The sequence below is a fragment of the Hemitrygon akajei genome, chromosome 22, assembly GCF_048418815.1.
Source record: "Hemitrygon akajei chromosome 22, sHemAka1.3, whole genome shotgun sequence".
Classification (NCBI taxonomy): Eukaryota; Metazoa; Chordata; class Chondrichthyes; order Myliobatiformes; family Dasyatidae; genus Hemitrygon; species Hemitrygon akajei.
The window spans coordinates 11,764,169-12,340,884 of NC_133145.1; the positions used below are offsets into that span (position 1 = coordinate 11,764,169).

The 576,716-nt window shown below is 47.3% G+C and overlaps 5 protein-coding genes and 1 long non-coding RNA gene across 13 annotated transcripts in view; 2 read left to right on the forward strand and 4 right to left on the reverse strand.

Moving 5' to 3' along the window:
* Positions 1-14,835: 14,835 nt before the first annotated feature.
* On the reverse strand, positions 14,836-61,332 carry galk1 (galactokinase 1). Its single transcript, XM_073026697.1, has 8 exons — positions 61,133-61,332; positions 58,675-58,864; positions 46,816-46,935; positions 44,547-44,682; positions 41,420-41,601; positions 27,804-27,954; positions 22,197-22,359; positions 14,836-15,545 (listed from the first exon to the last, which is right to left on the reverse strand). The coding sequence occupies exons 1-8, from the start codon at positions 61,298-61,300 to the stop codon at positions 15,474-15,476; spliced, it is 1,182 nt and encodes a 393-aa protein (XP_072882798.1). The 5' UTR covers positions 61,301-61,332; the 3' UTR covers positions 14,836-15,473.
* Positions 61,333-80,615: 19,283 nt separating this feature from the next.
* On the forward strand, positions 80,616-210,113 carry LOC140714985 (uncharacterized). 5 transcript variants are annotated; one of them, XM_073026719.1, is made up of 16 exons: positions 80,616-80,737; positions 110,850-110,957; positions 121,483-121,558; positions 133,141-133,297; positions 143,634-143,679; positions 148,166-148,224; positions 152,191-152,226; positions 157,722-157,774; positions 163,618-163,750; positions 169,022-169,218; positions 175,150-175,195; positions 183,455-183,520; positions 190,302-190,358; positions 191,112-191,194; positions 200,027-200,121; positions 203,369-210,113. In XM_073026719.1, exons 1-16 carry the CDS (start codon positions 80,701-80,703, stop codon positions 203,401-203,403), a joined length of 1,284 nt encoding a protein of 427 aa, XP_072882820.1. In that variant the 5' UTR covers positions 80,616-80,700; the 3' UTR covers positions 203,404-210,113. The 5 variants fall into 5 exon arrangements, with proteins under 5 accessions (XP_072882820.1, XP_072882823.1, XP_072882821.1 ...); XM_073026722.1 differs by lacking the exon at positions 200,027-200,121; XM_073026720.1 differs by lacking the exons at positions 200,027-200,121; positions 203,369-210,113 and adding an exon at positions 198,139-198,653.
* Positions 210,114-211,965: 1,852 nt separating this feature from the next.
* Positions 211,966-214,999, reverse strand: LOC140714987 (histone H3.3A). The gene is made up of 4 exons (XM_073026724.1): positions 214,865-214,999; positions 214,443-214,581; positions 213,927-214,080; positions 211,966-213,789 (listed from the first exon to the last, which is right to left on the reverse strand). Exons 2-4 carry the CDS (start codon positions 214,568-214,570, stop codon positions 213,661-213,663), a joined length of 411 nt encoding a protein of 136 aa, XP_072882825.1. The 5' UTR covers positions 214,571-214,581; positions 214,865-214,999; the 3' UTR covers positions 211,966-213,660.
* Positions 215,000-218,870: 3,871 nt separating this feature from the next.
* On the reverse strand, positions 218,871-461,073 carry unc13d (unc-13 homolog D (C. elegans)). Of its 3 annotated transcripts, none has more exons than XM_073026706.1 (32): positions 460,813-461,071; positions 450,901-450,957; positions 357,580-357,687; positions 353,504-353,563; positions 340,758-340,824; positions 325,915-326,113; positions 324,890-324,934; positions 321,450-321,518; positions 319,408-319,486; positions 308,603-308,710; positions 307,208-307,300; positions 303,488-303,591; positions 294,218-294,341; positions 290,569-290,693; positions 283,429-283,519; positions 281,188-281,244; positions 274,878-274,975; positions 274,520-274,571; positions 272,625-272,755; positions 269,879-269,999; positions 265,466-265,609; positions 258,597-258,689; positions 257,703-257,939; positions 254,795-254,863; positions 247,766-247,845; positions 238,568-238,673; positions 234,668-234,739; positions 231,903-231,986; positions 229,422-229,542; positions 229,208-229,334; positions 221,189-221,394; positions 218,871-219,704 (listed from the first exon to the last, which is right to left on the reverse strand). In XM_073026706.1, exons 2-32 carry the CDS (start codon positions 450,928-450,930, stop codon positions 219,601-219,603), a joined length of 3,204 nt encoding a protein of 1,067 aa, XP_072882807.1. In that variant the 5' UTR covers positions 450,931-450,957; positions 460,813-461,071; the 3' UTR covers positions 218,871-219,600. The 3 variants fall into 3 exon arrangements, with proteins under 3 accessions (XP_072882807.1, XP_072882806.1, XP_072882808.1); XM_073026705.1 differs by having other exon boundaries at positions 460,732-461,071; XM_073026707.1 differs by lacking the exons at positions 218,871-219,704; positions 221,189-221,394 and adding an exon at positions 228,842-229,129 and having other exon boundaries at positions 460,732-461,073.
* On the forward strand, positions 281,002-282,498 carry LOC140714988 (uncharacterized). The gene is made up of 2 exons (XR_012096040.1): positions 281,002-281,068; positions 282,335-282,498. It is a non-coding gene; the product is annotated as an uncharacterized lncRNA (long non-coding RNA).
* Positions 461,074-495,733: 34,660 nt separating the features above from the next.
* Positions 495,734-576,716, reverse strand: part of LOC140714979 (WW domain-binding protein 2-like) — a 154,342-nt gene continuing 73,359 nt past the window's right edge. Inside the window, exons 4-8 of one of the 2 annotated variants that reach the window (XM_073026699.1) lie at positions 514,611-514,703; positions 512,973-513,101; positions 508,466-508,558; positions 505,410-505,471; positions 495,734-497,833 (exon numbers count right to left, since the gene is read on the reverse strand). In XM_073026699.1, coding sequence (XP_072882800.1) covers positions 497,792-497,833; positions 505,410-505,471; positions 508,466-508,558; positions 512,973-513,101; positions 514,611-514,703 — 419 coding nt within the window. In that variant the 3' untranslated portion in view covers positions 495,734-497,791. Of the gene's footprint in view, positions 497,834-505,409; positions 505,475-508,465; positions 508,559-512,972; positions 513,102-514,610; positions 514,704-576,716 lie in introns of both variants that reach the window. The other variant, XM_073026698.1, reaches the window with a different exon arrangement.

Here is a 576,716-nt window from a genome sequence, read left to right on the forward strand (position 1 = left end):
TGTGCTTAATGACTTGGCCTCATAGACATCCATGGCATTGGATTTCAAAGATTCAGCACCCACTGGCTAAAGAAGAACCTCCTCATCTCTGTTCTAAATTGACATTTGTGCCCTTTGTTTCTAGACTCGCTCCTTTCCACATCCACTCTGCCTAGACTTTTCATTCAGTATTCAATAAGTTTCAATGACATCCTCCTTCATTCTTCTAAAGGCCCAGAGCCCTTGAAGGGTCCTGATACATTAACTCTTTCATTCCCAGAATCATTCTTCTGAACTTCCTCTGGACTATCTCTAATGCCAGCACATTTTTTCTTAGATAATGGGCCCAAAGCCACTCCAAATGCAGTCTGACCAATGCCTTATAAAGCCTCAGCATAACATCCTTGCTCTTGTATTCTAGACCTCTGGAAATGAAGGCAAACATTGCATTTGCCTTCCTTACTACCAAATCAACCTGCAATCCTGTATGATAATTCTCAAATCTCTTTGCACCTCTGATTTTTGAATTTTATCCCTGTTTAGAAAATACTCTAAACCTTTATTCCTTCCACCAAAGTGTGTGACTATACACATCCGTACACTATATTCCATCTGCCACTTCTTTGCCGAATCTCCCAATCTGTCTTAAGTCCTTCTACAGAAAACTTGTTTCAACACTATCTGCCCCTCCAGCTATCTGCAAACTTGGCCACAAAGCCATCAATTCTGTCATCCAAATCGTTGACATATAACATGAAAAGAAGCAGTCCCAACACTGACCCCTGCAGAACACCGCTGGTCACCGCCAGCCAGCCACCACAGAACCCTTTTATTCCAACTCTCTGCCTCCTACCAATCAGCCAATCTTCCATCTATGCTGGTATTTTTCCTGTAATACCTTGTTAAGCACCCTCACGTGTGGCACCTTGTCAAAGGCCCCCCTGAAAATCCAAGTAAGCAACATCCACTGACTGTTCTTTGTCTATCCTGACTGTTATTTCCTCAAAGAATTCCGACGGATTTGTTGGGCTAGATTTCCCCTGAAGGAAGCAATGCTGAGTTTGGCCTACTTTATCATATGCCTCCAAGAACCCCAAAACCTCATCCTTAATAATAGATTCCAACAACTTTCCAACCACTGAGGTCAGGCTAACTGACCTATAATTTTCCTTCTTCTGCCTCCCTCCCTTCTTAAAGAATGGAGTGACATATACAATTTTCCACTCCTCTCGAACCATTCCAGAATCTAATGATTTTTTGAAGGATCATTACTAATGCCTCCACAATCTCTTTAGTTAACTCTTCCAGAATCCCGGAGTGTTGTTCATCTGGTCTAGGTACTTGCCTGCTTCCCAGGCACCTTTTCCTCAGTGACAGCAACTGCACTCACTTCTGTCCCCTGACTCTCGCTCTGGCATACTGCTGCTATATGCAAAATACTTCTCCCATTCATCTATCATTTCTTTGTCCCCATTACTCCCACTCCAACGCCATTTCCAGCGGTCCAATATCTACTCTCACCTCTACTTTTATATATCTGAAAAAAATTGTATCCTATTTAAATTATTGGCCAGTTTACCTTCATATTTCAATATTTCTCATGGTTTTTTAAGCTGCCTTCTGTTTGTTTTTAAAAGCCTTTAGCTTCCTAATATTTGCTCTATTATATGCCCTGTCTGTGGCGTTTATGCTGCCTTGTCACCCATGGTTCCCTCATTCTCTCTTTAGAATACTTCATCTTTAGGATGTATCTATCCAGCACCTTCTGAATTGCCCCTAAAAACTACAGCTGTTGCTTTTCTGCCATCATCCCTGCTTGTGTCCTCTCCCAATCCACTTTGGCCAGCTCCTCTCTCATACCTCTATCTTACTCTTTACTCCTCAGTAATACTGATACATCTGACTTTATCGTCTCCCTCTCAAACTGCAGGATGAATTCTATCATATGATCACTGTCTTCCAAGGGTTCCTTTATATAGGACATAGAACAGGCCATTCAGTTCTCAGTGTTGTGCTGAATCAGCCAAAAAGTAAATTTTAAAAAACAAAAATTAATCTCTCCTACCCACACAATGTCCATATCATTCATCTTCCTTACGTCTATGTGCCTATCCAAACGTCACTTAAGAGCCTCCGATGTATTTGCCCCGATCACCATGCCAGGGCAGCACATTCCAGACATCCACCACTTACCCCTCACATCCCCTTTGAATGTACTCCCTTTCATCTTCAATGCATGCCCAGACACTTACACACTGGGAAAAAGATACTCCCTGTACTATATCTGTGCCTTTCATAATCTTAGAACCTCTAGCAGATCTCCCCTCAACCTCCGCCGCTCGCGGTTCGTGGAAAACAAAGTTCTGAAGGTATATAAGTCACCAGGACCAGACCCCCGGGTTCTGAAAGAGGTGGCTGAAGAGACTGTGGAGGCATCAGCAATGACCTTTCAAGAATCAATGGTTCTGAAGGACTGGCGTAAGCACTGGCCTGATGAGCCCATAAAGCTCGGGACAGACTTTAAACCTTTAACTTAACTTTTAGAACAGAGATGAGAAATTTCTTTAGCCAGAGAGTGTTGAATCTGTCGAATTCCTTGCCACAGGTGGCTGTGGAGTCCAAGTCATATTTAAGGCAGAGATGGATAGATTCTTGGTCAGTCAGGGTGTGAAGTCTCTTGCCCATCAGCCAATGCTCTAGCAATGCCAGTATCTCTCTTATCTTGTTAAGCAGCCTCATGTGGCGCCCTATCAAAGGATTTCTGAAAATACTAGTAAACAAAATACACTGACTCTCCTTTGCCTATCCTGCCAGTTACTTTCTAAAGAATTCCAATGAATTTGTTAGGCAAAAATTCCCCTTAAAGAAATGATGCTGACTTTGGCCTATTTTATCATACGCCTCCAAGTACCACAAACCTAATCCTTAATAATGGACTCCAGCAGCTTCCCTGTCACTAGTCAGGCTAAAGTGGAGCCACATTTGCAGCTTTCTAGTTCTCTAGAACTATTCCACAATTTTAAAAATCATTACTAATATCTTCACAATCTCTTGCAGCTACCTCTTCCAAAATCTTGGGTGTAGACCATCTGGGCCAGGTGACTTACCCACCTTCAGATCTTTGTTTCCCAAGCACCTTGTCCTTACTAACAGCAATTACACCATTTCCTACCCCTGACACACTTGAATTTGTGGTGTCTTCCAGCAAGATCTGCTATTTCATCATCCCCCATGACTACTTCTTGTGTCATTTTCCAGCCATACAATATCTATTCTTACATCTCTTTTACTCTTTATATATCTGAAAAAAAGCTTCTAGTCTCCCCTTTATTTTTATTACTAGCTAGCTTGCCTTCATACTTCATCTTTTCTCTCCTTATTGCTCTTTTAGTTCCTTTCTGTTGGTATTTAAAAGCTTCCCAATCTTCTAGCTCCCACTGTTTTATGCCGTCTCTTTTCCCTTTATTCTGTTTGAGTTTTAACTTGGTACTGTCTGCCTCAGCCATCTCAGTCCGTGTACCCACCCACTCTGCATGAAGATGTTCCCCCTCACATTCTTTTAAATGTTTCCTCTCTGCTATTTAGTTTTTGATTCCCTTTCTCTGAAAAAAGACACTACCCACTTTATCTATGGCCCTCATGATCTTTCTTTATCTCTAGCAAGGTCACTCCTGAGCTCCTGTGCTCCAGAGAAGCAAAGCTCTCACCTACACAGTCTCTCATCCTAACTCAAACCCTTCAGTCCTTTAACATCCTTGTACATCACAATTTCTGCACTCTTTCCACTTAAATGTCATCCTCCCTGTAGCTAGGCAAACACAACTGCACACAATGCTCCAAGTGTGACCTCACTAACAACTGTGACATGATATCCTGACTTCTGTACTCAATAAGATATAGGAGCAGAATGAGGCCATTTGGCCCATCAGGTCTGCTCTTCCATTTCATCATGGCTGATCCAATTCCCTCTCAGCTCCAATCTCCTGCCTTCTCCCTGTAATCCATCCATGCCCTGACTAAGAACTTCCGCTTTAAGTATACTCAATGTATACAAAGTTTTGTCAACACATCCAGGAGAACACATGGGAAGATGGTATACTCAACCACTGCTACTCTCCCTCTGCAACACTAAAGGCTGATTTATACTTGTGCGTAGGGGCTACACTGCAGCCTACACCGTAGCCCTGATTTTCACTTCTGCGTTGCTCTACGCCATAGCGAGCACGCGTTGGTGTGCGCCAGGACGCTAGTTGGTGTGCGCCAAAACGCTAGTTGGCGGTGGGGTTTCTATGCCACTGTGTTGTGTTTCTTCATGAGAGACGTGGACAAGGAAATGCATTTCAAACATTTTTGAATGTCAGCAGGTAGATTTGACGATTTGGTTCATCTATTTTGCATCGGTGTACAGACATGGCAGAAAAGAAGCAACCGGAAATGCGATGCTACCAAACGGACCGATCACAGTTGTTGTGGTCTGCATCGCCGCGTCGTGTGAGTGAGGTTTTTCTGGGGGGTGTATGTCATCCTACGGTGTATGCAACACACAGGTATAAATCAGCCTTTACAAAGTGCTCTTTCACCCCCCCCCCCCCCGCCCATTTGGAAAATCAGATCACTCTTCCATCTTGCTGCTGCCAAGGTACAGTCAGAAGCTGAAACAAGAAGTGGCAACAGTTTAAACCATCCACTGTTGGTCCGACCGATCAGCCTCTGTGCTACAGGAGTGCTTTGAGGACACGAACTGGACTGTCTTCCATGATGAGATGTTTCCGAGTTCACGGGTGGGGTATCGAGTTTGCATCGAGGATGTTGTCCCCCGGAAATCAGTCAGGGTCTATCCAAACCAGAAACAGTTGGGTGTGAGCAGCAGTCACTGCACGACACAGAGCTTATGTTACCGGTATTCAGCAGGAGCTCAAGAAATGCAGCTGCAATTATGCAAAGTCTTTAAGGTAGTAAAATAACAATACAGGGACAAGATCCAGGCACAATTTTCCACCAACAACACACGCAGCTTACAGCAAGGTCTGCACACTGTCGCAGACTTCAAAGCTAAATGCAGTGGTGCCGTCAACATCGCTGCCTCGCTCCCAGATCTTCATGCTAGATCTGATGCTGCCAATACTGAGACCCACAGCTGATGCAACCTGCAAACTGGTCATCTCTGAGGCCAAAGTACACAGAGGTTTCCAACGAGTGGACAGTCGCAAGGCTGCGGGACCAGACGCATCCCAGGGCGGGTACTCAGGATGTGCGCAGCACAACTGGCAGGTGTTTACTGACATTTTTAATCTCTCCCTCTCCCAGTGTAGAGTGCCCTCCTGCTTCAAAACATCCACCATTGTTCCTGTAACTAAAAGGACCATGGTAACATGCCTGAATGACTGGCGTCCTGTTGCACTCACCTCGGTAATAAGCAAATGCTTTGAGAGGCTGGTCAAGGACTACATCTGCAGTTTGCTACCACCCACACTGGACCCCCTACAATTTGCCTACTGACACAACCAATCAACAGCCACAGCTCTACACACTGTCCTTACACATCTGGAGAAGAAGGATGCTTATGTGAGAATGCTGCTCTTGGACTCAGTTTAGTATTCAACACCATAATTCCCTCCAGGTTCAACAAGAAGCTCAGAGACCTCGGCCTTCACCCTGCCTAGTGTAGCTGGATCCTGGACTTAGTGTCAGATCACTGGCAGGTGGTAAGAGTGGGCTCCCTCACCTCTGTCCCTCTGATGCTCAACTCAGGTGCCCCTCAGGGCTGTACTCTCTGTATACCCATGACTGAGTTGCCACTCACAGCTCCAATCTGCTAATTAAATTTGTTGTTGACACTACACTGATTGGCCTAATCTCAAATAATAATGAGGCAGCCGACAGAGAAGAAGTCATCACCCTGATACAGTGGTGTCAAGAAAACAATCTCTCCCTCAATGTCACAAAAACAAAGGAGCTGGTTGTGGATTACAGGAGGAATAGACAAGCTAACCCCCATTGACATCTGGAGTAGAGAGGGTGAACAGCTTTAAGTTCCTCAGCATAAACATCACCAAGGATTTCACATGGTCTGTACATAGCAGCTGTGTGGTAAAAAAGGCAGAACAGTACGTCTTTCACCTCAGATGGTTGAAGAAGTTTGGTATGGGCCCCCAAATCCTAAGAACTTTCTACAGGGGTACAGCTGAGAGCATCCTGACTGGCTGCATCACTGCCTGGGATGGGAACTGTACCTCCCGTAATCGCAGGACTCTGCAGAGAGTGGTGCGGACAGCCCAGTGCATCTGTAGTTGTGAACTTCCTATGATTCAGGACATTTATTAGGATAAATTTACACATTTATTGTGTAAAAAGGGCCCGAAAGATCATTGGACACCCAAGTCACCCCAGCCACAAACTGTTCCAGCTGCTACCATCTGGGAAACGGTACCACACCATAAAAGCCAGGACCAAGAGGCTTCAGGACAGCCTCTTCACCAGGCCATAGACTGCTTAACTCGTGCTGACACAGCTGTATTATATTGACTATTCTGTTGTACATACGATTTATAATAATTTGCACATTTCACATTTAGATGGAGACATACCCTAACGATTTTTACTCCTCATGTCTATGAAGTAATAAAGTCAATTCCATGACACCCTCCACAGCTGTCTGTGGCAATGAATTGCACAGATTCACCACCCTCTGGCTAAAGAATTCCTCCTCATCTCTGTTCTGAAGGGACATCCATCTATTCTGTGTCCATGGAGTCACCTTTTCAGATTCCACTGGACCCTTGCTCCCCAGCAGATGCTTCCCATCAGCCTCTGTCAAGATGCGCTGGTGATATATAGCATATTTTGTGAGCTGATCACAACAATTCTAGATATATCTCTTCTGAACTGCAATTACTGCATTCTGCAGCCTCTTTTTTCCCTTTAATTAACAAACTTTTAAACCGTCTTAACTAATCAGTGATTTTACAGAATCCTAAAGGACTTAGCAGACACAACTCTCAGGTGCGCAGGAACAGCAGCTTTACATCGCCGTGGCTGGAAGAGAGGAAGGAGGGGAGGACTCGAACCCAGAGTAAAATGGCAGAGTGTAAAGCTTCCTCTACCCAGTATCTTGTCTCTGGAGAACAAGATAGAGGAACTCAGGGCAAGATTGCTGTATCAGAGGTAAATGCTGCATTCTCTGATTCATGGAGACCGCTAATCTCAGATCTGAGAGCTTCTCAACACAACAGACTGACCAAACTGCTGATTCAAAGAGAGCTAAAAGTGTTTCATGATTGGCTCTATGTGGTGTTTGGACATAGCCACTTGTCACACTCTTGTTCCCTCCAACCTGGAACATTTAATGATTAAGTGCTGCTCATTCTACTTATTGAGGAAGCTCTCCTCCGTGATCCTGACTGCAGTTTACGTGCTGCCAAAAACCCATGTGAAGGAAGCGCTGAGTGCCGGGATCAGCCAACAAGAAACAGTCTACCCTGATGCCTTTCAAATCATTGCTGAGGACTTCAGAACCTGGTCTATTATCACCAGCATGTCATGTGAAACTTAGCAGCAGCAGTTCAATGCAATACATAATCTAGCAGAGAAAAAAAAGTAATAAATAAAATAAAAATAATAAATAAACAAGTAAATCAATTTCATATATTGAATAGAATTTTAAAAACATGCAAAAACAGAAATGCTCTATATTAATAAAAAGTGAGGCAGTGTCCAAAGTTTCAATGTTCATTTAGCAATCGGATGGCAGAGGGGAAGAAGCTGTTCCTGAATCGCTGAGTGTGTGCCTTCAGGCTTCTGTACCTCCTAGCTGATGGTAACATTGAGAAAAGGGCATGCCCTGGGTGCTGGAGGTCCTTAATAATGGACGCTGCCTTTCTGAGTCACCGCTCCTTGAAGATGTCCTGGGTGCTTTGTAGTCTAGTACCCAAGATGGAGCTGACTAGATTTACAACCTTCTGCAGCTTCTTTCAGTCCCGTGCAGTAGCCCTTTCATACCAGACAGTGTTGCAGCCTGTTGGAATGTTCTCCACGGTACAACTATAGAAGTTTTTGAGTGTATCTGTTGACATGCCAAATCTCTTCAAACTCCTAATGAAGTATAGCTGCTGTCTTACCTTCTTTATAGCTACATCGATATGTTGGGACCAGGTTAGATCCTCAGAGATCTTGACTCCCAGGAACTTGAAACTGCTCACTCTCTCCACTTCTGATCCCTCTATGAGGATTGGTCTTTCATCTTACCCTTCCTGCAATCAAGCTTGAAGTAATCTCTGCCCAATTGTCACCTGCAGCACCAGGGGTCCCAACACACTTGACCACTGCTGTATTACCAAAAGGAAAGCTAACCATTCCATCTCTAGACTGCATTTCTGGGAGCCTGGTTATCTGGCTGTTCTCCTCCTGCTTACAGAGCAAGGCTCCAGAAGTAAGGACAATGTAGAGATGGCTGTGGGAGGCAGAGGAAAGGCTATGCCACTGCTTCAGGTCACTAGACTGGGCTATGTTCAAGGACTTCTCAGAGTATCTGAACAAATACATCATGGTTGTCACAGACTCCATGAAGTCAGTTGTGGATGAGTGTGTCCTCACAAATTACTTGGAGTCTTCCCCAACTGGAACCACTGGCTGGACCAAGAGGTCCAAAATCTGCTGAGGGCCAGATTGGTGGTGTTCAGAACTGGAAACCAAGTAAAATATGCGAGGTCCAGGTACGACCTCCAGAAAGTCATCTCACATGGGAAGTGGCACTTTCAGTCCAAACTGGAATCACAAAAGGTTTTCGACAGCTCCGGCAGGGATGGAATGTTATCACCTCCTACAAAGTAAAACCAAGTGACATTGGTGACAACGAGGTTTCGCTCCCAAGTGAGCTCAATGCCTTTTACTCCCACTTTGATCAACAAAACATGGAAGCATCTTCATGAACTCCTACTGCCCCTGACAACCCTGTGATTACAGCTCTAAGGCATCCTTCAGGGGGATGAACCCACAGAAAGCATCTGGCCCAGGCAGGGTACCAGGCCAAGTACTAAAGACCTGTGCCAATCAAATGTCTGGAATGTTCACTGACATCTTGAACCTCTCACTTCTGCAGTCTGAAGTACCACCTGCTTCAAGTAGTCTTCCATTGTACTAATGCCCAAGAAGAACGTGGTGACCTCCTTCAATGACTATCGTCCACAGTGATGAAGTGTTTGAGAGGATAGTGATGAATCATATCAACTCCTGCCTGAAGAGCATCTTGGCCTACTGGAGCAACAGGTCCACAGCCGATGCCACTCACTGGCTCTTCTGTTAATGCTGGAACAGCTGGCCAGTGAAGATGCATACATCAGGATGCTCTTCATTAACCACAGCTCTGTATTCAATACTATTCTCACCTCAAAACTAATCAATAAGTTCCAAGGCCTAGGTGTCAATACTTCCTTGTGCAACTGGATCCTCAAATTCCTCACTTGCAGACCCCAGTCAGTTCAATTGCCAACAACATCTCCTCTGCGGTCTCCATCAGCAAAGGTTCACCACAAGGCTGTGTGCTTAGCCCCCTGCTCCACTTGTGACTGTGAGGCTAAGCACAGCTCCTGCCGTATTCAAGCTTGCTGACGACACACTGTCATAGGCCAAATCAAAGGTGGTGACAAATCAGCACAGAGAAAGGAGATTGAAAATCTGGCTGGGTGGTGCCACAACAACAACCTCTCACACAATGTCAGCAAGTCAAGGATCTGTTTATTGACTTCAGGAGGAGGAAACTGGAGATCCAGGAGTCAGTCCTCGCTTGGGGGATCAGAAGTGGAGAGGATCAGTAACTTCAAATTCCGCAGTATTATCCCTTCAGTGGATCTGTCCTGAGTCAAATGAAGAAAGTAACAGCAGTGCCTCCATTAGAAGTTTGCAACAATTTGGCATGTCATCTAAAATTTTGACAACCCCTGCAGGTGTGTAGTGGAGAGTATGCTATCTGGTTGCATCAAAGCCTGTTATGGAAACACCAACGCCCTTGGACAGAAAATTCTACAAGAAGTAGTGGATATGGCCCAGGTAAGGCTGACCCCACCATTGAGCACATCTCCATGGAGTGCTGTCATAGGAATGCAGCATCCATCATCAAGGACCACCAACACCAGGTCAAGCTCTCTCCTTGCTGCTGCCATCAGGAAGGAGGTACAGAAATCTCAGGACCCTCACCACCAGGTTCAGAAACAGTGATTACCCCTCAACCATCAGGCTCTTGAACCAGAGGGGATAACTTCACTCTCCAGTACTGAGCTGTTCCCATGACCTATTGACTCACTTTCAAGGGCTCTTCATCTCATGGCCTCAATATTTATTGCTTATTTATTATTATTATTATTATTATTATTATTATTATTTATTATTCTGCTTGGTTTTTCTTTTTTTTTGTATTTACGCAGTGTGTTGCGTTTAGCACATTGGTTGTTTATCCGTTGTATTTCCTGTGAATGCCCGCAAGAAAATCAATCTCAGGGTTGTATATGGTGACGTATGATATTGTATTTTTATAATGAATTTACTCTGAACTTTGAACACAACCCATCCTATTTCCACTCCCAAAGGTCATTGTGTGGGCTTGCAGACCGATGAACCTTCACATGCCCAATTCTGTTGGCCTTCCTTAAAACAGACTAATGCTGTTTTAGTGCAGAATTACTAAAGCATGTGTTATCCTTCCCTTCCACCAACCCCTCCCCAAATGGGGCACAGAACAAGTTCTACACCCTTGTGTTTATCGTCAGTACCTTGATGCAGCTGTAGGCTGTTCCAGTTGAACAATGGGGACAATCACTTTTTTCCGGTCCCTGTAGGATCAGCTGACCAGGCTTCTCAGTTTCCATGGCAATGAGGTTCCATTTTGACCAAGAGTAAGGACTTCCATACAATGTAACTGTGGTCAACTTTTAAAGTTTTGTGCTCAAGGTTCATGAAGCCTCCATGTAGGAGACTGCACATCATCAATGATATGGTAACTTTGCAACATCTTAAAGACATCTGGTTTGTTTGTGGGCTTGGGTAATGTGCCCCATTGCATTTCTGGAATTGCAATACACTGACATATGTGATGGAGCAAAATTAAACATCCACTTAAGGCAGCAATAGTTCCACTTGCCAGATTTGGATATCATGGATATGGCTTCTTGTCTTTGGCTAAGGAAGGCAGACATATGAAGAGTTTTCCATCAACAGGCCTCAGTTTAAATCACACTTTTGAGCATAAAATCTTGGCCACCCATCAGTGAGTTTAAAGGGAGTGCTGAAACCATGGGACCTCGGAGTTTAAAAATGACCCTAGGAAACAGGTCTCTGGTAGTTTAGAGTTTAGGTACCAGGGTCCTTGGAGAGTTAAAGAGAGTGTAGCATTCTGTGAGCCAGATACCAAACCATCAGGATTTCCAGATAATGAATTAGCAGCCTTAAAGAATAGGGACTGCGTGTCTTGGATAGTATTAACCAACATCTTTTAACAGACATCAGAAATGCCGTGACTTTTGTTAATTGGCTATTGCATATCCTGTAACAAGGTTCATAAGCACTGTGTTCTGTCCTGAGATTATGAAGGGTGTGATTTTAAATCTAAATTATTCCCTAAAGTTGGGTCAAGAGGGTGAATTCTCCAACTTGGCGCTAATCAACTGACAAGACTTTCAATAACAAACATAAATGTACAACACACTGTGGCCAAGTTCTACTTCAGTTTTCAATTTTGCCACATTCTGCTGGGTTAAGTAGAAGTCTGTTCCTCAGCACTCGACCCTCCACCTTACTGAGTCCCGACTAATGGCCAGTGTGGGCAAGAGGAGCATCCCACCAATGTTGTGCAGACCAGGCACAAGAGACAGTTTTCTGCCACTGCCAAATAGCGACCATACCAGAGCTTTCTGCAGGGAGCTCCAGTGTCTGAGCTGACAGAAGCCATTAGATGGCACAGACTAGCACCAGACCACCAGACCAATCTGTGTGGAGAATGTGTTACCACACCGAACAGAATTCTCCACCCATGGGGAGTCGTCTGGCTGAGAGGAAGTTCAAGCAGTTACACTATAGTATATTAACACTCATGTTCATCCTTAACATCAGGACTGCATCTTTAGCAAACATACATCCTTAGAGGTTACAACAAGAGAAAAGAATACTGTTCAAAATGGAATATTTGTTGAAAACTACATTCAAAGTGTGGAGGAGCTCAATAAGACGGACAGCATCTATGGAGAGGAACACGTTTTGGGCTGAGATCCTTCCTCAGGATGGGTGAGAAATGGCAGATGGAGCTTATTCTGGGCAAGTGTGAAGGTTGAATGTAACGGGAAGGTATACTGATAATGGAAGCATCCTCCCTCATCAACTTTGACGTACAGGGGGATCTTGGAGCCCAAGCATGTTAAAGAAAGCTTAGGTCATGCCTGACTTCATCACTAGGAAATTCAAGTTGCAGTTGTATCAAATTTCAGTCAGGCTACACTTTACATGAAGGTTTGTCACCCTATTACAGGAAGCTTTGGAGAAGGTTCTAAAGCGATTTACCAGGATGCTGTCTGAATTAGAGTGTTTTGGCTACAAGTTGTACAGACTTGTTTTCCCTGGAGCATTCAAAGCTGAGGGGTGAACTGAGAGAAGTTTATAAAATTATGGGAAGTGTTAGGGCATATAGCAGTATCTTAACTTCAGCTACCAATCTTTATACCTGAAAGTGGACTGTAGATTAAATTTAAAATGCAGCTCTGGACAATAGTTCCTGGAGCTGTGAACAGCAGGTAAGTAAAAAACCAGACAATACTGATTAACATTCATTTCAGCTGTCTGAAATGTGAGTGCAAAGAAGGTGTGAAAGTTTTATGTAATTCCAAACAAGCACTGTAGATACATTGCAAATATAGAATTGTCCATTGATGTTTAGCATATGAATGTCATGTAATATTGGGTCAAACAGGCCTCTTCCTCTGAACAGGATGCAATATGATGTCTGCTGCCCGTTCTTGTTGTACAAAAGATGATTTTATATCTACCAGCTGTATATCTCCAGTGACTTTGTTCACATTACAATGTTTGGGGGCTCGTCCAGGATGCCTCTGTGACCCAATGTGTGGTCAATGATCTTAGCAATCTAACTGCGTGAGCAGTTTTAAAAGTAGCACTCACACTTCCATGTGTTCAGGTCGGTGGCTACGGGATCACAAACACACCAGAGAGCTGAACTGGTAGATTTCATGATACGATTTCTGCTTAGTGTCTTGAGGGAAGCCATTGTGGATGAAGGTGTAGATGTGCACATAGAGTAATTGGGAGGGGTTTCAAAACAAGAGCATTTTTGCTGCTCCATTTGAGCAAAGCTGACCTTTCCTGCCACAAATTTATTTTAAGGGGATATTTTGGACTTGGGGTGCTTAGCAAAATATTAACTTCAACCAATTTTTATAGCTGAACGTGGCCTATAGATTACATTTAAAATGCAGTTCTGGACAAGTTTCCTTGGACTGCAGTCAATTTAAAAACCCGACAATGAAGATTAACATTCATTTTACTGTCTGGAGTGTGGATGCAAAGGAGCTGTGAGTTATATGTAATTCAAAGGAAGCATTGTAGACACGTAACTATAGAATTGTCCTTTGATCTTTAGCATATCATTGTGTAATATTGGTCTCCTCTTCAGAAAGGGTCTCAGTATAGTGCCTGCTGCCCATTCTTGTTCATACCAACCAGCTCCATCTCTTTGTCCACATTACAACAGGAAGCACAGACTTGCCAGAATCTTCATCCCAGCATAGAAATACTAAAGGACACAGCTTTAAGGTGAGAGGGGGAAGTTTAAAGTAGGGTTACTCAGAGGGTGGTAGGTGCTGTGGGATCGCAGTGATTTTTCTGAATCACAGGCTCTTTTAGAAGTTCAAGAATGAGAGGAAACTTGTTGCTTCATGATCATTTATTTTAAACAAAGGAACAGAGCATATGAACATAAAGATCCTCAGAGAAAGACAGAACAAGATACAAAGATGGCATCTTGGTGAATGCTGGCACTTCTGTATTTTAGGTAAGGCCACATTCCTGTGAACTAGAATGACCAATTCAAAGTCACAGCATGCGTGTTATGTACCAATGGTAACTTTAATGTAACTGCTATACCACTTTCCTGCCAGTAGGTGGAGACAAACCACATATTGTGAAAATATACGAGTTTGTTAAAATACAAATTGTTTGCCAGTAAAAACTATGATTTAGTCTTATAGTAATTCAACTAATACCAAAAGCAGAAAAAACAACCAATTCCAACAGTGCCTAGAAGGAGCTGCCAGATGCTATAGCAGAAACAGATGACTGACTTTCAAGGAGAGGCACGTGAGTGTACAGGGAACGGAGGGTCTGGATCATGTGTTTCATCTGGTACAGTCACTGGTGGCCAAAGGGTTTGTTCCTATACTGTTCTATGAAACATTCTCTAAATTTCACCAGGAAACAAAGTTATACCAGTTATTAACAATCTCCCCTCATTCCAAAAGGCACATCACTGACTCTGCTTCATACACTATTAACTTCTGTTTTAAGTCTTTCCTTACTGAATGAGTGGGAAGCAGTACAACGTTCTGTGGACTGAGCCCGCAGGAAGCTGGTTCTTAGTGTTTATAATCAAAATGCACTAAGTTGTGGAAGCCCTCTTCAACAGCACTGATAGTCTTGTTAACTGGCAATGCCCAGTCTGTATGGAGAGTGATGCCTACATAGTTCAGAAACAAGGGCATTATGTTATTCCTGAGAATCAATTCATCCAACAAGACTACTGAACCTCACATTAACAACTGTGACATCAGTACTGTATTCCAAGCAGTTGTGTGTGTGTGTGTGTGTGGGGGGGGGGGGGGGGGGGGGGGGTCATCCATCTGACATTCAGAGGTAGGGAATAATAAAGCCATTCAGTGCCCTAAACACCTTTACCATTCACTTAGATCAGGACTGAGCTGTCTGTACCTCCCTTGGTTCTGTAACCCTTAGTAAAGTCTGTGCCCAGTAGCTCTATGTTCCTATAAATCGAGGGTGTGGGTGACAGCCTGGAGACTCAAATATTCCAGAAAGTGGTTGCCATCCCAAAACTGTGCCATGTGACCACAAGAGAAAATCTACAGATGCTGAAAATCCAAGTAACACACACAAAATGCTGGAGGAACTCAACAGGGTCTCAGCCTGAAACGTCGATTGTACTCTTTTGTATAGATGCTGCCTGTCCTGCTGAGTTCCTCAAGCAGTTTGTATGTGTTCCATGTAACCAAAAGTTATGGTAGATCACTCCATTATGAGGCAGACCTCATGACTCGAGACCGACTGGACTACCATGTCTAGGGTGGTCCCCCATTGTTGATCAGCTATTGAGAGGCTGTTCTCTCTCTCTGTTGCATGTTTTGTATTTCAGGACACGGGATCAGATGAAGCTGCTCTGCTAGTTAGTAAGTAGATATCTGTATTGGGATGAACCCTCGGATCATCCCTCACAGTTGCAGTAGATGAGCACCTCTGGAAGGTTTGGTGATGTAAAATGTTGGTGTTCCACTGTAGGTGTCCTGTTGGTGAGAGACAAATGGTTAATTCGTCTGATGCATGCAAATTGTTAGGTTACAAGCCAATAGGACAGAAGATGTTGAGCTGACCTTCACTTGTCCTCTCATGTATCACTACATCACAATCCAGCCACAATGTAATTTGAGAAACTGTCCATCCCAGTCACCCAGTGTAAATAGAGTACAATTCTCTTCCACCTCTGACCAATGCCTCTTTGGGCTAGTACAACTTCTTCCAAAAAGTTCACAAGGGTATATCTGTGGTTCTCAGAACTAGAACAGTAAGATCATTCTAAGCATGTCTGTACAACAGAAAGGCAGGCAGCACAGCCTCCTGGACCTTCCCGTCATCTACTGTGGAGCTGTTAGACGACAGCAAGCAGGAGAGTCTGGGTCTTTGACCATGGGCTTCATCCATGTCCTTGAGACAAATAAAATACCCAGAGGCAAAACCCACCAGCCATGATGTGCCACGACCTGCTGGAAGTGAAGAACACTATGCTTCCCATGAGGCGGCGCCGCACAGCAGCAGCGGCCTTTCAGACCTGGTGTTACTTTAATTTAATTTTCTAATTTAAGTTTGATACACAATTTTCGATTAGGGCACATGGATAACAGAGCGGCTATCTACCATCGCCAGATACTACTACAATACAGAGATCGCCCAAAAACAAACCTCCACAAAGATCTGCTGGCTGAATTACACGACGTCGGCTTGCTGAGGGGAACGAGCCTACATTCCTCAGACTTGCCTGATGCTGGTAGCCGGAGATGGAGTCGTCGAAAGCAATGTACGAGGAAGCAGAAGCGAGGCAAACAGGCAGGGGTCCGTGCCAGGCTAAAAGCAAACCCTGGCCGGCCGGCACTCCCGTCCATTCTGCTCTCCAATGTCCACTCCCTGGACAATAAAATGGACTACATCCAACTCCAACGTAATACTCGGCAGGAGTACAGAGTTTGCTCCGCGTTTGTCTTCACAGAGACATGCCTCACTGATGGGATTTCGGACACTGTCATCCAGCTGGACGGGCTCGATCAGACAGATGCAGCTGTCTCCAGTAAGACACATTGATGTGTGTGCTTGTGGTGGCTTGTGTGTTTACATCGACATGGAATGGTGTAAGAACTCTGTGCTGGTTTCCAGACACTGCTCATCACTAGTGGAGTTTGTGGCTGTTAGATGCAGACCATTGTATTTGCCACAGGAACTCACCTGTCCTTACATTCGGTGTCTACATTCCCTCCAGCGCTAATGCTAAGGAGGCGCTCTGTGAACTGTACAGGGCTATTAGCAAACTGCAGAACGCACACCCTGATGGTCTGTTTATTGTCGCCGGTGATTTTAACCATGTGAACCTTAAGTCAGTGCTCCCCAAATTCCATCAGTATGTGGACTTTGCAATGAGGGGGGAGAACGCATTGGACCCGGTTTACACAAACATCCCCGATGCGTACCGGGCAGAGCCCCGCCCCCACTTCGGATACTCAGACCACATCTCTGTTATGCTAATCCCAGCATACAGACCGCTCGTCAGGCGCTCCAGACCAGTTCAGAAACAGGTGAAAACCTGGCCAGCAGGAGCCATCTCTGCTCTTCAAGACCGCTCTGAGCACACTGACTGGCACATGTTCAGGGAGGCTGCAGCCGATGGCGACTCTACCAACTTAGAGGAGTACACAGCATCAGTGACCAGCAACATCAGCAAGTGCATTGATGATGTTACTCTGTCCAAGACCATGACCACAGAGGTGCGTGCGCTGCTGAGGTACCGTGACTCCGCCTTCAGACAGGCAACAAGGCAGCTTTAACAACAGCAAGGACCAAACTGTCCCGAGCCATCAGAGGGGCAAAGCGTGCACACGCCCAGCTAATCCACAGTCACTTCCAGGACAGCAGCGACACGCGGCGCATGTGGAAGGGCATCCAGGACATCACCAAATACAAGACAACATCACCTGACTGTGCAGGTGATGCCTCCCTCCCAAATGCGCTGAATAACTTCTACGCCTGGTTTGAGGTGGAAAATGCCGTGGCGGCAAGGAAGTCCACCCCTCCTGTGAATGACCAGGTGCTGTGTCTCACTGTGGCCAACGTGAGAAGAACCCTGTGCAGGGTCAACCCACGGAAGGCTGCTGGACCAGACAACATCCCTGGTAGAGTGCTCAGAGGATGTGCAGACCAGCTAGCAGATGTTCTCACTGACATCTTCAACATCTCCCTGAGCAGCGCCACCATTTCAATGTGCTCCAAGGCCGCCACCATCGTCCCCGTGCCGAAGAAGTCTTCAGTGTCCTGCCTAAATGACTACCGTCCCGTTGCACTTACATCCATCATCATGAAGTGTTTCGAGAGGCTCGTCATGAGGCATATCAAGACCCTGCTGCTCCCCTCACTGGACCCCCTGCAGTTTGCGTACCGTCCCAACCACTCAACAGATGACACCATTGCCACCACCCTCCACCTGGCCTTAACCCACCCGGACAAAAAAGACACGTACGTTCAGATGCTGTTCATAGACTTCAGTTCAGCATTCAACACAATCATCCTTCAGAAACTGATTGGAAAGCTGAGCCTACTGGGCCTGAACACCTCACTCTGCAACTGGATCCTAGACTCCCTGACTGGGAGACCTCAGTCAGTCTGGATCAGGAGCAGCATCTCCAACACCATCACACTGAGCACAGGGGCTCCCCAGGGTTGCGTGCTCAGTCCACTGCTGTTCACTCTGCTGACCCATGACTGTGCTGCAACACACAGCTCGAATCACATCATCAAGTTCGCCGATGACACGACCATGGTGGGTCTCATCAGCAAGAACGACGAGTCAGCTTACAGAGAGGAGGTGCAACGGCTAACGGACTGGTGCAGAGCCAACAACCCGTCTCTTAATGTGAACAAAAGAGATGCTTGTTGACTTCAGGAGGGCACGAAGCGACCACTCTTCGCTGAACATCGATGGTTCCTCGTTAAGAGATTGTAAAGAGCACCAAATTTCTTGGTGTTCACCTGACGGAGAATCTCACCTGGTCCCTCAACACCAGCTCCATAGCCCAGCAGCATCTCTACTTTCTGTGAAGGCTGAGGAAAGTCCATCTCCCAACACCCATCCTCATCACATTCTACAGGGGTTGTATTGAGAGCATCCTGAGCAGCTGCATCACTGCCTGGTTCGGAAATTGCACCATCTCGGATCGCAAGACCCTGCAGCGGATAGTGAGGTCAGCTGAGAAGATCATCGGAGTCTCTCTTCCCGCCATCACGGACATTTACACTACACACTGCATCCGCAAAGGAAACAGCATTATGAAGGACCCCATGCACCCCTCATACAATCTCTTCTCCCTCCTGCCGTCTGGGAAAAGGCTCCGAAGCATTCGGACTCTTATGACCAGACTATATAACAGTTTCTTCCCCCAAGCTATCAGACTCCTCAATACCCGAAGCCTGGACTGACACCTTGCCCTACTGTCCTGTTTATTATTTATTATAATGCCTGCACTGTTTTTGTGCACATTATGCAGTCCAGTGTAGGTCTGTAGTCTAGTGTAGCTTTCTCTGTTTTTTTTATTACATAGTTTAGTCTAGTTTTTGTACTGTGTCATGTAACACCATGGTCCTGAAAAACGTTGTCTCATTTTTACTATGTACTGTACCAGCAGTTATGGTCAAAATGACAATAAAAGTTGACGACTTCAAGATGACAACACATCAGAATTCAGATTCAGCAGATGGAAATCTTCAGCAACACACACAAACTGCTGGAGGAACTCAGCTATTCAGCCCATATACATAAGAGGGGAAAAAACAGTTGAAGTTTTGGGCTAAGACCCTTCATCAGAATCCACGGTGAAGGGTGATGGGATGGGGTGGAGAGAATCAGGAAATGGAGAGATATGTCACTTTTGAATGTGGATTACAAAATCCTGTCCAAGCTCACAGCCAAAGAGACCAGGTCAGTCCTGTGACAGGTGATGTATCTGGCAGGAAAATCTCCGGCAGCCTTGGGCCACTCAGGAAAACTATTGCCCACATAATGGGGCAGGGGTATGGATATTTACCTGATAGGTTCTGGACCTGAAGGCAGCTTTCAGTAGGATATCCTGCACGTACATGATGGACCTGCTTACCAAAATGAGCTTTCAAGAAGGAAGGAAAAATGGAGAGTTACGGGCTGTGGAGGCAGGAAGGATTAGATTGTGGAGTAGATCCAAAGGTTAGCATAACATTGTGAGCTGGAGTTCATTCTGTACTCTTCTATGTTGTATGACTCAGGAATTCAATCAGTGGGGGCATGCAGCTCAAAGCCCCCCTGTACACAGACAATGCTGCTACCTTTTGCTCAGATTTATGGTCTCGGTCAGTTGATTGATCCGAATCTGCAAACAGTATGACCTGGCCTCAGGGGCCAGAGAACAGGAAGAGTGAGGCCATGCAATATTGATATAGAACATTACACAACACAGGACCTTCGAGTCACAATGTTGTGCTAATAATTAACCTATTCTAAGATTAATCCAACCTATTTTCTGCTATATAGTCCTCTATACTTCTATCATCCATGTGCCTAAGAGTTTTTTTTAAAAACACTCCTAATGTATCTGCCTCTACCACCACGCCTGGCAGGACATTCCATGCACCTACCGCTGTGTAAAGGAATTATCTCTGACATTCCCTTACACATTCCTCCAATCACCTTAAAATTAAGCCCCTTGTACTAGCCATTTCCACCCTGGGAAAATGTTTCTGGCTATCCACTCATCTATGCCCTGTAGTCACCTCTCATCCTCCTCCACTCTGAAGAGAAAAGCCCCAGCTTGTTGAATATATCTTCATAAGACATATCCGCTATTCCAGGCAGCATCTAACCAGGGTTTTTACAGAGCTGCAACATTACCTGCGGCTTCTGAACCCAATTCCACTCCCCTCCCCCCACAACTAATGAAGGCCAGCACACCATATGCCTTCTTAACAATCATATCAACTTTGAGGGATCAATGGATGTGGGCATTAAGATCCCTCTGTTCCTCTGAACTGCTAAGAATCCTGTATTCTGCCTTCAAATTCAACTTCACTCTTCCCCATTGAACTGCATTGGACACATTCTGAATGTAAATTAATCCTTGCACTATTTTTTGCATTTGTCATGTATATCTTTAATGACATGTGGCAGGGTGGAGATGCGTCTCAAGGTGCTCTGTCCCTCCACTACCCTGCAGGCGTAGCACCTGCTTAGCCCCCGATCAGGGTCATGTGATGCCATGTGAGCATATCATGCCTGACACCAGGCAGACAATCTCTGAAGAGTGTTGATAATGGCCAGGGTCACCCGTCTTGTAGACACTGCCCAGAAGGCAATGGCAAACTACCTCTGTAGAAAAATTTGCAAAGAAAAATCACAGTCATGGAAAGATTGTGACCGGCAATGTCATATGACATGGCACATAACGAACAAACAATCTTCTACGAATGAAGTTTATTTTTGAAATTTAAAACAAAATCACCTCATGACTAAGGCAGCACATCACCCATCTCTCCTCGCTGGGCTTTCACTCTACAACTGCTACTCCTTCCCGAGTCCAGGGCTGCTCCCTGAACCACAGCGTGGGTTCCATCCACATGGATGCAGAGAAGGCATGACCTTCAGAGTGTGTGCAGGGAACACCATCGTTCCACAGAGCCTCACAGAAGCCTTTCACCATCAATGCAAGCAGAACTGTGAGTATTCTTCCCATATTTGGATGCTGTCCAAAATTCATCTCTGTATGACCTCTACTACATAAAGGCAAACAATCCCCGACCCAATGGTGCTGCTAAATTAGGCAGTGTCAGCAGCCCTGCACCCTTCTGGCTGCTCTCCTTCCAAAAGTCTCACACTGGAATGGAAGTCATCTACAGGACAGATTGATGTCTGACAGCTCTGTCCTGGAACCAAGGTCAGTCCAACAGCTGTCACTGAGATACCCGTGCAAGATGCCTTTGCATATGTATGTGCTTGGGAGGTAATACATTGCCTACTTGACAGAATTCACCTTCAGGAGGGGTTCTCTACCAGCCCATCCCTACAGCACACCCCGGCCTTTACCATACGAGTTGAGACCATTGAAATACACAGCACACGAGCAGCCAAGCTCACCTTTCACTCTAACCTCTCCTCCCAGCTTTCCCCAAAAGCACACATCTACACTTCTGGATGTCCTAATTTCTCCAGAAGTCTCCGGTAATTTATGCAATAACTGTTCAGTCAGAAGTTTACAGGCACGGCAGAAACAGATCTGTTCGCTCCATGTAGAGAGGGTCTATGTTGTGAGCCACTGTTAGTCTGACTGAAAACCTATTTCCACATTCAGTAACTATGAGACCCATTGCACACTACAACAACTAAGCCTATGCAAAAAATGTTGACCATTCTCCACTTGAACTTGCTCTCAGTATTCACAGTTCTTTAGGAGAGTGAACTCCCAAAGTCCCATGTGAAATTCTTCTGATTTCACGACTCATTTTAAGGTAACATTCCACAGCAATCCTTATCAAATTACCGTGTGTACACATTTAAACACATGAACAGTAGGAAGGGGCAAGTTAACCATGGATTCCCAAATGCCAAAATGAGTGAATGCCACAGTATCCCTGTACGTTGCCTCTCCTCACATTACCTTAATTCGCTGGATAGTTTTCTCCACAGCTGCAGCTTCCAGTAAGGTAACTGTACAACCCCCAAAGCCTCCTCCAGTCATTCGACTGCCGTAGACACCTTCACCATTAACTGCTGCGGAAACCAGCTCATCCAGCTCCCGGCAACTGACGTCGTAATCATCTCTGTAAAAGTGAAGACCACAGACAGAAGGGTTAATCCCAATGCTTATCCCTCAGCACTTTATCCTGCCCCAAATTCTTCAAACTCCAAGGTTGATTTCAAAGCCCTGGTGACTCCCCCAATGCCTTATTCTTTAACATCCATCTCATCGAGCCCTAACAACTCCCCTCGATTCCATGTGGGAAGAAATGGACACAGTTGGAGGTAGAACATGGAAATTGCACAGAGACAGGGATGGGAGCAGTTTCTCACTGAAACCTTTCGAATGTTGAAAGGCCTAGACAGAGTAGATGTGGAAAGGATGTTTCCCATGGTGGGAGAGTCCAGGACAAGAGGGCACAGCCTCAGGATAGAGGGGCATCCATTTAAAACAGAGGTGCAGAGAAATTTATTTAGCTAAAGGGTGGTGAATTTGTGGAATTTATTGCCACAGGCAGTTGTGGAGGCCAGGTCGTTGAGCATATTTAAGGCAGAGCTTGATAGGTTGTTGACTAGACACAGCATCAAAGGTTATGGGGAGAAGGCTGGGGAGTGGGGTTGAGGAGAGGGAGGAAAAGGATCAGCCAATGGCGGAGCAGACTCCATGGGCCAAATGGCCTAATTCTGCTCCCGTGTCTTGTGTTATATGTAAAAGCACATGAATGACACATTATGCTACCCTGTCATGCGTGTGCCCCCAAGGAAAAAACAAAGCAGACATGCACCTTCCCACTTCCATGTTTTTCTTTCGATTATTTTTGAGTTACAAAACATAACAGTGGAGACAAATAAGTTTTAAAATGAACCCAAGACTACTACATTCCTGTTGAAGTGCAACACTTTTTTCCCTTGGCAATGGGAGGTAGAGATGTTCAACTAAAGGAAGTGCAGCACTTGATTTTGCAGGAAGAGGATGACAGTTGAGTTTAAAAGGCAGAAATCTGCGGGTTCATAAAAGAGAGTACTGGGTGATAATATTAATAACTAAATGTGAAGTAAAAATGGCTGGCTACATCGGAAATATAGACACGACTGATTGCACAACAGATAACTGGATCATGTATGCTGAACGAATTGAGCAGTATTTCGAAGCAAATGAAATAGCCAATAAAAAGTGAGTGCCAGTGTTACCAGGTGGAAGAGTATAGAGCTTAACTGCTCCAACCAAACCAGCCAAAATGAGCTTTGCTGATATCATGAAAGTAATGCAGAAGCATTTAGAACTGAAGCCACTATTGATTATAAACACTTCAGGTTTCATATGTGGAATCAAACAAAAACATTGTCAGTTCAGTGATCGGCTTAATGATGCACTGAGAGATCACTTAGCTTGTGGAATCTTACAAGAAAGCATTTAAAAATCAGCTCTTGACTGAAGCACAACTCACATTTAAAAGAGCAGCTGAAATCACTGTATTAATAGAAGCAGCAGCCAGAGACACGAGTGAGTTGGATTCAGGAGTGAAAGTGTGAACAAAATTGCAATATCTAAACAGAAACCTGCCTGTCTGGCTGAACAAATTGTGTTACAGTTGTGACAAGGGCTTGCATACACTAGACCAATGCAGATTTAAAGGCAAAACTTGCAGCAAAGGTTGAGTGGAGCCTATGGGAAACACCAGTGGTTCCAGTAGCCAAGAAGAATGGGTCTGTCAGGATCTGTGGTGATTTTAAGGTCATCATCAACCCAGAGCTGAAAATAGATCAATACCTTCTGCCCAGGGTACAGGATATTTTTGCAAACCTTTCTGGAGGAAAACACTTCAGCAAAGTGGACTTAGCTGAGGCCTACCTACAGATGGAGATGGAACAAGAGTCCAATGTTACTCACAAAGGGCTTTACCACTATAATAAGCTTAATTTTGGAGTCGCATCTGCACCAGGTATTGTGCCAAAAAGGTATGGACCAGGTGCTGCATGATTGCCCAGGCACACAGTGTTACCCGAACGTTATCATTGTTACTAGTGAGGAAGACACAAAGAACACCTCCAAAATCTCAAGACAGTTCTAAAAAGATTAGAAGATTGTGGGCTCAGAGCATGATGCAACAAATGTGAATTATTTACACCATATATGTCAAACTCAAGGCCCGCGGTGGAATTATCTTTGGCCCGCGAGATAATATCTAATTACTATTAAAGCTGGCCCCAGTAATCAAAGCGCCTATGGCGTATGATATGGCTAATGCTGAGTTTATTCAGGTACCAGATTTTCAGGGTTTTTAGTGTTTATTCGGCAGTCTTCTTCATAAGAAACGGAATTTGTAAAGTGAAACACTTTGTAGTTATAGCAGAGACTGAGACACATGACAGCAGGCTGAAAAAACGGAGGCAACGAAAGCTCCGTTCGCACGCGTCCGACTGATCCGGCCCGCATGAAGCTGCATTTTGCTCAATCCGGCCAGTGACCTAAAATGAGTTTGACACCCCTGATTTACACCAAGCATCACTTACTGTGGTCACACCACTGACACACAAAAATTACCCAAGTATGTGAGAAATTTCCAGCAATGGTGGATACCATAAGGCCAAAGGACATGTCACAGCTGCCGTCCTTTTCAGGATCTGTCAGTCCTGTCAAACCTGGCTACTGTGCTCCACTCATTACTACAGATCAGGAAGAACTGGCAATGGACAAGCAGTGTGAGGTGGCTTTCAAAATGGTAAAGAAATGGTGACATCAGACACTGTACTCACACATCATGATCCATTGTCCAGTGAAGCTTGCCTGGGACACCTCGCCTTATGGTATAATTACAGTCATGTCACGTTATTAGCAATGGAAGTGAACACTCCATAGCCTTTGCATCACATTACCTTACCGCTGCAGAAATATTATGCACAGGCTGACAGAGAGGCCTTGAGTCTGGTTTGGGTATAAAACGTTTCAACCAGTATTTGTACGGGAGAGAGTTTACCCACATTATTGATCATCCACCACTGGTGTCCATTTTCAATCCACAGAAGGGTGTTCCACTAACTGCAGCTGCACAAATGCAGAGACGGGCTCTGTTTCTCGGAGGAAACGAGATCAAGATCGAATTCAAGAGGGAAACTAATCAGAGAAATGCTGATGGATTCCTCCGTTTACCCTTGGAAAAGGAAATACCTGAAAAATTTTCAAGAGGATACTCCTCGCCGTATTCACCGTAATACAAATCAAATGTCTCCACAGCCACCCAAAATGCCACGAATCTGCAAAAGAAATCCCAGTTCCCCCACTTTTATCATTGCAAGATGAACTTGGCCTCGAAGTGGGTTGCCTAATGTGGAAATTGCCAGTTCTTGTACCATCCAAGCTGAGAGCTTCATCTAGCCATGGTCAAAATGGAAGTGTCGGCTCAAAGCTCTGTCTGGTGGTCTGGGATCAAGCAGCTTACCATCCACTGCTCCAGAAGCCAACTTGTCCAGAGGATAGGAGTCCAGAGCGGTCAGGACCACTTCCTGCTGTCCCAGAGTCAACCACACCGAGGAGGCCCCAGACCCTGAGATTGCTTCAAAGCCACAAGTCTCAAACAGAGTGATTCCCCACCCCCACCCCCACCTTGTCAGGAAAGATGTCATCCCACAGGAGTGAGAAATCCTGCACAGCCATTAAATCTTTAGGCTAAATAGGACCATTTAAAATTTACTTTGCTGTGGATGTCTGTATAGTAATTGCATTATTTAGAGTACTGTGCATATATGATGACTAGAGAGCAATACATCACACATTTGAGTTGAGGTGCATTCTATTTGTATATTGACTTGGAATTCACAGCTAAGCAGGGAGGAGTGTTGTATATTTAATATTTCAGTAATATTTGAATAATATTGTAGACATATTGTTTGATTAAGCATTCTTTGTTTACATAATTCATTACAGGTTATTTGTAAAAGTACATGAATGTACATACTTCATTACGCCACATATGTGCGCACCTAACGAAAGTAAAAACGAAGTAGACATGCATCCCGTGTTTTTCTTCCGATTAGTGTTGGAGTTACAGAACATTAACACTCACTTTGCAGCATTGTAAAACCAGCTCGGATGAAAAATTCACTGTTTCTCCCTCTGTTCAAACTGCTGCACTATTTCAATCTGCTTTACTTCTGAGTTCCGGTTCCCATAGTGTGCCCCATTTCTGAGGATATTGGTCACCTAAACACCTTTTAGCTTTTAGGCAGAGCACTGGAAACTGGTTAACACTGATACAAATCTCTCACTTCAGGCAATGGAGACAGGTTTGGGGGTACAGCCCTGCCACTAGATTTAGTTGTGACAATTTTTAGAAGCGTTAACCCTGGAAGATTAACTCTAGTCCTCTACTCGCTGATCCTGCCTGATCTGGCGAGCACTTCCAGAATATTTTTTTCTTTATCTGTGGAGCATCAAGTGGAAAGTATATAATTGAATAAACTATTTGGGCTGTTTTTCCAATGTTCAAAGTAAATTTATTATCAAAGTACATATATGACACCATATACAACCCTGAGATTCATTTTCTTGTGGGCAATACAAGAAACACAATAGAATCAATGAAAGACTCCACCCAGCAGGACAGAGAAACAACGTGCAAGTTGTGCAAATACCAAGAGAAAGAGGAGAAAAGAAAAATAAATCATAAACAAACAATAAATATCAACAACATGAGAAGAGTCCTTGAAGATGAGTCCATAGGTTGTGGGAATAGTTCAGTGAACTTGAGTTAAGTTATGCCTTCTGGTTCGAGAGCCTGATGGCCAAGGGGTATTAACTGCTCCTGAATTTGGCAGTGCAGGTCCTGAGGCTCCTGGACCTTTGTCCTGAGGGCAGCAGCAAGAAGACAGCGTGCCCTGGATGCTGGGGTCCTTGATGATGGATTCTGCTTTCCTGCAATAGCACTCCATGTAGATGTGCTCAGTGCTTTACTCATGATGGAACCGCCATAGCCACTATTTTTTGTAGGCTTTTCTATACAAGGCTGTTGGTGTTTCCATACCAGGCTGTGATGAAACCAGTCAATCTATTCCGCACCACACATCTATTTGCCGAAGTTTTAAGCCAGATGCCGAATCTTCACAAACTTCTAAGAAAGTTGAGGTGCAGTTGTGCTTTCTTTGTATGTGGGATCCAGAATATATCCTCAAAGAATACCAAAGAGGAATTTAAAGTTGCTGATCCTCTCCACCTCTGACCCCTGATGAGGACTGGCTCATGGACCTCTGGTTTCCTCCTCCTGTAGTCAATAAACATCCCTAGCTAACACTGAGTGAGAGGCTGCTGTCGAGGCAACACTCAGCTGAGTTTTCAATCTCCCTCCTATATAATGATCTACTACCACCTTTGATTCAGCCTGTGATAGCGGTGTCATCAGCAAACTTAAATATCGCATCAAAGCTCCTATGCGAATGATGGCATTTCCTACAAGTGCTGATATTCTAGAGAAGGCTATCTCATCAACACTGTAATACAAAACTTCCCACCCTCCATCAAACCCCGAGATACCTCAGTGAATTGTGACTCTGCACCATCAGATTCCCAAACTCCCGGTAATTCCTGGATTTCAGAGCATCAGCCGCCTCAGCTGTCCGTTTGATTTCACTGATCACGTGACGGGCTCTGCGATACACCTCAGTATCCAGACGCGCCTTTGCAGCTAATGGAAGAAAGGGGGTGAGGAGGGGGCGGCAGAGGATAAGGTGAAGCACAGAAAGGGGGTTGGAGGAAGGGGGAAAGGGGAGGAAGGGGGAAAGGGGAGGAAGGGGGAAAGGGGAGGAAGGGGGAAAGGGGAGGAAGGGGGAAAGGGGAGGAAGGGGGAAAGGGGAGGAAGGGGGAAAGGGGAGGAAGGGGGAAAGGGGAGGAAGGGGGAAAGGGGAGGAAGGGGGAAAGGGGAGGAAGGGGAAAGGGGAGGAAGGGGGAAAGGGGAGGAAGGGGGAAAGGGGAGGAAGGGGGAAAGGGGAGGAAGGGGGAAAGGGGAGGAAGGGGGAAAGGGGAGGAAGGGGGAAAGGGGAGGAAGGGGAAAGGGGAGGAAGGGTATGGAGGGATCATACGAATGAAGAGAGGTGGAGCAAAGTGTGCAGAAGGAAGATAAAAAAGAAAAACATTTGGAAAGTGCAGGTATGGGATGAGACATGAAAAGAAGGAAATGGGGATGAGAGATGCGGTGAGAGAGGATGAGGTAGAGAAATGGAGAGATGCATCATTACAGTAAGAACAAATACAATTTATTAACTTTGTTCCTATTTATTTACAATGCCTATGAATATTCATGTTCTAAATGACAGCACTTAATTTTCCAACGAATTTCACATCAAAAATACCTTCCAAAGACTCAGAACATTCCAAATTCTATCAGAAATGACATCAGAGCAACCAATTTACCATACAAGCTCCCACACACAGCAGCAAGACCTACCTTTACTGTGCTCATTTTCTTTTGAAACCAGAAGGCAAGAAAGCATAAGATTTCAATTTGATTCAAGTCTGTCATTCAACCATACAAGAATACCCATGAACACAGCCAAACAAGGCAGCATTACTAGAGTCAGGGTGCTAAAACCGCATTACCAGCCGTCACACAGAACACCACATTCACAGAATAAGAGTCTCGAACCACTCTCCCCAAGACCCCCCGAAACACTGCAGCTTGATGCCCAGTCCTCGCACGTACAAGTCAACAAACTCACGTACAGCATCAGTAAAATCCAACGCAGAACACGCATGCATACAGTGCAGACCCGCCCAGCCCACCGAAAATATCTGATGACCTGCCCCAATGCCTGCAGGGTGATAGATACCCTATGTAATGCCCAGTCATCACATTACAAGCACATATAAAAAATTAGTAAAAACAGAAGAATGCAAAATATGAATGTATATAGTCCAGCCCACCAAGATCATCTCCCGATCGGCCCTGACGTCAGTTAATTGAAATCAGCTAAGTCAGTTACTGATGCTTGGCTGTTTAAAGTTAAACCATTTTACTGAGTGGTGTTGATGGAAGGTATTTAACAAAGCACCTCAGCTAAATGTAAAATATAGAGAGCTTATAAAAATTATTCACCACCCCCCTTGGAAGTTTTCATATTTTATTGTTTTACAACATTGAATCACAGTGGATTTAATTTGGCTTTTTTAATACTGATGAACAGAAAAAGACTCTTGTGTCAAAGTGAAAACAGATCTCCACAAAGTGATCTAAATTAATTAACAAATATAAAACAAAATAACTTAACACACCAAATCATCACTGGTGCAGCCAATTGGTTTTAGAAGTCACATAATTAGTTACAAGGAGGTCATCGTGTGCAGTCAAGGTGTTTCAGTTGATTATAGTAAAAATGCCCCTGTATCTGGAAGGTCCAACTGCTGGTGAGTCAGTATCCTGGCAAAAACTACACCATGAAGACAAAAGAACTCTCCAAGCAATCCTGTGAAAAGATTACTGATAAGCACAAGTCAGGAGATGAATACAAGAAGATTTCCAAGTCACTGACTATCGCTCGGAGTACAGTTAAGTCAATCATCAATAAATGTAAATCTGCCTAGAGCAGGCCACCCTCAAAAACTGAGTGACTATGTAATAAGGAACTAGTGAGAGGGGCCAGCAGGAGACTAATAACAACCCTGGAGGAGTTTCAAGCTTCAGTGGCTAAGATAGGAGAGACTGCGCAAACAACTGTTGCTGGGTGCTCCACCAGTCGCGGCTGCATAGGAAAATGGCAAAGAGAAAATCACTGTAGGAAAAAAAAACACATGAAATCTCAGCTAGAGTTTGCCAGAAGGCATATGGAAGACTCTGAAGTCAGCTGGAAGAAGGTGCTATGGTCTGATGAAGCATGGTGGTGGCTGCATCACACTGTGGGGATGCTTCACTGCAGCAGGCCCTGGAAGGCTTGTGAAGGTAAAACGAATGCAGCAAAATAAAGGGAAATCTTGGAGAAAAACCTATTGCAGTCTGCAAGGGAACTGCAACTTGAGAGAAGATTTGTTTTCTAGCAAGACAATGACTCCAAGCATAAAGCCAATGCTACACAGGAATGGCTTAAAAACAACAAAGTTACTGTATCGTCCTGGAGTGGCCAAGTCACACAGTCCAGACCTCAATCCAATTAAGAACTTCTGGCTGGAAAAGTGCTGTTTGCACACGATCTCCATCCAATCTGACAGAGTTTGAGAGCAGTTTTGTAAAGGAGAATGGGGAAAATTGCATTGTCCAGATGTCCAAAGCTGATAGACAGCTATCAACACAGACTCAAAGCTGTAATTGCTGCCAAAAGTGCATCTATAAATACTGACTTGAAGGAGGTGAATACTTATGCAATCACTTTTGTGTTTTATTTTTGTAATTAATTTAGATTACTTTGTAGAGATCTTTGCTAGGTATACATGGTGAGGTAGTAAATTGGATTTGACATTGGCTCAATGGGAGAAATCAGAGAGTGGTAGTGGAGGATTGCTACTCTGAGTGGAGGCCTGTGACTAGTGGTGTGCCACAGGGATCAGTGCTGGGTCCATTGTTATTTGTCATCTATATCAATGATCTGGATGATCATGTGGTAAATTGGATCACCAAATTTGCTGATGATACAAAGTTTGGAGGTGTAGTGGACAATGAGGAAGGTTTTCAAAACTTGCAGAGGGATCTGGACCAGCTGGAAAAATGGGCTGAAAAATGGCAGATGGAGTTTATTACAGACAAGTGTAACGTATTGCACTTGGAAGGACAAACCAAGGTAGAACATGCAAGGTAAATGGTAGAGCACTGAGGAATGTAGTAGAACAGAGGGATCTAAAGAGAGCTTTTGGTACATTGGCCTTTATAAATCAAAGTATTGAGTATAAGAGTTGGAATGTAATGGTGAGGTTGTATAAGGCATTGGTGAGGCTGAATTTCGAGTATTGTGTGCAGTTTTGGTCACCAAATTACAGAAAGGATATTAATAAGGTTGAAAGAGTGCAGAGCAGGTTTACAAGGATGCTGCCGGGACTTGAGAAACTGAGTTACAGAGAAAGGTTGAATAGTTAGGACTTCATTCCCTGGAGCGTAAAAGAATGAGGGGAGACTTGGTAGAGGTATAATAAAATTATGATGGGTATAGATAGAGTGAATGCAAGCAGGCTTTTTCCACTGAGGCTAGGGGTGATAAAAAAAAAACAGGACATGGGTTAAGGATGAATAGGTAAAAGTTTAAAGGGAACATTGGGGGGGGGCTTCTTCACACAGAGTGGTGGGAGTGTGGAATGAGCTGTCAGATGAAGTGGTAAATGCGGGCTCACTTTTAACATTTAAGAAACACTTGTCAGGTACATGGATGAGAGGTGTATGGAGGGATACGGTCCAGGTGCAGGTGCGTGGGACTAGGCAGAAAAATGGTTCGGCACAGCCAAGAAGGGCCAAAAGGCCTGTTTCAGTGCTGTAATGTTCTATGGTTCTATCTGTTTTGACACAAAAGGGTCTTTACCTGGTGATCAGTGTCAAAAAAAGCCAAAATCCACTGTGATTCAATGTTGTAGAACAATAAAACATTAAAACTTCCAGAGGGGGTGAATATTTTTTATAGGCACTGCATGCTCCCAGTGACCTAAACACATTGATAGAAGGAGAGTCCCCCTTTGCAGCAGCAAGAACCACAAGCAGTCACCACCCTGCACTCGAGACCCTGAGGACTTTGTAGAAATGTGTGTAGAGATGTGATCACACCACAGTTTACAAGTGTGCAGTCAAACGGATTGCATAACTATTGGGCAGTCCTGGAGGACCCGATAATCCAGATGTTCTTTTCTTTCCTTAATCTTTTGGGATGAATTGCTTCCACTTGGGTCTGAGGAACTCTGTCAGTCTGGGAAGTGCCAGTTTATCAGGAGGAAAGATTATTTTAATAAAAACACTAACATGCTTGCAGACACTTCAACTGTGAATTGCTGGGGTCGTCTATTGTATCCAGTGCTCACGATACAGCCTCCTCGACATCGGTGAGATCCATCATAAATTGGGGGTTCATTTTGTCGAGCCCTTCCATCCCATCTGCCAAAAGCGGAACTTCCCGCTAGCCCAGCATTTTAATTACAATTCCTATTCCCATTCCAACACGTCGGTCCATGGCCCCCTCTTGTGCCACAATGAGATCACCCTTAGGGTGGAAGAGTAAGTAACACCTTACATTTCGCTTGGGTAGCCTCTAACCTGATGACATGAATATTGATTTTTCCTTCTGTGAACAAATTTCCCTCTCCCTCCCCTCTTCTTCTATTCCCCAGTCCAGCCTCTGACCTCTTCTCACCTGCCTGTCACCTCCTCCTGGGTCCCCTCTTCCTTTTTCCTGTGGTCCACTCTAGTCTCCTATCCGATTCCTTCTTCTCCAGCCCTTAACCTTTGCTACCCATCAAGCTTCACCTGTCAGCTTCTAGCTATCCTCCTTCTCCCCCCACCCACCTTTTAACTCTGGCACCTCCCCCTTCCATTCCAGTCCTGAAGAAGGGTCTCAGCCCACAACGTTAAATGTTCGTTCATTTCAACAGGTGCTGCTTGAACTGCTGAGTTCCTCCAGCGTTTTGTGTTGCAAATGGGGAATAGGAATTAAACACTTTCACCTGCCTTCATGTAACATTATCTATAACCCTACACATTGGTACGAATGGTGGTGGACCCACGGGAGAAGATTCTAAGGACAACCATCAACAATGTTGCACATTTCCCTGGAAAGTGAATGCAAGGGATAAGACTGAAACTCTTGCCACCATATTTGGCCAGAAACAATGGGTGTATTTTCTCCTGAAATTTCCACTATACCAGGCATCAACCAAAATAATAAATGTTCCAATGAACCTGATGAATTTAGAAAGGTGGGTGGGAAATGGAACTAGGTGACTGAGAAGACTTTGTGGCAAATATCACTTGCTGAGTCTGATCCTAAACCACTGTTTCCAACAAGCTGAATAATGGATCACCAGAGTTCTAATGTATTGGCCAATATAATTCACTGTGGTTCAATAAATGGTTAACAGCACTGGATACAGCAAATACCATGGGACTAGATAACATCCCAGCTGCAGTACTAAAGACCTTTGCTCCAGCTGTGCCATTTGCCAAGCATTTCCAGTGTCACTATGATGTTAGTATCTACCTAACCATGTGGAAAATGCAGGACAAATTCAATCTGCCTAATTACCATCTAGCAGACCTGAAAGTGATTGACGATGTAGTCAGATCGCACTTTTTACCAGTAACCGGACAACTTGCGGTTTTTTGCTGGGACAACTCTGCTGAAGATTCATCGCAGTCTTGGTCTAAGGAGCTGAGTTCCAGAAGTGAAGTGAGAGCGACAACTCAGTGGTAGTTGGGGATTAAATTATCTCAGACCAGAACAGTGAACACTGTAGTTGGCCTTGGCAGATGTGGTGATGGCCACAGACAGGGTTGGTTACAGGTCTGTGAAAGTCTCTGAGAATACTGAGGTCGCATCTAAGACTGAATTGGAAATAGTTCATTTTCAGTTCCTACAGGGCCAAAGTGAACTGTGATGAGGTAGAGACGGTCTGGTAAGCACACCTATTTTTTGGTGGTACCCAAGACAATGCTAATTCTTGGGTTGTTTTCATGGTAATAAGAGATAATCAGAACCCTTGGCTAAGATAGAAAAATACTTACATTAGGTTTGGACTACCATACCTATGAGAAGAATTAAGTCTTTGTTATAAGCTTATCACCCAAAGTGATACTGGGATCAAATGATGGGCTTGGTGCCAATAATTAATGCATTGGTGAAAACTGGAAGATGGAGCTATAGCAACCCATGGTCCAGCTGAAATGGGATGAACATGGCTGAAGGGCATCGGGTCCAGACTAGACTGCCAGCGGAAAGAGTCCTAAAGGAGAGAGACAAGTCCTGGAAATGGAATTTAACTCCTCGTTGAACCCTGAACCATAATGCGAACCTGGTCTCAAACTATAAAGGGTGACTCGGAGTGTGAGACTTGAACCTGTGGGTACCACATCTGATTGCAACCAAGATACAGAACGCATTTAGAGCACTTCTACTCTGTCCTAGTTTTTTGTTAAATTTGAAAGCACATGTTTTGTCAGTTGCCAGTAGTGTCTTTAATATATGAATTCTGGACAATGCCTTTGCATCCGACAGCACTTAGCCAAATGCTACCCTGGTAAAAAGCTAAATTCAAAGGGAAAACACTCCAACGGTTGGAGTCATAGCTCACACAAAGGAAGAAGGGTGTAATCATAGGAACTCAATTATCCCAGTCTCAGGACATCATTGCAGAAGTTTGGGACAGTATTCCAGCTCTAAACATCTTCAGCTGCTTCAATGACCTTCCTTCTATCACAAGGTCAGGAGTTATGTTTGCTAGTTACATAACATTAAATTCCATTTGCAGCTTCGTAGCAAATGAAGCAGTCCATCCCTGCCTACAGAGACCTAGACAACATTCAGGCATGGGCTGAGGGGCAGGTTGTACAGTGGCATGCAGAAGTTTGGGCACCCCGGTCAAAATTTCTGTTACTGTGAATAGTTAAGTGAGTAGAAGATGAACTGATCTCCAAAAGTCAAAGTTAAAGATGAAACATTCTTTTCAACATTTTAAGCAAGATTAGTGTATTATTTTTGCTTTGTTCAATTTTAGAGTGGGAAAAAAAGGAAAGGAGCACCGTGCAAAAGTTTGGGTACCCCAAGAGATTTGAGCTCTCAGATAACTAAGGTCTCAGACCTTCATTAGCTTGTTAGGGCTACGGCCTGTTCACAGTCATCATTAGGAAAGGCCAGGTGATGCAAATTTCAAAGCTTTATAAATACCCTATCTCCTCAAACCTTGTCCCAACAATCAGCAGCTATGGGCTCTTCTAAGCAGCTGCCTAGCACTCTGAAAATTAAAATAAATGATGCCCACAAAGCAGGAGAAGGCTATAAGAAGATAGCAAAGCGTTTTCAGGTAGCCGTTTCCTCAGTTCGTAATGTAATGAAGAAATGGCAGTTAACAGGAATGGTGGAGGTCAAGTTGAGGTCTGGAAGACCAAGAAAACTTTCTGAGAGAACTGCTCATAGCATTGCTAGAAAGGCAAATCAAAACCGCTGTTTGACTGCAAAAGATCTTCGGGAAGATTTAGCAGACTCTGGAGTGGTGGTGCACTGTTCTACTGTGCAGTGACACCTGCATAAATATGACCTTCACGGAAGAGTCATCAGAAGAAAACCTTTCCTGCATCGTCACCACAAAATTCAGCATCAGAAGTTTGCAAAGGAACATCTAAACAAGCCTGGTGCATTTTGGAAACAAGTCCTGTGGACTGAAGAAGTTAAAATAGAACTTTTTGGCCACAATGAGCAAAGGTATGTTTGGAGAAAAAAGGATGCAGGATTTCATGAAAAGAACACCCCTCCAACTGTTAAGCATGGGGGTGGATCGATCATGCTTTGGGCTTCTGTTGCAGCCAGTGGCACAGGGAACATTTCACTGGTAGAGGGAAGAATGAATTCAATTAAATACCAGCAAAAACTGGAAGTAAACATCACACCGTCTGTAAAAAAGCTGAAGATGAAAAGAGGATGGCTTCTAAAACAGGATAACGATCCTAAACACACCTCAAAATCCACAATGGACAACCTCAAGAGGCACAAGCTGAAGGTTTTGCCATGGCCCTCACAGTCCCCCGAGCTAAACATCATTGAAAATCTGTGGATAGACCTCAAAAGAGCAGTGCATGCAAGACGGCCCAAGAATCTCACAGAACTATAAGCCTTTTGCAAGGAAGAATGGGTGAAAATCCCCCAAACAAGAATTGAAAGACTCTTAGCTGGCCACAGAAAGCATTTACAAGCTGTGATATTTGCCAAGGGGGGGTGCTACTAAGTTCTTACCATGCAGGGTGCCCAAAATTTTGCTTCAGGCCCTTTTCCTTTTTTGTTATTTTGAAACTGTAAAAGATGGAAATAAAAAAGTAATCTTCCTTAAAGTATTAAAGAAATGTGTCAGCTTCAACTTTATGCCTTTTGGAAATCAGGTCATCTTTTACTCGCTTAGCTATTCACAGTAACAGAAATTGTGAACAGGGGTGCCCAAACTTTTGCATGCAACTGCACGTGCCAGAGAAATGCCAGGTAACAATCATCTCCGATAGGAACCTTTAACATTCAAAGTCAATGTCAATACAATTCTGTTTAGGCCATTCACTCCATCCAGTCTACTCCACCATTCCATTATGGCTGATTTATTATCTCTTTCAATTCCATTCTCCTTCCTTTTCCATGTAATGTTTGACACCCTTAATAATCAGGAACCTATCCAGTTTCTGCCTGAAATATAACCCAATCACTTGGCCTCCACAGATGTCTGTGACAATGAATTCCACCCTCTGGCTAAAGGAAGTCCTCCTCATCCTGTTTTAAAGGAATTTCCTCTATTCTGATTTTGTGCTCGTCGGTCCTAGGACTCCAATGCTATGGCATACCCTCTCCACTTCCACAAGAGCTAGGCCTTTCAGTATTCAATAGGTTTCAATGAGAAACCCCCTCACTCTTCTAAACTCATGGAATCATTCTCGTGAACCTCCTCAGGACCTTTTCTAATGGCTGCACATTTAGTAAACATAGAAAACCTACAGCACAATACAGGCCCTTCGGCCCACAAAGCTGTGCCGAACATGTCCTTACCTTAGAAATTACCTAGGGTTACCCATAGCCCTTTATTTTTCTAAGCTCCATGTACCTATCCAGGAGTCTCTTAAAAGACCCTATCGCATTCACCTCCACCATTGTCGCCATTAGCCCATTGCACGCACTCACCACTCTCTGCGTAAAAAAACTTACCTCTGACATCTCCTCTGTACCTACTTCCAAGCACCTTAAAACTGTGCCCTCTCGTGCTAGCCATTCCAGCTCTGGGGAAAAGCCTCTGACTAGCCAAACGATCAATGCTTCTCATCATCTTATACAGCTCTATCAGGTCACCTCTCATCCTCCTTTGCTCCAAGGAAAAATGGCTGAGTTCACTCAAGCTAGTCTCGTACGGCATGCTTCCCAATATCTAGGCAACATCTTTGTAAATGTCCTCTGCACCCTTTCTATGGCTTCCACATCCTTCCTGTAGTGAGGCGACCAGAACTGAGTACAGAACTCCAAGTGGGGTCTGACCAGGGTCCTATACAACTGCAACATTACCTCTCGGCTCCTAAACTCAATACCATGATTGATGAAGGCCAATACACAGTACGCCTTCTTAACCACAGAGTCAACCTGCGCAGCTGCTTTGAGCGTCCTGTGGACTCGGACCCCAAGATCCCTCTGATCACACTGACCCCACTGACCTCGGACCTCAAGATCACACTGCCAAGAATCTTACCATTAATACCATATTCTATCATCGTATTTGACCTACCAAAATGAACCACCTCACACTTATCTGGGTTGAACTCCATCTACCACTTCTTAGCCCAGTTTTGCATCCTATCAATGTCCCGCTGTAACCTCTGACAGCCCTCCACACTATCTACAACACCCCAACCTTTGTGTCATCAGCAAATTTACTAACCCCTCCCTCCACTTCTTCATCCAGGTCATTTATAAAAATCACGAACTGTAGGGGTCCCAGAACAGATCCCTGAGGCACACCACTGGTGACCGACCTCCATGCAGAATATGACCTGTCTACAACCACTCTTTGCCTGCTGTGGGCAAGCCAGTTCTGGATCCACACAGCCATGTCCCCTTGGATCCCATGCCTCCTTACTTTCTCAATAAGCCTTGCATGGAGTACCTTGTCAAATGCCTTGCTGAAATCCATATACACTACATCTACTGCTCTACCTTCAAGAATGTGTTTAGTCACATCCTCAAAAATTTCAATCAGGCTCGTAAGGCACGACCTGCCCTTGACAAAGCCATGCTGACTACTCCTAATTATATCATACCTCTCCAAATGTTCATAAATCCTGCCTCTCAGTATCTTAATTAGACAAAGAGCCCAAAACCAATCATAATCTTCCAAGTGTGGTCCTACAAATGCCTATAAAGAGTCAGAATAATATTCTTGCTTTTATATTCAAAATAAAATGGTAACACTGTATTTGCAATGACCGACTCAACCTGCAATTTAACCTTCAGGGAATCCGTCCTGAGGACTCTGAAGTCCCTTCGCACCTCTCATTTTCCAAATTTCTCCGATTTAGAAAATAATCTATGCCTTTATTCCTTCTACCAGATTGCATGACCATACAGTTCCTTACACTACATTCCATTTGCCACTTCTTTGCTCATTCTCCCAATCTGTCCAAGTCTTTTTTCTGGGAAGTCCACATCAAACATGTGGAGGGCACAGAGTACAGGAAAGGCAAGTTCCTGTGAGAAGGAAGGACGGGATGGAAAGATAAAGAGAACCTTGGATGTCCAGGGAGGTGTTGAAGCCAGAAAGGAACGAGGAAAGCCAGGGGAGTCCTTGGCAAGTAGGATTTAAGGTGAATCCCAAGACATTCCAGATGTACATCAAGAGCAAGAGGATAACTAACTAAGGAAAGGTGGGGGAAGCTTGGATGCAGAGAATTTGAGTGAGGTACTAATGAGTATTTTGCTTCAGTATTTACCAAGGAAAAGAACATTGCAGATCAGGAGTTCAGTGCTGAGTTTATAAATACGTTAGGGCATTCAGAGGTCAAGGACGAGGAAGTGCTGGGCTTCCTCAGGAGTATTAAGGTGGATATGTCCCCAGGGCCTGATGGGATTTACCCCAGGTTATTGAAGGAGGCAAGAGATGAGTTTGCTGGTCCCTTGACCAATATCTTTGTGTCATCTCTATCTCTAGGCAAGGTCTCAGAGGACTGGAGAGTGGCTAATGTTGTATTTCCACTTAGAAGGGAACAAAGGAAAATCCTAGGAACTACAGACGGGTGAGTCTCACGTCAGTTATAGCGGAATTGCTGGAGAAAATTAGGGAGAGCCAGCATGACTTTCTACACGGCAGATCATGCCTTACCAACTGGACTGAGTTTTTTCACAAGGTGACGAGAGAGATTGAGGGGGGTAGGGCAGTGGATGTTGTCTACATGGATTTCAGTAAAGCATTTGACCAAGTCCCTCATAGGAGATTAATCCTGCAAAAGATTAAGACGCACGGGGTCCGTAGTGATCTGGTCACTTGGAGTCAGAAATGGCCTCTACATAGAAGACGGGGGTTAGTGGTTGAAGGGGCTTATTCAAGCTGGAGGTCTGTAATTAGTAGAGTGCTGCAGGATCTGTGCAGGGACCTCTGCTGTTTGTGATTTATTTTAATGACCTGGATGAAATATAGATGGGTGGGTTAGTAACTCTGCAGATGATACCAAGACTGGTGGAGTTGTGGACAGTGTGGAAGACTGGTAAAGAATATAGCACGATATAGATCAGTTGCAAATACGGGCAGAGAAATGGCAGATGGAGTTTAACCCAGATAAATATGAGGTGTTGCACCTTGGAAGGGCAAATGCAAAGAGACAGTGTACTGTTAAGGGCAAGTCTTGCTGAGCAGAGATCTTGGGATCCAAGTTCATAGCTGCTTGAAAGTGGCTACACAGGTCGATAGGTGATTAAGGCGGCTTATGGAATGCTTGCTTTTATTAGTTGAGGCATTGAGTTCAAGAGTCAGGAGGTTATGTTGGAACTTTATAAAACTCTGGTTAGGCTACATCTGGAGTATTGTGGACAGTTCTGATTGCCCCACTATAGGAAGGATGTCAAGGCTTTGGAGAGGCTACAGAGAGGTTTACCAGGATGCTCAAACAACACACACAAAATGCTGGTGGAACACAGCAGGCCAGGCAGCATCTATAGGGAGAAGCGCCGTCAATGTTTCGGGCCGAGACGTGGCCTGACGAAGGGTCTCGGCCCGAAACATTGACGGCGCTTCTCCCTATGGATGCTGCCTGGCCTGCTGTGTTCCACCAGTATTTTGTGTGTTGTTGTTTGAATTTCCAGCATCTGTAGATTTCCTCGTGTTTACCACGATGCTGCCTGGTTTAGAGGGCATGTGCTGTCACAAGAGGCTGGATAAACGGGTTGTTTTCTCTGGAGCGCTGGAGGCTGATGGAGATTTACAAGATTGAGAGAGGTATAGATAGAGTTGACAGAGAGTATCTGTTTCCCAGGGTTGAAATGTCTAATACCAGGGAACATGCATTGAAGGTAAGAGGGGCTAGATTCAAAGGGGATGTGAAGGAGAGTGGTGGATGCCTGGAATGCGCTGCCTGGTATGGTGGTACAGGCAAATAAATTAGAGGCTTCTAAGAGACGTTTGGATAAGATGGAGGGCTGCGGTCATGGTGTAAGTGGGAGGGATTAGTGTCTGGGTGTTTCTGATTTGCTTTTTAGCTGGTTCAGCACAACACTGAATGGCCTGTTCCTAATTCCTGTGCTGTACTGTTCAATGTTCTATGTTTGTCCTTTTATAGAGTCTCTGCTTCATCAACAACACCTGCCCTCCATTTAGATATCATTTGCAAACTTACCACAAAACCAGCAATTTTGTCATCATATAATGTGGAAAATAATGGTCCCAACAGCGACCCCTGCAGGACAACATTAGTCACCAGCATGCAACTAGAAAGGTCTCCCTTTATTCTCACATTTTCCCTCCCGTCAAGTTAGCCAGTCTTCTATCCATGCTAGTATCTTCCCTGTAATACCATGGGCTCTTGTTAAGCGGCCTCATGTGTGGCATCTAGTCAACAGTCTTCTGAAAATACAAGTAAGCAACATTCACTAATATTCCTTTGAATATCCTGCCTGGTATTTCCTCAAAGAGTGCTACCAGATTTGTTGGGCAAGATTTCCCCTTAACAGCCATGTTGACCTTGGCCTACTGTATCATGTGCCTCCAGGTACCCCAAAACCTCATCCTTAATATTGGACTCCCAACATCTTCCCAATCACAGAAGTCACACTAACTGACCTGTAAATTCCTATCTTCTGCCTCCCTTCCTCTTAAAGATTGGAGTGAATTAGCAATTTTCCAGTTCTCCAGAACCATTCCAGAATCTAGTGATTCTTGAAAGATCACAACTGATTATTCTCTTCACAAACTCTTTATCAGAACCCAGAGGTATAGTCCATATAGGTAAATAACCCAACCTTATACTTACTTACCTTCCAATTCAGCCATAGAAGCATCTCGTAGACTATCTTTCCCAAGCACCTTGGCCGCCTCTAAACATTGTTTGCGTCTGGTTGGGTACTCACTGCCAGTCAGGCTGTGTCGGACATTCGAGTTTGTGATGAGGATCACCAGATTGGGGTCACTGATCGGCACAGGGGTCACCTGCAAAGACCTTGAATTAGAACAACATTTGATCAAACTCAAAGCTCCAAGGGAAATAAGCGAGCATCCCAAAGAATCACAACCTAACCTTTGCATTCGTTACCATATGGATGCTTCTATTAATGGAAGACAAAGTCTCACTGTCTTTTTCCTAATGTTTAGTTGAGGATATAGTACTGACATTTTAACAAAGTTTAGTGATGCTGCTGGAAAGAGATACTCTCTGACCCACTGCGCATTTCCAACATTTTCTGTGTTTATTTTCCAGCTTCAAGTTATTTTCCTTTCAATTTTCCATTAAGTCACGTCCACATTAGAAAATTCTGGGTACCATTTCCAGAGCGCGTAAACTGCCCCATCAAGACAAAGTCAATAAAAATATTTAAAGTTTTCGGAAACAACAGAATAAATGCTGTAAGACTGCAGTGTATCTTGCAGCATCCGTGGAGAAAGATAGCTGACTTTTCAGATAGAGACCCTTCGTCCGAACTGAAAGGTAGAGGGGAGACAGGCCGTATAAAAGGTGGAAGAGATGGAGTAAGAGCAGGAAAATGATGAATGGAATAAGGATAAATAGATAGAGGGGAAAATACAGTACCTTTAAAAATATTCAGCTCTCAACCATTTGTTACAACCAGGGAATCTGATCAATTTAACTGAGAATTTTTATTTGCGAATCTCATGCTCCATTTTTCACAGCAGAGCCCCAAAACAGGGGAAATTGTAAAGCAAAAAATTTATAAAGTGAAACAGGAATTCAAAAGTATTCACCCTGTATGCTCAGTACTTACATAGTTCAATCGCCTCTCACAGCTATTACAGTCAGAAGTCTTTCTGGATAAGTCTCTATTAGCCTTACACAATGTGATGGAGTAAGATTTGCCCATTCCTCTTTGAAAAATTGCTCAAGCTGTGCCAGGTTAGCTGGGGAGGGGCAGTGGACAGCAACCCTGACATCTTGTCACATATGTTCAATCAGGTGAAGTCCAGAACCCTGACTGCACCACTCAAGGACATCAATTTTCTTCATTTGAAGCTACTCCACGGTAGCTCTGGCAGTGTGCTTTGGGTTGGTGTCCTGCTGAAAGAGAAACTTCCTCCCCAGTTTAAGCTTTCTGGCAGAGGCTACCAGGTTTTATCCAGGATCTCTCTGTATTTATCAGCATTCATCTTTTCATCAATCCTTATCAGACTTCAAGTTCCTGCTACTGTAAAGCCTCCCCATAGCATGATGCTACCTCCACAATACTTTACAGGATGACTGTAAGTCTCATCCAAGCACGAGTTTCTTCCATATCTTTACAGTACCTTTTAAGTAACACTTTGCAAAGTTTTTACAGGCCTTTTTTTTAAGCAGTATGAGTGGCATAAATCTAATACTGCACATCAGCCGATAGCACCATCCCTACTGTAAGATACAGCGGAGGTAGCATCATGCTTTGGGGATGCTTTTCAGCAGCAGGGACTGGAAATAAAATGGAAATGGAGAAACTGAGAAAAAGAAATGCCACACTTACAGGTGACAGGATGAAAGGAGACATGGTCTGGTTTGGGGATATTTTTGAGGCTTTAAAAACATTTAAATGGATTAGTTCTTTTTTAATGTCACCCTGCTTTTGAAAAGACAATAGACAGTAGGTGCAGGAGTAGGCCATTCAGCCCTTCTAGCCAGCACCGCTGTTGATAGAAGGGTGTTTGTTTGATCACAGTGAATTTCAAATTCAAGCCAAGGCGGTGTTTAGAGGAAAGAGGACGAGACGATGGGTGATCCCATTGACAGATCTAATCGTCCTTTGCCTGAACTACTGAACACTTCCAGTATTTTTCTGTTTTATTGCAGGTGAGTTCTGAGATTTTTAAGGAAAGGTAGTGATGAGTTGGGTTGATGAGCTGAAACCATGACTGAATTCCACATCATTCAACTAGCTGTTGAGGCTCTAAGCAGCTGCCAGAGCTCAGCTCAGGCACCGGAAAGGAACTGTACATCCACACCAAGATAACATCCTAGCAAGAGGCTGGAGTGAAGTCACAACACAAGATTTAGGGAGCAGCACAATCTCGATGAACTAAGTTCTCAGCTGTAAACCCCAGAAATGGTATTAAATATTTAAGTGAGGAAACACTCCTGAATTTTTAGAAACCTTTACAAAAGTGAAGTCACACTGAGTCAGGAGATATTAACTGCATTGCATTTGTGATTTTTAAATGACTATAAACTGAATCTGAAAAGGGCATGCCCTAGGTGATGGGGGTCCTTAATAATGGACACCACCTTTCTGAGGCACCAACCCTTGAAGATGTCTTGGATACTACGAAGGCTAGTAACCAAGATGGAGCTGACTAATTCTACAACTTTCTGCAGCTTCTTTCGGTCCTGTGCAGTAGCCCCCCCCCCCCCCCCCCATACCAGACAGTGATGTAGCCTGTCAGAATGCTCTCCACAGTACATCTATAGAAGTTTGAGTGTTTAAGGTGACACACCAAATCTCTTCAAACTCCTAATGAAATATAGCTGCTGTCTGTCTTGCCTTCTTTGTAGCTGCATCGATATGTTGTGACCAGGTGAGGCCTTCAGAGATCTTGACACCAGGAACTTGAAATTGCTCAATCTCTCCATTTCTGATCCCTCTGTGAAGATCTCTGGCATATGTTGTTTTGCGGCAGCAGTACATTGTAATAAGTAATTTTTTAAACTAATAAGAAATATATATATATATATAAGTAATGCAAAAAGAGCAAAAAAAGAAAAATAATGAGCTAGTGTACATGGCTTCATTGTCCATTTAAATATCTGATGCCAGTGATAGTTCTCAATCTTGGAATGCCAGATCTCTGTGCTCCACCACTAGGATGGAACATTAACCCACTAGTGCTCTGGCATTAAACCTGGGTTAACACTATGGCCAGTGATCAGAGGCCACAGACTACCTGGGTACAAATGCTTTCTCTGCTCACCTGCAGTCGATCAGTAAGGCGTGACCAGCTTCCCCCATCACTGAAATGAATTGGTCCATGATTCCACAGGGCATGGAAGCAAAAGTATGCTCTGCTTTCTGGCAAGTCAGTGCCTTCTGCACCAAATCCCCATCATCTGATGGTCAGAAATTTAAAATGTAGTCAGGCGCATAGATGGAGCAGAATATACCAAGATGATGTTTCTTCTGTCTTGGCAGACTATGCTATCTTCTCTACTCAGTGCACAGTAGTGGACACTTTACACCCTCAACCCAAGTCCAAAGGCCCCATTTACCAAACTGCTCTTTCAAAGTCTACATTAGAAAATACATTGGTGCTCTCTGAAAGCAACAACTTGCTACTTTCTTTGGATGTAGCTATTAATAAGGCTGCATTTAAAGTGAAAAAAACAGAAAATGCTGGAAATATTCAGCAGGTTAGTAGGCACATGTAAAGACAGAAACAGAATACTTTGGATGAAAGACCTTTCAACAGAACTGGGGAGGAGGGAAAAGAGAAAATCAAATCAGTTTGGAGTAGCAGAGGATGAGGTTGGGATGGACAGTACAAAAGGAATGTGTATGATCGGATGAAGCCTCCATCCCACACTCCCAAATACCTAGCTATCTGTTCCCTCCTGCATTTTATAAACAAAGCCCAACACAAGTTTGAAGAATAGCATCTTATTTTAAATCTGGGAATGCTGCAGCTCTCTGGAGTCCGTAGCAAATATAACAATTCTAGGTAAGTTGTTTTTCATTATAACTGGCTGGTTCTATCAGATTATTTATCTGTAATATTATTAACTTCTCCATGAACACCCTCTAATCTGCCAACTATTAGTTTCAGATTCAGCAGCAACTTTGGCCTGCAATCCACAGGTTTAACATGGTTCCTTTAGTCATTTCCTCTCATTTACCACCCGCGTTCAGCTCTTAATCAGGTGGCTCTATGGAGGATGCAAACAGCTCAACGCACACCGGCTTTGCCCAGTTCCGATGAAATATCCTGAATTTACAACATCAGCACTGCTTCACTTTACAAAGATCCTGCCTGACTTGCTAAGTGCTTCAAATGTATTTTTGTTTCTATTTCAAATATCCAGTATTTGCAAGTAGTTAAATAAAAATCGTATTATGAAAGAGCAGAACACAGGGCAGTCAGTCTAGATTTTATGCTCAGGTCTGTTTAGGAGACCGAGCAATTCTGTTGCAGCTTTCGGGAAGACAGGAGGAACAAGCCACCTGGCCTTTCAAGCCTGCCCTAGCATTTAATATGATCAGGGGTGAAAGACCCCCATGTTTGAATGTCTTTTTTATAAATTCACTTTTAAGGATTAAGGCATTATTTCCCACTCTTAATCACCTTTGAACTGAGGGCTTGCCAAGTGTTTTCAAAGTACAATGAAGAGACAATGACTCTGGAGTTGCAAAAGGCAGGACAGGAGCTGGAACATTCAACAATTCAGAAACAGCTTCTTCCCCTCCCTTTTTCCACTATTTATTTGTTTTTGTAATTTATAGTAATTTTTACATTTTTGCAGGGTACTGCTGGTGCAAAACAACAGATTTCACATTATACAAGTCAGTGATAATAATTCAGATGATACATTTCCTCCTGAGGTACATTAGTGAACCAGACTGTCTTTTCAAACAATCCAGTTGGGCTCTTGTCATCATTTGTAAATCCCCAGATTATTAACCAAATTCTATCCAACTAAGCTGGATTTGAATTTGGGGCTTTGGTAGCTTAACTGCTGCCCACCACTGTACCACGACAGTACTGTGCTCATGAGCAGACTTCAAAACAAAGATGAAAACTTTTAAACTGAGATGCTGTCAGAAGAATAAGTGCATGACAGCAAGCACTGGTTTCACAGTCATTTTCCTGACAGCACACGTCCTCAATTCAACACATTTTTCTGGTGGATTTTGGAGGCATGACCTCTAGTCCAGACAACACTAGCAATGACTTAGGTGGATTTTGGAGGCATGACCTCTAGTCCAGACAACACTAGCAATGACTTATCTTTAGAAAACTGCACAATCCATTCCAAAATCTGGTCGGATACAGTGAAGTTCAGAAATTAGTCATGACTGATCAGGAAGTTCATTGAGGAAATTAGGCAGTTTAAGGAACTCCTGCATTCAATCGTAACAATTAGAGTGAGGTAAACAGTGTCCTTGAGTATTGCTCATCTCTGCAAGTGAAAAGACAGTAAGTTTGTGTCGAAAGCCCCAACATTCACAAAGCAGCTCTGCATACTCACCTGGACAAACCTGTTGTAGGAAGGTGTAGAAGGCCACTTCCAAGGATGCTGAACTGGAAAGCCCTCCACCGAATGGGACGTTACTTGCTGCTACTGCTTTGAAGCCAGTGAGTGAGCCCGCTACACGGACACAACAAAGAACAACTTTACAAGTGGAGCAAAAAGCAACACATGCTGCAGTTAAATCAAACTTGATGGACATTCGATGCTGCTTTTGGTTTATCTACAACAATCGCATCAACCATAGGCCATCTCTGCTCCTCAGGGTGTTAGAAACATAGAAAACCTACAATACAACATAGGCCCACAATGCTGTGCTGAACATGTACTTACTTTAGAAATTACCTAGGGTTGCCTATAGCCCTATACTTTTTTAAGCTCCATATACCGATCTAAGAGTCTCTTAAAAGACCCTATCATATTCACCTCAACCACTGTTGCCGGCAGCCCATTCCACACACTCACCACTTACGCCTGACATCTTCTCTGTACCTACTTCCAAGCACCTTAAAACTGTGCCCTCTTGTGGCAGCCATTTCAGCCCTGGGAAAAAGCCTCTGACTATAATCAATGTCTCTCATCATCTTCTACACCTCTATCAGCTCACCTCTCATCCTCCGTCGCTCCAAGGAGAAAAAGCCAAGTTCACTCAACCTATTCTCATAAGGCATGCTCCCCAATCCAGGCAATATCCTTGTAAATCTCCTCTGCACCCTTTCTATGGCTTCCACATCCTTCCTGTAGTGAGCTGACCAGAACTGAGCACAGTGCTACAAGTGAAGTCTGACCACAAGATCTTATACAGTTGTATACCCCTCGGCTCTTGACCTCAATCCCATGGTTGAAGGCCAATATGCCATATGCCTTATTAACCAGAGGTGACCTACGCAGCAGCTTTGTGTGTCCTATGAACTCAGACCCAAGATCCCTCTGATCCTCCACACAGCCAAGAGTCTTACCATTAATACTATATTCTGCCATCATATTTGACCTACCAACTTATCTGGGTGGTTCTGGACCCAACCATCCTCAGTAGCTTCATCTGTGACCTTCCTTAAATCACAGGATCAGAAGAAGGGATGTCCAATTACCTTCAGCACCAGTCACAACTCCTCAGGTATGGAAGCGCTCCACAACCACAACACCTGGACAATCTCCAGGCCCAGGCTGATTGGTGGCCAGTTATATTCACACCACAGAAGTTCCAGACGGTGTCAATATCCAACAGTAAAAGAAATCCAGCCATTCTCTCCTCACATTCTGCGTCAGTGAAACCCCCACCATTGATATCCCGGCTGGCAGTGGGGTGGGTGCAGGTTTACCAGATGACCAGCAGCAGAACTAGAATAGGTATACATATAATATGGCTACAAAAGGTCAGAGCCTGGGATCTTGCATCAAGTATCTCACCTCCTGTCCAAGGATCAAGTAGGGAGTCTGATGAAATAGTCTCCATTTGACCAGATGAGTAAAGCTTCAATGATGATCAAGAAGTTTGATACAGCAGCTGCAAAAAGCTCATTTTCACAGCATGGCCCTTTTCACCTATGACTGCTTTCCTGTACACGGTTCTAACTCCATAATCAAGTTCGCAAACGACACCATGGTGGTTGGCCTGATCAGAGGGGATGACGAGACGGCCTACAGGGACGAGGACCAGCACCTGGCCGAGTGGTGTGCCGACAACCTGGCCCTTAACACCTAGAAGACCAAGATCATCATTGTGGACTTCAGACATGTTAGAAGCCACTCTCACTTCCCCATCTACATCAGTGGAGTGTGTATCAAGCTTCAAATTCCTTGGTGTCCATATTTCTGAGGATCTCACCTGGTCCCTGAACTCCTCCATCCTGATCAAAAAGGCACATCTATTTCCTATGGAGCATTAAGAAAGCTCACCTCTGTCCCAGGATACTGACGGACTTTTACCGCTGTACCATTGAGAGCATACTCACCAACTGCATCTCAGTGTGGTATGGCAATTGTCCTATATCAGACCGCAAAGCACTCCAGCAGGTGGTGAAAACTGCCCAGTTGATTATCGGCATCCAATTGCCCACCATTGAGAACTTATACCATAAACGTTGCCTGGGCAGGGTGAAAAGCATCAAGGATGCATCAAGGAGTTGAAACCTCCTGATGAAGGGTTTCAGCCCGAAACGTCGTCACTATCTCCTCCCATAGATGCTGTCTGGCCTGCTGAGTTCTGCCAGCATTTTGTGTTTTTATTTATTTCCAGCATCTGCAGATTCACTCGTGTGCTAACTGCATTTCATTGGCTTTGTATCTGTACTCGGCACGACGACAATAAAGTTGAGTCTAACTAATGCTCTGTGTATATATGCCTGCGACAATAAACCTCAACTTGAATTCTACAGGCCACGATGACTCTGCCATAGTTGGATGCATCAGCAAGAGAGATGAGGCCGAGTACAGGGTGACAGTGGGAAACTGTCACATGGTGCGAGCAGAATCATCTGCAGATAAATGTGAAAAAGACTAAGAAGCTGATGGTGGACCTGAGGAGGGCTAAGGCACCGGTGACCCCTGTTTCCATCCAAGGGGTCAGTGTGGACATGGTGGAAGATTACAAATACCTGGGGATACAAATGGACAATAAACTGTACTGGTCAAAGAACACTGAGGCTGTCTACAAGAAGGGTCAGAGCCATCTCTATTTCCTGAGGAGACTGAGGTCCTTTAACATCTGCCAGACGATGCTGAGGATGTTCTACGAGTCTGTGGTGGCCAGTGCTATCATGTTTGCTGTTGTGTGCTGGGGTAGCAGACACCAACAGAATCAACAAACTCATTCGTAAGGCCAGTGATGTTGTGGGGGTGGAACTGGACTGACGGTGGTGTCTGAAAAGAGGATGCTGTCCAAGTTGCATGCCATCTTGGACAATGTCTCCCATCCACTCCATAATGTACTGGTTAGGCACAGGAGTACATTCAGCCAGAGACTCATTCCACCCAGATGCAACACTGAGCATCATAGGAAGTCATTCCTGCCTGTGGCCATCAAACTTTACAACTCTTCCCTCGGAGTGTCAGACACCCTGAGCCAATAGGCTGGTCCTGGACTTATTTCCACTTGGCATGATTAACTTATTATTTAATTATTTCTGGTTTTATATTGCTATATTTCTTCACTATTCTTGGTTGGTGCAGCTGTAACGAAACCCAATTTCCCTCGGGATCAATAAAGTATGCCTGTCTGTCATAGCAGCTGACTTACTGAGCACCCCTTCCACAATCATTCACATCGTAGCAACAGGCACCGCAGCAACTCAGCAAAACACCTCGGATGCCACCTTTCAAACTCACCGCCACAACAAGCTAGGTCAAGAGCAACAAGAGCCCTTCATTACCACCTGGAAGTTGCCACCAAGGTACACACCATCCTAAACTTGGAAATATATCGCCATTCCTTTACTGTTGCTGGGTCAAAATTCTGGAACACTCTAACAATATTGTGGGTATACCCACACCTTAAAAGGGTCACACTGGTTACAGAAGGCAGATCACCATCTCCCTCTCAAGGGCAACAAGGTATGAATCCGATTTCCAAGTAACTGCAATAGCCTTTTTGGCTACTGCCAATGCAATTTTTATGAATTCTTTCTGATATTTATTCAATTTGGATTTCAATTTTATCCTTTCAATATCGCCTAGTAAAAATAATGTTGGATTATGTGGAAGTTGTATTCCAATAATTTGTTCCAGTAAAACTCTTAAATTTGTCCAAAAAGGTTGAATTTTAAAACAAGACCAAGTAGAGTGTAAAAAAGTATCAATTTCTTGATTACATCAAAAATATTGATCAGATAAATTTGAGTTTAATCTATTTTTTGTGGTGTAATATATATTTGATGTAAAAAGTTATATTGTACTAATCTTAGTCGAACATTTATTGTATTTGTCATACTGTCAAGACATAATCTTGACCAACTTGTTTCATCAATTTAATATTTTTGTCTTGACTTATGAATTCCTTATTTGCCTGTTTTTGAATCAGATTATACGTAACAGAATTTTTTTTTAATTTTTCCTTTATGAATTAAAGTTTCTATTTCATTAGGTTTCAGCAATAACATTGTTTGACCCAGCTTATCTCTTAAATAAGCCCTTAATTGTAAATAACAGAAAAGAGTGTTATTTGATATTTTATATTTATTCTTTAATTGGTCAAATGACATTACCTCCTTCAAAACAGTCTCCTATATATCTAATCCCTTTGTGAAACCAGTTATATAAAAGTTGATTATCCATTGTAAAAGGAATACGTTTATTTTGAATTAAAGGTCTCTTTGCTAATAAAGATTTCTTTATCTCATCATCAACATTTATCTTATTCTATAAATCAATCAAATGCTTTAGTATAGGAGATTCTTTCTTTTCCCGTATCCATTTAGATTCCCATATATATATATAGAATCTTCTGGTATATTTTCTCCTATTTTCTCTAATTCTATTCCAATCCATGCCGGTTTATCTTCATCAAAAAAAGATGCAATAAATCTAAGTTGATTTGCTTTGTAATAATTCTTAAAATTTGGTCCTAGGTCAAATTTCCATGTCAATTTTTCCAACGATATTCTTGACATCTTACCTTGCCAAAGGAATTTCCTCACACATTTATTTAACTCTTGAAAAAACTTCTGCAGTAATTGTATTGGTAGTGTTTGGAATAAATATTGTAATCTAGGGAATATATTCATTTTTACAGCATTGACTCTACCTATTAATGTTATTGGTAACATCATCCATTTATCAAGATCCTCTTGAATTTTTTTCAATAATGGCAAATAATTTAATTTACATAAATTCTTTATATCATTATCAACTCTTATACCTAAATACTTTATACCATTTATCGGCCATCTAAATTGAGTTATTAATCGACATTGGCTATAATCTCCTTTAGTAAGGGACAGAATTTCACTTTTATCCCAATTTATTTTATACCCTGATATTTTCCCATATTCTTCCAATCTAGAAGATAATTTACGCAACGAATGCAATGGGTTAGTTAGATAAATCAGATCATCAGCAAATAAGTTAATCTTATATTCCTCCTGATTAACTCTGAAACCCATAATATCCGAGTCAGTTCTAGTTAATTCAGCTAATGGTTCTATCACCAACACAAATAAAGCAGGTGATAATGGACAACCTTGTCTAGTTGACCTTGTTAACTGAAATGTTGTTGAAATTTGGCCATTTGTCACCACTTTAGCTTTGGGGTTAGTATTTAAGGTTTTAATCCATTTTATAAAAGATACTCCTATTCCATATTTTTCTAATACCTTAAATAAAAAATCCCATTCCAATCTACCAAATGCTTTTACTGCATCCAAAGCAACTGCCACACTCATTTCTTCCCTCTTTTGTGCCAAATGAATTATGTTAAGTAACTGAGTTACATTATCTGCCAATTGTCTATTTTTAATAAGTCATTTGGTCCATGTGTATTAATTTTGGTATTTAGATAATCTATTAGATAAAATCTTTGCTATTATTTTATAGTCTGTGTTCAACAAAGAAATAGGTCTATATGATGTTGGCTTTAAAAGATCTGTTTTTTTGGCAATACTATTAAAATTGCTGGTGAAAAAGATTCTGGAAGTTTATGCGTTCTTTCCGCTTGGTGTATTAGCTCCATAAAAGGAGGAATTAATAAATCTTTAAACTTTCTGTAAAATTCAGGCGGAAAACCATCTTCCAGAGATTTATTACTCTGAAGTGATCCTAGAACTTCTTCGACCTCTTTTAATGTAAAAGGCACATCTAATCCCTTTGAATGTAAGGAACCCCACTGCGACTGACCATCACATCCAAGCTTCATCTTGACTGACAGAGGGGAACTACCCGAGAAATAGAATTCAGCAAAAGTTTTGATGTGTTAGGCCGCATCATGGAGGGATCTGAACACGAGAATTTTTTTCTTCTTTGAGCACAAGTAGCCAGAATGCCTGGCCTGGAACTGTAATAATAACTACACCAGGCAGCTGGTTCAGAGTGGAGGCATAGGTACATATAATGTTTCATAAGCAGTCAAGGCATCAGTAGCCCATGTTGGTGAACAAGACATTTGATAGGGTTCATTGGACTTAACACTCATAACGTGCTTTGACTTATTTTATCTGATCCAGGTCTTGGAAAGACCTTGATTGGCTTCACCTTCAAATTTTTCTTCTTCAAAATGATTTATTTCTAGCCTTCTGAAAGTTATTCTTGAATCTGGTTGTCACCTTTTCAGGCAGAGCATCACGGGGCTAAAGTCCCCTTCCCATTTTTTATTGATGCCTTAATGAACAAGATTTGATAAGCGATCTTGAAGTAAAGGAGCCATTAGGAGGTAGTGACCATAATATGATAAATTTTTATCTGCAATTTGAGAAGGATAAGGGCAGAACGGAGGTGTCAGTGTTGCAGTTGAACAAAGGAGACTATGGAGCCATGAGGGAGGAGCTGGCCAAAGTTAAATGGACAGATAGCCTAGCAGAAAAGACAGTGGAACAGCAATGGCAGGTATTCTTGGGAATAATGCACAAGGCGCAAAATCAGTTCATCCCCCGGAGAAGGACGGATTACAAAGGGGGGAAAGGGGCCACAGTGGTTGACAAAGGAAGTCAGAGATTGCATAACATTAAAAAAAAGTATGACAGAGCTAAGGTGAGTGGGAAGACAGATGATTGGGAAATTTTTAAGGAACAACAGAACTTAACTAAAAAGGCAACACGGGGAGAAAAAATGAGGTACGAACGCAAGCTAGCCAGGAATATAAAGGAGGCTAGCAAAAGCTTTTTTAGGTATGTGAAGAGAAAGAAGATAGTTAAGAACAATGTTGGGCCCTTGAAGAATGAATTGGGTGAAATTGTTATGGGAAACAGAGAAATGGCAGAAGAATTTAATAAGTACTTTAGATTTGTCTTCACTAGGGAAGACACAAGCAATCTCCCAGATGTATGGATGGGCCAAGGACATAGGGTAACAGAGGAAATGAAACAGATTGACATTAGGAAGGAAACGGTTATGAGTAGACTGATGGGACTGAAGGCTAACAAATCCCCAGGTCCAGATGGTCTGCATCCTAGGGTACTAAAGGAGGTGGCTCTGGAAATTGCGGATGCATTGGTAATGATTTTCCAATGTTCCTTAGATTCACGATCAGTTCCTGAGGATTGGAGAATGGCTAATGTTATCCCACTTTTTAAGAAAGGAGGAAGGGAGAAAACAGAGAATTATCATCCTGTCAGCCTAACATCAGTAGTGGGGAAGATGCTAGAGTCCATTATTAAAGATGAAATAGTGGCATATCTAGATAGCAGTGATAGGAATGGGCCAAGCCAGCATGGATTTACCAAGGGCAAATCATGCTTGACTAATCTATTGGAGTTTTTCAAGGATGTAACCAGGAAGTTAGACAAGGGAGATCCAGTGGATGTAGTGTACCTCGATTTTCAGAAGGCATTTGATAAGGTCCCAAATAGGAGATTGGTGGGTAAAATCAGATTGGGGGGGAAGATATTGACATGGATAGAAAACTGGTTGGCAGATAGAAAGCAAAGGGTAGCGGTGAATGGGTGTTTCTCAGAATGGCAGGTGGTGACTAGTGGGGTGCCACGGCTCGGTATTGGGACCACAGCTGTTTACGATTTACATCAACGATTTAGATGAAGGCATTGAGAATAACATCAGCAAGTTTGCTGATGATACTAAGCTGGGTGGCAGTGTGACATGTGATGAGGATGTTAGGAGAATTCAGGGTGACTTGGATAGGCTGGGTGAGTGGGCAGATACTTGGCAGATGACGTTTAATGTGAGTAAGTGTGAGGTTATCCACTTTGGGAGTAAGAACAGGAAGGCAGATTATTATCTGAACGGTGTAGTTAGGTAAGGGAGAAATACGAAGATATCTAGGAGTCCTTGTTCATCAGTCACTGAAGGTGAATGAGCAAGTGCAGCAGGCAGTGAAGAAGGCTAATAGAATGTTGGCCTTTATTACAAAGGGAATTGAGTACAAGAGCAAGGAAATCCTCTTACATTTGTACAAGGCCTTGGTGAGACCACACCTGGAGTATTGTGTACAGTTTTGGTCTCCAGGGTTAAGGAAGGACATCCTGGCTGTAGAGGAAGTGCAGCATAGATTCACAAGGTTAATTCCTGGGATGTCAGGACTGTCTTACACAGAGAGGTTAGAGAGACTGGGCTTGTACATGCTGGAATTAAGGAGATTGAGAGGGGATCTGATTGCAACATATAAGATTATTAAGGGATTGGACGAGATAGAGGCAGGAAATATGTTCCAGATGCTGGGAGAGTCCAGTACCAGAGGGCATGGTTTAAGAATAAGGGGTAGGTCATTTAGGACAGAGTTAAGGAAAAACTTCTTCTACCAGAGAGTTGTGGGGGTGTGGAATGCACTGCCTCAGAAGGCAGTGGAGGCCAATTCTCTGGATGCTTTCAAGAAGGAGCTAGATAGGTATCTTATGGATGGGGGAATCAAGGTATATGGGGACAAGGCAGGAACCGGGTATTGATAGTAGATGATCAGCCATGATCTCAGAATGGCGGTGCAGGCTCGAAGGGCCGAATGGTCTACTTCTGCACCTATTGTCTATAAATGTGATTGTGGGCAAGCACAGGGTTAGAAACCTACCAGCAGAATGGGTGACTATAGTACCAGAGGATTCAGATTAGAAGCAGAACAACAATGGACAGAGAATGATGAGGTGGAAGGGGTGGGGAATGTCCAATAACATCAAAGACATCTCTGGATGAGGTGAGAGAGTTACATAGCAGATATGGGAGAAATTAACCAGGACAGGATCAGAACTACAGACAATTTACGTTCAATGATCTCATCTGTTAGGAACACTAAGGCTGTCTACAAGAAGGGTCAGAGCTGTCTCTACTTCCTGAGGAGACTGAGGTCCTTTAACATCTGCCAGACGATGCTGAGGATGTTCTATGAGTCTGTGGTAGCCAGTGCTATCATGTTTGCTGTTGTGTGCTGGGGCAGCAGACACCAACAGAATCAACAAACTCATTCGTAAGGCCAGTGATGTTGTGGGGGTGGAACTGGACTCTCTGACGGTGGTGTCTGAAAAGATGATGCTGTCCAAGTTGCAAGCCGTCTTGGACAATGACTCCCATCCACTTCATAATGTACTGGTTAGGCATAGGAGTACATTCAGCCAGAGACTCATTCCACCGAGATGTAACACTGAGCGTCATAGGAAGTCATTCCTGCCTGTGGCCATCAAACTTTACAACTCCTCCCTCGGAGTGTCAGACACCCTGAGCCAATAGGCTGGTCCTGGACTTATTTCCACGGCATGATTTATTCATAGTTTTATATTGCTATATTTCTGCACTATTCTTGGTTGGTGCGGCTGTAACGAAACCCTATGCCTGTCTGTCATAGCAGCTGACTTACTGAGCACCCCTTCCACAATCATTCACATCGTAGCAACAGGCACCGCAGTAACTCAGCAAAACACCTCGGATGACACCTTTCAAACTCACCGCCACAACAAGCTAGGTCAAGAGCAACAAGAGCCCTTCATTACCACCTGGAAGTTGCCACCAAGGTACACACCATCCTAAACTTGGAAATATATCGCCATTCCTTTACTGTTGCTGGGTCAAAATTCTGGAACACTCTAACAATATTGTGGGTATACCCACACCTTAAAAGGGTCACACTGGTTACAGAAGGCAGATCACCATCTCCCTCTCAAGGGCAACAAGGGATAGGTAATTAAATGGTGCCTCAGTCTGCCCACACTGCTTTAATGGATCTCACACAACAAAAGGATGGGCGGAGTGAGAAAAGGATTCTTCTAGAAGCTGACGGATCAAATGGCCTCCTGCATTGCAGTAATTGTTGCTGTATGATCATGAACTTAGTTTAAGGGTGGTTATCGGCCAAGTTGCAATATATTTCAATTACCTTGAAGCTTGTTATGTATACACATATCCTTCCTGTAATCAACACTGTGATTAACAGATTAATTAGTCCTTCCTTTTACTTACATTTTATCAAGTGCAATTGACAGTTGAAGTTACTCAGAAAATACATGAAGTACTGAAAACCTTGAATCAGTGTGATCCAGCTGTGGCACAGTGCTGGCATCACACCCACACCGTAACTGCACTGAAACAGCTGGAAGCTGCAGCCACAACTGAGCACATCATGGAAAACAGCTTCCCCTCCATGAGCTCCGTCTGCACTTTTTGCTGCTGTGGTAAAGCAGCTAACTTAATCAAACCCCCACCCACCCTGGGTATTCTCTCTACTCCCCCTCCCACTGGGCAGAAGGAACAAAAGCCTGAGAGCACCTCCCACCAGGCTCAAGCACGACTGTTATAAATCTATTGAAAAGTCCCACAGTGGCTCGGCCTCACAATCTACCTCAGTACGGCTGGGCACCTTCCTGTCTGCCTGGAGCGCACTCTCTCTGTAACTTTTACTTTGAACTACCTCAATGTGCTGTTATAACGAAAGGTACAGATGGACTGTATGCAAGACAGGTTTTTCACTAATCTTGGGGCATGTAATAAACCAATTTAGATAAATACGATTAAAGCAAGTGCCTTTCTTGTACAAATAATATTCCAGCACAGAACTAAACCATCCAGTTTGACTAGTTAATACTGATATGGAAAGCAAACTGTTGGTAGAATACAGAACAAGCAGCATCTGTAGATACAGACAGTCACACAAAATATAAAGACATAGGAGTGGGTGGGGTGTTCGTAATTGGTGGAACTGGGTGAACTGCAGGTGTTTATTCTCCACAAGATCGTCTTTTAATCTTTCATCGACCACACCATACCTCACTTGATTCTCTTCTGCTCTGAGGCATCGATGTTATACTACCCAGTTATTCCCTGAACTATCGGGTTTTGAATCCATCCATTCCCCAAGTGAAATGATCAACTGCAGATGCTGGAAATCGGAAATAAAATACAGATGCAGCTCAGACAGCATCTACAGAGAAGCAGGAGAGAAGGAAGCAGAGAGTTTGGGCTGGAGTTTACAGGGTATGGCACCACCTTGGGAACTAGTTCCCGGATCAGGATAAACAATGTAGTAAGTACTCTCTGCCATTATATGAATTAGCTCGTTGGTAAGTTCAACACTGAGCCTGTAACCTTCTATGCTTAGTTCAAGGAAGTGATGATGAGGCCAACACCCTGTATTCTGTCTGGGTGGCCTCCAACCTGATGGCATGAACATCGATTTCTCAAACTTCTGGTAATTTCCCCCCCCCCCCCACTTCGCCTTTTCCTCCTCACTTTATCTCCTTCCCTACCCACCACCTCCCTCTGCTGCTCCTCCCCCCTTTTCTTTCTTCCATGGCCACCTGTCCTCTCCTACACTCCCCTTCTCTTTCACCAATCAACTTCCCAGCTCTTCACTTCATTCCTCCCCCTCTTGGTTTCACCTACCATCTCACGTTTCTCCTTTCCCTCCCCTCCTCCCACCTTTTAAATCTACTCATTTTTTCTCTCCAGTTCTGCCGAAGGGTTTCGTCTCGGAACGTCAGCTGTACTATTCTCGGTAGATACTGTCCGAGTTCCTGCAGCATTGTGTGTGATGCCTGATTCAACTGCTGGTAAGAACACTTCCCAAATACAGTCAGTGATTCTACACCACCACACACTCTTACATACTCACACCCCCTGGGTGACAAAAGTCCCGCAAAATTCCCCCCCCCCCCCACTAAATCTCTAAACCATTACCCTATTCTATATCCTCTAAGTTTGAAAGAATCAGTAGCACCACACCACACCACACAATAGAATATTTCACAATGAAATGTTTAGGCATGGGTGCTGCCTTACCCCTGTAATGTTGAATAACTCCCTTCACATAATTGGCCCACTTAGGTAACCCTGGGACCAAAGGGTTTCCCTCCGAGGGCACAGGGAATTCCAGTTGCTTTGGGTCATCTGCTTCCTTTGCCAAAGTACATAGCGAAATTATTCCATCTGTGCTTTGGCACCCAACCACCACAGTGACCATTGGGAGAGCCTGAGGGACAAACGGGTCATCACAGACTGTCTTCAAAACCCAGCACAGGTGGGCTTGTCTTCCTTTCCCCCGCTCCATTCAACAATCCCTCTGCCAGTCCAGAGCTCTGTTCTGCTCTCCTTCCATTCCACTGCCCTCTTCCTCCTCTATCTCCCAAGCCCGCCTTCCTCCCTACCATGCGCCTACCCCTTTCATTGTCACCTCCGTGATGTCTGCCTTTCCTTCCCCTTTCCCCACCCTCCATCAATCTCCTCCTCAAACCCTCTATCCCCACCCCTACACCACTTGAAATTGTACCCCTCATCTTCCTCAACATTTCCCCACCACTGATGCCCTCCTTTAAAATCCACTCACTTGATTCCCTCCCCCATACAAACCTTCTTGCATTGTATCCCCTAAGTCATTGCCCACTCCATCAACCCTCTCCCAAACCAGAAAAACACCCATCTTCCCCACCCTTCTCATCCTCATCCCTCCTCCACCTGCCATATTTTCCTACACCCCAACCATACACATCCCTACCCTCCCACCTGCCCAGCACTTCGTGAACATCCCCACCTCCCCTCCCCACACCCTCATCCCTCCCCTCTCGCTTCTAGCCCCTTCCTCTCCCCTGTCCACCATACCCCACCCTCACCTACCATCCCACCACCTCCCTTGTCCCATCCCTGCACCTTACACCCTCTCCATACTCACCCCCTCTTCTCTGCCTCGTCCCTTCCCACAGCCCCTCACTGCTTCCCTCCCCCCCACACCAAAACCCTTGCAGCCCACCACCTACTCCACCCTCCATTTCCCCGACAGTCCACCCCTCCCCATCATTCATATAACTCCTCCCCAGGTTTGTCCCTCCTTCACCCTCCTTCATCAAACTCTCACCTGCTTACCTACAACTCCACCCTCTATCCTATCACCACTCCTCTATCACCCCTTCGCCCCACCACTCTGCCCCGTCTCCCCTCCTCACACCCTCCCTCAACCTCCAAACTCTCCTCTTTCACGTCATTCCCAGCTCCCCATTCCACTACCCTCCCCATGCGCTCCCTCCCCACCCACATTTTCACCATCTCCCCACCAACCTTGCCTTACCCCCTCCTTCAACCCCTACCCCTTCGTCCCTCCTGTTCCCTTCCCACTCACTCCACTCCCCTCAACTCCTCTCCCCTCAACCTTGCCCCTTCAGCCTCAACCCAAACCGCTTCTCTCCCCCACCAATCTGCCAACTCCCTCCCCCACTCCTCGCTCCGTGCCAAATCCTGCTCCCCCTACCTGCCAACTCCCTCCTCCCCAGCCAACTCCCTGCACCCCACTCCCCTACACTCCCTCCACCCCACTCCCCTCCCCGCCAACTCCCTCCACCCCTCTCCCCTCCCCACCCTCCAACCCCCTCCCCTCCCACCAACCCCCTCCACCCCTCTCTGCCAACCGCCTCCACCCCTCCCCTCCCCAACCCCCTCCACCCCTCCCCGCCAACCGCCTTGACCCCTCCCCGCAACCCACTCCCCCTCTCTCCCCTCCCACCAACCCCCTCCACCCCTCTCCCCTCCCCGCCAACCGCCTCCGCCCCTCCCTAACCCCCTCCACCCCTCCCCGCAACCCCCTCCCCCTCCACCCCTCTCCCCTCCCCGCCAACCGCCTCCACCCCTCTCCCCTCCCACCAACCCCCTCCACCCCAACCGCCTCCACCCCGCTCCCCTCCACCCCTCCCCCTCCACCCCTCTCCCCTCCCCGCCAACCGCCTCCGCCCCTCCCCGCAACCCCCTCCCCCTCCACCCCTCTCCCCTCCCCGCCAACCGCCTCCACCCCTCTCCCCTCCCACCAACCCCCTCCACCCCGCTCCCCTCCACCCTCCCCGCCAACCGCCTCCACCCCGCTCCCCTCCCACCAACCCCCTCTACCCCTCCCCGCAACCCCCTCCCCCTCCACCCCTCCCCGCAACCCCCTCCCCCTCCACCCCTCTCCCCTCCCACCAACCCCCTCCACCCCTCCCCCTCTCTCCCCACCCCGCCAACCGCCTCCACCCCGCTCCCCTCCCCCCACCCCGCCAACCCCCTCCACTCCGCTCCCCTCCACCCCGCTCCCCTCCCTGCCAACCGCCTCCACCCCTCCCCGCCAACTCCCTCCACCCCGCCAACCCCCTCCACTCCGCTACCCTCCCTGCCAACCGCCTCCACCCCTCCCCGCCAACTCCCTCCGCTCCGCCCCGCCCCCGCCTCCCTCCAGTTGCCTGTGACCACTCTGTTCTCCATTTCCTTGACCCAGACCCACCATGGGTAACACGAACCCCTGGTTGTAATCGGTGTGCTCTCCAATTAGATTTACTCTTCCCGGAGCTGCCACGGCGATGCTGGGCTCGCAGTCGGGATAAAGGCGGCGGAAAGCCTGCACCGCTTCCTCCAGAACCGCTCGGGCCACACGCTCTCCAGGCTCCGCCATTGCGCTGCTAACGACCTGTCAATCAGAACCGGGCAGCCCCGCCCACTTCCGGCAATGCTCTCTTCCCATTGGCCAAGAGCGGGACGCTGCAAAGTGCTGCCCAATGGCATTTCGGCAAATTAGTGATACACTTCAATCTTTTGAACAAATAATGTTTTCTTTGCTTTTACAGTGGGAGACACTTCTGAATGTGGAATCTCCTTTGCTGGGACAAAGTCATTCACTGATCTAAAGACACAGAACACTGACTTCCAAAATTAATTTTGTCAGGGCTGACTCTGAATACACTAATGTCCAAATTGTTGTTAGATCAAACCCACATATGACATGTTTAATGGGCTACGTGACAAAATCAGTCTGGTACAAGGTTCACTGAACTCACTCACAATAGTACACGAGTGAATCTGCAGATGCTGGAAATAAATAAAAACACAAAATGCTGGCAGAACTCAGCAGGCCAGACAGCGTCTACTGGAGGAGGTAGTGTCGTCACTACCTCCTCCCATAGATGCTGTCTGGCCTGCTGAGTTCTTGCCAGCATTTTGTGTTTTCACTCACAATAGTGCAAGTAGCTTAGCCTGGTTTGATGTAGGGCAATTAACATAACCCCATCAGCATCTCAGACGATCGATCCTGAGCCCAACATAATGATGCAATCGCAAAGAAGGTATGCCCGCGGCCACATATCATTAGGAATCTGAGGAGATAAGGTATCTCGCCAAGTCACCAAATCTACAGAATGTGAAAATATATCAGTACCTCTGAAGACTTTATGAATTATGATCTAGGCCTCATATGGAGCCAGTGATCATTAATGGAGAATGTGTGGAGCAGGTTAAGACCTACAAGTATCTGGGAGTACAGTTAGACGAGAAGCTAGACTGGACTGCCAACACAGATGCCTTGTGCAGGAAGGCACAGAGTCGACTGTACTTCCTAAGAAGGTTGGCGTCATTCAATGTCTGTAGTGAGATGCTGAAGATGTTCTATAGGTCAGTTGTGGAGAGCGCCCTCTTCTTTGTGGTGGCGTGTTGGGGAGGAAGTATTAAGAAGAGGGACGCCTCACGTCTTAATAAGCTGGTAAGGAAGGCGGGCTCTGTCGTGGGCAAAGTACTGGAGAGTTTAACATCGGTAGCTGAGCGAAGGGCGCTGAGTAGGCTACGGTCAATTATGGATAACTCTGAACATCCTCTACATAGCACCATCCAGAGACAGAGAAGCAGTTTCAGCGACAGGTTACTATCGATGCAATGCTCCTCAGACAGGATGAAGAGGTCAATACTCCCCAATGCCATTAGGCTTTACAATTCAACCGCCAGGACTTAAGAACTTTTTAAAAGCTATTATTAATGCTTTTTGAGATAGTGATTTAGATGTATATCATATTTTTTACTGAGTTAAGTATTGTATGTAATTAGTTTTGCCACAACAAGTGTATGGGACATTGGAAAAAAGTTGAATTTCCCCATGGGGATGAATAAAGTATCTATCTATCTATCTATCTATCTAATTAATAACTTTTGTAAAATGTAATGTGACAAAATGGAATCTCTGTGACCCCAGAGTGCTTTGCTGGTTTGTTTTTATGTTTGGACAGGAAACTCGCAAGGGGCTGTGTGTTTTATGGCAGGGAGTGTTTTGATAGTGCAGAAAAACATATTACAGTTGGCCCTCCTTATCCGCAAGGGATTGGTTCCAGGACCCCTCGCGGATGCTCAAGTCCCTTATATAAAATGGCATAGTATTTGCATGTAACCTATGCACATCCTCCAGTATACTTTAAATCATCTCTAGATTACTTATAATACCTAATACAATGTAAATGCTATGTAAATAGTTATTATACTGTAATGCTTAGGGAATATTGACAAGAAAAAAACTGTACATGTTCCTCTCGCTCACAACACAAGCAGTGAACGAATGAGATGTGAGGTGAACAATGATCAAACAATGAGTAAAACTTGTAATACCTGTACAGTAGTTGTTACACTGTCTTGTTTAGAGAATAAAGACGCTTTGGAGGAGGCTCAATAATACTGAAGTCAGGAACTGTGGAGGTTGAGGGCTGAGGATCTTCAAGCGTTGAACGTTGAGACTTCAGAATTGCAGATGCTTTAGTTAGAAACGTTGTTATAGGAAGCTGTCTCTTCTTTTTCTTTGCATCATCAAAAAAATCTTGCAGTGGTTCCACGAATTTCAGCTTCTTTCTGCTTTATTGTGCGAATGCTGGATTCATTCTTACCGACCTTATGGCCCACTTTGGAAAGCCACTTTTCAAAAGATCTAATATTTCTACTTTCTCGGCGAGACATAGCACTTTATGCTCCCTCTTAACCTTTGAGGAATTGCTTTGACCACCAAATTGCTTTTTAGCAGCCATTTTTTCACAGGAACAAAGTAGCAAATGAACGAGATGCGAGGCGAACAATGCTCCAACAACAAGTGCTGGAAGAGAACTTTCTCCATTCGTGGTTGGTTGAATTTGCGCATGCAGAACTCGTGGATAAGGAGGGCCGACTGTACAGCTGTTGGCGGGGGGAGGGGGAAGTAACCTCAAAGACAAATGGGCTCACTAAAGACAAACGTGACTCATTCAAGAAAGATATACTTAAGAAAGGAGTGCAATTAAGGGATGGAATGACCTCAAGGACATGAAGCTGATGAATTTCTAGATTCTGTAATTGCATAGAAATGATCTGTTTTGAGCTGTAAGATTGAAGCTACCTACTGATGACAAAGTATAGAGGTAAACTTCCCTTACAAAGGATAAATGTGCATATAATTTGATCCACTCTGAGCTTGTTGTAATCTGTTGGTGATGAACTTCATATACCTGTCTGGACTGCTCCTGTGGCTCCTCCCACAGACCCCTGTATAAAGGTGATTGAGGCCTGATGCCCGGCCTCATTCCCCAGGATGTAGTGTTGTTCATTCTTCCAGTCAATAAAAGCCGATACCTCTCTTCTTACGTCTCAGAGTGAGTTATTGATGGTGCATCACTGTTACTGTATATTTAGAAGACCTAGCTAAATAATACATGACAGACAGTCCTTCCAGGTGAGGCGACACTTCACCTGTGAGTCGGCTGGTGTGGTATACTGTGTCCGGTGCTCCCAGTGTTGCCTTTTATATATTGGTGAGACCCGACGCATACTGGGAGACCGTTTCACTGAGCACCTACGCTCTGTCTGCCAGAGAAAGCAGGATCTCCCAGTGGCCACACATTTTAATTCCACGTCCCATTCCCATTCTGATATGTCCATCCATGGCCTCCTCTACTGTCAAGATGAAGCCACACTCAGGTTGGAGGAACAACACCTGATATTCTGTCTGAGTAGCCTCCAACCTGATGGCATGAACATTGATTTCTCTAACTTCCAGTAATGCCCCCCTCCCTTTCTTACCCACCCCTTATTTATCTATTTATTTATCTACCTATCTATTTATTTATTTCTCTCTCTCTCCCCCTTTTTTCCTTTCCTCTCTTTTTTTCCTCTCTCTGTCCCTCTCACAATCACTCTGCCTGTTCTCCATCTCCCTCTGGTGCTCCCCTCCCCCTTTCTTTCTCCCTAGGCTTCCCGTCCCATGATCCTTTCCCTTCTCCAGCTCTGTATCCCTTTTGCCAATCACCTTTCTAGCTCTCAGCTTCATCCCTCCCCCTCCGGTCTTCTCCTATCATTTTGGATCTCCCCCTCCCCCTCCCACTTTCAAATCTCTTACTATCTCTCCTTTCAGTTTGTCCTGACGAAGGGTCTCGGCCCGAACCGTCGACAGTGCTTCTCCCTATGGATGCTGTCTGGCCTGCTGCATTGTGTGTGTGTGTGTGCTGCATGACGGAATTTGAAGATTCCACAGAGGCTCGTGTGTTTACCTGCAACAGCAACACAGGGATTTCTGAGGACGGGGCTGCCGAGGGGAAACTCCTGGAAAAAACAATCACCTTACAGTCAGTTTCTTTTCAATCATTTGGCAGTCGGACTTCAGGTTCTGTCCTGATTTTGCCTCATACACTGCGATCAATGAGTGGATCAGCTTCTCGCATCGTGATTCCAAAGCATTTGTCATGACAACATAAATTCTGAGTAATAAAAGAGGTGAACAAATGAATTGATGTCTCAGTATCAATGACACCTTCCCGGGTCAACCTAGGGTCTGGGATGCGTGAAATTATACTGAGGTAATATGAGAAAGGAAATTAATCGAACTTCCAATTACGAAAAGGTGTCAGGTACACTGGGTGCCAAAACTAAATACTGAAACATTTTTAAACCCTTCAGGAAGCTGTAGTGAACACTGGTAAGGTGAGGGAATATTTACTTACATACTGACCATTACGCAGTTGGTGATTAGGACGGTCCCACATCTCTGTCTGTCCTAGGTCACACAGATGAGAGAATTTGCTCAGGATCAGGACATCTGGCTACATATGCCAGCGGATAATCCGAGGGAGCTGCTCCAGGCACTTAGTCATCAGAGAGTAACATTCTGATGCTGAGGAAAAGGGATGGATTATAATGTGCTTGCATCTGAACGTATACTCCACAATAACATTCTGGGGAAACAAATGCAGTATTGTGGATGTTAGTAGAGGGGACCTGACCTGGTAGGCACTCTAGCCAAATGTTACCAGATGAAAGGAGAACAACCCGACAGCACTTACACCCCATTTATGGATGGTGTTCCAAGGAGAGCTGTATACGGATTAATGTTAGATCAGAGATTGGAGTTACAGAGGAGACAAAATATGTTGGAATTTTGATTAATGTGGGATGCCATGCTTTAAACTGAATTATGATGAACAACTGTCAATATTTCTTTGTTTTAAAATCTTAAAGAAGCTTATTTCCTCAATTTTGTCATATTGTAACTGAATATTTTAATAATAGTTTAACACTTAGAGATTTACTAAAATGGTTTAAAGTGTCAATGGTTTGCATGTTTTAATTGCGTGAAGTGTGGCCGCTTGTGAGTTCTCTTGAGAGAGTGAGTGAGTGAGTGAGAGTGTGTTCAGAACAAGAAGGCAGCGGGAGAGCACCTAAGGATTTCCAGAGGGAAGACATTTTGAGTTCTCGGGGGAAGAGAGAGGCCAGATTGCACAGATGCGTGACGTCAGCCAGTTGAACACGAACAGTTTAAAAAGAAGGCAGCCATATCCAGCGGGCAGCGTTGGGAGAGGGCAGCAGAGTTAAAGGGCTTTGGCTCAACTGGCTTCGGCAGTAATGGGACGAGGCAAGGCAGTTGTTGATCGCAAAAAGGAAGTAGTATGTGTGTGAGGTCGGCTTTCTGTGGTCAGTGTCAGATGTGGGAGGTCCTGGAGTCTCCTGGCATCCCGGACAGCCACATCTGCACCCGGTGCATTGAGATGCAACTCCTAAGGGAATTGGAGATGCAGCTCGATGACCTTCGTCTGGTCAGGGAGAGTGAGGAGGTGATAGAGAGGAGTTACAGGCAGGTGGTCACTCTGGGGCCACGGGAGACAGAGAAAAGGAGAGGGAAGGGGAAGAGTCAGGTACTAGAGAGCACCCCTATGGCTGTACCCCTTGACAATAAGTACTCCTGTTTGAGTACTGTTGGGGGGTGGGGGACAGCCTACCTGGGGGAAGCGACAGTGGCCGTGCCTCTGGCACAGAGTCTGACCCTGTGGTTCAGAAGGAAAGGGAAAGGAAGAGGAAGGCAGTAGTGATAGGGGACTCTATAGTCAGGGGTTCAGACAGGCGATTCTGTAGACGCAGGAAAGAAACTCGGATGGTAGTTTGCCTCTCAGGTGCCAGGGTCCGGGATGTTTCTGATCCCGTCCAAGATATCCTGCAGTGGGAGGGAGAACAGACAGAGGTCGTGGTACATATTGGTACCAATGACATAGGTAGGAAAAGGGAAAAGGTCCTAAAAGAAGACTACAGGGAGTTAGGAAGGAAGTTGAAAAGCAGGACCTCAAAGGTAGTAATCTCAGGATTACTGCCTGTGCCATGTGACAGTGGGAATAGGAATAGAATGAGGTGGAGGATAAATGTGTGGCTGAGGGATTGGAGCAGGGGGCAGGGATTCAGATTTCTGGATCATTGGGACCTCTTTTGGGGCGAGTGTGACCTGTACAAAAAGGACAGGTTGCACTTGAATTCCAGGGGGACCAATATCCTGGCGGGCAGGTTTGATAGAGCTGTTGGGGAGGCTTTAAACTAGTCTGGCAGGGGGGTGGGAATCAGAATGTGAGTGCAGGGATTAAGGTAGAAGGACAAGGGCATGATGCTAAGAGTTCTGAGTTGATGAGGAAGGACAGGCAGGGGACAGAACATAATTGTAGCCAGTTAAAGGGGTTGAAACGTGACTATTTCAATGCTAGAAGTATTAGGAACAAGGAGAATGAACTTAGAGCATGGATTTGTACGTGGAACTACGATGTTGTGGCCATTACTGAAAATTGGTTGGAGGAAGGGCAGGATTGGATGATGCAGGTCCTGGGGTTCAGGTGTTTTAAAATGAATAGGATGGGAGGTAGAAAAGTGGGGGGAGTGGCATTGCTGGTCAGGGATAGTATCACGGCTATAGAAAGGGAGGACGATGCAGAAGGAGTGTCCACGGAGTCAGTCTGGGTGGAAGTCAGAAATAGGAAGGGATCAATCATTGTGCTGGGAGTAGTCTATAGGCCCCCAAATAGTCCTCGGGACACCGAGGAGCAGATAAGCAGGCAGATTTTAGAATGGTGCAGAAAATACAGGGTAGTAGTTATGGGTGATTTCAACTTCCCTCATATTGACTGGCACCTCCTGAGTGCAAGGGGGATAGATGGGGCTGAATTTGTCAGATGTGTTCAAGAAGGATTCCTGACACAGTATGTGGACCGGCCGATGAGAGGAGAGGCCATACTGGATCTAGTTCTGGGTAATGAACCTGGTCAGGTGACAGACCTCTTGGTGGGAGAGCATTTTGGTGAGAGTGACCACAACTCCCTTAGCTTCAGCATAGGTATGGAAAGGGATAAAATCAGATGAAATGGTAAAATGCTTAACTGGGTAAGGGCGAACTTTGAAGGGATGAGGCAGGAACTAGTGAGAGTAAATTGGAAACAGATGTTCAAAGGGGAAAACACAGAAGTAATGTGGGAGAAGTTTAGGGACCACTTGAGCTGGGTTCAGGATAGGTTTGCCCCACTGAGGCAAGGAAAAAATGGTAGGAAAAGGGAACCGTGGCTGACAAAACATGTGAGGCAACTCGTCAAGACGAAAAAGGAAGCATATGTTAAATATAAGAAGCAGGAAGTAGGAGGGGCTTATGAGAAATATAGGGTAGCCAGGAAGGAGCTAAAGAAAGGACTTAGGAGAGCTCGAAAGGGGCATGAGAAGGCCTTGGCATGTAGAATTAAGGAGAACCCCAAGGCGTTCTATGTGTATGTGAAGAATAGGAGGATGGTGAGAATGAAGGTGGGACCACTGAAGGATAAAGAGGGCAACATGTGCTTGGAGGTGGAGGAGGTTGGGGAGGTCCTAAATGAATACTTTGCTTCAGTATTCACAAGTGAAAAGGATCTTGATCAGGATGAGGTCGAAGTAGAGCGGGCCTGTGTGCTGGTCAATGTGGAGATTAAGGAAGAAGAAGTGCTGGATCTTCTTAGAAACATTAAGATTGATAAATCCCCAGGGCTGGATATGATACACCCCAGGTTGTTGTGGGAATTGAGAGAAGAGATCGCTGGAGCATTAGCTATGATCTTTGAATCCTCTTTGGCTGCAGGGGAAGTGCCAGAGGACTGGAGAATGGCAAATGTAGTTCCCTTGTTTAAAAAAGATAATAGGGAGAAACCTGGGAACTATAGACCAGGGAGTCTTACGTAGGTGGTTTGCAAACTACTGGAAAGGATTCTTAAGGGTAGGATCTACAAGCATTTGGAGAAGTACAGTCTACTCATGGATAGTCAACATGGCTTTGTGAAGGGAAGATCATGCCTCACGAGCCTGATTGAGTTTTTTGAAGAGGTAACAAAAGAAATTGTTGAGGATAGGGCAGTGGATGTTGTCTACATGGATTTTAGCAAAGCATTTGACAAGGTCCCTCATGAGAGACTCAAACAGAAAGTCATGAGGCATGGGATAAGTGGAACATTGGCTGTTTGGATAAAAAAATTGGCTTAAAGGAAGAAAGCAGAGGGTAGTTGTGGAAGGAAAGTATTCTGCCTGGAGGTCGGTGACTAGTGGAGTGCCGCAGGGATCTGTCCTAAGACCCCTGCTATTTGTGATTTTTATAAATGACCTGGATGTAGAGGCGGAAGGATGGGTGAGTAAGTTTGCGGATGACACGAAGATTGGAAGAGTTGTGGATGGAGCTGTAGGTGGTCAAAGGTTACAAGAGGATATAGACAGGCTGCAGAGCTGGGCAGAAAAATGGCAGATGGAATTCAATCCGGATAAGTGTGAGGTGATGCATTTTGGAAGGACAAACCAGAAGACTGAGTACAGGATTAATGGTCAGTTACTTAAGAGTGTGGATGAACAAAGGAACCTTGGGGTTCAAATCATACATCCCTCAAGGTCACTGCACAGGTTGATAGGGTAGTTAAGAAGGCCTATGGGATGCTAGGCTTCATTAACAGTGGGATTGAGCTCAAGAGTAGAGAGGTCATGTTGCAACTCTACAAATCTCTGGTGAGACTGCACTTAGAGTATTGTGTTCAATTCTGGTCACCTCATTATAGGAAGGATGTGGAAGCTATGGAGAGGGTGCAGAGGAGATTTACCAGGATGTTGCCTGGTTTGGAGAACAAGTCATATGAAGCAAGGTTAGCAGAGCTGGGACTTTTCTCTTTGGAGCGTAGAAGAATGAGAGGGGACTTGATAGAGGTCTACAAGATTATGAGAGACATAGATAGGGTGGATAGTCAGTACCTGTTTCCCAGGGCACCAATAGCAAACACCAGAGGGCATATGTACAAAATTAAGGGAGGGAAGTTTAGGGGAGACATCAGGGGTAAGTTTTTTACACAGAGGGTTGTGAGTGCCTGGAATGACTTGTCAGGGATGGTGGTGGAGGATAAAACATTAGGGGTATTTGAGAGCCTCTTGGACAGGCACATGGATGAAAGAAAAATGGAAGGTTATGGGGCAGTGTGCATTTAGTACTTTTTTTAAAGGAATTTATGGGCCGGCACAATACGGAGGGCTGAAGGGCCTGTACTGTGCTGTAGTGTTCTATGGTGTGTGTGTGTGTGTGTGTGTGTGTGTGTGTGTGTGTGTGTGTGTGTGTGTGTGTGTGTGTGTGTGTGTGTGTGTGTGTGTGTGTGTGTGTGTGAGAGAGTTAGTTAGAGAGATGTTCTGTGTTTGCTCAATTGATATTGGGAGGACGTTTGATTTAATCCTATGTTACTCAGAAATGAGTTTGCTTTTGTCTTTTAAAATGTGTGAACGTGTCTGGCCCACGCATGCAGCAGATCCTTGGTTCTTTGTAAAATATGTGAAAGCTTTTCATGGTGAAAATTAACTGTTTAAGTTTTGCAGTTACTTGCAAGGGTTCTGAAGGAAGTGAAGTACAAGGATTTTTTTTATTCTGCGCTATCTGTATGTTTTGGTTTGTGTTTCTTTATTCGTTTTCCATGTAATTGATTTTAGAGAGACCTGGATTCACACTGGCCATGTCCTTTCTCTGACAGATGTCACTGTCACTAACACCATCTTATGAATATGCAAACAGGACTGATGTCTCAAGCTGCTGGGTTTGGACGACTGTCCTGCACATGTAGAAATGGGTGTGCCCCTTTCACCCATGCCCTTCAATGAACTCTTACTTCAATTGGTCCAAGTCCTCAGCCCTCGATGTGTTTGCTTTCTGGTACGATGATGGGGCTCAGAAACGTTGACCCCTTTCCTCCTCTTTATCGGTACAGCCAGAATGTCACGGGGGGGGGGGGGGGGGCAGAGGGAAGAGATGGGGATAAAAATTTGCAAACAACTGTTTCAGAGGATGGTATATACCCCATATGACAATACTAACCCCAGGGAAGTGAACACTTGCCTGTGGAACAGGTAAAGCAGCAATGGAACTGATTAATATGGCAGCAATTTTGGAAAAGTTCGCAAGTGAAGCTGCATATGCTCTTGATCAAACCCACAAACAATATCTAAGTTGTTGGCAGAATTGGTGGTGGCCTGTGCTGTGGCATTGTGAAACCAAATGGCTTTAGATCTTGTCTTATCTGAGAAAGGAGGCACGTATCTGAGAAGCCCCCAAAAAGATTAAGAAAATGAGTGATCAGTTTCACAACTGTAACACCCCAGGTAGTGGATGGTGGCTGTTTGGGATTCCAGGTATATGGTGGGTGATTATTACAGTATAACCATTGGTGTCATAATAAAAACTGTTATTCACTTGTGATTTTTGTGTAATGTAGTAGGACTAAGAAGGAGAGGAGATTTACAGTCCGTACCATTGATCCAGACCAGGAAAAGCGGATTTTGCTTCACTAAAGCTCTGACGGTATCATTATATGAACATCTGAAATTACTTTGATTTCCTTAATAATGTGTTTTAAAGATTATGGTGTTGTCATGAAATGACAAAAAGGAGGAAATGTACAAATATTCCTGTAACCCTGAAATCTATATGAATTTATAATGTTTGTAAAATGTAATGTGACAAAATGGAATCCTTGTGATCCTAGAGTGCTTTGCTGGTTCATTTTTGAGTTTGGATGGGAAGCTTGCAAGGGAGTATGTGTCTTATGGCAGGGAGTACAAAAAAGCTGGATGAACTCAGCAGGTTGGGTCTCGACCCGAAACGTTGACTGCTTCTTTCAACGGATGCTGCCCGACCTGCTGAGTTCATCCAGCTTGTTTGTACGTCTTGATTTGACCACAGCATCTGCAGTGTACTTTGTGTTTACTTATGGCAGGGAATGTCTTGACCAGAGAAAAACAGGACGCAACTGTTGGGATGGGCTGGGGGAGAAGCCTCAAAGACAAATGGGCTCATTAAAGACTCAGCTCAGAAGGGAAGGAGGGAAAAGAGGAAAGCAGTAGTGATAGGGGATTTGATAGTTAGGGGGACAGATAAGAGGTTCTGTGGGAGAGATCGAGAATCCCGGATGGCCTGTTGCCTCTCTGGTGCCAGGGTCCGCGATATCTCGGATTGAGTTCTCGGTATTCTCAGGAGGGAGGGTGAGCAGCCAGATGTCATGGTCCATGTAGGGACCAATGACGTGGGTAGGAAGAAGGAGGAGATCCTGCAAAGAGAGTTTAGGGAGTTAGGTGTAAGTTGAAGGACAGGACCTCCAGGGTTGCAATCTCAGGATTGCTACCAGTGCCACATGCTAGTGAGGCTAGAAATAGGAAGATAATGCAGCTAAATACGTGGCTAAGGAGTTGGTGCAGGAGGGAGGGCTTCATGTTTCTGGACAATTGGGCTTGGTTCCAGGGAAGGTGGGACCTGTTCTGATGGGACGGTTTGCACCTGAACTGGAAGGGGACTAACATCCTTGCAGGAAGGTTTACTAGTGTTGCTCCAGGGGTTTAAACAAGATTTGCAGGGGGAGGGGAACCAGAGTGTTAGAGCAGATAGTGAGGTGGAGGAGGATAAAGGTCATGCGAGGACTGCTTGTGAGGACAGAAATCAAAGGTTTGTATGTGATAGACATGTTCTCAGGTGCCAAACTGAAGAGACTGGGGAAGAGGCGTCTGGCTCTCAAACAGAGAAAGTTAGGAGACAGCGTATAAGGGAGGATAGGCAAGTGATAGAGAAGGACACGTTCAGAGCGAAGGTTTCAGATGTATCTATTTTAATGCAAGGAGTGTTGTGAACAAAGCGGATGAGCTTAGAGCGTGGATCAGTACTTGGAGATATGAATGGCTCAGGGACAGGAATGGTTATTTCAAGTGCCAGGTTTTAGGTGTTTCAGAAAGGACGGGGAGGGAGGCAAAAGAGGTGGGGGTGTGGCACTGTTGATCAGAGATAGTGTCACAGCTGCAGAAAAGGTGGACACCATGGAGGGATTGTCTACGGAGTCTCTTGGGTGGACATTAGGAACAGGAAGGGGTCAATAACTTTACAGGGTGTCTTTTTATAGGCTGCCTAATAGTAACAGGGACATCGAGGAGCAGCTAGGGAAACAGATCCTGGAAAGGTGTAATAGTAACAGAGTTGTCTTGATGGGAGATTTTAATTTCCCAAGTATTGATTGACATCTCTCCAGAGCAAGGGATTTGGGTGGGGTGGAGTTTGTTAGGTGAGTTCAGGAAGGTTACTTAACACAATATGTAGATAAGCCTACAAGAGGAGAGGCTGTACTTGATTTGGTATTGGGAAATGAACCTGGTCAGGTGTCAGATCTCTCAGTGGGAGAGCATTTTGGAGATAGTGATCATAATTCTATCTCCTTTACAAGAGTGTTGGAGAGAGATAGGAACAGACAAGTTAGAAAAGCATTTAATTGGAGTAAGGGGAATTATGAAGCTATCAGGCAGGAAATTGGAAGCTTAAATTGGAAACAGATGTTCTCAGGGAAAAGTACAGAAGAAATGTGGCAAATGTTCAGGAAATATTTGTGTGGAGTTCTGCATAGGTACATTCCAATGAGACAGGGAAGTTATGGTAGGGTACAGGAACTGTGGTGTACAAAGGCTGTAAAAAAATCTGGTCAAGAAGAAAAGAAAAGCTTACAAAAGGTTCAGAGAGCTAGGTAATGTTAGAGACCTGGAAGACTATAAGGCTAACAGGAAGGAGCTTAAGAAGGAAATTAGGAGAGCCAGAAGGGGCCATGAGAAGGCCTTGGCAGGCAGGATTAAGGAAAACCCCAAGGCATTCTACAAGTATGTGAAGAGCAAGAGGATAAGACGTGAAGGAATAGGACCTATCAAGTGTGATAGTGGGTAAGTGTGTATGGAACCGGAGGAAATAGCAGAGGTACTTGATGAATACTTTGGCATTCACTATGGAAAAGGCTCTTGGTGAAAATAGTGATGACTTGCAGCAGTCTGAAAAGCTTGAGCATGTAGATATTAAGAAAGAGGATAAGTTGCCGGGCCCAGAAGGGATAGCCCCAGGCTATTGTGGGAGGCGAGGGAGGAGATTGCTGAGCCTCTGGCCATGATCTTTGCATCATCAATAGGGGCGGGAGAGGTTCTAGAGGATTGGAGGGTTGCAAATGTTGTTCCTTTATTCAAGAAAGGGAGTAGAGATAGACCAGGAAATTATTCACCCCCTTCAAGTCAGTGTTTAGTAGATGCACCTTTGGCAGCAATTACAGCCTTAGGTTGGTGTGGATAGGTCTCTATCAGCTTTACACATCTGGATACTGCTATTTTTCTCCATTCTTCTTTATAAATCTGCTCAAGCTCTGTCAGATTGTGTGGGGGTTGTGAATGAACAGTTCTTTTCAAGTCCAACCACAGATTCTCAATTGGATTGAGGTCAGGACTCAGCCCTGGCCACTCCAGGATATTAACCTTGTCATTTTCAAGCCATTTCTGTGTGGCTTTGGTTCTATGCTTGGGGTCATTGTCTTTCTGGAAAACAAATCACCTCCCAAGTTGCAGTTCTCTTGCAGACTGCATCAGGTTTTCCTCCAGGATTTCCCTGTATTTTGCTGCATTTATTTTACCCTCTACACAAGCCTTCCAGGGCCTGCTGCAGTGAAGCACCCCCACAGTGTGATGCAGCCACCACCATGCTTCACAGTAGGGATGGTGTTTTTGATGATGCATGGTGTCTGCCCTTACACCAAACATAGTGTTTAGTCTGATGGCTAAAAAGCTCAATTTTAGTTTCATCAGAGCATAGAAACCTCTTCCAGCTGACTCCCACATGCCTCTGGCAAACTCTAGCTGAGATTTCATCTGAGTTTTTTTCAACAGTGGCTTTCTCTTTGCCACTCTCCCATAAATCTGTGACTGGTGATGCACCCGATAATATGTGCATTATCTCACATCTCAACCACGGAAGCTTGAAACTCCTCCAGAGTTGGCTTGGGTCTCCCTCACTAGTCCCCTTCTTGCATGGTCACTCAGTTTCTGTGCAGTTTACAGCTGTGCTGTATACTTTCTATTTCTTGATGATTAACATAACTGTACTCCGAGGGATATTCAGTGACTTGAAAATTTTCTTGTATCCATCTCCCTACTTGTGCTTTTCAATAACCTTTTCGTGGCATGTTCTTTTGTCTTCATGGTGTAGTTTCTGCCTGGATACTGACTCACCAGCAGTTGAACCTTCCAGGCACAGGGGTGTTTTTACTACAATCAATTGAAACATCTTGACTGCACACAGTGATCTCCATTTAACTAATTATTTGACTTCTAAAAACCAATTGGCTACACCAGTGATGATTTGGTGCGTCATATTAAAGGAGGTGAATACTTATGCAAACAATTATTTTGTTTTATATTTGTAATTAATTTAGATCACTTTGTGGAGACCTGTTTCACTTTGACATGAAATAGTCTTTTTCTGTTCATCAGTGTCAAAAAAAGCCAAATTAAATCCACTGTGATTCAATGTTGTGAAACAATAAAACATGAAAACCTCCAAGGGGGTGGTGGATACTTTTTATATGCACTGCATAGATCCTCTAATGTCTACCTTTTATGTCGTTACTGTTCCTGTTTCCATTTCAGTCTGATTCAAATCATCATCCCATTTACAATTGAATTTCTTCCCCCCCATTCATCGTGCCACAAAGATTCCTTTTATTAAACTAATCTTAGAGGCACACCACTTTTGAGTGTATGTTGGACTTTAACATAATTCTATTCTGTTACATTTATAACCTTTTCCCACTTTCACCAAAAGGTCATCAATTTGAAAGGCTGACACTATTTTCCTGCATCTAATCTGGAGTATATCAAGCAAGCAGGTGGTTTCCAGCTTCTTTCTCCATCCTATATTCTTTGAGAACAGCCTGATGCCACAGCAAATTATTATCTCCACCTTCTTTCATGGGCCTCAGCTATGCTTTTCTTTCATTGGCTTTCCTTTACATGTGCCAAGCCTTCCCTGACAATACTCCCCAACTCCTTCCGCACTACATTGATGCTGCTTCATGCTGAGCTCGTCAATTTCATCAACTTTGCCTCAAACTTCCACCCTGCCTTTCCTAACGAAGGGTCTCGGCCTGAAACGTCGACAGTGCTTCTCCTTATAGATGCTGCCTGGCCTGCTGTGTTCCATCAGCATTTTGTGTATGTTGTTTGAATTTCCAACATCTGCAGATTTCCTCATGTTTGCTCTTTAAATTCACTTGGTCCTTTTCTGATACCTCTCTTCCCTTTCTCCATCACTGGAGAGAAACTGCCTACTGATGTATTTTATCAACACTCTGGTTCTCACAGCTATCCCGACTTTACCTCTTGCCACCCTGCCTCCTGTAAAAATGCCAGTTCCTTTGTCTCCGCCCTATCTGCTCTCAGAATGAGGTTTTCCTTCCCAGATCATCAGAGATATCTTCCTCAAAGAACAGGGTTTCCCTTCCTCCACCATTGATACCCTTACATACAACTCCTCCACTTCCTGGGCTCACCCCAGCTTCCCGCCACCTTACTAGGGACAGAGTTCCTATTGTCCTCACCTACAACCCCATGAGCCTCCACATTCAGTACATCGTTCTCCACAACTTCCACCATCTTCAACAGGATCCTACCTTCCTCATACTATCTGCCTTGGAGGGATCAATCCCTCTAGGATTCCCTTCTTCATTAATTTCCTCCTGGGAAGTGGCAGAAGTACCACACCTGCCCACTCACCTCCATCGGGGGTCCCAAAACTGACTTCAAGATGAAGCAACACTTCACATGTGAATCTGTTGGAATCGTTTACTGTATTTGCTGCTCCCAGTGCAGCCTCGTCTACATTGGTGAGACCAACGTAGACTGGGTAACTCCACTCCATCTGCAAAAGGCGGAATTTCCTGGTGGCCAACCATTTCAATTTTATTCTCATTCCCACTCTGACATGCTCTCCCTTCTGCCATGATGAGGCCACTCTCAGCCTGGAGAAGTGAAACCTCATTCTGTCTAGGAAGCCTCTACCCTGACGGCATGAACATTGATTTTTACAACTTCTGGTAAAATTTCCCACTCTTCCTCTCTCTTCTTCATTTCTCCACTCTGGCCTTTATCTCTCCTCACTTGCCTATCATCTCACTCCCAACCTGCTGTGCCCTCTTCCCTTTCTCCCATGGTTCACTCTCCTCTCCTTCTCCAGCCCTTTACCTTTTCCACTGATCATCTCACAGCTTCTTACTTCGTCACCCTCCCCCCCACACCTGGCTTGACCTATCAGCTTCCAGCTTGTACTCCTCCCTCCCCCAGACACCTGGCTTGACCTATCAGCTTCCAGCTTGTACTCCTCCCTCCCCCAGACTCCTGGCTTGACCTATCAGCTTCCAGCTTGTACTCCTCCCTCCCCCAGACACCTGGCTTGACCTATCAGCTTCCAGCTTGTACTACTCCCTCCCCAGACAGCTGGCTTGACCTATCAGCTTCCAGCTTGTACTTCTCCCTCCCCCCCAGACACCTGGCTTGACCTATCAGCTTCCAGCTTGTACTCCTCCCCCCCCCCCGACACCTGGCTTGACCTATCAGCTTCCAGCTTGTACTTCTCCCTCCCCCCAGACACCTGGCTTGACCTATCAGCTTCCGGCTTGTACTCCTTCCCTCCCCCACATTCTTCCTTTACAATCCTGTTTTGTGTGGATGCTTCTTCTCCATCAGACTGCTCTTTGTTGGAACTGCAGATTTATCACTGTTTGACCCACTTGGGAGCAGTGACCACACTCTGAAAGCAGATCCTGAGAGTTAATAAACATGAGAAAGTTCGCAGATGCTAGAAATCAAAAGCAACACACAGAATATTGGAGCGACTCAGCAGGCCCGGCAGCATCTATGGAGATGAACGCAGAGTCGACGTTTTGGGCCCAGGACTGAGGAGAAAGGGCGGTGGGGGGGGGGGGGAAGACACTGGAATAAGAAGGGCTTATGTTCCATGGGAAGCCCCACTTTTTCCCTTCTTCTTCTCCTTGAGTTTTTACAGCAGTTGGCATCCACACTGTTGCATCTGCAGGCTTTACGGTCCCTGGTCCCTCAATGTCCATTCACTTGACTGCCTAAAGTTGTCTGTCCAGTCCAGTCACCCTTAAAAAACTAAACAACCATTTCCTCCCCTGATCACTCTCCCCACATTCCAATAAACCTTTAACACTGTTCTCTACCAGTCCTGTTTTGCGTAATTGTTGTAGCATTTGTTGTCTTTCCTGTGCAAATTTCCTGCATGAAATAAAGATATGCTCTACTGCTTCAGTCTCCTGACATAGATCACAAAGACCTGTCGGATGTTTATTTATGATGGCCAGAGCACCATTAAGGTTGCTGTGCCCAATTCTCAGTCTACTTGCTCCTTCCGCTTTACTCCCCTACTCCTTCCCATATCTACTCTGTTCTGAATTGAATGTAAATGTCTTCTTTTTATTGCTCTATCCCAATGCTGCTGCCACTGTTGATTTATCCTTCTCCACACTATGCTCTTCCCCTCTGATTTTGATAGCTTAATATTGACCTCTACAGATCCTTTTTTGACTGATGCTTTTGCCAGCTTATCTGCTGTCTCATTTCCCTTAATACCAGAATGTGCTGGAACCCACATGAATGCGATATTTTTGCCTTGTCTAGCCAGTCTTGAATTTGCAAACAGGATTTCATAAAGCAGATCCTGGTGTTCTCTAGCTGTACCCACCTTAATGCTTGCAAGGGCCGATACAGAATCGCTACATATCACAATATTATTACAATCAACCTGCTCACTCCATTCTAGTGCCAACAATATGGCAAACATTTCAACTGCATAAACACTCAAGCAATCCAGCGTTCTCTTGCTAATTTCCACTTGATAACTTGGCACAACAGTTGCAGACCCTGTTGCACCCGTTTCTGGATCCTTTGATCCATCGGTAAAAATCTGTACGTCTTTATATTTACATTCCCTGTACCTATGATATTCACTGCATATATCAGCCGTTTTATTACTGCATTTAATCTTAAGCAATTCCAAATCTACAGAGGGATTTTCTAATACCCAGAAAGGTCTGACAGGCCACACCACACTTGGACAAAACTCTTTATCATATACACCCATATCTTTTGCTGGTTGCTCTCCTGTCCAGCCAAAACTTTCTTTTTGTGTCCTTTCCTTCTCCCAGCACGTCTCCAACACCCTTTTTGTAAGATGCCTATCACCATGCACCCTTAAATTAATCCAGTAATTGCCCTCCAGCTGTTTATGTTGCAGCCCCAATGGCATTTCATTTGCTTCAACTTGGAGTGCACACACTGGGGAAGTTCTAACCACTCCCAAGCACACCTTTAGAGCCTGAGCTTGCACGATATCCAGTTCTGCTAACACAGAATTTGCTGCTGACCCGTATACAATACTTTCATAATCTACTCTTGATATTATTAATGCTACATAAATATACTTCGGTGATGCAAAATCAGCACCCCATCCCAAACCAGCAAGCCACCTCATGACATTTATCACATTTTTACATTTAGCAACTAGATATCTAACATGTTCTCTCCATGTTAATCTCAAGTCAAAGTGCACTCCCAAAAACCAAAAACTTTCAACTCTCTCCAGGTTACTTCCATACAGAATCAGATTAAGTCCCCTGAGCTTTTTCCTTGTAAAGAACATGGTTTTTGTCTTCTCTACTGAAAATTTAACACCCCACTTTGTCCCCCACTCTTCAACTTGATTAATTCCATCTTGTATTTTCATAACTGTATGTTCAATATTTCTCCCTCTTTTCCACAAAGCCCCATCATCTGCAAACAATGACCTCCCCACATCCGTTGGTATATTTATGAATATATCATTTATCAAAACGGAGAATAAAGTTGGACTCACTACACTCCCCTGAAGCGTCCCGTTTTCTGCAACATACTGGCTTAATAGCTCTGATCCTATCTTCACTTGAATAGTTCTCCCGTTTAAAAAGTCCTTAACCCAATTGAACATTGCCCTCCCCCCGATTCCCATTAAATGCAGCTTGATTAGGAACCCCTCCTTCCATAACATATCACAACATCAAAACAAACTGCAACCATTGTCTATTTACTTGTGCTTTTCTTATTTCATCCTCTAGACACACCGCTGGATCCAGAGTATTCCTTCCTTTCCTGAACCCACCATACCTCTACTCTCCAGAAAGTACACTAACCTCTCATTTATCCCCGCTTGAGGCACCGCCCCTCTCAGTGACGTCACTAGCCCCGCCCCAGTCACCCTCTTTCCTGATACGTCACCCGGCCCCGCCCTGTCACCAAGGAAACGCTGCCTGGCTCCGCCTCCGAGCGCTGGTCCGGCAGACGCGAGTGTGTGTGGAGCGGGGTCGGCATTAAGGACGGGGCGATACCGCTGTGCCCCCGCCGGAGATGTCCCGGAAGGAGCCGCTGCTGGGCGCCCTGAAGGGTGAGTATGGTGCGGGGCCGGGGACCGGGGGCTGTGGGCTGTGGAGGCGTGCCTGGCTTGGGGCCACAGTGGGCTCGTCTCTGGCCGGGGGCTGTGGAGGCGTGCCTGGCTTGGGGAGTGGGCTCGTCTCTGGCCGGGGGCTGTGGAGGCGTGCCTGGCTTGGGGAGTGGGCTCGTCTCTGGCCGGGGGCTGTGGAGGCGTGCCTGGCTTGGGGCCACAGTGGGCTCGTCTCTGGCCGGGGGCTGTGGAGGCGTGCCTGGCTTGGGGAGTGGGCTCGTCTCTGGCCGGGGGCTGTGGAGGCGTGCCTGGCTTGGGGAGTGGGCTCGTCTCTGGCCGGGGTACTGGGGACTCGCTCCCGTGTAGGAGAGTTCGGCAGATGCAGGAAATCACAACTACTTTTAAACGATCGGGGGACGGGGGGGATCTAGCAGAGCAAAACGTCCTCCACTTCCATGTCAGAAATATGTCCGCATATCATCTATGTGGAGGAAGCATATTTGAGCAGGACAATGATTATAGTTTGAGCTATATATTTATCCACTATTATTTTACTGATGTTTTCAGGTCTAGAATTAATAAATTGATTGCAGAAGTTACAGTGATTTTTGAATGTTATGAAGTTTGATCTTTGGGATGTTAGCATACTTGCGAATTGGAGATTTCCATACAGTTTTTGTATCTGCAGTTGTCTTTTGGACACTGGTTGAACGCCCAGGTTGGTGTGGATTTACATTGACTCTATTATGGTTATTCTATTACGGATTTATTGAGTATGCCTAGAAGAAAACGAATCTCCGGGTTGTATATTGGTGACATACATCTATTTCGATAATAAATTTATTTTGAACTTTAAATTCGTGTTTGCAGTCACTACCTGAAGAAAATATTTATCTGAGACAGTAGGTTATAAATTAATGAGTCATGCTTGTTATATTTCTGTAGGGCAGCCTTTGTGTCAGCAGCTCTACAGTATGTGGTATATCTGTTTCCTTGTATGATCCTCTGTATTTTGCTTTGCATTTCTTTACAGTCTGTGACCTGAGCATTTTCTCTGTTTGTTGGCTCCCTAATTGAGAATCAAAATCTAATTTATTGCCACTGACTTGTATGACATGAAATTTGTGTTTTGTGGCATAGTACAGTGCAAAGACATATATTAGAAAAATAAAGCCACTGTTCTAATCTTTTTACTTTTCCGTATCTCTACCACCCCACAAGCTCTCCATTTCCCTTTTCCTGATCTCTCTGCACTTCCCTCCAGCCTAGTTCCAGAAACAAATAGGACTTGTATTAACAAACCTATCCATGTGATGGAGAATGAATCACAGAACATTTATGTCAGAAGAAGGCCATTTGCGCTGCTCAAAAATGAGGTAACCAATCTAATGCCAGCCTCCACATCCAGGTACGGTGTTACGGTGGAATAAAACTTTGTGAAATATTGGTTAAGAGCCTGAACGGCTCCGAGTGACGGTTTAACTCTTTGTGAGTTGTAAAGGTGTCTGTACAAGTTAAATACTGTAGGGTTGTTAATGGGGAGGGGTGGGTGAGTGGGTGGAGGTGTAGATCAGCCTCGTTGCTTAGGAAAGCCAGCGGTTTTTGAGTCTGGTGGTCCTGGCGTGAATGTTACGTAGCCTCCTCCCTGACGGGAATGGGACTGACCGTGAGCAGGGTGAGTGGGGTTCTTCACGATGTTACCGGCTGTTTTCCAGCACCCTTCTGTATATATGTCCTTGATGCGTTGGGCAGTTTTGTTGTGGAGCCTTCCTATCTGCCGCGGTGCGGTGTCTGTACAGCGAGTGTGGATGCTCCCTGCTGGGCATCTGTAGAGTGCGGAGTTCAGCTCTAGCCTCCCTCCTCAGAAAGTAGAGGCTTTGGTGGTGAGCTTTCCGGAGTAGCTTTCTTGTGTAGCTTTCTGAGACCGTGCAAAATGTGCGCTCCCAGGAGTTTAAAACTGCTCGCAGTTTCCACCGTTCCGCTGATGTAAAGAGGGGTGTGAAGAGTGCGAGTTCTCCTGACGTTGATAACCATCTCCTTGTCTTGTTGACACTGAGGAAGAGGTTATCTGCCTGGCATCAAACCTCGAGCTACTTCACTTCCTCTGTAGACCTGACAGTGTGATCAGTCGGGTGTGGACTGATGTGTGAGCACACAGCCCTGGGGCACCCGTGTTGAGGATGATGGGGAGGAAGGAGTGGTCCTGCATCCTTACTATGTGAGCTAAGAAGTCCAACGCCCGGTTGCACAGTGCTGCATTTAGACCGAGGGGTAGGAGCTTGTTCACCAACGTCTGTGGGATGATAGTGTAGAAAGCAGGAACAGCATAGGCATGATATTTGCTATGGCATCTGTCAGAGCAGTTCTGTCCGTGAGCATATTGGTGAGCGGCAGGAATGGAGTTTTTCATATGTGCCATTAGCAGCTATTCCAAGCACTTCATGTTGATTGGGGTCAATGCCACCGGGCGATAGTCGTTTAGTTCTTCAGATGTAGAGTTCTATGCTACCGGGTTGATGGTGGCCTATTTAAAGCATGTGCAGACAGTAGCCTAGATGAGTGAAATGTTGAAAAGGTCAGTGAAGACTTGGGTGTGCTGGTATGCATACTTCAGGCCTGCATTGTTGTCTGGCTCAGACTTATGGGGGTTGACTCTCTGTAGGGCCGACCTGGTGTTTCTGCTATGACAGGCAGTGGCTGCTCCCCTGGGAGGGGGTTAGCTTTCGTGGCCGGCATTGTGTTGTGACACGTGCATCACTGGTAGAGTCGATTCTGTAGTCAGTAACACTGAGGCCCAGCTGCAAATGCCAGGCATCATTATCGACAGGTGCCCCTAAACTTTTTGTGTGTAGCTGGTCTATGAACTTTCTCTGGGATCTGTTTGTCTTCAGACTTGAAAACAATGTCCCGGGCTTTTAGCTCCTCTGTGTACCGCAGGGCAATGAGACCAGGAGCACCAAGGCTCAGAATCAGGTTTATTATCACCAGCATGAGTGGAGAAAATTGTTAACTTAGCAGCAGCAGTTCAATGCAATACACAATATAGAAGAAAAAACAAAATAATAGATAGATAGATAGATACTTTATTCATCCCCATGGGGAAATTCAACTTTTTTTCCAATGTCCCATACACTTGTTGTAGCAAAACTAATTACATACAATACTTAACTCAGTAAAAAAATATGATATGCATCTAAATCACTATCTCAAAAAGCATTAATAATAGCTTTTAAAAAGTTCTTAAGTCCTGGCGGTTGAATTGTAAAGCCTAATGGCATTGGGGAGTATTGACCTCTTCATCCTGTCTGAGGAGCATTGCATCGATAGTAACCTGTCGCTGAAACTGCTTCTCTGTCTCTGGATGGTGCTATGTAGAGGATGTTCAGAGTTTTCCATAATTGACCGTAGCCTACTCAGCGCCCTTCGCTCAGCTACCGATGTTAAACTCTCCAGCACTTTGCCCACGACAGAGCCCGCCTTCCTTACCAGCTTATTAAGACGTGAGGCGTCCCTCTTCTTAATGCTTCCTCCCCAACACGCCACCACAAAGAAGAGGGCGCTCTCCACAACTGACCTATAGAACATCTTCAGCATCTCACTACAGACATTGAATGACGCCAACCTTCTAAGGAAGTATAGTCGACTCTGTGCCTTCCTGCACAAGGCATCTGTGTTGGCAGTCCAGTCTAGCTTCTCGTCTAACTGTACTCCCAGATACTTGTAGGTCTTAACCTGCTCCACAGATTCTCCATTAATGATCACTGGCTCCATATGAGGCCTAGATCTCCTAAAGTCCACCACCATCTCCTTGGTCTTGGTGATATTGAGACGCAGGTAGTTTGAGTTATAATAATAAATAAATCAATAACATTGTACCTATATTGAATAGATTTAAAATGGTGCAAAAAAACAGAAATAATATATATTAAAAAAGTGAGCTTCAATGTCCATTTAGGAATCAGATGGCAGAGGGGAAGAAGCTGTTCCTGAATCGCTGAGTGTGTGTCTTCAGGCTTCTGTACCTCCTACCTGATGGTAACAGTGAGAAAAGGGCATGTTCTGGGTGCTGGGGGTCCTTAATAATGGATGCTGCCTTTCTGAGACACCACTCCTTGAAGATGTCCTAGGTACTTTGTAGGCTAGTATCCAAGATGGAGCTGACTGAATTTACAACCCTCTGCAGCTTCTTTCAGTCCTGTGCATTAGCCCCCCTCCCCCATACCAGACAGTGATGCAGCCTGTCAGAATGCTCTCCACAGTACATCTATAGAAATTATTGAGTGTATTTGTTGTCATGCCAAATCTCTTCAAATTCCTAATGAAGTATAGCTGCTGTCTTGCCGTCTTTATAACTACATCGAAATGTTGGGACCAGGTTAGATCCTCAGAGATCTTAACACCCAGGAACTTGAAACTGCTCACTCTCTCCACTTCTGATCCCTCGATGAGAATTGGCTTGTGTTCCTTTGTTTCACCCTTCCCAAAGTCCACAACCAGCTCTTTCGTCTTACTGACGTTGAGTGCCAGGTTGTTGCTGTGACACCATTTCACTAGTTGGCATATCTCACTCCTGTAGGCCCTCTCATCACCACCTGAGATTCTACCAACAATAGTTGTATCATCAGCAAATTTAGGATGGTATTTGAGCTATGCCTAGCCACACAGTCATGTTTATATACAGAGTAGAGCAGTGGGCTAAGCACACACTCCTGAGGTGTACCAATGTTGATATTCAGTGAGGAGGAGATATTATCACCAATCTGCACAGATTGTGGTCTTCCGGTTAGGAAGTTAAGGATCCAATTGCAGAGGGAGGTACAGAGGCCCAGGTTCTGCAACTTCTCAATCAGGCAAATTGCAATGGGTCCAGGTCCTTGCTGAGGCAAGAGTTCAGTCTAGTCATGACCAGCCTCTCAAAGCATTTCATCACTGTAGATGTGAGTGCTACTGGGCGATAATCATTAAGGCAGCTTGCAATGTCATGCAAACCCTGCCAGAGTTGTCATACATCCGATGTCGCCTCCAACCTCATTTGAAACTGTCTCTTCAGCCTTGAAATAGCCCATCGCAAATCATACCTGGTTTTCTGGTACAGGCCTGGGTCACCAGACATGAATGCCACAGATCTGGCCTTCAGAGATGACGTACCTCCTGATTCATCCATGGCTTTTGTTTGGGAATGTACAGTAAGTCTTTGTAGGCACACACTCATCATTCACACAGGTTTTAATGAAGTCGGTAACACTGCAACATACTCATCCAGGTTCGAAGATGAATCCCTGAATATAATCCAGTCCAGCGATTCAAAGCAGTCCGGTAGATGCTCCTGTGCTTCCCTTGTCCATACCTTCTTGGTCCTCACTGCTGGTGCTGCAGACCAGACTCCGCCAGTACTCAGGGAGTAGAAGTGATCAGACTTCCCGAAGTGGGGGCGTGGAATAACACGGTAGACATTCTTGATGGTTGTGTAACAATGGTCCAGTGTGTTGTTTCCTCTGATATTGCAAGTGATCTTTTCAGACTGGTCTGGTTAAAATCCCCCAAAACGATGGTGAAGGTGTTAGGGTGCGCTGTTTTGTGCATGTTGATCCCATTGCTCACACCATCTAAAGCCTGCTTGACATTGGCCTGAGGTGGAATGTAAACTGCTACCAAAATGACCTCAGAGAACTTCTGTGATAGGTAAAAAAGGATGGCCCTTTACTGCTAGATACTCCTCCATCTCTGCTTTTGAGAGACTCTAGATCGATCCTGACTATATCTGTAGTAAACCCGTCGATCTGAATTGCTGCATCCAGTACGGAAGGGGTTAACCAGGATTCCATGAAACAAAGGACACACGCGGTCCTAATGTCCCTCTGATTCAGCACCCTAGCTCTGAGGTCATGGATTTTATTCACCAGAGACTGCACGTTTGCCAGCAAGGTAGTTGGTATTGGGAGTTTAAAACTCCGTTTCCTTGAACACACTTGTATCCCTGATCTGCAGCCACGCTTCCTGCGTGGAATCCTATGAGGATGCATCTGTCCACAATCAATATTGTTTCTGTCTATCTTAAGCACTAGACATTTTTGTTGACTGTACTGACCCCGGAAGCAGTTGTGCTTTTTAGCTGTATCAGGCTGAAACGAGAATATTTCATTGAGAGTTCTGCAGCTACTTGTGTCACTCCGAGGTGCCCCAGCAGTCCCTTCTAGTTCAGTCCTTTTTTATATCATATTTCAATGGTAAGTGTAATATCATGCTTCTAAATGTGTATTAGTCAACGTACTTCTTGTACTATGTTCAACATTTAACTTAAGTCCTTTGGAACAACTTGAGCAAGTATACCTTCAAAGAGATTGGTACTAGCCAAGATCCTCAGATTTGTCCCAATATTCTCAGATTCTAAAGCTCTTCCTCAAGAACTATTTTTTCAACAGCTTAATCATCTACAGTATCCTCTCCTTTCTGCAAAATGCCCTTCTATTCTGAGCCTGTGTCCTCTGGTCTTAGACTCTCACAATATAGGAAACATCCTCTCCACATCCACTCTGTCAAGGCTTTTCACCATTCAATAGGTTTCAATGTCATCCCTCATTTTTCTGAATTCCAGTGAGAACAGGTCTACAGCCATCAAACATTCTTCATATGACAAGCCATTCGATAATTTTCGTGAATCTCCTTCGAACCCTGTCTAGCTTCAGCAATAAAATAATTTAATTCATTATGTAAATATAAAGTTGTAAATATAGAGTGCTTGCTTCAATGAAGTCACTTACCTGCCACACTGTGCACAATGGGCACTGTGTTCTGCTCAGGTCCATTGTTGTCCAGTATTAAATTCAAAACACGTTAAGTTTGACTTGGAGAGTTGGACAGTATTGTATTTAGGTTTTGTTGGCTTTCTCATGTCTTCATATTGGTAACTGAATATGACAGAGGAGATGTGAAAGTAATTTCCTCTCACAAAAAGGAAATAGTGCTAAGCAAGAAATTCTGCAGATTCTGGAAACCCTGAGTGACACACTCAAAATGCTGGAGAAACTCAGTGGGCTAGGCAGAAAAATAAACGGTGAATGATTCGGGCTGAGATTCTTCGTCAGGACTGAAAAAGAGGGAAGAGCCTCTTACTATTTAACTAATATTAATAATAGCTAATAAGTTTCAGCAGTAACTTGGCATCACAACCCATAATGATCATCACCTCCTTCTCAGCAAGTAAGAATGGGTGGTACATAAATACAACTTCACCTTTTGCGAAATCAAGCATATTGCTTGAACCACAGCAAGTAATATCTTTGAAAATAGACTCTTATGTGGAATATACAGTATAACTCATCAATAGTATGCCCGTATAAATGCACCGTGAATAATCAAATAGATTATAGATCCAGGAAGATCTATGAGAATATATATCAGATTGTAGGTCTCAACCAAGATTAATGGGAGGAACAGATCCTTTCTGTTTGCACCAGGAATCTATTACTCAGTGAAACCCTCCTGTTAAATTGTCTATTCAATGAGTAACCCAACCACTGAATATTTTCCACAAAATAAAACTTTCTGTTTCCTTACAGTTATCTTTTCTGTAAATAAAAGGATGTTCGGTGAAATGGAGAACAATTTTGCCATCTGGGATGTTACCCCACCAACTCTACACTGACTTTGTTAACTGCATGGTGAAATAGAAAAGAGAAAGTTAAAGCAAACTTTATCGCCACTGTTTGAGATCCTGCCCTTGAACTCCACTTCAGAAAAATTCAGTGGAAGTAACTAACTTTGGCAATCATGATCCTAGTTAAACAAATGCTTGACATAGCTTGGTTTGGGGAGACCAAGCTATCTCTTGGGATTGTACTGTACTGCTCCACTCGAACTTTAGCAAGACCTTTGACAAGGTCCCTTATGGTTGGCTAGTCCAAAGATTAGATTGCATGAGAGTCAAGGTGAGTTAGCTAACTGGATTCATAGATCTTTGGTAGAAGCAGAGGGTGATGATAGAAGGTTGTTTCTTGGACTGAAGGCCTGTGACTAGTGCTGTTCCACAGTAATTGGCACTGAGACATTTATAAAATGATTTGGATGATAATGTAAAAGACATGGTTAGTAAGTTTGCAGATTATACTAAAATGGGTAGTATTGTACACAAAGAAGGCAGTTATCAGAAATTAAAAGGGGACCTTGATCATTTCGGTAAGTGAGCCAAGGATTGGTAAATGGCTTTCAGTTATGATAATTGTAAGGTGATCTCATTTGGAAAGTCAGATTGGGGTAAGGATATATACAATGAATGATAGCGCCCTGCAGAGTGTTGAGAATAGATGGGAATAGGAAAGTAGTGCCACAGGTAGACTGGGTGGGGAAGGTGGTGTTTGACCCTTGTCAGTCAGGGCACTGAGAATATAAAACGTATGCTGTAGTTGTACTGTACAAGACATTGGTGAGTCTGCATTTAGAAACATAGAAAATAGGTGCAGGAGTAGGCCATTTGGCCCTTCAAGCCTGCACTGCCATTCAGTATGATCATGGCTGATCATCCAACTCAGAACCCTGTACCTGCTTTCTCTCCACACCCCCTGATCCCTTTAGCCATAAGGGCCACATCTGACTTCCTCTTAAATATAGCCAATGAACCAGCCTCAACTGTTTCCTGTGGCAGAGAATTCCACAGATTCACCACTCTCTGTGTGAAGAAGTTTTTCCTCATCTCGGTCCTAGAAGGCTTCCCCTTTATCCTTAAACTGTGACCCCTCGTTCTGGACTTCCCCAACATCGGAAACAATCTTCCTGCATCTAGCCTGTCTAATCCCTTTAGAATTTTATACGTTTCAATAAGATCCCCCCTCAATCTGAATAATATACATTGTAGAAATTTATAGAATGGAGCTTGCAGGGCCTTTGCAATTGGCGTAGATTTTAATTTCTTTATCTTTCAAGTGAACTTCAGTTTTTTTGTTTAAAAGCTGTTAGCCCACTGCATCTCGTAGATGGTGGGCACTGCAAGCTAGGGTGCTTCCTTAATGAAAAATAAAATATGTATGTAGATTGGGACCGGGGCTGCACAAATATATACCTGGCCCCATCTAGCTGTTTGCCTTGAGAAAGCTTATGGCCTGTTAAATGATATATAATGAAGAAGGCAGTTAAAGTAGGAGTAAGCCTTTCAGAGAATGTGAATCAAAAACATCGAAAACCTACAGCACGATACAGGCCCTTCGGCCCACATGCTGTGCCAAACATGTACTTACTTAGAAGTTACCTAAGGTTACCCACAGCTCTCAATTTTTCTAAGCTCCATGTACCTGTCCAGGAGTCTCTTAAAAGTCCCTATCGTATCCGCCTCCACCACCGTTGCCCGCAGTCTGTACCTACTTCCAAGCACCTTAAAACTGTGTCCTCTCATGTTAACCATTTCAGCCCTGGGAAAAAGCCTCTGACTATCCACATGATCAATGCCTCTCATCATCTTATACACCTCTATCAGGTCATCTCTCATCTTCCACCACTCCAAGGAGAAAAGGCTGAGTTCACTCAATCTATTCTCATAAGGCACACTCCCCAATCTAGGCAAAATCCTTGTAAATCTCCTCTGCACCCTTTCTGTGGTTTCCACATCCTTTCTATAGTGAGGTGACTAGAACTGAGCACACCAAATGGGGCCTGACCAGGGTCCTGTATAGCTGTAACATTAATAGCAGGAAGCAAATGACAGGTGTGTTCAATCAATGTTTTGCCTCAGTCTTCATTGACAACACTGGAAATATCTCAAAGATAACAGGTGGACTAAATTCAGATGACGTGGACGAACTTGTTAGAAGTCCCAATCACAAGGGAGAAAATATTAGAGAAACTCCATGGGCTAAAGCTGGACAATTTGCTGGAGCAAACGAAATGTAAAGTTTCTGATTTTGCCAATAAAACAGAAATAGGTGGAAGGATGTGTTGTGATGAGGACATTACAATCTATGTCACTCCAAAGGGATGCAGGTAAATTAAATCTGCCCGACTTGCTGAGTTCCTCCAGCGTGTTGTGTGTGTGCTTTGACCCTAGCATCTGCAGAGTATTTTGTGTTTAGGTAAATTAAATATTTGGGCAAAAATGTGGTAAATGGTGCTTAATGTGGTCATGTATTTTGATAAGAAAAATCAAAAGGCAGATTATTACCCAATTAGTGAGAAATTACAAATGAGGTTCAGTGGGATCTCAGTGTTTTAGTGTATGAATCTCGAAAGGTTAGCACGCAGGTCGTGTGAGTAGTAACAAAGGTAAGTGGCAGGTTATCCTTTATTGTGAAGGGTTTTATTTAAGAATAGGGAAGTTTTATTACAGTTGCTCAGGGTGATGAAGAGGCCACACCTAGAATACTGTGCACAGTTTTAATCCCCTTGGCTGAAGAAATCTGTAGAAACAATGAAGGCTGTCAAAGGAGATTCATCAGGCTAATTTGAGGGTTGTCCGATCAAGAGGGGCTTGATTGTTTGATCTGTATTCCATGGAATTGTAGAAGAAAGAGAGCTGACCTTATTTAAATACATAAAATACTAAGGGGGCCAACAAGGTCGATGCTGAGCAACTTCTCATACCGACCCCTCAAGGAGGACCCCATTCCGTGCCATCAGAAAACTGTCTCATCCACTCGAGTACTCCCAAACTCATTGATCCTTACCCTGTTTCTATCTCCGACACGATCCTGCTCCTGTCCTACTGAATACACCTTCTCATATCTCGATTCCTTTCTATCTTCCTTGGTTCAGTCCCCTCCATCTTGCATGTCCTCAATCCCCTCAGTAACTTTTCAATCCCTGGCCTTGACGCCTCATCTTCACCATGAATGTTCGGTCCCTAAACCCTTCTATTCCCCCATCAGGAGGCCTTAAAGCCCTCTGCTTCTTTCTAGACAAAGGAGCCAACCAACCTCCTCCACCACCACCCTCCTCTGTCTTTCGGAACAGGTCCTTTCCCTGAACAATTTTTCCTCTGGCTCCTCCCACTTTCTCTAATCCTGAGGCATAGCTATGGACACACATGGGTCCCAGCTATGCCTGCCTATTTGTTGGCTGTGTTCGAGGCCTCCCCAACCTTTCATCTGCTACATTGACAACTGCATTGGTGCTGCTTCATGCACCCATGCTGAGCTCGGCAATTTCATCAACTTTGTCTCTAACTTCCATCTTACCCTTAAATTCGCCTGGTCCATCTCTGACACCTCTCTCCCTTTTCTTGATCCCTGTCTCCATCTCTAGAGACCAACTGTCAACTGACATCTTTTATAACCCTATCGATTTCCATAGTTATCTTGACTATACCTCTTCCCACCCTGTCGCTTGTAAAAATGCTATTCCCTTTTCTCAGTTTCCCTCCCTCTACTATCGATGCTGCCCTCACCTGCTTCTCCTCCATTTCCTGTACATCTGCAGTCACCCCATCTTCCAGCCACCATAACAGTGTCCTTACCTACCACCCATCAGCCTCCACATCCAACACCTTATCTTCCACAGTTTCCACCATCTCCAAAAGGATCCTACCACTAAACATCTCTTTACCTCTCCCCCCTCCACTTTTCGCTGGGTTTGCTCCCGGCGCGATTCCCTCATCCCTCCCCATCTACCCTCCAGGCACTTATCTCTGCAATCGGCCCAAATGCTACACTTGCCCATACACCTCCTCCCTCATGTTGATTTAGGGCCCCAAACAGTCCTTCCAGGTGAGGCAACATTTCACCTGTGAATCTGCTGAGGTTGTCTATTGTATCTGGTGCCCCCGACGCAGCTTCCTCTACATTGGTGAGACCCGACGTAAATTGAGGGGCCACTTGGTCGAACACCTCTACTCCATCTGCCACAAGTGTAACTTCCTGGTGGCCAAACATTTTAATTCCAATTCCTGTTCCGGAAGTATCAATCTTCTTGTGCCAAGATGAGGCTACACTTATCGTAGAGAAACAACCCCTTATAGTCTGTCTGGGTAGCCTCCAACCTGATGACGCGAATATTGATTTCTCCTTCCTGTGAACAAACTCCCCCTTACCTCCTCTCCCCCTCTGACCATTCACTTCATCTCACCTCCCTATCACTTCATCCTGACGCCCCTCCTCCTTGCTTTTCTCCTGTTGTCCACTCTCTTCTCCTAACAGATTCTTTCTTCTCCAACCCTCAACTTTTCCACACACCTGCCTTCCAGCTAGCCTCTTTTCCTCCCCCCATCTTTCCCCCTGCCTTTTCATCCTGAAGAGGGTCTCAACCCGCAACGCCGACTGTTTACTCTCTTCCATAGATGATACCTGACCTGTTAAGTTCCTCCGGCATTTTGTGTGGGTTGCTTCAGGTGCTGAGCTGTTTTCACTAGTGGGAGAATCATGAACAAAGGAAGTTAGCCTCAAAGTAAGTGGTTCATCATTTAAAACTGGCATGCTTAGAAACTTCTTCTTTCAGACAGCGGTGAATCTCTGGAATTCTCTGTCCCTGAGGGTGGTGGAGGATGTCTTATTTGAAAGTTCAGGGAATAGAGGGTTGTGGGGAACTGGCACAGAACAGAAGCTGAGGTCAGCATAAATCAGCCATACTAAAAATCGGGGCAGGCTCGAGGGACCTGGTATCTTATTGCTGTTCCTATTTTCTTGTTGTGTTCCAGATTAAACTGTACCACTCTAGGAATTCGACTGGGCATTTTACTTGTGCATGGTTCCACAAAGTTGTGCAATGCTTTTGGGGGGTACTGAGGCAGAAGTTGTACTTGGATATCACAGGAATTACTGTGGCTGAAAGCTTTTATAGGTGTTCACGTTGCTGTGCAATGGGGTCCCCACCCTACCTGCAAGGTGTCTGCATTGACCTTTCCACTTACCTCTGTTTCCTTGCCCCGTCCATGATTTACCAGATTTATTTAACATTCCATCCTATTGCTTGAGTTGAGGAGCTGGATTTTGAATAGACTTGTTGTTCATACTGAAATATGTTACTCTAAACTTGCTGCATTCCTACAGGTGTCTTTATCTTTTTAAATTTCAACTGAACAATTGCTTTTTCCTCCGGGTCCTGGCCATCATGATAAAGTGCTACAATGAAGGTCAAATCCTTTATTTATGTGACTGCCAGACTAGTATTTGTTGCCCATCCCTAAATGCTTTTGAGAAAGTGGTGGTGAGTCACGGCCTCACACTACTGCTGTCCCACAATGCTGTTGAGGAAGGAGTTTCAGTATTTGGACTATGCAACAGCAAAGGAGGATCAAATTGGTAAAGGACTTTTGAGAGAAGATGGAAGTAGTGGGGGACAGTTACTTACATGTGCTGAATGTTCCTGCTAGGAATTCATGTGCTTGGCCATCTTGGGGGTGGCCTACTTAGCAAAGGTGCACCTGTGAGGGATTGTGTGAGTGCTGAGGATGGTAAATGAGCTGCTTTGTTTGACTGATGTAGCTGCATATCCAGCAGGCTGAACGTATTTCATCACGTTCCTCTGGAGAAACTCAGCAGATGATGGGAAATTGGGAAGTGAGTTACTTGGCTTTTGCTGTTTAGGCCATATTATTTATGTAGTTAGTCCAATATAGTTTCTGCTTATTGACCCACTCCCCCCTCTCCTTGCCAGTTGTTAATGCTGAGGTACTTTGAGATGGTAATCACATTGTATGTCATAGTCATGTGCTTAGCTACAATTGAAGATCATAGTGGACTTGGTCTTCGATGTTAGCATTCACTGAGAGATGGATCCCATAATCTGCGAAGCAGTTCGTGTCTTCCGGGGTACCTTTGTGAACCTTAACTGTTAGAGGGCAAGTGTGGTGTAGCAGAGTTAGGCTGGTTTTTCGAGAATGAATCATTACCCTTTGCAAAGCCTTCAAGAATTTTCAAATACAAATGTTGTCATTGTGTGGATGTTCCACCACTGAGGTTCAGTGACCTAGGTTCTGGTATGCAATTCTTAACGTAGAGCAGCTTCCCATTAGTTTCCAAAAATGTTTCACTTCCATAAAAAAGTTTGATGGAGGTGAGGTACAACACTAAGGCTACGAAGTTTCACTAGATGGTCAAGTACCCTCTCCTAGGCCAACATGTTCCATATTGAAGCCCTGGTTACTCTCAGTTATCTGTGTTGCATTGGTCACGTCACTCAGATGCCTAAAACCAGACTTCAAAAAAGGATTCTGTTCTCAGTTCAGGCAGAGGAAAAGATTCGAGAATGAAAGGGAATAAAGGGAGTGCAAAATTTAAACTTGTGACCCACGATCACTCAATGTGGAGAAGGAGTAATTGGGATGGTGTTAAGGCCATGTACTGAAGCACATTGAGTCCTGTCTGACTGACAGAAGTAACCGAGCAGCTCAGTCGACCTGCCGTTTGCCCTCTCAGCCAGAGAATCTGTGGTTTCCATATTGGCCTTCGCTACTCAGAACCCTCAAAATTGTAAACAGAAACATATTTGACCTGCTTGCCATTGATCAGTCCATGTTTAGAATATGATTAGATCTTGCCACACGGAGGTCTGCTTGCACTTGAAACTAGACGTTGTGCAATAAGAAGCAAGGATCTTAGTATGGAACAAAAATCACTGATGGAGTAGCTGAAAATGCTTGGCCCTCAAACTGTCCTGAACCTGTATGATTGACCTTCGCAAACCACAACCTTCCCAAATGCAGATACTAGGATGTTTCCCCACAAATCTATTGACCATTCACTGCTCTACTTGGTCAACTGCTGGCTGCCCTGATACAAGGTTTCTGATTCTGCGTTTTTTGTCTGTGTTTGGGCCACAGTTGTGGTGATCTCTGAAGATGGGTGGTCCTTGACAATATCCAAATTTGGTAATGCTTGATTACAAAGCCTTCATCACTTCAGTCTTAGACAATGAACTAATAGGCCAGTTTGAAAAAGTCACTAATTATCATCAACAAATAACTTAAGGAAACAACACAGTGGACCACTGTTACATCACCATCATGAATGCCTACATGCTATTCCACGTCCACACTTCAAGATGTCTGATCACCTGGCTGTACTTCTGCTCCCTGAGTAGAGGCAGAGACAGAAGACTGCAGCACCAGTAGTGAGGACCAGAATAGTATGGACAAGGGAAGCACAGGAGTGCTTACAGGACTGCTTTGGTAGACTGGACAATATTTAGGAATTCATCTTCAAATCTGGATAAGTATGCTGCAGTTGTTCACAACTTCATTAAAACCTGTGTGGCTTTGAAAACTTGCTGTACGTTCCCAAACCAGTAGCTGTGGATGAACTAGAGGTTTGTCATCTGTTGAGGGCTAGATCTGTGGCATTCAAGGCTGGCAACACCAGGTCTGTACAAGGAAACTAGGTATGACTCGTGGAGGGCTATTTCAAGAGCAAAGAGACAATTCTGAATGAGGTTGAAGGCGACATTAGATGCACGTCAACTCTGGCAGGGATTGAAGGACGTTACTTCCCACAAAGTGAAACTCAAAGGCATGAATGGCAGCACTTCTTCACTTCCAGATCAGCTCAACGCCTTCTATGGCCACTTTGAAAGGGAGAATATAACTACACCTGTGAAAATCCCTGTTGCACCGGGTGATCCCGTGATCTATGTCTCGGAAGCCAATGTTAGGATGTCTTTCAGGAGGGAGAACCCTGCAAGGTAGCAGGCACTGATGGAGTAGCTGGTAAGGCTCAGAAAACCTGTGCCGACCAACTGGTGGTATTCAAGAACATTTTCAACTTCTCACTGCTATGTCGGAAAAAAAGGCAACAATTATACCAGTTCTAAATAAGTGTATTGTGAGCTGCCTTAATGACTATCACCTATTAGCACTCACATCTACAGTGTTGAAATGCTTTGAGAGGTTAATCATGGCTAGACTGAACTCCTGCCTCAGCAAGGACCTGGACCCTTGCAATTTGCCTATCACCATAATAGGTCTGCGGCAGACACAAGCTCAATGGTTCTTTACACGGCCTTAGATCACCTGGACAATACGAACACTTATATCAGGATGTTCGTTAATTATAGCTCAATATTTAACACCATCATTCCCACACTCCTGATTGATAAATTACAGACCAGGGCCTTTGTACCTCCCTTTGCAATTGGATCCTTGACTTCTAACCTGGAAGTCACAATCTGTGCGGATTGGAAATAATATCTCCTCCTCACTGAATATCAACATTGCGCAACTTAAGGGTGTGTGCCTAGCCCACTGCACTGCTCCCTCTTGTACCCATGACTGTGTAGGTCAAATCCCATCTGTAAATTTGCTGATGATACAACCATTGTTGGTAGAATCTGAGATGGAGAGGAGAGGACGTTCAACGCCTGTAAAATGAAAGAGTGGATTGTGGACTCCAGGAAGGATAAGACGAAAGAACCTGAACCAATCCTTATAGAGGAGCAATTTCAAGTTCCTGAGTGTCAAGATCTCTGAAAATCTAACTTAGTCCTGACATATCAGTGCAGCTATAAAGAAGGCAAGATGGTGGCTATATTTCATTAGGAGTTGATTTGGTTGTTATCTAAAACTCTGAAAACTTCTACAGATGTACCATGCAGAGCATTCTGACAGGCTGCTATGTGGGGTGGGGAGGGGGCTACTTCCTCAGACCAAAAGAAGCTACAGAAAGTTGTAAAAATTACTCGGCTCCATCTTGGGTACTAGCCTCTGTAGTATCCAAGACATCTTCAAGGGTCGGAGCCTCAGAAAGGCGGCATCCATTATTAAAGTCCCCTATCATCCAGGACATGCCCTCTTCTCACTGTTAACATCAGGGAGGAGGTACAGAAGCCTGAAGGCACACACTCAGTGATTCAGGAACAGCTTCTCCCCCTCTGCCATCTGATTCCTAAATAGACTTTGAACCCATGAACACTACTTCATTTTTTTTTTCAATATTATTTCTCTTTTGCACTATTTTAATCTATTTAATATACTGTATATTTACTGTAATATATTTACTTATTTTTTCTTTCTATATTATCATGTTTTGCATTGTACTGCTGCTGTTAAGTTGACAGATTTCACCACACATGTTGGTGATAATAAACCAGATTCTGATACTAACAAGGTTAAAATTATGCTTCCCTTTGAAGACAGCATGACTGGCCAAGCTTCCATATCATTTGGAATGTCCAGTCCACCAAATGACTCCTGACTCTCATTCGTGAAACTGGTACCTCATCATACTGCATCTGCTTGGAATTGCCTGGCCCTCGCATATGCAGGCAGCCTCCTCCACAGTGACGTGGTCTCTGCTGGGATTGAACCCCAGACGATCCCACTTTATCAATTCATTGGATCTATAAGTCTGTGCCCTGGAATATTAAAGAGAAATCATTACAAAGTGCCAGGAATAAAAGCCTTCAGTAACACACACGAAATGCTGGTGGAACACAGCAGGCCAGCTGACCCTTTGTCAGGTCTCGGCCCGAAACGTCGACAGTGCTTCTCCTTGTAGATGCTGCCTGGCCTGCTGCGTTCCACCAGCATTTTGTGTGTGTTGCTTGAATTTCCAGCATCTGCAGATTTACTCATGAAAGCCTTCAGTAACATCAGTAAGTGCACTGAGCAGGTGAAGCAGGAATCCGGCAGTCCTTTTCTCTCAGCTACCCCACTTTCCTTTCTGAGACACGGTGCCAGACTCTGTGGTGGAGACCTGGTTGCTGCCCCTCTCTCTGGTAACTCGTCCCTTTCAACAGTCTCCAAATTGGTATACTTATTACCCATTATTCATTAACAAAATATACTTTATTCAAAATAAAATTATGTACAATAAGCCATTCATTTGACTCTCAATCACAGATGTTTCCACTATATTCTATACATTTCCACACTTTTTGCCACTCTATTGTTTCATCTTTACATACCATTGTTGAGGGATATACTCCCTGCCACCTGACCCCTCAACTCCCCCGGGGGAAGAACTCTAAACCGTGGTCCTTCCCCACTGGGCCCTTGCGGTGGCTACACCAAGTTTCAGTGCGTCCTTCAGCACGTACTCCTGCAGCCGAGAATGTGCCAGTCGGCAGCATTCCCCCACGGACATCTCCACGTGCTGGTAGACCATCAAGTTTCGGGCTGACCAAAGAGTGTCTTTCACCGAGTTGATGATCTGCCAGCAGCACTGGACGTTTGTCTCCGTGTGCGTCCCCAAGAACAGCCCGTAGATCAGAGAGTCCCCTGTAACGCAGCTGCTGGGGATGAAGTGTGACACTAGCCCTTTCATCCTCCTCCATACCTTATTACCGACGGGACTGATCATAAGGGTACTCTGCACCAGCTGCCCATTTCCTTTCCTCTCTTGATAGTCAGCCAGGTATCTGCCTCTTGCAACTTAGGGTGACAAACTCCTTCTAGCTCCTATCTATCACCTCCTCTTTTTTTTTCTGTAAGAGCCACAGCTCCAGTTCCTTAACACGTTCTCTGCGGAGGTGCAGCTCAGAGCGACTGGTGTAAATGTGGTTATCTGGGAGTCTGGAGGTCTCCAAGAATTCCCACATCTCACACAGTAACACAACACAACCCCTGAGCTATTGTAACAGACAAAGAATGAAAAAGAAACTTACAGAAACGTATCTTACCCAGGCCTGTTCTCACCTAAGCCTCTTGAGCCAAAGCCACTCTAACAATGGTCCACTCCAATAATGGCTGCACTGTTTGTCCCTAACCTATTTTTATTTGTCGTTGCTAATGAATCGTGATATGATTTGACCACTGAGAAAAAGCCAAAAGCTCGCAATCACTACTTTTCACCCCTACCTGCGTGGAGCCTCCTCTGTCGATTCGATCAGACCATCGGAAATATGTGAGTGGCATTTACACAGATTAGTGAGACAAATGCTGGATTCACTGGCAGATATAAATGCAGAACTCTGGGTGTTCAGCAGATTTGCTGAGGGTTTTTGGCATGAACTGTGCCTGTTGCTGGCCGCTGCCCTCCCTGACAGCACCAGGCTATATGTTTCAGCCCATTGGCAATGTTGTTTTTGTACTGTTTAGTGGTGCAACTAATTTTTGCACTATAACCATTGATCTTGTTTGTGTGAGTGGAGTGGATCAAATTGGCTTCAGTGCCAGTGGAAACGTCTGGGAGGTAGAGCTGGAGTGCGGAGTTCAACTCCCAGTAGGATCATGCACTTGAGACTCCTGGTCAAAGATGATCTCTAATGCTTTTCTTTTGTGCTTGTAACTCTTACTCTGCCTTCTCAGGGATTATAAGAGATCCCAAGGTTTGTCGTCAATATTTATCCCTTGAGTTACCAATTATTATCAATCTGTGTTTTTAAAGAAGCTTACTGATTAAACTGGAGTGTTTCTTATTATCAACCCTATCTTTGCCTCTATCAGGTTTCCTTCCTCTTTAGCTCCTCCCCCTCCATCTCTAGCCTTGTGCTTTCCTGGAAACTAAACAGTCCATCAGCCTTTCCAGTCTCCTCAGAATTGAAGTAGTGAAAATCTGAAACTATCCGTCCTGGTTAGGCTCCTCTGCTCCTCTTCAGTGCAAACACGCCTTTCAGATCCTGTGGCAAACCAGAACTGTACAGTGCTCCAGGAGAGGGCGAACCTAGGTTTTATAAAGCTGTACCACAATCACCCAACTCTTAAAAATTGAAGAATAGCTTTATCTGTCACGTGATACAGTTCGATGTAAGTTTGCATCAATGACTAGCATAATCCAAAGATGTGCTGGTGGCAGCCCATTAATGTCGTCATGTTTCTGGCACCAACACAGCACGCCAGCAACTTGCGAACCCTAACCTGTCAGTCTTTGGAACGTGGGAGGGAAATAGATCAAGTGTTACACAAACTGTTGCAGTACTGTGCCACCCTTGTATCCCATATCTCTTTTTCACATTGTCCTCTATCTGCTACTCTCTAGAATCCTTGGGTTAGTACACTAAGGCATGTCTATTATTCTGTAGGACCCTACCATTTATTGTGTATGTTCTGATTTCATTATCCTTTTAAAGTTATCCCTTCCTAACCAAATAGTCATAATCATTTGGCAGACTGTAATTGACCAGTCAGCTATGAGGCCAAATGTGACTAATTGAGAAAGGCACCTTGGTGGGCTTGGATGACTGAGGCTAAAGGGCCTATTTACATCCTGTATAGATGTATAACTATGACTACCCTCCCTGCTCTATGCAACTTCACTATTTTTTGTGTCATCTGCTGTCTTAATAATCATACCTCCTTCATTCAAATCCAAATCATCACTGTGTACAATAGACAGCAAATGTCACAGTCACAGTCAGTAATCACAAAGACATCCTTGAATCCTGTGAGCATTCGCTGTGGGCTAGTTTCCCATTCAGACTTTGTCAAAGCCTTACTGAAGCTATGCAGAGAATATTTAATAACAATACCCTCATCAGTGTGTTTTCTACCTGATTAAAAACATTCCATGAAATTAGGATTCCCTCCAGAAAGCTATACTATCTTTAACTAATCCCTGCCTTTCCAAATGTAGATTAATGTAATTGCTCATTTTTTCTCTGATAATTTCACTGTCCCTATCATTAGTTTCATAGACCTGTTATTTTCTAGCTTATTCCTGCTGCTGCTCTTGAACCAGAGTACCACTTTAGCTGTCCTCCAGTTATCTGATATGCTACATGTGGCCAGTGGCAATTTTAAAAGCTGCCAGGACTCCAGCAATCTCCTCCCTTCTGTTCCACAGTAACACAGGATGCATTGCGCCAGGCCCTGATGATTTATTCACCATTAAGCCCACTATGAAATCTTAACTTGTTTTTTGAATTTTGCATTCTCATTCCCTAAATTCTCCAAGTAGAAGGTCCATCTCCTTCAGGATGGGTGACCCTGTACACAGAATGCCAGTTTGGTCCATCTCCTTCAGGATGGGTGACCCTGTACACAGAATGCCAGTTTGGTCCATCTCCTTCAGGATGGGTGACCCTGTACACAGAATGCCGGTTTGGTCCATCTCCTTCAGGATGGGTGACCCTGTACACAGAATGCCAGTTTGGTCCATCTCCTTCAGGATGGGTGACCCTGTACACAGAATGCCAGTTTGGTCCATCTCCTTCAGGATGGGTGACCCTGTACACAGAATGCCAGTTTGGTCCATCTCCTTCAGGATGGGTGATCCTGTACACAGAATGCCAGTTTGGCTCATACTTCTGTCCCCGTACTTTTACCCTTGCAAAATGCTTCATGGTTTTCCTTCATCCTGCCAACCACTGATATTTCTTGCTGTTCTTTTGTCCTAATTCCTCTGTACACTTTCTGTATTTCTGAAGGGTCTTCCTGGCTTCCAGTTCTGAAAGGGCAGAAAAAAATGACACTATCATCTGCGATTGTAACAAACGGAAGAGCATAATATGAAAACAATCCCTATGGCCTAACTCACTCATGCTGACCTAACTGCCTTGCTGAGGTAGTCCCACTAGTCTATATTTGACTTGTGTTGCTCTAAACATAAACATAATACTGAGATGAGATGAGGAAAAACTTCTTCACACAGAGAGTGGTGAATCTGTGGAATTCTCTGCCACAGGAAACAGTTGAGGCCGGTTCATTGGCTATATTTAAGAGAAAGTTAGATATGGCCCTTGTGGCTAAAGGGATCAGAGGGTATGGAGAGAAAGCAGGTACAAGGTTCTGAGTTGGATGATCAGCCATGATCATACTGAATGGCGGTGCAGGCTTGAAGGGCCGAATGGCCTACTCCTGCACCTATTTTCTATGTTTCATGTATATGTGTTAAACCTTTCCTTTAGATGAGCCTTTCCAAATGTTGTGCAGACACTGCCATTGTTCCAGTTTCTACCACTTCCTCAGACGGCTCATCACTCTCTGTTTGAGAAACTTGCCCCTTAGCTCCCTTTTAAATCTTTCCCTTCTCACCTTAAACCTAGTTTTAGACTCCCTACGCTAGGGAAAAAGACTGCGACCCTTATGATTTTATGATCCTCTAGAAGGTCACACCTCACCCTACTTTGGTCCAGAGAAAACAGTCCCAGCCTATCCAGTTGCTCTTTATAACTCAAGCCCTCTAATTCTGGCAACATCATTATGAATCTTGGAAACAGTCTCTCGCTTAATCACATCTTTCCTGTAGAATGGCAAGTAGAACTACGGATAATATTCCAGTTGTGATCTCACCAACATCCTATACTGCCGCAGCATGATGTCCCAACTTTTGTATTCAGAGCCCTGACTAATGAAGACAAACATGCTTCACCACTTTGCCTCGCTTTCAGGGAACTATGTACTTAATACCATGCTTAATGCCACCTTCTCCACTTTGCCTCCCGATGCCATCACTTTCAGGGAACTATGTACTTTAACCCCTAGAGGTTTCTATTCTACCATGCACTAGGGCCCTGTCATTTACTGTTCAAATGCTGCCCTCATCTAACTTCCCAACCTTCATTATCCGCCAGGCCGCCGATCTTGGTGAACAGTCCCTTTGGCCCACGATGTTGTGCCGAGCTAACTAAACTGGTCCTTTCTGCTACGCAACGTCCTCATTCTTCCATTCGCTACACATTCAGTCACACGTCTGAGAGCCTCTTTATGCCTCTATCAACACCCTTGGCAGCGTATTCCATGTGCTCAAGGCATCAGACAAGAGCTCAGTGATTGCTTGCTGGTGACAAATAAAACAAAGAAAATACTGAATATTTCATTAATTACACTTTTTCTGCGAAATGTCACTGCAAATAATAGACTGTAACTTCCCTGTTGGAGTTGAGCTTTTGAACCGCCTGTACCACCTGGCCCTTTTGTGGTGGGAACTGAAATCCCAAAGGTGCAGGGGCTGAGAGTGGGGAATGAGCTAATACTTGGTCATTCCTGGAGCAAACTTGGAAGCAATTCGATTTGACAGATCCGAGGCAAGGTGAGTGGAGGTGATGCAGAGTTGAGGTGGCTGGGCCTGAGAGTGAGGAAAGTCCCGAGGTTAAATTGATTTAAGCGCCGAGCTAGATTGGAAAAATTGGGTACAGGCCGAATTGAGGTGGCGGGACGTATCGAAATGGCAGGTTCCAGGTCTGAGAGCAAGGTCTGGAGGATTTCAATTTGGCCTGACACTTAAAAGGACAGGGTGTCGGGAGCCAGAGGTGAGGCACAGCCTGTTCAAATCGCTGCTTCACGAAGTTTACTTGTCTCCATGTTGATCAACTCGTGACTCCGCGAGGTGTTCTCATCTCTCAACCGAACTGTGGTTGTGGCCTGTAACTATCACAGTGTGAACTCACATTTGTGAACTTCAATTCTGAATGCTTACAAACAAGCTGGAGGAACTCAGCAGGTCGGGCAGCATCCATTGAAATGAGCAGTCAACGTTTCGGGCCGAGACCCTTTGTCAGCAATTCTGAATGCTATTCGCTTACTTTTATTATTTGCACACTTCTGTTTTTCTTTTTTATCTCTCTTCATGTTGGGTGTTTGATGGCTTTTTTGTTTTAATAGGTTCCCATTGTGTTTCTTTGTTTTGTAGCTGCCTGTAAGGAGATGAATCTTAAGGTTGTATAAAGTGTACATACTTTGAAAATGTACTTTGACTTCTGTGTAAAACAAAAGCTCATCCTGCACATCTCTCTTCATCTTACCCACCTCACCTCTAGTACTGGAGTTGAAATACTCATGCGATTGTGCCACCTACATTAAAATATTTGACAAACAGTAAGGGACCTAGCACCGATCCCTGTGGCACACTACTGGTCACGGGCCTCTGATCTGAGAAACAACCGTCCGCTCCCACCCTCTGACTCCTTCTATCAAGCTAATTTTGTATCCAGCTGGATTCAACGCGTTCCTGCCGACTGGACCAGTCCACCATGCGGGAACTTGTCAAAGTCATCGCTGAAGTCCACATAGACAACATCCACTATTCATCCTCTTCTTCATAAATTTTAGTCAAATTCACGAGACATGATTTCCCATGATGACTATCCCTTGCATATAAATCCAGTAACTCCTGCAGCCCGTTCAGCTGCCTTAAAATAAGTGCCATGTTTGCTCCCTCCAGCCTTCTGTTATCTCACCTGTGGCAAGGAAGCTAGAAAGATCTCTCCCAGAGCCACAGCAATTTCTGCCTTTGTTTCTCACAACGCTCCAGGTTTCACTAGGCCCTAGGGATCTATTCTCCTTTTTGTGCCTCAGGACTGCCAATGTCACCTCTCGTAATGTTGATATGCTTCAGGATTATTCCCTAAATTCCTAATCTTCTATGATTTTATCCACAGTAAATGCATGGTTTTTAGATTGGAGTAAAAATATATTCATTTATTAAAAACAGGAGAAATTCTGTGGATGCTGGAAATCCAAAGCAACACACACAAAATGCTGAAGGAACTCAGATCAGGCTACATCTGTGGTAATGAATAAACAGTTGACATTTTGTTCTGAGACCATTTTTCAGGACTGGAAAGAAAGAGGGAAGATGACAATAAAAAGGTAGGGGAAGGAGGATATCTAGAAGGTAATAGGTGAAATCAGATGGGTAGGAAAGGTAAAGGGCTGGAGAGGAAGGAATCTGATAGGAGAGGAGAGTGGGCCATAGGAGAAAGGGGAGAAGGAGGGGACCCAAGGGGAGCTGATAGGTAGGTGAGAAGAGGTAAGGGGCCAGAGAGGAGAATAGAAGAAGAGGGGAGGGGGGAGGGAATTTTTTTTTCACCAGAAGGAGAAATCAATATTCATGCCATCAGGTTGGAGGCTACATAAATGAAATGTAAGGTGATGCTCCTCCACCCATCGTGGCACAAGAGGAGCTGTGGACTGACATGTTGGAACAAGAATGGGAATCAGAATTAAAATGTTTGACCACTGGAAAGTTCTGCTTTTCGTAGATGAGGCAGTCTCGCCAATGTAGAGGAGGCCTCATCAGGAGTACCGGACACAATAGACAACTCCAGCAGATTTGCAGGTGAAGCAACACACACAAAATGCTGGTGGAACGCAGCAGGCCAGGCAGCATCTATAGGGAGAAGCACTGTTGATGTTTCGGGCCGAGACCCTTCGTCAGGACTAACTGAAAGGAGAGATAGTAAGAGATTTGTAAGTAGGAGGGGGAGGGGAAATTGAGAAATGATAGGAGAAGACAGGAGGGGTGGGGTGAAGCTGAGAGCCAGACAGGTGATTGGCAAAAGGGATACAGAGCTGGAGAAGGGAAAGAATCATGGGACGGGAGGCCTAGGGAGAAAGAAAGGGGGAGGGGAGCACCAGAGGGAGATGGAGAACAGGCAGAGTGATGGGCAGAGAGAGAAAAAAAACTAAATATATCAGGGATGGGGTAAGAAGGGGAGGAGGGGCATTAATGGAAGTTAGAGAAGTCAATGTTCATGCCATCAGGTTGGAGGCTACCCAGCTGGTATATAAGGTGTTGTTCCTCCAACCTGAGTGTGGCTTCATCTTGACAATAGAGGAGGCCATGGATAGACATATCAGAATAGGAATGGGACGTGGAATTAAAATGTGTGGCCACTGGGAGATCCTGCTTTCTCTGGCAGACTGAGCGTAGGTGCTCAGCGAAACAGTCTCCCAGTCTACGTCAGGTCTCACCAATATATAAAAGGCCACACCGGGAGCACTGGACACAGTATACCACACCAGCCGACTCACAGGTGAAGTGTCGCTTCACCTGGAAGGACTGTCTGGGGCCCTGAATGGTGGTGAGGGAGGAAGTGTAAGGGCAGGTGTAGCACTTGTTCCGCTTGCAAGGATAAGTGCCAGGAGGGAGATCGGTGGGAAGGGATGAGGGGGATGAATGGACAAGGGAGTCGCGTAGGGAGCGATCCCTGTGGAAAGCAGAAAGAAGGGGGGAGGGAAAGATGCGCTTGGTAGTGGGATCCCGTTGGAGGTGGTGGAAGTTACGAAGAATTATACATTGGATCCGGAGGCTGGTGGGATGGTAGGTGAGGACAAGGGGAACCCTATCCCGAGTGGGGTGGCGGGCGGATGGGGTGAGGGCAGATGTGTGAGAAATGGGAGAGATGCGTTTGAGAGTAGAGTTGATGGTGGAAGAAGGAAAACTCCTTTGTTTAAAAAAGGAAGACATCTCCTTCGTCCTGGAATGAAAAGCCTCATCCTGAGAGCAGATGTGGCGGAGACGGAGGAATTGTGAGAAGGGGATAGCATTTTTGCAAGAGATAGGGTGGGAAGAGGAATAGTCCAGGTAGCTGTGAGAGTCTGTAGGCTTATAGTAGATATCAGTAGATAAGCCATCTCCAGAGATGGAGACAGAAAGATCAAGAAAGGGGAGGGAGGTGTCGGAAATGGACCAGGTAAATTTGAGGGCAGGGTGAAAGTTGGAGGCAAAGTTAATGAAGTCAATGAGCTCAGCATGCATGCAGGAGGCAGCACCAATGCAGACGTCGATGATGTGAAGGAAAAGAGGGGGACGGATACCTGTATAGGCTTGAAACATGGACTGTTCCACAAAGCCAACAAAAAGGCAGGCATAACTGGGACCCATGCGGGTGCCCATGGCTACGCCTTTGGTTTGGAGGAAGTGGGAGGAGCTAAAGGAGAAATTATTGAGAGTAAGAACTAATTCCGCTAGACGGGGGAGAGTGGTGGTAGAGGGGAATTGGTTAGGTTTGGAATCCAAAAAGAAGTGAAGAGCTTTGAGACCTTCCTGGTGGGGGATGGAGGTATATAGGGACTGGACGTCCATGGTGAAAATAAGGCAGTGGGGGCCAGGGAACTTAAAATCATTGAAAAAATTCAAAGCGTGAGAAGTGTCACGAACATAGGTGGGAAGAGATTGAACAAGGGGGGATAAGACAGTGTCAAGGTATGCAGAAATGAGTTCGGTGGGGCAGGAGCAAGCTGAGACAATGGGTCTACCTGGACAGGCAGGTTTGTGGATCTTGGGTAGAAACGGGAAGTGCGGGGTGTGGGAACTATGAGGTTGGTGGCAGTGGATGGGAGATCCCCAGAGCTGATAAGGTTGGTGATGGTATAGGAGACAATGGCCTGGTGCTCCTTAGTGGGGTCACGATCAAGGGGTAAATAAGAGGAGGTATCAGAGAGTTGTCGCTGTGCCTCGGGCAGGTAGAGGTCAGTACGCCAGACAACAACAGCTCCCCCCTTATCAGCAGTTTTTATAGTGAGGTTGGGATTGGTGCAGAGGGAGCGGAGAGCGGAGCGTTCGGAAGGAGTGAGGTTGGAATTGGAACACAGTGTGGTGAAGTCAAGACGGTTGATGTCCCATTGGCAATTAGCAGGTGAAGTGTTGCCTTACTTGGAACGACTGTCTGGGGCCCTGAATGTAAGTGAGGGAGGAAGTGAATGGCAGCCGTAGCGCTTTGGCCCCTTGTAGGGAATTCTTCTGCCCAAGGGTTGGTTGAATTGTGGAATAGGTTGGCACAGCAGGGCATTAGACAGACAGACACACTTTATTGATCCCGAGGGGAATTGGGTAATGAAAGACAATGGGTTACATTTCTGGCAAGACAATGGTTGAAGATTTATTGTGGTTGACTTGGGTTGATTCAAACAGGTTGTTAATGTTACTGGAAAATTGGGGAATTGGTGTCCACTAATTATAACACAAAATAGATCACCTGACAACAGTAGTTGTGCAGTTTATAAAAAGAAGTGATTAGAATGGAAGCATAAACCTGCAGAACGGGTGTGTTAGGCGGCCAGACCTGGAGATGGGAAGTGCAGAGTAGCTGAGGAGTAGAGCTTGTGGCTGTGCTTTTATTTTTGGAAGAACTATTAAAGACATTTACGTCAGCAAAAGTCTGAACAAAAGTGAATGGGTGGATCTGCAGTTTAGGTGCAATTAGTCATCTGTTTGAGTGGAGGGAGGAGCCCATATTATGGTATATTCGCCTTAACATTTATTTGTGATTAAGTTTAATGTACCTAGTCATTACATTCTTTGAGATAACACTGTGTTAAGTAATATTCTGGTAGTATTGTGGCCACTGAAGTTAAAATAGGATCCCGATTTTGCCTGTACTTTATAATTTCAGTTTATTCTCAAGCCTAGGCTGTCCTGTAGCTTGTTTTCTTACAACAGCCGGGTTAATTTTATCGCTTCCAAATGTTCCTGCCTGAAACAAAGACTGCTTGCTTTTATCATATACTCTTCTGCTGTCATGCCAATCAATCATTGTTTTAAAAGTGTTTACAATAACCTGTATATAGGATATTTGCACAGAGTTTCCTAGAAGAGATACAGGGCTGGAGAAGAGTTCTGTCCTCTTCTATCAGACCCCCTTCTCCCAGACCCCCTTCTCCAGCCCTGTATCTCACTCACCAATCAACTTCCCAGCTCTCTTCTTCATCCTCCCCCTACAGGTTTCACCTGACACCTGGTGCTTCTCTCTCCCCTCCCCCAGCTTTTAAATCTACTCCTCAGCTTTTTCCCTCCAGTCCTGCCAAAGGGTCTCGGCCTGAAATGTTGACTGTTAACCGATTTCCATAGATGCTGCCTGGCCTGCTGAGTTCCTCCAGCATTTTGCGTGTGTTGCTATATCAGTTCTGCCCTCACTTCAGTAAGAATGTGTTATGCATAAGTACTTTGTACTCGCTCATTTCACTGGAGTGTTTAATGTCCAATGCATGCCCATGCATACAACAGTACAGCATATGCACAGGCCATTTGGCCTATTCTGTTGTGTTGAATTAATTAAATGCCTAATTCAACTAATTCTTTCTGCCTATGCAAGTTCCTATCCCTCGTGTCTGATTGAAGAGGCTCTTGCATATCTCTATTGTATTTGGCACTTCTGCTACCACTGGCTGCATATAGGCACCCACCACTCCATCTTTTTAAAAATCAATTTGCCCCACGGGTGTCCTCTGAACCCCCCCCCCCCCCCCACATCACCTTAAGTTTGATGATTAGAATGTCAATGCCCTCTCGTATTAGATATTTCAACCCTAGGAAAAATACACCGGTTGTCTGCTTTCTCTGTGCTTCCCATGATCTTATACATTTATATTGGGTCTCCCCTCAGCTTCTACCACTCCAGAGAAAACAAATCTCTCATCCAGAGAGCTTCCTGGTAAACCTCTTCTGAATGTCTCCAAGGCCTCCACATCCTTCCTAAAATGGGGCAATCACAATTGAATGCATTACTACAGCTGTATAGGATGATCGTGCTTCTTTTTGTGTTTTGAGTTAACGTAGCATAATGGAAGGTGCCTTGAGATTTGATATCCTTGTTATTTGTGACATTATAATTCCCATTCTCCAATTTCATTAGATAATTAACTAAAAAAGACATTTTTTTCTGTTGGAGTGCGAAGTTATTAGAGAAAGACGTTTGAAACCAGAACTGCTGTAGAAGTATCCAGGTGAAGTGGCTCAAAAGGCAGCCTTCTATGCCAAAACATTGTGCCTGTCAGCTATAGTTTGTAACTTGTACCGCAGAACAATTTTGCATACTCTGTCACACTCCAGTTCCACTTCTGTCTTCATGCTCGATCCTAGGTGGCAACTATCTTCAATCTATCAAATCCTCAAGGAGGGAGGATTCAGTCTGGTCCTGCAATGAAGATCTTAAGTTAATAGATACAGCAGTTTGCACTTTGCCTCTTTACAAGTTCATTACTGTTCATCAAAAGAAGGGATATTAAGATGGGTAACCACAAGCATTTTAGAGGTGAGATGCAGAGGGTTTTAGGGAGTTATACACAGCAGATTGAGGGTCTGGCAGGCGATGATGGTGCACAGCAATTTTGGATACACAAGAAGGCTAGAACTAGCTGATGAGACGTCTCAGAAGTCAGAACAGATTGCACAACTGAATTGGGGATGAGGAAGTGAGGTGGTGGTGATGATTAGAATATCAATGTGAATCAGATTAGGAATCAACTTAAGGCTCCAATGGATGACTGGTTATTGGTGTTAGTTAGGACAAGAACAGGTTAACTTTGAGTTCAAGTTTATGGAGGATGATGACTGATAGATGAAGTGCAGTTTCCGATTGACTTTACTCTCCATTGTAGCCATTTGCACCATTGCCATTAAGTGGTGGCTCTGCATTGCAGCCCCAATGGGAATAATCAAATATTCACATTTGGGACTACTACAGTAATGTGCAAATGTTTGTACATTATATAATAATTTATAGCTTTATTATGATGTATTGCTATGTAATGCTGCTGCAAAACAATACATATGCCAGTGATATTAAATCTGAGTTTGTTATGATGGTCAGTCTGTTTTGTCTACAGCATGCATTCTGAACATCCAGGAAGACAAAGGCCCCATCACCAACTGTCATCCTCAGCTCACCTCCTTGTGTGATGTTCTAGAAATTATCCTAAGGAAAGGACTCCGACGTAAGTAACTAGCATGTTTTTTTAAAAATCGAATATATCAATCTTCAAGTTCCCAAAACACAGTTGATGGTAGTTCAGATTGATCATGGAAAAGATATATCTGTACTTTTATAGTGTCTTTCAAGTGTTCAGAAAAGTCTTAAAGCTCTTGACATCAGTAGAGTACTTTTGAAGCATGATATTGTAGTTTCCTTGTTAGCCATTTTAACATTCATTTTTAGGATCTGGGCATAGCTGTCATACCCTTCATATGTGATATAATTGTATTGTGATGGCATTAGTAATTTCCAAATATATGTGGGGTGTTAGGTAATTCGCCAATTTATATTGCCCCAGTGTGCAGGTAAGTAAAACCTAAGAGAAATTGATGAGAATGTGGTGAGGTTAAAAATAGGATTGGTGTAAATTGTGGTTGATAATTGGTGCAGCCTTAGTGGGCCAAAAAGCCTGCTTCTGGGCAGTATATTTCTACAATTGTCTTATGATTGCCTGATCCTAATCAGAGATTCAATGGATCTTCTGTACTTCCCCACCTATTCCCCATAATCTTCCAAAGCTCTAAATCTAAAGATTTGGAACACATTTGGGTGAAGAAATTCCTTCTCAACTCCATTTGAAACAACCATTTCTTTACATCTAGTTCTGGATTCACATCTCCCAGTGATTATCCTGTCAAGCCCCTTCAGAATCCTGTGTTACCTCAAAATGAAATTTCTTCTCAGGCTGTATAAACCCCAGTGAGCATGGGGGTGATGCAATGTCCCATCTAGAAGAGATGCAGTCTCGCAGCCCCAATCCTGTCCTCCAGATGTATCTGTGTGAAATTTGCACACTTTATTAGTGACAGTGTGCGGTTTTCTGGTGCCTCTGTTTGCTCTTGTATCCATGATATGTGGGTTGATGGGTTAATTATTTGCGGTAAATTGGCCTGAGTATGATGAGTGGTAGAATCTGGAGTGAGTTGATGGTGATGAGGGGAGAACAGAACATAGTACAGGCTCTTCGGTCCATGATGTTGTGCCGATCTTTCTAAGATCAATCTAACACTTCCTCTGCCCCTACCACCACACTTGGCTGGGTGCTCCATGCATCCACATCCAACACTTTGTGTTTAAAAAGAACATTGTCTCTGACATCCTGTCTATACTTCCCTTCAAACACTTTAAAATTAATTCCCCTCATATTAGCCATTTCCACTCTGGGTGTGGGGGGGGGGGGTTAATCTCTGGCTATCCACTTGATCTATGCCTTGTCATCCTGTACGTCTCTATCAAGTCAACTCTCATCCTCCTCCGCTCCAAAGAGAAAAGCCCAAGCTCACTCTACCTGTCCTCATAAGACCTGCTCTCTAATCCTGACAGCATCCTGGTAAATCTCCTCTGCACCCTCTCTAATCCTGACAGCATCCTGGTAAATCTCCTCTGCACCCTCTCTAATCCTGACAGCATCCTGGTAAATCTCCTCTGCACCCTCTCTAATCCTGACAGCATCCTGGTAAATCTCCTCTGCACCCTCTCTAATCCTGACAGCATCCTGGTAAATCTCCTCTGCACCCTCTCTAAAGCTTCCACACAACTTCCAATAATGAGGTGACCAGAATGGAATACAATATCCCAAGCACAGTCCAGCTAGGTTTTTACAGAGCCGCAGCATTGCCTCATGGCTCTGGAACTCAGACCCCAGACAAATGAAGACCAATACACCATAAGCCTTCTTAACAACGCAGTCAACCTGTGCCGCAGCTTTGAGGGGTCCATGGACATTGACCCCAAGATCCCTCTATTCGTCCACACTGTTAAGAATCCTGCCATTAACCCAGTATTCTGCCTTCAGATTTGGCCTTCCAAAATGAATAATTTCACACATTTCCAATTTGAACTCCATCTGCTACTTCTAAGCCCAGTTCAGCATCCTATCAATGTCCCGTTAAAACCTATGACATCTCTCCATACTATCCACAAGTCTACCAACCTTTGTGTCATCTGCAAACTTACTAACCACTGTTCCACTCTTTCAGCCAAGTCATTTATAAAAATCACAAAGAGCAGGGATTCCAGAATAGTTCCATGTGGAACACTACTGGTCACTGACCTCCACGCAGAATATGTTCCATCTACACCTACCCTCTGCCTTCTACAGACAAGTTATCCACACAGCCAGGTTTGCTTGGATCCCAGGAGGTTCCCAACCTTTTTTATGTCATGGACCAATACCATTAAACAAGGAGACTGAAAAGTTTCCCATATTAGGCTCATTGAGAAAGGAAGGGGGCATGGGATAGCCATGCTATCAAATTTATCAAATTTATCAAATGCTTTACTAAAATCCATATTGACTACATCTACTGCTCTAAATTTATCAATGTGTTTTGTCACATCCTCAAAGAATTTAATCTGGCTCGTGAGGCCTAACTCTCACAAAGCCATGCTGACTATTCCTAATCAGACTATGTTTCAGTAAGTGCTCCTAAATCCTGTCTCTAAAAATCTTTTCCAATAATTTCCCACCACTGAAATGTAATTTGATGTTCTTTAATTCACAGGGTTACCCCCTACTCCCTTTCTTTGCCATCATCCAATCATCTGGTATTACTCTTCTTGTCAGTGAGGAATCAAAAGATCATCAGCAATATCTTCACTCACTTCCCATTGTAATCTGGAGTATATCCCATCTGGCTCCGAAGACTTATCTATCCTAATGTTGATCAAAAGTTCCAGCACATCCTCTTTCTTAATCTTGACATGTTCTAACATATCAGCCTGTTTTACACTGTCTTCTCATTGGTGAATACTGAAGCAAAGTAATCTTTAAGGATTTTCCCCTTCCTTCTCCAACTCTAAATATATGTACCCTCTTTTATCCCTGATCGGTCCTACCCTCACTCTAGCCATCCCCTGTTTTTCACTTATATGTAGAACACCTTGAGGGTTTTCCTTAATCCTATTCACCAAGGCCTTCTCTAGCTCTCCCAAGTCCATTATTCAACTCCTTGTCTACTGTGTAACTCTGTACAGCTCTGACTGATCTTGCTTACTAAACATTAAGTAATCTCCTGTCTTCCTCTTGACTATGTGTTTCACATCCCTTGTCAACCATGGTTATTCACCCTACTATCCTTTCCCTCCCTCAATGGGGCAAACTTGTCCAAAATTCCAGCAAGTGCTCCCTAAACAACCTAAACGTTTTTGTTGTGCATTTCCCTGAGTATATCAGCTCCCAAGTTCCTGGCTAGTAGCATCATAGTTTCCCCTCCCCCAATTAAACACTTTTCCATACTGTCTTCTCCTATCCCTCTTCAAGGCTATAGTAATGATCAGGGAGTTGTCACTGTCTCTGAAATGCTCTCCCACTGGGAGATCTGACACCTGACCTTGTTCATTATCTAGCACCAGATCCAATATGGCTTCTCTTCTAGTCAGCCAGTCGGGAACCCTGGACATGCCTAACACATTCCGCCCTATGTTAACCTTTCATGCTGAAGTGCCAATCAATATTAGGGAAGTGGTAATCCCACATGACAACAACACAGTTATTTCTGCGCTTTTCCAAAATCTGCCTCCCGATCTGTTTCTTAGTATTCCTGTTGCCCACAAGGATATAGTCCCCCTCAAGTTCAGCTGAAACCTATCCTTTTTCATAAAGGTCATACCTTCCCCAGAGAAGATTCAGATGATCTACAAATCCGAAATTCTGCCCCCGCACTGATTCCTCAGACACAGATTCGGGTGCCAAATCATTCTATTCTTACCCTCACTAATACATTCCGCAGGTAGCAATCAAGAGATTAGTACCCTTGATAGTACCCTTTTTAGCTTTCTACCTAACTAAGGTTAGCAGGTTAATTGGTCATTGTAAATTGTCCCATGATTAGGTTAAATCAGAGTTGCTGGGCTGTGCAGTTTGAAGGGTCTGTTCTATGTGGCATCTCTTAAGAAATAAATAACCCTATATTCTCTCTTTGGGATTTCATCCCTTTTCTTACCTAATGCTGTTAGTAATGATGTGTACCATGACTTCTGGCTGCTTGCCAGAATGCTGTGGACCCAGTCTGAGTTGTCCTGACCCTGACACCATCCACTGTCTCAGAATCAGGTTTATTATTACCAGCATGTGTTGTGAAATTTGTTAACTTAGCAGCAGCAGTTCAATCAATACATAATCTAACAGAGAAAAAATAATAATGAGTAAGTAAATCAATTACAGTCTACGTATATTGAATAGATTAAAAATCGTAAAAAACAGAAATACTGATTTTTTTTTTAAAAAGTGAGGTAGTGTCCAAAGCTTCAATGTCCATTTAGGAATCAGATGGCAGAGGGGAAGAAGCTGTTCCTGAATCGCTGAGTGTGTGTCTCTGTACCTCCTACCGGATGGTAACAGAGAGAAAAGGGCATACTCTGGGTGCTGGAGGTCCTTGATAATGGACGCTGCCTTTCTGAGACACCGCTCCCTGAAGATGTCCTGGGTACTTTGTAGGCCAGTACCCAAGGAGTACATGTCCACAGAATCTCTCATCTGTTCCTCTAACTATGGAATCCCCTATCACTACTGCACACCTCTTCTCCCCCTTCCCCCTGAACCACAATGCCAGAGCCCTGGTAGCTGCGGCTTTCCCCGGGTAGGTTATGGTATCCAAAGATGTTATTGAAGGAAACGGCCACAGCGGTACTCTGCTCAGTTTGCCTGCTCTCTTTCCCTCACCTGACTGTCGCCCATCTCTTGCAACTTGGAAATGACTACTCCCTGTAGTCCTTGTCTGTTACTTTCTCATTCTCCCATGTGAGCATCCAAGTGCATTTTCAGTTCCCTAATACATTTTTTAAGGAACTGCAGCTGGATGCAATTCAATGGCCACTTCATTAGGTACACCTTTATTAATGCAAATATTTAATCAGCCAATCATGTGGCAGCAACTCAATGCATAAGAGCATGCAGACGTGGTCAAAAGTTTCAATTGTATATCAGACCAAACATCGGAATGGGGAAGAAATACGATCTAAGTGACCTGGACCATTGATTGATCGTTAGGGCCAGACTATCTCAGAAACTGCTGATCTTCTGGGAATTTTCCTGCACCGCAGTCTCTAGAGTTCACAGAGAACGATGTGGAAAAACACCAGTGAACAGTAGTTCTGTGAGTGGAAATGCTGTATTAATGAGAGAGGTCAGAGGCAAGCTGACAGGAAGGTGACAGTATTTCAAATAACGGCACGTTACAGCAGTAGTGTGCTGAAGAGTGTCTCTGAATGCACAACTTGTCGAACTTTGAAGTGGACGGGCAACAGAAGCAGAAGACCATGAACATACATTCAGTGTCCACTTTATTAGATGCAGGAAGTTATCAGAGAGACTAAAGGGCTCCCAGAACTCCCACATCTGACATGAAGAACACACCACTGACCCTGGACCTATTCTCAGTGCACTAGATAGGCGCTAATAGACAAAGAAAATGAAACCAGAAACTTGCCTAAACCTGTGGAACAGGAAATCACAGAGTAGGGGAAGTTTCCCTGTGGACTTTACGCACCAGTTTTAAAAAGCAAGTGAAGCCTTTCGTTACTTGGCTGCAGAGCAGTTTCTTGGGTTATTACTAACTTGGCAAGGGCCAATTTAAAAAGAAGTAAGCAGACCAGCCATCCTGGGAGTGGCCATTGTTGGAGAGGGCAGGGCTAGAATGAGAGTTGATGGCTCAACACGCTATGGCACAAACAGGTGAAGGTTGAGAGTGCTGAGTTGTTTGGATGTAGAACTTCAGCTTCAGAAGTTAGAGCCAAAGGTATAACACGCTCGTCAAGGAAAGGCTGAGTAAGTGACCAAGGTGAGTGTGAAACTCAAAGGTTTCAGAGAGAAGGAACAGATGCCTTTTTTAATGTTGTCTATAAATCCTTAACTCAGTGCAGGCAGGATGGTGGTTCAGGCAGTGGGATACTCCTCCTGTAAGCTGTGGGATTGCATGGTAGCTAACAGTCTTTCTGATGACTATACCTGTGGGACATACACCCAACTCCAGCTCCTGACTGGCAAGGTCAAGGAACTGGAGCTGGATGTACCCAGGTCCATTTGCAAGACTGAAAGCCTCATAGATAAAATCTTTACTGAGGTGGTCACTCCCAGAGTGCAGGCTTCAGATAGTAGTTGGGAGACCACCTGCAGAAGTAAGGGGAGTAAGCACTGTCTGTAGGGTTTCCCTGTGGCCATTCCCCTCAGCAACAAGTACAGTATACCTCAGCGACACTCACAAAATGCTGGAGGAGCTCAGCAGGCCAGGCAGAATCTATGGAAAAGAGTAAACTGTCAACATTTCAGGCTGAGACCCTCCATCTGTCCTGATGAAGGGCCTCGGTTCGAAACATTGATTGTTCACTCTTTTCCGTGGATACTGCCTGGCCTGCTTCTTGTATGTATTGCTTTGATTTCCAGCACCTGCAGATTTACTCTTGTCAGTGATTCAACGAGCATACTCCTTTGAATACTGCTAGGTGGGGAGAATGGCCTATCAGCAGCAGCCACTCCGGTCAGACTGGATCCGGAAGCATAAAGTGATAGGAGGGTCGATAGTAAGGGGGACGACAGGAAATTCTGTGGCTGCCCGGTTGTTTGCCAGATGATGTGTTGCCTCCCCGGTGCTAGGGTCCACGATTTCTTAGAGCGTTGTGGGGGGGGGGGATAAGCACCCAGAGATTGTGGTTTACACTGGCACCAATGGTGCAGATAGAAAGGGGAAGAGGCCCTACACAGTGAGTACAGGGAATGAGGAAATGGACTGCAGGACAGGGCCTCTGATGCAGTCATCTCTGGATTACTGCCAGTGACATGTGTGAGTCAGGGCTGGAATAAGATGACAGTACAGATGAGTGAGTGACTGGTGCAGGGGGCAGGGTTTCAGATGTTTGGATCATTGCAACCTCTTGTGGGGCAGCGGTGACCTCTACAAGAGGGACAGGTTGCACCTAAACTGGAGGGGATCCTATATTTTGGCCAGGACGTTTGCTAGTGATACTTGGGAGGTTTTAAACTTGTTCAGCAGGGGGATTGGAACCAGGGCACCAGGTCATAAAGTGGAGGGATGGAAAGGAAGGTAGATGTTAGGGCCTGTGAAAACAGATAGGAGCAATGTAATAGATACGAAGTATGGATGGTTTGAAGTGTGTGTATTTTAATGCTAGGAGTATTATGGGCAAAAGTGATGAACTTGGAGAATGGAGCAGTACATGGAACTATGATGTTGTGGCCATGACAGAGGGAGAGGAATGTGTGCTTAATGTCCCAGGGTTTTGATGTTTTAGAGAAGTTAGAGAGGGAGGTAATGGAGGCAGGAAAATTCCACTACTAATCAGGGACAGTGTCACAGCTGCACTCATAGTGAACATAATGGAGTGTTCATCCACTGATTATATGGTTAGAGGTTGTGGGTTAAGAGTGAAAGGTTTTAAGGGGAACATGAGGGAAACTTCTTCACTCAGAGGGTCGTGAGAGTGTGGAATGAGCTGCCAGCACAAGTGGTGCATGTGAGCTTGATTTCAATGTTTAAGAAGTACATGGATAGTAGGGGTATGGAAGGCTGTGGTCCCCATGCAGGTTGATAGGAGCAGGTAGGTTAAATGGTTTGGCACAGACTAGACAGTACAAAGAGCCTGTACTGACGCTATGACATTGAGTTCAAAAGTTGAGTATCTAATATTTAAATAATATTTGACTAATCTTGTATATACAGTGCCTAGAAAATGTATTCACCACCCCCTTGGAAGTTTTCATGTTTTATTGTTTTACAACATTGCACCACAGTGGATTTAATTTGGCTTTTCTGACACTGATCAACAGAAAAAGACTCTTTCATGTCAAAGTGAAAACAGATCTCTACAAAGTGATCTAAATTAATTACAAATATAAAACAAAATAATTGATTGTCCCTTTAATCTGACACACCAAAACATCACTGGTGCAGCCAATTGGTTTTACAAGTCACATAATTAGTTAAATGGAGATCACCGTGTGCAGTCAAGGTGTTTCAATTGATTGTTGTAAAACTACACCTGTATCTGGAAGGTCCAATTGCTGGTGAGTCAGTATCCTGGTAAAAACTACACCATGAAGACAAAAGATCTCTCCAAGTAACTTTGCGAAAAGGTTATTAAAAAGCACAAGTCAAGAGATGTATACAAGAGAATTTCCAAGTCATTGAATATCCCTTGGAGTACAGTTAGTCAATCATCAAGAAATTGAAAGAATTTGGCACAGCTGTAAATATGCCTGGAGTAGGCCATCCTCAAAAACTGAGTGACTGTGCAAGAAGGGGACCAGTGAGGGAGGCCACCAACTCTGGAGGAGTTACAACCTTCAGTGGCTGAGATAGGAGAGACTGCGCATACAACAACTGTTACTTGGGTACTTTACTAGTCGTAGCTTTATGGGAGAGTGGCAAAGAGAAAATAACTGTTGGAAAAAAAACTCACATGAAGTCTCAGCTAGAGTTTGCCAGAAGGCACGTGGGAAACTCTGAAGTCAGCTGGAAGAAGGTGCTCTGGTCTGATGAAACCAAAATTGAGATTTTTAGCCATCAGACTAAACACTATAGTGTAAGCCAAACACTCTGCATCATCAAAAACACACCATCCTTACCTTTGTGGTGGCTGCATCAAGCTGTGGGGGTGCTTCACCGCTGCAGGCCGTGGAAGACCTGTGAAGGTGGAGGGTAAAGTGAATGTAGCAAAATACAGGGAAATCTGATGGAGTCTGCAAGAGAATTATGACTGGGAGAAGACTTGCTTTCCAGCAGGACGGTGACCCCAAGCATAAACCCAAAGCTACACACGAATGGCTTAAAAACAGCAAAGTTAATGTCCTGGAGTGGGCAAGTCAGAGTCTAGACCTCGATCCAATTGAGAATTTGTGGCTGGATTTGAGAAGGGCTGTTCACTCATGATCACCATACAACCTGACTGAACTTGAGCACGACCTGCCAAGCCATGCTGACAATTCCTAATCATATTATACCTCTCCAAATGTTCATAAATCCTGCCTCTCAGGATCTTTTCCATCAAATTACCAACTACTGAGGTAAGACTCACTGGTCTGTAATATCCTGGGCTATCTCTACCCCCTTTTTTGAATAATGGAACAACATCTGCAACCCTCCATTCCTGTGGAACCTCTCACATCCCCACTGATGATGCAAAGATCATCGCCAGTAGCTCAGCGATCCCCTCCCTCACCTCCCATAGTAACCTGGGGTACATTTCATCCGGTCCTGGCAACTTATCTAACTTGATGCTTTCCAAAGGCTTCAGCACATCCTCTTTCTTAATATCTACATGCTCAAGCTTTTCAGTCTGCTGCAAGTCATCACTACAGTTACCAAGATCCTTTTCCATAGTGAATACTGAAGCAAAGTACCTCTGCTATTTCCTCCGGTTCCATACACACTTTCCCACTGTCACACTTGATAGGTCCTATTCTTTCACGTCTTAACCTCTTGCTCTTCACATACTTGTAGAAAGCCTTGGGGTTTTCCTTAAACTTGCCCACCAAGGCCTTCTCACGGCTCCTTCTGTCTCTCCTAATTTCATTCATAAGCTCCTTCCTGTTAGCCTTATAATCTTCCAGGTCTCTAACATTACCTAGCTCTCTGAACCTTTTGTAAGCTTTCCTTTTCTTCTTGACCTTTGTCATCTCCTGCTGCCCGCAGTTCTAAGAGTTCTGTGAGTCTTCCTTCACTCTTTGCTGTGCTTGATGATCCTGACGACCACAACCATCCATGTAAAGCTGCCCGACACCACAACAACCACTCATCTCCCGGAGCGAACACACCTGCCACTGCTTGTGAGTACTGTACACCCTAGTATGTTAGCTTTCTATGATTTATTACTTTGAATATTACCTTAAATTGATGAAATATAATACAAATGCCTTGTGGTACTGCTTTTGTGTGGTATTGGTCTGAAAATGTGAATAAATTACAGATAAAACACACTCAGGAAGCCCTTGGGAACACAGCCCTATTTTCTCCATTTAAATAATTATCCACATTATGCGTTGACCGTGAGGAACGTATCCTCCGCATATAACGAGGATAGGGTGTATTCTATATTCCTCCTAGGAGGATGAGTTCAGATACCCAACCAAAAATGTAAAATTTTTGCCCAGCCGTGTCAACATTCTGTATCTCCTTTTCTCTTCACAATTTGTTTTCCACCTTTGTGCGGTCAGCGTTTGCCTTGGCTCTTTTATCCAAGTATTTAAAATAGATTGTAAGTGATTGAGGCCCTAGTGCTGATCCCTCTGGCACCCCAAGTTTCTAATCCAAAAACAATCTATAAGACTGTTTTGTTAATTACCTGATGTGTTGCTCTTGCATTATTGTGATTACGTATGATTCTCTTATTTTAGAGATTGTTTAGTATGAGATCTGGTAATTCAAAAGGTCAATTGGATAAAAATTGCAGTAGCAGAATGAAAATTTGAGGAGGAAAGAGGTAAATAAGAGTAAATTTAACTCCTGTGTGGTGGTGTTACTGTTTTGTTGCAGAACCAGTCTTGGGGCTATGGAGAAGAGACTACTGGCACTGGATGGAGCAACTTCCACAACAGGATCACTGTCACAGGTAGCATACATTCACCCAACTTTGCTGTGGAGAAGAAGGCCAGTTGCCCTATCCTGTTGAAAGTGCTGTCAATTGGTATCTATTGTCCATTTCTCCCTCAAACCTTGTGACTTTTTAATTCCCTTTTGAGTGTTGCTGCTGGATCTACAACTACCATTTGGTGTGGGATGTTAGCAGAATGCTTTACAGGTTCAATTCCCAAAGCTCCCTGTAAGTTTGTACGTTCTCCCCGTGACCGTGTGGGTTTCCTCCGGGTGCTCTGGTTTCCTCCCACAGTCCAAAGACGTACTGATTGGTAGGTTAATTGGTCATTGTAAATTGTTCCATGATTGGGCTAGCGTTAAATTGGTGGGTTGCTGAACATTGTGGTTTGAAGGACCAGAGGGGCCTATTCCAGGCTGTATCTCAATAAATCAATAAATTTCACTTACTTATACTATACTGGGTTATTGGACTTTGGTTGATTGTTTGTTTGAAGTTAATAACTCATCAGGGGTGACGGATAAGTTCGTGGCCTAAGGTAGAAGGAGATGAGTTATTAACTTCAAACTTTCTGCATAATCACTCAAAGAATTGAAGTGCATGTGCATGTAACGAGAGCTGTATAACTCGTCTCCTTCTACCTTAGGCCACAAACTTATCAATCACATTATTTCTGTTTTTGCACAATTTTTAATCTATTCAATATATGTATACTCTAATTGATTTATTAATTATTATTATTTTTCCTATATTACGTATTGCATTCAACGGCTGCTGCTAAGTTAACAAATTTCACGACTCATGCCGGTGATAATAAGCCTGATTCTGACTCTGACAACCTTCATTAAAAAGTCCAGTTTGTTGTGTTTACATTTCATTCCTTTAATTCACTGAGTGCTGCATTTTAATTGACAGTTGTTTTGTGTATCACTGATTACGGGGGTGCGGCAGAGTTTCACAACTCTAGTGACCCAGGTCCGACCCTGACCTTGACAGTGTACTCCCTGTGACTTCCTCTGCTGCTCTGGTTTCCTCCAACATCCTAAAGGTCTGCTGGTAAACTTCCCCTAGTGGAGCTGATGGACATATCTGAGGGCAACAGGGCAAAAATAATTACAGGAAATAAGTGGGGGAATGAGACTGACAGGATTGCTCTGAAAATGCAAGATCGATCTGATGTGCTGAAAGAACTTCGACGAGGGGTGATTGATACGTTCGTGGCCTCAGGTAGAAGATGAGTTATACAGCCGATGTGAGTGCTACCGGGCGATAGTCATTAAGACAGCTCGAATTATTCTTCTTCGGCACTGGTATAAATTGTTCCCTTATTGAAGCCAGTGGGAACTTACGCCTGTAGCAGTGAGAGATTGAAAATGTCCTTGAATACTCCCTGCAGTTGGTTGGCTCAGGTTTTCAGAGCCTTACCAGGTACTCCATCGGGACCTTCCACCTTGCAAGTTCACTCTCTGTAAAGACAGCCTAACATCAGCTCTGAGGCAGAGATCACAGGGTCATGAGGGACCTTCACAGTTGTAGTTGTATTCTCCCTTTCGAAACGGGCGTAGAAGGAGTTGAGTTCATCTGGTAGTGAAGCATCACTGCCATTCATGCTGTTGGGTTTCACTTTGTAGGAAGTAATGTGTTGCAAACCCTGCCAGAGTCGTTGTGCATCCAATGTCACCTCCAACCTTTTTCAAAACTGTCTCTTCGCACCTGAAATAGCCTTCCGCAAATCATATCTGGTTTTCTGGTACAGGCCTGGGTCACCAGACTTGAATGTCACAGATCTGGCCTTCCTCCTGGTTCATCCACGGCTTTTGGTTTGGGAATGTACAGTAAGTCTTTGTTGGCTCCCCTCAAGTGAGAGCAAACCAGTGAAGCTGAGCTGCAGATACAGTTGATCTGGCCTGTTGGCTCTAAGTTGCTAAATGTCCTGGCCTCATTGGTGAATCCAGTGGCAAAGCAAGAGCAGTGATACTCCTATCCTTGGACTCCTGGCAAGCTGTTAGCAAAATTCAAACAAATAATTTTTACCCTTTAAAAAAAATGCTATTTGTCTTCTGTACGATTAAACACGTAATCATTATATTGGAAGTTGCTACTACATGCAGTAATTAAGGTAAATAATGTATCAGCAAAGAGAGTTGTTCATCACTTACCTGTGCCAAGTTTAGCCCCACTTTAGTGCCTGTGAAAGATACATTAGGAAGGTAAAGGCACACTTTGATTCATGAAAGAAGTGACCACTGCTCATGTGAAATTCCAAAAGTTAACTCTTTTGAAATAGAGTTCAGGGAGACATTGGCTTAACCTGTAGATGCACCAAGTTTTACTTCTGGTTTGTACAAAATTGATGGAAGAAGTATGCGGTCTACCAGGAGATCAGATGCAGAGTTCTGTTATAAATAAGATACAATTAATAGAGCTGAAGAAAAAATAACTAATAATATATAAAAATGAAAAAAAATTATATAGAAAAAAGAAGGGAAAAAAGAACCCCATCTAACTGAGAAAAAAACCCCCATTAACTACAAAAAAAAAACCCCATTAGGAATCAACCCCCAGCAGCAATACGTTTAACCATCATCTAGATATATAGAAAAAAAATTACCAACCGCCAGTTCACATTTTTTTTAAAGATAATAAAATTGGAAGGAAACCATATAGAATAATTCAAATTAAATGGTAATATTTGGCAAAAGAACCCCATCTTCTCTCAAAATCAAATCGAGGTTCAAAAGTTCTACTTCTAATTTTTTCCAAGCTGAGACATAACATTACTTGAGAAAACCATTCAATTAATGTAGGGGAAGAGTTACCTTTCCATTTTAATAAAATAGCCCTTCTTGCCAACAATGTAACAAATGCAATTACATGTTGATCTGAAGATGAGATACCCTGAATATGATGCAGAACTATTCCAAATAGAACAGTTAATCTATTAGGTTGTAAATTAATTTTCAGAGCTTTAGAAATTGTAGAAAATAAAGATTTCCAAAACAGTTTTAATGAAGAACATGACCAGAACATATGTGACAAAGTAGCTACTTCCGTTTTACATCTATCGCAGTAGTTGTCTATACTAGGAAATATTTTAGATAGTCTCTTCTTTGTTAAATAATAGTGATAGACAGTTTTAAATTGAATTAGACAGTGATTGGCGCATATCGAAGAAGAATTTACATTTTTCAAAACTCGAAGCCAATCTTCATTAGTAAAAGCCATATTAAGTTCTCTCTCCCAATCTTGTTTAATCTTTAGTGATAGGTTCTCTTTTTGTAACAAGAGTAAATCATATCCAGGCATTCTTTCTTTCTTTTTTTTCCTCTTTTTTTCTCTTTCTACAGGGATATGTTAGGGGGGAGGGGTTAAGGGGAGGGAGGAAGGGTTGATAATTTTTTTTCCTTCTGTAACCATTTGAAAATTCAATTTAAAAAATTTATTTTAAAAAGAGTAAATTATAAATTCTGCCAATGGAACCTTTCACCAAGGGATTCAACTTCAAAATGGTATCCAACAAATCAGATTCTTGTAAATATGGAAACAGGTAAATATTGTTGTAAAAAATGTCTAACCTGAAAATATTGCAAAAATGTGTATGAGCAAGCGAAAATTTATTAATTAACTCTTCAAAAGTCATCAGTCGACCATTATAAAATAAATCTGTAAAAAAAACAGATTCCTTTATTTTTCCATAGGAGAAAAATGGGGTCAGTTATTGAAGGTTTAAATGAAAAGTTTCGATATAAAAAACTAGATAACTTAAATTGTTTAAAATTTTTAAAATTACGAAACTGAATCCAAATCCATAAAGATTGTTTAATAACCAGGTAAAAATTTAAATTTTGAATTTTAGAGAGCTGTAAAGGTAATGGAGCTCCTAATATTGAAGTTAAATGAAATTGTTTTAACAGCTTTTAATTCCAAATCAACCCAAAGTGGTTTTTGGATCTTATTGAGCCAGTATAACCAAAAACATAATTGTCTAATATTTACAGCCCAATAATACAGTCTTAAATTAGGAAGTGTAAGTCCACCATCTTTTTTGGGTTTTTGTAAATGATACTTGTTAATTCTTGGTCTCTTATCGTTCCAAATAAAGGAAGAAATACGAGAGTCAATTTGAACAAAAAATTTTTTAGTTAAAAAGATAGGTATAGTTTGGAAAATATATAAAAATCTAGGTAAAATCATCATTTTCACAGCATGAATACGACCTATTAAAGAAAAAGTAAGTGGATTCCATCTAGAAAATAGTTGTTTCATGGAGTCCATTAAAGGAACTATATTCGCTTTATAGAGATCTTTTTTTTTAGTAATTGTAATACCTAAATATCTAAATGTATTCTAAAAGGAATATCATTATATATACTAACAGGGACATTTAATGAAAACAATTCACTTTTATTCAAGTTAAGTTTATATCCTGAAAATTTACCAAAATCTTTAAGTGTTTCCAAAAGATTAGGAATTGATTCCTCAAGATTCGAAATAAAAATCAAAAGATCATCTGCATAAAGAGAAATTTTATGTATGGTTCCATTCATAGAGATACCATGAATATTTTTAGCTTCACGTAGTGTTATAGCTAAAGGCTCCAATACAAGATTAAATAATAAAGGACTAGATGGACATCCCTGTCTAGTGCCATGAGAAAGTGAGAAAAAAGAAGACCTGCAGTTATTAGTAATGACTGTGGCAGTAGGATTCTTATAAATCATTTGAATCCATCTATTGAAATTATTACCAAAACCAAATTTTTTTTTAATGCTTTAAACAAATATAGCCACTCAACTCTATCAAATGCCTTTTCTGCATTTAGAGAGATAACACATTGAGGTTGCTTAGATAATGATGAATATATAATGTTCATCAATCTCCGAATGTTAGAGAAAGAATAACGACCTTTAATAAAGCCCGTTTGATCCATAGAAATAATTTTAATTAAAATATTTTCCAAGCGATTAGCCATTATTTTAGAGAGAATTTTTGCATTCACATTTAATAGTGAAATAGGTCTATATGATGAACATTCAACAGAATCTTCATCTTTTTTAAGAACTAAAGAAATAGATGCTTCCTAAAAAGAAGGTAAATTACCCTTCTCAAAGGATTCATGAAATATTTCCAAAAGATACAGAGAAAGTAATCTTTCAAATTTTTTGTAAAGTCCCACTGAATAACCATCAAGTCCAGGAGCTTTACCTGATTGCATTGATAAAATAGCTTTCTGAATTTCATGCTCAGTAATTGGAGCATCAAGCATCTGTTGATCTTCAACAGAAATTTGTGGACATTTAATCTTATGTAAAAAAGCCTTCATTTGGGAGGAATCTGCAGGAAATTGAGATCTATAAAGATCAGAATAAAAATCTTGAAAAGTATTATTAATGTCCTCATGATTACTTGCTATATCTCCATTATTTTTACGAATCTTTAAGATTCATCTTTTAGCTCTAGCTGCTCTTAATTGAGAAGCTTAGAGCTTATTATTTTTATCCCCCAAAATATAAAATTGACTTTTCAATTTAAGTAAATATCCTTCAATAGGATATGTTAGTAATAAATTATACTGTGATTGTAATTCTACTCTTTTAAATGAAACATTTGGAGAGATTGCATTGATGTTATCTAATTCTTTAATTTGTTTAGAGATTTTATCTAGTTCCATTCTTGTTTGTTTCTTCAGTTTAGCTATAGACGAAATAATTTGACCGTGTAGATAAGCTTTTAATGTATCCCAAATTACTAACTTAGAGATGTTTCCTATATTATTAAAGAGAAACTGAGCTTTGATAAACTCAACAAATTCTGAACTTTGTAATAAATGTTCTAGAAAATGCCAAAATGGTCTAGTAAAAGCAACATCTTTCAGTTCAAATATTAAATTTCAAGGAGCATGATCAGAGATAGCAATCGCATCATACTCACATTTCTGAACATTGAATAAAAGTCAAAGGTCAACTATAAAATAGTCGATTCTCGAATATTTATTATGAACATGTGAGAAAAAAAGAGTATTCTCTATCACTAGGGTGCATATGCCTCCAGATCTCAATTAAACCGTAATCAATTAAAAAGGAATTAATAAGTGATGCAGAATGATTAGGGAGTTGATATTTGGATGATGACTTATCCATTAAAGGATTTAAACAAGGATTAAGATCACCACCCATTAATAACATATATTCATTTAAATCAGGTAATAGAGCAAAAACAGTTTTAAAAAATGAGGGATCATCAACATTTGGTCCATAAATATTAACCAAAATCATTTACCTATTACAAATTATTTCTTTAACAATCAAAAATCTACCATTAATATCAACTATAATATCCTCCTGATTAAAAGGAATATTGGAATCAATAAAAATAGAGACACCTCTAGTTTTACTCTGGGAGTTTGCATGAAACTGAGGACCCTACCAAAATTTAAAAAATCGATTTTTATCACATAACCTGATATGCGTCTCTTGAGCAGAGATTATACTAGGCTGGAATTGGTTAATAACTTTAAATGTTTTCTTACGCTTAATAGGATGGTTCCAACCGTGAACATTCCAAGTTAAAACATTTAACTGTTTAGATATCATCATGGAACTTTGTATCTAAAAAGAATAGTTAGACGCATGTCAGGATAGGGTAGTCGAAAATGGCAGAGATGAACAATAATAAAAATAATTGGCGTATGCTCTGGGATTCCATAATGGGGGAAAAAAAGAAAAAAAATCCCACCCAAACTACAAAGCCCAGAAGCAAGTCGATATCGATCGATGCAAGCACCAAGAAAAGCATAGATGCAAATACAAACTCCGCCTACCTAAGTAAAAAAAGAAAGAAAAAAGTCATCTCTGTCTCCCTCTACCGAACATAAAACTCATTACAGTTGACATATATCTCAATATAATTAACTTGGAAGGAAAGTGCTTTTCTTGTAAAACAAAATGACCTTCAATTGAAAGTAACCTTCATAACATTAGATAAGGGAAGAAAAACACATCCAAAACAATTCTTGAAATATTTGCACAGAAGAAAAACAATCGCCATCTTTAAATTGTCCGGTCTATCTTTAAAACATAAAGAAATCCAAATAATTACTTTAAAAAATCTTTACAAAAGCATATGAAACAAAAAAAACAATTCATTTCAATGCTGCAGAAAAAAATTCTAAATGGTTCAAACTTGTTACAGTTCTCCCTCTATGTCTTCTGAAATTGAAGCCATCCAAACCAGTCTTTTTCAGAGATAAAAATGTATTTTAAGGTAAAGACTTCTGTAACCATCAGATCTTCTAATCTCATCACTCTTTACACCGCGAGACAATCAAGCCATTATAAATCATTCGAACTTCAGATTCGTCGTCGGATGCGTCAGATAAAGAATTAATAAAACCCAATGCTTCGACTGGATCATCAAAAATATGAAAGCCAGACCTTTTGACAAAAAGCTTTAATTTCGCTGCATGCTGAAGCAATGGAAAAAGCTTTTTTTCATATGCTGATTCATAACAGATGCAAATCCAGCACGGTTCTTAACAATTTCACATGGCAAATCTTCAAAAAAATGAATGTCTGAATTCTGTTACTGAAACAGTCTTTTTTCTCTCGCAAGCTTAATAATACGGTCTTTGTCTCTGAAACGGAGAAAATGCACAACAATATATCTGTTTTTATCTTGATCCAAAAATTTTAAAGTGCCATTTCTGTGAGCCATTTCAATATCTGAAGACTGTAAACAAACCTTCGGAAATAAAGACTGAAACATTTTTGCGAAATAATCCAGTGTGTCGGCTGATTCTGATTACTCTTTTAATCCAACAATTTGAATATTATTCCGACGTGATTGAGCTTCGAGATCAACGATCTGTTGTTGGGCTTTTTCCAAACGAGAAGAAAGGTCTGCAGCATTTTGACTAACTTCTTAGATCCAGGCTCAAAGAGCCAACTTTTCCTTCGAATTTCTCTTTTAGTTGAGTTATCTCAATGCTGATATTGCTGATTTGAGATTCTAGTCTCTTTACCCAGGGGGGTTCATCCGAGAATTCGTCAGCTTTCTTGGGCTTTCCATTGACCGGGTCCGGATTTCTTTTGGCGCTTCTGAGAGTAGCCGTAATTATAACTGTTATTCTACAGATCCGAATAAAGTTGAAATTTCAAAGTTTATGTTGGAAAAGGGAGAGATTAAAGGCGGACAAGAAGCAACTGTGTCTTACGTGTCTGTAACTGGGAGGCGGAGTCCACGCTTTTTAGATCCTTTCTAATTTCTTCAAATTTGACCTTTTTCCAGTTTAGAACCTCAACCCGAGGACCAGATCTATCTTTATCCATGATCAAGTTGAAACTAATGGTGTTATGACTACTGGAACCAAAGTGTTCCCCTACACACACTTCCGTCACCCGTCTTAACTCATTTCCTAACAGGAGATCTAATATTGCATCCTCTCTAGTTGGTACCTCTATATATTGATTTAGAAAACTTTCCTGGACACATTTTACAAACTCTAACCCGTCTAGACCTTTAACAGTATGGGAATCCCAAGCAATATGTGGAAAATTAAAATCCCCTACAATCACAACTTTATGTTTCCTGCAGTTGTCTGCTATCTCTCTGCAGATTTGCTCCTCCAATTCTCACTGACTATTGGGTGGTCTATAATACAACCCCATTAATGTGGTCATACCTTTCCTGTTTCTCAGCTCCACCCATATGGCCTCGGTAGACGAGCCCTCTAATCTGTCCTGCCTGAGCACTGCTGTAACATTTTCCCTGACTCACAATGCCACCCCCACACCCTTCATCCCTCTGCCTCTATGACATCTGAAACATTGAAACCCAGGTACATTAAGCTGCCAGTCCTGCCCCTCCTGTAGCCAAGTTTCACTAATGGCTACCATGTCATAATTCCACGTGTCAATCCACACCCTCAGCTCGTCAGCCTTCCCCACAATACTCCTCGCATTGAAATAGACACACCTCAGAAAATTATTACCACCACACACAACCCTTCTGTTTGTGACTTTGCATGAAATGTTAACATCATTTATTTTCACCCCAGCTCCACTATCTACTCTGTCACTCTGGTTCTCATCCCCCTGCAAATCTAGTTTAAACCCCCCACCCCCCAATAGCACTAACAAACCTCCCTGCAAGGATATTGGTCCCCCTGTAGTTCAGGTGTAACCCGTCTCTCTGGTACAGGTCCCATCTGCCCCAGAAGAGGTCCCAGTGATCCTGAAATATGAAACTCTGCCCCCAACACCAGTTCCTCAGCTTCGTGTTCATCCTCCAGAGCATCCTACTCTTACCCTCACTGGCACATGGCGCAGGTAGAAATCCTGAGATGACCACCCTCGAGGTCCTGCTTTTTAACTTCCTACCAAGCTCTCTATATTCACGCTTTCTTCCTATGTCATTGGTACATAGTACATTGGTACATGGTGATGTGTACCATGACATCTGGCTGCTCACCATCCCATTTCAGAATGCTGTGCATGCAATCAGAGACATCCCTGACCCTGGCTCCCGGGAGGCAACAAACCATCCGGGAATCTCTGTCACGACCACAGAGCCTCCTGTCTGTACCCCTGACTATAGAGTCCTCTATCACTACCGCTCGCCTCTTCTTCCCCCCTCCCTTCTGCACTGCAGAACCAGACTCAGTGCCAGAGATCCGGCTGCAGCATCTTGTCCCAGGTGAGTCATCCAAATCGGTATACTTGTTGAGGGGAATGGCCACAGGGGAGCCCTGCTCTACCTGCTCTTTCCTCTTCCCTCACCTGACGATAACCCAATTACCTGTGCCCTGCTCCTTTGGCATAACTGCCTCCCTGAAACTACTATCTATAAACTTCTCATTCTCCCGAATGATCCGGAGGTCATCCAGCTCCTGCTCCAGTTCCCTAACGCAGTTTGTTAGGAGCTGCAGCTGGATGCACTTCTTGCAGGTGTCATTGTCAGGGACACCAGAGGTCTCCCTGACTTGCCACATCCTGCAAGAGGGGCATTCCAACATCCTGCCTGGCATTCTCTCTACTCTAAACAAACAAAACAACTTACTGGAACCTACCCTGGCCTCTGCCTGTTCACTGTATATGGTGGTGTACATGGTGGTCTGTTTTATAAACCTTTGGCACGCTACATCACGTGCCTGCACAGTCTAGCCTCTTTTCCCCAATCAGTTTAAAATAAAATGGGTACCTGGGTAGTTCTCCACATTATTGTGTAAAGGCTTTTGTAACTATATGAGCATGGCTTGGTTTGAGACTACAGGAGTCTAACATTAGAGTCGTAGAGCAATGCAGCACAGATACAAACCCTTCAGCTCAATCAGTCCATGCCAACTACAGTTTCCACCAAGTTAGTCCTAACTTCTGGCATCCATGCCCTGATAATTAATCTCCCTTCCCTTTCCTCACCCCTGGATGGATCCATTAAGGTTCTGTGATGGAGGAATTTGAAATGGGTCATCTGCTTGGCAATTCATGTGGACCATGTTTGCAAATCTTTCAGTGGGTCTGATTATCTGGCCTGATCATAATGAAGCAGCCAGTCCTGATGAAGGGTCTTGGCTCTGGATTTCCAGCATCTGCAGAATCTCCTGTTCATAATGGCCTGTTTCCGTGCTGTTATGGTTATATGATACATGTTGGTAACACATTGTGATGAAGGACTCTTTCAATGCGGATGGCCCCCCCCATGCCTCATGAAGGTCCATTATTGTATGGCTAGATCAGCAGGTCAGTCAGCGTTTGTGGAAAGAGGAATAGTTTAATTATGTGCAATGTTGATAGAGAATATATTGAGAAACTGTTCCCCTTAGCAGAGATGTTTACAATCAAATGGCACAAGTTCCAGAAGATGTTTAAAATCTGTGGGCAACAGAGGTAGGTATCCTCACAATGTTAAAGCAGCATTTAGCTGATCATTTGCTGTAGACACACACGCACCCCTGGGATGGCACTGAATGCAGTGGGCTGAAGGGTCTGATTTAGTGCTGTAATCCTTGGTGAGGTCAAATGTCAGTGTAGGCAACTCCCTAGCTAGTTGTACTACAATGCTGGACTGCTGTATGAGTAGCCAATGAGATTACGGTATTTACACACCAAGCCCAAATGTTTGAGGAGAGGAATTTGGAAGGTTTTTAGTTTAGGTGTATTTCCATGCTAAGTTGTTGCTGACTTCGTACCAGAAGAAAGCAGGACCTCAGTGAACAAGATAAGCGTCTTCATGGTTAGGGGCATGACTTCATATCAGATCAGTATAGGGAAGGAATTAAAAGGAGGAAGGACATAATTAACAATTAATCCATTACAATAAGATATCTGAAGGAATGAGTCTCCACATGCATATAAACTGGGCTGTTGCTTTGACGATGTTCAACAATTAATTTGTTAATAGAATTGAAACAAAAATGGAGAACCTTTGCTTTCTGGGCTGAATTTCATTTGCGGTAACAATGCAAATAACACAAAGCATGTTAATGAGAAGCAGGTGTCAGGGCAGTATTTGTGTACACAGCAATATTTGAATTTAACCATACACCAGGCCTGAGTTGTATTTGTGGATAAGCGGTAGTAATTTATTGATTGCTCCTTTCCCAGATTGACTCAACTCTCTTGGGCCGTAGAGAAAGCTATTACCTGTAAAAAGACACTGACGGCACAAGGCAGGGGCCGCTATTACATTCGCCAGGCGTTGAATCAGAAGATTCTGGCAGTGACAATACACCATCTTCTCCACACTCCAAAACTTCTAGAGGTACTTATGTCCATTTTTTCTTTGCTCTAAGCCAAACGCAAACACCTGTTCCCAATATTCATACATCATCACGTCAATATTGTGTGAATGAAAGTCTGAAGGTTTCTTCTTTCCTATGGCATAACATAGTTACGTATATCTGATAGCCCATCTAGTTTCAGGCCAGAGCATCTTATTAGAGAAATACACACGAATGCTGGAGGAATTCAGCAGGTCAGGCAGCACCTATGCAGGGAAATAAACAGAGACATTTTGGGCAGAGACCTTTCATCAGAAGTGGAAAGGAAGGGGTAGATCAAAATAAGAAGGTGGGTGAGAGAGGAATGAAAAGCTGAGAGATGATATTGGTGGAAGAGGTAGAGGGCTGAGGGACAAAGAATCTGATAGGAGAGGACAGTGGAGTAAAGGGAAGGAGATGGGGAACCAGAGAGGGGTGAGGGGCATACCATAAAGGTGGGAAAGGAGAAGAGAAGGGGTGGGGGTTGTGCTGCCTGACCCACTGAGTTCCTCCATTATTTTGTGTGTGTTGCTCAAGATTTACAGCATCTGCAGAATCTCTTTGTATAAATTTTCTGTCCGTGGGAATCGTGTATAAATTGTGATATATATGCGTGGGTAACTAGTTTCAATATGTGATCAAATAAGTTGTTGTGTTCTTTCATAATCAAATGCCCTGTATACATACACCCTTGGAGGTCGACAGGGGGATGGGGGAAATGGGGTTGCGGGGGGGGCGGGGTGGTGGTGCTACCTCCCTGAAATGACCTTTCGCAGGGTGGGATGTCTGAATTGTCTGTATTGTATTTTGTGACGCACTTATTATTGTTTCTGTCATGTGTGTTGGGGCTTGGTAGAAGCAAATGAGTATAGTTACATATTCACACTTTTTTAGTTGAATTTAATCTAGTTGAGAGTTAGTGGCAACTGGGAATGATACTTTCTGTTGACTGCTAACTTCACTATACAGTCGGCCCTCCTTATCCGCGAGGGATTGGTTCCGGGACCCCTCGCGAATACCAAAATTCACGAATGCTCAAGTCCCTTATTCAACCTGTCTCAATACAGTGGACCTTAGGACCCAGCAGAACCCCAGACCTTATTTAACTTGTCTCAGAGCGGTGGACATTAGGACCCGGTGCCAAAGCTCTGAATGTGCAGTGTTTCTGTTCACGAAAATAATCATGATTGAAAATAAAGTGGAAATAATAAAGCGATTGGAAAGAGGTGAAACGCCATCGGTCATTGGAAAAGTGTTAGGCTACATCGGTCAACGATCGGAACAATTTTAAAGGATAACGTGAGAAAGGCCCTGCCCCGATGAAGATAGATAGATACTTTATTCATCCCCATGGGGAAATTCAACTTTTTTCCAATGTCCCATACACTTGTTGTAGCAAAACTAATTACATACAATACTTAACTCAGTAAAGAATATGATATGCATCTAAATCACTATCTCAAAAAGCATTAATAATAGCTTTTAAAAAGTTCTTAAGTCCTGGCGGTTGAATTGTAAAGCCTAATGGCATTGGGGAGTATTGACCTCTTCATCCTGTCTGTGGAGCATTGCATCGATAGTAACCTGTCGCTGAAACTGCTTCTCTGTCTCTGGATGGTGCTATGTAGAGGATGTTCAGAGTTTTCCATAATTGACCGTAGCCTACTCAGCGCCCTTCGCTCAGCTACCGATGTTAAACTCTCCAGTACTTTGCCCACGACAGAGCCCGCCTTCCTTACCAGCTTATTAAGACGTGAGGCGTCCCTCTTCTTAATGCTTCCTCCCCAACACACCACCACAAAGAAGAGGGCGCTCTCCATTATTACAATTATTACTAAGCAACACAGTGGTTTAATTATTAGGTTTTGGGGTTTTGAGTTTTTGATCCTCCACATCAACCTGGCACGGTGGAGAGCGCACTCGATAGTGATCTGTCCCAAAAACTTCCGTTCCTGAGCCCAGCACTGAAACATACGTGAAACATTAAGTGTTTTATATGCATAGAAAGGTAAAATATATACTATATACTAAGACAAACGTTGGACTAACTGACACTAAATAATACCGGATGTACCTGTTCTGACTTACTTAGGAAGTGAACTTCTGATTTTTTCGATTCCGATGCACGATAACCCACGCACATCCTCCCGTATACTTTAAATCATCTCTAGATTACTTATAATACCTAATACAATGTAAATGCTATGTAAAATGGTTGTTATACTGTATTGTTTAGGGAATAATGACAAGAAAATAAGTCTGTACATGCTCGAACAACAAATGCTGGAAGAGCACTTCCGGGTTTTCGCGATTCGCGGTTGGTTGAATTCGCGCATGCGGAATCCACGGATAAGGAGGGCCGACTGTATTGATAATTGGAATGCTTGGTATGCTAACTTCAGTTACGCTATTTGATCATTAATTGCACTAATTAGAATGTTTAGTTATGCTAATTATACCTCTTAGTATTGCTATTAACTAGTTGTATCGCTAATTTAGTTTTGTTAGTTTTTCGTCGTTGCAAGATCATTTGTCTTTGCTGGTTTTATAATAAAGGATCAAGCATACCTCTTTCGATTTGGAAATATGTTATTTGGGAAGCACATCATACAGTGTCAATTCCGGTGCTCGGTCTCTTGCTGTTTTCAAGTAACCGCTACATTTTGGCAACAAAAAAAAGTCATACCAAACGAACACTAGTTCACGGCAAGGATTGCCTCTGACCTCTCGGCAAAACTGGAGCAGCTTACAGCAAGTTTGTTGATTCATGTTGTGTGTTTGTGGTTTGAACGCAGTTTTGAATGATCAGCACTGCCTGTCCATTGGGGACCATTGCTCAGTCATGTGGTGTTTGCCTGAAGGTTTGTCACTTTAGTTACTAACATGTTGAAATGTTTTGGTTGTCAACATTTGAGTTGAAGGCTGCTTGTTCAGTCTGGTTTAAGTGCTGTGCGTGTGCAGACAATTTGTTTATCGTCTACCTTTATTGAATCAAATATCACTGGTGCTGAACAAAGAACTAATTGCGAGTTATGCAACTAGAGAAAATAACATGAAAGCATGGAACTGGCGCCAACAACCCTGAAGTTGGGGCTTGTAAAAGAGGAAGGCTAAGGCTAATCTAATCAAAAGGATTATGAAACAAATGTGAACAAAATTAAAGGTTTAATACAATCAAGTTAAGAAAATTAAAGAAAATGCCTTACATATGCAATCTTTTTTTGAGGACTTGACTAATCTCTGCGAAGCTGTTGCTAAGCATCATCACATTAATCTTACCACTTCCCAAGGCCGGACAAGAAAAACAGAACCAATTGTTTTCAAACATTGATCGCTATTACAATGCATTCATAGAGTATATGAAACAATGGTTGCATCACGTCTGTTTTATTGATCATGTTGCTGCAACAAGTGTATGCATATCACACCTTCTATCAGACAATATTTCTTAAATTCCAAGGCATGTTTTGACTACACAAATAGCAGAAGACCCTCAAGATGATGTGAAACTGAACAACAGTGTGATAAGTGTCAGTGCTGGAGCTTCTGTTGCAGGAAGAGAATCTTCTGTACTTACTGCCTCCTCTGCCTGCATTAAAACAGAGGCTGGTTTAGCTGCATTAATCAGACATCAGTGATTATTGAAGGACAAACGTGCGCTGGAAGGGCAAGATGAACAGCTATGGAAAAGGAAGGAACAGTTTAAGTTGGAGGAAGAAATTGCCACACAGGTGGCCAAAGTTAATGTGTTAAGGGCTTCAAGTGTGGTGAGTAGTGAAAGTCCTTCAGCAGGACAGTTCTCTGATTTGAGATCCTATATTGATAGGACACAGCAGAAAACAAAGACGCTCGATGTCAATGTCGATTCATTTGCTTGTCAAGTGTCTGTGAAACATGAAAAAGACCACCCTACCCCCAAGAGGTAGGTCAGACGGTTCACTGTCTGTCTGCATGAATGAGGCACTCTGAGCCTATGTCATATTCAACAGCTCACTTACAACGTGGAAACACTTTTCAAGTGATATTTGTCAGAGTAGTATTATTGATATTATGAGGAAGCAAAATAAAATAACCTCTTGGCACAACAAAGTATCTCATCTTTGCCTAAAAGAGAGATCCAAATCTTCGATGGTGAACCATTGCAGAATCATGCATTCATTAGGGCTTTTGAAGAGTCTTGAAGGCAAGACTGACTGCTGTAGTTGACTGCCTCTGTATCTTTGAACAGTACACTAGAGGTCTCCCTAGAGTACTCGTCAGAAGTTGCCAGCAGGTTGACCCTAAGAAAGGATATGTAAACGCTAAGGTAATGAACAGAAAATATCATCAGCCTACATTCCTTGGATACCTGTCAAATCTGAAGATGTGAAAGCTCTTCAAGACTACTGTCTTTTCTTAAAGGCTGTTGCATGGAGAAAGAAGTGCAGTGCATACGTGAACTGGACATGTCTGCCAATATGTTAATAGCCATAAAGAATGTGCCCGATATGCTTTGGGATAAATGGAGAACAGTGGTCTGTAAACTGCAAGAAAGGCACTTTTGCTGACATTGTTGATTTTATTGAGAGACGAGTAAAGGTTGCCACACACCCAGTGTTTGGGCATACACAGGATGCTGCATCACCTGCAATCAGAAAGCTGTGAACAAAAGTCCGTCACAACTTTGTTCTGAGGCAGGAGGAGCCAGCTTTGCCACTGTGAGAGGTAAAGCTAAAACCAAATCTGGAACTAAAAGCAGGAAAATGGTCTCATCAGCCAACGGAGTTTGTCTGTTCTGCAAGGGTGAGCGCACAACGTATACGTGCCCTCGGCTGGAGAAAAGGGCTCGTAGTGAGAAGATCACCTTCCTAGAAGAAAATGTTGTCTGCTTTGGCTGTTTGTATACAGGACACATCAGCAAGAACTGCAGGAAGTGTCTTTCATGCAAGGTGTGCTGTGGCAAGCATCCCAGCATTCACTCTAACAAAAAGGGTGCCGAATCAAAACGAGTCGTGAAAGAATCAGACAGGCAGTGAGTCGTTCCCTAGCCCATCTAATGGTCTTACAGGGATTGCAAACTTCCCACAGTTCCTGTACCAGTGAAGGGTAACAAGACAGCGGTTACTTGTGCTTTCCCAGATCCAGGCAGCACACGGAGAGGACCTAATAAACAATTTCAACCTCACAGCAAAAAGGACACGCATTCTCTTATGCTGTCTGGTCAAAAGAAGGTCATAGGTAGCTACATCGTTTCAGGATTGGAAGTGGCTGGCTTGGATGGTGAAAACTATTGTGAACTACCTAACATCTATAGACTAGTTAAAGCACTTAAACATTTGCTACTTTGTTCCTGTGAAGAAATGGCTCCTAAAAATCAATTACATGGTGAAAGCAATTCCTCAAAGGCTAAGAGGGAGCGTAAAGTGCTATCTCTCGCTGAGAAAGTAGAAATATTAAATCTTTTGAAAAGTGGCATGTCGCTTTCTGAAGTGGGCCGTAAGGTCAGTAAGAAAGATGATGAGAGCGAGAGAAAAGAGTTTAAGGCTAGTAAGGGTTGGCTGGCTGGCTATGTAGAGCTCTACAGCCTCAAGAACATAAAGATCACGGGAGACAGCTTCCTATAACAACGTTTCTAACTAAAGCATCTGCAATTCTGAAGTCTCAACGTTCAACGCTTGAAGATCCTCAGCCCTCAACCTCCACAGTTCCTGACTTCAGTATTATTGAGCCTCCTCCAAAGTGTCTTTATTCCCTAAACAAGACAGTGTAACAACTACTGTACAGGTATTACAAGTTTTACTTGTTGTTTGATCACCTCGCATCTCGTTCGTTCGCTGCTTATGTTGTGAGCAAGAGGAATATGTAGTTTTTTTTCATGTCAATATAACCATATAACTATATAATCATAAAACAATTACAGCACGGAAACAGGCCCTTCTAGTCTGTGCTGACGCTTACACTCACCTAGTCCCACCGACCTGCACTCAGCCCATAACCCTCCATTCCTTTCCTGTCCATAATCCTATCCAATTTTACTTTAAATGACAATACCGAACCTGCCTCTACCACTTCTACTGGAAGCTCATTCCACACAGCTACCACTCTCTGAGTAAAGAAATTCCCCCTCATGTTACCCTTAAACTTTTGCCCCTTAACTCTCAAATCATGTCCTCTTGTTTGAATCTCCCCTACTCTCAATGGAAAAAACCTATCCACGTCAACTCGATCTATTCCCCTCATTATTTTAAATACCTCTATCAAGTCCCCCCTCAACCTTCTATACTCCAAAGAATAAAGACCTAACTTGTTCAGCCTATTCCCTAAACAAGACGGTATAACGACTATTTACATAGCATTTACATTGTATTAGGTATTATAAGTAATCTAGAGATGATTTAAAGTGTATGGGAGGATGTGTGTAGGTTACACGTGTTACGTACCCGTGGGTATCCTGTGATTGTCACATGACCATGATGTAATTGAGGCTCTGCTGGGCATGATGTAATGGTCTTGTCTTGTTGGAGTGATGTAATTTTCCTGCCAGTGAGAGGTCATGTGATGGTTTTCTCAATGGGGTATAAAAGGAGATCCCCTCCCCGTGACGCAGGTCAGTTTCATGGCTTAATTCGTCAGTGACTCCATTCTGCTGCGTATTTGATTTTAGATAGATAGATAGATAGATAGATACTTTATTCATCCCCATGGGGAAATTCAACATTTTTTCCAATGTCCCATACACTTGTTGTAGCAAAAACTCATTACATACAATACTTAACTCAGTAATAATATGATATGCATCTAAATCACTAACTCAAAAAGCATTAATAATAGCTTTAAAAAAAGTTCTTAAGTCCTGGCAGTTGAATTGTAAAGCCTAATGGCATTGGGGAGTATTGACCTCTTCATCCTGTCTGAGGAGCATTGCATCGACAGTAACCTGTCGCTGAAACTGCTTCTCTGTCTCTGAATGGTGCTATGTAGAGGATGTTCAGGGTTTTCCATAATTGACCGTAGCCTACTCAGCGCCCTTCGCTCAGCTACCGATGTTAAACTCTCCAGTACTTTGCCCACGACAGAGCCCGCCTTCCTTATCAGCTTATTAAGACGTGAGGCGTCCTTCTTCTTAATGCTTCCTCCCCAACACGCCACCACAAAGAAGAGGGCGCTCTCAACAACTGACCTATAGAACATCTTCAGCATCTCACTGCAGACATTGAATGACGCCAACCTTCTAAGGAAGTACAGTCGCAGTTTTGTTTTAAAAGTGGAGTTTTAATTTCTACTGTAAGAATTGTTGTGCCGGCAGTTCTGAAAATCACTGCCAGTTAAAGTCCAGTCGGAGAGTGAAGAATTATCGAAGTTTGGGAAGCTGAAGATCGAGGATAGTTAGTGTTGTCGGCGGTAAACAGGTTCGACCTTATTTGATGCTTTTTCAGAAGGAGTTAGTAACCTGCAATCCAAGATAGCTCCTGCTTTGCTAAAAGAGCAGAAAGAGTTGGATGTAGGGTTTCGCCAAGGAAAGGTCAGTGCCTTTAAGCCGTTTTATTTCCTTCAATCGTAAATCCTTTGGGAAAGGCATACTTTGGCTGGGATCAGCAGTAACGTCACAAAAGAGAATTTATTATTTCAAGGAAAGTTTCTCCTAACTGACTGCAAATCATTTTGGACTTTTGCAATACTACTTTAAAGAACTGTGTTCGCATTTCTCGCTTTAAGAACTGTTCGAGCTGCCATATCACAGCCGACTTCTGGTTAAGTTAGTCGTTTGTTTACTTTTGGGATTTTTTTTACCAGTGTTTAATAAATGTTTTATTTGTTATAAAAAAACCTGTCTCAGTTATATAATCATTGCTGCAGGATCGTAACACATGCAAATACTACGCCATTTTATATAAGGGACTTGAGCATCCACGGTTTTTGGTATCTGCAGGAGGTCCCGGAACCAATCCCTTGTGGATAAGGAGGGCCGACTGTAGTATATATTTTACCTTTCTGTGCATATGTATGTATTTCAATAGTTAAACCACTGCGTTGCTTAGTAATAATTGTAGCTTTCATCGGGGCAGGGCCTTTCGCATGCTCCATTATTCTCACTTTATCTTTTAAAATTGTTCCAATCGTTGACCGAATATAGCCGAACGCTTTTCCAATGACTGATGACTTTTCACCTCTTTCCGATCGCTTTATTACTTCCACTTTATTTTCAATTGTGGTCGTTTTCCGTCAACGGAACAGAAACACTGTGGATTCAGCAGCAGCCGCGGGCAGTGGGTCCAGAGCTCCCTCGCCTGTCTAACCTGTCTCCACTGGCACTGAGACAGGTTAAATGGGACAAGTGGGGGCAGTACTAACTGGAAAATGGGGGTCAGGGTGAATCTTGCTAAGAAAAATCCAAAGTTGCACACTCAAAACAGTGTTAACGGCAACGTGGTCCGACTTAAAATAATGGGGATGATGCTCTCCTTCCTTGAGCCAACAAATTTTTAATAAAATAGGCTTTATGGCAGGCCATTCGTAAGTATGAGTTGTTCGTAAGTCGGACGTTTGTAACTCGGGGACACGCACACACAAAATGCTGGAGGAGCTCAGCAGGCCAGGCAGCATCTATGAGAAAAAAAAGCACAGTCGACATTTCAGGCTGAAACCCTTCAGCAGGACAGGAGAAAAAAGCTGGATGAACTCAGCAGGTCGGGCAGCATCCATTGAAAGAAGCAGTCAACGTTTCGGGTCGAAACCCTTCGTCAGGACTAAAGAAGGAGGGGGCAGGGGCCCTATAAAGAAGGTGGAGAGAGGGTGGAAAACCAATCAGGAAAGATCAAGGCCCTTTGGCGGGACAGGAGAATAAAAGCTGAGTAGTAGATTTAAACAGTGGGGGGAGGGGAGAGAGAAACAGCAGGCATTAGGTGAAACATGGAGGGGGAGGGATGAAGCAAAGGGCTAGGAAGTAGATTGGTGAAAGAAACAAGGCCATGGTACAAAGAAAAGTGGGGGGAAGAGGCATTAGAGGGAGGCGGTGGGTGGGCAAGGAGATAACATGAGAGAGGGAAAAGGGGATGGGAAAGGGTGAAGGGAGGAGGCATTACTGGGTTTGAGAAATGGATGTTGGAGGCTACCCATCACCTCCCCCTGGTGCTCCTCACCCCCCCCCACCTCTTCTTTCTTCCATGGCCTTCTGTCTCTTTCACCAATCAACTTCTTAGCTCTTTGCTTCATCCCTCCCCCTCCAAGTTTCACCTATCACCTTGTGTTTCTCTCCCCCCACCCCCCCCCCCCCCCCGCAACTTTCAAATCTACTCCTTAGCTTTTTTTTCCAGTGCTGCAGAAGGGTTTCGGCATGAAACATCGACTGTACTTTTTTCCATAGGTGCTGCCTGACCTTTGAGCTCCCCCAGCATTTTGTGTGTGTTGTTCGATTTCCAGCATCTGCACATTTTCTCCTGTTTGTGATTTGACTCTATACCTACATCAGTTGCTCATGAGTGGACAAGTTGTCTGGAAGAATTCTGCCAGTTGGAAGACTTCAATGTTGTTGGATGTTTGAAGCTCCTGGAATTTGGAGAAGTTATTTCTGCTCAGTAACACCACTTTCTAGATGCAAGCAACGATGGCTTATGAACAGTGACCTCCCTATTGTCGGATGGCACACGTTCTCAGGTACACAGTGCGTTTATCATGGGAAAACCTAGGGTAGTTCTGTTAAAGTCCGTTTCCATCCCTTGTATGGAGTTCATCACTGCTGCGGTGACAAGCCGCATGGACACACTGTGGAGGAAGGGGTTGCACGTGCAGCTTCAGCCCTCAATTTTTTGGACTAATAGTACTTCTCTGTTGAAGTATATCAAGAATGAAGCTCCCAGGTTCTGAACCTTTGCTGCAAACTGAGTTTCAGAAATTCTTAAGGTCTCTCAGACATCTCAGTGGAGGTATGTAAACACTTCAAGCAACCCAATAGATGCGGCTCGGGGTTGAAGATGAAAGCATTCCTGAAGAATGAGACATAGGTGTCAGGTCTCAGTATCGTCTTCAGTCTAGAAGGGAATGGCCTGCAAATCTCGATTGTTCTGGTGAAGTTTAGACTCTCAGTGGTTTTGGTTTGTTTTCAAGTAACCACTACACCCTTGTATCATCTGACGAGAGGTGTCAGAGCAGTGGATACAATTGGGGTAATAATAATAATGCAGTTTTGACAGATGTTTAGAAAATCTGAAGCTATCCCCATTCTTCACAAACCTCAGAGATGCTTCAGGTCTGAAACGTATGAATAAGCATTGTTCAGAAAAACACATGAGAAACGATATTAGATTGGTCATTGATCTAAATTCTTCAGTTGCTAACTTCCCCGTTCTTTATTTGTTACAGTGGTATGACCCTGAGAGCTCTGTGCTGGCCAATGAGTGTTTTGCAGGTACGTATGTGCTCCAGTAGTCTGGCATTCTTTGGATTTGGGTTTTTTTTCCAGATCTCAGCTTGCTGTTCTCTTGGATAGCACAGTAACTCTCTGGAATGTAATGAGGTCTCTCTGGAATAGTAAAAGAACTTTGGGTAGTAGAGGTTACCGAGAATTTCTGCTTCACTGCTCCAGTGACCCAGGTTCGATCCTGACCCCAGCTGCTGTCCGGCAGGAGGTTGCATGTTCTCCCTGTGTGTGCGCTGTGTTTGCTCCCAGCGCCCCAATTTTCTCCCATATGCCAAAGATGGGTGAGTTGGTAGGTTAATTGGGTCATGTAAATCAAGTCTAATGTTTAGTCAAGTGATCAAACATGGGATGGGAAAATAAAGTGTGATTAGTGTAAACGTATTTAACTGGCATTTAATAATTATTGCAGACTCAGTGAGCTTGAAGGGCTTGTTTCTGTGCTGCATTACTCCATGAAGTGGTCTGTAAGAATAGAACAGTGATTGAAATGTGGAAGAAGTTTGTAAGGTAAAATACTTGTGGAACAGGTTCAGTAGCTTGATAAATGGAGTGTTTATGGAGTTGGGTGAGGAATTCCAGAAATGGATGTAGGGTTTATAAGGTTGAAGGGTTCATGAGATAACATAGACTTTATGGGATGATGGAGAAGTTTGAGGCAAGGGAGAGTGATAAAATTAAGTGTTTGTGTGGTGTGGGCTGGCATTTAAATAATAAACATAAGAGGTGCTGAGTTTAAGTTTAGAAGTGTTAAAAAGTGCTACATCTGTCCCTACACCTCCTCTCTTACCACCATTCAGGGCCCCAAACAGTCCTTCCAGGTGAGGCAACACTTCACTTGTGAGTCTGTTGGGGTAATCTATTGCATCTGGTGCTCCTGGTGTGGCCTCCTCTACATCGGCGAGACCCGACGCAGATTGGGGGACCGCTTCATCGAGCACCTCCGCTCCGTCCGCCACTACAGACAAGTTCTCCCACTCCACCTACTTCAACTCTGCTTCACATTCCCATTCGGATATGTCCATACATGGCCTCCTCTACTGCCATGATGAGGCCAAACTCAGGTTGGAGGACCAACACCTCATATGGTAGCCTCCAGCCCCTTGGCATGAACATCGAATTCTCCAACTTCTGGTAATTCCCTCCCTCTCCCTTCTCCTATCACACTTTAACTCTGCCTCCTCCTCCAGCTGCCTATCACCTCCCTCATGGTTCTGCCTTCTTCTACTTCCCATAGTGCTTTCCCCTTACATTCCTTCTTCACCTTTCCTGCCTATTCCTTCCCTGCTTCCCCTCCCCCACCCCTTGAACTTTCCCCTTACTGGTTTTTCACCCAGCACCTACCAGCCTTCTCCTTCCCACCCTCCCCCCACATTCTTTATAGGGCCCCAGCCCCCTCCCTCTTCAGTCCTGATGAAGGGTCTCGGCCCGAAACGTTGACTGTTTGTTTCCACGGATGCTGCCCAACCTGCTGAGTTCCTCCATCTTGTTAACACTGGGGTATGATACTGGTGGAGGTGGGTCTGTCACCGTTAACACTGGGGTATGATACTGGTGGAGATGGGTCTGTCACCGTTAACACTGGGGTATGATACTGGTGGAGGTGTGTCTGTCACTGTTAACACTGGGGTATGATACTGGTGGAGATGGGTCTGTCACCGTTAACACTGGGGTATGATACTGGTGGAGATGGGTCTGTCACCGTTAACACTGGGGTATGATACTGGTGGAGATGGGTCTGTCACCGTTAACACTGGGGTATGATACTGGTGGAGATGGGTCTGTCACCGTTAACACTGGGGTATGATACTGGTGGAGGTGGGTCTGTCGCCGTTAACACTGGGGTATGATACTGGTGGAGATGGGTCTGTCACCGTCAACACTGGGGTATGATACTGATGGAGATGGGTCTGTCACCGTTAACACTGGGGTATGATACTGGTGGAGGTGGGTCTGTCACCGTTAACACTGGGGTATGATACTGATGGAGATGGGTCTGTCACCGTTAACACTGGGGTATGATACTGGTGGAGGTGGGTCTGTCACCGTTATCACTGGGGTATGATACTGGTGGAGATGGGTCTGTCACCGTTAACACTGGGGTATGATACTGGTGGAGATGGGTCTGTCACCGTTAACACTGGGGTATGATACTGGTGGAGATGGGTCTGTCACCGTTAACACTGGGGTATGATACTGGTGGAGATGGGTCTGTCACCGTTAACACTGGGGTATGATACTGGTGGAGGTGGGTCTGTCGCCGTTAACACTGGGGTATGATACTGGTGGAGATGGGTCTGTCACCGTCAACACTGGGGTATGATACTGATGGAGATGGGTCTGTCACCGTTAACACTGGGGTATGATACTGGTGGAGGTGGGTCTGTCACCGTCAACACTGGGGTATGATACTGATGGAGATGGGTCTGTCACCGTTAACACTGGGGTATGATACTGGTGGAGGTGGGTCTGTCACCGTTATCACTGGGGTATGATACTGGTGGAGGTGGGTCTGTCACCGTTAACACTGGGGTATGATACTGGTGGAGATGGGTCTGTCACCGTTAACACTGGGGTATGATACTGGTGGAGATGGGTCTGTCACCGTTAACACTGGGGTATGATACTGGTGGAGATGGGTCTGTCACCGTTAACACTGGGGTATGATACTGGTGGAGATGGGTCTGTCACCGTTAACACTGGGGTATGATACTGGTGGAGATGGGTCTGTCACCGTTAACACTGGGGTATGATACTGGTGGAGATGGGTCTGTCACCGTTAACACTGGGGTATGATACTGGTGGAGATGGGTCTGTCACCGTTAACACTGGGGTATGATACTGGTGGAGATGGGTCTGTCACCGTTAACACTGGGGTATGATACTGGTGGAGATGGGTCTGTCACCGTTAACACTGGGGTATGATACTGGTGGAGGTGTGTCTGTCACCGTTAACACTGGGGTATGATACTGGTGGAGGTGGGTCTGTCACCGTTAACACTGGGGTATGATACTGGTGGAGGTGGGTCTGTCACCGTTAACACTGGGGTATGATACTGGCGGAGATGGGTCTGTCACCGTTAACACTGGGGTATGATACTGGCGGAGGTGGGTCTGTCACCGTTAACACTGGGGTATGATACTGGCGGAGATGGGTCTGTCACCGTTAACACTGGGGTATGATACTGGCGGAGGTGGGTCTGTCACCGTTAACACTGGGGTATGATACTGGCGGAGATGGGTCTGTCACCGTTAACACTGGGGTATGATACTGGCGGAGGTGGGTCTGTCACCGTTAACACTGGGGTATGATACTGGTGGAGATGGGTCTGTCACCGTTAACACTGGGGTATGATACTGGTGGAGGTGGGTCTGTCACCGTTAACACTGGGGTATGATACTGGCGGAGGTGGGTCTGTCACCGTTAACACTGGGGTATGATACTGGCGGAGGTGTGTCTGTCACCGTTAACACTGGGGTATGATACTGGCGGAGGTGGGTCTGTCACCGTTAACACTGGGGTATGATACTGGTGGAGGTGGGTCTGTCACCGTTAACACTGGGGTATGATACTGGTGGAGGTGGGTCTGTCACCGTTAACACTGGGGTATGATACTGGCGGAGATGGGTCTGTCACCGTTAACACTGGGGTATGATACTGGTGGAGGTGTGTCTGTCACCGTTAACACTGGGGTATGATACTGGTGGAGGTGTGTCTGTCACCGTTAACACTGGGGTATGATACTGGTGGAGGTGTGTCTGTCACCGTTAACACTGGGGTATGATACTGGTGGAGGTGTGTCTGTTTCTGTACAAGCCCAATGTTTTGCAAGATTCTTTGAATTATTATCTCTGACATAATTTTTCTCCAGGTTGTATTCTTGTTGGATAAGGTCATATGTCTGTAAATGTGAAGTACAAATGTGAAATATTTATTGGGAGTGGAGAGGAGGAAGTATCTCCAACTTTCTGGCAGGCATGTGAGAAATTATTTTCTTTGAGGCATAGTACAAACAGCTCAGCTTCTGTATTCTCGTATTTGGCTTAAACCAAATAAAATATGTTTCCCCTCAGTAGCCCCCTGAAGTGGCTTGAATTGTAACACTGTGACCCTCTCATGTATAAAGAAGTTGTTCCATTCTGCACTATGAATTCCTGACATAAAGTGTATGGGACATTGGAAAAAAAGTTGAATTTCCCCATGGGGATGAATAAAGTATCTATCTATCTATCTACTCCTTGTTCATTAGAAATAGTATTGACCTGAGCTGCACACTGGTGAGTAATTGATGGGTATCCCGAATTATATTAACAGCAAGCACCCTGTTTGAACGCCATTGATTGGAAAGGTGAGCATCCCAATGTCTTCTTCAGGGCAGGTGCATTCAGTACAAATCTCCCCAGGTTTGGTGCAGTCCTCTGCTCTGCAGTTACCCATATTGATCTTCATTCACCCTTGTCTCTTTATTTTATGCAGAACCTTTCCTCTCACTATTGCTGGTCTTGTCACAGATGAACTTCACCCTTGACCTAGAGGTTAGTGTTGATTTGTTGGATAACCACAATTGGTGTTTTCTTGAACAGCACTCTGATTGTTAATCCAAAAACTTCGAGCGCATCTTCCATTTTGTGACGTTTCAGAAAGACTAGTAGAGTGATTAATGTTTTCCATTAATAAATAGACACAGTTGCAATACCATGGGCTGATTAACCATTTAATAAGACAGTCTGAAGAGGAGATTCCACAAATGCCAGTTGGCATGCTTGGCCTTCATCCCAATGAAACGGACATTCTTAGGGTGGGAGAGAGGTGTCCAGTGAGGTGATACAAGTAGAGAGCCTGAGCTTTTAAAACCATAGCAGTGATTTTGGATGAAGGAATCAAGTACGATCTATCCAAGTTTGCCTGAAAGAAAGCTAAGTAGTCTCGTGGTCTGTTAGGATAGTGCAAAGAGGCTTCTGGGAGAGACAGACAGATTACATGAAAGGACAAGATAAAATGATGTGGGGAAAAATGCAAGGTCACCCACTTGATGGGAAAAGTAAAAATGCTTATTTTAGAAATGGTAAAAATTTGGAAAGTATTAGGTTTCATAGGGACCTAAGTATCCTTGCATGTGAATCGTTGAAGCTTAATGTTTAATACTTTAACCAATTCATTTCCAGCGATGATGCCTGATTTGCTGAGTTCCTCCAGCACTTTGTGAGTGTTACTTATAAACCTCAATCGCTTAACATGGAATACATAGAATAGTGCAGCACATTACAGGCCCTTCAGCCCACAATGTTGTGCCGACCCTCAAACCCTGCCTCCCATATAACCCCCCACCTTAAATTCCTCCATACACCTGTCTAGTAGTCTCTTAAACTTCACTAGTGTATCTGCCTCCACCACTGACTCAGGCAGTGCATTCCACGCACCAACCACTCTCTGAGTGAAAAACCTTCCTCTAATATCCCCCTTGAACTTCCCTCCCCTTACCTTAAAGCCATGTCCTCTTGTACTGAGCAGTGGTGCCCTGGGGAAGAGGCGCTCGCTGTCCACTCTATCTATTTCTCTTAATATTTTTTACACCTCTATCATGTCTCCTCTCATCCTCCTTCTCTCCAAAGGGTAAAGCCCTAGCTCCCTTATTCTCTGATTATAATCCATACTCTCTAAACCAGGCAGCATCCTGGTAAATCTCCTCTGTACCCTTTCCAATGCTTCCACATCCTTCCTATAGTGAGGTGACCAGAACTGGACACAATACTCCAAGTGTGGCCTAACTAGAGTTTTATAGAGCTGCATCATTACATGATGTCTCTTAAACTCTATCCCTCGACTTATGAAAGCTAACACTCCATAAGCTTTCTTAACTACCCATCTACCTGTGAGGCAACTTTCAGGGATCTGTGGACATGTACCCCCAGATCCCTCTGCTCCTCCACACTACCAAGTATCCTGCCATTTACTTTGTACTCTGCCTTGGAGTTTGTCCTTCCAAAGTGTACCACCTCACACTTCTCCAGGTTGAACTCCATCTGCCACTTCTCAGCCCACTTCTGCATCCTATCAATGTCTCTCTGCAATCTTCGACAATCCTCTACACTATCTACAACACCACCAACCTTTGTGTCGTCTGCAAACTTGCCAACCCACCCTTCTACCCCCACATCCAGGTTGTTAATAAAAATCACAAAAAGTAGAGGTCCCAGAACTGATCCTTGTGGGACACCACTAGTCACAACCCTCCAATCTGAATGTACTCCCTCCACCATGACCCTCTGCCTTCTGCAGGCAAGCCAATTCTGAATCCACCTGGCCAAACTTCCCTGGATCCCATGCCTTCTGACTTTCTGAATAAGCCTACGTTGTGGAACCTTCTCAAATGCCTTACTAAAATCCATGTAGATCACATCCACTGCACTACCCTCATCTATATGCCTGGTCACCTCCTCAAAGAACTCTATCAGGCTTGTTAGGCAAAATCTGCCCTTCACAAAGCCATGCTGACTGTCCCTGATCAGACCATGATTCTCTAAATGCCCATAGATCCTATCTCTAAGAATATTTTCCAACAGCTTTCCCACCACGGACGTAAGGCTCACTGGTCTATAATTACCTGGACTATCCCTACTACCTTTTTTGAACAAGGGGACAACATTCGCCTCCCTCCAATCCTCCGGTACCATTCCCGTGGACAACGAGGACATAAAGATCCTAGCCAGAGGCTCAGCAATCTCTTCCCTTGCCTCGTGAAGCAGTCTGAGGAATATTCCATCAGGCCCCGGGGACTTATCTGTCCTAATGTATTTTAACAACTCCAGCACCTCCAACACCTTAATATCAACATGCTCCAGAACATCAACCTCACTCATATTGTCCTCACCGTCATCAAGTTCCCTCTCAGTGGTGAATACCAAAGAGAAGTATTCATTGAGGACCTCGCTCACTTCCACAGCCTCCAGGCACATCTTCCCACCTTTATCTCTAATCGGTCCTACCTTCACTCCTGTCAGCCTTTTGTTCTTCACATTATTGAAGAATGCCTTGGGGTTTTCCTTTACCCTATCACATTCCAAGGAAACAGAACTAGCCTCTCCAATCTCAAACCAATCATAATTGGAATATTGTGTTCAGTTCTGGTCACAACGTTATACGAAGGATGTGGAAGCTTTAGAGAGGATGCAGAGGGGATTTACCAGGATGCAGCTTGCATCACAGGGCAGGTTTTATGAAGATAGGTTGAGCAAGCTGGGGCTTTTTTCTTTGGAGTGAAGGAGGATGAGAGGTGACTTGATAGAGGTGTACAAAATGATAAGAGGAATAAACTCAGTGAATAGCTGGAGACTTTTCCCCAGGGTGGAAACAGCTCATACAAGGGCATAATTTTAAGGTAACTGGAGGAAAGTATAGTGGGGATGTCAGAATTAACTTTTTTAAAGGGATGGGTGGCTGAAATGTCTTACCGGAGGCAGATACAATAGGGGAATTTCAGGAACTGTTGGATAGGCCCACGAATGATAAAAAGAAAGGAGGGTTATGTTGGAGGGAAGAATTGTGTAGGAGCTTAGGTTTAAAAGGTCAACACAACATCATGGCCGAAGGGCCCATACTGTGTAGTAATGTTTTGTATTTTTACCATGGTTGAAACACTATCCCATGTAGCATCCTGGTAAATCACATGTGTCTCCAACTAGAGGACCAAGATTTAAATGCATCAGAGGCAGATTTTTTCATCCAAAGGACAGTTAGAATCTGGAGTGCATAATATGAGAGGTGGTGGAAACAGGCACTCTTTCACCATTTAAGTTGGTATCTAGATGAGCACTTGAATTGTCAAGCATCACTCTGCGGTTGGAGGAGCAACACCTGCAGTCTGTTAGCGTGAAGATCAATTTCTCTAACATTGTAATAGAGTGGTGCACTGAAGGTTCACCAGATTGATTCTTGGGATGGAGAGTCTGACCTTTGAAAAGAGATTAAGCAGACAGGGTCTGTATTCTATTCAGTTTAGAAAGCTGAGAGTTGATTGCAATGGAACAACTCCATTAACAGAGTAGTGCATGGATTCTAGATAGTAAGAATTTTATTTCCCAGGAGGCACAGTGATGGAGCTAGTAAAGCTTCCCCTCAGCTCCAGGCTTGAATAGGCAAGGCATAAAATATATATCGGTTGAATATAGATTAGTGTAGCTGTACAAAAACATCAGCATGACCATGGTGAGCCCAAGGGCCCATTTTTATGCTTCTGTTCTCTCCACAGATGTTGCCTGACCCTCTGAGTATTCTCACTATTTTCTGTTTTAATTTGTATGTAAAGTAAATATACTGTAATAGAGGCTTTGAACCTGAAAAGAATGCTTAATATGTAGCAGTTTCCATTTTCAGGCCATTCTAATCTTTCAACAGCAAATTGGTTCCAAGTAAAAACTGAATGGAGATTGTCAAACTAATTCTATGTCAGGAACTAACTCAAAATTGCTGAAGTGTATTAATATGATGCCTCTTCTCTTTAGAACAGCAGTTTTCTGGACGAGAGCTGGCTCCTTCCAGTAAGTATTTCAAATCTATAATCAGAGAGAATGGCGGCAGCCTCTTCCGTTCATTGCAGGAGATTTACATGGAATGATGTAGAATATGAAATGGGCAGCTGCTCCAACTTTCTTTACCAGCATTTATATTGCTCACGTTCCTCTTTGCAATGATATCAAAGCATCTACAGTACAGACACTTATACAGTGAAACTAATAAACAAGCTGTAGTTGTGTATTTAATGTTTTGCTAGTATTTGAGTACTATTGCAAATATATTGTTGGAGTAAGGGCTCTTGTAATTTAAATAATTCATTGCAAGTTATATATACATAACTACATGAATTACGTACGTCATCACGCACATACATACATGCACATCTTGGTTAAAGTAAGGCCGAAGTTAGACCCACATTCCTAGACTCCCATGTTGTCCTTTGAATTAGTTTAATGTTTCAAAGTTACCAAACATAACAGTAATGGTGCTGGGTCAACAAGTTTCCACCACATCCATACTGAATTTACTGGTGATCATTTTGTGTCATTGGGTCTTGCTTTGGGTCCCATCTTTACATCTATCTGTTCAAACATGTCTACTTTCCCAATACTAGTCTGTTCAGCCTTATCTGTAATTATAATCTCAATTCTGGTATCTTCCTTCTAAATCATTTGACACAATTGGTTTCTCTACGGTGAAACCAGACTGTGTGCTTCATTATTTTGCCCCCTATATTCTCCACTTTTGTTAAATCAAAAGTTCACAATCAGAAGAAAACTGTAGGTCCCTGTATCTGGTAATTAGACTGGGAATGTCAGCAGGGATATTTCACATGGAAAGCACCAGAGGCAGCCATTTTCCACATCCAAAATCAAAAATATACAGGAGCAGGAAATCAGAAATAAAACCCCAAAATGCTGAAAACACTCTGCAGGCCAGGCAACATCTGTGAAGGAAGAAATAGTTAGGTCAACAACTGTAAGTTATAGTGAATGGTGTTGGCGTGTGGCCAAGTGGTTAAGGCGTTCGTCTAGTTATTTGAAGGTTGCTAGTAAGAGCCTTGGCTGAGGCTTGTGTGTGTGTCCTTGAGCAAGGCACTTAACCACACATTGCTCTGTGACACCGGTGCCAAGCTATATGGGTCCTAATGCCCTTCCCTTGGACAACACTGGTGGCGTGGAGAGGGGAGACTTGCAGCTTGGGCAACTGTCGGTCTTCCATTTTTAAAAAAAAAACCTTGCCCAGGCTTGTGCCCTGGAAACTTTCCAAAGTGCAAATCCATGGTCTATCGAGACTAACGGAGGCCTATACACAGTGAATGGTCATTGATCTAAAGCAGGGATTCATAACTTGGATAGACCCCTTGAGGAACCATAGATAGATTCTAGGGGGTCTGTGAACTTAGATGGGAAAAAATTACATCCTTATTTTTACTAATCTCTAACTGAAATTTAGCATTTCCTTCCATTATTAACGTAAACAAAAAACTATGGTAGTATTGGCAATACCCATGACTTTGTCACCAGTAAAAATCAGACATTTTCATATCAAGTTAATAAATATCAATAAATATCTCAAAATATCACTCGTGGTATGCTCATTGCTACTTGTTATATAATGCATTAATAAAGAAGCACATATATAGTTAGTATACCACATTTTAAAATATTTTGATAACTACATTTCAATATAATTGGTTTCTTTTGTAATCCAATGTATTTAACTTTATATATTTAAATACATTATTCTGAGAAGGGATCCATGGATTCACCAGACTGACAAAGGGGTCCATGGATTCACCAGACTGACAAAGGGGTCCATGGGCTTCACCGGACTGATAAAGGGGTCCATGGATTCACCAGACTGACAAAGGGGTCCATGGATTCACCGGACTGACAAAGGGGTCCATGGATTCACCGGACTGACAAAGGGGTCCATGGATTCACCGGACTGACAAAGGGGTCCGTGGGCTTCACCGGACTGACAAAGGGGTCCGTGGATTCACCGGACTGACAAAGGGGTCCGTGGGCTTCACCGGACTGACAAAGGGGTCCGTGGATTCACCGGACTGACAAAGGGGTCCGTGGATTCACCGGACTGACAAAGGGGTCCATGGATTCACCGGACTGATAAAGGGGTCTGTGGATTCACCGGACTGATAAAGGGGTCCATGGATTCACCGGACTGACAAAGGGGTCCATGGATTCACCGGACTGACAAAGGGGTCCGTGGATTCACCGGACTGACAAAGGGGTCCGTGGATTCACCGGACTGACAAAGGGGTCCGTGGATTCACCGGACTGACAAAGGGGTCCGTGGGCTTCACCGGACTGACAAAGGGGTCCATGGATTCACCGGACTGACAAAGGGGTCCGTGGGCTTCACCGGACTGACAAAGGGGTCCATGGATTCACCGGACTGACAAAGGGGTCCGTGGATTCACCGGACTGACAAAGGGGTCCGTGGATTCACCGGACTGACAAAGGGGTCCGTGGATTCACCGGACTGACAAAGGGGTCCGTGGATTCACCGGACTGACAAAGGGGTCCGTGGGCTTCACCGGACTGACAAAGGGGTCCGTGGATTCACCGGACTGACAAAGGGGTCCGTGGATTCACCGGACTGACAAAGGGGTCCATGGGCTTCACCGGACTGACAAAGGGATCCGTGGATTCACCGGACTGACAAAGGGATCCGTGGATTCACCGGACTGACAAAGGGGTCCGTGGATTCACCGGACTGACAAAGGGGTCCGTGGATTCACCGGACTGACAAAGGGGTCCGTGGGCTTCACCGGACTGACAAAGGGGTCCGTGGGCTTCACCGGACTGACTGACAAAGGGGTCCATGAATTCACCGGACTGAAAAAGGGATCCGTGGATTCACCGGACTGACAAAGGGATCCGTGGATTCACCGGACTGACAAAGGGATCCGTGGATTCACCGGACTGACAAAGGGGTCCGTGGATTCACCGGACTGACAAAGGGATCCGTGGATTCACCGGACTGACAAAGGGATCCGTGGATTCACCGGACTGACAAAGGGGTCCGTGGATTCACCGGACTGACAAAGAGGTCCATGTGCTTCACCGGACTGACAAAGGGATCCGTGGATTCACCGGACTGACAAAGGGGTCCGTGGGCTTCACCGGACTGACAAAGGGGTCCGTGGGCTTCACCGGACTGACAAAGGGGTCCGTGGGCTTCACCGGACTGTCAAAGGGGTCCGTGGGCTTCACCGGACTGTCAAAGGGGTCCATGGATTCACCGGACTGACAAAGGGGTCCATGGATTCACCGGACTGACAAAGGGGTCTGTGGATTCACCGGAACGACAAAGGGGTCCATGGTTAAGAAATCCTGGATCTAGAGTCATAACTCTGTTTCTCTGTCGACCATTGCCTCTTGACCTGCTCAGGGTTTGAAGCATAATTTAGCTTTAATCCAACACCATTTAATTTCTAACAGTAGTCATTGTTGTAACACATTGCAGAAAAGTGATGAAAACAATTGTAGTATCCCTAACATAAGTTACCATGTTTGGCAGGAATTGAGACTGGGAATTTCTGCTTTGTATAGCCATAGGCTTCAAAGTATATTTATTATGAAAGTACATACATGTCACCATTTACAACCCTGAGATTAATTTTCTTGCAGGCATTCATAATAAATACAATGAACATAATAGAGTTAATGAAAGTCCACATCCAACAGGATGGTCAAACAACCAATGTGCAAAAGACAGCAAACTGTGTAAATACAAAAGGAAAACAATTAGGATAATAAATAAATATGAAATAAATATCAAGCATATGATGTGAAGAGTTCTGAAAGGGAGTCCATTGGTTTGGGAACAGTTCAGTGATGGGCAAGTGTACTTGAGTAAAGTTAATCTCCTCTGGTTCAAGAGCCTGACAGTTGAGGGGTAATACAGTTCCTGAACCTGGAGCTGTGAGTCCTGAGGCTCCTGTACCATCTCCCTGATGGCAGCAGCAAGAAAAGAGAATGACCTGGATGGTGGGGAACCTTGAAGATGGACGCTGTTTTCCGGTGACAACACCCCATATAGATGCTGGGGTGGGGAGGGCTTTTCCCATCATGCACTGGCCTGTTTCCACTACCTTTTGTAGGATTTTCCATTCAAAGACAATAGACAATAGGTGCAGAAGTAGACCATTCGGCCCTTCGAGCCTACACCACCATTCTGAGATCATGGCTGATCATCTACTATCAATACCCGGTTCCTGCCTTGTCCCCATATCCTTTGATACCCCTATCCATAAGATACCTATCTAGCTCCTTCTTGAAAGACATTGGTGTTTCCGTACCAGGCCATGATGCAACCAGTCAATATACTCTCCACTGCACATCTATAGAAGTTTGTCAAAGTTTTAGATGTCATGCCGAATCTTCACACACTTCTAAGAAAGTAGAGGCACTACTGTGCTTTCTTCGTAATGGCACCTGTTTGTTGGACCCAGGGCAGATCCTCTGAAATGATAACTCCAAGCTGACCCTCTCCACCTCTGATGAGGACTGACTTGTAGAGCTCTGATTTCCTCCTCCTGAGGTCAATAATCAGCTCCTTGATCTTGCTGACATTGAATGAGCCAGATTTTCAATCTCCCTCCTATGTACTGATTTGTCACCACCTTTTATTCGGTCAGCATCAGCAAATTTAAATCTGGCATTGGAGCTGTGCTTAGCCTCATTGTCACAAGTATAAAGTGAGTAGAGCAGGGAGCGAAGCACACAGCCTTGAGGTGCACCTGTGCTGGTGGAGATCGTGCTGCCAGTCTGCAAGTGAGGAAATTGAGCATCCAGTTGAGGTCTAGGTCTTGAAGCTTATTGATTAGTTCTGAGGGGATGATGGTATTGATTTGTAGTTAGTGAAGAGCATCCAGATGTTTCACAATTGAGTGAAGAGCCAGTGAAATGGCAACTGCTGTTGACCTGTTGTGCCGATCCAAGTCACTTTTCAGGTAGATAAGTTTCATCACCAACCTTTAAAAGCATTTCATCACAGTGAACGTAAGTGCTATAGATGATGGTCACTGAGGCACGATACTACTTTCTTCATAGGCACCGGTATGATTGAAGCAGGTGACTGCGGAAGAGAGAGGGTAAAGGTGAACACTCCAGCCAGTTGATCAGCACAGGTCTTTAGTACTTGGCTTCTTGCCATTGCAGCCAAAATGTACCTAATTTCTTCATTTACATTAATTCTTAAGAGACCCAGAGAGTGAAGATTAATTTGTTTCTTGCTATCCTATGCGCTCAATCTGTGTAGTAAGCCGTTTTGGAGAATATTAAATGAAGTTAGCTGATGATATAAAGTGGGAGCAAATGTGCTGTGTCTCTTTTACTTTCCTTTTCCTTTAATTGCATTTCTGCTACACACTAAAAGTTAAATCCATTTGACCTAATTATTCTTCCTGAAGAATATTTGGGAACAGAGAAGCACATTGCACTGTGTACTTCCCAGGAGAGTAATCTAACACAGACTTGTTCTCACATAGGTGTGTGAAATGTATAACACTGTCCCTTGCCGGGAACTGGGAATGGTGCTCAGGTAAGATGTCATTTTGAATTAGAAGTCTCACCAAGAAAGTTGATTTGATTTACTTGTACATTGCAGTGTAACTATCTATCGTGTGAGCACCATTATCATTTCAGCATGTCAATGTATGCTTCCATTTTATCTGTAGATAGCAATTGTTTCACGGGTAACTTTCTGTGGGCTATCATCACACACGCTTAAAGGAGAGTACCTACTGTGTACCTAATGTGTACTTGATTAAACTTGTCATGCCCGCACATTTGACAAATACATCAGACATAGAAGCAGGATTGGGCCATTTGGCCGATCTAGTCTGCTCTATGTTCCATCAATGGCTGATTTATTATCCCTCTTGAACCACATTCCCCTGCCTTCTCCCTATAACCTTTGACATCCTTACTAATCAAGAACTATCGTCCTCTGTTTTAAGTGTACCAAATGACTTGACCTCCACAGCCATCTGTGGCAATGAATTCCAAAAATTCACCACCCTCTGGCTAAGGAAATTCCTCATCTCTGTGCTAAAGGGACATTCTTTTATTCTGAGGCTGGGCCGTTTGGACCTTTACTATAGGAAGCATCCTCTCCACGTCCACCCCATCTAGGTCTTTCAACATTCGATAGCATTCAAAGAGATTCCCCCCCCCCCCCCATTCTTTTAAGCTCCAGCGAGTACAGGCCCAGAGCTATCAAACGCTCCTCGTATGTCAACCCATTCATTCCTAGGATCATTCTCATGAATCTCCTCTGGACCCTCGCCAATGCCAGTACGTGCTGATAACAGACCCAAAACTGGTCAAAGCAATCCAAGAGCAGCCTGACCAATGCCTTATTAAGCCTCAGCATTTATCCTTTTATATTCTGATACTCGCCATCTCTCACGCCTACACACCATCCTGGACAAAACGGTCCACTTAATTGCCACCTAATCCATTACACTAAATATTCATCCCTCACTGCTAGAGTACTATGGTTGCTGTGTCTGCGATCTGCAAAGTCACCTAGGCTAGTCCAACCACTCCTCTCAAGACCCCAACCTCTGCCACCAAGAAGTATAAGGGCAGCATTGGGCACATTGGAACACCTTTACATGTGGCATAAATTTATTACTGCACATCACCCAGGTAACGCCAACCTTACTGTAAAGTATGGACCAGGTAGCATCTTGCTATGGAGATGCTTTTCAGCAGCAGGGATGGCAAATTTGGTCAGGATTAATGGGACGATGATTGTTGCTAAATACAGAGAGATCCTGGATAAAACCTGCTAGACTTTGCCAAAAAGCTTAAACTGGGGAGGAAGCTGGTCTTTCAGCAGGACAACAAGCTAAAGCATACTGCCAGAGCAGCCATGGGAAATAGAAGAATTTGGGGAATCTTATTAAAGTCTACCAAATGTTGAAAGGATTAGATAGCGTGGATGTGGAGAGGATGTTTCCTATGATTGGGGTATCCAGAACTAGAGGCCACAGCCTCAAAATTGAGAAGTGACCTTTTAGAACAGAGGTAAGGAAGAATTTTTTTAGCCAGAGAGTAGTGAATCTGTAGAATGCTCTGCCACAGACTGCGGTGGAGGCCAACTCTACGCTTATATTTAAAGCGGAAGCTTGTAGTTTCCTGATTGAACAGGGCATCAAAGGATATGATGAGAAGGCAGATGTATGGGTTGAGTGGGATCTGAAATCAGCCATTATGGAATAGCAGAGCAGACTCAATGGGCTGAATGGCCTAACTCTGCTCCTATGTCTTATGGTCTTATGTCTATGTTTAATCCAAGCATCCCATATGTCTATGTCTAATAAGTCAAAGTCAGCATGGTTTCTGTAAAGAGAAATCTTGCCTGACAAATCTGTTAGAGTTCTTAAAGGAAATAACAAGCAGGGCAGACAAAGGAGAGATTTCTCAATCTCTCTCTGTCTCCATCTCTGGAGACAATCTATCTACTGATATCTTTATAAGCCAACTGATATTCACAGCTGCCTGGACCCTCTTTCCAGCCTCTCACTTGTAAAATTACCTTCCTCTTCTCTCAGTTCTTCCATCTCTACCACATCTGCTTCATTCACGAACTAATGAAATGTCCTTCTTCAAAGAATGGGACTTCCCTTCCTCCACCATCAACACTGCCCTCACCCGCATCTCTTTCATTTTGTGCAAGTCTGCCCTCACCCTGTCCTCTTGCCACAGCACCAGGGAGAGGGTTCCTTCTGTTCTCACCTGCTACCCCACTAGACATGTCCAGCACATAATTCTTTAACTTCTGCCATCACCAACGAGATCCCACCACCAAGCATATCATTTCCCCCCTTCCCCCACCTCCACTGTACGTTTTCCACAGGGATCACTCCCTACACAACTTCCTTGTCCATTCGTCCCTCCCCCCGATCTCCCTCCTGGTACTATCCTTGCAAGCGGAACGTGTGCCATACCTGCCCCTACACCACCTCCCTCACTACCATTCAGGGCCCAATACAGTCCTTCCAGGTGAGGCAACATTTCATCTGTGAGTCTGTTGGGATCATCTATTGCATCTGGTGTGGCCTCTTTATATCGGTGAGAGACAATGTAGATTGGGAGATCTCTTTGCCGAACACCCACGCTTCATCCGTCAGAAAAAGTGGGACTCCTGGTAGCCACTTGTTGCAATTCTACTTCCCATTCAGACATGTCAGTCCATGGCCTCCTCTACTGCTGTGATGAAGCCACAGTCAGGTTGGAGGAGCAACACATTATATCTCACATGCATGAACATCGATTTCTCGAACTTCTGGTAATAGCCTCCACCCCTTCACTATTCCCCTTTTATAATTTTACTAGAAATTGCAACAAGAAATGCAGTACTCACTTCCATAAGGTCATAAGATGTAGGAGCAGAAGTAGGCCATTCGGCCTTTCGAGTCTGCTCCACCATTCAATCATGGGCTGAACCAATTCTTCCCGTCATCTCCATTCCCCTGACTTCACCCCATACCCTTTGATGTCCTAACTAATCAAGAACGTATCTATCTCTGCCTTAAATGCACCCAATGACTTGGCCTCCACAGCTGCTCATGGCAACAAATTCCACAGATTTACCACCCTCTGACTAAAGTAATTTTTCTTCATCTCTGTTCTAAATGGACATCCTTCAATCCTGAAGTCATGCCCTCTTGTCCTGGACTCCCCTACCATGGGAAATAACTTTGCCATATTGAATCTGTTCAAGCCTCTTAATCCAATGTCAGTATGTCCTTTCTAAAATAAAGAGCCCAAAACTGCACATAATACTCCAAGTGTGGTCTCATGAGTGCCATATAGAACCTCAACATCACATCCCTGCTCTTATATTCGATACCTCTAGAAATGAATGCCAACATTACATTTGCTTTCTTCACCACCGACTCAACCTGAAGGTTAACCTTTAGCGTACCCTGCACAAGGACTCCCAAGTCCCTTTGCATCTTTGCATTTTGAATTCTCTCCCCATCTAAATAATAGTCTGCCCTTTTATTTCTTCCACCAAAGTGCATGACCATACACTTTACAACATTGTATTTCATTTGCCACTTCTTTGCCCATTCCCCTAAACTATCTAAGTCTCTCTGCAGGCTCTCTGTTTCCTCAACACTACCCGCTCCTCCACCTATCTTTGTAGCATCGGTAAGTTTAACCACAAATCCATTAATCCCATAGTCCAAATCATTGACGTACATTGTAAAAAGCATCAGTCCCAACACTGACCCCTGTGGAACTCCACTGGTAACCGGCAGCCAGCCAGAATAGGATCCCTTTATTCCCACTCTCTGTTTTCTGCTGATCAGCCAATGCTCCATCCATGCTAGTAACTTCCCTGTAATTCCATGGGCTCTTATCTTGTTTAGCAACCTCATGTGCGGCACCTTGTCAAAGGCCTTCTGAAAATCCAAGTACATGACATCTACTGCATCTCCTTTGTCTAACCTGCTTGTAATTTCCTCAAAAAATTGCAGTAGGTTAGTCAGGCAGGATTTCTCTTTCAGGAAACCATGCTGGCTTTGACCTATCGTGTCATGTGCCTCCAGCTACACCATAATCTCATCCTTAACAATCGATTCCAACAACTTCCCAACCACTGATGTCAGGCTAACAGGTCTATAGTTTCCTTTCTGCTTCCTACCCAACTCCCTGAATTCTCTCTTCAAGACCTCCTCCCTTTTTCTACCTGTGTCATTGGTACCAACATGAACCAAGACTTCTGGCTGTTCACCCTCTCCCTTCAGAATGCTCTGCACCTGATCCAAGATATCCCGTACCCTGGCGTCTGGGAGGCAACACACCATGCGGGTAACTCTATCAGGCTGACAGAAACTCCTGTCTGTTCCCCTCACTATGGAATCCCCTATGACTACTGCATTCCTCATCATCTTCGCTCCCTTCTGCACCATAGAACTAGGCTCAGTGCCAGAGACCCGATCACCGTGGTCGTCCTCTGTCAGGTCACCCCCCTCAACCGCATCCAAAACAAGATAACGATTACTGACGGGGGTGACCACAGGGGTGTTCTCGACTATCTGAACTCTTCCCTTCCCTGACCGTCACCCACTTGTCTAACTCCTGCAGCCTCGGGGTGACTAACTCCCTGTAGCTCCTCTCTGTCTCCTGTTCACTCTCCCTGTAGGTCATCCAGCCGCAGCTCCAGATCCCTAACACAGTCTCTCAGGAGCTGCATCTCGGTGCACTTGGTGCAGATGTGGTCATCTGGGAGGCTGGAAGATTCCCAGGATTCCCACATCTGACACCCAGAGCAAAATACTAACCCTACAAGACATGCTCTCTATTCCTCCAAAAAAAAACAAAGTCCACTCACCCACTTACCTCGCTGAAGCCCGAATGAGCCAAAGCCCCGCCACTCTGCTTCAGATCACTCCGTCGATGGCCACTCCTTTGATGACCGCCCTGCTAGGCAGTGTCTCCTTTTTATGCCTGAACCTTCCTTGCTCTCCAACTCACAATGGTGCTTTGGTTGTAGCCGAGTTCCCGCGAAGCTTTCCCCTTTTAAACTCCTCTCCCGAATGAGCCAAAGCCCCGCCACTCTGCCTCAGACCTCTCTTTCAGTAATCTGATGGGTTCCATTTCCTTGTAATTTTTCAAAATGTTGTTCTGCTGTCCATCTCTACCCGCATCAGTGCTCTGAATTTATAATTGTTATATGTTATGCTTAATCTTTATAAAAATAGTGGTCCACCCTCAGCTAGATCATTGTGTTCAGTTCTAGTTGCCTCTTTACAGGATGTTATGACATTAGAGTAGATCAAAAAAGGTTCATGAGCATGGGTCCTGCGACGAGGGGCTGGAGTTACAAGGGTAGATTAAGGATGCAGGGATTGTTTCCTTTAGAACAGGCTGAGGGGAGATCTGGTAGAGACAGATAAAATGCTGAGGGGGGCAGGCAATAGTGGGAGGCTGCTCCCTGTGAGTAAAAGTTGAGAACACAGGGCATAGATGGAAAATAAAGGGAAGGGCGTTGATCGTGGAAGTGTGATATATTAGGATTTTTTTTTAATGAAGTGTGTAGTTGGAATAAAGTTTGGATGGTGGTGGACATGGGTTCCATTTGAGAAAGAACTGGAGAAAACTTAGCAAAGCTACAGAGAAAGGGCCTAGTGTGGGACAAGAAGTTGTGCTGGTAAAGAGCTGATGTGAATATGAAAAAGCCCAAATGGTCCCTTTCTCTGCTGAAACGGTTCTGCAATTTGGTCCTGTAATGGAAGTTGCAGTGTGGTGATTCAAACATGAACTTGAGGTGAAAGAAAAAAAACTACCTTTTGATTTCAGTCACTCTCTGTATGAGCCATTGGTTAGAAGCTGTACCCACTGACAACTGGCATTGCCTTTCAGGTATGCTGATGGTCGTATTTTTATAACGGAGGTTGTTCCAGGAAGTCAAGCTGAGGCAGATGAATGTGTTCAGGCAGGAGACATCATCGACGGAATCAACGGCATTTCTTTGAGAAATGCTAAAGGAGGAGAGGTATGTACGTCTTGCTCATTGCCAAAGAACAACATCAGGCATACATTGTGTCATTACTGTAGCTGCCATTGGTCTAAGTTAGAGCCCAGGCCCACATTGATAGCTCGTTCCTTCAGTTCCTTCACACACAGGATAACTTGCCTATTATCCTTCTGTGCACCCATAGGATGTGGCTGTCAGTAGCAGTACCAGGAGTTATTGTTGATCTTCAAATATTATAAAGCTGGCAGTGACCCCACACCTTGAACCTTTGTGAAGAAACTGCTATCAGTTAAGGTAGTGAAAGGTTTCCTAGTACCAATGTATGAATTGTGACACATATCCAAACGTGTTCTTTGAAGTGCTGTAGATTAAGGCGAACAGGATGTTATAGCATTATACTTAGATGTCCAGAAAGCATTTGATAAGGTGGATCTCAAAAGGTTATTGCAGAACAATAAAAGATCGTGCTGTAGGAGCTAACTTACTGGCATGATTAGAAAATTGGTGAGCTAGCTACCAGGGAATAAAGTAGAAATAAGAATGATAACAAGTACATTCAGTGGTGTGGTGTAGTGATCAGTACTGGGCCAAGTGGTAGAGGTCACAAATGTAGGAGGTATTGGTAAAGAAACAGTCCTTATGTAATTTGTCCAACTAAGGTTCTGGTCAGTGATACTCTGGGGTGTTGGATGTAATACTTTTGAAGGGAGGAGTTGGCTAGATTCTTCTTTTAGAGGTGGTCTTGCCTGGCACCAATGACCAGACAAGTTAGGGAGAGGAGTAGATGGATCACTTGGCCCTTTTGAGCCAGTTATGCTATTTACTAAGATCACAGCTGATTGGGCTGTAATCCTAACAATGTTTGTCTGCTCCCAATAACATTGGTACAACAACTATCAACCGGGCTTCGCTGCACGTGAGCACAGAATGTTTTGTTATCTGAGAAATTCCCAATAGAATTGAGCAATGTTACCATCATCAGCGAACTTGTCATTTCCTAATTTATGATGACGGTAGGTCACGCTAAATTAGCTGTAGGTTGGAGAATTACTTTGGGGTATTCCCATCAAGTCTTCCCAGGAGCTGTTCTACTTTCATTTTCACTCATTAGGCTATATATAGTACATCGGTCTGTCGCTTTCTACTGCTAGGATACCCTTATCATTTTGCTCAGTGTCTGATGTGAAATATTTGTTGTGGAGTTCTCACTCATTTAGAGCACATTGCTTACCGAGAGTCATTTTACTAATGCGCAATATTGTGTGACCATCTTAATGGGAACTAATCCACAAGCCCATATGGCCGTGAGGACTTAGATTTCACTGTTGCAAATCATCTTTCTCCTCCGTCTAGTATTTTGCAATTTATTATCCATTTTATTAAGTTGCTTTTTATTTAAGTTGCTTAGCATCATCATGCTAAGTCTAGGTTTACTTGAAGAGTTTGGTGAACAGTAATCTAGGCAGCAAAGGAGGCCCCAGACGAATATTTTTGCGGTCAGGTTTGTTAAAGCTGTTGGGGAGGGTTTAAACTAATTTGGCAGGGGGATGGCAACTGAAGTGAAAGGCCTCAAGATATGATGGATGGTAAAAAAGCAAAGATAGTTTACAGACGGTCGGGAAGGGGAAGCAGATGAAAGGACAAAATTGCAGCCAGCAGGGTGAGAATCAGTGCATTAGGTAAGCAGAATCAAGAAAGGTAGCAAATACAGTACTCAGTGTTATATCTCAATGCTCACAGTATAAGAAATAAGGTGGAAGATCTTGTTGCAGTATTACAGGTTGTCAGGTATGATGATGTGGCCATCAATGAATCGTGGCTGAAGGATGGTTGTGGTTGGGAGCTGAATGTCCAAGGTTACACACTGTATCGGAGGGATGGGAAGGTAGACAGTGGGAGTGGTGTGGCTCTGCTGGTAAAGAATGGCATCAAATTACTAGAAAGATCTGACATAGGATCAGAAGATGTTGAATCCTTGTGGTTTGAGTGAAGACATTTCAAAAGGGCAATGTTATGATAGTCATGGGTGATTTTAACATGCAGGTGGATTGGGAAAATCAGGTTGGTAATGGATCTTAAGAGATGCTGGCAGGGGTGAGAGTAGAGCAGCAATGGTGTAGGGTAAATGTATTCCAAAAATGAAGAAATACTCAAATGGCAAAATAGTACAACTGTGGCTGACAAGGGAAGTTAACGCTAACCAAGCAAAAATTAGTGGGAAGATAGAGGATTGGGAAGCTTTTAAAAACCTACAGAAAGCAAGTAAAAGAATCATTAGAAGGGAAAAGATTAAATATTAAAGCAAGCTAGCAAACAATATCAAGGAGGCACGAAAAAGCTTTTTCAAGTATATAAAAAATAAAAGAGAAGCGAGTGTGGATATAGGACCACTAGGAAATGAGGATGGCAGATGAACTAAATGAGTACAGTTGGCCCTCCTTATGCGCGGATTCAACCAACCGCGGATCGGGAAAACTCGGAAGTTCTCTCTCCAGCACTCGTTGCTTGAGCATGTACAGACTATTTTTTTCTTGTCATTATTCCCTAAACAATACAGTATAACAACTATTTACATAGCTTTTACATTGTATTAGGTATTACAGTATAAGTAATCTAGAAATGACTTAAAAGTACAGGCAGTCCCCGGGTTATGAATGAGTTCCATTCCTGAGTCCGTCTTTAAGTCGGATTTGGAGTTGGAACGGGTACATCCGGTATTATTTAGTGTCAGTTAGTCAAACGTTTTTCTTAGTATATAGTACATATTTTACCTTTCTATGCATATAAAACACTAAGAAACATACATATTTCAATAATTTAACCACTGCGTTGCTTAGTAATAATTGTAGCTTTCATCGGGGCAGGGCCTTTCTCCATTAAAATTTTTCCGATTGTTGACCGACTGTAGCCTAACGCTTTTCCAACGACCAATGGCGTTTCACCTCTTTCCGATCGCTGTATTACTTCCACCTTATTTTCAATCGCGATCGTGATTATTTTCTTGAACAGAAACTCTGCAGATTCAGAGCCCGCCGCCAGGTCCTAATGTCCACCGCATGGAGGCGTTAAATAAAGTCTGGGGTTCCGTGGGTCCTAAAGACCACCGCACTGATACATGTTAAATAAGGGACTTGAGCATCCGTGAATTTTTGTACCCGCGGGGGCTCCCAGAACCAATCCCCCGCGGATAAGGAGGGCCGACTGTATTTTGCGTCTGTCTTCACTTGGAAGACACTAGCAGTGTGCCAGATGTTGAAGAGTGTGAGGGAAGAGAAGTGGGTGCAGTTACTATTACAAGGGAGAAGGTGCTCAAAAAGCTGAAAGACCCAAAGGTACATAAGTCACCTGGACCCAGGCTTCTGAAAGAGTTAGCGGTAGGGATTGTAGGGTATTAGAAATGATCTTTCAACAGTTATTGGACTCTGACATGGTTCCGGATGACTGGAAAATTGCAAATGTCATTCCACTCTTTAAGTAAGAAGGGAGGCAGCAGAAAAGAAATTATAGACCAGTTAAACTGATCTCAGTGGCTGGGAAGATGTTGGAATCAGTTGTTAAGGATGAGGTTATGGAGTACTTGGTGACAAAGGACAAGATAGGAAAAATTCAGCACGTGTTTCTTATGGGACAATATTGCCTGACGAACCTATTGGAATTCTTCGAGGAGGTCGCAAGTAGAATTGATAAAGGGGATGCAGTGGATGTTGTATATTTGGACTTTCAGGAGGCCTTTGACAGGGTGCCACACATGAAGCGGCTTACCAAGTTAAGAGCCCATGGTATTACGAGAAAGTTACTAACATGGTTAGAGCATTGACTGATTGGTAGGAGGGAGCGAGTGAGAATAAAAGGATCCTTTTGTTGGTTACCAGTGACTAGTGGTGTTCTGCAGGGGCCAGGTTGGGATAACTTCTTTTTATGCTGTGTATCAATAATTTAGATGATTTAATAGATTGCTTTGTTGACAAGTTAGCAGATGATACAAAGATTGGTGGAAGAATAAGTAGTGTTGAGGAAACAGGACTTAGAAAGATTAGGATAACAGTCAAGAAAGTGACAAATGAAATACAATGTTGGAAAAAGCACGGTCATGCACTTTGGTAGAAGAAATAAATGTGCAGACTATTTTCTAAATGGGGAGAAAATAGAAAAATCTGAGATGCAAAGGGACTTAGGAGTCCTTGTGCAGAACACCCTAATGGTTAACTTGCAGGTAGAGCCCGTGGTGAGGAAGGCAAATGCAATGTTAACATTAATTTCAAGAGGTCCAGAATGCGAGAACAGGGATGTGATGCTGAAGCTTTATAACGCACTGGTGCAGTCTCACCTTGAGTATTGGGAACAGTTTTGGGCTCCTCATCTAATAACAGCTGTGCTGGCATTGCAGATGGTTTAGAGGAAGTTCAGAAGGATAATTCTGGGAATGAAAGGGTTATCATATGAAGAATGTTTGCTGGGTCTAGGCCTTCACTCACTGGAATTTAGAAGGATGAGGGTTGATCTCATTGAAACCTTTCAATTGTTGAAAGCTTAGACAGAATAGATATGGAAAGGATGGGGGAGTCCAGGAGAAGAGGACACAGCCTCAGAGTAGGGGAGCATCCATTTAAAACAGAGATACAGAGGAATTTATTTAGCCAGAGTGTATTGAATTTGTAGAATTTTACCACAGGCAGCTGTGGAAGCTGGTCATTGTGTGTATTTAAGGTGGAGATTGATAGGTTCTTGATTGGCCACGACATCAAAGGCTGCGGGAAGAGAGCTGGGAAGTGGGGCTGAGCAGGGGAAAGAAGAGAATCAGCCATGATTGAATGGCGGAGCAGACTCGATGGGCCAGTTGGCCTAATCCTGCTCCTGTGTCTTATGGTCTCCAAGAAGGATGAGGGGAGGAATCCAAGAGAAACTTGGAAGGGAGTGCAAATATAAAGGGATGCAGTAACTTGCAACGAGGAGTACAAACCATTGATAAAAGAAACATCCACTCTAGTAGATGGTATTCAATTTAAACTAATCAACTAAATCAGGAGTTAGAAAGCAAAGCTAGTCTCAGTAAACAAGTATAATCAAAATGTCCAGATAGATATTAACATGACCATCTTATTCACTAGTGCCCATGAGGGAGGGAACCAGTCAGGCCTATATGTGACCGATCTGACTGATTGTCAGCTCTCTCCTCCTTGGAGATGAGTCAGACTACTGTGATATCTGCACCTTGTGAGCAAATAGATTCTTTTTCAAAGCCCTGTTGTTTCTGACCGTGATGTTTCTGACCATTTGTTGTTACCTCAGGCTCAAACGGTTTTACAGAGACTTCGAGGGCAGCCATTAAGTTTCCACATAATTCACTGGAAATGGCACGATGGGTCAGTATACAGACCCTTGCTGCCTCATCTCCAACTGATGCACAAAGAGATCCCCAATTTTCAGCTTCAGTATGATAACAAGCCAGAGAAGGAGATGTCAGAAGACAGTCTGCAAGATGACAGGTGAGAAATCACTCTCATAGATTATCTTGCCTGCTGCCATGTTTTAAACCTCTGAGGTTAAAGATAACAGTGCAATTGGTCAGTTTCCCCATCACCGATCTGGCGTAATCACGGAAAGAAAACAGATTCCCTTCCCTAACACAGGTTTTCGACATGAAATGTGTCCTTCCAGCCCGGTGAGCTTGCACCACACATTTACACCCATGTAAATGACCTACAAATCGGTATGTCTTTGGAAGATGGGAGGAAACCCATGTGGTGATGGAGCAAATGTACAAACTCCTTGGAGAGTGTGGCAGAATTGAACCCGGGTCACTGGCACTGTAGTAGCATTAGAAATAGAAACATAGAAAACCTACAGCACAATACAGGCCCTTCGCCCACAAAGTTGTGCTGAACGTGTCCCTACCTTAGAAATTACTAGGCTTACCTATAGCCCTCTATTTTACTAAGCTCCATGTACCTATCTAAAAGCCTCTTAAATGACTCTATTGTATCCAGCTCCACCACCGTTGCTGGCAGCCCATTCCACACACTCACCACTCTCTGAGTAAAAAAGCTTACCTCTGACATCTCCTCTGTACCTACTCCCCAGCACCTTAAACCTGTATCCTCTTGTGGCAACCATTTCAGCCCTGGGAAAAAGCCTCTGACTATCCACAGGATCAATACCTCTCATTATCTTATACACCTCTATCAGGTCACCTCTCATCTTCCTTCAAGGAGAAAAGGCCGAGTTCACTCAACCTATCCTCATAAGGCATGCTCCCCCAATCCAGACATCATCCTTGTAGATCTCCTCTGCACCCTTTCTATGGTTTTCATATCCTTCCTGTAGTGAGGCGACCAAAACTGAGCGCAGTACTCCAAGTGGGGTCTAATCAGGGTCCTATATAGCTGCAACATTACCTTTTGGCTCCTAAATTCAATTCCAAAATTGATGAAGGCCAATACACCATATGCCTTCTTAACCAGAGTCAACCTGCGCAGCTACTTTGAGCGTCCTATGGACTTGGACCCCAAGATCCCTCTGATCCTCCACACTGCCAAGAGTCTTACCATTAATACTATATTCTGCCATCATATTTGACCTACCAAGGTGAACCACCTCACACTTATCTGCGTTGAACTCCATGTTCCACTTCTCAGCCCAGTTTTGCATCCTATCAATGTCCCGCTATAACCTCTGATAGCCCTCCACACTATCCACAATACCTCCAACCTTTGTGTCATCAGCAAACTTACTAACCCATCCCTCCACTTCCTCATCCAGGTCATTTATAAAAATCACGAAGAGTAAGGGTCGCAGAACAGATCCCTGAGGCACACCACTGGTCACCAACTTCCATGCAGAATATGACCCGTCTACAACCACTCTTTACCTTCTGTGGGCAAGCCAGTTCTGGATCCACAAAGCAATGTTTCCTTGGATCCCATACCTCCTTACTTTCTCAATAAGCCTTGCATGGGGTACCTTATCAAATGCCTTGCTGAAATCCATATACATTACACCTCCAGCTCTTCCTTCATCAATGTGTTTAGTCACATCCTCAAAAAATTCAATCAGGCTCATAAGGCACAACCTGCCCTTGACAAAGCCATGCTGATGACTCATAATCATATTATACCTCACCAAATGTACATAATTCCTGACTCTCAGGATCTTCTCCATCAACTTACCAACCACTAAGGTAAGACTCACTGGTCTATAATTTCCTGGTCTATCTCTACTCCCTTTCTTGAATAAAGGAACAACATCTGCAACTCTCCAATCCTCCGGAACCTCTCCCGTCCCCATTGATGATGCAAAGATCATCGCCAGATGCTCAGCAATCTTCTCCCTCGCCTTCCACAGTAGCCTGGGGTACATTTTGTCTGGTTCCGGTGACTTATCCAACTTGATGCTTTCCAAAAGCTCCAGCACATCCTCTTTCTTAATGTCTACGTGCTCAAGCTTTTCAGTCTGCTGCAAGTCATCACGACAATCACCAAGATCCTTTTCCATAGTGAATACTGAAGTAAAGTATTCATTAAGTACCTCTGCTATTTCCTCAGGTTCCATACACACTTTCCCACTGTCGCATTTGATAGGTCTTATTCTTTCATGCCTTATCCTCTTGCTCTTCACATACTTAGATAGACAGACAGACATACTGTATTGATCCTGAGGGAAATTGGGTTTCATTACAGCTGCACCAAGAATAGTGAAGAAATATAGCAATATAAAACCGTAAATAAAATAATAATAATTAGTTAATCATCCCAAATGGAAATAAGTCCAGGACCAGCCTATTGGCTTAGGGTGTCTGACACTCAATAGACAATAGACAGTAGGTGCAGGAGTAGGCCATTCGTCCCTTCTAGCCAGCACCGCCATTCACTGTGATCATGGCTGATCATACACAATCAGTACCCTGTTCCTGCCCTCTCCCCATATCCCTTGACCCCGCTATCTATAAGAGCTCTATCTAACTCTCTCTTGAATGCATCCAGAGACTTGGCCTCCACTGCCTTCAAGGGCAGAGCATTCCACATATCCACCACTCTCTGGGTGAAAAAGTTTTTCCGCATCTCTGTTCTAAATGGCCTACCCCTTATTCTTAAACTGTGGCCTCTAGTTCTGGACTCACCCGTCAGTGGGAACATGCTTCCTGCCTCCAGTGTGTCCAATCCCTTAATAATCTTATATGTTTCAATCAGATCCCCTCTCTCCCAAGGGAGGAGTTGTAAAGTTTGATGGCCACAGGTAGGAATGACTTCCTATGCCGCTCAGTGTTACATCTCAGTGGAATGAGTCTCTGGTTGAATGTACTCCTGTGCCTAACCAGTACATTATGGAGTGGATGGGAGTCATTGTCCAAGATGGCATGCAACTTGGACAGCATCCTCTTTTCAGACACCACCGTCAGAGAGTCCAGTTCTACCCCCACAACATCATTGGCCTTACAAATGAGTTTGTTGATTCTGTTGGTGTCTGCTACTCTCAGCCTGCTGCCCCAGCACACAACAGCAAACATGATAGCAGTTGTAAAATGCCTTGGGGTTTTCCTTAATCTTGCTCGCCAAAGCCTTCTCACAGCCCCTTCTGGCTCTCCTAATTTCCTTCTTAAGCTCCTTCCTAGTAGCCTTATAATCTTCTAGATCTCCAACATTACCTAGCTCTCTGAACCTTTTGTAAGCTTTTCTTTTCTTCTTGACCAGATTTATTACAACCTTGTACACCACAGTTCCTGTACCCTACTATAACTTCCCTGTCTCATTGGAACGTACCTATACAGAACTCGACACAAATATCCCCTGAATATTTGTCACATTTCTTCCATACATTTCCCTGAGAACATCTGTTTCCAACTTAAGCCTCCAAATTCCTGCCTGATAGCCTCATAGTTCCCCATACTCCAGTTAAATGCTTTTCAAACTTGTCTGTTCCTATCTCTCTCCAATGCTGTTGTAAAAGAGATAGAATTATGATCACTATCTCCAAAATGTTCTCCCACTGAGAGATCTGACACCTGACCAAGTTCATTTCCCAATACCAGATCAAGTACAGCCTCTCCTCTTGTAGGCTTATCTACACACTGTGTCAGGAAACCTTCCTGAACACACCTAACAAACTCCACCCCATTGAAACCCCTTGCTCTAGGGAGATGCCAATCGATATTTGGGAAATTAAAATCTCCCATCACGACAACTCTGTTATTATTACACCTTTCTAGGATCTGTTTCCCTATTTGCTCCTCGATGTCCCTGTTACTATTAGGCGGCCTATAAAAAACACCCAGTAAAGTTATTGACCCCTTCCTGTTCCTAACCTCTACCCAGAGACTCCATAGACAATCCCTCCATGGCGTCCACCTTTTCTGCAGCCGTGAGACTATCTCTGATCAACAATACCACACCCCCACCTCTTTTGCCTCCCTCCCTGTCCTTTCTGAAACATCTAAAACCCAGCACTTGAGGTAACCAAGTCTCTAACCTGAGCCATCCAAGTCTCTGTAATGGCCACCACATCATATCTCCAAGTACTGATCCACGCTCTAAGCTAATCCGCTTTGTTCACAACACTCCTTGCATTAGGATTGACACATCTCAAGCCTTCGGTCTGAGCGCGTCTCTTCTCTATACCCTGCCTATCCTCCCTCTCGCACGATCTACAAGCTTTCTCTGTTTGTGAGCTAACCTTCTCTTCAGTTTGGTTCCCACCCTCCAACAATTCTAGTTCAAACTCTCCCCAATAACCTAAGCAAACCTCCTTGTCAGGATATTGGTCCCCCTGGGATTCATGTGGAACCCATCCTTTTTGTACAGATAACACCCCCCCCCCCAAAAGAGGTCCCAATGATCCAGAAATCTGAATCCTTGCTTCCACTTCAATCTCTCAGCCATACATTTATCCTCCACCTCATTCCATTCCTACTCTCACTGTCACGTGGCACAGGCAGTAATCCCAAGATTACTACCTTTGTTGTCCTGCTTCTCAACTTCCTTCCTGTAGTCTTTTTTCAGAACCTCTTCCCTTTTCCTACCTATGTCATTGGTACCAATATGTACCACGACCTCTGGCTGTTCTCCCTCCCACCGCAGGATATCTTGGACGTGATCTGAAACATCTTGGACCCTGGCAAACTACCATCCAAATTTCTTTCCTGCGTCCACAGAATCGCCTGTCTGACCCCCTAACTATCAAGTCCCCTATCACTACTGCCTTCCTCTTCCTTTCCCTACCCTTCTGAGCCACAGGGCCAGACTCTGTGCCGGAGGCACGGCCACTGCCACTTCCCCCAGGTAGGCTGTCCCCACCACCCCCCAACAGTACTCAAACAGGAGTACTTATTGTCAAGGGGTACAGCTACAGGGCTTTCTCTAGTACCTGACTCTTCCCCATCCCCCTCCTGACTGTGACCCACTTGTCTGTCTCCCATGGCCCCGGTGTGACCACCTGTCTGTAACTCCTCCCTATCACCACCTCACTCTCCCTGACCAGGCGAAGGTCATCGAGCTACATCTCCAGTTCCCTAACTCGGTCCCTCAGGAGCTGCAGCTCGACACACCGCGTGCAGATATGGCCGTCCGGGAGATTGGGAGATTCCAGGACCTCCCACGTCCAACACTGAGAACAGAAAGCTGTCCTCACACACATACTTCCTACGGCACGTTATGCCACCATGCTGCCTGATGTCTTTCCTTTTACATATGTTGCTCGAGCCACTGGGTTCTTCCAGCAGATTGTTGATCCAGATTCCTGATTCTGCAGTCTCTTGTCTTCTTTCCCTTCTTTGTTCACCCAATTCTCTCACTTCTCTAGAGGTTACAGAGAAAGCCAAACATAGCAGGTAACTGCCAGCTCCAAACTTCTTAAACTATCCAGCCTTTCTTCATATTCAACCTGTTAGATATGAGGAGCCTGTGTCTCCACCCAAAAGGTGGGCATCTCACCAGCTCAGCTGCTTCCTTACTAACTATACTGTCCACGTACAGCATGGGCAAGCTTGGGGAACCAAGGATCGAGCTTGGACGGGAGGTATGAGGTGATGTAAATGAACACTCCTCCAGCCATTAGGTCAACATTGCAGGTCCTCCATAGCTTATGACATTGTTCCATTCCTGGGGATACTTTATCACTGGTGTTACCACCAGTCAGAAATGAGGCTGCAAACTGAGTTCCCACATGGCAGAAGATGCCTACAACCCCACAGCAGCTAGAAAATTCATAATTGCTGGTCTCCCAAACACTCATTCATTTGTAAACTGGGTCTTTGTCAGCTGGGAAGCACTTGTAATTAGCACGAGGCTCCATCCTGTGTTGCCAATGTAAATTTACTCTGTCATGGAATGATGGGCCTCGAGGGAGGGGGGTGATTTAAGCAGACCTGTACTTTGTGTGGCTTAATTTTGGGATTGCGTGGACTGAGGATCTTTTCTCTGCTGCAGGTTGCTGTATTCGCTGCGATTCTTGGGTCAGGTGAACATTGGAATGGTAAAATCAGTTAGCAGTGAGTTGTCTGTGCTCTACGCTGATGTGCTTCTAATCACAGTGGGAAATGAGTGGCTGTAAAGGCTGATTTACACTTGTGCGTCGCATTGACACCGTACCTACGCCGTGCACCTCCCCCGATAATTAACTCATGCGTCACGGCGACGCAGACCGCAACAACTATGATCGGTCCACTTGGTAGCATCGCATTTCCAGTTGCTTCTCCTCCGTCATGTCTGTACACCGATGCAAAATAGATGAACCAAATCGTCAAATCTACCTGCCGACATGCGAAAATGTTTGAAATGCATTTCCTCGTCCATGTCTCTCATGAAGAAACTCAACACAGTGGCATAGAAACCCCACCGCCAACTAGTGTTTTGGCGCACACCAACGCATGCTCGCTATGGCGTAGAGCGATGCAGAAGTGAAAATCAGGCCTATGGCGTAGTCTGCAGTATAGCCCGTACGCACAAGTATAAATCAGCCTTAAGTCTGCACCTGGAGCTGTACAAATGTTAAAGGCTTAAAATTAACATTTTAATGAACTACATTTATGAGCCAACAAGTTCTCAACCATTCTGTGCACCACACTACTGCAGAAAGAAGTCAGCACCACTAAATGTAATCAGTGACTTTGTGTTGTCAGTACGTCTCTCAGCTTAGAATGTCGATGCACGACGTGTAAATTGTATGCAGCTGGCCGATCACTGGGCTTCCACAGTGACCTTGAATTAATACAGTGGGGCTTGGGAATGTGACCAGATCAACGAACAGGTGAAGTTTGGGCTTAACCAGAGAATTGAAAACAATAAGAAAGGACTGTGGAAGTTACAACAGGGTGGGTAAAGGGACAGTGTACAGGTCCACAATTCCTTATCTGAAATCCTTGGGGCCAGTTGCATTTCGGAATTCAGAATTTTTTTGGATTGCAGCGCCCCCCCCCCCCCCCCACCACCCCGATACCAAAAAACACGCCTGCTCAAATCCCTTATTTAACCAGTCTCAGTGCGGGTGGACTTTAGGACCTGGCGGAGCTCCAAACCTACACACATCCTCCCGTATACTTTAAATCATCTCTACATTACTTATAATACCTAATATAATGTAAATAGTTGTTATATTGTATTGTTTAGGGAATAATGACAAGAAAAAAATTTATTTCCAACAAAAACTTTCAATAGACATAAAAATATACAGCTTCAAACGAACCGAATCAAACACATGGTAAATGACTTAATGGAATAAATGTAAAACGTCACTGTCACTGTAAAACTTCAGTAACTTGTCTTCCTGTTTCTTTAAATCATATACAGTGGTAGTTCCGACACCATATTCTTCAGTAAGACACAGCACAGACACATCGCGATCAAGCTTCTGCAATAACTCCACTTTCTGCATTACTGATAATGATAGATGCTTCCTTCTATTTTTCTCATTGTTACCCATAGGGGTATCTGCAGCTCTTTTTGACATTTTCACAGTGAAATTAAACACAAAGTCAACAGTGAACACAAAATATCAGCGAACAGCAAATGCACGTGTAACCAGTACGAGCGCTGAGCCACAACTGATGTCTGCTAGTGCTGCCACGTCACACCTGAGTGACGTCAACTGTTGACGAAAAAAACTTTGGTTTTTGGAGCTTTTTGCATTTCAGATAAAGGAATGTGAACCTGTATTTAGGTTGTAGAAGGCATTTGGTTAGATACCAGATAAAAGATTACTAACAAGGTTAGGTTAAATGGTGATGACAATGTATTCATTTGATCAAGAGTTGACCAATTGATCAAGATATGTGGGTCATGGTTAGATTGGCAGTCAGTGTTGACATTGGGTCCACTGACTTTTCAAATGGAGCTCTCCAGCACACCCAACAATCACTGCCAGTACATCACCGATCATCTCTGGCTGTAAGTCAACTCTGGCGGGGTTTGCGGGCCATTACTTCCTATAAAACGAAACCCAACAACATGATGGGCAGTGATGCCTCAGTACCAAACGAGCTCAAGCCATTTTGTGCTCATTTTGAGAGGGAGAATAGAACTACAGCTGTGAGGGTCCCTGCTGCACCCAGCGACTCTGTGATCCCAGACTTTCAGGATGGTGAACCCTTGCAAGGTGGCAGGCCCTGATGGAATACTTGGTAAGGCTCTGAAAACTTGTGCCAACCAACTGGCGGAGGTATTTAAAGACATTTTCAATTTCTCACTACTACAATCGGAAGTCAAAAGGGCAACAATTATACCAGTGTCCAGGAAGAGCAGTGTGAGCTGCCTTAATTGCTATCGGCCAGTAGCACTCCTATCTACGGTGATTACGTGCTTTGAGAGGGTGGTCATGGCTAGAATCAACTCCTGCCTCAACAAGGAGCTGTCCCACTGTCACCAAAATAGGTCCATGCCAGACGCAATCTCAGTGGCTCTTCACACAGCCGTGGGTCACCTGGACAATACAAATACCTACATCAGGATGCTGTTCCTTGACTGTAGCTTGACATTTAGCACCATCATTTCTATAGTCCTGATAGAAAAGTTGCAGAACTTGGGCTTCTTTACCTCCTCTGCAACTGGATCCATGACATCCTAACCGGAAGACCTTAATCTATCCAGATTGGTAATAACATCTCCTCCTCGCTGACAATCAACATTGATTACCTCAGGACTGTGTGGTAGGCTCACTGCTCAACTCTCTCTATGCCCATGACTGTGTGGCTAGGTATAGCTCAAATGCCATCTATAAATTTGCTGATGATACAGCCATTGTTGGTAGAATCTCAAATGGTGATGAGAGGGCGTACAAGAGTGAGATACAGTATTCCAGCTAGTGGAGGAGTCACAGCAACGATCTTGCACACAATGTCAGTAAGACGAGGGAACACAATCTTCATAGAGAGATCAGAAGAGGAGAGAGTGAGCAGTTTCAAGTTCCATATCTCTGAAGATCTAACCTTGTCCCACATACCGATGTAGCTGTAAAGAAGGCAAGACAGCGGCTATATTTCATCAGGAGGTTGTGGAGATTTGGTTTGTCACCTAAAACACTCAAACTCCTACAGATGTACTATGAAGAGTGCTCGGACTGGCTGCATCACCTGGTATTGGGGTGGTGGTGGGGGGCTACTGCACAGAATTTAAGTCAACTGCAGAGAGTTATAAAATTAGTCAGCGCCATCATGGGCACTGTCCTCTGCAGTATCCAAGACATCTCAAGGGTTGGTGCCTCAGAAAGGCGGTGTCTATCATTAAGGACCCCCACTACCTAGGACAAGCCCTTTTCTCACTGTTACCGTCAGGTAGGAGGTACAGGAGCCTGAAGGCACACACTCAGCGATTCAGGAACAGCTTCTTCCCCTCTGCCATCTGATTTCTGAATGCTCATTGAACCCGTGAACACTACCTCAATACTTCATTAAAAATTTCTGTTTTTGCATTGCTTATCTTAACTTACTTATATATAAAAGACACTTCTGTCATTCAGCTTTTTTCCTATATTATCTGTATTGCGTTGTACTGCTGCTGCAAAGTTAACAAATTTCATGTGTGCCGGTGATTTTGAACCGATTTCTGATTCAGATTTCTCCCTCCCCTCTGCTGCATCGCACCAGCTTCAGTCAGATTGTCTGCAGACAGCCCAGTCGAACCCAGATGAGCCACTGCCTTCACCATTATCCTCACTCCAATCCCTTCACACTGACAAGGGGTCACGCCCCCATCCTCCGCTCAACCTGATACAGCAAAGGATCAATCCCCTTCCCACACTCAACATCAAACCCCTACCTCCTCACCCAGCTGGGTCGCTCCCCTTCTGCCACACACTCAACCCCGCGGCTAAGAGACACCCCCACCTCCCCATTCACATTATTTTTATAGCTGAACCTCACCTCAGTGTTTCCACACAAACTTCTGATAAATGAGCACTCATTAGAAACTTGCAAATGTAGAAAGCTGCTGTCATAAGACTATTAAATGGGCCCCAAATACAGTAAGGTGGACTCTTGACCTAACAACCTATCACATTATGGCCTTGTACCATATTGTCTACCTGCACTGCACTTTATTCTGCATTCTGGTTCCCCTCTAAACCCTTCTCTTCTCACCTCCCATCAACCCCCATTAGGACCCTTCTACTTCCTTTTCTTCCTATTCTACCAAACATTTCCCTCTTAGTAGATGGAAGTGCACAGTCATGCACTTTGGTAGAAGGAATAAAGGCATAGAGTATTTTCCAAATGGGGAGAAAATTCAAAAATTAGAGACGCAAATGGACTTGAGTTGTTGTGCAGGATTCCCTGAAGGTTAACGTGCAGGTTGACTCAGTGGTAAGGAAGGCAAATGCAATGTTGGCATTCATTTTGCAAGGTGTAGAATATAAGAGCATCCCCTTAGTGTTAAAGGTTTGGATCGGGTTGAATTTGTTAGGTATGTCCTGGATTGGTTCCTGACTCCATATGTAGAGGAGAGGCCATATTAGATCTGGTGCGGGGCAATGAACCAGGCCAGGTATCAGATCTCTCAGTGGGAGAGCAGTTCAGAGACGGTGACCGCAACTCCCTGACCTTTACTATAGCCTTGGACAGGGATAAGAACAGAGAGCATGGGGAAATATTTAATTGCCGGAGGGGGAATTATAACAATATTAGGCAGAAACTGGGGAGCATAAATTGAGAACAGATGTACTCAGGGAAACGCACAGTAGAAACACAGAGGTTGTTTAGGGAGCACTTGCATGGTGTTTTGGACAGGTTTTGTCCCATTGAGGCAGGGAGAGGATAGTAGGGTGAAGGAACTAGAGGTGCGGCACATCTAGTCAAGAAGAAAGAAGGTTGCTTATTTAAGGATCAGATATGGCTCTAGTGAGTTATGAAGTAGCTGAAGAATGGACTTCCTCCAGCACTTTGCGAATATTGTTCAAGTTTTCCAACATCTTCAGAATCTCTTGTGCTCATGATTCTGTATTCTTGTATTCTCATTGCAGTATTGTAATGAAATTATCTGTATGGCGTGCAAAACAAAGCTTTCACTACCTCAGCACATTTGACAGTGTTCTCAGAAAGTGGCAATACAGGTAGACAGAGTGGTTGGTCAGGACATTGAGTCGAGCAGCTTTGGAAAGACTGCACATGGAGTATGCCTTTCTTGGTGCCATACTATAGGATGGGGTGATTAAGCTAGTGGGAGTCCAGAAAAGATTTACAAGGATGTGAATGAACTGAGTGCTGCCAAAGGGTTTTGGCCTGAAAAGTTGACTGTGTTCTTTTCCTAGATGCTACCTGGCTTGCTGAGTTCCTCCAGCATTTTGTCTGTGTCACAAGGATGGAACTGGGAATGGGGGACTTGGGTTATGCAGACAATCTGGTTAGGCTGGGGCTGTTTTCTCTGGGATGAAGGGTGATCTTATAGAGGTTTATATGATCATGAGGGGCATGGATAAGGAAGATGGGCACAGCCTTTTTCTATGGCAGGGGAGTCTAAAACTAGAGAGTGTAGGTTAACGTTGAGAGGGAAGGTTTAAAGGGGAGCTGAGAAGGCACATTTTTCAGAGGGGATGGATATATGGAGAGAACTGCTTGAGGTGGATGCAGTTATTGTGTCTGAAAGACATTTGGACAGGTTCATGGATAGGGATCTCAGAATCAGGTTTATTATCACTGACACGTGACGTGAAATTGGTTGTTTTGCAGCAGCAGTACAATACAAAGACATTAAAAATTATAAATTACAAGATACATAGTGCCAAAAAAAGAAAGTGAATTAGTGTTTAAGGGCACATGAACTATTGAGAAATCTGATAGAGAGGGGTAGGAGCTGTCTTTAAGTTGTTGAGGGTAAGCCTTCGGGTTTTTGTGCCTCCTCCCTATGGTAGTACTGAGAAGAGGGCTTGTCGTGGATGGTGAGGGTCATCAGTGTTGTATGCAGTTGTGGTCTTCTTGAGGCAGGAATGGGCCAAATGCAGGTAACTTGGACTAGCTCAGGTAGGTACTATAGTCAGCATGAATGAGCAGGACTGAAGGGCCTTTTTCTGCACTATAAAACCCTGAGAGTTGTGAATATCTTCCCTGGATGGTTGTGGAGGCCTAGATATTTGGGAGTATTGAAAGAGAAACCTGAGAAATGGTTGAAAAGAAGAGAGAACTGAGGGCTGTGTGGAACGAGGCCTGAGGAACACTGCTACTCCTATGTTTGGATGATACTATGTTCATTCCTCTTACCCCAATCTGCTCCCCAACCAACTTCAAACACACATGTGGGGCATCACAGGAGAAATGGATTTTGTCAGCCAAGGCCAATTCAGCTACCGGTTTAAGATGGTGCTACTGAAGACAAGTGACAACTTACAGGCAATTCCCAAAGCAAGAAATTCAACAAATACTCCATCAGTAACACTTCTTCTGTAAGGAAACAAGGTAAACGACCACCGCGAACAATGAAGAGGCAAGGCTGATTTGAAGGGGGAGGTTTACGAGTGCAATGCAAAGTCAGAGTGAGGTCGAGACATGTTTGAGGAGAAGTGGGGTCAGAACAAGTTAAAACATTGCAGACGGAGTCAGTGTGTGTGAAGCAGAGATAAATTGGAACGGAGGAGCTTTGGAGCCTGATCACCGAAACCGAAAGCAAGGTCTGATTGATCTAAGTGCTGAGCCAAGTTGGAAAGGTCAGGCACGGGCCAAAATGTGGCAGCGGGGTCCACGATCAGAGTGTTTCGATGTGACAGGACCTGGATTTTAGAGTGAGGAACAACACAATGTTTGGATGATTTAACCGCCAGTCTGGATGGATTGAAAAGGCAGGGTGTCGGGACTGGGGGCAAAGATTGGCCAACTTCTGTTTGCTCTGGTGGGCTTCTTGCCTGTGAGCTGTATGAATCTTCGCTCTGCTGTGTGATGAACAGAGGCTGAGGCTGTGGGCCTGCGCTGGGCTTCGTGCCTGTGAGCTGTATGACTCTTTGCTCTGCTGTGTGATGAACAGAGGCTGAGGCTGTGGGCCTGCGCTGGGCTTCGTGCCTGTGAGCTGTATGACTCTTTGCTCTGCTGTGTGATGAACAGAGGCTGAGGCTGTGGGCCTGCGCTGGGCTTCGTGCCTGTGAGCTGTATGAATCTTCGCTCTGCTGTGTGATGAACAGAGGCTGAGGCTGTGGGCCTGCACTGGGCTTCGTGCCTGTGAGCTGTATGACACTTTGCTCTGCTGTGTGATGAACAGAGGCTGAGGCTGTGGGCCTGCGCTGGGCTTCGTGCCTGTGAGCTGTATGACTCTTTGCTCTGCTGTGTGATGAACAGAGGCTGAGGCTGTGGGCCTGTGCTGGGCTTCGTGCCTGTGAGCTGTATGAATCTTCGCTCTGCTGTGTGATGAACAGAGGCTGAGGCTGTGGGCCTGCTCTGGGCTTCGTGCCTGTGGACTCAATTTCATTCCATATGCTTTTTGCATTTTATTGTTTGCATGGTTTGTGACTTTTTTTCTCTCCCTGTGCATTGGGTGCCTTTTACTTTAATGGGTTCTTTTGGGTTTCTTTGTTTTGTGGCTGCCTGTAAGGAGACGAATCTCCAGGTTGTATAATGTATACATACTTTGATAATAAATGTACTTTGAACTTCATCTGCTATTAACACCTGACTGAGTGTCCCAACACAGGGATGGACCTGTTCTGGCATTTTACAATTCCTAGCCCATTGTCTTTAACCTATCTCACCATCAGAACATGATCCCGACTCTGCCAGTGACTGCACTGGTTTCTGGGTAGGGCAGGCTCCTGGTTGTAAGCAAGATGCCAGTGTTAGTGACAGGTCACAGAATGCAGCTGGACTGCAAACAATGAAGTCATTTGTCATACTAAACTCCTAGTGTATGGGTTAACAGTATCATAATCTTATCAAGTTCTTATGTGGTTAATATCATTCGAGAGAGCAGGGTGGACACCGTTGTCATCAGTGGCAGTGTGAGATGGTATAATGTCAGTATTTATTTTAAGTGGGTTCTTGGGTGTGGTATAACAGCACAGAACACCGTTAAAACACTTAGCATTAATCAGTTTGCTAAAACGAAACACAGAGAAAATTAAGCCTAAATGGCTCCAGTACAGCCAATCTTTAAACTCTGAGGGTTTAACATGTTGTACTTTAAATGCTGGTTAACTTGTGTAAATACTTGAATTAAGGCTACTACTGCATAATTTAGTGGGTACTGAGGTCAACAATATCACTTTTAACTCTCTTATTACTGTTCACCCTATGTATTCAAAAATAATTAAGACCTTTTTCTCTTACAGTATGGTGGAAAAGAAGTACTAGATGAAGGCATTGAGAAGGTCATAGAGCAAAACTTACTACCACAGGTGAGATCACTGTAAATCGAGTAATAGCACAAATTACCTCCGTCAGACCAACTGTAGAAACTTCATAATAAGAATCTCTGCCATTGAAAATAAGACAGAGAGGTGCACAGGGAACACCATATTAGCTCCAGTTTTCCCTTCAGGCTGTTGAGGACACATTTTAGCTTGTTTCTCCAGGACTGGATTACAGTCCTGCCGTCCCCACATAACAGCTGTGCAGAGAAAAGAGAGAGTGAGTGGGGCAGGCTACTGGGAGAGTGAGAGGAGATGTTTGATAATCCGCTTCGGAGGCTGCTTTGAGTGGGTTGAGATGCTGAAGATGAACTAGCTCTTGATGCTGGCATGACCGAATAGGCTGAAGATGTGGGCTGATATAGATGGAATGGATGTAGGCCAGTGTTTGTAAAGACTGGAAGCTATGGTAAACCTCAGGAACAATGGATTTTTAGGTAAGTTTATAAGGGAAAAGCCTGCTGGGTTTTTGAAAGGATTGTGTGTGTCATTTCAGTGTCGTTGGGTTGTCTTTATGGTGTTATGATATGAAAACAATGAATATAGAATTGAGACTGTTTTTTTTAATAAACAAACAAATGTAGCACGCCGAAGGCTTAAAAAGGAGAGGAAGTTTTCAACGGTTATTTAAATTGCAGCAAGAGGCGAAGAGGGAAGAGGTAAAAGAAACTCGGAGAGAAGCTTTTTTTTAAAACTGATTGTGACAAAGAGGCTAGACTGCACAGGCGCGTGATGTAGCGGCCGTCATTGGAGTGGACTGAGGCAGAGTGGGTTGGCTTTGGCTCAATCAGGCTTCGGTGAGAACAGGCAGAGGCGAGGTTTGAATGGGGCACGACTGCGCAAACGCGTGAAAGTCGGCCTCTGAGATCAGCGGGGGAATTTAAAAAGCGAGCAGAGGCTGTGTACGAGCTTCACTCCAGGTGAGGTAAGGCCGGGTAAGCTCCTTTAATTAATCTAATTAGATTAGGAGTAGGTAATGGAGGCAGCAGTTAGGGCAATTGAGTTTTCCGTTTGCAGTATGTGGGAAGTCAGGGCGAGCACAGCTGTCCCTGATGACTACACCTGCAAAAGGTGCATCCAGCTGCAGCTCCTGACAAACCGTGTTAGGGAACTGGAGCTGGAACTGGATGAACTTCAGATCATTTGGGAGGCAGAGGCAGAAATAGACAGGAGTTTCAGGGAGATAGTCACCCCTAGGAGTCAGGAGACAGGTAGCTGGGTGACTGTCAGGAGAGGGAAGGGGAGTAGACAGGAAGAGCAGAGCACTCCGGTGGCCGTTCACATCAACAATAAGTATACCGTTTGATTTGTGTGACATTTCTGGGCAAAGGGTCTAGGCTGTAGTGTGCCCAAACCGATGTGTGTGACATTTCTGGGCAAAGGGTCTAGGCTGTAGTGTGCCCAAACCGATGTGTGTGACATTTCTGGGCAAAGGGCCTAGGCTGTAGTGTGCCGAAACTGATTTGTGTGACATTTCTGGGCAAAGGGTCTAGGCTGTAGTGTGCCGAAACTGATTTGTGTGACAATGAGAAAAATCAAAAAAATGCTGCAGATACTGGAAATCAGAATTAAAAATACAAAAAAAGATGAAAAGCACTCACCAGTCAGAACGAGTGAACTCGAGCTGATATTTCAGGTTCAGGACTCGCTATCACTTCTGATGGTTTTCCTATCAGAGCCACCTGAAGGGAACAAAGTCAGGATGGAGCCAGCCAGCGATTCCTTGGGCAGTACCTTCCAGATAGATCATCATTTCCATTTTTCTACATCTTCCTCTGGTCTAAGACTCTCCCACCATAGGAAACATCCTCTCCACCTCCACTCTATCTGTGTCCTCTGGTCTAAGACACGCCCACCATAGGAAACATGCTCTCCACATCCACTCTATCTGTGTCCTCTGATCTAAGACACGCCCACCATAGGAAACATCCTCTCCACATCCACTCTACCTGTGTCCTCTGGTCTAAGACACGCCCACCATAGGAAACATCCTCTCCACATCCACTCTATCTGTGTCCACTGGTCTTAGACTCTCCCACCACAGGAAACATCCTCTCCACATCCACTCTATCTGTGTCCTCTGATCTAAGACACGCCCACCATAGGAAACATCCTCTCCACATCCACTCTATCTGTGTCCTCTGGTCTAAGACACGCCCACCATAGGAAACATCCTCTCCACATCCACTCTATCTGTGTCCACTGGTCTTAGACTCTCCCACCACAGGAAACATCCTCTCCACATCCACTCTATCTGTGTCCTCTGGTCCTAGACTCCCCCACTATAGGAAACATCCTCTCCACATCCACTCTATCAAGGCCTTTTACCATTCAAGAGGTTTCAATTAAGTTGCCTCTCATTCTTCTGAATTCCAGTGAGTAGAAGCCCAGAGCCATCAAATACTCTTCATATGACAAGCCTTTCAATCCCAGAATCACTTTCATGAACCTCCTTTGAACCCTGTCCAATGTCAGCACATCCTTTCTTAGGAGAGGTACCCAAAACAGCTCACAATACTCCAAGTGAGGCCCAGTGAATGCTGTACAAAGCTTTAGTATTACATTCCTGTGTAATACCTGGTTTAAGACCATGCATTATTTTATTAATGCAGTTATGCTGTCATGTATTTTAGTTTCTGCAGATTTTCTCAAAATAAAATAAGCATTCCTTTAATTGCATTTTACAGTGGTGTATTTCATTTATGCTCTTTAAAATAAAAATTCAGTTGATTGAAAAGTTAGATTTGTTGACCTAGCCAAAAGGATTTGTCTTGGGAGCATTCTAGAGAGAGTGTGAAAAAAAGAACAGGGAGCCATAGTTTTTTCCAGAGGGAGCCCAGGATAAGAGGAGAAGAAGCAAGGATAATGGAAACAGATAATGAACATAGCATGGAGAGTTGCTGACAGAACCCAGTTGGAAGGACAGATACCACTGTCGGAAACTCCTCGTGCAGATGATGTTTAGTTAGCTAGCTATTACACGAGCTTGGAGAAAGTTTGACACCTTTTCCTTGGACGTAGCATGAATATTTTTATTTCCTTGGGATGGGTTCTTCAGCGCAAAACAGTTTCAGTACTGTCTATCTATTAACGTTGAGGAAGAGACATATGTGGAGGAGAGCAAGTGTTCCTTGGAGGGGCCACAGGTTTCTGTTACTTGGAGGGGCTACTGATTTGTGTTTGCTGCTTTCAGAGGGGCCAGTAGTTCATGTTTCCCTTTGGAGGGGCTGCTGGTCTGGGTCGCTGCCCTGGGAGGGACTGCTGGTCTGGGTCTCTGCCCTGGGAGGGGCTGCTGGTCTGGGTCTCTGCCCTGGAGGGGCTGCTGGTCTGGGTCTCTGCCCTGGGAGGGGCTGCTGGTCTGGGTCTCTGCCCTGGGAGGGACTGCTGGTCTGGGTCTCTGCCCTGGGAGGGGCTGCTGGTTTGGGTCACTGTCCTTTGAGGGGCTGCTGGTCTGGGTCTCTGCCCTGGGAGGGACTGCTGGTCTGGGTCTCTGCCCTGGGAGGGGCTGCTGGACTGGGTCACTGCCCTGGGAGGGGCTGCTGGTCTGGGTCTCTGCCCTGGGAGGGGCTGCTGGTCTGGGTCGCTGCCCTGGGAGGGACTGCTCGTCTGGGTCTCTGCCCTGGGAGGGGCTGCTGGTCTGGGTCGCTGCCCTGGGAGGGACTGCTGGTCTGGGTCTCTGCCCTGGGAGGGGCTGCTGGTCTGGGTCACTGTCCTTTGAGGGGCTGCTGGTCTGGGTCGCTGCCCTGGGAGGGACTGCTGGTCTGGGTCGCTGCCCTGGGAGGGACTGCTCGTCTGGGTCTCTGCCCTGGGAGGGGCTGCTGGTCTGGGTCGCTGCCCTGGGAGGGGCTGCTGGTCTGGGTCTCTGCCCTGGGAGGGGCTGCTGGTCTGGGTCGCTGCCCTGGGAGGGGCTTCTGGTCTGGGTCGCTGCCCTGGGAGAGGCTGCTGGTCTGGGTCGCTGCCCACTACTCACTGGGTCCCAAAGCTCTCAGAGATAAGATCAAAATTCTGAGATTCATGGATTGGACTGTAATTCTTATTAGCCTCTTTCAGTTCATGCCTTTTGTGTTCCTGCCCATTCTTTCTTGTTGTAGATTGGTGGGCTAGGGCTTTGGGTGATCTATTTCTGTGCGAGGGAGGGGTTGGGGTTTGTGAGTTTTTGTTTCTTTTTCTTGTTGTGTGGGGTGGAGGGAATGATGTCTTTCTTTCATGGTGTTCTGTATTCTATGGCTGTCTGGAGAAGACAAATCAGAGTTGCATTCTGCACACATACTTTGATATAAAATGGACCTCGCCCATCTAAACCACGCTACCATCTGACTGTCTGGGAAACATTATCCTGGCCTTATCGAGCCCAACCAGTCCCTTTCAGTTTACTGACTATAGCTTGATCCAAGCCAGTCCAACCCAACCTCTTCAAAACAGCTAACCCACTCCTCAAAACTATTGATTGGCCCCATTTTATTTATCATTAATATCATTAGTCAATCAGAGAAAGATAAAATAGTGTGGTTATGACTGCCTCACGTCTACACTGGTCAGTCCATTCTGAGTAGCAGTGGCATGCAAAAGTTTGGGCACCCCTGGACAAAATTTCTGTAACTGTGAATAGTTAAGTGAGTAGAAGATGAACTGATCTCCAAAAGTCATAAAGTTAATGATGAAACAGTCTTTTCAACATTTTAAGCAAGATTAGTGTATTATTTATGTTTTGTACAATTTTAGAGTGGAAAAAAAGGAAAGGAGAATCATGCAAAAGTTTGGGCACCCCAAGAGATTTGAGTTCTCAGATAACTTTTACTAAGGTCTCAGACTTTAATTAGCTTGTTAGGGCTGTGGCTTGTTCACAGACATCATTAGGAAAAGCCAGATGATGCAAATTTCAAAGCTTTATAAATACCCTGACTCCTCAAACCTTGTCCCAACAATCAGCAGCCATGGGGTCCTCTAAGCAGCTGCCTATTACTCTGAAAATTAAAATAAATGATGCCCACAAAGCAGGAGATGGCTATAAGATAGCAAAGCGCTTTCAGGTAGCCATTTCCTCAGTTCGTAATGTAATTAAGAAATGGCAGTTAACATGAATGGTTCAGGTCAAGTTGAGGTCTGGAAAACCAAGAAAACTTTCCAAGAGAACTGCTCGTAGGATTGCTAGAAAGGCAAATCAAAACCCCCATTTGACTGCAAATGACCTTCAGGAAGATTTAGCAGACTCTGGAGTGGTGGTGCACTGTTCTACCGTGCAGTGACACCTGCATAAATATGACCTTCATGGAAGAGTCATCAGAAGAAAACCTTTCCTGCATCCTCACCACAAAATTCAGCGTCAGAAGTTTGCAAAGGAACATCTAAACAAGCCTGATGCATTTTGGAAACAGGTCCTGTTCCAAGTTAAAACATAACTTTTTGGCCGCAATGAGCAAAGGTATATTTGGAGAAAAAAGGGTGCAGAATTTCATGAAAAGAACACCTCTCCAACTGTTCAGCACGGGGGTGGATCGATCATGCTTTGGGCTTGTGTTGCAGCCAGTGGCACAGGGAACATTTCACTGGTAGAGGGAAGAATGAATTCAATTAAATACCAGCAAATTCTGGAAGCAAACATCACACTGCCTGTAAAAAAAAAGCTGAAGATGAAAAGAGGGTGGCTTCTACAATAGGATAATGATCCTAAACACACCTCAAAATCCACAATGGACTACCTCGAGGTGAAAGCTGAAGGTTTTGCCATGGTCCTCACAGTCCCCTGACCTAAACCTCATCGGAAATCTGGATAGACCTCAAAAGAGCAGTGCATGCAAGACGACCCAAGAGTCTCACAGAACTAGAAGCAAGCAAGAATGGGTGAAAATCACCCAAACAAGAATTGAAAGACTCTCAGCTGGCTACAGAAAGCATTTACAAGCTGTGATACTTGCCAAAGGGGGTGTTACTAAGTACTGACCATGCAGGGTGCCCAAACTTTTGCTTTGGGCCCTTTTCCTTTCTTGTTATTTTGAAACTGTAGAAGTTGGAAATAAAAAAAGTAATCTTGCTTAAAATAGTAAAGAAATGTGTCATCCTTTATGCCTTTTGGAAATTGGGTCATCTTTTACTCGCTTAGCTATTCACAGTAACAGAAATTTTGACCAGGGGTGCCCAAACTTTTGCATGCCACTGTATTTGTAGAACAGCATAGAACTGCAATGATCTGTTTGGAGCAATATGCAGAAAGACCTTTCTGAAATTTTTTTTCACATATTTCTACAGATGTACTATGGAGAGCATTCTAACTGGCTGCATCGCCGCCTGTGTAGGGGCTACTGCACTGGATTGAAATAAGTTGCAGAGTATTGTAAATTCAGTCAGCTCCATCATATGCACTAGCCTCCGTAGTATCCACGGCATTTTCAAAGAGCAGTGCCTCAAAAGGGCAGTGTCCATCATTCAGGACACCCATCACCAGGTCATTGTCACCATCAGGAAGGAGGTACACACTTGACGATTTAGGAACAGCTTCTTCTCTGCCACTCGATTTCTGAATGGACATTGAACCCATAAACACAACCTCACTACATTTTATTTCTATTTTTGCACTACTTATTTAATTTAACTATTAAAACACACACAATAATTCAGGGTGTTTTGTCTATTATTTATTGTATTGTACTGCTGCTGCAAAGGCGACGAATTTCACTACATATTGAAGCTGATTCTGAAGTTGGTAGCTTTTAACAAGTAATATTGATGCCAGTGCTGCTTTAATGCTGTCCATTGGGTTTGTCCCTATTAGGAGGTGTTATTCGATGTGAAGGAAACAGAAGTGATTTGTATAAAAAACTCCACACAGGTAACTGAGCTTCCATAATTAATTTTAAAAACTGATTGTTTAATATAAAATATTGGTCAAGTGCACATTAGGATGAGGGATGTTGCTAAATGAGCTTTGAACTCTTCCAGAATGGGCAGCTAAGTACCGCAGTTGTCACTGCTGTGTTCCCTAAACCATTCACGGGTCGGCTCCATTGTACACTGGTCTGTCAGGAGTGGGAACTCCCCCTATTCAAGCCACAGTCACAGAGCTGTGCATTACACAACTTTCCCCTTCAGCCCAGCTCATCAATGCTGTCCGAGCTTTGTAAATGAGCTAGTACTGTCCCTCTAAACCATTCCTAACCATGAACCTGGCCAAATGCTTTTTAGATGTTGTAATTTATTTTAATTTTTAGAATTTATTTAGAGATGCAGTGCGGAACAGGTTCTTCCTGCCCAACGAGTCAAACAGCCAGCAACCCAGCTACTGAATCTTAGCCTAATCAGAGGACAGTTTACAATGACTGGTATGTCTTTGGACTGTGGGAAGAAACTGGAACACCCAGAAGAAGCCCACAAACTCACGGAAAGAATGTTCAAACTTCTTACAGAGGGCACTGGAACTCCAGTGCCCTGGCTGTAATAGTGTCGGGCTAATCACTACACTACCGTGACATACCGCCTCTACGCTTGCTGTAGCAGCCTGTAGCCTGTACCCACCCATGAGTGAAGAGCAGTATTTCAGAATGGTTTTGTTTTATTCACTGGGGTTCTTCTATTGATATTTCAGGTCCTCTTTCACCATCATTACCCCGAGATTGCTTCCGTAGGACAACGGCTCGACAAGCGGACCCTCTTTGCTTTCTGTGTGGCGTAAGTGGGGGCCTCTCAGTGTGGGGTAGATACTCTTCAGGTACAAGTACTACCTGGAGGAAGGCAGGCAATGTGTACAGTATTGAGATCTCCATCAAGGTGCTGGCTGAACACCATTTAACCTTCCACAAATGGAAGGAAGGCTGCTACTTTTAAAACACATTGGCCTCCAGGAGTTTCCTCACCCCCCCCCCCGTACCCCCAATCTCTCTCACTGGGATGGGGTGTTCTTTGCAAATCTTTTTATTATTATTATCCAAAATTACAAGAGTTCATCGAAGTAAGTAACACAGTCTCTCAAAGGAAAAAAAAACAATGTTTTAAAGATTGAAAAATACGGTGACGCAAAAAAAAAGAAAGAAACCTACTAAAGCAAAGAAAAGTGAGAAAAAGACCTGTCAGGTGTTCGACCCCGGAGCCATGCGTCATGCAAAAAGCTTCTAAAGATAAACATCAAACCACCGGCAAAAAAACCCCAAAATTTACAATTAGATCGTGGAGGAAATCTATCAATTAACTCAAATGATAGTAACGAGCAAATGAACCCCATCTTTTCTCAAGATCAAACATAGGTTCGAAGGTTCGACTTCTAATTTTCTCCAAACTAAGACATAACATCATTTGAGAGAACCATTGTGACAGAGTGGGAGCCGACGTATCTTTCCACTTCAACAGAATGGCCCTCCTAGCTATCAATGTAACAAACACTATAGCTTGTTGGTCAGACAAAGAAATACCACGAATATTTTGAGGAATTATTCCAAAAAGCACAGTTAATTTGTTAGGTTGTAAATTAATTTTAAGTGCTTTAGAAATTGTAGAAAAAACTGACTTCCAAAACTGTTGCAGTATAGAACAGGACCAAAATGTGTGTCAGTGTAGCTGTCTCAGTTTTACATCTATCACAATAACTATCAACATCAGGAAAGATTTTAGACAATCTCTCCTTAGTCAAATAGTAACAATGTACAATTTTAAATTGAATCAGTGAATGACTAGCACAAATCGAAGAAGAGTTAACCAACTTCAGAATCCGCGTCCAGTCCTCCGTCAAAAAAGTCAAATTCCTTTTCCCAATCTTGTTTAATCTTAAATAAAGGACGCTTATCCCATTGTAATAGTAAATTATAAATTCTTCCAATGGAGCCCTTCATCAAAGGGTTCATACTCGTAATAGTATCTAACAGGTCAGCATCCAATATGCAAGGAAAATTACTTAAATATTTTTGTAAGAAATGTCTAACTTGAAGGTATTGTAAAAAGTGTATGAAAGAGAGTATTTTTCAACTAATTGTTCAAAAGACATCAGTCTATCTTCTTTAAATAGATCCAAAAAATAATTAATACCTTTATTTTGAGAGTTAGGGGGCAAAAATTTAAGGGTAACACGAGGGGGAATTTCTTTACTCAGAGAGTGGTAGCTGTGTGGAATGAGCTTCCAGTAGAAGTGGTAGAGGCAGGTTCGGTATTGTGATTCAAAGTAAAATTGGATAGGTATATGGACAGGTAAGGAATGGAGGGTTATGGCCTGAGTGTGGGCCGGTGGGACTAGGTGAGTATAAGCATCGGCACGGACTAGAAGGGCCGAGATGGCCTGTTTCTGTGCTGTAATTGTTATATGGTTATTTTTCCGAAGTAAAAAAAATGGATCACTCAAAGAAGGCTTAAAAAATAATTTTGATAAATTAAACTACAAAGTTTAAATTTTTTAAAATTAAAAAAATTACGGAACTGGAGCCAAGTTTGTAAAGAATACTTAATCACAGGGTATAAATTTAAATTAGCAACTTTAGCTAATTGTATAGGTAAAGCAGCTCCCAATAACAAGATTAAATAAAACAGCTTTCAATTCTAAATCTACCCAAATTGGCCGCTCGTTCTTACCAACCCAGTGTAACCAAAAGGACATATATCTCACATTAACAGCCCAGTAATACATTCTTAAATTAGGCAAAGCAAGACCTCCATCCTTTTTCAATTTTTGTAAGTGACATTTACTAATTCTTGGTCTTTTATCATTCCAAATAAAAGATGAGATAATAGAATCAATTCGATCAAAAAACTTCTTAGTCAAAAAAAGAGATATTCTGAAATAAAATTAAAAATTTTGGTAAAATCATCATTTTGACTATATGGATGTGGCCATGTGATGGGGGTCTGGAACCCAGCCATAGCTTCCTCACTGGCTGAAATTTGTAGGTTAATTCCCATTTCCAGAATGTTGAGCATTTTGTCGATATTGGTGCTATGGTGTTAATAGTACCACAGTTAGAGAACCACAATTTTATATTTATTTCAGAATATCCCTGTTTTTTTGACTAAGAAGCTTTTTGATCGAATTGATTCTATTACCTCATCTTTTATTTGGACTGATAAAAGACCAAGAATTAGTAAATGTCACTTACAAAGATTGAAAAAAGATGGAGATACATTTGTACACTCATGAACAGTCCTTTGACCCAGTCTTCAAATCCCATGAGCATGCCCACAGCTGCATGAGACAACAAGTTCACCACTGACCTGACCAATGTTTCATAACCTTGTGTCTTATGCCTGGCTAATAAAGGCAAGTGTCTGTACCTCTGCTGCCACCTTCAGGGATCTTTAAACATCCAGGGCCTCCAGGACCCTACCATTAATTAAACATGGCCTGCCCGCCCTTGTTAGTCCCACCAACCTATCCAGTAGCCAAGTCTATTCTCCTCACTATCACCCACTTTCATATCATCCACACTTTAAACCATAACACCATAAGACATAGGGGCAGAATTAGACCACTTAGCCCATTGAGTCTGCCCCCCATTTGATCATTGCTGATCCATTTTCCTCTCAACCCTGATCTCCTGCCTTCCCTTTAACCTTTCACACCCTGACTAATCAAGAATCTATCACCCTCTGCCTAAATACACCCAGTGACCAGGACTCCACAGCCACCTGTGGCAACAAATTCCACAGATTCACCACCCCCTGGCTAAAGAAATTCCTCCTCATCTCCATTCTAAATGGACATTCTTCTATTCTGAGGTTGTGCCCTCTGGTCCTAAACTTCCCTCACATCTTCTCCACATTCACTCTGTCAAGGCCTTTCAACATTTGCGAAGTGTCAATGAGATTCCCCTTGTTTTTCTGAATTCCAGTGAGTACAGGCCCAGAGCCATCAAACGCTCCTTTCATTCCTGGAATCATTTTCTTTCATCTCCTTTGAACCCTTTCCAATGTCGGCACATCTATTTTTAGAGAAGGGGACTGCTCACAGTACTCCAAATGAGGCCACACAGGTGCCTTATAAAGCTTGAATTACCATTACATCTTGTTTTTATATCCAAATCCTCCCGACATGAATGCTAACATTGCATTTGCCTTCCTTACCACCGACTCAACCTGCAAGTTAACCTCTAGGGAATCCTGCACTAGGATTTCCAAGTCCTTTTTCAGCTCGGATTTTTTAATGTTCTCCCCCTTTAGAAAATAGTCTATGCTTTTGGTTTTGCTAACAAAGTGCATGATCATACACTGTATTCCATTTGCCACTTCTTTGCCCATTCTTCTAATCTGTCTAAGTCCTTCTGTAGCCTTCCTGTTTCCTCAACACTACCTGCCTCTCCATCTATCTTCATTTGCCACAAAACCATCAATACCTTCATCCAAATCATTGACATATAAAGAATTGGTCCAAACACCAACCCCTGCAAAACATCACTGGCACTGGCAGCCAATCAGAAATGGCTCCCTTTATTCCCACTCTTTGCCACCTACCAATTGGCTCTATCCATGCTAGTATCTGCCCTATAATACCATGGGGGCTTATCTTGTTCGGCAGCCTCATGTGCAGCACCTTGTCAAAGGCCTTCGGAAGATCCAAGCACAGAACATCCACCAATTCCCCTTTGTCTATCCCGCTTGTTATTGCTTTCAAGAATTCTAACAGATTCGTCAGGTAAAATTTTCCTTTAAGGAAACCATGCTGACTATGGCCTATTTTATCATGTGCCTCCAAATACTCTGAAACCACATACTTAACAATCAGTTCCAACATTGATGCACCATCAATAACTCTCCGAGACGTGAGGCGAGATATCGGCTTTTATTGACTGGAAGAAAGAACAAGCAGTAATTGACCACCATACTACATCCTGGAGACTGAGGGCAGGGCTCAGGCCTCAATCGCCTTTATACCGGGGTCTGTGGGAGGAGCCACAGGAGCAGTCAGCAGGGGCGTGTCCAGACAGGTATCTGTAGTTCACCACAAACATCTTCCTAACTGGCCTATAATTTCCTTTCTTCTGTCTCCCTCCCTTCTTGAAGAGTGGAGTGACATTTGCAATTTTCCAGAACCATGCCAGAATCTAATGATTTTTGAAAAATCATTTTTAATGCTTCTGTACCCAGGTAGCAAGTGCAGTATCCTTTTAAGGAGGCAAGGCTGCAGGTAAATTTGAAACATAGGGCCTTGAGGCCCCTGATCTCTACCATCCTCCTGGCTAATACACAGTCTCTGGATAACAAAATTGAAGAGCTTAGAGCAAGATTACATAACTAGTGGGACATCAGGGATTGCTGTGTGCTCTGCTCTATCGAGATATGGCTCACCCCCAGCATTCCAGCCACAGTGCTTCACCCCAAGGGCTTCACTTTCCATTTCATGGACTGGACAGCGGCAACTGCTTCGTGACTAACTCGTTGTGTCGCTCGGACGTGGCAGTTCTGTCTCAGTCCTGCTCCCCTGACCTGGAATATCTAATGCTCAAGTCTCAGCCATTCTATCTGCTGAGGTAGTTTTCTACCATCACCCTGGTTGCATCTTTGGCCCACGTCTGGTAAGCATTGAAAAAGCTGAGCACTGTTGTCAGTAGTCACAAATTAACGCACCCTGATGTCTTCTCAATCATTATAGGAGACTTCAGCTAGGCCAGCTTGAAGTCTACCACTAATATGTCACCTGTGGAACCCGAGGAGTCAGTACACTTCTCCACTGTTACACCACCAAGAATACACCATCAATTTGGCAAGTCTGATCACTTGGCTGAACTTCAACTGGCGGTATACAGGCAGAGACTGAGTACTGCAGCACATCATGAACGTACAGTCTAGGGAGGCGGAAGAGTGCTTACAGGACTGCTTTGTCTGGACCAAATTCAGCAAATTCATTTTTGGATCTGAAAGAATATGTTTCAGTTGTCACTGACTTCATCAAGACTTGTGTGGATGAGTATGTGCCTTTGAGAACATACCAGGCATACCCAAACGGGAAGCAGCGGATGAGCCAGGAGATTCAGTCTGCTGAGAGCTAGATCTGTACATTTAACAGCAGTGATCCAGAAGTCTAGATACAACCTACCATAAGAGCGAAAAAGCAATTCCAAGTGAAGTTAACCATATAACCATATGGCAATTACAGCACAGAAACAGGCCATCTCGGCCCTTCTAGTCCGTGCTGAATGCTAGTCCCACCGACCTGCCCATAACCCTCCATTCCTTTCCTGTCCATATACCTCTCCAATTTTTAAAAAAAATTACAAAATTGAGCCTGTCTCTATCACTTCTATTGGAAGCTCGTTCCACACAGCTACCACTCTCTGAGTAAAGAAATTCCCCCTCGTGTTGCTCCTTAACGCTCAACTCATGTCCTCTTGTTTGAATCTCCCCTACTCTCAATGGAAAAAGCCTATCCACGTCAACTCTATCTATCCCCCTCATAATTTTAAGTACCTCTATCAAGTCCCCCCTCAACTTTCTACGCTCCAAAGAATAAAGACCTAACTTGTTCAACCTTTCTCTGTAACTTAGGTGCTGAAACCCAGGTAACATTCTAGTAAATCTCCTCTGTACTCTCTCTATTTTGTTAACATCTTTCCTATAATTCGGTGACCAGAACTGTACACAATACTCCAAATTTGGCCTCACCAATGCCTTGTACAATTTTAACATTACATCCCAACTCCTATACTCAATGCTCTGATTTATAAAGGCCAGCATACCAAAAGCTTTCTTCACCATCCTATCCACATGAGATTCCACCTTCAGGGAACTATGCACCATTATTCCTAGATCACTCTGTTCTACTGCATTCCTCAGTGACCTACCATTTACCATGTATGTGCTATTTTGATTAGTCCTACCAAAATGTAGCACCTCACACTTATCAGCATTAAACTACATCTGCCATCACTCAGCCCACTCTTCTACAGACACAATTGAATGCATGTCAGCTATGCAGGGTTTGCAGGCTGTTGCTTCCTACAAGGCAAAACCTAACATTATAAATGGTCGTGATGCTTCACTCCCTTATTAGCTCAATGATTTTTGTGCACATTTTGAAAGACAGATTAAAACTACACTTCTATGAATTCCTGCAGCATCAGGCAACCCTGTGATTCTGTCTCAGATGCTGATGTCAGAGGATCTTTCAAAAAGGTGATTTCTCGCAAGGCATTAGGCCCCGATGGCGTATCTGGCAGGACATGTGCCAGCCAACTGGCTGGAGTGCTCAAGGACAACTTCAATCTCTCAGAGCTGCAGTTGGAGGTTCCCACCTGCTTCAGCGGGGCATCAATCATACCAGTGCTTAGGAAGAGCAGGGTGAGCTGCCTCAGGACGATTGCCCAGGCACACTCACATCTACTGTGTGGAAGTGTTGACTTCCACTATCTAGGCTGTGCACTCTTCTTGCTGCTGCCATCAGGAAGAAGATACAGGATTCTCAAGACCTGCACCACCAGGTTCAGGCACAGTTATTGCCTGAACTGAACTGAGCCTCAACCATCAGGCTCTTCAACCAGAGGGGATAATTTCACTCAACTTCACTTGCCCCATCACTGAACTGGACTTTCTTTCAAGGATTCTTCATCTCATGATCTCGATATTGCTTGCTTGCTTGTTTGTTTGTTTATTTATTTATTTCTCTATTTACTTATTATTTATTTTCTCTCTTTTTCTATTTGCAGATTGTTGTATTTTTTGCACATTGCCTGTCCTGCTGGGTGGAGTCTTTCATTGATTCTGTTGTGTTGCTCGTATTCACTGAGATTGCCAACAAGAAAGTGACTCTCAGGGTTGTACATGGTGACATATATGTATTTTGATAATAAATTTACTTTGAACTGTAAACTGTGGCTAGAATTAGCTCGTGCCTGAGCAAGCTGCAGTTTACCTACTGCTGCAAATGCAAACTCAGTGGCTCTCCACTTGGCCTTGGACCGCGTGGACAACCACAATACCTCTGCTAGGCTGTTGTTTATTGATTACAGCTTCAGCATTGATTCTGCAGTCGGGGAGAAGGTACAGGAGCCTGAAGATGCACACACAACGATTTAGGAACAGCTTCTTTCCCTCAGTCCTCAGATTTCAGAATGGTTCTGTGACCCCTGAACACCACCTCACTATTTTGTCTTCTATTTAAATTATTTATTTTTGTATATCCTTGTTGTAACTTGTAGTAATTTTTATATATTGCACTGTACTGCTGTTGCAAGTTTCACGACATGTCTGTGATAATAAACTTGTTCCTGATTCTAATTCTGATACCCAAATCAGTAATGTATATAGAAAAAAAACAGTGAGGGTCCCAGCACTGATCCCTTTGGTACCCCACTGGTCACATAAATAACGCTCACCATTGACCTCTGCCTCCAATTACCAAAACAAAATTGGATCTAATTTGCCAATTTTTATTAGGATCCCATTGGCTTCCAACCCTTCCACATAGATTGTTACCGAACTCCATGTAGACTGCATTGATGTCCTCCATACCTTTTCTGAAAAATTCCATCTAGTAGGATATCCCACTAATAAGACTACTGATTAATCCTTATCTCTCCAGCTCCAGATTAATCCATCTGTCAGAACTTTTCCAATAACTTTAGACTCACTGACCTGTAACTAGCTGGTTTATCCCCACTGCCCTCTTGAATAGAGTCCCACTTTTGAATTGAATGACCTTTATTGTCATTATACATATGTACAATGAAATTCTGTTTGGCTTCCTCTCAGGCAATCAAACAGAGCGGTAGATAAAAACAAGACAGTAATAGAAAAACGGTATTAAATAGAGAAGTAGCAGAAAATAAGTTGCAGCAGCACCAGATTGTCACAGCAATGCACAAAGTGCCATTAGTGCAAGTATTTGAGTCCTTGTGTGTCCTCACAGTTTCAGTCATTGTTCTGTGGGAGTGGTGTGATGGAGGCCACAGCTCTGGGGTAGAAGCTGTTCCTCAGCCTATTTGTTCTGGGTTTTAGTGTCCTGAACCTTTTGCTGGACGGAAGCGGGTCAAACAGGGAGTGGCCGGGGTGTGTGGTGTCTCCGGTTATGCTGATTGCTTTCCTCCTGAGTCTGCTGTAATAGATGGTGTCCATTCCTGGGAGCTCCATCCTGACAATTCGCTGGGCCGCCTTCACCACACGATGCAGGTCCTGTCGCTCAGCAGCTGTGCAGCTGGCACACCACACTGCGGCGCTGTTGGTCAGGATGGTTTCAATTGTGCTTCTGTAGCAGTTAAGCAACAGCTTTTGTGGGAGTTTGGCCTGTTTCAGCTTTCTGAGGAAGAAGAGTCTTTGTTGTGGCTTTTTTGCTGTCCTCCTGACCAGTAAAGCTTTAAGAGTCTCTGTCAGGGCCCCAACAGTCTCCTCCCAGCCTTTCAAAGCAGACTGGGTGAAACACGCTCTAGAATTTCCCTACTAACTCCAATAGCCCCTGAATTCTCCATCTAAGAACTGCTAAAACCAGAATTCTAATAGTCTTGCTTACAGGATTTATATTATGCTTTTATTGAGCCGTAAGCAATATTTGGTGTCCTGGTGAATCTTGTACATTAAAGGTAGTTGCTTTAATTTCAGGAACTCTCCAGAAACACCTCAGACGACATCTTTTAACTGTTTGGTGTTTGAGTCCAGCTCGGCCAAGGAGGCAACTGAAATTATCACCAGGATAGGCAAGTGTCTGAGCATCTGTAACTGCATGGGAAAGCTGTTTTTGTCCTCTTTTACATGCTTGTTAGAGTTTAACCCCTGCTAAGAGTCTGGGAAAAAGCGTGCTAAGCAGGCACAAAGGTTGTCCTATGTTACACCCCTGTAATTAGTCCTGTGCTTAATCACTGATCCATCACAGTCATTAATTGCACACGATGCCTTCTGGAGGTTCTTCTGAAAAGCATTCAAAGGTTTTAGTGAGGATGCCACAGCATGCAGAACATGTGTCTGCCGGCAACTTCTACCACTACAGTCCCTGGGAAGATGGAAGAGCGGGCATGTAGGACACCACCTCCCAGTAGCTCTGCACAGATAGTTGCCACCTTAATTTATATTGCTATTCCATTATGGAGTGTTCTTGTAACCTTGGGTCTATCTTTAAGGGCTTGGGTAAGTGGAATCAGTCTGCAGGCAACTCTAACCTTTGTCAGGTTGACTTAGAGGCCAAACTCAATGCTGTCAAAACCCAGAAGATGAAACTTGGAAATTCCCTTTCCAAGCCGGGGCTAAGATGGTTACTGAGTTTATTCATGGCAAAGTCCGATAGGATTTTGTTACAAAGGGAATTACGGAATAATGGGGTTATTGCAGAAAAATGGTGCTGAGGTAGAAGATTACCACCACATGCAGGTTCCTGTGCAAGGCACGTCATCCTGGCTTGGAAATATTTTTTCTTGGAATATGCAATTCCTTTATATATTCGCCGGGTCTAATGTAGGAACACCCTCTCCAATAGTGTTGTGGCCCTCTCTTTACCACACAGACCTTTACCACCATCTTTTCAAGTGAACTGTGGAAGAGGAATAATTGACTCAATTTGAGGCGGAAGCAGACGGACTTCCAGTCTTTAGGGAGTTGAGGACAGTGGAGGGAAAAGGCAACGCTGTAATCTCACAGACTCTGAGGGAATGCTGTAGAAATATTAGAAGATACCAAACTCATAAAATTAAAGAACTTCATTTGCCTTTGAGCAGTAGAGGAGAATTCTTCAAGAGATATTGAAAGACTAAAACTGTTTACAACAATAAAACTTGAGTCAGTTTACAGGAGATTGGCGAAAAGTTGAAGATAAAGAAACATAAACTATATATTCTGGAGTGCATGGAGTGCAGCCTGCCGAAGGGGAAGCAGGCGTCAATCCAGGTTCACTGATTACTTTCAAACAGGAGCTGGATAAATACCTTTAGAGAAGTTAAGACTGGGGGCTGTAGGGAAAGAGAAAAGAATCTGTTCTATCAAGGCTCAGATACATTGAACCTTCTCTGTACCGCTTGTGCTGGAAGAACTTGGCAAGAAAACTTGCTGTGTTCCTCCAGTGTTTTGTGTGTGTTCAAGATTTCCAGCATCTTCAGAATCTCTTGTATTTGTATTATTCTGTGATACACCACCAACTCTTTTCAATTCTTGCACAGTGTGTGGCAGCATTTTATACAACTTTTATAGAGCTTTCAAACTCTACATAGGCTGCAATGAGCACTGAAGGCCCCCTACGTTTCAGAACATTGTAAGAACACAAAAGCGGAAAATACTGGAAGCACTCGAGTTGGGATGCAGAAAATAGTTTATCAAAGTGATGATTACTTTAAAAACTATTGGAGAAAATAACAAACAAATTGAAACTGGGGGGCTTGACCCTGTTTCTGGAGAGTGCAGAAGTAAATGAATGGTTCTCAGAAATGATTGAATTCAACATTCATTCTTGAGGGCCATAATACAGCCAGATTAATTGAATTGACGTTATTCCTTATATCCTTCACATACATGAGGAGTAAAAATCTTTACATTACATCTCCATCTCAGTCATAGTAACATAGTAACATAAATGGAACAGTCAGTGTAATATAGAGTACACTCAAATCAGTGTGAGTTCATCAGTCTGATGGCCTGGTGGAAGAAGCTGTCCCAGAGTTGGTCCTGGCCTTTACGCTGCAGTACCGCTTCCCGGATGGTAGCAGCTGGAATAAATAGATTGTGGTTGGGATGGCTTGGGTCCCCAATGATCCCACGGGCCCTTTTACACACCTGTCCTTGTAAATGTCCTGAATTATGGGAAGTTCACAACTACAGATGTACTGGGCTGTCCACACCACTCTCTGCAGAGTCCTGCGATTACGGGAGGTACAGTTCCCATACCAGGCAGTGGTGCAGCCAGTCAGGATGAAGTGAAATTCTGTTTCTCAAGCATGGTTGGAGCAATGCAGTCCAAAGGTAGAGGTCAGACTGGCAGCAGGGTGGAGAATTACTGGCAGCTCAGTTGTCCTTGTGGGCTCAACAAAGCTGTTCTGCAAAGTCATCACCCAAAATAGAACTGCAGCTTAGCTGACCATCTGATCACTCTGAAAAATCAGTGAGATATAATCTTTGTTAGCAACAGGTGAGGTACCAGCTCGTGTTGTCCTGCTATTCAAAAGGAGCAGTAGGAATAAGCTGGGAAACTACAGGCTTGTGAGCCCTGCACCAGTGGTAGGTAAGTTAAATTGAGGGACAAGACTTATGTTAATTTGGAAATGCATGGAGTGATTAGGAGTCAGTGAGATTTTGTTTAGGGGAGATCACATTTCACAAACCTTGAGTTTTTTCAGGTTACTCAGAAAATTGAAGATGCTAGATGTGATTTACATGGTCTTCAGGTTTTGACACTGTCCTTCATGGTAGGCTGATCCAGAAGATTAAGGCATGTTGACGAACAGAATCTAAAATCGACTTGGTTCAAGGAAGTAGAGGGAAGTGTGGATGGTGTTACTTTGAATGGACCTCTCTATCAACAGGAGTGCCACAGGGATCTAAGAACTTCATTGTTTCCAAACTAAATGTCTTGGATGAGAATGTCGGTATCACAAGCCTGTTAGTTTCCTGCTTAATAGTGGAATTGTAGATAGCGAATAAGGCTGTCTGGGAAACAGCGAAACATAGATCAGCAGGAAAAATGTGGGAGATGGAATTTAATGAGAGGTAACATATAGTATAATCAATTTTATAGTCATCTGCACAAGTATGTGTATGCACAGGTGCAATGAAAAACCTAGCGGCAGCAGCATCACAGGCACCTAGCAGCATTCAGGAGAAAACCAAATGATTGTCATACTCAAAATAAGCCAAGGTAATGTACTTTGTTAGGTCATATAGAGTAAGTGACAGCAACATCAGGAATGTTGATATACTGTATAATTCCATAATTTGTATTGAAACTTCATTTTTCTGATCTTTCAGCTGCTGGGTTCAGACACACTGAATGGTTTGTGTGACAGAATATGGAGACGGCCAGCCAATCCCATGGCCTTGTGATACAGTTTCCTTACCTAATTTTTTTCATTACTACGGTGATTGATAAGGTATTGGAAAGTTGAAGATGACTCAAATTCACTGCTGGATGTTGACAACTAAAATATACTTAGATGAAAGTATGTGACTGAGGAAGTGTCCCTAGACATTCCTAAATACAATAGAAACATCTCTGTGTACTTTTGAACTTCTTCCTTTCAAGGGGAGTTTTATAATGATCTCATAGAGAAGGTGGTGCTGATTTACAGTTTTGTTTCTTGTCCATTGGAGCACCTGCGTTGGGAGTTGCAGACACCGGCCACTTTTTTTTCTACCTCATACAGGTGACTGGGAAGCTGTTTTGCTCTATATAATTGCAATTATTACTTGGATTATTTGTATGTGTTTTTTTACTGTTACCTGATTCTCCTAATCTGTTTTCTTCAATTTACTGCTCCCATACAACGAAAGGACCTTAAATGTCCCAGGTATAGTATCAGATCTTTATCTTTCAGTACTGATCACCCAATGTCGTGCATTGGCACTGCTCTACTAACTAGTATCTCTTCCTAGTGTTACACTGCTGATAGAGAACCAGAGTCAGGATCTTAGAGCCAAAGCCCAAAATTGAAAAAGACACATCAACTATGATCCAATTAATTGGTTGACCTCACCATGGTCCTCGGTTCAGTGCGTGTGAACCCAAGGGGTGGTGATTAGTCAACATTCCACATCTTTATCACTTTCTGTTCCTGGCAGGACTTGAGTTTAAGAGGGAGATAAGAGGATTGAATTCAAAAAGCATGGAGTTGTTAAATGATCAAGCTTTTCCACTGTTTCTTGGGAAGCAGCAGCTTTCACCATGGAAGCAAGTTTCTGTATTTATAATGGTACAGAAAGTTGGCAGAATAAGTGTATTCAAAATATATGCAAATAGTTTTGCATATCAAAAGCAATAGACAATAGACAGTAGGTGCAGGAGTAGGCCATTCGGCCCTTCTAGCCAGCACCGCCATTCACTGTGATCATGGCTGATCATACACAATCAGTATCCCGTTCCTGCCCTCTCCCCATTTCCCTTGACCCCGCTATCTATAAGAGCTCTATCTAACTCTCTCTTGAATGCATCCAGAGACTTGGCCTCCACTGCCTTCTGGGGCAGAGCATTCCACATATCCACCGCTCTCTGGGTGAAAAAGTTTTTCCGCATCTCTGTTCTAAATGGCTTACCCCTTATTCTTAAACTGTGGCCTCTAGTTCTGGACTCACCCATCAGTGGGAACATGCTTCCTGCCTCCAGTGTGTCCAATCCCTTAATAATCTTATATGCTTCAATCAGATCCCCTCTCATCCTTCTAAATTCCAGTGTATACAAGCCCAGTCACTCCAATCTTTCAACATATGACAGTCCCGCCATTCCAGGAATTAACCTTGTGAACCTACGCTGCACTCCCTCAATAGCAAGAATGTCCTTCCTCAAATTTGGAGACCAAAACTGCACACAATACTCCAGGTGGGGTCTCACCAGGGCCCTGTACAGCTTCAGAACGACCTCTTTACTCCTATACTCAATTCCTCTTGTTATAAAAGCCAGCATGCCATTAGCTTTCTTCACTGCCTGCTGTACCTGCATGCTTGCTTTCATTGACTGATGTACAAGAACACCTAGATCTCGTTGTACTTCCCCTTTTCCTAACTTGACTCCATTTAGATAGTGATCTGCCTTCCTGTTCTTGCCACCAAAGTGGATAACCTCACATTTATCCACATTAAACTGCATCTGCCATACATTTGCCCACTCACCCAACCTGTCCAAGTCACCCTGCATTCTCATAACATCCTCCTGACATTTCACACTGCCACCCAGCTTTGTGTCATCAGCAAATTTGCTAATGTTACTTTTAATCCCTTCATCTAAATCATTAATGTATATTGTAAACAGCTGCGGTCCCAGTACCGAACCTTGCGGTACCCCATTGGTCACAGCCTGCCATTCCGAAAGGGACCCGTTAATCACTACTCTTTGTTTCCTGTCAGCCAGCCAATTTTCAATCCATGTCAGTACTCTGCCCCCAATACCATGTGCCCTAATTTTGCCCACTAATCTCCTATGTGGGACTTTATCAAAAGTTTTCTGGAAGTCCAGGTACACTACATCCACTGGCTCTCCCTTGTCCATTTTCATAGTTACATCCTCAAAAAATTCCAGAAGATTAGTCAAGCATGATTTTCCCTTCATAAATCCATGCTGACTCGGACTGATCCTTCTACTGCTATCCAAATGTGTCATAATTTCCTCTTTTATAATTGACTCCAGCATCTTTCCCACCACTGACGTCAGGCTAACCAGTCTATAATACCCTGTTTTCTCTCTCCCTCCTTTCTTGAAAAGTGGGACAACATTAGCCACCCTCCAATCAGCAGGAACTGTTCCTGAATCTATAGAACATTGGAAAATGATTACCAAAGCGTCCACAATTTCTAGAGCCACCTCTTTAAGTACCCTGGGATGCAGACCATCAGGTCCCGGGGACTTATCAGCCTTCAGACTCAACAGTCTATCCAACACCATTTCTTGCCTAATATAAATTTCCTTCAGTTCATCCTTTACCCTAGTTCCTTTGGCCACTACAACATCTGGGAGATTGTTTGTGTCTTCCCTAGTGAAGACAGATCCAAAGTACCTGTCCAACTCATCTGCCATTTCCTTGTTCCCCATAATAAATTCACCCGTTTCTGTCTTCAATGGCCCAATTTTGGTCTTAACTTTTTTTTGCTATTCACATACCTGAAGAAGCTTTTACTATCCTCCTTTATATTCTTGGCTAGTTTACCTTCGTACCTCATTTTTTCTTGGCGTATTGCCTTTTTTGTTATCTTCTGTTGCTCTTTAAAAGCTTCCCAGTCCTCAGGTTTCCCACTCATCTTTGCTATGTTATGCTACTCTTTTATTTTTATACTGCCCTTTACTTCCCTCGTCAGCCACGGCTACCCCTTTCTTCAAGAAAGAGGATCTTTCTCTCTTTGGAATGAACCGATCCTGCACCTTCTGCATTATTCCCAGAAATACCTGCCATTCTGTTCCACTGTCTTCCCTGCTAGGGTATTGTTCCATTGAACTTTGGCCAGCTCCTCCCTCATAGCTCCATAGTTCTCTCTGTTCACCTGTAATACTGACACATCCGATTTTCCCTTCTCCTTCTCAAATTGTAGGTTAAAACATATCATATTATGGTCACTATCTCCTAATGGTTCCTTTACCTCGAGGTCCCTGATCAAATCCGGTTCATTGCACAACACTAAATCTAGAATTGCCTTCTCCCTGGTAGGCTCCAGTACAAGCTGTTCTAAGAATCCATCTCGGAGGCACTCCACAAACTCCCTTTCTTGGGGTCCAGTACCATTCTGATTCTCCCAGTCTACCTGCATGTTGAAATCCCCCATGACAACTGTATCATTGCGACATGCCAATTTTAACTCTTCATTCAACTTACACCCTACATCCAGACTGCTGTTTGGGGGCCTGTAGATAACACCCATTAGGGTCTTTCTACCCTTAGAATTTATCAGTTCTATCCATACTGACTCTACACCCCCAGATTCTATGTCCCCCCTTGCAAGGGACTGAATATCATTCCTCACCAACAGGGCCACCCCACCCCCTCTGCCCTTTCGATAAGATGTATATCCTTGAATATTCATTTCCCAGGCCCTGTCCACTTGAAGCCATGTCTCAGTTATTCCCACAACATCGTACTTGCCAATTTCCAACTGAGCCTCAAGCTCATCTACTTTATTCCTTATACTTCGTGCATTCATATATAATACTTTTAATTCAGTACTCCCCTCTCCTTTTATATCAATTCCTATTTCACTTGGCCATACTGTATGATCTCTTCTTGAGCTTTCTACTCCATTGATTCTGTTGTCCTTTTTAACTTTTATTTTCCCTTTCCCTTTAACTCCATCCTTATATTTCCAGTTCATCCCCTCCCCCCCACTACTTAGTTTAAACACATCCATGTTGCAGTGGCAAACCTGTCTGCCAGAAAGCTGGTCCCCTGCCTATTAAGGTGCAACCTGTCCCTTTTGTACAATTCATCCCTACCCCAAAACAGATCCCAGTGGTCCAAGAATATAAATCCCTGCTTCCTGCACCAGTTCCTCAGCCACACATTCAGATCCATTATCTCCCTGTTCCTGTAAGAAGGTGGTATGGTCATTTAAAATCTAACAAAAGGCAATTTAAAAAGCCCTGAGTGGGGATAAGATGAAATATGAAGCTAGCTAACAATATCAAAGAGGATACCAAAAGTTTTTTCCCCCAATATATAAAGAATAAAAGAATTGAGAATATTGAACTGCTGGAAAATTATACTGGTGAGGTAGTAATGGGGGAAATGGAAATGACAGATGAACTGAATTAACTATTTTGCATCAGTCTTCACAGTGGAAGACACTAGCAGTATGCCAACAGTCTGAGTGTCAGGGGCAGAAGTGAGTTACTAGGGAGAAGGTGTTTGCGAAGCTGTACAGTCTAAAGGTAGATAAATCACCAGGACCAGATGGTCTACACCTCAGGGTTCTGAAAGAGGTAGCTGAAGAGATTGTGGAGCTACTAGCAATGATCTTTCAAGAATTTAAAGGTTGGTGGTGGTGCATAGTGTTGAGGATTGTCAAGGATTGCAGAGAGACATTGATAGGATGCAGAAGTGGGCTAAGAGGTGGCAGATGGAGTTCAACCCAGAAGTGTGAGGTGGTACACTTTGGAAGGACAAACTCCAAGGCAGAGTACAAAGTAAATGGCAGGATACTTGGGAGTGTGGAGGAGCAGAGGGATCTGGGGGTACATGTCCACAGATCCCTGAAAGTTGCCTCACAGGTAGATAGGGTAGTTACAAAAGCTAACACCCCATAAGCTTTCTTAAGTCGAGGGATAGAGTTTAAGAGTCGGGTAATGATGCAACTCTATAAAACTCTGGTTAGGCCACACTTGGAGTACTGTGTCCACTTTTGGTTGCCTCACTATAGGAAGGATGTGGAAGCATTGGAAAGGGTACAGAGATTTATCAGGATGCTGCCTGGTTTAGAGAGTATGCATTATGATCAGAGATTAAGGGAGCTAAGACTTTACTCTCTGGAGAGGAGGATGAGAGAGGACATGATAGAGGTATACAAGATATTAAGACAAATAGTGTGGACAGCCAGCACCTCTTCCCCAGGGCACCACTGCTCAGTACAAGAGGACATGGCTTTAAGGTAAGGGGTGGGAAGTTCAAGGGGGATATTAGAGGAAGATTTTTTACTCAGAGTGGTTGGTGCGTGGAATGCACTGCCTGAGTCAGTGGTGGAGGCAGTTACACTAGTGAAGTTTAAGAGACTACTAGACAGGTATATGGAGGAATTTAAGGTGGAGGGTTATATGGCAGGCAGGGTTTAAGGGTTGGCACAACATTGTAGGTTGAAGGGCCTGTACTGCGCTGTATTGTTCAATGTTCTAAGAATCAATAGAATTAACAAGGATAGACAAAGAGAACTTGGATTTTCAGACCTCTGACAAAGCTGATTAGCAGGGGGCAGAGTGGGAATAAAGGGAGCCTTTTCTGGTTTGCTGCCAGTGACTAGTAAGTGTTAAATCAGGGGTTAGTTTTGAAACTGTTTCTTTTTATATTGTCAATGACTTAACTGACAGAATTAATGGCTTTGTGCCTATTTCACAGATGATAAGTAAATGGAGGTGCAGAAGGACTTGGACAAATTAGGAAAATGGACAAAGCAGCAGCAAATTTATGGTTATATTGCGGGTCAGTGGGACTAGGTGAGAGTAAGCATTCAACATGGACTAGAAGGGCTGAGATGGCCTGTTTCCGTGCTGTAATTGTTATATGGTTAAATAGCATATCTGGAACTGTGTGGTCATGCAGAAGGAATAAAACCATATTTTCTAAATGGGAAGAAAATTAAAGTCCAAGGTGCAAAGAGACTTGGGAGCCCTCATGCAGAATTCCCTGAAGGTTGATTTGCAGGTTGAGTCAGTGGTGAGGAAGGTAAATAGTAGCATTCATTTTAAGAGGACTAAAATATAAAAGCAGGAATGTCATGTTGAGTCTTGGGAGTGTGTAGAGGAGGTTCACAATGATTATTACAGGATAGAAAAGCTAATCGTGATCAATTAATGTTTTTGGGCCTTTACCCACTAGAATTTAGAAGAATGAGGGAGGAGCTCTTTAAAACCTATCAAATGATGAAAGGCTTAGAGCTGGTGTTTCCCATGGTGGGGAAGTCTTGGACTGGAAGGCAGAGCCTTAGAAGGACTTCCATTTAGAACACAGTTGAGTAAATTCTTTAGCCAGAGGATGGTGAATCTGGGATTCATTGCCACAGTCAGCTGTGGAGGCTAGCTCATTGGATGTATTTAAGGTGGAGGTCGATAAGTTTCTTGATTAGTCAGAGTGTGAAATGTTATGGGAAGAAAGGAGAATGGGGGTAAGAGGGGAATGGATCAGCAATGATGAAATGGTGAAGCAGACCTGATAGGCTGGATAGCCTGATTCTGCTCCTATGCAATAAATAATCTTTGGTTGAGAAAAGTATTTGGTTAATGAAAAATAAGCACCTTGTCTGAGAGTGTCAAATTGGATATCCAAACTGTGAAAATGGTATTTAATAAAAACTTTACATTGCTATACTTTAACCAATACCTTGCATCATTATTGAACCAAGCATTTTAAAATTCAGATTGTCACCAATTACCATACTTGCAATATGTAGCAGTCTTAAATCGACAAACCTTATAGCAACTTTATTAATATTGTTCTTAAGAATGAGCCTTCATAAGGTTAACAAAATCATTATCCTCATCTCTACCTTAGATGGCAGCAAAAACTTTGTTGGGGCTGTTACAGAAGCTCAAGTTTTGAAATACCATAAATTGCCTAGCTTGTAAATTTAGGTCTATATGTGATTTAATCATTTCTACAAAATTTTTGTATTAGTTCATTGCTCCAATGCCGCATATCCAATTTATAGTATGATCATTGTATCATTTAGGAATACTGCAAAATATATTTTCCATTTCATCCATTTTCTTCTGCAAACCTTTAACTTCAAAACCTACCTTTACTATTATTTTTAGAAATTTAATTTTTGTCCCTCTAAAATCAGTGAAATCACAAGTTGATCAATCTTTTGTCGTTCTTCAGAGGATGAAATGAACTGATGCATTTAAAAAAGCAACCTTATAAAACAACCTACTTTATATATATATACAGTCATGTAACAGTAGGAGATATATAATGGTTAAAGGGGTGAAGGAGTTGAACAGTTTGGGGAAGTAACTGAGTCCAGTGGTCTTGTCTTGGCTGACATTGAGGAAGACATTATTTGCCTGGAATGAAGCCTTGAACACTCAACCCTTGTAGATAGTCCACTGTTATTTACCCTGTACCCTCCAAACTACTGGGAGCTAACTTCCTTGAGGCTAGGATGAAATGGTATGCAGATAAAACTGACATGATCTATTAGTGTATCTGCCTTGTAAGTGGGGTTGGAGGCAGGGTGAATGGAAACTATCCCTGGTATCATTTTCCTACCGTACAGTACCCCTCTAGGAAGTGGTAAAGGACAAGACAAGCAATCACTGTAAAGCCTGTGGGAAGATGAGGTGAGTGTGGATGTTTGGAAATGGGAGGTGTAGAAAGGGCAACATCTATGGTAGAGGAAAGGGTGCTTCCTGGGAACATGACAGATGAGGAAAAGGTGTATGGATACAGAAACTGCCTGAAATGTCATTTTAAACCATATCTTCAACTTGATCTTTTCTTCACCCATGAATAACCTGTTAACCACACCTTTGACTCAGATTTATTTACAGTTGGATGGTTTTATGTAAAATAGCTTTGAATTTACATATCCCATTTCTGAAATTTTAAATTCATAAATTTTAGCCCCAAACTGAAAAGGAAACTGGATATTTAAAATGTTCTTCCTATCCAGTGGAACCTAGATTCAAATATTGAAGCTAATATTCACCTCATTTACTGGGTCACTTGTGATAAAAAAATCACAAGTTCTGCTCCAGCATTCCATCCCATTGTGTTACAACACAACAGAAATATCCCATAAAATGACATAATTGAGATAGTCAATTAGTTTAATAAATTATTTCAAACTGCTCATACAAAGCAAAAGCACCAATAGTCTACAGTTTGCTTAATTGAAAGTCAAGAACACCATTGTATCAATTAAAGATTACAAACACTGCTGATTTCACTTTTAGCTGCACTGCATAATTTCATACAATTACATTTTGCATAGTAGCAGAAAACCAAATTAGTATTCACCGTAAGATGCTTTTCAGCCACCAGAAACCCGGTTACAAATCCTGAATCTCTGGCTCCATCAGAAGTTAAACAAACCTGGCATTCCATACTTAGGCAATTAGTAATGGAGATCTACACGTGGTTCAACTTTACTGTTACCAAAAGTACACCCGACTCAGGCTCGGTCTGCACTGGAGATCCAGCATGAAACAGCCTACCCAGATGTAGTTTGCATATTACTGCATTTATTGCATTTGAAAATACAGTACATTCTGTAACAATTACAGTAGTATTACAAGAAATTTAGTTCATGTACTTTAATGCAATATTTACAATTTACCAACTTCTGTACTGTGGTACAGCACATGATCTTTTGTCACAAGGGCTCCAATGTCAGATGAAATCCTTGTCCATGAAGCCACTCCAAGCCTTCAGGAGGCCTAGCAACACTACTAGCCCCTAGCACCCAACCAAGCACTATGTGTGCAGTAACCTATTGCATGTCCCTAATGAAAAAAGGACAAAACTGGACCTTTGCTTTGAAGAAATAGGCAACATCACTGAATGCACACAACAGGAAACTGCTGTGTCAGTCCCACTAGGGCAGAGGTCCCCAAACCCCTTGCTTAATGGTATTGGTCCATGGCATAAAAATGTTGGGAACCCCTGACCCAGGGCAACAAGTGTCCTCCAGGCTTCCCCCTGATCCAAGTAGCAGTCAATAATCTAAAGTAGGGATTGATCTGGACTGGCATCGCACGGTTAGGATCTGATACAACCTGAATCATCTCCTCTTTGGTCTTATCTGTAGCAGACACATCTATGCAAGCTTTGGAGGTGCAAGTTCACCCAATCTTCAATGTGGCCAATCCAAATTAATATCTCATAGTAGCAATATTACTCTACTCCCTTTACATCAAGACCCTTAAGACACTTGAATGCATTGGGAGCAGTGGCAGAGGGCTGCAATTACCTTTGTAGTTTCAGACTTGGAAAGATTCCACAAAGCATCTCCAATGCTCACTCTACTGCACCAAGGAGTGATTACATCCTATTGATACCATCCTAATTTGCAAGAGATCCAAGTATAGAACTAAAACACATGGGGAGAACAATTTGTGCAACTATTTCCAAATGTGAATTTGCCAAGTATAGCCCATGGTCACTCCACTGCTTCCAATAAAGTCTGCAGAATGGCATTCACCTAAACATTGTTAATTCACAGGCTACCTACTCAAGAATTCAAACTAGCCCTCATCTACATTTGCCCAACATAAAACCACTTGCTTACACCAGAACAAATAGCAACACATGCGATTCCATAAACAATTTAATAAAAGATGATTTAATAACTCCCCCTCCCAAAAACAGAACATGAAAAACAATGCATAAATAGGTACGTAGCTGCCAAGCTGTACATTCCAGCTTGATGTACAAAATATCAATGTAATTTACTTGGTGTAGGACCACAATCCCTCCTGAGTTACCAATGGAATGAATTTAGGAAGCAGTTTTCCCAGTACATTCCCTTCTGTTGACTAATACAAAAATGCTCTAGGAAATAGACTAATAGAAAACCCAAGTATAATATAAAATAAAATAGAAACTTAATTCAAGTGCTTGAAGAGCAATGGGAATTTACCCACTTGCACCTCATGCAAATGACAAGTGACACTGATCTGTTCCAATTCAGATAGTTTAGGTTTATTTTTTTCCGAAATAACAGCAAGGGCTCCCAAACCAGTTTAATTACCCTCCCACCCTATTAAACTTTAGAAAATTGAATAAAAACAGCAAATACCACATATTCCATTTGCACATATCACTCCTTAAAAGTTCGTATCCTGACAATCTCATCGTATTTGTATTAATCCTGCAATATTAAAAAAGGTCCCACAGTCCATTTTGATAAGAGTGAGTTTAAGCTCTTTCTCCACGTATCCTACGAGCCAACTGAATATCCTTTGGCATGATGGTTACTCGCTTGGCATGAATGGCACACAGATTTGTATCTTCAAACAGACCAACCAAGTATGCCTCACTCGCCTCCTGCGGAAAAGAAAGTTGCATGTCAACAGAAGTTTGAGAAAAGCCTTTCCATGTTAGATTTAAGACGCGCACAACTGTTAACGACTCGGACTTGGTGGTGTGGACGGAGTGTGAGCGGTTCCAGTAAAGGACTGTACCTGTAATGCGCCGATGGCAGCGCTCTGAAACCTCAGATCAGTTTTGAAATCTTGAGCAATCTCACGCACCAGACGCTGGAACGGCAGTTTGCGGATCAGCAACTCCGTGGACTTCTGATAACGCCGGATTTCCCTCAAAGCAACCGTGCCAGGCCTGGAAAGACCAAACAGTTCAGTTATCGCGCCAATACGAGTTTACGTTAGAAATGTCATCGATTGAATGCATCACTACATTTCCCACACGTTTATTTAAACACAGCGAGAGCTGACAAGACGACTGTACAGCTCAACACTGGACCCCATGTGGCGCTCAACACCATCTGAAGGAGGGAGGTTAGCGAGTAGTAATTCACTCAGTGACGCCCCCGAGAAGACTTATGAAGAAGCTTTAACACCGGCACCCCGCTGGACGGTCGAACAGGGACCGGCACAAGTGCCACATGTCCTCGGCCCCAGGGGCCTGCCTGCCTGCCTGCCTGCCGCTGTAAGTCCCATGTGGTCCCGCCAGCCCGTTACCTGTAGCGATGGGGCTTCTTCACTCCGCCAGTAGACGGGGCGCTCTTCCTCGCCGCCTTGGTTGCCAGCTGCTTCCTGGGCGCCTTACCTCCTGTGGACTTACGGGCTGTCTGCTTTGTTCGAGCCATCCTGCCTCAAGCTGTGGGCGAAGGGAGGTGCGATTAATGCTAACAAGCCAGGCAGAGAGTAGAAGCCCGCCTCCACCTTTGCCCCGAACAAAGCTGCGCGCCGCCCGCCATTTTGTGCCGAGCGACCCGGCCTGCGGAGAGCTCCCGCGGGCACCTCACCGTGTTAGGGCCCCGGCCGCCGGAACACGACCGAATCCCCGACCGACCGCGGACCCGAGGAAACACGCCCGGCCGGAATAGCACGGCCCCGGACGAAGCACTTGCATCTTCCCCACCCCCACACTCCGCCGTTACCTTCAAACGGAACTCCTCAGCGCGTTTCTCACCAGACTCCGGCAGCCGCCGCCGGCGCTGCCTTTTATACCTCTGACGTGTCAGCGAGCTTACGTCATCCTCGCCCACACCACTTCCCCAGGGACAAAGCCTGCTCTGATTGGATACAAGTTCTGCTTTTGATTGGCCTTTAAAATCGCATCGCCATAGGTCCATTGTACAAAAAAGAACCAATTATCTAGAAGCAAAATATCGCGTTCTGATTGGCTTATTTTAAGGCGCATTTCGATCCTCCGGCTGGCACGAAGGTCCCGCTGTTAGAAAGAAAAGGGGTCGAAAAGCAACAGATTACGGCTTCCCGGCCTCCCATGAGTGATTGATGAAGGGTGCAACACTCAATACAAAGAAACAAGAAGTTGTCACTGGTACTTAATATGCTAAGTACTCTTTCTTCCGAAATATCCAGTACCTACTTTGTATAATCCTCAATCCAACAAGTATGACCCCACTTGTTAAACAGGTCGTTCAGCCCACTGAATTCCCGTCAACAATCAGGACCATTCTACCTGTGCACTCGAGGCAAGATTTCACAAATGCATTCTCGCCACAGACAAGTCTTGACTTTCACCGAAGTTGCCTCTTTCACTGTCTTATCAAACTTTAAGGGCAGTGTGGCTGAAATTAATACCTACCAGGCACGACCACAAAGAACCTCCATACATCTCTGGTTAGAGAGGGAGGAGGGACTTGGGATTGTTTGCCCTGAGATACAGGAGCTTGAGAATGATGTTATAGTTACATACAGTATAATCCTAAAGAGATGGTCACAGTCTTTCTTCCTGGGCTAGGGGAATCTAAAACTACGAGCAAAGACTTAAGGTGAGACAGGAAAAATTTAAAAGGATCTTGAGTAGCAACTTTGTCATACAGAGAGTGTACGACAGTTACATGTTTAAAAGGCATTTGGACAGGTAAATGGATAGAAAAGGCAGAGAGGAATATGGGCCAAATGGGGTTAACTCATTCAAATATTTTCATTGTTTGAAAATTTGGCTCACCTCTTTCCATTCCCCTGCCCCTTCTCTACAAATCTTCACTAGTGACGGTTTCCACCTACCCCTCAGGCAGTGTAATCCACTCTCCCAACATCTGCACCGCTGCGCCCCAAAGACCCACAGCCATTGCAGTTTCCCCGACCAAGATACAAAATGTCACTCCATGTCACCCAGCTTCAAGCTTTGGGCAGTGCTGTAATCCGAGGATGTTTCTCTAATCATACAAAAAGCTGTTCAGGTAGCATCTACAGTATTCCTTATTCCTCTATAAGGAGTCAACTTTTCAGGTCTGAAATGTCAACTCGTTCTTTAGTCATTTCCATCCATGCAGCCTGACCTGCTGATTTCCCACAACATTTCATCTGTGTTCCTCTGGATTTCCAGCGTCTGCAGAATCTCTTGTGTTTATGATGTTTTTCTAACCAGAGTAAGTGAAGTGGAGTGAAAGGGAAACTTGTGTAGCTTAGATACCAAACATTGCTGAAAATTCTGCAACTGTACTCTGGGACACAGTTGGCACCAGCAAAGGGAATGATATTCTTGAGACTGCATTTACCAGACACCTCACCCCTACATCCATTGTGGTGGGCTAGGATCCATAGGAGCTGAATGCCATCAATTTAAATAATCCCATGCAATAGTCTTTTCACATCCTTGTGGGAGGTTACATCACATACAGAGTATATGACTGAGTTTTTTGAGGGGGTGATCAGGGCAGTATGGTGTACATTGTCTACATGAACATTAGCAAGGCTTTTGTCGGGGTGGATATGTCCAGGAGTTAGAACACATTGATCCAGGGTGGGAAAGACAATTAGATACAAAACTGGCTTGGTGGTAGAAGGTGGTTTTTCAGAACGGTGTGCTGTGGGGATCGGTCCTTATTCACCAAATATATTAATGACTTTAAAGAGATGCAGATGGTATGAATAATAAGTATGCAGACAACAGCAAAAATTGTTCATAGAGCGGACAGTGAAGAGGTTTGTCTAAGGCAGGGGTTCCCATCCAATACCAGTAAGCAAGGGGTCTGTGGACCCCAGGTAGGGAACCTCTGGTCTAAGGTTACAACAGGATCCGGATCAACTGGGAAAGTTAGCAAGGAGTGAATGGCAAGTCTCATGTGATGTATTTTGATAAGTTAAAGTAGGACATTACACTGTAATGGCAGGCCTCTGGGGAGTGTTATTGCACATGAAGATCTTGGGCTACAAGTACACAGCTTCCAAAAAGTGACATCATAGGTGAAGAAAGCATCTGATTTGCTTGACTCATGCATTGAGCACAGGAGTTGGGACAAAATGTTACAGTTGTACAAGTCCTTGGTAGGGCTGCACTTGTGTGCAGTTCTGGTCACTAAGGTAGACAGGGTGCAGTGCAGAAGAGATTCGCCAGAACAGAAACCTGCCCGGTCTGGAGGGCTTGCGTTATAAGGAGATCGGACAGGCTGCCGCTGTTCTCCCTGGAGTGAATCAGAATCAGGTTTATTATCACCGGCATGTGTTGTGAAATTTGTTAACTTAGCAGCAGCAGTTCAGTGCAATACATAATCTAACAGAGAGAGAAAAAAGTAAAAATAAATAAATCAATTAATAGATCAAATAAGTAAATTAATCTATTTTGAATAGATTGAAAATCATGCAAAACCAGAAATAATATATATTTTAAAAGTGAGGCAGTGTTCATGGGTTCAATGTCCATTTAGGAATTGGATGGCAGAGTGGAAGAAGCTGTTCTTGAATCGCTGAGTGTGTGCCTTCAGGCTTCTGTACCTCCTACCTGATGGTAACAGCAAGAAAAGGGCATGTCCTGGGTGCTGGAGGTCTTTAATAATGGACGCTGCCTTTCTGAGACACCGCTCCTTGAAGATGTCTTGTGTACTTTGTAGGCTGGTACCCAAAATGGAGCCGACTAAATTTACAACCCTCTGCAGCCTCTTTTGGTCCTGTGCAGTAGTCGCTCCCCACCCCCCCCCCCCCCCCCATCTGAGACAGTGATGTCAGAATGCTCTCCACGGTACAGCTATAAAAGTTTTTGAGTGTTTTTGTTTACATACCAAATCTCTTCAAACTCCTAATGAAGTTTTGTCACTGTCTTGCCTTCTTTGTAGCTGCATCAATATGTTAGGACCAGGTTAGATCCTCAGAGATCTTGACACCCAGGAACTTGAAACAGCTCACTCTCTCCAGTTCTGACCCCTCGATGAGGATTGGTATGTGTTCTTTTGTCTTACCCTTCCTGAAGTCCACAATCAGTTCTTTCATCTTACTGACGTTGAGTGCCAGGTTGTTGCTGTGGCACCACTCCACTAGTTGGCATATCTCAGTCCTGATTGCCCTCTCATCGTCAAACAAGATTCTACCAATAATGGTTGTATCATCAGCAAATTTAAAGATGGTATTTGACCTATACCTAGTCATGGGTATATAGAGAGTAGAGCAGTGGGCTAAGCACACACCCCTGAGGTGCACCAGTGTTGATCATCAGCAAGGAGGATATGTTATCACCAATCTGCACAGATTGTGGTCTTCCAGTTAGGAAGTCAAGGATCCAATTGCAGAGGGAGGTACAGAGGCCCAGGTTCTGTGGCTTATCGATCAGGTTGGTGGAAATTATAGTGTTAAATGCTGAGCTATAGTCGATGAACAGCGTCCTGACATAGGTGTTTGTGTTGTCCAGGTGGTCTAAGACCGTATGGAGAGTCATTGAGATTGCGACTTGAAGGATGAGGGATGAACTCTATGCTTATAAAATTTGAAGGACATGGATAGGGGTAGACAGTCACAGTTTTTTTCCCCAAGATTTAAGATTTTAAACCTTTTTCCTAAGGTTTAATGTGAGGGGGGAAATTTACAGAGCAGCCAAGGGTTTGTTTTTCCCGCACAGCTAGATTTCAGTACAGGTAAGCTCTGATAAACCAGAGGTGCCTGGCTAGAAGCCTCAGTTAACAACAAAAGTGACAGACAGTGATCTGTTTTCATATGTTTATTTCAGATAAGTATTGGCCACGACACTGGGACAACTCCAAGCCAATTCAACTATTCTATTGGCACTTGTGGCACTTTGCATTGACATTAGCATCACCAGCAGAATAGAGCTCCTTCTCCTCTGAACAGAGTGGCAGACTTGGTACCGCATCCTGGGCCATATACAAAAATCATGCAAGTAGTTGCAGCAAAATTAAATTGAACCTCAACACAAAGCTTTATTTATATTAAATAAAATATTAACTCACACAAAAAAACTGATTTAATCTCTACTGCTGTATAACTAAATTTCAGCAGGTTAGAGTTATAAACATCAGAACACAAAGAACATTTTCAAAGCTAGCATGGGATTCACTGAAGCCCTGTGTAGAATCTCTTGAAAATTAATTGGAAAATTGAGTCTGCAGAAGCAGGGTTGCCAAGTTCAACAGAGAGACTAAGGCAGAGGAGGGCGAGCATTTTGAAGAGTCACTATAACCCGAGGGTAGGCAACCCCAAACAATGTCTGTACATTGACAGTGCCACACCAGGAACCAGGGTCATCACAACCCATGCCCAGCGTGGGGGAATAGCACCCAGCCACTACACACCAATAGACAGCTTGCAGCTTTCCTTGTAGCACGCTGTGTGGCTGAGGTGCTCACCAGCTGTCAGTGAAATACCAGGTGCCTGAAACCCCTCTTGTAGATTCCATCCAGCGTCGGAGCCTCAACCTTTACATCTCCTTCGACTTCCGTTCTCGTTGTTTTCTCATCTTAATGAAGGCCTGAGCATCTCGGTCCCCTTTCCTTGCCTCAAGTAGCTTCAGTATATTGTCTTCTGTTGAGAAATTGTAAGCCAGTGATAAATCTTGCTTAGGTAAGAAATAGTTAAATTTAATAATGATTTCTGTTGATATATTTCCCTCTCCGAGGATTTGCCCCTCCCACCCATACATACAGATGTTTCTGGGACACAGTTCCCTTCGCTAAAATCAGGTCTCAACCCCGTTTGGCTGAATTCATGTGTATGGTTGAATGACAATTAAACTTGAACTTGAATCCTTGGGAACATTAGATGCAGCGTTGAATCCACTGTGATTGATTTATTACCCCCTCCATCGATTCTCCTCCCTTCTCCTCGTAACCTTTCACGCACTTACTAATCAAGAGTCTATCAACTTCAGTTTAAGTATCCCCAACGACTTGGCTTCCAATGAATTCCACAGGTTCACAACCTTAGAAAGTCCTCTTCAATTCTGTTCTAAAGGGGCGTCATTCTATTCTGAGGCTGTACCCTCTGGTCTTAGACTCTCATTACCACCTGTTTCATTGCCTTTTCCCCAGTGGGCTCTATCACAAGCTGCTCTGAAAGGCTATCTCGTATGTATTCTACAAATTCCTTCTCTTGGGATCCATCTCCAGCCTGATTCATCTGCGCTTTCAAATACCCCATGACCATAGCATCACTGCCCCTTTGAGAAACCTTTTCTATCTCCCATTGGAATTTGTACCACACATTCTGGCTGCTGTTCAGAGGCCTATATATAACACCAATCAGGGTCTTTTTATCCTCGCAGTTTCTCAACTCTACCCACAAAAATTCTACATCTTCTGATCCAATGTCACTTCTAATGATTTAATTTGATTTTTTTTACCGACAGAGCCACACCACACCCTCTGCCTACCTGCCTGTCCTTTTGATGCATGTATATTCTTGGATGTTAAGCTCCCAACTATGGTATTCTTTCATCCATAACTCAGTGATGCCCCCTACATCATACTTGCCCAGTTTCTATCTGCCCAACAAAATCATCTACCTTATTTCATATACTGCAAGCATTCAAATATAACACCTTCAGTCCTGTATTTGTCACCCTTTTCAATTTTGTCTGCATGGTAGCAGAAGTTAAATTCCTATATCTTTCTAAATCTTGTCTTTTTTTTGTTCCGGGGACTTCAGTAATCTCTGTTGCTCTCTCCTTTCTTTTCACCTCCTCCTCACTTTTCCAAGTTGATGAACCCACAACACTATAATTCAATTTAAAGACCTGTCCTCAGTCCTAGTTATGTGATTCACCAGCTTGGTCCAGGTGGAGCCTGTCCCATCGGAACAGCTCCCTCCTTTCTCAATATAGGTGCCAATGTTCCACGAATTCAAACCTACTTCTGACGTATCAGTCTTGAAGCCACACATTCAGGATACCAACCCTTTTGGTTCTGTATTTTAGTTTAGTCCCTACATACTGCTGGACCTGCTGAGTTCCTGTGTGTGTTGACCTAGGTTTCCAGCATCTGCAGAATCTCTTGTGACATTATTCACACCTTTTCGTTTTGGATGGCCAAGAGTCAGTCGGGTCTGAGGAACCTTGCTGATGGTGAGGGTTCCATCTGTGCTGTCCAGTCCTGGGACGTCTTGCAGGGGCAAGTACGCTTCGCCTTCCAGGTCATCACTGAGCAAGGTGTCATGATCGAAGACAGTGAGCAGCACGCAGGCTCCCTCAGTCCGACACTGCTCTGGAGTAATATCGCTGCACAGAAAGTACACCACAACATCAATTACCACTCTCCTGCCTGCACAAAGCGGGGAAAATTCTTATACATTTTGCACATTCATATTCCTTTCTTGCAAACTTTGCAAATCTATAATTCTGCAAATACCTAGTTTCAGCCCAAGAACTTACAGTACAACGTGCAACTGCATGAACTCAAGGTTAGGTATGTAACAATCTCTGCCACCACACCAGCAGCAATCTGACCCACCCTGCCAACAAACTCCAGTTTCCCATCACCCGTTATCAGTACTTGGAGCTATGATGTGGTGGCCATTACAGAGACTTGGATGGCTCAGGGACAGGAATGGTTACTTCAAGTTCCAGGCTTTAGATGTTTCAGAAAGGACAGGGAGGGAGGCAAAAGAGTTGGGGGTGTGGCACTGTTGATCAGAGATAGTGTCACGGCTGCAGAAAAGGAGGAAGACATGGAGGGATTGTCTACAGAGTCTCTGTGGGTGGAAGTTAGGAACAGGAAGGGGTCAATCATTCTACTGGGTGTTTTTTATAGACCACCCAATAATACCAGGGTCATCAAGGAACAGATAGGGAGACTGATTCTGAAAAGGTGTAATAATCACAGGGTTGTCAGGTGGGAGATTTTAATTTTCCAAATATCGATTGGCATGTCCTAAGAGTGAGGGGTTTAGATGGGGGTAGACTTTGTTAGGTGTGCTCAGGAAGGTTTCTTGACATAATATGTAGATAAGCCCACAAGAAGAGAGTCTTTACTTGATCTGATATTGGGAAATGAACCTGGTCAGGTGTCAGATCTCCCAGTGGGAGTACATTTTGGAGATGGTGATCACAACTCTCTCTCCTTTACCATAATGTTGGAGAGAGATAGGAACAGACAAGTTAGGAAAGTGTTTAACTGGAGTAAGGGGATATACGAGGCTATCAGGCAGTAACTTGGAAGCATAAGTTGGAAACAGATATTCTCAGGGAAATGTATGGAAGAAATGTGGCAAATATTCAGGGGATATTTGCATGGAGTTCTGCATAAGTATGTTCCAATGAGATGAAAAGGATGGTAGGGTACAGCAACCATGGTTTACAAAGGCTGTTGTAAATCTAGTCAAGAAAAGAAAAGCTTATGAAAGGTTCAAAAAGCTAGGTAATGATAGACAGCCAGAAGATTATAAGGCTACCAGGAAGGATCTCAAGAAGGAAATTAGGAGAGCCAGAAGGGGCCATGTGAAGGTCTTGGCAGACAGGATTAAGGAAAACCCCAAGGCATTCTACAAGTATGTGAAGAACAAGAGGATAAGATGTGAAAGAATAGGACCTATCAAGTGTGACAGTGGAAAAGTGTGTATGGAACTAGGGGAAATAGCAGAGGTGCTTAATGAGTACTTTGCATCAGTATTCACTACGGAAAAGGATCGTGGTGATTGCAGGGATGACTTACAGTGGACTGAAAATCTTGAGCATGTAGATATTAAGAAAGAGGATGTGCAGGTGTTTTTGGAAAGCGTCAAGTTGGATAAGTCACCAAGACCGGAGGAGATGTACCCCAGGATACTGTGGGAGGCGAGGGAGGAGATTGCTGAGCATCTGGCGATGATCTTTGCATCATCAATGGGGACTGAGAAGGTTCCAGAGGATTGGAGGGTTGCAGATGTTGCTCCTTTATTCAAGAAAGGGAGTAGAGATAGCCCAGGAAATTATAGATCAGTGAGTCTTACTTCAATGGCTGGTAATCTGATGGAGAAGATCCCGAGAGGTAGGATTTATGAACATTTGGAGAGGCATAATATGATTAGAAATAGTCAGCATGGCTTTGTCAAAGGCAGGTCGTGCCTTACGACCCTGAGTGAATTTTTTGAGGATGTGACTAAACACATTGATGAAGGAAGAGCTGGAGGTGTAATGTATATGGATTTCAGCAAGGCATTTGACAAGGTACCCCATGCAAGGCTTATTGAGAAAGTAAGGAGGCATGGGATCCAAAGGGACATTGATTTATGGATCCAGAATTGGCTTGCCCACAGAAGGCAAAGTGTGGTTATAGACGGGTCATATTCTGCATGGAGGTCGGTGACCAGTGGAATGCCTCAGGGATCTGTTCTGGGACCCCTATTCAAATGACCTGAATGAAGAAGTGGAGGGATGGGTTAGTAAATTTGCTGATGACACAAAGGTTGGGGGCGTTGTGGATAGTGTGGAGGGCTGTCAGAGGGTCATTGATAGGATGCAAAACTGGGCTGAGAAGTAGCAGATGGAGTTCAACCCAGACAAGTGTGAGGTGGTTCATTTTGCTCAGTCAAATATGATGGCAAAATATAGTATTAATGGTAAGACTCTTGGCAGTGTGGAGGATCAGAGGGATCTTGGAGTCCGAGTCCACAGGACACTCAAGGCTGTTGCGCAAGTTGGCTCTGTGGTTAAGAAGGTGTATAGTGCATCAGCCTTCATCAATCATGGGATTGAGTTTTGGAGCCAAGAGGTAATGTTGGTCAGACCCCACTTGGAGTTGTCAGGGTCCAGTCCGGTCTGGAATCCGCGTTCCGGGTCTCGATCCGGTCCGAGGGTTCCGGACTCCGGGCCCTGCAGTTGTCCCTCCCGTCACCCGTGAACTAGTTAGGACGCTCCTGGCTCAAGGAGACACACCTGTGATTCATTGAGCTGCAGGTGCTTATAAGGGGCCTTGGGACTGGGACCGGGACCAGGCGGGTGGTCGTTTTGTTCTGTTTCCTGTTCTCCGCCGGCTCTGAACTCTTCTCTGCATTCTGTTATCCTGCCCGGGCTCAGATCCACTCCTCATCATGCTTCTCTGCCCCGTACCAGTACTGCCAGGTTGGTCCTCTCCCCCACCTTTCTTCCCATGTGCTGGTCCTGCTTCTCCGCTCATTTGTTTTGTTCGCGCGGTCGTGCTGTCTGCTGACCTTTCCCGATTTTCCTGCTATCATGACTGTTGTGTTGGTCACCCTGGACCTATGCCCGTTCCTATCCCTTGCCTCCATCGGGCAGGTCCGGCTGGTCTGCCGCTGCCCGGCAGTGGTTCTGCCCGTTCCTACCCCTTGCCTCCATCGGGCAGGCCCGGCTGGTCTGCTGCTGCCCAGCGGGGGTTCTGCCCGTTCCTATCCCTTGCCTCCGTCAGGCAGGCCCGGCCGGTCTGCTGCTGCCCGGCGGGGGTTCTGCCCCGTCCTCCTCTTCCGCTCGAACCCTGGGATTGTGTCCCGCACCCGCCTAGGGGTTCGCGTCGTGCCCAGGCCTCCGGTGTTTCCGCCTGGGAAGCGGCCCTACCTGGGATATATGCAGCCCGCCCAGGGAGGGCTCTCCGCCAGCCTATCTAGCCACCTAGACCTACCTGCCTGCCTGCCTGAACCCCGGGGACCTGTCAACCTGCCTGCCTGAACCCCGGGAGCCTGTCTACCTGTCTGCCTGAACCCCGGGGACCTGTCTACCTGCCTGCCTGAACCCCAGGAGCCTGTCTACCTGTCTGCCTGAACCCCGGGAGCCTGTCTACCTGCCTGCCTGAACCCCGGGAGCCTGTCAACCTGCCTGCCTGAACCCCGGGAGCCTGTCTACCTGAACTCGAACTCCGGGTGCCCGCTCCGCTCTGCCTGCCTGACACTCTATCGACCTGAACCCCAGCTCTATCCTTAAATGCCATGGCATCCCCATCCTGTCCTCCCCCTAGTACTTCAGTGTCTGCGTCCTGCGTTTGGGTCCATCCGGCCCCGTTCCTGACAGGAGTACCGTATTCAGTTCTGGTCACCTCACTACAGGAAGGATGTGGAAACCATAGAAAGGATGCCGAGGAGATTTACAAGGATGTTGCCTGGATTGGGGAGCATGCCTTATGAGAATAGGTTGAGTGAACTCGGCCTTTTCTCCTTGGAGGGAAGGAGGATGAGAGGTGACCTGATAGAGGTGTATAAGATGACAGATAGACATACTTTATTGATCCTGAGGGAAATTGGGTTTCATTACAGTTGCACCAACCAAGAATAGAGTAGAAATATAGCAATATAAAACCAGAAATAATTAAATAATAATATGTAAATTATGCGAAGTGGAAATAAGTCCAGGACCGGCCTATTGGCTCAGAGTGTCTGACACTCCGAGGGAGGAGTTGTAAAGTTTGATGGCCACAGGCAGGAATGACTTCCTATGACGCTCAGTGTTACATCTCGGTGGAATGAGTCTCTGGCTGAATGTACTCCTGTGCCTAACCAGTACATTATGGAGTGGATGGGAGACATTGTCCAAGATGTCATGCAACTTGGACAGCATCCTCTTTTCAGACACCACCGTCAGAGAGTCCAGTTCCACCCCCACAACATCACTGGCCTTGTGAATGAGTTTGTTAAATATATTGGTGTGTGCTACCCTCAGCCTGCTGCCCCAGCACACAACAGCAAACATGATAGCACTGGTCACCACAGACTCGTAGAACATCCTCAGCATCGTCTGGCAGATGTTAAATGACCTCAGTCTCCTCAGGAAGTAGAGACGGCTCTGACCCTTCTTGTAGACAGCCTCAGTGTTCTTTGACCAGTCCAGTTTATTGTCCATTCGTATCCCCAGGTATTTGTAATCCTCCACCATGTCCACACTGACCCCTTGGTTGGAAACAGGGGTCACCGGTGCCTTAGCCCTCCTCAGGTCCACCACCAGCTCCTTAGTTTTTTTCACATTAAGCTGCAGATGATTCTGCTCACACCATATGACAAAGTTTCCCACCGTAGCCCTGTACTTAGCCTCATCTCCCTTGCTGATGCATCCAACTATGGCAGAGTCATCAGAAAACTTCTGAAGATGGCAAGACTCTGTGCAGTAGTTGAAGTCCGAGGTGTAGATGGTGAAGAGAAAGGGAGACAGGACAGTCCCCTGTGGAGCCCCAGTGCTGCTGACCACTCTGTCTGACACACAGTGTTGCAAGCGCACGTACTGTGGTCTGCCAGTCAGGTAATCAATTATCCATGACACCAGGGAAGCATCCACCTGCATCACTGTCAGCTTCTTACCCAGCAGAGCAGGGCGGATGGTGTTGAATGCACTGGAGAAGTCAAAAAACATGACCCTCACAGTGCTCGCCGGCTTGTCCAGGTGGGCGTAGACACGGTTCAGCAGGTAGACGATGGCATCCTCAACTCCTAGTTGAGGCTGGTAGGCGAACTGTAGAGGGTCTAAGTATGGCCTAACCATAGGCCGGAGCTGCTCCAGAACAAGTCTCTCCAGGGTCCTCATGATGTGGGAGGTCAATGTGGCTTCATGATGAGAGGTATTGATCGTGTGGATTATCAGAGGCTTTTCCCCAGGGCTGGAATGGCTAGCACGAGAGGGCACAGTTTTAAGGTGCTTGGAAGTAGGTACAGAGGGGATGTCAGGGGTAAGTTTTTTATGCAGAGAGTGGTGAGTGCGTGGAATGGGCTGCCGGCGATGGTGGTGGAGGCGGATACGATAGGGTGTTTTAAGAGACTCCTGGATAGGTACGTGGAGCTCAGAAAAATAGAGGGCTATGGATAACCCTGGGTAATTTCTCAGGTAAGGACGTTTGGCACAGCTTCGTGGGCTGAAAGGCCTGTATTGTGCTGTAGGTTTTCTATGTTCTATATTTCTATCATCAACAGGTGCTGAGACTCAATCCACCAGGGCAACTTTGATGTTCTTGTGGTGATACAAGATGTACAATAGCTCATCATTGACTCTTCCTGTTTTTGGGCCTGAAAGGTGTCAGGTTTGGTTCTTGCTGGGTCTGGAAGACTGTCATGGTGTCATCTCCATGATTAGATTAGAAAACAAGGATACAGCCAGGCTTTCTCCTCCTGACTGCAAGTCAGTGACCAGGCTTCATCATGATAATCTGAGGCTAAATAACCCACTGTAGAATGGCGACTGAGAACAAAAAAATAACACTTGGCGGTGGGTGAAGCTCACAGCAGCGATTATAATGTCTCTAACATAGTAAGGCACCCCAAGGAATATTATCAAATAAGGTTTGATATCTGATAGACAGGTAACCACAAACTTGGTCAGATGGCTGGGTCTTGAAAGAGTGTGGAGAGGGAGAGTGGCTGAGAAGGGAAATTCCAGAGCCTTGGAAATCAGGGAATCAAATTAATTAGGGCCAGAATCAGAGACAGGAGAAGTTGTGGAGGTTCAAGGGCATGGAGAATTTGAAGAGGGTTGGAAGTTTGAATCTCATAGTATTAGCTGATCAGGCAGCAAGAAAGAGTGTCAACCACAAACCAATTCAAAGGACAACAAGAGGTAAGAAAACAGAGCATAAGGTACAGAGAAAGAAATTGAAATTACAATTCCAAGGGACATCAAATTCAAAAACTGGAGAAGAAAAGAGAATTCAGAGGCTATGTACAGTATTTGACAACTGATAACTAAGATCTTGAATGAAAATAAGGAATTGGAAAACAATATTTGAAAAAATGCAGATACTGTAAATTTGAAATAAAACAGAAATCACTGAAAATGCTTACCAGGTCAGACAGCATCTGTGGTAAGAGAAACACACTAACATTTCAGGTCAAATGCCCTTTGGCCACGCCCACAGTCAGGAGGGAGGAGAGCTTGCTTATAGAAAGGGTGTGGAGGGGCCTGTCTCACACCGGCTTGACTTTCAGTATTGTGGAGCCTGCATCATTCTCCCTGTGACTGTGGAAATTTCTGCCCACATCCAAAGCGTGTGCTGGTTGATAGCTCCAGGTGAGTGGTAGGGGATTCAAAAGAACTGATGACTGTGGAGGTAGGTCGGGGAACGCAGCTGATGAGACCGCTCTGAGAATGGGGATTGACTCAATATCATGTTTACATGAAATGTGACATTCCAAGGAAATTTATTGCAGAATTCAGGTAGGGTCTGACTCATGCAAATATGAAAAATACAATGGGACAGGACGGTAACAGATCAGCAGGGCAAGAGGGGTTCATCCCAGGATTGTACGAGCAATGGATGGGATTGTTTAACCATAGATTTACCAAAGTTCCCATGACTCGGGAATCATTCACATAGATGTCACTCCATTATTGAAGAAAAGGTGGAGGGAGGAGCTAGAGATACACAGATCAATCAGCCTAACAACAGGAAACACTCAGCTGGGCAGGCAGCTTCTACAGAGAGAAATGCACAGCTAACGTTTCGGGTTAATCACTTTTCAGCAGGACTGGGAAATGCTACCAAACAGCAACACCCATGGAATGCTGGAGGAACTGAGCAGGTCATGCAGCGTCTACAGAGAGGAACAAACAGCTGATGTTTTGGCCGAGTTCGAACAGGTTTTAAGTTGCAGGAAATGAAAACAAGAAGAAAAAGTCTGTGGTCAGATGAAGAGGGGGACAGACTGAGTGACACAATTGGCATAATATGTTCAATGGAGACCTACAAAGATTTGTGTTGTGGCTGTGACAATTATAAACTAAGACAATTGGATAGGAATCCCATATTCCAGTTTGACAATGATGTTCAGGGAGGCAGCATTAAGTTACAGAAGTTTATTAATAAACTGAGCCAACGTGCGCAGAGTAAAGACGTGATAATTTAAGATCATGAACAGGGCAATGTAGCCCCTTAAGTCTGCCCAAACCCAAGGAGGAACACTGTCTTCATGGAGTGAGCTTCATCATCAAGGCTGGGCTGGTCACCCTGTGGAATGATCTCAGAAACTCTCCATAGGCCTCTATAAGAGTCTGCCTCAGGATCCACTAAAACAGAGTGGAACCAAGTTGTTTCTGGATCCTGAGGGATCGTCTGAGGAGGAGGAGAAAGGGGGAACATTCAGATTACAAAGTATCAACAACATAAACGGCATCAGTATTCACAGTGTACCTGAATTCAAAGCTCTCATCAAACAGCGGATTGAGGTCATTGTACTTGCATTTTGTGGTTTTGCCTTCAACCAGTGGGAAGACATGCTTAGGTTGCAAAGTCAACTCCACAAAAGGATCACTGGCACCTGAACAGGAGAATCATGGAGAGAATGAGTGGAAAGAGTCCAAAGGAGCGACTGATCTCCTCAACCCAAAACCCATCTTCGTCTTACCATTTGAATCCAGTGGAATGAGATTGACTGCGTTTAGGATTTCTACATGGAGCTTTTGGAGTTGATTGTCATAAAATGCTTTTACAGTGATGGCACCATACTTGGACGATTCCTCAGTAGCCTTAAAATCAAAGAGAAGAACTGTTAGAAGAAAATGGGTAGTGTAAATCTCACTAGTCCTCAAGGCAAGGAATGTTAAAAGAAACAAGTTTTTACAGTTATGTTACACATTTCATATTCCAGTTGTGAATGGTTCGGCAATCACAGCAGGTTCCACGGACAGCTGATCAGACAACTATTTGGCTGGTGTAAGTCGGGCACACTGACTTCACTTTGAATAACACCATTGAATATCACTGACTTGCTTGAGATGTCAGCCTGGTTTGTTGTTTCATTTGCAACAGCCTCAGCACTATACTGCAACGCCAGCCTGATTACATGCTTAACTGTACAGCTGGATAATAAGATATTTAGAGGAAATTAAAAACCTAACTTCAACACACTGTAGTACACCAAGTTCTCTCTACACTCATCCAAACATTCCAGGGCAATACAAAGTAAAGCTTCATCTACACTTTTGCAATGAACATTTCAAGGTCGGTTATAACAAGGGTTAGATGTCGTAAATCTTCTTCAGTGTGGTCTTGTCAAGTTGCAGGAGAAGAGTATCAATGATCAGGAAACACAGTAAAGTTTCCGGTATACTGCCCCATTGTGTTCTTTCCTCAAATGTAGTACAGAGTGGATACAGAGCAAACATTCCTACATGATCAGTGGTGTGATAGACTTCTCTGACACTTGAATTTTGCTCTTTCTGACCTTTCCATTTTCTGAACCCTTACCCCAACTACTCTGAATGAGATTCCAACCCCTCCGGATGGCATTCCATTGGTTCTAAATAGATAGATAGATAGATAGATAGATACTTTATTCATCCCCATGGGGAAATTCAACTTTTTTTCCAATGTCCCATACACTTGTTGTAGCAAAACTAATTACATACAATACTTAACTCAGTAAAAAATATGATATGCATCTAAATCACTATCTCAAAAAGCATTAATAATAGCTTTTAAAAAGTTCTTAAGTCCTGGCGGTAGAATTGTAAAGCCTAATGGCATTGGGGAGTATTGACCTCTTCATCCTGTCTGAGGAGCATTGCATCGATAGTAACCTGTCGCTGAAACTGCTTCTCTGTCTCTGGATGGTGCTATGTAGAGGATGTTCAGAGTTATCCATAATTGACCGTAGCCTACTCAGCGCCCTTCGCTCAGCTACCGATGTTAAACTCTCCAGCACTTTGCCCACGACAGAGCCCGCCTTCCTTACCAGCTTATTAAGACGTGAGGCGTCCCTCTTCTTAATGCTTCCTCCCCAACACGCCACCACAAAGAAGAGGGCGCTCTCCACAACTGACCTGTAGAACATCTTCAGCATCTCACTACAGACATTGAATGACGCCAACCTTCTAAGGAAGTATAGTCGACTCTGTGCCTTCCTGCACAAGGCATCTGTGTTGGCAGTCCAGTCTAGCTTCTCGTCTAACTGTACTCCCAGATACTTGTAGGTCTTAACCTGCTCCACACATTCTCCATTAATGATCACTGGCTCCATATGAGGCCTAGATCTCCTAAAGTCCACCACCATCTCCTTGGTCTTGGTCCACCGTGTGACCGGGCAGGTCTTTATGGTAAAGTGCTTCTAAATGCATTCCCCTCACAAATATGTGTGTGGGTAGCAAAGTCAGGGACAGCTGTAATAGTTAAATGGAAACTGTGGATGAAGAGACAATCGGATGTATTTGTGAAGAAACAGATGTTGAGGTGAGGGATTAAAGGATATGAGAGGAGGAGACCAGTGGATGAGGTGAGGAAGGAGTGAATGATATGGTAAGGAAAGGTCTGCTGAAATAGGCTGCATTAGTTCTGAGTACCTTGCTATTAAATCCCTCAGTGAACTGGCACGTCTTATCTTTATAGACTCTTCTGACCCAAGAGAACTCCCTGACATTCTCCATTCCTTTCAGTGGATCTCTGGTACGGACCTCCCAGTCTATCTTCCCATTGGAAGTCAGCCTGTCTGCCCTTGGATCCCATTGCTGGAATTCCTAGTTCTAAATCCCTTCACTTCAACCCCTGAATCCTCTTACAACCTTCATGAGAGCCCCCCTTTGCCAAACTTTGATTCCCAGTAACTCAATTTTCTTTGCTCTTGCCCCTCATGCATCTCAAAACATCAGTTACTGAATACACACAAATTATGTTCACCGGTAATTAAGTATTTTTAATAGCAAAAATAAATGTAAAGATTTTTCCCAGATGGAACTTATACAGGGCGCTTACGTGTTCCCTAATTGTAAACAATACCTCTGATAACTAATTTGTTGGCATATTTCAAACTCTTTCTCTTCACCTGGAGATGATAGACCTATTATACTCAACATACTTTCACACAGATTAGAAGACACACAACACTGCTGACCTGCTCCTGAATCTTCTTTGCACAATATTTCTGGATTAATTGGTGACTGCTTGCAGCGTTCAGAGTCAAATGAGCATCAAGAGCCTGAAATAAAAGAAAGGTTACATGGCAGTAAGCAAAGTTCTGCAAAAGTAGTAAGTAAGCAGGCAGATAAACACCAGGGATCACAAGTCTAACATGTAGAGTTAGGCAACACACACAAAATGCTGGTAGAACGCAGCAGACCAGGCAGCATCTATAGGGAGAAGCACTGTCGACGTTTCAGGCTGAGACCCTTCGTCAGGACTCAGTAAAGACTTAAGGTACAGCTTTTCTACCTCAAGAATTACAGGACAGACTTACAAATTTTCTTGAGGAACTATGAGCAGTTCAGAGTATTGTCCAGGTTTGGATAATTCTCAGACTTTTAGCTGACTCTAATAGTCAATGCGTAGCTCCCAGAATTATGTGGGAGAAATGGGTTCTGACTCGTGGGCACTGGCAGCACAGCTGGGGGAGGAGGGAGCTCTCCTACTGGGCTGGACTTCATTTAAACCGTGAATTGTATGACTATCATCCTAGAATAACTAGGTGCCACACAGGAGGCTGCTAAACAAGTTGAGAGGCCATAGTTTTACAGGAACAATACTAGGATGGATAGAAGATTGGCTGATGGCAGGAGGCAAAGAGTGGGAATAAAGAGAGGCTTTTCTAGTTGGCTGCAAGTGACTAGTGGAACATCACAGGGGTCAGTGTTGGGACTGGATAGCTTTATGGCCAAGTTTGTGGACAATACAAAGATAGGTGGAGGGCAGATAGTGTTGAGAAAGCAGAGAGGCTGCAAAAGGATTTGGACAGATTACGGGGAGAAGGCAGGAGAATGGGGTTGAGTGGAATAATAAATCAGCCATGATGGATTAGAGAACAGACTTGAGGAGTTGAATGGCTTAGTTCTGCTTCTATTCGTTTTGGTCTTACTGTCTAATCCAAACAGTCTTTAACCTAAATGGGGGCGGGGGGGGGGGGGGTCGTGATAGGAAGTTTAATAAATAAAAAAGAAATGAGAGGCCAGTGTCATGGAGCTCTCTGGAAACCAGGAAACACTGAATTAATTGGCTTCAGTCTACCGGGGTAGGGACAATGAGATGGGGGTAAGGGGTGGGGTGGGGGTAGGGACAATGAGATGGGGTGAGGGGTGGGGTGGAGTAGGGGCAGTGGGGTGGGGGTAGGGACAATGAGATGGGGGTAAGGGGTGGGGTAGGGGCAGTGGGGTGGGGGTAGGGACAATGAGATGGGGTGAGGGGTGGGGTGGAGTAGGGGCAGTGGGGTGGGGGTAGGGACAATGAGATGGGGTGAGGGGTGGGGTGGGGGTAGGGACAATGAGATGGGGGTAAGGGGTGGGGTGGGGTAGGGGCAGTGGGGTGGGGGTAGGGACAATGAGATGGGGTGAGGGGTGGGGTGGAGTAGGGGCAGTGGGGTGGGGGTAGGGACAATGAGATGGGGTGTGGGGTGGGGTAGGGGCAGTGGGGTGGGGGTAGGGACAATGAGATGGGGTGAGGGGTGGGGTGGGGTAGGGGCAGTGGGGTGGGGGTAGGGACAATGAGATGGGTGGGATGGGGTAGGGGCAGTGGGGTGGGGGTAGGGACAATATGGGTGGGGTGGGGTGGGGTAGGGACAATGAGATGGGGGTGAGGGGTGGGGTGGTGTGGGGCAGTGGAGTGGGGTAGGGACGAGATGGGGTGAGGGGTGGAGTGGGATAGGGGCAATGTGGTGGGGGTAGGGACAATGAGATGGGGGTGAGGGGTGGGGTGGAGTAGGGGCAGTGGGGTGGGGGTAGGGACAATGAGATGGGGGTGAGGGGTGGGGTGGAGTAGGGGCAGTGGGGTGGGGGTAGGGACAATGAGATGGGGGTGAGGTGTGGGGTGGTGTAGGGGCAGTGGGGTGGGGGTAGGGACAATTTGATGGGGGTGAGGGGTGGGGTGGAGTAGGGGCAGTGGGGTGGGGGTAGGGACAATGAGATGGGGGTGAGGTGTGGGGTGGTGTAGGGGCAGTGGGGTGGGGTAGGGATGAGATGGGGTGAGGGGTGGAGTGGGACAGGGGCAATGTGGTGGGGTGGGGTGGGGGTTTGGGAATGGCTGATACACCTATGAAGAGTTTGGTGGATTTATTCACAACTGAGAGGCTCAGGGTACACGGACATGGGGCTGAGAGACAGTGGGAATGGATCTGATGGAAATTGAGATACTTTATTGGTGCTGTGTCTCTTACCTCGATCTCAAAAACAAATTGCCAAAGGTTCAATTGTTAGCCCGTGCAGGAATGTGTGGTTTCACCCAATGAACTGGGAAGCTGCAACTGGCTGTTGTGCTCTGGAAAAGGAGTGGGAAATACCGGCACGTGGAGAGCACAGAAGCTGTGACCAGTGTGCAAAGTCTTTCGACACTGGCTGTCCTGGTTCAGATGTGACAACTGACCACATGGTCAAAGTATTAAAGGTTGGGTGGAGACCATCGAATGGGCGTGAATGAGAGTTTGGGACTAGATGGTACTTACTGAGAATCTTGGAAAGGTCCGGTAAGAAATTTTAGGCACCATCCGCAATGATGAAAGAGCACAGAGACCCACAAGCGGTCACAGTGCCTGGCATCACCATAGCAAAGTCAGTGGAGTAAGTAATCCTGCCTTCTCTTGGCAAACCACAGGCGTGGTATTGGAGGACTCAAGCACACTGAATTTAAAGTCAAGTTCCATCCCTGTGCAGTGTTCCTTGAGGCTCTGTGTCTTACCTCGAAGCTGGTGGTGTGGAGCTTGTCCAGTGGCAGACCATTTCCTTCAGCGTAGAAGCACTGTAACAAACTCTGCAACAAACCAACTCAGGGTCAATAACCAAGGCTTCCAGAGCCAAGCAGAATAACATTGTCCAACCACGAGGAAATCTGCAGATGCTGGAAATTCAAACAACAACACACACAAAATGCTGGTAGAACACAGCAGGCCAGGCAGCATCTATAAGGAGAAGCACTGTCGACGTTTTGGGCCGAGACCCTTCATCAGGACTAACCGAAAGGAAAGATAGTAAGAGATTTGAAAGTAGTGGGGGGAGGGGGAAATGCAAAATGATAGGAGAAGACCGGAGGGGGTGGGATGAAGCTAAGAGCTGGAAAGGTGATTGGTGAAAGTGATACCGAGCTGGAGAAGGGAAAGGATCATGGGACGGGAGGCCTCAGGAGAAAGAAAGGAGGGGGGGAGAGCACCAGAGGGAGATGGAGAACAGGCAAACAGCTAAATACGTCAGGGATGGGGTAAGAACGGGGGGAGGGGCATTAACGGAATGACGCTGAACTCTTCTTCTGCCGGCTCCATCTCTGAGCTTACTTCTTTGACAAGGACTCTCCTACACCCACCGATGACCCCTTCTCCTGTCTTCAACCCTCCTCCTCTTCATGGACACCCCGCTCTGGTCTTCTGCCTGCTCTGGATCTCTTTATTGCTAATTGCCGACGGTACATCAACTGTCTCGACTTCACTGCACCGTGTTCCAATTCCAACCTCACTCCTTCCGAACGCTCTGCTCTCCGCTCCCTCCGCACCAATCCCAACCTCACTATAAAACCCGCTGATGAGGGGGGAGCTGTTGTTGTCTGGCGTACTGACCTCTACCTGGCCGAGGCACAGCGACAACTCTCTGATAGCTCCTCTTATTTACCCCTTGATCATGACCCCACTAAGGAGCACCAGGCCATTGTCTCCTATACCATCACCAACCTTATCAGCTCTGGGGATCTCCCATCCACTGCCACCAACCTCATAGTTCCCACACCCCGCACCTCCCGTTTCTACCTCCTATCCAAGATCCACAAACCTGCCTGTCCAGGTAGACCTATTGTCTCAGCTTGCTCCTGCCCCACTGAATTCATTTCTGCATACCTTGACACTGTCTTATCCCCCCTTGTTCAATCTCTTCTCACCTATGTTTGTGACACTTCTCATGCTTTGAATTTTTTCAATGATTTTAAGTTCCCTGGCCCCCACCGCCTTATTTTCACCATGGACGTCCAGTCCCTATATACCTCCATCCCCCACCGAGATGGTCTCGAAGCTCTTCACTTCTTTTTGGATTCCAGACCTAACCAATTCCCCTCTACCACCACTCTCCTCCGTCTAGCGGAATTAGTTATTACGCTCAATAATTTCTCCTTTGGCTCCTCCCACTTCCTCCAAACCAAGGGTGTAGCCATGGGCACCCGCATGGGTCCCAGTTATGCCTGCCTTTTTGTTGGCTTTGTGGAACAGTCTATGTTCCAAGTCTATACGGGTATCCGTCCCCCTCTTTTCCTTCACTATATCGACGACTGCATTGGTGCTGCCTCTTGCACGCATGCTGAGCTTGTTGACTTCATTAACTTTGCCTCCAACTTTCACCCTGCCCTCAAATTTACCTGGTCCTTTTCCAACACCTCCCTCCCCTTTCTTGATCTTTCTGTCTCCATCTCTGGAGACGGCTTATCTACTGATATCTGCTATAAGCCTACAGACTCTCACAGCTACCTGGACTATTCCTCTTCCCACCGTTTCTTGCAAAAATGCTATCCCCTTCTCACAATTCCTCTGTCTCCGCCGCATCTGCTTTCAGGATGAGGCTTTTCATTCCAGGACGAAGGAGATGTCTTCCTTTTTTAAACAAAGGGCCTCCCTTCTTCCACCCTCAACTCTGCTCTCAAACGCATCTCTTCCATTTCCCGCACATCTGCCCTCACCCCATCCGCCCGCCACCCTATTCGGGATAGGGTTCCCCTTGTCCTCACCTACCACCCCACCAGCCTCCAGGTCCAACGTATAATTCTCCGTAACTTCTGCCACCTCCAACGGGATCCCACTACCAAGCACATCTTTCCCTCCCCCCACCTTTCTGCTTTCCACAGGGATCACTCCCTACGCAACTCCCTTGTCAATTCATCCCCCCCATCCCTTCCCACCGATCTCCCTCCTGGCACTTATCCTTGTAAGCAGAACAAGTGCTACACCTGCCCTTACACTTCCTCCCTCACCACCATTCAGGACCCCAGACAGTCCTTCCAGGTGAGGCGACACTTCACCTGTGAATCGGCTGGTGTGGTATTCTGCGTCTGGTGCTCCCGGTGTGGCTTTTTATATATTGGTGAGACCCGACGCAGACTGGGAGACCATTTCGCTGAGCACCTACGCTCAGTCTGCCAGAGAAAGCAGGATCTTCCAGTGGCCACACATTTTAATTCCACGTCCCATTCCCATTCTGATATGTCTATCCATGGCCTCCTCTACTGTCAAAATGAATCCAAACTCAGGTTGGAGGAACAACACCTTATATACCGGCTGGGTAGCCTCCAACCTGATGGCATGAACATCGACTTCTCTAACTTCCGTTAATGCCCCTCCTCCCCTTCTTACCCCATCCCTGACATATTTAGTTGTTTGCCTGTTGTCCATCTCCCTCTGGTGCTTCCCCCCCCCCCCCTTTCTTTCTCCCGAGGCCTCCTGTCCCATGATCCTTTCCCTTCTCCAGCTCGGTATCACTTTTGCCAATCACCGTTCCAGTTCTTAGCTTCATCACACCCTCTCCGGTCTTCTCCTATCATTTCGCATTTTCCCCTCCCCCAACTACTTTCAAATCTCTTACTATCTTTCCTTTCAGTTAGTCCTGACATAGGGTCTCGGCCCGAAACGTCGACAGTGCTTCTCCTTATAGATGCTGCCTGGCCTGCTGTGTTCCACCAGCATTTTGTTTGTGTTGTTGTTGTAACATTGTCCAACACCCTGTATCTCCTGTGGAATGGTGTCCAATTTTTACAGAATAATTATGGTTAAAATATATTACAAGCTAACAACTGCAGACTCATCAATACCCACAGGGCATGCCCAAGGAACCGAAAGCTGTGCCAGTACCCATGGCATGCCAGCTGCAGTCAGATCAGCTTGTGGTACGGATGGGCAAACATAACAGATACTCACTCCTTCATCCCAAAAGCCACTAAACAACAATGTCTGGGAGCTGAGAATAAACACAACGTTATATTTAACAAATGGATTAAGGTGCTTTTTGATGATGATTCAGTCAGTTTGTGTAAAGTACTGTTTCATTTTGCATTTTTTAGATACTGTTGGGCACTGAGGAAAATCACTTGGCTGAAACCATCCCTTAATCTGGTTCATTAGAAGGCAATCTGAATGATGCATGGTTCAATTATATTCACTCCGTCACAGGAGGGAAGAACCTGCAGCTAAGGATATCTCACTGAGCCATACATTATGGATGAGAATTCAAAAGGCTGATATTCCCCAAAGAGGGAAGGATTCCAGTTCCGCAGGCTACAAGAAGTTTGGAATACAAGGGGAACATGAAACAGAACTTCATCACACAGAAGATAATAACATTTTTGTGGAAGTTAATACCTTCAGAAAATGTCAAAAGCTACAAGGCGTGAATATATAAAATCCCATTCTCTGGAGGGGGACAGTGGTGAAGTACGAAATGTTCTCCCTGGGTGCTGCTGGAGACCCCAGCATGAGCCTCCCCCAGATGTGGGGGGAGCTTCAGCCTTCAACACACCTACCGCATGACAGTTTGTGAACGTGTTTCCACCCTGGAGAGTCTTTGCAGCGACAGGACCCCATACCTCACCATCGCACTTGCTGTAAGCCAGTCTCACCTGCAGAGTGTAGCTCAACCTTGAATAAAATTCCTGAGAAACCCCACAATGATTTGACGTTAAGCTGATGACATCAATTACATGCATCCAAAGGAAACCTAGAAGGCTGTAAAAATAGCAAAAATCAACAAAAATCCGCAGATGCTGAGAATAGTATAGCACAGAACCATGTTATAACGAATAATCGTTATTCATGTCCTTTAAATCTAGAATTTCCATAGATGTGGCCTAGTCCTCTGAGTACCCCGGCATCTTGTGTCTGTTTGGGCTTCCAGCATTCTCTTGTCTTTATCCCTCAACACATGTGACTTCCATTTTGCATATTCCAAACCCACAGCCCTCCAGTGACATACATTGCATTGGCAAATCTGCTTAAACCTTGCCCAAAATTTCCTACTACAAACCGTCTGCTGGCAGTAATTGCCACCTATTCAAATCACCAGTCATAAACTGACAACCTAATTAAATGTTAATTGCCAACGGCAAGCAGTTGTTTACTAATGAGTAACGGCACAAAAGGAACGTGCTAAGGCTAGAGACGTTACAGATGCTAAATTTAAAAGACACTTTAGAAGAAGCTTCCTCTCTGGCTCGACCTACTCGCTCTGTTGACGCCCCAGGCAGTGCCACAAGGTCTGTTTCCATGGAAGCAGGAGCAAGGCCACCCCGGCTCTTTGTGCTGTGGTGGAGCCCCGGGATGGTCCAATCCGCGCTCCGCTCAGGCAATGTCTGCCCTACAAGGACAGCTCGTTGCTGGGCTGCCAGCACACGAACAAGCAAGCTTATGTCACGCAGGAATAGATGCTATTCCGTGCAGAGTGGTAAATTAGTTTACGATGATATGTACCGAGGCGCGGAGACAAACCTTGTCTTGCATACAGATCGATTCATTACAATGGTGCACTGAGGTGAAGTGAGTCCGGGGTCGACCATGGATATTGTGATACAGAAGCCAGGGAAATACGACATGGAGAGCAAGCGCTTGTCCTTGCAGCTAGGGCTCCCCTCTCCACGAAGCTGGTTAATCTAAAGGAACGGTCGAGACCGATACAGCGGTGTCGCAGGCGTGGATAGTCAGCATTCAACTCCTTCGGCGCCCATGCTCCAGATTTTTTTCTCGGGGTTTACTTTCAAAGCCTTCCCCAAAAGTGGCTACAGCGGAGGTTTGAGATCAGAGTTTTCCTTCTCCTAACTGAGCTGTCAACCCTGGCTGACGAGCCCCATCTGCCCAAAACCACTGGTTTTAAGGTGCCAGTAACCCAAAGACGCCTGTCGGTAGAATCGGCTCCGCCAGGCTTAGTAGCTAAGGCACTTGACTTGGTTGTCAGGCTGTTTAAGACGCACGCCACTGGGAGCATTAAATGGGTAGAGGGAGCTGGTCCCAACAAGACAACCTTAAGGAACTGCACTGAGGTACAACAATAGCGACTTGCAGAGTAAAGTGTTCCAGTTACAGGTTAAGTGTAGACGATCTGGCGCAAACCCATTATGAGGTTAAGAGCCAATCTTATCGTACTGGGACAGGATTGAAGATGGCACGGGCGTTGATGGCCGCTCCTCTATTTTAAACCCCACTCGTGATAAAAAGATGCACAGTGATTACTGCCCAAACAAAGCAGCGAATGATTCTCTTACAAACCAAGAACAGAGATGTCGTCACAGGAAGCGTCACATGATGGGGTTTCAAGAGCACGTGGCATTGGACGATAAGTTTTTGAAATCCTCACAAACCTGACGCTTACATTGATATTTGGAGAGTTAGCGGTTGGACAAACTGGCGTTGGTTTTGTCCTGCTTGTATTTTATATTCTGTTGTTTGTGTGTGGCACTGGATAATCAGTGATAATTAATAGTAAATACTCTATGTGGTTTAGTGACTCTAAGAATATTTATTTTATATTGTCTATCTAAAAGATTAATATTAATTTTAAACAGACTTTCTAATGCTACATTTATTTCAATCTGTCTGTTATACTTTAATAGCAAAGCAATGAATATACATAAATAACAAGAGGACTTGCTGAAAATCCATCATTATCATTGTTTGTCACTCCAGTAATAGGGGGTCATTCACTGGTTTTACTAACAGAAGCTTTCTGGCAGCCCAGTGCCACGTGCTTTCAGATCTTGAGGAGAAAATATAACGTCCAGGGTTTTACTGAGGCAATGAGAGTCTGTGGAGGGGAGGCTGGTTTCCATGACAACGGGATTGTAGGGACTATTGGACAGTTTTGGAGATTATAGTAGTCGGTATGATTGGCAGGTAACCAGTCTGCCACCTGTCATACCCTGGGAGTGTGGTACTCCTAACACCAGTTGGCAGGCATTGCCCACAGCCCTGTGCCCAGGCTGACAGGACACCACAGTGTCTCTCACTCAGGGGCTCAACGTGAGTATCTGTTGCTGACGTCTGGTCCTTTTTTTTAGCGTGTCGCACCAGTCTGCCATTCTTGTCTGGGCGTGGTGTCAGGATTGGTTAACCGGGTCACGATAGGAACGTTCCCGACGAGGCCGAGCGGCTAGCTCGACGCTCAACCCCGCACGGATGGAAAGCGTGCTCGGGGTGGCCCGACTTGGATACGAACTCGGGAGCCTTCGCTCCGGAGCCACTGCGCCACCAACCAGTTCTGAAAGATCAGGTGCTGCCTCCCACCAGCCTGAAAGCGGGCAAAATCGGCAGCACAGGAGGTCAGAGGGTACACGAGAACCTCACTACAATCCGCAGCCCTCCTTCATCGACAGCACAGCAGTCCTGGGCGCTGGTGTTACTCTTTCCGAGTAGGTCCTAATGCCCTCCCTTTCCCCAGTTTTGTCACAAAAGCAGCAGATGTTTCCAGGGGAATGTATCTTGTCAGGACCAGTCATGTTTACCTTTCTTAGCTTTAGCAGCAGATTCCCCCAAACCTGTGAGGGAACCTTTTGATAGTAATTTGATGTCTTTGCACAGTATGGCTTCTGCTAAACAACAATTTTCATATCACATACAGTACATCAGTGATAACAAACCTGATTGCTTATGTTGATGAACTAACTAAAGGTAGATATAACAGGAACCAGTCTCCCTTCTCTGGACTCTGTCTATGCTTCCTGCAGCCAGCATAACTAAAAACCCCAGCCACCCCTGACATTCTCTCCTCTCCCCCTCCAATCGGGTAGAAGATACAGAAGTCCATCAGATCTGTTACCAGACATTTGAACAGATCTCTTGTACAGTAAGTTGAACCCTTGGGCTCACAGTCTTCCATGTTATAATCTTGCACTCCATTGTTTACCTGCTCTGCACATTTGACACTTCATTCTGCATTGGTATCGTTTGAACATGTTCTAGATCGGATCGGTATGAACCGTACGCAAGACAACCTTCCCACTGGATCTCGGTACATGTGACAATAATATACCGATACTGCAACACAGAAGATGCTGGAGGAACTCCCCAGGCCAGGCAGCATCTAGGAAAAGTCTCTTGTTTAATCAGAGGGAACAAGATTCACTGCTGGAGCAGCTGAGCTGCTGATGGAATTTTTTTAAAATTGCAGATGCTGGAAATCTGGGATAAAACATGAAATACTTGAACTACTCAGCAGGACAGGAAACATCTGTAGAGTGAGAAACAGTTGGGGCTTCAGGTCTGGGTCACTTCATCAGTTCCTGGAATGTACTTCCAAGGGCAGTGGAGGAAGCAGATACGATAGTGACATTCCAACGGGCACGTGAAAATGTAGGGAATGGAGGAATTGAATAAAGCATGGCAGCACCTCTACTTCCTCAGGAGTCTGTGAAGATTTGGCATGACATCTAAAACTTTGCCTAGCTTCTATAGATGTGCAGTGGAGGGTATGGCAGCTTCATAGTCTTCTATAGATGTGCAGTGGAGGGTCGTAGTCTGCCATGGAAACACCAGTGAATCTGATCGCAAAACCCTACAAAGAGTCGTGGAAGGGTAAAGCCCTCCCCACCATTGATACAGAGTGTTGTCACTGGAAAGCATTAAGCTCCCCCAGCACCCAGGACACGTTCTCTTTTCGTTCCTACCATCAGGAAGAAGATACAGGAGCCTCAGGACTTACACCACCAGGTTCAGGAACAATTACCCCCCACCCCCCAGCCATCAGGGATTATCAGGAACCAAACAGGATAACTTCACTTGCCCCATCATTGAAACGTTCCCACAACCTATGGACTCACCTCCAAGAAATCCTCATCTCACATTTTCAATATTTATTGCTTATTTATTTATCATTATTTTTCTTTTTATATTTGCACAGTTTGTTGTCTTGCACATGGGGTGAATGCCTAAGCTGGTGAGGTTTTTCATTGAATCTGTTATAGTTATTAATGTAGATTTGAGCATGTCCACAGGAAAATGAATGTCAGGGTGACATTTATGCACGTTGATAATGAATTTACTCTGATGATCAGAATCTGGTTTATTGTGAAATTAGTTGTTTTACAGCAGTAGGACAGTGCAACAGATAAAAGTTACAGTCAGAAATATACAAGTAGGTAAATGGTGCAAGAAAAGGAGAAAACACTGAGGCGGCCTTCATAGCTCATGGGGCCATTCAGAAATCTGATGTGGTGGGGTAAATGTTTGGCACCTTCAGGCTCCTGTACCCCTCTTCTGATGGCAGTAATGTGAAGATGGCATGTCCTGGATGGTGAGGGTCATTACTGTGGATGCTGCCTTCATGAGGCATTGCCTTGAGAAAATACTCTTGATGGTGGGGAGGCTAATGTGCTGAAGGAGCTGACTGAGTCTTCCATCCTGTGCATTGGAACCTCCATACCAGTCAGAACGTTCTCCATGCTACATCTGTAGAAATCTTCTAGAGTCTTTGGAGACATACCACATCTCCTTAAACTTCTAATGAAGTATTGGCACTGGATTGTCTTCTTCCCAACTACATCAATACGTTGGGCCCAAGATAGATCCTCTGAGATAACCCTCTAGGGTATGACATACGTGCAGGCAGAAGGGATGAGTTGTATTTGATATCATGGTCAGCACAGCCATTGTGGGCCGAAGGGTCCGTTCCCATGCTGTACTGTTTTATGTAGCCTAACCTGTTCCTTGAATCGTAAACATTTAATACTTTTGTGGGGTAGAGGCCCTCCATTAAGAATATTTGTTCATTAGAAGAGTTCATATCTTGCAGCTGAGCAGCAAAACTTGTTATGCTCTCTATATCAGCAAGGCCCTCTGTAAATACAAGTGTTGCCAAGGACCTCCATGTCAACCCTTTCTGAAGGGCTTGCTGCAGTCCCTGTGACGTAATACAATGCAAATGCTTTGGGCAGGTCTGGCGGAAACCATTGTAAACATCAGGCATTTTTCATGTGGATCTTATTGCCAATTATGCGGATGTTAAAGAATCTGCAAGCTTTAACACTGCAGTTAAACCATCTGATTGGGATAAATTAATCCTCTGTATTTGATAAAAGTCTCCCTTACTATAATGGGAAATGGGTCAGCGAAATGTAGACACGAGGTTTTGCAGATGCTGTTAATCTTGAGCAACACACAGAATGCTGGAAGTACTCAGCAAGCCAAGCAGCATCTATGAAGAGGAATAGATCGATGTTTCGGGCCGACACTCTTCATCGTCAGTGCTCTTGTAAGGTGAGGGCCTGCCATTAAGAAGCTTTCATCATCATCATGGCGGATCAGATCTTGGACTCAACCTAAACATTTACAACAGCCTTCAGAGGTGATAAAAACAGACCCATCTTGATGTGAGGGAGCTGGAGAGGCAGAGAAGTTGAAGGAAGAGGCATACCAGAACTTAATGCAAAGACATAGTCACCAATGTCAGAACAAATTACTGTTATGTTTTGTAACTACAAAACATTACATTAATTCAAAGGAAACACGGAAGTCCGGGAGTGCAGGTGTAACTTTGTTTTAACTTTAAGCGAGGTGCACATGTATCACGTGATAGCGCAATGACGTAAGCACGTCATGTATGTTTATATATAACCCGTAGTTGTTTAAACAAACAAGAGTGCTTAATCAAATAATATATGTACAAGATTACTCAAATATTACTGAAATATTAAATATACAATGTTCCTCCCTGCTTAGCTATAACTTCCCACTCAATACAGAATGCATCCCAACTATATATACTATATAGAACAGCTACTATATCCAGACATCCACAGCATAGTAAATTTTAAATTCTCCCATTGCAAGATTTAATCGCTGTGGAGAATTTCTTACTCTTGTGGGACAATGTCTTTCCAGTTAACTAATAAATGTACAAGATTACTCAAAAATTGAAATATTAAAAGCACAAAGTGCCCTGGAGATAAAAACTGAAGATGCACAGACACCCATAGTTTAAGGGTTGGGGGAAGTTGCAGAGCATATCATGTGGGGTCAGTGGTGAACAGAGATAAGCTACTGGGACTGCTATTTACTGACTGTCATCAATTCCAGCTAGTGAAATGGAGACCATATAAACCTTCATTGAAAACTTGCATTGGGTTTTTCAAGTACAAACACTGGTTCATGTTAATGCCACACTATACTGTTAAAGTAATTATTAGGATCCTGCACAGGGTTTCTGCTCACTTGGATTATCTGACAGCAGCCTCTAATGCTCTAGTGCATTAAGGGCAGTTTATTGATATGATAGATAGATACTTTATTCATCCCCATGGGGAAATTCAACTTTTTTTCCAATGTCCCATACACTTGTTGTAGCAAAACTAATTACATACAATACTTAACTCAGTAAAAAATATGATATGCATCTAAATCACTATCTCAAAAAGCATTAATAATAGCTTTTAAAAAGTTCTTAAGTCCTGGCGGTGGAATTGTAAAGCCTAATGGCATTGGGGAGTATTGACCTCTTCATCCTGTCTGAGGAGCATTGCATCGATAGTAACCTGTCGCTGAAACTGCTTCTCTGTCTCTGGATGGTGCTATGTAGAGGATGTTCAGAGTTATCCATAATTGACCGTAGCCTACTCAGCGCCCTTCGCTCAGCTACCGATGTTAAACTCTCCAGTACTTTGCCCACGACAGAGCCCGCCTTCCTTACCAGCTTATTAAGACGTGAGGCGTCCCTCTTCTTAATGCTTCCTCCCCAACACGCCACCACAAAGAAGAGGGCGCTCTCCACAAATGACCTATAGAACATCTTCAACATCTCACTACAGACATTGAATGACGCCAACCTTCTTAGGAAGTACAGTCGACTCTGTGCCTTCCTGCACAAGGCATCTGTGTTGGCAGTCCAGTCTAGCTTCTCGTCTAACTGTACTCCCAGATACTTGTAGGTCTTAACCTGCTCCACACATTCTCCATTAATGATCACTGGCTCCATATGAGGCCTAGATCTCCTAAAGTCCACCACCATCTCCTTGGTCTTGGTGATATTGAGACGCAGGTAGTTTGAGTTGCACCATATCACAAAGTCCTGTATCAGTTTCCTATACTCCTCCTCCTGTCCATTCCTGACACACCCCACTATGGCCGTGTCATCAGCGAACTTCTGCACATGGCAGGACTCCGAGTTATATTGGAAGTCTGATGTGTACAGGGTGAACAGGACCGGAGAGAGTACAGTTCCCTGCGGCGCCCCTGTGCTGCTGACCACCGTGTCAGACCTACAGTCTCCCAACCGCACATACTGAGATATTTCTAGATGTGTCTGTTTAGCGAGGTTCATTCTGTGCTTCTTCACAAGTTAAGTACCAAACGTTAGAAAGTGAAGCAGGAGTCAGCCAATCTGACATGCTTTCAGTGTTTCTGTTAGTTCGGTGCCAATTTCCCCTCACCAGCCCTCTCTGGTAGAGAGATACCACTCAGAAACAGGCCCTTTAGCCCAGTAAATCTCTGGCCATCAAGAGGCAGCCACTGTTCCACGAAGGTCAGTATATCCTCCCCACATTCCCAATGACAACATATCCTCCCCACATTCCCAATGACAGCATATCCTCCCCACATTCCCAATGACAGCATATCCTCCCCACATTCCCAATGACAACATATCCTCCCCACATTCCCAATGACAGCATATCCTCCCCACATTCCCAATGACAACATATCCTCCCCACATTCCCAATGACAGCATATCCTCCCCACATTCCCAATGACAACATATCCTCCCCACATTCCCAATGACAGCATATCCTCCCCACATTCCCAATGTCAGTATATCCTTCCCACATTCCCAATGTCAGAAATCCTCCCCACATTCCCAATGACAGAATATTCTCCCTCTCCACATTCCCAATGACAGTATATCCTTTCCACATTCCCAATGACAGCATATTCTCCCTCCCCACATTCCCAATGACAGTATATCCTCTCTCCCCATGTTCCCAATGACAGCATATCCTCCCCACATTCCCAATGTCAGCATATCCTCCCCACATTACCAATGTCAGTATATCTTCCCCACATTCCCAATGTCAGAATATCCTCCCCACATTCCCAATGACAGAATATTCTCCCTCTCCACATTCCCAATGACAGTATATCCTCTCCACATTCCCAATGACAGCATATCCTCTCCACGTTCCCAATGACAGCATATCCTCCTCACATTCCCAATGTCAGCATATTCTCCCTCTCCACATTCCCAATGTCAGCATATTCTCCCTCTCCACGTTCCCAATGACAGCATATCCTCCCCGAATTCCCAATGTCAGCATATAACAATTACAGCACGGAAACAGGCCATCTTGGCCCTTCTAGTCCGTGCCGAATGCTTACTCTCACCTAGTCCCACCGACCTGCACTCAGCCCATAACCCTCCATTCCTTTCCTGTCCATATACCTATCCAATTTTACTTTAAATGACAATATCGAACCTGCCTCTACTGGAAGCTCATTCCACACAGCTCTCTGAGTAAAAATTCTCCCCACATTCCCATCAACTTGCCCCAGGTCCTACCCCTCTGCTCTACAGTAGAGCAATTCACAATAGCTAATGAACCCACCAAACTTTGGGATTTACAAGGAATTGCAGATCCTGTGGTTAGGAAGCAGAAATTCTAGTAAATGCACCCGACCCTGTTTTTAAATATTTTTTCAAAATACATTGATCTGCCTTGAATATACTCGATAAGTGGGCTAGCACAAAGCAAGTAGGATCTCCTTTACCCAGACACTGACACATTCTCTCTACAGTTTATTTTAGAGTGACAGATGTTTTCTGATGATTTAATGAACCTGCAGCTTACCTCTGAAAATTCTCTTTCACCAGGTTTGTATCCATGTATGCAAATTCAGTCTCCAGAAAGCTCATCAGAGGCACTAGCAACTAAAGTGATAAAAAAAGTATTTTTATGCCACAATCAAGAGAAAATCTGCAGATGCTGCAAATCTTAGCAACACGCTCAAAATGCTGGAGGAACTCAACGGGCCAGGCAACATCTATGGCCTGAAACAGCAACTGTACTTTTTTCCATAGATGCTGCCTGGCCTGCTGAGTTCCTCCAGCTTTTTGTGTGTGTTGTTTTTATGCCACATTTGGAATTGAAATAGATCTGCTTTAATTACACAAACACGGAGAAGGTAGGATAGGATGTTAACACGTACAATCTGCCACATACCCAAGTCTTGGTCACATGTCTTTGTCCTCCATAATCTGCAGTACCTTTTACTAATTTGCGTATCAATTAGAAAAATTCTCAAAGTTCTTCCTACTTATAAAACCTAATCTACTCCATTGGTATCACTAACAACTGATGTACAAGAGCAGAGATGAACAAAAGCGATGGTTACTCAACCCATTTGTCTATGATGTGGAAAAAGAGCTCCCCAGCCTAATGTCACTTTCCAGCACCAGGTCTTCATCCTGCAGGTCACAGTCTTTGCAGTCCACACCCAGCTACTGTTTAAATACAGTGAGGTTTTCTACCATTCCAGACAGGGAGTCCCGACCATCCATGCACCCTCTCCTCCCTCAATGAAAGTCTTTTTCCTCAGCTTGCCTCTAATCCTTACAAATTCCTTTAAATCAATGCCTGCTGATTTTTAATTCCTCAGCTAAAGGAAAAGTGTTCTTCCTGTCTGAATCTAGGCTCCTCACAATTTTATACACCCCAAATGAAGTCTTGTCTCAGGTGAAATGTAAACAAAGTGCTGGAAGTAAGCTCTGTGTTTCCTCACAGCCATTCAGCCATCTGAGTCCATGCTGGGTTACAGAGTAATCCCCAGCCCAGCTATCTGTTCCTGTTATTCTCCCCACACTCCCCTCAACCTTTTAAAGTGCATAGAGGGTGCAGTGTCTCTGATGGTCATTCTGGTCCAGATGACACACTGTCTGGACATTTGTTAACAAAAAAAAAATGTCTCTGGAAACAAATGTTGATCAAAACTTTACCAAAGACAAGAAGGGAACTGACCTTGCCTTTTCCAACAAAAACAACCAAGCTTATCCAATCTTTTCTCACAGCAACTAGTTTCCATTCCTGATGCGATCCTCATAAATCTCAATGGCAGTCCACCCAATGCTCTCCCACTGCCTGTCATGTGGTCACCAGAACTGCACACAATGCTCCGTCCAGCATTGTACACAGTCCATGGAGGAAATCTCTGTCTTGGCTAATACAAGAAAGAGTCTTTCATGGCTTTTGAACCTTTGCATTCTTTCTCCTCCTTGGGCAGGGTGATTCCCTTTCACTGTGAATGAAGGGAGGGTGGTGGGATTTTGCCGATCCTGAGGTGGCTGGTTAGACCAATGTGGCAGGAGGTGGTGAACTGGCTGGTGGACAGGTAGTGATATGTTGGGGTAGTTTTGTTGCTTTTGAAGATCTGTGGATAAACACCCCCCCTCCGCTTCTTCCTCCACAGGATAATTTCCTACCTGGTTTCACTTCCCCCAAATGAACCTCAAGGTTTCTGGATTAAATTTCATTTGCCATATTTCTGCGTAAACAACCAGCCAAACAAAATGTTCTTCAAATCAGAAGTTCCCCTTTTGTCAGCCCATACCCATTTTGGAATCGATGGTTAAGGATGAGATTACAGAGTACCTGGAGGCACATGACAAGATAGGTCAAAGCCAGCATGGTTTCCTGAAAGCAAAACCCACTGCAATTCTTTGAGGAAATTACAAGCAGGGTGGACAAAGGAGATGCAGTAGACGTGGTGTACTTGGATTTTCAGAAGGTCTTTGACAAGGTGCCACACATGAGGCTGCTTAGCAAGATAGGAGCCCATGGAATTACAGGGAAGTTACTAGCATGGGGGGAGCATTGGCTGGTTGGCAGAAAACAGAGAGTGGGAATAAAGGGATCCTATTCTGGCTGGCTGCCTGTTACCACTGGAGTTCCACAGGGGTTGATGTTGGGACTGCTGCTTTTTATGATGTATGTCAATGATTTAGACTACGGTATTAATGGATTTGTGGCTAAATTTGCCGACGATACAAAGATAGGTGGAGGAGCGGATAGTGCTGAGGAAACAGAGAGACTTAGATAGTTTAAGAGAATAGGCAAAGAAGTGGCAAGTGAAATACAATGTTGTAAAGTGTATGGTCATGCACTTTGGTGAAAGAAAGAAATGGGCAGATTATTATTTAGATGGGGAAAGAATTGAAAAGGTTAGCCTCCAGGTTGAGTTGGTTGTAAAGAAGGCGTATGCAATGTTGGCATTCATTTCTTGGGGTATAGAATATAAGAGCAGGGATGTGATGTTGAGGCTCTATAAGGCACTTGTGAGACCACACTTGGAGTATTGTGTGCAGTTTTGGGCTCCCTATTTTAGAAAGGATAAATTTGGACATCGGAGAGGGTTCAGAGAAGAGTCACGAGAATGATTCCAGGAATGAAAGGGTTACTGTATGAGAAATGTCTGGCAGTTCTTGGGCTGTATTCCGGGAGTTCAGGAGAATGATGGGGGATCTCATAGAAACATTCCAAATGTTAAAAGGCCTGAACAGATTAGATATGGCAAAGTTAGTTCCCAGGGTAGGGGAGTCCAGGACAAGAGGGCACAACTTCAGGATTGAAGGACGTCCATTTAGAACAGAGATGTGGAGAAATTACTTTAGTCAGAGGGTGGTAAATCTGTGAAATTTGTTGCCATGAGCGGCTGTGTCACCCACAAGTCATTGGGTGCATTTAAGGCAGAGATAGATAGGTTCTTGATTAGCCAGGGCATCAAAGGGTATGGGATGAAAGCAGGGGAGTGGGGATGACTGAAAGAATTGGATCAGCCCATGATTGAATGACGGAGCATACTTGATGGGCCGAATGGCCTACTTCTGCTCCTATATCTTATGGACTTATCCACGTCCTTTATCATGTCTATAGTATTTAGTTCACAATCAAAAGATGAGGGACTAGGTCCCAAGCTCTGTGGGACCCTCTGGAATGCTCTCCACTCTTACAGCACACCCATGTAACACTGACCTTTGCTTCCTGGTATTGAACAGATTTTGGAGATAATGTGCTGCTCTTCTTTGGATCCCATGGGGTTTTACTGTTCTTGATCAGCCTATCATCTGGGACCCAATCAGTAGACCTACTGCTGCAAGTGCACCATCTCATCAACCCTCCTTGTTATTTGAATAAAAAATTCAGTGAAGTTCCTCCGATATGAGTTTGCCTTCCAAAAAATCCATGTTGCCTGTCTTCCCTAAGGTTGGTGTAGCTGTGGATAAGCTCCCATTGCCTATTAAATGCTCCCAATGGAGTGTGCCTCAAATAGTCTCTGACAACCAGGTCCAGCTCCTGGCCTTCACATACTGTATAGCTTAGCTACTAAACTCGGCAGAACCGTTCCTACTTACAGGAGAAATGGCAAAGGTGGGTTACCAGTACCTTAAAACCAGTCACTTTGGGCAGATGGGATTGTCAGCCATGGTTGGCAGTCGGAGAAGGAAATCTCTGATCTTAAACCTCCGCTGCCCTGCGTCTACACCCACTCATGGTGAAGGCTTTGGAAGTAAACCCTGAGGGAGAGATCGGGAGCTGGAGTCCCTAAGGCAGTCCTACGTTGAGTTCAATGCTGACTGGCAACTCCTGCGACACTGCTGGTACCAAACTGTATTGGTCTCTGTCGTTTCTTTGGGTTCATCAGATGCATGGAGAGTGGGAGCTTGCTACATGGGCAACAGCTTGCTCTCCAAATCGTACTGTCCTGGCTTGCATATCTAGACAGCTAGGACACAATATCCATGGTCAACTCTGACCTATGCAGGCTCATTCATTGTCTTGCATCTTTCCAAATGAAGATTAGTTCCACGCTCAAAAGTGAATCTGATCATTTGCCCACCATAGATGATAAATTTACATTAGTCTATCCTTTCTGTTTTTAAATAGCCCTCCAAGCTTCCTCTGTCGCTTCTAAGGCCTGGGAAGACCGAAAGGAAGCTGAATTAGTATTCTGAAATTGGAGAAAACCTTCCCTTGACTCTCTTTTGGTTCCCTCTAATCTGTCACCAGTTCTTTCTCCCTGCACCTCGCATCCACCTCCCCTCTTCCCATTCCCTCTCCATCCACCCTTCCTCCCTCCTTATCTTCTGAATAAGTGGATTTGAATTGGTTATTTTGTGCTAACTAAATGATCCAACCCAGAATAACTGAATCACTAAATCATCCCATCTTATCACTGGGCAAACAGGAAAAACAACAATTGAGGAATCTGTGTTCACCCATCTCCCGGGCTGGTATTGAGAGAGGGTGAGGGGCAGGAATAATATTCCAGGGTAGATTTTCCTTATTAGTCTTGGAGTTTCCTCATTTGTGATGAGAAGCATTAGTGAATTCACTGATCCTTTCCTTCACACAACAATAAAGCCAGAGGTTACCGAGATCCTTTGTTCCTTGGCCAAAGGATTGAGGTAGTTACCTGGTGTGTGTTATAATGAAGGACAATGACAACCCCGTTAAACTAGCTATATGTTCTGCTGGGTGCAGATCCGCCATTCATACAGTTAACAGATTTGCTTTATTTTTATGTGGCAAGGCTAAAATTGTACCAACACTTAACTCAAGGATGTGATTAGATTTAGAAAGTCTATACCCACCACCTGAACAAAGTTTTAACAGACTATATTTTATTCATATTTCCCCTTCATACTTCAAATGTTCCAGAATTAGAATAATCCCATCCCTCCTTGGCACCTGACTCAGTGGCCATTCTTCCCGTGTGTGTCAAGGGCACAAGCAGGCACAAGTCAGCTCTGCCACTTAATGGCAGGTCTTCGTGATCTGTGCTGTCATAGGCCTGTGTGTGATCATAGGCCTTCCTTGCAACTGTTGCAGTCCTCCAAATATACTTTCCACCAGAAATACCAGAATACACATAATGCATTTCTTAACTTTATAACACAAGGAAGAGAAGAAAGATTTGGATTCCTTCTATCATAGAACCAGTCTTCAGCCACACCTTATGGAGAAGTGCTGAAAGAATGGATATTTGGATGGCGGTGGAACTAGAAAACATCCCAGTTGTGGTCCTGAACACCTACATCCCAGAATTCTCTGGACATCTGGCCAGCCTATACTTGCTACACGTATAATGCTGGGGCACACTCAACAATGTAGAGAATTGCCTGGTGTGTCTTGTTGACAAAAAGCAGAGCAAACCCCATCCCACAAGTGACTGCCCACAAGGTCTCCATAGTCAGCAACGTGATGAAAAGAGTGAGGCACCACTGACTCACTGATGACCAGTGTAGCACTCTGCTCCTGGTCCCACTGCAGCCTTGGCCCAAACATGGGCCAATGAGTTGAATCTCAGCGCTGAAGTGGGAACACTGCCCAAAACAGTAAGGCAGCATGTGATGAAGAGTGGCGTCTAAATGTTCTGGTAAAGCCGATGGGCATCGAAGGGACCACACCCCAATGTTTGGAGACATGCCTCACGTAAAGCAGGATGGTCAGTTATCTAAACCCCAGAACATCTTTGCAGAAGCTCTTCAGTGTCCTAGGGCCAACCATCTTCAGTTGCATTTTGAATGCCCTTCGTTTGATTATATGAATTGGGAAGGTTAGGTAATAGTTGAACCATGGACAACTCTATTCAAAAGCTTCAATGAATGAAGGAGCCCATCTCTGTCTAGATCGTGCTGCATGCAGCCTTGGCCTGACAAATGACAAGCAATGATCTTCTCCAACAAGCAGGTCTAAGCGTACCTCTTTGATATTCCTCATCTTCAGTGTCCTGGCGGTCACCAGTGACCACAACGCGAGCAGGTACATAAATACTGTGGTCACAAGAGCACTTCAGGGGTTGAGTATTTAGTCTAAGGGCATCAGGCACAGGGCAACACTACCACCTGCAGGTTCCCCTCCAAGTCGCACACCTTCCTGACATGGAGATATATCACCAGGTACAAATCCTGGAACACCATCCCCAGCAGCACTGTGTGAGCGTCTTCCCCAGAGGACCGCGTGGTTTAAGGTGGCAACTGACCACCACCTTCTCATAGGTAATTAGCACGGACAACACGCTGAAGGAACTCAGCATCCATGGAAATGAGCAGTCAACGTTTCGGGCCGAGACCCTTCGTCAGGACTGAAGGGGGGGCAGGAGCCCTATAAAGAAGGTGGGGGGAGGGTGGGAAGGAGAAGGCTGGTAGGTGCCAGGTGAAAAACCAGTAAGGGGAAAGATCAAGGGGAGGGGGAGGGGAAGCAGGGAGGGGATAGGCAGGAGAGGTGAAGAAGGAATGTAAAGGGAAAGCACTATGGGTAGTAGAAGAAGGCAGAATCATGAGAGAGGTGATAGGCAGCTGGAAGAGGAGGCAGAGTGAAAGTGGGATGGGGGAAGGGAGAGGGAGGGAATTCGACGTTCATATCAAGGGGCTGGAGACTACCCATACGGTATATGAGGTGTTGCTCCTCCACCCTGAGTTTGGCCTCATCATGGCAGTAGAGGAGGCCATGTATGGACATATCCGAATGGGAATGTGAAGGAGAGTTGAAGTGGGTGGCAACCGGGAGATCCTGTCTGTTGTTGTGGACGAAGCAGAGGACGGAGCCCCTACCCCTTCCTTCTTCAGTCCTGACGTAGGGTCTCGACCCGAAACGTTGACTGCTTCTTTCAACGGATGCTGCCCGACCTGCTGAGTTCCTCCAGCTTGTTGTACACGTTGATTTGACCCCAGCATCTGCAGTGTACTTTGTGTTTGCCAAAGGTAATTAGGGATGGGCCATCTTTGTTGGACTTAACATCAATCACTACCTCCTGTGAATCAATACAGCATGTAGGTAAATAAAGTGGATGCTATTATCAAGACTTTAATACTATTTACTCACATTATCCAATGGCAGTTCATGGCTGGATGTGGACAGGCTGTGGATGTGTTTCTTTATGTCTGCTTGCAGCTGGTAAACACAAAGGATTTATATTTGATTATGCCTTTAACCTGTATGGTCAGAAGCTTGAGCCTTTAATAATCTACAGCGACAGACAAATCCCAAATCTTGGATTAACAAAGTATAACTAAAACAAATGATTACAAGGGAGCTGGGACAGGTAAATCACTGAGGTCCAGCTTTGGGACAAGCAGGAAGCCTCCCATTCTGCTGACTGTCCTCCAAGGGACATTCCCTGGTAAAACTTCCTTGCTGTGGTTGTTCAAACTGAGTTTTGTTACCACTTGAGTAGGAATCCTGTGAACAAGCCCTCCTTTATTGATGGGCTCAACACTAGGATAGGGAGCATGAAACAGTTCCTTTAGCCCGAGATGTTGTTCCAAACTAATTAAACTAGTAATTAAACTAATCCCTTCTGCCTACAAAATGTCAATATCCCTCCATTCTCTGCCCTTTAGTGTGCTTGTCTAAAACCCCCTTAAACAACTCTGTCATATTTATCTCCTCCAGCAGCACATTCAAAGCACTCACCACTCTCTGCAAAAAAAACTTGGTCTGCGTATCTCCTTTTAAATTACCGCTTCCCACATTAAATGTATGCCCTCTAATATTAGACATTTCAACCCTGGAAAGAAAGATTTTGGCTGTCTATTCTATCTACGCCTCTCATAATGTCATAAACCTCGCTTCTGTCAGCCTCCACCGCTCCGGATAAAACAAAATAGGTTTTCCAACTTCTTCTCATAGCACATGCCCTTTAATTCAGGCACCAACCTAGTAAATCGCTTCTGCAATCTCTCCAAAGACTTCACATCCTCCCTATAATGGGGTGAGCAGAATTCAATGCAGTACTCCAGATGTGGTCTAACCAATTTTATAAAGCTGCAACATAACTTCCTGACATGAAACATAACTTCTACGTGAAACGTTGCCATAGAAAAGCAGCATCCATCATCAGAGATCCTCACCACCCAGGCCATGCTCTCTTCTTGCTGCTGCCATCAGGTCGAAGGTACAGGAGCCTCATGACTCACACCACCAGGTTCAAGAACAGTTACTACCCCTCAACCACCAGGCTCTTGAACAAAAGGGGATAGCAACACTCACTTAAGGACACTTTTATCTTGTTACTTCATGCTTGTTATTCATTGCTATTTATTTATTATCTACATTTGCACAGTTTGTTTACAGTTTACAGATCCTGTTTACAGTTACTGTTCTATAGATTTGCTAAGCATGCCTGCAGAAAAAGACGTGTACATACTCTGATAATAAATTTTATTTTGAACTTTGAACTCATGCAAAGGAAATCTCATCAGTCATCAATATATTAACTGGACAATTGCTTCTAACCAAACATCATGAAATTTATGGTTGAACAAGCTAAGTAATCACTGGAGACCATCACCTTCCTGAGAATGTCAGACTAAACTAGACTAGAGTCTCCCTGGCTAGACCCATGAACGTACAAGGGATGCCAATGTCTCAGCAATTCTGTTGAGAGAAGGTAACGTTTCCTCTTCCCTGCTGTAGCTTGTACAAAGACAGAATAGAGTTCAAGCTGTAAATCTGAAGCTCAGGCAGGAAATACTGGGCAGTGAGGTAGCATCTGAGAGAAAAGAGTCTCAACACTTCAGATCAACAAGCATTAACATTGTTTCTGTCTCTAAGTGTTCCAGCATTACCCACCTCCTTTTAACTTATAGGACTCATCTCCGAGTACGAGTCTTCATCACTTCCTAAAGTGGCACGGCCAGACTATCAGTCACGCAAAGCAAGTCTGCAAACTTGGCCACAAAGCGCACAATTCTGTCATTCAGATCATTGACATATAACGTAAAAATAAGCATTCCCAACACAGACCCTTGTGGAACACCACTAGTCACCAGCAGCCCACCAGAAAAGGCTCCCTTTATTCCCACTCTTTGCCTCCTGACAGTCAGCCACTGCTTTATCCGTGCTAGAATCTTTCCCATAATACTATGGACTCCTACTTCGTTAAGCAGCCTCATGTGTGGCACCTTGTCAAAGGCCACTGAAAATCCAAGCACACAAAATCCACCGATTCTCCTTTGTCTATCCTGTTTGTTATTTCTTCAACGAATCCCAACAGATTTGCCTGGCAAGATCTTCTCTTATGGAAACCATGCTGACTTTGGCCTATTTTATCATGTGCCTCCAAGTACCCCAAAACCTCATCTTTAACAATCAACTCCAACATCTTCCCAGCGACACAGGTCAGACTAACTAGCCTATTATTTCCTTTCTTCTGCCCCTCTCCCTTGAGGAGTGGATCAACATTTGCAATTTTCCAATCCTTTGGAACCATGCCAGAAATTACTGATTCTTGAAAGATCATTACTAATGCCGCCATAATCTCTCCAGCCACATATTGCAGAACCCTGGGGTGTAGACCATCTGGTCCAGGTATTTTATCTAGCTTCAGGCCTTTCAGTTTCCCAAGCACTTTCTCCCTAGTAACGGCAACTGCACTCACCTCTGCCCCCTGACACTCTCAAACTTCCAGAAGGATGTGAACATTGTATAGGCAGAAGGGATTATATTAGTTATGTATTTAATTACCAGTTTAATTATTTCACCACAGCATTGTGTTCCTGTGCTGTATTGATCTATGTTCTATGACATGGTTGCCTTGGGGTCGTACAGCAAAAGTTCACTTGAACAGCTTTTGGGGTGAGAATCTGAAATTGGAAGGAAGGTTGGCTTAAAAGAAAGAGAAGAACTGCCATTGAAATGGATGGACTTGTATCCAGGTGTCTAATTTATTAACTCAACTAAAGACAAAGTAGAATTTCAGCCTCCGTGTTTTCCTGTCTGGGGTCCATACCTTCTGTGCAAGGGTTTGGATCACACCCTGGATCTTATTGTTGATTTGGTCGTTGACCCTCTCGAGCTGGGTGTGCAGTGTGTTCTGGATCTGATCCACTGAGATCATGCTGGCTGTGTCCTCCTTTAGCCCCTGCCAGTCCAGGTCCTCCGGCAACCGGGAAATGACCTCCCGAAGATGCCTCATGTTGTTGAGAACCACGCAGAGCTGCAGTGACCTCACAGCATTCACATCTGACTAGGAGAGTAAAGGTGGAAAAACCTTATTAATTTCTAGCTGTCCTCCACTCACATCGTGGATTTGTTTTCAAAGTGGTGAACATTGAAAGGACAAGGTTAATAACAGGGATAAGAACAACATTCATGAACCATTAGGTGGCAAAGCATATATCCCAGCACCCAAACGGCCTTCTCCAGTTGTATTCTCGTCAAGGCAGATGAGTTACCTCAGCTGCCCTCTTGTGGTATCTGGGTGAGACTGAGATCTCTCGAGTTGATTTTTCATCCGGTTTACATTCAGTCCTTACTTGGGCATATAGTTGGGCAACTTGTTCAGCATGTACGAGTTGGACCGAAGGGCCTGTGTCACTCTAAGACTCTATTTCCTTTCTCACTTGGCCAATATTGAGGCTTTCTTGATCTAAGCCCCTCCTTTGATCAGGTTTAACGGAGAAGGCACACCACTTTACCTCTCAGTGTCAGCTGTGCCTGAGAATAAATAATTCCTTTTTTATATTTTGTACATCTAATCCTCTCTATCATTAACTCCCTAGGTTTCCCAGTAATGTCGTCTTGTTATGTGAATTCTTATAGATTATTGTTAACTATAGTTAAATATTAACGAAATGCAAATTGTTTGAAGAATACAGATTAATGAGGTGCAGTCAGTACTCACATCATTTGCGTTTTCGTGATCTCCCTTGGATGACAGTTCCTCTGCCTTCTGCTCAATGAGTCGACAGTACATTAACGCAACTTTGCACATATCCTGTAACAGGAGGAGTCCGTGAGTGTTCCAGACTCACTACAGGTAAACAGATGGGATGGGGTTTCAAGGTGTTAGTGTGACTGGCACGCTATTTTACCTAGGCAGACTGGAGAATTTTTGCTTTTCACTTCTACTCGGGGGCCTAAAGAGGGGAGGAGTGGTATTTAGGGGTCAGGATCAGACAAATTACCCCATTCCGTGATAAATTTAGGAAGGCGAGTCTGACTCTCTAGGTGGCTTCCTGGGGAGGGGTTGGAACTTTGGTCTGGATCAAGTGTACCACAGCCAAGGGGCAGCTTCACCCCTTTGCAAAGTCTATCCCAGGGTTTGTTGGACAGCTGCTCGATGGGTAACCAACACACTTCATTCTGGGAAATATTCATCAACCACCTGCGATTTTTAGTCACTTCAGACTACAGTAACAAGTAATTTGATTAATGTGTCATAAACACAAGATATTCTGCAGGTGCTCCAGCTTATTTCGCTAGCCTGATGGGGGTCAGGTAGGAGAGGAGTGTCAAGGCCAAGATCAGATCTTGTTGAATAGTGGGGTAGGATCGAGGGGTCGAGTAGCCTTTTCCTGCTCATGCGTGTTATGTTATATCCAGGAATGTAGCTACAGATATACAATGTGTAAAGTACCATGCACAAGGAGGGCAGTGGTAACACACTGAACAACCCAGACTCCAACTTTCGAGCCCTAGTCTGGCCAGGACAGGTGCATGTGCGGTCAGTGCTTATCCCCCATAGCCGAAAGATCCTCAGAAGGTATGTTAGAGGTGCTGGTAGAGTGCTCCAGAATTTTGATGGCAGCAATGAAGGAAAGATCACTTTTAACATTTAAGAAAAACTTGGACAGGTATGAGAGGTGTATGGAGGGATATGGGCCAAGTGCAGGTCAATGGGACTAGGCAGAAAAATGGTTTGGCACAGCCAAGAAGGGCCAAAAGGCCTTTTTCAGTGCTGTAATGTTCCATGGTTCTATTTCCATGTCATGGTGATGATTAGTTCAAGGCGATCTTTCAGGTTGTATACTTCCCTTGACTTTCAAAGGAGAGGGAGTCATGGGTTTGGGAGGTGCTGAAGAAACCCTGGCAAAGTAGTGTGTTGCATTTGTTGATGGTACACGCTGTGCTGGAGGAGGTGGAAGGGTGTGTTTGGGATCTTCATCAGCTGGGCCATTTTGTGCTAGTTTTGTTGGGAGCTGCACTATCCGGGCAAGTGAAGATGGTTTCAACAAGTTCCTGACTTGTGGATTGTTGTCAGGAGTTGCATCATTCAGCGAGGGATATCCCTTCTCTGACCTGCTGTTGTAACCATGGTATATCTGTGTCTGTTCAATGACAAGGGTAGAAGATTAGGTGATCTGTCTTGTAGGAGATGCTCGTTGTCCAGACCTGTGAGGCACAGTCAGTATCATTCACTTATCACCCCATGCCTGAATGTTGTGTGTCTCACCGGCTGCTTCACTGTTAGAAGAGTTATAGCAGAATGGAACCACATAGTAATGATCTTTCAAAAATCATTGGACTCTGGCATGGTGTCACTCCACTCTTTAAGAAAGGAGATGGCAGCAGGAAGGAGATTATAGACCAGCTAGCCTAACCTCAGTGGTTGGGAAGATGTTGGAGTCAATTGTTAACGATGAGGTCATGAAGTACTTGATGACACAGGACAAGACAGGACAAAGTCAACATGGTTTCCTTAAGGGAAAATCTTGCCTGACAAACCCATTGGAATTCTTTGGGGAGATTACAAGTAGGATAGATAAAAGGGATGCTGTGGATGTTGTATATTTGAACTTTCAGAAGGCCTTTGCCAAGGTGCCACACATGAGGCTGCTTATCAAGTTAAGAGCCCATGGTATTACAGGCAAGTTACTAACATGGTTAGAGCATTGGCTGATTGGAAGAAGGCAGCGAGTGGGAATAAAAGGATCTTTGTCTGGTTGGCTGCCAGTGACTAGTGGTGTTCCGCAGGGGTCGGTGTTGGGACCACTTCTTTTTATGCTGTATATAAATGATTTAGATGATGGAATAGATGGCTTTGCAGCCAAGTTTGCAGAAGATATAAAGACTGGTGGAAGGGCAGGTAGTGTTGAGGAAACAGGTAGGATGCAGAAGGACTTCGACAAATTAGGAGAATGGGTAAGAAAGTGGCAAATGAAATACAAAGATGGAAAATGTATGGTCATGCACTTTGGTAGTAGAAATAAATCTGAAGACTATTTTCTAAATGGGGAGAAAATACAAATATCTGAGATGCAAAGGGACTTGGGAGTCCTTGTGCAGAGCACCCTAAAGGTTAACTTGCAGGTTGATTTGGTGGTGAGGAAGGCAAATGCAATGTTAGCATTCATTTCAAGAGATCTAGAATACAAGAGCAAGGATGTGATGCTGAGGCTTTATAAGGCACCGGTGAGGCCTCACCTTGAATATAGTGAGCAGTTTTGGGCTCCTTATCTAAGAAAAGGTGTGCTGGCATTGGAGATTGTTCAGAGGTGGTTCACATGGATGATTCTGGGAATGAAAAGGTTGTCATATGAGGAATGTTTGATGGCTCTGGGTCTGTACTCACTGGAATTTAGAAGGATGAGGGGGAATCTCACTGAAACCTTTCGAATATTGAAGGGCCTAGACAGATGTGGAAAAGATGTTTCCCATGGTGGGAGAGTCTAGGACAGTGGTTCTCAACATGGGGCGTACGCCCCACAGGGGGGTAATTTGATTTTTAAGGGGGGCAATTCGAGAATGAGTTATTAACAGTGAATTTTTTCTAGTAAGTCTGTGTGAGTATGAGTGTGTGTGCGAGTTAATACATATGTGTATATACAGTATGCATACATAAAAATACTTGTGTGTATGTACGTGTAATTGCGTATGTACTGTATATATAGTGTATCACCATCATTACAACCATCAAATGGCTTTCATAATTAAATTAATGAATTGACTGATGTAGGAAGGAACGAATGAACAAGTCCAAACGCGTAAGAAACTCGTACGAGGTCGCGCCAATGCTGCTTTTTGCAGTAGCTTTCGGTTCTTGGTGGTGTGAAGGTGTGTACATTGCGTCATCTCTTTTAAACGGTGTATCTGTCTTTGTATGCTGTAGAAACGAATCAGCATTGTTTTATTTATTTATTATTATTATTATTTTAATATCACTTAATGTTCTTTTTTTTTTACAATTTCTTAGTAATTTCTTCCTCAGAACTTTAACAGTCCTTTGGTTCTTTTATTTTTCTCTTTCATGAATGCCATGTTCTTTGGAAGCTTGTTTAAACCAAGTTAATGGTCTTTTAGGCTTCCTCCAGGTGAATAGGAGTTCACTTTTTGAATAATAAGAATTATATATCACCACAGGGGGCATCAGGATTTTAGAGGTGATTAGGTGGGGCATGGCCAAAAAAAGGTTGGGAACCACTGGTCTGGGACAAGAGGTCAGAGCCTCAGGATAAGAGGGGCGTCCATTTAAAACAGAGGTGTGGAGAAACTTCTTAGGCAGAGTGTGGTGAATTTGTGGAATTTGTTACCACGTGCAGCTGTGGAGGCCAGGTCGTTGGGTGTATTTAAGGCGGAGATCACTAGGTTTTTGATTGGACACAGCATCAAAGATTATGGGGAAAAGGCTGAGGAGTGGCACTGACGAGGGGCAAAAAAGCATCAGTCATGATTGAATGGCAGAACAGACTCAATAGGTCAGATGGCCTAATTCTGCTCCTCTGTCTGATGATCCAATTGTCTCCCTAGTAGTGGTAACTTCACACCTTATGACCCTGATGCTTGGAACTTCCACATACTGTTACTGGCCTCCACAGTGAAGAGTGATGCAAAATACTTATTCAGTTCATCTGCCATTTCCTTGTTCCCCTTTACTACCTCTCCAGCATCATTTTTCAGAGGTCCAATAACCACTCTCGCCTCCCTTTACGTATCTGAAGAAACTTCTGGTATCCTCTTTAATATTATTGCCTAGCTTACTTCCGTATTCCATCTTTACCTTTTTAATGACTTTTTAGTTGCCTTCTGTTGGAATTTAAAAGCTTCCAAATCCACCAACTTTCCACAAATTTTTGTTCTATTATTTCCCCTTTCTGGTGCTTTTATGTTGGCTTTGACCTCTTGTTAGCCACATTTGTGTCAACTTGCCTTTAGAATACTTCTTCCTCTTTGGGATGTATACATCCTGTGCCCTCCAGACTGATCCCAGAAATGACAGCCACTACTGCTCTGCTGTCATCTATTCCAGTGTTCTTTTCCATTTAATTCTGGCCAAATCCGCTCTCATGCCTCTGTAATCCCCTTTAATCCACTGTAATACTGATACATCTGAATTTAGCTTCTCCTTCTCTAATTTCAGGGTGAATTCGATCATATTATGATCACTCTCCCCTCAGGGTTCTTTTACCTTAAGCTCCCTGATCAATTTTGGTTAATTGTACAACACCTGATCCAGAATAGCTGATTCACTAGTGGGCTCAACCACTAGCTGCTCTAAAAAGCCATCTTGTAGGCATCTAGAAACTCTCCCTCCTGGAATCCAGCATCACCCTGATTTTCCCGATCTGCCTGCATATTGAAATCCCCCATGATTATTGTAACATTGCCCTTTTGACAAGACTTTTCCATCTCCTGTTGTAATTTGTAGACGACATCCTTACTACTGTTTGGGAGGTCTGTATACAACTCCCATCAGGGTCTTTTTACCCTTGAAGTTTCTTATCTCTGTCCACACCTACCAATCCTCTGTCACCTTGTTCTAATGATTTCATTTCATTTTATACCAAGACAGCAACGCCACCCCGTCTGCCTTCCTGCCTATCCTTTTGATAGTGTACATCCTTGAACATTAAGCTTCCAGTTATAATCTTTTTTCAGCCACGATTCAGTGAAGCCGACAACATCATACATGCCGATCTGTAACTATGCTACAGGTTCATTGACCTTATTCCGTATACTGAGCACTTTCAGTCCTGTATTCACCCTTTTCAATTTTGTCTGCCTTTTACGTTGCAGCTCATCCTGCTGACTGCAATGTTGCCCTGTCTTCAGCCTCTCCTTGTCAGGAGTTGCACTACATGTTGCCTTTGTTTGTAAACAACTACTTCATCCTCAGAACTACCACTCCGGTTCCCATCCCCCTGCCAAATTAGCTTAAACCAATTTGATAGGGAGGCAGAGCCTTAGAACACAGACCAGAAATGAATGTAGAAATATTAATATAATTGGAAGAAGCAGGAACTGGCAGGAATCATATTCAGATAAATGGAAAATGTCTGTTTTTGTTGGAGGGCAATCATCCCTCAGAGAAATAATATGGGTCCAACCACATACAACTGTATTCCCAAAGACAGACCCCTCAGTGAGAATGAGTTCAGGTCAATGCCTTCCTTGTTGTGGTTTGGTCACCACCTGTTAAAGATCACTCATCTTTAAAGAACACTCAACTCAATCACGAAGTAAGTGAGAAGATGATAGATAACCAGGAGCTAATCTCATGGTTCTGACAGCCTGCTTCACCCTTCAGTAAGACCATGGCTGATCCGGTACCTCTAACACTTTCCTCTCCTATCCCCCGATTGTCACAGTGTACAAAAATCATGCTCAGTCCTCCAACTTGCTTACAATATATTTCTCATCTTGACCTTAACCAGTTGACCCATACCCCGAGACTATAACCCAGATTTTAAACTTGGCAGCCAGAGGAATCCACCTCTTTGCCTCTTCCTTTCCAGACTTCCATCACTTCCCACAAGACAACAGGAGCAGAATCTGGCCATTTGGCACTTTGAGTTCTGCCATTTCATCATGGCTGATCCAATTCCCTCTCAGCCCCAAGGTCTAGCCTTCAATGACACTTTTTCTGATACTTCTAAGCCAACATCCTTCCTATCCTATTTCAACAATCATTCAAGTGAACTTTTGACCCCAAGGCAACCACATCATAGAACATGACAACCCTAATGTTCTGCTGAATTAGTTAAACTAGTAATTAAATGACTAACTAAACTAATTTCTTCAGCTGACACAATGCTCACATCCTTCCATTACCTGCACATTCATGTGAACATCCAGAGACTCTCAAATCCCTCGAGGATATTTGCCTCCCCCACCAACCCTGGCAGCTCATTCCAGGCACCAACACTCAAACAATCTGCACATCTCCTTTGGACAAAAACACAAGAAACCAATGCTAGATCCTTCATAATCTTATAAATCTCTATCAGATCTCCTCTCAGTCTCTGTTGCTCTAGAGAAAACAACCCAAGTTTGTCCAACTTTGTCCTTTAGCACATGCCCTCTGATCCAGGCAGTATCCTGGTAAACCCCTTCTGCAAAGAGAGGGGGGGGGGAAGAGGGGGAGAGAGAGGGAGGGGGAAGAGAGAGGGGAGAGGAGGGAAGGGGGAGAGAGAACGGGAGAGAGAACAGGAGAGGAGGAGGAGAGGAGGAGGAGAGTGGGAGGATGGGAAGAGGGAGAAGGGGAAGGGAGGGAGAGGCAGTTAGGGGTGAGCAAGAGGGAGTAGAGATGAGGAAGTAGAGGGGGTAGGGGTGAGGGGGAGATGGGGAGGAGAGAGGGGAGAAGATGGGGAGAGAGGGATGGGGAGAGGAGGGGTAAGTAAGGGGGAAGGAGGGGGTAAGGGGTAGGGGAAGGAGGGGAAGGAGAGAGCAGAGCGGAGGAGAGGATGGAGATAGATATAGATATGAGGGTGGGAAAGAGCAAGAGTGAGAACAAGCGAGATTTCAATGGAAAACTGCAGTTGATGTCACACTCACCTCAGTCAGCTTGACCATGATGACGAAAGCTTCCTCAGAGTCTGGCCAGCTCAGCTGGGTCCATGTCTGTTTGATCTTGAGGTAGCAGGTTGCAATATCTACAGCAGAGTTGCTGTGCTTGGCCTTCTCTCCCAGGCTCTCCAGCTGTGGAAATGTAACTGAAAGTTAGTCTCTGTAAGGACTGTACGTCAAAAAAACATCCACCCCATCACTGTAAAGCAACCTTAGGGCAAAATGTGCAATAAATGTCTGAAAATTTAGGACATCATTTGAATAGTGATGAACAGATGACTGTATAAACAAAAGCACACCTCGCCCCATCACTGGCAGCTCAGTTTGGGCAGGAGTGATCAATTGCTCAATGTTCCATTTTCATTGCTTTTGATATGATGGGGGGAGGGGAGGTATTAAAGGGGGTGTGGTAGCATTACTATCAGGGAAAGTATCGCAGACAGGACTGAGTGGGAGGCTTGTCTACTGAAAAATGAAAAAGAGATGACCACATTAATAGGATTATGTTATAGACCACCCAATAGCCAGTGGGATTTAGAGGAGCAAATTTGTAGAGAGACAGACTTCAGATGCAGGAAAAATAAGGTTGTGAGAGTAGGTGCTTTTAACCTTCCACAAATTGACTGGGACTCCCATCCTGTAAAAAGACTGGATGAGATAGAGCCGCTCAAATGTGTTCAGGAAAGTTTCCTTAATCAATATATCGAAGTCTCAGCTAGAGAGAAAGCAGTATTGGATCTCTGATTTGGGAACAAAGCAATGCAGGGGACACATCATCGTATTTCCATTATTTTCAAGATAACTTTAGAGAAGAATAAGTCTGGTCCATGGGCTGAAATTCCAAATTAGAGAATGGCCAATGTTGATGGCATCAGAAAGGAGCTGGCAAGTGTGGATTGGGACAGGTTTTCTGGCAAAGGTGTGCTTGATAAGTGGGAGGCCTTCAAAAGTGAAAATTTGAGAGTACAAAATGTGTATGTTCCAATTAGAATAAAAGTCAAAGCTGGCAGGTTTAGGGAAGCTTGGGTTTTGAGAGATATTGAGGCCCTGGTTAAGAATATGAAGGCGATGCAGAGCAGGTAAAAGACAGTGCCTGTCCTTGGGAAAGCCTCAGTGCCCTGCAGAGCCAGCAGCATGAATCGTTTTTATTACAGCTGAATCTGTATTTGTGAGGGACCAAAGCACGATCGGTTACTGTGCATCACCTCCACTAAGCAACAGCATTTGATTACAAGTGAAGGAGAAAATAGGCCATCTGGCCCATCGAGTCTGCTCTCCCATTTCAGCATGGCTGGTCTATTTCCCTCTCAATTCCACCCTCTGCCTCATCCTCAATCTTTCATGCTCTGACTCATCTAGAACCCATCAGTCTCTGCCGTAAATGCACCCAATGACTGGGCCTCCACAGATTCACCACCTGCTGGCTGAAGAAATTCTTCCTCTTCACTGTTCTAAATGGATGTCCCTCTATTCTGAGGCTGTGCCCTCTGGTCCTAGGCTCCCCAACCAAAGGAAACATACCCTCCATATCCACTCCATCTAGACCTTTCAACATTCAGTAGGGTTCAACGAGATCCCCCCCTCATTCTACTGAAGCACAAGCCCAGGGCCTTCAATCACTACTCACATGATAACCCATTCATTCCCAAAATCATTCTCATGAACCTCCTCTGAACCCTCTTCAATGTCATCACATCCTTTCTCAAATATAGGCCACAAAACTGCTCACAGTACTCCAAGTGAGGCCTTGCCAGTGCCTTGTAAAGCCTCAGCATCACATCCTTTGTGTTTTATATTCCGGTCCTCTTGAAATGAAGGCTAACATCTTATTTGCCTCCAAGTACCCTGAAACCTCATCTTTAACAATTGACTCCATCCTTTCAACCACTGAGGTTAGGCTAACTGGCCTATGATTTCCTTCCTTCAGACTCTCTCCCTTCTTGAACAGTGGAGTGATATTTGCAATTTTCCAGTCTTCTGGAACCATACCAAAATCTATTGATTCTTGAAAGATCATTATTAATACCTCTATAATATTTTCAGCTACCTCTTTTAGAACCCTGGGGTGAAGTTCATCTGGTCCAGGTGACTTATCTTCCTTGAGACCCTTCAGTTTCCCAAGCACCTTCTCCCTAGTAATGGCAACTTCTCTCACTACTGCCTCCTGATACTCTCAGACTTCCGGCATACTGCTTTGTCTTCAAGAATGAAGACAGATGTAAACTATTTATTCAGTTTGTCCGCCATTTCCTTGTACCTCGTTACTATCTCTCCAGCGTCATTTTCCAGTGGTCCAGTATCTACTCTCCCCGTTCCTTTACCCTGGATATATCTGAAAAACTTTTGGTATCAATTTTGATATTATGACTAGCTTACCTTCAAATGTCATCTTTCCCCTGCCAATGGTGTTTTTGGTTGCCTATGAGGTAGATTGTGAGGTCAAGAGTCCGTCTTATTGTACTAGGGGGTTGATCGTCTTAAAATAGCAATATAGAAAATGCTCTTGAGCTTAGTAGTGCCTGTGCTCAAACTTTTGTATCTTCTGGAGGTGGGGAGGAGAGAAAATGTGGATGGGGTTTCGATTAAGTTGGCTACTTCACCAATGCAGCAAGAAGTGTAGACAGAGTCCGTGGATGGGAGGCTGCTTCCCATGATGAGCTGAGCTGCGTCCATAACTCTCTACGGCTTCTGAAGGTCTAGGGCAGACTAGCTGCCGTACCAACTTAGTAAGTTCCCTTTAAAGTTAATGGTTTCAGTTAGATGTTAATTAAATCTTTTCTCAGTTTCATTCCAGGCAAACCATATGTAAACTGTGCCGGGGGTCTGATGCAGATGAGCTTGAATAAATGCAACTTTGCATGGGTAATACAAAGCTGGGTGCTGGTGTGGACTGAGGAGGATGCAGAGGGGCTTCAGGGGATAATATTCTGGTTAAGAGAATGAACAGGGAGGAATTCAAAGTAGAAAAACTGTGAAGTCTTTCATTTTGCTCACTTAAGTGGCGAGAGGCCTCGTCAACCGGGGAACAGTTCAAAGGGGCTCGGGTGTCCTTATACATGTAACTGAAGCAAACATACAGGTTCAGCCAGAAATCAGAAGGCAACTGATACGTTGGCCTTTATTACAAAAGGGATTGGAGCACAGGAGGAGAGGTGCTTTCCTCCCATTATTTTGGACTCTGATGAGAGGGCATTTTATCAGCAGATAGGTCTCCCCACATAAAGAATGATATATCTGTGATACACACAAACATTCAAAGTTCAAAGTAAATTTATCATCAAAGTGTATTGTCACCATATACTACCCTGAGATTCATTTTCTTGTGGGCATTCACAGTAGATATGAAGAAACACAATAGAGTCAATGAAAACAATAACGCAGCCCACCAACTTCCAGCACCAAGAGATTTCACCTCTGAGAGGGGATTAAACAGCCCGAGCCTACATCCCAGAGGGAAGATTTCTCTGAAATGTACACAACTCTTATGGTGATAACGATCTTGTTTGAGAGTATGGGGATCTTACTGAATGGTGGTCAGGCCCAGGGGGATTGAATGAGCTCCTTCTGCCCCAGATGCATTGCTTAACTCATGTTATTTTTTCTGCGGACATCATGGAGAGGTCAATTTGGTTCACATGTGCAATGCCTGAGGAATTCGGCATCAAACCTTCAATGAGACAGGACTGGTGAATATTCCGACTGGTGAATGTGGCAGTGAGGGAAATGGAGCATGTCACACCATATAGTCATCTAACTCAACTGATTATCTCAATATCTCTGTTATTATTCATAATCTCCCCCCCCCCCCCCACCCGTCAGGATCACAGACATGGAAACAGGCCCTTCCGCCTAATCTGTCCACATGTTCCAAGGAATCTTCTGGAGCTAGTCCCATTTGCCTGCATTTGGCCCACATGTACTTAACCTATCCTATCCATGAAACTGTCCAAATGTCTAATGTTGTACTTTTACCTGCCTCTGGCAGCTCATTCCACTCTCTATTAAAAAATACCCCTCATTTAAATTATTCCCCTCTCACCTTAAACCCAAGTTTAGACTCCCCTACCCTAAGTGACCATCTCCGCCCCTCATGATTTTATAAACCTCTATAATGTCACCCTCTCAGCCTCCTCAACTCCAGAGAAAGTCCTGACCCGCCCAGTCTCTATAACATCTATCCACCAATCCAGTCCCTCTGGACAACTCACCTATCCACCTGTTCCTATAACATCCTCATGGTGGTCAAACCAAGTTCTCAATGTTGAAAGCACACAAACCTATGGCGGCAGTATCTGGGATGAGGAGCACATTCACAAAGTAAGTAGTTCTTCGTCAAAGATTCTGCCCCATCCTGTTACCAAGCAGTGGTCATCATAATACAGTGAACAAAGACTGTAATACCTGATCTTTCTGTACTGCTCGCTGGACCATCTCCACTGTATTGTTGTACACCATCTGTAACCACCTTGGCAAAGAGTCGCTGAACCATTTGTGGAAGTCGTTCAGTGGAAGAGAGTCTTCGCTGGAAAACAGAAACTCAGGAGGTTACACAGTGAGCTGAGGCGCTAAGATCATTTGCTAATTGGGAGTTTTGACAGATACGATTGTTAAAGTGAAGACATGGTCGCACAGCAACAAATATTTCGCTGTTCATACTGGACAACATTCATTAACCCCTTCATTCCCAGAATCATCCTCTTGAACCTCCTCTGGATTTTCTCCAATGACAACATATCCTTTCTGAGATCTGAGGCCCAAAACTGTTGAAAATATTCCCAGTGCAGCCTGACTAGTGTCTTATAAAGGCTCAGCATTATCTCCTTGCTTTTATATTTTATTCCTGTTGAAATGAATGCCAGCATTGCATTTGCCTGCTTTACCACAGACTCAACCTGTAACTAACCTTCTGGAAGTCTTGCATGAGGACTCCTAAGCATCTCTGATGTTTGAATTTCCTCCCTATTTAGATAATGGTCTGCACTGTTGTTCCTTTTACCAAAATACATCATCATACACTTCCCAACATGGTGTTCCATCTGCCACTTCTTTGCCCATTCTTCCAATCTGTCCAAGTCCTGCTGCAATCACATTGCTTCCTCAGCACTACCTACCCCTCCACCTATCTTCATACCATCTGCAAACTTTGCCACAAAGCCATCAATTCCATTATCTAAATAATCAACAAACAATGTGAAAAGTATTGGTCCCAATACTGACCCCTAAGGAACACCACTAGTCACTGGCAGTCAACCAGAAAAGGCCCCTTTATTTCCACACGCTGCCTCCTGCCTGCCAGCCATTCCACTCTCCATGCCAGTATCATTCCTGTAATGCCATGGGATTTTATCTTGTTAAGCAGCCCCACGTGTGGCACCTTATCAAATGCCTTCTGAAAATCCAAGTAAATGACATCCACTGCCTCTCCTTTGTCCACCCTGCTTGTTACTTCCTCGAAGAACTCTAACAGATTTGTCAGGCAAGGTTTCCCTTTACAGAAGCCATGCTGACTTTAACTTATTTTATCATCAGTCTCCAAGTACCTCTCATCCTGAAAACTACAAAACCCGAGGACGCGGACTGCGACCGCCGGACCCGAGGGGACGGACAGTGACAGTTCGAAGTACATTTATTACCCCAAGAGTGCAGACTGTGACCACATACTGACAGAGAGTGCACAGTGAGAGTATGCAGACTGTGTGAAATATCTGTTTCCACTGCATGAACACACACGCACCAAAAGGTACATCACACGTGGTAAGACCATAAGACATAGGAGCAGAACTAGGCCATTTGACCCATCAAGTCTGTTCTGCCATTCAATCATGGCTGATTGTTTTTACCCCTCCTCAACCTCACTCCCCAGCCTTTTGCTCGTACCCTTTGTTGCCATGCCCAATCAAGAACCTATCAATCTCTGCCTTAAATACAGCCAATAACCTAGCATCCATAGCTGCCTGTGGTAACAAATTCTACAAATTCACCACCTTCTGGCTAAGAAATTTCTCCACATCTCTGTTTTAAATGGATGTCCTTCTATCCTGAGGCTGTGCCCTCTTGTCCTAGACTCCCCACCATGGAAAACATTCTTTCCACATCTACTGTCTAGGCCGTTTAACATTCAAAAGGTTTCAATGAGATCCCCCCCTTATCCTTCTGAATTCCAGTGAGTACAGACCCAGAGCCATCAAACGTTCCTCGTATGATAACCCTTTCATTCCCAGAATCATCCTTGTGAACCTCCTCTGAACTCACCCCAATGCCAGCACATCTTTTCTTAGATGAGGAGCCCAAAACTATTCACAATATTCAAGGTGCAGCCTCACCAGTGCCTTATAAATCCTCAGCATCACATCCCTGCTCTTGTCTAATCTCTCTAAGTCCTTCTGCATCCTACCTCTTTCCTCAACACTACCTGCCTCTCCACCAATCTTGGTATCATCTGCAAACTTGGCAACAAAGCCATCTATTCCATCATCTAAATCATTGATATACAGCATAAAAAGAAGCTGTCCCAGCGGAACACCACTAGTCACTGGCAGCCAACCAGAAAAGGATTCTTTTATTCCCACTCACTGCCTCCTACCAATCAGCCAATGCTTTAAACATACAAAACAAGCTGGATGAACTCAGCAGGTCGGGCAGCATCCGTTGAAATGAGCAGTCAACATTTCGGGCCGAGACCCTTCGTCCTGCTGAGTTCATCCAGCTTGTTTGTACGTGTTGATTTGACCACAGCAGCTGCAATGTACTTTATGTTTAATGCTTTAAACATGTTAGTAACTTCCCTGTAATACCATGGGCTCTTAACTTGGTAAGCAGCCTCATGTGTGGCACCTTGTCAAAGGCCTTCTGAAAGTCCAAATATACAACATTCACAGCATCCCCTTTATCTATCCTACTTGCAATCTCCTCAAAGAATTCCAACAGGTTTGTCAGGCAGGATTTTCCCTTAAGGGAACTATGCTGACTTTGTCCCATTGTGTCCAGTGTCACCGAGTACTCCATAACCTCGTCCTTAACACTTGACTCCAACACCTTCCCAACCACTGAGGTCAGGCTAACTGGTGATGAACTGCACAAGCCTTCACGTCACCGTGTTCTCGTTCGGAGGACTCTGCCCGAGGATATATGTTTTGGATAGACTTACCTTGGTGAAAGGTAAATTTGTTGATGCAGGAGCTGTTTGAGCTTCTGGTACAACTGGTAGAGACCCTCAATAACTGCCTTGCTCCTGCCACCTCCAGTGCTTACCACTTGTTCCTGCAGATCCTCGGCCACCTGATGATAAACAAATCACATCAAAAAATCAACATTGCTTCTAAAATGCACAAATTTTCCTCCAGTCTGCTGTTGGACCGATGACATAGAGTCTCGCAGAGCCAGCGATCACCACTCAGCTGAGACAAAAGGCCAGCAGATAATTTGAGTTGTGCCACAACTCACAGATACAGGCCTGTCTTCACTTCTGATCCCGACTTCCACAAGCTATCAGGAGCCAGTACTCCAGAACATTTGGTTCCTCTTGGGCGAGTGTGCTGAAGTTAAACTCATTTTTGTCAAAGAGCACAGAACTAAAACCAGACACGTTGATGCACCATCAATGACTCACTCTGAGATGTAAAGGCGAGATATCGGCTTTTATTGACTGGAAGAAGGAACAAGCAGTGAGTGACCACTATACTACATCCTGGAGACAGAGAGGCCGGGCTCAGACCTCCACCACCTTTATACAGGGGTCTGTGGGAGGAGCCACAGGAGCAGTCAGCAGGGGAGCGTGTCCAGACAGGTATATGTAGTTCACCATCAATAACTCTACCAGGGTCTGTGGGAGGAGCCACAGGAGCAGTCATCAGGGGGCGTGTCCAGACAGGTATATGTAGTTCACTACACACGTTTAGTCTGCAAGGCCCCATTCGACAAGCTAAGCTCATTCTGTTCTTCAAGCCTGATTCTGATTGATCCATTTAATCTTTAATACTTCATTTAACAGAAGTATCGCCAGAGGCCAAAACGCCTCCAACATTACACAGTCATTGAATATTTTCAAGGATGAGATTTTTGAACAATAGGGGAGTTGCGGGTAATGGGGAGCCAGCAGGAACGTGGAGCTGAGAACGTGAACCTGTGTGATGTACTTTGTTCCAGGCCCTGGCCTGGCCACTCCTGCACCAGCACACCCTGTTTATGTTCAATGAGTGTAACTGTCAATGAAGGAAGTGGTGTCTCTGGCTCTTCCCCTTCCTTCATCAGGACAGAGACAAGCTGCAGATGTTCCAACCATGCCAGGCACAGGTAGGTGTGCTGTAAATTCCTGGGACTGAGGGAAGTGAGAGCTGAGCCAGTGGTCCCAGCATGGGAGGGGGGTGGTGAATGAACATACCAGAGAGAAACGGCCAAAACAGTAACAGCATATCCACGTAGAGCCAGTTGTTACACTAACGTTCCAGAAAGTTCTGAACTCTCTTACAGGTAGACATTGCAACCAACACAGCCCTCCTGGGATAAAATCATAGCTACCCACGCATCAATAGACCTTAACCAATGCAGTAAAATTTATCAGTTCTAATACAATTTTCCTCATACCTAAAATGTCTAATCCTGAAACTAACTTTACCAATCCATTCTAATCTCAGATAATGATCAGCAATGCTTGTCAGTTCTTCCATTTCTGAACTGTATTGTGCAATTTGCATAGTACATTGACAAGTTGTGACAAAAGGGCTAATTCATTTAGTCAATGGTTTATTTAATTCATTGAGAAGGGTGAGTGGTGTAAGGTGTATGTGAATCTGAACCAGTTAATTCAAGTCTAGTCAACTCCAGGTGTTGTTCTTTCCCAGAAATGGATTGACTGGCAATCCTCAAGCTCTTCGTCAATGGAAGAGTTAATGAAGGGACAAGGGTTTATTTGGTGTTGTTAGTAAATATTCCGATCCCAAATTCCTTGTTTTCTCATCGTGGTTGGAAAAGGGCTGCTGACAAGAGTGCACACAGTCTTATCTAGCAGCCAGCAAGGATTGACATAATTACATTTATTCTTACCAATTTCTGGATCTGCAGATAGGTGATATTGAATAGATTGACTTTAACAGTCCTGTGGAAAAAAAACAGCACCACGTTACGAGCACTCGAGCATCATAATGGAATACAAAGCTGCCCAGCTGCTACGAGTCACACTTCCAAATTAGTTTTCATCAGAAAGTGCCAACCAGCTGATGATATGAGATAGCACCGAAAGCAAATGGACAATTGATCTATAAAATTATGTCCCTAATTGCATCACAAGCCACTAATGAAGACTCACTGACATCATCAGCAGGCTCTCGTGCACACGATCATTGGAGTTTAACAGCTACGTGTTCTGTGATTCACAAGTGATTAAGCAATGCATAGAACCTACCCTGTGAAAATCTTCAAACGCTTTTTCCGGTCGTTTGTAAGGTCAGTGTTCAGCTGATCTACAAACAACACCAGGGATTTCACATTTTCTTCCTCCGTCTGAAAAAGGGTATGAAGTTCAAATTTAGAATATTTTCATAAATTAATCATTACTGAGGTATCTAAGTAGAACCCAATCTAAATCAAAATGGATACCAGGTATAGTTTATAACTGGTATACATCAAAAGAAGGTGTGACATCACAGTTCCAAAGTATTCTGCGAACGAGTGCAGCACGTCAGTGCTCCTGTGTTATGAGAATGAAGTTAGTCGGGGGTCCCACTCCTGACCCAGTGGTGTGTGTGTGTGTGTGTGTGTGTGTGTGTGTGTGTGTGTGTGTGTGTGTGTGTGTGTGTGTGTGTGTGTGTGTGTGTGTGTGTGTGTGTGTGTGTGTGTGTGTTTTTGAATGGATGGGGGTCCAAAAAGAAAAACAATTAAGTTTCTTATCGAAATTTCACCTCACCCAGAATGATTGTGTCTGTCATCAGTCCATCTTTTCAGCTGTGATCCAGAAAAGAGGATTAGCAGTAAAAGCAGGTAACTTTCAACCAGTTTGCATATGGATTAGTCAGTGGCCCTTGGAAGAAGTCTAAAGCCTCTGGGGTCTTTATGGCTGTGAGTGTACAAAGTATTAAGAAGGGAGAGAGATAGTCTTATTATACATGTTGGTACACACTGTGATGGTCCGTGATGGTGGAGCCAAGGTATGTAAACTCGTGAACTACCTCCAGCTCATAGCTGTTGATGATAATGGCAGGGGAGCGCTCAACGCCTTGGCCCAACACGTTGGTCTTCTCCAGGCTGACGGTAAAGCCGAAGTCCTGACAGGCTCTCGAGAAGCTGTCCTTGACTGTCCATCACGTCTCTCCCTAGACCCTGAGTTCAACAGATGGGTCAGACGAGCAGCCTCAACATTCGCCAGGCTGACAAAGAGAGTCTGGGAGAACGGAAAGCTGACGACACACACACCAAGGTTGCAGTCTACAGGGCCTGCATCCTCAGCACACTGCTTTACGGCAGCAAGACCTGGAGCCTCTACTCCAGACAAGAGCGGCGTCTCAACGTCTCCACCTTCGCAGCCTGAGACGCATCCTGGACGTCAAGTGGACTGACTGAGTCACCAACAATGAGGTCTTGGCCCGCACCCAGATACCCAGCCTCTTCACCCTGCCCCAACAACGCCGTCTCCGCTGGCTGGGCCACGTACACCGCATGTCAGATGGGAGGATCCCGAAAGACCTGCTAAACGGGGAACTGGCCTCCGGCAAGAGAGCACAAGGGCGGCCCCATTTTCGTTTCAAAGATGTCTGCAACAGAGACATGGAGTCACTGAACATGAACGTCGAGAGGTGAGAGGACATTGCAACCGATGGCTCTCGCTGGAGGCTGGAACTACGCAGAGGTCTGAAAAGAGAGGTTGAGGCTTGCTGCTGAAGAAAAGCGCACTCACCGTTAAAACAGCACCAAGACAACACCGGAGGACAGTGCCTTCAAGTGCAGTCGCTGCAGCTGAGACCGTCACTCCCGTGTGGGCCTCTACAGCCACAACAGAAGCTGCTCTACCAACACAGACTGAAGCAAGACTTTCCAGGCACAGATCCATGGTCTCGCCAGACTAACGGATGCCACATAGAGATAGGTACACGCCAGTGGAAGTGAGAGGTTGATAGAGACAAGAGTTGTAATGATACTGCAGAGACAGCTTCAAAGTAAATTTATTATTAAAGTACACATACGTCTCCAAATATTACCAACATTTATCTTCTTGCAGACATTCACGGTAAAACAAAGAAATACGATAAAATCAATGAAGAACTACACACAAAGACTGACAAGCAACCAATGTACAAAAGACAAATTGTGCAAATACAAACAAAAACAAATAATAATAAGTGGAACTGAGAACACGAGATGCAGAATCCTTGAAAGTGAGACCATTGAGCAGTGGATGTAGTGTACATGGATTTCAATAAGGCATTTGATAAGGTTGCCCATGCAAAGCTCATTCAGAAAGTAAGGAGGCATGGGATCCAAGAAGACCTTGCTTTGTGGATCCAGAATTGGCTTGATCACAGAAGGTAAAGGGTGGTTGTTGATAGTTCGTATTCTGCATGGAGGTCGGTGACCAGTGGTGTTCCTTAGGGATCTGTTCTGGGACCCCTCCTCTTTGTGATTTTTATAAATACCTGGATGAAGAAGTAGAAGGGTGGGTTAGTAAGTTTGCTGATGACACAAGGTTGGGGGTGTTGTGGATAATCTGAAGGGTTGTCAGAGGTTACAGTGAGACATCAATCAGAACTGGGCTAAGAAGTGGCAGATGGAGTTCAACCCAGATAAGTGTGAAGTGGTTCATTTTGGTAGGTCCATTTTGAAGACAGAATATAATATAAATGGTAAGACTCTTGGTAGTGTGGAGGATCTGAGAGATCTTGGAGTCTGTGTTGACAGGACACTCAAAGCTGCTGCGCAGGTTGACAGTGTTGTTAAGAAGGTGTATGGTGTGTTGGCATTCATCAACCATGGGATTGAGTTCAAGAGTTGTGAGGTAATGTTACAGCTATGTAAGACCTTGGTCAGACCCCACTTGGGGTACTATGTTCATTTCTGGTCACCTCACTACAGGAAGGATGTAGATACTATAGAGACAGTGCAGAGGAGAGAGTGCCTGGATTGGAGGGTGTGCATTATGTGAATAGGTTGAGTGAACTTGGCCTTTTCTCCTTGGAGCGATGGAGGATGAGAGGTGACCTGTTAGAGATAAATAAGATGATGAGGGGCATTGATCGTGTGGATAGCCAGAGGCTTTTTCCCAGGGCTGAAATGGCTAACACGAGGGGGCATAGTTTCAGGTGCTTGGAAATAAGTACCAAGGGGGTGTCAGGGGTAAGTTTTTCTACACACAGAGTGGTGGATATGTGGAATGCACTGCTAGTGGCGGCGGTGGTAGTAGATACAATAGGGTCTTTTAAGAGTCTCTTAGATAGATACATGGAGCTTAGAAAAATAGAGTTCTATGCAGTAGGGAAATTCTAGGCCGTCTCTAGAGTAGGTTCTATGGTCGGCACATCATTGTGGGCCGAAGGGCCTGTAATGTGCTGTAGATTTCTATGTTCTATGTTCCATTAGTTGTGTTCAGTGATCAGTTCAGAGTTGTGGTGAGTGAAGTTACCCTCGCTGGTTCAGGAGCCTGATGCTTATAGGGAATAGCTGTTCCTGATTTTGGTTCTTTACAGAAATGGGACCTGTTCTCGGGGTCTCACGACTGGCCGCCTTTCAATATGCCAAGGACGCAGCCTGGAAGATTAGTGCACCTTCAGGGTGCCGGGTTTTCGTGGACCTGGAGGCGGGTGGACTCGAGGTCAGTGCCACTGCCTGGTGTGTTGTGGGAGATGGAAGATTGAAAGCAGTGTGATGGCAGTGTGCTCACAGCCCAGGAAAAGCTACGCAACAGACATTTAACACCATAAATCAGCAAGTTGTTTTGCTATGTCTCCCCTCTCACGGTGAAACAGGGACACTAGGGAGAGAGAGCCTGTGGTATGTCGAATACCGGGTGAACGAGTTGTCTTTGGGGTACTACAAGTCTGTGTCTTTATTGATGCTTTGCTGTACACTTGAGTGCCCGGTGGGGGTACCGATGCTTTTTTGCTGGTGGGGGAGGGGGCAGCATTGCCTTGCTGCTGCTTATGCGTGGGAGGGGGGAGCTGGGGGGGCTTTGGAGTTCTGACCTTTAACTGTCACTCATTCTTTGGGGCACTCTTCTTTTTGTGGATGGTTGCAAAGAGAAAGCATTTCAGGATGTATATTGTATACATTTCTCTGACATTAACTGTACCTATTGTACCTGGTAGTGTGGGACCGAAGGCGCCTGTACCTCCTTCATGTGTTTAGCAGCAAGAAGAGGGCATGGCCTAGATGGTGGGGTCCTCGATGAGGGATGCTGTTTTCTTGCGGCAGAGCTCCTTGTAGATGTGGTCAACGGTGGGGAGGCCTTTACCCGTGATGGACTGGACTGCATCCACTACATTTTGCAGGCTTTTCCATTCAAGGGCATTGGCGTTTCCATACCAGGCTGTGACGCTGCCAGTCTGGATACTCTCCACTGTGCATCTACACAAGTTTAGATGACATCCCAAATCCTGTGATGGTTTGGGCTGTATCCATTGGACGTTGGCGTTTCCATACCAGGCTGTGACGCTGCCAATCTGGATACTCTCCACTGTGCATCTACACAAGTTTAGATGACATCCCAAATCCTGTGATGGTTTGGGCTGTATCCATTGGACGTTGGCGTTTCCATACCAGGCTGTGACGCTGCCAGTCTGGATACTCTCCACTGTGCATCTACACAAGTTTAGATGACATCCCAAATCCTGTGATGGTTTGGGCTGTATCCATTGGACGTTGGCGTTTCCATACCAGGCTGTGATGCTGCCAGTCTGGATACTCTCCACTGTACATCTACACAAGTTTGTCAAAGTTTTAGTCACATGCTGAATCTCAGTACAGCACAGAAACAGGTCACTCAGCACATCTAGTAGAAGTGTTGCTGTGCTTTCTAGGACAGGTCATCTGAAATGATAATGCCCAGGATTTCAAGGTGACTGATCCCCTCCACATCCACTCACTGGCATGTGGAACCCTGGTTTCCTCCTCCTGTATTCAATAATCAGCTCTATCACTTTGCTGACATTGAGTAAGAGGTTGTTGTTGTGGCACCGTTCAGCCAGATTTTCAAACTCCCTTCTACATGCCAAGTTATCACCACCTTTGATTCAGCTTACGACAGTGGAGCTATGCTTAGCCCCACAGTATGGGTATAAGGTGAGCAGAGCAGGGGGCTAAGCACACGGCCTTGTGGTGCACCTATGCTGATGGAGATTGTGGAGGAGATGGAGATGCTGATGGAGATTGTGGAGGAGATGGAGATGCTGATGGAGATTGTGGAGGAGATGGAGATGTTGATGGAGATTGTGGAGGAGATGGCTGATGGAGATTGTGGAGGAGATGGAGATGCTGATGGAGATTGTGGAGGAGATGGAGATGCTGATGGAGATTGTGGAGGAGATGGAGATGCTGATGGAGATTGTGGAGGAGATGGAGATGTTGATGGAGATTGTGGAGGAGATGGAGATGCTGATGGAGATTGTGGAGGAGATGGAGATGCTGATGGAGATTGCCAATCTGAACTGACTGGGGTCTGCAAGAGAGGAAATCAAGGATCCCATTACACAAGGAGTATTGATGCTTAGGTCTTGAAACTTATTGATTAGTTTTGAGGAGAGGAATCCAAATACCAAATTGTAGTCAATGAAGAACATGCTGATGTAAGCTGTTCAGATGTTCCAGGGCTTGGTGAAATGGCATCTGCTGTGACAGGGGGTAAAATGGAGCTGATCCAGTCACTCCTCAGGCTGGAGTTGATAGGTTTCCTGACCAACCTCTTATTACAGTGCAACTGGACAATAGGCATGGGGGCAGGTTACCACATTCTTCTTGGGCACCAGATGAAGCCTGCTCGAAGTAGGTGGGTACATCAAACTGTAGAAGTGAGAGGTTAGAAATGTCAAACCCTCCAGCCAGTTGAATAACACAGGCAGATGGTTTTCCAAGGGTTCATCCTCATGAAGGATGCTCTCACGTTGGCCTCAGAGACTGAGTCGTAGGCAGCTTGTATTTCGTCACAAAAAGCAGTTATAAGAGGCAATGAGCTCATCGGGGAGCAAAGACTTGTCATCGACGTAACTTGGTTTTACTTTGTAGAAAGTGATAGCATTCAAGTCCTGCCACAGCTGTCGAGCATCCTTCTGTGATTCAAGTTTAATCTGAAATTGCCACGTCACACGTGAAATAGCTTTCCAGAGGTCATACATGGACCTCTTGCAGCCTTGCCTCATTTCTGCCCATGTTGCCCTTGTCTTGGGAAAGTGTGATAAGCCAATGTAAATGACGTTTATTATGTATCTAATCACACAGTGTTTTCACACTGATAGTAAGAGATTGCACTGACTGGATACTGTAGAGGGAGTATTTCTCTACATTTTGAACCTGAAATGTTGATTGTTCTTTCCACAGACAATGTTTGACTGGCCAAGTTCTTCCAGCACTTCTGTATATCTGAGCCGGCCTTGGGAGTGTGTCTGATGGGACAAGGTTAAGTGAACGATATTGTCCATCACAGATGTTGGGACTGTTACTGCACATAAAAGTACAAAGAATCCCAGTGCTAATATCCCCCAACCAGAGCAGAAAATGTTGTAAACCTAATGTACCTTTATCATGGGCTCCAACAGCTGCTTCTGGGCGTAATACCACTCAGAGGTTCCAGCCTGTAATAGAGGAGGAAGAATGTTCACAGGCCAGTCTCCAGTGTCAACACTCTGTTTCCCTCTTGTGTGAACTTCAGAGCCACTACCCACACAACAGAACCCTCCGCCCCCACTGCCTCACCCACTTGCTGCAAGGTGTATATTACGACAGGGATTTTAACATTAGCTCAAACTGTACCAATAGCTGGCAGGTTCATTATCACCAGCTATAGAATCACAGAAGTTTACAGCATAGAAATAGTCCCTTGAGCGGATCACGTCCATACCGACCGTTTGCCCACCTACACTAATCCAGATCATCTACATTAGGTCTGTATCCTTCCATGCTTTCTCTCTTAAAATGCCCAACTGTATGTCTGAAATGTTGTGATTGTCTCAGCTTCCACCACCTCCTCCAGCTGCACGTTCCAGATATCAACCACTCTCCCTGTCAAGAAGGCTTACTCCTTTAAAATTCCCCTTTCTCACCTTAAACTAATGCCCTCTTGTTTTAGATATCCTTACCTTGGGAATAAGATTGAATAGATACCCTAACTATGCCTTTTAGGATTTTATATACCACTTTCAGGACACCCCTCAATCTCCTCACCTCCAGGGAAAAGAACCACAACATTTCCAATCTCTCCCAGTCCGGGCAAAATCCTGATGGATGTTCTCTGCACTCTCAACACATTCCTCCTGTGATGTTATGAGCAGAACTGCATATAGTGTGGTCTTTACCGTGTTTTATAAAGTTGTACATAACGTCCCAACTTTAGGTAGGGTTACTGAAGCAGAGAATCTGCAGAATTTATACAGATTAGGAGAATGGGCAGAGAAGTGGCAGATGGAATACAGTATCGGAAAGTGTACGGTCATGCATTGTGATAGAAGGAACTGTTTTCTAAACAGGGAGAAAATTCAAAAATTCAAAAATCAGAGGAGTGTAACGCCCTGGGAAAAGTTTCACTGCTAATGTCTGTAGCAGCAGTGTTTGGGTTATGACTGGAGATAACGGGGGCTTTAGAATGTGCACCATCCAATGAGGGGAATGCCTTTCTTTCTTGTGTGCTCGAGAGCGAGGTATTCACGATCTTTTGTTTGGTGGAAGATGGAGAAAGAAGATGCCGGAACAGAGAGGTCGTAGACTGCAGGACGGAGTGGACTTGGAATAGGGTCGGGAGTCGATGACGCCCGGGGGAAATCGACAGAGAACTAATGGATGGGAAAACCGTGAGCTCCGACTTGCACTTAAATTAAAATGGGCTCTTTTTCTTTTTGTTTTCTTTAATAATCCTATAGTCACATGAAGAATTATAAAGCTCAATTGTTTAATTGCATATGGTGTACTGTCTGTGGTCCTTTAGGGAATCTTTGCGCAGGATTCCCTAAAGGTTAACTTGCAGATGCAGTCGGTAAATGCAATGTTAGCATTCATTACGAGTGGACTAGAATATAAAAGCAGGGATGTGATGCTGAGGCTTTAGAAGGCATTGGTCAGACCACACAGAGTATTGTGAGCAGGTCTGGGCCCCTTATCTAAGATATATTGGCTTTGGAGAGCATCCAGAGCAGAGTCACGAGAATCATTCTGTGAATGAAAGTGTTAACATATGAGGAACGTTTTGATAGCTCTGGGCCAGTACTCACTGGAGTCTAAAAGAATAAAGGGGAATTTCATTGAAACCTATTGAATATTTAAAGGCCTAAACAGAGTGGATATGGAAAGGATGTTTCCTATAGTGGGTGATTCTAGGACTAGAGGACACAGCCTCAGAATAGAGGGGTGTCCATTTAGAACAGAGATGAGGAGGAATTTCTTCAGCCAGAGGGAGGTGAATCTGTGGAATTCATTGCCACAGACAGCTGTGGAGGCCAACTCATCGAGTATTATTAAAGTGAAGGTCGATAGGTTCTTGGTTAGTTAGAGTGTCAAAGGTTATGGGAAGAAGGCAAGAGAATGGGGTTGAGAGGGATAATAAATCAGCCATGATGGAATGGCAGAGCAGACTCGATGGGCTGAATGGACTTAAGCTGCTTCTATGTCTTGTGGTCGTATATTCTGCAGCCTGACCTACTCAGGACAAGTGTGCCATTGCCTTCTTCACCAGTCTATCTACCCACGTTGCCACATTCAGGGCATTCCTAGAGCTCTCTTTTCATCAGCAACCCTTTCAGATATGATCATTATCTTGTGAGTTATACCTTAATGGCATCAACAATTCTGTCATGGAGATCAGGAACCGACGAACAAAGTTTGTGGAAAGCCTTCATCTTACAGATCTGTACCAGCACCCTGCGGAGGGAAGGGCAAAATGCAGCCAGTGAGATCCGGGGGCATATCACAGTCAGTTTCATTTTACCACGCCAGCAGTCAGCCCCACCCCTCAGGCTCATATGCAGGAAAAGTCTCCCACAACTCAGGAAGTTACCAACCAGAAGTACTGACTGCTGTTTCTTTCCATGACTCCTCCTAACGAAATAGGTTTTCCCACTATTGAAAGCAACGCACAGAAAGAGCACATTTATTCCACGTTGGTATTAGTATTGCTTTTTCATTGTCACAAGTACCCAGGTACAGTGAGAGGCTCGTTTTCCGTGCTGTTCATACAGATCAAATGGCTATATAATGAGGTAAAACAATTCCAATGCATAATAAAGTGTAACAGCTACAGAGAAAGTGCAGTGCAGGTCAACGATAAGGTGCAATGTGGTAAAATGAGACCATCTGAACATGCTAGACCACGCATACAAAACTTCATCATGCACACAACCACAACTCAGCCCGTGCACACTCGAATATTTCCACAAAACTATAGAAAAAAACATTCAAAAGAATATTCCAAGAGAGGCAGAAATGTTAAGTCTTCATTTAATATTGATACATTCGCTAAAGCATTCTGATATAGACAGACTTAAACAAATGGCAGTTTCCCAGTTCATGGTAAAGACAGAAATGGGATCAGGAGTGAACAAACCTTTCGACCTGGAGCCAGTAGCTCCCCTGGCTCTACAGGCATGAGTTATAGTGTATAATGCTTTAAATACGGTCCCCAGTGGGATTCACATTCAGCAGTTTATGTTATAATGGTACATATGGCATTAAAACACAGGGGATCAGGGGGCCTGGGCGGTGTTGCGCAGGGGATTGCGTCATGGGGAGGGGGCGGTGCAGCTCAGGGCATCCAGGCTTGGCTACAGAGGGGATGGGGCGTGATACACAGGGGAACAATCACTGGTACAGTGTTAAACATGGGGATTTGCCACTGGACCCTGTTGTACAGGGGATTAACTATGGGGACGGCGTTGTACAGGGGATTAACCACGGGGACAGTGTTGTACAGGGGATTAGCCATGGGGACAGTGTTGTACAGGGGATTAGCCACGGGGACAGTGTTGTACGGGGGATTAAACATGGGGACAGTGTTGTACAGGGGATTAGCCACGGGGATAGTGTTGTACAGGGATTAACCACGGGGACAGTGTTGTACAGGGGATTAGCTACGGGGACAGTGTTGTACAGGGATTAACCACGGGGATAGTGTTGTACAGGGATTAACCACGGGGAGAGTGTTGTACAGGGGATTAACCACGGGGACAGTGTTGTACAGGGGATTAACCACGGGGACAGTGTTGTACAGGGATTAGCCACGGGGACAGTGTTGTACAGGGGATTAGCCACGGTGACACTGTTGTACAGGGGATTAGCCACGGGTACAGTGTTGTACAGGGGATTAGCCACGGGGACACTGTTGTACAGGGGATTAACCACGGGGACAGTGTTGTACAGGGGATTAGCCACGGGGATAGTGTTGTACGGGGGATTAACCACTGGGACAGTGTTGTACAGGGGATTAACCACGGGGACAGTGTTGTACAGGGGATTAGCCACGGGGACAGTGTTGTACGGGGGATTAACCACGGGGACAGTGTTGTACAGGGGATTAACCACGGGGATAGTGTTGTACAGGGGATTAGCCACCGGGACAGTGTTGTACAGGGGGATTAGCCACAGGGACAGTGTTGTACAGGGGATTAACCACGGGGACAGTGTTGTACAGGGGATTAGCCATGGGGACAGTGTTGTACAGGGGATTAGCCACCGGGACAGTGTTGTACAGGGGATTAACCATGGGGATAGTGTTGTACAGGGGATTAACCATGGGGTTAGTGTTGTACAGGGGATTAGCCATGGGGACAGTGTTGTACAGGGGATTAACCACTGGGACAGTGTTGTACAGGGGATTAGCCACGGGGATAGTGTTGTACAGGGATTAGCCATGGGGATAGTGTTGTACGGGGGATTAGCCACAGGGACAGTGTTGTACAGGGGATTATCCACTGGGACAGTGTTGTACAGGGGATTAGCCACGGGGACAGTGTTGTACAGGGTATTAGCCACCGGGACAGTGTTGTACAGGGATTAACCACGGGGATAGTGTTGTACAGGGATTAGCCACCGGGACAGTGTTCTACAGGGTATTAGCCACGGGGACAGTTTTGTACAGGGATTAGCCACGGGGATAGAGTTGTACAGGGATTAGCCATGGGGACAGTGTTGTACAGGGATTAGCCATGGGGATAGTGTTGTACAGGGGATTTGCCATGGGGACAGTGTTGTACAGGGATTAACCACGGGGATAGTGTTGTACAGGGGATTAGCCACGGGGATAGTGTTGTACAGGGGATTAACCACTGGGACAGTGTTGTACAGGGGATTAGCCATGGGGATAGTGTTGTACAGGGATTAACCACGGGTCAGTGTTGTACAGGGATTAACCACGGGGATAGTGTTGTACAGGGATTAACCACGGGGATAGTGTTGTACAGGGGATTAGCCACTGGGACAGTGTTGTACAGGGGATTAGCCACGGGGATAGTGTTATACAGGGATTAACCACGGGGATAGTGTTGTACAGGGGATTAACCACGGGGATAGTGTTGTACAGGGATTAACCACGGGGACTGTGTTGTACAGGGGATTAGCCACGGGGATAGTGTTGTACAGGGGATTAACCACAGGGACAGTGTTGTACATGGGATTAACCACGGGGACAGTGTTGTACAGGGGATTAACCACTGGGACAGTGTTGTACAGGGGATTAACCATGGGGATAGTGTTGTACAGGGGATTAGCCACGGGGACAGTGTTGTACAGGGGATTAACCACTGGGACAGTGTTGTACAGGGGATTAGCCATGGGGATAGTGTTGTACAGGGGATTAGCCATGGGGATAGTGTTGTACAGGGATTAACCACGGGTCAGTGTTGTACAGGGATTAACCACGGGGATAGTGTTGTACAGGGATTAGCCACGGGGACAGTATTGTACAGGGATTAGCCATGGGGATAGTGTTGTACAGGGGATTTGCCATGGGGACAGTGTTGTACAGGGATTAACCACGGGGATAGTGTTGTACAGGGGATTAGCCACGGGGATAGTGTTGTACAGGGGATTAACCACTGGGACAGTGTTGTACAGGGGATTAGCCATGGGGATAGTGTTGTACAGGGATTAACCACGGGTCAGTGTTGTACAGGGATCAACCACGGGGATAGTGTTGTACAGGGATTAACCACGGGGATAGTGTTGTACAGGGGATTAGCCACTGGGACAGTGTTGTACAGGGGATTAGCCACGGGGATAGTGTTGTACAGGGATTAACCACGGGGATAGTGTTGTACAGGGGATTAACCACGGGGATAGTGTTGTACAGGGATTAACCACGGGGACTGTGTTGTACAGGGGATTAGCCACGGGGATAGTGTTGTACAGGGGATTAACCACAGGGACAGTGTTGTACATGGGATTAACCACGGGGACAGTGTTGTACAGGGGATTAACCACTGGGACAGTGTTGTACAGGGGATTAACCATGGGGATAGTGTTGTACAGGGGATTAGCCACGGGGACAGTGTTGTACAGGGGATTAACCACTGGGACAGTGTTGTACAGGGGATTAGCCATGGGGATAGTGTTGTACAGGGGATTAGCCATGGGGATAGTGTTGTACAGGGATTAACCACGGGTCAGTGTTGTACAGGGATTAACCACGGGGATAGTGTTGTACAGGGATTAACCACGGGGATAGTGTTGTACAGGGGATTAGCCACTGGGACAGTGTTGTACAGGGGATTAGCCACGGGGATAGTGTTGTACAGGGATTAACCACGGGGATAGTGTTGTACAGGGGATTAACCACGGGGATAGTGTTGTACAGGGATTAACCACGGGGATAGTGTTGTACAGGGGATTAACCACGGGGATAGTGTTGTACAGGGATTAACCACGGGGACTGTGTTGTACAGGGGATTAGCCACGGGGATAGTGTTGTACAGGGGATTAACCACAGGGACAGTGTTGTACATGGGATTAACCACGGGGACAGGGTTGTACAGGGGATTAACCACTGGGACAGTGTTGTACAGGGGATTAACCAAGGGGATACTGTTGTACAGGGGATTAGCCACGGGGACAGTGTTGTACAGGGGATTAGCCACGGGGACAGTGTTGTACAGGGATTAACCACTGGGACAGTGTTGTACAGGGATTAACCACAGGTATAGTGTTGTACAGGGGATTAGCCACGGGGACAGTGTTGTACGGGGGATTAACCACGGGGACAGTGTTGTACAGGGGATTAACCACGGGGACAGTGTTGTTCAGGGATTAGCCACGGGGACAGTGTTGTACAGGGATTAACCACGGGGACAGTGTTGTACAGGGGATTAACCACAGGGACAGTGTTGTACAGGGGATTAGCCATGGGGACAGTGTTGTTCAGGGGATTAACCACGGGGACAGTTTTGTACAGGGGATTAACCACGGGGACAGTGTTGTACAGGGATTAGCCATGGGGATAGTGTTGTACGGGGGATTAGCCACAGGGACAGTGTTGTACAGGGGATTAACCACTGGGACAGTGTTGTACAGGGGATTAACCACGGGGACAGTGTTGTACAGGGGATTAACCACGGGGTTAGTGTTGTACAGGGGATTAACCACGGGGACAGTGTTGTACAGGGGATTAGCCACGGGGACAGTGTTGTACACGGGATTAGCCACGGGGATAGTGTTGTACAGGGGATTAACCACAGGGACAGTGTTGTACATGGGATTAACCACGGGGACAGTGTTGTACAGGGGATTAACCACTGGGACAGTGTTGTACAGGGGATTAACCATGGGGATAGTGTTGTACAGGGGATTAGCCACGGGGACAGTGTTGTACAGGGGATTAACCACTGGGACAGTGTTGTACAGGGGATTAGCCATGGGGATAGTGTTGTACAGGGGATTAGCCATGGGGATAGTGTTGTACAGGGATTAACCACGGGTCAGTGTTGTACAGGGATTAACCACGGGGATAGTGTTGTACAGGGATTAGCCACGGGGACAGTATTGTACAGGGATTAGCCATGGGGATAGTGTTGTACAGGGGATTTGCCATGGGGACAGTGTTGTACAGGGATTAACCACGGGGATAGTGTTGTACAGGGGATTAGCCACGGGGATAGTGTTGTACAGGGGATTAACCACTGGGACAGTGTTGTACAGGGGATTAGCCATGGGGATAGTGTTGTACAGGGATTAACCACGGGTCAGTGTTGTACAGGGATTAACCACGGGGATAGTGTTGTACAGGGATTAACCACGGGGATAGTGTTGTACAGGGGATTAGCCACTGGGACAGTGTTGTACAGGGGATTAGCCACGGGGATAGTGTTGTACAGGGATTAACCACGGGGATAGTGTTGTACAGGGGATTAACCACGGGGATAGTGTTGTACAGGGATTAACCACGGGGACTGTGTTGTACAGGGGATTAGCCACGGGGATAGTGTTGTACAGGGGATTAACCACAGGGACAGTGTTGTACATGGGATTAACCACGGGGACAGTGTTGTACAGGGGATTAACCACTGGGACAGTGTTGTACAGGGGATTAACCATGGGGATAGTGTTGTACAGGGGATTAGCCACGGGGACAGTGTTGTACAGGGGATTAACCACTGGGACAGTGTTGTACAGGGGATTAGCCATGGGGATAGTGTTGTACAGGGGATTAGCCATGGGGATAGTGTTGTACAGGGATTAACCACGGGTCAGTGTTGTACAGGGATTAACCACGGGGATAGTGTTGTACAGGGATTAACCACGGGGATAGTGTTGTACAGGGGATTAGCCACTGGGACAGTGTTGTACAGGGGATTAGCCACGGGGATAGTGTTGTACAGGGATTAACCACGGGGATAGTGTTGTACAGGGGATTAACCACGGGGATAGTGTTGTACAGGGATTAACCACGGGGATAGTGTTGTACAGGGGATTAACCACGGGGATAGTGTTGTACAGGGATTAACCACGGGGACTGTGTTGTACAGGGGATTAGCCACGGGGATAGTGTTGTACAGGGGATTAACCACAGGGACAGTGTTGTACATGGGATTAACCACGGGGACAGGGTTGTACAGGGGATTAACCACTGGGACAGTGTTGTACAGGGGATTAACCAAGGGGATAGTGTTGTACAGGGGATTAGCCACGGGGACAGTGTTGTACAGGGGATTAGCCACGGGGACAGTGTTGTACAGGGATTAACCACTGGGACAGTGTTGTACAGGGATTAACCACAGGTATAGTGTTGTACAGGGGATTAGCCACGGGGACAGTGTTGTACGGGGGATTAACCACGGGGACAGTGTTGTACAGGGGATTAACCACGGGGACAGTGTTGTTCAGGGATTAGCCACGGGGACAGTGTTGTACAGGGATTAACCACGGGGACAGTGTTGTACAGGGGATTAACCACAGGGACAGTGTTGTACAGGGGATTAGCCATGGGGACAGTGTTGTTCAGGGGATTAACCACGGGGACAGTTTTGTACAGGGGATTAACCACGGGGACAGTGTTGTACAGGGATTAGCCATGGGGATAGTGTTGTACGGGGGATTAGCCACAGGGACAGTGTTGTACAGGGGATTAACCACTGGGACAGTGTTGTACAGGGGATTAACCACGGGGACAGTGTTGTACAGGGGATTAACCACGGGGTTAGTGTTGTACAGGGGATTAACCACGGGGACAGTGTTGTACAGGGGATTAGCCACGGGGACAGTGTTGTACACGGGATTAGCCACGGGGATGGTGTTGTACAGGGGATTAGCCACTGGGCAGTCTCATACAGGGTTTTAATCACTGGAATGTGTTGCTCAGGGCTTTATACACAGCCGTACATCGAGAGGAGAGCTGTTGTGTCTCTGGGGCAGGTGTGCAGTTACAGAGTCTGATGAGGCTTTGGCTGTTGCACAGGACATTAGAGTCGGTAGAAATGAGGACAAACCTGAGTAGGGACTGCTGGTGCTCAATTGATTTGGGATCGGAGATTGGAAATACCTCCCTGTACTTCTGGGTGAGCGAAATTCCATAATCCAGGAATGACATGAAAGACTCTGCCAATTCATCTTGCTGTGAGAAGAATATAAACCAAGAGGTGAAGCTGAAGGTAGTGGCCATTTTAAGAACCACAACACTTAAGAATCCATTTTATGAGACAGCGACATGTTGCACAGACAGAAATCTGTCAACCCATCCAAAGTGAAGTGTTCGTGGGAAAGGACTGTGCATTTAAACCCCACGTTCGCCACTGTCCCTAGTCTTTCTATGGTCCTCAGTGTTAGCCCTTGCCCAGGGAAGCAAGATCATATCAAGCATTGGTGGATGCAGAGTAAAGCCGTGGTGTAAAATTTCCCACTGATCCCAGGATGAGTGTACTGTTTCATGAGAATGGCTCGGAGTATTGAACACAGTCACTCTCCATGTACCCTCTCCTAGGCCATGACCCCTTGTCCACACTCTACAATCTCAGTGTGTTCCTACACCATCACCAGTCCATTCTCAGAGTTCCTACATCCTCACTCTCTCCTTTCTTAGTTTGTACCTACACTCTCACGCTCTCCATTCACAGTGTACCTACAACCTCAACCTGTTCATTCTCAGTGTGCAACTACACCCTCACCCTGTGGATTCTCTCTGTGTACCTACACCTCACCCTGTGCGTTCTCTCCTTGTGTACCGACACAATCAGTGAACCTACACCCTCACCCTCTCCATTCCCAGTGTACCTACACCCTCACCCTCTCCATTCTCCGTGTGTACCTACACCCTCACCCTCTCCGTTCCCAGTGTACCTACACCCTCACCCTCTCCATTCTCCGTGTGTACCTACACCCTCACCCTCTCCGTTCCCAGTGTACCTACACCCTCACCCTCTCCATTCTCCGTGTGTACCTACACCCTCATCCTCTCCGTTCCCAGTGTACCTACATCCTCACCCTCTCCACTCTCCGTGTGTACCTACATCCTCACCCTCTCCATTCTCTGTGTGTACCTACACCCTCACCCTCTCGTTCCCAGTGTACCTACACCCAAACCCTCTCCATTCTCCATGTGTACCTACACCCTCACCCTCTCCATTCTCCATGTGTACCTACACACTCACCCTCTCCGTTCCCAGTGTACCTACACCCTCACCCTCTCCACTCTCTGTGTGTACCTACACCCTCACCCTCTCCACTCTCCGTGTGTACCTACACCCTCAGCCTCTCCATTCTCTGTGTGTACCTAAACCCTCACCCTCTCCATTCTCCGTGTGTACCTACTCCCTCACCCTCTCCGTTCCCAGTGTACCTACACCCTCACCCTCTCCACTCTCCGTGTGTACCTACACCCTCACCCTCTGTATTCTCCGTGTGTACCTACACCCTCACCCTCTCCGTTCCCAGTGTACCTACACCCTCACCCTCTCCACTCTCTGTGTGTCCCTACACCCTCACCCTCTCCATTCTCCATGTGTTCCTACACCCTCACCCTCTCCACTCTCTGTGTGTACCTACACCCTCACCCTCTACATTCTCCATGTCTACCTACACCCTCACTCTCTCCACTCTCTGTGTGTACCTACACCCTCACCCTCTCTGTTCCCAGTGTACCTACACCCTCACCCTCTCCACTCTCTGTGTGTACCTACACCCTCACCCTCTCCATTCTCCATGTGTACCTACACCCTCACTCTCTCCACTCTCTGTGTCTACCTACCCCCACACCCTCTACGTTCCCAGTGTACCTACACCCTCACCCTCTCCACTCTCTGTGTGTACCTAAACCCTCACCCTCACCATTCTCCGTGTGTACCTACACCCTCACCCTCTCCGTTCCCAGTGTACCTACACCCTCACCCTCTCCACTCTCTGTGTGTACCTAAACCCTCACCCTCTCCATTCTCCGTGTGTACCTATTCCCTCACCCTCTCCGTTCCCAGTGTACCTACACCCTCACCCTCTCCATTCTCCGTGTACCTACACCCTCATCCTCTCCACTCTCTGTTTGTACCTACACCCTCACCCTCTCCTCTCTCTGTGTGTACCTACACCCTCACACTCTCCATTCTCCGTGTGTACCTACACCCTCACCCTCTCCACTCTCCATGTGTACCTACACCCTCACCCTCTCCATTCCCAGTGTACCTACACCGTCACTCTCTCCACTCTCTGTGTCTACCTACACCCTCACCCTCTCCGTTCCCAGTGTACCTACACCCTCACCCTCTCCACTCTCTGTGTGTACCTACACCCTCACCCTCTCCATTCTCCGTGTGTACCTACACCCTCACCCTCTCCATTCCCAGTGTACCTACTCCTTCACCCTCTCCACTCTCCGTGTGTACCTACACCCTCACCCTCTCCACTCTCCATGTCTACCTACACCCTCACCCTCTCCACTCTCTGTTTGTACCTACACCCTCACCCTCTCCACTCTCCATGTCTACCTACACCCTCACCCTCTCCATTCTCCGTGTGTACCTACACCCTCACCCTCTCCACTCTCTGTGTGTACCTACACTCTCACCCTCTCCATGTGTACCTACACCCTCACCCTCTCCACTCTCTGTGTGTACCTACACCCTCACCCTCTCCATTCTCTGTGTGTACCTACACCCTTACACTCTCCGTTCTCTGTGTGTACCTACACCCTCACCCTGACATTCTCTGTGTGTACCTACACCCTTACACTCTCCGTTCTCTGTGTGTACCTACACCCTCACCCTGACATTCTCTGTGTGTACCTACACCCTCACCCTCTCCACTCTCCGTGTGTACCTACACCCTCACCCTGACACTCTCCGTGTGTACCTACACCCTCACCCTCTCCACTCTCCGTGTGTACCTACAACCTCACCCTGACACTCTCCGTGTGTACCTACACCCTCACCCTCTCCACTCTCTGTGTGTACCTACACCCTCACCCTCTCCACTCTCCGTGTGTACTTACACCCTCACCCTCTCCACTCTCTGTGTGTACCTACACCCTCACCCTCTCCATTCTCCATGTCTACCTACACCCTTACACTCTCCATTCTCTGTGTGTACCTACACCCTCACCCTGACACTCTCCATGTGTACCTACACCCTCACCCTCTCCACTCTCCGTGTGTACCTACACCCTCACCCTCTCCACTCTCTGTGTGTACCTACACCCTCACCCTCTCCACTCTCCGTGTGTACCTACACCCTCACCCTGACATTCTCTCATTGTGTGCTTCGGAGTGGCACGGTTAGCGGAATGCTATAACAGCTCATTTCTCGCCGCTGTCTGTAGGATGCTTGTACTTTCTCTCTGCCGCTTTGGTTATCTCTGGATCTGTTCCGATGGCCTACAGCGTCTAGAAGGCTAATACTTTGTATGGGTGTAATTGGGTGGCACAGGCTTGGTGAACTCTTTACTGGGCCGTAGCACTGAAGAAATTGTTAAAAACTCTTTAAGAATCCCTCGCCTTGTGCATTCACAGAGTGTACCCAAACCCTTGCCCTGGATATACTGAGTAGCATGGAAGTGCAGTGGTCGACCTGGGCGACCCAGGTTCAATTCCTGAATTTTCCTCCTGTGACCGCGTGGTTTTCCTCCTGTGACCGCGTGGTTCGAATGCCACCTACCGCCTCTTGTTGCAGGGTGACCTGTGCCAGTCCCCACTGGTACTCGATGCTGGTCAGGTGCTGGAGGAGGGTGGTGTAGCTGACTTCCACGGATCGGTACAGCTTGCTGTAGGCCAACCATTTCCTGCAAACAACACACACAGCACAGGTCTTGGGGGGGCCACACAGCAGTAAATAGTAAATGATAAGCACTAGAGATTCTGCAGATCCTGAAAGTCAGGCGCAGTTCACACAAACTGCGTGAGAAGTTCACCCCTATCATCTCGTAAGAAATTATAACATCTGTGTGCATCCCTCCTCAACTCTGCCTGAACCCCACCCCCATGCCCCTTCTCAATCCAACCCCCTCCTATCATTACTTCCCTGCCCAACCCCTCTCATCACCCTCCCTTCTCTAATTAACATACTCCATCACACTTCATTTCTGACTCAGAAATTGCCATCCTCCTGTTCTCTGCATAGCACCCCCATCTCTTTGCTCTCTGCCCTACCATAACTCCGTTCCCCGTTTTCTGCACAATACCGTCTTGTCTCCCCATTCTCTACCCAACCCCCTCCCTGTAATCTACCCAAACCCCTCCCCCGCTTTCTACCCAAACCCCCTCCCCCATTCTCTGCTCAAACCCCCTCCCTGTTCTCTGCCCAAACCCCCTCCCTGTAATCTACCCAAACCCCCTCCCTGCTTTCTACTCAAACCCCCTCCCCCATTCTCTACCCAAACCCCCTCCCTGTTCTCTGCCCAAAACCCCTCCCCGTTCTCTGCCCAAACCCCCTCCCTGTACTCTACCCAAACCCCTCCCCCGCTTTCTACCCAAACCCCCTTCCCCATTCTCTACCCAAACCCCCTCCCCGTACTCTACCCAAACCCCCTCCCCATTCTCTGCTCAAACCCCGTCCCCGTTCTTTGCCCAAAACCCCTCCCCGTTTTCTGCCCAAACCCCCTCCCCCACTCTCTGCCTAAAACCCCTCCCTGTTCTCCACCCAAACCCCCTCCCCATTCTCTACCCAAACCCCCCTCCCTATTTTCTGTCCAAACCCCCTCCCCACTCTCTGCCCAAACCCCCCCCCATTCTCTACCCAAACCCCCTTCCCCCACTCTCTACCCAAACCCCCTCCCCATTCTGTACCCAAACCCGCTCTCCGTTCTCTGCCCAAACATCCTCCCCGTTCTGTACCCAAACCCCTCCCCCACTCTCTGCCCAAACCCCCTCCCCACTCTCTACCCAAACCCCCTCCCCCACTCTCTGCCCAAACCTCCTCCCCACTCTCTGCCCAAACCCCCTCCCCCCACTCTCTGCCCAAACCCCCTCCCCCCACTCTCTGCCCAACTCTCTGTTCCACATGGTAGGCTTATTCAGAAAGTCAGAAGGCATGGGATTCAGGGAAGTTTGGCCAGGTGGATTCAGAATTGGCTTGCCTGCAGAAGGCAGAGGGCCGTGGTGGAGGGAGTACATTCAGATTGGAGGGTTGTGACTAGTGGTGTCCCACAAGGATCTGTTCTGGGACCTCTACTTTTCGTGACTTTTATTAACGACCTGGATGTGGGGGTAGAAGGGTGGGTTGGCAAGTTTGCAGATGACACAAAGGTTGGTGGTGTTGTAGATAGTGTAGAGGATTGTCGAAGATTGCAGAGAGACATTGATGGGATGCAGAAGTGGGCTGAGAAGTGGCAGATGGAGTTCAACCTGGAGAAGTATGAGGTAGTACACTTTGGAAGGACAAACTCCAAGGCAGAGTACAAAGTAAATGGCAGGATACTTGGTAGTGTGGAGGAGCAGAGGGATCTGGGGGTACATGTCCACAGGTCCCTGAAAGTTGCCTCACAGGTAGATAGGGTAGTTAAGAAAGCTTATGGGGTGTTAGCTTTCATAAGTCGAGGGATAGAGTTTAAGAGACGCGATGTAATGATGCAGCTCTATAAAACTCTGGTTAGGCCACACTTGGAGTACTGTGTCCAATTCTGGTCGCCTCACTATAGGAAGGATGTGGAAGCATTGGAAAGGGTACAGAGGAGATTTACCAGGATGCTGCCTGGTTTAGAGAGTATGGATTATAATCAGAGATTAAGGGAGCTAGGGCTTTACCCTTTGGAGAGAAGGAGGATGAGAAGACACATGATTGAGGTGTACAAGATATTAAGAGGAATAGACAGAGTGGACAGCCAGCGCCTCTTCCCCAGGGCACCACTGCTCAGTACAAGAGGACATGGCTTTAAGGTAAGGGGAGGGAAGTTCAAGGGGGATATTGGAGGAAGGTTTTTTACTCAGAGAGTGGTTGGTGCGTGGAATGCACTGCCTGAGTCAGTGGTGGAGGCAGATACACTGGTGAAGTTTAAGAGACTACTAGACAGGTATATGGAGGAATTTAAGGTGGGGGGTTATATGGGAGGCAGGGTTTGAGGGTCGGCACAACATTGTGGGCCAAAGGGCCTGTAATGTGCTGTACTATTCTATGTTCTATGTTCAAACCCATTCCCCCGTTTTCTACCCAAATCCCCATCCACCATTCTCTACCCAAACCCCCTCCCCATTCTCTACCCAAACCCCCTTCCCCCACTCTCTACCCAAACCCCCTCCCCATTCTCTGCCCAAATCCCCATCCCCCACTCTCTACCCAAACCCACTCCCCATTCTCTGCCCAAATCCCCATCCACCATTCTCTACCCAAACCCCCTCCCCATTCTCTACCCAAACCCCCTTCCCCCACTCTCTGCCCAAACCCCCTCCCCATTCTGTACCCAAACCCGCTCTCCGTTCTCTGCCCAAACATCCTCCCCTTTCTGTACCCAAACCCCTCCCCCACTCTCTGCCCAAACCCCCTCCCCACTCTCTGCCCAAACCCCCTCCCCCCACTCTCTGCCCAAACCCCCTCCCCACTCTCTGCCCAAACCCCCTCCCCCCACTCTCTGCCCAAACCCCCTCCCCACTCTCTGCCCAAACCCCCTCCCCATTCTGTACCCAAACCCCTCCCCCACTCTCTGCCCAAACCCCCTCCCCCCACTCTCTGCCCAACTCTCTGTTCCACATGGTAGGCTTATTCAGAAAGTCAGAAGGCATGGGATTCAGGGAAGTTTGGCCAGGTGGATTCAGAATTGGCTTGCCTGCAGAAGGCAGAGGGCCGTGGTGGAGGGAGTACATTCAGATTGGAGGGTTGTGACTAGTGGTGTCCCACAAGGATCTGTTCTGGGACCTCTACTTTTCGTGACTTTTATTAACGACCTGGATGTGGGGGTAGAAGGGTGGGTTGGCAAGTTTGCAGATGACACAAAGGTTGGTGGTGTTGTAGATAGTGTAGAGGATTGTCGAAGATTGCAGAGAGACATTGATGGGATGCAGAAGTGGGCTGAGAAGTGGCAGATGGAGTTCAACCTGGAGAAGTGTGAGGTAGTACACTTTGGAAGGACAAACTCCAAGGCAGAGTACAAAGTAAATGGCAGGATACTTGGTAGTGTGGAGGAGCAGAGGGATCTGGGGGTACATGTCCACAGGTCCCTGAAAGTTGCCTCACAGGTAGATAGGGTAGTTAAGAAAGCTTATGGGGTGTTAGCTTTCATAAGTCGAGGGATAGAGTTTAAGAGACACGATGTAATGATGCAACTCTATAAAACTATAGTTAGGCCACACTTGGAGTACTGTGTCCAATTCTGGTCGCCTCACTATAGGAAGGATGTGGAAGCATTGGAAAGGGTACAGAGGAGATTTACCAGGATGCTGCCTGGTTTAGAGAGTATGGATTATAATCAGAGATTAAGGGAGCTAGGGCTTTACCCTTTGGAGAGAAGGAGGATGAGAAGACACATGATTGAGGTGTACAAGATATTAAGAGGAATAGACAGAGTGGACAGCCAGCGCCTCTTCCCCAGGGCACCACTGCTCAGTACAAGAGGACATGGCTTTAAGGTAAGCGGTGGGAAGTTCAAGGGGGATATTGGAGGAAGGTTTTTTACTCAGAGAGTGGTTGGTGCGTGGAATGCACTGCCTGAGTCAGTGGTGGAGGCAGATACACTAGTGAAATTTAAGAGACTACTAGACAGGTATATGGAGGAATTTAAGGTGGGGGGTTATATGGGAGGCAGGGTTTGAGAGTCGGCACAACATTGTGGGCCAAAGGGCCTGTAATGTGCTGCACTATTCTATGTTCTATGTTCAAACCCATTCCCCCGTTTTCTACCCAAATCCCCATCCACCATTCTCTACCCAAACCCCCTCCCCATTCTCTACCCAAACCCCCTTCCCCCACTCTCTACCCAAACCCCCTCCCCATTCTCTGCCCAAATCCCCATCCACCATTCTCTACCCAAACCCCCTTCCCCCACTCTCTGCCCAAACCCCCTCCCCATTCTGTACCCAAACCCCCTTCCCCCACTCTCTGCCCAAACCCCCTCCCCATTCTGTACCCAAACCTGCTCCCCGTTCTCTGCCCAAATCCCCATCCCCCACTCTCTACCCAACCCCCCCTCCCTATTTTCTGTCCAAACCCCCTCCCCATTCTGTACCCAAACCCGCTCCCCGTTCTCTGCCCAAACCCGCTCCCCGTTCTCTGCCCAAATCCCCATCCCCCACTCTCTACCCAAACCCCCCTCCCTATTTTCTGTCCAGACCCCCTTCCCCGATTCTCTGCCCAAACCCCCTCCCCGTTCTCTGCCCAAATCCCCCTCCCCATTCTGTCCAACCCCTTTTCCCCCACTCTTTGCCCAATACTCATTTCCTTACTCTCTGCTTGATGACCCCCCCAGCCTTTGTGGCCCATCCTCTGCCCAAACCACCATTCTCTTGCTCTCTGCCTGACCCCCCCCATCTGCTCGTTCTCAGTCCCACCCTGCTGTCTATCTGCAAACTCCTCATTCTGCTGTGTGTGCGTGGCCTGCCCGCGCCCACAACAATCAGCCTGACAAGGTAACGTAGGAGAACTAAACTTTGAACCTGCACAACCTGAGGGTGAGCCCCAACTTGGAATTATAGTCACACAGCACAGAGCCTGGTCTTCCCGCTCACTATCTTCATGCTGATACTGTGTACCCGTCTGCACTATTCCCGTTTCCCACGTCTTCTTCTGCAGTGTGTCCTTGTCATAGCTCAGAAACTGAGCTCTAATGCAGAGAGGAACCTGCCAGCTGACATCACCCAGATATTGGCCATGGCTAACTTTACCCACAACCACAAAGTTCAGATTTGATCAGTACCAAATGCTCTTTCACATTTAAGCAGAAAACATATGAATGGGGATCAGGAGAAGGCCGTTCAGCCCATCAAACCTGTCCTGCCATTCAATCTGATTGCAGCTGTTCCATTCTTATTCACCCTTGCTAGCCTTACATCCCCTTGCTTATCAATCCACCTCGGCCTTAAAAATATTTAAAAACTGCACTTTGTGGGGGGAAAAGTCACAGAGATTTGTGTCTCTCAAGAAAAGAAATTTAATCTCATTTGTGCCTGAAATGGGCAAACCCTTACTTTCAATCTGCAATCCTCTTACTAGTGCTTTCCCACCATGGAACAGCCTCTTCACATCTTCTTTACAGAGTTTTACATAGATTTGGTTTCCATGACACAAATATTAAAACTATACAGACAATATATGACAACCCTACTGCTAGGATTAAAATCAATGGATATTTATTGAATAGTTTTACCCTAGAAAGGGGCACGAGACAGGGTTGTGCATGGCCACCGCTACTCTTCACATTATATCTGGAACCATTAGCTCAATGCATCAGACAAAATGAAGATATCAGGGGAATTACTATTAAAGGGACAGAGCATAAATTGGCCTGTTACGCGGATAACATTTTGATCTGTCTAGGGCAACCAACATACTCTTCACCGAAATTGATGCAATCCTTTGAACAATATGGTCAATTATCAGGTTACAAGATCAACATAGATAAAACCCAATTACTTTCATATTACTGTAGCCCACCAAGAGAAATAGAAAGTTGATACCCCTGGGCATGGCAAACAGAGTCTTTCAAATATTTGGGCATCATTATGCCAAAAGACTTAGCAAAATTATCAGAATGCAATTATCAGCCTATATATAAAAAATTAAGGAAGATATAACAAGATGGAACCTAATTCCTTTTTTCAGTCTCAGTTCAAGGATTGAGTCTATTAAAATGAATATACTGCCCAGACTGTTATATCTATTTCAGACCCTATCAATAGAGATTAATCAAAATCAATTGAATGAATGGAAAAAATGTTATCAAGATATATTCTGCAAGGTAAAAGGCCTAGAATTCATATCAAAACTTTGCAATTAGGAAATGGGGGGATGGGGCCTACCTTCTCTTAGAGATTATTATTTTGGAGCACAGTTGAGAGCTGTGATATGTTGGTGCAACCCATCATATGACGCTCAATGGAAAAACATTGAGGAAGGGATATTTCCCATCCCCATACAGGCAATTTCGGCTGATAACAACCTACAAACTTACATAAATACTATTGATAACCCATGGGTGAAATTGACTCTTAAAATATGGAAAACTACTATAAAAGAATATAATCTAGAGGGAGATATTGCAATTCTTAAATGGTGTGCATATGACTCGGATTTTACACCAAATAAACTGGATGCTAGATTTAAGGACTGGACAGCTAAAGGAATAACAGTTCTTTGCAATATAATGAAAGAAGGAACACTGTTCAGTTTTGAAATGCTTGAAGAGAAACACTTATTAGAAAAACAAAACTTTTATCGGTATTTACAGATGCGACAGTTTGTTAATAGGAGGGTTAAAAATGTAACCAAGGCAAGTACGTGTTTGATAGAGCTGTTTAGAAAAGCATATAATTCAGATAACGATAGTAGAATCATTTCAAGTGTGTATAAAGGTTTGTCAAATCTTAAAACACATTCGACTTCATACATTAAAACAAAATGGGAGAAGGAAGGAGGGATAATTATATCTGAGGAAGAATGGACAATAATATGGAGGTATCAATGGAAGTGTACCAGTTCACAGAAATAGAGGGAGCTTGGATGGAAAAACTTGATAAGATATTTTATTGCACCCTCTCAGAAATCCCATTTTGAATGTAACCTCCCTGTTTGCTGGAGAAATTGTGGAAATCAAAATGCAAACTATTATATTTCCTGGGACTGCCCTGTTATCAAAGACTATTGGAGGGGGATACACAATGCCCTACAAGACATCTTTAAATGTGAAATACCCTTAGAGAGCAAGACCATATATTTTGGATATATACCTCAAGAATGGTTGAAAAGAGATAAATATTTAATGAATATACTGTTGGTGGCTGGTAAAAAGACTCTTACTAGGAAATGGTTATCACAGGAGAGCCCAAATTTAAACGCATGGATGGAAATTACAATGGACGTTTACAAAATGGAGAAGATAACAGCATCTGTTAATCATAAGTTGGAACAATTTGATTCATACTGGGAAAATTGTTTAACTATATAATGCCTCATAGGCCTGATTTTATTCTCACAGATCAATGAATATGTTGTACAAAAAATCACTCCCTACTTGTACATAGTTTTTTTCCTTTTGCTTGTCTTTTCTTTCCACTTTTCTATAAGTGTATACCTCAGATAAATACTTTGTGGAGATTTGTGATATATATCATTATATGATATATATGTACAATGTCTGAAATACATCTTATGGAAATGTTTGTCTGATGATGATGATAAATTACAAAAATAAGGAACAGCCCCTTCACATCCACTCCTGTGGAGCTTAGTTGTGAGATCACACACTCCAGATAGGGTCTCGTCCACGTTCCATGTACAATATCTGAGAAGACAGAGCCTCCTTTAAATGCCCCATCTAAAGTGTAGCAGCTGATGATTTCCTAAAATCGTTCCGCACAAAAATGGCCCCCGTGGCTCACCTCACCTATGCTAATCCCATTTGCATGCATTAAGCCTTTCCCATCCAAGTACTTGGTCAAAAAATGCCTTTTAAACATTGTAATTACGTTTGACTTCCCCGCTGGCAGCTCACGCCATATAAACAGTCATAGAGCTAAACAACATAGGAACAGTCCCTTCAGACCAACTCATTCATGCAACCAAGCTGTCTTCTGGACTTGCATCTGCTTCAGACCCTGTCAACTCCTCAAATCTCTTTAAATCGTGATCACACCACTTCCCCTGCCACGTTGTTAATCTATCACTCGCTTCCATATGAAAACATGTCCTCAGGTCTCCTTTAAACTTCTCCCTCTCTGTTTAAACCAAAGCTCTCTAGTTTTAGACTCCACTGGCCTGGCAAACAAAACTAAAAGTCTGCCTTACCTATGCCCTCATGACTATGTAAAACCTCTATAAGGCCACCCCTCAACCTCCTTCGCTCCAGAAAACAGCAGTCCCAGTCTACCCAATCTCTCCTTAGCCCAACATACTGGGCAATGTTCCGATGAATGTCCTCTGACTCTGTTGTTACCACACCCTTCCTGTAATGTAGTGACCCGAACTGTGGACAAAACCCCAAGTGCGACCTAACCAAACTTTTGTACTGATACAACACGGCATTGAAGTTCATAAACATGGAAATCCAAGTAACACACACAAAGTGCTGGAGGAACTCGGCAGATCTATGCAAAAGAGTTAAGCGTCGACCTTTCAGGCTGAAGCCCTTCTTCAGGGCCATTTACGTAATGCCTCAGTCCAAGCATACCAACTGGCTCGTTCACTACCGGTGTCTACATTTGGAGATGGGCATTCAGCCAGAGTGGCACAGTGAACAGAGCTCGGGTGCTGTCTGCGAGGAGTCCACACGTCCTCTGCAGACTTCCCTCCGGTGCTTTGGCTTCCTCCCACAGCCCGAAGGTGGGATAACTGGCCGCTGTTAGTGTCTGTGAGTGGTAGGAGAGCTGATGAGAATGTGGGGAGAATAAAAGCTTGGGATGAATATCAGTACAGAGATGACGATCAGAGCGCAGCAAGGGACCTACTTCCCTCACGTCGGCAAAAGCACTGAATGTGAAATCGGCATCAGACTCAATAATAAGACTCTCGTTTAGTTTTAAGGCTGCTTGTCAACAACTTTTCTCAGCCCAGATCCCTGCCTTCCTACCAATGCCACCGTCTCTCACTTCCCAAGCTGAGGAACAGTAAGGTGCAATCAGAACCAGCAAAGGAGAGAAAGGAAAGCAGGTGATGGGTAAGATGGAGACACGAGAGACTGTGAATCCTGGAATTACATGTTGCTTCAGTTAACAGGTAGATTACCCTCCAACCATGGCAGGTCTCCCACCTCATCGTCTTGTTTTCCAAGACCCATCGCAGGATACTCACGCCAGATCCTGAAGGAAGGGTGAAAGGTCACACTGTGTAGCATGGAGAGCCAGCACGGTAGAGGCCGGTGCACTGAGTTCTACTTCCCCCTGGACATCCCCTGCCTGCAAGTTAAACAGAGAATAATCTCTCAGGAATACAAGGTTTCCATAATGTTTGCAAGGAACAGTGGAACATATAAACAGCTCACAATGTATGCCAAACTAATTATACCGGTAATTAAATGCCTAACTAAATGACTCCCCTTTGCCTACACAATGCCTATACCTCTTCATTCATGTGCTATCTAAAAGCATCCTCCCTCGGGTTAAATTCAAAGAGTTACCCAGTGAAGTTGAACACGGGAATGTCCCGGGTAAGGGACACACCGCTTTTCATGTTCCAGTTTCATTGCTTCATTGAGAAGCCATTCTTCCAGCCTCTCTGGGTCACGCACTGTAATGTCCCACCACATCGCTGCTTGAAATGTATTTATTCAGGTTGAGACCAACAGATATTGCCCATCTCTCAGGGTCCTTAGAGATGAAAGAATGCAGACACCCTCTCTCAAATTCTCTAGCTTGGAGGGCTTTGGAGCCTCAAGCCATTCAGAACAGGTTTCTGAATATTTAGGTCATCGGGGGATAGCAAAGTTAAGCTTATTGTCATATTCACAAGTACATGTGTAAATGAAAAGCTTTATTGCAACAGCATCACAACTACAAAGCACCAGACACACAACATTCAGAAGAAAAACACAAATTATACAAGAAAGAACACAACTGAAACAAGAAAAGACAAAGACCAGTGTGTGATCTCTGTGGTTATAGTGTCACAGTGCAGGAAAACAAGCAGAAGATCAGCCACAATCTTGCAGGTTCAAAGTCATATCATTCATGTCTTGTGCGCCAATAGGCGCCGCTGGCCATGTCCAATGGGTGTGTGTGTGATGTGTGTGCGCACACGTGATGTATGTGTGCATGCGTCAAGTGTGTGTGTACGTGTGATATGTGCATGTGTGTGTGTGTGTGAGAGTGTGTCTGTGATGTGTGTGTGTGTGTGTGAGTGTGTGTGTGTCTGTGATGTGTGTGTGATGTGTGTGTGTGTGTCTGTGATGTGTGTGTGCGTGCATCAAGTGTGTGTGTATGTGTGATATGTGCATGTGTGTGTGTGCAATGTGTGTGCATGTGTGTGAGAGTGTGTCTGTGATGTGTGTGTGAGTGTGTCTGTGATGTGTGTGTGTGTATCTGTGATGTGTGTGTGTGTGAGTGTGTCTGTGATGTGTGTGTGTGAGTGTGTCTGTGATGTGAGTGTGTGTGAGTGTGTCTGTGATGTGTGTGTGTGAGTGTGTCTGTGATGTGAGTGTGTGTGTGTGTGTCTGTGATGTGTGTGTGTGTGAGTGTGTCTGTGATGTGTGTGTGTGAGTGTGTCTGTGATGTGTGTGTGAGTGTCTGTGTGTGTCTGTGATGTGTGTGTGTGTGTGTGTGTGTGTGTGTGTGTGTGTGTGTGTGTGTGTGTGTGTGTGTGTGTGTGTGTGTGTGTGTGTGTGTGTGTGTGTAGTCATACATGTGTACGATCTGTATGGAGCAATGAGATAATTTACAGAACCGATCAACATCCCATCACGTTTAACAATCAAGCCAAAGGTAAAACCTACTGAGCATGTCCCATATGTTTGGTTTTAATTTAATTTCAGATTCAAGTTCAAGTTTATTGAGTGTACATATATACAACCAAATGAAACACCATTCTTCCAGACCATGGTGCAGCCACACAACACATATCAGATACGGCACAAAAACCCTGCATCAGGATTCAGCCCAAAATGTTGACGGTTTACTCCTTTCCATAGATGCTGCCTGGCCTGCTAAGTTGCTCCAGCATTTCATGTGTGTTGCTTGGATTTCCAACATCTGGCGATTTTCTTTTGTTTGTGACAGGTAAACTGTGAACAGCTCGCTGTCCTACTGATGAGACTCGGTGTTGGCGGGGTATTCATTAGTCTCTCAGCCTGTTTGCCAGTCTGGCAGTCCTAGTCCTAATGCCCCTGTGCCTCCTTCCTGATAGCAGTGGGTCAAAGAGATTGTGGGAAGGATGGCAGGAATTCTCAACAAAGCTCTGGGTCCTGCCACTTCCAGCAAATGTCACAAATTAAGTGTGTGAGACCCAATGATCCTCTTAGCAGCTCTTACTGTCTTCTGTAGGGTATTTCTGTACCACACCGTGGTGCAGGCAGTCAGGACAGTGTGCCTGTAGAAAGTGGTTCTGGGGGCCTGGCATGCCTCCATCTCCTCAGAGGTTGTGCCTTCTTCAGCAATGCAGAGGTGTGCAGGTCCATGTTAAATCATCTGTTATATACACACCTGGGAACTTAGTGCTCCTCATTCTCCCGAATCAGAATCAGGTTTAATATCACTAGCATGCGTCATTAAATTTGATAACTCTACGGCATCAGTACAAGGCAGTACATGATAATATAGGGAAGAGGAACTGTGAATCACAGTAAATATCATATAGATAGCTAGAAATTTATATATATACACACACACACACACACACACACACACACACACACACACACACACACACACACACACACACACACACACACACACACACACACACACACACACATAAATAAACAAAAATCTATGTATATATTAAATAAGTAGTGCAAAAACAGAAATAAAAAAGTAGTGAGGTAGTGTTCCTGGGTTCAATGTCCATTCAGAAATCTGATGGCAGAGGGGAAGAAGCTGTTCCTGAATCGTTGAGTGTGTGCCTTCAGACTCTGTACCTCCTTCCTATGGTAACAACGAGAAACATAGAAACATAGAAAATAGGTGCAGGAGTAGGCCATTCGGCCCTTCAAGCCTGCACCACCATTCAGTATGATCATGGCTGATCATCCAACTCAGAACCCTGTACCTGCTTTCTCTCCATACCCTCTGATCCCTTTAGTCACAAGGGCCATATCTAACTTCCTCTTAAATATAGCCAATGAACCGGCCTCAACTGTTTCCTGTGGCAGAGAATTCCACAGATTCACCACTCTCTGTGTGAAGAAGTTTTTCCTCAGGAGAGTGCTTGTCCTGGATTGTGGGTCTATAAAGATGGATGCCGCCTTTTTGAGGCAACACTCCTTGAAGGTGATTTGGATACTACAGAAACCAGTCCCCATGATGGAGCTGACTATTTTACAAATCTCTGCAATAATCTTCAATTCTGTGCAGTAGCCAGCAGCCCCCATACCAGACGACGATGCAGCCAGTTACAACGCGCTCCATGGTACATCTGTAGAAATCAGCCAGTGTTTTAGGTGATACTTGCCCTCTCTCCTCTCTGACCCATGCTCCCCCCGACCCACGCATCTCCCCACCTGACCCACACACACACCCCCTCCCAACTTACACCCCCCCACCTGACCCACACACACACCCCCTCCCAACTTACACCCCCCCGCCTGACCCACACACCCACTGCCTTACCCACACACTCTCACCACCTGACCCACACACCCACCCCCTGACCCTCATATTGCCCCCCGCCCCATAACCTCCGACCCACTTCCTCCCCTGCCTGACCCACACTCTCAAGGTTTTTAGCAGGTTGGGCAGGCTCCGTTGACTGCTCGTTTTCATGGACGCTGCTCGACCTGCTGAGTTCCTCCAGCTTGTTTGTACGTGTTGATTTGACCCCAGCATCTGCAGTGTACTTTGTGTTTGCTCTCAAGGTCTTTACCTGCTTTTTCAGCCGATCAAACTGCACAAACTGTTGCAGCAGGCCTCGATGAATTCGAAAGACAGGCTCCTGTCTGCTCAAGGTGGTGTCCCTCTGTGGAGAGAAACATGGTGAAAGTCCTCCTCCACTCCCTCCCCGTGTCCCTCGCCTCCCACCCCATGTGAGAACCCTGCCCCTTCCAGTCCACCCTCACCTCCCACCCCATGTGAGAACCCTGCCCCTTCCAGTCCACCCTTGGACCTCCCACCCCATGTGAGAACCCTGCCCCTTCCAGTCCACCCTTGGACCTCCCACCCCATGTGAGAACCCTGCCCCTTCCAGTCCACCCTTGGACCTCCCACCCCATGTGAGAACCCTGCCCCTTCCAGTCCACCCTTGGACCTCCCACCCCATGTGAGAACCCTGCCCCTTCCAGTCCACCCTCACCTCCCACCCCATGTGAGAACCCTGCCCCTTCCAGTCCACCCTTGGACCTCCCACCCCATGTGAGAACCCTGCCCCTTCCAGTCCACCCTTGGACCTCCCACCCCATGTGAGAACCCTGCCCCTTCCTGTCCACCCTTGGACCTCCCACCCCATGTGAGAACCCTGCCCCTTCCAGTCCACCCTTGGACCTCCCACCCCATGTGAGAACCCTGCCCCTTCCAGTCCACCCTCACCTCCCACCCCATGTGAGAACCCTGCCCCTTCCAGTCCACCCTTGGACCTCCCACCCCATGTGAGAACCCTGCCCCTTCCAGTCCACCCTCACCTCCCACCCCATGTGAGAACCCTGCCCCTTCCAGTCCACCCTTGGACCTCCCACCCCATGTGAGAACCCTGCCCCTTCCTGTCCACCCTTGGACCTCCCACCCCATGTGAGAACCCTGCCCCTTCCAGTCCACCCTCACCTCCCACCCCATGTGAGAACCCTGCCCCTTCCAGTCCACCCTTGGACCTCCCACCCCATGTGAGAACCCTGCCCCTTCCAGTCCACCCTCACCTCCCACCCCATGTGAGAACCCTGCCCTTTCCAGTCCACCCTCACCTCCCACCCCATGTGAGAACCCTGCCCCTTCCAGTCCACCCTTGGACCTCCCACCCCATGTGAGAACCCTGTCCCTTCCAGTCCACCCTCACCTCCCACCCCATGTGAGAACCCTGCCCCTTCCAGTCCACCCTTGGACCTCCCACCCCATGTGAGAACCCTGCCCCTTCCAGTCCACCCTCACCTCCCACCCCATGTGAGAACCCTGCCCCTTCCTGTCCACCCTTGGACCTCCCACCCCATGTGAGAACCCTGCCCCTTCCAGTCCACCCTTGGACCTCCCACCCCATGTGAGAACCCTGCCCCTTCCAGTCCACCCTTGGACCTCCCACCCCATGTGAGAACCCTGCCCCTGACCGGGCCTGTACCTGCTCGTGGATGATCTTCAGCTGGAGGTGACACTTGCCCCGATCAGGATAGGTCTCAGTACAAGGTTCCAGAGTGTACCATTTATCTTCAGGAGTGTAGGGCAGATCCTGCAGGAGAGCACAGGGTAAATGATGACGTCTCCGAGCATCGAATCAGCTCCAAACCCAGCCCCTCCTCCTCAGTTCCCCTTCCCCACCCTCACAGGCCCCAACCAGAGCAGCTCTGAGGCACACGTCCCCAACTCCAGGTGCTGGTTTGTTGGTGTCCGGCATTACTGTTCCTCATTACACAGTGCACATAGAAACCACCAAGTAAACAATAACAGGATGCAGAATGAAGTACACAGCAGAAACAGAGGATGTTCAGTGTGGGTAGAGAATAAGGTGCAAGATCATAGTGAGGTTGATTGTGAGGCCAAGAGTCAAGAAAATTGTGGCCGAGATGTTGGTTTCGGGAGGTCACCAAGATCCCACTGGAAGGTACTGGGACAAATGAACACTTGATCAGCAAAGATCGATTTATCACTGCAGGCATGGGTGTAAAGCAAGGAGCCTCAGAGCTCCTACTGGAGAGGCTTTCAACAGAGGCTTCCGATTGCATTTGGGACCCAGCGGTGCTGAGCTGTGAGATCAGTCGATGACATGACCTAGACTTGTTTGTTCTTTTTTAGTTCATAGGGATGGTTCTAGGGACAGAGAGGGGAGTTAGGGAGTCAAGTTACAGTTAGGAACAGGGATGTTGGGAAGTTAGAGGTCAGGCTGGAGTCCACAGCCCCACTCTGTGCTTTAAAAGCGAGCGGCGTGGATGGGTGATGAAGGGCATCTTGAGCCCAAGCCTCCACTCCATGGTCATAGGGCAGTGGGGTGACCGGGTGACGAAGGACATCGGTGGCTGTCCCAGGTCAGTGAGTCTCGGGATTGAATGTCCATATGACAAGGGTCAGCTGAGAGTACCAAGTCCCGTTATCAACTCTAGTCCAAGGGTTAATACCAAAGATTAAAGCCAAAATGTTGATCGGCTATATGGATGTTGAAGCCTGGGGAAGGAAGGCTTGAAGACCTGTCCTGTACTAGGGTTGGAGGACTGTCCGTGTGTGTGGGAGTGGAAGGAAGGGCTGGAATGGGCTTGTTCTGTTGATTTTGTTGTCCTGTCTTGTTCTGCCAAACACTATGGGTATTCTATGCCTGCACCGTAACATGTGGCAATACTTACAGGATACACACCCATAAGTCTGTTGGTTGCTAGCACAAACAACCCATTTCGCTGTATACATGTAATAAAGAAATTCATCAGAGTCTTGGGATTAGAAATCTGGAGGAAGCTGACCGTTTCTATTAAACTGATACAATCACAGCAACACACAAAGTGCTGGAGGAACTCAGCAGGTCAGGCAGCATCTATGGAGATGCATAAACAGTTGGTGATTCAGGCCAAGACCCCTCTTCGGGACTGGAAAGGACGGAAGATGATGCCAGAATAAGAAGATGTGGGGAGTGAAAGAAGGATGCCCAGAAGGTGATAGATGAAGCCAGGTGGGTTGGAAAAATAAAGGGTTGGAGAGGGAGGAATCTGATAGGAAAGGAGAGTGGACCATAGGAGAAAGGGGAAGAGGATGGACGCCAGGGGAAGGTGACGGGCAGCTGAGAATAGGTAAGAGCTCAGAATAGGGATTAGAAGAGGGGAGAGGGAGGGTATCTTGTTTTACCGGAAGGAGAAATCAATGTTCATGCCATTAGGCTGGGAATACCCAGACGGAATATAATGTGTTGCTCCTCAGTACCTTCTCACCAGCACCTTAAACCTGTGTCCTCTTTTGGCAACCATTTCAGCCCTGGGAAAAATCCTCTATCCACACGATCAATGCCTCTCATCATCTTATACAACTCTATCAGGTCACTTCTCATCCTCCATCGCTCCAAGGAGAAAAGGCCGAGTTCACTCAACCTATTCTCATAAGGGATGCTCCCCAATCCAGGCAACATCCTTGTAAATCTCCTCCGCACCCTTTCTATGGTTTCCATATCCTTCCTGTAGTGAGGCGACCAGAACTGAGCACAGTACTCAAAGTGGGGTCTGACCAGGGTCCTATATAGCTGCAACATTACTTCTAGGCTCCTAAATTCAATTCCATGATTGATGAAGGCCAATTCACCGTATGCCTTCTTAACCAGAGTCAACCTGCGCAGCTGCTTTGAGCGTCCAATGGACTCCGACCCCAAGATCCCTCTGATCCTCCACACCGCCAAGAGTCTTACCATTAATACTATATTCTGCCATCACATTTGACCTACCAAAATGAACCACTTCACACTTATCTGGGTTGAACTCCATCTGCCACTTCTCAGCCCAGTTTTGCATCCTATCAATGTCCCGCTGTAACCTCTGACAGCCCTCCACACTATCCACAACACCTCCAACCTTTGTGTCATCAGCAAAAGCTATCCCTCCACTTTCTTATCCAGGTCATTTATAAAAATCACGAAGTGTAAGGGTCCCAGAACAGATCCCTGAGGCACTCCACTGGTCACCGACCTCCATGCAGAATATGACCCGTCTACAACCACTCTTTGCCTTCTGTGGGCAAGCCAATTCTGGATCCACAAAGCAATGTCCCCTTGGATCCCATGCCTCCTTACTTTCTCAATAAGCCTTGCATGGGGTACCTTATCAAATGCCTTGCTGAAATCTATATACACCACATCTTCTGCTCTTTCTTCCTCAATGTGTTTAGTTACATCCTCAAAAAATTCAATCAGGCTCATAAGGCACAACTTGCCCTTGACAAAGCCATGCTGACTACTCCTAATCATATTATACCTGTCCAAATGTTTATAAATCCTGCCTCTCAGGATCTTCTCCATCAACTTACCAACCACTGAAATAAGACTCACTGGTCTATAATTTCCTGGGCTATCTCTACTCTCTTTCTTGAATACTGGAACAACATCTGCAACCCTCCAATCCTCCAGAACCTCTCCCGTCCCCATTGATGGTGCAAAGATCATCACCAGAGGCTCAGCAATCTCCTCCCTTGCCTCCCACAGTAGCCTGGGGTACATTTCGTCCGGTCCCAGCAACTTATCCAACTTGATGCTTTCCAAAAGCTCCAGCACATCCTCTTTCTTAATATCTACATGCTCAAGCTTTTCAGTCTGCTGCAAGTCATCACTACAATCACTAAGATCCTTTTCCATAGTGAATACTGAAGTAAAGTATTCATTAAGTACCTCTGCTATTTCCTCTGGTTCCATACACACTTTTCCACTGTCACATTTGATAGGTCCTATTCTTTCGCATCTTATCCTCTTGCTCTTCACATACTTGTAGAATGCCTTGGGGTTTTCCTTAATTCTGTCTGCCAAGGCCTTCTCATGGCCCCTTCTGGCTCTCCTAATTTCCTTCTTAAGCTCCTTCCTCGTAGCCTTATAATCTTCTAGATCACTAACATTACCTAGCTCTCTGAACCTTTTGTAAGCTTTTCTTTTCTTCTTGACCAGATTTATTACAGCCTTTGTACACCACAGTTCCTGTACCCTACCATAACTTCCCTGTCTCATTGGAACGTACCTATACAGAACCCTACACAAATATCCCCTGAATATTTGCCACATTTCTTCCATACATTTCCCTGAGAACATCTGTTTCCAGTTTAAGCTTCCAATTTCCTGCCTGATAGCCTCATAATTCCCCATACTCCAGTTAAACACTTCTGTAACTTGTCTGTTCCTATCTCTCTCCAATGCGATTGTAAAGGTGGCAGAATTATAATCACTATCTCCAAAATGCTCTCCCACTGAGAGATCTGACACCTGACCAGGTTCATTTCCCAATACCAAATCAAGTACAGCCTCTCCTCTTGTAGGCTTATCTACATAGTGTCAAGAAACCTTCCTGAACACACCTAACAAACTCCACCACATCTAAACTCCTCGCTCCAGGGAGAAGCCAATCAATATTTGGGAAATTAAAACCTCCAATCACGACAACACTGTTGTTATAACAACACACACAAAATGCTGGTGGAACACAGCAGGCCAGGCAGCATCTATAAGGAAAAGCACTGTCGATGTTTCGGGCCGAGACCCTTCGTCAGGACTAACTGAAAGGAAAGATACTAAGAGATTTGAAAGTAGTGGAGGGAGGGGGAAATACGAAATTATAGGAGAAGACCAGAGGGGGTGGGATGAAGCTAAGAGCTGGAAAGGTGATTGGTGAAAGTGATACAGAGCTGGTGAAGGGAGAGGATTATGGGACGGGAGGCCTCGGGAGAAAGGGAAGGGAAGGGGGGAGCACCAGAGGGAAATGGAGAACAGCCAGAGTGATGGGCAGAGAGAGAGGAAAAAAACAAACAACTAAATATGTCAGGGATGGGGTAAGAAGGGGAGGAGGGGCATTAACGGAAGTTAGAGAAGTCAATGTTCATGCCATCAGGTTGGAGGCTACCCAGCCAGTATATAAGGTGTTGTTCCTCCAACCTGAGTGTGGCTTCATCTTGACAGTAGATGAGGCCATGGATAGACATATCAGAATGGGAATGGGACGTGGAATTAAAATGTGTGGCCACTGGGAGATCCTGCTTTCTCTGGCGGACCGAGCATAGGTGTTCAGCAAAACGGTCTCCCAGTCTGCATCGGGTCTCACCAATATATAAAAGGCCACACTGGGAACACCGGACGCAGTATACCACACCAGCTGACTCACAGGTGAAGTGTCACCTCACCTGGAAGGACTGTCTGGGGCCCTGAATGGTGGTGAGGGAGGAAGTGTAAGGGCAGGTGTAGCACTTGTTCTGTTTACAAGGATAAGTGCCAGGAGGGAGATCGGTGGGAAGGGATGGGGGGGACGAGTGGACAAGGGAGTCGCGTAGGGAGTGATCCCTGCGGAAAGCAGAAGTGGGGGGGAGGGAAAGATGTGTTTGGTAGTGGGATCCCGTTGGAGGTGGCGGAAGTTACGGAGAATTATACGTTGGACCTGGAGGCTGGTGGGGTGGCAGGTGAGAACAAGGGGAACCCTATCCCGAGTGGGGTGGCGGGCGGATGGGGTGAGGGCAGTTGTGCGGGAAATGGGAGAGGTGCATTTGAGAGCAGAGTTGTTAGTGGAGGAAGGGAAGCCTCTTTGTTTAAAAAAGGAAGACATCTCCTTCGTCCTGGAATGAAAAGCCTCATCCTGAGAGCAGATGCGGCAGAGACGGAGCAATTGTGAGAAGGGGATAGCATTTTTGCAAGAGATAGGGTGGGAAGAGGAATAGTCCAGGTAGCTGTGAGAGTCTGTAGGCTTAAAGTAGATATCAGTAGATAAGCCGTCTCCAGAGATGGAGACAGAAAGATCAAGAAAGGGGAGGGAGGTGTCGGAAATGGACCAGGTTGGAATTGGTTCGAAAGGAGTGAGGTTGGAATTGGATTTCTTTATTGCTAATTGCCGACGGGACATCAACCGTCTTGACTTCACCACACCCTTTTCCAATTCCAACCTCACTCCTTCCGAACGCTCTGTTCTCCGCTCCCTCCGCACCAATCCCAATCTCACTATAAAACCCGCTGATAAGGGGGGAGCTGTTGTTGGCTGGTGTACTGACCTCTACCTGGCCGAGGCACAGCGACAACTCTCTGATACCTCCTCTTATTTACCCCTTGATCGTGACCCCACTAATGAGCACCAGGCCACTGTCTCCTATACCATCACCAACCTTATCAGCTCTGGGGATCTCCCATCCACTGCCACCAACCTCATAGTCCCCACACCCCGCACTTCCTGTTTCTACCCAAGATCCACAAATCTGCCTGTCCAGGTAGACCCATTGTCTCAGCTTGCTCCTGCCCCACCGAACTCATTTCTACATACCTTGACACTGTTTTATCCCCCCTTGTTCAATCTCTTCCCACCTATGTTTGTGACACCTCTCACGCTTTGAATTTTTTCAATGATTTTAAGTTCCCTGGCCCCCACCGCCTTATTTTCACCATGGACGTCCATTCACTATATACCTCCATCCCCCACCGAGATGGTCTTGAAGCTCTTCGCTTCTTTTTGGATTCCAGACCTAACCAATTCCCCTCTACCACCACTCTCCTCCGTCTAGCGGAATTAGTTATTACTCTCAATAATTTCTCCTTTGGCTCCTCCCACTTCCTCCAAACCAAGGGTGTAGCCATGGGCACCCACATGGGTCCCAGTTATGCCTGCCTTTTTGTTGGCTTTGTGGAACAGTCCATGTTCCAAGTCTATATGGGTATCCGTCCCCCTCTTTTCCTTCGCTACATCGATGACTGCATTGGCGCTGCCTCCTGCACGCATGCTGAGCTCGTTGACTTCATTAACTTTGCCTCCAACTTTCACCCTGCCCTCAAATTTACCTGGTCCATTTCCGACACCTCCCTCCCCTTTCTTGATCTTTCTGTCTCCATCTCTGGAGACGGCTTATCTACTGATATCTACTTTAAGCCTACAGACTCTCACAGCTACCTGGACTATTCCTCTTCCCACCCTATCTCTTGCAAAAATGCTATCCCCTTCTCACAATTCCTCCGTCTCCGCCACATCTGCTCTCAGGATGAGGCTTTCCATTCCAGGACGAAGGAGATGTCTTCCTTTTTTAAACAAAAGGGCTTCCCTTCCACCATCAACTCGGCTCTCAAACGCATCTCTCCCATTTCCCGCACATCTGCCCTCACCCCATCCGCCCGCCACCCCACTCGGGGTAGGGTTCCCCCTGTCCTCACCTACCACCCCACCAGCCTCTGGATCCGACGTACAATTCTCCGTAACTTCCACCACCTCCAACGGGATCCCACTACCAAGAACATCTTTCCCTCCCCCCACCTTTCTGCTTTCCACAGGGTTCGCTCCCTACGCGACTCCCTTGTCCACTCGTCCCCCCCATCCCTTCCCACCGATCTCCCTCCTGGCACTTATCCTTGTAAGTGGAACAAGTGCTACACCTGCCCTTACACTTCCTCCCTCACCACCATTCAGGGCCCCAGACAGTCCTTCCAGGTGAGGTGACACTTCACCTGTGAGTCTGCTGGTGTGGTATACTGCGTCCGGTGCTCCTGGTGTGGCCTTTTATATATTGGCGAGACCCGACGCAGACTGGGAGACCGTTTTGCTGAACACCTACGCTCGGTCCGCCAGAAAAAGCAGGATCTCCCAGTGGCCACACATTTTAATTCCACATCCCATTCCCATTCTGATATGTCTATCCATGGCCTCCTCTACTGTCAAGATGAAGCCACACTCAGGTTGGAGGAACAACATTTTATATACCGGCTGGGTAGCCTCCAACCTGATGACATGAACATTGACTTCTCTAACTTCTGTTAATGCCCCTACTCCCCTTCTTACCCCATCCCTGACAATATTTAGTTGTTTGTTTTTTTCCTCTCTCTCTGCCCATCACTCTGCCTGTTCTCCATCTCTCTCTGGTGCTCCCCCCCCCCTTTCTTTCTCCTGAGGCCTCCCGTCCCATGATCCTTTCCCTTCTCCAGCTCTGTATCACTTTCGCCAATCACCTTTCCAGCTCTTAGCTTCATCCCACCCCCTCTGGTCTTCTCCTATCATTTTGCATTTCCCCCTCCCTCCACTACTTTAAAATCTCTTAGTATCTCTCCTTTCAGTTAGTCCTGATGAAGGGTGTAAGCCCGAAACGTTGACAGTGCTTCTCTTTATAGATGCTGCCTGGCCTGCTGTGTTCTACCAGCATTTTGTGTGTGTTGTTTAAATTTCCAGCAACTGCAGATTTCCTCATGTTAATTCTGTTATTATTACACCTTTCCAGGATCTGTTTCCCCAACTGCTTCTCGATATCCCTGTAACTATTGGGCGGCCTATAAAAAACACCCAGTAAAGTTATTGACCCCTTCCTGTTCCTAAACTCCACCCACAGAGACTCTGTAGAGAATCCCTCCATGGTGTCCACCTTTTCTGCAGCTGTGACACTATCTCTGATCAACAGTGCCACGCCCCCACCTCTTTTGCCTCCCTCCCTGTCCTTTCTGAAACATCTAAAACCCGGCACTTGAAGTAACCATTCCTGTCCCTGAGCCAGCCAAGTCTCTGTAATGGCCACAACATCATAGCTCCAAGTGCTGATCCACACTCTAAGCTCATCTGCTTTGTTCACAACACTCCTTGCATTAAAATCCTGTATATATATCACACCCCCCCCCCCCCCCCCGGTCTGAGCACGTCCATTCTGTATCACCTGCCTATGCTCTCTCTCACACTGTCTAGGCCAGGCATGGGCAAACTACGGCCCGCGGGCCATATGCGGCCCGTTAAGCTTTTTAATCCGGCCCGCAGAACTTGATGAAATTATATTAATAAACCTTGTTAACACCTCAGATCCATCCTGAGAATTGCCACAACAAAACTAAATCCAGACTTTGATGCGCTAGCTAAAAAGGGAGACCAACAACACTGTTCCCACTGAAATTAAAAATAAGTTTCTTTGTTGTGTTATGTAAAAAATGCAGTTGAAAATATTTTTTTCAATAAGCCTTACATGTTACATGTCATTTCTGTTAAGTGATGGACATGAGTAGTGCGCAGGTGCACGTACGTTCACAAAATAAAAAATGCGCTCCAGATCAAATAACGCGCTCCGCATACTGGCGCGCTGTCACTGTTCTGTCCTTGTGCTGGTCGTTGTTGAGTTTTGGCACAGGGGACAATTGAATAAGAAGGAGCAGGACAAGTAGACCTGCATCTCCTACCGTTTTTGAAATAAAGACAGTCAGGAGGAGAGTGATGATGATAATATCTTGAAGGATAACAGAATTTTTAGTGCTTTAAAATAATAACTGTTACTATTAAAAAAAGCTGTATTTTATTCATTTAATTTTCAGTGTTTTAAAAGTCATTTCAATAAATAGCTAAATACCATGGGACTTCAAAGACAGATATTTTGTTGTAATGCATTTGTTCATTTTCAATTGAAATTAAAGCACATGTTTTCTACATATCCCATGATATTTTATTTTCTCTTATGAGGTGTATTACCAAAACACTCCATCCATCTGCTCCTGGTCCGGCCCCCCTGTCAAATTTTAGAACCCTTTGTGGCCCACAAGTCAAAAAGTTTGCCCACCCCTGGTCTACAAGCTTTCTCTATTTGTGAGCTAACCTCCTCTTCCCCAGTCTCTTTAGTTCGGTTCCCACACCCCAACAATTCTAGTTTAAACTCTCCCCAGTAGCCATAGCAAACCTCCCCACCAGGATATTGGACCCCTAAAAAACCCATCCTTTTTGTACAGGTCACACCTGCCCCAAAAGAGGTCCCAATGATCCAGAAATCTGAATCCCTGCCCCCTGCTCCAATCCCTCAGCCACACATTTATCCTCCATCTCATTCTATTCCTATTCTCACTGTCACGTGGCACAGGCAGTAATCCCGAGATTACTACCTTTGCAGTCCAGCTTCTCAACTCCCTAACTCCCTGTAGTCTGTTTTCAGGACCTCTTCCCATTTCCTACCTATGTCATTGGTACCAATATGTACCACAACCTCTGTCTGTTCTCCCTCCCACAGCAGGATATTGACGTGATCCGAAACATCCCGGACCCTGGCAAACTACCATCCGAGTTTCTTTCCTGCGTCCACAGAATCGCCTGTCTGACCCCCTGACTACAGAGTCCCCTATCACTACTGCCTTCCTCTTCCTTTCCCTACCCTTCTGAACCACAGGGTCAGACTCTGTGCCAGAGGCACGGCCACTGCCGCTTCCCCCAGGTAGGCTGTCCTCCCCACCCCCAACAGTACTCAAACAGGAGTACTTATTGTCAAGGGGTACAGCCACAGGGGTACTCTCTAGTACCTGACTCTTCCCCTTCCCTCTCCTGACTGTGACCCACCTATCTGTCTCCCAAGGCCCTGGTGTGACCACCTGCCTGTAACTCCTCTCTATCACCTCCTCACTCTCCCTGACCAGACGAAGGTCATTGAGTTGCATCTCCAGTTCCCTAACTCGGTCCCTCAGGAGCTGCAGCTCGACACATCGGGTGCAGATATGGCCGTCCGGGAGACTGGGAGACTCCAGGACCCCCCACATCTGACACTGAGCACAGAAAACTGGCCTCACACACATACTTCCTACCTCGCCTCGTCCCGGTACTACCTAAACCCGTTGAGCCAGAGCCCTCTCACTCCAATTGTGGCCAGACCAGGTCTGGATGGCAGATTTTCTCTCCTGAAGACTAATGGTGAACTAGATGGGCTCTAGAAACAACCGAGTAGTTTAGTGGTCACAATTACTAATGACTAGTTTCTTTGGTTAAATTTCAGATTATTAAGCGAAATTCCATGGAAGACGTGGTGGGGTCTGAAATGGATGATTCACCTTGCAGGTTGTTCAAGTAATTTAACACCGTTCCACCACCTCTAAAACACACAGTTCCTTCTGTTATTACCATACCTGGATACTGGCTGGCTCATAACAGTTGTAAAGAGGAAATATAAGCAGTCGTCCTGAAGAAGTATATTAACAGTTACAAAGTAGAGCATTCGCATTGCAACTCCTTCCCTCACCAGCACTCCAGCAATTCACTAACATTTTTTTCCAGAGCAGCTTCCAGATCTTTCAGCATTCCCCCTGGAAAGACGAGAACCGCAGGCACAGCTGCCAGACCCAAACTATAATAACTTGAAAATACTTTGCCATTCCTGCACTATTCCCAGATTAGGACTGGGCAGCGACCTCACCTGAAGGATTGGAGCAGTTTGAGGAGGTTTCTCTCCACTCACCTCGGCAGGGATTGAAAATAAACACTGCACCCTGCATCAGACGATCAGAGAGGATAATTGTCTCACCTGTAGCTTAATGACCACATTTCCCAGAAAATCATCCTGCTCGTGCTTCCGAGCTGCCTTCTTCACATCTTTGAAGAGCCTGCAAGGTGAATCATAGTTGGGTTCAGCAGCGAGAACCATTGGACACTGAGAAGTTAGTCAGTTCAAACACCTGAAACGCCTGGAGGGTGTGAATGGGGAAGGTGGAAATGGTGACACTGAAACTGGTTCTCAATAAGAGGCAAAAAGCAAGGGATTAGTGGATCAGGGATAATAAAAAGTTGTGTAGTTTGGTAATATGGAGCATGGGGTGGGGGAGAAGGTCAGGTTGGTATTTGGGTGATATAGAAAGCACTGACGGAGTGAGGAAGGAGGAGTTGGACGTGGGCATGGGAATTAGGAAGAGTTCAAACAGAAGTGGATGAGCATTGGGAATTAGAAACAGACAATGTCAATGATCTTGAATATGAGGAGTTCTTTGAATGGACAAAAAGTAAATTCCCTAAGATCCAAGGAGAAGAGGTACACAGGATCCAAACTTAACTCAGTTACTGGAAGTGAGGGACAATGGTTGAACAGTGTTTTAGTGAAGGAAAAACGATTACTAATATTCATCGATAGGCATGTACTCAATCTTTTGACTTCAGCAATACTTGTTAATTAATCTAGACATTCATTTCAGGGGCTTGCATATGATATAAAAATTGGCCAGGTGGTTGACTGTGAGTAGGAACGTTTTGGACTACAGGGAGCTATCATTGACTTGAGCAGAAAACCAGCGAAAGTAATTTAATCCAGAGAAGTGTAAGGTAATGCATTTGGGAAATGCAGGACAGCAGAGGGCAGATAATGAGCTGTGCGAGGTCTACTGATCTTTAAAAGCCACAAGAAACATCAATGTAACAAGACACGCAGGGTGTTAACTGTGATGTAGAATATATACACAGCATTGGTTACATCAGCTTGAGCACGACAGACAGGTCTGGTCAATGAAAGATGGGATTGCATAGAAGAGAGTGCGGAGGAGACTGATAATTATTTACTTCAGTTTACTGAACCTTCCGTCCTCCCACTTATTTCCCTGTGAGTCATTCTCTCTCTCACACCCTCCTCCAAATCATTCTCCCGCCCAACTCCTGCAATTACCAATTAACCAACTAATCCATGCAGCTTTGGGAGGTGGGTGGAAACCGGAGCTTCTGGGGAAACCCACAGTTGCAGTATGAACTTACAAACGCTGCCCGCGTTGCTGAGTTCCTCCAGCGTGTTGTACGCGTTGCTTTGACCACAGCATCTGCAGTGTACTTTGTGTATAAACTTCCACACAGTCAGCGCTGGGTCTCCTGCAGCGTGTTGTACGCGTTGCTTTGACCACAGCATCTGCAGTGTACTTTGTGTATAAACTTCCACACAGTCAGCACTGGGTCTCCTGCAGCCGGCCTACCTGCGTCACCACGTCACACTTAAAAGCCTCTTTCTCATTTGGTGAGAATCAAAACCTGGCAAGCAAGAGTCCAGCACACAACCAACGATGTTTCAGAGCGGACAGCTGTAACCATGACCAAGAGTTACATAAACTGGGATTGGGATAGAGGGGCTGCTGTTAAGGTACATAAATATGCAGGATCGATTTTGCAGAGGGCAGAGACTAAATAAGGTAATAAATGCAGTCACCCCACCCCCACCCCCACCATCATCATCATATTTAACCAGTCCGGTATATGTTTTGGAAGAGCAACAATTTGATGTATGGCTCAGTGCCGGAAGGTGGATTAGTTTCAGTAACTCTTCTTCAACCAGCACAGATTTGATGGGACAAATGGCCTCCTTCTGAGTTGTACATCCTCTGGGATGCCAAGATTCATTCGTATCCCAAAAAGGGGGCAATGGATATGGAGCTAATGTCAGTGAAACTACGGCCGAGTCTGTTAGGAGAATGTGGAGTGGTATTAATATTCTGGCTGTGGTGTATCTGTCAGTCTCTGTCACCAGGTAAATATGGTGTATCTGTCAGACTCTTGTCTGAACGAGTCATGCACACAGCAGGACGTAACACCCATTACCTCTTCAGCCCGTGGATCCCGTGGATTTCAGCCAGGCGCACATTGGCAGATTCATCGTCATCCAGGTCCCTGAGAACAATCAGAACATTATCCGCCAAAGCATCTGCTACAGCCCGTTCAATTCAGCTTAGCCACCACAGTAACAGGCTGCTCTTACACAATGCCACCCAGCCGAGCAGCCCTGCCCTGCTCTACTACCCCATTTGATACAGGTCTATGGAGGGGCTGCATTATTACAAGGGTATAGAGAAAGGGAGATGACTTTTAGGTTGATGCTCGGCCATGGGTACAGAGTGAGACAGTGGGATGCATAAAAGACTGTGGTGGAAGAGTAGCAATGGGTTCAGTTTAGTGTTAATACAAGGCTACTAGGACACAGTGCCCTAAGGGTTTTGATTTACATATGTTAAGGGTGGGGAGCAGGAGAGAAACTATGGATCAGTTGAGGCTGACACAGATTGTGGGGAGAAAGTGGGATGGTGGGATTAATTTTGGATAAATAGAATAACACAGAAAGAATGGGGTAATGAGAGATTTGTCTGCACTTAAGTGCCATTACAAAGAAAGCACAGCATCAGCATCTCCTATACTTTCTTAGGAGTCTGTGAAGATTTGGCATGTCATCCAAAACTTTAACAAATTTCTAAAGCAGCATCCATCATCAGGGATCCCCAACACCCAGACCATGCTCTCTTCTCACTGCCACCATCAGGAGCCTCAGGACTCACACCACCAGGTTCAGGAACAGTTACTAGCCCTCATACTCTTGAACCAGTGGAGATAACTTCACTCACCCCATCACTGAATTGTTCCCACAGCCTATGGACTCACTTTGAAGAACTCTTCATCTCATGTTCTCCATATCTATAGCTTATTTATTATGATTATTATTTTTTTTCTTTCTCTTTCTTTTTCTATTTGCACAGTTTGTTTTTCTTTTGCACATCAGTTGTTTGTCCATCCCGTTGAATGTGGTCTTACATAGATTCTACTGTGTTACTTGCAGTTACTGTGATCACCCACAGGAAAATGGATCTCAGGGTGGTACAATATGGATACTGTGATCGCCCACAGGAAACTGGATCTCAGGGTGGGACAGTATGGATACTGTGATCGCCCACAGGAAAATGGATCTCAGGGTGGGACAGTATGGATACTGTGATCGCCCAGAGGAAAATGGATCTCAAGGTGGTACAGTATGGATACTGTGATCGCCCACAGGAAAATGGATCTCAGGGTGGGACAGTATGGATACTGTGATCGCCCACAGGAAACTGGATCTCAGGGTGGGACAGTATGGATACTGTGATCGCCCACAGGAAAATGGATCTCAGGGTGGGACAGTATGGATACTGTGATCGCCCACAGGAAAATGGATCTCAGGGTTGTACAGTATGGATACTGTGATCGCCCACAGGAAACAGGATCTCAGGGTTGTACAGTATGGATACTGTGATCGCCCACAGGGAAATGGATCTCAGGGTGGGACAGTATGGATACTGTGATCGCCCACAGGAAAATGGATCTCAGGGTGGGACAGTATGGATACCATGATCGCCCACAGGAAAATGGATCTCAGGGTTGTACAGTATGGATACTGTGATCGCCCACAGGAAACAGGATCTCAGGGTTGTACAGTATGGATACTGTGATCGCCCACAGGGAAATGGATCTCAGGGTGGGACAGTATGGATACTGTGATCGCCCACAGGAAAATGGATCTCAGGGTGGGACAGTATGGATACTGTGATCGCCCACAGGAAACTGGATCTCAGGGTGGGACAGTATGGATACCGTGATTGCCCACAGGAAACTGGATCTCAGGGTGGGACAGTATGGATACTGTGATCGCCCACAGGAAAATGGATCTCAGGGTGGGACAGTATGGATACTGTGATCGCCCACAGGAAAATGGATCTCAGGGTGGGACAGTATGGATACTGTGATCGCCCACAGGAAAATGGATCTCAGGGTTGTACAGTATGGATACTGTGATCGCCCACAGGAAAATGGATCTCAGGGTTGTACAGTATGGATACTGTGATCGCCCACAGGAAAATGGATCTCAGGGTTGTACAGTATGGATACTGTGATCGCCCACAGGAAAATGGATCTCAGGGTTGTACAGTATGGATACTGTGATCGCCCACAGGAAAATGGATCTCAGGGTGGTACAGTATGGATACTGTGATCGCCCACAGGAAAATGGATCTCAGGGTGGGACAGTATGGATACTGTGATCGCCCACAGGAAAATGGATCTCAGGGTGGGACAGTATGGATACCGTGATTGCCCACAGGAAAATGGATCTCAGGGTTGTACAGTATGGATACCATGATCGCCCACAGGGAAATGGATCTCAGGGTTGTACAGTATGGATACCGTGATCGCCCACAGGGAAATGGATCTCAGGGTTGTACAGTATGGATACCGTGATCACCCACAGGAAACTGGATCTCAGGGTGGTACAGTATGGATACCGTGATCACCCACAGGAAAATGGATCTCAGGGTGGGACAGTATGGATACTGTGATCGCCCACAGGAAACTGGATCTCAGGGTGGTACAGTATGGATACCGTGATCACCCACAGGAAAATGGATCTCAGGGTGGTACAGTATGGATACCGTGATCACCCACAGGAAAATGGATCTCAGGGTTGTACAGTATATGGTGTTCTTTGATAATAAATTTACTTTGAACGTTTAACTTTTTTCAGCACAGGAGCAAGGATGACTGCTACAGTATTCCTGGTTACGACCACACCGGCACGGTATTCCCGGAGAATTGATAAACCTGCCACTGACAGTGTGCAGCAAAGGTAGGGCCGAGTGTGAGGACAGTTCAAATTGACAAGGTTTGTAATCGCTGGCTGTCAGTGGAAAGGACACTGACAGCTTTGGCCCACTGGATGCTGGAAATGTTTTCCCTGGCTGGGGAAGGGCTTTGGCAGGGGGAGCAGTTGCATTCTCAGGATTTGGGATAGTTCATTTCGGGATGAGATGAGGAAATGGATACATCGTCTCTCAGAGAGTGATGGGCACGGAATTCTCAACCACGCAGGGCTGGGGAGGCTCAGTTGCTCAACATTTTAAAAGAGGACAGAAACTAATTTCTCGACACAAACTGCACTGAGGGGGCATGATAAGCGGGGCAAAGTGATACTGAGACAGAAGCTCAGGCTGGGGGAAGTGTGGGGAATAAAATAAACGGGATTAGTATTGGAGGATAGCATGGACTCAGTGGGCTGAAGGGCTCATTTCTGACCCTCTGTAATTGTAGCCAGTGGTGCAGGAGGCTGACGGGGCTGAGTGGCTGGATGGTTTTCTGACCCAGGCATGGTGGTGTAGTGTCCCTCTCCACAAGATAAATGTCATTTCAGCCCACAACCCTCAAGGCTCTTCTCAACACCTTCTAGGTTTTGGGATCAGAATACTCACCACATTTCCACATAAAGCTCAGTAAGATGGATATCTTTGACTTCCCTGCAAATGAAAGAATGTGTTTATCAATGAAGTCAGTGAGCAAGTATTTTGTCCGTCCACGGAGAGTACCACAGATCTCCAGGACAGACCTGTTCACTACCGTCAACACCAACTGTCCACCTTTCGCAAAAATATCCACAGTTTACATTGTAATAAAGTAGAGCCCAGGAAAAAAAAGTTGAATTTCCCCATGGGGATGAATAAAGTATCTATCTATCTATCTATTCTTCTCTCCTTGTCAGCGCCCGCTCATGGTCTCTCAGCTCTTTGATTCAGGATAGCAGCTGCAATTGAAGCTCTACAGAGAACCAGCACTCAATCAAGTGGTTCACTCATTAGGCTTGGCCCACCTTCAGATGCAAGTTTATAGCGAGCCTGCTGGTCTTAGAGAGAGGAGTGGCTGAGAATCCATTGAAAATAAGCTGCTGTAATCTCCTCTGCCCCTCCTTCATCAGAAAGTCAGCCTTGGTTCCAGTTTCCCATCACTGTACAATGACACACTGTGGGGAACAAAAGGAGGACAGACTCATCCTCCACAGGGAAAATATGCACTAGTAAATGCCCAGGAACACAGAACTTAGTCCATGGAGACACGAGAGGCTGCAGATGCTGGAACCTGAAGCAACAAACAATGTGCTGGAGGAGTGTCACAAACACTAGAAAACCTGCAGATGCTGGAAATGCAAAGCAACACACACATCAACGATAAAGAGTCTTGGCCTGAAACACCGACTGTTGCTCTTTTCCTTGGATGTGCTGGAGGAGCTCAGTGCATTGAGCAGTATGACATCAGGTCGGTTGTTGAACTCAGATTATGGTGCCTGAAGCGAGTGACAAAAATGGCACTAAAATATTCAAAGAGGAATTATAAAGACCAATACAAAGCAGAGATACAGAAGAGAGAGAAAACACGACTTGTGATTTTCCAGCTTCAGCGCCAGGACAAACCACGAAAACAGACTGGCACCATTGACACTCACAGGAGAAAGGTTTCATTCCAGGTGGGGTTCAGGGTCTGCCTCTTGACCTCTGTTCTCTGAATTTGATGCTGTGGGATCACCTCCTTCATCACAGCTTTCTGGCGTCTCCTGGGCAGGGGACTCTCGATTTTTTGGGTAGCTTCTTCAAGGGTTTCTTCGGACACCCTCAGCCCCAGCAAACAGTAAGGGTCACTGAAACCTGGAGGAAAGAACATCTGAATTTAATATGAAACAAATGGGACAGAGCATCTCTGGTCTCTGCCCAAATCTGTCACACCAGTGTACACACCCCTCTCAGGTGGCTGGCTAGGAGCTGAACAGAAAGGTTATAAACCACATCCAGTTTTAACCTGGATGAAACCTGCCCTACCCGGTAATGAGGTTGAAAATTCTCCCCTTTCCCTGAGGTCATTATGACATTACCGTTGTCACCGTCTCCTATCTCAGTTTCCATGCAATTAATGCTTTTACGGAAACCATGCCCAGCCTTACTTACCCTGCACATCAGTCCTGGAATATGTTCATGACAGGAGGAAAAGAGATGTGAAACTAATGCAATTGATCACAGAAACCAGCCTCCCCTCCATGGACTCAGCTCCCAAGACCTCTCACTACACAGCTGTTATAAGAATCCCTTGTATGACAGGATGGACTCCTGACATCTCAACCTACCTCATCATGATCTTTGCTCTGCACTTTCCCTGTAACTTTAAAAGTAATTCTGCATTCTATTGCCGGTTTTCTACTACCTCAATGCCAATGCTCTGTATTGATGGCATGTCAGAGAGGTGAGAGTGGATATCGACCACTGGAGTTGTGGTAATGGGATACAAAGGATGGTAAACAAACTTAAGTATTTTTCATTAGACTTCACAGTGTAAGACACCAGCAGTATGTCAGAAATTCGAGAGTATCAGGGGCATGAGTGAGTGCAGTTGCTATTATGAAGAAGCTGCTTAGGAAGTTGAAAGGTCTGAAGGTAGATGAGTAAATGGATTACACCCCAGGGTTCTGAAGGAGGTATCTGAAGAGATTGTGGAAGCACAGTAATAATCTTTCAAGAATCACGAGATTTTGGAATTGTTTGGTCGGGACTGGAAAATTGTAAATGTCACTCCACTCTTTAAGAAGAGAGAGAGGCAGAGGAAAAGACATTATACACTAGTTCACCTGAAGTCAATTGTTGGAAAGATGTTGGAGTCCATTATTAAGGATGAGGTTTCAGGGTACTTGCAGGCACATGATAAAATAGACCAACATCAGCCTGGTTTCCTTAATGGGAAATCTTGCTAACAAATCTGTTGGAATTCTTTGAGGAACTAGCAGGCAGGCAGGATAGACAAAGGAGAATCAGTAGATATTGTTAACTTGGATTTTCTGAAGGCCTTTGACAGGGTATCACACATAAAGCTGCTTAACAAGATAAGAGCCCATGGTATTACAGGAAAGATAGAAGATTTTCTGACTAGCAGGAAGCAAAGAGTGGGAATAAAGGAGGCTTTTTCTGATTGGCCGCCAGTGACTAGTGGTATTCTGCAGGGGTTGGTATTGGGACCAGATCTTTTCACATTATATGCCAATGACTTAGATGACAGAATTGATGGCTTTGTGGCCCCGTTTTCAGACGGTACAAACATAGGTGGAGTGGCAAATAGCATTGATAAAACAGGGAGTCTGTAGAAGGACTTAGACAGATTGGCGAAATGAGCAAAGAAGTGGCAGATGGAGTATGGTGTAGGAAAGTGTATGGTCATGCACTTCGGTAGGAATTTTCTAAATGGGAGAACATTCAAAAATCAGAAGTGCAAAAGGACTTGGGAATTCATGAGCAGGATTTCCTGAAGGTTTTCAAAAAAGCTGGATGAACTCAGCAGGTTGGGCAGCATCCGTTGAAAGAAGCAGTCAATGTTTCGGGGCGAGTTCGGGTTGTACGTCTTGATTTGACCACAGCGTCTGCAGTGAACTTTGTGTTTCCTGAAGGTTAACTTGCAGATTGAATCGGTAATTAGGAAGGCAAACGCAATGTCAGCATTCATTTCAAGTGGCTAGAATATAAGAGCAAGAATGTAAAGCCAAGGCTTTATAAGCATAGGTCAGGCTACACTTGAAGTATTGTGCATGAAAATTTGTGCTGGGTTTGGAGATGGTCCAGAGGATGTTCACGAGAATGTCCAGGAATTAAATGGTTAACACATCTGGAGCATCTGATGGCTCTGGGTCGGTACTTGCTGGAGGTTAGAAGAATGAAGGAGATCTCATTGAAATCTATTGAATATTGAAAGACCTAAATAGAGTGGATGTGGGGAGGAATTTCTTTAGCCAGGGGATAGTGAATCTGTGGAATTCATTGCCACTGACATCTGTGGAGGCAAATTCAATAGGTATATTAAAAGAGGAGGTTGATAGGTTCTTGATTAGTCAGGGTGTCAAAGGTTACAGGGAGGAGAATGGGGTCGAGAGGGATAATAAATCAGATGCGATGGCATGGCAGAGCAGACTCGATGGGCCGAACAACCTATACCTGCTCCTGAGGCTGACGCCTTGTGTGAGTAAGGACAGGGAGCCCTTTGGTGTGCTGGGTGAAAGGCTCCAGCCATTACAGGGGATATTATGAGATGCAGCTTGCACTTTGTCAGGCCAAGGACTCAAATGCCCAGTGAAAATGAGGAGGGAGCAGGGATAGGTCATAGATCCACACAGACATTGAGCAAGGAACAGAAGCTGCTGTTGCTGATGACATTATCACTGAAAAACCGCTCAGCAGAGTCATTCCAGGATACAGCAGTCTACTTGAATGACTATCGCCTGGCGTTGATTTGACCCCAGGGAATTCATTGTTGGCGCACAGTCACTGGCCGTTTTTTTTCAGATCTGTGATCAGGCAAAGGGGAAGGATGTGTCCTGCTCCTCTACTGGCCGATTGTCAGTTTCCTGTGTATCCTGCTCCTCTATTGGCCAATTGTCAGTTTCCTGTGTATCCTGCTCCTCTATTGGCCGATTGTGAGTTTCCTGTACATTCTGCTCCAACTAAGCAGGGTCATACAGATACAACACACCAATAAATGGTACCAAATTAATTTTTTTAATTTAATTAAGAACTGACTACAACATTCCATTTAACCAGAAATGCTTATGTTTATTTCTATGTATGTTTTTAAGGGTAGCTGTAAAATTGGCTCACTCACGGGTGTTCTTTGCCAGATCTGACTGCTAGCCAGAATGCCTTCCCACCATCAGGCAATCCCACTAGCCCCTCGCCCACACCATCACCTCTCTCCCCACCCCAGAAACATCCAGCAAGGCTCCAATGACAGTCAGACCTGCCCGCTGCCCCTGAAATATCCAGAGAGCTTCTGACAGGAGGTGTGGCTGTCAAATGCCATGCAATAAGAAAACAAAATGAACCCCAATTATTCTGTGTTTCCTGCACCTTCAATGAGCTTCACATCCTTTTTGTGGTGAGGTGACCACAATTGGACCCTATGTTCTGGTAACAACTTCTAATCTTAGTTCACCACACTTACTGTGCGCTGTTTGTAAACCCCAGCATACTGGCTGCTCTTATGAATCACTTTCTCATCTTGTCCTTCCTTCGTCCACGATTGAAGGACACAGGGCAAGTCTCTCAAATATCCATTCCTGGATCTCCTTTGGAATGGGAAGTTCCAGCACACAGATACAATCATAAGGAAAGCAGACCAGTATGTTTAGTTTCTTGATATCGGCTTGTCGCTGACACTAACAGGAACAAACACCTTCTGATCTATTGGTGAAAGAATGCTTTCAATGGTAGGCTCATTATCTGCCTATATTTGGACCCCTGGTTGCCCCTGGTATGCTGGCTGGTTGCACCATGGACTGGTACAGCAATTTGAACGGGCAGGAATGTTAGAAGATGCAGAGAGCAGCAGGCTCAGCCCTATACAGATACACTGCTCCCCAGTATTGGTAATATTTACACAGTGGCGTCTCTAAGGTATGGCACGTGCCCTGGGCGCCACCGAGCAGTTTCTATTAAAGTCAGGCAAGCCAACCTCAGATCGTGAAAACAGAATTTTCTTCAGATGTATGATCTGTCTTTGATTGTCATGGACGAGAAGCACTAGGATGGCCTTAGTTCAGAGCATTGTGTAAGAAGACCATGAAACGTTTCTTCACGAAGAAGAAGGAAAGTGGAGCTGAAGGACGGAAGAGAGGAAAGTTGGAGGCAGAGGAAGCCAAGAAATCGAGCAAGTTCTTCATGCCCTTCTTTGAAAAGTCCGGAACAAGTTGTTCGACACATTCCATGGAGTCGCCTGCACCTGCTACAGGTTTGTCAGAATCCGAAAGTAGATCACGTACCAACGCCTCACAAGCCGAGGAGTGCACCCACTGATGCACCATCAATAACTCTACCAGGGTCTGTGGGAGGAGCCACAGGAGCAGTCAGCAGGGGGGCGTGTCCAGACAGGTATCTGTAGTTCACCACAAACTCTACCAGGGTCTGTGGGAGGAGCCACAGGAGCAGTCCAGACAGGTATATGTAGTTCACCATCAATAACTCTACCAGGGTCTGTGGGAGGAGCCACAGGAGCAGTCCAGACAGGTATCTGTAGTTCACCATCAATAACTCTACCAGGGTCTGTGGGAGGAGCCACAGGAGCAGTCAGCAGGGGGGCGTGACCAGACAGGTATCTGTAGTTCACCACAAACTCTACCAGGGTCTGTGGGAGGAGCCACAGGAGCAGTCCAGACAGGTATATGTAGTTCACCATCAATAACTCTACCAGGGTCCGTGGGAGGAGCCACAGGAGCAGTCAGCAGGGGAGCGTGTCCAGACAGGTATCTGTAGTTCACCACAAACTCTACCAGGGTCTGTGGGAGGAGCCACAGGAGCAGTCAGCGGGGAGCGTGTCCAGACAGGTATCTGTAGTTCACCACAAACTCTACCAGGGTCTGTGGGAGGAGCCACAGGAGCAGTCCAGACAGGTATCTGTAGTTCACCACAAACTCTACCAGGGTCTGTGGGAGGAGCCACAGGAGCAGTCAGCAGGGGAGCGTGTCCAGACAGGTATATGTAGTTCACCATCAATAACTCTACCAGGGTCTGTGGGAGGAGCCACAGGAGCAGTCAGCAGAGGGGCGTGTCCAGACAGGTATATGTAGTTCACCACAAACTCTACCAGGGTCTGTGGGAGGAGCCACAGGAGCAGTCAGCAGGGGGGCGTGTCCAGACAGGTATCTGTAGTTCACCACAAACTCTACCAGGGTCTGTGGGAGGAGCCACAGGAGCAGTCAGCAGGGGAACGTGTCCAGACAGGTATCTGTAGTTCACCACAAACTCTACCAGGGTCTGTGGGAGGAGCCACAGGAGCATTCCAGACAGGTATATGTAGTTCACCATCAATAACTCTACCAGGGTCTGTGGGAGGAGCCACAGGAGCAGTCAGCAGGGGAGCGTGTCCAGACAGGTATATGTAGTTCACCATCAATAACTCTACCAGGGTCAGTGGGAGGAGCCACAGGAGCAGTCAGCAGGGGGGTGTCCAGACAGGTATATGTAGTTCACCATCAATAACTCTACCAGGGTCTGTGGGAGGAGCCACAGGAGCAGTCAGCAGGGGAGCGTGTCCAGACAGGTATCTGTAGTTCACCACAAACTCTACCAGGGTCTGTGGGAGGAGCCACAGGAGCAGTCAGCAGGGGAGCGTGTCCAGACAGGTATCTGTAGTTCACCACAAACTCTACCAGGGTCTGTGGGAGGAGCCACAGGAGCAGTCAGCAGGGGAGCGTGTCCAGACAGGTATATGTAGTTCACCACAAACTCTACCAGGGTCAGTGGGAGGAGCCACAGGAGCAGTCAGCAGGGGAGCGTGTCCAGACAGGTATATGTAGTTCACCATCAATAACTCTACCAGGGTCTGTGGGAGGGGCCACAGGAGCAGTCAGCAGGGGGGCGTGTTCAGACAGGTATCTGTAGTTCACCATCAATAACTCTACCAGGGTCTGTGGGAGGAGCCACAGGAGCAGTCAGCAGAGGGGCGTGTCCAGACAGGTATCTGTAGTTCACCATCAATAACTCTACCAGGGTCTGTGGGAGGAGCCACAGGAGCAGTCCAGACAGGTATATGTAGTTCACCATCAATAACTCTACTAGGGTCTGTGGGAGGAGCCACAGGAGCAGTCAGCAGGGGAGCGTGTCCAGACAGGTATCTGTAGTTCACCATCAATAACTCTACCAGGGTCTGTGGGAGGAGCCACAGGAGCAGTCAGCGGGGAGCGTGTCCAGACAGGTATCTGTAGTTCACCATCAATAACTCTACCAGGGTCTGTGGGAGGAGCCACAGGAGCAGTCAGCAGGGGAGCGTGTCCAGACAGGTATCTGTAGTTCACCATCAATAACTCTACCAGGGTCTGTGGGAGGAGCCACAGGAGCAGTCAGCGGGGAGCGTGTCCAGACAGGTATCTGTAGTTCACCACAAACTCTACCAGGGTCTGTGGGAGGAGCCACAGGAGCAGTCAGCAGGGGGGGGCGTGTCCAGACAGGTATCTGTAGTTCACCATCAATAACTCTACCAGGGTCAGTGGGAGGAGCCACAGGAGCAGTCAGCAGGGGAGCGTGTCCAGACAGGTATCTGTAGTTCACCACAAACTCTACCAGGGTCAGTGGGAGGAGCCACAGGAGCAGTCCAGACAGGTATATGTAGTTCACCATCAATAACTCTACCAGGGTCTGTGGGAGGAGCCACAGGAGCAGTCCAGACAGGTATATGTAGTTCACCATCAATAACTCTACCAGGGTCAGTGGGAGGAGCCACAGGAGCAGTCAGCAGGGGCGTGTCCAGACAGGTATATGTAGTTCACCATCAATAACTCTACCAGGGTCAGTGGGAGGAGCCACAGGAGCAGTCAGCAGGGGCGTGTCCAGACAGGTATATGTAGTTCACCACACCCACCAAGCTGAGTGAGTGATGCACAAACACTGCCAGGTTGTTTGTCTCATATTCTTTGATGAGCACCGCTTCTGTGTCCAGCCATCACAGCAGCATTGTCATAGCACTGTGACCGACAATCTTGTAGCTCCATTTCGTCCTTCTCTAGCTGTTTCAAGATGTCTTCAACCAAGCTCTCAGCATCCTTCTGGCTTATCTGGATAAAACCAAGGAAGAATAACTTCCACATACCTCACTACTTCTGACATCTGCTCACGGTCTGCCTGATCAGGAGTCCAGTCGAACATGAGAACATAGTACTTGGCTTTACGAATGCTTCTCAGCGAACTCTGGCGAACAGTGGATGCCATCATGTGGATGAATTCGTTCTGGACACCCAGTGAAAGATAAGACGTAGATCCACAATGACTTTCCCAATGAGTGAGGTGTTCTTTTATGACAGGGTCAAGGATAGCTATTAGCTTCAGTAAGCCAAGGAAATTCACATTGGAATCATCATCTAGCTGAAGTGTCCTCGCAAAGCCTGGTTCTAAGTCGCAAGGAATTTTATGCAGTGAAGGATTCTCGTCAAGATATCACACCACATCTGCTTTTCCTTCTCAATCTGTGACTGAAATACCATGTCAATAACTCCTCTGTTTCCAGCTAAATTTCTTTCCACTGTGTGAAGCATTCCCGATGACTCTGGCATTTTCATGAACACTAATCCTTTCAGGGGCTTTCCACTGGTTGAGTCCACTTTCCTGCTCCAATGAGGATTGATGGTCTGATCGGGAATAGAGCAGACAACAGATACAAAATGCAAACATTTTAAGAAGGGGAATAGACCAGCCATGAGTGAGTCACTTCCTCACCACGACCATTTCCCAATTTCCTCTTGAACCAAGTTTAGTTCATTGAGTGGTTATTTGTTGGTAGGAAAGGCCCCTCACTGTTCTGGAAATACTTCGAACATAGCTTTATTATTTCTGTTCTCAACGTGTCAGGGAGAATTGCGTTTCCAGTATCCTTGTCGAACTTCAGAAGTCCAATGTCATGCTGTTCAATCACTTCTGGTATGACAGTTCGAGGCTCTTTGACACCATCCAGTTCACTAGGTTCAGTGTTGTCAGGTTCAATCTCATCTTGTAAAATCTTGTCAATAAACTCAACATCACCACCACCACCATCGTCTTCCCATCCACATTCTCTGTGGCAGTCTCACTCTTAATCTCGTCATACTCAGATTTATCTGAATTGACTTCCTCCTCGGCTTGTGACACATTTGTACTTGATCCACCTTCGGATTCTAACAAACTTGTATCACGTGCAGGCAACTCCATGGAACGCGTCGGCTACTTGTTCCGGACTTTTCAAAGAAGGGCATGGAGAACTTGCTTGACTTCTTGGCTTCCTCCACCTCAAACTTTCATCTCTTCCTTCCTTCAGCTCCACTTTCCTTCTTCTTCGTGAAGAAACGTTTCATGGTCTTCTTACACAATGCTCTGAACTAAGGCCATCCTAGTGCTTCTCACCCACGACAATCAAAGACATCTGAAGAAAATTATTTTTTCACTATCCGAGGATGGCTTGTCTGACTTTAATAGAAACTGCTCAGTGGCACCCCCTTCAAGTGGCACCCAGGGCACGGGCCATACCTTAGATACACCACTGTCTGGAGGCAGTTCCGAAAGAGGTGGCTGAAGGTATTGTGGCAGCATTAATAATGACTGTCCAAGAATCACTAGATTCAGGAATGGTTCTGGAGGGCTAGAGCACGGGAACACTACAGCACAGTACAGGCCCTTCAGCCCTCATGTTGTGCCGACCCATATATTCCATTTTTAAAAAGTACTAAACCCACACTACCCTGTAACCCTCCATTTTTCTTTCATCCATGTGCCTGTCCAAGAGGCTCTTAAATACCCCTAATGTTTTAGCCTCCACCACCATCCCTGGCAAGTCATTCTAGGCACTCACAACCCTCTGTGCAAAAAACTTACCCCTGATGTCTCCCCTAAACTTCCCTCCCTTAACTTTGTACATATGCCCTCTGGTGTTTGCTATTTGTGCCTTGGAAAACAGGTACTGACTATCCACCCTATCTATGCCTCCAACAATCTTGTAAACCTCTATCAAGTCCCCTCTCATTCTTCTACGCTCCAAAGAAAAAAGTCCCAACTCTGCTAACCTTGCCTCAAAAGACTTGTTTTCCAATCCAGGCAACATCCTGGTAAATCTCCTCTGCACCCTCTCCATAGCTTCCACATCCTTCCTATAATGAGGTGACCAGAACTGAACACAATACTCTAAGTGTGGTCTCACCTGAGATTTGTAGAGTTGCAACATGACCTTTCTATTCTTGAACTTAATCCCCCTAAAAATGAGGCCTAGCATCCCATAGGCCTTTTTAACTATCCTATCAACCTGTGCAGTGACCTTGAGGGATGTATGGATTTGAACCCCAAGGTCCCTTTGTTCATCCACACTCTTAAGTAACTGACCATTAATCCTGTACTCAGTCTTCTGGTTTGTCCTTCCAAAATGCATCACCACACACTTATCCAGATTGAACTCCATCTGCCATTTTTCTGCCCAACTCTGCATTCTGTCTATATCCACTTGTAACCTTTGACAACCTACAGCTCCATCCACAACTCCTCCAATCTTCGTGTCATCCGCAAACTTACTCACCCATACTACATCCAGGTCATTTATAAAAATCACAAATAGCAGGGGTCCCAGGACAGATCCCTGAGACACTCCACTAGTCACCGACCTCCAGGCAGAATACTTTCCTTCCACAACTACCCTCTGCTTTCTTCCTTTAAGCCAATTTTTTATCCAAACAGCCAATGTTCCACTGATCCCATGCCTCATGACTTTCTGGATGAGTCTCTCATGAGAGACCTTGTCAAATGCCTTGCTAAAGTCCATGTAGACCACATCTACCACCCTACCCTCATCAATTTCTTTTGTTACCTCTTCAAAAAACAATTAGGCTCGTGAGGCATGACCTTCCCTTCACAAAGCCATGTTGACTATCCTTGAGTAGACTACTTCTCCAAATGCTCGTAAACACTATCCTTAAGAATCCTTTCCAGTAGTTTGCATACCACCGACGTAAGACTCACTGGTATATAGTTCCCAGTTTTCTCCCCATTACCTTTTTAAACAAGGGAACTACATTTGCCATTCTCCAATCCTCCGTCACCTCCCCTGCGGCCAAGGAGGATTCAAAGATCATGGCTAATGCTCCTGCGATCTCTTCTCTCACTTCCCACATCAACCTGGGATATATCACGTTCGGCCCTGGGGACTTCATCAACCTTGATGTTTTTAAGAAAATCCAACTCTTCTTCCTTAATCTCCACATTGTCCAGCACACAGGCCTGATCTATTTTACCTCACCCTGATCAAGGTCCTTTTCACTTGTGAATACTGAAGCAAAGTATTCATTTAGGACCTCCCCAACCTCCTCTGTCTCCGAACACATGTTGCCTTCTTTATCATTTAGTGGCTCCACCTTCATCCTTGTCATCCTTCTGTTCTTCTCATGTGCTTAGAATACTTCGGGGTTCTCCTTAATCCTACATGCCAAGGCCTTCTCGTGCCCCCTTCGAGCTCTCCTAAGTCCTTTCTTAAACTCCTTCCTGGCTACCTAATATTTCTCATGAGCCCCTCCTGCTTCTTGCTTCCTGCGTCCACTTGAGTTGCCTCACGTGTTTCGTCAGCCATGGTTCCCTTTTCCTACCATTTTTTCCCTGTCTCAGTGGGACAAACCTATCCTGAACCCAGCTCAAGTGGTCCCTAAATTTCTCCCACATTACTTCTGTGCTTTCCCCTTTGAACATCTGTTTCTAATTTACTCTCACTAGTTCCTGCCTCATCCCTTCAAAGTTAGCCATTCCCCAGTTAAGCACTTTACCATTTCGTCTGATTTTATCCCTTTCCATAGCTATGCTGAAGCTAAGGGAGTTGTGGTCACTCTCACCAAAATGCTCCCCCACCAAGAGGTCTGTCACCTGACCAGGTTCATTACCCAGAACTAGATCCAGTATAGCCTCTCCTCTCGTTGGCCGGTCCACATACTGTGTCAGGAATCCTTCTTGAACACACCTGACAAATTCAGCCCCATCTATCTCCCTTGCAGTCAGGAGGTGCCAGTCAATATGAGTATAGTTGAAATCACCCATAACTACTACCCTGCATTTCCTGCACCATTCTAAATGGAAAATTACAAATGTCACTCTGCTCTTTAAGAAGGGAGAGAGGCAGAAGAAATGAAATTATAGGCCAGTTAGTCTGATCTCAACGGTTGGGAAGATGTTGGAGTTGATTATTAAAGATGAGCTCTCAGGGTATCTGGGGACACTGATAAAATAACTTGGAAGCACTGGTGAGGCCTCATGTGGAGTATTGTGAGCAGGTTTATTCAAAGCAGATTCATGAAAGTGACTCCAGTACTGAACAGCTTGTCATATGAAGAGTGTTTGATGGCTCTGGGCCTGTATTCACTAGAATGACCTCATGAAAACCTATTGAATGGTGAAAGGCCTTGATAGAGTGGATGTGGAGAAGATGTCTCCTATGTCAAGTCAAGTCAAGTCACTTTTATTGTCATTTTGACCATAACTGCTGGTACAGTGCATAGTAAAAATGAGACAAAATTTTCAGGACCATGGTGCTGCATGAAACAATACAATACAGATTCTGGAAAGGTGTAATAATAGCAGGGTTGTTGTGGTGGGAGATTTTAATTTCCAAATATTGATTGGCATGTTCTTAGAGCAAGGGGTTTAGATGGGGTGGAGTTTGTTAGGTGTGTTCAGGAAGGTTTCTTGACACTATGTAGATAAGCCTACAAGAGGAGAGGCTGTACTTGATTTGGTATTGGGAAATGAACCTGGTCAAGTGTCAGGTCTCTCAGTGGGAGAGCATTTTGGAGATAGTGATCATAATTCTATCTCCTTTACCATAGCATTGGAGAGGGATAGGAACAGACAAGTTAGGGAAACATTTAATTGGAGTAAGGGGAAATATGAGGCTATCAGGCAGGAACTTGGACATTGAACATTACTAGAGGGCAGTAAGTTGGTGTCAGTCCAGGCGCTGGGTATTGAGGAGTCTGATGGCTTGGGGGAAGAAACTGTATCACAGTTTGGTTGTAAGAGCCCGAATGCTTCAGTGCCTTTTCCCAGACGGCAGGAGGGAGAAGAGATTGTATGAGGGGTGCATGGGGTCCTTCATAATGCTGTTTGCTTTGCGGATGCAGCGTGTAGTGTAAATGTCCGTGATGGCAGGAAGAGAGACCCCGATGATCTTCTCAGCTGACCTCACTATCCGCTGCAGGGTCTTGCGATCCGAGACGGTGCAATTTCCGAACCAGGCAGTGATGCAGCTGCTCAGGATGCTCTCAATACAACCCCTGTAGAATGTGATGAGGATGGGGGGTGGGAGATGGACTTTCCTCAGCCTTCGCAGAAAGTAGAGACGCTGCTGGGCTTTCTTTGCTATGGAGCTGGTTTTGAGGGACCAGGTGAGATTCTCCGCCAGGTGAACACCAAGAAATTTACGATCTCTACCGAGGAGCCGTCGATGTTCAGCAGGAAGTGGTCGCTCCATGTCCTCCTGAAGTCAACAACCATCTCTTATGTTTTGTTCACATTAAGAGACAGGTTGTTGGCTCTGCACCAGTCCATTAGCCGCTGCACCTTCTCTCTGTAAGCTGACTCATCGTTCTTGCTGATGAGACTCACCATGGTCGTGTCATCGGCGAATTTGATGATGTGGTTCGAGCTGTGTGTTGCAGCACAGTCGTGGGTCAGCAGAGTGAACAGCAGTGGACTGAGCACAAAGTCCTGGGAGGCCCCCGTGCTCAGTGTGATGGTGTTGGAGATGCTGCTCCCGATCCGGACTGACTGAGGTCTCCCAGTCAGGAAGTCTAGGATCCAGTTGCAGAGGAAGGTGTTCAGGCCCAGTAGGCTCAGCTTTCCAATCAGTTTCTGAGGGATGATTGTGTTGAATGCTGAACTGAAGTCTATGAACAGCATCCGAACGTATGTGTCTTTTTTGTCCAGGTGGGTTAGGGCCAGGTGGAGGGTGGTGGCAATGGCATCATCTGTTGAGCGGTTGGGACGGTATGCAAACTGCAGGGGGTCCAGTGAGAGGGGCAACAGGGTCTTGATATGCCTCATGACGAGCCTCTCGAAACACTTCATGATGATGGATGCGAGTGCAACGGGACAGTAGTCATTGAGGCAGGACACTGAAGACTTCTTCGGCACGGGGACGATGGTGGTGGCCTTGAAACACGTTGGAATGGTGGCGTTGCTCAGGGAGATGTTGAAGATGTCAGTGAGAACATCTGCTAGCTGTCCTGCACATCCTCTATGGTGGGAGAGTCTAGGTCCAGAGGACACAGCTTCAGAATAGAGGGGCACCCTTTTAGGACGGAGATGAGGAGGAATTTCTTTAGCCATGGGGTGGCGAAACTGTGGAATTCTTTGCCACAGGCAACTGTGGAGGCCAAGTTTTTGTGTACATTTATGGCAGAAGTTGATAATTCTTGTCTGGTCACAGCAGGAAAGGATATGGGGAGAAGGCAGGAGATTGAGGATGAGAGTAAAATTGGATCAGCCATGATGAAATGGTGGAGCAAATGGTCTAATTGTGTTCCTATATCTTATGGTCTTCTCTTCAACTGTTTGGTTCTTGAATCAACCAGCAAAACCCTAATCACTAGTTTACCAGCATGGTGACCACACTGTCCACTTTGCACTTTTCTTTTGTCCTACTTGCTTTATTTTCTAGTAAAATAAGTGTAATTTATGTTTCTCTTGCTGCCCATTTGCTGCAAATCAGATTCTCCCTGCCCATGGTAATGTACTTGTGCAAATCAGATTCTCTCTGTCCCTGGCAATGTACTTGTGCAAATCAGATTCTCCCTGCCCATGGCAATGTACTTGTGCAAATCAGATTCTCCCTGCCCCTGGACATGTACTTGTGCAAATCAGATTCTCCCTGCCCATGGCAATGTACTTGTGCAAATCAGATTCTCCCTGCCCCTGGACATGTACTTGTGCAAATCAGATTCTCCCTGCCCATGGCAATGTACTTGTGCAAATCAGATTCTCCCTGCCCATGGCAAAGTACTTGTGCAAATCAGATTCTCCCTGCCCATGGCAATGTACTTGTGCAAATCAGATTCGCCCTGCCCATGGCAAAGTACTTGTGCAAATCAGATTCTCCCTGCCCATGGCAATGTACTTGTGCAAATCAGATTCTCTCTGTCCCTGGCAATGTACTTGTGCAAATCAGATCCTCCCTGCCCCTGGCAATGTACTTGTGCAAATCAGATCCTCCCTGCCCCTGGCAATGTACTTGTGCAAATCAGATTCTCCCTGCCCCTGGCAATGTACTTGTGCAAATCAGATTCTCCCTGCCCCTGGACATGTACTTGTGCAAATCAGATTCTCCCTGCCCCTGGCAATGTACTTGTGCAAATCAGATTCTCCCTGCCCATGGCAATGTACTTGTGCAAATCAGATCCTCCCTGCCCCTGGCAATGTACTTGTGCAAATCAGATCCTCCCTGCCCATGGCAATGTACTTGTGCAAATCAGATCCTCCCTGCCCCTGGCAATGTACTTGTGCAAATCAGATCCTCCCTGCCCATGGCAATGTACTTGTGCAATGATAATTGCTCACTCTTCCTACTGAAGCACGTCACGTTATAATCCTCTGCACTGACACTCCTTAGTCTTCTAATGTCCTTGACAGCAGAGCATGAACAGCATTCGAACGTACGTGTCTTTTTTTGTCCAGGTGGGTTAGGCTCAGCTCCTGGCTGATCTGGGTGACCTGGTCTATTTGAAACACTCATGGTGCAGAGGACTGGAAGCCAGTCCAAGCTTTGGAACAAAGCACTCACCGGTTGCATCCTTCCCAATAATCCCATTGGCCTCCTTCACTGTCAGCTTCAGAAAGGTGGAGGGCGGCTGTGAGAGAAGCAGAGAGAACAGTGTAAATGCTCTCGATAGCAACACCAGACACACTGCAGTGTAAGAACAGGGGCACCAAAGTCTGAGGGGCTGACTACCTCCGCAAGTCAGAAACTGGTGTCCAAAGGTGTCGTCATGGCCCAGAGCGAGACTGGTCTCCACAGGGGCTGCTCCGAGAGCAACTGGAATGTGACCCATGCAGACTTTGCCCGAAGAGGTCAGGCCAGCTCTGATCAAACTCCAGGGCTGAGGCTTCGCTCCAGCTCCTCTCCTGCTGGGCAGCTCATTGTCTCTCTGCCTCTGTCTGGGATGACAACTTCCTACGTGGAGGGAGCCAGGAAAAGGTGGGATCACAAAGAAACAATGCCAAAGCTCAAAGGCAGTGGAGTGGAGGTGAGAGTGGGATACAGGAGTGAGGGGAAAGGGAAATTCACATACAGAGAGAGGGGAGAGGGAGATTCACATACAGAGAGAGGGGAAAGGGAAATTCACATACAGAGAGAGGGGAGAGGGAGATTCACATACAGAGAGAGGGGAGAGGGAAATTCACATACAGAGAGAGGGGAGAGGGAGATTCACATACAGAGAGAGGGGAGAGGGAGATTCACATACAGAGAGAGGGGAGAGGGAGATTCACATACGGAGAGAGGGGAGAGGGAGATTCACATACAGAGAGAGGGGAGAGGGAGATTCACATACAGAGAGAGGGGAGAGGGAAATTCACATACAGAGAGAGGGGAGAGGGAGATTCACATACAGAGAGAGGGGAGAGGGAGATTCACATACAGAGAGAGGGGAGAGGGAGATTCACATACGGAGAGAGGGGAGAGGGAGATTCACATACAGAGAGAGGGGAGAGGGAGATTCACATACAGAGAGAGGGGAGAGGGAAATTCACATACAGAGAGAGGGGAAAGGGAAATTCACATACAGAGAGAGGGGAGAGGGAGATTCACATACAGAGAGAGGGGAGAGGGAGATTCACATACAGAGAGAGGGGAAAGGGAGATTCACATACAGAGAGAGGGGAGAGGGAGATTCACATACAGAGAGAGGGGAGAGGGAAATTCACATACAGAGAGAGGGGAAAGGGAAATTCACATACAGAGAGAGGGGAGAGGGAGATTCACATACAGAGAGAGGGGAGAGGGAAATTCACATACAGAGAGAGGGGAAAGGGAAATTCACATACAGAGAGAGGGGAGAGGGAGATTCACATACAGAGAGAGGGGAAAGGGAAATTCACATACAGAGAGAGGGGAGAGGGAAATTCACATACAGAGAGAGGGGAGAGGGAGATTCACATACAGAGAGAGGGGAGAGGGAGATTCACATACAGAGAGAGGGGAGAGGGAGATTCACATACAGAGAGAGGGGAGAGGGAGATTCACATACAGAGAGAGCGGGGAGAGGGAGATTCACATACAGAGAGAGGGGAGAGGGAAATTCACATACAGAGAGAGGGGAGAGGGAGATTCACATACAGAGAGCGGGGAGAGGGAGATTCACATACAGAGAGAGGGGAGAGGGAAATTCACATACAGAGAGAGGGGAGAGGGAGATTCACATACAGAGAGAGGGGAGAGGGAGATTCACATACAGAGTGAGGGGAGAGGGAAATTCACATACAGAGTGAGGGGAGAGGGAAATTCACATACGGAGAGAGGGGAGAGGGAGATTTGGATATGGAGAGGGGAGAGGGAGATTTGGATATGGAGAGGGGAGAGGGAGATTTGGATATGGAGAGGGGGAGAGGGAGATTTGGATATGGAGAGGGGAGAGGGAGATTTGGATATGGAGAGGGGAGAGGGAGATTTGGATATGGAGAGAGGGGAGAGGGAGATTTGGATATGGAGAGGGGAGAGGGAAATTCACATACAGAGAGAGGGGAGAGGGAAATTCACATACAGAGAGAGGGGAGAGGGAGATTCACATACAGAGAGAGGGGAAAGGGAAATTCACATACAGAGAGAGGGGAGAGGGAGATTCACATACAGAGTGAGGGGAAAGGGAAATTCACATACAGAGAGAGGGGAGAGGGAAATTCACATACAGAGAGGGGAGAGGGAGATTCACATACAGAGAGAGGGGAAAGGGAAATTCACATACAAAGAGAGGGGAGAGGGAGATTCACATACAGAGAGAGGGGAGAGGGAAATTCACATACAGAGAGAGGGGAGAGGGAAATTCACATACAGAGAGAGGGGAGAGGGAGATTCACATACAGAGAGAGGGGAGAGGGAGATTCACATACAGAGAGAGGGGAGAGGGAGATTCACATACAGAGAGAGGGGAGAGGGAGATTCACATACAGAGTGAGGGGAGAGGGAAATTCACATACAGAGTGAGGGGAGAGGGAAATTCACATACGGAGAGAGGGGAGAGGGAGATTTGGATATGGAGAGAGGGGAGAGGGAGATTTGGATATGGAGAGGGGAGAGGGAGATTTGGATATGGAGAGGGGGAGAGGGAGATTTGGATATGGAGAGGGGAGAGGGAGATTTGGATATGGAGAGGGGAGAGGGAGATTTGGATATGGAGAGAGGGGGAGAGGGAGATTTGGATATGGAGAGGGGAGAGGGAGATTTGGATATGGAGAGGGGAGAGGGAGATTTGGATATGGAGAGGGGAGAGGGAGATTTGGATATGGAGAGAGGGGAGGGAGATTTGGATATGGAGAGAGGGGAGAGGGAGATTTGGATATGGAGAGAGGGGAGAGGGAGATTTGGATATGGAGAGAGGGGAGGGAGATTTGGATATGGAGAGAGGGGAGAGGGAGATTTGGATATGGAGAGGGGAGAGGGAGATTTGGATATGGAGAGGGGAGAGGGAGATTTGGATATGGAGAGAGGGGAGAGGGAGATTTGGATATGGAGAGAGGGGAGAGGGAGATTTGGATATGGAGAGGGGAGAGGGAGATTTGGATATGGAGAGAGGGGAGAGGGAGATTTGGATATGGAGAGAGGGGAGAGGGAGATTTGGATATGGAGAGAGGGGAGGGAGATTTGGATATGGAGAGAGGGGAGGGAGATTTGGATATGGAGAGAGGGGAGAGGGAGATTTGGATATGGAGAGAGTGGAGAGGGAGATTTGGATATGGAGAGAGTGGAGAGGGAGATTTGGATATGGAGAGAGGGGAGAGGGAGATTTGGATATGGAGAGAGTGGAGAGGGAGATTTGGATATGGAGAGAAGGGAGAGGGAGATTTGGATATGGAGAGGGGAGAGGGAGATTTGGATATGGAGAGGGGAGAGGGAGATTTGGATATGGAGAGAGGGGAGGGAGATTTGGATATGGAGAGGGGAGAGGGAGATTTGGATATGGAGAGAGTGGAGAGGGAGATTTGGATATGGAGAGGGGAGAGGGAGATTTGGATATGGAGAGAGGGGAGAGGGAGATTTGGATATGGAGAGAGGAGAGGGAGATTTGGATATGGAGAGAGGGGAGGGAGATTTGGATATGGAGAGGGGAGAGGGAGATTTGGATATGGAGAGGGGAGAGGGAGATTTGGATATGGAGAGAGTGGAGAGGGAGATTTGGATATGGAGAGGGGAGAGGGAGATTTGGATATGGAGAGGGGAGAGGGAGATTTGGATATGGAGAGAGGGGAGAGGGAGATTTGGATATGGAGAGAGTGGAGAGGGAAAATATAGGAGTTGGGGTGGACATGTGCAGGGAGTGGGGGAGAATTAAATTAGTTTTCAGGAATTGGCTGAAGTGAGTTGAGGGCACAATGAGAGAGAAGTCAGTGAGAACAGTGTCTAGGAAGTAAGAGGAGAACGGGATTAGGGTTCAGGGAGTAAAGGGAGAATGGGAATAGGGTTCAGGGAGTAAGAGGAGAATGGGATTAGGGTTCTGGGAGTAAGGGGAGAATGGGATTAGGGTTCGGGGTGTAAGGGGAGAAAGGGATTAGGGTTCCGGGAGTAAGGGGAGAATGGGATTAGGGTTCTGGGAGTAAGGGGAGAACAGGATTAGGGTTCTGGGAGTAAGGGGAGAATGGGATTAGGGTTCTGGGAGTAAGGGGAGATCGGATTAGGGTTTGGGGAGTAAGGGGAGAATTGGATTAGGGTTCGGGGTGTAAAGGGAGAATGGGATTAGGGTTCAGGGAGTAAGGGGAGAATGGGATTAGGGTTCAGGGAATAAAAGGAGAATGGGATTAGGGTTCAGGGAATAAAAGGAGAATGGGATTAGGGTTCAGGGAGTAAGGGGAGAATGGGATTAGGGTTCAGGGAGTAAGGGGAGAACGGGATTAGGGTTCAGGGAATAAAAGGAGAATGGGATTAGGGTTCAGGGAGTAAAGGGAGAACGGGATTAGGGTTCAGGGTGTAAGGGGAGAATGGGATTAGGGTTCAGGGAATAAAAGGAGAATGGGATTAGGGTTCAGGGAGTAAAGGGAGAACGGGATTAGGGTTCAGGGAGTAAGGGGAGAACGGTATTTGGTTTTGGGGTGTAAAGAGAGAATGGGATTAGGGTTCAGGGAATAAAAGGAGAATGGGATTAGGGTTCAGGGAGTAAGGGGAGAATGGGATTAGGGTTCAGGGAGTAAGGGGAGAATGGGATTAGGGGTCAGGGAGTAAGGGGGAAATGGGATTGGGGTTCGGGGTGTAAGGGGAGAATGGGATTCAGGTTCAGGGAGTAATGGGAGAAGGGGATTAGGGTTCAGGGAATAAAAGGAGAATGGGATTAGGGTTCATGGAGTAAGAGGAGAATGGGATTAGGGTTCTGGGAGTAAGGGGAGAATGGGATTAGGGTTCGGGGTGTAAAGGGAGAACGGGATTAGGGTTCGGGGTGTAAGGGGAGAATGGGATTAGGGTTCTGGGAGTAAGGGGAGAATGGGATTAGGGTTCGGGGTGTAAGGGGAGAATGGGATTAGGGTTCTGGGAGTAAGGGGAGATCGGATTATGGTTTGTGGAGTAAGGGGAGAATGGGATTAGGGTTCGGGGTGTAAAGGGAAAATGGGATTAGGGTTCAGGGAGTAAGGGGAGAATGGGATTAGGGTTCAGGGAATAAAAGGAGAATGGGATTAGGGTTCAGGGAATAAAAGGAGAATGGGATTAGGGTTCAGGGAGTAAGGGGAGAATGGGATTAGGGTTCAGGGAGTAAGGGGAGAACGGGATTAGGGTTCAGGGAATAAAAGGAGAATGGGATTAGGGTTCAGGGAGTAAGGGGAGAACGGGATTAGGGTTCAGGGAATAAAAGGAGAATGGGAATAGGGTTCAGGGAATAAAAGGAGAATGGGATTAGGGTTCAGGGAATAAAAGGAGAATGGGATTAGGGTTCGGGGTGTAAAGGGAGAATGGGATTAGGGTTCAGGGAGTAAGGGGAGAATGGGATTAGGGTTCAGGGAATAAAAGGAGAATGGGATTAGGGTTCAGGGAGTAAGAGGAGAATGGGATTAGGGTTCTGGGAGTAAGGGGAGAATGGGATTAGGGTTCGGGGTGTAAGGGGAGAATGTGATTAGGGTTCCGGGAGTAAGTGGAGAATGGGATTAGGGTTCTGGGAGTAAGGGGAGAACAGGATTAGGGTTCTGGGAGTAAGGGGAGAATGGGATTAGGGTTCGGGGTGAAAGGGGAGTATGGGATTAGGGTTCTGGGAGTAAGGGGAGATCGGATTAGGGTTTGGGGAGTAAGGGGAGAATGGGATTAGGGTTCGGGGTGTAAAGGGAGAATGGGATTAGGGTTCAGGGAGTAAGGGGAGAATGGGATTAGGGTTCAGGGAATAAAAGGAGAATGGGATTAGGGTTCAAGGAATAAAAGGAGAATGGGATTAGGGTTCAGGGAGTAAGGGGAGAATGGGATTAGGGTTCAGGGAGTAAGGGGAGAACGGGATTAGGGTTCAGGGTGTAAGGGGAGAACGGGATTAGGGTTCAGGGAATAAAAGGAGAATGGGATTAGGGTTCAGGGAGTAAAGGGAGAACGGGATTAGGGTTCAGGGAGTAAGGGGAGAACGGTATTTGGTTTTGGGGTGTAAAGGGAGAATGGGATTAGGGTTCAGGGAATAAAAGGAGAATGGGATTAGGGTTCAGGGAGTAAGGGGAGAATGGGATTAGGGTTCAGGGAGTAAGGGGAGAATGGGATTAGGGTTCAGGGAGTAAGGGGGAAATGGGATTGGGGTTCGGGGTGTAAGGGGAGAACGGGATTAGGGTTCTGGGTGTAAGGGGAGAACGGGATTCAGGTTCAGGGAGTAAGGGGAGAATGGGATTCAGGTTCAGGGAGTAATGGGAGAAGGGGATTAGGGTTCAGGGAATAAAAGGAGAATGGGATTAGGGTTCAGGGAGTAAGAGGAGAATGGGATTAGGGTTCTGGGAGTAAGGGGAGAATGGGATTAGGGTTCGGGGTGTAAAGGGAGAACGGGATTAGGGTTCGGGGTGTAAGGGGAGAATGGGATTAGGGTTCTGGGAGTAAGGGGAGAACAGGATTAGGGTTCTGGGAGTAAGGGGAGAATGGGATTAGGGTTCGGGGTGTAAGGGGAGAATGGGATTAGGGTTCTGGGAGTAAGGGGAGATCGGATTAGGGTTTGTGGAGTAAGGGGAGAATGGGATTAGGGTTCGGGGTGTAAAGGGAGAATGGGATTAGGGTTCAGGGAGTAAGGGGAGAATGGGATTAGGGTTCAGGGAATAAAAGGAGAATGGGATTAGGGTTCAGGGAATAAAAGGAGAATGGGATTAGGGTTCAGGGAGTAAGGGGAGAATGGGATTAGGGTTCAGGGAATAAAAGGAGAACGGGATTAGGGTTCAGGGAATAAAAGGAGAATGGGATTAGGGTTCAGGGAGTAAAGGGAGAACGGGATTAGGGTTCAGGGTGTAAGGGGAGAACGGGATTAGGGTTCAGGGAATAAAAGGAGAATGGGATTAGGGTTCAGGGAGTAAAGGGAGAACAGGATTAGGGTTCAGGGTGTAAGGGGAGAACGGTATTTGGTTTTGGGGTGTAAAGGGAGAATGGGATTAGGGTTCAGGGAATAAAAGGAGAATGGGATTAGGGTTCAGGGAGTAAGGGGAGAATGGGATTAGGGTTCAGGGAGTAAAGTGAGAATGGGATTAGGGTTCAGGGAGTAAGGGGGAAATGGGATTGGGGTTCGTGGTGTAAGGGGAGAACGGGATTAGGGTTCCGGGAGTAAGGGGAGAATGGGATTAGGGTTCTGGGTGTAAGGGGAGAACGGGATTCAGGTTCAGGGAGTAAGGGGAGAATGGGATTCAGGTTCAGGGAGTAATGGGAGAAGGGGATTAGGGTTCAGGGAATAAAAGGAGAATGGGATTAGGGTTCAGCGAGTAAGGGGAGAATGGGATTAGGGTTCAGGGAGTAAGGGGAAAATGGGATTGGGGTTCGGGGTGTAAGGGGAGAATGGGATTAGGGTTTGGGGTGTAAGGGGAGAACAGGATTACGGTTCTGGGTGTAAGGGGAGAACGGGATTAGGGTTTGGGGTGTAAGGGGAGAATGGGATTAGGGTTTAGGGAGTAAGGGGAAATGGGATTAGGGTTCAGGGAGTAAGGGGAAAATGGGATTAGGGTTCGGGTGTAAAGGGAGAATAGGATTAGGGTTCTGGGAGTAAGGGGAGAACGGGATTAGGGTTCGGTGTATAAGGAGAGAACGGGATTAGGTTTCGGGGTGTAAAGGGAGAATGGGATTAGAGTTCGGGGTGTAAATGGAGAATGGGATTAGGGCTCAGGGAGTAAGAGTTAGGGTTAGGGTTCAGGGTGTAAGGGGAGAATGGGATTAGGGTTCGGGGTGTAAGGGGAGAACGGGATTAGGGTTCTGGGAGTAAAGGGAGAATGGGATTAGGTTTCAGGGTGTAAGGGGGGAACAGGATTAGGGTTCGGGGTGTAAAGGGAGAACGGGATTAGGGTTCTGGGTGTAAGGGGAGAATGGGATTAGGGTTCGGGGTGTAAAGGGAGAACGGGATTAGGGTTCTGGGTGTAAGGGGAGAATGGGATTAGGGTTCGGGGTGCAAGGGGAGAACGGGATTAGGGTTCGGGGTGTAAGGGGAGAAAGGGATTAGGGTTCTGGGAGTAAGGGGAGAACGGGATTAGGTTTCGGGGTGTAAAGGGAGAACAGGATTAGGGTTTGGGGTGTAAGGGGAGAATGGGATTAGGGTTCTGGGAGTAAGGGGAGAATGGGATTAGGGTTCAGGGTGTAAATGGAGAATGGGATTAGGGTTCAGGGAGTAAGGGGAGAATGGGATTAGGGTTCAGGGTGTAAGGGGAGAGCAGGATTAGGGTTCTGGGAGTAAGGGGAGAATGGGATTAGGGTTCTGGGAATAAGGGGAGAACGGGATTAGGGTTCTGGGAGTAAATGGAGAATTGGATTAGGGTTTGGGGTATAAAGGGAGAATGGGATTAAATTCAGGAAGTGAGGGAGATAGACTGGGAGTGAGGGGAGATCTTCCTTTGGCAAAAGAATGGGAAATGAACAGACAGACTGGCACATGAGCAGATGGACAGGGACCAGCATAGATCTCTGTAGCTGGGCTATGGAGTCCAGTTGTTGAAGGATGTGATCATTGTAGTGAAAACCCAGTGAGAGTCCATTAGAACTGGCCCCAAGGACAAGTGACATAGACAGGAGAAGCTGGGGCTTGTTCTCCAGCAGAGGATTTTATCAAGGGTTAGGGTTAGGGTGGGGTGGGTTAGGGTTAGGGTTAGGGTTAGGGTTAGGGTGGGGTGGAAAGGGTTAGGGTTAGGGTTAGGGTTAGGGTGGGGTGGGTTAGGGTGGGGTGGAAAGGGTTAGGGTTAGGGTTAGGGTGGGGTGGGTTAGGGGTAGGGTTAGGGTGGGGTGGAAAGCTAATTTTTGTTCTAAACAAGAAGTCAGGGATCTGTTCTTTTTGATAGACGGTGCAGGCTGAGAGGAATCACGAGTTCACAGCCTGGAAAACTGGTGGGAACAGAGCCAGTCAAGTCAGAGGGGCAGGAAAGTGCAAGTAATTTACACTGCTTTGGGTCATGAGTGGGGCGAATCAGGCAGAACAGATTGTTCCACAGCTGCTGGGAGACTGAGAACCCTCTTTCTATTTTATAACAGACAATTATAAACACCATAAAAAATAAAATCAGCAAAAGCAACATTTAAGAACTTAAAATACTTCAAATAATTTGAATGTTACTACAAACAGATAACTTTAAAGTTTAAACAAACATTATTTTCATCTGCCCACAGCTGTTGGCTGTGCATTGGAATTGATAGGTTGGTGTCTCCCCCTGAACACAGTCCCAGTACTACGTGCCAGGCAACTCCAGCTCCACAGCTCAGCTCCAAGCATGGACAGCAAACTCTGGGAGTCTTGATTCCTAAACGTGGTTATGAAGTTGAATGCCAGGGAACTACTGGGAAAATTTAGGCACATCCTCAGCCTATATCTTTCTCTAATCTTCCCCATACTTCTCACAGATCCTCTTTAACCCAACTAGTAAATGTAACCCTGGACAACTGTTACATTCAGCTCTTGCTCAGCGTCAGTTGTCAAAACCGCAGGTCACCCAAAATTCTGTTGTCAACAATACTCACCATCTGGTTCTGTGGGAAATGTATCTATTTTAATGCTAGGAGCATTGTAAGAAAGGTGGATGAGCTTAAAGTGTGGATTGATACCTGGAATTATGATGTTGTAGCTATTAGTGAAACATGGTTGCAGGAAGGGTGTGATTGGCAACTAAATATTCCTGGATTTAGTTGCTTCAGGTGTGATAGAGTAGGAGGGGCCAGAGGAGGAGGTGTTGCATTGCTTGTCCGAGAAAATCTTATGGCGGTGCTTTGGAAGGATAGATTACAGAGCTCCTCTAGGGAGGCTATTTGGGTGGAATTGAGGAATGGGAAAGGTGTAGTAACACTGATAGGAGTGTATTATAGGCCACCTAATGGGGAGCGTGAGTTGGAAGAGCAAATGTGTAAGGAGATAGCAGATATTTGTAGTAAACACAAGGTGGTGATTGTGGGAGATTTTAATTTTCCACACATAGATTGGGAAGCTCATTCTGTAAAAGGGCTGGATGGTTTAGAGTTTGTGAAATGTGTGCAGGATAGCTTTTTGCAACAATACATAGAAGTACCGACTAGAGATGGGGCAGTGTTGGATCTCCTGTTAGGGAATGCGATAGGTCAGCTGACAGATGTATGTGTTGGGGAGCACTTCGGGTCCAGTGATCACAATAGCATTAGCTTCAATATAATTATGGAGAAGGACAGGACTGGACCTAGAGTTGAGATTTTTGATTGGAGAAAGGCTAACTTTGAGGAGATGCGCAGGGATTTAGAGAGAGTGGAATGGGTCAAGTTGTTTTATGGGAAGGATGTAATAGAGAAATGGAGGTCATTTAAGGGTGAAATTATGAGGGTACAGAATCTTTATGTTCCTGTTCGGTTGAAAGGAAAGGTTAAAGGTTTGAAAGCGTCATGGTTTTCAAGGGATATTAGAAACTTGGTTCGAAAAAAGAGGGATGTCTACAATAGATATAGGCAGCATGGAGTAAAGGAATTGCTCGAGGAATATAAAGAATGTAAAAGGAAACTTAAGAAAGAGATTAGAAAAGCTAAAAGAAGTTACGAGTTTGGTTTGGCAAATAAGGTGGAAGTAAATCCGAAAGGCTTCTACAGTTATATTAAAAGCAAGAGGATAGTGAGGGATAAAATTGGTCCCTTAGAGAATCAGGGTGGTCAGCTATGTGTGGAGCCGAGGGAGATGGGAGAGATTTTGAACGATTTCTTCTCTTCGGTATTCACTAAGGAGAAGGATATCGAATGGTGTAAGGTGTGGGAAACAAGTAAGGAAGTTATGGAACCTATGACAATTAAAGAGGTGGAAGTACTGGCGCTTTTAAGAAATTTAAAAGTGGATAAATCTCCGGGTCCTGACCGGATATTCCCCAGGACCTTGAGGGAAGTTTGTGTAGAGATAGCAGGAGCTCTGACGGAGATCTTTCAGATGTCATTAGAAACAGGGATTGTGCCGGAGGATTGGCGTATTGCTCATGTGGTTCCATTGTTTAAAAAGGGTTCTAGAAGTAAGCCTGGCAATTATAGACCTGTCAGTTTGACATCAGTGGTGGGTAAATTAATGGAAAGTATTCTTAGAGATAGTATTTATAATTATCTGGATAGACAGGATCTGATTAGGAGTAGCCAGCATGGATTTGTGCGTGGAAGGTCATGTTTGACAAACCTTATTGAATTTTTTGAAGTAGTTACGAGGAATGTTGACGAGGGTAAGGCAGTGGATGTAGTCTATATGGACTTCAGCAAGGCCTTTGACAAAGTTCCACATGGAAGGTTAGTTAAGAAGGTTCAGTCGTTAGGTATTAATGCTGGAGTAATAAAATGGATTCAACAGTGGCTAGATGGGAGATGCCAGAGAGTAGTGGTGGATAATTGTTTATCGGGATGGAGGCCGGTGACTAGCGGGGTGCCTCAGGGATCTGTTTTGGGCCCAATGTTGTTTGTAATATACATAAATGATCTGGATGATGGGGTGGTAAATTGGATTAGTAAGTATGCTGATGATACTAAGGTAGGAGGTGTTGTGGATAATGAGGTGGGTTTTCAAAGCTTGCAGGGAGATTTATGCCAGTTAGAAGAATGGGCTGAACGTTGGCAGATGGAGTTTAATGCTGAGAAGTGTGAGGTTCTACATTTTGGCAGGAATAATCCAAATAGAACATACAGGGTAAATGGTAGGGCATTGAGGAATGCAGTGGAACAGAGAGATCTAGGAATAACAGTGCATAGTTCCCTGAAGGTGGAGTCTCATGTAGATAGGGTGGTGAAGAAGGCTTTTGGAACGCTGGCCTTTATAAATCAGAGCATTGAGTACAGAAGTTGGGATGTAATGTTAAAATTGTACAAGGCATTGGTAAGGCCAAATTTGGAATATTGTGTACAGTTCTGGTCACCGAATTATAGGAAAGATATCAATAAATTAGAGAGAGTGCAGAGACGATTTACTAGGATGTTACCAGGGTTTCAGCACTTAAGTTACAGAGAAAGGTTGAACAAGTTAGGTCTCTATTCATTGGAGCGTAGAAGGTTGAGGGGGGATTTGATCGAGGTATTTAAAATGTTGAGAGGGATAGATAGAGTTGACGTGAATAGGCTGTTTCCATTGAGAGTAGGGGAGATTCAAACGAGAGGACATGATTTGAGAGTTAGGGGGCAAAAGTTTAAGGGAAACACGAGGGGGTATTTCTTTACTCAGAGAGTGATAGCTGTGTGGAATGAGCTTCCTGTAGAAGTAGTAGAGGCCAGTTCAGTTGTGTCATTTAAGGTAAAATTGGATAGGTATATGGATAGGAAAGGAGTGGAGGGTTATGGGCTGAGTGCGGGTAGGTGGGACTAGGTGAGATTAAGAGTTTGGCACGGACTAGGAGGGCCGGAATGGCCTGTTTCCGTGCTGTGATTGTTATATGGTTATATGAAATAAGAAAAGGAGTAGGTCTATCTGCAATTATGACTGATCCAATTATAATCTCCTCCACATTCCTGCCTACCCTCAGTCATCTTTAACCCAACACAGAACCCACTTCCATTTATCAAGAATCTAACCACCCTTAAAGAGTTCTGATAAGTCTTGTGAAGTGTCCTGCCCTGTTCTAGGTTCCATTAAAGAAAGCAAATTGTTATTTTCAATTTGTGTGAGTTGCTGTTGTCCCTTGAACAGTAACCCTGTCCACAAGACAACAACGGACACCACTCACCTTCAGGTTTTGGACCTGCTCCAGAATCGTGTTGTTTTCCACTGTGTCTATTTGGAAAGCCTGGAGAGAAGATGAGCAAATATGAATGTGGGAAAAATTCAAACCACTGGTGTTCACAACTAGAATGAGAGAAGAATAATAAAGAACATGGCGGGTGCTGGAATCTAAAACAATAGCAGAAACACTAAAAGAACTCAACCAAGCAGCACCTGTGTCAGCATTTTTGGTTAGGGATCGTGATAACTCTTTCCAAATTCTGCTTGGACTGGTCGAGTCCTTTCAGGACTTTTGTTCTTGTATGAAAGAGCGAAGATTCGGTGTTCAGCGATGTCTTTTTATGTCTTCAGGTAGCAGGATGTCCATCCATCAGGGACATATAGATACAACTGTGATTTCTGAAGTTAACTGTGCTGCACCCAACATTAATTATTGATCAGAATAATCCGTGCAGTTCAATAACACATAATATTTATCAGTCTAACATCCTAAATGCACAAGATGCAATTTTCAGTGATGACAGTGGCAGGGATCACTGAAGCTTTAGCTGATTTTTGGAAACGGTTCTAGGAATCACTTGGAGGTCCAACAGCAAGACCAGATCCTTCACACTAAGTCATCAGATCCTTGTTTGGTGGTGTGGGGCACAGGGTTGTACAACACTGGAACAGGTCTTTCACCCAGTTTGAACAAAATGCCCATCTAAGTGAATCCCATTTGCCTGCTTTTAGCCTTAATCCCTCGACCAGGGGTTCCCAACCTTTTTATGCCACGGACCCTAGCATTTACCGAGGGGTCTATGGACCCAGCTTGGGAACCCTGATCTACTTATGTACCTGTCTGAATGCTTTGATTTTCAAACATTCACATTGTACCTGCCACTACCACCTCCACTGCCCTCCGCATGGTAAAACCTCCCCCTCAGATCATCACTCTCATCTTAAACCTAAACCCTCTTATTACACTGGGGAATAGATCAGGATCTGCCGCAGGTTATTATCATTGTCAAAAATATACAAAGTTCAAAATTAATAATTAGTGCAAAATAAGAGGAATAATGAGGAAATCTGATGGTGGAATGGAAGGAGCTGTTTCTGAATTGATTCAGGCTCCGGTGGTGACATCAAGGTGAGAGCAATGAGCTACTCTTTGAAATCCTTCTACAGAAGCACGGAACGGAGAGTCACAGCTGCTACAGGGACACCAATGCCCTTCAACGTCTACAAAAAGTAGCTCCATCACGGGTAAAGCCCTCGCCACCACTGGGCACACTTACAAGGAGTGTGTTCACAGGAAAGCGGCATCCACCATCCACAGGTATATGGAGGGTTATATGGGAGGCAGGGAGGCGCAACATTGTGGGCCGAAGGGCCCGTATTGTGCTGTATTGTTCTATGTTCATCCAGCCATGCTCTCTTATCACTGATGCCACTAGGAAGGGTATTCAGGACTCTCAAGTTCCACACCACCAGGTTTAGGAACAGTTATTACCCCTCACCTAGAGGGGGATAACTTCACTCATCATCTCACTAAACTGATTCGACAACCCTAAGGAATCGACAAATTGTGTTCTCAATATTTATTGTTTATTTATTTATTTATACTTTTATTTCTTGAATGTATTTGAAGATACTAATTAGAAAATTAGAAAATATGAAAATGAATCTCTGGGTAGTATATGTATTTAAATAATAAATTTACCTTTAACTTTGAATTATCCATGCCTCCCATAAATTTATTGTTCTCTTATAAGGATGTCCCTCAGCCACCTCATTCAATATAATGGGGCAGAGCCTCTCAGACACGGGAACCGCACAACGACGGCTGTTCAGCTGACTCGTTCCTGCTACTAATCGCAACTCGGCCAACTTCAGTTGACCTCATCTGGTTCACCAATGTCTTCAACAGCTGCAGCCTGTCTCTGTCCCCTCCCAACAGGGCAGTTTCAGGGTGTGAGTCTCTGTCCCCTCCCCACGGGGCTGTTTCAGGGTGTGAGTCTCTGTCCCCTCCCCACGGGGCAGTTTCAGGGTGTGAGTCTCTGTCCCCTCCCCACGGGGCAGTTTCAGGGTGTGAGTCTCTGTCCCCTCCCCACGGGGCAGTTTCAGGGTGTGAGTCTCTGTCCCCTCCCCACGGGGCTGTTTCAGGGTGTGAGTCTCTGTCCCCTCCCCACGGGGCAGTTTCAGGGTCTGTCTCTGTCCCCTCCCCACGGAGCAGTTTCAGGGTCTGTCTCTGTCCCCTCCCCACGGGGCAGTCTCTGTCCCCTCCCAACAGGGCAGTTTCAGGGTCTGTCTCTCCCCCCCCTCCCCACAGGGCAGTTTCAGGGTCTGTCTCTGTCCCCTCCCCACGGAGCAGTTTCAGGGTCTGTCTCTCCCCCCTCCCCACAGGGCAGTTTCAGGGTCTGTCTCTGTCCCCCTCCCAATGGGGCAGTTTCAGGGTCTGTCTCTGTCCCCTCCCCACGGAGCAGTTTCAGGGTCTGTCTCTCCCCCCTCCCCACAGGGCAGTTTCAGGGTCTGTCTCTGTCCCCCTCCCAATGGGGCAGTTTCAGGGTGTGAGTCTCTGTCCCCTCCCCACAGGGCAGTTTCAGGGTGTGAGTCTCTGTCCCCTCCCCACGGGGCAGTTTCAGGGTCTGTCTCTCCCCCCCCTCCCCACGGAGCAGTTTCAGGGTCTGTCTCTGTCCCCTCCCCACGGGGCAGTTTCAGGGTGTGAGTCTCTGTCCCCTCCCAACAGGGCAGTTTCAGGGTGTGAGTCTCTGTCCCCTCCCTCCCCACGGAGCAGTTTCAGGGTCTGTCTCTGTCCCCCTCCCCACGGGGCAGTTTCAGGGTCTGTCTCTGTCCCCCTCCCCACGGGGCAGTTTCAGGGTCTGTCTCTGTCCCCTCCCTCCCCACGGGGCAGTTTCAGGGTCTGTCTCTGTCCCCCTCCCCACGGGGCAGTTTCAGGGTCTGTCTCTGTCCCCTCCCTCCCCACGGGGCAGTTTCAGGGTCTGTCTCTGTCCCCCTCCCCACGGGGCAGTTTCAGGGTCTGTCTCTGTCCCCTCCCTCCCCACGGGGCAGTTTCAGGGTCTGTCTCTGTCCCCTCCCTCCCCATGGGGCAGTTTCAGGGTCTGTCTCTGTCCCCTCCCTCCCCACGGAGCAGTTTCAGGGTGTGTCTCTGTCCCCTCCCCACGGAGCAGTTTCAGGGTGTGTCTCTGTCCCCTCCCCACGGAGCAGTTTCAGGGTCTGTCTCTGTCCCCTCCCCACGGAGCAGTTTCAGGGTCTGTCTCTCCCCCCCTCCCCACAGGGCAGTTTCAGGGTCTGTCTCTGTCCCCTCTCCATGGGGCAGTTTCAGGGTCTGTCGCTCTCTCTCCCCCTCCCCACAGCCCTGCAAGGACATAACTGAAACACTCACACAGTTAACAGTAATGGGGTGAGGGGTTCAACCTTCCATATTGATGCAGGCAGTAATCTCCGGAATCCCACAAAAAATAAACCTCGTCCGCTAAAAACTCTCAGCCTGCACTCCCTGCTCCCTAACCCCTTGGTTGGGGAAAACAGACTCTACCCTGCCCAAGCCCGTCATACTTCCATACTGATCAGTAACTGCTTCTGCCATTGGGCATCTCCCCTTCTCCCTGCACAGATCATCACATCCTTCCTGGGCTGACAGACTGAACATCCCTTCATCCACTCATTCCATTTAACTATCAGTTTCTTCCTCAGCCTCGAAGTCCAGGGAAATGGTTCACACCCAACCCTGCGGTCAGATCTCAGGCTTGTATCCAAAGTGTGTAGCAGTGAGTTTGAACTGGAGTCCTGGATGATGTGCACCCATTGATCATCAGTACCAAAATAGACTACTTGGCTCTGTGTACACCTCCTAGTGTAACCATGCTGTGTTAACGTCGACAGGCTGAAACGCTGTGAGTTAGTGCAAGGCATCTGGATTTTGAGTAGGCTATGAGCTGTGGAAATTGTGGGATGTCTACACACTGGGATGTCCAGTCACTCCTATACACCAACAGACACATTCACTTTACTCTTACCCATGGGCAATATTAACTCCAGTATGGGTTGGTGAAGGGATGCTTCAGTGGGTTTACTTACATTCTTCAGGTACTGAAGGAGCTCTTCCTTGTCCTCACAGTGGTCCCCTTCAGGTCTGCCCCTGCTGTGGATAACTGTGTACAGGGCTTCTTCATACAACAATCTCCGCTGCACAGAGAGAGGGAAGGGCAGAGTTAGAAACCAATACAGAGAAAGCTGGAAACGCTCAGCAGGTCGGGCAGCATCTGTGGAGAGAGAAGCAGAATTAGACTTTCAGGTTCAGGCCTCTCATCAGAACTGTGAAAGGAGGAACAGAACAGGTTTAAGCTCCAGAGGACGAAGGAATGCCTGAGACAGGTGGAGATGAAGAGTAGTTGTATAGGCAAAGCCCCACCCCTCCAGCGACCCAACTTGAATCCTGGTCTCAGAGAGATGGGCAGAGTGTGCAGTGGTAAGCTCCCCCGTGACTATCCTTTCCTCGCACATGGACCGGCAGGTAGAGCAGCTGCTATAAGTTGCTTCTAGCACGTCAAGGTGGAATCTGGTGGTGGAGGGGGTAGATGGGGAAAGTGGGGAGAATAAAATGGACTGAGTGTTGGACTGGGGCAAATGGATTTTCCACGATCAACAGTTACATGCTATGACAATTGTTGACGGGGGTGGTGAAGACTGGCGAATGACAAAAGATGCGCCAGAGAAGGTGTAAACAAGTGAAGAATGTAATATGTTATCATTGAATCCTGCATACCAGACATGAGCTGTGAACCTGGTTATCTGAAATGGTTGATTTCAGTAGTAAGGACTGTGACGAGTCTAGACAAAGGGTAGAAACTTACGAGTGAGGATGGGCACTGTTGTTCAGGGAGCCATTCTAGAGGAGGGAGAGGAGAGAAATGTGGGTGTAATTGGAGGAGTGTAGTCAGGGAATAGACACAATTCTCTGGGGCAAGTATCGAGAATCCCAAAGGCTGTGTTGTTCTCTGCCTGGTGTCCATGTTCAAGACATCTCATCTGACCAGCAGAGGATCCAGTGTCGTGGTCTTTGTGGGTACCAGTGAAGTAGGAGGATTAAGGAAAGAAGTTCTGCTGAGGGAACTTAAGTTAGTGAATAAATTAAAATGCAGAACCGAAAAGGATTGTTACTGTGCCACGTGCAAATTGGCGAAGAGTGATCAGGATCAGAAAGTTAAATGTGTGGAAGAAGTGAGTCTGAATGTGTGTGACATTTGCATCAGTACGGAGGAAGGAGGGAGCTTTTCCGATGGGACAGGCTCCATCTGGACCAGGCTGGGACCAGGGTCCTGGCAAATCACATAACTAGGGCTGGGTATATGGCATTAAACTAAAAATAGGAGTGTGGTGGGTTCAACAGCTTGGAAAAGTGAGGGTGAAGTGAACAAGAGGTAGAGTGCAGCAGAGTTACTGAAGTCTCCGGAATAAATAAAGATTTTAAAAAGTTTAGAAAGGTATAAGAAATTAATTTCAGGAAGCATAGAGACAAAATTGAAAAGAAGGGTGGTGGATGAAAACAGGACTGAAGGTGTTATACTTGAATACACACATTATAAAAAGTAAGGTGGAGGATCTTGTAGCACATGAGAAATTGACTGCTCTGAGGTTATGGGCATCACAGAGTAATGGTTGAAAGAAGATCAGAGTTGTACAAAAAAGCTGGATGAATTCAGCAGGACAGGTCTCGACCCGAAACGTTGACTGCTTCTTTCAGCGGATGCTGCCCGACCTGCTGAGTTCATCCAGCTTTTTCATACGTCTTGATTTGACCACAGCATCTGCAGTGCACTTTGTGTTTAAGATCAGAGTTGAGAGCTTAAGGTCCAAGGATATACATTGTTGATAAAACGTGAGATCAAATCCTTAGAAAGAGGTGGTAAATGATTTGGAGATGTAGAATCCCTGTTAAGAGCTGAGAAACTACAAGAGTAAAAAGAATTGAATTGACTTTATTTCTTACATCCTTCACATCCATGAGGAGAAAAATCTTTACGTTACATCTGTCTGAATGTGCAAATTATAGCAATTTATAATAAGGAGCATGTACAGTAAGATTTACAACAGAACAGCACCCAGGGCATGCCCTTCTCTCACTGTTACCATCAGGTAGGAGGTACAGAAGCCTGAAGGCACACACTCAGCGATTCAGGAACAACTTCTTCCCCTCTGCCATTAAATTCCTAAATGGACAACACTACCTCACTTTTTAAATATATACTATTTCTGTTTTTGCATGATTTTTAATCTATTCAATATACGTATACTGCAATTGATTGATTTATTTATTTGTTTATTATTCTTTTCTTCTTTATTATGTATTGCATTGAACTGCCGCTGCTACAAATTTCACAACACATGCCAGTGATAATAAACCTGATTCTGATTCTGAAAGAGCTTAGAAATACAGTTGCGTCAGCATGAATTAATCAGTCTGACAGCCTGGTGGAAGAAGCTGTCCCGGAGTCTGTTGGTCCTGGCTTTTATGTTGCGGTACCGTTTCCCAGATGGTGGCAGCTGGAACAATTTGTTATTGGGGTGATTCAGGTCCCTAGTGACCCTAGAGGCCCTTTTGACACACCTGTCTCTGTAAAGGTCCTGAATAGTGGGAAGTTCACAACTACAGATGCACTGGGCTGTCCGCACTATTCTCTGCTGAGTCCTGTGATTAAGGGAGGTACAGTTCCCATACCAGGCAGTGATGCAGCCAGTCAGGATGCTCTCAATCATGCCCCTGTAGAAAGTTCTTAGGATTTGGGGTCCCATACCAATCTTCCTCAACTGTCTTAGGTGAAAGAGGCGCTGTTATGCCTTTTTCACCACACAGCTGGTGTGTACAGACCACGTGAGGTCATCGGTGACGTGGATGCCGAGGAACTTGAAGCTGTTCACCCTGTCAACCCCAGATCCATTGATGTCAATAGGGTGAGCCCGTCTCCATTCCTCCTGTAATCCACAACCAGCTCCTTTGATTTTGTGACATTGAGGGAGAGGTTGTTTTCTCGACACCACTGTGTCAGGGTGATGACTTCCTCTCTGGAGGCTGCCTCATTATTATTTGAGATTAGGTCTATCAGTGTAGTGTCATCAGCAAATTAAATTAGCAGATTGGAGCTGTGGGTGGTGACACAGTCATGGGTGTACAGAGAGTAAAGAAGGGGACTTAGGACACGACCCTGAGGGGCTCCTGTGTTGAGGGTCAGTGGGGTAGAGTTGAGGGAGCCCACTCTTAACATCTGCCAGTGATTTGACAGGAAGTCCAGGATCCACCTGCATAAGGTCTAGGTCTTTGAGCTTCTTGTCAAGCCTGGAGGGAATTAAGGTGCTGAATGTAGTCCAAGAACAGCACTCCTCTTCTCCAGGTGAGCGAGGACATTGTGTCAGGCTGTGACTGTAGATCATCTGTTGGTCAGTTGTGTTGGTAGGGGGTCCAGTGTGGGTCCATGCTGAAGATATAGTTCTTGACCAGCCTCTCAAAGCATTTTCTCATTATTGAGGTGAGTGTGACAGGATGCCAGTCCTGATACCAGGCCTCCAAACAGTAGACAGGATGTGGGATACAAGCTACGAAGGGAGATAAAAAAGGCATGTGAAAAGAGCAATGTTACAATGGGCATGGGGGATTTCAGATTTACAAAATCAGGTTGGTGCTCTATCACAACAGAAGGAACTTGTAGAATTCCTACAAGATGCCATCTTAGACCAACACCAGGGGACCGGCTACTCTGAACTGGGTGTTATGTTATGAACTGGATTTGATTAGTGAGTTTGGGGTAAAAGAACCATTAGGAGGCAGTGATCAGTATATGATAGGATTCACCCTATTATTTGAGAGGGAAAAGCTAAAGTCAGATGCATCAGTTTTACCAAAGTTCAAAGTAAAATTGATTATCAGAGTACATACATGTCACCACATACAACCCTGAGATTCTTCTTCTGCGGGCCAACTTAGCAAATCCATAGAATAGTAACAGATCCTGTTTACAGTTAACTGTAAACAAACTATGCAAAAGCAGATATAAATAAATAATGAGCATGAAATAATAATATAACAGAGTCCTTAAATGAGTGTAGCTATCGCCTTCTGTTCGAGGGCTTGATGGCCGAGGCAACTACTCCTGAACCTGGTGGTGCGAGTCGTGAGACACTTGTACCTTCTACCCGATGGAAGTAGCAAAAAAAGGAGCATAACTGGGTGGTGAGGACCTTTGATAATTGATGCTCTTTTTCTATGGCAATGTTTCATGTAGATGTGCTCAGTGGCTTGGAGGGTTTTAGCTGTGATGTACTGGGCTGAATCCATTACCTTTTGTAGGATTTGCCACTCAAAGGCATTGGTGTTTCCACACCAGGCCGTAACACAGCCGGTCAGAACACTTTCCACCATGCATCTGTAGAAGTTTGCCGAGGTTTTTGATGACATGCCTCCGCAGACTTCTGAAGAAGCAGAGGTGTTGTCGTACTTTCTTCACAATAATATTTATATGATGGGTCCAGGACAGGTCCACAGAGATAGTGACACCCAGGAATTTAAAGTTACTGACCCTCTTCACCTCTGATCCTCCAATGTTACTGGCTCATGGACCTCTAGTTTCCCTCTCCAGAAGTCTACAATCAGTTCCTTGGTCTTATTGACATTGTGTGAGAGGTTGTTGTTATTACACCACTCAGCCAAGTTCTCAGTCTCTCTCCTCTATGCTGATTCATCACTCCCTTTGATACAGCCCACAACAGTGGTGTCAACAGCAAACGTGTTAGAGCTGTACTGAGCCCCACAGTCAGAGTGTAAAGTCAGTAGAGAAGGGGCCCAAGTACACATCACTGTGGAGCAGACGTTTTTGCCAATCCGAACTGACTGGGGTCTGTAAGTGAGGAAAGCCAGGCTCCAGTTGCACAAGAGAGTGTTGAGGCCCAGGTCTTGGAATTCACTAATTAGTTTTGAGGATATGAAGCTGTTAAATGTTGAGAGCTAATGGATAAAGAGCATTCTGATGTCTGTATCTTTGCTGTCCAGATGTTCCAGGGTTGTGTGAAGAGCCAACAAGATGGCATCTGCTGTAGACCTGTTGCTTCAGTAGGCGAATTGGAGTGGATCCAAATCACCACTCAGACAGGAGCCGGTATGCTTCAGCACCAGCCACTCAAAACACTTCATCACTGTGGGTGTAAGTGCTGCTAGGCAATAGTCACTTAGACAGGTTACCGTATTCTTGGACTCTGGTATGATTGAAGCCTGCTTGAAGCAGGTGGGTACCACACACCAGAACGAGAGGTTGAGGATATTTGTGAATACACCGGTCAGTCGGTCTGCACAGGTCTCCACTACTCAACTAGGTACTCCATCCAGACCGGATAGTTCTTTGGATTCACTCCCTTGAAGGCAGCCCACACGTCATCTTCAGATACTGAGACCAAAGGATCATTGGGAGACATGAGGGTGCGCAATCATTCCTCCCTGTTCTGGTAGTCAAAGTGAGCATAGAAGGCAGTGAGGTCAGCTAGAAATGAAGCTCTGTTGTCCATTATGTTGCAGGATTTAGCTTGGTAGGAGGTTATGGTATTCAAACCCTGTCACAGCTGTCAAGCGTCTCACATTGATTCCAGTCTGGTCCGGAACCTCCACTTTCCCCGACAGATGGCTTCCTGGAGATCATACCTGCACCTCTGTAGCATTCTTGATCTCCAGACTGGAATGCCTCTGATCTGGCTCTCAGCATTTTCTGGATTTCATTATTCGTCCACAGTTGAGTAAAGGTAAGGTGGAGAGGAAGGTCGGCAGAGGGGCTGGCGTGGCTCTGCTGGTGAAGAAGGTCATCAAATCAGTAGAAAGATGTGACATAGGATCAGAAGATGTTGAATCCTTGTGGGTTGGGTTCAGAAACTGCAAGGGTAAAAGGACTCTGATGGTAGTTATATACAGGCCTCCCAACAGTGGCTGGGAGGTGGACCACAGATTACAACAGGAAATAGAAAAGACATGTTGAAAGGGCAATGTTATGATAGTCATAGGAGATTTCAATATACAGTTTGATTGGGAAAACTAGATTTAAAGTTTATTGTTGAGCCTACTAGGGGATCAGTTATACTGGGTTGGGTGTTGTGTAATGAACTGGAGGAGATGAGGGAGCTTAAGGTAAAGGAACCCTTAGGAACCAGTGATCACAATATGATTGTGTTCAACTTGAAATTTGATAGGGAGAAAGTAAAGTCTAATGCAGCAGTATTTCAGTGGAGTAAGGGAAATTACACGTGGTGTGAGAGAGGAGTTGGCCAAAGTAAATTGTAAGGAACTGTTGGCAGAGATGTCAGCAGAGCAGCAATGGTGTGTGTTTCTGGGAAAAATGAGGAAGGAGCAGGACATCTGTATTCGTAAAATGAAGAAATACTCAAATGGCAAAATAGTACAACTGTGACTGACAAGGGAAGTCAAAGCTAATGTAAAAGCAGAAGAGAATGCGTACAAAAAAGCAAAAATTAGTGGGAAGTTGGAGGATCTGCAGAGAGCTACTGTTACGAAAGTGCCACAACTCTGAGGGGCCGAAGGGTACAAAGTAGCCCTCTCCTTTTTGAGAATCGCAAGATCGCTATTAATTCAGGTCTGGGACCCAGGAAATGAGAGAGAGAATCCTCATGGGTTTGGAATGTGTGTCCTGCCCTCAGCGAGACAAAGCTACGGATACCGGCCATTGTCTCTTGGAGACGGAATTGTGTATTGAGTACTGTACTATTCATTGAAGCCCTCAGGGAATGACCAGAGTGGGCTGGTTGAGGGATTGCATCATTCCAACCTGATTGACATCTGAGACCCCGTGAGTAAGGATAAAAGAGGGTCTGGGGAACAACCCCTTTAGATGCACCAGAAGAAACGCTAGAAATCCCGTGACAGCGTTTAATAGTGACAGCCGGTGGAGGGCCCACGTGCGTCCTTTCCCGTTGCCGGGATTGGGGCCTTACCACAGAAGACGGCTTAGCTAAAGAAGAGACCACCACCAACGAAATTTCGAAGGATCGACATCATAAAAAGGAAAAGCTGGCAAGTTCTAAAAATCTGTCTTTCTCCAACCAAAGGCTGAAGCCTGTATGAACTGAGTGACTTTTATATTTCCATCGGACAATACGTTATCCCCTAGACAACGATAGAGCTTATTTCTTATTGATTATTATTATACCCGCACTTTTAGAGTTAGTATTGACAACGTATATTATCTGTATGTTTGCCTTGATATTATTCTTGTGTATTTTTACCAATAAATACTGTTAAAAATAGTACCATCAGACTTCAACGGACCTCTCAATCTTTGCTGGTAAGTGACCCAGTTACGGGGTTCGTAACACTACTAAAAGAATCATTAGGAAGGAAAAGATGAAATATGGAATATTTTACATTAGTCTTCACTGTGGAAGACACCAGCAGTATGCCAGATGTTGTCATGTGTGAAGGAAGAGAAATGAGTGTAGTTACTGTTACAAGAGAGAAGGTACTCAAAAAGCTGAAAGTTCTACAGGTACACAAGTCACCTGGAGCAGATGAACTGCACCCTAGGGTTCTGAAAGAGGCAGCAGTAGAGATTGTGGAGACAGTAGTAATGATCTTTCAAAAATCATTGGAGTCTGGCATGGTGAAAATTGCAAATGTCACTCCACTCTTTAAGAAAGGAGGAAGGCAGCAGAAAGGAAATTATAGACCAGTTAGCCTGACCTCAGTGGTTAGGAAGATGTTAGAGTCAACTGTTAAGGATGAAGTGATGGAGTACTTGGTATCACAGGACAAGATAGGACAAAGTCAGCATGGTTTCCTTAAGGGAAAAATCTCACTCGATGAACATGTTGGAAACATAGAAACATTGAAAACCTACGGCACAATACAGGCCCTTCTGCCCACAAAGCTGTGCCGAACATGTCCTTATGTGAGAACTACCTAGGCTTACCTATAGCCCTCTATTTTTCCAAGTTCCATGTACTTATCCGGGAATCTCTAAAAGACCCTATCATTTCTGCCTCCACCACTGCTGCTAGCAGCTCATTCCACGCACTCCCCACTCTGAGCAAAAAACTTACCCCTGACATCTCCCCTGTACCTACTCCCCAGCACCTTAAAACTGTGTCCTCTCGTGTTAGCCATTTCAGCCCTGGAAAAAGGCCTCAGACTATCCACATGATCAATGCCTCTCATTATCTTGTACACCTCTATCAGCTCACCTCTCATCCTTCTTCGCTCCAAGGAGAAAAGGTTGAGTTTCGCTCAACCTATTCTCATAAGGCATGATCCTCAATCCAGGCAACTGTAAATTGTAAATCTCCTCTGCACCCTTTCTATGGCTTCCACATCCTTCCTGTAGTGTGGCGACAGGAACTGAGCACAGTACTCCAAGTGGGGTCTGACCAGGGTCCTATATAGCTGCAACATTACCTCTCGGCTCCTAAACTCAAATCCCACGATTCATAAAAGCCAATGTACCATACGCCTTCTTAACCACAGAGTCAACCTGCGTGGCAGTTTTGAGTGTCCTATGGCTTCAGACCCCAAGATCCCTCTGATCCTCCACACTGCCAACAGTCTTACCATTAATGCTATATTCTGCCATCATATTTGACCTACCAAAATGAACCACCTCAAACTTATTTGGGTTGAACTCCATCTACCACTTGTCAGCCCAGTTTTGCATCCTATCAATGTCCCGCTGTAACCTCTGACAGCCCTCCACACTATCCATAACACCCCCAACCTTTGTGTCATCAGCAAATTTACTAACCCATTCCTCCACTTCCTCATCCAGGTCATTTTTAAAGATCACAAAGAGTAGGGGTCCCAGGACAAATCCCTGAGGCACAACCACTCTTTGCCTTCTGTGGGCAAGCCAGTTCTGGATTCACAAATCAATGCCCCCTTGGATCCCATGCCTCCTTACTTTCTCAATGAGCCTTGCATAGGGTACCTTGTCAAATGCCTTGCTGAAATCCATATACACCACATCTACTGCTCTAGCTTCACTAATGTGTTTAGTCACATCCTCAAAAAATTCAATCGGGCTCGTAAGGCACGATCTGCCTTTGACAAAGCCATGCTGACTATTCCTAATCATATTATACCTCTCCAAATGTTTATAAATCCTACCTCTCAGGATCTTCTCCATCAACTTACCAACCACTGAGGTAAGACTCACTGGTCTACAATTTCGTGAGCTATCTCTACTCCCTTTCTTGAGTAAGGGAACAACATCTGCAACCCTCCAATCCTCTGGAGCCTCTTCTGTCCCCATTGATGATACAAAGATCATCACCAGAGGCTCAGCAATCTCCTCCCTCACCTCCCACAGTAGTCTGGGGTACATCTTGTCCGGTCCTGGTGGCTTATCCAACTTGATGCTTCCCAAAAGCTCCAGCACATCCTCTTTCTTAATATCTACATGCTCAAGCTTTTCAGTCTGCTGTAAGTCATCTTACAATCGCCAGGTACATGGAGTTTAGAAAAATAGAGGGCTATGGGTAACCCTAGGTAATTTCTAAGGTAAGGACATGTTCGGCACAGCTTTGTGGGCTGAAGGGCCTGTATTGTGCTGTAGGTTTTCTATGTTTCTATGTACTGAAGCAAAATATTCATTAAGTACCTCCGCTATCTCCTCCAGTTCCATACACACTTTTCCACTGTCACACTTGATTGGTCCTATTCTCTCATATCTTATCCTCTTGCTCCTCACATACTTGTAGAATGACTTGGGATTTTCCTTAATCCTGCCCGCCAAGGCCTTCTCATGATCCCTTCTGGCTGTCCTAATTTCATTCTTAAGCTTCTTCCTGCTAGCCTTATAATCTTCTAGATCTCTATCATTTCCTAGTTTTTTTGAACCTTTCGTAAGCTCTTGTTTTCTTCTTGACTAGATTTACCATATAACCATATAACAATTACAGCACGGAAACAGACCATCTTGGCCCTTCTAGTCTATGCCGAACGCTTACTCTCACCTAGTCCCACCGACCTGCACTCAGCCCATAACCCTCCATTCCTTTCCTGTCCATATACCTATCCAATTTTTTTTTTTAATGACAAAATCGAACCTGCCTCTACCACTTCTACTGGAAGCTCGTTCCACACAGCTACCACTCTCTGAGTAAAGAAGTTCCCCCTCATGTTACCCCTAAACTTTTGCCCCTTAACTCTCAACTCATGTCTTGTTTGAATCTCCCCTACTCTCAATGGAAAAAGCCTATCCACGTCAACTCTATCTATCCCCCTCATAATTTTAAATACCTCTATCAAGTCTCCCCTCAACCTTCTACGCTCCAAAGAATAAAGACCTAACTTGTTCAACCTTTCTCTGTAACTTAGGTGCTGAAACCCAGGTAACATTCTAGTAAATCTCCTCTGTACTCTCTCTATTTTGTTGACATCTTTCCTATAATTTACAACAGCCTTTGTACACCATGTTTCCTGTTCCCTACCATCCTTTCCTTGTCTCATTGGAACGTATCTACTCAGAACCTCACGCAGATATCCCCTGGACATTTGCCACATTTCTTCCATACGTTTCCCTGAGAACATCTGTTTCCAATTTGTGCTTCCAAGTTCCTGCCTGATAGCCTCATATTTCCCCTTACTCCAATTAAATGTTTCCCTAACTTGTCTGTTCCTATCCCTCATATGCTATGCTATGGTAAAGGAGATAGAATTATGATCACTATCTTCAAAATGCTCTCCCACTGAGAGACCTGACACCTGACCAGGTTAATTTCCCAATACCAAATCAAGTACAGCCTCTCCTCTTGTAGGTTTATCTACATAGTGTCAAGAAACCTTCCTGAACACGCCTAACAAACTCCACCCCATCTAAACCCCTCACTCTAAGAACATGCCAATCAATATTTGGGAAATTAAAATCTCCCACCACAACAACCCTGTTATTATTACACCTTTCCAGAATCTGTCTCCCGATCTGCTCTCCGATGTCCCTGTTACCATCAGGCAGTCTATAAAAAAACACCCAGTAGAGTGATTGACCACATCCTATTCCTAACTTCCACCCACAGAGACTCCATAGACAACCCTTCCATGACTTCCTCCTTTTCTGCAGCCGTGACACTATCTCTGATCAACAGTGCCATGCCCCCACCTCTTTTGCCTCCCTCCCTGTCCTTTCTGAAACATCTAAAACCCGGCACTTGAAGTAACCATTCCTGTCCCTGAGCCATCCAAGTCTCTGTAATGGCCACAACATCATAGCTCCAAGTGCTGATCCACACTCTAAGCTCATCCACTTTATTCATGATACTCCTCACATTAAAATAGACACATCTCAGACTATCGGTCTGAGTGCGTCCCTTCTCTATCACCTGCCTATCCTCCCTCTCACACTGTCTACAAGCTTGCTCTATTTGTGAGCCAACTTCCCTTTCCTCCATCACTTCAGTTCGGTTCCCACCCCCCAGTATTTCTAGTTTAAACTCTCCCCAATAGCCTTTGCAAACCTCCCTGCCAAGATATTGGTCCCACTCAAATTCAAGGGCAACCCCTCCTTTTTGTACAGGTCACACCTGCCCCAGAAGAGGTCCCAATGATCCAGAATCCTGAATCCCTGCCCCTGCTCCAATCCTTCAGCCACGTGTTTATCCTCCAAGACAGTAATTGTGGAAAAGATGGTGGGGGAGTCTGGGACAAGAGGGCACAACCTCAGGATAGAGGGGCATCCATTTAAAACAGAGATGCAGAGAAATTTCTTTAGCCAGAGGGTGGTGAATTTGTGGAATTTATTACCACAGGTTGTTGGGTGCATTTAAGCTGGAGCCTGATAGGCTCTTGATCGGACATGGCATGAAAGGTTATGAGGAGAAGGCTGGGGAGTGGGGCTGAGGATCAGCCATGATTAAATGGTGGAGCAGACTCAATGGGCCAAATGACCTAATTGTGTACCTATGTCTTATGGAATTCAGAGGCCTGAGAGGGGAGTTGGCCAAAGTTGTTCAGGAACCTGTTTGTTGAAGAGTAACAACCATTCCTGAACCTAGTGGCATGGGAACCTAGGCTCCTGTACCTTCCAATGGCAGCAATGAGAATAAAGCATGGCCTAGATGGTGGAGGTCATTCATGATGGACGTTGGTTTCTCGTGGCAGAGGTTCTCAAGGGTTGGGAAGGCTTTACCTGTGATCGAGTGGGTAGTATCCACCACTTCCTGTTGGCTTTTCCATTGCAGGCCATGAAACATGCAGTCAGGACACTTTCCACTGTACATCTCTAGAAGTTGGTCAATACTTTTGATGAAATGTGCAAACTTCTAAGAAAGTAGAGTCACTGTTGTGCCTTCTTTGAACTGGCATTTACAAGCTGGTCCAAGGACAGATCCTCTGATATGATAACACTGGACAACAAAGATTTTGCTTCCTGGATATTTTTGGATGTATCTTAAGGATTTTGGGCTTAAGGATCTTTGGGTGTATCTTAAGGATCATAACATGTCCCAATCACACACCATTTTTTAAAATCACCTACGTTTGTTATTTCAATTCATAATTCAAATCAGAATAAAAAGATTAAGGAAGGCATTTTTGTTGGCCCACAAATCAAATAGGTCTTCGGTGACAGGCAATTCAAAGAGCTTCTAGTGGGACCGGAGAAAATCGTGAAGGCATTCAAGGATCTTGCTGAAAATTTTCTTGGCAACTACAGAGCACCAGACTACATGCAGCTGATTGACGACAAGTTTCAGGCATACAAAACCATGAAGTGCAACATGTCACTACAGACAAGTTTTCTGCATTCCCGTTTAGACTTCTTCCCTGCAAAGCTTGGTGAATTCAGCGATGACCATGGGAAAAGGTTTTGCCAGGATGTTGTGGTCATGAAGAAACAGTATCAGGGCAACTGAATCTATCAATGTGGTTGATTATTGTTGGACACTTAAGTGAGAAACCTCAGGCACTGAGTAGCAACATTATCAACAAAATACTTTTAGCTTAGTTAAACTAATGCTAAGCACCATTATGTAACTAATTCAACACTATATTCAATAAAAGTTCAATTCTTGTTTCACCAGATTCTTACACGATACCAGCAGTCTGAAATTATGTTTGTGTTCAGCTTTAGGTGGTCAATCACAAACAAAAACCATTCTGAGGAAGCAACACTTCTGAACAAATTTGCTCTCCACTTTAATTTGACCAACAACTTGATGTTGCCAAGTTCATCTATGAAACTGCTTTCGCTTCTTTTTAATGTTTCTTTTCAATATAGATGGGGTACTGTTGATGACCATGATCTACATCTGCACTCAAACGGTGGTTCTTTGAGGTGGTTCCTGCTCCCAGAGCTCACTGGCTGGCCACTTACTTGATATCACAAGGATGCGGCCTGGAAGACACACACCTTCAGGGTAAGGCCCTGTGGACGGACAGACTCCATACCAGTGTCTCTGACTGAGGCGTCACAGGAGAAATGAAACAGTTGTTGGAGACCTCTATTCGTTTTTTTCCTCCCTCCTTCCCCACGCCCAGAGTGTGGGGGGGGAAGGTGAGGGTTGACACTCTGCTGTTGCTTGTGTGTGGGAGGGAGGAGAGGGGGCTTTGGTGTTCTAACATTTTTCTGTTATTCATTCTTACGGGTTCTCTTCCATTTTTGTGAATAAGACCATAAGACCATGATTCATAGGAGCAGAACTAGGCCACCTGGCCCATCGAGTCTGCTCCACCATTTAGTCAAGGCTGATCCTTTTTTCCCCTCCTCCTCAACTCCATTTCCCAGCCTTCTCCCCATAACCTTTGATGCCATGTCCAATTCAGAACTTACCAATCTCTGCCTTAATACACCCCATGACCTGGCCTCCACGGTTGCACATGGCAACAAATTCCACAAATTCACCACCCTTTGGATAAATAAATTTCTCTGCATCTCTGTTTTGAAAGGGCTCCCCTCTATCCTGAGGCTGTGCCCTCTTGTTCTAGACACTCCCACCATGGGAACCATCCTTTCCACATCTACTCCATCTAGGCCTTTCAACATTCAAAAGGTTTCAACAAGTTCCACCCACCCCCCACCCCCCCCCCCCAATCCTTCTGAATTCCAGCGAGTACAGACCCAGAGCGATTAAACATTCCTCGTGTGATAACCCTTTCATTCCTGGAATCATTATTATGGACCTCTTCTGGACCCTCTCCAATGCCAACACATCTTTTCTAAGTTAAGGGAGCCCAAACCTGTTCACAATACTCAAGGTGAGGCCTCACCAGTGCCTTATAAAGCCTCAGCATCACATCCTTGTTCCTGTATTCTAGATCTCTTGAAATTAATGCTAACATGGTATCTGCCTTCCTCACCACCGACTCAACTTGCAAGTTAACCTACACAAGTCCCTTTGCGTCTCAGATTCCTGGATTTTCTCCCCATTTAGAAAATAGTCTGCAGATTTATTTCTACTACCAAAGTGAATGACTATGCATTTTCCAACATTGTATCTCATTTGTCACTTTCTTGCCCATTCTCCTAATCTGTCGAAGTCCTTCTGCTCAACAATACCTGCCCCTCCACCAATCTTCATATCATCTACAAACTTGGCAACAAAACCATCTATTCCATCATCTAAATCATTCATATACAGCATAAAAAGAAGTGGTCCCAACACCGACCCCTGCGGAACACCACTAGTCACTGGCAGCCAACCAGAAAAGGATTGTTTTATTCCCACTCGCTGCCTCCAACCAATCAGCTAACTTTCCTGTATTACATGGTAAGCAGCCTCATACATGGCACCTTGTCAAAGCCCTTCTTAATGTCCAAATATACAACATCCACTACATCCCCTTTATCTATCCTACTTGTAATCTCCTCAAAGAATTCCAACAGGTTCGTCAGGCAGGATTTTCCCTGAAGGAAACCATGCTGACTTTGTCCTATCTTGTCCTGTGTCACCAAGTACTCCATCACCTCATCCTTAACAATTGACTCCAACATCTTCCCTTGTCAGTCACAGTTGTACTATTTTACCATTTGAGTATTTCTTCAGTTTTTGAATACACACGTCCTGCACCTCCCTCATTTTCCCCAGAAACTCACACCATTGCTGCTCTGCTGTCATCCCTGCTAGAATCTCTTCCAATTTACTTTGGCCAACTCCTCTCTCGTACCCCTGTAATTTCCCTTACTCCACTGAAATACTGCTACGTTAAACTTTACATTCTCCCTATCAAATTTCAAGTTGAACACAATCATATTGTGATCACTGGTTCCTAAGGGTTTTTTTACCTTAAGCTCCCTGATCGCCTCCGGTTCATTACATAACACTCGATCCAGTATAGCTGATCCCCTAGTGGGCTCAACGACAAACTGCTCTAAAAAGCTGTTTCTTAGGTATTTAATAAAATTACTCTCTTGAAGTCCATTACCAACCTGATTTTCCCAATCAACCTACATGTTAAAATTTCCCACGACTACCATAACATTGCCCTTTTGACTTGCCTTTTCTATTTCCTGTTGTGACCTGTGGCCCACCTCCCAGTCACTGTTGGGAGGCCTGTATATAACTGCTATCAACGTCCTTTTACCCTTGCAGTTTCTTAACTCAACCCACAAGAAACCAACATCTTCTGATCCTAAGTCACATCTTTCTATTGATTCTTTACCAGTAGAGCCACACCACCCCCCTCTGCCTACCTCCTATCCCTCCGATATAACATGTAACCTTGGACATTCAGCTCCCAACTACAACCATCCTTCAGCTACGATTCAGTGATGGCCACAACATCGTACCTGGCAATCTGTAATATTGCAACAAGATCATCCACCTTATTTCTTATACTAAACGTGTTTAGGTACACCTTGAGTACCATATTTGCTATCCATTCCGATTTTGTATTGCTGATGATTTGATACTCAGCCTGTTGGCTGCAACTAAGTCCTATCACCTGTCTGCCCTTCCTGACAATGTGACTGTACGCTACCTTTACTTCTTTACCATCCATCCTATCCTGAGTCCCTTCACTTCAGTTCCCACCCCCGCCAAGTTAGTTTAAACCCGCCCCAACAGCTCTAACAAACCTGCCCACAAGAATATTGGCTCCTCTCAGGTTCAGGTGCAACCTGTCACTTTTGAACAGGTCATACCTCCCCCAGAAGAGATCCCAATCATCCACGAACCTGAAGCCCTGCCCCAGCTTCTCAGCCACACATTTATCTGCCAAATCATCCAGTTTTTACCCTCACTGGCACGTAGCACAGGCAGTAATCCAGAAATTACTGCCCAGGAGATCCTGCTTTTCAGCTTTCTACCGAGCTCACTAAATTCTCTTTTCAGGACCTCATTGCTTTTCCTTCCTATGTCACTAGTACCAATATGTACCAAGACATCTGGCTGCTCTCCCACCCCCCCCTCCCCAAAATGTTGTGGACACGATCTGAGACGTCCCTGACCCTGGCACCTGGTTGGCAACATACCATCCGGGTGTCCTGTACATGTCCACAGAATCTCCTGTCTGTTCCCCTCACTATTGAGTCCCCTATCACTGCCTCTCTCCTCTCTCTTTCCTCTCTGCATCACGGACCCATGCCCAGTGCCTGTAACCCGGTCACTGCGGTATTCTCCCGGGAGGTCATCCCCCATAAAAATATCCAAAGCAGTATACTTGTTTCTGAGGGGAATGGCCACAGGGGTGCTCGGCTCTAACTGTGTATTTCCATTTCTGCTGACGGTCACCCAGCTCCTCGCCTCCTGCAACTTCGGGGCTGCTTCCCTGTAACTCTGATCGACGATCTCCTCACTCTCCCGTATGAGGCAAAGGTCATCCAGCTGCTGCTCCAGATCCCTAACAGGGTCCTCAAGGGACTGCAGCCGGATGCACTTCACCCAGGTGTAGTTCCCCGAGAGACTCTGGGTCTCCCAGTTCTCCAACATGGGGCATGAAGAGCACACCACCGCCATTTAAATGGTGCAGTAAGAGAGAGAAAAATAAACAACTCTGTGCGGAGCAGGAGTCTCAGGTTGTGTACTTGTGAGTCCTCTTGCAGGATTCCCTAAAGGCAAGGAAGGCAAGAGCAATGTTAGTGTTCATTTCCAGAGGTCTGCAGGTATGCTGAGGCCTTGTCACGCACTGGCCAGACTCCATCTGGAGAACACACTGGACGTGAAAAGAATGGGGGGAGGGGAGAGTATCTCGTTGGAAACTATCCCATTCTGAAAGGCCTCAATAGCTTGGATGTGGGGAGGATGTTTCCGATAATGGATGAGTTTAAAACAAATGGGCAGAGCCTCAAAATAGAGGTACCTCAATTTAGAACAGAGATGTGGAGGAATTTCTTTAGCCAGAACGTAGTGAATCTGTGGAATTCATTACCACAGACGGCTGTGGAGGCCAACTCATTGAGTATATTTAAAGCAAAGGTTGATCGGTTCATAATTAGTCAAAGGTTATGGACAGAAGGCAGGAGAATATGTTGAGATGGATAATAAATTAGCCACGATGGAACGGCAGAGCAGATCCAGTGGACTGAATGGCGTAATTCTGCTCCTATGCCTTATGGTTTAGGAAGGGAAGCAAGAGGATGGGACGGGAGACAGGAGGTGGATGGAGGGGGTGACGAAGATGGTGGCTGGGGGGAGAGAAGATGGTGGGATGGAGGGGGACATAGGGTGTTGGGATGTGGGGGTTGGGGGTTAGGGTATATTAGGTGATAACTGGGACATGAGAAGAGCTGGAGGGATAGGATGTGAGAGATGGAGGGTTGGGACATGGAAGAGAGGGAATGTGATATGGGAGGTGGAGGGATAGTAAGGGGGGTAGGGGTCACCAGCCTCCCCAACATCCAGGACACATTCAAAAGATGATGCCTCAAAAAGGCAGCATCCATTATTAATGACCACATCACCCACTTCCATTGCTGCCATTAAGGTGGAGCTACAGGAGCCTGAAGACACAGGCTTGACATTTTAGGGACAGTTGTTTCCCCTCTGCCTTCAGATTTCTGAATGGACAATGAACACTTCCTCAGTTTTTTTTCTTTATTACTCTCTAAATGCACTATTTGTTTAATTTTTAATACATATTTTTGTAATTTATAGGCTTTAAAATTATTATATAATGGCAATGTACTTGGCCACAGAACAACAAATTTTGTGAGATATGCTAGTGATCTGAAACCTGATTCTGATGTACATTGTCTGACGCTTCATCCATGGAGACAGCAATTCATGGCTTGGCATTCATCCCATCTCAGTCCAGACCACTGGGAAGAACGCAGGACAGTCAACAGCAGGTTGTAACTGACACACTTTCATCTCCTGCTCTCTCAGATTTCTGTACCACATGCTGAAGCAGTAGTACTAAGTGTTGTAACGTCACCATCCCGAGACTAATCCAGCACTAGGAAAGAATTCATAAAGCTGCAGCTCCTTGGACAATCAATTCCCCACGACACTGCACTGTCAGCCCATCAGACTGTGTGCAGCTCCCAACCTGAAGCAAAACTACAGCACAATGCAAGAGAAAAACTCTTCATTTTTAACCCTTCAGCTTCCATCACAATGCTGTCATCTGCACTGGCATTTGTAAGCTGGGGAGTGCATGTTTGTAGAATATTTCTCCAAGCAAGTACAGTGAAAACTTTACAAGAGAACCAGGGATGCCTAATGCAGTCGATAGGAAGTGACAGCGTGCTTTATACCACTTAACTTCCTTTATCCATTCACGTCATGATTACAAAATTAGCATTACCCCCACTGAGAGGAATGCTATTGCTGACATTAATAACACAAATATTGAGTGAATGATGCCAGGCAGACGGAAGCCGTGTGACCCTGTTATGTCGCACAACAGAAGTATAACCAGACAGGGGTTATGTTACAGGACCACAACCACCGAGAGAGAGAGAATAGAACATTCGGCAGAGGTGTACCTCATTAACTACCAGCGGCCACTGATGGAGGGGCAGCACTGAACAGGATGTGGTGGTGGGGCAATGAATGGTGTGACCAACGTCATCTACAGATATTCACTCTGAAAATATGGACTGGACACAGAAACACCAAATGTCAGGGAGATAAATAATTAAAAAGAACAAGAAATTTCACACATAAACAGAGCCATGAGAAACCAATAGCACTTGTTGTTCTCTCTCTTTAAAGTAAGAAAACACAGAAACTGGGTTTTGCAAGCCCTACTAACTAAAGCGCGGTAACAGAAGTTCACTGCTGAATACAAAGACTTAGACTGAGTCAATACTGAGCAGAACTTGGACACTGAGGAAGCACCTGGGGACACTAAAATCAAACTAGCACTTCATCAGTACAGAAAGAACATCAACCCCTTCATCAGCACAGAAACAGAATCAACCCATTCATCGGTACAGAAAGTGCATCAACCCTTTCATCGGTACAGAAAGAGCATCAACCCCTTCATCAGTACAGAAAGTGCATCAGCCTCTTCGTCATTACAGTAAGAGCATCAACCCCTTCATCAGTAGAGAAAGAGCATCAACCCCTTCATCAGTACAGAAAGAGCATCAACCCCTTCATCAGTACAGAAAGAGTATCGACCCCTTCATCAGTACAGAAAGAGCATCGACCCCTTCATCAGTACAGAAAGAGCATCAACCCCTTCATCAGTACAGAAAGTGCATCAACCTCTTCATCAGTACAGAAAGAGTATCGACCCTTTCATCAGTACAGAAAGAGTATCGACCCCTTCATCAGTACAGAAAGAGCATCAACCCCTTCATCAGTACAGAAAGAGTATCGACCCCTTCATCAGTACAGAAAGAGTATCGACCTCTTCATCAGTACAGAAAGAGTATCGACCCTTTCATCAGTACAGAAAGAGCATCAACCCCTTCATCAGTACAGAAACGGCATCAACCCCTTCATCGGTACAGAAAGTGCATCAACCCTTTCATCAGTACAGAAAGAGCATCAACCCCTTCATCAGTACAGAAAGAGTATCGACCCCTTCATCAGTACAGCAAGAGCATCAACCCCTTCATCAGTACAGAAAGAGTATCGACCCCTTCATCAGTACAGAAATAGCATCGACCCCTTCATCAGTACAGAAAGAGCATCCACCCCTTCATCAGTACAGAAAGAGTATCGACCCCTTCATCTGTACAGAAACAGCATCGACCCCTTCATCAGTACAGAAACAGCATCAACCCCTTCATCAGTACAGAAACAGCATCGACCCCTTCATCAGTACAGAAACAGCATCGACCCCTTCATCAGTACAGAAAGAGTATCGACCCCTTCATCTGTACAGAAACAGTATCGACCCCTTCATCAGTACAGAAACAGCATCAACCCCTTCATCAGTACAGAAACAGCATCGACCCCTTCATCAGTACAGAAACAGCATCAACCCCTTCATCAGTACAGAAAGAGCATCGGAGACTTCCGGTAAGATGGCGATTGTTTAGCTGCTCCGAACTTTTGTTCCGTTACTGTTGCTACCTTTGCACTAAATGTCTCCATTTTATAAAGCTTAGATAGGAATTATTTCGGTATCTCTTACTTGCCTGTGAATATATCTAACCTATAATGTCTAGCAAGAGTTCTAAATCCGGGAGAAAGGAAACTACGACCTCGTCGGACGTGACGATGGAGGCGCTTGAAAATCTCCGAGACGAAATCTTAAAGGAAATTAAAACCGCTTTCAAACAGTTAGAAGACAAACTGGATCAGATCAACGATAAAGTGGACAAACATGCTGAACACTTATCTCGCATCGAATCGACTTCTGAAGCTTTAGAAAGTCAGGTTCGATACTTGGAGACTCTCTGTTCCAGCTTAGAGGAAAAATCTAATAAACTTCTTTCCAAAATGGTGGATCTCGAAAATCGCAGCAGACGCTGCAACATCAGAATTCTGGGATTACCAGAGGCAACTGAGAAGGGGTCAACCGTGAAGTTTTTTGCCGAGTTTCTCTGTGAGATATTCGGGAAGGATCTGCTTCCAAACCCGCCCGAGCTCGAACGGGCACACAGAGTTAACGTCCCCCCCGGAATTCTGGGCACCCGTCCGCGACCAGTAATCTTGTGTTTCTATCAATACCAGGTAAAACACAGTCTGATTGTGGAGGCACGTCGCAGAGGCTCTTTTTCTTTCCAGGATACAACCATTCGCTTTGTGGAAGATTTTGCACCCCAGACCTTAAAGATGCGCGCTGAGTATAAAGGCGTAATGAAAGTGCTTTTTGATCGTGCTTTCAAACCTTCCTTTCGTAATTTTGCTGACCTAAGAATCAAGTTTAATACCGGGGAATTCAAGTGGTTCAAATCAGCGAGGGAAGCTGAAGCGTTTGTGGCAAGTCTTCCGGCTATCCAGTCATCTTCGGAATCTGATCGGACTTCCTAAAATGGTGGATAAGTACTCCTCGTAGTAAAATTACTTTCTCTGGACTCGGAATTCACTTGAATCACTCAGACATTATTCACTGAAACTCTAAAGGCTGTTGACAATCACTCCCGGGATTTGGTGTGTGTGTAATCTATTTTCACCTCTGTATAACTTTACCTAGAGTTCTACAACTAAATCTAACTTATTTTGGAGGTTTGAAGTCTTTAGTGAAGGCCTCCCTGTTTGTCGGTTCACAGCTCAACTGCTGATTTATTTTTCCTCTGTTTTAAATACTTATTTATTTTATCTTTTTCTTTTCTTCACCCCCTTTTTTTTCCATTCTCTGAATGTTTTTTTTCTCCCTTCTCGGTAAACGGTTGATAAATACTCGTCTTGAATTTATAATTTTCCCCTTCCTCTTTTTTTCTTTTTCCTTCTTACCTTTTTTTTCCCTTTCTCTTACTTTATCCTTCTATAATATTTCGCGGGTAGGTTAGTTTTGGTTTTCTTCCGATTTTCTCTGTATTAAGTTGTATATCTTGGCAGAAGGTGTTCTAATCTGTAGTTATGTTTTCTAGTGCATGAACTAGTTACTATTTGCTATAGTATTTATACGGAACTGCTGTCAATGACACAGATCTGGAAGTTGTATTTGGGTTAATTTTTTTGGTAGAGCTAGCTACTTGTTTTGGTAGCCGTCTAGTTTTGGGTTGTGTGGGTGGGTTGGGTTTTCCAGTTCCAACATTTCTTTATTGTTTAGGACATGTTTATATTTTGACCTTACGAATCTATGTTTACATCTCTGCTCCCAGACTGCTATTGTACTGCTTGACTTTTTATATGCCTGCTGCCTTTTATGCATTAGTAATTGATAATGGCTAGTGCACTTAAATTTGTGAGCTGGAATGTAAAGGGACTGAACCACCCTGTTAAAAGGAGGAAGGTATTCTCACATATTAAACAACTCAAAGCTGACATTGCTTTCCTCCAAGAAACTCATATTCGTTGTTTCGATAACTCCCGGCTTCTGTCCAAGTGGGTGGGTCAGCATTTTCATTCATCCTTTGCCGCTAAAGCTAGGGGAGTCTCCATTCTTATTAACTCAAATATTCCTTTTGAACTCCATAATAAAATTTCGGACACAAATGGCCATTTTATTATTGTTTCTGGTAAACTATATACCACTAAAGTTGCACTAGCAAACCTGTATGCCCCCAACTTTGATGATGTTAACTTTTTTGAACGGTTTTTTTCCTCACTACCAGACTTAAACTCATACTCTCTTATATTGGGTGGTGACTTTAACTGTTGGTTGGATCCTAAACTGGACCGATCGTCCTCTGTTACCAGACCACCTACCAAATCTGCCTTAGCTATTCAGTCGTTTCTCTCTAATTTTGGTATCTCTGATATATGGCGTTTCCTCCATCCTACGGAGAGAGACTATTCCTTTTTCTCACATGTTCACCATACCTTCACTAGAATTGACTATTTCCTACTCGATAACCAACTTATCCCATTTGCCCACACTTGTGACTATCAGAGTATACTGATTTCTGACCATGCCCCAATTACCCTCTCTCTGAACTTTGCCGGTCTCCCTCAGAGGAACAAACACTGGCGGTTCGATTCAACTTTATTATCGGATGATGATTTCGTAAAATTTATTAAAGACCAGATAACCTTCTATTTTAACACTAATACATCACCTGAAGTGCCATCCCAGATTGTCTGGGATGCCATGAAAGCATATTTGAGGGGTCAAATAATCTCTTACACAGCAAATCTCAATAGAAGATCCCATGCAGATCGAGCAGACCTCATTAACCAGATTAAAGATGTGGATCAATTATATGCCCAAACTAAGAACCCTGAATTATACAAGAAGCGCGTTGAACTCCAAACTAAATTTAACCTTCTGTCCACTCAACCTGTCGAACGTCAACTTCTCGAAAGCAAGAGCTGTTTTTTACATTCATGGGGATAAGTCTGGTAAATTCCTAGCCAATCAGCTGAGGCGTTCTAAAGCCAAACAACATATCACAAAGATCCGAAAGGAGAACGGAGACTTTACATCAGATCATTTAGAAATTAATGACGCATTAAAAAAATTTTATTCTCGGCTTTATTCCTCTGAATCCCTGAATGACAATATCTCTGTGGATCAATTTTTACAGAATCTGAATATCCCCTCACTTTCATCTGATTTCAAAGCCAAACTTAATGCGCCTATATCACTAGAAGAAATATCTTTTGCAATTTCTGCACTGTCCTCAGGGAAATCTCCTGGACCTGATGGGTTCCCTGTGGAATTTTATAAATCATTCTACTCACTTCTTTCTCCTCAGTTACTTTCAGTATTATCTGACTCGTTTAACTACGGCAAATTGCCACCCTCTTTCAATGAGGCATCTATTATTCTTCTTTTAAAAAAGGGCAAAGACCCAACAGAGTGTTCCTCGTACAGGCCGATCTCTCTGCTCAATGTTGATGTAAAGATCTTAGCTAAAGTGTTGGCTCATAGATTAGAAACCGTTATTCCCTCCATTATCTCTGATGACCAAACAGGCTTTATTAAAAACCGTCTCCCTTTTTTTAACATTCAGCGTCTATTTAATATTTTATACTCAGTTCCAACTGGGACTCCTGAATGTGTTATCTCCCTTGATGCGGAGAAAGCATTTGATCATATAGAGTGGAACTACCTTTTTGCAGTCTTAGAAAAATTTGACCTCGGCCAAAGTTTCATCTCTTGGATCCAATTGCTGTACCTGTGTCCTACTGCTTCTGTTCTAACTAACTTTCAGAAATCCCAAGTATTCAATCTCAAATGTGGCACCCGTCAGGGATGCCCCTTAAGTCCCTTTCTCTTTGATTTGGCTATAGAACCTCTGGCGATAGCATTTCGAAAATGTCCTGAACTGACTGACCGGGATTTGGAGAGGGGGTGTTGAGCATAAAGTCTCTCTCTATGCTAATGACCTACTACTCTTTCTCTCATATCCGTCTACATCCTTACCTCTAATGTTTTCACTTCTTGACCAGTTTAGCCAGATCTCTGGCTATAAACTCAACTTACGTAAGAGTGAACTTTTCCCAATTAATAAAGAAGCACAAGAACTAATATTTCGTGATCTCCCTTTTAAAGTAGTCCATAATCAATTTACTTATCTTGGAATTACAGTCACAAGGAAGTTTAAAGATCTCTTTCGTGAAAACTTTGTCAATCTTTCATATACTATAAAACAGAGTCTGGTACAATGGTCACCTCTATCTATGTCTTTGGTAGGTCGTATCAATGTTGTCAAAATGTATGTTCTCCCCAAATTCTTATACTTATTTCAATCTATCCCAATTTTTATTCCTAAATCTTTTTTTGATTCCTTAAACTCTATTATTTTGTCATATCTGTGGCAGAATAAGCGCTCTAGAATTAATAAAATCCACCTCCAAAAATCTAAAAAAGAGGGTGGCATGGCTTTACCTAATTTACGCTTATATTACTGGGCAGCTAATATACGTTGTGCTGCCTTCTGGTCTTTCTTCCACGGCCAACCCGAGTGCCCTAACTGGGTGGCAATGGAGTTGAGCTCCACTAAAGAATTATCTATATCTGCACTTCTTGGCTCTGCACTCCCTAGCAGTCTGCCCAGATCAATAGCTAATCCTCTGGTTAGACACACTTTGCGTATATGGGCTCAGTTCAGGAAATGCTATGGTTTCCAGGGGTTTTCCATTTCTAGCCCTGTCGCACATAATCACCTTTTTTTACCTACCACGTTCGATTCAGCATTCCATGTTTGGTACAGGAAGGGCATTAGACATTTTGAAGACCTCTTCATTGATAACCGCTTCGCTTCTTTTCAACAGCTCTCTGTTAAGTTCAACCTGCCTAACGCTCACTTTTTCAGATATCTCCAAATCCGACACTTTACTGCTCCTTTAATTCCTAACTTTCCTGAAATGCCTGCGAAAAATGCTATGGACCTATTTCTCCCCATTAATCCACTAGGTAAAGGTTTAATTTCAATTATCCAAGATAAACCAGCAGCCTTATGATGGGCCCCTGTGGATAAAATTAAAATGGCCTGGGAGCAGGATTTAAATATCTCCTTATCCGAGGAGAGCTGGGACTCAGTTCTCAAATCGGTTAACTCAACCTCTCTTTGTGCTCGCCATTGTCTCTTACAGTTTAACATTGTTCATAGAGCCCATATGTCTAAATCTAAACTATCTCGATTCTACCCTGGCATTAGTCCGCTCTGTGATAAATGCAAGAGGGGCGTGGCCTCTCTCATCCATATGTACTGGCTCTGTCCTAGCTTGGAGAAATTCTGGAAAGATGTCTTCACTACACTATCGGGTATTCTGAAACAGACCCTAGAACCTAACCCCTTAATTGCTCTGTTCGGTTTTTGGGGCGAGACAGATTTATGTCTGGGTCCAACCGAATGCCGAATACTATCCTTTGCCTCTCTCCTGGCGAGACGCTTGATCCTCCTTAGATGGAGAGATGTTGCCCCGCCCACTCATGCGCAATGGCTTAACGACATTATGGCCTGCTTGGACCTTGAAAAAATTCATTATTCAGTTCTGAATTCAGATTTAAAGTTCCATAAGATCTGGGGGCCTTTTATCGAGTACTTTCATAACCTTCCTCTTGACTAGGGTTTTTTTTTCTTTTTGGTCCCTTGCTTTCAGCTCCCTTTTTTTTTCTGGTAGTAGGCATTATTATCCTCTGTTGCTAAGTGTATTCACAGTCTGGGAGTTTGACTGTCCGGACTTATACTCTCTATACTGTGTGGTGGTTGGTCTGGAATTGTTTTTTTTTCTTGTGTTGTGGGGTTTGGGGAGGACACTAAGCTCACTTGTCTTTAATTTAGGTGCTTTTTTGTTAAATTCTCTTCCTGTGTAGCATATTGTTATTGTATGCTTAACCTTGCTCTGTATTAATGCTCCTCATTGGGATTTGGGGTTTTTAATTTTGTAAAATGTTTTGAAAAACTAATAAAAAAAATTAAAAATAAAAAGAAGAAAAGAAAGAGCATCGACCCCTTCATCGGTACAGAAACAGCATCAACCCCTTTATCGGTACAGAAAGAGCATCGACCCCTTCATCAGTACAGAAAGAGTATCGACCCCTTCATCAGTACAGAAAGAGCATCGACCCCTTCATCAGTACAGAAAGAGCATCAACCCCTTCATCAGTACAGAAAGAGCATCGACCCCTTCATCAGTACAGAAAGAGCATCGACCCCTTCATCAGTACAGAAAGAGTATCAACCCCTTCATCAGTACAGAAAGAGCATCAACCCCTTCATCAGTACAGAAAGAGTATCGACCCCTTCATCAGTACAGAAAGAGTATCGACCCCTTCATCAATACAGAAACAGCATCGACCCCTTCATCGGAACAGAAACAGCATCGACCCCTTCATCAGTACAGAAAGAGCATCGACCCCTTCATCAGTACAGAAAGAGCATCGACCCCTTCATCAGTACGAAAAGAGTATCGACCCCTTCATCAGTACAGAAAGAGCATTGACCCCTTCATCAGTACAGAAACAGCATCGACCCCTTCATCAGTACAGAAACAGCATCGACCCCTTCATCAGTACAGAAAGAGTATCAACCCCTTCATCAGTACAGAAAGAGTATCAAACCCTTCATCAGTACAGAAAGAGCATCGACCCCTTCATCAGTACAGAAAGTGCATCAACCCCTTCATCGGTACAAAAAGTGCATCAACCCCTTCATCTGTACAGAAAGAGTATCGACCCCTTCATCAGTACAGAAGGAGCATCAACCCCTTCATCTGTACAGAAAGAGCATTGACCCCTTCATCAGTACAGAAACAGCATCGACCCCTTCATCAGTACAGAAAGAGTATCGACCCCTTCATCAGTACAGAAAGAGTATCGACCCCTTAATCAGTACAGAAAGAGCATCAACCCCTTCATCAGTACAGAAACAGCATCGACCCCTTCATCAATACAGAAAGAGTATCAACCCCTTCATCGGTACAGAAAGAGTATCAACCCCTTCATCAGTACAGAAAGAGCATCGACCCCTTCATCAATACAGAAAGAGTATCGACCCCTTCATCAGTACAGAAAGAGTATCGACCCCTTCATCAGTACAGAAAGAGTATCGACCCCTTCATCAGTACAGAAAGAGTATCAACCCCTTCATCAGTACAGAAAGAGCATCGACCCCTTCATCAGTACAGAAAGAGCATCGACCCCTTCATCAGTACAGAAAGAGCATCGACCCCTTCATCAGTACAGTAAGAGCATCAACCCCTTCATCAGTACAGAAAGAGTATCGACCCCTTCATCAGTACAGAAACAGCATCGACCCCTTCATCAGTACAGAAAGAGCATCGACCCCTTTCATCAGTACAGAAAGAGTATCAACCCCTTCATCAATACAGAAAGAGTATCAACCCCTTCATCAGTACAGAAACAGTATCAACCCCTTCATCAGTACAGAAAGAGTATCAACCCCTTCATCAGTACAGAAAGAGTATCGACCCCTTCATCGGTACAGAAAGAGTATCAACCCCTTCATCAGTACAGAAAGAGTATCAACCCCTTCATCACTACAGAAAGAGTATCGACCCCTTCATCGGTACAGAAAGAGTATCAACCCCTTCATCAGTACAGAAAGAGTATCAACCCCTTCATCAATACAGAAACAGCATCGACCCCTTCATCAGTACAGAAACAGCATCGACCCCTTCATCAGTACAGAAAGAATATCAACCCCTTCATCAGTACAGAAAGAGTATCGACCCCTTCATCAGTACAGAAAGAGCATCAACCCCTTCATCAGTACAGAAAGAGCATCGACCCCTTCATCAGTACAGAAAGAGTATCGACCCCTTCATCGGTACAGACAGAGCATCGACCCCTTCATCAGTACAGAAAGAGTATCGACCCCTTCATCAGTACAGAAACAGCATCGACCCCTTCATCAGTACAGAAAGAGTATCGACCCCTTCATCAATACAGAAAGAGTATCGACCCCTTCATCAGTACAGAAAGAGTATCAACCCCTTCATCAGTACAGAAAGAGCATCGACCCCTTCATCAGTACAGAAAGAGTATCGACCCCTTCATCGGTACAGAAAGAGTATCGACCCCTTCATCAATACAGAAAGAGTATCGACCCCTTCATCAGTACAGAAAGAGTATCAACCCCTTCATCAGTACAGAAACAGCATCGACCCCTTCATCAGTACAGAAACAGCATCGACCCCTTCATCAGTACAGAAAGAGCATCGACCCCTTCATCAGTACAGAAAGAGCATCGACCCCTTCATCAGTACAGAAAGAGTATCAACCCCTTCATCAGTACAGAAAGAGCATTGACCCCTTCATCTGTACAGAAACAGCATCGACCCCTTCATCAGTACAGAAAGAGCATCGACCCCTTCATCAGTACAGAAACAGCATCGACCCCTTCATCAGTACAGAAAGAGCATTGACCCCTTCATCAGTACAGAAACAGCATCGACCCCTTCATCAGTACAGAAAGAGTATCGACCCCTTCATCAGTACAGAAAGAGCATCAACCCCTTCATCTGTACAGAAAGAGCATCAACCCCTTCATCAGTACAGAAAGAGCATCGACCCCTTCATCAGTACAGAAACAGCATCGACCCCTTCATCAATACAGAAAGAGCATTGACCCCTTCATCAGTACAGAAAAAGTATCGACCCCTTCATTAGTACAGAAACAGCATCGACCCCTTCATCAGTACAGAAAGAGCATCGACCCCTTCATCAGTACAGAAACAGCATCGACCCCTTCATCAGTACAGAAAGAGCATTGACCCCTTCATCAGTACAGAAAGAGTATCGACCCCTTCATCAGTACAGAAAGAGCATCGACCCCTTCATCAGTACAGAAACAGCATCGACCCCTTCATCAGTACAGAAAGAGCATAGACCCCTTCATCAATACAGAAACAGCATCGACCCCTTCATCAGTACAGAAAGAGTATCGACCCCTTCATCGGTACAGAAAGAGTATCGACCCCTTCATCAATACAGAAAGAGTATCGACCCCTTCATCAGTACAGAAAGAGTATCAACCCCTTCATCAGTACAGAAACAGCATCGACCCCTTCATCAGTACAGAAACAGCATCGACCCCTTCATCAGTACAGAAAGAGCATCGACCCCTTCATCAGTACAGAAAGAGCATCGACCCCTTCATCAGTACAGAAAGAGTATCAACCCCTTCATCAGTACAGAAAGAGCATTGACCCCTTCATCTGTACAGAAACAGCATCGACCCCTTCATCAGTACAGAAAGAGCATCGACCCCTTCATCAGTACAGAAACAGCATCGACCCCTTCATCAGTACAGAAAGAGCATTGACCCCTTCATCAGTACAGAAACAGCATCGACCCCTTCATCAGTACAGAAAGAGTATCGACCCCTTCATCAGTACAGAAAGAGCATCAACCCCTTCATCTGTACAGAAAGAGCATCAACCCCTTCATCAGTACAGAAAGAGCATCGACCCCTTCATCAGTACAGAAACAGCATCGACCCCTTCATCAATACAGAAAGAGCATTGACCCCTTCATCAGTACAGAAAAAGTATCGACCCCTTCATTAGTACAGAAACAGCATCGACCCCTTCATCAGTACAGAAAGAGCATCGACCCCTTCATCAGTACAGAAACAGCATCGACCCCTTCATCAGTACAGAAAGAGCATTGACCCCTTCATCAGTACAGAAAGAGTATCGACCCCTTCATCAGTACAGAAAGAGCATCGACCCCTTCATCAGTACAGAAACAGCATCGACCCCTTCATCAGTACAGAAAGAGCATAGACCCCTTCATCAATACAGAAACAGCATCGACCCCTTCATCAGTACAGAAAGAGCATCGACCCCTTCATCGGTACAGAAAGAGTATCGACCCCTTCATCAGTACAGAAAGAGCATCACCCCTTCATCTGTACAGAAAGAGCATTGACCCCTTCATCAGTACAGAAAGAGCATCGACCCCTTCATCAGTACAGAAAGAGTATCGACCCCTTCATCGGTACAGACAGAGCATCGACCCCTTCATCAGTACAGAAAGAGTATCGACCCCTTCATCAGTACAGAAACAGCATCGACCCCTTCATCAGTACAGAAAGAGTATCGACCCCTTCATCAATACAGAAAGAGTATCGACCCCTTCATCAGTACAGAAAGAGCATCAACCCCTTCATCAGTACAGAAAGAGCATCGACCCCTTCATCAGTACAGAAAGAGTATCGACCCCTTCATCAGTATAGAAAGAGTATCGACCCCTTCATCGGTACAGAAAGAGCATCGACCCCTTCATCAGTACAAAAAGAGCATCAACCCCTTCATCGGTACAGAAAGTGTATCAACCCCTTCATCAGTACAGAAAGAGCATCAATCCCTTCATCAGTACAGAAAGAGCATCGACCCCTTCATCAGTACAGAAACAGCATCGACCCCTTCATCTGTACAGAAAGAGCATCAATCCCTTCATCAGTACAGAAAGAGCATCGACCCCTTCATCAGTACAGAAAGAGCATCGACCCCTTCATCAGTACAGAAACAGCATCGACCCCTTCATCAGTACAGAAAGAGTATCGACCCCTTCATCAGTACAGAAAGAGCATCAACCCCTTCATCAGTACAGAAAGAGCATTGACCCCTTCATCAGTACAGAAAGAGCATCGACCCCTTCATCAGTACAGAAAGAGCATCGACCCCTTCATTAGTACAGAAAGAGCATCGACCCCTTCATCAGTACAGAAACAGCATCGACCCCTTCATCAGTACAGAAAAAGTATCGACCCCTTCATTAGTACAGAAACAGCATCGACCCCTTCATCAGTACAGAAACAGCATCGACCCCTTCATCAGTACAGAAAAAGTATCGACCCCTTCATTGGTACAGAAAGAGCATCGACCCCTTCATCAGTACAGAAACAGCATCGACCCCTTCATCAGTACAGAAAAAGTATCGACCCCTTCATTAGTACAGAAAGAGCATCGACCCCTTCATCAGTACAGAAACAGCATCGACCCCTTCATCAGTACAGAAAAAGTATCGACCCCTTCATTAGTACAGAAACAGCATCGACCCCTTCATCAGTACAGAAACAGCATCGACCCCTTCATCAGTACAGAAAAAGTATCGACCCCTTCATCAGTACAGAAAGAGCATTGACACCTTCATCAGTACAGAAAGAGCATCGACCCCTTCATCAGTACAGAAAGAGTATCGACCCCTTCATCAGTACAGAAAGAGTATCGACCCCTTCATCAGTACAGAAAGAGTATCGACCCCTTCATCAGTACAGAAACAGCATCGACCCCTTCATCAGTACAGAAAAAGTATCGACCCCTGCATCAGTACAGAAAAAGTATCGACCCCTTCATCAGTACAGAAAGAGCATTGACCCCTTCATCAGTACAGAAAGAGTATCGACCCCTTCATCAATACAGAAAGAGCATCGACCCCTTCATCAGTACAGAAAAAGTATCGACCCCTTCATCAGTACAGAAAGAGCATTGACCCCTTCATCAGTACAGAAAGAGCATCGACCCCTTCATCAGTACAAAAAGAGCATCAACCCCTTAATCTGTACAGAAAGAGCATAAACCCCTTCATCAGTACAGAAAGAGCATTGACCCCTTCATCAGTACAGAAAGAGCATCGACCCCTTCATCAATACAGAAAGAGCATCAACCCCTTCATCTGTACAGAAAGAGCATAAACCCCTTCATCAGTACAGAAAGAGCATCGACCCCTTCATCAGTACAGAAAGAGCATCGACCCCTTCATCAGTACAGTAAGAGCATCAACCCCTTCATCAGTACAGAAAGAGTATCGACCCCTTCATCAGTACAGAAACAGCATCGACCCCTTCATCAGTACAGAAAGAGCATCGACCCCTTTCATCAGTACAGAAAGAGTATCAACCCCTTCATCAATACAGAAAGAGTATCAACCCCTTCATCAGTACAGAAAGAGTATCAACCCCTTCATCAGTACAGAAAGAGTATCAACCCCTTCATCAGTACAGAAAGAGTATCGACCCCTTCATCGGTACAGAAAGAGTATCAACCCCTTCATCAGTACAGAAAGAGTATCAACCCCTTCATCACTACAGAAAGAGTATCGACCCCTTCATCGGTACAGAAAGAGTATCAACCCCTTCATCAGTACAGAAAGAGTATCAACCCCTTCATCAATACAGAAACAGCATCGACCCCTTCATCAGTACAGAAACAGCATCGACCCCTTCATCAGTACAGAAAGAATATCAACCCCTTCATCAGTACAGAAAGAGTATCGACCCCTTCATCAGTACAGAAAGAGCATCAACCCCTTCATCAGTACAGAAAGAGCATCGACCCCTTCATCAGTACAGAAAGAGTATCGACCCCTTCATCGGTACAGAAAGAGCATCGACCCCTTCATCAGTACAGAAAGAGTATCGACCCCTTCATCAGTACAGAAACAGCATCGACCCCTTCATCAGTACAGAAAGAGTATCGACCCCTTCATCAATACAGAAAGAGTATCGACCCCTTCATCAGTACAGAAAGAGCATCAACCCCTTCATCAGTACAGAAAGAGCATCGACCCCTTCATCAGTACAGAAAGAGTATCGACCCCTTCATCGGTACAGAAAGAGTATCGACCCCTTCATCAATACAGAAAGAGTATCGACCCCTTCATCAGTACAGAAAGAGTATCAACCCCTTCATCAGTACAGAAACAGCATCGACCCCTTCATCAGTACAGAAACAGCATCGACCCCTTCATCAGTACAGAAAGAGCATCGACCCCTTCATCTGTACAGAAAGAGCATCGACCCCTTCATCAGTACAGAAAGAGTATCAACCCCTTCATCAGTACAGAAAGAGTATCGACCCCTTCATCAGTACAGCAAGAGCATTGACCCCTTCATCAGTACAGAAACAGCATCGACCCCTTCATCAGTACAGAAAGAGCATCGACCCCTTCATCAGTACAGAAACAGCATCGACCCCTTCATCAGTACAGAAAGAGCATTGACCCCTTCATCAGTACAGAAACAGCATCGACCCCTTCATCAGTACAGAAAGAGTATCGACCCCTTCATCAGTACAGAAAGAGCATCAACCCCTTCATCAGTACAAAAAGAGCATCAACCCCTTCATCAGTACAGAAACAGCATCGAACCCTTCATCAGTACAGAAACAGCATCGACCCCTTCATCAATACAGAAAGAGCATTGACCCCTTCATCAGTACAGAAAAAGTATCGACCCCTTCATTAGTACAGAAACAGCATCGACCCCTTCATCAGTACAGAAAGAGCATCGACCCCTTCATCAGTACAGAAACAGCATCGACCCCTTCATCAGTACAGAAAGAGCATTGACCCCTTCATCAGTACAGAAAGAGTATCGACCCCTTCATCAGTACAGAAAGAGCATCGACCCCTTCATCAGTACAGAAACAGCATCGACCCCTTCATCAGTACAGAAAGAGCATTGACCCCTTCATCAGTACAGAAAGAGCATCGACCCCTTCATCAGTACAGAAACAGCATCGACCCCTTCATCAATACAGAAAGAGCATTGACCCCTTCATCAGTACAGAAAGAGTATCGACCCCTTCATTAGTACAGAAACAGCATCGACCCCTTCATCAGTACAGAAAGAGCATCGACCCCTTCATTAGTACAGAAAGAGCATCGACCCCTTCATCAGTACAGAAACAGCATCGACCCCTTCATCAGTACAGAAAAAGTATCGACCCCTTCATTAGTACAGAAACAGCATCGACCCCTTCATCAGTACAGAAACAGCATCGACCCCTTCATCAGTACAGAAAAAGTATCGACCCCTTCATTGGTACAGAAAGAGCATCGACCCCTTCATCAGTACAGAAACAGCATCGACCCCTTCATCAGTACAGAAAAAGTATCGACCCCTTCATTAGTACAGAAAGAGCATCGACCCCTTCATCAGTACAGAAACAGCATCGACCCCTTCATCAGTACAGAAAAAGTATCGACCCCTTCATTAGTACAGAAACAGCATCGACCCCTTCATCAGTACAGAAACAGCATCGACCCCTTCATCAGTACAGAAAAAGTATCGACCCCTTCATCAGTACAGAAAGAGCATTGACACCTTCATCAGTACAGAAAGAGCATCGACCCCTTCATCAGTACAGAAAGAGTATCGACCCCTTCATCAGTACAGAAAGAGTATCGACCCCTTCATCAGTACAGAAAGAGTATCGACCCCTTCATCAGTACAGAAACAGCATCGACCCCTTCATCAGTACAGAAAAAGTATCGACCCCTGCATCAGTACAGAAAAAGTATCGACCCCTTCATCAGTACAGAAAGAGCATTGACCCCTTCATCAGTACAGAAAGAGTATCGACCCCTTCATCAATACAGAAAGAGCATCGACCCCTTCATCAGTACAGAAAAAGTATCGACCCCTTCATCAGTACAGAAAGAGCATTGACCCCTTCATCAGTACAGAAAGAGCATCGACCCCTTCATCAGTACAAAAAGAGCATCAACCCCTTAATCTGTACAGAAAAAGTATCGACCCCTTCATCAGTACAGAAAGAGCATTGACCCCTTCATCAGTACAGAAAGAGCATCGACCCCTTCATCAGTACAAAAAGAGCATAAACCCCTTCATCAGTACAGAAAGAGCATTGACCCCTTCATCAGTACAGAAAGAGCATCGACCCCTTCATCAATACAGAAAGAGCATCAACCCCTTCATCTGTACAGAAAGAGCATAAACCCCTTCATCAGTACAGAAAGAGCATCGACCCCTTCATCAGTACAGAAAGAGCATCGACCCCTTCATCAGTACAGAAACAGCATCGACCCCTTCATCAGTACATAAACAGCATCGACCCCTTCATCAATACAGAAAGAGCATCAACCCCTTCATCTGTACAGAAAGAGCATAAACCCCTTCATCAGTACAGAAAGAGTATCGACCCCTTCATCAGTACAGAAAGAGTATCGACCCCTTCATCAGTACAGAAACAGCATCGACCCCTTCATCAGTACAGAAAGAGTATCGACCCCTTCATCAGTACAGAAAGAGTATCGACCCCTTCATCGGTACAGAAAGAGCATCGACCCCTTCATCGGTACAGAAAGAGTATCAACCCCTTCATCAATACAGAAAGAGTATCAACCCCTTCATCAGTACAGAAAGAGTATCGACCCCTTCATCAGTACAGAAAGAGCATTGACCCCTTCATCAGTACAGAAAGTGTATCGACCCCTTCATCAGTACAGAAAGAGTATCAACCCCTTCATCAGTACAGAAAGAGTATCGACCCCTTCATCAGTACAGAAAGAGCATCAACCCCTTCATCTGTACAGAAACAGCATCGACCCCTTCATCAGTACAGAAAGAGTATCGACCCCTTCATCAGTACAGAAACAGCATCGACCCCTTCATCAGTACAGAAAGAGCATCAACCCCTTCATCAATACAGAAAGAGTATCGACCCCTTCATCGGTATAGAAAGAGCATCGACCCCTTCATCAGTACAGAAAGAGTATCGACCCCTTCATTAGTACAGAAACAGCATCGACCCCTTCATCAGTACAGAAACAGCATCGACCCCTTCATCAGTACAGAAAGAGCATCGAACCCTTCATCAGTACAGAAAGAGCATCGACCCCTTCATCAGTACAGAAAGAGCATCGAACCCTTCATCAGTACAGAAAGAGCATCGACCCCTTCATCAGTACAGAAAGAGCATCGACCCCTTCATCAGTACAGAAACAGCATCGACCCCTTCATCAGTACAGAAAGAGTATCGACCCCTTCATTAGTACAGAAACAGCATCGACCCCTTCATCAGTACAGAAACAGCATCGACCCCTTCATCAGTACAGAAAGAGCATCGACCCCTTCATCAGTACAGAAACAGCATCGACCCCTTCATCAGTACAGAAACAGCATCGACCCCTTCATCAATACAGAAAGAGCATTGACCCCTTCATCAGTACAGAAAGAGCATCGACCCCTTCATCGGTATAGAAAGAGTATCGACCCCTTCATCAACACAGAAAGAGCATCGACCCCTTCATCAGTACAGAAAGAGCATCGACCCCTTCATCAGTACAGAAAGAGTATCGACCCCTTCATCAGTACAGAAAGAGTATCGACCCCTTCATCAATACAGAAAGAGCATCGACCCCTTCATCAATACAGAAAGAGTATCAACCCCTTCATCAGTTGAGAAAGAGCATCGACCCCTTCATCAGTACAGAAAGAGCATCGACCCCTTCATCAATACAGAAACAGTATCGACCCCTTCATCAATACAGAAAGAGTTTCAACCCCTTCATCAGTACAGAAAGAGCATCAACCCCTTCATCGGTATAGAAAGAGTATCGACCCCTTCATCAGTACAGAAAGAGCATTGACCCCTTCAACAGTACAGAAAGAATATCCACCCCTTCATCGGTATAGAAAGAGTATCGACCCCTTCATCAGTACAGAAAGAGCATCAACCCCTTCATCAGTATAGAAAGAGTATCGACCCCTTCATCGGTACAGAAAGAGCATCGACCCCTTCATCAGTACAGAAACAGCATCAACCCCTTCATCTGTACAGAAAGAGCATCGACCCCTTCATCGGTACAGAAAGAGCATCGACCCCTTCATCAGTACAGAAACAGCATCAACCCCTTCATCTGTACAGAAAGAGCATCGACCCCTTCATCAGTACAGAAAGAGCATCGACCCCTTCATCAGTACAGAAAGAGTATCGACCCCTTCATCAGTACAGAAAGAGCATCGACCCCTTCATCAGTACAAAAAGAGCATCCACCCCTTCATCGGTACAGAAAGAGTATCAACCCCTTCATCAGTACAGAAAGAGCATCAATCCCTTCATCAGTACAGAAAGAGCATCAACACCTTCATCGGTACAGAAAGAGCATCGACCCCTTCATCGGTACAGAAAGAGTATCGACCCCTTCATCAGTACAGAAAGAGCATCGACCCCTTCATCAGTACAGAAAGAGTATCGACCCCTTCATCAGTACAGAAACAGCATCGACCCCTTCATCAGTACAGAAACAGCATCAACCCCTTCATCAGTACAGAAAGAGTATCGACCCCTTCATCAGTACAGAAAGAGTATCAACCCCTTCATCAGTACAGAAAGAGTATCAACCCCTTCATCAGTACAGAAAGAGCATCGACCCCTTCATCAGTACAGAAAGAGTATCAACCCCTTCATCGGTATAGAAAGAGTATCGACCCCTTCATCGGTACAGAAAGAGCATCGACCCCTTCATCAGTACAGAAAGAGTATCGACCCCTTCATCAGTACAGAAACAGCATCGACCCCTTCATCAGTACAGAAACAGCATCGACCCCTTCATCAGTACAGAAAGAGTATCGACCCCTTCATCAGTACAGAAACAGCATCGACCCCTTCATCAGTACAGAAAGAGTATCGACCCCTTCATCAGTACAGAAACAGCATCGACCCCTTCATCAGTACAGAAACAGCATCGACCCCTTCATCAGTTCAGAAACAGCATCGACCCCTTCATCAGTACAGAAACAGCATCGACCACTTCATCAGTACAGAAACAGCATCGACCCCTTCATCAGTACAGAAAGAGTATCAACCCCTTCATCACTACAGAAACAGCATCGACCCCTTCATCAGTACAGAAAGAGCATCGACCCCTTCATCGGTACAGAAAGTGCATCAACCCCTTCATCAGTACAGAAAGAGCATCAACCCCTTCATCAGTACAGAAACAGCATCGACCCCTTCATCAGTACAGAAAGAGCATCGACCCCTTCATCAGTACAAAAAGTGCATCAACCCCTTCATCAGTACAGAAAGAGTATCAACCCCTTCATCAGTACAGAAACAGCATCGACCCCTTCATCAGTACAGAAAGAGTATCGACCCCTTCATCAGTACAGAAAGAGGATCGACCCCTTCATCAGTACAGAAAGAGCATCGACCCCTTCATCAGTACAGAAACAGCATCGAACCCTTCATCAGTACAGAAAGAGTATCGACCCCTTCATCAATACAGAAACAGCATCGACCCCTTCATCAGTACAGAAACAGCATCGACCCCTTCATCTGTACAGAAAGAGCATCGACCCCTTCATCAGTACAGAAAGAGCATCGACCCCTTCATCAGTACAGAAAGAGTATCGACCCCTTCATCAGTACAGAAAGAGCATCGACCCCTTCATCAGTACAAAAAGAGCATCAACCCCTTCATCGGTACAGAAAGAGTATCAACCCCTTCATCAGTACAGAAAGAGCATCAATCCCTTCATCAGTACAGAAAGAGCATCAACCCCTTCATCAGTACAGAAAGAGTATCAACCCCTTCATCAGTATAGAAAGAGTATCGACCCCTTCATCAGTACAGAAAGAGCAACAACCCCTTCATCAGTATAGAAAGAGTATCGACCCCTTCATCGGTACAGAAAGAGCATCGACCCCTTCATCAGTACAAAAAGAGCATCAACCCCTTCATCAGTACAGAAAGAGTATCAACCCCTTCATCAGTACAGAAAGAGCATCGACCCGTTCATCAGTACAGAAAGAGCATCGACCCCTTCATCAGTACAGAAACAGCATCGACCCCTTTATCAGTACAGAAAGAGTATCAACCCCTTCATCACTACAGAAACAGCATCGACCCCTTCATCAGTACAGAAAGAGCATCGACCCCTTCATCGGTACAGAAAGTGCATCAACCCCTTCATCAGTACAGAAAGAGCATCAACCCCTTCATCAGTACAGAAACAGCATCGACCCCTTCATCAGTACAGAAAGAGCATCGACCCCTTCATCAGTACAAAAAGTGCATCAACCCCTTCATCAGTACAGAAAGAGTATCAACCCCTTCATCAGTACAGAAACAGCATCGACCCCTTCATCAGTACAGAAAGAGTATCGACCCCTTCATCAGTACAGAAAGAGGATCGACCCCTTCATCAGTACAGAAAGAGCATCGACCCCTTCATCAGTACAGAAACAGCATCGAACCCTTCATCAGTACAGAAAGAGTATCGACCCCTTCATCAATACAGAAACAGCATCGACCCCTTCATCAGTACAGAAACAGCATCGACCCCTTCATCTGTACAGAAAGAGCATCGACCCCTTCATCAGTACAGAAAGAGCATCGACCCCTTCATCAGTACAGAAAGAGTATCGACCCCTTCATCAGTACAGAAAGAGCATCGACCCCTTCATCAGTACAAAAAGAGCATCAACCCCTTCATCGGTACAGAAAGAGTATCGACCCCTTCATCAGTACAGAAAGAGCATCGACCCCTTCATCAGTACAGAAAGAGCATCAACCCCTTCATCAGTACAGAAAGAGCATCAACCCCTTCATCAGTACAGAAAGAGCATCGACCCCTTCATCAGTACAGAAAGAGCATCGACCCCTTCATCTGTACAAAAAGAGCATCAACCCCTTCATCAGTACAGAAAGAGCATCAACCCCTTCATCAGTACAGAAAGAGCATCGACCCCTTCATCTGTACAAAAAGAGCATCGACCCCTTCATCAGTACAAAAAGAGCATCAACCCCTTCATCTGTACAGAAAGAGCATCAACCCCTTCATCAGTACAGAAAGAGTATCGACCCCTTCATCAGTACAGAAAGAGTATCGACCCCTTCATCAGTACAGAAAGAGCATCGACCCCTTCATCAGTACAGAAAGAGTATCGACCCCTTCATCAGTACAGAAAGAGCATCAACCCCTTCATCGGTACAGAAAGAGCATCGACCCCTTCATCGGTACAGAAAGAGTATCGACCCCTTCATCAGTACAGAAAGAGTATCGACCCCTTCATCAGTACAGAAAGAGCATCGACCCCTTCATCAGTACAGAAAGAGTATCGACCCCTTCATCAGTACAGAAACAGCATCGACCCCTTCATCAGTACAGAAACAGCATCAACCCCTTCATCAGTACAGAAAGAGTATCGACCCCTTCATCAGTACAGAAAGAGTATCAACCCCTTCATCAGTACAGAAAGAGTATCAACCCCTTCATCAGTACAGAAAGAGCATCGACCCCTTCATCAGTACAGAAAGAGTATCAACCCCTTCATCGGTATAGAAAGAGTATCGACCCCTTCATCGGTACAGAAAGAGCATCGACCCCTTCATCAGTACAGAAAGAGTATCGACCCCTTCATCAGTACAGAAACAGCATCGACCCCTTCATCAGTACAGAAACAGCATCGACCCCTTCATCAGTTCAGAAACAGCATCGACCCCTTCATCAGTACAGAAACAGCATCGACCACTTCATCAGTACAGAAAGAGCATCGACCCGTTCATCAGTACAGAAAGAGCATCGACCCCTTCATCAGTACAGAAACAGCATCGACCCCTTCATCAGTACAGAAAGAGTATCAACCCCTTCATCACTACAGAAACAGCATCGACCCCTTCATCAGTACAGAAAGAGCATCGACCCCTTCATCAGTACAGAAAGAGTATCGACCCCTTCATCAGTACAGAAAGAGCATCGACCCCTTCATCAATACAGAAACAGCATCGACCCCTTCATCAGTACAGAAAGAGCATCGACCCCTTCATCGGTACAGAAAGAGCATCGACCCCTTCATCAGTACAGAAAGAGTATCGACCCCTTCATCAATACAGAAACAGCATCGACCCCTTCATCAGTACAGAAAGAGCATCGACCCCTTCATCGGTACAGAAAGAGTATCGACCCCTTCATCAGTACAGAAAGAGCATCAACCCCTTCATCTGTACAGAAAGAGTATCGACCCCTTCATCAGTACAGAAACAGCATCGACCCCTTCATCAGTACAGAAAGAGCATCAACCCCTTCATCAGTACAGAAAGAGTATCGACCCCTTCATCAGTACAGAAAGAGTATCGACCCCTTCATCAGTACAGAAAGAGCATCGACCCCTTCATCAGTACAGAAAGAGTATCGACCCCTTCATCAGTACAGAAAGAGCATCGACCCCTTCATCAATACAGAAACAGCATCGACCCCTTCATCAGTACAGAAACAGCATCGACCCCTTCATCAGTACAGAAAGAGTATCGACCCCTTCATCTGTACTGAAAGAGCATTGACCCCTTCATCAGTACAGAAACAGCATCGACCCCTTTATCAGTACAGAAAGAGTATCGACCCCTTCATCAGTACAGAATGAGCATCGACCCCTTCATCAGTATAGAAAGAGTATCGACCCCTTCATCGGTACAGAAAGAGCATCGACCCCTTCATCAGTACAAAAAGAGCATCAACCCCTTCATCGGTACAGAAAGAGTATCAACCCCTTCATCAGTACAGAAAGAGCATCAATCCCTTCATCAGTACAGAAAGAGCATCAACCCCTTCATCAGTACAGAAACAGCATCGACCCCTTCATCAGTACAGAAACAGCATCGACCCCTTCATCGGTACAGAAACAGCATCAACCCCTTCATCAGTACAGAAAGAGTATCAACCCCTTCATCAGTACAGAAAGAGCATCGACCCCTTCATCAGTACAGAAACAGCATCGACCCCTTCATCAGTACAGAAAGAGTATCGACCCCTTCATCAGTACAGAAAGAGTATCGACCCCTTCATCAGTACAGAAAGAGCATCGACCCCTTCATCAGTACAGAAAGAGTATCGACCCCTTCATCAGTACAGAAAGAGTATCGACCCCTGCATCAGTACAGAAACAGCATCGACCCCTTCATCAGTACAGAAACAGCATCGACCCCTTCATCAGTACAGAAAGAGCATTGACCCCTTCATCAGTACAGAAACAGCATCGACCACTTCATCAGTACAGAAACAGCATCAACCCCTTCATCAGTACAGAAAGAGCATCGACCCCTTCATCAGTACAGAAAGAGCATCGACCCCTTCATCAGTACAGAAAGAGTATCGACCCCTTCATCAGTAAAGAAAGAGTATCGACCCCTTCATCAGTACAGAAAGAGTATCGACCCCTTCATCAGTACAGAAAGAGCATCGACCCCTTCATCAGTACAGAAACAGTATCGACCCCTTCATCAGTACAGAAAGAGTATCGACCCCTTCATCAGTACAGAAAGAGCATCGACCCCTTCATCAGTACAGAAAGAGTATCGACCCCTTCATCAGTACAGAAACAGCATCAACCCCTTCATCAGTACAGAAACAGCATCGACCCCTTCATCAGTACAAAAAGTGCATCGACCCCTTCATCAGTACAGAAAGAGCATCGACCCCTTCATCTGTACAGAAAGTGTATCGACTCCTTCATCAGTACAGAAACAGCATCAACCCCTTCATCTGTACAGAAAGAGCATTGACCCCTTCATCAGTACAGAAACAGCATCGACCCCTTCATCAGTACAGAAAGAGTATCGACCCCTTCATCAGTACAGAAAGAGCATCAACCCCTTCATCTGTACAGAAACAGCATCGACCCCTTCATCAATACAGAAAGAGCATCGACCCCTTCATCAGTACAGAAAGAGTATCAACCCCTTCATCAGTACAGAAAGAGCATCAACCCTTTCATCAGTACAGAAAGAGTATCGACCCCTTCATCAGTACAGATAGAGCATTGACCCCTTCATCAGTACAGAAACAGCATCGACCCCTTCATCAGTACAGAAACAGCATCGACCCCTTCATCAATACAGAAAGAGCATTGACCCCTTCATCAGTACAGAAACAGCATCGACCCCTTCATCAGTACAGAAACAGCATCGACCCCTTCATCAATACAGAAAGAGCATCAACCCCTTCATCAGTACAGAAACGGCATCGACCCCTTCATCAATACAGAAAGAGCATCGACCCCTTAATCAGTACAGAAACAGCATCGACCCCCTTCATCAATACAGAAAGAGCATCAACCCCTTCATCTGTAGAGAAAGAGCATCAACCCCTTCATCAGTACAGAAACGGCATCAACCTCTTCATCAGTACAGAAAGAGTATCGACCCCTTCATCAGTACAGAAAGAGCATCGACCCCTTCATCAGTACAAAAAGTGCATCAACCCCTTCATCAGTACAGAAAGAGTATCAACCCCTTCATCAGTACAGAAACAGCATCGACCCCTTCATCAGTACAGAAAGAGTATCGACCCCTTCATCAGTACAGAAAGAGGATCGACCCCTTCATCAGTACAGAAAGAGCATCGACCCCTTCATCAGTACAGAAACAGCATCGAACCCTTCATCAGTACAGAAAGAGTATCGACCCCTTCATCAATACAGAAACAGCATCGACCCCTTCATCAGTACAGAAACAGCATCGACCCCTTCATCAGTACAGAAAGAGTATCGACCCCTTCATCAGTACAGAAAGAGCATCGACCCCTTCATCAGTACAGAAACAGCATCGACCCCTTCATCAGTACAGAAAGAGCATCGACCCCTTCATCAGTACAGAAAGAGCATCGACCCCTTCATCAGTACAGAAAGAGTATCGACCCCTTCATCAGTACAGAAAGAGCATCGACCCCTTCATCAATACAGAAACAGCATCGACCCCTTCATCAGTACAGAAAGAGCATCGACCCCTTCATCGGTACAGAAAGAGCATCGACCCCTTCATCAGTACAGAAAGAGTATCGACCCCTTCATCAATACAGAAACAGCATCGACCCCTTCATCAGTACAGAAAGAGCATCGACCCCTTCATCGGTACAGAAAGAGTATCGACCCCTTCATCAGTACAGAAAGAGCATCAACCCCTTCATCTGTACAGAAAGAGTATCGACCCCTTCATCAGTACAGAAACAGCATCGACCCCTTCATCAGTACAGAAAGAGCATCAACCCCTTCATCAGTACAGAAAGAGTATCGACCCCTTCATCAGTACAGAAAGAGTATCGACCCCTTCATCAGTACAGAAAGAGCATCGACCCCTTCATCAGTACAGAAAGAGTATCGACCCCTTCATCAGTACAGAAAGAGCATCGACCCCTTCATCAATACAGAAACAGCATCGACCCCTTCATCAGTACAGAAACAGCATCGACCCCTTCATCAGTACAGAAAGAGTATCGACCCCTTCATCTGTACAGAAAGAGCATTGACCCCTTCATCAGTACAGAAACAGCATCGACCCCTTCATCAGTACAGAAAGAGTATCGACCCCTTCATCAGTACAGAAAGAGCATCGACCCCTTCATCAGTACAGAAAGAGTATCGACCCCTTCATCAGTACAGAAAGAGCATCGACCCCTTCATCAGTATAGAAAGAGTATCGACCCCTTCATCGGTACAGAAAGAGCATCGACCCCTTCATCAGTACAAAAAGAGCATCAACCCCTTCATCGGTACAGAAAGAGTATCAACCCCTTCATCAGTACAGAAAGAGCATCAATCCCTTCATCAGTACAGAAAGAGCATTGACCCCTTCATCAGTACAGAAACAGCATCGACCCCTTCATCAGTACAGAAACAGCATCGACCCCTTCATCGGTACAGAAACAGCATCAACCCCTTCATCAGTACAGAAAGAGTATCAACCCCTTCATCAGTACAGAAAGAGCATTGACCCCTTCATCAGTACAGAAACAGCATCGACCCCTTCATCAGTACAGAAAGAGTATCGACCCCTTCATCAGTACAGAAAGAGTATCGACCCCTTCATCAGTACAGAAAGAGCATCGACCCCTTCATCAGTACAGAAAGAGTATCGACCCCTTCATCAGTACAGAAAGAGTATCGACCCCTTCATCAGTACAGAAAGAGTATCGACCCCTGCATCAGTACAGAAACAGCATCGACCCCTTCATCAGTACAGAAAGAGCATGGACCCCTTCATCAGTACAGAAACAGCATCGACCACTTCATCAGTACAGAAACAGCATCAACCCCTTCATCAGTACAGAAAGAGCATCGACCCCTTCATCAGTACAGAAAGAGCATCGACCCCTTCATCAGTACAGAAAGAGTATCGACCCCTTCATCAGTAAAGAAAGAGTATCGACCCCTTCATCAGTACAGAAAGAGTATCGACCCCTTCATCAGTACAGAAAGAGCATCGACCCCTTCATCAGTACAGAAACAGTATCGACCCCTTCATCAGTACAGAAAGAGTATCGACCCCTTCATCAGTACAGAAAGAGCATCGACCCCTTCATCAGTACAGAAAGAGTATCGACCCCTTCATCAGTACAGAAACAGCATCAACCCCTTCATCAGTACAGAAACAGCATCGACCCCTTCATCAGTACAAAAAGTGCATCGACCCCTTCATCAGTACAGAAAGAGCATCGACCCCTTCATCTGTACAGAAAGAGTATCGACTCCTTCATCAGTACAGAAACAGCATCAACCCCTTCATCTGTACAGAAAGAGCATTGACCCCTTCATCAGTACAGAAACAGCATCGACCCCTTCATCAGTACAGAAAGAGTATCGACCCCTTCATCAGTACAGAAAGAGCATCAACCCCTTCATCTGTACAGAAACAGCATCGACCCCTTCATCAATACAGAAAGAGCATCGACCCCTTCATCAGTACAGAAAGAGTATCAACCCCTTCATCAGTACAGAAAGAGCATCAACCCTTTCATCAGTACAGAAAGAGTATCGACCCCTTCATCAATACAGATAGAGCATTGACCCCTTCATCAGTACAGAAACAGCATCGACCCCTTCATCAGTACAGAAACAGCATCGACCCCTTCATCAATACAGAAAGAGCATTGACCCCTTCATCAGTACAGAAACAGCATCGACCCCTTCATCAGTACAGAAACAGCATCGACCCCTTCATCAATACAGAAAGAGCATCAACCCCTTCATCAGTACAGAAACGGCATCGACCCCTTCATCAATACAGAAAGAGCATCGACCCCTTAATCAGTACAGAAACAGCATCGACCCCTTCATCAATACAGAAAGAGCATCAACCCCTTCATCTGTAGAGAAAGAGCATCAACCCCTTCATCAGTACAGAAACGGCATCAACCTCTTCATCAGTACAGAAAGAGTATCGACCCCTTCATCAGTACAGAAAGAGCATCGACCCCTTCATCAGTACAGAAACAGCATCGACCCCTTCATCAATACAGAAAGAGCATCAACCCCTTCATCTGTACAGAAAGAGCATAAACCCCTTCATCAGTACAGAAAGAGTATCGACCCCTTCATCAGTACAGAAAGAGTATCGACCCCTTCATCAGTACAGAAAGAGCATCGACCCCTTCATCAGTACAGAAACAGTATCGACCCCTTCATCAGTACAGAAAGAGTATCGACCCCTTCATCAGTACAGAAAGAGCATCGACCCCTTCATCAGTACAGAAAGAGTATCGACCCCTTCATCAGTACAGAAACAGCATCAACCCCTTCATCGGTACAGAAACAGCATCAACCCCTTCATCAGTACAGAAAGAGCATCAACCCCTTCATCAGTACAGAAAGAGTATCGACCCCTTCATCAGTACAGAAAGAGCATCAACCCCTTCATCAGTACAGAAAGAGCATCAACCCCTTCATCGGTACAGAAAGTGCATCAACCCCTTCATCGGTACAGAAAGAGTATCAACCCCTTCATCAGTACAGAAAGAGTATCGACCCCTTCATCAGTACAGAAAGAGTATCGACCCCTTCATCAGTACAGAAAGAGCATCAACCCCTTCATCAGTACAGAAAGAGTATCGACCCCTTCATCAGTACAGAAAGAGTATCAACCCCTTCATCAGTACAGAAAGAGCATCGACCCCTTCATCGGTACAGAAAGAGCATAAACCCCTTCATCAGTACAGAAAGAGTATCGACCCCTTCATCAGTACAGAAAGAGTATCGACCCCTTCATCAGTACAGAAAGAGTATCGACCCCTTCATCAGTACAGAAAGAGCATCGACCCCTTCATCAGTACAGAAACAGTATCGACCCCTTCATCAGTACAGAAAGAGTATCGACCCCTTCATCAGTACAGAAAGAGCATCGACCCCTTCATCAGTACAGAAAGAGTATCGACCCCTTCATCAGTACAGAAACAGCATCAACCCCTTCATCGGTACAGAAACAGCATCAACCCCTTCATCAGTACAGAAAGAGCATCAACCCCTTCATCAGTACAGAAAGAGTATCGACCCCTTCATCAGTACAGAAAGAGCATCAACCCCTTCATCAGTACAGAAAGAGCATCAACCCCTTCATCGGTACAGAAAGTGCATCAACCCCTTCATCGGTACAGAAAGAGTATCAACCCCTTCATCAGTACAGAAAGAGTATCGACCCCTTCATCAGTACAGAAAGAGTATCGACCCCTTCATCAGTACAGAAAGAGCATCAACCCCTTCATCAGTACAGAAAGAGTATCGACCCCTTCATCAGTACAGAAAGAGTATCAACCCCTTCATCAGTACAGAAAGAGCATCGACCCCTTCATCGGTACAGAAACAGCATCGACCCCTTCATCAGTACAGAAAGAGTATCAACCCCTTCAGCCCAGGATGTTGTGCCAAACCAATTCAATCAGCAATCAAAGGCAAGCTAAACTAATTTCTTCTGCTGACTCAATGCCCACATCCTTCCATTTCCCTCACATTCATGATCCTAATTTAACATCTCTTAAGGTCCCTAATGTATCTGTTTCTATTCCACTGCAGGCAGCCACCACTCTGTAAAAAACTTACCCCTCATATCTCCTGTGCAATTCCCTCCTCTCCGTTTAACTGCATGCTCTCTGGTACTAGACATTCCAACTATTCTGTCTGTCTGCTGTATCGATACCTCTCACAATCTTCTCAACCTCTATCAGATCTCCCCGCAGGTTCCACCGCTCCAGTGGAAGCAATGCAGGGTTGTCCAGCCTCTTGTCACAGCACGTGCCCTCTAACCCAGGCAATTCCCCGTCTTGACGAAGGGTCTCGGCCTGAAACATTGACTGCTCATTTCAACGGATGCTGCCCGATCTGCTGAGTTCCTCCAGCTTGTTTGTACGTGTTGATTTAACCACAGCATCTGCAGTGTACTTTGTGTTTACCCTGGTAAACATCTTCTGCACCTTCTCCAGAGCCTTGGCATCCTTCCTATAATGGGGTGACCAGAGTGTGCAATACTCCAGATGCAGCCTAACTGGAGTTTAAAAAGCTCCCTGACTTTTTAACTCAATGCCTTGACTAATAAGGCAAGCAGGCCATTAGCCTTCTTAACCAGCCCATCAACCTGTGTACCTACTTCCAGGGAGCTATGACTTTGGACCCCAAGATGCCTCTGTTCATCAACACCGTCAACTGTCTTGCCCTAAACAGTGTACTGTCTTTTTATATTTGACCTAGTAAGGTGCAACATTTCACATTTGGCAAAATTAAATTCCTTCTGCCACTTCTCCACCCATATCTGGAACTGATCTACTGTATACCCCTGTGTATTCTTTACCAGTTTTCTACGCTATCCACACCACCACCAATCTTCATACCATCTGCAAATTTACTAACCCACCCATCTACATGTTTATCCAGGTCATTTATAGGCATCCCAAACAGCAGAGGTCCCAGCACAGATCTCTGTGGAATTACAGACCTCCAGTTCGAATAAGTCCCTTCAACCACCACCCTCTGTCTCCTCTGGGTAAGTCAGAGGTAAAACAGCCAAATCACTGACTGACTGTATCCTGGTATGGAAACACTGATAACATGAACAGAGAATTCTACAAAAAGTAGTGGATGCGGCCCAGTCTATCACGGGACTAACACTGAGCACATCTACACAGAGTGTTGTCTCAGTAAAGCAGCATCCATCAACAGGGACCCCCAACACCAAGGCCAGGCTTTCTTCTCATGGCTGTCATCAGGAAGATACAGAAGCCTCAGGAATACACCACCAGGTTCAGGAATAGTTATTACCTCTCAACCATCAGGCTCCTGAACCAGAGGGGATAATTTCTCTCAATGCCCCATCACTGAACTGTACCCAAAACCTACGGACTCTCTTTCAAGGACTCTTCACATCATGTTTTGATAGTTATTGCTTACTGATTTATTATTATCATCATTATTCCTTTTCTTTCTTTTGCATGATTTGTACACTGCTTGATTACCCTGTTAGTGCAGTCCTTCATTGATCCTATTATGGTTATTGGTTTTATTGAGAATGCCCACAAGAAAATGAATCTCAGGGTTGTACATGGTGACATATATGTACTTTGATAATTAATTTACTTTGAACCATGGATCCATGCATCTTAATATTCTGGAAGAGCCTCTCGAGGTACCTTGTCATACACCTTAATAAAATCCATAGTTCTACCTTTATCAATCACTCTTGTCACCTCATCAAAAGATTCAATCAGGTTAGTAAGACACCACTTGCCCACACAAAGCCATGCTGGCTAATAAGGCAATTGTCTTGTAAAAGCTCATAAACCCTATCACTAAGAATTCTCCCCAGTACCTTCCCTTGCACTGATGTGAGCCTCACCAGTCTATAGCTTACAGGGTTATCCCTTGTCCTCTTCTTGATTAATGGTACAACTTTAGCTAGTCTCCAGTCCTCTGGGACCTCACCTGTGGCTTGAGAGGACATGAAACTATTGGTCAAGGCCCCAGCAATCTCTTCTCTCTTCTTTCTCTCAATAACCGGGGGGTATACTCGGTAAGGCCCTGGGGACCTATCCATCTTAATGACCTTTAAGAGACCCAACACTACTTCCTCCTTTACCCCAAAATGCCTTTGCATATCAATACACTCAGCACTGATCTCCCTATCCACCATGACCTCCTCCTTAATAAATACTCATGAAGAACCTCAGCCACATCCAAGCAAATGTTCCCACTCTTTATCCTCAAGTGGTCCTACTCTCTCCCTGGTTTTTGGTGCACGTACAGAATATCTGGGATTCTCTTTAACCTTACTTGCCGGGGCCTCTCCTGACTTTCCTAATCCTTTCTTGAGTTCCTTTCTGGCTTCTTCTCAAGGGCTCTGTTTGATTAAAGCTTTCTAAGACTTATATACTTTTCCTTTTTCTTCTTGACTAAGTTCATCACCTCTCTTGCCATCCAAGGTTCTCTTACTTGCCATCCATGACCATCCTTCTGACTGGAATATCCCTGTCCTGTAGACTGTCCAGTTGGTCTTTAAACACCCTCCACATGTTGGATGTGAACTTGCCCCAAAAAAACAACCATTCTCAATTAACTCTCTCTAGTTCATGCCTAACGCTCTCACACTTTGCTCTGTTCCAACTCTCTTGCAGGGTTCATACTTATCCCTATCTATAGACACCTTAAGACATACGAGTTGTGGTCACTGTTCCCTAATTGCTCGCCCACTGGAAAGTTGGTCACCTGACCAGGCTCAATACCCAACACCAGGTCTAGTACAGCCTCTCCTCTTGTTAGACTATCTACATATTGATTTACAACCCTCCTGGAGGCATCTAAGAAATTCTGCCCCATCTAAGCCTCTTGCACTCAAAAGGTCCCAGTTTATATTAGGAAACTTGAAATCCCCCGTGACAACAAGCCTATTGCTTTTACACCTTTTCCTAATCTGCCTACATATCTGCTTCTCCATGTACTGGTTATTAGAGGGTGGGGAGAGGGTCTGTTGTACAATCCCATCAGAGTAGTTACACCCTTTCTATTTTTGAGTTCTACCCATATAGACGAGCCCTCCAATATGTCCCCACCGAGTTCCCAATTGTCCCAATTAGCAGTGTAGTTCTCCCTCCCCTCCACCCCCACCCCTCCATGTTTTCTAAAACATTGAAACTTCGGTTCATTGAGCACCCATTCCCATCCCTCTCTCAACCAGGTTTCTGTGCTGGCCACGACACATGTACAGATCTATGGTCTAAGTTCATCAGCTTTACCCAGAATACTCCTAGCATTAAAATACACACACTTCCATACTACCATATCCGTTACTTGTCTCCTGCCTGTTTTTCACTGGCCCTGACATCAACCTTCTCCCCATTTTCTGACCTGGTGCTCTGGTTCCCATTTCCTTGCCAAACAAGTTTAAACCCTTCCCGAGTATCACCAGTAAACCTCCTGGCCAGGATATTGTTTCCCCTCCAGATTAGATGCAACCCATCCCTTTTGTACAGGTCTCCCTCCCACAGAAGAGGTTTGAATAGTCCAAGAACCTGACACCCTGCCCCCTGCACCAGTTCCTCAGCCACTTGTTCATCTGTACTATCATCCTACTCCTACCCTGACTCGCACGAGGCACCTGGAGTAATACAGAGATTACTAGCTTCAGCCTCTTTCCTAACTCTCTATATGCAGAACAAGACCACTCTCCCTTTCTACCCATGTCACTGGTGCCAATGAGCACCATGATCTCTGGCTGCACACTCTCCCTCTTCACAACCTTCTGCAGCTGCTCTGTGGCATCCTGGACCCCAACACCTGGGAGGCGACACACACATCTCTTTCGCAGCCACAGTTTCAGTCTGTCCCCCTAACTACTGAGCCTCCTCACACTATCCTTCTCGACATTACCCTTCCCCTCTGAGCCTCCTCACGCTATCCTTCCCGACTTTACCCTTCCCCTCTGAGCCTCCTCACCCTATCCTTCCCGACTTTACCCTTCCCCTCTGAGCCTCCTCACGCTATCCTTCCCGACTTTACCCTTCCCCTCTGAGCCTCCTCACACTATCCTTCCCGACTTTACCCTTCCCCTCTGAGCCTCCTCACACTATCCTTCCCGACTTTACCCTTCCCCTCTGAGCCTCCTCACGCTATCCTTCCCGACTTTACCCTTCCCCTCTGAGCCCCCTCACACTATCCTTCCCGACTTTACCCTTCCCCTCTGAGCCCCCTCACACTATCCTTCCCGACTTTACCCTTCCCCTCTGAGCCTCCTCACGCTATCCTTCCCGACTTTACCCTTCCCCTCTGAGCCTCCTCACACTATCCTTCCCGACTTTACCCTTCCCCTCTGAGCCTCCTCACGCTATCCTTCCCGACTTTACCCTTCCCCTCTGAGCCTCCTCACACTATCCTTCCCGACTTTACCCTTCCCCTCTGAGCCTCCTCACACTATCCTTCCCGACTTTACCCTTCCCCTCTGAGCCTCCTCACACTATCCTTCCCGACTTTACCCTTCCCCTCTGAGCCTCCTCACACTATCCTTCCCGACTTTACCCTTCCCCTCTGAGCCTCCTCACACTATCCTTCCCGACTTTACCCTTCCCCTCTGAGCCTCCTCACACTATCCTTCCCGACTTTACCCTTCCCCTCTGAGCCTCCTCACACTATCCTTCCCGACTTTACCCTTCCCCTCTGAGCCTCCTCACGCTATCCTTCCCGACTTTACCCTTCCCCTCTGAGCCTCCTCACACTATCCTTCCCGACTTTACCCTTCCCCTCTGAGCCTCCTCACACTATCCTTCCCGACTTTACCCTTCCCCTCTGAGCCTCCTCACACTATCCTTCCCGACTTTACCCTTCCCCTCTGAGCCTCCTCACACTATCCTTCCCGACTTTACCCTTCCCCTCTGAGCCTCCTCACACTATCCTTCCCGACTTTACCCTTCCCCTCTGAGCCTCCTCACGCTATCCTTCCCGACTTTACCCTTCCCCTCTGAGCCTCCTCACGCTATCCTTCCCGACTTTACCCTTCCCCTCTGAGCCTCCTCACGCTATCCTTCCCGACTTTACCCTTCCCCTCTGAGCCTCCTCACGCTATCCTTCCCGACTTTACCCTTCCCCTCTGAGCCTCCTCACGCTATCCTTCCCGACTTTACCCTTCCCCTCTGAGCCTCCTCACCCTATCCTTCCCGACTTTACCCTTCCCCTCTGAGCCTCCTCACGCTATCCTTCCCGACTTTACCCTTCCCCTCTGAGCCTCCTCACGCTATCCTTCCCGACTTTACCCTTCCCCTCTGAGCCTCCTCACCCTATCCTTCCCGACTTTACCCTTCCCCTCTGAGCCTCCTCACGCTATCCTTCCCGACTTTACCCTTCCCCTCTGAGCCTCCTCACGCTATCCTTCCCGACTTTACCCTTCCCCTCTGAGCCTCCTCACGCTATCCTTCCCGACTTTACCCTTCCCCTCTGAGCCTCCTCACGCTATCCTTCCCGACTTTACCCTTCCCCTCTGAGCCTCCTCACCCTATCCTTCCCGACTTTACCCTTCCCCTCTGAGCCTCCTCACGCTATCCTTCCCAACTTTACCCTTCCCCTCTGAGCCTCCTCACGCTATCCTTCCCGACTTTACCCTTCCCCTCTGAGCCTCCTCACCCTATCCTTCCCGACTTTACCCTTCCCCTCTGAGCCTCCTCACGCTATCCTTCCCGACTTTACCCTTCCCCTCTGAGCCTCCTCACGCTATCCTTCCCGACTTTACCCTTCCCCTCTGAGCCTCCGAGCCGGCCTGATAGCTGCTGCTGTGCCCTGATAGGCCATTTCCACCTCCCCCACACCCCCCCAGCAGTATCCAAAGGGGTATACTTGTTGCTGAGGGGAAAGGCCTCAGGGAAACCCTGCACTGACTGCTAACTCCCTTACTTGTCCCAGTGGTCACCCGTCTGCTATCTGTAGCGTCAGTAGAAGACTCCTTCATGAGGTTTTCAGTATCCTGGATGATCGATGCTCTAGTTCCCTGACCTTGTCAGTCAGGTGCCCTTCCTGCAGCTGTGGTCATCGGGGAGACTTCCAGGTACTGGGGGGGGGGGGGCATTCCACCCCTTACCTACCCTCCTGCCTGCGCTGAATTAAGGACTAAGGGGGTATAGACAAAAAAAAAACCTGACATGTTCTTGTCTGTGCCTTCTTTCTGAAACCTTTGGGCTTTGCACTCACCTAGGTCACTTACTTAGCTTATTATGCCTTTGGCCCTAATTACTTCAGCTCAAGTTCTTCAGTCAAACAAATAATTCCAAACAACTCAGCCCCTTAGCCGTCGGCTGCTCTCACCGAATCCTCCCACTCCCACGCCAGTTACACCTAGCTTCTGTTACTGCTAGGTTACAGTCTCATTCGCCCCAGGCTCGTCCCTATAGGCCCAGCTCACTTTTAAAAGTTGGTGTGCAAAGTCCATAGGGAACTGTCTCCACAAACACCCACTCAACCGAGGTGCACCCGACAGCAATGCTCTGCGAGAAAGGAAGAAATACCTGTGGGCAGTTGCCAAGGCCACCCTCTGCATGATTGAGCAAGACGTGGCCAGTGTTTCCGACAGGAACGTAGCCAGTCAGGCACTGCTGGGGAACTAAGTCACAGCTTTACAGAAATCCTGGAAAATTCCAAGGCATGATAAAGGTGGATGCCAGTGAATCCGATTTCATATCTCTGGGAAATGTCATGAAATTTGTTGTTTTGAGGCAGCAGTACATTGTAATACATTATAATACAAAACTGTAAGCTACAACTACAAGCTGAAAAACTGAGGTCGTGTTCATGGGTTGATTATCTATTCAGAAATCAGATGGTGAAGGGGAGGGATCTGTTCCTCAAACACTGACTGTGTCTTCATGCTCCTCCTTAATGGTAGCAGGGGAGAGCCTGTCCTGGGTGAGGGGGGTCCTTTTTGAGGCTTGTCCTCAGTATTGGAGAAGGCATGTGGGAACTGGCAGAGTTTACAACTTTCTGCAGCCTTTTCTGATCCTGTGCAGTGGCCCCTCCCCACCAGACAGTGATGCAGCCAGTAATGCTCTCCATGATACATCTGGAGAAATTTGCACAAGCCTTTGATGACATACTAAATCTTTTCACACTCCTGATGAAGTATAGTCACTATAATTGCATCAACATGTTGGGCACAATGGGAGTTCAGTCAAACCCTCTCTCACTGCTCTCCCCCCACTCCGTGATCTCTGCTGTTCTCAAACTCTTTGAACACGCGCTCACCACAGGGAACTTGTCTTCTCTACCTGCCCATCACCTCCCTCTGATGCCCCTCCCCGTTCCATGTTCTTCTGTCCTCCTTCTCCAGACCTTTATCACTTTCACTAATCAACTTCACCCCTTCCCCCTCCCGATTTCACTTCTTCCTCCCCTCCCCAATCTTCTTAGCCTGACTCCATCACCCTTCCTTTCAAGTCCTGATGAAGGGTCTTGGCTGAAATGTTGACTGTTTATTCATTTCCACAGATGCTGCCTGGCCTGCTGAGTTCCTCCAGCATTTTGTGTGTTTTGCTCGGATTTCCAGCATCTGCAGATTTTCTCTTGTTTACAAATCTCCTAATTCGTTCATGGCTTTTGGTTTGGGCTTGTCTGGTAGGTTCTTGAAGGCACATACTCATCCACACCAGTCTTGATGAAGTTGGTGACAACTGTGGCATCTTCATTCAGATTCGAAGATGAATTCCTGAATATTGTCCTGACTGAAAGCTGACCTGTAGTGTTCCTCTGTCTGCTTTGACCATTCCCTCTTGGTCTTCACCACTGATGCTGCAGCCTCTAGTCTCCACTTATACACTGGGAGTAGAAGTACAGCAGGTGACCGGACTTTCCAAAGTGGGGGCATGGTAAGTGACCTGATAGTGGTATAACAGTGGTCAAGTGAGTTGCCTCCTCTGGTTTCCCTGATGATATGTTGGTGGTAGTTGTTCATAGACTTCTTCAAGCTGGCCGAGTTGAAATCTCTCCCAGTGATAGGGAAGGCATCCAGGAATGCAGTTTCGTGCTTGCTGAACACAGTGCTCAGATTCTCCAGTGCCTGTCTGACATTGGTCTAGGGTGGAGTGTACCCAGTGTCTGCCTGATGTTGGCCTGGGATGGAATGTGCCCAGTGTCTGCCTGATGTTGGCCTGGGATGGAATGTGCCCAGTGCCCGGCTGATGTTGGCCTGGGATGGAATGTGCCCAGTGCCCGGCTGATGTTGGCCTGGGATGGAATGTGCCCAGTGTCTGTCTGATGTTGGCCTGGGATGGAATGTGCCCAGTGTCTGTCTGATGTTGGCCTGGGATGGAATGTGCCCAGTGCCTGTCTGATGTTGGCCTGGGATGGAATGTGCCCAGTGTCTGTCTGATGTTGGCCTGGGATGGAATGTGCCCAGTGTCTGTCTGATGTTGGCCTGGGATGGAATGTGCCCAGTGTCTGTCTGATGTTGGCCTGGGATGGAATGTGCCCAGTGCCCGGCTGATGTTGGCCTGGGATGGAATGTGCCCAGTGTCTGTCTGATGTTGGCCTGGGATGGAATGTGCCCAGTGTCTGTCTGATGTTGGCCTGGGATGGAATGTGCCCAGTGTCTGTCTGATGTTGGCCTGGGATGGAATGTGCCCAGTGTCTGTCTGATGTTGGCCTGGGATGGAATGTGCCCAGTGCCCGGCTGATGTTGGCCTGGGATGGAATGTGCCCAGTGTCTGTCTGATGTTGGCCTGGGATGGAATGTGCCCAGTGTCTGTCTGATGTTGGCCTGGGATGGAATGTGCCCAGTGCCCGGCTGATGTTGGCCTGGGATGGAATGTGCCCAGTGTCTGTCTGATGTTGGCCTGGGATGGAATGTGCCCAGTGTCTGTCTGATGTTGGCCTGGGATGGAATGTGCCCAGTGTCTGTCTGATGTTGGCCTGGGATGGAATGTGCCCAGTGTCTGTCTGATGTTGGCCTGGGATGGAATGTGCCCAGTGCCCGGCTGATGTTGGCCTGGGATGGAATGTGCCCAGTGTCTGTCTGATGTTGGCCTGTGATGGAATGTGCCCAGTGTCTGTCTGATGTTGGCCTGGGATGGAATGTGCCCAGTGTCTGTCTGATGTTGGCCTGGGATGGAATGTGCCCAGTGTCTGTCTGATGTTGGCCTGGGATGGAATGTACCCAGTGTCTGTCTGATGTTGGCCTGGGATGGAATGTGCCCAGTGCCCGGCTGATGTTGGCCTGGGATGGAATGTGCCCAGTGTCTGTCTGATGTTGGCCTGGGATGGAATGTGCCCAGTGTCTGTCTGATGTTGGCCTGGGATGGAATGTGCCCAGTGTCTGTCTGATGTTGGCCTGGGATGGAATGTGCCCAGTGCCCGGCTGATGTTGGCCTGGGATGGAATGTGCCCAGTGCCCGGCTGATGTTGGCCTGGGATGGAATGTGCCCAGTGCCCGGCTGATGTTGGCCTGGGATGGAATGTGCCCAGTGCCCGGCTGATGTTGGCCTGGGATGGAATGTGCCCAGTGCCCGGCTGATGTTGGCCTGGGATGGAATGTGCCCAGTGCCCGGCTGATGTTGGCCTGGGATGGAATGTGCCCAGTGCCCGGCTGACGTTGGCCTGGGATGGAATGTGCCCAGTGCCCGGCTGATGTTGGCCTGGGATGGAATGTGCCCAGTGCCCGGCTGACGTTGGCCTGGGATGGAATGTGCCCAGTGCCCGGCTGATGTTGGCCTGGGATGGAATGTGCCCAGTGCCCGGCTGATGTTGGCCTGGGATGGAATGTGCCAGGTGCCCGGCTGACGTTGGCCTGGGATGGAATGTGCCCAGTGCCCGGCTGATGTTGGCCTGGGATGGAATGTGCCCAGTGTCTGCCTGATGTTGGCCTGGGATGGAATGTGCCCAGAGCCCGGCTGATGTTGGCCTGGGATGGAATGTGCCCAGTGCCCGGCTGATGTTGGCCTGGGATGGAATGTGCCCAGTGCCCGGCTGATGTTGGCCTGGGATGGAATGTGCCCAGTGCCCGGCTGATGTTGGCCTGGGATGGAATGTGCCCAGTGCCCGGCTGACGTTGGCCTGGGATGGAATGTGCCCAGTGCCCGGCTGATGTTGGCCTGGGATGGAATGTGCCCAGTGCCCGGCTGATGTTGGCCTGGGATGGAATGTGCCCAGTGCCCGGCTGACGTTGGCCTGGGATGGAATGTGCCCAGTGCCCGGCTGATGTTGGCCTGGGATGGAATGTGCCCAGTGCCCGGCTGACGTTGGCCTGGGATGGAATGTGCCCAGTGCCCGGCTGATGTTGGCCTGGGATGGAATGTGCCCAGTGCCCGGCTGACGTTGGCCTGGGATGGAATGTGCCCAGTGTCTGTCTGATGTTGGCCTGGGATGGAATGTGCCCAGTGTCTGTCTGATGTTGGCCTGGGATGGAATGTGCCCAGTGCCCGGCTGATGTTGGCCTGGGATGGAATGTGCCCAGTGCCTGGCTGATGTTGGCCTGGGATGGAATGTGCCCAGTGTCTGTCTGATGTTGGCCTGGGATGGAATGTGCCCAGTGTCTGTCTGATGTTGGCCTGGGATGGAATGTGCCCAGTGTCTGTCTGATGTTGGCCTGTGATGGAATGTGCCCAGTGTCTGTCTGATGTTGGCCTGGGATGGAATGTGCCCAGTGTCTGTCTGATGTTGGCCTGGGATGGAATGTGCCCAGTGTCTGTCTGATGTTGGCCTGGGATGGAATGTGCCCAGTGTCTGCCTGATGTTGGCCTGTGATGGAATGTGCCCAGTGTCTGTCTGATGTTGGCCTGGGATGGAATGTGCCCAGTGTCTGTCTGATGTTGGCCTGGGATGGAATGTGCCCAGTGTCTGTCTGATGTTGGCCTGGGATGGAATGTGCCCAGTGTCTGTCTGATGTTGGCCTGGGATGGAATGTGCCCAGTGTCTGTCTGATGTTGGCCTGTGATGGAATGTGCCCAGTGTCTGTCTGATGTTGGCCTGGGATGGAATGTACCCAGTGTCTGTCTGATGTTGGCCTGGGATGGAATGTGCCCAGTGTCTGCCTGATGTTGGCCTGGGATGGAATGTGCCCAGTGTCTGTCTGATGTTGGCCTGGGATGGAATGTGCCCAGTGTCTGCCTGATGTTGGCCTGGGATGGAATGTGCCCAGTGCCCGGCTGATGTTGGCCTGGGATGGAATGTGTCCAGTGTCTGTCTGATGTTGGCCTGGGATGGAATGTGCCCAGTGTCTGCCTGATGTTGGCCTGGGATGGAATGTGCCCAGTGTCTGTCTGATGTTGGCCTGGGATGGAATGTGTCCAGTGTCTGTCTGATGTTGGCCTGGGATGGAATGTGCCCAGTGCCCGGCTGATGTTGGCCTGGGATGGAATGTGCCCAGTGTCTGTCTGATGTTGGCCTGGGATGGAATGTGCCCAGTGCCCGGCTGATGTTGGCCTGGGATGGAATGTGCCCAGTGTCTGCCTGATGTTGGCCTGGGATGGAATGTGCCCAGAGTCTGTCTGACGTTGGCCTGGGATGGAATGTGCCCAGTGCCCGGCTGATGTTGGCCTGGGATGGAATGTGCCCAGTGCCCGGCTGATGTTGGCCTGGGATGGAATGTGCCCAGTGCCCGGCTGATGTTGGCCTGGGATGGAATGTGCCCAGTGCCCGGCTGACGTTGGCCTGGGATGGAATGTGCCCAGTGTCTGTCTGATGTTGGCCTGGGATGGAATGTGCCCAGTGTCTGCCTGATGTTGGCCTGGGATGGAATGTGCCCAGTGCCCGGCTGATGTTGGCCTGGGATGGAATGTGCCCAGTGCCCGGCTGATGTTGGCCTGGGATGGAATGTGCCCAGTGCCCGGCTGATGTTGGCCTGGGATGGAATGTGCCCAGTGTCTGTCTGATGTTGGCCTGGGATGGAATGTGCCCAGTGTCTGTCTGATGTTGGCCTGGGATGGAATGTGCCCAGTGTCTGTCTGATGTTGGCCTGGGATGGAATGTGCCCAGTGCCCGGCTGATGTTGGCCTGGGATGGAATGTGCCCAGTGCCCGGCTGATGTTGGCCTGGGATGGAATGTGCCCAGTGCCCGGCTGATGTTGGCCTGGGATGGAATGTGCCCAGTGTCTGTCTGATGTTGGCCTGGGATGGAATGTGCGCAGTGCCCGGCTGATGTTGGCCTGGGATGGAATGTGCCCAGTGTCTGTCTGATGTTGGCCTGGGATGGAATGTGCCCAGTGCCCGGCTGATGTTGGCCTGGGATGGAATGTGCCCAGTGCCCGGCTGATGTTGGCCTGGGATGGAATGTGCCCAGTGTCTGTCTGATGTTGGCCTGGGATGGAATGTGCCCAGTGCCCGGCTGATGTTGGCCTGGGATGGAATGTGCCCAGTGTCTGCCTGATGTTGGCCTGGGATGGAATGTGCCCAGTGTCTGTCTGATGTTGGCCTGGGATGGAATGTGCCCAGTGTCTGTCTGATGTTGGCCTGGGATGGAATGTGCCCAGTGCCCGGCTGATGTTGGCCTAGGATGGAATGTGCCCAGTGCCCGGCTGATGTTGGCCTGGGATGGAATGTGCCCAGTGCCCGGCTGATGTTGGCCTGGGATGGAATGTGCCCAGTGTCTGTCTGATGTTGGCCTGGGATGGAATGTGCCCAGTGTCTGTCTGATGTTGGCCTGGGATGGAATGTGCCCAGTGCCCGGCTGATGTTGGCCTGGGATGGAATGTGCCCAGTGTCTGTCTGATGTTGGCCTGAGATGGAATGTGCCCAGTGTCTGCCTGATGTTGGCCTGAGATGGAATGTGCCCAGTGTCTGTCTGATGTTGGCCTGGGATGGAATGTGCCCAGTGCCCGGCTGATGTTGGCCTGGGATGGAATGTGCCCAGTGTCTGTCTGATGTTGGCCTGGGATGGAATGTGCCCAGTGTCTGCCTGATGTTGGCCTGAGATGGAATGTGCCCAGTGTCTGCCTGATGTTGGCCTGAGATGGAATGTGCCCAGTGTCTGTCTGATGTTGGCCTGGGATGGAATGTGCCCAGTGTCTGCCTGATGTTGGCCTGAGATGGAATGTGCCCAGTGTCTGTCTGATGTTGGCCTGGGATGGAATGTGCCCAGTGCCCAGCTGATGTTGGCCTGGGATGGAATGTGCCCAGTGTCTGTCTGATGTTGGCCTGGGATGGAATGTGCCCAGTGTCTGTCTGATGTTGGCCTGGGATGGAATGTGCCCAGTGTCTGCCTGATGTTGGCCTGGGATGGAATGTGCCCAGTGTCTGCCTGATGTTGGCCTGGGATGGAATGTGCCCAGTGCCCAGCTGATGTTGGCCTGAGATGGAATGTGCCCAGTGTCTGCCTGATGTTGGCCTGGGATGGAATGTGCCCAGTGCCCGGCTGATGTTGGCCTGGGATGGAATGTGCCCAGTGTCTGCCTGATGTTGGCCTGGGATGGAATGTGCCCAGTGCCCAGCTGATGTTGGCCTGGGATGGAATGTGCCCAGTGCCCGGCTGACGTTGGCCTGAGATGGAATGTGCCCAGTGTCTGTCTGATGTTGGCCTGTGATGGAATGTGCCCAGTGTCTGTCTGATGTTGGCCTGGGATGGAATGTGCCCAGTGCCCGGCTGATGTTGGCCTGGGATGGAATGTGCCCAGAGTCTGTCTGATGTTGGCCTGGGATGGAATGTGCCCAGTGCCCGGCTGATGTTGGCCTGGGATGGAATGTGCCCAGTGTCTGTCTGATGTTGGCCTGGGATGGAATGTGCCCAGTGTCTGTCTGATGTTGGCCTGGGATGGAATGTGCCCAGTGTCTGTCTGATGTTGGCCTGGGATGGAATGTGCCCAGTGCCCGGCTGATGTTGGCCTGGGATGGAATGTGCCCAGTGTCTGTCTGATGTTGGCCTGGGATGGAATGTGCCCAGTGCCCGGCTGATGTTGGCCTGGGATGGAATGTGCCCAGTGTCTGTCTGATGTTGGCCTGGGATGGAATGTGCCCAGTGCCCGGCTGATGTTGGCCTGGGATGGAATGTGCCCAGTGTCTGTCTGATGTTGGCCTGGGATGGAATGTGCCCAGTGCCCAGCTGATGTTGGCCTGGGATGGAATGTGCCCAGTGTCTGTCTGATGTTGGCCTGGGATGGAATGTGCCCAGTGTCTGTCTGATGTTGGCCTGGGATGGAATGTGCCCAGTGTCTGTCTGATGTTGGCCTGGGATGGAATGTGCCCAGTGTCTGTCTGATGTTGGCCTGGGATGGAATGTGCCCAGTGCCCAGCTGATGTTGGCCTGGGATGGAATGTGCCCAGTGTCTGTCTGATGTTGGCCTGGGATGGAATGTGCCCAGTGTCTGTCTGATGTTGGCCTGGGATGGAATGTGCCCAGTGTCTGTCTGATGTTGGCCTGGGATGGAATGTGCCCAGTGCCCAGCTGATGTTGGCCTGGGATGGAATGTGCCCAGTGCCCGGCTGATGTTGGCCTGGGATGGAATGTGCCCAGTGTCTGTCTGATGTTGGCCTGGGATGGAATGTGCCCAGTGTCTGTCTGATGTTGGCCTGGGATGGAATGTGCCCAGTGCCCAGCTGATGTTGGCCTGGGATGGAATGTGCCCAGTGTCTGTCTGATGTTGGCCTGGGATGGAATGTGCCCAGTGTCTGTCTGATGTTGGCCTGGGATGGAATGTGCGCAGTGCCCGGCTGATGTTGGCCTGGGATGGAATGTGCCCAGTGCCCGGCTGACGTTGGCCTGGGATGGAATGTGCCCAGTGTCTGCCTGATGTTGGCCTGGGATGGAATGTGCCCAGTGCCCGGCTGATGTTGGCCTGGGATGGAATGTGCCCAGTGTCTGCCTGATGTTGGCCTGGGATGGAATGTGCCCAGTGTCTGTCTGATGTTGGCCTGGGATGGAATGTGCCCAGTGCCCGGCTGATGTTGGCCTGGGATGGAATGTGCCCAGTGCCCGGCTGATGTTGGCCTGGGATGGAATGTGCCCAGTGCCCGGCTGATGTTGGCCTGGGATGGAATGTGCCCAGTGCCCGGCTGATGTTGGCCTGGGATGGAATGTGCCCAGTGCCCAGCTGATGTTGGCCTGGGATGGAATGTGCGCAGTGCCCGGCTGATGTTGGCCTGGGATGGAATGTGCCCAGTGCCCGGCTGATGTTGGCCTGGGATGGAATGTGCCCAGTGTCCAGCTGATGTTGGCCTGGGATGGAATGTGCCCAGTGCCCGGCTGACGTTGGCCTGGGATGGAATGTGCCCAGTGCCCGGCTGATGTTGGACTGGGATGGAATGTGCCCAGTGCCCGGCTGATGTTGGCCTGGGATGGAATGTGCCCAGTGCCCGGCTGACGTTGGCCTGGGATGGAATGTGCCCAGTGCCCGGCTGATGTTGGCCTGGGATGGAATGTGCCCAGTGCCCGGCTGACGTTGGCCTGGGATGGAATGTGCCCAGTGCCCGGCTGATGTTGGCCTGGGATGGAATGTGCCCAGTGCCCGGCTGACGTTGGCCTGGGATGGAATGTGCCCAGTGTCTGTCTGATGTTGGCCTGGGATGGAATGTGCCCAGTGTCTGTCTGATGTTGGCCTGGGATGGAATGTGCCCAGTGTCTGTCTGATGTTGGCCTGGGATGGAATGTGCCCAGTGTCTGCCTGATGTTGGCCTGGGATGGAATGTGCCCAGAGCCCGGCTGATGTTGGCCTGGGATGGAATGTGCCCAGTGTCTGTCTGATGTTGGCCTGGGATGGAATGTGCCCAGTGTCTGTCTGATGTTGGCCTGGGATGGAATGTGCCCAGTGTCTGTCTGATGTTGGCCTGGGATGGAATGTGCCCAGTGCCCGGCTGATGTTGGCCTGGGATGGAATGTGCCCAGTGTCTGTCTGATGTTGGCCTGGGATGGAATGTGCCCAGAGCCCGGCTGATGTTGGCCTGGGATGGAATGTGCCCAGTGTCTGTCTGATGTTGGCCTGGGATGGAATGTGCCCAGAGCCCGGCTGATGTTGGCCTGGGATGGAATGTGCCCAGTGCCCGGCTGATGTTGGCCTGGGATGGAATGTGCCCAGTGCCCGGCTGATGTTGGCCTGGGATGGAATGTGCCCAGTGTCTGCCTGATGTTGGCCTGGGATGGAATGTGCCCAGTGTCTGTCTGATGTTGGCCTGGGATGGAATGTGCCCAGTGCCCGGCTGATGTTGGCCTGGGATGGAATGTGCCCAGTGTCTGTCTGATGTTGGCCTGGGATGGAATGTGCCCAGTGTCTGCCTGATGTTGGCCTGGGATGGAATGTGCCCAGAGCCCGGCTGATGTTGGCCTGGGATGGAATGTGCCCAGTGCCCGGCTGATGTTGGCCTGGGATGGAATGTGCCCAGTGCCCGGCTGATGTTGGCCTGGGATGGAATGTGCCCAGTGTCTGCCTGATGTTGGCCTGGGATGGAATGTGCCCAGTGTCTGTCTGATGTTGGCCTGGGATGGAATGTGCCCAGTGCCCGGCTGATGTTGGCCTGGGATGGAATGTGCCCAGTGCCCGGCTGATGTTGGCCTGGGATGGAATGTGCCCAGTGTCTGTCTGATGTTGGCCTGGGATGGAATGTGCCCAGTGTCTGTCTGATGTTGGCCTGGGATGGAATGTGCCCAGTGCCCGGCTGACGTTGGCCTGGGATGGAATGTGCCCAGTGTCTGTCTGATGTTGGCCTGGGATGGAATGTGCCCAGTGTCTGTCTGATGTTGGCCTGGGATGGAATGTGCCCAGTGTCTGTCTGATGTTGGCCTGGGATGGAATGTGCCCAGTGCCCGGCTGACGTTGGCCTGGGATGGAATGTGCCCAGTGTCTGTCTGATGTTGGCCTGGGATGGAATGTGCCCAGTGTCTGCCTGATGTTGGCCTGGGATGGAATGTGCCCAGTGTCTGTCTGACGTTGGCCTGGGATGGAATGTGCCCAGTGTCTGTCTGATGTTGGCCTGGGATGGAATGTGCCCAGTGCCCGGCTGATGTTGGCCTGGGATGGAATGTGCCCAGTGCCCGGCTGATGTTGGCCTGGGATGGAATGTGCCCAGTGCCCGGCTGATGTTGGCCTGGGATGGAATGTGCCCAGTGTCTGCCTGATGTTGGCCTGGGATGGAATGTGCCCAGTGTCTGTCTGATGTTGGCCTGGGATGGAATGTGCCCAGTGCCCGGCTGATGTTGGCCTGAGATGGAATGTGCCCAGTGTCTGCCTGATGTTGGCCTGGGATGGAATGTGCCCAGTGTCTGTCTGATGTTGGCCTGGGATGGAATGTGCCCAGTGCCCAGCTGATGTTGGCCTGAGATGGAATGTGCCCAGTGTCTGTCTGATGTTGGCCTGGGATGGAATGTGCCCAGTGTCTGTCTGATGTTGGCCTGGGATGGAATGTGCCCAGTGCCCGGCTGACGTTGGCCTGGGATGGAATGTGCCCAGTGTCTGTCTGATGTTGGCCTGGGATGGAATGTGCCCAGTGTCTGTCTGATGTTGGCCTGAGATGGAATGTGCCCAGTGCCCGGCTGATGTTGGCCTGGGATGGAATGTGCCCAGTGCCCGCCTGATGTTGGCCTGGGATGGAATGTGCCCAGTGCCCAGCTGATGTTGGCCTGGGATGGAATGTGCCCAGTGTCTGCCTGATGTTGGCCTGGGATGGAATGTGCCCAGTGCCCGGCTGATGTTGGCCTGGGATGGAATGTGCCCAGTGTCTGCCTGATGTTGGCCTGGGATGGAATGTGCCCAGTGTCTGTCTGATGTTGGCCTGGGATGGAATGTGCCCAGTGCCCGGCTGATGTTGGCCTGGGATGGAATGTGCCCAGTGCCCGGCTGACGTTGGCCTGGGATGGAATGTGCCCAGTGTCTGTCTGATGTTGGCCTGGGATGGAATGAGCCCAGTGCCCGGCTGATGTTGGCCTAGGATGGAATGTGCCCAGTGTCTGCCTGATGTTGGCCTGGGATGGAATGTGCCCAGTGTCTGCCTGATGTTGGCCTGGGATGGAATGTGCCCAGTGTCTGTCTGATGTTGGCCTGGGATGGAATGTGCCCAGTGTCTGTCTGATGTTGGCCTGGGATGGAATGTGCCCAGTGTCTGCCTGATGTTGGCCTGAGATGGAATGTGCCCAGTGTCTGTCTGATGTTGGCCTGGGATGGAATGTGCCCAGTGTCTGCCTGATGTTGGCCTGAGATGGAATGTGCCCAGTGTCTGTCTGATGTTGGCCTGAGATGGAATGTGCCCAGTGTCTGCCTGATGTTGGCCTGAGATGGAATGTGCCCAGTGTCTGCCTGATGTTGGCCTGGGATGGAATGTGCCCAGTGTCTGCCTGATGTTGGCCTGAGATGGAATGTGCCCAGTGTCTGTCTGATGTTGGCCTGGGATGGAATGTGCCCAGTGTCTGCCTGATGTTGGCCTGAGATGGAATGTGCCCAGTGTCTGTCTGATGTTGGCCTGAGATGGAATGTGCCCAGTGTCTGTCTGATGTTGGCCTGGGATGGAATGTGCCCAGTGTCTGTCTGATGTTGGCCTGGGATGGAATGTGCCCAGTGTCTGTCTGATGTTGGCCTGGGATGGAATGTGCCCAGTGTCTGCCTGATGTTGGCCTGGGATGGAATGTGCCCAGTGTCTGTCTGATGTTGGCCTGGGATGGAATGTGCCCAGTGTCTGTCTGATGTTGGCCTGGGATGGAATGTGCCCAGTGTCTGTCTGATGTTGGCCTGGGATGGAATGTGCCCAGTGTCTGCCTGATGTTGGCCTGGGATGGAATGTGCCCAGTGTCTGTCTGATGTTGGCCTGAGATGGAATGTGCCCAGTGCCCGGCTGATGTTGGCCTGGGATGGAATGTGCCCAGTGTCTGCCTGATGTTGGCCTGGGATGGAATGTGCCCAGTGTCTGCCTGATGTTGGCCTGGGATGGAATGTGCCCAGTGCCCAGCTGATGTTGGCCTGAGATGGAATGTGCCCAGTGTCTGCCTGATGTTGGCCTGGGATGGAATGTGCCCAGTGCCCGGCTGATGTTGGCCTGGGATGGAATGTGCCCAGTGCCCAGCTGATGTTGGCCTGGGATGGAATGTGCCCAGTGTCTGCCTGATGTTGGCCTGGGATGGAATGTGCCCAGTGTCTGCCTGATGTTGGCCTGGGATGGAATGTGCCCAGTGCCCAGCTGATGTTGGCCTGAGATGGAATGTGCCCAGTGTCTGCCTGATGTTGGCCTGGGATGGAATGTGCCCAGTGCCCGGCTGATGTTGGCCTGGGATGGAATGTGCCCAGTGTCTGCCTGATGTTGGCCTGGGATGGAATGTGCCCAGTGCCCAGCTGATGTTGGCCTGGGATGGAATGTGCCCAGTGCCCGGCTGACGTTGGCCTGAGATGGAATGTGCCCAGTGTCTGCCTGATGTTGGCCTGGGATGGAATGTGCCCAGTGCCCGGCTGATGTTGGCCTGGGATGGAATGTGCCCAGTGCCCGGCTGACGTTGGCCTGAGATGGAATGTGCCCAGTGTCTGCCTGATGTTGGCCTGGGATGGAATGTGCCCAGTGTCTGTCTGATGTTGGCCTGGGATGGAATGTGCCCAGTGTCTGCCTGATGTTGGCCTGGGATGGAATGTGCCCAGTGTCTGTCTGATGTTGGCCTGGGATGGAATGTGCCCAGTGTCTGCCTGATGTTGGCCTGGGATGGAATGTGCCCAGTGTCTGTCTGATGTTGGCCTGGGATGGAATGTGCCCAGTGCCCGGCTGATGTTGGCCTGGGATGGAATGTGCCCAGTGTCTGCCTGATGTTGGCCTGGGATGGAATGTGCCCAGTGCCCAGCTGATGTTGGCCTGGGATGGAATGTGCCCAGTGCCCAGCTGATGTTGGCCTGGGATGGAATGTGCCCAGTGTCTGTCTGATGTTGGCCTGGGATGGAATGTGCCCAGTGTCTGTCTGATGTTGGCCTGGGATGGAATGTGCCCAGTGCCCAGCTGATGTTGGCCTGGGATGGAATGTGCCCAGTGCCCGGCTGATGTTGGCCTTGGATGGAATGTGCCCAGTGTCTGTCTGATGTTGGCCTGGGATGGAATGTGCCCAGTGCCCAGCTGATGTTGGCCTGGGATGGAATGTGCCCAGTGTCTGTCTGATGTTGGCCTGGGATGGAATGTGCCCAGTGTCTGTCTGATGTTGGCCTGGGATGGAATGTGCGCAGTGCCCGGCTGATGTTGGCCTGGGATGGAATGTGCCCAGTGTCTGCCTGATGTTGGCCTGGGATGGAATGTGCCCAGTGCCCGGCTGATGTTGGCCTGGGATGGAATGTGCCCAGTGCCCAGCTGATGTTGGCCTGGGATGGAATGTGCCCAGTGCCCAGCTGATGTTGGCCTGGGATGGAATGTGCCCAGTGTCTGTCTGATGTTGGCCTGGGATGGAATGTGCCCAGTGTCTGTCTGATGTTGGCCTGGGATGGAATGTGCGCAGTGCCCGGCTGATGTTGGCCTGGGATGGAATGTGCCCAGTGCCCGGCTGACGTTGGCCTGGGATGGAATGTGCCCAGTGTCTGTCTGATGTTGGCCTGGGATGGAATGTGCCCAGTGTCTGTCTGATGTTGGCCTGGGATGGAATGTGCCCAGTGTCTGTCTGATGTTGGCCTGGGATGGAATGTGCCCAGTGTCTGTCTGATGTTGGCCTGGGATGGAATGTGCCCAGTGCCCGGCTGATGTTGGCCTGGGATGGAATGTGCCCAGTGTCTGTCTGATGTTGGCCTGGGATGGAATGTGCCCAGTGTCTGTCTGATGTTGGCCTGGGATGGAATGTGCCCAGTGCCCGGCTGACGTTGGCCTGGGATGGAATGTGCCCAGTGTCTGTCTGATGTTGGCCTGGGATGGAATGTGCCCAGTGTCTGTCTGATGTTGGCCTGGGATGGAATGTGCCCAGTGCCCGGCTGATGTTGGCCTGGGATGGAATGTGCCCAGTGTCTGTCTGATGTTGGCCTGGGATGGAATGTGCCCAGTGTCTGTCTGATGTTGGCCTGGGATGGAATGTGCCCAGTGTCTGTCTGATGTTGGCCTGGGATGGAATGTGCCCAGTGTCTGTCTGATGTTGGCCTGGGATGGAATGTGCCCAGTGCCCGGCTGATGTTGGCCTGGGATGGAATGTGCCCAGTGTCTGTCTGACGTTGGCCTGGGATGGAATGTGCCCAGTGTCTGTCTGATGTTGGCCTAGGATGGAATGTGCCCAGTGTCTGTCTGATGTTGGCCTGGGATGGAATGTGCCCAGTGTCTGTCTGATGTTGGCCTGGGATGGAATGTGCCCAGTGTCTGTCTGACGTTGGCCTGGGATGGAATGTGCCCAGTGTCTGTCTGACGTTGGCCTGGGATGGAATGTGCCCAGTGTCTGTCTGATGTTGGCCTGGGATGGAATGTGCCCAGTGCCCGGCTGATGTTGGCCTGGGATGGAATGTGCCCAGTGTCTGTCTGATGTTGGCCTGGGATGGAATGTGCCCAGTGTCTGTCTGATGTTGGCCTGGGATGGAATGTGCCCAGTGTCTGTCTGATGTTGGCCTGGGATGGAATGTGCCCAGTGTCTGTCTGATGTTGGCCTGGGATGGAATGTGCCCAGTGTCTGTCTGATGTTGGCCTGGGATGGAATGTGCCCAGTGCCCGGCTGATGTTGGCCTGGGATGGAATGTGCCCAGTGTCTGCCTGATGTTGGCCTGGGATGGAATGTGCCCAGTGTCTGTCTGATGTTGGCCTGGGATGGAATGTGCCCAGTGTCTGTCTGATGTTGGCCTGGGATGGAATGTGCCCAGTGTCTGTCTGATGTTGGCCTGGGATGGAATGTGCCCAGTGCCCGGCTGATGTTGGCCTGGGATGGAATGTGCCCAGTGCCCGGCTGATGTTGGCCTGGGATGGAATGTGCCCAGTGCCCGGCTGATGTTGGCCTGGGATGGAATGTGCCCAGTGCCCGGCTGATGTTGGCCTGGGATGGAATGTGCCCAGTGCCCAGCTGATGTTGGCCTGGGATGGAATGTGCGCAGTGCCCGGCTGATGTTGGCCTGGGATGGAATGTGCCCAGTGCCCGGCTGATGTTGGCCTGGGATGGAATGTGCCCAGTGTCCAGCTGATGTTGGCCTGGGATGGAATGTGCCCAGTGCCCGGCTGACGTTGGCCTGGGATGGAATGTGCCCAGTGCCCGGCTGATGTTGGACTGGGATGGAATGTGCCCAGTGCCCGGCTGATGTTGGCCTGGGATGGAATGTGCCCAGTGCCCGGCTGACGTTGGCCTGGGATGGAATGTGCCCAGTGCCCGGCTGATGTTGGCCTGGGATGGAATGTGCCCAGTGCCCGGCTGACGTTGGCCTGGGATGGAATGTGCCCAGTGCCCGGCTGATGTTGGCCTGGGATGGAATGTGCCCAGTGCCCGGCTGACGTTGGCCTGGGATGGAATGTGCCCAGTGTCTGTCTGATGTTGGCCTGGGATGGAATGTGCCCAGTGTCTGCCTGATGTTGGCCTGGGATGGAATGTGCCCAGAGCCCGGCTGATGTTGGCCTGGGATGGAATGTGCCCAGTGTCTGTCTGATGTTGGCCTGGGATGGAATGTACCCAGTGTCTGTCTGATGTTGGCCTGGGATGGAATGTGCCCAGTGTCTGCCTGATGTTGGCCTGGGATGGAATGTACCCAGTGTCTGTCTGATGTTGGCCTGGGATGGAATGTGCCCAGTGTCTGTCTGATGTTGGCCTGGGATGGAATGTGCCCAGTGTCTGTCTGATGTTGGCCTGGGATGGAATGTGCCCAGTGTCTGTCTGATGTTGGCCTGGGATGGAATGTACCCAGTGTCTGTCTGATGTTGGCCTGGGATGGAATGTGCCCAGTGTCTGCCTGATGTTGGCCTGGGATGGAATGTACCCAGTGTCTGTCTGATGTTGGCCTGGGATGGAATGTACCCAGTGTCTGTCTGATGTTGGCCTGGGATGGAATGTGCCCAGTGTCTGTCTGATGTTGGCCTGGGATGGAATGTGCCCAGTGTCTGTCTGACGTTGGCCTGGGATGGAATGTGCCCAGTGCCCGGCTGATGTTGGCCTGGGATGGAATGTACCCAGTGTCTGTCTGATGTTGGCCTGGGATGGAATGTGCCCAGTGTCTGTCTGATGTTGGCCTGGGATGGAATGTACCCAGTGTCTGTCTGATGTTGGCCTGGGATGGAATGTGCCCAGTGTCTGCCTGATGTTGGCCTGGGATGGAATGTACCCAGTGTCTGCCTGATGTTGGCCTGGGATGGAATGTGCCCAGAGCCCGGCTGATGTTGGCCTGGGATGGAATGTGCCCAGTGTCTGTCTGATGTTGGCCTGGGATGGAATGTGCCCAGTGTCTGTCTGATGTTGGCCTGGGATGGAATGTGCCCAGAGCCCGGCTGATGTTGGCCTGGGATGGAATGTGCCCAGTGCCCGGCTGATGTTGGCCTGGGATGGAATGTGCCCAGTGCCCGGCTGATGTTGGCCTGGGATGGAATGTGCCCAGTGTCTGCCTGATGTTGGCCTGGGATGGAATGTGCCCAGTGCCCGGCTGATGTTGGCCTGGGATGGAATGTGCCCAGTGTCTGTCTGATGTTGGCCTGGGATGGAATGTGCCCAGTGTCTGTCTGATGTTGGCCTGGGATGGAATGTGCCCAGTGTCTGTCTGATGTTGGCCTGGGATGGAATGTGCCCAGTGTCTGTCTGATGTTGGCCTGGGATGGAATGTGCCCAGTGTCTGTCTGATGTTGGCCTGGGATGGAATGTGCCCAGTGCCCGGCTGATGTTGGCCTGGGATGGAATGTGCCCAGTGTCTGTCTGATGTTGGCCTGGGATGGAATGTGCCCAGTGTCTGCCTGATGTTGGCCTGGGATGGAATGTGCCCAGAGCCCGGCTGATGTTGGCCTGGGATGGAATGTGCCCAGTGCCCGGCTGACGTTGGCCTGGGATGGAATGTGCCCAGTGTCTGTCTGATGTTGGCCTGGGATGGAATGTGCCCAGTGTCTGCCTGATGTTGGCCTGGGATGGAATGTGCCCAGAGCCCGGCTGATGTTGGCCTGGGATGGAATGTGCCCAGTGTCTGTCTGATGTTGGCCTGGGATGGAATGTGCCCAGTGTCTGTCTGATGTTGGCCTGGGATGGAATGTGCCCAGAGCCCGGCTGATGTTGGCCTGGGATGGAATGTGCCCAGTGCCCGGCTGATGTTGGCCTGGGATGGAATGTGCCCAGTGCCCGGCTGATGTTGGCCTGGGATGGAATGTGCCCAGTGTCTGCCTGATGTTGGCCTGGGATGGAATGTGCCCAGTGTCTGTCTGATGTTGGCCTGGGATGGAATGTGCCCAGTGCCCGGCTGATGTTGGCCTGGGATGGAATGTGCCCAGTGTCTGTCTGATGTTGGCCTGGGATGGAATGTGCCCAGTGTCTGCCTGATGTTGGCCTGGGATGGAATGTGCCCAGAGCCCGGCTGATGTTGGCCTGGGATGGAATGTGCCCAGTGCCCGGCTGATGTTGGCCTGGGATGGAATGTGCCCAGTGCCCGGCTGATGTTGGCCTGGGATGGAATGTGCCCAGTGTCTGCCTGATGTTGGCCTGGGATGGAATGTGCCCAGTGTCTGTCTGATGTTGGCCTGGGATGGAATGTGCCCAGTGTCTGTCTGATGTTGGCCTGGGATGGAATGTGCGCAGTGCCCGGCTGATGTTGGCCTGGGATGGAATGTGCCCAGTGTCTGTCTGATGTTGGCCTGGGATGGAATGTGCCCAGTGCCCGGCTGATGTTGGCCTGGGATGGAATGTGCCCAGTGCCCGGCTGATGTTGGCCTGGGATGGAATGTGCCCAGTGTCTGTCTGATGTTGGCCTGGGATGGAATGTGCCCAGTGTCTGTCTGATGTTGGCCTGGGATGGAATGTGCCCAGTGTCTGCCTGATGTTGGCCTGGGATGGAATGTGCCCAGTGTCTGTCTGATGTTGGCCTGGGATGGAATGTGCCCAGTGCCCGGCTGATGTTGGCCTGGGATGGAATGTGCCCAGTGCCCGGCTGACGTTGGCCTGGGATGGAATGTGCCCAGTGTCTGTCTGATGTTGGCCTGGGATGGAATGAGCCCAGTGCCCGGCTGATGTTGGCCTAGGATGGAATGTGCCCAGTGTCTGCCTGATGTTGGCCTGAGATGGAATGTGCCCAGTGTCTGTCTGATGTTGGCCTGGGATGGAATGTGCCCAGTGTCTGCCTGATGTTGGCCTGGGATGGAATGTGCCCAGTGTCTGCCTGATGTTGGCCTGGGATGGAATGTGCCCAGTGCCCAGCTGATGTTGGCCTGAGATGGAATGTGCCCAGTGTCTGCCTGATGTTGGCCTGGGATGGAATGTGCCCAGTGCCCGGCTGATGTTGGCCTGGGATGGAATGTGCCCAGTGCCCGGCTGATGTTGGCCTGGGATGGAATGTGCCCAGTGTCTGCCTGATGTTGGCCTGGGATGGAATGTGCCCAGTGTCTGCCTGATGTTGGCCTGGGATGGAATGTGCCCAGTGCCCAGCTGATGTTGGCCTGAGATGGAATGTGCCCAGTGTCTGCCTGATGTTGGCCTGGGATGGAATGTGCCCAGTGCCCGGCTGATGTTGGCCTGGGATGGAATGTGCCCAGTGTCTGCCTGATGTTGGCCTGGGATGGAATGTGCCCAGTGCCCAGCTGATGTTGGCCTGGGATGGAATGTGCCCAGTGCCCGGCTGACGTTGGCCTGAGATGGAATGTGCCCAGTGTCTGCCTGATGTTGGCCTGGGATGGAATGTGCCCAGTGCCCGGCTGATGTTGGCCTGGGATGGAATGTGCCCAGTGCCCGGCTGACGTTGGCCTGAGATGGAATGTGCCCAGTGTCTGTCTGATGTTGGCCTGGGATGGAATGTGCCCAGTGTCTGTCTGATGTTGGCCTGGGATGGAATGTGCCCAGTGTCTGTCTGATGTTGGCCTGGGATGGAATGTGCCCAGTGTCTGTCTGATGTTGGCCTGGGATGGAATGTGCCCAGTGTCTGTCTGATGTTGGCCTGGGATGGAATGTGCCCAGTGCCCGGCTGACGTTGGCCTGAGATGGAATGTGCCCAGTGTCTGTCTGATGTTGGCCTGGGATGGAATGTGCCCAGTGTCTGTCTGATGTTGGCCTGGGATGGAATGTGCCCAGTGTCTGTCTGATGTTGGCCTGGGATGGAATGTGCCCAGTGTCTGTCTGATGTTGGCCTGGGATGGAATGTGCCCAGTGTCTGTCTGATGTTGGCCTGGGATGGAATGTGCCCAGTGTCTGTCTGATGTTGGCCTGGGATGGAATGTGCCCAGTGTCTGTCTGATGTTGGCCTGGGATGGAATGTGCCCAGTGCCCGGCTGATGTTGGCCTGTGATGGAATGTGCCCAGTGTCTGTCTGATGTTGGCCTGGGATGGAATGTGCCCAGTGTCTGTCTGATGTTGGCCTGGGATGGAATGTGCCCAGTGTCTGCCTGATGTTGGCCTGGGATGGAATGTGCCCAGTGTCTGTCTGATGTTGGCCTGGGATGGAATGTGCCCAGTGTCTGTCTGATCTTGGCCTGGGATGGAATGTGCCCAGTGTCTGCCTGATGTTGGCCTGGGATGGAATGTGCCCAGTGTCTGTCTGATGTTGGCCTGGGATGGAATGTGCCCAGTGCCCGGCTGATGTTGGCCTGGGATGGAATGTGCCCAGTGTCTGTCTGATGTTGGCCTGGGATGGAATGTGCCCAGTGTCTGTCTGATGTTGGCCTGGGATGGAATGTGCCCAGTGTCTGTCTGATGTTGGCCTGGGATGGAATGTGCCCAGTGTCTGTCTGATGTTGGCCTGGGATGGAATGTGCCCAGTGTCTGTCTGATGTTGGCCTGGGATGGAATGTGCCCAGTGTCTGTCTGATGTTGGCCTGGGATGGAATGTGCCCAGTGTCTGTCTGATGTTGGCCTGGGATGGAATGTGCCCAGTGTCTGTCTGATGTTGGCCTGGGATGGAATGTGCCCAGTGTCTGCCTGATGTTGGCCTGGGATGGAATGTGCCCAGTGTCTGTCTGATGTTGGCCTGGGATGGAATGTGCCCAGTGCCCGGCTGATGTTGGCCTGGGATGGAATGTGCCCAGTGTCTGCCTGATGTTGGCATGGGATGGAATGTGCCCAGTGCCCAGCTGATGTTGGCCTGGGATGGAATGTGCCCAGTGCCCAGCTGATGTTGGCCTGGGATGGAATGTGCCCAGTGTCTGTCTGATGTTGGCCTGGGATGGAATGTGCCCAGTGTCTGTCTGATGTTGGCCTGGGATGGAATGTGCCCAGTGCCCAGCTGATGTTGGCCTGGGATGGAATGTGCCCAGTGCCCGGCTGATGTTGGCCTTGGATGGAATGTGCCCAGTGTCTGTCTGATGTTGGCCTGGGATGGAATGTGCCCAGTGCCCAGCTGATGTTGGCCTGGGATGGAATGTGCCCAGTGTCTGTCTGATGTTGGCCTGGGATGGAATGTGCCCAGTGTCTGTCTGATGTTGGCCTGGGATGGAATGTGCGCAGTGCCCGGCTGATGTTGGCCTGGGATGGAATGTGCCCAGTGTCTGCCTGATGTTGGCCTGGGATGGAATGTGCCCAGTGCCCGGCTGATGTTGGCCTGGGATGGAATGTGCCCAGTGCCCAGCTGATGTTGGCCTGGGATGGAATGTGCCCAGTGCCCAGCTGATGTTGGCCTGGGATGGAATGTGCCCAGTGTCTGTCTGATGTTGGCCTGGGATGGAATGTGCCCAGTGTCTGTCTGATGTTGGCCTGGGATGGAATGTGCGCAGTGCCCGGCTGATGTTGGCCTGGGATGGAATGTGCCCAGTGCCCGGCTGACGTTGGCCTGGGATGGAATGTGCCCAGTGTCTGTCTGATGTTGGCCTGGGATGGAATGTGCCCAGTGTCTGTCTGATGTTGGCCTGGGATGGAATGTGCCCAGTGTCTGTCTGATGTTGGCCTGGGATGGAATGTGCCCAGTGTCTGCCTGATGTTGGCCTGGGATGGAATGTGCCCAGTGTCTGCCTGATGTTGGCCTGGGATGGAATGTGCCCAGTGTCTGCCTGATGTTGGCCTGGGATGGAATGTGCCCAGTGTCTGTCTGATGTTGGCCTGGGATGGAATGTGCCCAGTGTCTGTCTGATGTTGGCCTGGGATGGAATGTGCCCAGTGTCTGTCTGATGTTGGCCTGGGATGGAATGTGCCCAGTGTCTGCCTGATGTTGGCCTGGGATGGAATGTGCCCAGTGTCTGTCTGATGTTGGCCTGGGATGGAATGTGCCCAGTGTCTGTCTGATGTTGGCCTGGGATGGAATGTGCCCAGTGTCTGCCTGATGTTGGCCTGGGATGGAATGTGCCCAGTGTCTGCCTGATGTTGGCCTGGGATGGAATGAGCCCAGTGTCTGTCTGATGTTGGCCTGGGATGGAATGTGCCCAGTGTCTGTCTGATGTTGGCCTGGGATGGAATGTGCCCAGTGTCTGCCTGATGTTGGCCTGGGATGGAATGTGCCCAGTGTCTGCCTGATGTTGGCCTGGGATGGAATGTGCCCAGTGTCTGTCTGATGTTGGCCTGGGATGGAATGTGCCCAGTGTCTGCCTGATGTTGGCCTGGGATGGAATGTGCCCAGTGTCTGTCTGATGTTGGCCTGGGATGGAATGTGCCCAGTGTCTGTCTGATGTTGGCCTGGGATGGAATGTGCCCAGTGTCTGTCTGATGTTGGCCTGGGATGGAATGTGCCCAGTGCCCAGCTGATGTTGGCCTGGGATGGAATGTGCCCAGTGTCTGTCTGATGTTGGCCTGGGATGGAATGTGCCCAGTGTCTGTCTGATGTTGGCCTGGGATGGAATGTGCGCAGTGCCCGGCTGATGTTGGCCTGGGATGGAATGTGCCCAGTGTCTGTCTGATGTTGGCCTGGGATGGAATGTGCCCAGTGCCCGGCTGATGTTGGCCTGTGATGGAATGTGCCCAGTGTCTGTCTGATGTTGGCCTGGGATGGAATGTGCCCAGTGTCTGTCTGATGTTGGCCTGGGATGGAATGTGCCCAGTGTCTGCCTGATGTTGGCCTGGGATGGAATGTGCCCAGTGTCTGTCTGATGTTGGCCTGGGATGGAATGTGCCCAGTGTCTGTCTGATCTTGGCCTGGGATGGAATGTGCCCAGTGTCTGCCTGATGTTGGCCTGGGATGGAATGTGCCCAGTGTCTGTCTGATGTTGGCCTGGGATGGAATGTGCCCAGTGCCCGGCTGATGTTGGCCTGGGATGGAATGTGCCCAGTGTCTGTCTGATGTTGGCCTGGGATGGAATGTGCCCAGTGTCTGTCTGATGTTGGCCTGGGATGGAATGTGCCCAGTGTCTGTCTGATGTTGGCCTGGGATGGAATGTGCCCAGTGTCTGTCTGATGTTGGCCTGGGATGGAATGTGCCCAGTGTCTGTCTGATGTTGGCCTGGGATGGAATGTGCCCAGTGCCCGGCTGATGTTGGCCTGGGATGGAATGTGCCCAGTGTCTGTCTGATGTTGGCCTGGGATGGAATGTGCCCAGTGTCTGTCTGATGTTGGCCTGGGATGGAATGTGCCCAGTGTCTGTCTGATGTTGGCCTGGGATGGAATGTGCCCAGTGTCTGCCTGATGTTGGCCTGGGATGGAATGTGCCCAGTGTCTGTCTGATGTTGGCCTGGGATGGAATGTGCCCAGTGCCCGGCTGATGTTGGCCTGGGATGGAATGTGCCCAGTGTCTGCCTGATGTTGGCATGGGATGGAATGTGCCCAGTGCCCAGCTGATGTTGGCCTGGGATGGAATGTGCCCAGTGCCCGGCTGATGTTGGCCTGGGATGGAATGTGCCCAGTGCCCGGCTGATGTTGGCCTGGGATGGAATGTGCCCAGTGCCCGGCTGATGTTGGCCTGGGATGGAATGTGCCCAGTGCCCGGCTGACGTTGGCCTGGGATGGAATGTGCCCAGTGCCCGGCTGATGTTGGCCTGGGATGGAATGTGCCCAGTGCCCGGCTGACGTTGGCCTGGGATGGAATGTGCCCAGTGCCCGGCTGATGTTGGCCTGGGATGGAATGTGCCCAGTGCCCGGCTGATGTTGGCCTGGGATGGAATGTGCCAGGTGCCCGGCTGACGTTGGCCTGGGATGGAATGTGCCCAGTGCCCGGCTGATGTTGGCCTGGGATGGAATGTGCCCAGTGTCTGCCTGATGTTGGCCTGGGATGGAATGTGCCCAGAGCCCGGCTGATGTTGGCCTGGGATGGAATGTGCCCAGTGCCCGGCTGATGTTGGCCTGGGATGGAATGTGCCCAGTGCCCGGCTGATGTTGGCCTGGGATGGAATGTGCCCAGTGCCCGGCTGATGTTGGCCTGGGATGGAATGTGCCCAGTGCCCGGCTGACGTTGGCCTGGGATGGAATGTGCCCAGTGCCCGGCTGATGTTGGCCTGGGATGGAATGTGCCCAGTGCCCGGCTGATGTTGGCCTGGGATGGAATGTGCCCAGTGCCCGGCTGACGTTGGCCTGGGATGGAATGTGCCCAGTGCCCGGCTGATGTTGGCCTGGGATGGAATGTGCCCAGTGCCCGGCTGACGTTGGCCTGGGATGGAATGTGCCCAGTGCCCGGCTGATGTTGGCCTGGGATGGAATGTGCCCAGTGCCCGGCTGACGTTGGCCTGGGATGGAATGTGCCCAGTGTCTGTCTGATGTTGGCCTGGGATGGAATGTGCCCAGTGTCTGTCTGATGTTGGCCTGGGATGGAATGTGCCCAGTGTCTGTCTGATGTTGGCCTGGGATGGAATGTGCCCAGTGTCTGTCTGATGTTGGCCTGGGATGGAATGTGCCCAGTGTCTGCCTGATGTTGGCCTGGGATGGAATGTGCCCAGTGCCCGGCTGATGTTGGCCTGTGATGGAATGTGCCCAGTGTCTGTCTGATGTTGGCCTGGGATGGAATGTGCCCAGTGTCTGTCTGATGTTGGCCTGGGATGGAATGTGCCCAGTGTCTGCCTGATGTTGGCCTGGGATGGAATGTGCCCAGTGCCCGGCTGATGTTGGCCTGGGATGGAATGTGTCCAGTGTCTGTCTGATGTTGGCCTGGGATGGAATGTGCCCAGTGTCTGCCTGATGTTGGCCTGGGATGGAATGTGCCCAGTGTCTGTCTGATGTTGGCCTGGGATGGAATGTGTCCAGTGTCTGTCTGATGTTGGCCTGGGATGGAATGTGCCCAGTGTCTGCCTGATGTTGGCCTGGGATGGAATGTGTCCAGTGTCTGTCTGATGTTGGCCTGGGATGGAATGTGCCCAGTGTCTGCCTGATGTTGGCCTGGGATGGAATGTGCCCAGTGTCTGCCTGATGTTGGCCTGGGATGGAATGTGCCCAGTGTCTGCCTGATGTTGGCCTGGGATGGAATGTGCCCAGTGTCTGTCTGATGTTGGCCTGGGATGGAATGTGCCCAGTGTCTGCCTGATGTTGGCCTGGGATGGAATGTGCCCAGTGTCTGTCTGATGTTGGCCTGGGATGGAATGTGCCCAGTGTCTGTCTGATGTTGGCCTGGGATGGAATGTGCCCAGTGTCTGCCTGATGTTGGCCTGGGATGGAATGTGCCCAGTGTCTGTCTGATGTTGGCCTGGGATGGAATGTGCCCAGTGCCCGGCTGATGTTGGCCTGGGATGGAATGTGCCCAGTGCCCGGCTGATGTTGGCCTGGGATGGAATGTGCCCAGTGTCTGTCTGATGTTGGCCTGGGATGGAATGTGCCCAGTGCCCGGCTGATGTTGGCCTGGGATGGAATGTGCCCAGTGTCTGCCTGATGTTGGCCTGGGATGGAATGTGCCCAGTGTCTGTCTGATGTTGGCCTGGGATGGAATGTGCCCAGTGTCTGTCTGATGTTGGCCTGGGATGGAATGTGCCCAGTGCCCGGCTGATGTTGGCCTAGGATGGAATGTGCCCAGTGCCCGGCTGATGTTGGCCTGGGATGGAATGTGCCCAGTGCCCGGCTGATGTTGGCCTGGGATGGAATGTGCCCAGTGTCTGTCTGATGTTGGCCTGGGATGGAATGTGCCCAGTGTCTGTCTGATGTTGGCCTGGGATGGAATGTGCCCAGTGCCCGGCTGATGTTGGCCTGGGATGGAATGTGCCCAGTGTCTGTCTGATGTTGGCCTGAGATGGAATGTGCCCAGTGTCTGCCTGATGTTGGCCTGAGATGGAATGTGCCCAGTGTCTGTCTGATGTTGGCCTGGGATGGAATGTGCCCAGTGCCCGGCTGATGTTGGCCTGGGATGGAATGTGCCCAGTGTCTGTCTGATGTTGGCCTGGGATGGAATGTGCCCAGTGTCTGCCTGATGTTGGCCTGAGATGGAATGTGCCCAGTGCCCGGCTGATGTTGGCCTGAGATGGAATGTGCCCAGTGTCTGTCTGATGTTGGCCTGGGATGGAATGTGCCCAGTGTCTGTCTGATGTTGGCCTGGGATGGAATGTGCCCAGTGTCTGTCTGATGTTGGCCTGGGATGGAATGTGCCCAGTGTCTGCCTGATGTTGGCCTGAGATGGAATGTGCCCAGTGTCTGCCTGATGTTGGCCTGAGATGGAATGTGCCCAGTGCCCAGCTGATGTTGGCCTGGGATGGAATGTGCCCAGTGTCTGTCTGATGTTGGCCTGGGATGGAATGTGCCCAGTGTCTGTCTGATGTTGGCCTGGGATGGAATGTGCCCAGTGTCTGCCTGATGTTGGCCTGGGATGGAATGTGCCCAGTGTCTGCCTGATGTTGGCCTGGGATGGAATGTGCCCAGTGCCCAGCTGATGTTGGCCTGAGATGGAATGTGCCCAGTGTCTGCCTGATGTTGGCCTGGGATGGAATGTGCCCAGTGCCCGGCTGATGTTGGCCTGGGATGGAATGTGCCCAGTGTCTGCCTGATGTTGGCCTGGGATGGAATGTGCCCAGTGCCCAGCTGATGTTGGCCTGGGATGGAATGTGCCCAGTGCCCGGCTGACGTTGGCCTGAGATGGAATGTGCCCAGTGTCTGTCTGATGTTGGCCTGTGATGGAATGTGCCCAGTGTCTGTCTGATGTTGGCCTGGGATGGAATGTGCCCAGTGCCCGGCTGATGTTGGCCTGGGATGGAATGTGCCCAGAGTCTGTCTGATGTTGGCCTGGGATGGAATGTGCCCAGTGCCCGGCTGATGTTGGCCTGGGATGGAATGTGCCCAGTGTCTGTCTGATGTTGGCCTGGGATGGAATGTGCCCAGTGTCTGTCTGATGTTGGCCTGGGATGGAATGTGCCCAGTGTCTGTCTGATGTTGGCCTGGGATGGAATGTGCCCAGTGCCCGGCTGATGTTGGCCTGGGATGGAATGTGCCCAGTGTCTGTCTGATGTTGGCCTGGGATGGAATGTGCCCAGTGCCCGGCTGATGTTGGCCTGGGATGGAATGTGCCCAGTGTCTGTCTGATGTTGGCCTGGGATGGAATGTGCCCAGTGCCCGGCTGATGTTGGCCTGGGATGGAATGTGCCCAGTGTCTGTCTGATGTTGGCCTGGGATGGAATGTGCCCAGTGCCCAGCTGATGTTGGCCTGGGATGGAATGTGCCCAGTGTCTGTCTGATGTTGGCCTGGGATGGAATGTGCCCAGTGTCTGTCTGATGTTGGCCTGGGATGGAATGTGCCCAGTGTCTGTCTGATGTTGGCCTGGGATGGAATGTGCCCAGTGTCTGTCTGATGTTGGCCTGGGATGGAATGTGCCCAGTGCCCAGCTGATGTTGGCCTGGGATGGAATGTGCCCAGTGTCTGTCTGATGTTGGCCTGGGATGGAATGTGCCCAGTGTCTGTCTGATGTTGGCCTGGGATGGAATGTGCCCAGTGTCTGTCTGATGTTGGCCTGGGATGGAATGTGCCCAGTGCCCAGCTGATGTTGGCCTGGGATGGAATGTGCCCAGTGCCCGGCTGATGTTGGCCTGGGATGGAATGTGCCCAGTGTCTGTCTGATGTTGGCCTGGGATGGAATGTGCCCAGTGTCTGTCTGATGTTGGCCTGGGATGGAATGTGCCCAGTGCCCAGCTGATGTTGGCCTGGGATGGAATGTGCCCAGTGTCTGTCTGATGTTGGCCTGGGATGGAATGTGCCCAGTGTCTGTCTGATGTTGGCCTGGGATGGAATGTGCGCAGTGCCCGGCTGATGTTGGCCTGGGATGGAATGTGCCCAGTGCCCGGCTGACGTTGGCCTGGGATGGAATGTGCCCAGTGTCTGCCTGATGTTGGCCTGGGATGGAATGTGCCCAGTGCCCGGCTGATGTTGGCCTGGGATGGAATGTGCCCAGTGTCTGCCTGATGTTGGCCTGGGATGGAATGTGCCCAGTGTCTGTCTGATGTTGGCCTGGGATGGAATGTGCCCAGTGCCCGGCTGATGTTGGCCTGGGATGGAATGTGCCCAGTGCCCGGCTGATGTTGGCCTGGGATGGAATGTGCCCAGTGCCCGGCTGATGTTGGCCTGGGATGGAATGTGCCCAGTGCCCGGCTGATGTTGGCCTGGGATGGAATGTGCCCAGTGCCCAGCTGATGTTGGCCTGGGATGGAATGTGCGCAGTGCCCGGCTGATGTTGGCCTGGGATGGAATGTGCCCAGTGCCCGGCTGATGTTGGCCTGGGATGGAATGTGCCCAGTGTCCAGCTGATGTTGGCCTGGGATGGAATGTGCCCAGTGCCCGGCTGACGTTGGCCTGGGATGGAATGTGCCCAGTGCCCGGCTGATGTTGGACTGGGATGGAATGTGCCCAGTGCCCGGCTGATGTTGGCCTGGGATGGAATGTGCCCAGTGCCCGGCTGACGTTGGCCTGGGATGGAATGTGCCCAGTGCCCGGCTGATGTTGGCCTGGGATGGAATGTGCCCAGTGCCCGGCTGACGTTGGCCTGGGATGGAATGTGCCCAGTGCCCGGCTGATGTTGGCCTGGGATGGAATGTGCCCAGTGCCCGGCTGACGTTGGCCTGGGATGGAATGTGCCCAGTGTCTGTCTGATGTTGGCCTGGGATGGAATGTGCCCAGTGTCTGCCTGATGTTGGCCTGGGATGGAATGTGCCCAGAGCCCGGCTGATGTTGGCCTGGGATGGAATGTGCCCAGTGCCCGGCTGATGTTGGCCTGGGATGGAATGTGCCCAGTGCCCGGCTGATGTTGGCCTGGGATGGAATGTGCCCAGTGTCTGCCTGATGTTGGCCTGGGATGGAATGTGCCCAGTGTCTGTCTGATGTTGGCCTGGGATGGAATGTGCCCAGTGTCTGTCTGATGTTGGCCTGGGATGGAATGTGCCCAGTGCCCGGCTGACGTTGGCCTGGGATGGAATGTGCCCAGTGTCTGTCTGATGTTGGCCTGGGATGGAATGTGCCCAGTGTCTGTCTGATGTTGGCCTGGGATGGAATGTGCCCAGTGTCTGTCTGATGTTGGCCTGGGATGGAATGTGCCCAGAGCCCGGCTGATGTTGGCCTGGGATGGAATGTGCCCAGTGTCTGTCTGATGTTGGCCTGGGATGGAATGTGCCCAGAGCCCGGCTGATGTTGGCCTGGGATGGAATGTGCCCAGTGTCTGTCTGATGTTGGCCTGGGATGGAATGTGCCCAGAGCCCGGCTGATGTTGGCCTGGGATGGAATGTGCCCAGTGCCCGGCTGATGTTGGCCTGGGATGGAATGTGCCCAGTGCCCGGCTGATGTTGGCCTGGGATGGAATGTGCCCAGTGTCTGCCTGATGTTGGCCTGGGATGGAATGTGCCCAGTGTCTGTCTGATGTTGGCCTGGGATGGAATGTGCCCAGTGCCCGGCTGATGTTGGCCTGGGATGGAATGTGCCCAGTGTCTGTCTGATGTTGGCCTGGGATGGAATGTGCCCAGTGTCTGCCTGATGTTGGCCTGGGATGGAATGTGCCCAGAGCCCGGCTGATGTTGGCCTGGGATGGAATGTGCCCAGTGCCCGGCTGATGTTGGCCTGGGATGGAATGTGCCCAGTGCCCGGCTGATGTTGGCCTGGGATGGAATGTGCCCAGTGTCTGCCTGATGTTGGCCTGGGATGGAATGTGCCCAGTGTCTGTCTGATGTTGGCCTGGGATGGAATGTGCCCAGTGCCCGGCTGATGTTGGCCTGGGATGGAATGTGCCCAGTGCCCGGCTGATGTTGGCCTGGGATGGAATGTGCCCAGTGTCTGTCTGATGTTGGCCTGGGATGGAATGTGCCCAGTGTCTGTCTGATGTTGGCCTGGGATGGAATGTGCCCAGTGCCCGGCTGACGTTGGCCTGGGATGGAATGTGCCCAGTGTCTGTCTGATGTTGGCCTGGGATGGAATGTGCCCAGTGTCTGTCTGATGTTGGCCTGGGATGGAATGTGCCCAGTGTCTGTCTGATGTTGGCCTGGGATGGAATGTGCCCAGTGTCTGTCTGATGTTGGCCTGGGATGGAATGTGCCCAGTGTCTGTCTGATGTTGGCCTGGGATGGAATGTGCCCAGTGCCCGGCTGACGTTGGCCTGGGATGGAATGTGCCCAGTGTCTGTCTGATGTTGGCCTGGGATGGAATGTGCCCAGTGTCTGTCTGATGTTGGCCTGGGATGGAATGTGCCCAGTGTCTGTCTGATGTTGGCCTGGGATGGAATGTGCCCAGTGTCTGTCTGATGTTGGCCTGGGATGGAATGTGCCCAGTGTCTGTCTGATGTTGGCCTGGGATGGAATGTGCCCAGTGTCTGTCTGATGTTGGCCTGGGATGGAATGTGCCCAGTGTCTGTCTGATGTTGGCCTGGGATGGAATGTGCCCAGTGTCTGTCTGATGTTGGCCTGGGATGGAATGTGCCCAGTGCCCGGCTGACGTTGGCCTGGGATGGAATGTGCCCAGTGTCTGTCTGATGTTGGCCTGGGATGGAATGTGCCCAGTGTCTGCCTGATGTTGGCCTGGGATGGAATGTGCCCAGTGTCTGTCTGACGTTGGCCTGGGATGGAATGTGCCCAGTGTCTGTCTGATGTTGGCCTGGGATGGAATGTGCCCAGTGTCTGTCTGATGTTGGCCTGGGATGGAATGTACCCAGTGTCTGTCTGATGTTGGCCTGGGATGGAATGTGCCCAGTGTCTGTCTGATGTTGGCCTGGGATGGAATGTGCCCAGTGCCCGGCTGACGTTGGCCTGGGATGGAATGTGCCCAGTGTCTGTCTGATGTTGGCCTGGGATGGAATGTGCCCAGTGTCTGCCTGATGTTGGCCTGGGATGGAATGTGCCCAGTGTCTGTCTGACGTTGGCCTGGGATGGAATGTGCCCAGTGTCTGTCTGATGTTGGCCTGGGATGGAATGTGCCCAGTGTCTGTCTGATGTTGGCCTGGGATGGAATGTGCCCAGTGCCCGGCTGACGTTGGCCTGGGATGGAATGTGCCCAGTGTCTGTCTGATGTTGGCCTGGGATGGAATGTGCCCAGTGTCTGTCTGATGTTGGCCTGAGATGGAATGTGCCCAGTGCCCGGCTGATGTTGGCCTGGGATGGAATGTGCCCAGTGCCCGCCTGATGTTGGCCTGGGATGGAATGTGCCCAGTGCCCAGCTGATGTTGGCCTGGGATGGAATGTGCCCAGTGTCTGCCTGATGTTGGCCTGGGATGGAATGTGCCCAGTGCCCGGCTGATGTTGGCCTGGGATGGAATGTGCCCAGTGTCTGCCTGATGTTGGCCTGGGATGGAATGTGCCCAGTGTCTGTCTGATGTTGGCCTGGGATGGAATGTGCCCAGTGCCCGGCTGATGTTGGCCTGGGATGGAATGTGCCCAGTGCCCGGCTGACGTTGGCCTGGGATGGAATGTGCCCAGTGTCTGTCTGATGTTGGCCTGGGATGGAATGAGCCCAGTGCCCGGCTGATGTTGGCCTAGGATGGAATGTGCCCAGTGTCTGCCTGATGTTGGCCTGGGATGGAATGTGCCCAGTGTCTGCCTGATGTTGGCCTGAGATGGAATGTGCCCAGTGTCTGTCTGATGTTGGCCTGGGATGGAATGTGCCCAGTGTCTGTCTGATGTTGGCCTGGGATGGAATGTGCCCAGTGTCTGTCTGATGTTGGCCTGGGATGGAATGTGCCCAGTGTCTGCCTGATGTTGGCCTGGGATGGAATGTGCCCAGTGTCTGTCTGATGTTGGCCTGTGATGGAATGTGCCCAGTGTCTGCCTGATGTTGGCCTGAGATGGAATGTGCCCAGTGCCCGGCTGATGTTGGCCTGGGATGGAATGTGCCCAGTGTCTGTCTGATGTTGGCCTGAGATGGAATGTGCCCAGTGTCTGCCTGATGTTGGCCTGGGATGGAATGTGCCCAGTGTCTGCCTGATGTTGGCCTGGGATGGAATGTGCCCAGTGTCTGTCTGATGTTGGCCTGGGATGGAATGTGCCCAGTGTCTGCCTGATGTTGGCCTGAGATGGAATGTGCCCAGTGCCCGGCTGATGTTGGCCTGGGATGGAATGTGCCCAGTGTCTGTCTGATGTTGGCCTGAGATGGAATGTGCCCAGTGTCTGCCTGATGTTGGCCTGGGATGGAATGTGCCCAGTGTCTGCCTGATGTTGGCCTGGGATGGAATGTGCCCAGTGTCTGTCTGATGTTGGCCTGGGATGGAATGTGCCCAGTGTCTGCCTGATGTTGGCCTGAGATGGAATGTGCCCAGTGCCCGGCTGATGTTGGCCTGGGATGGAATGTGCCCAGTGTCTGTCTGATGTTGGCCTGGGATGGAATGTGCCCAGTGTCTGCCTGATGTTGGCCTGAGATGGAATGTGCCCAGTGCCCGGCTGATGTTGGCCTGGGATGGAATGTGCCCAGTGTCTGTCTGATGTTGGCCTGAGATGGAATGTGCCCAGTGTCTGCCTGATGTTGGCCTGAGATGGAATGTGCCCAGTGCCCGGCTGATGTTGGCCTGGGATGGAATGTACCCAGTGTCTGTCTGATGTTGGCCTGGGATGGAATGTGCCCAGTGTCTGTCTGATGTTGGCCTGAGATGGAATGTGCCCAGTGCCCGGCTGATGTTGGCCTGGGATGGAATGTGCCCAGTGTCTGCCTGATGTTGGCCTGGGATGGAATGTGCCCAGTGTCTGCCTGATGTTGGCCTGGGATGGAATGTGCCCAGTGCCCAGCTGATGTTGGCCTGAGATGGAATGTGCCCAGTGTCTGCCTGATGTTGGCCTGGGATGGAATGTGCCCAGTGCCCGGCTGATGTTGGCCTGGGATGGAATGTGCCCAGTGCCCAGCTGATGTTGGCCTGGGATGGAATGTGCCCAGTGTCTGCCTGATGTTGGCCTGGGATGGAATGTGCCCAGTGTCTGCCTGATGTTGGCCTGGGATGGAATGTGCCCAGTGCCCAGCTGATGTTGGCCTGAGATGGAATGTGCCCAGTGTCTGCCTGATGTTGGCCTGGGATGGAATGTGCCCAGTGCCCGGCTGATGTTGGCCTGGGATGGAATGTGCCCAGTGTCTGCCTGATGTTGGCCTGGGATGGAATGTGCCCAGTGCCCAGCTGATGTTGGCCTGGGATGGAATGTGCCCAGTGCCCGGCTGACGTTGGCCTGAGATGGAATGTGCCCAGTGTCTGCCTGATGTTGGCCTGGGATGGAATGTGCCCAGTGCCCGGCTGATGTTGGCCTGGGATGGAATGTGCCCAGTGCCCGGCTGACGTTGGCCTGAGATGGAATGTGCCCAGTGTCTGCCTGATGTTGGCCTGGGATGGAATGTGCCCAGTGTCTGTCTGATGTTGGCCTGGGATGGAATGTGCCCAGTGTCTGTCTGACGTTGGCCTGGGATGGAATGTGCCCAGTGTCTGCCTGATGTTGGCCTGGGATGGAATGTGCCCAGTGTCTGTCTGATGTTGGCCTGGGATGGAATGTGCCCAGTGTCTGTCTGATGTTGGCCTGGGATGGAATGTGCCCAGTGTCTGCCTGATGTTGGCCTGGGATGGAATGTGCCCAGTGTCTGTCTGATGTTGGCCTGGGATGGAATGTGCCCAGTGCCCGGCTGATGTTGGCCTGGGATGGAATGTGCCCAGTGTCTGTCTGATGTTGGCCTGGGATGGAATGTGCCCAGTGTCTGCCTGATGTTGGCCTGGGATGGAATGTGCCCAGTGTCTGTCTGATGTTGGCCTGGGATGGAATGTGCCCAGTGCCCGGCTGATGTTGGCCTGGGATGGAATGTGCCCAGTGTCTGCCTGATGTTGGCCTGGGATGGAATGTGCCCAGTGCCCAGCTGATGTTGGCCTGGGATGGAATGTGCCCAGTGCCCAGCTGATGTTGGCCTGGGATGGAATGTGCCCAGTGTCTGTCTGATGTTGGCCTGGGATGGAATGTGCCCAGTGTCTGTCTGATGTTGGCCTGGGATGGAATGTGCCCAGTGCCCAGCTGATGTTGGCCTGGGATGGAATGTGCCCAGTGCCCGGCTGATGTTGGCCTTGGATGGAATGTGCCCAGTGTCTGTCTGATGTTGGCCTGGGATGGAATGTGCCCAGTGCCCAGCTGATGTTGGCCTGGGATGGAATGTGCCCAGTGTCTGTCTGATGTTGGCCTGGGATGGAATGTGCCCAGTGTCTGTCTGATGTTGGCCTGGGATGGAATGTGCCCAGTGTCTGCCTGATGTTGGCCTGGGATGGAATGTGCCCAGTGCCCGGCTGATGTTGGCCTGGGATGGAATGTGCCCAGTGCCCAGCTGATGTTGGCCTGGGATGGAATGTGCCCAGTGCCCAGCTGATGTTGGCCTGGGATGGAATGTGCCCAGTGTCTGTCTGATGTTGGCCTGGGATGGAATGTGCCCAGTGTCTGTCTGATGTTGGCCTGGGATGGAATGTGCGCAGTGCCCGGCTGATGTTGGCCTGGGATGGAATGTGCCCAGTGCCCGGCTGACGTTGGCCTGGGATGGAATGTGCCCAGTGTCTGTCTGATGTTGGCCTGGGATGGAATGTGCCCAGTGTCTGTCTGATGTTGGCCTGGGATGGAATGTGCCCAGTGTCTGTCTGATGTTGGCCTGGGATGGAATGTGCGCAGTGCCCGGCTGATGTTGGCCTGGGATGGAATGTGCCCAGTGCCCGGCTGACGTTGGCCTGGGATGGAATGTGCCCAGTGTCTGTCTGATGTTGGCCTGGGATGGAATGTGCCCAGTGTCTGTCTGATGTTGGCCTGGGATGGAATGTGCCCAGTGTCTGTCTGATGTTGGCCTGGGATGGAATGTGCCCAGTGCCCGGCTGATGTTGGCCTGGGATGGAATGTGCCCAGTGTCTGCCTGATGTTGGCCTGGGATGGAATGTGCCCAGTGTCTGTCTGATGTTGGCCTGGGATGGAATGTGCCCAGTGTCTGTCTGATGTTGGCCTGGGATGGAATGTGCCCAGTGTCTGCCTGATGTTGGCCTGGGATGGAATGTGCCCAGTGTCTGCCTGATGTTGGCCTGGGATGGAATGTGCCCAGTGCCCAGCTGATGTTGGCCTGGGATGGAATGTGCCCAGTGTCTGCCTGATGTTGGCCTGGGATGGAATGTGCCCAGTGTCTGTCTGATGTTGGCCTGGGATGGAATGTGCCCAGTGTCTGTCTGATGTTGGCCTGGGATGGAATGTGCCCAGTGTCTGTCTGATGTTGGCCTGGGATGGAATGTGCCCAGTGTCTGTCTGATGTTGGCCTGGGATGGAATGTGCCCAGTGCCCGGCTGATGTTGGCCTGGGATGGAATGTGCCCAGTGTCTGTCTGACGTTGGCCTGGGATGGAATGTGCCCAGTGTCTGTCTGATGTTGGCCTAGGATGGAATGTGCCCAGTGTCTGTCTGATGTTGGCCTGGGATGGAATGTACCCAGTGTCTGTCTGATGTTGGCCTGGGATGGAATGTGCCCAGTGCCCGGCTGATGTTGGCCTGGGATGGAATGTGCCCAGTGTCTGTCTGATGTTGGCCTGAGATGGAATGTGCCCAGTGTCTGTCTGACGTTGGCCTGGGATGGAATGTGCCCAGTGTCTGTCTGATGTTGGCCTAGGATGGAATGTGCCCAGTGTCTGTCTGATGTTGGCCTGGGATGGAATGTACCCAGTGTCTGTCTGATGTTGGCCTGGGATGGAATGTGCCCAGTGTCTGTCTGATGTTGGCCTGGGATGGAATGTACCCAGTGTCTGTCTGATGTTGGCCTGGGATGGAATGTGCCCAGTGTCTGTCTGATGTTGGCCTGGGATGGAATGTACCCAGTGTCTGCCTGATGTTGGCCTGGGATGGAATGTGCCCAGTGTCTGTCTGATGTTGGCCTGGGATGGAATGTGCCCAGTGCCCGGCTGATGTTGGCCTGGGATGGAATGTGCCCAGTGTCTGTCTGATGTTGGCCTGGGATGGAATGTGCCCAGTGTCTGTCTGATGTTGGCCTGGGATGGAATGTGCCCAGTGCCCGGCTGATGTTGGCCTGGGATGGAATGTGCCCAGTGTCTGTCTGATGTTGGCCTGGGATGGAATGTGCCCAGTGTCTGTCTGATGTTGGCCTGGGATGGAATGTACCCAGTGTCTGCCTGATGTTGGCCTGGGATGGAATGTGCCCAGTGTCTGCCTGATGTTGGCCTGGGATGGAATGTGCCCAGTGTCTGTCTGATGTTGGCCTGGGATGGAATGTGCCCAGTGTCTGTCTGATGTTGGCCTGGGATGGAATGTGCCCAGTGTCTGTCTGATGTTGGCCTGGGATGGAATGTGCCCAGTGTCTGTCTGATGTTGGCCTGGGATGGAATGTACCCAGTGTCTGTCTGATGTTGGCCTGGGATGGAATGTGCCCAGTGTCTGCCTGATGTTGGCCTGGGATGGAATGTGCCCAGTGTCTGTCTGATGTTGGCCTGGGATGGAATGTACCCAGTGTCTGCCTGATGTTGGCCTGGGATGGAATGTGCCCAGTGTCTGTCTGATGTTGGCCTGGGATGGAATGTGCCCAGTGTCTGTCTGATGTTGGCCTGGGATGGAATGTGCCCAGTGTCTGTCTGACGTTGGCCTGGGATGGAATGTGCCCAGTGTCTGTCTGACGTTGGCCTGGGATGGAATGTGCCCAGTGTCTGTCTGATGTTGGCCTGGGATGGAATGTGCCCAGTGTCTGTCTGATGTTGGCCTGGGATGGAATGTGCCCAGTGTCTGTCTGATGTTGGCCTGGGATGGAATGTGCCCAGTGTCTGTCTGACGTTGGCCTGGGATGGAATGTGCCCAGTGTCTGTCTGATGTTGGCCTGGGATGGAATGTGCCCAGTGTCTGTCTGATGTTGGCCTGGGATGGAATGTGCCCAGTGTCTGTCTGATGTTGGCCTGGGATGGAATGTGCCCAGTGTCTGTCTGACGTTGGCCTGGGATGGAATGTGCCCAGTGTCTGTCTGACGTTGGCCTGGGATGGAATGTGCCCAGTGTCTGTCTGATGTTGGCCTGGGATGGAATGTGCCCAGTGTCTGTCTGATGTTGGCCTGGGATGGAATGTGCCCAGTGTCTGTCTGATGTTGGCCTGGGATGGAATGTGCCCAGTGTCTGCCTGATGTTGGCCTGGGATGGAATGTGCCCAGTGTCTGTCTGATGTTGGCCTGGGATGGAATGTGCCCAGTGCCCGGCTGATGTTGGCCTGGGATGGAATGTGCCCAGTGTCTGTCTGATGTTGGCCTGGGATGGAATGTGCCCAGTGTCTGTCTGATGTTGGCCTGGGATGGAATGTGCCCAGTGTCTGTCTGATGTTGGCCTGGGATGGAATGTGCCCAGTGCCCGGCTGATGTTGGCCTGGGATGGAATGTGCCCAGTGTCTGTCTGATGTTGGCCTGGGATGGAATGTGCCCAGTGTCTGTCTGATGTTGGCCTGGGATGGAATGTGCCCAGTGCCCGGCTGATGTTGGCCTGGGATGGAATGTGCCCAGTGTCTGCCTGACGTTGGCCTGGGATGGAATGTGCCCAGTGTCTGTCTGATGTTGGCCTGGGATGGAATGTGCCCAGTGTCTGCCTGATGTTGGCCTGGGATGGAATGTACCCAGTGTCTGTCTGATGTTGGCCTGGGATGGAATGTGCCCAGTGTCTGTCTGATGTTGGCCTGGGATGGAATGTGCCCAGTGTCTGCCTGATGTTGGCCTGGGATGGAATGTGCCCAGTGTCTGCCTGATGTTGGCCTGGGATGGAATGTGCCCAGTGTCTGCCTGATGTTGGCCTGGGATGGAATGTGCCCAGTGTCTGTCTGATGTTGGCCTGGGATGGAATGTGCCCAGTGTCTGCCTGATGTTGGCCTGGGATGGAATGTGCCCAGTGTCTGCCTGATGTTGGCCTGGGATGGAATGTACCCAGTGTCTGTCTGATGTTGGCCTGGGATGGAATGTGCCCAGTGTCTGTCTGATGTTGGCCTGGGATGGAATGTGCCCAGTGTCTGTCTGATGTTGGCCTGGGATGGAATGTGCCCAGTGTCTGTCTGATGTTGGCCTGAGATGGAATGTGCCCAGTGTCTGCCTGATGTTGGCCTGGGATGGAATGTACCCAGTGTCTGTCTGATGTTGGCCTGAGATGGAATGTGCCCAGTGTCTGCCTGATGTTGGCCTGGGATGGAATGTACCCAGTGTCTGTCTGATGTTGGCCTGAGATGGAATGTGCCCAGTGTCTGCCTGATGTTGGCCTGGGATGGAATGTGCCCAGTGTCTGTCTGATGTTGGCCTGGGATGGAATGTACCCAGTGTCTGTCTGATGTTGGCCTGGGATGGAATGTGCCCAGTGTCTGTCTGATGTTGGCCTGGGATGGAATGTGCCCAGTGTCTGTCTGATGTTGGCCTGGGATGGAATGTGCCCAGTGTCTGTCTGATGTTGGCCTGGGATGGAATGTGCCCAGTGTCTGTCTGATGTTGGCCTGGGATGGAATGTGCCCAGTGTCTGTCTGATGTTGGCCTGGGATGGAATGTGCCCAGTGTCTGTCTGATGTTGGCCTGGGATGGAATGTGCCCAGTGCCCGGCTGATGTTGGCCTGGGATGGAATGTGCCCAGTGTCTGTCTGATGTTGGCCTGGGATGGAATGTACCCAGTGCCCGGCTGATGTTGGCCTGTGATGGAATGTACCCAGTGTCTGTCTGATGTTGGCCTGTGATGGAATGTGCCCAGTGCCCGGGTGATGTGGAACGCGGTGAAATGTTCACTGCTCCCAGGATGTTGGTGGAAAGTTCCTTCAGCAGATAAAATGGCCGAGGTTTTGCTGCCGGATGTTCCAAGTCAGGTGAGCAGGATTGAGGCAGAACCTCCAGTCTATGCACTATGATGTGCACCACGGTTTACTTATAGAACAGTTCTTTTTCTTTCAATCATTTATAGTGATTTAAGTAATTTTAACATAAGTTTCTCCAGGCTGAAGTTTTGTCAGCACCGAGGCCTCACTGAAGCCCTCAGGTTGAGGGGTGGGTTGCAACAGCTTGTTGTAACAGGACTGTGTGAGCACTGCTCCACCCAGCACCACAAAGTAAAGGCAATTTCAAGAAATATAGGCATGAGATTCAACATCAGAAAGAGGGACTAGTGTTGCAAACTGCGTTTAAAATGCGTACTCCAGCAATGCACAGGTGTATAAATACCAACACACAAAAGCACAAAAACTTTACCAATAAAGACACACACACACAGATGGATTTACCTCTGCACTGGACAACTGAGCAGCATGCATCTTCTCACCAGGGACTCACGACTCCATCTGTAGAATAATGATACTAATCAGTAAGATCGATCTTTATTCATACCCAACTAATCCCAAGAACACACAGAGTTTTCTTTAGAAAGGTTTTCTCCAGCACTACGGCAACACATAACGAGATTCACCTGAGGCCAACAATCTCCACACCTCACCTGAGGCCAACAATCTCCGCTCCTCACCTGAGGCCAACAATCTCCGCACCTCACCTGAAGCCAACAATCTCCGCACCTCACCTGAGGCCAACAATCTCCGCACCTCACCTGAGGCAAGCAATCTCCGCACCTCACCTGAGGCCAACAATCTCGGCACCTCACCTGAGGCAAACAATCTCCGCACCTCACCTGAGGCCAACAATCTCCACACCTCACCTGAGGCCAACAATCTCCGCACCTCACCTGAGGTCAACAATCTCCGCACCTCACCTGAGGCCAACAATCTCCGCACCTCACCTGAGGCCAACAATCTCGGCACCTCACCTGAGGCCAACAATCTCGGCACCTCACCTGAGGCAAGCAATCTCCGCACCTCACCTGAGGCCAACAATCTCGGCACCTCACCTGAGGCAAACAATCTCCGCACCTCACCTGAGGCCAACAATCTCCGCACCTCACCTGAGGCCAACAATCTCCGCACCTCACCTGAGGCCAACAATCTCGGCACCTCACCTGAGGCCAATAATCTCCGCACCTCACCTGAGGCCAACAATCTCCGCACCTCACCTGAGGTCAACAATCTCCGCACCTCACCTGAGGCAAACAATCTCCGCACCTCACCTGAGGTCAACAATCTCCGCACCTCACCTGAGGCAAACAATCTCCGCACCTCACCTGAGGCAAACAATCTCCACACCTCACCTGAGGCCAACAATCTCCGCACCTCACCTGAGGCCAACAATCTCCACACCTCACCTGAGGCAAACAATCTCCGCACCTCACCTGAGGCAAGCAATCTCCGCACCTCACCTGAGGCAAACAATCTCCACACCTCACCTGAGGCAAACAATCTCCGCACCTCACCTAAGGCAAACAATCTCCACACCTCACCTGAGGTCAACAATCTCCGCACCTCACCTGAGCTATGTTTTGATATTTGTGTTCTGGCGTTTCCCGAGGCCTTTTTAGCATTTCCACTTAACTGTCAAATCTGGAAGGTTCTTACATGCTGAGTCAAAAAATAAAATAAAACTTTGGATCAGCCAATTTCCTTTATCAAATTAAGGACATTTGGTTGAACAGTTGAGCAGTGCTGTGACATAGCATAACTGAAGCCCTCCAGACACTGGTTGTCCCTCACTCTCTGAGTTCTGAACTAGCCGTGGTCATCCCTAATTACTGCTTACCTCATATCCCAAAAAAGTGATAACTGTCCCTGCTTATTCATTGTTACTGGTTGGTTGAGAAGGTCGTAACTTGCCTTGGTTATTTCCTACTATTGGTTATAGTTGCCCATAATTACTCTTTATCTAGAGTCACTGACTTTAGTTATCCCTTAAGAGGTGGTATTAACTGGCCTTGGCTACCAGCAGTTAACGGTTTGTCCAACAAGGCAATAACAAGTTTCAGTTATCCCCAGTCTTTGGTTATCCCTCCTTGCCCAAAATGGTGGTAATTGATTTCAATATGCCTAATTATTGATTAGTTCTCTGGTTATCCAAGAAAGTGGTAACACATCTCAGATATCAATGTCACCTGAGGTGGTGGTACTGTAACTGCCCTGTTACAAGCTATCTGGAAGATGCCATGGTTATCATATTAGTAGTTATTCTAGTTATCTGAAAAGATCCTTACTGGCCTCAAACATCGCTATCTATAGTTGCCTAAGATGATGATAACTGGTTTGGTTATTGCCAATAATTGATTACCCAAGTTGCCTGAATTGGTGATGACTGTTCTTGGTGATCCTGAATGAATGATTGTCCCTAGTTTGCTCGTTGAGTCATACAGCACCAGAAGGGTCTCTTCAGCCCACATTGTCTATGCCAACCATCGACGTGCACTAAATCCATGTACCAAAGTTAGTCTGTAAACTCTTTGCCTTTATTCATGTGCTCATCTCAATGTTCTTGTGAGAACCTCTGTCCCACTACACACTTAGACAGGTTCCAATAACATCCAGGGTGAAAAAAGTCTTCCTAGATCTCCTCTAAGAACGTCTTCCTTACTCTAAACCTGTTCCCTCCAGTTTTAGACACCATTGACAAGGTGAAAGGATTCCTTCTTTCTATGCCCCTCATAATTTTGTACCTCCATCAGGTCCCCTCTCAGGGAAAACAAACCCAGCACCTTTATTCCTGAAACTGTCCAGCCAGCGAGAATCTGACACTGTATCATCTCCAACAAAACATAATCTTCCTATCATGTGGTGACCAGAAATATGCACAGTGTTCCATCTGTGGCTTCACCCATGGTTTATAAAGTTGTACCATAACCTTCCTACTCTTATATCCTGTTCCCCAAACCAATGAAATCTCATATTCGCTGATGACACGACCCGTGGTGGGTCTCATCAGCAAGAACAATGATTCAGTTTACAGAGAGGAGGTGCAGTGGCTAATGAACTGGTGCAAAGCCAACAACTTGTCTCTGAATGTGAACTAAACAAAAGAGGCGGTTGTTGACTTCAGGAGAGCACGGAGCGACCACTCTCCGCTGAACATTGACAGCTAAAAGCACCAAATTTCTTGGTGTTCACCTCCCTCAACACCAGCTCCATAGCCAAGAAAGCCCATCGGCGTCTCTACTTTCTGCGAAGGCTGTGAAAAGTCCATCTCCCATCCCCCCATCCTCATCACATTCTACAGAGGTTGTATTGAGAGCATCCTGAGCAACTGCATCACTGCCTGGTTCGGAAATTGCACCATCCCAGATCGCAAGGCCCTGCAGCGGATAGTGAGGTCAGCTGAGAAGATCATCGGGGGTCTCTCTTCCCGCCATCACGGACATTTACACTACACGCTGCATCCACAAAGCTAACAGCATTATGAAGGACCCCACACACTCTCACACAAACTCTTCTCCCTCCTGCCATCTGGCAAAAGGCACTGAAGCATTCGGGCTCTCATGACCAGACTGTGCAACAGTTTCTTCACCCAAGCCATCAGACTCCTCAATACTCAGAGTCTAGACTGACATCTATATCATTTATTATTATATTGTAATTTGTCCTCTACTGCACCTATTGTCTTGTTTATTAATTATTGTACTGCCCTGCACTGTTTTGTGCACTTTATGTAGTCCTGTGTGGCTCTGTAGTCTCCACATGTGGCCTAATCAGAGTCTTATACAGTTGCAACATAACCTCTTGACTTTTAAACTCAGTGACTTGACTAATAAAGGCAAGCATTCCATAAGCCTTCTTAACCACCCTGTCGACCTGTGTAGCCACTTTCCAAGAACTTGGATCCCAAGATCTCTCTGCTCAGTAACACTGTTAAGGATTTTGCCCTTAAAAGTACACTGTCTCCTTGTATTTGGTGCAACACCTCATATTCATCTGTGTTCAACTCCATCTGCCATTTCTCAGCCCATTATCTCTTGCTGTGTTACTTGCAAGCTATTGTCAGGAACGGGGCCGGATGGACCCAAACGCAGGACGCAGACACTGAGGAGGAGCCCTCGGACCGGATCGAGACCCGGAACGCGGATTCCGGACCGGACTGGACCCTGACAGCTATCCACAATCCCTTCAACCACTATCCTCTGTCTTCTATGTGCAGGCCAGTTCTGAATCCAAACACTGCAGACCCCATGCATCTTCATCCCCCAGGTGAGCCTCCCATGAGGGACTTCATCAAATGCCTTACTAAAATCCAGCTAGACAACATCCACTGCCTTACCCTCATCAATCTCTCTTTGTTACCTTGTCAAAAAACTCAGTCAAGTTGGTAAGGCACAATATGCCACTCACAAAGCCATGCTGGCTCTCCCTAATTAGGCCATGGGCTTCCACATGCTCAAATATCCTATCCCTAATAATTTTCTCCAGCAATTTCCCTAAAACTGATGTGAGACTCACTGGTCTATAGTTCCCAGAATTTTTCCTTGTTCCCTTCTTAAATAGAAGTACAACATTAGCCTCTTGCCTGTCCTCTGGGACTTCACCTGTGGCTAGAGAGGGCACAAAGATACGGTCAAAGTCCCAGAAATCTTGTCTCTTACCTCCATCAATAACCTGGGGTAAATCCCATCAGTCCCTGCGGACTTATCTGCCTTAATACTCCTTAGGAAGCCCAGTACTTCCTCTTCCTTGACCTCTAAATGCCCCCCACACACAGCACGGATATCCCCATCCTCCATATGATGCTGAAGCAAAGTACTCATTAAGTACCTCACTCACATTCTCTGCATCCAAGCTAATGTTCCCCTCTTTATCCTTGAGTGCTTTCCCTAGTTATCCCCTTGCTCTTGATAGCTCTATAGAATGCCTTGGGATTCACATTGATCCTACTTGCTAAGGACTTTTCGTGGCCCCTCCCGGCTTTCCTAATTCCCTTCTTTAGTTCTTTTCTGGCTTCGTTATCTCCTCATGTGCTTCGCTTGATCCCAACTTCTGAAGCTTTGCATACTTTCCTTTTTCTTCTTGACAAAATCCATCACCTCTCTGGACATCCAATCTTTCTATCCCCGTCCTTCCTTCTAACAGGACCATACCTTTCCTGTACTCTGTGCAATTGATCTTTAAACATCCTCCACATGTCTGATGTGGATTTGCCAGAGAAAAGGTGTTTCCAATTAATGTTCCTTAGTTCCTGCTTAATGCCCTTGTAATTTGTCCTACTCCACTTGAAATCTCTCCCACAAGGACCATACCTATCTTTATCTATAGCTATCCTGAAAGTTAAGGAGTTGTGATCACTGCTCACCAACCGAAAGGTCTGTCACTGGCAAGCTCATTACCCAACACCAGGTCCAGTGCAGTTCCTCCTCTCATTGGACTGTCCACAAACTGATTCCAGAAACCTTCCTGGATACACTTAACAAAGTCAGCCTCATCTAAACTCCTGACACTAAGAAGGGTCTCGGCCCGAAACGTCGACAGTGCTTCTCCCTATAGATGCTGCCTGGCCTGCTGTGTTCTACCAGCATTTTGTGTGTGTTGTTGTTTGAATTTCCAGCATCTGCAGATTTCCTCATGTTTACACACTAAGAAGGGCCCAGTTTATATTAGGGAAGATTAAATCCCCCATGACAACAACCCTATTATTTTTACACATTTCCTTAATCTAATTACATATCATTTCCTCAATGCCCCGGTGGCTATTGAGGGGTCTGTGGTACAGTCCCATCAGTACGAGTGCATCCTTCGTATTCCTGCGCTCTACCCAAACGGACTCGGTGTCTGAACCCTCCATTACGTCTCCCCTGAGCGCAGCTGTGATAGTATCCCTGATTAGTTGTGTAACTCCACCCTCTCTAGCTTTTTTAAAACTTCAAAAACCTAGTACATTAATCACCCATTCCTGCCCCTCTCTCAACCAAGTTTCAGTAATGGCCACAACATCATAGTTTCCATGCTCTAAGCTCATCACCTTTATCCATTACACTCCCAGCAGCTGTGAAATTTGTTGTTTTTGTGGCAGCTGTACAGGGAAATACATTAACAAAGCTTTAAGTTACAATAAAAAATAAAATAAATAAATTGTGCAACAAAGGAATAATGAAGTAGTTTTCACATGTTCACGCAGCTTGCCTTGGTTATCCCTGTCCCATTATCATTGGCCTTGAACCACTGTAGTGTTTGTCCACTCGGTCGCCCACAATGGCTTGGTTATCTTGCCTTGGTTATCCCTGTCCCATTATCATTGGCCTTGAACCACTGTAGTGTTTGTCCACTCGGTCGCCCACAATGGCTTGGTTATCTTGCCTTGGTTATCCCTGTCCCATTATAATTGGCCTTGAACCACTGTAGTGTTTGTCCACTCGGTCGCCCACAATGGCTTGGTTATCTTGCCTTGGTTATCCCTGTCCCATTATCATTGGCCTTGAACCACTGTAGTGTTTGTCCACTCGGTCGCCCACAATGGCTTGGTTATCTTGCCTTGGTTATCCCTGTCCCATTATAATTGGCCTTGAACCACTGTAGTGTTTGTCCATTCGGTCGCCCACAATGGCAGGAGGAAGAATTCCATGATCTTGCCCAACTGCTGCTTCACAGCACCACAGACCTGCATCCAATCCTGACCCTGTGTGCTGTCTGTGCGGGATTTGCACACTCTCCCTGTGACCACGGGGGTTTCCCCCAGGAATTCCCTTCTCCTCCCACAGTCAGCTGCTGAAAATTGTTCTTAGTGTGTGGGTGAGTGGTAGAATCTGGGGGTGGGGGGTGAGATGATGGGAATGCGGAGAGGTTAAATATAAGAGATTTAATGTGGGCATGTTAATGGTCAGTGCAGACTTGATGGGCTGAAGGGTCTATTTCTGTGACTCTCTGATTTACTGCAAGTCCGGACAGTGGGAGTTTGGAGTGATGGTTCTTCCCGCATCCCAACCTCCACCCCTGCCACCAATATTTCAGTGGGAAAGGTCACAGAAACTACTGAACTGTTGAGGTATATGACAGACGCTGCATAATACTCTGACACAATGCAACGACATAGTCCCACTCAGAGAAATGGCAATGCAACATATACTGCAACAAAGAAAAACATTCAAACAGTAATATGCAAACCATGACTTCTAGTGTGGATGTTATAGCCAGGGAAGGGATGATAATGGGAACAAGCTCCCACTACCTAATAAATGCTCTCAGCCTCTGACAACCAGGCCCAGCTCCTGGCCTTCACGTGTGGCTTAGCTACTAAGCCTGGCAGAACCGTTTCTACTGACAGGAGAAGAGGTAAAGGTGGATTACTGGCGCCTTAAAAACCACTCGCTTCAGGCAGATGGGATTTTCAGCCGTGGTTGGCAGCTCATCTAGGAGAAGGAAAACTCTGATCTCAAACCTCTGCTTCCTTTTGGCTATATTCACTCTTGGAGAAGGCTTCGGGAGTAAACTTAGAGGGGAAAAAATCCAGAACGGGAGTCTGTAATGCTGACTGGCAACTCCTGTGACGCTGCTGGCACCAAACTGTATCAGTCTCTGCCGTTCCTCTGGGTTTATCAGATGTGTGAAAAGGGGGAGCTTGCTACATGCACAACAGCTCGCTCTCCATATTGTACTGCCCAGGCTAGACAGCCAGGACGCAACATCCACGTTAACTGTGACTGACGGAGGCCTCACCATAATAAAGTAATTGCCTTAAAGTGTTAATTCAGCTTCTTTCTGCACTGCCATTTCTGACCTGTTGAACAGTTCCAGAACATTCTGCTTTCATTTCACTAGGGGATAACACTTCAATACAGCATGCACAATAATAATGCCCCAAAACAGCAATCCTTTAAGCCATTGATAATGCTCGAATGGTACAAATTAACACTCCAGCTGGTAATAGTAACCCACACAGGGTACTCCAAACCAGGAAGTATACTGCAGCAAAGCTACCCGATCACATGCAGATCAGGTACTCTAATGAGCAGATTGTAGAAGGTTCTGTGGAAATACTGATTCCCCCTCTTCTTCGTATGAAGTAGAACATAACAGGGTACAGGTCATTGTGGGTCCAGTAGCCAGTAGCATTTAGCAGTGTGATAATTAGTGCACAGCTCAGAATGCCCCAAGGAGCTGAGCTAGCTGATGAGGAGAACAACAGTGACTCTCAGTCCCCAGGCTTCATGCTGGTACCGGTTCAGGTGACCAGTGGCCCACTGACAATCATACAAGCACAGCACCCACTGCACACAGCAATATGGAAAGTCCAAGCTGAGTTTATTGTCATATGCACAAGTACATCTCCGTAGAGTGCTTTGAAAAACTTACTTGCAGCAGCATCTAACACTCTGATAACAAAGGTTCACAACAAAGTCCTGGACAACAAGATTCAGTGACGGCGGATATTAATGCTGACAACCACCACCAACACCTTCAAAGTGCCAGGAAAGTCTTTGTTTGAATGAGAAAAATGATTTTTAAATTTAAATATGAACGCCTCAGATCTGACACAAAACTCGTGCTATCCTGGGCAGAAGTGATCTCTACTTTTCTATAAGCTTTTGAGAACTGGACTACCTAATTACTGCATGCACTTTGCTGAAAAGTACCATCAAACACCGGCTCTCAAAGCCCTCTGAGTTCACTGAAAGGGTAAATGAACTAACTTCCGTGTCCTCTCCCAGATCAGCAGCCCCAAATTCAAGGCTTTATTTACACTGTCATGATGGTGGGCCACATCCGTAAACACTCCTAAAATAGGCACTATTCTGAACTCTGCCAGGCAGACTGAAGCTTCCAGTGAAGAACAGCATAATCCCTTCCACTTGCTGGGAACATGACCACTTAGTGTGGAGAAGTATTATCCAGGGTGTATTGAGAATGTAGACTCCAGCCATCGACAGTACAGAGAGGCCTTGCACGAGTGGCAAAAGAAGTGCAGCAAGCACACAAGCTTCCCACCCTCTCATCCTGTCAGGCCCCTCCTGCCCCACCTGTGGGGGTATCAACACCTTCCACACTGGCTTCATCCGCCAATTCAGAACCTACAAGAGTGGGAATGAGCCATCCTTGATGCTGAGGGACAGTTCAAGAAGAAGAGAAGATGAAAAGATAACTCGAGGAAATCTGCAGATGCTGGAAATTCAAACAACAACACACACAAAATGCTGGTGGAACGCAGCAGGCCAGGCAGCATCTATAGTGAGAAGCGCTATCAACGTTTCGGGCCGAGACCCTTCGTCAGTCCTGACAAAACGTCGACAGTGCTCCTCCCTATAGATGCTGTCTGGCCTGCTGCGTTCCACCAGCATTTTGTGTGTGTTGCAAGACAAAAAGATATCAAGGTTAATCTGATTCACCTTATAACTTCACTGTTGTCATCCTGTACAAGAGTAATGGACTGGTAAGTAACCATAGCAATTAATGTAAATTAATTAACCTGGTCAAGGCCTGGACACAAGAACACAAGGAGCTGAACTGCAGGCCCGATCACCAATAAATCTGCATTAAGTTGACCCAACTAATGGTCAGGAATCCAGGGATGGGGATGAGGTTTTGGAAGGCTACAAATGGCTTAACCATCGATTTCCAATGAAATTCCTTCTCCTAATCACCGCTCAGCAACCTTGTCAGTCTCCCTTCATTCTTTATCCACGTGCAGGCGTTCAGTGACACCATCCAATAGTGCGGTCAGCTTCCACACGTCTAGCATTCGCTGCAAAACTGCCGAGAGATTCACTTCACAGACTCCTCACCAGAATGAAAAGCTGTCCAACCTGAACCAGTACCTGCAGAAATCAGCCGCTGCTATCCCCACTCAAACCAACTCGCCACGTCACGCCTCATTCTGATCAGGAAACTGAGAGCTGAGAGCTTACAAGAGACCATTCAGCCCCGAAGGACTGCTCTGTCAGAACCAGCCATCTCAGCTCTGTCTGTATCTCAGCAATGTTTCACCTTCTCACTGTATTTATTCCTTCCATCGATCAACGCTTGCTGCCATTACCTGCTGAAAGTGTATTAACTAGCGTTCAGTGTATCCCGAAGCCTCATGCACGAAGCAGCTGATTAGCACTTAACCAATGCACCAAGGGCTGCCAAACTCCAGAGGAGTGTGAGATACTGGCCTACCCCTTCCCCCTCACGCAAGTGATCAGGCAGCTCGCTAGCAGAGGGAGTTTACTTTCTGGGTTGTGAATTCAGAGCCCAAATCCAACAAGCACAGCTCAGAGGACGAGTAACACTTACCCCACCACCAATATCGCTGTCCCAAATGAAAGCTTGCAACTCGATATTCAGTCAGCACGGACACAGTGTACGGCAACTTACTCTACTTGGTCAGGTGGGCGCAAGGAAAACAATAGGCTCTGCTTAAAATCCACAGCGGCAAATGGGACATTGGAATGGATATCTATGCTGACTGCAGCTCCTTCGATGTGGGATCACCTGCTGATGAAGAAAGCACGATTCACGTTGTAGTATTGACCAATGGCCCCCTTGACGGTCAGAAATGCAGGCAGTTAGTTGAGAGCGTTGGCTTGTGACATACTTTCCAGCATCAGCGGAAACCACAAGCCTATCTGTGCTGAAATGTTAAGCTACTTCGGAAATGTAAACTACACACTCGATGCTGAGCACATGTGACACGCGAGGGTGGGGGGTTGAGGTGCAAACTGCTCCTTCCTGCTATTAATCAACCTTCTGGAGAAAACTTTTATTGCCTAATTTCCTTACTTGATGAACCTGTCCTGCCACTCACCCCCAGCCCTGCTTCCTAAGATCAAGAGCAAGATTATCTGCAGAGGCTGTTGCAGCAAAAAGTGCACTGTTGAAAGCGATCTATTCAGCCAGTGTAGGCGCTGCGATATGTCTTAACATAGCATCTCCCAGGCAACACTCGATAGCAATCAGGAACAAGGAGTGAGCTGTGTTTTTCTCCTTTACTTAGCACCACTGAGACCGGATATGGTATCCGAGCTATCATCCAGCTAACACACCCAAAGTGCGAGAGGAACTCAGTATATCAGGCAGCATCTATACAGGGAAATGAACAGTCAACATTTCAGGCCGGGACCCTTCATCGGGACATCAACAGTTTATTCCCCTTCATAGATTCTCCCTAAACTGGTGAGTTTCTCCAGTATTCTGTGGGTATTGCTCCGGATTTCCAGTATCTGCCGTCTCTCTTGTAGCATCCAGCTAAGGTATCTAATCCCAGGAGGCGGAACTCTCTGTACGCCCTGAAATTGTGGGTAATTTTCACTTCTTCATTATCTTTCCCACCAGACTTACCGCTACACCTGCTCCATTTTCTTCATTGTGATAGCCTTGGGACGGACGTACAGTGCAAGAATACTGAAGCACCAGCTCCATTAGATCCTGCATCAGCTCTATCCCGAGCGGTACACACGGAGCTCAGCAACTCAGGTCAGGCAGCATCTGCGGACGGGAATGAACAGTCAACGTTTCAGGGCTATGATGTACTCTGTCCTCACGTACCAATCAAATGACCCAATTTGTGAAGTACCATACATACCTATGGAATAATTGAATAAACAATCCTAATATGGCTTCACCAAAGACAGTAGCTGCTTTATTAATCCTAATATAACAATCCAAAGCTATGTCATCACCATCTATGTTTCGACTTTTATTAATTTCCTTATTTACCTTACAGTCTATGCCAGTTTTCAAACTAATCCCACCAATCCCCTTCTCCCATGTACAGTGCCTGTAAAAAGTATTCACCTCCCCCACCCCCCCCCCCCCCGGAAGTTTTCATGTTTTATTGTTTTACAACATTGAATCACAGTGGATTTAATTTGGCTTTTTTGACACTGATCAGCAGAAAGGACTCTTTCATGTCAAAGTGAAAACAGTTTTCTATAAATTGGTCTAAATTTATTACAATCATTAAACACAAATGAATTGACAGCATAATTACTCACCCCTTCAAGTTAGTATTTCATAGATGCACCTTTGGCAGCAATTACAGCCTTGAGTCTGTGAGGATAGCTCTCTCTCAGCTTTGCACACCTAAACACTGCAAATTTTCCCTATTCTTCTTTACAAAACTGCTCAAGCTCTGTCAGATTGCATGGGGATTGTTAGCAAACAGCCTTTTTCAAGTTCAGCCACAAATTCTCAATTGGATTGAGGTCTGGACTCTGACTTGGCCACTCCAGGACATTAACTTTGTTGTTTTTAGGCCATTTCTGTGTAGCTTTGGCTTTATTATTGGTGTCACTGTCTTGCTGGAAAACAAATCTCCCAAGTCGCAGTTCTCTTGCAGACTACATCAGGTTTTCCTCCAGGATTTCCCTGTATTTCCCCGCATTCATTTTACTCTTTACCTTCACAAGCCTCCCAGGGCCGGCTGCAGTGAAGCATCCCCACAGTGTGATGCAGCCACCACCAAGCTTCACAGTAGGGATGCTGTTTTTAATGATGTGCAGTGTTTAGCTTACACCAAACATAGCATTTAGTTTGATGGCCAAAAAGCTCAATTTTGGTTTCATCAGACCATAGAACCTTCTTCCAGCTGACTTCAGAGTTTCCCACATGCCTTCTGGCAAACTCTAGCTGAGGTTTCATGTGAGTTTTTTCCAACAGTGGCTTTCTCTTTGCCACTCTCCCATAAAACTATCCAGCAACAGTTGTTGTATGTGCATTATCGCCCATCTGAGCCACTGAAGCTTGTAACTCCTCCAGAGTTATCAAAGCCCCCCTCACTAGTCCTCCTCGTGCACAGTCACTCAGTGTTTGCTCTAGGCAGATTTACAGTTGTGTCATATCCTTTCCATTTCATGATAATTGACTTAACCACTTGACTCCAAGAGATAATCAGTAACTTGGAAATGTTCTTGTATCCATCTCCTGGCCTGTGCTTTCTAATAACCTTTTCACAGAGTTGCTTAGAGTGTTCTTTTGTCTTCATGGTATAGTTTTTGCCAGGATACTGACTCACCAGCAGCTGGACCTTCCAGATACAGGGGTGTTTTCACTACAATCAATTGAAACACCTTGACTGCACACGGTGATCTCCATTTAACTAATCAGGTGACTTCTAAAACCAGTTGTCTGCACAAGTGATGATTTGGTGTGTCATATTAAAGGGACTGAATACTTGTGCGATCAATTATTTTGTGTTTTATATCTGTAATTAATTTAGATCACTTTGTAGCGATCTGTTTTCACTATGACATGAAAGAATCTTTTTCGGTTGATCAGTGTCAAAAAAAGCCAAATATCTTCACGGGGGGTGGGGGGGGGGGATTTATGGCAGCAAATTAAGCCACCCACACATCTTTGGGGTTTTGGAAGGGAAAGGGAGTTCACAGGGAGAATGTCCAAACTTCAATAGGGATCGTGCTCAAACCCCACCACTGGCTCTACAAATGGTACATCACTGTCCCTATACCAAAGTTCAAATGTGTATATGTTACCATTGAAATTCATTTTCCTGCTGGCATCCACAGTAGAACCAAGAAATATAAAAGAAACAATTAAAAGCTGTATACAAGAAAAGATTGACAAAGAGCCATGTACAAAATAAAGTCATAAATAAGCAAATAAATAAAACTGAGAGTGTGAATTGTAGAGTCACTGAAAGTCAGACAGTAGGTTGTGGAATCAGTTTAGAGCTGAGGTAAGTGAAGTTATCCTCATTGGTTCAGGGGTCTGAAGACTGAAGAATAATAACTGGTGGCGTGGGAACTAAAGCTCCTGTACTTCCTTCACAATGGCGTCAGCGAGAAGAGACCGTGGCCTGTATAGTGGGGTCTTTGATGATGGATACTGCTTTCTTGCGGCACCGCTCCTTGCAGTTGTGTTTAATGGTGGAGAGGGCTTTGTCTGTGAGACACCATCTTTTCTAGGCTTCCCTGTTCTTGGGCATTGGCGTTTCCATACCAGTCAGGATCGTCTCCACCATGCATCTATAAAAGTTTGTCTAAGTTTTAGATCACACACTGAATCTGTGCAAACCTCTAACATAGAAGAAGCACTGTGATGCCCTCTTTGTAACACACTTAAGTGCAGGTCCCAGAACAGATCGTCTAATATGATAATACCAAGGAATTTAAAGTTCTGACCCTCTCCACCTCCAATCGCCTATTGAGGACTGGCTCATGAAGCTCCAGCTTCTTCTTTCTGTAGGCAATAATCAGCTCTCTGCTTTTGTGGTTGGCGTGTGGCACCATTCAACCAGATTTTCAATCTCTCTCTTAAATGCTGATTCATCAGCACCTTTGATTTGGCCAATGACAGCAAACCAACCCCAATTGACTACTAATTGACTACTAATTCAGAATCTAAGTTCCAGTCCACAATAGCAGATACACCAATTGTTGCAAATGTTATGATCATTCAGAAACTACCTATTCATGAAACAGCTGGAGATGATTCAGCCCAGGACAGCAGAAGAACTGAGACTGGGTTGAAGGAGCAGTCCCTGTCTCCGTAATGTATTGTACTGTAATGTTCTGTCTAAATGGGGAACAAAGAACGGAATTCCAGGGATAAGGTGGCATTGTCTCCCTTTAACATCAAAGTATCATTTCACCGAATGTGTCATCCAGGCACCCCAACAACACTAAAACCAACAGCAACTAATTGAAATAATCGGTTCCATACCTTGTAGAAAAGAAGATGCCTGTACAATACTTGCCCCGGTTCCGTCACACTTCTACAGCAGTTCCTCACAGGTGCTGTCCTGGGCCCAACCATCACCAGTTGATTCATGAATAAGCTTCCTCCCATCGTGACTGTGGACGTACAATCTCCAGTTCCGTTCACGACTCTGCAAAATGAAAGCATCCCATGCCAGCAAGCCATAGGGTCTGACCAACTCTCAGATATGACCTGGCAAGTGACAACTAGAACTTATGCCTCAAAAACCATCTCCAGAGAGATCCTAATCATCTACCTTCGACATTCAATAGATTACCATTGCCAGGTCCCTACCATAAACATCCTGGGGGTCACTTTTGACCAGAAAATCAACTGGACTGGCTACATAAATAGCAAAGGCACTAGAGCAGGTCAAAGGCAGAATGCAAGTGACTCACATCCAGACACCTTAAAGGCCTCTCTGCAATTTACATGGCACTAATCAGGCCCCAGGAATCATTGTCTCCATTGGTGTGGATGAGTGCAACTCCAATAACTCTCAAGAGGTTCAACATGAACTCAATTAGTGCCCCATACCCGCTCTCTATTCAGCCAAAAGCACAGTGAGTGAATAAAGAACATACAGCAAAGGACAGGCCTTTGGCCTACAATGAGTGCAAGAAATGACTGCAGAAAGTACGCATTTAATGGTGTGATTCTTAACAGTTCTGATGTACAGGGGGATCTTGGGCTCTAAGTTCATAGTTCCCTTAAAGTGGCTGCACAAATTGATGGAGTGGTTGAGAGGGTATATGGAAAGTTTGTCTTTATTAGCTAACACACTGAGTTCAAGGGTGAGGAAGTTATGGTGCAGATTTATAAAGCTCTGATTACACTGCATCTGCATTCATCTCTGATCACTCCATTACAGGAAGGATGTGGAGGCTTTGGAAATGGTGCAGAGGAGGGTTTACTATTGCAAACTTGTGGTGAACTACATATACCTGTCTGACACGCCCCCCCCCCCCCCCCACTGACTGCTCCTGTGGCTCCTCCCACTGACCCTGGTAGAGTTTGTGGTGAACTACATATACCTGTCTGGACTGCTCCTGTGGCTCCTCCCACAGACCCTGGTAGAGTTTGTGGTGAACTACATATACCTGTCTGGACTGCTCCTGTGGCTCCTCCCACAGACCCCTGTATAAAGGCGGTTGGAGACACAGCCCCTCCCTCAGTCTCCAGGATGTCGTATGGTGATCTCTTGCTGCTGACTGCTCTCTTCCAGCGAATAAAAGCCTATATCTCGCCTCACGTCTCCAAGAGTTATTGATGGTGCATCAAAACTACCACGTTACCATGGATCCCATGCATCTTAATCTTCTGGATCAGCATACAGTGAGGGTCCTCGTCACATGCAGTGTGAATCATTTACAAATGTGCTGACACCACTTCCTGAATTCTATATCTTTACCACTAATAGAGGTAAGGGTTTCAGACTTTAAACATGTTGCTATACCTATGGTTTCCTCTCCATCTTGCCTCGGAAATGGAAGGTACAGCCTTCAATGTCACTGTTTCTAAATCCTGGATCTCCCTCTCCAACACCAGCTTCACTGGAAGGAGTGCAATGGTTCAAGGTGGCAGATCAACATTGCCTTCTCAAGGGCAATTAGGGATGGGCAATAAATGTTGGTCTTGTCAACAGTGCCCATAACCTGAGAAATGGGCATATTAAAAAATACACCAGCTAACTTTGGTTTGTTGGGCAGTGGCAACATTCCTAGAACTCAGTGACACCACAGTTCACCCTCCATTGGAAGACACATGGGTGATTGCTGGCTTAATGAGGTAAGTACACTGAATGTTACTAATCAGCCCATGCCCACGGTGGGAAACATCAACGCGATGGTGATCGTGTTAACAGCCTGCTAGAATCGTCTCCTGACCTCCTTTGATCAGGGAAATTGACCAACAGCACAGAGTCATGACAGGCCAAACAGGAACACACACAAAACGTAGTGGGCAAGTATGTCCCTTCAGGTATAAAAACAGAATGGGGTATGAGAAAAGACATATCGGTTAGGTGTTTTTTTTAGGAAAATTAAAACCATTAGAAAAGGTTCTCATCAGGGAAAGGCCTTCCTTACTGAGCTGGGCATGCTGAGGAAATATAGACTCAGCTTTTAAATCAATGCCGGGCCAATGGAAACAAGTCAAGGAGATACACGATACTGCATCTGTGCACAACTCCATATTGATTAAATAAAAGCAGGCACGCAGGTCATGGCTTTAATGTGAGGGGGAGGGGGAGAGGGATGCACATGCATAGACGACAGATCAATCCATAGTGCTGGGGAAGAGGGGTCATTATTCTAAAAGAAAAAGATCCATATATTATGCTTCCTTCCCTTCAGATTAATGCAACGTAAAACTGTAAATGTACAAAACATTCAATTTCCCTTTCATAAACCTACATTCCAAACCAACATGCTTTCACAATAACAGTCCATACCTAACTTCACTGTTCTAAAGATTCAGTCTTTTGGGTGACGCTCTGTTTCTTTCAGGATGCGCCTCTGGACCTGTGGAATGGCATCAGGTTTGGCAGGTGTCTTGTCTAAGGCAACATCCTCAGTTCCTGGTGTCACCTTGCTGTCAGTGACATCATTACTGAAAGATAAGTCAGGTGACTGTAATATGTCCGTTTTGGTGGATGCAGTCAACTCAGGTGTGTTCTTAGTAGAGCATCCAGTACCTAGTCCATATCTGTTCTTCAACATCAGTGGTCCAGTTCTTGTTGCTACCCTACCGGGTGTCCGCTTGTTTCTCGGTAATCTCCTGCGAGGACTTCCTGTCCAATCTCAAAGCTCCTGGCTGATTCGCTGGCAACTGACTGAACTGTTTATTCTGTACTTCCCTCCGTAGATCTGGTTTCAGGAGGTCTATGTGAGATCTCAGATTCCTGCTCATGAACAGCATTGCAGGTGTTTGATTTGTCATCGTATGAACAGAGTTCTGATACACAAAAAGGAAGTTGTCCCTCCCTGTGCTGTAGAGAAATGTCCATCGCTTCAATGGACTTGCTGAAGGTTTAGATAAATCTTTCAACTAACCCATTCGTTGCTGGGTGATGAGGAGCTGACTTGAAATGTCTGATACCATTTATCTTCATGAAGAGTCGGAACTCTTCTGAGGCGTATTGTGGTCAGTTGTCACTCACAATTTGTTCAGGTAAGCCATTTCTGGCAAAAATAATCCTTAGGGTGGAGACAGTCTTTGCTGACATGGTTGACTTCATTGGTATAACCTCTGGCCACTTCGAATGACCATCCACAGCCATCAGAAACATGGAGTCCATGACTGGCCGAGCAAACTCTATGCCATGGTGACAATGGCCACTCCCTCGGGTGTAACGGTGCCTGCTCGGCATCCCGGACAGCTTTTGGCCAAGTCTTTGATCTTTTTATCTATTTCCTTCTCAAAGACCTTCTCATTACATTAAGCACCTGTGACAGTCTCTGGTTGGTTCTACCATTTGAGCTGCCATTGCCTGTTGATGTCACATTGAGGGCTTTGATTGAGCGCCAGTCTAGTTGGATTTTTCTCACTATTCATATCTACTTTTCAATACATAAAGCTCTAACTGCCATGTTTGGCATTCATACGTCACACTTACTTTCAGAATCAGAATCAGGTTTATCATCACCGGCATGCGACGTGAAATTTGTTAACTTAGCAGCAGCAGTTCAATACAATACATAATATAGAAGAGGAAAAAAATAAATAAAATAATAATAAATAAGTCAATTACAGTATATGCATATTGAATAGATTTTAAAAATGTGCAAAAACAGAAATACTGTAAATTTTTAAAAAGTGAGGTAGTATTCACGGGTTCAATGTCCATTTAGGAATCAGATGGCAGAGGGGAAGAAGCTGTTCCTGAATCACTGAGTGTGTGCCTTCAGGCTTCTGTACCTCCTACCTGATGGTAACAGTGAGAAAAGGGCATGTCCTGGGTGTTGGAGGTCCCTTTGTCTTTGGGAGACCCTGTTTCACCTGTGTAAGTCTTTAGCATCACTGAACTCTTCTCTGATAATATCTGAGATAACAGTCTGGTGTAGTCAGACTCTGGAATTTTGCACAAAGCTGACTCTGTATCCAGCTCTATTATCACTTTTACACCAGACACATCAATTGTGATCCAGTTGATTTTGTGATCTGCTTCAGTTATGCTGTGCAGTTCAACTTCATCAGCCTCTGTTGTCCGATTCTGTTTTACTTTTGGTAAATTTATGCAGTTACTACTTTTGTGTTTGAGACTTTTCACCCGGTTTGCTTTTTATCTGCCTTGCACACTCTCTCTATGTGGTCTTGTCTGTGACACTCTCTGCAAACTTGGTCTTTCAACCAACAGTCATTTACATCATGGGAGGATTTGCCAAACTGATAACAGTTTTGGCTTTTTGCACCATTCAGGGACACTTAGTGCATTTCACATTCTAACCTCCTTTTCTGTAGATCTCCTGCATCCTTTGCTATAGTCCCTAACAATATAGCAATGGTCAATGCCCGTTATAAGGTTAGGTCTCTTTCAGACAACAGCTTCTTTTGATTGCCTGGACGATGCATGCCACAAACAAGCCTGTCCCTTAACATATCAGGAAGTCCATCTCTGAAGTCACAGTACTCGGAAAGTTTGCACAGTTCTGCAACTTATTCAGAAATGCTTTCATCCTTTGACTGGTTCCTTTGGCAAAATCTAAATCTCTCAGCTATTAAAGGTGGTTTAGGGCTCAAGCGATTTTGTAAAATTGTAAGAGTTTTGTTGATTATCTTGCTTGCTGGCTTTCCAGTTGTGTGAGAGACTGTGTGTCCTTGCACCCGTTAAGCTAAGGAGTGTAGCGGCTTTCTTTTGCTCCTCCATAATGTTTGCATCACAATACAGTTTAACCCTCCAACATACAACTCCCAGCCTTCATCAGCGCTATCAAATTCATCACTTTCTCCACTGAAGCCATTGCCACATTACTTTCACTTTAAATTCAGTGTGTCTTTCACTGTCACTCACAGGCCCGTCAGCTTTCTTGTTTCATCCTGTAACTGTCAGTGACTTCCCGATATTCACGTTCATACTCATCACCAATTTGTTGTCTGAACATAACTACAGATCAATTAAATAAAAGGACATGAGATGGCTGTAACTGGTGTGTTCACAAGAGAGAAAGGGGGAGAGAAGAGAGAGAGAGGAGGGGCTACGTCCACACTACACCGGATAAATCCATAATAGAGGCTTTTTCTCTTTGTTTTTACCCTCCGTCCACACTAAAATGGCGTTTTTGTCCCCCGAAACCGGAGCTTTTCAGAAACGTTTTCCAGAGTGTATATTTTTGAAAATGCCGCTCGGGCAGATCAGTGTGGACGGGGTAACCGGAAAAATCTGAAAACACTGTCAGACGGCAGCGTGCTATTTCGTTGTTTTCTTTAACGCAACCTAACAATTTCAGAACAGACGGCAAAGAGACTGAAGCCAGAAGAGTTAGAAATGTACTCACCAAATACTTTGATGCATAACTTACTGAATAAATAAGTATACTCACTTTGCCCTGTTTTCTGTCCTTGCTCGTATGAAGGTGGTTTCCCTATTTATGCAAGTACTTCTCTGACAATAGATGTGTAACAGCCTAATGTAACATTGTATGGAAATACAAGATAACACTGATGCAGACATGTTTTATACATTTAACAAGGTGCTTTATTAAAGTAACAGAGTTAGTCAGTTTTTCAATGTTCGTCGTCAGCCGGGTCAATCTGTTCGTGAACTCCCTGTCGGTTGCTTCCGTACGCTCCAGTATTTGTTTTTTTTTACTTTTAAGTCCTCCTGCACGAGAGCCAAAACTGCCCGTCGTTTAAGTTTTTCTAGTCTGTAACTGAACAAACACGCACCGTCTTTCACAGCGAGATTCAACACCAAACATGTTGCTTGTTTTTGGTGGAGGTGTCCTGCACATGCACAGTAGGAGATTCGTAGAAATCTCTGTTTCAATGTGGACAGAGATATTTTCAAAAACACATAGTGTGGACACCTATCGTTTTTACGCAAAACTGGCTTTTTCAAAATTATCCGGTCTAGTGTGGATGTAGCTGAGGAGAATGAGAAGAGAGAGAGCGGAGAAAGAGGAGGGGGAAGAATTGGGGGAGAGATTGGGAGAGGGGGAAGAGAGCGGGGAGAACAGGAGGGGGAGAGGGGGTGGAGGGGGGAAAGGGGAAGAGAGGGGAGGGGGAGAGTGGGGAGAGGGGAGCAAGGGAGGAGAGAGAGAGAGGAGAGGGGGAGGGAGGACAGAAGTGGGGAGAGGGGGAGAGAGAGGGGGAGAGAGAGGGGAGCAGGGGGGAGGGAAGAGAGGGAGGGGAGAGGGAAGGAGAGAAGGAAGGGAGAAGGAGGGGAGGGGAGGGGGAGGGGAGAGAGAGGGAGTTGAGAGAGGGAGTGGAGAGAGTGGGAGAGGCGAGAGAGAGGGGTGAGGGGGGAGAGGTGCAGAGAGCAGGAGAGATGGAGGGGAGAGGGGAGATAAAGGGGTGAGGGAGGGAACGGAGAGAGAGAGGGGAGGGGAGAATGGGAGGGAGAGAGGGAGGTTGAGAGAAGCAGGTTGAGAGAGGGAGGGGAGGGGAGAGAGGGAGAAAAAGCAATATGCATACATAGCCAGCAGATCAAAGCGTAGTCCTAAAGGGGGGGTGTCACTGCTCTAAATGAAATAGATCCATACATTACACATGTGATCCAGAAAGACCTCCCAAAACTTGACTGCACTGGAATGAAGGAGCTTGTTGAGTAAGACAAGTGTAAGAAAGCTTACTTCAAATCTGAGATCTGAGGAGGCAGACAGCCCAGAAAAATACATAAAGTTCAGGAGAGAAATTGAAAAATATAAGAAAACATATTGCACGTTAGAAAAAACACATTTGAATGCTTGGAAAAGAATAGATCAGGAGAGGGCAGAGATCAACTGAGGAAGCAGCAGTGAGTGTCACAAACGTTAATTTTCAAGGAGGCGATTGGTGAAAGGCTTTGAATACAGGAGCTGGGGTGTTATGTTGAAGTTGAATAAGGCATTGGTGAGGCCAAATTTGGAGTATTGTGTGCATTTCCGGTCACCTACCTATAGAAAATATATGAGAAAGCTTGAAAGAGTGCAGAGAAAATTTACAAAAATGGTGCCAGGACTCGAAGACTTCAATCATAGGGAAGGGTTGAATAGGTTAGGACTTTATTCCCTGGAGCGTAGGAAAATAAGGGGAAATCTTATCGAGGTATACAAAATTATGAGGGGTATAGATGGGCTGTTACTTCTCAGATTAGGTGAAACTTGAACAAGAGCTCATTGGTATAGGCTGATGGTGAAATATTTAAGGGGAATTTGAGGGGCATCTTTTTCACTCAGAGGGCGGTGTAAGTGTGGAACGAGCCACCAGAGTCGGGTAATATTTAAAAGAAGCTTGGCTAGGTACATGGATGAGAAGGGTATGGGGGGCTATGGTCCAGGTACAGGTAGCTGGAACTAGCAAATCAGGTTGGCACAGACTCGATGGGCTGAGGGGTCTATTTCTGCATTAGTGGGTTGCATTGATTGACACCTCCTTAGTGCAGAAGGTTTGGATGGGGTGGAATTTGCTAGGCATGGCCAGGAAGGATTCCTAACTCAATATTCCTGACTAGAGGAGAGGCCATAATGGATCTGGTGCTCGGTAATGAACCAGGTCAGGTGTCAGATCTCTCGGTGGGAAAGCATTTCAGAGACAGTGACCACAACTCTCTGACCTTTACTATAGCCTTGGACAGGTATAGGAGCAGATGGTATGGGAAGAAATTTAACAGAGGGAGGGCTAATTAAAATGCTATTTAGGCAGGTACTGGGGAGCATAAATTGGGAACAGATGTACTCGGGGAAATGTGGAGGATTACGGAAAACCCTCAAGGTGTTCTACACATATTGTACGTGAAGAATAGGAGGGTGGCCACAGTGAAGGTAAGACCAATCAGGAGTAGTAGAGAAAAATGTGCTGGAGTCAGAGAAGGTCCTTAATGCTTCACTATTCACCAGTGAGAGGCACCTTGATGATTCTAACAACAACGTAAAATAGGCTGGTATGCTTGAACAGGCCAATGTTAAGAAAGAGGATGTACTAGAACATTTGAAAAACATTTGGAAAGATAAAACCCCAGGGTCAGACAGGATATACCCCAGGTTACCACGGAAAGCCAGGGAAGAAATTGATGCTCCCTTGACCTTTGCATCCTCACTGGCCACGGGATAGTACCAGATGATTAGAGGGTGGCAAATGCTATTCCTTTATTCAAGAAAGGGAGTAGGATTAACCCTGGGAATTATAAACCACTGTCTTACTTCAATGGTGGGAAAATTGGAGAGGGTTCTTAGAGATGGGATTTGGAGAAGCCTAGTGTGATTAGGGATAGTAAGCATGGTCTTACGAAGAGCAGGTCATGCCTCTTGAGCCTGATTGAATTCTTTGAGGATGAAGGTAGAGTAGAGAATGTGGAGTGTGTGGATTTTAGCAAGGCATTTGATAAGGTTCCCCATGGTACGCTCATTCAGAAAAACAGGAGGCTTGGGATCCAGGGAAACTTTGTTGTGTAGGTACAGAACTGGCTTGCCCAGGGGGTGGCAGTAGATGGAGAGTACTCTATCTGGTGGTTGATAACCAGTCTTGTTCCACAGGGATCTGTCCTGGGACACTTACTCTTTAATACAGGGGTAATGACAGGATTCTTAGAAGTGTGGAGGAACAGAGGAATCATAGGCTCCACGTTCATAGATCCCTCAAAGTTGCTGCACAAGTTGATAGGGTTATTAAGAAGTGTAGGGTATGTTGGCATTCATTAACCAGGGGAGAGCAGTGAGGTTAATGCTACTACTTTGTAAAACCCTGGTTAGAACACACTGAGAATATTCTGTTCTGGTCACCTCATTTTAGTAAGTATGTGGAAGTTTAAAGTCAAGTCATCAAGTCAAGTCAACTTTTATTGTCATTTCGACCATAACTGCTGGTACAGTGCATAGTAAAAATGAGACAACATTTTTCAGGACCATGGTGTTACATGACACAGTACAAAAACTAGACTGAACTACGTAATAAAAAAAAAAACACAGAGAAAGCTACACTAGACTACAGACCTACACTGGACTGCATAAAGTGCACAAAAACAGTGCAGGCATTACAATGAATAATAAACAGGACAGTAGGGCAAGGTGTCAGTCCAGGCTTCGGGTATTGAGGAGTCTGATAGCTTGGGGGAAGAAATTGTTACATAGTCTGGTCATAAGAGCCTGAATGCTTTGGAGCCTTTTCCCAGACGGCAGGAGGGAGAAGAGTTTGTATGAGGGGTGCATGGGGTCCTTCATAATGCTGTTTGCTTTGCGGATGCAGTGTGTGGTGTAAACGTCTGTAATGGCAGGAAGAGAGACCCCGATGATCTTCTCAGCTGACCTCACTATCCGCTGCAGGGTCTTGCGATCCGAGATGGTGCAATTTCCGAACCAGGCAGTGATGCAGCTGCTCAGGATGCTCTCAATACAACCCCTGTAGAATGTGATGAGGATGGGGGGTGGGAGATAGACTTTCCTCAGCCTTCGCAGAAAGTAGAGACGCTGCTGGGCTTTCTTTGCTTTGGAGCTGGTGTTGAGGGACCAGGTGAGATTCTCCACCAGGTGAAACCAAGAAATTTGGTGCTCTTTACGATCTCTACCAAGGAGCCGTCGATGTTCAGCTGGGAGTGGTTGCTCCGTGCCCTCCTGAAGTCAACAATCATCTCTTTTGTTTTGTTCACATTCAGAGACAGGTTGTTGGCTCTGCACCAGTCCATTAGCCGCTGCACCTCCTCTCTGTAAGCTGACTCGTCGTTCTTGCTGATGAGACCCACCACGGTGGTGTCATCGGCGAACTTGATGATATGGTTCGAGCTGTGTGTTGCAGCACAGTCGTGGGTCAGCAGAGTGAACAGCAGTGGACTGAGCACACAGCCCAGGGGGGGCCCCGTGCTCAGTGTGATGGCGTTGGAGATGCTGCCTCCGATCTGGACTGACTGAGGTCTCCCAGTCAGGAAGTCTAGGATCCAGTTGCAGAGGGAGGTGATCAGGCCCAGTAGGCTCAGCTTTCCAATCAGTTTCTGAGGGATGATTGTGAAGAGGGTGTAGAGGAAATTTAACAGGGTGCTGCCTGGACTAGAGGGCAGGTCTTATGAAGATACATTGAGCAAGCTGGGGCTTTTCTTTTTGGAGTGAAAGAGAATGAGAGGTGACTTGATAGAGGTGTACAAGATGATACAAGGTATAGACAGTATGGATAGCCAGAGACTTTTTCCCAGGAAAGATGACTAATACAAGGGGGCATTTGAAAGTGATTGGAGGGAAGTATCGGGGGGGGGGGGGGGAGGTTAGTGTTGGGTGCATCGAATGCCCTATCAGAGTTGGTGGTAGAGGAGTTAGATTAGGGACATTTAAGAAACTCTTAAATAGGCATGTGAATGATAGAAAGACAAAGGGTTACTTGGGAGGGAAGGGTTAGATTGATTAAAAGGTTGCTACAACATTGGGCCTGAAGGGCCTTTACTGTGCTGTAATATCCCATGTTCAAGTACTCACAGAAGATTACAGCACAGCAGTGAGGTACCCAGCTGCTTTGACTGTCTAGTGAGAGGGATGGAAGCACACATTCTCCACTCAGACACACACACCCACTCCCTCCACGTTGTCTGAGTGGCTCTGCCACTAACCCCTTGATTTATAGACTTCCAATACTTTCCAACAGCAAACTGAATGAATCTCCCTGACTGCAATGACATCAGAATTCGATCAGATCTAGACAGGGAGCTCAGTCTCAGGGGAGACAGCCCAGAGTGGTGACCCAAAACGGCACAGCGTGCATGTGGCAGAAACACGTTTCTAAGTAGTGTTGACCCTACAGGAAGCAGAATGCCATGATTACAAAGCACTAAGGCAAGTACCGAGATGAAAGAGCTGATTGTGGACTTCAGGAAGGGTAAGACGAGGGAACATGAACCAATCCTCATAGAGGGATCAGAAGTGGAGAGAGCAGGCAATTTCAAGTTCCTGGGTGTCAAGATCTCTGAGGAGCTAATCTGGTCCCAACATATTGATGCAGCTACAAAGAAGGCAAGACAGTGTCTATATTTCATCAGGAGTTTGAAGAGATTTGGTTTGTCACCTAAAACACTCAAAAGCTTCTATAGGTGTACTGTGAGAGCATTCTGACAGGCTGTATGGGATGAAACGGCTACTACACAGGACTGAAAGAAGCTACACAAAGTTGTAAAATTAGTCAGCTCCACCTTGGGCACTAGAACATAAGAAATAGGAGCAGGAGTCGGCCATCTGGCCTGTCGAGCCTGCTCCGCCATTCAATAAGATCATGGCTGATCTGGCCATGGACTCATCTCCACCCACCTGCCTTTTCCCCATCACCCTTAATTCCCCTACTATGCAAAAATCTGTCCAACCTTGTCTTAAATATATTTACTGAGGCAGCCTCCACTGCTCCATTGGACAGAGAATTCCACAGATTCATCACTCTCTGGGAAAAGCAGTTCCTCCTCATCTCCATCCTAAATCTACACCCTGAATCTTGAGGCTATGTCCCTGTGTTCTAGTCTCACCTACCAGTGAAAACAACTTTTCTGCCTCTATCTTGTCTATCCCTTTCATAATTTTATATGTTCCTATAAGATCTCCTCGCATTCTTCTGAATTCCAGCGAGTACAGTCCCAGGCATCTCAATCTCTCCTCATAGTCTAATCCCCCATCTCTGGAATCAACCTGGTGAACCTCCTCTGCACCACCTCCAAAGCCAGTATATCCTTCCTCAAGTAAAGAGACCAGAAATATACAGTTGCAGCATGACCTCCCTGCTCTTAAATTCAATCCCTCTGGCAATGAAGGCCAACATTCCACTTGCTTCTTGATAGCCTGCTGCACCTGCAAACCAACCTTTTGTGATTCATGCACAAGCATTCCCAAGTCCCCCTGCACAGCAGCATTCTGCAATTTTTTTTACCATTTAAACAATAATCTGCTCTTTCATTTCTCCTTCCAAAGTGGATGATCTTGCATTTACCAACATTGTACTCCATTTGCCCACTCACTAACCTATCTGTATCTCTCTGCAGACTCTCTGTATCTTCTGAACAATTTGCTTTTCTACTCAGTTTAGTATCATCAGCAAACTTAGATACACTACACTCAGTCCCCTCTTCCAGATTGGTAATGTATATTGTGAACAGTTGCAGGCCCAGCACCGACCCCCGCGACACACCACTCACCACCGATTGCCAACCTGAGTAACAACCATGTATCCCAACTCTTTGCATTCTGTTAGCTAACCAATCCTTTATCCATGCTAATACATCACCCCAACTCTATGCATCCTGATCTTGTGGATAAGTCTTTTATACGGCACCTTATCGAATGCCTTCTGGAAATCCAAGTAAATAACGTTCATCTGTTCCCCTCATCCACTGCATTCATTATATCCTCAAAGAACTCCAGTAAGTCTGTCAAACAGGACCTGCCTTTGCTGAATCCATGCAGTGTCTGCCTGATGGATCCATTTCTTTACAGATGCCTCGCTATTTCTTCTTTAATGATAGCTTCAAGCATTTTCCCAACTCAGATGTTAAACTAACTGGCCTACAGTCACCTGTCTTTTGCCTACATCCTTTTTTGAACAGTGGCGTGACATTCACCATCTTCCAATCTACTGGGACCTGCCCAGTGTCCAGAGGATTTTGGTAAATTATCACCAAAGTTTCTACTATAACTTGTGCCATTTCTTCAGTACCTCATGAAGACCAACACAAAATAGTCATTCAAAGCCTCTGCCATTGTCCTCATTATCCAACACCCTTTTCCACTTTATGTAACTTTTACTATCCGTTTTTATATTTTGTGCTAGTTTATTTTAATAATCTAGCTTCCCTTTCTTTGTTGCTTTTTAAAGTTTTCCCAATCTCCCAGTTTCCCACTATTCTCGGCAACTTTGTATGTACGAGTTTTTAGTTTGATGCCTACTTTTATTTCCTTAGTTATCCAAGGCTGGCTCTCCCCACCCTGACTGTCTTTGCTTTTAACTGGAATATACTTTTGTTGAGCTCCGTGAAAAACATCTTTCTAAGTCTTCCACTGTTCCTCAACCGTCCCACCATATAGCCTGTGTTCCCACTCCTCCCTCAAACCATTGTAGTCTCCATTGTTGAGGCATAATACACTGGTTTTAGATCAAACTATTGCAGCCTCCATTTGTATAAGAAACTCAGTCATACTGTGATCACTCTTTCCTAGAGGATCCCTAACTACAAGATCACTGATTTTACCTGTCTCATTGCACTGGATCAGATCTAAGATAGGTTCTGTAACATGCTGTTCAGGAAAGCCAGCACTGATGCATTCTATGAAGTCATCCTAAAATCTACCCTGCCCAACTTGACTCACCCAATCTAGGTGAAAGTTAAAATACCCCCATGATAACATTCTTCCATGCCTCAGATATTTCTGTTTATTGCCTATGCCACTGTAATGCTACTATAACACTCTCATCCACACAGGGAGCAAAAATGTCAGAGTTGTTGGACAAGCTCGAGGCTCGTCCAGCACTGTCTCTTGGATCCCACTGCCCGCCTCACTCACAGTCACATCCTCTTGTCCCTGACCACAGACCGAATCTGAGGCAGCTAATCTAATGGGTATGATTACCTCCTGAAACAGAGAATCCAGGGAACTCTCCCCCTCCCTGATGTGGCACAGTGTTTGAAGCTCTGATTCCAGGTCATCACTTTGAGCCTGAGTTCCTCGAGCAGCCAGCACTTGCTGCAGATGTGGTTACCAGGAACCACAATGGGGTCCACCCGCTCTCACATCATGTAACTGTAGCACATCACCTGATCCTGCATCATCCCTTTATTTAATTAGCTGCTACTTAGTGACTTTTTATTCAACCACGACAAAAGCCTTACCTGCTGCTTACGTGTGCCTCCTCACCGAAGCCTCGTTCCCACTCCTACACTGTTCCACTCACACAGTGGCCGCTCAGATTTGACCCTGCTTTACTTTTATTTTCCCCAGCTAATGAATCACAAATCGATTGTTCCATCTTGTTCTTTTGGAGCAAGAAGGCTGTGGGAAATGGCTAAGGATTACCGGAGCGAAGGCAGTTTTACTACTCGGAGTAAAAGAGAAGCGAGACTGCGCAGGCACGTGATGCCAGCCAGTAGAGTGGGAAAGGGTTAAAAAGACTGCCATGTCCAGCAGGCAGCAGAGTGAGAGGGCTTTGGCTCCACGGGCTTAGGTGGTAACAGGACGAGGCGAGGTAGGTTTAACTGTGTTAATTGCAGAAAGGAAGTAATATGTGTGTGAGGCCAGTTTTCTGTGCTCAGTGTCAGATGGGGGAGGTCCAGGCGTCTCCCAGCCTCCCAGATGGCCATATCTGCACCCGGTGTGTTGAGCTGCAGCTCCTGACGGACCAAATTAGGGAGCTGGAGATGCAACTCGATTACCTTCGCCCAGTCAGGGAGAACGAGGAGGAGATAAGAGAGGAGTTACAGGCAGGTGGTCACACTGGGGCCATGGGAGATGGACAAGTGGGTCACAGTCAGGAGAGAGAAGGGGAAGAGTCAGGTACTAGAGAGTACCCCTGTGGCTGTACCCCTTGACAATAAGTACTCCTGTTTGAGTACTGTTGGGGGTGGGGGGGGGAGACAGCCTACCTGGGGAAGCGACAGTGGCCGTGCCTCTGGCACAGAGTCTGGCCCTGTGGTTCAGAAGGGTAGGGAAAGGAAGAGGAAGGCAGTAATGATAGGGGACTCTGTAGTCAGGGGTTCAGACAGGTGATTCTGTGGATGCAGGAAAGAAACTCGGATGGTAGTTTGCCTCCCAGGTGCCAGGGTCCGGGATGTTTCAGATCGCGTCCAAGATATCCTGCAGTGGGAGGGAGAACAGACAGAGGTTGTGGCGCATATTGGTACCAATGTCATAGGTAGGAAAAGGGAAGAAGTCCTGAGAAAAGACTACAGGGAATTAGGAAGGAAGTTGAGAAGCAGGACCTCAAAGGTAGTAATCTCAGGATTACTGCCTGTGCCACGTGACAGTGAGAATAGGAATGGAATGAGGTGGAGGATAAATGTGTGGCTGAGGGATTGAAGCAGGGGGCTGGGATTCAGATTTCTGGATCATTGGGACCTCTTTTGGGGCAGGTGTGACCTGTACAAAAAGGAGGGGTTTTTTAGGGGTCCAATATCCTGGTGGGGAGGTTTGCTATGGCTACTGGGGACAGTTTAAACTAGAATTGTTGGGGTGTGGGAACCGAACTAAAGAGACTGGGGAAGAGGAGGTTAGCTCACAAATAGAGAAAGCTTGTAGACAGTGTGAGAGAGAGCATAGGCAGGTGATACAGAATGGACGTGTTCAGACCGGGGGGGGGGGGGGTGATATATATACAGGATTTTAATGCAAGGAGTGTTGTGAAAAAAGCAGATGAGCTTAGAGTGTGGATCGGTACTTGGAGATATGATGTGGTGGCCATTACAGAGACTTGGATGGCTCAGGGACAGGAATGGTTACTTCAAGTGCCGGGTTTTAGATGTTTCAGAAAGGACAGGGAAGGAAGCAAAAGAGGTGGGGGCGTGGCACTGTTGATCAGAGATAGTGTCACGGCTGCAGAAAAGGTGGACACCATGGAGGGATTGTCTACGGAGTCTCTGTGGGTGGAGCTTAGGAACAGAAAGGGGTCAATAACTTTACTGGGTGTTTTTTATAAGCCACCCAATAGTAACAGGGATATCGAGGAGCAGATGTGTAATAATAAGAGTTGTTGTGATGGGAGATTATAAGTTCTCAAATATCGGTTGGCGTCTCCCTAGAGCAAGGGGTTTAGATGGGGTGGAGTTTGTTAGGTGTGTTCAGGAAGGTTTCTTGACACAATATGTAGATAAGCCTACAAGAGGAGAGGCTGTACTTGATCTGGTATTGGGAAATGAAACTGGTCAGGTGTCAGATCTCACAGTGGGAGAGCATTTTGGAGATAGTGATCACAATTCTATCTCCTTCACAATAGCATTGGAGAGAGATAGGAACAGACGAGTCAGAAAAGCGTTAACTTGGAGTGAGGGGATCAGGCAGGAAATTGGAAGTCGTGGATAGGCCTGCATTGGTGCTGATTTTCACACATGCGGAGCTTGTTGACTTCCTCAACTTTACCTCCAAATTCCACCCTGCCTTCTAGTTTAGTTGGTCCATTTCTGACACCTCTCTCCCCTTTCTCGATCGCCTTCTGTCCCCATCTCTGGAGATAGTCTATCTTTTATAAACCCATCAACTCTCACAGCTATCTGACCTATACCTCTTCTCACCGTTACTTGTAAAAACGCCATCCCATTGTCTCAGTTCATTCATCTCTACCCCATCTGCTCTCATGTGAAGCTTTTCATTCAAGAATGAAGGAGATGTCCCCCTTCTTTTCTCCATCATCAATGCTTCCCTAAGCCGCATCTTCTCTATTTCACGCATATCTGCCCTCCCAACATCCACTCGTTGCCACACCAGGGATAGGATTCCTTTTGTCCTCTCCTAGCACCCCACTAGCCTCCGTATCCAGAACATAATTCGCCAGGACTTCCGCTATCTCTGACAGGATCCCACCACCTAGCACATCTTTCCCTCCACCACCCGTCACTTTCTGCAGGAATTGTTCCCTACACGACTCCCTTGTCCATTTGTCCTTCCCCACTGATCTCCCTCTTGCAAGTGGAACAAGTGCTATACCTGCCCCTACACCTTCTCCCTCACTATCAGTTAGGGCACGAAACAGTCCTTCCAGGTGAAGCCACATTTCACCCGTGAGTCTGTTGGGTCATCTGTTGTCTCTGGTGCTCCTGGTGTGGTCTCCTGTATATCAGTGAGACCCAATGTAGTTTGGGAGCCCGCTTAGCCCAGCACCCATGCTCTGTCTGCCAGAAAAAATGGGATCTCCTGGTGGCCACCCGTTTTAATTCCACTTCCCATTCCAACACGCCAGTCCATGGCCTCCTCTACTGCTGTAATGAGGCCACGCTCAGGTATCCTTAAAGGTATTCACCTTGTATTCTGTCTGGGTAGCCTCCAGCCTGATGGCCTGAACCTTGATTTTCTCGAATGCACCTCTCTCCCTTCACCATTCCCATTCCAGTTTCCCTTCTCACCTTCTCTTTACCTGCCCCTCTGGGGCTTTTACCCCTTTTTTTCTTCCATGGGTTTCAGTCCTCTCCGATCAGATTCCCCCTTTTCCAGCTCTTTATCTCTTTCACCTGTCAACCTCCCAGCTGTTTACTTCACCTCATCCTCCTGGTTTCACCTTTATCACTTTGTTCTTTTTCCTCTCCACCACATCTTACTACTCTGATTTCTCATCCTTTCTAGTCCTGCTGAAGGTCCCAACTGAAATGTCAACTCAGCCTGGCCTGCAGAGATCCTCCAGATGGCCAGGGTGTTATACCTGACTGAATCCTGCACTGTGTGTGTGTGTGTGTGTGTGTGTGTGTGTGTGTGTGTGTGTGTGTGTGTGTGTGTGTGTGTGTGTGTGTGTGTGTGTGTGTGTGTGTGTGTGTGTGTGTGTGTGTGTGTGTGAGTGAGAGTGTGTGTCTGTGTGTGTGAGTGTCTGTGTGTGTGAGTGAGAGTGTGTGTGTGAGAGTGTGTGTGTGAGTGAGAGTGTGTGTGTGAGTGAGTGTGTGTGTGAGAGAGAGTGTGTGTGTGAGTGAGAGTGTGTGTGTGAGAGAGAGTGTGTGTGAGTGAGAGTGTGTGTGTGTGTGAGAGTGTCTGTGTGTGTGTGTGTGTGAGTGTCTGTGTGTGTGTGTGTGTGTGTGAGTGTCTGTGTCTGTGTGTGTGTCTGTGTGTGTGTGAGTGTCTGTGTGTGTGTGTGTGTGAGAGTGTCTGTGTGAGTGAGAGTGTGTGTGTGTGTGTGTGTGTGTGTGTGTGTGTGTGTGTGTGTGTGTGTGTGTGTGTGTGAGAGAGAGAGTGTCATAAGAACATAAGAGATAGGAGCAGGAGTAGGCCAATAGGCCCCTCAAGCCTGCTCCGCCATTCAACAAGATCATGACTGATCCAATCTTAACTCTAGTTTTCACCGAATCCCACAAGGCAACAGTGCCAACCAACAGGGCACCATGCCGCCCATTTTATTTTATTATTCATCCCGCCCAAACCCATGTGATCACCCGGGGAAAAAAAAACGAGTTGCCAATTGAGGAGAAAAAATCTGGAAAATTCCTCTCCGACCCATCCAGGCTATCGAAAACTGGTCCAGGAGATCACATGGCTGATCTAAACCTAGCCTCATGTCCACTTACCTGCTCGCTCACTGTATCCCCTAATGCCATTTTTATCCAGGAAAATGTCTATCTCCGTTTTGAATTTATTGAGTGTAGTAGCTTCCACAGCTCTCTGGGGCAGTAACTTCCACAGCCCCACTACCCTCTGAGTGAAGAAATTTCTCCGTATCTCAGTCCTGGAATGGCATCCCCTTATTTTAAGATTATGCCCCCTAGTCCTAGTTTCACCCATCATTGGGAACATTCTCCCCGCATCCACCCGATCAAGCCCCTTCATAATCTTATATGTTTCAATAAGATCGCCTCTCATTCTTCTTCCGAACTCCAATGAGTCCCAATCTACTCAACTTCTCATCATACATCAACCCACCCATCCCCGGAATTAACCTAGTGAACCTTCTCTGCACTGCCTCGAGAGCCAGTATGTCCTTTCTTAAATATGGACACCAGAACTGCACGCAGTACTCCAGGTGTGGTCTCACCAATACCCGGTACAACTGCAGTAAGACCTCCCTGTTCTTATACTCCATCCCCCTAGCAATAAAAGCCAGCATTCCATTGGCCTTCTTGACCACCTGCTGCACTTGCATACTAACTTTTTGTGTTTCCTGCACCAGGACCCCTAGATCCCTTTGCACAGAAGCACTTTCCAGTTTCTCTCCATTTAGATAATAACTTGCTCTATTATTTTTCCTGCCAAAGTGCAAGACCTCACACTGTGTGTGTGTGTGAGAGTGTCTCTGTGTGTGAGAGTGTCTGTGTGTGAGTGAGAGTGTGTGTCTGTGTGTGTGTGTGTGAGAGAGTGTCTGTGTGTGTGTGAGTGTGAGAGTGTCTGTGTGTGTATGTGTGTGAGAGTGTGTGTGTGTGTGAGTGAGTGTGTCTGTGTGTGTGTGTGTGGGGGGGTGTGGGTGCGCGTGGGTGTGAGTGTGTGTGTGGGGGGTGTGAGTGCGCGTGGGTGTGAGTGTGTGTGGGGGGGGTGTGGGTGCGTGTGTGTGTGTGTGGAGGGGGGCTGTGGGTGAGTGTGTGTGTGGGGGGGGTGTGGGTGCATGTGTGTGTGTGTGTGTGTGGGGGGGTGTGGGTGCGTGTGTGTGTGTGTGGGGGGGCTGTGGGTGAGTGTGTGTGTGGGGGGTGTGGGTGCGTGTGTGTGTGTGTGGGGGGGGTGTGGGTGCGTGTGAGTGTGTGTGGGGGGGGTGTGGGTGCGTGTGTGTGTGTGGGGGGGGCTGTGGGTGAGTGTGTGTGTGGGGGGGGTGTGGGTGCATGTGGGTGCGTGTGTGTGTGTGGGGGGGGGCTGTGGGTGAGTGTGTGTGTGTGTGTGGGGGGGGGCTGTGGGTGAGTGTGTGTGTGGGGGGGGTGTGGGTGCATGTGGGTGCGTGTGTGTGTGTGTGTGGGGGGTGTGGGTGCGTGTGTGTGTGTGTGTGGGGGGTGTGGGTGCGTGTGTGTGTGTGGGGGGGCTGTGGGTGAGTGTGTGTGTGGGGGGGGTGTGGGTGCATGTGTGTGTGGGGGGGGTGTGGGTGCGTGTGTGTGTGTGTGGGGGGGCTGTGGGTGAGTGTGTGTGTGGGGGGGCTGTGGGTGCGTGTGTGTGTGGGGGGGGTGTGGGTGAGTGTGTGTGTGGGGGGGCTGTGGGTGCGTGTGTGTGTGGGGGGGGGTGTGGGTGCGTGTGTGTGTGTGTGGGGGGGCTGTGGGTGAGTGTGTGTGTGGGGGGGGGTGTGGGTGCGTGTGTGTGTGGGGGGGTGTGGGTGCGTGTGTGTGTGTGTGTAGGTAAACGAGGGTGAACATAAGCCAGTCTACGTTGGAGGATTAGCAATGGAGAGAAGGGGTGAGAGGGTAACCAAATGGGGAATGGAAAAAGATATAAGGAGGGAAGGGAAGAATTACCAGAAGTTGGAGAAACGTATGTTTTTCTTTAGGTTGGAGGCTGTCAGAGAGAATATAAGGTGCTGTTCCTACAACCTAAGTGTGGCCTCATCATGGCAGTAGAGGACATGTCAGAATGGGAACAGGGAGTAGGTAGCCTCTGGGAAATGCTGCTTTTTGGGGTGGACAGAGCAAAGGTGCTCAACAACGTGGACCCCCAATCTGCATTGGGAAATGTAGAAATGAGGAACACCAGAAAAATGAATCCTCAAGGGTATCAGGTCAGGTAAATCAGGCAATTTGAAAGGCATACGGGATACCATAGTGGGGTGTGTCAGGAATGAACAGGAGGAGGAGTATAGGAAACTGATACAGGACTTTGTGATATGGTGCAACTCAAACTACCTGCGTCTCAATATCACCAAGACCAAGGAGATGGTGGTGGACTTTAGGAGATCTAGGCCTCATATGGAGCCAGTGATCATTAATGGAGAATGTGTGGAGCAGGTTAAGACCTACAAGTATCTGGGAGTACAGTTAGACGAGAAGCTAGACTGGACTGCCAACACAGATGCCTTGTGCAGGAAGGCACAGAGTCGACTGTACTTCCTTAGAAGGTTGGCGTCATTCAATGTCTGTAGTGAGATGCTGAAGATGTTCTATAGGTCAGTTGTGGAGAGCGCCCTCTTCTTTGTGGTGGCGTGTTGGGGAGGAAGCATTAAGAAGAGGGACGCCTCACGTCTTAATAAGCTGGTAAGGAAGGCGGGCTCTGTCGTGGGCAAAGTACTGGAGAGTTTAACATCGGTAGCTGAGCGAAGGGCGCTGAGTAGGCTACGGTCAATTATGGAAAACTCTGAACATCCTCTACATAGCACCATCCAGAGACAGAGAAGCAGTTTCAGCGACAGGTTACTATCAATGCAATGCTCCTCAGACAGGATGAAGAGGTCAATACTCCCCAATGCCATTAGGCTTTACAATTCAACCGCCAGGACTTAAGAACTTTTTAAAAGCTATTATTAATGCTTTTTGAGATAGTGATTTAGATGCATATCATATTTTTTACTGAGTTAAGTATTGTATGTAATTAGTTTTGCTACAACAAGTGTATGGGACATTGGAAAAAAAAGTTGAATTTCCCCATGGGGATGAATAAAGTATCTATCTATCTATCTATCTATCTATCTATCTATCTTAGCTTCTTTAATCATCTTCAGACAGAATAAGACTAACTGATCACCTTCAGATAGTGTAGGGCATAGCACAGCTCAAGCACTGTTTACTGTTCCAGTCACCACATCACAGGAAAGATGCATTAGCACTGGAGAGGGGCAGACGAAATGCAGAAAGATTTTGTTAAGAGAAATAGACTTGATTATTTGGAACAGGCAAGGCTGAGCAAGACTGCACTGAGGAATATAAAATAACACGGGACCTGCATCTTGTAAGGACCAGTTTCCTTTAGCAGATACATCAACAACTAGGAATTTAAGGTAGTGGATAGAAAGGTTAGTTGAGGGGATTAGAACACACAACCAGGTAGGATGCAAGGAGCAGAAATCCTCACTAGTGCCTGGTTGAACAGCTACGTGATGTCATCCACAAACTACCAAACAGTTGGGAAATAGGATTAGGCTGCGTCACTGGCACAGACATACAGTCTTTTTCTCTACTGCAACTATCTATGAGCATAATAACAAAATATGTACTGTAACTAAAACCTTTTCTTATTCAATAGTGGTGAGTGTAAGAGACCAGCGACTGCCAATGGATCTGTTGAAAGGCAAAGAGGAAGATCATCTCTGAGCACTAAGGAAGGGAAATTAAAGGCTTGTTTCCAGTTACTTTCAAAGTAACTTAGAGATTGTGAAGGTCTTTAAAGACAGGTACCCCAGCAGAGACACGCGGGTTAGGCTTAGTAAGTTATAGGCATACTTTGTTGGCACCAGAAGCATGGTGATATTTGCAGGCTGCCCAAGCACATCATTGCTGATTTGATTTGATGTAAATGACGCATTTCACTGTATGTTGCAATATGCATGTGACAAATAAAGCTAGTCTTTATCTTTATAATCTTTGTAACTAGGCAAGTATCTTGCATGGGTAATTGCTCTATCAAGATTGAAGGATTAGATTGGTATAGAGCTGATAAACACACAGATTGTGCTGTGTCCATTTCCCCACGTGGAGGATACACATCTCTGCTCAGTCACAATGCAGCCAGTCTCAGCTCCACTTTTTGTCCGAGATGTCCTGCGGTGGGAGGGAGAACAGCCAGAGGTCATGGTACATATTGGTACCAATGACATAGGCAGGAAAAGGGAAGAGGTCCTGAAAGAAGACTACAGGGAGTTAGGAAGGAAGTTGAAAAGCAGGACCTCAAAGGTAGTAATCTCGGAATTACTGCCTGTGCCACGTGACCGTGAAAATAGGATGAGGTGGAGGATAAATGCGTGGCTGAGGGATTGGAGCAGGGGGCAGGGATTCAGATTTCTGGATCATTGGGACCTCTTTTGGGGTGGGTGTGACCTGTACAAAAAGGACAGGTTGCACTTGAATCCCAGGGGGACCAATATCCTGGCGGTCAGGTTTGATAGAGCTGTTGGGGAGGGTTTAAACTAGTTTGGCAGGGGGGTGGGAATCAGAATGTGAGTGCACGGATTAAAGTAGAAGGACAAGGGCATGGTGCTAAGAGTTCTGAGTTGATGAGGAAGGACAGGCAGGGGACAGAACATAATTGTAGCCAGTTAAAGGGGTTGAAATGTGTCTATTTCAATGTTAGGAGTATTAGGAATAAGGAGGATGAACTTAGAGCATGGATCAGTACGTGGAACTACGATGTTGTGGCCATTACTGAAACTTGGTTGGAGGAAGGGCAGGATTGGATGATGCAGGTCCTGGGGTTCAGGTGTTTTAAAAGGAATAGGATGGGAGGTAGAAAAGTGGGGGGAGTGGCATTGCTGGTCAGGGATAGTATCACAGCTATAGAAAGGGAAGACGCTGCACAAGGAGTGTCCACAGAGTCAGTCTGGGTGGAAGTCAGAAATAGGAAGGGATCAATCACTGTGCTGGGAGTAGTCTATAGGCCCCCAAATAGCCCTCGGGACACCGAGGAGCAGATAAGCAGGCAGATTTTAGAATGGAGCAGGAAATACAGGGTAGTAGTTATGGGTGATTTCAACTTCCCTCATATTGACTGGCACCTCCTGAGTGCACGGGGGATAGATGGGGCTGAATTTGTCAGATGTGTTCAAGAAGGATTCCTGACACAGTCTGTTGACCAGTCGATGAGGGGAGAGGCTATACTGGATCTAGTTCTGGGTAATGAACCTGGTCAGGTGACAGACCTCTTGGTGGGGGAGCATTTTGGTGAGAATGACCACAACTCCCTTAGCTTCAGCATAGCTATGAAAAGGGATAAAATCAGACAAAATACTAAAGTGCTTAACTGGGGAAGGGTTAACTTTGAAGGGATGAGGCAGGAACTAGTGAGAGTAAATTGGAAACAGATGTTCAAAGGGGAAAGCACAGAAGTGGGAGAAGTTTAGGGACCACTTGAGCTGGGTTCAGGATAGGTTTGTCCCACTGAGGCAAAGAAAAAATGGTAGGAAAAGGGAACCGTGGCTGACGAAACATGTGAGGCAACTCGTCAAGAGGAAAAAGGAAGCATATGTTAGATATAAGAAGCAGGAAGTAGGAGGGACTTATGAGAAATATAGGGTAGCCAGGAAGGAGCTAATGAAAGGACTTAGGAGAGCTAGAAGGGGGCATGAGAAGGCCTTGGCATGTAGGATTAAGGAGAACCCCAAGGCGTTCTATGCGTATGTGAAGAATAGGAAGATGACGAGAACGAAGGTGGGACCGCTAAAGGATAAAGAGGGATGTGCCTGGAGGTGGAGAAGGTTGGGGAGGTCCTAAATGAATACTTTGCTTCAATATTCACAAGTGAAAAGGATCTTGATCAGGATGAGGTCGAAGTAGAGTGGGCCTGTGTGCTGGACAATGTGGAGATTAGGGAAGAAGAAGTGCTGGATCTTCTTAAAAACATTAAGATTGATAAATCCCCAGGGCCGGATATGATACACCCCAGGTTGTTGTGGGAGTTGAGAAGAGATCGCAGGAGCATTAGCCATGATCTTTGAATCCTGTTTGGCTGCAGGGGAAGTGCCGGAGGACTGGAGAATGGCAAATGTAGTTCCCTTGTTTAAAAAAGGTAATAGGGAGAAACCTGGGAACTATAGACCGGTGAGTCTTACGTCAGTGCTATGCAAACTACTGGAAAGGATTTTTAGGGATGGGATCTATGAGCATTTGGAGAAGTACAGTCTACTCATGGATAGCCAACATGGCTTTGTGAAGGGAAGATTGTGCCTCACAAGCCTGATTGAGTTTTTTGAAGAGGTAACAAAAGAAATTGTTGAGGGTAGGGCAGCGGATGTGGTCTACATGGACTTTAGCAAAGCATTTGACAAGGTCTCTCATGAGAGACTCATCCAGAAAGTCATGAGGCATGGGATCAGTGGAACCTTGGCTGTTTGGATAAAAAATTGACTTAAAGGAAGAAAGCAGAGGGTAGTTGTGGAAGGGAAGTATTCTGCCTGAGGTTGGTGACTAGTGGAGTGCCGCAGGGATCTGTTCTGCGACCCCTGCTATTTGTGATTTTTATAAATGACCTGGATGTAGAGGCGGAAGGATGGGTGAGTAAGTTTGTGGATGACACGAAGATTGGAGGAGTTGTGGATGGAGCTACAGGTGGTCGAAGGTTACAAGAGGATATAGACAGGCTGCAGAGTTGGGCAGAAAAAAGCAGATGGAGTTCAATCTGGACAAGTGTGAGGTGATGCATTTTGGAAGGACAAACCAGAAGACTGAGTACAGGATTAATGGTCAGTTACTTAAGAGTGTGGATGAACAAAGGGACCTTGGGGTTCAAATCCATACATCCCTCAAGGTCGCTGCACAGGTTGATAGGGTAGTTAAGAAGGCTTATGGGATGCTAGGCTTCATTAACAGGGGGATTGAGTTCAAGAGTAGAGAGGTTATGTTGCAACTCTACAAATCTCTGGTGAGACCGCACTTAGAGTATTGTGTTCAATTCTGGTCACCTCATTATAGGAAGGATGTGGAAGCTATGGAGAGGGTGCAGAGGAGATTTACCAGGATGTTGCCTGGTTTGGAGAACAAGACATATGAAGCAGAGCTGGGACTTTTCTCTTTGGAGTGTAGAAGGATGAGAGGGGACTTGATAGAGGTCTACAAGATTATGAGAGACATAGATAGGGTGGATAGTCAGTACCTGTCTCCCAGGGCACCAATAGCAAACACCAGAGGGCATATGTACAAAATTAAGGGAGGGAAGTTTAGGGGAGACATCAGGGGTTAGGTTTTTACACAGAGGGTTGTGAGTGCCTGGAATGACTTGCCAAGGATGGTGGTGGAGGCTAAAACATTAGGGGTATTTAAGAGCCTCTTGGACAGGCACATGGATGAAAGAAAAATGGAGGGTTATGGGGTAGTGTGGGTTTAGTACTTTTTTTAAAGGATTATATGGGTCGGCACAACATGGAAGGCTGAAGGGCCTGTACTGTGCTGTAGTGTTCTATGGTTCTATGGTCTTAACACATATAAACAGAACCCAATGACCACTTGAGTCAGCTTATGCTGATTGAAACCTAATGTGGTTCCCTGAAAAGCAAGCTGACTACAATGATTATTCATGGTTGGGGAAGATTTGTGGGACTCATGAGGGAACATGGATCAAGTGGTCATCCGATTGTGGCTTAGGGTGCTTTGGGACAGGTGGGATAGTGAAACCCTCCACATGTAGAGGGCCCAGACAGCCATGCAGACAGGTAGACTAGTCAGTGAAGGAGATCACATGGTGCCAAAAAGGGCATGGGTATATAGTCATATTTACTGACTTCATGAGGTCAAAGTAATTGAAAACATCTTTGTCCCACCACTCACTCACATGGAGCTCCATCCAACACACCCTCTCACTCACCCAACCTTTATCAGTTAGGATTCCCATATAACATACTGTGCACTTGGGCTCAATATCTATTGGGCTATTGTTAATGGCTGGATATTCATATCTCCGTCTGTCCAACCTACTGACATTCAAATCCAGGATTCTGAAGTGGATCTCTGAACAATGTCTTAATAAGATGAGTTTTTGATTACCTACATACTGAACGCATTGTAAATATTAAAGCTACAGCTAGAAACTTTGAATACTGGCTGTGTTTGGGAATGGGAAAAGAAAGAGGGATAGAACCAAAGAACACTACAGCACAGTACAGGCCCTTCAGCCCTTCATGTTGTGCCGACCCATATAATCCTTTAAAAAAAAGTACTAAACCCACACTACCCCATAACCCTCCATTTTTCTTTCATCCATGTGCCTGTCCAAGAGGCTCTTAAATACCCCTAATGTTTCAGCCTCCACCACCATCCCTGGCAAGTCATTCCAGGCACTCACAACCCTCTGTGTAAAAACCTAACCCCTGATGTCTCCCCTAAACTTCCCTCCCTTAATTTTGTACATATGTCCTCTGGTGTTTGCTATTGGTGCCCTGGGAAACAGGTACTGACTATCCACCCTATCTATGCCTCTCATAATCTTGTAGACCTCTATCAAGTCACCTCTCATTCTTCTACGCTCCAAAGAGAAAAGTCCCAGCTCTGCTAACTTTGCTTCATATGACTGGTTCTCCAATCCAGGCAACATCCTGGTAAATCTCCTCTGCAACCTTTCCATAGCTTCCACATCCTTCCTATAATGAGGTGACCAGAATTGAACACAATGCTCTAAGTGCAGTCTCACCAGAGATTTGTAGAGTTGCAACATGACCTCTCTACTCTTGAACTCAATCCCCCTGTTAATGAAGCCTAGCATCCCATAGGCCTTCTTAACTACCCTATCAACCTGTGCAGCGACCTTGAGGATGTACGGATTTGAACCCCAAGGTCACTTTGTTCATCCACACTCTTAAGTAACTGACCATTAATCCTGTACTGTCTTCTGGTTGGTCCTTCCAAAATGCATCACCTCACACTTGTCTGGATTGAACTCCATCTGCCATTTTTCTGCCCAACTCTGCAGCCTGTCTATATCCTCTTGTAACCTTTGACAACCTGCAGCTCCATCCACAACTCCTCCAATCTTGTGTCATCCACAAACTTACTCACCCATCCTTCCGCCTCTACATCCAGGTCATTTATAAAAATCACAAATAGCAGGGGTCCCAGGACAGATCCCTACGGCACTCCACTAGTCACCGACCACCAGGCAGAATACTTTCCTTCCACAACTACCCTCTGCTTTCTTCCTTTAAGCCAATTTTTTTTATCCAAACAGCCAAGGTTCCAATTATCCTATACCTCATGACTTTCTGGATGAGTCTCTCATGAGAGACCTTGTCAAATGCTTTGCTAAAGTCCATGTAGACCACATCTACTGCCCTACCCTCATCAATTTCTTTTGTTACCTCTTCAAAAAACTCAATCAGGCTTGTGAGGCACGATCTTCCCTTCACAAAGCCATGTTGACCATCCATGAGTAGACTGTACTTCTCCAAATGCTTGTAGATTCTATCCTTAAGAATCCTTTCCAGTAGTTTGCATACCACTGACGTAAGACTCACCAGTCGATAGTTCCCAGGTTTCTCCCTATTACCTTTTTTAAACATGGGAACTACATTTGCCATTCTCAAGTCCTCTGGCACTTCCCCTGCAGCCAAAGAGGATTCAAAGATCATAGCTAATGCTCCTGCGATCTCCTCTCTCAATTCCCACAACAACCTGGGATGTATCATATCCAGCCCTGGGGATTTATCAATTTTAATGTTTCTAAGAAGATCCAGCATTTCTTCTTCCTTAATCTCCACATTGTCCAGCACACAGGCCCGCTCTACTTCGATCTCATCCTGATCAAGATCCTTTTCACTTGTGAATATTGAAGCAAAGTATTCATTTAGGACCTCCCCAACCTTCTCCACCTCCAGGCATGTTGCCCTCTTTATCCTTTAGCGGTCCCACCTTCGTTCTCGTCATCCTCCTATTCTTCACATACACATAGAATGCCTTGGGGTTCTCCTTAATTCTAAATGCCAAGGCCTTCTCATGCCCCCTTCGAGCTCTCCTTCTTTAGCTCCTTCCTGGCTACTCTATATTTCTCATAAGTCTCTCCTACTTCCTGCTTCTTATATCTAACATGCGCTTCCTTTTTCCTCTTGAGGAGTTGTCTCACGTGTTTTGTCAGCCACGGTTCCCTTTTCCTACCATTTTTTCCTTGCCTCAGTGGGACAAACCTATCCTGAACCCAGCTCAAGTGGTCCCTAAACTTCTCCCACATTACTTCTGTGCTTTCTCCTTTGAACATCTGTTTCCAATTTACTCTCGCTAGTTCCTGCCTCATCCCTTCAAAGTTAGCCCTTCCCCAGTTAAGCACTTTACCATTTCGTCTAATTTTATCCCTTTCCATAGCTATGCTGAAACTAAGGGAGTTGTGGTCACTCTCACCAAAATGCTCCCCCACCAAGAGGTCTGTCACCTGACCAGGTTCATTACCCAGAACTAGATCCAGTATAGCCTCTCCTCTCGTTGGCTGGTCCACATACTGCGTCAGGAATCCTTCTTGAACACACCTGACAAATTCAGCCCCATCTATCTCCCTTGCACTCAGGAGGTGCCAGTCAATATGAGGGAAGTTGAAATCACCCATAACTACTACCCTGTATTTCCTGCACCATTCTAAAATCTGCCTGCTTATCTGCTCCTCGGTGTCCCGAGGGCTATTTGGGGGCCTATAGACTACTCCCAGCACAGTGATTGATCCCTTCCTATTTCTGACTTCCACCCAGACTGACTCCGTGGACACTCCTTCTGCAGCGTCTTTCCTTTCTATAGCCACGATATTATCCCTGACCAGCAATGCCACTCCCTCCCCTTTTCTACCCCCCATCCTATTCCTTTTAAAACACCTGAACCCCGAGACCTGCATCATCCAATCCTGCCCTTCGTCCAACCATGTTTTGTGGGTTGTTCCTTTGGAGAGATGGGGAGGATGGGACCGGTCTGGACTGGCAGACTATGAGTATGGGCTTGAGAGTTGAATGACAAAAGGAAATGGGTAGGGGCAGAATAGAATGAGGAGAGAAAAAAGAGAGGATGGGATGGCAGTGGTTGCAGATGCAGGGAGATGAAGAAGAGAGACCTGGGTTGATGATAGAAAACGAAGGAGAGGAGGAAAGGGATGGAAAATGGAGGAAGAATTGTGAGAGAAGAGGGGACAACTAAAGAAACTTCCTCCTAGTCAGAAGGACAGAGATGACAACTCCAAAACACATTTGGAAATGAGTAAGGTTAAATTTGACAAAATCCTATTCAACTTCCATCTTAACTATTTTGACAGGAGTGAAGAAGTCTGTAGAACAGGGCAGAGGTGGTATAGAAGACAATATATTCTATGAAAAGTTGGTGTGTTTGTGACCTAAAGAGCCATAATTAATGTGATTTTAACTTCATCCAGTGTTTGAGTTTCAACCACGACCGAGCTGTGCATCTTGGTCACACTGATGGTAATGGAGCACTGGATACCTTAGCGAAATCATCCCTGTGTGTGGTATCTACAGCCAGATTCAACAGGGCCCAATTAAAGTTTGCAGGCAGTTCACCAACTCAACCTCAGTCCACTTTGTTACAATCTATAATTTCACATTTTCAGTAATTAATACTGTTCAATACTATCCCATTTTCTGCCAGACAAATCTCAATGAGCTGAGATAAACTGACCGTGAGGCATGGATTCACACGTCATTCACTTTGACCATCAGCCCATTCCTGATTCATTCTTTTTTTGTCTCCTATTCTGCTGTTGCCATAATAAGCAGTTTGAATGAGTTTCTCCTTTGCTGGGATATAGATAATCTGTAAATAAATGTTTGGGGAGCAGGAGGGAAGCAGAGAACATGAACTCAAAGTGTGGGATAAAATGGAGCATATCTTCACCTGGGTCGTCCGTGGAACCACTCTGTCTGACAGGTAGGCACAAGGTCACCCCAAACTTGGGCTTAGTTAACATTCTGTGTGCAAGTTCCTGGTCTCTGTACTAATGCCACTGCAGGCATTTGAGGAGAGCAGTTATCTGGATAGGGGCCTGGTGGGTTGCAGTAACCCAAGCACTGGATAGGAGTTCTGGCGACAACTGTAGAGCTTGGGGAAGCAGTAACATTGTTCAGAAAAAGGGTCTCAACCCAGAGGTTTGACTATCGATTCTCCTCTACAGATGATTCCTGACGCATGAGTTTTTCCAGCCAGTTTTTTGTCCCATTAACACTGTTCTCCTGCCTTCATCAATGCTTTTAACATTTGTGCAAAAATGACTTTACAGTTCACCACCAATCCTTGAAAATTAGTGTTCATTTTATTCTGATTTCTGAAAGGGGAGCAGTGCCAGTTTCCATGGTCAGCTGCCAGAAGAAATGGACGAATCACACTGATGAAACATATTCAATGTCCAGAACTCATTCCTCACTGAATGACTGAGCCCAGCGGAGTACAGTCACGCTGACTGATCTCTTAGCATGGGTGGACCAAATCACTCATATGGAGAATTTTCAACCATCTGAAAGTACTTCACATTTATTTCCACTTGCGCTTTCCCACAGTTTCGGTTTCTTCTGCCTTCACGTTTATAGCCAATTCACTTTTGAAATTTATTTCTGCTCCTCCATACTTGCAGGTTATCTGAAAATCTGTTCCTCTTCCTTTAGTTTTTGCCTGAAATTTGTGGCAACTAACCATTCTGACACAGGAAACAGTGACTCCCTACTGACCCTATCTAATCATCTTCATTATATCTCCACCTCTTGATCCTGAAGAATATTCCCAATTTATCCAGTCCCTCTAATATAACTGGTGCTCATCTGGTCCCATTCTGGAAAACTTCCTCTGCCAGCACACCGAATAATTAGGATCTATATAGCAGAACGTCCTTTCATTTGCCATGTGCTCTGACACACTAGACCAAGAAGCCCACTCATCTTTTGACTGAAAGGCCAATTATAATATACCTGTATTTCTGCAGCTCCAACCAACAAAAGGTGGTGTGTGAAGATTCATCATTCACATCGTACTGCTGCAGAATCCAGAGGCACACTTTCAGCAACCCTTGCTGTCGTGAAACTGTGTTACCCCACAATGGGGCTGCCCTGACCAACCCACTCCACTTGGAGCATGCCACTAACTAGCCCACTGCACTCACGTCTAAAGGTACACAACACCAAGTTACCATCTACACTACCAGACAGATGTCAAGCATCAGATGGTGCTGTTGACAAGAGCAGGGGCTTCTAGTAACCAAGCGTCATTTATCTATTAACTATGATCTTTATAACTCGTGTCTCTTCCCTTTTCGAGAGCTCGTTAGGCACAAACTTGCTGCAGGATTTCCTCTATTATTACTATTGTATAGCACTTTGGGATAATTTTGCGAGGCCAACTAGAATGCAAGCTCTTCCTGCACTGTGGTGAACAGGCTTGAGGGTTGGACGGACAATAGGTAACCTGGAGTTATCCATAAGAACAGGGTAAAAGATTCTTGAAGACTCTAAGCAAATCTGAAATTAGGCTTTAGGAATATTAGCCCATAATTATTAAGTTGCTTATTTGCTATATCTTTATTTGAGTGCAGCTCCTGATGCAGAGATTTGCATAGCATAGAGAAACCATGGCGATTTCAATGCTGGCTCTCACAGAGACAGGAACGTTCAATTCAGACTTGACCCTTTGCTTATTTCCACACTCCTGAGCTTGCTGCACCTGCAGTAGTTCTGCTTCACTTGCAGACAGAAGTTACTAGTTGCCAGCAGACCCATGTGAGCAGGTTCTTTGGGGGATGGGTGGCCTTGCCTGCTGTTTTGCAAAGTCCATCGGAGATGAAGCAGTGCAGAGATAATGTCGAATCAGCTGTACTAGTCTCCCTGTCTTCTCGGATCAGAGGCGGTGCTGGACGAAAACTGATGAAGAAGCATTGGAAATTATGAAGGGTGCACAAATACTAAGGAAAGAAAACTGGGGTCAAGAAGTAGGGTACAGAATGAAGATGATTGCCAAAAGAACTAACATTTAAAGGCTTATTTACACTGTGAGTGGCTAGGGTCTGGAATGCACTGGCCAGGGGAGGCACACTCAACCACAACATTCTAATGATAGCTGGATGAGAACTGTAAATAAGGTTGCAGACAGGAAGATGCTAGATTACTCTGGAACAGAGTGAATAATTCACGTGGCCATGCAGACAGGGAGATCTAGGTTACTCTGGGTCAGAGTACAAGCAGATTCAACGGGCTGAATAGTCACTCCTTTGTGATCTGGGAAATGAGGTTACACAACTACTGGTATGGGTTGAGAGCATTGTGGAAGGGCATGATGTACAGTTCCTGGCTTGTTAACCTGCTGTCACTGCCTCTCAGCATGTTGCGAGTATGGGGGGGGCTGCTCCTGTTTGGAAGGGAAAACAGAAGAAAAGTCAGCATCATCGAACAAGGATGATAAACACAAACACAAGATTATCTTTCTCTCCATTCTCACCTAGCAGAAATCTAACCTGGACGTTGCAGTTACCATCAGACCAGCTACAGCTGAATCCCAGTGTTACACTGCTCTTCTGAGCAGAGGCTTGGGGAAGTGGAACAGGCTGAGCAACACAGCTGTACTGGCCTCCATTTGCCAGCTCAGAACATCTCGGCAGGGTGGGGGTGGGTGTAATTATGGGCCAGAGGAGACCTAATCACATATCTGTCCTCCACACCTCCCCATGTCCACCTTGTCTCTGCCTTCCCCTCAGCTGATTAGGCACAAATTTCCTTCCCATTCATCTCCAGACCTTCCTCCAGCTCCCAAAACACAGCCTTTCCTGCAGGAATCAGCAGGCTATGGTGGTTCCCTGTCTGCCATGGGATCATCAGCACTTTAAAAATCAGGGGAGTGCATCTGGTCAATGATGGCACGTTTCCATTCAGATACAGCACGGATTGCTGAAACTCAGTAAAGATGGTGGTGTGCTCAGACGCAGGTCCAATCAATGGAGTGATTGTTCATCATTTACATCTTTCTCATGTTTGCAAGACATTGCTGTCACGTACTGCAAAGAACGTTGTGTTTTGCAGATCTACCCCATGAGTGAGTTGCTCAATAGTGAAGGGGCTGGACGTATTGAGCATCGCTGTTGTGTTGTGACCTAAGATGTTGCACCATTATTGTGCTGAGGCGATGTGCAGTGCAGGTGACTGTCTTGGAAATCTTTATTGCGGCAAGGATAATTTTCACATTAATATTACAAATGATCAAATTCAAGTTTATTATTATTCAGCCATATGAAACACTGTTTCTCCGGGGCCAAGGGCAAAACATACACAGCGTAGCACAAAGCACACACGTTTAAGCAAATATAGTCACGCAAAAAAAATTGTCAAGTCCCTGACTGACATGTCCCGTAAATTGGTGGTATGGTTCCCAGCAGTCCACAGACAAACAAGCACACGCAATCCAGCTCGCCATTTCACCAATCGAACTCTGGAAGCCAGCTCTGACGGGAGGCTTCGGCCGCTAACCGAGCATGGACACCGTGCTCCACCGCCTCCAACTCCACCTCTCCCGGACTGCAGAAGCCGTGAATTGAGGCCTGGTCCTTGCTACAACCGAGAGCACGCAGCTCCCCCCCGCCGTGTGTCGCTCCAACAAACGAGGGAAAGGGGCTTGCAGCATTTTACGTTACGATCACAAGAGAAATGTCCAAGACAATCAGCTGCCGCGACACTGCACACCAACTCCGATCTCTTCGATGACTTCCTGTAGCAGGCAGCAACGTGGTCCACACCGAGTCCAGCACCTCCACTGTCGAGCAGCTCCCTGATGGGGTAGACCGGCAGTATCTGAAGTTCTTAAAATCCAGCACTGCCTTGCAATTGTAAAAAAGGTGTTGAAAAAAAAAGACAAAAATGCCTTTGTTTGGTCTTTGAGAGGATGCTGTGTCTGAGTGCATCGCCATCTTACCAGAACTTGTCTGCAGAATCATAGAACGCAGGGCATGGGAATAATACTGGAAAGATCCTTGGGATAATGGGGGCAGAGTTAAATCAGGGAGCTCCCAGAAAGGACAGCTTCTTATCAGTGGTGATGTCATTACAGCACGTGCCATTATCAATGAGGCATACAGCACAGAAATAGGCCCTTTGACCCAAATCAGCCACATTGACCAAGATGCCCACCTGAGATAGTCCCAATTACCTGTATTTGGCCCGAATCCTCTTCAACCTTTCTTTTCCATATACATCTAAACGTCTTTTAAACATTATAATTCTAGCTGCCTCTACCACTTTCTATGGCAGGTCATTCCATATATCTGTTGCCCTCTGTGGCACAATTTGCCCATTGGGTCATTTTAAAGTTTTTCCCTTTCACCTCTACTCTGGGAGACTATTCATCTTTTATCAGCCCCTCATGATTTTATATACTTCTGTAAGGCACGGGACGGCACAGTAGTGTAGTGCTAGCACAACGCTTTACATTACTAGTGACCTGCGTTCCATTCACACTGTTGTTAAGGAGTTTGCATGTCCTCCCCGTGACTGCATGGGTTTCCTCTGGGTGATCTGGTTTCCTCCCAAAGTCCAAAGATGTGATGGGTTAACTGATCATTGTAAATTGTACCATGACTATCTTGGGGGTTGTTGGGCGGCACATCTCGAAGTGCTGGATCACTGGCTTTACTTCACTTTATTGTCACCAAACAATTGATACTAGAGCGTACAATCATCACAGCGATATTTGATTCTGCACTTAGTGCTCCCTGAAGTACAAATCAAAGTAAATATAATAAAAATTTAAATTATAAATCATAATTAGAAAATAGAAAAAGGAAAGTAAGGTAGTGCAAGTCAGGTCCGGATATTTGGAAGGTACGGCCCAGATCCGGGTCAGGATCCGTTCAGCAGCCTTATCACAGTTGGAAAGAAGCTGTTCCCAAATCTGGCCATACGAATCTTCATGCTCCTGAACCTTCTCCTGGAGGGAAGTGGGACAAAAAGTGTGTTTGGCTGGGTGGGTCGTGTCCTTGATTATCCTGGCAGCACTGCTCCGACAGCGTGTGGTGTAAAGTGAGTCCAAGGATGGAAGATTGGTTTGTGTGATGTGCTGGGCTATGTTCACAATCTTCTGCAGCTTCTTCCGGTCTTGGACAGGACATCTTCCATACCAGGTTGTGATGCACCCTAGAAGAATGCTTTCTACAGTGCATCTATAAAAATTAGTGAGGGTTTTAGGGGACAGGCCAAATTTCCTCAGCTTTCTCAGGAAGTAAAGGCGCTGCTGGGCCATCTTGGCAGTGGACTCTGTTTGGTTAGATCAAGTCAGGTCATTTGTGATATTCACACCAAGGAACTTAAAGCTTTTGACCTGTTCCACCTGCGCACCACTGATGTAGATGGGGTTGTGCAGTCCGCTACTCCTTCTGAAGTCAACAACCAATTCCTTCGTCTTGCTGATGTTGAGGGATAGGTTATTGTCTTCGCACCATGTCACCAGGTTCTTAATTTCCTCTCTGTACTCCAACTCATCATTACCCAAGATACGGCCTACAATTGTGGTGTCATCAGCGAACTTATATACTGAGTTCAATGGAAACTTGGCTACACAATCATGGGTGTACAGTGAGTACAGCAGAGGGCTGAGTACACAGCCTTGTGGGGCACCGGTGCTCAGAGTGATTGTAGAGGAGAGCTTGTCCCCTATTTTTACAGCCTGGGTCCTGTCTGTGAGGAAGCTGAAGATCCAGCTGCAGATCTGAGTGCTAAGACCCAGGTTCCAGAGCTTAGGAATCAGTTTATTTGGAATGATGGTATTAAAGGCAGAGCTGTAGTCAATGAAAAGGAGCCTTACATATGCGTCTTTATTCTCCAGGTGTTCTAAGGAGGAATGTAGTGCCAGAGAGATGGCATCTGCTGTTGACCTGTTGCTCTGGTAGGCGAATTGCAAAGCGTCGAGGTTGACCGTAGGTTATGGTTGATGTGTGCCATAACTGATCGCTTGAAGCACTTCATAGCAATTGATGTCAGAGCCACAGGTCGATAGTCACTCAGGCATGCCACCTTGCTTTTCTTCGGCACCGGGATTATCGTTGCCTTCTTTAAACACGTGGGGATCTTAGACTGAAGCAGGGAGCAGTTGAAAATGTCAGCAAACACTCCAGCTAGCTCGCTTGCATAGGCCTGGAGAACCCATCCCGGGATGCCATCTGGGCCCGTCACCTTCCTTTTATTTATTTTCAGGAAGGCTCTTCTAACGTCTTCCTCGGTGATGATGAATCTCGATGCCACCAGGTCCGGTTCATCCAGGTGACGTGTTGAATAAATAAATAAGGCCATCCCTCAGCTCCCCTGCACTCCAGGAAAATGCCATCGTGAATTTTTTCTGCACCCTCTCCAGCTTGATAACATCCTTCCTCTACTATAGTAACCACTACTGGACACTGTATTCAAAGAATGGTCTTGCCACATCTTGTAAGGTAACATCAGAACTTTTGTACGCAAGGCCTCACCATCTCTAGAGCAAACTGAAGTTCAACCTCTGTTGAGCTCAGTCCACTGCTGTTCACTCTGCTGACCCACGACTGTGCTGCAACACACAGCTCGAACCACATCATCAAGTTCGCCGATGACACGACCGTGGTGGGTCTCATCAGCAAGAACAACGAGTCAGCTTATAGAGAGGAGGTGCAGTGGCTAATGGACTGGTGCAGATCCAACAACCTGTCTCTTAATGTGAACAAAAGAGATGGTTGTTGACTTCAGGAGGGCACGGAGCGACCACTTCCTGCTGAACATCGACGGCTCCTCAGTAGAGATCATTAAGAGCACAAAATTTCTTGGTGTTTACCTGGCAGAGAATCTCATCTGGTGGCTCAACACCAGCTCCATAAATGTCTCTACTTTCTTCAAAGGCTGAGGAAAGTCCATCTCCCACCCCCCATCCTCGTCACATTCTACAGGGGTTGTATTGAGAGCATCCTGAGCAGCTGCATCACTGCCTGGTTCGGAAATTGCACCATCTCGGATCGCAAGACCCTGCAGCGGATAGTGAGGTCAGCTGAGAAGATCATCGGGGTCTCTCTTCCCGCCGTTACAGACATTTACACTACACGCTTCATCCGCAAAGCAAACAGCATTATGAAGGACCCCATGCACCCCTCATACAAACTCTTCTCCCTCCTGCCGTCTGGGAAAAGGCTCCGAAACATTCAGGCTCTCAAGACCAGACTATATAACAGTTTCTTCCCCCAAGCTATCAGACTCCTCAATACCCAGAGCCCGGACTGACACCTTACTGTCCTATTGTCCTGTTTATTATTTATTGTAATGCCTGCACTGTTTTGTGCACTTTACGCAGTCCTATGTAGGTCTGTAGTCTAGTGTAGTTTTTCTCTGTTTTTTTTTATGTAGTTCAGTCTAGTTTTTGTACTGTGTCATGTAACACCATGGTCCTGAAAAACGTTGTCTCATTTTTACTATGTACTGTACCAGCAGTTATGGTCAAAATGACAATAAAAGTGACTTGACTTGAACCTCTGCCCTGTCCTGTCCAACTGTGTGGCCACTTTCAAGGAACTATACACCGTACCCCTTGGTTTGTCTGTTCTACAAAACTCTCCAGTACAGTTATATGGAGATTGTAGGTTCCAAGTGTGATGCCCTGGTAACGGTTTCACTGCTAACGTTGTAGGGCATTTCATGATTTCACGTAATGGTCTTTCTGTAGAAGCAGTGTCTGGGTTATGGGAAGAGATAACGGGTGCTTCGGAGAGCAGAGTATTTTTGTGTGCCTGACTTTGTTCAACAGCAGATGATGCTGGAGGGGTTCAAACCGGTGGGGACCGTGATCCAGTGGAGCAAAGTGCAGAGGTCTGCTGAGGAACTGACCTTCAACCTGTGCACAATTGACTGTGTAAGTATAACGGGCCCTTCCTGTGTTTTCCTTTCATTTTCTTACTAACCACTTCATTAAGTTACAATTCCTAAATGTACTTTGTTTAACTGTATGCAGTGTGCCATCCGTTATTTCCTGCGATAGTCTGTAACAGAGCATCAAATCGCATAGCATCCACACAACCCAGAGTTTGGGTGGGAGAGACAACCCAGCCCCACAGCACCGGAGGGTGTGGACACTAGGCTTGTGAAGCCGGGGAATGGCAGGTTTCTTGGCTCCCCAGCCAGCCTCTTCCTAGAACCTGCACAGGTTACACAAGAAACACGGACGTGTGTAACTTCTTAAATTTTTATTCACAATTATTAACACTTGCCCACCTCCTTGGTAAACTGTAATGCTGATATCTAAACGTGTGGCTCACAAGCTGTGGAATGTGGACCCCTGGTGGTCAGAAGGAACGGTAAATAAAACCTCTCGATAACTTTATAGAAACATCTTGAAGCACCAACATCCTTAGCTACAATTTTCTAATATTTCTCAATAAAAGACAGTTTGGCCCACGAAGTCTACAGCAACTGTTCTCCTCTGTAACGTTCTCTCTCACATTTATTTATTTAGTGAAGCAGCTATGAAGCCCCGGCAACCCCAGTTTAATGCTAACCTAATTGCGGGACAATTTCTAATCACCGATTAACCTTCCCGGTTCGGCTTTGGACTGTGGGCGGAAACCAGAGCTGCCAGAGAAAACGCGGTCCATGGGGAGAACGAACAGAGACTCCTTACACAACAGTGCCGGAACTGAAATCCGAACTGCAGGGCGCCTGCGTGACAATCAACTCTCAGCCTGAAACGTCGACTGTTTATTCATTTCCATAGATGCTGTCTGACTTCTGAGTTCCTCCAGCACCTTGTGTGTACATTCTAATCATTTTAATGTTTATAATCAACTCTCTTACCCAGCTACACTACAGAGGTCAATTACAATGGTCAAATAACATACCAAATGCAGGTCTTTGGGACGTGTGAGGAATCGACAGCACCCAGGAGAAATCCATGTGGTGATAAGGTGAACTTAAAGAATTGCACACAGACAGTAGCAGTATTCCTGACTGTCAGGCAGCTACACTGACTGCAGTTCCTCCCTGTAACACCTGACCTATGGGCACCCCTACATTCAATTCAGCTTTCATAACATTAGATTCAAAATTCCAACATATTTGCTCTTGCAAATGTCAGAACTAATTTCCTCTCTCCCTCTCCATTTTTAACATTGCTTTTCCTAACATTGTTTTGACACCTCTCACTGTGGGGATGTAGTTATCACGTTAAGTTATTTTTCTGCATTTTCCGAATTACAGACAAAACTCACTTATCTCTATAAAAACAAATTTCAAAGTACATTTATTATCAAAGTATGTCTATGTGATTCAATTTCTTACAAGCATTTATATGAAGAAATACAAAAGAATTACAAAAAAAATTTACACATTGCCAAAGACTAACAAACAACCAATGCGCAAAAGAGTAAAAAATAATTTGGAGAACGTGAGTTGTGAAGAGTCAGTGTTGTAGTGATTGAAGTTATCCACACTAGGTCAAGAGCCTGATGGCCGTAGGGTAACAACTGTTCCTGAACAGAATAATCCATTATCCAGGGACACTGTGTACAAGTGTTCTGGGATGGTCTATCCAGCCTCCAGAGCCACATTGTTACAACAGAAAAGGGCAGACGGAGGCAGACGCTGGGGGAAGGGAGGCTCAGGATGGGGTTGAAGCAGGAAGAAGCTTTCCTTGATATTCCTTGACAAGCTCAGCTGGAAATTCCACAAACTGGAATTTACTGGTTCCAGTCTTTATCGCCCAGGCAGCAGCTGTCAACTTAATTAAAAGGATTCCAAGAGGGATTTTGTCAGGGTGGGTGCTTTCTCTGATAGCATTATCTAGAATGGTGACATTTGCGGTTAACATTGAGTGTGTGAAACAGAAACTGCAGGATTACTGGATAGTGATCAGTAAAGAACATTAGCAACAGTTTAAATTTAAAACGCTTGCCATCAGAAAGATCCACACTGCCCACCTCCTCACCCCCTCTTACCATAGGCACTGGTGTAGTGGGAGGGTTTGGCTGCCCCCTGTTCACACCTCCATCCCCTTCTGCTGCTAATAAGAAATGACAAGGAGTTGTCACATGTGGACTGTCAACACAAACCTGCAATACCATCCAGGAACGGCTTCCTAAAACAGATGCAGCACCCCCTTCCCAATATTCTTCTGTTATCTCCCAAACACTTAACTCCTCCCACTACTCATATGAGTAGCGAACCATCTTCCCCTTATCAATGTCAAAACCCTGACGGGTTGATAATCTCTCTCCCTGGAGGCTGATGGCAGTGTCTTTACTGAATCCATAGAGAGATCTGGTGCGAATGTATTTGCATTTTTGTGATCAGGTCTGCTCTCTTTACCTACAGGATATACCTGCAATAAAGCAAGTGCAGGAAAGATTCAAGATGGATTCCTGGGAGTTGGGTTTCCCACATTAAGGGAGGTTATGAGATCTGGGAGAAAATACAGAAGATCGCATTGAAATGCAGAATATTTTTAGAAAGCATGACAGGGCAGAAGCAGGGATAATGTTTCTCCTGCATTGGGAGTCTAGAATGAGAGGTCACAATCCCACAGTGACGGATTAGCCATTCCGCACTGAGAGGAGGAAGGGTCATCGTCTGGACGCAGAACAGGCTGAAGGGACAATGGGTTATTCCTGCTTCTATTCCCCACGCTAGAACATTCCATGCAGATGGTACACACCACACCCAGCAAGCACTAACGGGAAAGGGAACAAGTGCTTAGGGTGGTGAGTTGCAGTGAAGTTGCTTTGCCCTGAGAGCTCCTTTCAATGTTCACTCGACTCGGCCAATGGAGGCTACTCCATCACGTGCCTGGCTTGTGGCTTGGAAGAGCCGAGAAGGATCTATGGTGTCAAGATGAGACCCCCAGCCCCTGACCTACTCTTGTAGCCACCGTCTGTGTGTAATGGCCGTTCAGACCAGCTGTTGCAGATTCAGCGTTTGACAACGGCAGAACCACTGAACACCAAGGAATCTCGCTCGCTGGAGACTGTACGGTGTGATGGTGACTGGCCCATGTCTGAATGTTTAAGTTCTGCTGCTGTATCTGCTCGCATCGTTAATGGAAGGTGAACATTGTGCAATCGTCAGCCAACACCAACGGACGACCTCATCATGGTAGAAATGTCACCAAGATGGTTGAGCTGAGAAACTCCTAGAGATGTTCTAGGCTGCAACAACAATCTTTCTTTGCCACTGCAGTCGACTTCTCTTGAAGCCAACTAACTTCAGTTTACCTGAGCTCCTTAATGCCATACTCACTGGCATGACTCCACCTCACCCCTGCTCTGTGCCTGGACCGGGCGACCTCACCCCTGCTCTGTGCCTGGACCGGGCGACCTCACCCCTGCTCTGTGCCTGGACCGGGCGACCTCACCCCTGCTCTGTGCCTGGACCGGGCGTCCTCACCCCTGCTCTGTGCCTGGACCGGGCGACCTCACCCCTGCTCTGTGCCTGGACCGGGCGACCTCACCCCTGCTCTGTGCCTGGACCGGGCGTCCTCACCCCTGCTCTGTGCCTGGACCGGGCGACCTCACCCCTGCTCTGTGCCTGGACCGGGCGACCTCACCCCTGCTCTGTGCCTGGACCGGGCGACCTCACCCCTGCTCTGTGCCTGGACCGGGCGACCTCACCCCTGCTCTGTGCTTGGACCGGGCGACCTCACCCCTGCTCTGTGCCTGGACCGGGCGACCTCACCCCTGCTCTGTGCTTGGACCGGGCGACCTCACCCCTGCTCTGTGCCTGGACCGGGCGACCTCACCCCTGCTCTGTGCCTGGACCGGGCGACCTCACCCCTGCTCTGTGCTTGGACCGGGCGACCTCACCCCTGCTCTGTGCCTGGACTGGGCGTCCTCACCCCTGCTCTGTGCCTGGACCGGGCGACCTCACCCCTGCTCTGTGCTTGGACCGGGCGACCTCACCCCTGCTCTGTGCCTGGACCGGGCGACCTCACCCCTGCTCTGTGCCTGGACCGGGCGACCTCACCCCTGCTCTGTGCTTGGACCGGGCGACCTCACCCCTGCTCTGTGCTTGGACCGGGCGACCTCACCCCTGCTCTGTGCTTGGACCGGGCGACCTCACCCCTGCTCTGTGCCTGGACCGGGCGACCTCACCCCTGCTCTGTGCTTGGACCGGGCGACCTCACCCCTGCTCTGTGCTTGGACCGGGCGACCTCACCCCTGCTCTGTGCTTGGACCGGGCGACCTCACCCCTGCTCTGTGCCTGGACCGGGCGACCTCACCCCTGCTCTGTGCCTGGACCGGGCGACCTCACCCCTGCTCTGTGCCTGGACCGGGCGACCTCACCCCTGCTCTGTGCCTGGACCGGGCGACCTCACCCCTGCTCTGTGCTTGGACCGGGCGGGTCTGGTGCTGAGTGATTCTGGCGAAACCCAGTACACAACTGTCACTTGATGTCTCTGTCGTTGACACCAACCATCATTCAGTGATGAGTGAGAGCAGACTGATGGTGTGGTAATCAGGTAACTTGGATACGTTCTGCTTTTTTCTCACCAGGATGGACGTAGGCAGTTGTTTGTGCCAGTGTTGTGACTGCATTGGAACAACTCGGCTGGAGGTGCAGCACGTTTCTGAACGAAGCTCAAGGGACTGAATTCCCTGGTGTGATAGTGGGGATTTCCAGAGGAAGCCAACGTGGAAAATGCACTCAGCACGCCTGGCTGAACATTTCTTGGTACACTTAATGCCTCGCTCTCAGCAGCTTTCATTGGTTTAAGGCTAATCCCTGGCGTGACAGTGATGGTCCAGGAAGTTAGAGATAAAGGCCAAGTGGGCAATATTGTGATGCTGAAAAGGGAAGTACACATACTCTGGGGAGAGATAGAAATGTGTTCTATCTCTCAGTAACGTGCACAGATACTCGATCTAACTCCTTCACACAGCTCTCTGAAACCCCGGGCACACAGCAATGCTCAGCAGCAGAGTGCAATTACCCATTTTAAAGACACATCTGAGTCAGATAATCACAAAAAAGTCAAGGAGCCTCAGGAGCACTCACTTACCTGCTGGAGAACTTACTGGTCCTGGGTAAGGGGGAGGGAGCATGTAGTCCATTGTACCTTCTGTGAGTGGTGGTGGTGCTGGGTAAATACCCACTGTAAAAATGAAGGAGAGAGGTACATAACATACAAACTAATATAACAGATCTGTAGACTGTAATCCCCACTTTACCACTATAACACACCAACGCCCCTTCATGAGCCTGAAGTTAATGTTTATGGATTGGGATTGATTCTTGATTTCAATTGTGGGGGGAAAGAAACGTGACTTCAGTTTCCTTCAGGCTAAGGATTACTACAAATACCTGACCAGTAAGTAGTCCCAGCTTCTGCTAGATTTAGTACATCTACCAAATGAGATGTTACACAGTTAATAGCACTGAACCATGAAAAAAGTTTTCATGGGAATTAATGAGCTGAGAGAGCAGCTTACAAGGTAAGAGTTGATGTTTGCCCTCAGAGTTAATACAACAATCCCTCAGAGGACAGATCTGGATGTTCTGGTTAAAGGAGATACCTCTCAAGTAACTATTTTTCCTTATAACAGATAGTATTCAATCTGTGACTTTTATTTTCAGCATGGACAAAAGATGATACATAAAAGAGTACGGCTAGAGACCTGAAGAGAAAATAATGCCCAAGGCTATTTTGTTTAAATTTTAGTTGTTCACCTATTCTGTCCATGAATAATCCGATCCTTATATACCCTAACAACCGTTACTCACAGCATATTGCTGACTTAACACCAAAGGAAGTATAAACACAAAGTGCACTGCAGATGCTGGGGTCAAAGCAACATGTACAACACGCTGGAGGAACTCAGCAGGTCGGGCAGCGTCCATGCAAACGAGCAGTCAACATTTCGGGCTGAGACCCTTCGTCAGGACTGAAGGGGGGGCAGGGGCCCTATAAAGAAGGTGGGGGGAGGGTGGGAAGGAGAAGGCTGGTAGGTGCCAGGTGAAAAACCAGTAAGGGGAAAGATCAAGGGGTGGGGGAGGGGAAAGGCAGGAAAGGTGAAGAAGGAATGTAAGGGGAAAGCACTATGGGTAGTAGAAGAAGGCAGAATCATGAGACAGGTGATAGGCAGCTGGAGGAGGAGGCAGAGTGAAAGTCGGATGGGGGAAAGGAGGGGAGGGAATTACCGGAAGTTGGAGAATTCAATGTTCATGCCAAGGGGCTGGAGACTACCCAGACGGTATACGAGGTGTTGGTCCTCCAACCTGAGTTTGGTCTCATCATGGCTGTAGAGGAGGCCATGTATGGACGTATCCGAATGGGAATGTGAAGCAGAGTTGAAGTGGGTGGCAACTGGGAGATCCTGTCTGTTGTGGCAGACGAAGCGGAGTTGCTTGACTAAGTGGTCCCCCAATCTGCGTTGGGTCTTGCCGATGTAGAGTAGGCCGCACCTGGAGCACCGGATGCAATAGATGACCCCAACAGACTCACAAGTGAAGTGTTGCCTCACCTGGAAGGACTGTTTGGGGCCCTGAATGGTGGTAAGAGAGGAGGTGTAGGGACAGGTGTAGCACTTACGCTTGCAGGGAAAAGTACCAGGTGGGAGATCCGTGGGGAGGGACGTGTGGACCAGGCAGTCGCGGACAGAACAATCCCTGTGAAAACAGAGAGGGGTAGAGAGGGAAAGACGGTGGTGGAAGTTGCGGAGGATAATATGCTGGATCCGGAGGCTGGTGGGGTGATAGGTGAGGACAAGGGGAACACGGTCCCTGTTGTGGTGACGGGAGGATGGGGTGAGGGCCGAAGTGCGGGAAATGGAGGAGATGTGGGTGAGGGCATCATTGATGACAGCAGAAGGGAAACCATGATCCTTAAAGAAAGGGGATATTTGAGATGTCCTGGAACGGAAAGTCTCATCCTGGGAGCAGATGCAGCAGAGACAGAGGAACTGGGAATAGGGAATAGCATTTTTGCATTTGGCAGGGTGGGAAGAGGTAGTTATGACAGTCAGAGGGCTTATAGAAGATGTCAGTGGATAGTCTGTCTCCGGAGATGGAGACCGAGAGATCAAGAAAAGGGAGAGAAGTGTCTGAGATCGACCAAGTGAATCTGAGGGCTGGGTGAAAGTTAGAGGCAAAGTCGATGAAATTGACGAGCTCAGCATGGGTGCAGGAAGCAGCACCAAAGTAGTCGTCAATGTAGCGAAGGAAAAGTTGGGGAGCAATACCAGTATAGGTTTGGAGCATAGACTGTTCCACATAACCAATGAAGAGGCAGGCATAGCTGGGGCCCATGCGAGTGCCCATAGCTACACCCTTGGTCTGAAGAAAGTGGGAAGAGCCAAAAGAGAAGTTATTAAGTGTGAATACCAGTTCCACCAACCGGAGGAGTGTGGTGGTGAACTGGGAACTCTACGTCTCCGAGCCTACTACTTTAACAAGGTACATCAACATCCCCCTATTGATGACCCCTTCTCCCATCTTCAGCTCCCCTCCTCCTCCTGGACACCCCCACCGGGCCTTCTAACTGCACTCAATCTTTTCATCTCCGACTGTCGCTGAGATAGTAACCATCTCAACTTCACCACTCCTCTCTCCTGCTCCAACCTCACTCCCTCTGAACACACTGCCCTCCGCTCTCTCCACACTAATCCTAACCTCACCATCAAACCCGCAGACAAAGGTGGTGCCGTAGTAGTCTGGCAGACAGACCTCTACCTCACTGAGGCCAAACGGCAGCTCGCTGACACCTCCTCTTACTTACCCCTGGAACAGGACCCCACCAAAAAACATCAAACCATTGTCTCCCGTACCATCACTGCCCTTATCAACTCCGGAGACCTTCCATCCTTAGCCAAAAAACTCATAATTCCCACACCCCGCACTGCTCGCTTTTACCTCCTCCCCAAGATCCATAAGCCTGACTGTCCTGGTAGGCCTATAGCTTCGGCCTGCTCCTGCCCCACTGAACTTGTATCTGTCTACCTGGACTCCATTTTGTCACCCATAGTTCAGTCACTCCCTACCTACATCCGGGATACATCTGTAACACTCACCCAACAGGCTGGTATATGTCCAGGGGAAAATGAGTTCCAGCCACACACCACCCCCACCTCCCGTACGCGCAGGTGCTGTGGGAATCAAGTTTATGCCTCGCGCACGCACACAGTATCAAATTCACACCAGATACCGTTATGAAATACACTTTAAAGATTTTACTAAAACTAAAAGAGTACTAGGCAATTCAATATATATGAAAGAAAAGAAAAAGCAAAAGGCGCCAACTTATCAGAGTTCAGTCAGTTTAGTGCACATCGTTGGAGCTCAACCATCGAACCATCCGACCCCTCGTCACTTTCCTCTGACCTCCAAGTCTTCGCACCTGGGACCACCCCCGGTGGTCAACCAAGCAGTGAAGCGCACAACCACCTTCCTCGGCGTCTTCTTTCCGCCTCCCCTGAAAACCCGTGAAAACCCCCCAAACTCCCAGACTCACAAGACAAAATAACATTCCCCATTGGTTAACAAATGAATACAATCCCCATATCAGCAAGTCTAAAGCTAAACAACTGCGAGAGAAACACTTATCAGACAAAGAAGCATTCCTACTCTTAACAAACCAAAGAAGCCATTTTGAGTAACATACACAGGACATTGTACACCTCTTCAATAACTTCCAGTTCCCCGGTCCCGACCACTTCATTTTCACTGTGGATGTCCAATCCTTATACACTTCAATTCCCCATCAAGAAGGCCTCAAAGCCCTCCACTACTTTCTGGACAATAGACCTCACCAGTTCCCCAACACTACCACACTCCTTCGGTTGGCAGAACTGGTACTCACACTTAATAACTTCTCTTTTGGCTCTTCCCACTTTCTTCAGACAAAGGGTGTAGCTATGGGCACTCGCATGGGCCCCAGCTATGCCCGCCTCTTCGTGGGTTATGTGGAACAGTAGTAGGAAGAAGAGTTTAGCGTCATGGCGGGCACGGAACTCACTGAGGTGTGGATGGAGGAGGACAAAAGTGAGGCTCTTGCAAAGGACAGAACGTTCTGCCTCAGAGAGGGGAAGGTCAGAGGGGATGGTGAAGACATGGCAAGGGTTGCAGCTGGGGTTAGAGGAGGGTAAAGAGTGGGAGGTCTCAGGAGGGAGAGGGGGGTTGGGATGTTTAGGGAGAGCGGGCTGAGGGGAGGATGAGGGATCAGAGGAATGGAGGGGGATGAGAGGTGGAGGGAAGGTCGGGAGTCGCGGGGAGGATAGGGGTTAGTAGAGGAATAAGACGAGCGGTAGGACCCAGCGGCAGTAATAATGGGCCCGGTCTGGCGAGGGTCAGGATCTCGGTCCGAGCTGGATCTAGAGCTGGGGGTGTTGGAGCCTGTGGCCTGCAGGGCGCCAGAACTGGGGTCCGAGTCAGAAGCGACTGAGTCCCTGGCCTGTCGGGGGGTTTGGTCACACTCACACCCAGTTTGTCCCTGATGACAAAGGTACCTGCAGGCAGATAGTTTTGGTTTAATTCGGCATCATGGTCAACACAAACAGACTGTTCTTACCTACCTGGAAGTGGAGGTGGGTAAGCAAAGACTGCAGATGGTGCTGGGGGGTACAGGGGTGGCGCCCCTCCACCTACACTATTTGGCATTAAGTTGTAGTAGTTTACGATTGGTGGAACTGTGCCCCTGGAAGCTGTAAGAGAAAGCAGAAAGGCTTTAGTAAATAGCTGCATGTTCCATAATTAGACTGAAGAATCCTGAATAGAACGCAGTAAAAAATAAACAAACTGAGAAAAAAAATGGCTCTTCTCATTTCAGGGTGGGGGCAGTCACCACTTATGACCTTCACTATGCGGAACATGACCTCTTCACATTACTACCACTGGGGAGGAGCAACAGGAGCCTAAAGACCCATGACTTAGGAGCAGCTTCTCCTCGCGATCTGAATACCACCCTGCTCTTCCATATTGTTACACTACATATTTACTGCATAACTTTTAGTAATTTTGTCTTTTGCACAGTACTCTTGCCACAAGACAACAAACACATTCTATTGCTTGTAAGTCACTGATAATAAACCTGGTTCTGTTTCTGTGCTCTCGACCAGCCCATTTGCTATTTTTCATTCAACTACAAGACAGTGATACGAAGCTCAAAATGTTCATCATCCTTACTGTATGAAAGTCTTAACAAATTCCACAATATTTGTGGCCTGTAATGAAGAGATCATGAGTCTGCTATTAGCAATCTCTCAACAAACAGCACTGTTTGTAGCCTTCTACAACAGAATCAGCACTCATCACTCTAACGTAAAAGCAAAGAGCTGATGAACTAGCTGAGTGAGTGGGCCTAATTGGGTTTTCAAAACCCTAAAGTCATGGACTTAAAGAAATTTCAAAATATCATGGATCTGAAAACAATTTTTTTCAAAGAGTTTTGAGAGATATCTACATTTTGTTCAAGCTTAGCATGCTGTTAAAACGTTTGATTTCAAGTTTTTGCTATTTTTTCCTAGTTTACTGTACAAGTAACCTGACAATGTTCGCTGCCAGCCCGTTGACCACACAGCTGCTGGAATAGGTGGCAGATAACAAGATTTCGCCTCGCAGAGGTTAGTGGCTACCTCGTCACTGACTGCACAGTCTGGCTCACCCTTGGAATGAGGACCTGATGCTGAGGTACGAGTTGCTGGGAGGAGTGGACTTTTCCCATGGTTTGTATTACGGACAGTGTTCTCTCCAGGGAGTGCATGTGTGCGAGCACACACATCTTTTGCTACTAGCGCACTAAGGAATTTAAACTGTGCACAAAAGGTTGTCACCGTCTACCTTGTCAGCACCCTGAGTATATTTCACGATCATACACAATTACGTTTCCTTTTCTGATTTCTCGTGTGGACAGTGTTGACAACATGGGATGTCTGCAGAATTTAGAATTGGCTTATTTATACTGTTTTTAGTGAAGAAATTATTCAGAGCGCACATGCTATCACTGAGCAAAAAGTTTCACAGCACAGGATTTTTGCAGCCACTGGTCATTACAAGTTAGAGGGAACATTGATTACAGTGCTTCCGGATTGATGTCCTGCTTACAGAAACATAGCCCAGCAAGAGGACCCGGGGATAAAGCATGGAGCAGGAAGGCACGACCAGCAGGTTGAATAAGGGCTCCAAGCCTGCAGGATGAGAAAGGGAAACGGTACCCTGCTGTGCTGCCCGAAACATCAGCTGTCCAAACTCGATGGCTCCTCCACTTGTGAAGGTAAGCTTGAAGGTTGCAGAACCTTCCCAACCTCCTGTGGAGAGAAAAGGTGGTAGAATTGAGTAGAGGAAAAAGCCACTCTGGTACCCTTGGCCTATCGGCCTCCATGGTCACAGAAAGCACATCATTCAGTATGTAAACAGGTTGTTAAGTCCAGCATTGTGGGCCAAAGGGCCTGTATTGTGCTGCAGGTCTCTATGCTTCTAATTCCCACCTATTTAGATCAACCTCATTTTATTCTTTCCACATTCCTATCAACTCCCCTCCCCAATTCAACAACCAGGGGTGATGTAGAGAGGCAGATTAACGTGTCTTTTGGATGTAGAAGAAACCAGAGCAGCCAGCTGCATACTGTGATGTCTCCAGGCTGCATACTGTGATGTCTCCCAGGGAAACTGTGACGTCTCCCAGGGATACTGTGATGTCTCCCAGGGAAACTGTGACGTCTCCCAGGGATACTGTGACGTCTCCCAGGGATACTGTGATGTCTCCCAGGGAAACTGTGATGTCTCCCAGGGATACTGTGATGTCTCCCAGGGAAACTGTGATGTCTCCAGGCTGCATACTGTGATGTCTCCCAGGGAAACTGTGACGTCTCCCAGGGATACTGTGATGTCTCCCAGGGAAACTGTGATGTCTCCCAGGGATACTGTGATGTCTCCCAGGGATACTGTGATGTCTCCCAGGGAAACTGTGATGTCTCCCAGGGATACTGTGACGTCTCCAGGCTGCATACTGTGATGTCTCCCAGGGAAACTGTGACGTCTCCCAGGGATACTGTGATGTCTCCCAGGGAAACTGTGATGTCTCCAGGCTGCATACTGTGATGTCTCCCAGGGAAACTGTGACGTCTCCCAGGGATACTGTGATGTCTCCCAGGGAAACTGTGATGTCTCCAGGCTGCATACTGTGATGTCTCCCAGGGAAACTGTGACGTCTCCCAGGGATACTGTGACGTCTCCCAGGGAAACTGTGATGTCTCCCAGGGAAACTGATGTCTCCCAGGGATACTGTGACGTCTCCCAGGGAAACTGTGACGTCTCCCAGGGAAACTGTGATGTCTCCCAGTTCATTGAGCTCACTGGCTGCACCACTCCGCACTTAGGCAATTAGTCACTCTTGGACCTTCAGACATCAAGGGCTAACAAGCAACTCAGGGGCAAAAAGAATACCTAGAGGCAGGAGTCTTCAAAGCTCAGCAGTCTCCTCACTCATTCTCAGCCATTTCCAACCCACAGCTCTCCAACAAATCTCCCCATTTCCTTCTTGTTTAATTGCCCGGACACCACAGATCAACACACCTTCCTGTTCAGTATTCCGATGGATTAGCTTCCACGCCCACATCCCACCAGTATTTGAACCCTCCATAGTCAGTGAAAGAGATTACACGGGGCAGCTTCCATTAACAGAACAATTTCTGACAAAAATATTCATTTCCTTTACTGAACAGGTAAACATTTTTGATATTCTGTAACTCGAGAAATTCTGCAGATACTGGAAATCCAAAGCAACACATTCCAAAAGCCGGAGAAACTCAGCAGGTCAGGCAGTACCGATGGAAATGAATAAACAGTCGATGTTTCGGGCTGAGACCCTTGTTCAGGACTGAGAAGGGAGTTGTGGGGGTGGATACCAGAATTTTTAAAATGGGGGAGGGGAAGGTGATAGGTGAAGCCACATGGACAGGAAAGGGCTGGAGAGGAAGGAATCTGATAGGCGAGGGGAGGAGGAGGGGGCCCAGGGGAAGGTGGTAGGTGGGTGAGAAGAGGCAAGGGAACAGAGAGGGGAATAGAAGAAGAGGAGAGGAAGAATGAAAAATCAATATTCATGACATCAGGTTGAACACTACAGACACAGAATATAACGTGCAGCTCCTCCATCGTGAGGGTGGGTTAGGGTTAGGGTTAAGAGAGGCTATGGACCGACATGTCGAAATGGAAATAGGAATTGGTGTTAAGAAATTTGACCACCAAGAACTTCCACTTTTGACGGCTGGAGCAGAGGTGCTCGATGAAGCAGTCCCCTAATTTACAATGGGGCTCACTAATGTAGAGGAGGCTGTATTGGGAGCACCGGACAGAAGAGACGACCCCAGCAGATTTGCAGGTGAAGTGTCGTCTCACCTGGAAGGACTGCTCGGGGCCCCGAATGGAGGTGAGGGAGGAGGCATAGGGGCAGGGGTAGCCATTCTGCCATGGAGGACCGATCCCTGCAAACAGTTGGGGGAGAGGGGAGGTAAAGAAGTGTTTGGTGCTAGGATCCCTTTAGAGATGGTGGAAGTTGAGGAGAATGATGTGCTGGATGCAGAGGCTCACAAGGTGGTGGGTAAGGACAAGAAGAAGGAAGATAGGGTGAGTGCAGATGTTTGATAAATGGAGGAGATGTGGGTGAGGATAGCATCAGGAAATCCTGTTCTTTGCAGGAGGAGGACATCGCAGATGCCCTGGAATAGAAAGCCACATCCTTGGAACAGATGCAGTAAAGATGCAGGAACTGAGAAAACGGAATGGCAGTTTGACCCTAATGACAGGGTGGGAAGAGGCAACCGTGGAATTGGAATAAAAGATGTCAGTCGACAGTTTGTCTCCAGAGATGGAAGCAGAAAGATTAAGAAAGGGGAGGGTGGTGTCAGAAATGGACCAAATGAATTTAAGGGCTGGGTGAAAGTTGGAGGCAAAATTGATGAAATTGACAAGCTCAGCATGGGTGCAGGAAGCAGCATCAATGCAGTCTTCAGTGCAGCAGTGAAAGAAACTTTCTGCTTCCTTCTCAGTAAAAGAACCAACCAGTACACCTCCACTACCACTCTCCTCCAATGGGCAGAACTGGTCCTCACCCACAACCATTAATGGGGAACAGGGACTGTTCTACTTAGCCAGTTAAAAGTCTGGTAGAGCTGGGGACTGTATGGGTGTCCATGCCTACCCCTCAGGTCTGGAGAAAGTGAAGTTTTAATAAGCAAGGAGAAATTGATGTTCATACCGTCAGGATGGAGACTACTCACCCTGAGAGTGGCCTCATCTTGGCAAAAGACAATGCCAATTAATTTGCAGGTGAAGGGTGGCCTCACCAAGAAGGAGGTTTGGGGCCCTGAATGGACTAAGGAAGGAGGCAACTGGCCAGGTGTAGCGATTTGGTAACATGCAGGGGTATTGGTCAAGAGAGTAATTAATAAGTAGGGACCACTGGACAAGGAATAGTGCAGGGAGCAATCCCTGTCAAAAATGGAGAGTCAGCAGGGCTGCAAAAAGGTAAAGATTTTCATGAAAGTAGAAATCTGTTAAAAATAGCGGCAGGTACACAGCAATAACGTTGAACACGGTGGCTCATGGGATAATTAGTGAGCAAAAGGAGAACACGACCTCTGCCAATGAAAAGGCCGAAGGAGGGATTGCTGAGAGTAGGAACCAGCTCGGCCAGACAGAGGAGGGAGATGATGGAGCGAACTAGATCAGAGGTGGTGGTGATGGAGGGAACTGGATCAGAAGTGGTGGTGGTGGAGGGAACTGGATCAGAAGTGGTGGTGATGGAGGTAACTACATCAGAAGTGGTGGTGATGGAGGGAACTGGATCAGAAATGGTGGTGATGGAGGTAACTACATCAGAGGTGGTGATGATGGAGGGAACTGGATCAGAGGTGGTGGTGATGGAAGGAACTAGATCAGAGGTGGTGGTGATGGAGGTAACTGGATCAGAGGTGGTGGTGATGGAGGAAACTACATCAGAGGTGGTGATGATGGAGGGAACTGGATCAGAGGTGGTGATGATGGAGGGAACTGGATCAGAGGTGGTGGTGATGGAGGTAACTGGATCAGAGGTGGGTGGTGGTGATGGAGGGAACTGGATCAGAGGTGGTGGTGATGGAGGTAACAGGATCAGAGGAGGGTGGTGGTGATGGAGGGAACTGGATCAGAGGTGGTGGTGATGATGGAGGGAACTGGATCAAAGGTGGTGATGGAGGGAACTGGATCAGAGGTGGGTGATGATGGAGGGAACTGGATCAGAGGTGGTGGTGGTGATGGAGGGAACAGGATCAGAGGTGGTGGTGATTGTGGGAACTGGATCAGAGGTGGTGGTGATGGAGGGAACTGGATCAGAGGTGGGTGGTGGTGAAGGAGGGAACTGGATCACAGGTGGCGGTGATGGAGGGAACTGGATCACAGGTGATGGTGATGGAGGTAACTGGATCAGAGGTGGGTGATGGTGATGGAGGGAAATGTATCAGAGGTGGTTAGTGGTGTTGGAGGGAAATGGATCAGAGGTGGGTGGTGATGGAGGGAACTGGATCAGAAGTGGGTGGTGATGATGGAGGGATCTGGATCAGAGGTGGTGGTGATTGTGGGAACTGGATCAGAGGTGGTGGTGATGGAGGGAACTGGATCAGAGGTGGGTGGTGGTGAAGGAGGGAACTGGATTAGAGGTGGCGGTGATGGAGGGAACTGGATCACAGGTGATGGTGATGGAGGTAACTGGATCAGAGGTGGGTGATGGTGATGGAGGGAAATGTATCAGAGGTGGTTAGTGGTGTTGGAGGGAAATGGATCAGAGGTGGGTGGTGATGGAGGGAACTGGATCAGAAGTGGGTGGTGATGATGGAGGGATCTGGATCAGAGATTGTGGTGATGGAGGGAACTGGATCAGAGGTGGTGGTGATGGAGGGAACTGGATCAGAGGTGGGTGGTGGTGATGGAGGGAACTGGATCAGAGGTGGTGGTGATTGTGGGAACTGGATCAGAGGTGGTGGTGAAGGAGGGAACTGGATCAGAGGTGGGTGGTGGTGATGGAGGGAACTGGATCAGAGGTGGTGGTGATGGAGGGAACTGGAGCAGAGGTGGTGGTGATGGAGGGAACTGGATCAGAGGTGGTGGTGGTGATTGTGGGAACTGGATCAGAGGTGGGTGGTGGTGATGGAGGGAACTGGATCAGAGGTGGGTGGTGGTGAAGGAGGGAACTGGATCAGAGGTGGCGGTGATGGAGGGAACTGGATCAGAGGTGGTGGTGATGGAGGTAACTGGATCACAGGTGGGTGATGGTGATGGAGGGAACTGTATCAGTGGTGGTTAGTGGTGTTGGAGGGAAATGGATCAGAAGTGCGTGGTGATGATGGAGGGATCTGGATCAGAATGGGTGGTGGTGATGGAGGAACTGGATCAGAGGTGGTGGTGATGGAGGGAACTGGATCAGAGGTGGTGATGATGGAGGGAACTGGATCAGAGGTGCTGGTGGTGATGGAGAGAACCGGATCAGAGGTGGTGGTGATGGAGGGAACTGGATCAGAGGTGGGTGGTGGTGATGGAGGGAACTGGATCAGAGGTGGGTGGTGGTGATGGAGGGAACTGGATCAGAGGTGGGTGGTGGTGATGGAGGAACTGGATCAGAGGTGGGTGGTGGTGATGGAGGGAACTGGATCAGAAGTGGTGATGATGGAGGGAACTGGATCAGAAGTGGGTGGTGATGATGGAGGGAACTGGATCAGAGGTGGTGGTGATGGAGGGAACTGGATCAGACGTGGGTGGAGGTGATGGAGGGAACTGGATCAGACGTGGTGGTGATTGTGGGAACTGGATCAGAGGTGGGTGGTGGTGATGGAGGAAACTGGATCAGAGGTGGGTGGTGGTGATGGAGGGAACTGGATCAGAGGTGGGTGGTGGTGATGGAGGGAACTGGATCAGAGGTGGTGGTGGTGATGGAGGGAACTGGATCAGAGGTGGTGGTGATTGAGGGAACTGGATCACAGGTGGTGGTGGTGATGGAGGGAACTGGATCAGAGGTGGTGGTGATGGAGGGAATTGGATCAGAGGTGGGTGGTGGTGATGGAAGAAACTGGATCACAGGTGGTGGTGATGGAGGGAATTGGATCAGAGGTGGGTGGTGGTGATGGAAGAAACTGGATCACAGGTGGTGGTGATGGAGGGAACTGGATCAGAGGTGGTGGTGATGGAGGGAACTGGATCAGAGGTGCTGGTGGTGATGGAGGGAACTGGATCAGAGGTGGGTGGTGGTGATGGAGGAAACTGGATCAGAGGTGGGAGGTGGTGATGGAGGGAACTGGATCAGAGGTGGAGGTGATGGAGGGAACTGGATCAGAGGTGGTGGTGATGGAGGGAACTGGATCAGAGGTGGTGGTGATGGAGGGAACTGGATCAGAGGTGGTGGTGATGGAGGAAACTGGATCAGAGGTGGTGGTGGTGATGGAGGAAACTGGATCACAGGTGGTGGTGATGGAGGGAACTGGATCACAGGTGGTGGTGATGGAGGGAACTGGATCAGAGGTGGGTGGTGATGTAGGGAACTGGATCAGAGCTGGGTGGTTGTGATGGAGGGAACCGGATCAGAGGTGGTGGTGGTGATGGAGGGAACTGGATCAGAGGAGGGTGTTGGTGATGGAGGGAACTGGATCAGAGGAGGGTGTAGGTGATGGAGGGAACTGGATCATAGGTGGTGGTGATGGAGGGAACTGGATCGTTGGTGGGTGGTGATGGAGGGAACTGGATCAGAGGTGGGTGGTGGTGATGGAGGGAACTGGATCAGTGGTGGGTGGTGGTGATGGAGGGAACTGGATCAGAGGTGGGTGGTGGTGATGGAGGAACTGGATCAGAGGTGGGTGGTGGTGATGGAGGGAACTGGATCAGAGGTGGTGGTGATGGAGGGAACTGGATCAGAGGTGGTGGTGATGGAGGGAACTGGAGCAGAGGTGGGTGTGGTGATGGAGGGAACTGGATCAGAGGTGGGTGGTGGTGATGGAGGGAACTGGATCAGAGGTGGGTGGTGGTGATGGAGGGAACTGGATCAGAGGTGGGTGGTGATGGAGGGAACTGGATCAGAGGTGGGTGGTGATGGAGGAACTGGTTCAGAGGTGGGTGGTGGTGATGGAGGGAACTGGATCAGAGGTGGTAGTGATGGAGGAACTGGAACAGAGGTGGGTGCTGGTGATGGAGGGAACTGGATCAGACGTGGGTGGTGGTGATGGAGGGAACTGGATCAGAGGTGGGTGGTGATGGAGGGAACTTGATCAGAGGTGGGTGGTGGTGATGGAGGAACTGGATCAGAGGTGGGTGGTGGTGATGGAAGGAACTGGATCAGAGGTGGGTGGTGGTGATGGCGGGAACTGGATCAGAGGTGGGTGGTGGTGATGGAGGAACTGGATCAGAGGTGGGTGGTGGTGATGGAGGGAACTGGATCAGAGGTGGTGGTGATGGAGGAAACTGGATCAGAGGTGGTGGTGGTGATGGAGGAAACTGGATCACAGGTGGTGGTGATGGAGGGAACTGGATCACAGGTGGTGGTGATGGAGGGAACTGGATCAGAGGTGGTGGTGATGGAGAGAACTGGATCAGTGTTGGGGGGTGGTGATGTAGGGAACTGGATCAGAGCTGGGTGGTTGTGATGGAGGGAACCGGATCAGAGGTGGTGGTGGTGATGGAGGGAACTGGATCAGAGGTGGTGGTGATGGAGGAAACTGGATCAGAGGTGGTGGTGGTGATGGAGGAAACTGGATCACAGGTGGTGGTGATGGAGGGAACTGGATCACAGGTGGTGGTGATGGAGGGAACTGGATCAGAGGAGGGTGTTGGTGATGGAGGGAACTGGATCAGAGGTGGTGGTGATGGAGGGAACTGGATCAGAGGTGGGTGGTGGTGAAGGAGGGAACTGGATCACAGGTGGCGGTGATGGAGGGAACTGGATCACAGGTGATGGTGATGGAGGTAACTGGATCAGAGGTGGGTGATGGTGATGGAGGGAAATGTATCAGAGGTGGTTAGTGGTGTTGGAGGGAAATGGATCAGAGGTGGGTGGTGATGGAGGGAACTGGATCAGAAGTGGGTGGTGATGATGGAGGGATCTGGATCAGAGGTGGTGGTGATTGTGGGAACTGGATCAGAGGTGGTGGTGATGGAGGGAACTGGATCAGAGGTGAGTGGTGGTGAAGGAGGGAACTGGATTAGAGGTGGCGGTGATGGAGGGAACTGGATGACAGGTGATGGTGATGGAGGTAACTGGATCAGAGGTGGGTGATGGTGATGGAGAGAAATGTATCAGAGGTGGTTAGTGGTGTTGGAGGGAAATGGATCAGAGGTGGGTGGTGATGGAGGGAACTGGATCAGAAGTGGGTGGTGATGATGGAGGGATCTGGATCAGAGATTGTGGTGATGGAGGGAACTGGATCAGAGGTGGTGGTGATGGAGGGAACTGGATCAGAGGTGGGTGGTGGTGATGGAGGGAACTGGATCAGAGGTGGTGGTGATTGTGGGAACTGGATCAGAGGTGGTGGTGAAGGAGGGAACTGGATCAGAGGTGGGTGGTGGTGATGGAGGGAACTGGATCAGAGGTGGTGGTGATGGAGGGAACTGGAGCAGAGGTGGTGGTGATGGAGGGAACTGGATCAGAGGTGGTGGTGGTGATTGTGGGAACTGGATCAGAGGTGGGTGGTGGTGATGGAGGGAACTGGATCAGAGGTGGGTGGTGGTGAAGGAGGGAACTGGATCAGAGGTGGCGGTGATGGAGGGAACTGGATCAGAGGTGGTGGTGATGGAGGTAACTGGATCACAGGTGGGTGATGGTGATGGAGGGAACTGTATCAGTGGTGGTTAGTGGTGTTGGAGGGAAATGGATCAGAAGTGCGTGGTGATGATGGAGGGATCTGGATCAGAATGGGTGGTGGTGATGGAGGAACTGGATCAGAGGTGGTGGTGATGGAGGGAACTGGATCAGAGGTGGTGATGATGGAGGGAACTGGATCAGAGGTGGTGGTGGTGATGGAGAGAACCGGATCAGAGGTGGTGGTGATGGAGGGAACTGGATCAGAGGTGGGTGGTGGTGATGGAGGGAACTGGATCAGAGGTGGGTGGTGGTGATGGAGGGAACTGGATCAGAGGTGGGTGGTGGTGATGGAGGAACTGGATCAGAGGTGGGTGGTGGTGATGGAGGGAACTGGATCAGAAGTGGTGATGATGGAGGGAACTGGATCAGAAGTGGGTGGTGATGATGGAGGGAACTGGATCAGAGGTGGTGGTGATGGAGGGAACTGGATCAGAGGTGGGTGGTGGTGATGGAGGGAACTGGATCAGAGGTGGTGGTGATGGAGGGAACTGGAGCAGAGGTGGTGGTGATGGAGGGAACTGGATCAGAGGTGGTGGTGGTGATTGTGGGAACTGGATCAGAGGTGGGTGGTGGTGATGGAGGGAACTGGATCAGAGGTGGGTGGTGGTGAAGGAGGGAACTGGATCAGAGGTGGCGGTGATGGAGGGAACTGGATCAGAGGTGGTGGTGATGGAGGTAACTGGATCACAGGTGGGTGATGGTGATGGAGGGAACTGTATCAGTGGTGGTTAGTGGTGTTGGAGGGAAATGGATCAGAAGTGCGTGGTGATGATGGAGGGATCTGGATCAGAATGGGTGGTGGTGATGGAGGAACTGGATCAGAGGTGGTGGTGATGGAGGGAACTGGATCAGAGGTGGTGATGATGGAGGGAACTGGATCAGAGGTGCTGGTGGTGATGGAGAGAACCGGATCAGAGGTGGTGGTGATGGAGGGAACTGGATCAGAGGTGGGTGGTGGTGATGGAGGGAACTGGATCAGAGGTGGGTGGTGGTGATGGAGGGAACTGGATCAGAGGTGGGTGGTGGTGATGGAGGAACTGGATCAGAGGTGGGTGGTGGTGATGGAGGGAACTGGATCAGAAGTGGTGATGATGGAGGGAACTGGATCAGAAGTGGGTGGTGATGATGGAGGGAACTGGATCAGAGGTGGTGGTGATGGAGGGAACTGGTTCAGACGTGGGTGGAGGTGATGGAGGGAACTGGATCAGACGTGGTGGTGATTGTGGGAACTGGATCAGAGGTGGGTGGTGGTGATGGAGGAAACTGGATCAGAGGTGGGTGGTGGTGATGGAGGGAACTGGATCAGAGGTGGGTGGTGGTGATGGAGGGAACTGGATCAGAGGTGGTGGTGGTGATGGAGGGAACTGGATCAGAGGTGGTGGTGATTGAGGGAACTGGATCACAGGTGGTGGTGGTGATGGAGGGAACTGGATCAGAGGTGGTGGTGATGGAGGGAATTGGATCAGAGGTGGGTGGTGGTGATGGAAGAAACTGGATCACAGGTGGTGGTGATGGAGGGAATTGGATCAGAGGTGGGTGGTGGTGATGGAAGAAACTGGATCACAGGTGGTGGTGATGGAGGGAACTGGATCAGAGGTGGTGGTGATGGAGGGAACTGGATCAGAGGTGCTGGTGGTGATGGAGGGAACTGGATCAGAGGTGGGTGGTGGTGATGGAGGAAACTGGATCAGAGGTGGGAGGTGGTGATGGAGGGAACTGGATCAGAGGTGGAGGTGATGGAGGGAACTGGATCAGAGGTGGTGGTGATGGAGGGAACTGGATCAGAGGTGGTGGTGATGGAGGGAACTGGATCAGAGGTGGTGGTGATGGAGGAAACTGGATCAGAGGTGGTGGTGGTGATGGAGGAAACTGGATCACAGGTGGTGGTGATGGAGGGAACTGGATCACAGGTGGTGGTGATGGAGGGAACTGGATCAGAGGTGGGTGGTGATGTAGGGAACTGGATCAGAGCTGGGTGGTTGTGATGGAGGGAACCGGATCAGAGGTGGTGGTGGTGATGGAGGGAACTGGATCAGAGGAGGGTGTTGGTGATGGAGGGAACTGGATCAGAGGAGGGTGTAGGTGATGGAGGGAACTGGATCATAGGTGGTGGTGATGGAGGGAACTGGATCGTTGGTGGGTGGTGATGGAGGGAACTGGATCAGAGGTGGGTGGTGGTGATGGAGGGAACTGGATCAGTGGTGGGTGGTGGTGATGGAGGGAACTGGATCAGAGGTGGGTGGTGGTGATGGAGGAACTGGATCAGAGGTGGGTGGTGGTGATGGAGGGAACTGGATCAGAGGTGGTGGTGATGGAGGGAACTGGATCAGAGGTGGTGGTGATGGAGGGAACTGGAGCAGAGGTGGGTGTGGTGATGGAGGGAACTGGATCAGAGGTGGGTGGTGGTGATGGAGGGAACTGGATCAGAGGTGGGTGGTGGTGATGGAGGGAACTGGATCAGAGGTGGGTGGTGATGGAGGGAACTGGATCAGAGGTGGGTGGTGATGGAGGAACTGGTTCAGAGGTGGGTGGTGGTGATGGAGGGAACTGGATCAGAGGTGGTGGTGATGGAGGAACTGGAACAGAGGTGGGTGCTGGTGATGGAGGGAACTGGATCAGACGTGGGTGGTGGTGATGGAGGGAACTGGATCAGAGGTGGGTGGTGATGGAGGGAACTTGATCAGAGGTGGGTGGTGGTGATGGAGGAACTGGATCAGAGGTGGGTGGTGGTGATGGAAGGAACTGGATCAGAGGTGGGTGGTGGTGATGGCGGGAACTGGATCAGAGGTGGGTGGTGGTGATGGAGGAACTGGATCAGAGGTGGGTGGTGGTGATGGAGGGAACTGGATCAGAGGTGGTGGTGATGGAGGAAACTGGATCAGAGGTGGTGGTGGTGATGGAGGAAACTGGATCACAGGTGGTGGTGATGGAGGGAACTGGATCACAGGTGGTGGTGATGGAGGGAACTGGATCAGAGGTGGTGGTGATGGAGAGAACTGGATCAGTGTTGGGGGGTGGTGATGTAGGGAACTGGATCAGAGCTGGGTGGTTGTGATGGAGGGAACCGGATCAGAGGTGGTGGTGGTGATGGAGGGAACTGGATCAGAGGTGGTGGTGATGGAGGAAACTGGATCAGAGGTGGTGGTGGTGATGGAGGAAACTGGATCACAGGTGGTGGTGATGGAGGGAACTGGATCACAGGTGGTGGTGATGGAGGGAACTGGATCAGAGGAGGGTGTTGGTGATGGAGGGAACTGGATCAGAGGTGGTGGTGATGGAGGGAACTGGATCAGAGGTGGGTGGTGGTGAAGGAGGGAACTGGATCACAGGTGGCGGTGATGGAGGGAACTGGATCACAGGTGATGGTGATGGAGGTAACTGGATCAGAGGTGGGTGATGGTGATGGAGGGAAATGTATCAGAGGTGGTTAGTGGTGTTGGAGGGAAATGGATCAGAGGTGGGTGGTGATGGAGGGAACTGGATCAGAAGTGGGTGGTGATGATGGAGGGATCTGGATCAGAGGTGGTGGTGATTGTGGGAACTGGATCAGAGGTGGTGGTGATGGAGGGAACTGGATCAGAGGTGAGTGGTGGTGAAGGAGGGAACTGGATTAGAGGTGGCGGTGATGGAGGGAACTGGATGACAGGTGATGGTGATGGAGGTAACTGGATCAGAGGTGGGTGATGGTGATGGAGAGAAATGTATCAGAGGTGGTTAGTGGTGTTGGAGGGAAATGGATCAGAGGTGGGTGGTGATGGAGGGAACTGGATCAGAAGTGGGTGGTGATGATGGAGGGATCTGGATCAGAGATTGTGGTGATGGAGGGAACTGGATCAGAGGTGGGTGGTGGTGATGGAGGGAACTGGATCAGAGGTGGTGGTGATTGTGGGAACTGGATCAGAGGTGGTGGTGAAGGAGGGAACTGGATCAGAGGTGGGTGGTGGTGATGGAGGGAACTGGATCAGAGGTGGTGGTGATGGAGGGAACTGGAGCAGAGGTGGTGGTGATGGAGGGAACTGGATCAGAGGTGGTGGTGGTGATTGTGGGAACTGGATCAGAGGTGGGTGGTGGTGATGGAGGGAACTGGATCAGAGGTGGGTGGTGGTGAAGGAGGGAACTGGATCAGAGGTGGCGGTGATGGAGGGAACTGGATCAGAGGTGGTGGTGATGGAGGTAACTGGATCACAGGTGGGTGATGGTGATGGAGGGAACTGTATCAGTGGTGGTTAGTGGTGTTGGAGGGAAATGGATCAGAAGTGCGTGGTGATGATGGAGGGATCTGGATCAGAATGGGTGGTGGTGATGGAGGAACTGGATCAGAGGTGGTGGTGATGGAGGGAACTGGATCAGAGGTGGTGATGATGGAGGGAACTGGATCAGAGGTGGTGGTGGTGATGGAGAGAACCGGATCAGAGGTGGTGGTGATGGAGGGAACTGGATCAGAGGTGGGTGGTGGTGATGGAGGGAACTGGATCAGAGGTGGGTGGTGGTGATGGAGGGAACTGGATCAGAGGTGGGTGGTGGTGATGGAGGAACTGGATCAGAGGTGGGTGGTGGTGATGGAGGGAACTGGATCAGAAGTGGTGATGATGGAGGGAACTGGATCAGAAGTGGGTGGTGATGATGGAGGGAACTGGATCAGAGGTGGTGGTGATGGAGGGAACTGGATCAGAGGTGGGTGGTGGTGATGGAGGGAACTGGATCAGAGGTGGTGGTGATGGAGGGAACTGGAGCAGAGGTGGTGGTGATGGAGGGAACTGGATCAGAGGTGGTGGTGGTGATTGTGGGAACTGGATCAGAGGTGGGTGGTGGTGATGGAGGGAACTGGATCAGAGGTGGGTGGTGGTGAAGGAGGGAACTGGATCAGAGGTGGCGGTGATGGAGGGAACTGGATCAGAGGTGGTGGTGATGGAGGTAACTGGATCACAGGTGGGTGATGGTGATGGAGGGAACTGTATCAGTGGTGGTTAGTGGTGTTGGAGGGAAATGGATCAGAAGTGCGTGGTGATGATGGAGGGATCTGGATCAGAATGGGTGGTGGTGATGGAGGAACTGGATCAGAGGTGGTGGTGATGGAGGGAACTGGATCAGAGGTGGTGATGATGGAGGGAACTGGATCAGAGGTGCTGGTGGTGATGGAGAGAACCGGATCAGAGGTGGTGGTGATGGAGGGAACTGGATCAGAGGTGGGTGGTGGTGATGGAGGGAACTGGATCAGAGGTGGGTGGTGGTGATGGAGGGAACTGGATCAGAGGTGGGTGGTGGTGATGGAGGAACTGGATCAGAGGTGGGTGGTGGTGATGGAGGGAACTGGATCAGAAGTGGTGATGATGGAGGGAACTGGATCAGAAGTGGGTGGTGATGATGGAGGGAACTGGATCAGAGGTGGTGGTGATGGAGGGAACTGGATCAGACGTGGGTGGAGGTGATGGAGGGAACTGGATCAGACGTGGTGGTGATTGTGGGAACTGGATCAGAGGTGGGTGGTGGTGATGGAGGAAACTGGATCAGAGGTGGGTGGTGGTGATGGAGGGAACTGGATCAGAGGTGGGTGGTGGTGATGGAGGGAACTGGATCAGAGGTGGTGGTGGTGATGGAGGGAACTGGATCAGAGGTGGTGGTGGTGATGGAGGGAACTGGATCAGAGGTGGTGGTGATTGAGGGAACTGGATCACAGGTGGTGGTGGTGATGGAGGGAACTGGATCAGAGGTGGTGGTGATGGAGGGAATTGGATCAGAGGTGGGTGGTGGTGATGGAAGAAACTGGATCACAGGTGGTGGTGATGGAGGGAATTGGATCAGAGGTGGGTGGTGGTGATGGAAGAAACTGGATCACAGGTGGTGGTGATGGAGGGAACTGGATCAGAGGTGGTGGTGATGGAGGGAACTGGATCAGAGGTGCTGGTGGTGATGGAGGGAACTGGATCAGAGGTGGGTGGTGGTGATGGAGGAAACTGGATCAGAGGTGGGAGGTGGTGATGGAGGGAACTGGATCAGAGGTGGAGGTGATGGAGGGAACTGGATCAGAGGTGGTGGTGATGGAGGGAACTGGATCAGAGGTGGTGGTGATGGAGGGAACTGGATCAGAGGTGGTGGTGATGGAGGAAACTGGATCAGAGGTGGTGGTGGTGATGGAGGAAACTGGATCACAGGTGGTGGTGATGGAGGGAACTGGATCACAGGTGGTGGTGATGGAGGGAACTGGATCAGAGGTGGGTGGTGATGTAGGGAACTGGATCAGAGCTGGGTGGTTGTGATGGAGGGAACCGGATCAGAGGTGGTGGTGGTGATGGAGGGAACTGGATCAGAGGAGGGTGTTGGTGATGGAGGGAACTGGATCAGAGGAGGGTGTAGGTGATGGAGGGAACTGGATCATAGGTGGTGGTGATGGAGGGAACTGGATCGTTGGTGGGTGGTGATGGAGGGAACTGGATCAGAGGTGGGTGGTGGTGATGGAGGGAACTGGATCAGTGGTGGGTGGTGGTGATGGAGGGAACTGGATCAGAGGTGGGTGGTGGTGATGGAGGAACTGGATCAGAGGTGGGTGGTGGTGATGGAGGGAACTGGATCAGAGGTGGTGGTGATGGAGGGAACTGGATCAGAGGTGGTGGTGATGGAGGGAACTGGAGCAGAGGTGGGTGTGGTGATGGAGGGAACTGGATCAGAGGTGGGTGGTGGTGATGGAGGGAACTGGATCAGAGGTGGGTGGTGGTGATGGAGGGAACTGGATCAGAGGTGGGTGGTGATGGAGGGAACTGGATCAGAGGTGGGTGGTGATGGAGGAACTGGTTCAGAGGTGGGTGGTGGTGATGGAGGGAACTGGATCAGAGGTGGTGGTGATGGAGGAACTGGAACAGAGGTGGGTGCTGGTGATGGAGGGAACTGGATCAGACGTGGGTGGTGGTGATGGAGGGAACTGGATCAGAGGTGGGTGGTGATGGAGGGAACTTGATCAGAGGTGGGTGGTGGTGATGGAGGAACTGGATCAGAGGTGGGTGGTGGTGATGGAAGGAACTGGATCAGAGGTGGGTGGTGGTGATGGCGGGAACTGGATCAGAGGTGGGTGGTGGTGATGGAGGAACTGGATCAGAGGTGGGTGGTGGTGATGGAGGGAACTGGATCAGAGGTGGTGGTGATGGAGGAAACTGGATCAGAGGTGGTGGTGGTGATGGAGGAAACTGGATCACAGGTGGTGGTGATGGAGGGAACTGGATCACAGGTGGTGGTGATGGAGGGAACTGGATCAGAGGTGGTGGTGATGGAGAGAACTGGATCAGTGTTGGGGGGTGGTGATGTAGGGAACTGGATCAGAGCTGGGTGGTTGTGATGGAGGGAACCGGATCAGAGGTGGTGGTGGTGATGGAGGGAACTGGATCAGAGGTGGTGGTGATGGAGGAAACTGGATCAGAGGTGGTGGTGGTGATGGAGGAAACTGGATCACAGGTGGTGGTGATGGAGGGAACTGGATCACAGGTGGTGGTGATGGAGGGAACTGGATCAGAGGAGGGTGTTGGTGATGGAGGGAACTGGATCAGAGGTGGTGGTGATGGAGGGAACTGGATCAGAGGTGGGTGGTGGTGAAGGAGGGAACTGGATCACAGGTGGCGGTGATGGAGGGAACTGGATCACAGGTGATGGTGATGGAGGTAACTGGATCAGAGGTGGGTGATGGTGATGGAGGGAAATGTATCAGAGGTGGTTAGTGGTGTTGGAGGGAAATGGATCAGAGGTGGGTGGTGATGGAGGGAACTGGATCAGAAGTGGGTGGTGATGATGGAGGGATCTGGATCAGAGGTGGTGGTGATTGTGGGAACTGGATCAGAGGTGGTGGTGATGGAGGGAACTGGATCAGAGGTGAGTGGTGGTGAAGGAGGGAACTGGATTAGAGGTGGCGGTGATGGAGGGAACTGGATGACAGGTGATGGTGATGGAGGTAACTGGATCAGAGGTGGGTGATGGTGATGGAGAGAAATGTATCAGAGGTGGTTAGTGGTGTTGGAGGGAAATGGATCAGAGGTGGGTGGTGATGGAGGGAACTGGATCAGAAGTGGGTGGTGATGATGGAGGGATCTGGATCAGAGATTGTGGTGATGGAGGGAACTGGATCAGAGGTGGTGGTGATGGAGGGAACTGGATCAGAGGTGGGTGGTGGTGATGGAGGGAACTGGATCAGAGGTGGTGGTGATTGTGGGAACTGGATCAGAGGTGGTGGTGAAGGAGGGAACTGGATCAGAGGTGGGTGGTGGTGATGGAGGGAACTGGATCAGAGGTGGTGGTGATGGAGGGAACTGGAGCAGAGGTGGTGGTGATGGAGGGAACTGGATCAGAGGTGGTGGTGGTGATTGTGGGAACTGGATCAGAGGTGGGTGGTGGTGATGGAGGGAACTGGATCAGAGGTGGGTGGTGGTGAAGGAGGGAACTGGATCAGAGGTGGCGGTGATGGAGGGAACTGGATCAGAGGTGGTGGTGATGGAGGTAACTGGATCACAGGTGGGTGATGGTGATGGAGGGAACTGTATCAGTGGTGGTTAGTGGTGTTGGAGGGAAATGGATCAGAAGTGCGTGGTGATGATGGAGGGATCTGGATCAGAATGGGTGGTGGTGATGGAGGAACTGGATCAGAGGTGGTGGTGATGGAGGGAACTGGATCAGAGGTGGTGATGATGGAGGGAACTGGATCAGAGGTGGTGGTGGTGATGGAGAGAACCGGATCAGAGGTGGTGGTGATGGAGGGAACTGGATCAGAGGTGGGTGGTGGTGATGGAGGGAACTGGATCAGAGGTGGGTGGTGGTGATGGAGGGAACTGGATCAGAGGTGGGTGGTGGTGATGGAGGAACTGGATCAGAGGTGGGTGGTGGTGATGGAGGGAACTGGATCAGAAGTGGTGATGATGGAGGGAACTGGATCAGAAGTGGGTGGTGATGATGGAGGGAACTGGATCAGAGGTGGTGGTGATGGAGGGAACTGGATCAGACGTGGGTGGAGGTGATGGAGGGAACTGGATCAGACGTGGTGGTGATTGTGGGAACTGGATCAGAGGTGGGTGGTGGTGATGGAGGAAACTGGATCAGAGGTGGGTGGTGGTGATGGAGGGAACTGGATCAGAGGTGGGTGGTGGTGATGGAGGGAACTGGATCAGAGGTGGTGGTGGTGATGGAGGGAACTGGATCAGAGGTGGTGGTGATTGAGGGAACTGGATCACAGGTGGTGGTGGTGATGGAGGGAACTGGATCAGAGGTGGTGGTGATGGAGGGAATTGGATCAGAGGTGGGTGGTGGTGATGGAAGAAACTGGATCACAGGTGGTGGTGATGGAGGGAATTGGATCAGAGGTGGGTGGTGGTGATGGAAGAAACTGGATCACAGGTGGTGGTGATGGAGGGAACTGGATCAGAGGTGGTGGTGATGGAGGGAACTGGAACAGAGGTGCTGGTGGTGATGGAGGGAACTGGATCAGAGGTGGGTGGTGGTGATGGAGGAAACTGGATCAGAGGTGGGAGGTGGTGATGGAGGGAACTGGATCAGAGGTGGAGGTGATGGAGGGAACTGGATCAGAGGTGGTGGTGATGGAGGGAACTGGATCAGAGGTGGTGGTGATGGAGGGAACTGGATCAGAGGTGGTGGTGATGGAGGAAACTGGATCAGAGGTGGTGGTGGTGATGGAGGAAACTGGATCACAGGTGGTGGTGATGGAGGAAACTGGATCACAGGTGGTGGTGATGGAGGGAACTGGATCAGAGGTGGGTGGTGATGTAGGGAACTGGATCAGAGCTGGGTGGTTGTGATGGAGGGAACCGGATCAGAGGTGGTGGTGGTGATGGAGGGAACTGGATCAGAGGAGGGTGTTGGTGATGGAGGGAACTGGATCAGAGGAGGGTGTAGGTGATGGAGGGAACTGGATCATAGGTGGTGGTGATGGAGGGAACTGGATCGTTGGTGGGTGGTGATGGAGGGAACTGGATCAGAGGTGGGTGGTGGTGATGGAGGGAACTGGATCAGTGGTGGGTGGTGGTGATGGAGGGAACTGGATCAGAGGTGGGTGGTGGTGATGGAGGAACTGGATCAGAGGTGGGTGGTGGTGATGGAGGGAACTGGATCAGAGGTGGTGGTGATGGAGGGAACTGGATCAGAGGTGGTGGTGATGGAGGGAACTGGAGCAGAGGTGGTGGAGATGGAGGGAACTGGATCAGAGGTGGTGGTGATGGAGGGAACTGGATCAGAGGTGGTGGTGATGGAGGAAACTGGATCAGAGGTGGTGGTGGTGATGGAGGAAACTGGATCACAGGTGGTGGTGATGGAGGGAACTGGATCACAGGTGGTGGTGATGGAGGGAACTGGATCAGAGGTGGTGGTGATGGAGAGAACTGGATCAGTGTTGGGGGGTGGTGATGTAGGGAACTGGATCAGAGCTGGGTGGTTGTGATGGAGGGAACCGGATCAGAGGTGGTGGTGGTGATGGAGGGAACTGGATCAGAGGAGGGTGTTGGTGATGGAGGGAACTGGATCAGAGGAGGGTGTTGGTGATGGAGGGAACTGGATCAGAGGTGGGTGGTGGTGAAGGAGGGAACTGGATCAGAGGTGGCGGTGATGGAGGGAACTGGATCAGAGGTGGTGGTGATGGAGGTAACTGGATCACAGGTGGGTGATGGTGATGGAGGGAACTGTATCAGTGGTGGTTAGTGGTGTTGGAGGGAAATGGATCAGAAGTGCGTGGTGATGATGGAGGGATCTGGATCAGAATGGGTGGTGGTGATGGAGGAACTGGATCAGAGGTGGTGGTGATGGAGGGAACTGGATCAGAGGTGGTGATGATGGAGGGAACTGGATCAGAGGTGCTGGTGGTGATGGAGAGAACCGGATCAGAGGTGGTGGTGATGGAGGGAACTGGATCAGAGGTGGGTGGTGGTGATGGAGGGAACTGGATCAGAGGTGGGTGGTGGTGATGGAGGGAACTGGATCAGAGGTGGGTGGTGGTGATGGAGGAACTGGATCAGAGGTGGGTGGTGGTGATGGAGGGAACTGGATCAGAAGTGGTGATGATGGAGGGAACTGGATCAGAAGTGGGTGGTGATGATGGAGGGAACTGGATCAGAGGTGGTGGTGATGGAGGGAACTGGATCAGACGTGGGTGGAGGTGATGGAGGGAACTGGATCAGACGTGGTGGTGATTGTGGGAACTGGATCAGAGGTGGGTGGTGGTGATGGAGGAAACTGGATCAGAGGTGGGTGGTGGTGATGGAGGGAACTGGATCAGAGGTGGGTGGTGGTGATGGAGGGAACTGGATCAGAGGTGGTGGTGGTGATGGAGGGAACTGGATCAGAGGTGGTGGTGATTGAGGGAACTGGATCACAGGTGGTGGTGGTGATGGAGGGAACTGGATCAGAGGTGGTGGTGATGGAGGGAATTGGATCAGAGGTGGGTGGTGGTGATGGAAGAAACTGGATCACAGGTGGTGGTGATGGAGGGAATTGGATCAGAGGTGGGTGGTGGTGATGGAAGAAACTGGATCACAGGTGGTGGTGATGGAGGGAACTGGATCAGAGGTGGTGGTGATGGAGGGAACTGGATCAGAGGTGCTGGTGGTGATGGAGGGAACTGGATCAGAGGTGGGTGGTGGTGATGGAGGAAACTGGATCAGAGGTGGGAGGTGGTGATGGAGGGAACTGGATCAGAGGTGGAGGTGATGGAGGGAACTGGATCAGAGGTGGTGGTGATGGAGGGAACTGGATCAGAGGTGGTGGTGATGGAGGGAACTGGATCAGAGGTGGTGGTGATGGAGGAAACTGGATCAGAGGTGGTGGTGGTGATGGAGGAAACTGGATCACAGGTGGTGGTGATGGAGGGAACTGGATCACAGGTGGTGGTGATGGAGGGAACTGGATCAGAGGTGGGTGGTGATGTAGGGAACTGGATCAGAGCTGGGTGGTTGTGATGGAGGGAACCGGATCAGAGGTGGTGGTGGTGATGGAGGGAACTGGATCAGAGGAGGGTGTTGGTGATGGAGGGAACTGGATCAGAGGAGGGTGTAGGTGATGGAGGGAACTGGATCATAGGTGGTGGTGATGGAGGGAACTGGATCGTTGGTGGGTGGTGATGGAGGGAACTGGATCAGAGGTGGGTGGTGGTGATGGAGGGAACTGGATCAGTGGTGGGTGGTGGTGATGGAGGGAACTGGATCAGAGGTGGGTGGTGGTGATGGAGGAACTGGATCAGAGGTGGGTGGTGGTGATGGAGGGAACTGGATCAGAGGTGGTGGTGATGGAGGGAACTGGATCAGAGGTGGTGGTGATGGAGGGAACTGGAGCAGAGGTGGGTGTGGTGATGGAGGGAACTGGATCAGAGGTGGGTGGTGGTGATGGAGGGAACTGGATCAGAGGTGGGTGGTGGTGATGGAGGGAACTGGATCAGAGGTGGGTGGTGATGGAGGGAACTGGATCAGAGGTGGGTGGTGATGGAGGAACTGGTTCAGAGGTGGGTGGTGGTGATGGAGGGAACTGGATCAGAGGTGGTGGTGATGGAGGAACTGGAACAGAGGTGGGTGCTGGTGATGGAGGGAACTGGATCAGACGTGGGTGGTGGTGATGGAGGGAACTGGATCAGAGGTGGGTGGTGATGGAGGGAACTTGATCAGAGGTGGGTGGTGGTGATGGAGGAACTGGATCAGAGGTGGGTGGTGGTGATGGAAGGAACTGGATCAGAGGTGGGTGGTGGTGATGGCGGGAACTGGATCAGAGGTGGGTGGTGGTGATGGAGGAACTGGATCAGAGGTGGGTGGTGGTGATGGAGGGAACTGGATCAGAGGTGGTGGTGATGGAGGAAACTGGATCAGAGGTGGTGGTGGTGATGGAGGAAACTGGATCACAGGTGGTGGTGATGGAGGGAACTGGATCACAGGTGGTGGTGATGGAGGGAACTGGATCAGAGGTGGTGGTGATGGAGAGAACTGGATCAGTGTTGGGGGGTGGTGATGTAGGGAACTGGATCAGAGCTGGGTGGTTGTGATGGAGGGAACCGGATCAGAGGTGGTGGTGGTGATGGAGGGAACTGGATCAGAGGTGGTGGTGATGGAGGAAACTGGATCAGAGGTGGTGGTGGTGATGGAGGAAACTGGATCACAGGTGGTGGTGATGGAGGGAACTGGATCACAGGTGGTGGTGATGGAGGGAACTGGATCAGAGGAGGGTGTTGGTGATGGAGGGAACTGGATCAGAGGTGGTGGTGATGGAGGGAACTGGATCAGAGGTGGGTGGTGGTGAAGGAGGGAACTGGATCACAGGTGGCGGTGATGGAGGGAACTGGATCACAGGTGATGGTGATGGAGGTAACTGGATCAGAGGTGGGTGATGGTGATGGAGGGAAATGTATCAGAGGTGGTTAGTGGTGTTGGAGGGAAATGGATCAGAGGTGGGTGGTGATGGAGGGAACTGGATCAGAAGTGGGTGGTGATGATGGAGGGATCTGGATCAGAGGTGGTGGTGATTGTGGGAACTGGATCAGAGGTGGTGGTGATGGAGGGAACTGGATCAGAGGTGAGTGGTGGTGAAGGAGGGAACTGGATTAGAGGTGGCGGTGATGGAGGGAACTGGATGACAGGTGATGGTGATGGAGGTAACTGGATCAGAGGTGGGTGATGGTGATGGAGAGAAATGTATCAGAGGTGGTTAGTGGTGTTGGAGGGAAATGGATCAGAGGTGGGTGGTGATGGAGGGAACTGGATCAGAAGTGGGTGGTGATGATGAAGGGATCTGGATCAGAGATTGTGGTGATGGAGGGAACTGGATCAGAGGTGGTGGTGATGGAGGGAACTGGATCAGAGGTGGGTGGTGGTGATGGAGGGAACTGGATCAGAGGTGGTGGTGATTGTGGGAACTGGATCAGAGGTGGTGGTGAAGGAGGGAACTGGATCAGAGGTGGGTGGTGGTGATGGAGGGAACTGGATCAGAGGTGGTGGTGATGGAGGGAACTGGAGCAGAGGTGGTGGTGATGGAGGGAACTGGATCAGAGGTGGTGGTGGTGATTGTGGGAACTGGATCAGAGGTGGGTGGTGGTGATGGAGGGAACTGGATCAGAGGTGGGTGGTGGTGAAGGAGGGAACTGGATCAGAGGTGGCGGTGATGGAGGGAACTGGATCAGAGGTGGTGGTGATGGAGGTAACTGGATCACAGGTGGGTGATGGTGATGGAGGGAACTGTATCAGTGGTGGTTAGTGGTGTTGGAGGGAAATGGATCAGAAGTGCGTGGTGATGATGGAGGGATCTGGATCAGAATGGGTGGTGGTGATGGAGGAACTGGATCAGAGGTGGTGGTGATGGAGGGAACTGGATCAGAGGTGGTGATGATGGAGGGAACTGGATCAGAGGTGGTGGTGGTGATGGAGAGAACCGGATCAGAGGTGGTGGTGATGGAGGGAACTGGATCAGAGGTGGGTGGTGGTGATGGAGGGAACTGGATCAGAGGTGGGTGGTGGTGATGGAGGGAACTGGATCAGAGGTGGGTGGTGGTGATGGAGGAACTGGATCAGAGGTGGGTGGTGGTGATGGAGGGAACTGGATCAGAAGTGGTGATGATGGAGGGAACTGGATCAGAAGTGGGTGGTGATGATGGAGGGAACTGGATCAGAGGTGGTGGTGATGGAGGGAACTGGATCAGACGTGGGTGGAGGTGATGGAGGGAACTGGATCAGACGTGGTGGTGATTGTGGGAACTGGATCAGAGGTGGGTGGTGGTGATGGAGGAAACTGGATCAGAGGTGGGTGGTGGTGATGGAGGGAACTGGATCAGAGGTGGGTGGTGGTGATGGAGGGAACTGGATCAGAGGTGGTGGTGGTGATGGAGGGAACTGGATCAGAGGTGGTGGTGATTGAGGGAACTGGATCACAGGTGGTGGTGGTGATGGAGGGAACTGGATCAGAGGTGGTGGTGATGGAGGGAATTGGATCAGAGGTGGGTGGTGGTGATGGAAGAAACTGGATCACAGGTGGTGGTGATGGAGGGAATTGGATCAGAGGTGGGTGGTGGTGATGGAAGAAACTGGATCACAGGTGGTGGTGATGGAGGGAACTGGATCAGAGGTGGTGGTGATGGAGGGAACTGGAACAGAGGTGCTGGTGGTGATGGAGGGAACTGGATCAGAGGTGGGTGGTGGTGATGGAGGAAACTGGATCAGAGGTGGGAGGTGGTGATGGAGGGAACTGGATCAGAGGTGGAGGTGATGGAGGGAACTGGATCAGAGGTGGTGGTGATGGAGGGAACTGGATCAGAGGTGGTGGTGATGGAGGGAACTGGATCAGAGGTGGTGGTGATGGAGGAAACTGGATCAGAGGTGGTGGTGGTGATGGAGGAAACTGGATCACAGGTGGTGGTGATGGAGGGAACTGGATCACAGGTGGTGGTGATGGAGGGAACTGGATCAGAGGTGGGTGGTGATGTAGGGAACTGGATCAGAGCTGGGTGGTTGTGATGGAGGGAACCGGATCAGAGGTGGTGGTGGTGATGGAGGGAACTGGATCAGAGGAGGGTGTTGGTGATGGAGGGAACTGGATCAGAGGAGGGTGTAGGTGATGGAGGGAACTGGATCATAGGTGGTGGTGATGGAGGGAACTGGATCGTTGGTGGGTGGTGATGGAGGGAACTGGATCAGAGGTGGGTGGTGGTGATGGAGGGAACTGGATCAGTGGTGGGTGGTGGTGATGGAGGGAACTAGATCAGAGGTGGGTGGTGGGGATGGAGGAACTGGATCAGAGGTGGGTGGTGGTGATGGAGGGAACTGGATCAGAGGTGGTGGTGATGGAGGGAACTGGAGCAGAGGTGGTGGAGATGGAGGGAACTGGATCAGAGGTGGTGGTGATGGAGGGAACTGGATCAGAGGTGGTGGTGATGGAGGAAACTGGATCAGAGGTGGTGGTGGTGATGGAGGAAACTGGATCACAGGTGGTGGTGATGGAGGGAACTGGATCACAGGTGGTGGTGATGGAGGGAACTGGATCAGAGGTGGTGGTGATGGAGAGAACTGGATCAGTGTTGGGGGGTGGTGATGTAGGGAACTGGATCAGAGCTGGGTGGTTGTGATGGAGGGAACCGGATCAGAGGTGGTGGTGGTGATGGAGGGAACTGGATCAGAGGAGGGTGTTGGTGATGGAGGGAACTGGATCAGAGGTGGTGGTGATGGAGGGAACTGGATCGGAGGTGGGTGGTGATGGAGGGAACTGGATCAGAGGTGAGTGGTGGTGATGGAGGGAACTGGATCAGAGGTGGGTGGTGGTGATGGAGGGAACTGGATCAGAGTTGGGTGGTGGTGATGGAGGAACTGGATCAGAGGTGGGTGGTGGTGATGGAGGGAACTGGATCAGAGGTGGTGGTGATGGAGGGAACTGGATCAGAGGTGGTGGTGATGGAGGGAACTGGAGCAGAGGTGGGTGGTGGTGATGGAGGGAACTGGATCAGAGGTGGGTGGTGGTGATGGAGGGAACTGGATCAGAGGTGGGTGGTGGTGATGGAGGGAACTGGATCAGAGGTGGGTGGTGGTGATGGAGGGAACAGGATCAGAGGTGGGTGGCGATGGAGGGAACTGGATCAGAGGTGGTTGGTGGTGATGGAGGGAACTGGATGAGAGTTGGGTGGTGGTGATGGAGGGAACTGGATCAGAGGAGGGTGGTGATGGAGGGAACTGGATCAGAGGTGGGTGGTGGTGATGGAGGGAACTGGATCAGAGGTGGTGATGATGGAGGAACTGGATCAGAGGTGGGTGGTGGTGATGGAGGGAGCTGGATCAGAGGTGGTGGTGATGGAGGAACTGGAACAGAGGTGGGTGGTGGTGATGGAGGGAACTGGATCAGAGGTGGGTGGTGATGGAGGGAACTGGATCACAGGTGGTGGTGATGGAGGGAACTGGATCACAGGTGGTGGTGATGGAGGGAACTGGATCAGAGGTGGTGGTGATGGAGAGAACTGGATCAGTGTTGGGGGGTGGTGATGTAGGGAACTGGATCAGAGCTGGGTGGTTGTGATGGAGGGAACCGGATCAGAGGTGGTGGTGGTGATGGAGGGAACTGGATCAGAGGAGGGTGTTGGTGATGGAGGGAACTGGATCAGAGGTGGTGGTGATGGAGGGAACTGGATCGGAGGTGGGTGGTGATGGAGGGAACTGGATCAGAGGTGAGTGGTGGTGATGGAGGGAACTGGATCAGAGGTGGGTGGTGGTGATGGAGGGAACTGGATCAGAGTTGGGTGGTGGTGATGGAGGAACTGGATCAGAGGTGGGTGGTGGTGATGGAGGGAACTGGATCAGAGGTGGTGGTGATGGAGGGAACTGGATCAGAGGTGGTGGTGATGGAGGGAACTGGAGCAGAGGTGGGTGGTGGTGATGGAGGGAACTGGATCAGAGGTGGGTGGTGGTGATGGAGGGAACTGGATCAGAGGTGGGTGGTGGTGATGGAGGGAACTGGATCAGAGGTGGGTGGTGGTGATGGAGGGAACAGGATCAGAGGTGGGTGGCGATGGAGGGAACTGGATCAGAGGTGGTTGGTGGTGATGGAGGGAACTGGATGAGAGTTGGGTGGTGGTGATGGAGGGAACTGGATCAGAGGAGGGTGGTGATGGAGGGAACTGGATCAGAGGTGGGTGGTGGTGATGGAGGGAACTGGATCAGAGGTGGTGATGATGGAGGAACTGGATCAGAGGTGGGTGGTGGTGATGGAGGGAGCTGGATCAGAGGTGGTGGTGATGGAGGAACTGGAACAGAGGTGGGTGGTGGTGATGGAGGGAACTGGATCAGAGGTGGGTGGTGATGGAGGGAACTTGATCAGAGGTGGGTGGTGATGGAGGGAACTTGATCAGAGGTGGGTGGTGGTGATGGAGGGAACTGGATCAGAGGTGGGGGTGATGGAGGGAACTGGATCAGAGGTGGTGGTGATGGAGGGAACTGGATCAGAGGTGGTTAATGGTGTTGGAGGGAAATGGATCAGAAGTGGGTGGTGATATTGGAGGGATCTGGATCAGAATCGGTGGTGGTGATGGAGGAACTGGAACAGAGGTGGTGGTGATGGAGGGAACTGGATCAGAGGTGGTGATGATGGAGGGAACTGGATCAGAAGTGGTGGTGGTGATGGAGAGAACCGGATCAGAGGTGGTGGTGATGGAGGGAACTGGATCAGAGTTGGTGGTGATGGAGGGAACTGGATCAGAGGTGGGTAGTGGTGATGGAGGGAACTGGATCAGAGGTGGGTGGTGGTGATGGAGGAACTGGATCAGAGGTGGGTGGTGGTGATGGAGGGAACTGGATCAGAGGTGGTGATGATGGAGGAAACTGGATCAGAGGTGGTGGTGATAGAGGGAACTGGATCAGAGGTGGTGGTGATGGAGGGAACTGGATCAGACGTGGGTGGTGGTGAAGGAGGGAACTGGATCAGAGGTGGCGGTGATGGAGGGAACTGGATCAGAGGTGGCGGTGATGGAGGTAACTGGATCAGAGGTGGGTGATGGTGATGGAGGGAAATGGATCAGAAGTGGGTGGTGATGATGGAGGGATCTGGATCAGAGGTGGGTGGTGGTGATGGAGGGAACTGGATCAGAGGTGGTGGTGATTGTGGGAACTGGATCAGAGGTGGTGGTGAAGGAGGGAACTGGATCAGAGGTGGGTGGTGGTGATGGAGGGAACTGGATCAGAGGTGGTGGTGATGGAGGGAACTGGAGCAGAGGTGGTGGTGATGGAGGGAACTGGATCAGAGGTGGGTGGTGGTGATGGAGGGAACTGGATCAGAGGTGGGTGGTGGTGATGGAGGGAACTGGATCAGAGGTGGGTGGTGGTGAAGGAGGGAACTGGATCAGAGGTGGGTGGTGGTGATGGAGGGAACTGGATCAGAGGTGGGTGGTGGTGAAGGAGGGAACTGGATCAGAGGTGGCGGTGATGGCGGGAACTGGATCAGAGGTGGTGGTGATGGAGGTAACTGGATCACAGGTGGGTGATGGTGATGGAGGGAACTGTATCAGTGGTGGTTAGTGGTGTTGGAGGGAAATGGATCAGAAGTGCGTGGTGATGATGGAGGGATCTGGATCAGAATGGGTGGTGGTGATGGAGGAACTGGATCAGAGGTGGTGGTGATGGAGGGAACTGGATCAGAGGTGGTGATGATGGAGGGAACTGGATCAGAGGTGGTGGTGGTGATGGAGAGAACCGGATCAGAGGTGGGTGGTGGTGATGGAGGGAACTGGATCAGAGGTGGGTGGTGGTGATGGAGGGAACTGGATCAGAGGTGGGTGGTGGTGATGGAGGAACTGGATCAGAGGTGGGTGGTGGTGATGGAGGGAACTGGATCAGAAGTGGTGATGATGGAGGGAACTGGATCAGAAGTGGGTGGTGATGATGGAGGGAACTGGATCAGAGGTGGTGGTGATGGAGGGAACAGGATCAGACGTGGGTGGAGGTGATGGAGGGAACTGGATCAGACGTGGTGGTGATTGTGGGAACTGGATCAGAGGTGGGTGGTGGTGATGGAGGAAACTGGATCAGAGGTGGGTGGTGGTGATGGAGGGAACTGGATCAGAGGTGGGTGGTGGTGATGGAGGGAACTGGATCAGAGGTGGTGGTGGTGATGGAGGGAACTGGATCAGAGGTGGTGGTGATTCAGGGAACTGGATCACAGGTGGTGGTGGTGATGGAGGGAACTGGATCAGAGGTGGTGGTGATGGAGGGAATTGGATCAGAGGTGTGGTGGTGATGGAAGAAACTAGATCACAGGTGGTGGTGATGGAGGGAATTGGATCAGAGGTGGGTGGTGGTGATGGAAGAAACTGGATCACAGGTGGTGGTGATGGAGGGAACTGGATCAGAGGTGGTGGTGATGGAGGGAACTGGATCAGAGGTGCTGGTGGTGATGGAGGGAACTGGATCAGAGGTGGGTGGTGGTGATGGAGGAAACTGGATCAGAGGTGGGAGGTGGTGATGGAGGGAACTGGATCAGAGGTGGGTGGTGGTAATGGAGGGAACTGGATCAGAGGTGGAGGTGATGGAGGGAACTGGATCAGAGGTGGTGGTGATGGAGGGAACTGGATCAGAGGTGGTGGTGATGGAGGGAACTGGATCAGAGGTGATGGTGATGGAGGAAACTGGATCAGAGGTTGTGGTGGTGATGGAGGAAACTGGATCACAGGTGGTGGTGATGGAGGGAACTGGATCACAGGTGGTGGTGATGGAGGGAACTGGATCAGAGGTGGGTGGTTGTGATGGAGGGAACCGGATCAGAGGTGGTGGTGGTGATGGAGGGAACTGGATCAGAGGAGGGTGTTGGTGATGGAGGGAACTGGATCAGAGGAGGGTGTAGGTGATGGAGGGAACTGGATCAGAGGTGGTGGTGATGGAGGGAACTGGATCGGAGGTGGGTGGTGATGGAGGGAACTGGATCAGAGGTGGGTGGTGGTGATGGAGGGAACTGGATCAGTGGTGGGTGGTGGTGATGGAGGGAACTGGATCAGAGGTGGGTGGTGGTGATGGAGGAACTGGATCAGAGGTGGGTGGTGGTGATGGAGGGAACTGGATCAGAGGTGGTGGTGATGGAGGGAACTGGATCAGAGGTGGTGGTGATGGAGGGAACTGGAGCAGAGGTGGGTGGAGGTGATGGAGGGAACTGGATCAGAGGTGGGTGGTGGTGATGGAGGAAACTGGATCAGAGGTGGGTGGTGGTGATGGAGGGAACTGGATCAGAGGTGGGTGGTGGTGATGGAGGGAACTGGATCAGAGGTGGGTGGTGATGGAGGGAACTGGATCAGAGGTGGGTGGTGATGGAGGAACTGGTTCAGAGGTGGGTGGTGGTGATGGAGGGAACTGGATCAGAGGTGGTGGTGATGGAGGAACTGGAACAGAGGTGGTGGTGATGGAGGGAACTGGAGCAGAGGTGGGTGGTGGTGATGGAGGGAACTGGATCAGAGGTGGGTGGTGATGGAGGGAACTTGATCAGAGGTGGGTGGTGGTGATGGAGGAACTGGATCAGAGGTGGGTGGTGGTGATGGAGGGAACTGGATCACAGGTGGTGGTGATGGAGGGAACTGGATCAGAGGTGGTGGTGATGGAGGAACTGGATCAGAGGTGGGTGGTGGTGATGGAGGGAACTGGATCAGAGGTGGGTGGTGGTGATGGAGGGAACTGGATCAGAGGTGGGTGGTGGTGATGGAGGGAACTGGATCAGAGGTGGGTGGTGGTGATGGAGGAACTGGATCAGAGGTGGGTGGTGGTGATGGACGGAACTGGATCAGAGGTGGTGGTGATGGAGGGAACTGGATCAGAGGTGGTGGTGATGGAGGGAACTGGAGCAGAGGTGGTGGAGATGGAGGGAACTGGATCAGAGGTGGTGGTGATGGAGGGAACTGGATCAGAGGTGGTGGTGATGGAGAGAACTGGATCAGCGTTGGGGGGTGGTGATGTAGGGAACTGGATCAGATCTGGGTGGTTGTGATGGAGGGAACCGGATCAGAGGTGGTGGTGGTGATGGAGGGAACTGGATCAGAGGAGGGTGTTGGTGATGGAGGGAACTGGATCAGAGGAGGGTGTTGGTGATGGAGGGAACTGGATCAGAGGTGGTGGTGATGGAGGGAACTGGATCGGAGGTGGGTGGTGATGGAGGGAACTGGATCAGAGGTGGGTGGTGGTGATGGAGGGAACTGGATCAGAGGTGGTGGTGGTGATGGAGGGAACTGGATCAGAGGTGGTGGTGATGGAGGGAACTGGATCACAGGTGGTGGTGGTGATGGAGGGAACTGGATCAGAGGTGGTGGTGATGGAGGGAACTGGATCAGAGGTGGTGGTGGTGATGGAGGAAACTGGATCACAGGTGGTGCTGATGGAGGGAACTGGATCACAGGTGGTGGTGATGGTGGGAACTGGATCAGAGGTGGTGGTGATGGAGGGAACTGGATCAGATGTGGGTGGTGATGGAGGGAACTGGATCAGAGGTGGTGGTGAAGGAGGGAACTGGATCACAGGTGGTGGTGGTGATGGAGGGAACTGGATCAGAGGTGGTGGTGATGGAGGGAACTGGATCAGAGGTGGGTGGTGGTGATGGAGGGAACTGGATCAGAGGTGGGTGGTGGTGATGGAGGGAACTGGTTCAGAGGTGGTTGTGATGGAGGGAACTGGATCAGAGGTGGTGGTGATGGAGGAACTGGAACAGAGTTGGGTGGTGGTGATGGAGGGAACTGGATCAGAGGTGGGTGGTGATGGAGGGAACTTGATCAGAGGTGGGTGGTGGTGATGGAGGAACTGGATCAGAGGTGGGTGGTGGTGATGGAGGGAACTGGATCAGAGGTGGTGGTGATGGAGGGAACTGGATCAGAGGTGGGTGGTGGTGATGGAGGGAACTGGATCAGAGGTGGGTGGTGGTGATGGAGGGAACTGGATCAGAGGTGGGTGGTGGTGATGGAGGGAACAGGATCAGAGGTGGGTGGCGATGGAGGGAACTGGATCAGAGGTGGTTGGTGGTGATGGAGGGAACTGGATGAGAGTTGGGTGGTGGTGATGGAGGGAACTGGATCAGAGGAGGGTGGTGATGGAGGGAACTGGATCAGAGGTGGGTGGTGGTGATGGAGGGAACTGGATCAGAGGTGGTGATGATGGAGGAACTGGATCAGAGGTGGGTGGTGGTGATGGAGGGAGCTGGATCAGAGGTGGTGGTGATGGAGGAACTGGAACAGAGGTGGGTGGTGGTGATGGAGGGAACTGGATCAGAGGTGGGTGGTGATGGAGGGAACTGGATCACAGGTGGTGGTGATGGAGGGAACTGGATCAGAGGTGGGTGGTGGTGATGGAGGAAACTGGATCACAGGTGGTGGTGATGGAGGGAACTGGATCAGAGGTGGTGGTGATGGAGGGAACTGGATCAGTAGTGGTGGTGGTGATGGAGGGAACTGGATCAGAGGTGGTGGTGATGGAGGGAACTGGATCAGAGGTGGTGGTGATGGAGGGAACTGGATCAGAGGTGGTGGTGGTGATGGAGGGAACTGGATCAGAGGTGGTGGTGATGGAGGGAACTGGATCAGAGGTGGTGGTGATGGAGGGAACTGGATCAGAGGTGGGTGGTGGTGATGGAGGGAACTGGATCAGAGGTGGGTGGTGATGGAGGGAACTGGATCAGAGGTGGGTGGTGGTGATGGAGGGAACTGGATCAGAGGTGGTGGTGATGGAGGGAACTGGATCAGAGGTGGTGGTGGTGATGGAGGAAACTGGATCAGAGGTGGGTGGTGGTGATGGAGGAAACTGGATCAGAGGTGGGTGGTGGTGATGGAGGGAACTGGATCAGAGGTGGGTGGTGGTGATGGAGGGAACTGGATCAGAGGTGGTGGTGATGGAGGGAACTGGATCAGAGGTGGTGGTGATGGAGAGAACTGGATCAGTGTTGGGGGGTGGTGATGTAGGGAACTGGATCAGATCTGGGTGGTTGTGATGGAGGGAACCGGATCAGAGGTGGTGGTGGTGATGGAGGGAACTGGATCAGAGGAGGGTGTTGGTGATGGAGGGAACTGGATCAGAGGAGGGTGTTGGTGATGGAGGGAACTGGATCAGAGGTGGTGGTGATGGAGGGAACTGGATCGGAGGTGGGTGGTGATGGAGGGAACTGGATCAGAGGTGGGTGGTGGTGATGGAGGGAACTGGGTCAGAGGTGGTGGTGGTGATGGAGGGAACTGGATCAGAGGTGGTGGTGATGGAGGGAACTGGATCACAGGTGGTGGTGGTGATGGAGGGAACTGGATCAGAGGTGGTGGTGATGGAGGGAACTGGATCAGAGGTGGTGGTGGTGATGGAGGAAACTGGATCACAGGTGGTGCTGATGGAGGGAACTGGATCACAGGTGGTGGTGATGGTGGGAACTGGATCAGAGGTGGTGGTGATGGAGGGAACTGGATCAGATGTGGGTGGTGATGGAGGGAACTGGATCAGAGGTGGTGGTGAAGGAGGGAACTGGATCACAGGTGGTGGTGGTGATGGAGGGAACTGGATCAGAGGTGGTGGTGATGGAGGGAACTGGATCAGAGGTGGGTGGTGGTGATGGAGGGAACTGGATCAGAGGTGGGTGGTGGTGATGGAGGGAACTGGTTCAGAGGTGGTTGTGATGGAGGGAACTGGATCAGAGGTGGTGGTGATGGAGGAACTGGAACAGAGTTGGGTGGTGGTGATGGAGGGAACTGGATCAGAGGTGGGTGGTGATGGAGGGAACTTGATCAGAGGTGGGTGGTGGTGATGGAGGAACTGGATCAGAGGTGGGTGGTGGTGATGGAGGGAACTGGATCAGAGGTGGTGGTGATGGAGGGAACTGGATCAGAGGTGGGGGTGATGGAGGGAACTGGATCACAGGTGGTGGTGATGGAGGGAACTGGATCAGAGGTGGGTGGTGGTGATGGAGGGAACTGGATCAGAGGTGGGTGGTGGTCATGGAGGGAACTGGATCAGAGGTGGGTGGTGGTGATGTAGGGAACTGGATCAGAGGTGGGTGGTGATGGAGGGAACTGGATCAGAGGTGGTGGTGATGGAGGGAACTGGATCAGAGGTGGTGGTGATGGAGGGAACTGGATCAGAGGTAGGTGGTGGTGATGGAGGGATCTGGATCAGAGGTGGTGATGGAGGGAACTGGATCAGAGGTGGTGATGGAGGGAACTGGATCAGAGGTGGTGATGGTGGGAACTGGATCAGAGGTGGTGGTGATGGAGGGAACTGGATCAGAGGTGGTGGTGATGGAGGGATCTGGATCAGAGGTGGTGGTGGTGATGGAGGGAACTGGATCAGAGGTGGGTGGTGGTGATGGAGGAAACTGGATCACAGGTGGTGGTGATGGAGGGAACTGGATCAGAGGTGGTGGTGATGGAGGGAACTGGATCAGAGGTGGTGGTGGTGATGGAGGGAACTGGATCAGAGGTGGTGGTGATGGAGGGAACTGGATCAGAGGTGGTGGTGATGGAGGGAACTGGATCAGAGGTGGTGGTGGTGATGGAGGGAACTGGATCAGAGGTGGTGGTGATGGAGGGAACTGGATCAGAGGTGGTGGTGATGGAGGGAACTGGATCAGAGGTGGGTGGTGGTGATGGAGGGAACTGGATCAGAGGTGGGTGGTGATGGAGGGAACTGGATCAGAGGTGGGTGGTGGTGATGGAGGGAACTGGATCAGAGGTGGTGGTGATGGAGGGAACTGGATCAGAGGTGGTGGTGGTGATGGAGGAAACTGGATCAGAGGTGGGTGGTGGTGATGGAGGAAACTGGATCAGAGGTGGGTGGTGGTGATGGAGGGAACTGGATCAGAGGTGGGTGGTGGTGATGGAGGGAACTGGATCAGAGGTGGTGGTGGTGATGGAGGGAACTGGATCAGAGGTGGTGGTGTTGATGGAGGGAACTGGATCACAGGTGGTGGTGGTGATGGAGGGAACTGGATCAGAGGTGGTGGTGGTAATGGAGGGAACTGGATCAGAGGTGGTGGTGATGGAGGGAACTGGATCACAGGTGGTGGTGGTGATAGAGGGAACTGGATCAGAGGTGGGTGGTGGTGATGGAGGGAACTGGATCAGAGGTGGTGGTGGTGATGGAGGGAACTGGATCAGAGGTGGTGGTGATGGAGGGAACTGGATCACAGGTGGTGGTGGTGATGGAGGGAACTGGATCAGAGGTGGTGGTGATGGAGGGAACTGGATCACAGGTGGTGGTGGTGATGGAGGAAACTGGATCACAGGTGGTGGTGATGGAGGGAACTGGATCAGAGGTGGGTGGTGGTGATGGAGGGAACTGGATCAGAGGTGGGTGGTGGTGATGGAGGGAACTGGATCAGAGGTGGTGGTGATGGAGGGAACTGGATCAGAGGTGGGTGGTGGTGATGGAGGGAACTGGATCAGAGGTGGTGGTGATGGAGGGAACTGGATCAGAGGTGGGTGGTGGTGATGGAGGAACTGGATCAGAGGTGGGTGGTGGTGATGGAGGGAACTGGATCAGAGGTGGGTGGTGGTGATGGAGGGAACTGGATCAGAGGTGGGGGTGATGGAGGGAACTGGATCAGAAGTGGGTGGTGGTGATGGAGGGAACTGGATCAGAGGTAGTGATGATGGAGGGAACTGGATCAGAGGTGGTGATGGAGGGAACTGGATCAGAGGTGGTGATGGAGGGAACTGGATCAGAGGTGGTGGTGATGGAGGGAACTGGATCAGAGGTGGGTGGTGGTGATAGAGGGATCTGGATCAGAGGTGGTGATGGAGAGAACTGGATCAGAGGTGGTGATGGAGGGAACGATCAGAGGTGGTGGTGATGGAGGGAACTGGATCAGAGGTGGTGGTGATGGAGGGATCTGGATCAGAGGTGGTGGTGGTGATGGAGGGAACTGGATCAGAGGTGGTGGTGATGGAGGGAACTGGATCACAGGTGGTGGTGGTGATGGAGGAAACTGGATCACAGGTGGTGGTGATGGAGGGAACTGGATCAGAGGTGGGTGGTGGTGATGGAGGGAACTGGATCAGAGGTGGTGGTGGTGATAGAGGGAACTGGATCAGAGGTGGGTGGTGGTGATGGAGGGAACTGGATCAGAGGTGGTGGTGGTGATGGAGGGAACTGGATCAGAGGTGGTGGTGATGGAGGGAACTGGATCACAGGTGGTGGTGGTGATGGAGGAAACTGGATCACAGGTGGTGGTGATGGAGGGAACTGGATCAGAGGTGGGTGGTGGTGATGGAGGGAACTGGATCAGAGGTGGGTGGTGGTGATGGATGGAACTGGATCAGAGGTGGTGGTGATGGAGGGAACTGGATCAGAGGTGGGTGGTGGTGATGGAGGGAACTGGATCAGAGGTGGGTGGTGGTGATGGAGGGAACTGGATCAGAGGTGGGTGGTGGTGATGTAGGGAACTGGATCAGAAGTGGGTGGTGGTGATGGAGGGAACTGGATCAGAGGTAGTGATGATGGAGGGAACTGGATCAGAGGTGGTGATGGAGGGAACTGGATCAGAGGTGGTGATGGAGGGAACTGGATCAGAGGTGGTGGTGATGGAGGGAACTGGATCAGAGGTGGTGGTGATGGAGGGAACTGGATCAGAGGTGGGTAGTGGTGATAGAGGGATCTGGATCAGAGGTGGTGATGGAGGGAACTGGATCAGAGGTGGTGATGGAGGGAACGATCAGAGGTGGTGGTGATGGAGGGAACTGGATCAGAGGTGGTGGTGATGGAGGGATCTGGATCAGAGGTGGTGGTGGTGATAGAGGGAACTGGATCAGAGGTGGGTGCTGGTGATGGAGGAAACTGGATCAGAGGTGGTGGTGATGGAGGGAACTGGATCAGAGGTGGTGGTGGTGATGGAGGGAACTGGATCAGAGGTCTTGGTGGTGATGGAGGGAACTGGATCAGAGGTGGGTGGTGGTGATGGAGGAAACTGGATCACAGGTGGTGGTGATGGAGGGAACAGGATCACAGGTGGTGGTGATGGAGGGAACTGGATCAGAGGTGGGTGGTGGTGATGGAGGGAACTGGATCAGAGGTGGGTGGTGGTGATGTAGGGAACTGGATCAGAGGTGGGTGGTGGTGATGGAGGGAACTGGATCAGAGGTGGTGATGATGGAGGGAACTGGATCAGAGGTGGTGATGGAGGGAACTGGATCAGAGGTGGTGATGGAGGGAACTGGATCAGAGGTGGTGGTGATGGAGGGAACTGGATCAGAGGTGGGTGGTGGTGATGGAGGGATCTGGATCAGAGGTGGTGATGGAGGGAACTGGATCAGAGGTGGTGATGGAGGGAACTGGATCAGAGGTGGTGATGGTGGGAACTGGATCAGAGGTGGTGGTGATGGAGGGAACTGGATCAGAGGTGGTGGTGATGGAGGGATCTGGATCAGAGGTGGTGGTGGTGATGGAGGGAACTGGATCAGAGGTGGGTGCTGGTGATGGAGGAAACTGGATCAGAGGTGGTGGTGATGGAGGGAACTGGATCAGAGGTGGTGGTGGTGATGGAGGGAACTGGATCAGAGGTGGGTGGTGGTGATGGAGGAAACTGGATCACAGGTGGTGGTGATGGAGGGAACTGGATCAGAGGTGGTGGTGATGATGGAGGAAACTGGATCACAGGTGGTGGTGATGGAGGGAACTGGATCAGAGGTGGAGGTGATGGAGGGAACTGGATCAGAGGTGGTGGTGGTGATGAAGGGAACTGGATCAGAGGTGGTGGTGATGGAGGGAACTGGATCAGAGGTGGTGGTGATGGATGGAACTGGATCAGATGTGGGTGGTGGAGATGGAGGGAACTGGATCAGAGGTGGTGGTGATGGAGGGAACTGGATCAGAGGTGGTGGTGGTGATGGAGGAAACTGGATCAGAGGTGGGTGGTGGTGATGGAGGAAACTGGATCAGAGGTGGGTGGTGGTGATGGAGGGAACTGGATCAGAGGTGGGTGGTGGTGATGGAGGGAACTGGATCAGAGGTGGTGGTGGTGATGGAGGGAACTGGATCAGAGGTGGGTGCTGGTGATGGAGGAAACTGGATCAGAGGTGGTGGTGATGGAGGGAACTGGATCAGAGGTGGTGGTGGTGATGGAGGGAACTGGATCAGAGGTGTTGGTGGTGATAGAGGGAACTGTATCAGAGGTGGGTGGTGGTGATGGAGGAAACTGGATCACAGGTGGTGGTGATGGAGGGAACAGGATCACAGGTGGTGGTGATGGAGGGAACTGGATCAGATGTGGGTGGTGGTGATGGAGGGAACTGGATCAGAGGTGGGTGGTGGTGATGTAGGGAACTGGATCAGAGGTGGGTGGTGGTGATGGAGGGAACTGGATCAGAGGTGGTGATGATGGAGGGAACTGGATCAGAGGTGGTGATGGAGGGAACTGGATCAGAGGTGGTGATGGAGGGAACTGGATCAGAGGTGGTGGTGATGGAGGGAACTGGATCAGAGGTGGGTGGTGGTGATGGAGGGATCTGGATCAGAGGTGGTGATGGAGGGAACTGGATCAGAGGTGGTGATGGAGGGAACTGGATCAGAGGTGGTGATGGTGGGAACTGGATCAGAGGTGGTGGTGATGGAGGGAACTGGATCAGAGGTGGTGGTGATGGAGTGATCTGGATCAGAGGTGGTGGTGGTGATGGAGGGAACTGGATCAGAGGTGGGTGCTGGTGATGGAGGAAACTGGATCAGAGGTGGTGGTGATGGAGGGAACTGGATCAGAGGTGGTGGTGGTGATGGAGGGAACTGGATCAGAGGTGGGTGGTGGTGATGGAGGAAACTGGATCACAGGTGGTGGTGATGGAGGGAACTGGATCAGAGGTGGTGGTGATGATGGAGGAAACTGGATCACAGGTGGTGGTGATGGAGGGAACTGGATCAGAGGTGGTGGTGATGGAGGGAACTGGATCAGAGGTGGTGGTGGTGATGGAGGGAACTGGATCAGAGGTGGTGGTGATGGAGGGAACTGGATCAGAGGTGGTGGTGATGGAGGGAACTGGATCAGATGTGGGTGGTGGAGATGGAGGGAACTGGATCAGAGGTGGTGGTGATGGAGGGAACTGGATCAGAGGTGGTGGTGGTGATGGAGGAAACTGGATCAGAGGTGGGTGGTGGTGATGGAGGAAACTGGATCAGAGGTGGGTGGTGGTGATGCAGGGAACTGGATCAGAGGTGGGTGGTGGTGATGGAGGGAACTGGATCAGAGGTGGTGGTGGTGATGGAGGGAACTGGATCAGAGATGGTGGTGATTGAGGGAACTGGATCACAGGTGGTGGTGGTGATGGAGGGAACTGGATCAGAGATGGTGGTGATGGAGGGAACTGGATCAGAGGTGGGTGGTGGTGATGGAGGAAACTGGATCACAGGTGGTGGTGATGGAGGGAACTGGATCAGAGGTGGTGGTGATGGAGGGAACTGGATCAGAGGTGGTGGTGTTGATGGAGGGAACTGGATCAGAGGTGGGTGGTGGTGATGGAGGGAACTGGATCAGAGGTGGTGGTGGTGATGGAGGGAACTGGATCAGAGGTGGGTGCTGGTGATGGAGGAAACTGGATCAGAGGTGGTGGTGATGGAGGGAACTGGATCAGAGGTGGTGGTGGTGATGGAGGGAACTGGATCAGAGGTGGGTGGTGGTGATGGAGGAAACTGGATCACAGGTGGTGGTGATGGAGGGAACTGGATCAGAGGTGGTGGTGATGATGGAGGAAACTGGATCACAGGTGGTGGTGATGGAGGGAACTGGATCAGAGGTGGAGGTGATGGAGGGAACTGGATCAGAGGTGGTGGTGGTGATGGAGGGAACTGGATCAGAGGTGGTGGTGATGGATGGAACTGGATCAGATGTGGGTGGTGGAGATGGAGGGAACTGGATCAGAGGTGGTGGTGATGGAGGGAACTGGATCAGAGGTGGTGGTGGTGATGGAGGAAACTGGATCAGAGGTGGGTGGTGGTGATGGAGGAAACTGGATCAGAGGTGGGTGGTGGTGATGGAGGGAACTGGATCAGAGGTGGGTGGTGGTGATGGAGGGAACTGGATCAGAGGTGGTGGTGGTGATGGAGGGAACTGGATCAGAGGTGGGTGCTGGTGATGGAGGAAACTGGATCAGAGGTGGTGGTGATGGAGGGAACTGGATCAGATGTGGTGGTGGTGATGGAGGGAACTGGATCAGAGGTGTTGGTGGTGATGGAGGGAACTGGATCAGAGGTGGGTGGTGGTGATGGAGGAAACTGGATCACAGGTGGTGGTGATGGAGGGAACAGGATCACAGGTGGTGGTGATGGAGGGAACTGGATCAGAGGTGGGTGGTGGTGATGGAGGGAACTGGATCAGAGGTGGGTGGTGGTGATGTAGGGAACTGGATCAGAGGTGGGTGGTGGTGATGGAGGGAACTGGATCAGAGGTGGTGATGATGGAGGGAACTGGATCAGAGGTGGTGATGGAGGGAACTGGATCAGAGGTGGTGATGGAGGGAACTGGATCAGAGGTGGTGGTGATGGAGGGAACTGGATCAGAGGTGGGTGGTGGTGATGGAGGGATCTGGATCAGAGGTGGTGATGGAGGGAACTGGATCAGAGGTGGTGATGGAGGGAACTGGATCAGAGGTGGTGATGGTGGGAACTGGATCAGAGGTGGTGGTGATGGAGGGAACTGGATCAGAGGTGGTGGTGATGGAGGGATCTGGATCAGAGGTGGTGGTGGTGATGGAGGGAACTGGATCAGAGGTGGGTGCTGGTGATGGAGGAAACTGGATCAGAGGTGGTGGTGATGGAGGGAACTGGATCAGAGGTGGTGGTGGTGATGGAGGGAACTGGATCAGAGGTGGGTGGTGGTGATGGAGGAAACTGGATCACAGGTGGTGGTGATGGAGGGAACTGGAACAGAGGTGGTGGTGATGATGGAGGAAACTGGATCACAGGTGGTGGTGATGGAGGGAACTGGATCAGAGGTGGTGGTGATGGAGGGAACTGGATCAGAGGTGGTGGTGGTGATGGAGGGAACTGGATCAGAGGTGGTGGTGATGGAGGGAACTGGATTAGATGTGGGTGGTGGAGATGGAGGGAACTGGATCAGAGGTGGTGGTGATGGAGGGAACTGGATCAGAGGTGGTGGTGGTGATGGAGGAAACTGGATCAGAGGTGGGTGGTGGTGATGGAGGAAACTGGATCAGAGGTGGGTGGTGGTAATGGAGGGAACTGGATCAGAGGTGGGTGGTGGTGATGGAGGGAACTGGATCAGAGGTGGTGGTGGTGATGGAGGGAACTGGATCAGAGATGGTGGTGATTGAGGGAACTGGATCACAGGTGGTGGTGGTGATGGAGGGAACTGGATCAGAGATGGTGGTGATGGAGGGAACTGGATCAGAGGTGGGTGGTGGTGATGGAGGAAACTGGATCACAGGTGGTGGTGATGGAGGGAACTGGATCAGAGGTGGTGGTGATGGAGGGAACTGGATCAGAGGTGGTGGTGTTGATGGAGGGAACTGGATCAGAGGTGGGTGGTGGTGATGGAGGGAACTGGATCAGAGGTGGTGGTGGTGATGGACGGAACTGGATCAGAGGTGGTGGTGATGGAGGGAACTGGATCACAGGTGGTGGTGGTGATAGAGGGAACTGGATCAGAGGTGGGTGGTGGTGATGGAGGGAACTGGATCAGAGGTGGTGGTGGTGATGGAGGGAACTGGATCAGAGGTGGTGGTGATGGAGGGAACTGTATCACAGGTGGTGGTGGTGATGGAGGGAACTGGATCAGAGGTGGTGGTGATGGAGGGAACTGGATCACAGGTGGTGGTGGTGATGGAGGAAACTGGATCACAGGTGGTGGTGATGGAGGGAACTGGATCAGAGGTGGGTGGTGGTGATGGAGGGAACTGGATCAGAGGTGGGTGGTGGTGATGGAGGGAACTGGATCAGAGGTGTTGGTGATGGAGGGAACTGGATCAGAGGTGGGTGGTGGTGATGGAGGGAACTGGATCAGAGGTGGTGGTGATGGAGGGAACTGGATCAGAGGTGGGTGGTGGTGATGGAGGAACTGGATCAGAGGTGGGTGGTGGTGATGGAGGGAACTGGATCAGAGGTGGGTGGTGGTGATGGAGGGAACTGGATCAGAGGTGGGGGTGATCGAGGGAACTGGATCACAGGTGGTGGTGATGGAGGGAACTGGATCAGAGGTGGGTGGTGGTGATGGAGGGAACTGGATCAGAGGTGGGTGGTGGTGATGGAGGGAACTGGATCAGAGGTGGGTGGTGGTGATGGAGGGAACTGGATCAGAGGTGGGTGGTGGTGATGGAGGGAACTGGATCAGAGGTGGGTGGTGGTGATGGAGGGAACTGGATCAGAGGTGGTGATGATGGAGGGAACTGGATCAGAGGTGGTGATGGAGGGAACTGGATCAGAGGTGGTGATGGAGGGTACTGGATCAGAGGTGGTGATGGAGGGTACTGGATCAGAGGTGGTGATGGAGGGAACTGGATCAGAGGTGGTGATGGAGGGAACGATCAGAGGTGGTGGTGATGGAGGGAACTGGATCAGAGGTGGTGGTGATGGAGGGATCTGGATCAGAGGTGGTGGTGGTGATGGAGCGAACTGGATCAGAGGTGGGTGGTGGTGATGGAGGGAACTGGATCAGAGGTGGGTGGTGGTGATGGAGGGAACTGGAACAGAGGTGGGTGGTGGTGATGGAGGGAACTGGATCAGAGGTGGTGGTGATAGAGGGAACTGGATCAGAGGTGGGTGGTGGTGATGGAGGGAACTGGATCAGAGGTGGTGATGGAGGGAACTGGATCTTAGGTGGTGGTGATGGAGGGAACTGGATCACAGGTGGTGGTGGTGATGGAGGAAACTGGATCACAAGTGGTGGTGATGGAGGGAACTGGATCAGAGGTGGGTGGTGGTGATGGAGGGAACTGGATCAGAGGTGGGTGGTGGTGATGGAGGGAACTGGATCAGAGGTGGTGGTGATGGAGGGAACTGGATCAGAGGTGGTGATGGAGGGAACTGGATCAGAGGTGGTGGTGATGGAGGGAACTGGATCACAGGTGGTGGTGGTGATGGAGGAAACTGGATCACAGGTGGTGGTGATGGAGGGAACTGGATCAGAGGTGGATGGTGGTGATGGAGGGAACTGGATCAGAGGTGGGTGGTGGTGATGGAGGGAACTGGATCAGAGGTGGTGGTGATGGAGAGAACTGGATCAGAGGTGGGTGGTGGTGATGGAGGGAACTGGATCAGAGGTGGTGGTGATGGAGGGAACTGGATCAGAGGTGGGTGGTGGTGATGGAGGAACTGGATCAGAGGTGGGTGGTGGTGATGGAGGGAACTGGATCAGAGGTGGGGGTGATGGAGGGAACTGGATCAGAGGTGGGGGTGATGGAGGGAACTGGATCACAGGTGGTGGTGATGGAGGGAACTGGATCAGATGTGGTGGTGGTGATGGAGGTAACTGGATCAGAGGTGGGTGCTGGTGATGGAGGAAACTGGATCAGAGGTGGTGGTGATGGAGGGAACTGGATCAGAGGTGGTGGTGGTGATGGAGGGAACTGGATCAGAGGTGTTGGTGGTGATGGAGGGAACTGGATCAGAGGTGGGTGGTGGTGATGGAGGAAACTGGATCACAGGTGGTGGTGATGGAGGGAACAGGATCACAGGTGGTGGTGATGGAGGGAACTGGATCAGAGGTGGATGGTGGTGATGGAGGGAACTGGATCAGAGGTGGGTGGTGGTGATGTAGGGAACTGGATCAGAGGTGGGTGGTGGTGATGGAGGGAACTGGATCAGAGGTGGTGATGATGGAGGGAACTGGATCAGAGGTGGTGATGGAGGGAACTGGATCAGAGGTGGTGATGGAGGGAACTGGATCAGAGGTGGTGGTGATGGAGGGAACTGGATCAGAGGTGGGTGGTGGTGATGGAGGGATCTGGATCAGAGGTGGTGGTGGTGATGGAGGGAACTGGATCAGAGGTGGGTGCTGGTGATGGAGGAAACTGGATCAGAGGTGGTGGTGATGGAGGGAACTGGATCAGAGGTGGTGGTGGTGATGGAGGGAACTGGATCAGAGGTGGGTGGTGGTGATGGAGGAAACTGGATCACAGGTGGTGGTGATGGAGGGAACTGGATCAGAGGTGGTGGTGATGATGGAGGAAACTGGATCACAGGTGGTGGTGATGGAGGGAACTGGATCAGAGGTGGTGGTGATGGAGGGAACTGGATCAGAGGTGGTGGTGGTGATGGAGGGAACTGGATCAGAGGTGGTGGTGATGGAGGGAACTGGATCAGAGGTGGTGGTGATGGAGGGAACTGGATCAGAGGTGGGTGGTGGAGATGGAGGTAACTGGATCAGAGGTGGTGGTGATGGAGGGAACTGGATCAGAGGTGGTGGTGGTGATGGAGGAAACTGGATCAGAGGTGGGTGGTGGTGATGGAGGAAACTGGATCAGAGGTGGGTGGTGGTAATGGAGGGAACTGGATCAGAGGTGGGTGGTGGTGATGGAGGGAACTGGATCAGAGGTGGTGGTGGTGATGGAGGGAACTGGATCAGAGATGGTGGTGATTGAGGGAACTGGATCACAGGTGGTGGTGGTGATGGAGGGAACTGGATCAGAGATGGTGGTGATGGAGGGAACTGGATCAGAGGTGGGTGGTGGTGATGGAGGGAACTGGATCAGAGGTGGGTGGTGGTGATGGAGGAAACTGGATCACAGGTGGTGGTGATGGAGGGAACTGGATCAGAGGTGGTGGTGATGGAGGGAACTGGATCAGAGGTGGTGGTGTTGATGGAGGGAACTGGATCAGAGGTGGGTGGTGGTGATGGAGGGAACTGGATCAGAGGTGCTGGTGGTGATGGAGGGAACTGGATCAGAGGTGGTGGTGATGGAGGGAACTGGATCACAGGTGGTGGTGGTGATAGAGGGAACTGGATCAGAGGTGGGTGGTGGTGATGGAGGGAACTGGATCAGAGGTGGTGGTGGTGATGGAGGGAACTGGATCAGAGGTGGTGGTGATGGAGGGAACTGGATCACAGGTGGTGGTGGTGATGGAGGGAACTGGATCAGAGGTGGTGGTGATGGAGGGAACTGGATCACCGGTGGTGGTGGTGATGGAGGAAACTGGATCACAGGTGGTGGTGATGGAGGGAACTGGATCAGAGGTGGGTGGTGGTGATGGAGGGAACTGGATCAGAGGTGGGTGGTGGTGATGGAGGGAACTGGATCAGAGGTGGTGGTGATGGAGGGAACTGGATCAGAGGTGGGTGGTGGTGATGGAGGGAACTGGATCAGAGGTGGTGGTGATGGAGGGAACTGGATCAGAGGTGGGTGGTGGTGATGGAGGAACTGGATCAGAGGTGGGTGGTGGTGATGGAGGGAACTGGATCAGAGGTGGGTGGTGGTGTTGGAGGGAACTGGATCAGAGGTGGGTGGTGGTGTTGGAGGGAACTGGATCAGAGGTGGGGGTGATGGAGGGAACTGGATCACAGGTGGTGGTGATGGAGGGAACTGGATCAGAGGTGGGTGGTGGTGATGGAGGGAACTGGATCAGAGGTGGGTGGTGGTGATGGAGGGAACTGGATCAGAGGTGGGTGGTGGTGATGGAGGGAACTGGATCAGAGGTGGGTGGTGGTGATGTAGGGAACTGGATCAGAAGTGGGTGGTGGTGATGGAGGGAACTGGATCAGAGGTGGTGATGATGGAGGGAACTGGATCAGAGGTGGTGATGGAGGGAACTGGATCAGAGGTGGTGATGGAGGGAACTGGATCAGAGGTGGTGGTGATGGAGGGAACTGGATCAGAGGTGGGTGGTGGTGATAGAGGGATCTGGATCAGAGGTGGTGATGGAGGGAACTGGATCAGAGGTGGTGATGGAGGGAACGATCAGAGGTGGTGGTGATGGAGGGAACTGGATCAGAGGTGGTGGTGATGGAGGGATCTGGATCAGAGGTGGTGGTGGTGATGGAGGGAACTGGATCAGAGGTGGGTGGTGGTGATGGAGGGAACTGGATCAGAGGTGGGTGGTGATGGAGGGAACGATCAGAGGTGGTGGTGATGGAGGGAACAGGATCACAGGTGGTGGTGATGGAGGGAACTGGATCAGAGGTGGTGGTGGTGATGGAGGAACTGGATCAGAGGTGGGTGGTGGTGATGGAGGGAACTGGATCAGAGGTGGGTGGTGGTGATGGAGGGAACTGGAACAGAGGTGGGTGGTGGTGATGGAGGGAACTGGATCAGAGGTGGTGGTGATAGAGGGAACTGGATCAGAGGTGGGTGGTGGTGATGGAGGGAACTGGATCAGAGGTGGTGATGGAGGGAACTGGATCTTAGGTGGTGGTGATGGAGGGAACTGGATCACAGGTGGTGGTGGTGATGGAGGGAACTGGATCAGAGGTGGTGGTGATGGAGGGAACTGGATCACAGGTGGTGGTGGTGATGGAGGAAACTGGATCACAGGTGGTGGTGATGGAGGGAACTGGATCAGAGGTGGGTGGTGGTGATGGAGGGAACTGGATCAGAGGTGGGTGGTGGTGATGGAGGGAACTGGATCAGAGGTGGGTGGTGGTGATGGAGGGAACTGGATCAGAGGTGGGTGGTGGTGATGGAGGGAACTGGATCAGAGGTGGTGGTGATGGAGGGAACTGGATCAGAGGTGGGTGGTGGTGATGGAGGAACTGGATCAGAGGTGGGTGGTGGTGATGGAGGGAACTGGATCAGAGGTGGGTGGTGGTGATGGAGGGAACTGGATCAGAGGTGGGGGTGATGGAAGGAACTGGATCACAGGTGGTGGTGATGGAGGGAACTGGATCAGAGGTGGGTGGTGGTGATGGAGGGAACTGATTCAGAGGTGGGTGGTGGTGATGGAGGGAACTGGATCAGAGGTGGGTGGTGGTGATGGAGGGAACTGGATCAGAGGTGGTGATGATGGAGGGAACTGGATCAGAGGTGGTGATGGAGGGAACTGGATCAGAGGTGGTGATGGAGGGAACTGGATCAGAGGTGGTGATGGAGGGAACTGGATCAGAGGTGGTGGTGATGGAGGCAACTGGATCAGAGGTGGGTAGTCGTGATAGAGGGATCTGGATCAGAGGTGGTGATGGAGGGAACTGGATCAGAGGTGGTGATGGAGGGAACGATCAGAGGTGGTGGTGATGGAGGGAACTGGATCAGAGGTGGGTGGTGGTGATGGAGGAAACTGGATCACAGGTGGTGGTGATGGAGGGATCTGGATCAGAGGTGGTGGTGGTGATGGAGGGAACTGGATCAGAGGTGGGTGCTGGTGATGGAGGAAACTGGATCAGAGGTGGTGGTGATGGAGGGAACTGGATCAGAGGTGGTGGTGGTGATGGAGGGAACTGTATCAGAGGTGTTGGTGGTGATGGAGGGAACTGGATCAGAGGTGGGTGGTGGTGATGGAGGAAACTGGATCACAGGTGGTGGTGTTGGAGGGAACTGGATCAGAGGTGGGAGGTGGTGATGGAGGGAACTGGATCAGAGGTGGTGGTGGTGATGGAGGGAACTGGATCAGAGGTGGTGGTGATGGAGGGAACTGGATCAGAGGTGGGTGGTGGTGATGGAGGGAACTGGATCAGAGGTGGGGGTGATGGAGGGAACTGGATCACAGGTGGTGGTGATGGAGGGAACTGGGTCAGAGGTGGGTGGTGGTGATGGAGGGAACTGGATCAGAGGTGGGTGGTGGTGATGGAGGGAACTGGATCAGAGGTGGGTGGTGGTGATGGAGGGAACTGGATCAGAGGGGGTGGTGGTGATGTAGGGAACTGGATCAGAAGTGGGTGGTGGTGATGGAGGGAACTGGATCAGAGGTGGTGATGATGGAGGGAACTGGATCAGAGGTGGTGATGGAGGGAACTGGATCAGAGGTGGTGATGGAGGGTACTGGATCAGAGGTGGTGATGGAGGGAACTGGATCAGAGGTGGTGGTGATGGAGGGAACTGGATCAGAGGTGGGTGGTGGTGATAGAGGGATCTGGATCAGAGGTGGTGATGGAGGGAACTGGATCAGAGGTGGTGATGGAGGGAACTGGATCAGAGGTGGGTGGTGGTGATGGAGGGAACTGGATCAGAGGTGGGTGGTGGTGATGGAGGGAACTGGAACAGAGGTGGGTGGTGGTGATGGAGGGAACTGGATCAGAGGTGGTGGTGATAGAGGGAACTGGATCAGAGGTGGGTGGTGGTGATGGAGGGAACTGGATCAGAGGTGGTGATGGAGGGAACTGGATCTTAGGTGGTGGTGATGGAGGGAACTGGATCACAGGTGGTGGTGGTGATGGAGGGAACTGGATCAGAGGTGGTGGTGATGGAGGGAACTGGATCACAGGTGGTGGTGGTGATGGAGGAAACTGGATCACAGGTGGTGGTGATGGAGGGAACTGGATCAGAGGTGGGTGGTGGTGATGGAGGGAACTGGATCAGAGGTGGGTGGTGGTGATGGAGGGAACTGGATCAGAGGTGGTGGTGATGGAGGGAACTGGATCAGAGGTGGGTGGTGGTGATGGAGGGAACTGGATCAGAGGTGGTGGTGATGGAGGGAACTGGATCAGAGGTGGGTGGTGGTGATGGAGGAACTGGATCAGAGGTGGGTGGTGGTGATGGAGGGAACTGGATCAGAGGTGGGTGGTGGTGATGGAGGGAACTGGATCAGAGGTGGGGGTGATGGAGGGAACTGGATCACAGGTGGTGGTGATGGAGGGAACTGGATCAGAGGTGGTGGTGGTGATGGAGGTAACTGGATCAGAGGTGGGTGCTGGTGATGGAGGAAACTGGATCAGAGGTGGTGGTGATGGAGGGAACTGGATCAGAGGTGGTGGTGGTGATGGAGGGAACTGGATCAGAGGTGTTGGTGGTGATGGAGGGAACTGGATCAGAGGTGGGTGGTGGTGATGGAGGAAACTGGATCACAGGTGGTGGTGATGGAGGGAACAGGATCACAGGTGGTGGTGATGGAGGGAACTGGATCAGAGGTGGGTGGTGGTGATGGAGGGAACTGGATCAGAGGTGGGTGGTGGTGATGTAGGGAACTGGATCAGAGGTGGGTGGTGGTGATGGAGGGAACTGGATCAGAGGTGGTGATGATGGAGGGAACTGGATCAGAGGTGGTGATGGAGGGAACTGGATCAGAGGTGGTGATGGAGGGAACTGGATCAGAGGTGGTGGTGATGGAGGGAACTGGATCAGAGGTGGGTGGTGGTGATGGAGGGATCTGGATCAGAGGTGGTGATGGAGGGAACTGGATCAGAGGTGGTGATGGAGGGAACTGGATCAGAGGTGGTGATGGTGGGAACTGGATCAGAGGTGGTGGTGATGGAGGGAACTGGATCAGAGGTGGTGGTGATGGAGGGATCTGGATCAGAGGTGGTGGTGGTGATGGAGGGAACTGGATCAGAGGTGGGTGCTGGTGATGGAGGAAACTGGATCAGAGGTGGTGGTGATGGAGGGAACTGGATCAGAGGTGGTGGTGGTGATGGAGGGAACTGGATCAGAGGTGGGTGGTGGTGATGGAGGAAACTGGATCACAGGTGGTGGTGATGGAGGGAACTGGATCAGAGGTCGTGGTGATGATGGAGGAAACTGGATCACAGGTGGTGGTGATGGAGGGAACTGGATCAGAGGTGGTGGTGATGGAGGGAACTGGATCAGAGGTGGTGGTGGTGATGGAGGGAACTGGATCAGAGGTGGTGGTGGTGATGGAGGGAACTGGATCAGAGGTGGTGGTGATGGAGGGAACTGGATCAGAGGTGGTGGTGATGGAGGGAACTGGATCAGAGGTGGGTGGTGGAGATGGAGGGAACTGGATCAGAGGTGGTGGTGATGGAGGGAACTGGATCAGAGGTGGTGGTGGTGATGGAGGAAACTGGATCAGAGGTGGGTGGTGGTGATGGAGGGAACTGGATCAGAGGTGGGTGGTGGTGATGGAGGGAACTGGATCAGAGGTGGGTGGTGGTGATGGAGGGAACTGGATCAGAGGTGGGTGGTGGTGATGGAGGGAACTGGATCAGAGGTGGTGGTGGTGATGGAGGGAACTGGATCAGAGATGGTGGTGATTGAGGGAACTGGATCACAGGTGGTGGTGGTGATGGAGGGAACTGGATCAGAGGTGGGTGGTGGTGATGGAGGAAACTGGATCACAGGTGGTGGTGTTGGAGGGAACTGGATCAGAGGTGGGAGGTGGTGATGGAGGGAACTGGATCAGAGGTGGTGGTGGTGATGGAGGGAACTGGATCAGAGGTGGTGGTGATGGAGGGAACTGGATCAGAGGTGGGTGGTGGTGATGGAGGGAACTGGATCAGAGGTGGGGGTGATGGAGGGAACTGGATCACAGGTGGTGGTGATGGAGGGAACTGGGTCAGAGGTGGGTGGTGGTGATGGAGGGAACTGGATCAGAGGTGGGTGGTGGTGATGGAGGGAACTGGATCAGAGGTGGGTGGTGGTGATGGAGGGAACTGGATCAGAGGTGGGTGGTGGTGATGTAGGGAACTGGATCAGAAGTGGGTGGTGGTGATGGAGGGAACTGGATCAGAGGTGGTGATGATGGAGGGAACTGGATCAGAGGTGGTGATGGAGGGAACTGGATCAGAGGTGGTGATGGAGGGTACTGGATCAGAGGTGGTGATGGAGGGAACTGGATCAGAGGTGGTGGTGATGGAGGGAACTGGATCAGAGGTGGGTGGTGGTGATAGAGGGATCTGGATCAGAGGTGGTGATGGAGGGAACTGGATCAGAGGTGGTGATGGAGGGAACGATCAGAGGTGGTGGTGATGGAGGGAACTGGATCAGAGGTGGTGGTGATGGAGGGATCTGGATCAGAGGTGGTGGTGGTGATGGAGGGAACTGGATCAGAGGTGGGTGGTGGTGATGGAGGGAACTGGATCAGAGGTGGGTGGTGGTGATGGAGGGAACTGGAACAGAGGTGGGTGGTGGTGATGGAGGGAACTGGATCAGAGGTGGTGGTGATAGAGGGAACTGGATCAGAGGTGGGTGGTGGTGATGGAGGGAACTGGATCAGAGGTGGTGATGGAGGGAACTGGATCTTAGGTGGTGGTGATGGAGGGAACTGGATCACAGGTGGTGGTGGTGATGGAGGGAACTGGATCAGAGGTGGTGGTGATGGAGGGAACTGGATCACAGGTGGTGGTGGTGATGGAGGAAACTGGATCACAGGTGGTGGTGATGGAGGGAACTGGATCAGAGGTGGGTGGTGGTGATGGAGGGAACTGGATCAGAGGTGGGTGGTGGTGATGGAGGGAACTGGATCAGAGGTGGTGGTGATGGAGGGAACTGGATCAGAGGTGGGTGGTGGTGATGGAGGGAACTGGATCAGAGGTGGTGGTGATGGAGGGAACTGGATCAGAGGTGGGTGGTGTTGATGGAGGAACTGGATCAGAGGTGGGTGGTGGTGATGGAGGGAACTGGATCAGAGGTGGGTGGTGGTGATGGAGGGAACTGGATCAGAGGTGGGGGTGATGGAGGGAACTGGATCACAGGTGGTGGTGATGGAGGGAACTGGATCAGAGGTGGTGGTGGTGATGGAGGTAACTGGATCAGAGGTGGGTGCTGGTGATGGAGGAAACTGGATCAGAGGTGGTGGTGATGGAGGGAACTGGATCAGAGGTGGTGGTGGTGATGGAGGGAACTGGATCAGAGGTGTTGGTGGTGATGGAGGGAACTGGATCAGAGGTGGGTGGTGGAGATGGAGGGAACTGATTCAGAGGTGGGTGGTGGTGATGGAGGGAACTGGATCAGAGGTGGGTGGTGGTGATGGAGGGAACTGGATCAGAGGTGGGTGGTGGTGATGGAGGGAACTGGATCAGAGGTGGTGATGATGGAGGGAACTGGATCAGAGGTGGTGATGGAGGGAACTGGATCAGAGGTGGTGATGGAGGGAACTGGATCAGAGGTGGTGGTGATGGAGGGAACTGGATCAGAGGTGGGTGGTGGTGATGGAGGGATCTGGATCAGAGGTGGTGATGGAGGGAACTGGATCAGAGGTGGTGATGGAGGGAACTGGATCAGAGGTGGTGATGGTGGGAACTGGATCAGAGGTGGTGGTGATGGAGGGAACTGGATCAGAGGTGGTGGTGATGGAGGGATCTGGATCAGAGGTGGTGGTGGTGATGGAGGGAACTGGATCAGAGGTGGGTGCTGGTGATGGAGGAAACTGGATCAGAGGTGGTGGTGATGGAGGGAACTGGATCAGAGGTGGTGGTGGTGATGGAGGGAACTGGATCAGAGGTGGGTGGTGGTGATGGAGGAAACTGGATCACAGGTGGTGGTGATGGAGGGAACTGGATCAGAGGTGGTGGTGATGATGGAGGAAACTGGATCACAGGTGGTGGTGATGGAGGGAACTGGATCAGAGGTGGTGGTGATGGAGGGAACTGGATCAGAGGTGGTGGTGGTGATGGAGGGAACTGGATCAGAGGTGGTGGTGGTGATGGAGGGAACTGGATCAGAGGTGGTGGTGATGGAGGGAACTGGATCAGAGGTGGTGGTGATGGAGGGAACTGGATCAGAGGTGGGTGGTGGAGATGGAGGGAACTGGATCAGAGGTGGTGGTGATGGAGGGAACTGGATCAGAGGTGGTGGTGGTGATGGAGGAAACTGGATCAGAGGTGGGTGGTGGTGATGGAGGGAACTGGATCAGAGGTGGGTGGTGGTGATGGAGGGAACTGGATCAGAGGTGGGTGGTGGTGATGGAGGGAACTGGATCAGAGGTGGGTGGTGGTGATGGAGGGAACTGGATCAGAGGTGGTGGTGGTGATGGAGGGAACTGGATCAGAGATGGTGGTGATTGAGGGAACTGGATCACAGGTGGTGGTGGTGATGGAGGGAACTGGATCAGAGATGGTGGTGATGGAGGGAACTGGATCAGAGGTGGGTGGTGGTGATGGAGGGAACTGGATCAGAGGTGGGTGGTGGTGATGGAGGAAACTGGATCACAGGTGGTGGTGATGGAGGGAACTGGATCAGAGGTGGTGGTGATGGAGGGAACTGGATCAGAGGTGGTGGTGTTGATGGAGGGATCTGGATCAGAGGTGGGTGGTGGTGATGGAGGGAACTGGATCAGAGGTGCTGGTGGTGATGGAGGGAACTGGATCAGAGGTGGTGGTGATGGAGGGAACTGGATCACAGGTGGTGGTGGTGATAGAGGGAACTGGATCAGAGGTGGGTGGTGGTGATGGAGGGAACTGGATCAGAGGTGGTGGTGGTGATGGAGGGAACTGGATCAGAGGTGGTGGTGATGGAGGGAACTGGATCACAGGTGGTGGTGGTGATGGAGGGAACTGGATCAGAGGTGATGGTGATGGAGGGAACTGGATCACAGGTGGTGGTGGTGATGGAGGAAACTGGATCACAGGTGGTGGTGATGGAGGGAACTGGATCAGAGGTGGGTGGTGGTGATGGAGGGAACTGGATCAGAGGTGGTGGTGATGGAGGGAACTGGATCAGAGGTGGGTGGTGGTGATGGAGGGAACTGGATCAGAGGTGGTGGTGATGGAGGGAACTGGATCAGAGGTGGGTGGTGGTGATGGAGGAACTGGATCAGAGGTGGGTGGTGGTGATGGAGGGAACTGGATCAGAGGTGGGTGGTGGTGTTGGAGGGAACTGGATCAGAGGTGGGGGTGATGGAGGGAACTGGATCACAGGTGGTGGTGATGGAGGGAACTGGATCAGAGGTGGGTGGTGGTGATGGAGGGAACTGGATCAGAGGTGGGTGGTGGTGATGGAGGGAACTGGATCAGAGGTGGGTGGTGGTGATGGAGGGAACTGGATCAGAGGTGGGTGGTGGTGATGTAGGGAACTGGATCAGAAGTGGGTGGTGGTGATGGAGGGAACTGGATCAGAGGTGGTGATGATGGAGGGAACTGGATCAGAGGTGGTGATGGAGGGAACTGGATCAGAGGTGGTGATGGAGGGAACTGGATCAGAGGTGGTGGTGATGGAGGGAACTGGATCAGAGGTGGGTGGTGGTGATAGAGGGATCTGGATCAGAGGTGGTGATGGAGGGAACTGGATCAGAGGTGGTGATGGAGGGAACGATCAGAGGTGGTGGTGATGGAGGGAACTGGATCAGAGGTGGTGGTGATGGAGGGATCTGGATCAGAGGTGGTGGTGGTGATGGAGGGAACTGGATCAGAGGTGGGTGGTGGTGATGGAGGGAACTGGATCAGAGGTGGGTGGTGGTGATGGAGGGAACTGGAACAGAGGTGGGTGGTGGTGATGGAGGGAACTGGATCAGAGGTGGTGGTGATAGAGGGAACTGGATCAGAGGTGGGTGGTGGTGATGGAGGGAACTGGATCAGAGGTGGTGATGGAGGGAACTGGATCTTAGGTGGTGGTGATGGAGGGAACTGGATCACAGGTGGTGGTGGTGATGGAGGGAACTGGATCAGAGGTGGTGGTGATGGAGGGAACTGGATCACAGGTGGTGGTGGTGATGGAGGAAACTGGATCACAGGTGGTGGTGATGGAGGGAACTGGATCAGAGGTGGGTGGTGGTGATGGAGGGAACTGGATCAGAGGTGGGTGGTGGTGATGGAGGGAACTGGATCAGAGGTGGGTGGTGGTGATGGAGGGAACTGGATCAGAGGTGGTTGGTGGTGATGGAGGGAACTGGATCAGAGGTGGTGGTGATGGAGGGAACTGGATCAGAGGTGGGTGGTGGTGATGGAGGAACTGGATCAGAGGTGGGTGGTGGTGATGGAGGGAACTGGATCAGAGGTGGGTGGTGGTGATGGAGGGAACTGGATCAGAGGTGGGGGTGATGGAGGGAACTGGATCACAGGTGGTGGTGATGGAGGGAACTGGATCAGAGGTGGGTGGTGGTGATGGAGGGAACTGATTCAGAGGTGGGTGGTGGTGATGGAGGGAACTGGATCAGAGGTGGGTGGTGGTGATGGAGGGAACTGGATCAGAGGTGGTGATGATGGAGGGAACTGGATCAGAGGTGGTGATGGAGGGAACTGGATCAGAGGTGGTGATGGAGGGAACTGGATCAGAGGTGGTGATGGAGGGAACTGGATCAGAGGTGGTGGTGATGGAGGGAACTGGATCAGAGGTGGGTAGTGGTGATAGAGGGATCTGGATCAGAGGTGGTGATGGAGGGAACTGGATCAGAGGTGGTGATGGAGGGAACGATCAGAGGTGGTGGTGATGGAGGGAACTGGATCAGAGGTGGGTGGAGGTGATGGAGGAAACTGGATCACAGGTGGTGGTGATGGAGGGATCTGGATCAGAGGTGGTGGTGGTGATGGAGGGAACTGGATCAGAGGTGGGTGCTGGTGATGGAGGAAACTGGATCAGAGGTGGTGGTGATGGAGGGAACTGGATCAGAGGTGGTGGTGGTGATGGAGGGAACTGTATCAGAGGTGTTGGTGGTGATGGAGGGAACTGGATCAGAGGTGGGTGGTGGTGATGGAGGAAACTGGATCACAGGTGGTGGTGTTGGAGGGAACTGGATCAGAGGTGGGTGGTGGTGATGGAGGGAACTGGATCAGAGGTGGTGGTGGTGATGGAGGGAACTGGATCAGAGGTGGTGGTGATGGAGGGAACTGGATCAGAGGTGGGTGGTGGTGATGGAGGGAACTGGATCAGAGGTGGGGGTGATGGAGGGAACTGGATCACAGGTGGTGGTGATGGAGGGAACTGGATCAGAGGTGGGTGGTGGTGATGGAGGGAACTGATTCAGAGGTGGGTGGTGCTGATGGAGGGAACTGGATCAGAGGTGGGTGGTGGTGATAGAGGGATCTGGATCAGAGGTGGTGATGGAGGGAACTGGATCAGAGGTGGTGATGGAGGGAACGATCACAGGTGGTGGTGATGGAGGGAACTGGATCAGAGGTGGTGATGGAGGGAACTGGATCAGAGGTGGTGATGGAGGGAACTGGATCAGAGGTGGTGGTGATGGAGGGAACTGGATCAGAGGTGGGTGGTGGAGGGAACGATCACAGGTGGTGGTGATGGAGGGAACTGGACCAGAGGTGGTGATGATGGAGGGAACTGGATCAGAGGTGGTGATGGAGGGAACTGGATCAGAGGTGGTGATGGAGGGAACTGGATCAGAGGTGGTGATGGAGGGAACTGGATCAGAGGTGGTGATGGAGGGAACGATCACAGGTGGTGGTGATGGAGGGAACTGGACCAGAGGTGGTGATGATGGAGGGAACTGGATCAGAGGTGGTGATGGAGGGAACTGGATCAGAGGTGGTGATGGAGGGAACTGGATCAGAGGTGGTGATGGAGGGAACTGGATCAGAGGTGGTGGTGATGGAGGGAACTGGATCAGAGGTGGGTAGTGGTGATAGAGGGATCTGGATCAGAGGTGGTGATGGAGGGAACGATCAGAGGTGGTGGTGATGGAGGGATCTGGATCAGAGGTGGTGGTGGTGATGGAGGGAACTGGATCAGAGGTGGGTGCTGGTGATGGAGGAAACTGGATCAGAGTTGGTGGTGATGGAGGGAACTGGATCAGAGGTGGTGGTGATGGAGGGAACTGGATCACCGGTGGTGGTGGTGATGGAGGAAACTGGATCACAGGTGGTGGTGATGGAGGGAACTGGATCAGAGGTGGGTGGTGGTGATGGAGGGAACTGGATCAGAGGTGGGTGGTGGTGATGGAGGGAACTGGATCAGAGGTGGTGGTGATGGAGGGAACTGGATCAGAGGTGGGTGGTGGTGATGGAGGGAACTGGATCAGAGGTGGTGGTGATGGAGGGAACTGGATCAGAGGTGGGTGGTGGTGATGGAGGAACTGGATCAGAGGTGGGTGGTGGTGATGGAGGGAACTGGATCAGAGGTGGGTGGTGGTGTTGGAGGGAACTGGATCAGAGGTGGGTGGTGGTGTTGGAGGGAACTGGATCAGAGGTGGGGGTGATGGAGGGAACTGGATCACAGGTGGTGGTGATGGAGGGAACTGGATCAGAGGTGGGTGGTGGTGATGGAGGGAACTGGATCAGAGGTGGGTGGTGGTGATGGAGGGAACTGGATCAGAGGTGGGTGGTGGTGATGGAGGGAACTGGATCAGAGGTGGGTGGTGGTGATGTAGGGAACTGGATCAGAAGTAGGTGGTGGTGATGGAGGGAACTGGATCAGAGGTGGTGATGATGGAGGGAACTGGATCAGAGGTGGTGATGGAGGGAACCGGATCAGAGGTGGTGATGGAGGGAACTGGATCAGAGGTGGTGGTGATGGAGGGAACTGGATCAGAGGTGGGTGGTGGTGATAGAGGGATCTGGATCAGAGGTGGTGATGGAGGGAACTGGATCAGAGGTGGTGATGGAGGGAACGATCAGAGGTGGTGGTGATGGAGGGAACTGGATCAGAGGTGGTGGTGATGGAGGGATCTGGATCAGAGGTGGTGGTGGTGATGGAGGGAACTGGATCAGAGGTGGGTGGTGGTGATGGAGGGAACTGGATCAGAGGTGGGTGGTGGTGATGGAGGGAACTGGAACAGAGGTGGGTGGTGGTGATGGAGGGAACTGGATCAGAGGTGGTGGTGATAGAGGGAACTGGATCAGAGGTGGGTGGTGGTGATGGAGGGAACTGGATCAGAGGTGGTGATGGAGGGAACTGGATCTTAGGTGGTGGTGATGGAGGGAACTGGATCACAGGTGGTGGTGGTGATGGAGGGAACTGGATCAGAGGTGGTGGTGATGGAGGGAACTGGATCACAGGTGGTGGTGGTGATGGAGGAAACTGGATCACAGGTGGTGGTGATGGAGGGAACTGGATCAGAGGTGGGTGGTGGTGATGGAGGGAACTGGATCAGAGGTGGGTGGTGGTGATGGAGGGAACTGGATCAGAGGTGGTGGTGATGGAGGGAACTGGATCAGAGGTGGGTGGTGGTGATGGAGGGAACTGGATCAGAGGTGGTGGTGATGGAGGGAACTGGATCAGAGGTGGGTGGTGGTGATGGAGGAACTGGATCAGAGGTGGGTGGTGGTGATGGAGGGAACTGGATCAGAGGTGGGTGGTGGTGATGGAGGGAACTGGATCAGAGGTGGGGGTGATGGAGGGAACTGGATCACAGGTGGTGGTGATGGAGGGAACTGGATCAGAGGTGGGTGGTGGTGATGGAGGGAACTGATTCAGAGGTGGGTGGTGGTGATGGAGGGAACTGGATCAGAGGTGGGTGGTGGTGATGGAGGGAACTGGATCAGAGGTGGTGATGATGGAGGGAACTGGATCAGAGGTGGTGATGGAGGGAACTGGATCAGAGGTGGTGATGGAGGGAACTGGATCAGAGGTGGTGATGGAGGGAACTGGATCAGAGGTGGTGGTGATGGAGGCAACTGGATCAGAGGTGGGTAGTGGTGATAGAGGGATCTGGATCAGAGGTGGTGATGGAGGGAACTGGATCAGAGGTGGTGATGGAGGGAACGATCAGAGGTGGTGGTGATGGAGGGAACTGGATCAGAGGTGGGTGGTGGTGATGGAGGAAACTGGATCACAGGTGGTGGTGATGGAGGGATCTGGATCAGAGGTGGTGGTGGTGATGGAGGGAACTGGATCAGAGGTGGGTGCTGGTGATGGAGGAAACTGGATCAGAGGTGGTGGTGATGGAGGGAACTGGATCAGAGGTGGTGGTGGTGATGGAGGGAACTGTATCAGAGGTGTTGGTGGTGATGGAGGGAACTGGATCAGAGGTGGGTGGTGGTGATGGAGGAAACTGGATCACAGGTGGTGGTGTTGGAGGGAACTGGATCAGAGGTGGGAGGTGGTGATGGAGGGAACTGGATCAGAGGTGGTGGTGGTGATGGAGGGAACTGGATCAGAGGTGGTGGTGATGGAGGGAACTGGATCAGAGGTGGGTGGTGGTGATGGAGGGAACTGGATCAGAGGTGGGGGTGATGGAGGGAACTGGATCACAGGTGGTGGTGATGGAGGGAACTGGGTCAGAGGTGAGTGGTGGTGATGGAGGGAACTGGATCAGAGGTGGGTGGTGGTGATGGAGGGAACTGGATCAGAGGTGGGTGGTGGTGATGGAGGGAACTGGATCAGAGGTGGGTGGTGGTGATGTAGGGAACTGGATCAGAAGTGGGTGGTGGTGATGGAGGGAACTGGATCAGAGGTGGTGATGATGGAGGGAACTGGATCAGAGGTGGTGATGGAGGGAACTGGATCAGAGGTGGTGATGGAGGGTACTGGATCAGAGGTGGTGATGGAGGGAACTGGATCAGAGGTGGTGGTGATGGAGGGAACTGGATCAGAGGTGGGTGGTGGTGATAGAGGGATCTGGATCAGAGGTGGTGATGGAGGGAACTGGATCAGAGGTGGTGATGGAGGGAACGATCAGAGGTGGTGGTGATGGAGGGAACTGGATCAGAGGTGGTGGTGATGGAGGGATCTGGATCAGAGGTGGTGGTGGTGATGGAGGGAACTGGATCAGAGGTGGGTGGTGGTGATGGAGGGAACTGGATCAGAGGTGGTGATGGAGGGAACTGGATCAGAGGTGGTGATGGAGGGAACGATCACAGGTGGTGGTGATGGAGGGAACTGGATCAGAGGTGGTGATGGAGGGAACTGGATCAGAGGTGGTGGTGATGGAGGGAAGTGGATCAGAGGTGGGTAGTGGTGATAGAGGGATCTGGATCAGAGGTGGTGATGGAGGGAACTGGATCAGAGGTGGTGATGGAGGGAACGATCACAGGTGGTGGTGATGGAGGGAACTGGACCAGAGGTGGGTGGTGGTGATGGAGGGAACTGGATCAGAGGTGGGGGTGATGGAGGGAACTGGATCACAGGTGGTGGTGATGGAGGGAACTGGATCAGAGGTGGGTGGTGGTGATGGAGGGAACTGGATCAGAGGTGGGTGGTGGTGATAGAGGGATCTGGATCAGAGGTGGTGATGGAGGGAACTGGATCAGAGGTGGTGATGGAGGGAACGATCACAGGTGGTGGTGATGGAGGGAACTGGATCAGAGGTGGTGATGGAGGGAACTGGATCAGAGGTGGTGGTGATGGAGGGAAGTGGATCAGAGGTGGGTAGTGGTGATAGAGGGATCTGGATCAGAGGTGGTGATGGAGGGAACTGGATCAGAGGTGGTGATGGAGGGAACGATCACAGGTGGTGGTGATGGAGGGAACTGGACCAGAGGTGGTGATGATGGAGGGAACTGGATCAGAGGTGGTGATGGAGGGAACTGGATCAGAGGTGGTGATGGAGGGAACTGGATCAGAGGTGGTGATGGAGGGAACTGGATCAGAGGTGGTGGTGATGGAGGGAACTGGATCAGAGGTGGGTAGTGGTGATAGAGGGATCTGGATCAGAGGTGGTGATGGAGGGAACGATCAGAGGTGGTGGTGATGGAGGGAACTGGATCAGAGGTGGTGGTGATGGAGGGATCTGGATCAGAGGTGGTGGTGGTGATGGAGGGAACTGGATCAGAGGTGGGTGCTGGTGATGGAGGAAACTGGATCAGAGGTGGTGGTGATGGAGGGAACTGGATCAGAGGTGGTGGTGATGGAGGGAACTGGATCACCGGTGGTGGTGGTGATGGAGGAAACTGGATCACAGGTGGTGGTGATGGAGGGAACTGGATCAGAGGTGGGTGGTGGTGATGGAGGGAACTGGATCAGAGGTGGGTGGTGGTGATGGAGGGAACTGGATCAGAGGTGGGTGGTGGTGATGGAGGGAACTGGATCAGAGGTGGTGGTGATGGAGGGAACTGGATCAGAGGTGGGTGGTGGTGATGGAGGGAACTGGATCAGAGGTGGTGGTGATGGAGGGAACTGGATCAGAGGTGGGTGGTGGTGATGGAGGAACTGGATCAGAGGTGGGTGGTGGTGATGGAGGGAACTGGATCAGAGGTGGGTGGTGGTGTTGGAGGGAACTGGATCAGAGGTGGGTGGTGGTGTTGGAGGGAACTGGATCAGAGGTGGGGGTGATGGAGGGAACTGGATCACAGGTGGTGGTGATGGAGGGAACTGGATCAGAGGTGGGTGGTGGTGATGGAGGGAACTGGATCAGAGGTGGGTGGTGGTGATGGAGGGAACTGGATCAGAGGTGGGTGGTGGTGATGTAGGGAACTGGATCAGAAGTGGGTGGTGGTGATGGAGGGAACTGGATCAGAGGTGGTGATGATGGAGGGAACTGGATCAGAGGTAGTGATGGAGGGAACTGGATCAGAGGTGGTGATGGAGGGAACTGGATCAGAGGTGGTGGTGATGGAGGGAACTGGATCAGAGGTGGGTGGTGGTGATAGAGGGATCTGGATCAGAGGTGGTGATGGAGGGAACTGGATCAGAGGTGGTGATGGAGGGAACGATCAGAGGTGGTGGTGATGGAGGGAACTGGATCAGAGGTGGTGGTGATGGAGGGATCTGGATCAGAGGTGGTGGTGGTGATGGAGGGAACTGGATCAGAGGTGGGTGGTGGTGATGGAGGGAACTGGATCAGAGGTGGGTGGTGGTGATGGAGGGAACTGGAACAGAGGTGGGTGGTGGTGATGGAGGGAACTGGATCAGAGGTGGTGGTGATAGAGGGAACTGGATCAGAGGTGGGTGGTGGTGATGGAGGGAACTGGATCAGAGGTGGTGATGGAGGGAACTGGATCTTAGGTGGTGGTGATGGAGGGAACTGGATCACAGGTGGTGGTGGTGATGGAGGGAACTGGATCAGAGGTGGTGGTGATGGAGGGAACTGGATCACAGGTGGTGGTGGTGATGGAGGAAACTGGATCACAGGTGGTGGTGATGGAGGGAACTGGATCAGAGGTGGGTGGTGGTGATGGAGGGAACTGGATCAGAGGTGGGTGGTGGTGATGGAGGGAACTGGATCAGAGGTGGTGGTGATGGAGGGAACTGGATCAGAGGTGGGTGGTGGTGATGGAGGGAACTGGATCAGAGGTGGTGGTGATGGAGGGAACTGGATCAGAGGTGGGTGGTGGTGATGGAGGAACTGGATCAGAGGTGGGTGGTGGTGATGGAGGGAACTGGATCAGAGGTGGGTGGTGGTGATGGAGGGAACTGGATCAGAGGTGGGGGTGATGGAGGGAACTGGATCACAGGTGGTGGTGATGGAGGGAACTGGATCAGAGGTGGGTGGTGGTGATGGAGGGAACTGATTCAGAGGTGGGTGGTGGTGATGGAGGGAACTGGATCAGAGGTGGGTGGTGGTGATGGAGGGAACTGGATCAGAGGTGGTGATGATGGAGGGAACTGGATCAGAGGTGGTGATGGAGGGAACTGGATCAGAGGTGGTGATGGAGGGAACTGGATCAGAGGTGGTGATGGAGGGAACTGGATCAGAGGTGGTGGTGATGGAGGCAACTGGATCAGAGGTGGGTAGTGGTGATAGAGGGATCTGGATCAGAGGTGGTGATGGAGGGAACTGGATCAGAGGTGTTGATGGAGGGAACGATCAGAGGTGGTGGTGATGGAGGGAACTGGATCAGAGGTGGGTGGTGGTGATGGAGGAAACTGGATCACAGGTGGTGGTGATGGAGGGATCTGGATCAGAGGTGGTGGTGGTGATGGAGGGAACTGGATCAGAGGTGGGTGCTGGTGATGGAGGAAACTGGATCAGAGGTGGTGGTGATGGAGGGAACTGGATCAGAGGTGGTGGTGGTGATGGAGGGAACTGTATCAGAGGTGTTGGTGGTGATGGAGGGAACTGGATCAGAGGTGGGTGGTGGTGATGGAGGAAACTGGATCACAGGTGGTGGTGTTGGAGGGAACTGGATCAGAGGTGGGAGGTGGTGATGGAGGGAACTGGATCAGAGGTGGTGGTGGTGATGGAGGGAACTGGATCAGAGGTGGTGGTGATGGAGGGAACTGGATCAGAGGTGGGTGGTGGTGATGGAGGGAACTGGATCAGAGGTGGTGGTGATGGAGGGAACTGGATCAGAGGTGGGGGTGATGGAGGGAACTGGATCACAGGTGGTGGTGATGGAGGGAACTGGGTCAGAGGTGGGTGGTGGTGATGGAGGGAACTGGATCAGAGGTGGGTGGTGGTGATGGAGGGAACTGGATCAGAGGTGGGTGGTGGTGATGGAGGGAACTGGA

What these genes read in the sequence shown, in the direction of transcription:
- LOC140714987 (XM_073026724.1), bottom strand. Translation starts at nt 214,570, where the DNA reads ATGGCTCGAACAAAGCAGACAGCCCGTAAGTCCACAGGAGGTAAGGCG. An exon ending in AAGAAGCCCCATCGCTACAG is followed by an intron (nt 214,081 to 214,442) that starts GTAACGGGCTGG and finishes TGGTCTTTCCAG; the next exon opens with GCCTGGCACGGTTGCTTTGA. An exon ending in CTGCCATCGGCGCATTACAG is followed by an intron (nt 213,790 to 213,926) that starts GTACAGTCCTTT and finishes TCTTTTCCGCAG; the next exon opens with GAGGCGAGTGAGGCATACTT.
- LOC140714985 (XM_073026719.1), top strand. Translation starts at nt 80,701, where the DNA reads ATGTCCCGGAAGGAGCCGCTGCTGGGCGCCCTGAAGG. An exon ending in ACACTCCAAAACTTCTAGAG is followed by an intron (nt 133,298 to 143,633) that starts GTACTTATGTCC and finishes TATTTGTTACAG; the next exon opens with TGGTATGACCCTGAGAGCTC. An exon ending in GGCCAATGAGTGTTTTGCAG is followed by an intron (nt 143,680 to 148,165) that starts GTACGTATGTGC and finishes TATTTTATGCAG; the next exon opens with AACCTTTCCTCTCACTATTG.
- galk1 (XM_073026697.1), bottom strand. Translation starts at nt 61,300, where the DNA reads ATGGCGGAGCCTGGAGAGCGTGTGGCCCGAGCGGTTCTGGAGGAAGCG. An exon ending in AGGGGTTCGTGTTACCCATG is followed by an intron (nt 58,865 to 61,132) that starts GTGGGTCTGGGT and finishes TTTGTCCCTCAG; the next exon opens with GCTCTCCCAATGGTCACTGT. An exon ending in TTCTATGGCTGAATTGGAAG is followed by an intron (nt 27,955 to 41,419) that starts GTAAGTAAGTAT and finishes TTCTTCCATTAG; the next exon opens with CTGCAAAGGCGCGTCTGGAT.
- unc13d (XM_073026706.1), bottom strand. Translation starts at nt 450,930, where the DNA reads ATGCATGCTGCTCAGTTGTCCAGTGCAGAG. An exon ending in GGTTGAGCTACACTCTGCAG is followed by an intron (nt 234,740 to 238,567) that starts GTGAGACTGGCT and finishes GGTTTGTTGCAG; the next exon opens with AGTTTGTTACAGTGCTTCTA. An exon ending in CATTCCACTGGATTCAAATG is followed by an intron (nt 229,335 to 229,421) that starts GTAAGACGAAGA and finishes TCTCCTGTTCAG; the next exon opens with GTGCCAGTGATCCTTTTGTG.